General features: G+C 39.9%; 16 protein-coding genes and 2 pseudogenes across 31 annotated transcripts in view; 13 read left to right on the top strand and 5 right to left on the bottom strand.

The window, feature by feature from the left end:
• Positions 1-5,553: 5,553 nt before the first annotated feature.
• LOC137298543 (uncharacterized) lies at positions 5,554-29,105 on the bottom strand. 2 transcript variants are annotated; one of them, XM_067830841.1, is made up of 12 exons: positions 28,611-29,105; positions 25,995-26,303; positions 24,847-24,892; positions 24,156-24,184; positions 21,766-21,834; positions 21,345-21,422; positions 19,257-19,340; positions 17,368-17,511; positions 16,989-17,072; positions 16,681-16,743; positions 11,490-11,551; positions 5,554-9,693 (listed from the first exon to the last, which is right to left on the bottom strand). In XM_067830841.1, exons 1-12 carry the CDS (start codon positions 28,828-28,830, stop codon positions 9,460-9,462), a joined length of 1,422 nt encoding a protein of 473 aa, XP_067686942.1. In that variant the 5' UTR covers positions 28,831-29,105; the 3' UTR covers positions 5,554-9,459. The 2 variants fall into 2 exon arrangements, with proteins under 2 accessions (XP_067686942.1, XP_067686941.1); XM_067830840.1 differs by having other exon boundaries at positions 9,361-9,693; positions 19,257-19,355; positions 28,611-28,910.
• A 3,261-nt stretch (positions 29,106-32,366) lies between these two features.
• On the top strand, positions 32,367-69,722 carry LOC137298872 (syntaxin-17-like). Of its 2 annotated transcripts, none has more exons than XM_067831213.1 (8): positions 32,367-32,606; positions 40,844-40,995; positions 41,588-41,807; positions 46,277-46,428; positions 49,684-49,734; positions 57,019-57,105; positions 57,406-57,538; positions 64,654-69,722. In XM_067831213.1, exons 2-8 carry the CDS (start codon positions 40,846-40,848, stop codon positions 64,881-64,883), a joined length of 1,023 nt encoding a protein of 340 aa, XP_067687314.1. In that variant the 5' UTR covers positions 32,367-32,606; positions 40,844-40,845; the 3' UTR covers positions 64,884-69,722. The 2 variants fall into 2 exon arrangements, with proteins under 2 accessions (XP_067687314.1, XP_067687315.1); XM_067831214.1 differs by having other exon boundaries at positions 32,500-32,588.
• LOC137297746 (uncharacterized) lies at positions 58,327-61,611 on the top strand (annotated as a pseudogene).
• Positions 69,723-80,499: 10,777 nt separating the features above from the next.
• LOC137298447 (ly6/PLAUR domain-containing protein 6-like) lies at positions 80,500-99,806 on the top strand. 4 transcript variants are annotated; one of them, XM_067830714.1, is made up of 6 exons: positions 80,511-80,625; positions 81,120-81,140; positions 94,832-95,121; positions 96,273-96,353; positions 97,345-97,484; positions 98,746-99,806. In XM_067830714.1, exons 3-6 carry the CDS (start codon positions 95,004-95,006, stop codon positions 98,911-98,913), a joined length of 507 nt encoding a protein of 168 aa, XP_067686815.1. In that variant the 5' UTR covers positions 80,511-80,625; positions 81,120-81,140; positions 94,832-95,003; the 3' UTR covers positions 98,914-99,806. The 4 variants fall into 4 exon arrangements, with proteins under 4 accessions (XP_067686812.1, XP_067686815.1, XP_067686814.1 ...); XM_067830711.1 differs by lacking the exon at positions 81,120-81,140 and having other exon boundaries at positions 80,500-80,625; XM_067830713.1 differs by lacking the exon at positions 81,120-81,140 and having other exon boundaries at positions 80,580-80,625; positions 94,812-95,121.
• A 664-nt stretch (positions 99,807-100,470) lies between these two features.
• LOC137297606 (serine-rich adhesin for platelets-like) lies at positions 100,471-270,355 on the bottom strand. 4 transcript variants are annotated; one of them, XM_067829462.1, is made up of 16 exons: positions 270,292-270,355; positions 240,207-240,328; positions 206,392-206,515; positions 158,578-158,706; positions 121,117-121,262; positions 111,870-111,960; positions 111,043-111,132; positions 110,751-110,924; positions 110,327-110,443; positions 109,793-109,900; positions 109,095-109,235; positions 106,201-108,930; positions 105,868-106,008; positions 104,750-105,724; positions 104,072-104,192; positions 100,471-103,944 (listed from the first exon to the last, which is right to left on the bottom strand). In XM_067829462.1, exons 2-16 carry the CDS (start codon positions 240,272-240,274, stop codon positions 103,424-103,426), a joined length of 5,676 nt encoding a protein of 1,891 aa, XP_067685563.1. In that variant the 5' UTR covers positions 240,275-240,328; positions 270,292-270,355; the 3' UTR covers positions 100,471-103,423. The 4 variants fall into 4 exon arrangements, with proteins under 4 accessions (XP_067685563.1, XP_067685562.1, XP_067685564.1 ...); XM_067829461.1 differs by having other exon boundaries at positions 109,793-109,903; positions 270,264-270,323; XM_067829463.1 differs by lacking the exons at positions 240,207-240,328; positions 270,292-270,355 and adding an exon at positions 215,740-215,861 and having other exon boundaries at positions 109,793-109,903.
• LOC137297747 (putative protein FAM47C) lies at positions 181,326-185,083 on the top strand. The gene is made up of 2 exons (XM_067829686.1): positions 181,326-181,600; positions 183,886-185,083. Exons 1-2 carry the CDS (start codon positions 181,326-181,328, stop codon positions 185,081-185,083), a joined length of 1,473 nt encoding a protein of 490 aa, XP_067685787.1.
• Positions 261,655-267,790, top strand: LOC137298583 (zonadhesin-like). Its single transcript, XM_067830880.1, has 3 exons — positions 261,655-261,913; positions 266,429-267,292; positions 267,375-267,790. Exons 1-3 carry the CDS (start codon positions 261,655-261,657, stop codon positions 267,788-267,790), a joined length of 1,539 nt encoding a protein of 512 aa, XP_067686981.1.
• A 235-nt stretch (positions 270,356-270,590) lies between the features above and the next one.
• Positions 270,591-312,085, top strand: LOC137297607 (alpha-1,6-mannosylglycoprotein 6-beta-N-acetylglucosaminyltransferase A-like). 2 transcript variants are annotated; one of them, XM_067829465.1, is made up of 18 exons: positions 270,591-270,915; positions 288,627-288,802; positions 296,217-296,316; positions 296,636-296,797; positions 297,021-297,103; positions 297,270-297,359; positions 297,796-297,870; positions 298,102-298,272; positions 298,563-298,629; positions 303,857-303,959; positions 304,737-304,871; positions 305,130-305,263; positions 305,760-305,884; positions 307,165-307,317; positions 307,831-307,977; positions 308,683-308,802; positions 310,297-310,480; positions 310,723-312,085. In XM_067829465.1, the coding sequence occupies exons 2-18, from the start codon at positions 288,650-288,652 to the stop codon at positions 310,980-310,982; spliced, it is 2,262 nt and encodes a 753-aa protein (XP_067685566.1). In that variant the 5' UTR covers positions 270,591-270,915; positions 288,627-288,649; the 3' UTR covers positions 310,983-312,085. The 2 variants fall into 2 exon arrangements, with proteins under 2 accessions (XP_067685566.1, XP_067685567.1); XM_067829466.1 differs by lacking the exon at positions 270,591-270,915 and adding an exon at positions 270,926-271,031.
• A 6,536-nt stretch (positions 312,086-318,621) lies between these two features.
• Positions 318,622-346,279, bottom strand: LOC137297695 (dnaJ homolog subfamily C member 7-like). Its single transcript, XM_067829619.1, has 13 exons — positions 346,110-346,279; positions 342,037-342,134; positions 339,833-339,957; positions 339,098-339,211; positions 338,785-338,859; positions 338,382-338,500; positions 337,912-338,065; positions 334,619-334,783; positions 324,725-324,816; positions 324,370-324,443; positions 323,766-323,912; positions 322,518-322,673; positions 318,622-320,707 (listed from the first exon to the last, which is right to left on the bottom strand). The coding sequence occupies exons 1-13, from the start codon at positions 346,184-346,186 to the stop codon at positions 320,595-320,597; spliced, it is 1,509 nt and encodes a 502-aa protein (XP_067685720.1). The 5' UTR covers positions 346,187-346,279; the 3' UTR covers positions 318,622-320,594.
• Positions 346,280-347,254: 975 nt separating this feature from the next.
• On the top strand, positions 347,255-356,076 carry LOC137298066 (ankyrin repeat domain-containing protein 29-like). The gene is made up of 7 exons (XM_067830117.1): positions 347,255-347,408; positions 350,599-350,697; positions 351,409-351,507; positions 352,344-352,442; positions 353,917-354,015; positions 354,645-354,743; positions 355,214-356,076. The coding sequence occupies exons 1-7, from the start codon at positions 347,259-347,261 to the stop codon at positions 355,580-355,582; spliced, it is 1,014 nt and encodes a 337-aa protein (XP_067686218.1). The 5' UTR covers positions 347,255-347,258; the 3' UTR covers positions 355,583-356,076.
• Positions 356,077-358,844: 2,768 nt separating this feature from the next.
• LOC137298983 (uncharacterized) lies at positions 358,845-383,618 on the top strand. Its single transcript, XM_067831413.1, has 20 exons — positions 358,845-359,029; positions 364,494-364,566; positions 364,864-364,957; positions 367,356-367,433; positions 368,168-368,292; positions 369,422-369,459; positions 369,680-369,785; positions 372,211-372,363; positions 372,956-373,097; positions 375,075-375,203; positions 375,890-375,941; positions 376,060-376,209; positions 377,775-377,897; positions 378,071-378,193; positions 379,061-379,183; positions 379,407-379,529; positions 380,140-380,259; positions 380,811-380,921; positions 381,184-381,231; positions 382,326-383,618. Exons 1-20 carry the CDS (start codon positions 358,951-358,953, stop codon positions 382,403-382,405), a joined length of 2,070 nt encoding a protein of 689 aa, XP_067687514.1. The 5' UTR covers positions 358,845-358,950; the 3' UTR covers positions 382,406-383,618.
• A 12,927-nt stretch (positions 383,619-396,545) lies between these two features.
• On the top strand, positions 396,546-465,416 carry LOC137297881 (cardioacceleratory peptide receptor-like). Of its 3 annotated transcripts, none has more exons than XM_067829852.1 (10): positions 396,546-396,851; positions 441,295-441,473; positions 442,234-442,372; positions 442,815-442,918; positions 449,846-449,939; positions 450,292-450,434; positions 452,226-452,388; positions 452,765-452,878; positions 455,322-455,502; positions 464,538-465,416. In XM_067829852.1, exons 2-10 carry the CDS (start codon positions 441,336-441,338, stop codon positions 464,770-464,772), a joined length of 1,311 nt encoding a protein of 436 aa, XP_067685953.1. In that variant the 5' UTR covers positions 396,546-396,851; positions 441,295-441,335; the 3' UTR covers positions 464,773-465,416. The 3 variants fall into 3 exon arrangements, with proteins under 3 accessions (XP_067685953.1, XP_067685954.1, XP_067685956.1); XM_067829853.1 differs by lacking the exon at positions 396,546-396,851 and adding an exon at positions 424,053-424,138; XM_067829855.1 differs by lacking the exon at positions 396,546-396,851 and adding an exon at positions 435,251-435,755.
• A 5,098-nt stretch (positions 465,417-470,514) lies between these two features.
• Positions 470,515-493,148, bottom strand: LOC137297880 (beclin-1-like). The gene is made up of 16 exons (XM_067829851.1): positions 492,898-493,148; positions 492,605-492,666; positions 490,935-490,990; positions 486,482-486,563; positions 484,349-484,411; positions 484,030-484,103; positions 483,813-483,885; positions 483,498-483,622; positions 483,214-483,276; positions 482,849-482,932; positions 482,668-482,728; positions 482,248-482,336; positions 476,788-476,898; positions 475,730-475,772; positions 473,836-473,939; positions 470,515-473,279 (listed from the first exon to the last, which is right to left on the bottom strand). The coding sequence occupies exons 1-16, from the start codon at positions 493,031-493,033 to the stop codon at positions 473,174-473,176; spliced, it is 1,332 nt and encodes a 443-aa protein (XP_067685952.1). The 5' UTR covers positions 493,034-493,148; the 3' UTR covers positions 470,515-473,173.
• Positions 493,149-493,321: 173 nt separating this feature from the next.
• Positions 493,322-520,363, top strand: LOC137299146 (uncharacterized). Of its 4 annotated transcripts, none has more exons than XM_067831690.1 (8): positions 493,322-493,391; positions 513,237-513,380; positions 513,787-513,828; positions 514,259-514,355; positions 514,710-514,848; positions 515,519-515,603; positions 515,802-515,884; positions 517,369-520,363. In XM_067831690.1, the coding sequence occupies exons 1-8, from the start codon at positions 493,340-493,342 to the stop codon at positions 517,396-517,398; spliced, it is 672 nt and encodes a 223-aa protein (XP_067687791.1). In that variant the 5' UTR covers positions 493,322-493,339; the 3' UTR covers positions 517,399-520,363. The 4 variants fall into 4 exon arrangements, with proteins under 4 accessions (XP_067687791.1, XP_067687793.1, XP_067687792.1 ...); XM_067831692.1 differs by having other exon boundaries at positions 493,378-493,429; positions 517,369-517,479; XM_067831691.1 differs by lacking the exon at positions 493,322-493,391 and adding an exon at positions 505,327-505,398 and having other exon boundaries at positions 517,369-517,479.
• On the bottom strand, positions 520,325-527,361 carry LOC137299144 (elongation factor Ts, mitochondrial-like). Its single transcript, XM_067831689.1, has 6 exons — positions 527,232-527,361; positions 525,912-526,087; positions 524,241-524,369; positions 523,218-523,325; positions 522,697-522,868; positions 520,325-521,774 (listed from the first exon to the last, which is right to left on the bottom strand). Exons 1-6 carry the CDS (start codon positions 527,239-527,241, stop codon positions 521,377-521,379), a joined length of 993 nt encoding a protein of 330 aa, XP_067687790.1. The 5' UTR covers positions 527,242-527,361; the 3' UTR covers positions 520,325-521,376.
• Positions 527,362-528,560: 1,199 nt separating this feature from the next.
• LOC137299143 (protein CASC3-like) lies at positions 528,561-538,488 on the top strand. The gene is made up of 12 exons (XM_067831688.1): positions 528,561-528,694; positions 529,840-529,867; positions 530,165-530,211; positions 530,507-530,677; positions 531,037-531,185; positions 531,319-531,489; positions 532,083-532,972; positions 533,162-533,359; positions 533,532-533,687; positions 533,884-534,095; positions 534,323-534,472; positions 534,693-538,488. Exons 1-12 carry the CDS (start codon positions 528,587-528,589, stop codon positions 535,521-535,523), a joined length of 3,111 nt encoding a protein of 1,036 aa, XP_067687789.1. The 5' UTR covers positions 528,561-528,586; the 3' UTR covers positions 535,524-538,488.
• Positions 538,489-546,867: 8,379 nt separating this feature from the next.
• LOC137298584 (uncharacterized protein KIAA1958-like) lies at positions 546,868-553,199 on the top strand (annotated as a pseudogene).
• A 4,271-nt stretch (positions 553,200-557,470) lies between these two features.
• Positions 557,471-576,716, top strand: part of LOC137299147 (uncharacterized) — a 36,019-nt gene continuing 16,773 nt past the window's right edge. For both annotated transcript variants that reach the window (XM_067831694.1, XM_067831695.1), the window contains exons 1-21: positions 557,471-557,611; positions 558,161-558,272; positions 558,625-558,786; positions 559,338-559,488; positions 559,962-560,563; positions 561,163-561,436; positions 561,923-561,981; positions 562,324-562,514; positions 562,784-562,847; positions 563,311-563,376; positions 563,562-563,732; positions 565,592-565,778; positions 566,028-566,183; positions 566,431-566,581; positions 568,453-568,522; positions 568,809-568,925; positions 569,819-569,968; positions 570,243-570,373; positions 574,711-574,872; positions 575,085-575,175; positions 575,607-575,706. In XM_067831694.1, coding sequence (XP_067687795.1) covers positions 557,604-557,611; positions 558,161-558,272; positions 558,625-558,786; positions 559,338-559,488; positions 559,962-560,563; positions 561,163-561,436; positions 561,923-561,981; positions 562,324-562,514; positions 562,784-562,847; positions 563,311-563,376; positions 563,562-563,732; positions 565,592-565,778; positions 566,028-566,183; positions 566,431-566,581; positions 568,453-568,522; positions 568,809-568,925; positions 569,819-569,968; positions 570,243-570,373; positions 574,711-574,872; positions 575,085-575,175; positions 575,607-575,706 — 3,175 coding nt within the window. In that variant the 5' untranslated portion in view covers positions 557,471-557,603. The remainder of the gene's footprint in view (positions 557,612-558,160; positions 558,273-558,624; positions 558,787-559,337; positions 559,489-559,961; positions 560,564-561,162; positions 561,437-561,922; positions 561,982-562,323; positions 562,515-562,783; positions 562,848-563,310; positions 563,377-563,561; positions 563,733-565,591; positions 565,779-566,027; positions 566,184-566,430; positions 566,582-568,452; positions 568,523-568,808; positions 568,926-569,818; positions 569,969-570,242; positions 570,374-574,710; positions 574,873-575,084; positions 575,176-575,606; positions 575,707-576,716) is intronic.

Consider the following 576,716-nt stretch of genomic DNA (forward strand, 5'->3'; position numbering starts at 1 on the left):
GGAATGTAACTCTCGCTTGGCGGCCACTTTTCTATCAGGGTCGTCCTTGTCACCCATTCCGCCAGTCGGAAAAATGCGACTGATTGTTTGTGGCACCTTAACAGTAGAAAACACATCAGCAATGATCAGTTCTTGGCATAGGTTTCAGTTTATATAAAACGTCGCATCTCAAAACCAAATGCATAATTCTGAATTTTGCAAAATGGTGTTTTATTATGCATGTATCGTTTTGTTAACATGGTTTTCAATCCAAGCTGACAGCTATTACCAACATTAGTGTGTTTTCTGATGAATAAGCATGCTGACTAAACGCACCTACAAAGGTTCCGTATGACATTCGTGAAAATGAAAATGCACGAGTATATATGTTCATGCTAGGGCAATCTATAGACTGCAAGAGTGGTATGAGGTCAGTAACAGAATCCAAGACCGTCCACGCAGTGGACGACCTTCAGTAACATCACTACGTCAAGACCGACTGATTGTGTGCAACCATCCACAAAATCGCCTTCCCAGAACGACGGAAACAGCACGTCAGACCATTGGGATTCAGAACAGACCCATCAGTGTCGAGACAATGTATCGACCTTTCCTCGGCAGAAACCTCTGCTGTCAAAGACCATGTCGTACTCCTGTCCTCACCGTCATCACTGCCAAAACCAAACTGACTGCAATGGACATCTCAGCACCGAAGTGGGTGTTACACACACATGAGAACTGTGCTTTTATCTCATAAAAACCGACATTGTAATTCAACAGTCGATGGCAGAGGCAACAGTCGATAGCAGAATCAGCAGTCGATGGCGAAGGCATGGGAACTGTTTTCTAGTGAGGGTATTGTTGAAAAGGATTCATGGGGTGTTCCAAGCATGGTGTGGGGTGCAATCGGTCTGAAGCAGTTAGTTGGCACCGTGGTGTTCCAGAATATTGGTCCAGGATGAGGAAATGACGTGACAGCTGCTCGCTGGCCAAGTCACAAGACCCCATGTTGTACCGTATTTTGGACGTTACAGAAATCGCATCTTCCAGCAAGAAATTAAAACCCTCGTGTCTACACTGTCAGAGTAACATTGGACTTCCTAAGACGACATGGCATCCAAACCCTACACCAGCCTTCACTCAGTCTGGATTTCAGTCCAACAGAACACCTTTGGGATGAGATTCAAAGAAGACTGAATGACTTCCAACCAAGGCCGACAACTGCGGGTGGACTCGATCAGGCACTTGACAAAGCATGGACCCAAGATTCAATGGAAGTCATCAACCGGTTAATTCATTCCAAGCACAGATGATGCAACGCTTTCATCGATGTCCATAGAGGCATACACTATGCTGACTTAAGGATACCATTTTTGGTAATTTTGTATGTGTGAAATTTAAGTGTTATGCACGCAAATGTGTCAAGCATAATTGCCAAGTTTGAACCGATCCTCCATTTTGATTGTCACTGAGAGTGAATTAAAGTGTGTGCTTAAAAAAAACACTGTCAGTGAGACATTCCCTTTGTAGTTCAGTATATCTTGTAAATGTGCCCATTACAATGCACTGAAGTGTTATTCCGCTGACAGCACTCCTATGTGGTTTACCTTAATAATTTGCAGATACATAAGTTGTATCGTCAGTGAGCAAACAATGCAGCTGTGCATATCAGCAACTAATTTTTTTGAAAAGTCACTGATGGTGTCAAAGTTCCCAGGTGTCTAGTAAAACGGCAAATGCACAGATGGGATAATGTTGATATGTAACTGTGTATGTGCATGAACACAAGCAATATCATAATATGAGTGAGTGGGTTTAGTTCTACGCTCCTGATAGCAATATTCCAGCAAGATCGCGACGTGGAACACCGGAAATGGGCTTCACATATTGTATCCGCGTAAAGATTCGAACCAGGATCGTCGGTGAATGCTTTGTCATAAAAAATACTGAGTATATTATTCTATTACGTTCAGATCGCATTATGTGCAATACGACAAATCGCCTCCTATCAAACGAATGACAATTCCCAGAGCTTGGTCATGCTACTTCCTCCGAGGCCACCTTCTTGTACGCAGACAAGGACGGAGAACTGGAAAACCTGACTATTCTGGTCTCAGATAATGAAACTTGTGTAATGTGAGTTAACTAACGGTTATTAAAACACAAAACCATATCCATGTGTTTGGCATGTCCGGTTTACAGTTACATTTCATGATCATTGTGGTTCCTTTCTTCATTCCCTGAAGGGTTCCATATATCATAATTGGTAATTGGGTAACACTCAGAGCATCAAAAACTGAAAACGCGTTTGCAACATCAAACTAATAACAGAAAAGATATAAATTTGCCAAATTTGCTCAATTTACAGCAGGCGTTTTGTTTTTCCCTCGATCACTTGACGTCAATCTCAACGGCGCATCGTATTTCAATCTCAGTTACCTGGGATCATACAAATCTTACAGCCAGTGGAATAAAGGTTTGACACGGAGTGATTCTTATAGCAGTAAATATACTGGCATATCCATGTCTGAATAATATTCTTAGTTATAGCTCCAAAGATGTTTTTGAATGGGAAGGGGAATGTCTCATAAATTGCATACCCACTATATTATTCAGATAGAATTGTTCGCAAAAGCACACTTTGCACTGTGTGTACCCATTATTAACTGTTAATAAGAAACACGTCCGACAGCTTAGACTGCTATACATGAATCATTCTTATGGGATGTGCGGACATTACGGACAGTCAGCCCAATATTTAGCCCAGCAGTCCATAAGAAACTGAATGACATTCAAGCACACCGACTTGCGATTTAGAAAGTCGTGGTGTTGGCTAGGGACAAGAAGATTACATTTGTAACGATATGTATTGGCCAAGCGCTGACAGTTCGTAGACAGGGATAACACATGTGTATTATTCAAAAAGCGATAATGTTACAAGCAATACCCAGGGGATCTTGTATTCAACTAATTAACTGCGATTCCTGCAATGCGTTATTTTAGAAATGGGCTTGTCTATGTTAGAGTGGGCACAGTGGGTCCGATCACTGACTGTATGCTGACAATCAGGTGTCTCGCACGGGCTTCAACCACCAAAGCACTACTGAGAGAGTTTCATCCCAAACGCGACACACATTACTGCTGGGACGCCTTGTTTAGACGGGAGCAAAGGGAAGATGCGTGCTGCCAGATCCACTAGTAATGCTGATATGGTGTCAGAGGAAGATGCCTGCTCTGCCAGATCTTAGTGCAGGATGCGTTATGTACCAGATCCACTAATAATTCTGACAAGGTCTTAGTCGAGGATGCGTCATCTGCCAGACCCACCGATAACTCTGAAAAGTGCCTGGCCTACGATATCCACTGATAATGCTGACAAGGTCTTAGAAGATAAGTGCTCTGCCAGATTTACTAATGATGGTGACGAGATCTTAGTGGAAGATACGTGTGCTGCCAGATCCTCTCTTAAGCTGAAAAGGTGTCAGTGGAAGATGCCTGCTCTGCCAGATCCACTGATAATGCTGACAATGTCTTTCTTGGGGAGGCGTGCTCTGCCAGATCCACTTATAATGCTGACAGGGTCAATAATAATGCACTCACTTTCATCTACCAGAAGCCTGGCAGAAACAATATAACTCTCGTTCATCTCCCGAAGCCTGCCAGAAACATCATCACCCTCTTCCATCTCCTGGAAGATTGGCAGAAACATCATCTCTCTCTCTCTCTCTCTCGCCCCCCCCCCCCCCCCTCTCTCTCTCTCTCTCTCGCTCTCTCTCTCTCTTTTCCATCCTTCGAAAGCCTGGCAGAAACTTTATCTCCTGAAGCCTAACAGAAACATCATCACCCTCTTCCATCTCATGGAAACTTGGCAGTAACATCATCTCTCTCTTCCATCCCCCGAATGCCTGGCAGAAACTGTCATCGCCCTCCTAGATCTCCTGAAGCCCAGCAAAAACATCATAACCCTTTTCCATCTCATGGAAGCCCGACAGAAACATCATCCCCCTCTTCCATCTCCTGGAAGCACAGCAGAAACATATCACCTTCTTCCCTCTCCTGGAAGCCTGGCAGAAACATTATCAACCTTTCTATCTCCTGAAGCCTGGCAGAAATATCATCCCCCTCTTCCATCCCCTGGAAGTTCAGCAGAAACATATCACCTTCTTCCCTCTCCTGGAAGCCTGGCAGAAACATTATCAACCTTTCTATCTCCTGAAGCCTAACATAAACATCATCACTCTCTTTCATCTCCTGGAAGCCCGGCAGAAACATATCACCTTCCTCCATCTCTTGAAGTCTGGCAGAAACATCATCACCCTCTTCCATCTCCTGAAAGCCCGGCTGAAATATATCACCTTCTTCCAAATCCTGAACCCTGGCAGAAACATTATCACCCTTTTCTATTACCTGAAGCCTAACAGAAACATATCACCTTCCTCCTTCTCCTGAAGCCTGGCAGAAACATCATCACCTTCTTCCATCGCCTGGAGGCCCGACAGAAACATCATCCCCTCTTCCATCTCCTGGAAGCACAGCAGAAACATATCACCTTCTTCCTTCTCCTGGAAGCCTGGCAGAAACATTATCAACCTTTCTATCTCCTGAAGCCTGGCAGAAATATCATCCCCCTCTTCCATCTCCTGGAAGTTCAGCAGAAACATATCACCTTCTTCCCTCTCCTGGAAGCCTGGCAGAAACATTATCAACCTTTCTATCTCCTGAAGCCTAACATAAACATCATCACTCTCTTTCATCTCCTGGAAGCCCGGCAGAAACATATCACCTTCCTCCATCTCTTGAAGCCTGGCAGAAACATCATCACCCTCTTCCATCTCCTGAAAGCCCGGCAGAAATATATCACCTTCTTCCAAATCCTGAACCCTGGCAGAAACATTATCACCCTTTTCTATTACCTGAAGCCTAACAGAAACATATCACCTTCCTCCTTCTCCTGAAGCCTGGCAGAAACATCATCACCTTCTTCCATCGCCTGGAGGCCCAGCAGAAACATCATCACTCTCTTCGATCCCCTGAAAGACTAGCAGAAACTGTCATCACCCTCCTCCATCTCCTGGATGCCTGGCAGGAACATCATCACCCTCTTCCATTTCCCAAAGCCTGGCTGAAATATCATTACCCTCCTCCATCTCCTGAAGCCTAGTAGAAACATCATCATCCTCTTCTATCTCCTGGAAGCCTGGCAGGAACATTACCACGCTCTTCTATCTCATGAAGCCTGGCCGAAAAATCATCACCCTCTTCCATCTTCTGAATCCTGGCAGAAACACTAAATGAAAAGGGTAAATGTTCCTCTTCACCTGACTGGAACCTTTCTTATTCTGTGATGAACCTAGGTACTAAATATGAACAGAATCTAGTCAATGGTTCTTAAGATATTCCTATTCAAATGGATGGACGTATGGACTGACAGACGAATGGAGCCTAATACCATATGTCCCCTTTCTCACTAAACACATGGTAGGGGATAAAAATTCAGGTGGTACAATGACAATAACAAGAGAAGTTACACCTTCACTGGTCCTTTGTACTTCACACAAGCATAAAATGACAAGATTAATGTTGGAAAATTTAACAGAATACACCAAATCTTTATTGCAACAGATCTGAATGTCTGAACATAATTTTGTAAGCAAAACATTCCTGAAACCTAGGAGAACTATTAAGGTACATGTGTAGATGATGTATGTTGGTTTCAGCATTAATGCCCCAACAGATAAAGACAACAACATACGAGGACTGGTCAAAAGTTCTTAGCCTTGACTTTCTAGGCTGGTGACAACAACTAATCTTAGGAGTGTTGTTGGACAGTGTTCTTCATCAGCATTTCCAATTGTTTTACTCAGATATATCAACTAGTTCAAAGCAATAGTTCCTTGAAGCATACTGGGGTATACATACGAGTACAGCAGATTTGAGCTTGTCATTACTGACATAGCACTTTCCATGGGGGTGTTCCTCTAATTTTTTAAATAGGTGAAAGTCGCTTGGGGCCAGGTCAGGTGAATATGGAGGATGAGGAAGTTCTTTGGATCCACACTGATGTACTGCACACTGAATCAAGAGGTGTGAGACAAAGTACTGTCATGTAAAATCAGAACTCCAGCCCTCAACATCTGTCACGTTGTACTCGTATGTATGCCTCAGTACACACAATGATAAAAATTCACAGAAATAACTTATCAAACTAAACAATATAAACATCAACCTGCTACATAAAAATAGGCATATTCTGTGGTTGATTTAAATACTTCAGCGGGAAGATAAAACAAATCTTAATAAATATGGATAATGATATAAGGCAAGCTGCAAAAAGTGAAATATTAAACATTACAAGTGCAACTTCTGAAGACACAACACTTGATGCAGAGAAGAAATGTGGGAACCCTTTTACACATTGTTCAAGATGTGAATAATATACCTGAAACTAATGTACCCAGTGCAGCACATGCAAGTTTAGGCAACAAGTTCCTGAAAATGAAAAGGTCTCAGGGTCTCCTTTTGAAATACTTTCGGAACTGATTTGTTTTTCTGCAGAATATGATCATTTCAGAGACTAGATTTTAGTCAAAGACCCCACATGAGGTAATGTGAAATACAATGTAGTGTTACATCGTGTTTAAGGTTGTTGTACTTTTCTGACAACATGCAGTCACTGTCTATGACTGTGTGCACCAGCCCTCAATAGGGTTACACCGTGTTTAAGGTTTTTGTACTTTCCTGACAACATGCAGTCACTGTCTATGACTGTGTGCACCAGCCCTCAATAGGGTTACATTGTGTTTAAGGTTTTTGTACTTTCCTGACAACACGCAGTCACATGCTGACTGAATGCGCTAGCCCTCAGTTTTGCTAACCAGCTGATATACCAGTCAAACATGTATACCCCGGTCAGACATCATGATTTCAGGGGACCAGTCCTTGTTTCATCTTTTAAGACCGAGCACCAAGCAAAGCAACAACAAGCAACATCTTTCCATATCTTGTCAGGTCAGTGCCAAGGGATAGACCATCTCATATTCAGCTCTCTCTCCTGCTCTCTCTGAGCGGCATATCAAAACACTCAAAAGCATCTGCTGGCCATGTATGTAACTATCAGTGGTTTCAAGTTTTTATCTCTTTTTAGAACTCAGTCATCAGCAAGCCCTGATGTGAATTATCTTAAAATGCTTCAATAATTAAACAAATAAATGAAGAACATCAACAGAAAAATACCATCTACTGATTAAGATGGACAGTAGCTAGGGATGAGGTATCATGAATGTTTCAAACAGCAAATCCGTTGCTATGGTGAAACACTCAATAGAATTTAATTACATAAATATAAACTTAGAGAAACAAACAAATGTTCTTTTCTACTTACTTGACACCAGATATCAGACTTGCTTACCTGTTGTCTACAACTACAAGCCATTACCACAGTGTGTAATGTAACACTGCTCAGTTGGAAAGTACTGGAACTGGGGAAGTGATGCAATATAATGCACATGTATGCTATTTGTGACAGCTTTAAAAACCTGTTCTATGCACACATGCAGTCAGAGTTTTTCACATGGTATTCTTGTCAATTCTGATTAACTGCTCCACATCTGTTCATACTTGGATACACCATTGTCTATCACAATATGAGTGTAACAGTTCAAGGCATATTCCAAGGCAAAGGACTTAACTGACTGTAAGAGTCAAGTTTCCACTCGATGCACACTTGAGTTCATTGGCTTCATTGGCGCACCACCAGCAATGTCCATTCTGTGTGTCATATTGGCCAAGTAAACCCACATATATGTTTTTCAGCATTTGCTTCAACCAAAACAATCATGTCTGTTAAGAATAAATGATTGACACTCAAGATTTATTTTGTAATAACAACGGTTTTACCTCACTATGAGCATCAATATATTTGAGCACCTTGATTAAAAATTTTTACCGGTAAATGCCATTGCCCAGTTTACTGTACACATAATTTGCAAATTCTGCAACTGACCAAAATCTCCAAGGCAGTTTACAAACTGTCGATTTCAGTACATGATTTTTCTTGTGTTATTTGGGTCAGAAATGGCCTCTCCAACACCTTTGCAAATCCAGTTGTCAGGTTATCGTCAGTTCACTACACTTACTCAAGCTTAATTGCACATCCCCAAAACCACGACTCTCGAGAACTTGAGAACTGGTGTTAAACACTTTCCATCTCTGAACCATTCTCAAAAACAAAATCCTAAGGAAGTGGAGCTTCCATTCATCTTAACAAATGGTGTAGAAAAGCTTGACTACTTTACTCTCAATATCCTGAGAGTAGTTTCATGAGACACCTGTATTACATACTGTTCACTGACACCAAATTAATGTGATTACAATACCCCTGGCTTAATATTCATCATGGAAAACAAAATCCATACACAATAACACCAAGTGACTCCATGTTGTTTCTCAACAAACTTTCTCAACAAACTGCCTGAACTGAAATACAAAGCAGAAGATTGCATCGGCACATATTCAAATGAGATAGGTCACTAGTGAAGATTGTATAGGTTCCAAGTGCTTGGACATGAGTTACTGTTAAGCTTCAATTGTAAATGAATGTGTTATATATCCACCACAACTAGTTTTGCTGTACCAGATATGTTCCTTGTGAAGATGAGAAGAATTTTGTCAGCAGATTATCACATCAAAGACTATGTGCATGAAACTGTCCTTTGTTTGCATTGCAGACTTAATAATGAGAGAGTAAGTATGGTTTTAAGCTTCTTTTAGCAATATTCCAGCAATATCATGGCAGGGGACACCAGAAATGGACTTCACACATTGTATCCATGTTGGGAATCAAACCAAGGTCTTCAGCTTGTCCAGCAGATTCTGTAAACAAAACAATCATGCCTCATGTGGAAGTTGATATGATGCACTTACTGGTCTAGTGGCATATCTCACTGTTCATCATGCAGTTTCTTGAAGACGTCATCGTTTCCAGCCATGGGTTGTAAACCTGACAATATAATCTAAAATGTCCCCATATCAGCTATACATGCACCATGACCAACATTTGACTCTCCCATGTTTTTTTCACATGAAAAACGTGGTTTATATAATTCCATTAGTTTAGTTTCACTCCGACATCACTTTCTGCTCACAGTCAGATCATCTTGTAAATCAGGTGTTTGCTACAAGGGAGATAATCAACCCAAACCTTGCACATCGGCTTTTAGACATAGTATACATGTATTCAGCTGATCATCTGCTGATCTCCTAGACAGATATAAATGTCACACTGTTTCTGTTTTTTCCAGTATATGCACTCCATCATTCTTTCCTTGTCCAGCGGGATATTGACCTACAGTCTGTGTATGGCATCTATGTGGTTTGATGCCATATAGAATGGTATTACCTCCTTCAGCTTATAGTTTATTCATCTAGATGATACACTAAGCCAATACAAAGCTGGAACTGAAAGAGCAGACACAAAGGGGATTATACTGGTGAGGGGATCAGGGATTGGTTTCCATTTTGTAGACTTCCTTCTGGTCGAGGATGTTTGTCCTTAATGAATGGTTGTTTCACTTCAGTGTCGTCTTCATGTATGCAGTCTTCGCTGGAGACATCAGACACTTCAGTCTCCACTACTTCAGGATATGTGTGGAAACTGTCTGAATATGGCATATCCACCTGGAGATTGTGGAAGTTGTTTTCTGCTGGCAAGGCACCCTACAAAGAGAATGCATGTGTATTCAGCGTCATTTTCCTCGATACCAATGGAATCAAAATTTATGCTTCTCCAGCAGCATTCCAAGTGTATAGTACCAAATTCATGCATAAAAATGGTTTAAATGACCCATTTTAATAAATGAATAAACATTTAGCCCATCAGTATTATTTTATAATTGCCTGAAACAACTAGACCTCAACCATGTATCATTTTGAATTTAACAGATCAAAAATAACTGACCACACCAATATCATTTTTATTTTTTATAGATCATCTTTGATCTAAATCTTTTCAACTGCAGTATAACCCCGTCATGTGACCTTCAGATAACTTTTAACTGTTCAATGAAATCACTTCTGGTTCAGGAATATATACAATCCCAATACCAGAAAACTTTTCAACAGAAAGTAACAGTTTAATGAAGTCAAATAGAATTTGCATGTACTTCGAGTTTAAGCATGTGACTTTAATTTTCATGATCGACTATTTCTAGTTTGAAATGTCGGTACAAGCATTCCAATGTTCCAGTGACCTTGATTTACTATTAATTTACTGGAACTATAGCCGTTCAGGCATATACCAGAGTATGCTCTTCTATCATCAACACTTCTGAGTTGATGGGAAGATGGCAACTGCCTTTACAACTGACCTTCACTGTGACCTCGATCTTACCAGTGGATTAAAATAGCATCTGCCTGGTGATCTGCTGCTTGCTAGTTACATGGCAGGCTTACAACTATATTTTATAGCCAGACCTGTGGGCCAATACATTTTCAATGGGTATATATTTTACCATGTCACTAACTACAAGTGATATCTCGAAAATACTTTACAATTGTGGTAGCCTGACAACATCTGTATGTATAGTTCATGATTAATCAAACCGTTACTTCCACAGACCAGCCTACCCTTTTATCTAACACTAAACATGATTGGTCTAGAGGATGCTTTCAGTGACCAAGTTGTATTGTTAAATTTGCTGTTGCATATGTTTACTTTTCACAAGGACAGTTACAAATCCCCTGTGCTAATTGCATGAAGGACACGTAGAGACCAGTTTGCCAAGGATACTGACCATTCTGTCTTTGCCTGTTTGTCTCATTCAGATGGCAGCGACACTAAATACATCAACAGTGTCCACCAAGTAATGCTTTGTAAAATTTGTTTTTAAGTTTACCTCAGTACAAGTAATTCATTAATAACTTTATTTTAACATCTTATGTCAGTTTCCTGTTTTTGATACAGGGCTTATTACATGTTAACAGGGCCAGCAACATTTTTCAGCTATCAGCTCAGGGGGCTTCTTGGGTGTTTAGGAGTTTCATACACTGATCTTAAATGTGGATCAATAATGACCTTTTTTCGCTTGCAAACTATCTGTAAAAATAGGCATTTAAGTGAACATTTTAATTTGGCGAGACATGGACTTCAATATGACCTTGACATCTACATGAAATGTGTCCACAATATTTTTCATTAGAAATGTTGTTTAAAGTCTACTCACAACATTAATCTGATGTTAAGCCTACTCTGTGGCTGACATGTCCCAAGTAAATCTCTCACATGTTGAGGTGAACACACCTCTCTTAACATTGTGACCTTTATAATTACCTGCAGACTTTATATGAAATGTAATCAAATACAACATCCATATACACAGGACTTACAAACTATCAGCAGAAAAAGTCATTATAGACTACATGGACTATCAATCACTGGCCAGTCTGACTGTCTTGTCATTTGATAGCTATTTGTATTTAATTTACTCTGTAATGTTGTGTGTCCTGATACTCACTTGTTGTTCCACAATAGCACCTTGTGGACCCACGATGACATTTTTCGCATTTATGTTCAAAGCTGAAACATGAGTACACAGTTGCATATTAATGTCTGTATCCAGCAGGTGAAAGGAGTCCAGTGATTCTCACACTGCTCACATTGGCAGAACAGGCCAATGATGTTGATACAAAGCAAAGTTTTGCAAGTATTCATCCAATTGATCTCATGTGCCTCATTCAAAAATTAGACTCACTTAGAAACGTCTCCACTCAACTTGCTGGAGATCAGGAAACATGCATATTTCTACATTTGCTCAGAATAAGTTATGGAAAATCTAAAGAATACCTTACAACTGAGCATTACAAAATATGTGTCTCTCCTGAACTCCTTGTCAAGACTCAGAGCTCAGACTTACTTTGAAACTAATATATGTATAAAAATAACCCAAAGCTGCAAAAACATAATTTTCTGAAAACTAATTTTCATAATTTTTATAATTTTATGCTGCAATATTCCAGCTATAAGTGTGGCAGTCTGTAAATAATTTAGTTTGGACCAAACAATTCAGTGATCAACAGTATGAGCACTGATAAAAGCAATTGGGATGTGATGTTAACCAAGTCAGCAAGCCTGACCACCCGATGGGTTACTGAAGATAAATTCTCACCTGGATCTTCATGGGTGCCATACACAAGTGGTAATGCAATCAAATGATGAGTGTTCTAATGAAATATCTGATACAATACTGTCACTTCTACAATATGGTTGGAAATGTTGACAAGAACAACAACTTTGACTTCCGCATTCATATTCAAGTATCCATCTCTAGTATCAAGAAGGAAATAATTGAAATGTATGTACACAAATTATATATATATATTCAATACACAAATTTCAACAACATGTTTCATATCCAAGCAGGCAATGCAATATAGTAGAATATGGTAACAGAAAACTCAAATACATGTAGCTCTCATGTCAACTCTCATCTTCTAAATTACCCATGACATATTTAAAAAAAATATTTTTACAATTTATATCATTTCTGCTATGATACCTCTTCAAGGGACAAACTTTTGACAAAAACAATGATTCCAAATCAAAGTGTACACTTAGACATTGCCTGACATCCGAACAACACAGCTTTGATGTTGGAGTCGATGTCAAAGTTTACTTTAGACAGACTATCACAACCAAACAAGACCAGACATATAACACATGATTTTATGTCACTCCCTGAAATCAGATGTCAAAGATACCCCAATCAGACACTATAAAAACACTAAGCAAGGTTCAACATTTAATTTCAAATTCACATCAACAGACAATCTACAACAGAAATATGCCTGATGTGCAAGTTTGTTCATGGGTTCACTCATCATGCATTGATGCATTCGTTTTGGTTTATTTCCACATTGCTAAAAGTGAAAATCTGTATGAAACATTTCAATCAGTATGTTTTTGTTGAAAAGTTTTTGAAATAACAGATACATGTTTGTGAAGCACAACATTTCGCTCAGTAAGACACAAACAAAGTCAAAAACAAATACTGCACAATATCTGCTATAAGCTACCTCCACAATTTATTTTATTAGCTATGTTCTAAGATTTCTTGTTATTCCTTTTTCTTCAGTTCCACTGTTTACCAGTGACTTTCCAAAGACAAAGTCACACATTCCTGTGTACTAGAGAAGCACAGTAGGGATACACTGCTTTATTTACCATTTAAGAATGTTTTATAACATGCCGAAATAAGTAGAGAATATTACATGAAGGAAAGTGAGGTCAGATACCATAGGAAGGTAATGAGTTTCTTATCATTCATATGTGAGTGAGTGAGTGGCGGTCTATAAATAATCGAGTCTGGATCAGTCAATCCAGCCATCAACAGCATGAGCATTGATCTGCACAATTGGGAACCGATGACAAGTGTCAACAAAGTCAGCGAGCCTTTCCATTAGTTGCCTTATATGATAAGCACAGTCGCCTTTTGTGGCAACCATGGGTTGCTGAAGAGCTATTTTATCCCAGATCCCATGGGCAATAATTCATAAGTAATGAGACCAAGTGTGATATCACATTTATTACCCACATATGACCTGCACAAAACTGAAAAATAGCGTAGATTTGTAATTTTTATGCTTTCAAGCTGAAACCAGTTGCAGTTATGGGACAGTAACTTGACGTCTACAAGTCTATGTGATTAAGAGGGAGGTTATCTTCGTACTGTCTGGTCATGACTGCCAAATGCTGCATCACTACCATACTCAAGTGGCAATATCTGAGATAATGGTTTCCAAAAGCAGCCATCCAAGCCGCTGTGTTGCCCATGTGTATCATTACGAACTGATTAAGGCTGATGACTAAAACTGGATGACAGTCCATGGTGGCTTACTGTACAGGTCAGGTCACAGGCATGAGGATGGTAGATCTTGTTGATGCCCTAAAGTGAGTCCAAATGAGGATGGTGCTAAGTGATCTGAGATGAATTCTTGATCATGTTCCTGTCCTGCCATAGCTGATAAAAGCGTATGTTCTCTGTCCATTGTGGTATATGCAGTGGGTTAAATATAGTTACATTAATGTCCTCAGGCAACACATACAGTGTCTAACTGGACTAACGCTTTGTCTTTCACTCTTCAATGCCAGGGTTACACTATGTTCTCGGTGGACTCGGCAGCCCCATTTCATTGAAACATAGTGATACGTGGGATTTTGGCCATTTTTTCCCTCATAAGTCAAGTTTTGTTAAGTTTTTTCACAGTCTATCATGGTATCTATGATTGGACACTGGGAAAAGTAGGTTGCTGAATCAGGGCAGCTCAGAGGTGTCTAAGTAACAATTGATGCCATTACATTTCTTCCCCTGATGTCTGATTCTGATAGGTTCCTTCACGTTTCTCAGGGTTTGGTCAAGGTTTTAACACACTTTGTACATTCTGTCAAGACATTCTACAGAAATGTTGGATGGCGACTAGCTTTGGAACATGTTTGTGGCCACGGTATGAAAATAAGGCCTCCCAAGAATCTATGCCTCAGACCTTCCTCCATGGTCGTGTAAGTGTTGTAACAAGGTCAGGAGGTCTTGTTCAGTGATGCTAACCACAAAGTCTGAGTGTGGTTACATATGACTTGACGTGAGCGAGGGCCTGTACAGACACAAGTGTAGATAGAGTAGCAAAAGCAGGATAGAACACTCCTTTTCGAAGATCGCCAATGCAGGTTATTGATGAATGGCCACTAAGACTTAACATGTAATGATTGCCATGAAGTCGGGTTGAGACGGAGAAGGTTGGTTGAAAGGCTGTGTAGTACCCTCAGTATATGGATAAGCCTTCTGCTGATAAGGGTTTGCATAAGTTGAAGTGAGTGAGTGAGTGAGTGAGTTTAGTTTTACGTCGCACTTAGCAATATTCCAGCTATATGGCAACGGTCTGTAAATAATCGAGTCTGGACCAGACAATCCAGTGATCAACAACATGAGCATCGATCTGCGCAATGGGGAACCGATGACATGTGTCAACCAAGTCAGCTAGTCTGACCACCCGATCCCGTTAGTCGCCTCTTACGACAAGCATAGTCACCTTTTATGGCAAGCATGGGTTGCTGAAGGCCTATTCTACCCCGGGACCTTCACAGGTCGCATAAGTTGAAGACTGTGTGCTGACATTCAAGATCTGTAAAAATCGGCAGTAGTAAGTGCAGCAGCATTCGTGAATGTAGGAGATATGGGAACATCCTGGAGGGTTCTGTGGATGGATTTGTGAAACGACAGAATGTGCACGCAACCCAGGAGTACTGTGAGCAGGTAAGTTAGCAAATGTAAGTGCAGGCTGAGTTGTAGGAGATTGATGACTGGTTCGAGAAAGATGGATTGGTTTGAGAAGGCCATTGATGGGTTTGTGGAGCTAGAGGGAAACAGAGCAACCACATGCATAGAAGGGTTAGCCATGCTTCTCAGATGAGTGAGTGCTCACCAATGCAGCCTGGTGCACTGCTGAAAGGTTGAAAAACCCTGGCACCTGCAAAGGTCCCATGTAGGTAGTCGGGCAGGACACTAGATTCCCGAACCTAGATTCCTGTTGCAGCTGCTGTGAAGGGTTCTAGACCATAGTCCACCATGGTCTCGATAGTAGATGTCAGCATTGTTTTCCTCACAATGGTCTCAGGTACAAGAACCAGAGGTTGAGAGGAGAGGTCGTCTACTTCATCAGGGGGCATCAAGACCTTTGAGAAAGCTGAAGCTCTTCTGATGCAGCTGAAGACTTTGACAATGATTTCGATGATGATTTTGATGGCGACTTTTTTGGGAGGTCTTCTTCAATTTAGTTTTGCATACCAGTACCATGCATAATAAGAAAAAACATTACAATTGCCATTGGATTAAGAATCAGTCTACAGCAAAATGTTTTATTTTGGCCTGCACATAAATGAGTATTAAGTCACTGAAGGGACCTGAGGTGCCAGCCCAACGTCTGGGTGGTGCATGAAGGAGAGAGTGACAATATATGCCACCAGTCACATGTGACACATGGCAAGGAGGCAAAGGGTCCATGCTTATGTGAGTTTTTGACTGTCTGAGTTATCTCGGGTTGCAAGGAAGACACTGAAAGAGTAGCTAAGAGTGGTTCAGGATGCAGAAACATTAGAATATCTACAACTGTGGAACTGGCATTATTATCAGAGTGAGTGAGTTTGGTTTTACGCCTCTTTTAGCAATATTCCAGCAATATCACGGCGGGGGACACCAGAAAATGGGCCTCACATATTGTACCCATGTGGGGAATCGACCCCGGGTCTTCGGCGTGACGAGCGAACGCTTTAACCACTAGGCTACCCCACCGCCCCTTATTATCAGAGGATATACATGGCTATATAGAGGATATTTTGTTAACGTTGTCAAATAACATGTGTATTTCATCGAGTGGTCTGACAAAGCTTTTTCAGACCATGTTTTTGTTTAGCTTTCAGTGTTTTCTTGCCTTTTCAAAAGTATCATCTTTTAGAATGTTTATGCCAGTTTCTTTCTTTTTCATATACCGGTCCAATGATGAAATGTATGATCTGAGGGTTGAGGGCTCATGTTGTCATCACAACAGCAAGCATACCAGGCAGAACATGCCCTTTGCGGCAACCCAAATCCAGACATACAGGCAATAATGTGAGCTAAAGATACACAAATCCTAAAAAGGAAATATCAATCTTACCTCCATGTTGAATTGGAGCTTCACCCAATGCTTTCAATCTTTCTCGCATACGATTCTCTGACACTGCAAAAATAAGATATTTTTAACCATTACCCACCAGTCAGGTCACCATTTGTCATTCGCTTATCAACATGTGGATATAAAATATCTACAATGATCTTCCGGTTGTCTTGATGCTTCACTAGGTGGAATTGAGTTACCTACAGTAAGGGCCTCTCAAGTAAACAAACATTTTACAGACTACAACTTTTGATTATCTAGACCTCTGGCCACTTGTCACATTTGTAAAGCAATCAGTTTACAATTACCTGTCAATTCAGTATCTCTCATCACAGACTCCCCAGCAGATGTACCTACTGCCAGTCTGTCTCTACTTCTATCTAAAGTAGACTCTGAAAGAAGGAACAGTCAGTGGGTTAGGGATCTGTGTAAGTCAGTTGCCATAGTTAAAAACATAGCTAACATAACAGTATTGAGTTGATATCATGACATTGCAAGCACAAGGATATCCATTAATCCACATACATTACGCTTGCAGCAACGTGACCATGAAACTGGAACCAGGGTAGGAGACGAAAAAGCAGAAATTTGCATGGAGCAATTAAGGCTGGACATAATATACTGTGAAACCTATCTACGAAGCATGCCCAATATTTCACACGTGTGGTGGGATATAATCATGTTTACCTTCCACAATTGGTTTCCTTTCAGATTGACCTTCATCTGATTGACCTCTCTCAGATTGACCTTCATCTGATTGACTTCCCTCAGATGGACCTTCTGCAGTTTGACCACTTGTATGTTGGCCATCATCAGGATGACTGTTTTCATCTGAAAGGAAACAATGAACCTAACTGTTGACAACATTATTCACTAGCCATCTTCTGCCATTGAAAATCTAAAATGGAACAGAATATTAGTGAGTGAGTTTAGTTTTACCCTGCACTCAGCAGTATTCCAGCTATATTGCAGCAGACTGTAAATAATCAAGTCTGGACCAGAAAATCCAGTGATCACCAGTGTAAGCATCGATCTACATGAATGAGATATGACGACATGGGTCAACCAAGTCAGTGAGTCTGACAATCCAATCCCATTAGTCGCCTCTTATGACAAGCATGGACTACGGAAGATCAATTCTAACCCAGGTGAACAGAATATTCAATCTGTACAACATACGCCTCAGACCCGAATTATGCAGAATTCTGTTGACTAGGAAATAGGTAGCCAGGCATGTATTCATCACACAGATGATATCCTTATCTAAATGTCAGCTTGCTGACATGGTTATCCTCTTTAGTCATCTGGACAAGGCATCCAAGTTGAGATCAGAAATGTCCATGATTCAAATCCCAGCATAAATGTATTAGTGGCTACACCCCTCAGGTAATCTGACAAAGGTTCTTATTTGGCATTTCTCATTTCTGGGGTAATTACTCAAGGACATCATGAAAATAATTGTCACAGGTGGTATCTCTGCTATTCAAATTTATGGACACAACTGAATTATAAGAAGAAGATAAAGTTATCAACATCTCCTGCAATGGCAAAATATTCTTCATGAATATGGCTATGAGTTATGATAACGTCAATTGGTTTGGTGTGTATATATAAGTTCTGCTCCAGGAAGGGGCACTCCAGGAAATGCCAAACATATGGTAAACAGCTAAAGGCACCAAGTTCTGTTGAAAGATATCAAATGGTTTTTGAGTTGTGCATGGGAAACAGAGCCCATCCCTTCCTTTTGAAACCACATCCAAATGATTTCCATGGAAACAAAATATAACAAAAATCTGCTAATAGCGAAAGGCAAGACTTTGGGGTCTGCCTCTAATATCTGCCAATTTTTGCTGAAAGAAATTGAGAAGTTTTCGAGTTTGGCTCAGGAAACAAAGCCCATCCCTCCCATTTTGAGACTAAGTCTGAAATGTTTCAATGGAAACCCAGAAAATGACATATGACAAAAGTCTACAAATAGCAAAAGGCACCACTTTGGGGTCTGCCACACATATCTGCCAAGTTTTGCTGACAGATATTAAGACATTTTCAAGTTGTGCCCCGGAAACGAAACACACCTCTCACTTTTGAGACTAAGTCCAAAATGTTTAATGGAAACCGAGAAGATAGTAAGTCACAAAATCCTGTAATAGCAAAAGGCACCACTTTACGTTCTGATTGATATATTGAAAACGATTTGCAGAAAAATATTTAATGGTTTTTGAGTTATGCTCCAGAAATGAAGCCCACTCCTTCCATTAGACTAAGACCAAAACATTCCATGGAAAAACAAAAAAACAAAAATGCCAAAAATCTGTAAAGAGCAAAAAATAGCAGAATCATAGGTTCAGTTTATTATATCTTCCAATTTTGGTCTAAAAATATTGAACTTGTTTTGAGTTACATTCCAGAAACAAAATGATGAAGGGCGGGCGGACAGATGGATTGACGAGGCATTGAATTTATCCCCTTGCACTACATGCTGGGGGGATAAAAATGGATGATGCTGACTAGAATCATACTGTTGTAGTTACAGGAGGTTACAGGCTCATGGCACTCAGAACTGCTGTGTTACATACCTGGAGGTGCAGTTGGACATGCAGGCTTTTTCCAATCAATTAGTGAAGAAGAACAGTCTGTTGTGTCAGTCTTCTCTTGACAACCTGCAACATTCAAAACTAAGGTAAACCCTTGATGTCTGCTCCACACTGTATGAAATGATTTTTCTTTTCACCCAAAGCATTAAGCATGTAAGGATATATAAAAATATCAATGCATAAAAATGTTGCTTGCATTATATCAATAGAACACTGGCACTCTTAAAATAATCACAAGTTTCAAGAGTCACAGTTGGTTGTAAATACAGCAAATATTACCCATGACAAACCTTACTTTTAAAAGCAGAACTTAAGTCTTACCATATCTTCATCTGAAAGGATTATGACAACTTCAGATTAGAGTTATCAAATAATTGATTTCATACTCCATTAGTAGCTCTGTTGCATCACTGTAATATATTCTCTGTTATAGTTCACACTAATACATGGAAATCATCATATCCATGAAAAAAGTCTGCTTCAAAACGTCACAAAAACCAAAGTATATCTTGCCTTCCAAAGCAACTGCATACATGCAAAGTGAAAGGTACTTCTTTCAACCATCAACTATCAGCCATTGTACAAATACCCTACCCCTATGATATCAACATCAGTATATACAGGAGTAAATAATGTATTCTGACAAGTAATACTCTGTCAACAATCTATTGGAATAGAGAACAATTAATCTTCATTCGAAAAATTGTTAAACTAACATTCCCCTGATAGTGATGACATTATTCCTCTGATACTGGTGACTTTGCCTATTTGATTGTTATGACTTTATTCCTCTGATAGTGATGACATTATTCCTCTGATAAAGAAAAATATTATACTCCAGAAACAAATCCACCATTTGACTAAGACCAAAACATTCCATGGAAAAACAAAAAAAATAAAAATGCCCCAAATCTATAAATAGCAAAAGGCACAACTATAGGTTGTGATTACTGTATCTATCAATTTTGGTCTAAAAATATTGAACGGTTTTTGAGTCATGCTCCAGGGACAAAATGATTACGAATGGTTTGGATGGACAGACGGACAGACAGACGGACGGACGGACGAGGCGTCGACTATATCCCCCACATTACATGCCAGGGGGACAACACTCTAATTGCAGGGAACATTACTAGAAGATGGCATATGATTACTTCCTGCACTAATATTGTCATGATACAGGAAGTGACTGTTATGATGTCATTAACTGTCCATTCACCCGATGAAGGGATCTGGAATGACCTTGGAACTTTGTGTGTAAAAGACGGTATATCCATAAAAGATCTTGGTCATATCCTAAAACAGCTTACATATCTTTGAAAGGACAGGTTTGATGAATAATTGTAGTTTCACAAAACTATTATAAAACTGACCATTTTACTTGATTTTAGATTATCAAATGATAAGATCCCTTGTGGTTGCATTTTTGATGTGCATATAATTATAGAATATTTCATTTATAAACTACATACAAAAGTATTGATTCAAATGTGACCCAACCAGAATGTAAGTAGCTAACAATGACTGTTCACCATCAACAGTACTAATACATAGGGCTAAGTACTCCATGCTTACATCGGTAACCACACCCATGAACAGCAGACACACTTTGGTTAGCGAAAAAGTAAGTTGTTCCTTAAAACAGATAGGAATGGTACTTGTAAATATGATTGCAACAAGTATTCACAGTAATAATTAATATATCTGCCATGAAATCTCTGAACTGTTCTCTGTGTTTTCGACATTTAGAACACTCAGTTCAAACACTGAAGTGGCAAAGGCTGAAGCAAATCAGATTATATTACTGACACAAATCCAAGGCAGGAAAGTTGCAAGTGAAGCAGGATGTGTATGTTTACTGAAACTCACAGGCATGGGCATCATTATGACAAACATGGAAACATACTTGGGTCAAAACAGGATTCAAACCCACTGACAACGCGTATTGTAGTGCCTTACACAACTGGGCTACACATGATAATACTGACATACATGTGTAGAATTTTGGATAAACAAAAGTTCATGAGCATTTTATAAATCAACTGTATCTATTCAATTCCAAATACTTACATGGAAAACTTCTGCCTGATGAGCTCCAGTTCTTTATTATTTGTTGCCTTCTACTCCATATGCAATAACAGATTATAGCTGAAATGTGAACAGTGGCTTGGATTCACTGTCATGGTGGTGGCCATAAATGATGGTGGCACACAGTTCAATACATACTTTGTCTTATGAACAGTCTGCCCCTTATCTTATAAGTCACAGAGCTTTTAAGAAAATAAAAAATAATTTTAAAAAATAATAAAAACACTAGCAATAATGGTCACAATATGAAGTGAATAGACAGAGTGAATTACATGTGGAATTACAGAAAAGTGTTACTTTAGAGAACAATACACAAATTAAACTCAAACAAAGCTGCTTCACCCATTCTTTATACTAGATCATAATCTATGATGTTATTAACTGCTTACTTTCCGTCACTTACCAAGTACTATGATGACAGCAGCAGAGCCAATGGCTGTCCCGATGATGGCACCAGTATTAGGGGAAACACCTAGTGTGAGAAAAAAATACATTACTTCATAGATCCACCCAAAATGGTTAATGCACCAGTAACAAGTAGCACACAAGTACAAATAAAACCTTTAAACATGTTAAACAGCACTCCCAAGCAAAGAATGGAAATAAACATCAGATAGATTAAAGGTCAGGAAGTTAGTTTATAAGCAATAGTCACCTAACACTTTAAAGGGGCACTGATGCGGAGCAATTTCCGTGGACTGGTGTAAACTTTTGTTATTGTTTTTCTCCCGTGAGTACCCGGATGATATCCCAGAATTCGTGACTGGTTCGTGACCTCTGCTGCGCAGTCCGTAAGCGCAATTGATAGTTTAATTATAGACAGATCAACTTAGGTGAAGTCATTTTTACTTCATAACAAATGTATTATGAAAACAAATGAAACACTTTGAAGGTTAATCATCTGCCAGTGGTAGAAATGGTAAAAAACTATTAGGACGGAAAAATATCGAAGTCAATGTACGTCTCTATATTTTGTCTCATAACCCTAATTAGTTTATTGTCATATTTGTATGATTCTGAAAATTAATAAAAGAACACACGATCTGCTTATACTCATAGTAAATTTCTAACATAACAGCAACGTTTATACATTGTATAGATTGCCAATGTGGATCCTATTTCACACACATACGCGATCTAGTGTGTGTTTTCTGTCATATAGATTCTGCTGAATGCTACAACAAATAAATTAAAACAAAATGCAAATAATGAATGTAAAACAGACTAATTTTATAGCAACAATGTCAGGCTACTACCTTGTTCAGGAATGTATCCATCAATATCCACGTAAAAGAAATCGTATTCCATTCATTTGCAGCTGGTAAATAATCCTGCTCTATGTCGCGTGTCTTACAACTGTCTAGTTTGCGAAAAAGTAACACATCGTTTCACGTCTTTCGTTGGTGAAAACCAGATAAATCTCTCATTGGTCTCCCAAGATAGCACACCTGGCAAACTAACTGTATGATATCCACTATTCTAAGTAATTTAGTTAACCAATAATGAGCAATCAATCAATCAACGCAAGGGTGGTTAATTCTTTGAAGGGAGGATGTTGTTTTTGCACTCACTCTTTACGACAGGGTGTAGTCATCTACACACACTGCCTTTTGACAAATCCGCCAGAAGATAAAAGTAATTAATCAATCAGTGTGTTATCGGTTAATCCTTTGATCGATGTTTGTTTTTGTAACTCAGCTGATAAACCCTCTTGCATCACTTACATGCACATATTACATAACATACAATACATTTGCCATTACAGACCTTAATTTATAATGTTGAGTATTTACCCCAGACAGGAGAAATGCCAAATGGGAACCTTTGTTGAGTAACCGAAGTGGTGTTACTACTAATTATACCTGTTATAAATTCATTAATTGACCATCCAGAGAAATGATGACAAATAACACGTGCAGGTGTACACCATCAAACGCGAGTTACAGCAAGGAAGATGTAATCTCTGTGTCGCATGCAGCCTGAAAACACTTATGGGCCGAAACTGTTTTGAGGATACCAACGGAATTTCGTTACATAAGGAATACACACAGGCATTTGCTGTGTACTTGGGTAAATAGGTGAAATAAGGGGTTTTTTACGTAAGAAAATTTTCAGATTTCTCTACCAAAGGCAAAGTCATCGCTTTTTGTTTACGAATTCAAATAAATCAACTGTGTGTTTTTATTATCATAAATAATAAACCATTGTAGCTACCATAGCTACCAAAATTTACGTATGATATTTGCTATCACAGCTGAACCAACACTCAAAACTACCTATATATATAAAGCTTTGCAATCTTCCGTACTGAAACAAATGGCTTGCTACGTGCCTGTAGACATCATATTTTCATGTAACATGATTAAATATCGAGGTTAAAAACACAGAAATAGGATCAAATTGGATCAGTAACTATACCATCCAAGCATCCGAAAAGAACTACACTGCTGGGATATTTGGTTACGATCAGACAAGGAATACCATGGATATTTTTGAACAAATGGCATATGATGGGCATCCGGCCTCCTGATTGTTTAGGTGAAGAAATTCTGCTAATATGGACAGGAGCCCAGTTCCTTTGTCCGTCACGGTCGAAGGAGCGGGCGCTGACCAATTTGCGGTTTGGTTTCGTAATTCGACCGTTGGCGAGAAACATTATTCGCTCCGCATCAGTGCCCCTTTAAGCTCCAGCTTTAGACATAGAAACTGAAGGTAAAGTGTACGTAAGCTCTAATGACAATATGATAAGTGTGCGAGGTTCTCTTCAATCCAAGAATCCCAGAGGTACTCTACCTGCAGGTTCAGATGTTGTGGTGGGTTCTCTGCAATAAACAGCAACCCCTATGTCAGCCATTACATAAGATAAGATAATATCAAAATTTATGAGTCACATGATATACATTATTAAAAAAGTGTGTCACAGACAAAAACAGTTAAAGTGTACACCATCCTGCCATATGGCTTATATATCATAGATAGGTATCGCAGATAAAATCGTAGATAACAGTAAAACACATGTATGCATGTTCCCTACTGAAGTATTGTGTATGTTCTAACTCTACAACACTGGCATCATGGCAGCCCATGCCAAATCCTGCCTGCATGCACTTTTTTATTGCCCTTGGGTAAAAAGATTGCTTCCAAGTCTCTGTGTTACACTGCACCTGTTTGAAGTTCAGTGCATTATGTTTCTTAGTTCTGGTAGTGTTGGGGATCCGAGTTTGATCTTTTGGTATTGCCACTAGCCCATTCACTATCTTGTAAAGGAATATAAGCCTGTTCCTTGTGTTGTTCTTTAAGTTCTTTGACACTAGGGTCAGAAAAGAAGTTACAAATCAACCTCACTTTTCCAAAGAGGTCCTCCTTAATTCAAGATGAACATGGCGGCATTGTATGTATGATTCAACAACAGAGTGGTCAGTTCAGATGCTTTATTAGATTCTTTTCTGTTAAGGAACTAGGCCACCAGGTGGAGCTGCCTTACCTTATTTGGCTTGTGGTCGTTGCAGGAACTGCCACACAACTGTAATCTGGAACACACAATCAGCAAAGCTCAAGAGGAAAGTTTAAAGAGTTATACAATATGCATTTACAGCCCACCCGAGCCTAACTCAGAAGTCACTAACACTGTAGCTCATCTTGGCCAACCATAACAGAGAGCTCCTGGCGCTAAGACTACTGTAACGTCTATACCGGACTAACAATAGTGGCAGCAGAAAGCTCCTGGTTCCTGGACATCACGTCAACGGCCAGCAGCCATTCATTATTACTGTATTATACACAAACAGGTCATGAATTGAAAGCACATGTTTCACCCACATTTAAAAGCAATACAATTTAATGTAATGTAACAGAACTTAATTCAATAATAATTATTAATAAACTAGTGTCTTCAAAATTTCAGTTTTATCTTTCCTGCTATGATGGAGTAACAAGTGTTTGCCACTATTATGGCAATGTCCCTGCCCCCTCTTCCCCCCACTGAAGAAGAATGAAATATTTATAACATATTTACTGCTTTTGGTTTTTTGGTCACATACAAGATTCCTCAAATGACTTGTCTGCGTAATCACCCCATGCAGGCTGTCAACATGACTGAAGACATTGGGCAAAATGTTTTATGAGATATCATGTCTACATAACTTTAAAAAATGGTCAAAGTGTTGTGGTGACCTTGAAGATATGGTCAAGGTACAACAGTTCATGTGATATTGCGTTAACATGAGTTTGAAAAGTGGACAAAGTGTCATAGTGACCTTGAAAATAAGGCCAAGGTAACTAAATTCGACTAGGGTCTGTGCAATCCCCCGTTGTAGTCTGTCAATAAATTTGAAGATAATGGGTACTACAGTCAATGAGATATTGCACTAACAAAAATCGGGACGTCCATATGTACGGAAGCTGCTGAATATATACTTCCCAGTTCCGCATTGTGGCAGGGTACAATACGTTTTTCTGCAGGAAAGAAACAAATCTAAAACAACTGAGCATTTTATGGTGTTATTACAAAGCAAAGAAATCAATATTTGTAACAATATATTTTGTCACATTAAGTATTATTCACAATATGTCTTTTGAAAAGAAACTCTTTCATCATTTCAATGATTTGGTATTGTTAAAGCATGTACTCACTGGCAGAAAGCTGCTGTCCATCTGCACAGGGGCTATACTGACAGTCACAGATGCTGTCATATTCAAAACAATCACAATCCATAGCTTTGTTGGGCACGTAGCCCATCTGGTGGTCACATGAACACTTGTAGTCCTGCTGGCTGGATGAAGGCTCACATTGAAACTTTCCTTCAGCACATGGCTTTTTCTTGTAATCACAGTTTGGCTGTGTGTACTCAAAGGACATCTTGCCATGTTGTTGATAGAACATATCTGAGCATGAGACACAGGACACAGTCTCCCTCTCCATGTCTATGTGGGCATGTGTACCTACAACATACAATACTGTACCAATACAGTCTCCCTCTCCATGTCTATGTGTGCATGTGTACCTACAACATACAAAACTGTCTGATACAGTCTCCCTCTCCATGTCTATGTGGGCATGTGTACCTACAACATACAATACTGTCTGATACAGTCTCCCTCTCCATGTCTATGTGGGCATGTGTACCTACAACATAAAAAACTGTCTGATACAGTCTCCCTCTCCATGTCTATGTGTGCATGTGTACCTACAACATACAATACTGTACCAATACAGTCTCCCTCTCCATGTCTATGTGGGCATGTGTACCTATAACATACAATACTCTACCAATACAGTCTCCCTCTCCATGTCTGTGTGGGCATGTGTACCTACAACATACAATACTCTACCAACACAGTCTCCCTCTCCATGTCTATGTGTGCATGTGTACCTACAACATACAAAACTGTCTGATACAGTCTCCCTCTCCATGTCTATGTGGGCATGTGTACCTACAACATACAATACTGTACCAATACAGTCTCCCTCTCCATGTCTATGTGGGCATGTGTACCTACAACATACAAAACTGTCTGATACAGTCTCCCTCTCCATGTCTATGTGGGCATGTGTACCTACAACATACAAAACTGTCTGATACAGTCTCCCTCTCCATGTCAATGTGTGCATGTGTACCTACAACATAAAAAACTGTCTGATACAGTCTCCCTCTCCATGTCTATGTGTGCATGTGTACCTACAACATACAATACTGTACCAATACAGTCTCCCTCTCCATGTCTATGTGGGCATGTGTACCTATAACATACAATACTCTACCAATACAGTCTCCCTCTCCATGTCTGTGTGGGCATGTGTACCTACAACATACAATACTCTACCAACACAGTCTCCCTCTCCATGTCTATGTGGGCATGTGTACCTACAACATACAAAACTGTCTGATACAGTCTCCCTCTCCATGTCTATGTGGGCATGTGTACCTACAACATACAATACTCTACCAACACAGTCTCCCTCTCCATGTCTATGTGGGCATGTGTACCAACAACATACAAAACTGTCTGATACAGTCTGCCTCTCCATATCTTTGTGGGCATGTGTACCTACAACATACATTACTGTACCAATACAGTCTCCTTCTCAGACCCGTGAAGGTCCCGGGGTAGAATAGGCCTTCAGCAAACCATGCTTGCCATAAAAGGCGACTCAGCTTGTCGCAAGAGGCGACTAACGGGATCAGCTGGTCGGGCTCGCTGACTTGGTTGACACATGTCATCGGTTCCCAATTGCGCAGATCGATGCTCATGTTGTTGATCACTGGATTGTCTGGTCCAGACTCGATTATTTACAGACCGCTGCCATATAGCTGGAATATTGCTGAGTGCGGCGTAAAACTAAACTCACTCACTCACTCACTCCTTCTCAACGTCTACCTAAAATATACAACACTGTACCAATACAGTCTCCTTCTCCATGTCTATGTGGACATGTGTACCTACAACATACAATACTGTCTGATACAGTCTCCCTCTCCATGTCTGTGGGGGTATGTGTGCCTACACCATACAATACTGTACCAATACAGTCTCCTTCTCCACGTCTTTGTGGACATACATACATACATACATACATACATACATACATACATACATACATACATACATACATACATACATACATACATACATACATACATACATACATACATACATACATAGAATACTGCATTGTACTGATACAATCTCCATCTCTGTATATCTCCACATATCCTTAACTTGTGGATGAAACTGCTGATGTGACGTTAAATATTAACTCACTCACTAACTGGTTAATACTTTGGTGATCTACAGAATCATGGTATGTATACCCTTAAAACATAGACACCTCCAAACTCCCCATCCTCATACACCCACAAAAAATGTGTTTAATTAACGCAACACTGATACAGACTGACATGTACATATGTCATGAGTTAGCAAATGAAAATTCAGCAAGATCTGTCATCTGCTTGTGACAGGCAACATATAAATTGGAGGTCATGTGATCACAACACTCCCTCACAGTGTGGAGCGATAAGTATGGCTCATCAAAAACCAATATAAAATCCCCGGATGATGAGATCGAGTTGGAATAGTTGCACCGATGACATCAATGCTACTTTTGTTGAAAAATAGTTGTTTGAAATAGATGAATATATTCATTATCACCCAATGTTAGTACAATACAAACTTTAAATTACATTAAAGATAAAAATTATGTCCTTGTCTTACATCTTACCCCTAATTTCTCCCTTCATTAATTACCTGGTCCACATTTTGAAGCAACAGCACACGCTGAGAATAACTTGTCCTCGCTTGCGTCATACTGGCAGTGGAATCTTCTTGCTGGGGATTCCTGTTTACATCTTTCGTCATATTCCTTCCATTTGTCTAATATAGGGCTGGGACAGGAGGTCAGGCTCAGTTTCATGGCTGACATAGTCACAGTATGGACCAAACAATATACAAGAAGCCTTATCATCATAGTTTGGCTGTTAGAAATCAACTAGACCTATATGGATGTAGGTTTGTTTGTGTCTATAAGACTATGGTATAACAGTTTTATACACCACTTATTTAGCTTTGGCTCTCTGATATGAATCATACATAATGTTTACACCATACACTTCATACCATTTGATCATACTTCAGTACAAAACGATAAAATGCCAAAATATGTTCCGGTTATTAACACATTTAAATAGAATCGAGAATCGAGAACGGGGAATCCCCCAATTTTAAACTGGTTTCCGTTGTTTCCTGCGCCGAACCAGAACAACGACACCAAGCGGAACCAGTTTCTCTGTCGTCCCCCATCTACAATTGAGTTTCCAGTTAAGCTGTATTTTGAAACTCTTAAAGGGGAACTGATGCGGAGCAATTTCCGTGGACTGGTGTAAACTTTTGTTATTGTTTTTCTCCCGTGAGTACCCGGATGATATCCCAGAATTCGTGACTGGTTCGTGACCTCTGCTGCGCAGTCCGTAAGCGCAATTGATAGTTTAATTATAGACAGATCAAGTGAAGTCATTTTTACTTCATTACAAATGTATTATGAAAACAAATGAAACACTTTGAAGGTTAATCATCTGCCAGTGGTAGAAATGGTAAAAAACTATTAGGACGGAAAAATAACGAAGCCAATGTACGTCTCTATATTTTGTCTCATAACCCTAATTAGTATGATTTTGAAAATTAATAAAAGAACACGCGATCTGCTTATACTCATAGTAAATTTCTAACATAACAGCAACATTTATACATTGTATAGATTGCCAATGTGGATCCTATTTCACACACATACGCGATCTAGTGTGTGTTTTCTGTCATACAGATTCTGCTGAATGCTACAACAAATAAATTAAAACAAAATGCAAATAATGAATGTAAAACAGACTAATTTTATAGCAACAATGTCAGGCTACTACCTTGTTCAGGAATGTATCCATCAATATCCACGTAAAAGAAATCGTATTCCATTCATTTGCAGCTGGTAAATAATCCTGCTCTGTGTCGCGTGTCTTACAACTGTCTCATTTGCGAAAAAGTAACACATCGTTTCACGTCTTTCGTTGGTGAAAACCTGATAAACCTCTCATTGGTCTCCCAAGATAGCACACCTGGCAAACTAACTGTATGATGTCCACTATTCTAAGTAAGTTAGTTAACCAATAATGAGCAATCAATCAATCAACGCATGGGTGGTTAATTCTTTGAAGGGAGAATGCTGTTTTTGCACTCACACTTTACGACAGGGTGTAGTCATCTACACACACTGCCTTTTGACAAATCCGCCAGAAGATAAAAGTAATTAATCAATCAGTGTGTTATCGGTTAATCCTTTGATCGATGTTTGTTTTTGTAACTCAGCTGATAAACCCTCATGCATCACTTACATGTTACATAACATACAATACATTTGCCATTACAGACCTTAATTTATAATGTTGAGTATTTACCCCAGACAGGAGAAATGCCAAATGGGAACCTTTGTTGAGTAACCGAAGTGGTGTTACTACTAATTATACCTGTTATAAATGCATTAATTGACCATTCAGAGAATGATGACAAATAACACGTGTAGGTTTACACCATCAAACGCGAGTTACAGCAAGGAAGATGTAATCTCTGTGTCGCATGCAGCCTGAAAACACTTATGGCCCGAAACTGTTTTGAGGATACCAACGGAATTTCGTTACATAAGGAATACACACAGGCATTTGCTGTGTACTTGGGTAAATAGGTGAAATAAGGGGTTTTTTACGTAAGAAAATTTTCAGATTTCTCTACCAAAGGCAAAGTCATCGCTTTTTGTTTACGAATTCAAATAAATCAACTGTGTGTTTTATTATCATAAATAATAAACCATTGTAGCTACCATAGCTACCAAAATTTACGTATGATATTTGCTATCACAACTGAACCAACACTCAAAACTACCTATATATATAAAGCTTTGCAATCTTCCGTACTGAAACAAATGGCTTGCTACGTGCCTGTAGACATCATATTTTCATGTAACATGGTTAAATATCGAGGTTAAAAACACAGAAATAGGATCAAATTGGATCAGTAACTATACCATCCAAGCATCCGAAAAGAACTACACTGCTGGGATATTTGGTTACGATCAGACAAGGAATACCATGGATATTTTTGAACAAATGGCATATGATGGGCATCCGGCCTCCTGACTGTTTAGGTGAAGAAATTCTGCTAATATGGACAGGAGCCCAGTTCCTTTGTCCGTCACGGTCGAAGGAGCGGGCGCTGACCAATTTGCGGTTTGGTTTCGTAATTCGACCGTTGGCGAGAAACACTATTCGCTCCGCATCAGTGCCCCTTTAAGCATTTAACTTTCTTTAAATATCAAGAGAAGGAATCAATGTAAAAAAACATGGGAGCCGTAAAGTAAGGCCATATGTAAAAATATTCTTGCTTCCTTGCTGCCCGACCCAAAAATTCGACCCGACCCGACCCTAATATTGTTTTCATTTTTTTACTCAAGGGAAATGCAACTTGTACTCTCAGGGTGTGCATGATTTTCACACATCTACGTATTGATTTTCTATTGGAGAAAAGGTGTTAATTTCCTCAGAAATCGAGGCAATCAAATAAATGTAAATGTCAAATAAATGATAAAATGTAATCATCCCATGCACCCGATCCATATTTTTATTTAAAAAGGTGATGCGGAACAAGAATATTTTTAAGTGGCCTAACGTACGTGTTGATTGAAACTCTCACCGATTTCGGTCTCACCGAATGCGTGTTTCAAAACAACATACCAACTTTAATCTTAATATATTATGCGTACATTTCACTTCGTTGAAGTTTTTCCAGTCTACCACTTTTGTGAGATTGTTCACGATACTTTACAGGTATTCACTTATGGATGCGTATAATAAGGCTATCCTTATATAACAGATAAATCAAGAAAAGCAAACACTAGCTATCCTTATATAACAGGTAAATCAAGAAAAGCGAACACTAGCTAAGTACCCCAATCGTTTATAGGGATAACCTGTTATCATTTAGATTTGTATTATAATTTGCAAAATAATAATCACCACCTTAAAATTAGATTAAATCTATACATTACTGTATTTTAACAGATAATCATCAAAAGAACAGAACATACAAAAACAACTTCCCAATTTGCACCAGCCATCGAACTAACCATTAATCACCATTGTGACATTAGATAAACTGATTTCTTGAACAAAATAAATATAAATATACAAGTATAACAGGAAGGAGGAAATGTCAAAATTGTTGCAGTGAAAGATTAGTATCTGTATGCTCAAGAAGTCGTCCGTCTTAGCAGAGACCATATAATAGATATTATATGGTCTCTGGTCTTAGACTTTAAAATTTCACCGAGCGTTTTTAGGGCCGTTTCGGTCTCCTTTCAAATGCCATTTTGACTAGCCTTTTGACTAGTACTATTTCCGGTTTGCGGGGTTGCCTTCGCGTCATAAAGAGACGGACCCCAGTTCACCGTCGACGGAAGTCGACTAGCTCCAAACATGACTGGTTTAGACAATGTACACGCAAATGATTTGATCTGAGATCTTTTGGGACGGATCCCAGTAAGAATAGGGAAAAGTCATGTCTTGAGTGGGCCATCTAAAACCAAACGAAGATGTTTTTAGGAGAATCCTGTTACGTGAAATTTAGATTCAGCATACACGTATTGTTTACTTGTGTTTAAAATCCGTGGTTACATCGTCGGAGCCCACTGTACGTGTTCACAAACAGGTAATTTGGTAAATAGGTCGTAAATCTTTTTCTGAATTGGTTTTGGGGATTAGTTGGTTCCGCGTCCAAGCAAGAGGTGTTCCTTTCTTGGTTTACTTGTTAACAAACTAATTACGTTCTTCATATAACGTGTGACAATATAGTTCATGTTAGATCTATTAATGGCGAGTGCTTTGACGATTTTTAGTTGACTCGATAGGATGGATTCGATTATCTCATTGGACTCACCTCAACCAAAGTACAAGAATCTGTTCTTTTCTGAGAAATTGTAGTGTAGCAGTTTTAACTGTGTCATGGACAAAGCTGACAACACGGCTAAGGGTGTGATTCGGTTTATTCTGTGACTATGCTCATCATTTACACCCTGAAATACACAATGACATTTATAAGAATAATAAATGTACCCAGAGCATGATAAATCATTTAGCTTACAAACAAAAGTATGTATAATACATACATTGTATACATCATTACATGAAGATAATGTATGTATATGGTCATTGTACATCATTACAATACTGGCCATGAAACAGTCAAGCATCTGGCTACACAATGCTGACATTAGTAATAATGACAACATGAATTACAGTTGTTCAGATATGTTTGAAAGGATACAATATGAAGTATGCCCACATCTTACTGTGTGTAACACATAATACAATAGATAATTGTGAATATATATGTGTATGCAATAACAACATACCAGAGGTATGGTCCCTAGGTGTAGGTCACATTCGAAAGGACGTGGTGGACTCCCAACAGTATCTTGGCAGTATAAAGAATGTGTGTTTGAAGCTTGCTGAAGTCAGTGACTTCTGTCTGGTGACTGAGGTGCAAGTGAGGGTTGAAAAAGCATACAAACTTAGAACAATAGGGGGAGCCACTCCACCAGAACATTTGCCCTGGTTTTAACAAAAAAAGCTAGTAGGGTGGTAACTGACCCAAGCACAGCTAAGTTAAAATATTTATTTTAAACTCTTAATCAACTCTTAATTAAAATCCTTTTCACCCATAAAACAAACTAATATCAAATGCTTATGTTAATACTAAAGTATATATAACTAATACTAATATCAATGTATATATAACTAATACTAATATCAATAGTTGATACTAATACTAACAACTAATACCTATACCAATATTAAAACAAAGTTCCGTGAATATTCTGAACTATTTGAGACCTCCCATTTCCATAACGTGACTAGAAACCTACCCAGAATACCCAGTACAATCCATTTGCGACAAAACAAACCCGAGAAAAGACTTTCTCTGTACGAGAAAGGAATTTATTCAAATAAACATTTATGGTAATAACTGTCCATCGGTGTACCTTGTCACAAACAATTCCAGGAACGATAACAAACTCAGGTTTCAGGTTGTAACTGATTCAAGAATTACAACTGAGCTGAGGTACGGGCGTCTTTAAGGAATCTATTCTCTGGAGGCGGTTCACCCTGTGTCGACATATGCTCGTTGTTGCTGTCTGAATTCTTTTCCTTTGAACGATGTCATCTGCTTTCCTGGCCTCTCTTCGGACGTTCGCTGAAAGAAACACCAGTGTTGCTAAAGAATCTTCTCTTTAATTGTGTGGAGGTATATCACATCACTGATGTCATTTGTTCAGAAACAGACGTCATATGTGAGCTTCAAACAATGTCATTAATACACAATATTATTCATTTAACCATAAATCTTGGTATTCATATTAAGGTTTCCAACTAATTGTAGCATAATAAGCAGACATGTGTCTACAAACATTTTGTCCTACTTTAGAGCTGATACCTCTTACGGTATCTCATAACTAAAATCACTAAATAGGAATGTTTACCAAGTCTAATGAAATGTAAGAGGTATGTCCTAAAAGCATCAATGTTAACTGTATACATCATTTGATTTATGTCCCTGTTTTGTCTGTTGTTAACAAATTATCATAAATCACAGTACCTTGTAACAACGGACTGCCAATGTCATGCGGCCAGTCCTTTCAATGATGAACTGTTCATCACTATTAGAGTCATATGGGCATGGCACAGTTGTCGCTCTCAGAGGGTGCTTTAAGAAAATCCTTCTGCCTTGAGGAGCAGACTGACGGTCTGTGTCAGTGGGTGTCCACTTCAGCAAACCATGCATCAGCTAACTGGCAGCGGAGATTTCTCAAGTACCGACTGGTACACGAACCATTGTGTGGCCTTGAATAAATCATGTGCATAACAAATAAAAGAATCCAAAACAAACCATATTCTAAGTAATATCAAGAGATTATTATAATAATCACTTTCTATAGGTAACTTATAACAAATCAGATGTACCGTGTATCTTAGATACATATATCCTTAAAGGCCGTGAAAATAATAGTACTGTTTTATTACACTTATATGAAGTGTAGCATTACCATTAATGTGCCCCAACTCATATGCATCATATTACAGGTAATTGCATAATGATTCTTGCCACATTAAATGAACTGTTACACTTACCAAAGGGATATATACATGGACAGTCACACTAGACATCGTTCTGCGCGGAGTTTGTAGTCTTTGACAGTGACGGCTTTTCGTCCGTATTTTCTATGCTGAGCTCCGCTCTAAATCCCTGCTGCCGTCGAAGTTACGTATCATTTGGTGGACCATCCCTGACTCTGAGTACTCGGTGCTTCTCCACCGCGCGAAGGGCAAAACTGTTGTTTGTTATGAAGAAACTTTCATCTGGATCCTTCTTTCTTTGCAATCAGGCAACAAGAACAACTGAATTCTAAGTAAGCCATGTACAGAACACTTCTTCATTTTTATATGAAAAACCTGTAGATTAGTTGACCTTGTGGAGCGCGCAACTTGTTGGTGCATAATTATATACAGTGAAGATTAGTGGTTGCAACACTAATATACAGTGAAGATTAGTTGACTTTGTATTAAGTTGGAGAAAGTCCGAAATCCGTCGATTATTTTCTCTCATGAAGCTTCATGAGCAAAACTATTCGACGGATTTCGGACTTTCTCTTACAGCTAATACTATATACACTATAAACTAATAACTATTACTAATATTAATACTAAAACTAATAACTGGTACTAATACTAATACGACTAATATTTACACTGTACAAAGTTGACAGCCATATGAATATATGTGACTGCCACACACTTCCCCTGCCCTTTTAATGACGTCCTCGTCATTCTTGTTTACCAGCAACCAAATTGACTAAAGCATCCAGTGCTTTCTCCGATCTGCCTGCAAATACACCCTGACTATATACAAATATACCTGCAAATACACCCCCGTGAGCGAGGATGCTCGCTTGGGTGAGTGCACTCACAGGTTTACTCATCAACACAGAAGATCTTCATCAGTTTCCTAAACTCATCTAAGGTGCCGTCAGTACTCGTTGTTCCCTTTAGACCTGGACTCACATAAGATTAAGAAGGATCGTTGGCATTCATCGAATGCGTCGCACTCACAGAAGGATGAAGATAGATACTACCGATCGCCATCTCCGGAGGAAGCCCTCTTCTCAGACTCACACCGTGGATCATGAATGGTCTAGACTTAGTCGCCATCCAAGTTCTCCAACAAAGCCAGCACTTATAGGATGAAGAATGAGGACATCAACACGTTAACGTTTCTGCCGATAGCTCCGATATATCTACAGTTCTTGAGATGTTATCTACAGCTTTCAAGTCAGCAACCAAGTTTCACCAAAAACATGTGCTGCCGTTCAATGATCATCATTTCCCTCTTCATCATATAGAGTCTAGTGTTCCCCCTAAGGTTCAGAGAGGGCAGGGTAAATTCATGGAAAAGGGCACTTGATAACCTCAAAGGGCATGTTGGTGATGATTGTTTGAAAAACAACAAAATGTATAAGAAGTCAAATTGTCTTATAATTTCAATTCTAAAGTTTGTTTTTACTCTTCTCAGTTTGTATTTTAAGATTAGAATTTGAAAAAAGCGTTTCAAATATGGAAAATACACACTCATCATAGTAAACAACTGCGATGGAGGCGAAAAAGGGCAGGGCGCAAAAGTCAAAGGGCAGGGTGCTGTGCCCTTCTAAATGCGCCTTGGGGGAACACTAGAGCTCTTCATCAGAGTACCCAATGTAGACAAAGCATACAAAGTAATCAGTACTGACCGCAACAGATCCTACAAAATAGATGACCAGAGGCTTGCTCAGCTCGACACCACTCTGGGACGCACCTTCTTCGGACTAGCTCGATCTAGAGCCATCAACGAAACTGTCATCTCAAAGTTCAGCAGTTGTGCCATCAAGGAAGAGAAAGTGATCCTGTAAACACTTGTCACACAGAAGAAGGATCAGCAGTTTATGTCAGAACACCTCGCCTCTACTACTGCGGGACTGAATCTACTTCATCGACAAGGTCTCTTGTCCACCTCATCATGGAGTGAGAACTTCACAAAGCCCTTATATCAAGCCCTGTGGTCAGCGCCTACAATATTTGATGGGAAGATTGAAGAGGTAGCTAGGACAGTTGCCTAAGACTCCAGAGAAGTCATGATGATTAAGTCCATCAACACCTTGACATCAGTGCTCAAGCAGACAAGTCAACGCAACCCCTACCCCAAGTCCAAGTTCTCCAGGATGCAAGGAGTGAGAGATAAGAAGTTTAATTCGCGAGGAAACATGTCATCTTCTTTTCATCGCCCCACCACAGAGGAAATAGGCGCCCTCAGACATCAGGCCATTAATCTACAGACGGAAGAGGAGGTAAGCATAGAAGATCAGGTTCAGAACAACTGGAGTCTTGAAGATTCTTCAAGATGTTTTCAAGATTCTGCTGGAAACTACACCATCGCTCACAAGTACCAGCTCCCGTCATTTATGCAGAGAATCAACTAGACAAGTTGACCATTGCCATATCAACGCTGTTGCAGAAGGGAGCAGTAGAAGTAATACAGCCACAGAGTCTGATGCCAGGCTTTTACTCCCCAATTTTTCTGGTACTGAAGAAGAATTCCAGAGAAAAATCTTGGCTCATTTGCAACATGAAGGAATTCAACAAGAAGTTTCTACGGAAACCAAAGTGCTTCAAGATGATACATCCTCCTCAACTAAGATACATCCAACCAGCAGATTATCTTGCCAGCATCGACCTACAAGATTCATATCTACACATCCCGATACATCGAGAATCCATGAAATATCTGCACTTCCTTTTCAGTGGTCATCACTTCCAATGGACGGTCCTACCGTTTGGAATATCTTCGGTCCTGTGGCTATTTACTCTGGTAACCAAACCCATCGTCAACTATCAACAGCTGAGAGGGCTACGCAGGGCATTCTACCTAGATGACGGCATACATTGCTCATCTTCATGACGTTTCTACTCTTTGACATGGTTGACAGTCTGAATCTCCAAATTATAAGCATGTCACATACCAGGTGCTTGCAACATCATGGCAGACGCCCTATCTAGTACGCTTCGTCCATCACCAACAGAGTGGATGCTGCATCGGGAGATGTTTCAACTAATCAGCCAGATATTCAGATCCCCACAAATAGACTTATTTGCAACGAGGTTCAACACACAGACAACAGCCTTTGTATCACCAGTACCAGATCTGTTAGCCTGGGCAACAGACACTCTCAGCATCCAGTGGAAAGGACTTTCCCCCTCCAGTGCTGCTACCAAAGGTCATCGATAAAATCAAACAGTCGAAGCTGCTACAACTGATTTTGGTCACACCTTACTGGCCAAGGAGACATTGGCCTCCAAAACTTATAGAAGGGTTATGACTACCAGTGCTACAACTACCAGAGTGGAAGAATCTTCTCGTCCATCCCCACACAAAACAGGTGCACGGCAATCCATCTGCATTTTCACTTCATGTATGGACCGTATTAAGACCTGTTTAAAACACAGAGGATACTTAGCGAGGGCAGCGAAAGCAGTTACTTTAGCCTTACGGAAATCCACTCGATATGATGACAAGTGGAATTGATTTGAGACATACGCCAGGAACAAAGGATTCACGGCAATGAAGGCCTCATCCTCAGATAGCGGATTATCTATGTCATCTATGACATTCCAGAGATCTGAAAGGTTCTACATTATCTACATTCTTGGCAGCTCTCAGCTCAGTCATCACCATGAACACATTAAAGATATTTAGAGCTCCAGCATGGGATCTAAACATCATACTCCAGCATCTCACAAGTGATGCGTACGTGCTGCTCGACCAGACCTCATTTGAACTGCTGACTCAGATGCTGCTGTTTTTACTTGCCTTGGCTACAGCAGCACAAATGTCAGTAATTTATGCTCTGGACTTCAATCGCACGAGATTTGATGCAAGTCATCAAGAGAAAGCTCATCTGGGTCTACGGTGGGATTTTATTGCCAAGAATCAACTGCCAGCTCAACTAGATAGACAATTCCACATAGAGGCTTTATCCTCTATCCTTAGACCTCATGATGCTCAAGACCTATCATTATGTCCAGTCAGACCACTGAAGATATATCTCACACATACCAAGTCTAGAAGACAACGTTTCAAGCACGTATTTATTCTCATATCTACTGAGACACCTACGGAAGTATCCCAAAACACTATCTCTGTGTGGATCAGAGCTGTTTTACTGAGAGCCTACAAAGCAGCAGGAATGGAGTCTCAAACCCACATGAAGACAGAGCCTTGGCCTCTACACTAGCGCTACATGGTAATTGCTCACTATCAACTATAATGGAGGGCTGCTTTTGGAAGTCAAACACAGTGTTTGCCAACCATTACCTATGAGACATAGCCACAGAGGACGTCACTGGCATTCATCAGTTTGGGCCTCTAGTCATGGCGCAGCAACTAACAGTTCATCAAAGGTGCTAAGTTTACTCAACCATTTATCACATGATTTATGGAAGCCAGACGCTCTGCGGAGTATAATGGTTGAAAGTCCATGCACACGTCTCGAAGAGACTAGCATGAGTGATTATGACCTTGTACTCGTAATGAAGATACTTGTACATGAAGAAGGAACTAGTCTTGATTAGAATATCTTGACATTCAGTTGCATCAGGCACTAGCAGGATGCTAGTTACTTTAGATATCATCACGTTCCAGTCAACGAAGCCTTGCAACATATGTCATATTTGGGAGTTCACTTTCTCAGTCAAGTACAAATTCTAGTTCTTTTTTGTTTGAGGCCCAACCAATTTGGTGCATAAGGGGAGACTACTGGTGGGTGAGTGTATTTTACGTCTGCCTCTTTTATTAGGGAACTTCAAGGGATTTCAGGTGTTCCACTGCCTTTGCCAGGGTGGAGGAGAAGGAAAGCAAATAAGCATGAGTCAGGATAAGTAAAAAATATCAATTTTATTCAGAAAATTACATTATATGTTTAAGTGAATATAAACAATAGGTATAGATAGTAGAGTCTTATGTCTTCTCCTGAAGGTTTTGCAAAGGAGGAGTGTGGTTGCACTGTCTGTCAGTGTTGCCATCATTGTTGTGATGATGCTATACTCTTATCGTCTACCTTTAGAATACAACACCACAAACTTGGAAGACCTGTCATAATATTCTTTTACATAATTGTTGGTGATTAAGGTTAGGTTAGGTTTGGTTAACCTAACCCTAACATCCTCACAAGAAGTTGTGCTGTATTCAGAAGGTGCTCCATTCTTATCTACCACCATAAATCTCATCTTGTTAGTCCTATCATGTCAAACATATTTCCATCATAGGAAAGGCAGTACCTTAAAAAATGTTTGCACATAACTGTGATCTATTATTGCCAGTGGAGCCTGACTAACTAATACACTCTTGAAAAAACACCACCCTCTAAACTTGTAAACAGGGCACAATAAATTTTGAGGAATATTTATTCGGCTAGACACAAAATATATACCAAAAAATCTCATGTACAGTGCAAGAAACTTGTTGTTTGCTTAACATCATACGCTTACATGTGTTCTAGATATCTGAATTAAATCCTTGCTTGAATCAAGAAAACTTATTCAGACATAACATAAATACAGGTTTTCTCTGTAACATGTAGTCATAAGACTATTATATGTGCACTGTGCATTACGTCACATGTTAATATCTTCTGCCTGTGTGCACCCACCATTGTAAAAGCACATGTATTAAAGATCACTGGAACTCACTATGCCAAGTGACACGACTACCTTCTACTGGGCTTAGTACGACTCATTGTAGCAGTTTGACACCCTGATAATACTGAGCCTCATTTACCGCTAGATGTGATCATTCCTTTACAGAAATGTCTTTTGAGAAGCCCCCCATGCAGGCAGTGAGCCACCCTGTACAGAAATATGAGATTAAAAGACTGGAACCATCAGTGTCCAAGTTTCTCAAGGTCCTTGAGATAGACTTGGACAGACTGCAGAGACACAAGCTGAATATGGAGAAGGTAAGGATGACATGATGTCAGCATTAGAACTTTTGTGTGTAATAAAAGTAGAGAAGACCAAGAGGATACTGTAGCCAACTATTTTGTCATTGAGGCCTTGCGGGGCAAATGTGTGGAGTCTGAATATCCACCTAAGTTTCAGGGGTCTCCTTTTTTGGGTTGTGCAGGCAAGTTCAGGGTCTTCTCTGAGTTGTGCGATGATCTCATAGGTGAGATCTGATTTGCCATGCTTTTCTGAATTGAAATGAATCGCAACGGGTTTGTCTCTGAGTTCATATCGAACAAAAGCGGTCACCCCCCTGCTACTCACATACAGCGCCTATCCCGCTCCGACGGGGCCCACTGTCTATTTTACTAATTTTATGTGTAATAGTTATGTACACAGATGATGGTGTTGCAGCTCAAAATACAAAGTGTCCTGACTGAGAATGGAAACCATGGTGATATCATGTCTAACTAGGTATCACTTCCATATTTTCATTTGGTTTGGATAACAAGGAACTGGCTATATTTCATTCAGCATGTTAAATGCATCCTGTATTTAACACAATGATGTGTATGACATAGTGCCTGTAAAGTGTGTGTGTTTCAGCTGCTGTCACAGGAAAATTGGAAAGGCCTGGACAAGGAGCAGGTAAATGCCTCCCGCACCATCCAACAGATCAAGGCCAACATTCGAGAGATTGAGAAGGCCCGCAGGCAGGTACGGGAGGAGGATCTGGCCAAATTTGATGACAAGGTGGAGTGCATGAAGGAGAAGGCTGTTCAGTCCATAGAGGCTTTCGTTGCCGAGACCCTTCCAACCAACTCAGGTAGACATGACACAGGTGCTGTGGCTGGGTATTTGGATGTGTGGGATTCGTATTCTATAGTGGCCTTTGTTACAGAGATTTTATCGTCAGTGTTGTTTGTTTCAGAAGATAACACATCAATGCAGTATGTAACAGATGTTAAACTCTCTACCTAGCATACATGCATTATGAAACACTTCAATATAACAAATTAATGTGAATTTTGTAATGGTCAGTCAGAGCCAGAGGTTATACTGGTAGGTTCAAATAAAAATTTGTATATTTGAAGCAACTTAATTCCTCCAAAATATCAAATATGAAACCATTAAAAGTTTTAGACTTATCCTATCTCATGATCTGAACTGCTCTCTCTTGCTTTGACACTGAGTGACACAAATGAGAACTTTCCCTGTATACTTCTCTTGTCCATATGGCCGTGTTCCCCAGGCTGCTCTCCTTATAGGACAGGCTGCATGCTCCCTTATCTACCCTCATGAGTAGCTCAGAGTGATCATTCTCCTTCTTGTCACACTACAAGGTGGATGTGTTATGGCTTTGTCCTAGAGTTTTGAGTTGCTTTTTTATTATGGGCAAATCAGATCCTCCAAATAAAAGATAACAATATTTCGACTTTTCTTGTGGTGATTGTGTAGGTCATTGTTCATGGGAGAAACGTGTGAGAAATGTGCAGGGTTATCTTCTGAGGATTTGAAGGCATATAAATGGGTCTGTGCTCATGTAATTGCAGATGGGGCGAGGAATACCTCTGTTGACCAAGACCCCACCCCGACCAAGAAGCCAAGCCTGGTGTGTCCCACCCTCACAGCTTGTAGTTCCCGATTGTAAATCCCGACCCTCCTAGGCGAATGATTTTCTGGACACATCTTCAGACTCCTATCTCTCAGATGATGTACAAAGCTTTTGGGATGCTTCCTTCACCCGGTTCAACATCTCAGGTTGGTTCTTCGGTAGTTGTGGTTGATAGACCTCTTGGGTCTACAGCCTCTTCTGCAGTCTACACTCTTGGTTTCTAGAGCCTCTGGTTCATCTCAGACTGTGACAACAGTCACTTTTGTTCATTTATCTGCATCACCTGCATTTCTGAATGAGTCCATTTCTCCAAGTCATTCTAGACAATCTATCTTGATCTATCTCGTCCAAACGTTCCAGTTCTGCTAGGCATTCGAGATCACCTCACAGGTTTGTCTCAAATCCTTCTCGTAGATCAATTGAGCAGTCAGGTACACCCAAACTTATCATCTGTTTCTATAAATCGTACTGAATCATGTATTGATTTGCATATTGGTTTTGGCACTCACTCCCATTTGGATTCGCACGACCGGACTGATCCACCAGGCCGAATCAATTCACCATGTCACAGAGATTCATGAGAAGAGGTAGGTTCACATTTTTGTGATGGTTCATGTTGCCGAGGCGTTTCCTCAAAGCATGGCTTCTGGGCAAATTGTTTCATGTGATCGAATCAGTTCGTCTAACCAACTGTTTCACCTCATCGATCTGGTTCATCTGCTCATCGTGGTTTATACAGCTTTACTGCATCATCAGATTGAAGTGGTTCCCATATTCATTCTGGAAGCCTTCCCAGGCTGAATCTCTTCGGCGTTCAGGTTCACCTGTTTAGTCTATGTCATCACATTGATCAACTTAAAATTATCTCATCGTTCTGACTCCCTGACACAACAGCATACTGCAGTCTGCTTGGTTTCAACTGTTGGCTACCTGATTAGGAACCGCTTATGGCGACTATTTAACCTAAATGGTGGAACCTTTCCCAGGATTCAGCCTAAGGGCCAGATTTGAATGCAGTGCTTCTGGCTATTATGGTAGCATGGAATCATTATCAACGTTCGACTACTTTGAATTCAGTTCCGTTGCTTCGACTGGTGTGTCTCATCAGCCTTCATCTTGCTCTCCAAATAACTAGGATATTTCTTCCTCGGTGGGTAGTTTTGATTTGGTTGAGCCTTTGGTTTGGTTGAACATACACTTGTCCCAGATGACCTTAATGTCTCTTATGCTCTTATGAATAGAGACTTGTCAACTATTACCTTGCCACCATGACCATGCATTCTACAGTTGTCTAGTTCAGTGGATGAAATGTTTAAGAAATTGATGGTTTGTCTTCACCCAAGTTTATGCCATTCTTTGCTTTCAGTCATTGGTTTTCAATATTGACTTCATCTCCCTCGATTGACGAGGATATTTCGACCTGTTGTGACAAACTTGCTGCTTTATGTTTCTTTGTGGAAGACAGGGAATTAGCACATGTAGATGTGACTGTTTGTCGTACACTACCCTACATCAGTTGTGCTATTTCAGCAGTGGACGCCATTACTGCTGCTATTGCCCATGCCTATACTGACCAGGATGGTTATGTTAAGGGATGTATGTCGTTGGTTCTAGACCAGTTTCAGATCATTCTAGACCAAGTATCCCATATTTTTTGGTTACATACTTGCGGTTAGTAGGGGAGGTCCCCTCAACATTTTGTCCTGGGATGTATGATTTAGAGCTGAATTGTTAGGCAGCCTTGGTCTTCAGATGTGCTTTTTGGTGGCAATATTGGAGAGGTTTCTACCGAAGTGCATCAGGAGACTCATTTTCAAGTTTCCGTTGAATTACTGAAAATGCAGAAATCTCAGCTGCAGAAATCCTTTAAACAACACAAACCACCACGTTTTTCTCCAACCAACGCGGAGTGGAAGGATTGTTTTAGTGACAGACCCATCACACAATGGAGGAACAGGGGTAGGAAATCCTCTCATGGTGGCATCTCCACCACCACGTTCCCCCAATCCCACCAATACAGGCGGTATTTCATACACAGCAGGCCTTGTTGTTTGTGCCCCAGGACAGATGGGACAAAAGCATTGGACTGATCTCTGCACCAGTGACTGGAGTTTCTAGCCAACTAGTTACAGAGGCCAACTGCACCTTCACTCTCTTCAGATGTTTTTGTGCCTGTACATCCAGAACAACAACCCCAGGGTGTTGATTTATCTTCCCGTACAGCAAAGACCAATCCTTCATTGGTGGCTTGACAAGCAAAATGTTTACGCTGGAGTCTATATTGTGCCCTTCACCCCGACTTGTCACCTGCATCTATGCATTTGCTCTCGTGTACACACTGAATAAAATTCTGAATTTTATGTCTGATTTTTGTTTGTGATTCTCCTGGGATTAGAACTCTTCACTCATTGTTATTGGGTTATTGCAATTACCTTCTATACAGATTCAAAGTGGTTAGTTCTTGTATTTGCGATGTAGAAGCAACAACCTAACTTGCTGACCTCTACTCTACGGAGCAATCACCTCAGTGTTGCAAGTCCTTCCCGTTATCTTTTATGGATTTCTTAGGGTAAGAAGTGGAAGTCATGTGGTGTTGTTCTGGTACTGAATCTTAAACCTATGAGCTTTCCCGATTCAGTTTCCTTTTCCCCTCTTCACGATGGGGCTATCTTGAAGCAGGTGTGAGCCCGATTACTAGTCGCCAGGGTACTCTGATAAATTGCAACGAAGTGAGGTGATTCACCCAGTTGTGTCACCTTGCGAATGTGAGGCTTGTGGCCAAACACCACATCTCTCAGGAGCACCCACTCCTTTGTAGCCATTGTGCCTAGTAACCCAAGATGTTTGGGAGAACCCATCACTAGCATAGGAACTATGCTAGTCAGATAGAAGCCTTTACAGTGTATACTGTCAGTGCTTTTATATTTAGGGTAATATATGACCCCAAGTCCATCCGTGGGATAAGTGTAAATCGTGAGATAGGATAAGTTTACAAATTTGGAAATTTTAGGTCTATATTTTATATTTATATACTGATCCTGTCGCATGCAGTGTATGTCCGCCCAGTCAATTACAGTTACAACTGTCATTGGCTCCGAGAGAATGATCACTCTGAGGTAGTCACGTGGGTAGACAGGGAAGCGAGCTACATGCACAGCATAGGACTAGGGACCTGTTCTATAAGGAGAGCAGCCTGGGGAACATTGATTTGTGTTCCACTCAGCATTGAAGCAGGAGAAAGAAGTACAAACTGTAAGATAGGATAAATATATAAATATACAATTTATAGATAAAACTTCCAAACCCCAAAACATGAAGCATGTGGTAGAGCATTTGGTAGAATATTTGGCACTTTTAGAGTATTTTTCTTGCTCAAGAAATCAAGGGTAAATACTTCAAACGGAGCTGACTCTGAGGACCCAATATATTGCAGAATCTGAATCTGATGTTTGTATCACAATATTTGTATTGTGAAATACTGTATCGATTTTTCCGGTAATATTGCATACTATGTGAGACCGCCATGAGAAGGCATATGGATAAAAATTAGTCTTTTGACTGACATAGGAAGGGGTTTAGAAAGAGTAGGTTTAAGGTTCTTGTAGACTGTATTTAATACTTGTCCCCCCAAAACAAAAGAAATTAACAATGAATAATGAATACCATGTTTACTTTGATAGATTCCTTCAGATCATCACCAGCCACACCGGAATGTCCTAGTACTGACATGAACTCCACCAGTCTTCCCTCATCACTCAGCAACCATCAGGTCCAGCTTCACAGCATCCCTGACAACACAGAGGCAGCAGCATCATGGGAGAACCTACAGGAGGTAATTGCATCATTGCCCATCCCCAGCTGTCCATCCTCTCACCACTGGATTACACACTTAATGTATGTCAGTCCTCTCACTGCTGCATTACAAATTTACACTTTGGCTGTACATAGAGTCTGGGGAAATACAAATCCATTAACTACATTCTTTTCATACTTGGTACCTAGGTTCATCACAGTATGTGTAAGGTCAGAGCCAGGTTTGGTGACCTTGAACTTTATTACAAGGTCACAAAGAGGCTTTGATGTTTTTCGCTAAGTTTTCAGTGAGATACCTTAAGAGCCATTCACAGGATTATCTTCATGTTTGACACCAAACTTTATCTAGGACCAGGGCAATTTAGTGATCTTCATGTAACTTTCAAGGTCGCAACAACACTTTGGAGATTTTAGCTTGTAAAGATTGTCAGCAAGATATCTCAAGAACGGTTCACGGGATCTTCTTCATAGTCTTTCAAAACTTGTCTTAAATGCTTTTTGATAAGCAATTCCATCATATTTTTCCTTATCCTGACTCATGTTTTTATGCTTTTCTTCTTCTATTCGAAGGATAGTGAAATCCCCTCACTCAAATCCCTTGTAGTTCCCTTGAAAAGGATGTAAAAGTTCACTCACCCTCAAAGTGCCTCCCTTAAATTCTTTCCCACCACTTTTCATATTTGACTAAGAAGAAATCATCTTCATCTAGGACCTCATCAAAGTCAACTTGCTCCAGTAACACAATGCATAAGAGGTCGCTCAACTAAGACATTGTGCCTCCAAATCAAGCAGACATATATGCTTACCCTCCAATACTGCTGCCTGAAGTACTAGTAAAATCCACTAGAAAAGTGATTTATTCTACCTACACGGCAGACAATAGTCCTATGCAACAACAGCTGTTCAGCTGTTAGAAGACCATCCTCAACAGAGACAATACCAGTATAACCTCATTGTAGATGCAAGAAGACGCAGATGAAGCCTCAGCATTCTCAAACGCTTCATCTACAGTCTTTCAGTTCCAGCCTACAATGCTTCGATCTGGGTGACTTCATGAAGCAGTTTACAGAGCATGGCTTTGATGGAATGTCCGTTCACTCAAGACAGCACTGCAATTCAGAACCCTACGAGGACAGACAGCGGTTGAGGAAGACTTTAAGTACCTGTTCCTGAGAGATCTACATCCTCTTCCCTACAATTCTACGTCCAAACACAACACTCATGTTTGAGAATATCTTTATGTTTGGGAGACTCAGCCATCATGGAGGAAATGGAAGAAGGTTCCAGAGACTGCGTTCCCAAGACTACAAGGGACTATAAAGTCACATCAGCAAGCCTTCAAAGTACGAGGACATCGTGCGTAGAAAAGAAGAAGGGAATCCTCTGGGGAATATTAGAAGACTACATCTCACAAGTACTGCAATAAGATTATAGAATGCAGCTGAATGCTACACCACTGACTGACCCTTGTCCAGTTAGTCCTAAACTACACAGACAACCAGGCAGAAAAGCTAGAGGAAGCCATCAACTCCCTAAAGGCTAAAAACGCTGTAGAAATTGTAGATCAACATCATCTGATGCCCAATTTTTCCTGGTACCCAAGAGAACTTCAGGTTAATAGACAACATGAAGAGATTCAACCAAGACTATCTACTTAAGCCAGAGAAATGCAAGAGGATCCACCTGCTGCAACTCAGAAAACTCATCTGTCCAGCAGATTACTTAGCCAGCATAGGCCTTCAAGATGCATATCCTCACATCCCAATTCATCAGGCGTCAAAAATGTACCTGAGATTATTATTCAGGTGTTGACAGTTCCAGTGGAGCATCTTGCCATTTGGAATATCTTTGGCCCAGTGGTTCTTTATCAAGTTACCAAGCCCATTGTCACCTACCTACATCATGGCAGTGCCCTCTATCTGGACAATGGGATATAAGTCCATCAAGAAGTCAGTCAACTCAGGCAGTAGCTAGATTTCATCATCAAACAGCTCGCAGAATGGCTAGATTACTTGATGAAGTCAGAGTTGGTACCTGAGCAAGATGTTCAGTTCCCAGGAATAAGGTTCAGCACACAAAATCGTATTGTGATCACAGAAGATTGTTTGGTCAAGATCCAAGCCTTGATTCCAGAAGCAGTCGTCTCTCTGTTATCACTATGAACATCGCAGTATCTCCTGGGTCTACTCACCTCAGCACAAGACCTAACTCACAGAAGAAGACTACAGTTACATCTGCTGCAGCTATTCCTGGTGAGACGCCTTTTATGGTGGAATGACTAGTTGAATGTTTGTGGAGGGACATATTTGGAAGAGCCAACTTTGACATGCACCACTCCGTAGACAACGTACGAGGAGCAGAGCACAGCTCGACAATGAAGTGGCATCAGGGCAGTGGTCAAAACAATAACATCTTCACATCAACCAGTTGGAGATGAAAGCTGTGATCAACGCCATACAACAATGGTCAAGCCCACTGATCAACCGAATGCTGACGCACAGACAGCTCAACAGTGGCATTCTACGTAAACCGACAGGGATCAACAAGAACACCAAGCTGGCTTCAGCAGACAAATTAAACATCTGGCTAAAGGCCTGTCACATGCCAGGACCCAAGAATGTGCTGGCAGACGCTCTATCTCGTCCACTTCATCCGTCACCCACAGAATGCATGCTCCACCCAGAGGCATTCTTGCTCATAGTCCGTCTTAGACCTGTTGGCCACAAGGTTAAACAAGCAACTACAGACATTGTCTCACCAGTACCGATCCTCAAGCCTGGGCAACAGATGCACTGAGCATGTCATGTGAAGGAATGAACACATATGCGTTTCATCCTCCGGTGAGTGAACTTAACATCCTGTTCAAGGGAACCACAAAGGATTCACGTTTTCCACTATCATTCACATAAAAGAAGGTAAGCGTGATAAGCATGAGTCAAAATAAGTATAAAATATCAATTTTACTTTAAAAAATTACATTTTGTGGTGGGAGATTATATCACCTTAGTGACGACTGCTTGTTATTTCATTTGTTATTTCATGGTGCTATGCATCAGCTATGAATGATATATACCATACCAATCATGGATAATGTAGTTTTCAATGCAAACTGAACAATCAGTTATCTGACTGAGCTAAAGCCATTATGAAATACGAATTTGGCACTAGGAATTTACATTAGTGTTCAATGAATGCAAATCAAGTTATTCCATCTTTCAATGTTGGCTGCCATTATTACCCATGCACATTTTCTTACTGGGTTTCTTTTTTTCAGAACCTGGTAGAGCTGAATGAAATGATCCATGAATTTGCTTCAATGGTCGATGTATGTATCTACTAAAGTATAACACTAAAAATGTCTTATCTCTGTATGCATCAACTGTAATATGACATTAAATATGTCCATTAGAAGGTCGCATCAGGTAACCTCTGAAACTGACCAATCAGAGCACAGCTTACCAAATCACAAAAGTGGACATTCATGCATATCTTTTTGTACCTAAATGATTCCAAATGCTACTTTGGATACAATTGTTTCCGGGCGATGTACATGGAACATGCCATAGCAGTGATTAAACTGTCGCTGAAAATTGTGTTTTGGGCAATATTCAAGGCTGTCAGTTTGCAGAAATATTAGCTAATGGTAAGCATGTCAACAGAAACTGAAAAGCATATATACTGCAGGTCAAATATCAGTGTTATATGTGGATTATCTTGTGTTGAGAGATCATTGTCAGTCACAGGTCTATTTTGTAAGTCCCACCAAACCCCAAACAGTAGCCTTTGTCTGGACGGTCATAGGTTGCTCAAAGGTTACATGATGTGAACTTCTACGTTTGTTAGAAATGTAGGAGTAGGAGTGTAACGAATAACATTTGAAGCTAGGTTTACTTAGACTGTTCTACATAATATCTGTCAGTCTCAAGCAAATTGATTTGGCATGTACCATTTTGCTTGACTTTAATCTTGGTACGCCATCCCACCAAAACCCCCGACCCCCTAAATGCAAAATTTGCAATAATTGCATCACACACTTCAGGAAAAAAATATGCAAGAAACATTTTGTGTGCATGAAGTAGGTAGAAGTACATAAAAAGGCTATTTGAAACTACACTTGCTTGTTAAAGTAACTCCCCTCTTCATGTGTTCTGAAAGAGCTTGTTTTGGAGACGCTACCCACCCACTTCCAGATGGACATAACTGATTCTAATGTTTTCACTATTCATACATTATGCCAAGGGTTTAAGTTAAATACTGAATGGTTACGCAGGTGTCAGCTCCCAATACATTGTAAATGGTGCCAGCTTGAATATATGTACGCAATGTTTGTGAAAGATTAAAATGGGCATGTCCTTGAAAAACAGCCCATGTCTAAATCTAATTCAAGCAATCCAAATGTTTAGCTGTTGATTACGACTGGAATACATTCAATACCATTCTGAACATATCTTATATATTATCCTAGGACATACCATTATCCAAGAGGTACCAAGTGACATATCGTTTTCATTTTGTAAATATTATTTCCCAATGTGATGTGATGATGTTACCCACATATTTGAAACTTTGGATATGGCTTTGCTAATGATCCGATCACAATGAAATGATAACATTAGAAAAACATTGGACATCAAGAAAATAGTTAGGCTCACTACATTTTGACATCCCCTCTTATCAACTATAGTCTAACCTACCTAAGAACGTATTACCTGTGACTGAACGTAAATATTTTTCCTTGTCCTGACTCATGCTTATAATGCTTATCCCCTCCCTTTATCCAAAGATAGTGGAACATTTGAAATCCCTTGAAGTTCCCTTCTATTGAAGGGGGATGTACAATACACCTACCCACAGGAAGCCTCCACGTTTCCCACCACAACAGTGACTTGACCATCCCTTTGTCGCTCTGTCCTCCATCGCCCAACGAGGCGATTAATATCCTTTTATATTTCACTCCTTCACACAGAATTCGATTGTCTTCATGAGGCCAGAGGTCTTCATACAGCAGATTCAACATTGTTTAGGTAGAGGCATGCAGCAACAGATGGCAGATTTTGCCACGACAGTCAGCCACCTATAAACAGACTTCCCATGCAGGACAGCTCACTCACAACTTACAGTGTTGATTAACTGAAGACTAAGTGATCCAGTACCAACATCTTCATTACAGATGAAGCGTGTACTTGTTTGTACTACCTCACTGACTGTCTTCATGTATGTTCAGCCGTTTGAAACATTCCTGCAGCAACAAGCATAGTGTACACAGAACAGTTTCGCATTACCGGAAGATTACTAATGAAGTCAGACGATAGATGATATCAGTCAGATGATAGTGTTGAGACAAGATTCAAGCCATGATACCACAAGTTCTACTCTCTTCTTTACCACTGCGACAGTGGCAGTATCATCACAATCTATTCACCTCAGGTTTTGACCTGAAGGATAAGACTACAACTACACCCATTACAATGTTGCAGATACTTATTTGACAGTACTGACAGTGCTGAACTGCTAGAGCCATCTCTAAGTAGATGTGATATTACAAGGTTGGTATGCCCATCTGGACAATGAGGTTGCAACAGGAATTTGGGAGAGCAACGAACAGCACTCTGCATATCAACATGCATTTCACCTGGAGATGAAAATTGTAATCAACGCAGTGCAACACTGGTTGACAGCATTGAGGAACAAACCGCTGATGTTCCAAACTGACTCTTCCACAGTAGTGTGCTACATAAACAAGCAAGGTTCAACATGATCTCACATGCTGACACTGCTTACTTTCAACTCATTGACATCATCAATGACTTGAATGTGTACATAAAGGCATGTTACATCCTAAGTGCATGCAACATCATGGCAGATGCTATATCACATGCTCTACAACCATCTCCAACAGTGTGGATAGATCATTTTAACTCATCAGTCAGACATTCGGATCACTGCAGATTGACCTATTTCCCACCAGGTTCAACAGACAGCAACATTTATATCTCCAGTACCGGATCCATTTGCATGGACAACACTCACTCTCAGCATCCCGGGGGAAGGAATAAATGCTTACTTGTTCCCACCTCCAGTCTTACTACCGAAAGTCATCAGAAAGATAAAATAGACGATGATACTGCAACTGACTGAAGTCGCGCCTACTGGCCAGTGAGAGAATGGATCCCAGTACTCATCTATGATCTAGGACACTGAGTATCCCAGAGTGGTCAAGAACCAACTCGTCTATCCACACACATATGGATGGTATCTAAGCCTGCTTGAAACATTAAGGATATTCCACTAAAGTGGTCAAGGCAGTCACCTTAGCTCTACATAGGTCTACTCGTACCTTATCTCATTAAGGCCGAGAGACTCATATGTGTGGCAAATTAATTAGCTTCTCACAGTGAGAGCCGCATATGGGCAGTAACAAAAAGCACCTCGTATTCAGCGAGAGCCGCATATGGTCGTCAGTAGAAAGCACCTCTCATTCAGCGAGAGACTCTCATATGCGTTTTACATTTTAATTTCGTACTGTACCTATTATTTCAATCAATTTAGCAGGAATGATCAAAGGTTAGCTTTTTGTACGACAGAGGTTACATTCTGTGTTAATCAAAAGAAGTATAAAGTGTTTTGATAACAATTGCAAGCAATGTCATGGGCTTATATAGGTAACTGAACACATGTCTGCAAGAAAGGTGATTATAACATGTTGTTACATTAGGTAAGTGTTTGTTACTTGTCATTGGGAGTGAATACTAAAATACTATTTTTTCACATTGATTGAATTAACGGTGACAAGGTTACAAAATCTTCTACCGGTAAATTAAATCATACATTCATTCATTCGTTGTAATAGTTTGTATAATGAATCGTAGACATAAATAGCAATACTGTATTACACCCATGTTCGTATAGATTTAAAATAAACCAAGTTACTAATTTAGACCCAACTCAATTGTTACTATTGATTTTTCATAATAATTCTAAAGTAGATAATAATACATAATCGAATATGAAGTGATAACTCTTACATTGACTCATAATGCACGCACGCACACAGACACACACACACATAAACCATACAAAGGTGTTGAAAGTTTCATGTTGATTTGAAATGTGTTTTTTCAATGCAATTTACATAAGCATTGTGTAAGAAACGTTTGTATTTGATCTCTATAATTATCTTATCCTCTGTAATGATCACATGTTAGATCCATCATCAATAAAAGGAGGATGATATATCAGTTACGGAATTGATGCGCATAATCATTCAATCAGACAATGCTAACAAGATATCTGAACACCTCTGGCAGAATGCATGTCCAGGTAAAGTTTTGTCCCGTGAAAAGTGTAAAAAAAGCTAATGCACTGTTATATCATTGGACAACCTGTTTTATGGACTCTTGCCCATTATCAATCCTCTGAACCTCGTTTGCATTCAAAACAAATATAGGCATGCCCATCTTCATAAATATTCAATTGCAAGTGTATACATTATAATAAATCAGTGTCGTGTCACTTTTTGAATTCTATAATCCATGTACTTGAATTATGATATTCATTCGTAACAATGTGCAGATAATATTGAAATGTTCAGCAAGCCATTATGTTTGATGTACAAGTAGTGTGCGCAAAATGTATATGCAAATAAATGCTATCTCTACTCAATGGTTGGATTAGGTTATCAGGGGTAATAATAATCGCACTTTAAGCAAAAATAAACTCACCAAAATGCTTGTTAGTCCTGTGTTAGTCTTGTGTGTACATTTCAGGCATCCTTGCGATTATGTATCTTCACGATACACAAACTTTTTTATGATAGCTAGATTTGATAAAGCCAAAACCCAGCATATCGATTGGTCAGCGATCTAGCAATAATCAATCTCTATCCAAGCTGTCTAGTGACCAAACGTGCTCTTCAGAAATTTAGCCTACGCCCCATCACCTGTCATTTCCTATGTGAAAGGTACCTCATGATACAATTGGTCATTGATAACAAATCAGCACTATATTGAACAGTTGATATACAAAACGTCCTATTCAGGAACTTTGATGACGCCCCATCCCATGACCCTTTGTCTTATGTATGTGCAAGGAATAGTATTATACAGTATATGTACTTGCACGTTCATATGATAACGGATATTTTCTGTGTTAAATCTGGATGAACCAAAGTGACAAACTGTGAACCTGCTAAGTCACAGACTAGCTTATTAGTACTTTCCTTAAAACATTCAGTATGCATTAGCAATGTATCAGCAAAAATGCTTCTTTCATAGAAGATTATTAAGCATGTGCGTAAATTCTTCTTTACGGCCATTGACATAGATGTTTTGAACTAATTACTCCATTCAAAGATTTGAGAGGGACAATTTGTTTAAGTATCTCTTACATACAAAGAATACAAACGTGTTGAGAAAATACATATGTACATGCCAGTCTACAAGAGAAAGTGCAATAAAATTACGTAAAACGTTACATATATGACATGTATTCACTCCTGCTTTCTTTCAGCATATATCTTTACAACGCAATTAAACAATCAGGACTTGCTCCTTGCTTCAGTTTCCTGTAATCTCCAAAAAAACCTGCCAGGGATATCAGGCGTGAATATCCCTAATTAGTCTCGCCACTGTCAGCCAGGCAATCAGCATGGGGATTCAGGTATTGAGCAGTGAAGTGGCTCTCGGGCTTAATGAGTTATATGAGGATAAATTAATGCGATTTAGGACATATGCCAAGTGGAAGGGCTTCATTGAAAGCCACACACTCTCAAGTAGCAGACCACTTATGTCACCTACGGCATACAAGGAAACTTAAAGGTTATACACCATCGACCTCCATAGTATCACTCAGCTTTGCCATCTCCCTGAGATTTGGGATCTAGTTCGCCTTACTACGCTCATTCAATCTAGAAGACCAACAATGCAGATTTAGGGCACCAGCTTGGGACTTGAATGTTGTACTCCAACATCTCACCGCTGACATCCTTCAAACTGTTGACACAGGAAATGCAGTTTCTACTTGCCCTATCAATGGCAGCACAGATGTCAGAAATACATGCTCTGGACTTCAGAGGTACAAGATTTGACACCGATCATCGTCAGATTGAGCACCAAGGACTGTGATAGGATTTATCACTAAATTTCAACTGCTTGGACAACCAATACGACAATTTCACATCCCAGCATTACTGACAGTCCTCAAGCCACATGATATACAGGATTTATCATTATTCCCAGTCAGAGCATTGAAAATATATGTTCAGCGAACTGAGTCAAGGAGACAAGGTTCAAGCACCTATTCATCCCACTATCTACTGAGACACCTGTGGAAGTATCCCGCAACACTGTTTCAGTTTTGATGACAACCGTTACACTGAGGGCCTACAATGCAGCAGGATTTGAACCACCACAAGCCTCCAATCCACATGAAGTACAAGCCTTGGCGTCGACACTTGCTCTACATGGAAATAGCCCGCTTACAATGATAATGGATGGCTGCTTTTGGAAATCATCCACAGTGTTTGCCAACCACCACCACCACCACCTACATGACATGACCACTGAGGAAGTCGCTGGCATTCACCAGTTTGGGCCACTTGTTGTACCACAACAACTAACGGTTCCACAAAGGCACTGACTTTCAGTCACCCCTTTTTATAAAGAGTGATGATGACCCTGTACTTACAAAGGAATTACTTGTACATGAAGAAGGGTCATAACTCTATGATGAGGATATGAAGAAAGAGTTGCTGTAGATAGATAGTTGGAGGAAGAAACTAGTATATATGAAATCTCACTCTTTGTCTCTTGAGTTGTTGAGACCAAGATGCTCTGCAGAGTAAAATGGTTGAGAGTCCATGCGCACGTCTCTAACAGACTAGCATGAGTGATTATTGCCCAGTACTTTTAATGAAGATATTTGTACATGTGAAGGGTCGCAACTTCTCTTGATAGGAATCTTGACATACAGTTGCATAAGACACTAGCAGGATGCTACCTGATATCTTCTCATTCCAGTCAACGACTGCTTCACAAGAAGAGAAGTTGAACTGGATGTGATCCCCCATTTCACGCATGAATGTTGGAAGATCTCAGTCATAGTTCCTGAAAGGGGGAAGTACTGAACCTGCTTATATGGCAGTCATCAAAATCCAACATGGCCTGACCCACCACAGTTTCCATTGGATTCTGTAAGCATAATAAGCAAGAGTCAGGATAAGAAAAATATGTAATTTTGTCAATAAAATTGATATTTTATACTTACTCTGACTCACGATGTCAAGCCCTCCCAACCGCCCCACTCAGGCACAATGAATTCACAGTTATTCTTATGTCGGGCTCATGGAATTAAGGAGAGAGTGACAAAAAGGGCTGGTCATGTGACAGATGTGGCGGGAAATGGGGAGGCTTGCTATAAGTGAGTGTATTGTATGTCCACTTCAAAATAGGGAACTTCAAGGGATTTCAAGTGTTTGACTATCTTTGCAGATAAGGGAGGAGATAAGCATAATGAGCATGAGTCAGGATAAGTATGCAATATCAATTTTACTTTAAAAAATTACATGTATGATGTGATGGCACTTGGGACGTTGTGTTTGTTATCTTCACAGCACCAGGGGGATCAGTTGGACCATATAGAAGACAACATCGACAAGGCGCAGCATGATGTCAATACAGGTGCCCTTAGTCTTGGGAAGGTATGTGAAGTGCCGGTAACAGTCCTGTGTGCCATCATGATCTGTACTTGGCTACTACCCAGCCATCCTCTTGCAATAGTAGGTGAAGCTTTTGCAAGATTTTCATTCGTTATTCCCTTCAAATTCTCATCACATTTTGTTCCAAAGTAAGGTTGAAGTGTGGTAAGTCAGATAAATTACAAAGCCTTGTGGCCAAGGTATATCTTTGTCCAGGGTTCAGTAGTCATGTGTCTGTTTCTTAAACATATGTGTTTCCCTGCATTAATCACCGTTAATTTGACCAGCGTATTTGTGTTTCAGGCAGCCAAGTACAAGGCAGCTGTCATTCCTGTGGTAGGGGCGGTAATAGGAGGGGTAGTGGCAGGACCCCTTGGAGCAATTGCTATGGCCAAGGTTGGTGCACTAGCAGGGGCAGCAGCAGGCGGAGTGGTGGGTCAGTAGGTTTCCATTCCTTCCAAAGGTTTCACACATTGTCCTCTAAGTTGTAGAAGGGGGGTATGTTTAAAATTGAGATTTTTGTGTCTTTCTGTGAGAGATTTACAGCAAAATAATCACTTTTACTTATCCTGACTCATACTAAATTGCCTACTCTCCTCTTCCTGGCGAAGGTAGTGGAAATCCCTTTGAGTTCCCTTCTAAAAGAAGCAGACGTAAAATCACACTCACCCAAGTATTACCTCCCTCTCCTCCACATGGTCAGCTGACCACCATGATACTTCACTCTATCACTATCACCCGATGAGGGTGGCTGGAGGCACCTGGGGTCATTCTTTTGTTTTTCTCACTATTAAAATTTGTGCTGTATGCGTTTTTTGTCTTGTATATATTTGTTATTATTATACAAATTTGTGATTATTGTGTCTGTTTCTAACACGTATTACGTCAACTGAGACTTTGTCTCAGTTGATGAAATCATGTTTTCAGTGCAGATTATGGCTGTCGGCGGTTGACCCACACGTACTTTGCCCGACGTGTAAACCTTTATGTTCCGCTCATACTTGTTGTGTATTTTGCATTAAATTGTCTGAAGCAGAATTCTTATTATATTTACGGTCTGTTCACAGACGTGCTAGACATAAGCAATGTCGACTCACATTAGCTGTGTCTAAATCTAGTGAAATAAAGTCAGGTAACCGTTTAATTATTGATGCTGAGATTCATTCCAGCGAGATACCAGCTGTATCTCCAAGGTTGTGTCCAGGGTCGGGCGAGTCCCCTCCCATGACTCAGAAGAGACCATCTGTTGAGACAAGACAGTCTCAGACTAAGAAAATTAAGAAGTCAAAGTCGTCATCTGTAAGATCATCGCAGAATCATCCCTCGTTGATGAAGAAGTCATTTGGGGAGGAGATAGTCCCCTTAGAAGAACGTCAATATTTTGATGTTAATGTTAAGACGCCACTCATCGGACATTGGCAACTAGATCGACCCCGACTGTATCTTCAACACCTCAGAACAAATATCATCTACAACAGACATCGCAGATGTAAACTGCATTCATGGCATCATAGACAACTCTTCAACACAGTCGTCAATGCACGCACCACATGCATTTTACAGAGGTGTCTTCATGCAACAATTCACAACGCAGACGATGAACCTCATGGAATGAAGATTGGAGGAGGAAAGACGACTGCACTCGTCAATGATGTGAATCCGTGAGAGCATTCATCTAAACCGGCACATACGTCTGAGGATGAAGAGGAGGTGCATGCATGCACGCACTCCAGAAGATCCAGGTCCCGATCATCAGATCGCAGCACAGAGAAGGATATACCCACGCTGAGTTAGTGCACTCACTCAGGTGAGTGACGACATTGATACCTTAACATTTCCACCGATAGCTCCTGTATCAATGATTCCTGAGACTTTGTCTTTCAAGACAGCAACCAAGTTTCAACAGCAACATGTGCCGCCTTTTAACGCACATGGTTTCCCTCGTCATAATAAGGAGCCATTCATCAGAGCACCTGAGGTCGACGAAGGTTATAAAGTCATTAACTGAGCTCGCAGTAGATTTTATAAGGTGGAAGACAGAAGACTGGCGGAACTGGACACTACTACGAGGCAAACTTTTTTCGGATTAGCTCGATCTAGAGCCATCAACGAGACTCTAATCACTAAGTTTAGCAATCCAGTAAATATTCTACGAGACAGCTACAAGATTCCGCTGGAGGATACACCACCGCTCACAAAACTACCAACTCCCCTCATCTACACAAATAATCAGCTAGACAAGTTGACCGATGCTTTATCAACACTGTTGCAGAAGGGAGCAGTAGAAGCAATACAGCCACAGAGTCTAACGCCTGGATTTTACTCCCCAATTTTCTTAGTACCTAAGAAAAATTCCAGAGAGAAATTCCGTCTCATTTACAACGTAAAGGAATTCAACAAAAAGTTTCTACGGAAGCCAGAACATTTCAAGATGGTACATCTTCCTCAACTAAGACTCCTCATCAGACCAGCAGGCTATCTAGCCAGCATAGATCTATAAGATGCATACCTGAATCCAGGAAATATCTGTATTTCCTTTTCAACGGGCCAGCATTACCAGTGGACAGTCCTACTGTTTGAATATCTTCGGCCCCATGGCTATTTACACGGATAATCAAGCCCATCTTCAATTATCTCCACCTTGGGGGCTACACAGTGCTTTTTACCTGGACAATGGGATACAAGCACATTAACGGAAAAGTCAACTCAGACTATAATTCAGGCTACTAACACAACTGGGTTGGTTAGTAAATCACCTAAGATCGGAACTGGAACCCCAACAAGATATCAAATTCCTTCCAGAGGACCGGTGGGTCAAGATTCAAGAAATGATAATGCAAGGTCTACTCTCTCCATTAGCACTTTGACAATGGCAGTGTCTACTGGACCTCCTCACGTCAGCGCAAGATATGTTTGGCCTGTGTCTACAGCATTGAGAGACAAGTTATTAATGATCCACATGGACAACTGAAAGTAGCGTTTTACTTAAACAAACAGGGTCAACAAGATCACTATCTCTACTACGCCTAACGTTTCAACTGTTCAACCTAGTCGACAGTCTGAATCTTCAAGTAAAAGCATGTCACATACCAGGAGCCTGCAACATCACAGCAGACGCTCTATCTCGTCCCCTGCGTCCATCTCCCAACAGAATGGATGCAGCATCGGGAAGCGTTTCAACTAATCAGTCAAACTATCGGATCACCGCAAATAGACCTATTTGCAACGAGATTCAACAGACAACATCCTTTATGTCGCCAGTACCACATCCCTTAGCCTGGACAACGGATGCTCTCAGCATTCCATGGGAAGGACTAAACGCATTTCCCCCTCCAGTACTGTTACCAACAGTCATCGAGAAAATCAGACGAACAAAGAGGTTACAACTGATTTTGGTCATGCCCTACTGGCCAATGAGAGATTGGTTTCCAACACTTATAGAAGAGCTAGAACAACCAACACTACAATTACCAGAGTGGAAGAATCTTCTAATTCATCCCCACACAAAACAAATGCACGGCCAACCATAAGTATTTCGTCTTCACATATGGACCATATTAAGACTTGTTTGAAATTAAGAGGATATTCGGCGAGAGCAGCAAAAACAGTTACCGTAGCTTTACGGAAATCCACTCGCACACTTTATGACAACGGTTTGAGACATACGCCAGAAAAAAGGGATTTTCAGCAAACAAGGCAACTCATCCTCAAATAGCAGATTATTTATGCTATTAACTTCAGTATAAGGGTCTGAAAGGTCCTACATTATCTACATACTTAGCTGCTCTCAGCTCAGTCATAGGAACAGGGACCAAACTGACAAAAGTACCAGAGCTCATTGCGTTACTACGTTCGTGAAAGTTGGAAGATCAATAACACAGATTTAGGGCTCCAGCATGGGATCTAAATATTGTACTCCAACACCACACAAGTGATGCATATGAACCACTTGACCAAACTTAAATTGACATGTTGACTCAAAAGACTCTATTTTTACTTGCCCTGGCTACAGTGGCAAGAATGCCTGAAATTCATGCTCTAGACTTTAATCGAACGAAGTTTGATACAAGTGACCAAGAAACAGCTCATTTGGGTCTAAGATGGGATTTCATAGCAAAGAATCAACTGCCAGGTCAACTGGATATACAGTTCCGTATACTGGCTTTGTCTTCAATCTTAGGACCACATGATACACAAGATTTATGATTATGTCCAGTGAGAGCATTGAAAATATACATTGCATGTACCAAGTCTAGAAGACAACGGTTCAAGCGCCTATTCATCCATATATCTACTGAGACACCCAAGGAAGTATCCGGCAACACTATCTCATTGTGGTTCAGAGCTGATATACTTAGAGCATATAAAGCTACTATTATGGAAGGCTGTTTTTGGAAGGCAAATACGGTATTCGCCAACCATTACCTGCGAGACATAGCCACGGAGGACATCACTGGCATTCATCAGTTTGGACCACTTGTCGTTGCTCAGCAACTGACGGTACCCTGACGACACTGACTGTGTTCAGCAGTGACCCAGGCATGCACGCATTGTCTCTTGGATGAAAAGGAGGACCTGCACAAATGTTGGCGTTCATGAAGATCATCATTGTCAGCCACTTCAACTATAAGAAGTCTGGAGGATGTCAGGAACACCGGCTCCATGAAGGTACGTTCCTCAAAGGCACGTTCCACAAAAGGAAGTGCAGTCATCAAGGGAGGTTCCATGAGCCTACATCTTCAGGAAGGTGTTGACAGCAGCTTACCGTTCTCGAACGCTTCCAATATATCATGTTTCGACCCACATGTTAGAACTTCATCCCAGATGGATTCATGAAGCAGGTTACAACATAAATGCAGGCTATGTTGGATCAGTGTGTGGCTGAAGGATGAGGCACACATATGAAACTAAAGATGGCGGATAACGTCTTATGAAAACACTGAAGTTGGATCCTCATCATGTTATGTTTCTACCCACATCATAGAACTACTTTCCAGACGGATTCATGAAGCAAGTTACAACATAGATCTTGGCTATGTTGGATCAGTGTGTGGATGAAGGAACAGGCACACATCTGAAACTTAAGCTGTCGGATAATGTCTGAGGAAAACACCAAAGTTGGATCCTCTTCACACAAATGGTTGTAAATGAGACATTCATACATGGCAAACTGATTACAAGAAGATGGTGTCCACATCACAAGATACATATCCTCATTTACATTGTTCATGTACAGTGTGCAGAGAACAAGAGGACAGTTTGGCAGTCATCACCAGCCAAAGATTGGACGAACAGTTTTTGATATATAGTCGTTGCAGCGAAGATATCACCTCTACTGTAACCTTTTTGTGTATTGCAACACAATTTGGTTATTCAAGGCTATTTTACGACGCTTCAATAAGACCAGTTTCTACAGTCATCCAGTAATAACATTAAGGAGGTGTGGGAACCTGATCACATCATCTGTATATGATGACAACCACATTAACTTCAATAAAGATAAAAAAGTAGAACACAGACACAGCTAACGGGGAGACAGTCTTACAACATCAATACTATTCAGCGAAGGTTTTTGCACACTTCAAGTCAGTCCTCTATACATTTGTTCACTGGTGTAACTCCAGCACAGGCCAAACATAGATGTTACAGACAAGGTCAAATGTTGGCAAAGAAATCAATGAGGCACAAAATTCCATGACACTGGTGCCATCACTTTTTTGGAATCTGACAGGTCCATTAGCAAAGAAACTGCCATGTCAACTGGATATACAGTTCCGTATACTGGCTTTGTCTTCAATCTTAGGACCAGATGATACACAAGATTTATCCATGATATCTTATGACTGCAACACCGGTGCCATCACTTTTTTGGAATTAGTAAAGAATCATTAGAGACAACACCCTGCTCAGAACTTGGTCACAGTTCAAGTATCCAGAAGGGATCTACAGAGGTAAACAACATGGGAAAGGCTGCATTTACAGTCCACATGGCAGTGTACAGCGTTGTTTGACTGGTCATGGAGGTCTTATTCTGTCAACAGATTAAAGGCTATTTAACTGGGACTTGCAGCAACAACCATTAGACCGTTTTGGCTCACATCAGCTGGTCTACGCCGCAGACTAGTCTACCATAAATAGATTTCACATCTAGGCATGAAGGCATGAAGATCTCTTCAAAATTTTGTCGCTCATATGAGAACTCAAAAGGATGTTCTGAGAGAGACCGCTCCCCAGTTTTGTTTTTTAGATCAGGTCAGCCATTCCTGTACAACCTTTCGCATTGGGTGGATGTCAAGGCTACTACCAGGAAAATTAAAGAATCTTAGAAGATGACTATGTCCTGTTTGTGATTCGCGAGAAATGAGATCTAGCTCAAGGTGACACCACCTCCTGCAGGTATACCAATGTCCCAAATTACAGCACATCAAGCAGAAAGATACCATCAACTTGCTCCTTGCAAAAAATGCCATAGACGTCCTAGATCATCACTGTCTGACTTTCGGCTTTTATTCTCCAACTTTCCTAGTACTGAAGAAAAACTCTAAGTTCTGTCTCATCTTCTACACTTGTCACATTTGCAACATCTAATCAGAATATATGACTACCTAGCCAGCATAGATCTACAAGTCATCAACCTGCACATCTCTATGGAAATATCTTTGATTCCTGTATCAAGGACAGCAATACCAGTGGAGGACCCTCCTCTTCGGAATTTCCTCTGCCCCGTGGCAATTTACATATGCAACCATACCAGTTGGTGTATCTACAACTCACAGTTCCATCTAGATGATGAGAAACTCACCCTTATCATGTTAGGTTGTTGAGGCCAAACAGTTGTCCCATTTCCACCGATGAAGAGTCAATATTCCTCTGTCATGCTAGTTATGTCAGAGCATCAGTGATTTAGAGTCAATATCAGTAATAGTCCTCACCTTGACAAATAGGTCACACTTGAGTTTGTGGTAATGGTCCTTGATTTAACGATGGATCATTCTAAATAACTAGTCATCACAATGTACTAAATTATCTAAAATTCACAAAATCTATAACTGAACTTTTTTCAATGTAAGAGATGGTGGTGTTTTGACATCATTTTTTTCAGAAGCAGAAAAGAAGAGTTCCAAGGGGTGTATTGTCAGTGTATGTCTATCTTTATCTAACAGTCACAGTGAATCCAGTTAGCTGGCTGACCCACCACCTATTCTGTCATATTCTGTAAGCAGTATAGCATGAGTCAGAGAAGGACAAATTTTCATGATAAAACTGATATTTTATTCATATCCTCACTCATAATTGGAAGGTCCTTCCAAGCTGTCCAATCTCAGCGCTACAGGCTAACTGCTGGCCTTAGTGTGAACACATCAGGAGAAAGTGAAGTGAACATGGCTCAGCTCATGTGGGATGCTTTTGGCAGGAATTTGAGGCTCCACAGGTGTTAGTGAGATTCAAGTTTCCACATAACCATTGAAAGGACAAGACAGATAAGCTATGTAGCATGAGTCAGGATAACTATACAATATCAGTTTTATCATATAAATTACATTTTCACAGGTTACATTGGTGGAAACATGATAAAAAAGCGACAAGACAACATCACAGAAGTGGAGATGAACAACTTGTCCCAGAAATCGTCATCTCTGTCAGACAGCAGTAGCAAGGAGGAGACATCAGCTCAGGGCAGCATGATGCCATGGAACTGGGCTTCCAGTAAACCAAAGGAAGATGGTGCCAACAAGGACACTGCATCAGTCCAACTTCTCCAAGACCCCTGTAGGGAGTAGAATTTACTCAGTCACTATATACATGGTGCTTTTACCATAGATCCAGCAGATACTGCAAGTGTGGTAACAGTTCAAATCTTGATCTTGTGATCAGCCACTTTAGGCTGGTACTGGACAGAATTAAAAGGAACACAATTCCTTAAAAATAGGTCAAATAAGAACTTGATTTATCCTTGATCAATATATTGGCCAAACTGGTGGAGGTTCCTGTCTTCCTTACTAAATACAACCAGATGACAACATTTCGTTTAATCTTAGAAACGTTAGCTCTTTAGGATCATGTCTGCATCAGTTGTCTTGTGTTGTGAAAGGGCTGTTGTTTTAATTCTGCTCTTGGGATGGGCTACAAGGACTTAATACAGTGTAGAAGTAACAAAGCTGCCTCACATGCATATAACAGTCGTAGGTGTTTCGCCTATTGTAAGTGACAACCACACCAATAGTTCAGATAACCTCCCAGCCTTATGGAATCCTTACATTATTGACCAGATTGTTATGGTTGTATTTTGTTGGTTGTTAGATGACAAAAGCAATGCTGTGTTCTTGATCAGTTATTAATGTAGCATTGCTTTGTTCTTATAGTAAGTACAATTGCAGCAGACAAAATGGCCTACATTTTGCTCAAGCATAATAATCACTCTGAGATGTTTTCATGCAGTAATCATTGCAATTATATCATAGACAATGGCCTATAATATACTCTAAGGCCTACTTCATAAACATTGGCTTATACCAATAGACATGACCTTTTGTGTGATTTATGGTTTATGTTGAACTACCAGCATATCATTATGTACTGTTTGGGCAATCTCTTTATGACCATTGCCATTGTTGGCAATCTTATGGTATCAATGTTTGATACTGAATTTAGTGCCTGTGAGGATTCTCTGACGGAACATTAGAACAACAAAACAATTCTCTGTACAGAACCTTATGCATTGAAAACATCTTGAGCAGAAATACTCCTAGTAAGACAAATATGCATTCAAGTGAAAATGTAGTTGCCGGTTAGCAAGGGCTTTGGCCTAATTAGAAGATGAAATGTTTAAGCTGTCTTCAGCTAACCTGTATGAAAACATTCCTTGATTGCAAACATGGTGTTTGTGTCTATGAGGAAGGATGAACTTTGATATTGAAATTATTTTCTGTCTTAACATTTGAATGTTACAATCGTCCTGATAGTGACTATGTGAGTATTGAGAACAGCAGAGCTTCTGCATGGAAGAGGCACCTGGTTGGAGTTGTGTATGTTGAATACCTCAGTACATTTCCTTTGAAGGGCAAAGGCTAGGGTGAATCCTGTCTTCCAAACATGGGCTTCTCATGGGGAGACTGTTGCAACACAATGTCCAGAAGCAGACATTGCCTGGATCAGTAGGTTAGTGAGTTTGAGAAAATTTTGACAAAGTGCACATATGTGAGGAACCCTGGTATCATTTTGTGATGTCTTGCCAAGGCTCCACCACTCGTGAATCTGTGGTAATGAAGACTGAGACTTCTGGAGGAGGTATCCCATCATGGCCCTGTGTGCAGTTGTCAATGTTGAGGGTGGTCATGCTGTGTGCAGAGCCCCTGTCCTGCAGGTGTTCCAAGGCCTGATCTTCTGGCGTTTTTCATATCAAGCACTGCAGTAACATCTCATCTTATGTTTCTTACCATGAGAATGTTGTTGTTTCAATATGTGAATTTACTGGACACTTAGATCACTTCCAGATACATGTAACAGATACACATTCTTTTCAGCTAAAGCCTTTGTGATAATTACAAGTGGTTGAATATGTTTATATTTGTATATGTATGTCATGTTTTTATGTGGCAGAGCATTAAATATTTTAATATTTATTGGCAAAAGAAACATGTGACGTAGTGTTGATCCTGTTCATGATGTACAGTTACTTCCCATGATCTCACATATAGTATTTTAAGTATCTCCAAACTAAAACAGTCTCACAGGTTGTCAGCAAGTTGATGTGTTGACATCAGTTTACCATCCAAATAGGAGTGTTCAACATCTCAAAATAAAGCTCCTTATACAGATATATTAAGGATCTGTGTTACTTATGAAATTTGTGGTAATAACTTAGACATATTTTCACCCTGGACAATACACATCACCTTCATGTGAGTGTGTTCATCGTGGACAATACACATCACCTTCATGTGAGTGTGTTCATCGTGGACAATACACATCACCTTCATGTGAGTGTGTTCGTCGTGGACAATGCACATCACCTTCATGTGAGTGTGTTCGTCGTGGACAATACTCATCACCTTCATGTGAGTGTGTTCGTCGTGGACAATACACATCACCTTCATGTAAGTGTGTTCATCGTGGACAATACACATCACCTTCATGTGAGTGTGTTCATCGTGGACAATACACATCACCTTCATGTGAGTGTGTTCGTCACGGACAATGCACATCACCTTCATGTGAGTGTGTTCGTCGTGGACAATGCACATCACCTTCATGTGAGTGTGTTCATCGTGGACAATACACATCACCTTCATGTGAGTGTGTTCATCGTGGACAATACACATCACCTTCATGTGAGTGTGTTCGTCGTGGACAATACACATCACCTTCATGTGAGTGTGTTCGTCGTGGACAATGCACATCACCTTCATGTGAGTGTGTTCGTCACGGACAATGCACATCACCTTCATGTGAGTGTGTTCGTCGTGGACAATGCACATCACCTTCATGTGAGTGTGTTCATCGTGGACAATACACATCACCTTCATGTGAGTGTGTTCATCGTGGACAATACACATCACCTTCATGTGAGTGTGTTCGTCGTGGACAATACACATCACCTTCATGTGAGTGTGTTCGTCGTGGACAATGCACATCACCTTCATGTGAGTGTGTTCGTCGTGGACAATACACATCACCTTCATGTGAGTGTGTTCATCGTGGACAATACACATCACCTTCATGTGAGTGTGTTCATCGTGGACAATGCACATCACCTTCATGTGAGTGTGTTCGTCGTGGACAATACACATATCTGGCATTTATCTCTACCTGCCTCTCACACAGCTACGTGGATAAGACTAGTGTATACTGTATTGAAAACAGGAAGACTAGGCACAGTATGCCACACTAACTCAAAAGCAGAAAACATGATGAAACACTGATGATGACCACTTTGTGATTATGTGACTAGACTGACTGAATATTTGGCGGCATCTGACAGTATTCTGTTGAGTTGTTTGTGTCATTACTGTATACTTCAGTTTGTTATTGGACTTCGAATATTGTTGATCTGTGGTTTGTAGCGCTGTCAAAAACATGACAGTTCCTGTTGTGCAGCAGTGTTTCTGTTGATCACATGGGACCTGACTTCTATCCTCACACATTCCTGTAGACCTCATTGCTTTCTGACCAAACCTCACTTTGAGATCCCTGTGAGACACTGCTAGCTCCCTGCTGCAGTAATTGTTTACACAAGTGTCACGTTTGCATCAGCTGAGTTTGCACCTTTATTCCTTGCCACTATTTAACCAAGTTATATGGGCTGCGTGACCTGGGTACCAGGGTTAGGTGGATCTGGAGTAGATACCCACATGACAACCCACCCCAAGAGTAAATAATGTGATATTTTCTGTATGTAAATCTCCACAGTTACTCTCAAGTCACTAATGTTCACATTTCTTTCTGACTCAGTACTCACCCCTGCTGAATTTTATTAAGGTTATAGGTGTATATCAGTATATATGTTTTTCACTTCTAAATAGTTCTGCTAATTCTTCATTTTTTTGTCATCTTCTCAAACCTACATTGGGTACCCAGGAAGAGTTGGTGCATAGCATCCAGACTTTTATACGCTTTTTACTTTATTTCTTTATACTGTTAGGTAAGACATATTTACACCTAATTGTCCAAGTTTACTCAGAAAGGATGACAAGATGTATTAAAAGCATTTCCTGGACATATAGGAGGAAGTGTACTTGTCAGAAGTGCCTAGATGTTTGAAGCTCTCTTAGCGATACAATAGTTGCAAGTGTATGTTAATGCATGGCATTTATGTCTATCTTAGCGCTAAGAGAGTTTCAAGAATCTAAGCACTGTATTCCACTTGAAGATCCTTGGGTTAAACTTCTGAAAAGTACTCCTTGCCCACCTCTTGTTACACGTGAATGTTTAGGTACATGAAGCATCTGATGTGATGTATTGATCTATTGAATTATATCTATTAATAAAATACTTGCAATTTGAGTGTAATGTCCAAAATATTGAGAATGTAAAGTAAGGCCCAACATTTCATGTTTTATTAGTATCATCAGGAAGAATGAAGTGTAATGATTGTGACATCATACTTCCGTGATGATGTCATCTACAGTGGGGATACAAAAATAGTGGAGGTCTGTAAATAATCGAGTCGAGACCAGACAGGTCAGTGATGAACATCATGACCATAGATCTGAGCAGTTGGGATACGATGATGTTTCAACCAAGTCAGTGAGTCTGACCAACCAATCCAGTTACTGGCCTCTTACAGCAATCATGGGTTACTGGAGACCGGTTATAACTGGGATCTTCACAGATATGCTGCTGACATGTGTCCAGATGTGTTTTTAAGAGTGTTCAATGTATTAATGGTTATTGTATTTGCTGGTGGTGGACTGAGAAGCAAGGTTGCAAATGATTTCTTGTCCAGTATGTGCAACATTTCTGACAGTACAGTATGTATCTCTTTACTCTGCCTGATGATACAGATAAACAAGATTGCATATGATACTCATCACAATGTTTTATGTGAAGTTGTAAATACATTTGTGAAACTGTTTTTTTCTGAGATGTCAAAATGTAAATAAATGTTCTTGAACCAAAAATCATTGAGTGTTTATCTTTTTGTGCTGTACTTTAGACATGGATTGCATACCCTTATGTATCATAACTTAATAAGGCCACTTCTATAGCGCAGAACATATGGGCATCCATTAAGTGTATACAGCATGCTGGATATCATTAAACCAGATAACCCCAGCTGCCTTATCACACCAGGTACCCATTTCCTGATGGGTGAACAGTTTTAAGCAAACTCTTTTCTAGGGCTGGCAGTATAACCGATTTACTGGTACTTACCAGTCCAGACATGAAAATGATACATTTTGCGATATGCTGAACCAGCATTTTGACATGCACTCAGAAAACTTTGCAACACTCGGAAATCTACAGATATTTATAGGGGTTTTTAATTGTTCCTTTACTCTTTTAATTTGTCCATCAAGCATAGTGATTTTCTTGTGTTTTTGCTTAATAAATCAAGCATTGGTTGATTGGACATATTTTTCAATGTTGAAAGGCATTGGGCACATGTTATGTAACTAATAACCACCAGCTCCCATCAGAAACATGAACAATAATGAATGGACAATGTATTTATGCACATGACTAACAGAGATTTTTATTAATAGTTTTTGGCAGAGCAAGGTTGACATTAAATATGGTATCAATGTCTAAGTGAACATTTCTTAGTCCAAAGTCTTGCTTAAGGTCAAAACGGCAGGTGACAAATTTTGGACATTTTAAAATGAGCACAACAATTGCAAGTTTTACTCTGTGAGACATTAACATGAAAAAAGAAAAAAGAAAAAAAATCCTGTAATGAACATCAAGAATGTTTTAAATTCATGTGTAGTATACTTGTCTTTCTTTCACCAAATAGAAAATATTTTGGAGCTTTGTCTTTTTTTTTTTGCAGATAACTTTGATTTTGATGATGATAATGAATCACTACATTTTAGTATAGGGGAGAGAGCAATCCATAAACATGCAAAATCATAAATAAATGACTTGTGAAATTTAGGAATAGCCAAATCTGATTTTTATGCAAGTTGTATCCACAAATGATTTCGGTGAAAGTTGGAACTAATTCTGTCAGGTAATCTGAAGCTTGCATGTTAACAATTTCGTAGAATGCAGAGTTTTCTTTTTGTTCATTTTGTAGAATGTAGAGTTTTCTTTTTGTTCATTTAACTTTCGTTGGCAACCAACCAGTTTCACTGTATAAACTATATCTTGAAGCGAATTTAGGCAATCCAGTTACAATTCTTGCTGCTTCATTTTGTAACTTTTCACGTTTTATCACAAATAAAGCTACTTAGGGCAAATATAACAGACCAGATATATTCCACAATAGGCCTATATACTAGAAAAGATATATCCAGGTAGTATGTACTTCAGCATTTGTAATGATGAGACATTTTGAGGCCTTTTCTATCACAGCAGATTGATCAAGCATTAACTCAGTTATAAGTTGTATTTTTCTGTTAAAGAACTTTTGCAGTAAATTGCAATAAATGTAGCAATTTATGATTTTGCATCTCAATATATCATTTTATGATAAATACCCACCGCCAGTCGCTTGCCTAAGATGAGACCTCATGTCTATCACCACCCATCCAAGGACAATCCCTGACCAGTTCCTTACTAGTGTTCTTCATCTTCATGTTATTTCTGACCTGGGTCTATGCATTAGACCACATACCACCTACTAAAGACTCAGTGTTCTGCTCAAGACCTGTCAAGATTCATTTGCATGTTTGTTGTATAATCTGTCAGAGATTCAGTGCACCTTTCCCTCATGACCTGTCAAAGGTTCAGTGCACCTTTCCCTCATGACCAGTCAAAGGTTCAGTGCACCTTTCCCTCATGACCAGTCAAAGGTTCAGTGCACCTTTCCCTCATGACCTGTCAAAGGTTCAGTGCACCTTTCCCTCATGACCTGTCAAAGGTTCAGTGCACTCACGTCTCATGACCTGTCAAAGGTTCAGTGCACCTTTCCCTCATGACCTGTCAAAGGTTCAGTGCACCTTTCCCTCATGACCTGTCAAAGGTTCAGTGCACTCACGTCTCATGACCTGTCAAAGGTTCAGTGCACCTTTCCCTCATGACCTGTCAAAGGTTCAGTGCACCTTTCCCTCATGACATGTCAGAGATTCAGTGCACTCACGTCTCATGACCTGTCAAAGTTTCAGTGCACTCATGACACTAGACCTGTCACAGATTCAGTGAACAATAGTGCATTATCCATTGTCCATCTTATGCATTGAACCGGGCACTGTAACAAGAAAGATCGGTCGTTTAAAACACCGAACTTTCGAATTTTGTACTTTGTCGGAAAAAATGTTTATGCAATGAAGAGTCAGTTGGGTTAATCATGGATGCATTTCATGTTTGTAAAAGTACGTTGTTAGACACGATGAAGCACATAGTCGTTAATTAACTCGACAGAGGTGTTAAGGTAAAATCCACCAAAATGCGAAAGACCCGAGTAGCGAGAGAAGGACTGTAAAGGCAAGTTCTTAGTTTGCCACCGAGAAGACTATTTACCCTATGCAACGTGCCCCACGAGGGCATTTCCTTGAAAGTGGTAATGATCATAATCAAGAACGTGTTACACTTATCTTACATGTAAAATGTTCATTCACAGATTCTACATCTGGGGCGCAGTATCATTGCAACATGTTTAGAAACAGCACTCTTCAGTTTGGGAACCCATTTCATGCTTCGAATAATCGGCAAAACTAAAATTGATGTGAACTGGTGTCGGGTCAAAGGACCTTTAGAAGTATTCACAAAAAGGTACACATTACCTTGACTAAGGAAGGAGGGTGAACCAAACATAAAACTGACAGTCTCACATAATTTACATTCACATTGTTAAAATGGTTTAAACATTTGTTTTCGAGAGAAATGTGGATTGTTAGAAAAGCAAAGCTTGCTTACTTCAATACCTCTCCTGGTAAAAAGTTGACACAGCTGGTTTGTACATTTATACGTTTTAAAGATAGTGCTAGCCATAATATACAACTGCTCACACGAAATATGTAAAGTCAGTATATTGGAGTCCGTTGAGTCTGAGGAAAAGTGCGATAATGCAGTCATCATTTCAGTATGAATTGAAAATTGCTCAAATCTTTTGCTTTTGGCGATAAACAGGATTTCCATGTTTGTGGAGCTATGGCCATAAATGATATCAGATCATAACCTTGTGTATAAAAGCCACATCGTCTTTCTGATATTATCGTATTTACAAGTAAAGAAAACGTGAATTGTATCCTCAAACTGATAGTCATACGTGCAGTCTGGGGGTTCTGATACATGGCGCCTAAAGTTATCGGCGTTTAGGTCGCTGCAGCTGAGTGTGGGGCAACAGTGAACAATATGGTAGAATATAGAAGCATAATTTAAGTCCATGGTATTTATAATTCTATCAGAACGATACAGTTGAGTAAGTACCTACGATCTTTTAATGAGCATGCATTATGATTACTTCATCGGGTAGATTATTGCACAAGTTAACCGTGTCCAGAGGAAATGATATGGCATAAGACTGGATTCTACATTTGATTGTCTGTAAGTTGAATAGAAGATTATATTTGTTACTTTCAGAGATTTGGGGTGGTATACGTTTGTTTAAATATTTAGGTGAAATTTACCGTTTCTCATGATATAGAATGTATTCAATTTCAAGCAATATCTCCGTTCTTTTAGAGGTTGTGAATTAGTTTCGTTATATATCTTGTCATGACTAATGTCACGAACTGTCCCAAGAATAGTTCTCAGGGCGTCCACGTGCGAATTCTCGAATACTTATGAGTGTCCGTTTGTATACATCTATAGCTGCCCCATGACATAGCAGTAGTCGAAGTTAGGTAGAATAAAAGACACATCCTAAACTCCTAGAGCGGTTGGTAATCGGACTTGTACTTTCCCAATAACGTTGATATGTATTTTCCATGAACACATATTTTGTAGTGTAGATCCTAGCTGTTTGTGTCTTTGTACTTCATTTATAAAAGCGCCCTCCCTGTATAGCTAACACTGCATTCGGCGTTACGGCTAAGTGATATAGTTTTGGCCTTATCAGAGTTGAACCTTGCTATTTACGGGCCCAATTTGAAATCTTTGCTATATCGTTAATAATACAATTTGCTGAGGAGATGTGATCGTCAACTGAGATATATATGGACGTATCCTCTGTATATATGTGTATATTACTTTCTATGCTTTCGACAATTTCGTTTATATAAACAATAAACAGCAGTCGTAAGACCGTCCCCTGTGGGACCACAGCTTGTACATATGTTATCTCTGAACTGTAACCATTAATACCACCCTTAGAACTCTTTTTCCTGAAAAACATTCGAACGATTTCAGAAGATATAAGCGTTAAGTTTATGTATGATACCTTCATGACATACCCTATCATAAGCATTGCTGACAACCGCTCAGATTTCTTGACCTTCATCTAAAGCTTCAAATGTGATACGCGAGCTGACTGTAGATTGGTTAGGAGGTTACTTTGCCTGAAAAGTTAAAGACATGTTTGAAACTTTTCAAAACTTTTGGCTACGCAAATCTTAAGTGCTACAGGTCTAATGTCTGAGCATTCATGTACAGCAACTTTTTATATGAAGTGGCGTTATTAATGCTTGTATATACACTGTTAATATGATGCCAGTGCGGCAATGGTTTCAAAAATATCTACTACACACAAAATCAGAGCACGCGTTTGTGACGTACCTAAAAAGTAATATAAGATGTCTTCTATCATCTATTGTCGTCGCCCGGGTTCAACGTGTGAAGGCGCCCATTACAGGACTCAATTGTGAACAGAGATCATATAATTGTCTCTCAGCTGTGATATAAAACTTTCCTCGCTCACCCCATCCCTCCGAGGGGAGTCACTGAAGCGTACATACAATATATCCGGGAACTCGATGAAGAGGCTTGGAGACCTCTCCATCTCCAGGTAGAGACACACTGGCAATGCATGCCACTCTTTGAACATCGCGTGGAAAATTAAAATCGCCAAAGACGAGCCAGTTCGGGCGTCTGAAGATTGTAGACGTATTTGACATATCGTTTATTATTATGTGTTTTTTTCTCCATTTTTTGTTCCCACTCTACAACATACAACATAAATGATGCAATAATATGCACATACTCACTCCAATACAGACACACCTACACATACATAGGCAAAAATAGGTAGATGTACAGGGGTTTACCTTTAATTGGAAAGGGTGGGTTTACAGATAGGAATCCCCAGTTCCAGCAATCACGCACACAGCTAGAACAGTCGTATGCAGGAGAGGGTACATAATTTTAGTCATAACTGGATGGTACAGTTTACAGATAGGTATTCTAAGTTCATGTAATCGTGCACATGAATAAAACAGTCGCATATATAAAGCTGTGTATGTGTTTCGTTCCGTTTGGAAGGTATTGGTTAGAGATAGACAGTTATACGTTCTGTCAGTCGTGCACATAGATAATACAACCGTAGTAGAAAGATGAAGCATTTGCACACAGGTGATACAGTCATAGTATGAAGATGTACATGTGCTTCTTTCAACTAAAGGGTATAGTTCACAGAGAGGTATTCTAGGTCATCCAGCCGTGTACATGTATAATACAGCCATACTTTAGAAGATGTACATGTTTTCCTTCCAGCTGTAGAAACTGGGTTACAGATAGGCATTCTAAGTTCCACCAGTTGTGTGTACAGATTATACGGCCATGCGTATAAATATGTTCATATTTTCGTTTCCATTGAAAGGTACACTGTACATATAGGTATTTAAACCCATCCAGTTATGTTACATACATAATACATCCATATATTGTGTACTAGCATGTGAGATGTAGATATTTCCCCTATCTATTGAAAAGCATATTATTTCAGATAAATAGTTTGAGTTCATCTTATCATATACACAGATAATACAGTCATATACTAGTATATGAAGGTGTTTGTATTTTTCCTTTCGATTGGGAGGTACATGTCTCAGATAAGTAGTTTCTATATGACAAGCGTTCAGTATGCCTGGGCCCGTGATACGTGGATGTGAAATAAAACCCCAGTTAAATACCCAAGTATACCCCCAGAAAATATGTTTGTATCAATAGAGTTCAATGTTGTCTACCTACGTGTTAATTTCTGTACATTTCGGGTAGTATTTAAAAGATCCAGTCAGCACCGCCTGTAGTGTTTTCTTTAATAGTTGGAATGTAATCTCTAGATCACGCCATGGCTTGTGATATGTGGAGTTAAAAAGTTCTTCTGTTTGTGTACACAGATAAACATACTTATAACGATGTACATATACTTTTCCTTTCAAATGGGAAGTATGGACTACAAATGGGTTTTGTAAGTACACACAATCCTGCACACACATTTAGTATGCTGCCTTCAGTAAGTCTTTAAACAGGTATCTAGTAGACAAGGGATAATTTTACATGTTTTCAGATAATGAACTTAAGCAAATTACTTGTTTGGGTAGAAATATGTAGTAGATGACCAGAAGGAGAAGAATCTGTTATTAGAGCTAGATGAAGAAGCTGCATATCTGGTGGTTTCATAATGTTTCAGACCTTTCCTTTGTGCATGCTTAAAATAAATACTTTTACTTTTCCTACATTGGTGTACCATCATCTGTTTTTCCATCAGGCACACGGTATTTGGTGGGTTCTTATCTTAACCTGGAAATCTTAATATTATGTTTTCTGCGTTAATTGTAATTTCTCCTTCAGCAGCAATGTTCAGCCAACTGATCAGACGTCTCCAAAGCTCTTTTACACGGCTACTCTCATACAACAAATGCATGGCAGTTTCAGGAACTCTTCCGAAAAAAGTACATAGAAAGGAATCTTTACAGAGTTTTCAGAGTTTGTGAAAAAGAGGGTCTAGATTCGCGTCATTGGCGATTATATGGCTTATGTGGGGGTGGCCCCAAACCCCTATTCTCTGTACTACTCCAGGTTTGGAGAACCAGTACTGACAAGGACATTGACGGAGCATGGAAATCATCATCGCCTATGTTGACTGACTGACTGACTGACTGACTGACTGACAGGGACGAGTCCTGGTACTCCATACACGGCTGTCTGTTGTCAAGTCCGGCATATTCTAAGGATGTGTGTTCTGAAGCCATACCTTCCCGTAATTACCCTGATCAAGGTGATGGAGTAGCCATATACTCGAGTGTAACGCGGCCATGTTGAGTCAGGTGTAAGTATGTCTGTCTTGACACATGACGCCTGTCACACTCTCCACACCCGGGAAGGCTAGCCACTTGATGTCGGCCCATGAAGGATGGATAGACGTGATGTCTGTAAACCTGCAATCCACCAACATGTCACACGGTACAGGAAGTCCTGTCTTCAAGGGACCCCGGTATTCACACGATTGTTTACCACTCTGATATATTCTTGACCTCGAGCAGCTTCTGTTCCTCTTAGTGACTTGCAAACTGTTGATCTGATATCCAGAGAAAAGTGCATGTTTGTCGTTTATCGTTACTCCAACAATATGACTGTGGTCTGTAAATAATCGAGCCTGGAGTGATTGACAGCTTGAGCATCGACCAACGCAGTTGGCATACGATGACACTCACCATCCAGGTCAGCCAGTCTGACAACCCGGTCCTCTATTTCACCTCTGACGTCATGGCTCTTAAAGACTAATTCTGAGTCTTCACCGGATGAAAAACTAGTAAAAAAACAAGCTTTCGGACGCAGCGGCTCTTTAAGATGAATATCCAAAGACCCATTTATTTTCACTACTTTAGCCATTAAAGAACCGTTTATACTTATCCTTACAAATGTAACTATATGCATAGCTTTGCCAATACGGAGACATGTACATTATGTTATGACTTAAAAAATAAACACATATTAATTATTGTACTCTAATGTCTAAACCAAATCCTTGTGAAATACCAGTATGACAATTTAAGCTACGCTATGTCAAGTGGTGAGGTATTTGTTTAAGTGATGAAAGCTCAGCTCCTTTATTTCAGTGAGCGCTAGTTCCGTCTCTAGTTCTGTAGTAAAATAAAACAAACTGAAATGACATGCCCCAACGTTTCAACAAATAGTTCCCCTCGCCGTCGCCGGCACGCAGTTCTCGGAGTCAATTTACATGATGTAACGAGTCAGCGCGCCTCCTTATCTGTCGTGATTCCTTGCATGGCGCGAGGCTCAGTTGCCCGGCTGTCCATAACTTGAACTGTCTTCCATTGCCCGTGATCAGCCAAAGTCACTCTATCACTACCTTTGATCCTGGGGATCGTGTTTGGCTCTTTCCCCAATTCATAGTCTACTCTCTATCAACTCCTTTTATCCTGAGAGTCTAGCGTTTGACCACCCATCCTACTACTTTCTCACCCAAACATTGCCCACATTGTCTACATACAGGGTTTCATGTCAATATTGTACTTCAGTTTAAACTTCCAGTTGCAGTGAACTATTCCATGCAGTGCTGGATGCTATACTCCTTCCCATCATTAGATAATTCACGGGATGCGCGTGAATGAAGCTGCGACATGGGGGTGATGGCGTGTCCTGAAAGTACTTAGAGCTTACTTAATGATAATTATCACCTAATTACGTTACACTTGACGGCGGTCTGTAAAAAATCTAGTCTTGTCAAGTTAATCCAGTGATTGACAAGATGAAAATGTCATGACGGCAATGATGACAGTACATGACCGTACCGGTGTAGACGGCTTCTTTCTGGGGGCGAAACAGGACCCCTACATACAATAGAAATGGAGATATCATCACAGTGCTAGACGATTAATTCTTTCTGTAATTCCAAAAGAGGTTGTAATTTGGTTGTACCAAATATGGTGAATACGGAGAGTGTTCAGTGGATTCAAAATCCACCCAATGCACAGCAGCGACTGCAGATTTGGGCACCAGGCACACTGTCCTATGGACTCAGATACCTGTAATTCTTTTTGCACGACGTTTTGCTTTAACCTTCTGGTGTTGTTGCCAAGCACATAAGCATAGTATAGCCTATTCATCATTGATTGTCAGGCCTCCACAGGGGTAGTCCTTTAGCAGGAGTTCTATGTCATGTCAGAAAATCATCACCTTACCATTTGATATATGTACCAGAATATCACATCATGTGATTCCCCCAACGGCGGTTTAACAGGTTTCTCAGTTTTCAAATACAGTTAGACAGGGGGAACCACTGCCGCTTGTCTTGTTCGATGCACAGTATTCATTGTCCAAATGAAACCAAATGTTTTGGAAGAGACTGATTCCTAAAGATACCTTTGCGTTACCTTAAAACAAATTCAAAATTATTACGCAACAAGCTTTGGTAGAACCAGTGTCGAAACACAGATTTCATGTTCTAAAAGGTCATTAATGTTATCAGTTAAAGGTCACTTACAACTTTCTGACAGTATGGTTATATCGTCTTCTGGTAGCGAGATTTTGGGATTTGAAAACATCTTAAAAATCTAAAAAGTGTCTATTAACGTTTCCAAAATATGTTTTATCATTAAAAAAAGAAGTTTTCAAAATGTCAAGCGAAAGCCCAGATCTAATAACTGTTACTTGAGAAAGTGAAAGTCTACATATAACATTTATTACAGTGTGCTTTACTTGGGAAAGTGAAAGTCTACACATAACATATGTTACAGTGCACTATTTCCGTGACAATGGTTCCGCATAGTTTGACCCTACAGTTCGATCTGTGACCTTCCCCAAATATAACTCTGATATAGATAAAAGGTTAGAAATCGTACTCACTCTTCTCAGATTATATTATTCTAGTGGAACGAACATTGTAACTGGTACGATCTGGTTAACACTGCAGAGATGGAAAATCAAGAATGCCACGCCCTTCCTCATTAACATAAACGGTTTTAAATGAAGTCAACGATCGTTTGCATGAGACAGATAGTCTGCGTCTGATTGTTGATACAGGCTCGTGTTGCTATTTAAGCTTTGTTTTGACACAATGACAACATCCAGGTACCCAAGTATGGTGTCGCAAGTTCGTGTCAGGATATTTGACTATGACACCCCGGGGGGTAAGCTCTGTCCCGTGGGTGTGAAATGTGCGTAGGTTGAGATAAAACACTCTCTGGGTGCTCATCAACGCCGACACATGCCGCACTGTTACGCAGCTGGACTTTATTCATATGTGTTTCACTCATCCACTATATTGCATTATGAGTCTTTTTTCAGACGAAACACGCATATAGCTGATACTGATGAAAAAGTCGGCTATGTTCACATAACAGGTATAATGCGGGACGGGTGTTCATGTCATCAACCATCGGTTTGCCTGTGTCGCAAGGAATGAATGAGTTTAGCCTTATGCCGTTTTTATCAATGTTCCAACAATATCAAGGCGGGGTGCTCCAGAAATGGGCATCAAGCATTTTACGAATGTGGGGAATCGAAACCGGGTCTTTGGCATGAGGAGCGAAGCCTTTAACCACAAGGCTACCGATACCAAGGCATACCTGTGCCCAAGGGCTAAACAGATGTGCTTACAAGTTCCTATTTACACTGTTACATACTTTCTAGGAGCGTTTGGTAATTTTATTGCATGTTACCTAAATATGCTTGGTACATTTTATTGATATAACAAGTGCCTCAACATATAAACATCCCGGTTCAACTAAGGCGTCCAGGTTAACACAGAACTGTAGCGAGAGTTCCTTACTAAAGAAGCCTTTAATTTATTTTTTTTTTCCAAACAATTGGATATAAGAATATGATCACACGAAATAAGATGACAAAGTTGAGCAAGCTAGCTTTGAACATCACATTGGCATAAGGAGTTTTGAATTCGAGCCACAAAACCCCCTCCTGTCGTAATAGACCGACCCGAGCAGACAAAGCCTCGTGCCAAACTCTCGCTGGTTGCAGACGACACAGCCGGCAACGTAACTGCAGGTGACTTATGCGCAGGTAAGCTTATGGTTGTTTGTTAATCTGTTAAATATCATAGCTGACACAGATAGTCCTCAGTTCAGTGATGTGACATACATTTTTTTCAGAAATATGTGTAGTACAGTAACACTGACGTGATTTTGAACACCTGGAAAATGAACGTCAGACGACATATTTCAGTTTCATGATTTGTTTACATATTGTCCAGCTCGTGTGATACCGACATCAGCGACAGAAGGCTAGGATAGATAAGGAGTTAGTGTGTTTGGTATATCATCAAACATTTACAAATTAAACCAGCAAACTGGATATATTGTCTTTGGACTTTTGTTGTCAAAATGACTATTGTCAAAACTGTGCCACTGACTTCCCAGTGGTACAGTTACTGGCAACTGATCTTAAGGGTAATATGTGCCATGCCTCCTCACACTGATGGAAACCCAAACGTATAATCGGTGTGGGATTGCAAGTAATGTTTCAATTGTTTATACGTGACGTGTGTGCTTTTACAGGTGTGCAGAAAAAAAATCCAGGTTACATAGCTGCATTGTAATATTGCATGCCATTCCTTTCAATATTATGTTTATTTACTAAGGTTCAAACACCTTTCACTAATAATTAACAACTCAGTCCAGAACTTCCTACCTGAACCAGATTTTACTGCCAAATATTGTTTCATACTCTATCTTTGGAGAGGGTATTCCTGTATTGTATATTACCTCACAGGCAAAGTGTAGTGCAAAATGGGTTGCGCAGCAGAACGAAACTGACCAGTCTTTGTATATGCGAGCGAAGCGAGCGAAGGCTGGCAACAAACTTCCCTCGCTTCGGTCCGAAAAATATTTTTCATGTCAAAATAAAATATCGCCACCATCAAATATAGACACACATTTACTTACAGGGTTGTGCTCTCAGATTCCCAACCTCATACTTAACAATTACTCACGTGAAATATATTTTAATCAACGTTTTAAGCGCCGCTGGTGCTCTCACAGAGCGTTCTTCGCCTCCATTACCCCTGCCAGCTTCCGGTTCAGCGGAATGAAGGAACAAGAATAAGCAGAAATTAAGAGGACACATCATATTGCCCAAATTTGTCATTAAACTGTTCCAGATTATTTATCTGATATGTTGTGGTTATTGTTAGAATTTTAGTAACAGTTATTCTAAAAAGGCTCACTCCTGACGTAGCGAGTGGATGAATGCAAGGGAGGTAATTGCGCAAGTAGTTATTTTTGAGGGAAATACAAACACAGTAAAATGTGGCCATACGCTGGGACAGATGCCGTCGGCTGGTACGTAATATGAAGTAAAATTAAACTTATTTCTTTTCTTGTTAAGAAAAAGTGTTCCATGTGATCTAAGTACCGATTTGACGAAAAGCTATTCTTTTCATTTCTTGATCAATTCTTATCAATACAAAATAGTTCTATTTCAAAGCAAAAGATCGTTTTCACTGTAAACGAAAACCGTGACACCTCACGACAAATCCACTTGATGACTTGAAATTTAAAAACAAAACATCCATACCTCAAAGTAAATGTCTTTCTTTCCCGCATTGTCCTGTTATAAGGAGATTGTGGCCTGCCTCAGCAACAGCAATGCAGTTCCTTTGCTCCTCATTCATGGTTAATATGCACGACGACTGTCATCTGCGAACTTTGCGGAGGACATGCGACTCGACAAGTGTTTTCAGAGTTACCTAACCTGTTCCTTCATTCCGCTGAACCGGAAGCTGGCAGGGGTAATGGAGGCGAAGAACGCTCTGTGAGAGCACCAGGGGCGCTTAAAACGTTGATTAAAATATATTTCACGTGAGTAATTGTTAAGTATGAGGTTGGAAATCTGACAGCACAACCCTGTGAGTAAATGTGTGTCTATATTTGATGGTGGCGATATTTTATTTTGACATGAAAAATATTTTCCGGACCGAAGCGAGGGAAGTTTGTTGCCAGCCTTTGCTCGCTTCGCTCACATATACGAAGACTGGTCAGTTTCGTTCTGCTGCGCAACCCATTTTGCGCTACACTTTGCCTGTGATTACCTAAAATGCAGCCTCCTTTTGTTCTAACTCATCCTGGATATTGTTCCACGAAGAGGGATTCAAAGTGCTCCATATGAATTCACCTACATACACCTGGTTTATTGACATTGCCAGGTAGAGGCCAGCCTATGCTTGGGACATATAATACCTTTGACAGGTCTGGAAGTATTGCTAGCTTGGGCAAGGCTTATTCATGAGGGGGCATATTAAGATGGTATCAGATGTTTTAATGCTGTAGGACAGTGTTGACATAGCACGGTCAGCACTGCTGCTTGTTGGGGTGTATGGCCTGCTGTCAAATCAATCAACCAGTTACAATAGCTGTGACAGTTCACTAATAGCGTGATCAAGTTAGATATTGGCAGGTATTAGACACAATAACCCTGGGTGACACACATAACACTATATCACATACACTCTTGGATACTGCTTTCTCCTTGAAAAGATTCAGATTTGTATGATTTTACGTGCAGTTGCTTGGTTGGTTTCTTGAGTGATTGGTAAAAAGGTTACATCAACTCCTGGGTCACATTCCTTGTTCTTGAGAACATTTCACTCTCAACCAACCCCATCACTCTTTCACTCACTCATGTGTCACACTGATCCTCACACATCACAGTGTTATTCTGAAATTATAATACCAAAACACTATCATGTTATGTGTGTATCTACCTCAGAAGTCAGATGTCTAAGGAAACAGGAAACCCTTAAGCTTGCCTCTGTGTTCAGGTCTGCCCTAATGATGTTAATGGATTTGTCAGCACCTCACACATGCTCTTGACTTTCACAAAGGTGTTAAATTTCTGAGACTTGTATCACGTTTAGTTTTCCACTGACATCAATCTGACATGTGATGATAATGTTATGCATGATATAATTGGAACCATCAATAAAACCCACTTCACTCACTCTTAGAATTGTGACATGCAGTAGGCATGCTCTCACAGAAACTCTGGTGACATTTAGCAGTTTGCTGTGATATTTGTCTTCAACACTTAACTTGATTTGGGCATCTACGTATCCAGTTGTACTTGTGCAATTGTGGTGTACTGGTATGCATAATTAACTATATTTAGTGAAATGATCTTTTTTTATCATCCTTATCATCTTATCACAAGTTACTGGAAAGGTTATTAAAGACAAATACATGAAACTATAACGTCACTTAAAATAAAGAAGATACTCTTTCATTGATTGTTGTAGAATATACATTTGAAAGCTTATATATGTATCATCATCATTTTGCTGTACAGCCTAGATCTATTAGATAGGCATAAAATGTGTGTAATATGACTTGTTCATTCTTTTAATATTTGTTTTCTTTTAACCTTTTTTCTCTTTTAATTTTGCCAAAGCATTATAATTTGTAACTGTGTTGTAGATCTAAGAGAAACGCAATGATACATGAATTAAATACCCTGCACTATGTTATTTATTCAATTCCAGACATCAGGAATATGAGATCTAGCATTTTCTAACATTGACACAATGTTGTTCAATATACACAATGTTAAAGTATGTCATTCATGTGTCAAAGTAAGTAAAACAAGCAAGGAATTCAGTCTCACAAATTTAACACAATTTCACAAATGGTAGTCCTTGCAGGCACTTGTCATGGTGCTTTGAGATTGTGATACAATAATAGAAGTGTTACATCCTCTTCATATTTATTTATCCTGTTATCAAATACATATTATTTTTAATAGTTAAAAAGTATATATATTTTTCTATGTGTTACCATAAATTGGGAAAGTTTCAGTTTTAAGAGAATAATTTTAATGGCATTTGTGGTAGAGTTAGTGTAGAATATTTGTATCTGACAATGTAGATATGATCTAACTTCATCACATGTATAGTGTATGAAGATGGAAGCTGTTCCAGAAGCTATTAAGAAATGATAATCATAATGATTTGTCTGTTTTGGTTTCATGCAAAGCTTGTACAGTTTCAAGCACTCATTCTCAGTTTTCATAGAATCGTAACACTTTTTACGCAGTAAATTGTAATTTGATCTATAACTTTAACATTCAACATTTTTCTTTTGAAAAAATAAAATCATGTCAGTGCTCCCTGTGCTGTGAACATTGAAACCCGTGAAGGTCCTGGGTTAGAATAGGCCTCCAGCAACCCATGCTTACCATAAAAGGCAACTAACGGGATTGTGTGGCCAAGGTCGCTGACTTGGTTGACACATGTCATCGGTTCCCAGTTGAGCACATTTGATGCTCATATTGTTGATCACTGGATTGTCTGGTCCAGACTGGATTATTTACAGACCGTCGCCATCTACCTGGAATACTGATGAGTGCGGCATAAAACTAAACTCACTCACTCACTGTGCTATGAATGCAGACTCAAACAAAATGGCACTTCAGACATGATCAACTTGAAACTGGCTGGTATAACTATTTACAGGGTCGTGCACATGAAAGTGTGCAGTGTTAAATGTCAGAAGAAGTAATGCTGTCCTTTGACTGCATCAGCATATAGCATCTTGTCCGGTATGTTTCTAATAACAGTTTTATTCTAAGTAAGGCAGTGTGTTCCAGTAGACAGAAGATTTAACACATGTACCAGTGGAGTAGAGCTAGTATTTGCAGAACATGATCAAGTGATGTTTGTGTGTGCTGCCTTGCATTTGTCCCCATGCACACTGGTATCATACCCCTCCTGGAGTAGGCTTTCAAGTGGGAACAACTGCCACCATCAGCTGGTTTTGTACCATCACTATGTAGACCATAGGTAGTGTACAGTATGTGCATGGTTCAGATAACTCTCATGTGGAACTCTTGATGAGGCCCACAAGTCTTAAGTGCTCTGAAAGTCTTCAAGGAAGGTATTGAATCACCATGATATTCCCAGAGGTCAGTACAAACAACTGGAGCAGTGTGACCAAGTCATGTCACCACTAATAATTCAGCATGATTATAACTGATTAAGGAGAGTAATTTTGTACGCCTACAAGCAAAAAAAACCCAAACATAATTAAAACACAATTATCACATATTCATGACATATAATATACATTGTTGATTGTGAAAAAAACAAATAAACAAAATTATAAGTCTACAATCACGAATTGAGAGTGCAGGTTTTTGAAACATCGCATCATATACAATAAAAGAAGTCGTTATCCATAAAGAATCTTACTTTCTTATTACTCACCATACTCATAACATACCAATAACAGATCATCTCAGTAGGCACACATCAACCCTCTTTGTATCAGCAAATGAACTGGCCAATGAAAGACATCATACTTCAGTGCATACATACCTGCTCTGACTGCTTTCGGTCTCGAGGGAAGTAAACCCAAGTACAAGATTTTGGACTTTTGATTCGCAATTGCACTCTTACAATTTTGTTTGTTTGTTTTTTCACAGTCAGCAATGTATGTTATACATCATGAATAAGTGATAATTGTGTTTTAATTATGTTTGTTTGTTTTAGGTTGCATAGAACATAAGAAAACCAATGTTGAGCTGCTGGTCCAGTATGCACGACTTCTAGGTATTCATCAATTGTTTTACATGAGCACACAAAACTTAAAGATTCTCTTTACAGCCTGACAATATGGAGAACAGATTTTATCACTATTATAAGCCATGGGGCCATTGTACTTTGTCTGCTGCTTGTCTGCTACTGCTGACACATTTGTTATGCTATATCACCCATAAGAAAAGTCAGCGAAAGCGTTCACTATATGCTATGTACAGGTATATGTAGTTACATTGTCCTGATAAATTTCTCCACAAACTTTGGGAAACCAACTGCAAACCTCATGCAGATGACATGCATGAAGGTCATACATCAAATTGCTGAAAAGCATGTGCAAATATCATGCATGTGAAAAGCTGCATTTTGGTGGAAGAATTCGCCAATTTTCACACAACCCAAAAGAGAAGAGCAGAAGAATGGAGTGCAATATTTGATTGGTTGTTTTGTGTATCCTGTATGTATTATAACAAATTCATAGACAGTCTGGTAGGATATGGGTTTAGAAAGGTAAGTTAAAATAGCCAGTATATATCTAAATATTCACAGTGTCATCAGCAGTTATGTGAACCTTCTTTTGAGATAAGAAAGTGTTTGCCTCGCAGCGTTGTTGCTGATCTGTGGTAAATGACTGATACAGGTGCCTGGCAATGTCACTTGTGTTAGACATATGGCTGTACATGGTAGATCTGAGCAGTGAATGCTGGAGCTTAGTGTGGTGATTGTTGTGGTAATAGCATCCTAGGGGTGTCCTCATCCCCTTTTAAACAAGAGGTCATGTGGAGACAGCAGACTGATGGGATGAACTGGGGATCACAATAATCCACACTGGTGAAAAATATCTGTGTCGAGGATTATGAATGTGTTTTCAAATTGAAAATTGGAGGATTAAGTGTTTTAGTGCGTCCATCTCAGTGTGTATCTGCCAAAGGGTAATGATAGGTTAGGTGTCCCAGCAGCAACAATACTAGCTGAAGGAGCTTACTTCTGTGTTATTAAGAAGAGATGCACCTCTCAAGGCTGGCTGCCTACATCTTTGTCTGAAGGTGGTATGCTTGCCTTGGTAGCCATGTACTTAGGATCTGCTCGGTACTTAGGGTCTGTCAGTTAGCGAGTGGATGGAAGGCGCGGGTGGATTCACCAAGAGTTGTGGTCCCGGACTTAGGGTCTGTCTGTCAGCAGAGACCATATAATAGATTATTATATGGTCTCTGCTGTCAGTTAGCGAGTGGATGGAAGGCATAAGGGTGAAACGGTACACTCTAACTATAGTTCGGTATGTATTGCAGTACAAGGCCTTCAGTTCGGTCCGTTTTGGTTTGGTATATGAAATATCATAATACAAAAAATTGACAACAAAAGTCAAACTAAACCTTACATTGTTTAAAAACATGGAAAAACTTAACCATAATCTGAATGAACAAAACTGTCATTATGTAAATAATATTAAATAAATTAAGTAAATTAACACATGAGAACTGGATAGCAAATGGCAAGTCATCCTTTGTGCAATCATCTGTTTTTTTCATAATAGCATGCATTCCAAATCTCACGTATGATCACTCAGGCTGACAACAGTTTCGCCAAATGATCACATGTCTCTAAATAACATCTAATTTCAGGTCAAGTAGTCACATTCATAGCTGACCAGTTGTTGAAATGTATCAAGGTGTAATATGATGTGTATCAAGAAGATTGTTCTATTATTTTATTATGCATGAATTGTTGCTGCTGATAATGTTTTTTTAATTGATTGAATTAATAAATGACACATTGATTTGACCTGCAAAATTAAACACTGATTAATTGGTATATCGAACTGCAATTACATTTGCAAAATACCTAGAACTCATTTGACCTCAATTCCAATGAGCTTATCTGTTGAACCTTAATTCAGTAAAAAGTATGAAATCTCAGACATGTTTAAATTTGGAATAGGTGCAAAATTGTAGTTTTGAGATTCTGTGATAGATTAGTTTTTTTATTCATCAGACCCCCTTTTTTTCATTTATTCTAAAGTTTAATGTATTATGCCAGTTGTATTTGGATAAACCCAGTGGGAATTTTATATCTACAATATGTAACAACTGGTCTTAGTAATAATAATATGTTTACATAATATGTGAAATTGCAGAAAATATGATATGATTGGACAAATATTTCTATTTGAAATAACTGAAAAAGGAACCGAGGTACTGACGTCTTGCTGGCTTATAAATCTAAGTAGATGACATTCAAGGCAATTCCAGACTTCCAGGGAAATGGCGTCCGTCTAGGAATGCATAGACTCAGACAACATGGTTCGATTTCTAGACATTTTTGAAAAGGTATAAAAACGTTTTTAAAATGATGGTACTAAACAGTTATCAGTAAATCAAGTGTTTCAGAAAATATCATCCCAAGGTATGAAGATTGTATCAAAGATAACAATTCACCGACCACTGCATCTTCTGTTTATTAACACATTAACGCAAACCAACAGTTCATTTTCATTTGGACCTATTTGTGTGTAACACACAAAAACATACAGGTGACAGTGCCAACTCTGGAGAATCTCAGAGCTAGAATGATATGGTAGACGAAGTGATTATAACAGTTACTCCAACAGGAGCATTACAAGAGTTTTCATGCTTTGTCTTTTAATATGTTACTGTGTTTAACCATCAACAGCAGTGAATTAACACATAGTTATTTAAGCAGGTCACACCATGTTCAACTGCAGTCATAAACATAGGATCTGTCAAATAATATTTGATCAAATAGGTTGTTAGCATTTCAACTGAATATGAATTAACCTGTAAGCTTTCTTGTGTACTTTTCTCTTCCAAAGGGGATGATTTACACCTTTCCTGCAGTAAACCCACTGATAAGAAGTGGATTCCACTGTTCAATGGTTTTATTACATGCAGTACAAGTTCTGCCCTGAAATACAGGTCTTTGACCTCAACCACTTGTTGTGCCCTTTTGAATAACCCGAGCTTGAATTCACTATATATTAGCTGATGGAGATTCATAATATACAGGTGTTAGAAATACAGATTCTGATAAAGAGTGTTGTGTCTTCTTGGATAAAGCCCAAGGATGTTTTTGTTGAGGCAAGCTATGGAGGTATTACCATCTAGGCCAGGTGTGAATTACCTAACTGCTACACCCCTCATAAGATGCAACCATGAATTAACGTCCATTGTTGTAGGAGCTTTAATGGAGCAGAAGCTGACACTGATTTGTTTGTCCACTTGAAGGATCCTTCTCTCAACTTCAGCTGAATGTGACTGGGGCATGCAGTTCTGTTGACTGCTTTCAACTATTTTCTGCAGAATGAAAAGCTTGTTGTGGTTGCCCGTGTGTGGAGTGAGGCCGAGGAGATGTTAGTGTTGAGATTGTATAATACATCAAACATGGGTTCATTGTTATCACTGGAGATACTTGCAAAGCAACCATGAGGAATTCTGGTGACTACACGAAGGTATAGGATGTTGGAAAGATTTCAGTAAACACTGATCAGCACGTCCTTAAAGGGCAGTGCCTGTAGCAGAGCACTAGCCCATTGAACTAAAGAAAAGCACGGTCTTAAAGGCACCGTCATTACTAGAGTAGTGTGTCTAGTGAGGAGGGCAGGACATTTGCTGACCTGATCTACACACAAGCAAGCCCCAGCTGTAGTCGCATAATTGCCTTTACCATCCTTTTGTCATAGGATCATTTGCATGATCTGATTTGAGGAAAATTATTGTTACACAAAGTTTCCAGTTTCTAATCACTAATAACAGGGATGATTTATGGTGTGGAAGAATGGTGGGTTCCTTTGTTGGGTCACCAGTCTCATCCCAAGAAGATCTTAGCAGGTGTAATATCATACTCACAGTTACTGATTTGCTTCATTTAGTATTTAGCTTATAAACATGTGTCATATGAATATTGCTATCAGGAATTTTATCTGTACAGGAGGTGTTTATTTAACAATCTTGGATCAAGAATAAAGTCAATAAATTAAGTCAATAAAACAATCTGAACATTTATTTCTATCATAATGCATATAAATAAATGTTGTTCCTTCCATCATCACATGTTGCCATCCATGTCCATCTGTCAGGGTGTCACAACTACACGCTACTGAGTTTCCTGTGTAGCAAGGTGAAGTGAGAAGGTAACACTTAAACACCTGCACTTATTGTAGACTCTCCATAAATGAAAATGTCATTTAAAAACTACTGTTGACATGACCAATTCGAACTAACTTCAGTATCTACCTTATCATGCGTCTAAGTGAGTTTTCAGACCTCACCATAAATCGATTGGTTTCTCGTGTGAATTGCCATTTTCTAGATTTCATAAAAGAAAACAATGTTTATTGTGGTGATATATTTATGTGAAAGAGATGCCTCTGCTATATATAGCAACCAAATTTCTTTCCAATTGAAAGATTCGGAAAGGGCAAAGCAGCAACTGAAGAAACCTTTATTGTTTATCATTGCTTTTCACAACCATACTTGTGAGAAAGACATGTATATCTAGTCAGAAGATGTAAATGTGAACGTCTTTGTCACAAGGAATCACCATGCATTTAACCAATGAAATGACAAGGTTATCCACAATGAACCAATATTTGAACTCAGTGTTAATGAGGTCACCTTTAATCTTTATACCACTTTTAGCTGCCCCATAGACTGCTAACGTCATGTTAGGTCTGCAGAGGCACGAAATACTTGCTTTTGTATGTTACTTCCAACTTTTCTTCCTTTGCTGTCTTCTTCAGTGGTGGTTATTGTGGTGGATAGGTGATAGGTGTACTCATTGTTTCTCGGTCTGTGTTCCAGGCAATCTGCATCTTATCAACACATGGTGTTTAGAGAGCACTTTCATTGCTAGCATGGCCTCTCCCATTCAGAGCAGGTTACAATGGCTTATATTTACCTGGTCAATTGCCTGTAAATGGGTTAGGCTGGTGCCCATAGAAAGGTGTAGACAGTGTTTATGATTCACTCTACTGGTTGTGATTGGAAGTAATTACGGTCTCAAAAACAGTGCTGGTAGCTTGAGCAGTGCAATCTGTCAACAGTTACGTTATCTGCCTACTTCACAAAAATGTCCATTATGAATGACACATGTATAGTTCTTAACTTATTTATTTGTTAAATCATACACTGTGTTGATTAAATAATCACCTACATGGATTGTCCTTTCTTTGTGTGTTTTTTTTTTGAATGTGTAGTTTTTACTCTGTAGATCAGGGAAATTGGAGGGGGATCTAATATTAAAGGGAAACATATCAATGTGAAAAAAACACAGCACTTAGAGGTCTGAATATTAATACTATTGATACCAGGTTTTTTGTGTCTCACTGATCTATATTGCCTTCTGTTGTGCAGTTTCCAGCTTGTTTGATACATTTAATATGCATACCGTTTGTCATCATCTCCCCTGATATTGCTGATCAAAATACATGTACTTTGGCTTTCTGGTGTTTAAGCTAAGATTTCTATTTATTATACTGTACTGTACTGTATACTAATTTATGCTGCATATTATCTTGGATGAAGATTTCACCATGATTCTGCAAAATGAACTGAAAAGTTTTGCTTTTTAAATAAGATGCCAAGAACACTAAAATATTTCGTTTTTCAATAGGAGGGGATTCTTTGATTAATGTCACTATGAAAGTGTTTATAGTTTTATTGGAGTGAGTTGTTTTAATTGCAGCTTGGAACAGGATTCCCTTATTATGCCATGTTTCATGTGGAAGAAGGCCTGATGTGATATTGCTTTATTGAAACACAAACTTGGGGCTCCAGATAATTTTTCAACATGAAGAATATGTACATCTTATTTTTTTCAATATAAGAGTACTGGGAAAAGTTAGAGTACTGAATGGAATTTAATGGCGTGTAAGTAATCTCATGTTTCATATATGCACCACAACATTGCTACTCTTCTGTAAACAGGTCAATAAATAATAAAGCGATACTTTTTGAGATAAATACGTCCGTAAATGATTCTAGGATGATACACCATTGCTGTGGTGCATCTCTGCTCTGTTTTCTGTTTACTAGCTTCTTTTTAAAATGACTAAATATTTAGTTGTGATGTACCTCAAATATTACATGTTTCAGTTTCGAGTTGCCATCCTCAGGCATGGCCTTGTATACATGCTATTCATAGTCATACTTTGTATTGGCTCTGTTTATAACTAATGTGAAGGCATTGCATATATTCCCTTCTCCAGTACAGTTGTAGCAACAACAGTGGAAACTGCCCTGACAAGTTGCTGCAGTTGAAATACAGAATTGTTTATTCACAGCATTTTGCCATTAGTTGTTATATTATACTTATTTGTATACCATGCTTTGTTGGGAATGTCTGCAGGGTGTATGGGCCTGTAATTGTTGAGGATCCTATCTCAGATGCTACTGTTGTTTTAACAAGTCAAACATTTGTGCAAGTGCTTCCTGCTCGGGGACAATGGAGGGACTGTTCCTACATCCACCCTGATTGGATAGGAAGCTGTCTGAGCTTCTGTCACTGCCAGTATATGGGGAGGGAACAGTTGGTACTCATCACACGTACTGGGAACATCATCAAACTTGCTGGAGATTCTAGTGGATACTTTGACTTTGAGGTGGGCTCTTCTGTTACATATATTTATCAACATTTCATGTGAATATAATGTGATAGACTTTCATAGAGGGGTACAGCTACAGACTGTGTTTCATACAAGTGTAGTGACTTTGATATTGCACAGAACTGGTTTAGTGTCGCAGCATGTACCTCAATCACCTCAGCATGTTGAGAAGTTATATCTTGATTAGTGTTGGAAATTGGTTAAAATCTCATAGTTGATGATTCGTACATTACAACCTATCAGTCAAAAATAATTGGTTAGCGTCATTTATTCATTTTTCCTGGTTATGGTTGTTAATACCTGTGATTCAAGTTTCATGTTATGAATACACAATGCCATTTAGATAGGATATGAGGTCATATCTAGGATTTCATTGTAAGTTCCATGTTGTTAGCCCACATGCACAAGTATCAGCAAAGGTGTTGTCACAGGGTCATGTGACAGATGCTGTTACATAGGCATCGACATGAGCGGCATAGATTTATTGCTAGTTTGCATGATGGCCTTCGATTAGAAAGTAGAGTTCTATTTCACTATATGAATAAACACATTACAACTTTGCCTTGTGCAAGATTTAGCATTCAAAGCCCTCCACCACTTCAATTGTGTTTGAGTCCTCATTCAAAGTAATACTTTTCAAATACAATTTGAAAGTCATAATTCAGAATGTCTCCATGCTGTGTAAGAGGGTAATTATATTTGATACAGAGTAATGTATACTAATTATGCACATGAGAACAGAAAATAATCTATGCATTTTATTACACTACTGTGGTAAATATGGTTCAAATTTTAATTGAGAAGCATAGAGAAATCTGTTCATTTAAAAATCAGCCTGCATAAAAATGTGAGCCTTTCTAAAATATGTTAACTGTATGTCAATAACGCATTCATCTGCTGAAACCAAGAAATTCTTCTGATATGGTCTATGTCACTATGATTTAGTAATTCAGAGTAAAACGTATAAAAATACACATTTACATTTTCTCTGCAGTTCTTTTAGATCCAATTACAATTGGCATGATATTGTACTTCAGTGTTGCACATTGTAATGCTGTGATGTTAAAATTAAAATGTTCCTAGGCCATTCTGTTAGCATTGCCCAAGTCAATACTTGAAAGTGTTAACCAGGTACTTATTGTTCAATGTTCAATGTGTCAATCAGATGAACATGATGAGACATTCTCTAGTTATTTGTCTTAGTACCTGTCGATTTGAGTCAGCAGCCATAGCAGTCATAGCTCACCTTGTTTTATACTAATGCTGTCTTTGTACAGAAGAGTGTGTAGATGCATCTTCTACAGTAGTTCTTAGTAGAAAGTAGAGTCATAATTTCGTTGTCAGTTTTTCCAAACGTTTCATTTACATGACAAGTGTGGTGTCAGGGAAAACCCTGCTGCCTTGTGCCTAACGTGATTCATTTCTACCACAGCTGCCTCAATCGCACAACCAGAAAATATTGATTTTTCTCTTCTATTGAGCTGTCTTTAGCAAATATGTTCTGTCAGAATTTACATTAGTGATGAAGACCAACAGTTAAGAATGAATGTAATCACTGCAGTGATCATTATGAGAATTAAATGTTGCTAACTGAGGTCACTGAGGCCGGGATGCCGCTGCATCAGTAGGTTTTTGTTAGGTTGGTTTGATCGATAGGCACAGCAGCAGCAGCAAGGGTATGAGTCATCACATGGTCACTGGACCAAGGATCATATCTCAGCCTTTCCCTCTCTGCTGTAAGGGAATTGCTTGTGGACTGTCATCCTGGCATCACTAGGGTAGGTCCTGTCAGTGTAACTCCCATGTAGATCGCAGGGAGATATACCCAGGATTATTGCTTCATTGATTTGTGTCCAGGTTTTCACATTCTATTAATACAAGTGTTGGCTTGAAGTGTGTCATGAATCATGCTTCATGGCTGTGTTGCTTGGTTGGTCAGCACAACCATTCTGCCAGGTGAATGTCACTCACTATGTTAAGTGATGCAAGTCTTTAAATGGATGATATAGCCAACATGTAGAAATGGTTGTTTTTGATTGTAATGAGAAGTGTTTACTATGTTACAGGGAACTGTTGGGGGTGCGAGGCTGTACCTGGCAGATGCCCACAACTCCCTCTGTGGATCTCATCTACTTGCTGTGGCACATATACTTACACTGATAGCTCAGACTACACACAGATTGCTCCAGCAGTACTACCTGATGTCAGAGTGACTGCACTTTCCTGTCGTCTACCAGTATGGTATGTCTAAAAGAAGAGTGGATGGCTGCTGTGCTCATGTGTGTACTGGTGTATTCCAGGCAGGTGCTGTCCAAGGATCTGGTCGTGCAGGCTGACATGCAAATGACGGAAGACAGTAAGTATCTGTTGACATGAGTACACAATCCTTAGAAAGAGGTCAGATGTAACATTGTTTTATTTGTGATTACACTTTCTCAGGAAAGTACAAGTCCTAGTACTTTCTCAGGTTGCTATGGGCGCTTGGGTATCCAAATGGTTAAAACATTTGGTTGTTACACTGAAGACCTGGGTTTGATTCCCCACATGGGAGCAGTGTAAAGTCATACTGGCTCACTCACTCACATTGACTCCTTGAGGGATCTGAACCCACTCTTCCACAAATCTGTCCTCATACAGGAGACTGTAGATACTGTAGTTGGTGTCAGTAGATTACAGTAGACTATAGTGCACAGATTAAGTCCTTATTAAATACTCTTTTCTCAAAGTGAAGCGAAAACATGTTACATTTATTACAAAAGTTACAGAAATGGATGCATGTAGTGGTCAATGTTTTACACACATAAAAACTTTGCATCTTAACAAAATTAAGCCTAAATAAGAGACGTTTGGTGGTGTAGTAAGAATGCAACATTTAAAAGTGATTAGACTGATCAGTCCACTTGCAGACTGGATATGAAGTTCCCAATTTTCTTGAGATGATAATAAGAAATAACATGATGTTGGTTCTGAACAGCTATTCATGATAGCATTTACATGTATCAACATACAAAGTTAACAGCATTTGCATACAATGGAAAGTACAGCTTAGAATTATTTAACATTGATGTGGGACATTGTTTCACATATGGAACTTACAACAATGTCATGAATTAATTCATTGGATATTGTAATGTTTGAACTTGGTGGTGCTTAGTATCCAAAGATGTGTGATTGTATTGTGGATCTAAATGTTTATGCATAGGAGTTGTATTATCCTGTTAAAACTCAAAATAGGATTAAGCTATTGATTGCATATTTACATGATAGCAAAGTATTGAAGTTTGGCTTGATCTAGCTCATGATTGGAATTCTTACATTTCAATTAACTGAGGTTTTATCATGACTTACTCGCCTTTGCTGGTCAAATATAGAACTATTCCCTTTCTGAATTGATACAACACGAGAGCTAAGTATTCTATTTATGCTACACATTTCTTGAACTAGTTGAACAATGCATACCACAATGTGAGCCAAACTAACTGATGAACTTTATGCGTTTCTCTGTAGTGATCACATGCTGGACCTGCCCCAACATGACATCCAATGGCGAATGCAATGGATGGGCCCCAGATATAAAGTGCCCCATTGGTGAGATATTGCATTAGACTCATTATATTGCATGCATTACGGTTTATATACACCACTGTGTGTAACCATGACTGACTACTGCAACACTCAATCTGTAATTGATTTGTGATTTGCAAGTGACATTGACTTAGTTATATCACAGCGTATGAGAATTTAGATGGTGTGTCAAACCATGTGAACCATGGAATACCATGCATGTGTGGTGTGACAAAAGCACGCAACTCTGTACGGTTTATAACAGTAGGCTGTGACTATCAGCATGTACCTGAATACTCTCATAGAGAATACTACACGAGCTCTCATTGTCTATGAATTATATAAAACTCGTGACCTTCCAGTGGTATCTGTCCAAGTGACCGAGTTTTGTATAATTCTTATTTAACGAGACTGAGTTTTATTATTTTATTTCCCATGTCTAAGATGCATTAACTTGACAAAAATAGTGTTTTTTTTATCATTTTTATGGTTTCAAACCGAAACCGGTTTCACAAAGAGATTGCAGAAGATTTGTGTACTGTAGAGCCCTTTTAGCATAACGTCACACTTTAATAACATCACTACGTCTGTTCCTCTGGTAAAAGACATCACAATACATGTAGCCTCGAACAGCCTCCCACAGTGAAATACTCCATAGCACACTGTTTCTTGGTTTGCAGTTGCTTCATTCAGGCAACATCACCGGTGAAACATTGTGTTTATGTTTTTCCATGGATATAACGCCTTACATTTGGCAACATTTACAGTGTTTATCTCACAATGCATGTTGGTTGTTATGAATTGAAATGTTTCAACGTAACGTAATTGAGACGTCATCGGTTATCCAGTCAAATCGTTAGAATCTCATTTCAAGTTGTTACAACACAGGTCAACCAGATATGACCTCGTATGACATGTGAAATTAGTATGCACCTCCTTATACGTTGACCACGTGGATGATGAGAATTCGCAAAATCGCAGTATGTGAAAAAATGCATGTTTTGTTGTGTCACAGCACATACAGTATGCCGGACAGTCCATCGGTTTGAGACAGTGTCAGGCTCAAGTGTGTTGGTCAACAAGGAATGTGTGGCACCCTCCCAGTGCAGCAGGAGCCATGTTGGGTGCCATGGAACAGATATTCAGTCACTCAAGGTAAGACTAGCTGAAGTATATATCAGTGTACAGTGAGTACATATCATACATCATTCACCCATGACCATGGAAATGTTCAGATGGAAAAATAAGACATATGACATAAATGCAGCATCATCACTGATCATATTGAAATTATAGTTGTATGGTTCTGAGGGTAACACAGTCTTATGTATGCCTATCTGTAGCAGTGTCACCCAGGCCGGAAGGTGTGGGAAAATACTGCTGCTATAAATAGGTGTACCTCAGACTCTGTTACCCAAGGGGTGATGTTAAATGTTCCACCTTGTTAAATGTCCAAAGTATCATTTTATTTTGTTTAAAGATCGATAAGCTTGCGACTGACTAAATGACATGTAAACAATGTGGCACTTGTCATTCAACTGGATTTTAAAGATCTGTGAAACATACTCTGACAAGCTTAAAACTACTATAAAATGGTTAATAATGAGTTAAATGTTCAAAGGATTCTAAGACTGTTTAAACAAAGCAGTGCAAGTCTAAAATGAGTGTACATAGTGAACTAAAAACAGCTAAATGAATGGGTTTTTTTTAACTCAATACATAGCATGTGTCATTGTATTGCCATACGAAGAGTTTGCCAGTTACTGAGGCAGTGGGTAATATTTACTCTAGTTGTCAGCTTCCTGGTTGAGGTGATGCTGTCATTAATAAAACATGTGGTCAGCAGACATTTATGATGATGGAAATATTAGCCTGGATGATGTAGAACGTCAGAGATGGGTGTTATCTACTCTCAGTGGTGTGGGCTAAGGTTGTTTGGGCACTCACCTACCTGGGCCTTTCAGTATCAGATGTCACTCTTAAAATATAGCTGGGGGCTATCTTTCTACAGATGCATCAGTTCACAATTGTTTCAATAACATGGATGTCAGTATCAGACTTGAACTTTCCCAGTTTGAGCTGTCGAAGTTCCCATTATCCTGTAACAATGGTTGATTTTTTGTGGTAGCCTCTCCCAATTACTTTCTCAGATTGCCTTAGGTCTGAAATGTGTATTGATAAACTGTAGTTGAGTGTAATTACTTTAATTACCTGTTCTGCTGATGGTAGGATTTCAACACTTCTCAGTATTAAAGGTTAAGGTGAGCCATTATGGCAATGTTTGGTTTCTGTCCAAAGTATTGGTTGTCATGGATAGGTTCCTGTTGACACTCCTTTTACGCTTAAGTATTGTCAATAAATAAAATATAATAAGGGACTGAGACAAGGTTATTACTTCTGTATTGTGGTGTTTCAGGAGTGTGTGTCCTGCTGCAGAACTTCCTACTGTAACAAGGAAGTAGCAGTGGACAACAAGACTGCCATGCAGCTCTCTTTATCTGTACTAAACATTGCTACCCCTCCGTCCAGCCTGGCCCCAAGCTGTCTCCTACTGCTCATGATTCTCCATTACTGCATCACGTGAGACATTGCCATCTCCAGGTTTCATAATGGTGCTATCTCAGTGAGTCAGACTGTGCTGTTGTATACAGAGGGCTTGCAGACATCAAGTTGACCTGTACAGTGAGTGAGTCTGTGCTGCTGTGTACAGAGGGCTTGCAGACCTCAAGTTGACCTGTACAGTGAGTGAGACTGTGCTGTTGTATTCAGAGGGCTTTGCAGGTCTCAAGTGGCTGTGTACAGTGACCAAACCTCTTGGTAAAACCCCAGCCAAAATGTTAGTGGTCACATGTGGATGTGTTGCAAGAGATCTCTAGCTCCGGATTGGCCACGACATAGAGCTGGGTTGATGCATGATTAGTGTAGAAACAATTGTGTTAGCTGCACAGTGCCAGTATTTATCGCTGTGGATTGTCGGTGTAGGTGTGACAATCCATGTCTCCTGTTGGGACCAGCATATCTGTGATAAACAAATACATAATGTACCAGAAAATAACCTTCTAGGTGTTAAAGATCAGACAGTGAGATCTTTTTCCATGTGCAATATGATTTCAGTGTTGGGGACATTTGTGTTAACTATATATGTTGACTGTAAGACTCATAGTTGGCGATGTGTGTTGTGCTGTTCAATGATTACAGGGATTACAGCCTCCAACAGTCAGTGACATGATGATCTCCAGTGGCCACAATATAATGTATGGCAAGTAATGTTTGTCATGTAAAGAAGTCTGTGTGGAGGTTGGCCATGCAGTTAGTGCTGATATGGTGTAACAGGTGAACTGTGTTGTACAGATGGTGTAACAGAGGAACTACATAGTACATTGTATGTACGCAGAGGAGCAGGGACACACCTGATACTAACATTGTCTGCTTAATATGGATGTATGTTATATACAGCAGTAAACATCCTTTGCTATATTGTTGAGTGTGTCCTCTTTTGTCCTACATGGCTCAAGAGTTCTTCTGGCCACTTGGAAAAGTTCCATGGGGAAATTATCTAATGTCAGCAATCATCTGTGCTTATCAGAAAAATGACTGAAAGCAGCTGCCAAATTTCATGATCTTCTTAACACATGAAGAGGAACATTCACTGGATATAAATAACATGTTATACTTATGTTTTATAATATTGTGTATATTCAGAATGCAGTAGAGAAGAATATTTGAAAAACATACCGTGGGTGTGCTAACTGGTTGCTCAGCTGATTTACCAGTTACATTATTCAGGTAAGTGTTTAACCTGGCTATGTGAATATACTTGAACTATGTTGTTGTAGACACCACGAGTCAACAGCAATATTGACTCAATGAGGAGACTGTCAGTGCCTACTTGACACATGTCATGGCCCTGTGGGTTGTGAACCGACCATTATGGGTACACATCCACTTGTTCAAGGAAACTGTATAGCAACAGCCAACAAAACTGGCACCATATTTCTTAAAATGGCCTCCTTGCAGCTTGTATGAAGTGCTACATACCTTCTTGCTGTATGTTAGAGAAATGGTAATGAAGTTTTTTGATGTGTTGACTGGAGTAGGCAATGGCAAATGAGAACATGCAAAGGCAACAAAACACTTTGCATTGCATCTAGATATAGTAGTTTATTATTGGTATGAAAAAGTACATACTCAAGTGACTTACTTAAGTTTTGCTCACAAGTTTCAAATCTAATGGCTATAAATAATTTGTAAATAGATACGAAATGTCCACTGATATCAGTGAATACAAGATTATATTAAATATGCTTCCTCTTTAGAAAAAAATCTTTCATAAACTTGTGAACAAAATATCAGATTCTCATGTCAACAATCACATACATAAAATACTATGAATTTGAAATCACTCCTGTGGAAAGTGTGACATATATTAAATATATAGTACTCCTATGAAACACTCTAATCTCTGATCCATACACCTAGTATGATTGCTTACATTCAGGCTTGTATAAAAACTGATTCACTCTGAAGACACTAACATTCAACAGTGGGAAGCCTTTCCATTGTCATTGCTCAACACACATCTGCATAAAAGTAGGCAAATCAATATTGCTATTTACACATGAGATCAAAAGATTTCTTTCAAGTAGAAAAGATGAACTTGTCACAAAGCTAATCACTAAACATCATGGAATAGGCGAAGTAAGAGACTGAATGTTCTTACAAAATACAATTCCTTCAATTCTTATCAATAGCAACATGAAACATTTTTAACACATGTAAAGCATATCCCACTTATGAGTTCGTAGAGAGTTCATGAATGATGGTTGGCCACTATACCACTCAGCTACTGAAGAACAGCCATAAAACATGCTGGGAGTGGAACGGAACAAACCTGTTTGGTTAAGCTACAAACAGACAGTAAAATTTCATACACTCTACATATACTATACATTCCCAAAATGGGTATTGATAACAAGATGTATGACGATGAACCTGCAATGATAATATGGAGGTCAGTATGACCACAGGAAGAAACATCAGCAGATTTAGGTAGTCCTTACAAAGTAACTCATACTGGGGTCTAAATGTTACGGCACCTGTGAGGAATAGAGATATGAATAGCGGTGGATATACAATGACAGTGAAGTAGGCGTGGTCTTCAGGCTGCTATTGCTTGTTGGAGTGGCACTGTCTGCATAGTGAATAAGAGTATTGGCAAGAACGTCTCGCAGTCATCAGCACCTGCTTCAAAACTCACGAGGCACTAGGTAAATAGTTTATAAAAATTCTCAAACTGGGTAAATTTGATGTCCTTAAAAATGAACAATTCTTAAGAAATACTGCTGCTGCTGATGCATCAAGGGATATAGGCCCCATTGAAAACTAGTTGGTGTATATTCATTCCAGTGAATAAATTCATTAAGACACATAAAGGATTTCTCACTAAAACAATTCTGATTACCAGTCAGAATAGTATTAAAATAACAACTTCTTAAAATCCTGTATCATAGGAGGTAACTATATTTTCCATCACGTTCTGATCTCTCCTCACTTACCTGTTTTGTTGATAGTATTTCTCAAACAACACAGAAAAAGATGGTATAATAATTACTTTGAAGAAATATATTACATCTTGGTTCATTCTTGTGGCAAAATCAACTCCACAAAATTCAAGATTGTGCAAAGTCAACTTTCCACTTCAATACAATAAGCAAATTACAAATTCAACAATCATTAAAGCATGGTGTGAATAAATAGCACTTGCAATAGGATCACTACAAAACTGTAGCAATAACTTGAAATTTAAATTGAATGTAAAATCACAGATTTTCACCAACGCAGAGCACAAATAACAGCCAGATTCCAATTTGCAGACATAATCAGCCAGTATTAAAACAACAGGCTGATGAAAAAAGGCAGAACTACTGGGGCAACAAAACAAGTGAGAATCTTCTACTTCACACTGGAGTATCCTCACTTGAGTAATGGCACATTTTAACCACAGGCACTAGAGTCAATGATCAATGTGGCACAAAATCACTCATTAACCATCTCAAGAACATATACTTTGAAGCTCACTGGTTAGGTTTAGATGGTATTGAACATAGTGTTTCTACTGTTATGCCATCAGTAGAACCTTTGAACATTGATCAAATGAGCTTGAAGAGCTGAGGTAGACACTACATGTAGATGTTTGTATGACTGAAATACAGGTGAAGCATACAGTGGTCCCCATACACCACAGCAGCTGGAGACAGGTATACCAGTCAGTCTGAATGTTGCATGCCCTATTGTCATATGATAAAACACTGAGAATTGGTAAGTGATAGATGGATGAAATCCAACAGTGAATGTATGATGTACTTAATGCTGTAATGATGCAAGTAATTGGTATGTTTGAGGAGTGTGTCCTACCATTACAGAAGCAGCAGGGACCACTTGTGCAACCAGATATAGCAGGTGAAATTGCATGTGTATATAGATATGTACAGCTTGTCCCAGTAGATCCAGCATGCACCCGTATACACCACATGATAAGCTCCGGAGACTCAAACATATTTAACAGCAAGTCTACAGAAAGTAGAAGCCAGTCTGCATCTGTGTGAATTTGGTAATGAATACTGACGACATAAGACTTAAAGTCATTCTGTCACTAACCTTAGGACACTCATAAATTCATCTTGAGACGAAGAAAAATATCTCAGTACCAAATTACAACCACGAAATAGTCCATAAATTAGTCCCTAAATACAGATGATAGCCAGCTGCTGCCAGTGGGACAGCAGTGTATTTCATCATATTGTTATTTCATACTTTCAATAATAAAAGAAATTCAATATATCTTCAGAAAAAAAGGAAGATATGATATTGGCAAAAGTGTCATGTCTACATAGAGAGACCTATGCTATCGCCTGGCTATACAACAGTTACTATCATCTCACTCAGTACACATTTGCAAACACTTGTGTATATATGTCATATATATAACATCCTTGCACCAAAAGAGTGTGAATGCATGTGGAAGATAAAGATCCCTGACTGTGGCCCCACTTGGCCATGGTTCAAATGGGGCCATGGTTCACAACAAAGTCAGGTCATTGGTTGGAGAAGCCCTCACAGCACGAGTCACTCAGTGAGAGGTTGCCTGCACTGACAACTGCATCAGAGGAGTCCTGCAGCTGGGGAGAGTCAGCTCTGCAGGCTTGTCCCATGCCAATACGTGAATTGTTCTCTCTCTGCTTTCGTGCTTTCATAGCATCTCCCCTTTTCTTCCGCTTATTCTTGTCCACCCGTCTCACCCTTCCTGATGCGGTTGTAATTATCCGTTGGTTTTCCAATCTGTGACCTTCCAGAGATTGTCCATGAACACTGTTCATATTGACCTGAAGACCTCTGTTTCTGCGACTATGTTCACTACTTTCATTGTTGCCTTCAACATTGTCCAGAGCTGTTAACCTTGGGAGAGATCCAGATTCAGAATTAGAAGTAGAAAGGTCCTCAAGAAAATCGAAAGCAGCCACAGCTTGACGCTCAGGCTCTCCATATCTGATGAAGAACTTGGAAAAGTCAAGAGGTGGACGATGGGTTGATGGGTACCTCACCACTTCATGGCGAGCTGAAAATGACAAACTCAAGTTTTGTACAAAGTTACTAAATAGAATTTGCCAAATGTTCTTCATCCATGTGTTAATAATACCTATACTCATCTAATATGAATGAATGCAAATACAAATTTTTATCACCTTGTCTCCTGCGGCCAATGAGGCGTTGACACATCATATGGTCCAGACCGATGTCACTGGCAAGGCTGTCATTACTCTCACCACCTGATGCAAGCATGGAGTCTAGGATGTCTGCACGTTTCTGCAGAGGACAACAGCATGTGATGTATTCAACAAACTGTCAAATTTATTCCATTTTGCCTTAACGTTCCAACCTTACATCTGGAATTTCTTTACAAGCAATAGTAGTGACACCTATGTTAATCATAAGTACACATAAACTACACTTGCCAGTTATTTATTTGGGAATTTATATCTTTTTAAGATACATAAAATGGATTGTAACATGCAAAATAATTTGTCCATCACCATGCACTTCTGACAGTATCTGCAATGACTGATGACCTTGACTTTTGGAAATGTGACAAATTACATAGTGAACTTCATCTTCTGAATGCATATAATGTAAAGAGCATCTGTTACGTCGGTTGTCAGTCCATGGTGACCTTGACAATAATTGTCAGCTGAAGTATGGCAAATAAACTCCACACTTAAAAAAAAGGTTTGCCTCAAATGTTACTTGTGAATTGAGATCATCTGTGATCTATTTTCACCAGGATTTGCTTTCTTATGACCAATGGAATCAATTTCAGAAATAGTCAAGACTGATTATTCTCTGGTGTTTATTTTCATATTTACCTCAGGATCAGCCATGTGGCTGTCAGAAAGCTGCCTCCTTGGGGGCCTGCTCTGATCCTCATTGCAGGACTTATTGCTCTGGTAGACTCTGGTACTGCCAACCCCATTCTCAGAGTATGTGTATCCCGGGAGGTCTGTGTATGACGTCCCATTCACCTGAATTTCATAGAATTCCTCTTCACGAATCACACAGTTAGTATCGAGGTCGCATCTTGCACCATCATTGTCCCCAAAGTCATCCATCCAGTTTGTAGACTCCTCAGTTAGTAATTCTGTGCTCCCAATGATGACCTCTCCTCCACATGATGCCATGTAAAACTCATCATCTACCCAGTGGTAGCCATCTAGAGCAGTTGTAGGCTGAGCAATGGTTTGATTGGCTGGAGGAGGACATCCTGGAAGCTCATTGGTGGAACCAGAATCAGCTGAGTTCAAACTTGATAAACTTTTATGCAAATCATTCACAGTTTTGGAAAGGTTGGCAATTTGCTTAGATATTTCTTCAAACTCCTTTGACTCAATATTCTCTTCTCCAGCAGTTTTTCTAACTCTTGGTCTTTCTAGTTCAGGTGGACAAAGTTTGTTTATCCCCTGATCATGACTCCCATTGGAGAAGAGACTTCTGTTGGAACCCATGTTACACAGACTGTAGAAATTGCTGTTGAATTTTGTCTGCTCTTCTGATGGTGGTGACCGTGGACTGTCATCAATAGGTGCCCCCTCATGTGTACCATTAGCTGACTCAGCTGCAATGAAAGACCCATCCTGAGCAACTGTTGAACTGTTTGAAACATTGGCATCTGCCGATGAGAGATTGCTACAAATATTGTCAAGAGAGACATCCTCTGCAGAGCCATTTTGTGAGGAGGCTCCATTAATATGCTTTTCAATTTCATCTTTGCTAAACTTCAGTATCCAGTCTTCTGCGTTAGAAGAATCAAACTTCTTCACTGACACTGGTGAGGGGGTAGAGCTCTGCAAGAATAGAAAACACCTTGAGTAAATGAATAAATGTAAAATGCATCAAAGAACTGGAGACTTGCATTATGCATCATTAGATCTACATGCTTTACAATTTGCAACAAAAGAAAATTTGATGCTGCTATAGCAGGCCATACCTTCTTCAGTTCATCCATTGTGTGTTTTGGGGTCCATGGAGGCAGTGTGAAGGGCCGCTCACTTTTCTGTTTCAGTAATTCAATAAAGTTGATCTGAGCCTCTGAGTCACTGTCTGTGTCTGACACCAGAGCAGGAGACATCTGAAGATGAGAGGCATACCCACAACATGGAACTGTGTATTCTAATATATATAAGGCTACAAATTTTACATGTTCCACAAATATGACATGAAGCAAAGACATTTCTAAGTACTTTAATGACGCTATCTAATATCAATCAAAGTGTAAATAAAAATAGGGTACTATATTGATGCTCCATATCCATTACTTTACCTTTGACTGACAGTGATCCTTGACTATGTCATGTACCCTGTATAGGACGGAGGTTTCATCGATGTCAATTTGTACAACTTGGCGTTTGTAATCAGAGTTGCTGCCAGCAGATGGTGCTGGCTGGAAGTCCATCTCTGACACTGATGCTGAACGTTCTGGAACTTTCCCACTGTCCCAGGTTCCTTGTGTGAAGTCTTCATACAGGGAGGTAGATTTACTCTGGCCAGCATTGGACAGATTGGAGTCTGACTTAGCCTTGATAAGGCACAATGAAGAAGGTTTGGTCGATGTATTCTTTCTGGAATCTAATGGTGGTAAACATGGAAGTTTTTGAGTGAAAGATTGAGGTTTGATAGGCATGCTTTCAAGGGAATTTTGGAGGTGTGACTTGAGGGTATTCTTTTGCAGGGCAACACTTTCTTGCACAGTCTTGTTGTGTATAACTTCCCACTCATCATCCTCTGGTATATCCTCCAACAATTTATCTTCACTGATGTGCAGTGACAGGGTATGGTCACAGATAGAGTTGTCCTTCACACTGGTAAAGTTCTGGAAGATAATATCAGCTGCTGGGACTGAACCATCATCCTGAGCAGGATCTTTAACTCTTGCAGAGCCATTTACTTCCAGTGCCTGTTGCATAGATTTGGAGGAATTAGGGCTTTTGGCATGTTTGTCTTTATCAAATGGCCAGCGTTTCTTTGGACTCTTGGGGGATATGATTGGTGACCTGGAAGAGTCTAGCTGTTTAGCACCTTTAAGTTTCTTTGCCTCCTCCTCGAAAAACTTTTTCATGTCATTGACCTTAAGGACAGGACTGACAGCACTCTCGCAACTGGAGGAGGACACCTGTGAGGACAGACTCTGGTTAGAGTTGCGCAGCTCCATGCTGTGTGTAGATGTCTCCATGGCAGAGTCATGATCACTCATCACATCAGTGAATGCATCCTTTGTCTTTATTGTACTGCTTTCTGCAGTGGAGCTAATGTCACTCTCATTTATCTGTTCACATTTAATTTGAATTTCAACTTTTGGAGTTGCAGCATCACTGAATTTTTCTAAAATCTCTGGCTGAATGTCACTTGACATAGTGGAATATCCATCATCTTTACTCCCAGAACGTTCTACACGGACACTTTCAAAACTGGAATCAGAAGATGGAACCTTTTGATGGTATGCCAGAACTTCTCTGCTTTTCACACGTTCAATTACATCCTGAACAAGAAATGCAGCAAGATCTTTCTGTTTTTCAACAGTCAAATTTTCACTGAGAAATGGCATACCATCTTTGTCCATAATGAGTCCATTGCCCTTCTTGTCTGTGCGACCTTGACACTGACCTTCACTGGATAATTTACGTAACCTTAGAGGTTTTTGTGGCACAGGTGGTGGTGATTTTTTACATTTCCCAGGTGGACTCACAACAACAGAAACATTGGCAACAATACAGTTCTTGTTATCTCCAGGAACACCTGGATGATACTTTTTGACTGTACTGTCATGTTTTTCAACTTTTTGAGGGTTGCCTCCTTTCTCTGAGTTCTGCTCACTTATTTCCTTCTTGGCCTCAGTACTGAGGTTACGTTTAACACTGTTGATTAGAGACTTATTTTCCTCAGTACTTGAAGAACTGGATGAACTGAATCCACAAGAAAACTGTTTTTCTCTTGGCACAAGAATAAGGTTATCTGGTCTGAGAGGTTTACACCCACTCAACCCATCTTCACTTTTCACCACAGTGGCTGAGCCATCTTTTACTATGATATCAGTATAAGGTCTTGACTTAACAGTTTTAGGTGAAGACTGCTTTGGATTGGCATAGTGGTAAAACATCCCCTTTGTCATAACGGGAATCTGACTTGGGCCTGAGGCAGGTGTGTTGAGGCTATTTGGTGACAGACAATTGGGAGACCAGTCAGAAAGGAAGTCCTCATCGAGAGGGTTGTCCATGTCTAAACTACTATCCAAGAGATCATTGAGTGAGACAGTGGAGGCTGTGCTAGAGTCTCTAGAAACTGGTCGCGAGTCACTGTCTTCATCACTGTAGTCATAATAGTACTGACTGCAAAATGGCAGAGTGTGTCGGGGAGAGTCACTGGATTGTCTTGATGTATTCATAGATTTAGGAGAATTATCCAGAGATAGTGCTTTCTTTCTCTGTGACATGAGATCATGGAAACTTTGAGGTGTACTGTGTTTTGGTCCTTGCCCTTTCTGCTCAGGTGTGTGGTCACCAGACCCTTTCCGAGCTCCCTGACTGATTAAAGGGGTTGGAACCCTGCTAGGTATTCGAGATTTGGTCCGTGGAGATGGAGGAGGCAGAACTTGTGCTTTCTCAGCAACACCTCCAGCAGTTACATTCTTCTCACTTGATGACTTTTTCCCTAAACTTTTCGGTTTACGATGAGGACGATTGGTGTTCTTGATACTAGTTGATTTTCTAGCAACACCAATCCGATCTAGAGACTGACACCCTCTTTCAAGTCCAGTAACACGTTTCACCTTTGGACTAGAATTATTGACAGGGAATTCTGTTTCTATCTTTGTCTGTAATGCTGGGCTGCTGCTGGCCTTCGCAATGGACTCTATGTGGGAAGGGGTTGGAGGTGTCACAGGACTGTTATCAGAGGAGCTGGGCCGACTTTCATCTGTCAAAGGCAGGTCCAATTTATCTCTTAGCCAAGGCGGAGGTGAGCTCATCTGGGGCATACCAGGACTATCATCAAACATCTGCAACAAAGTTAGTGGTTAGATATAAGAAGCAAGGACACATGTCATAGTTTTGTCCAAGATATTTCAAAATGTTGCTCATTAACAAAATGAAACGACTTGCTGAACGTAGTCTCATATTATTGATTCTTATATAGCATTAGATTGACTTGTCAGAAACGTACATATTCACTACACATGCTCTGAAGTGAACCCGTGGATCTCTCTAGTGTTGATGGGGTTGCCTCCCCTTTGCCCCCAGGTTGTGCTCCTGCTGCTCCTGCTGCTCCTGCTTGAGGGAGGGCTGTTTGTGTGATGTGCCGGGGCTAGATGGTGTGAACAAGGACAGGTGCATGGTCAAACAATAATCATCAGAGGATGTTAGTAAAAAGCATTAAACATGTCAGTTAAACAAAAAGACAAAGTCATCGATATCCCCCGCAATGGCAAAGTACTCTTCATGAATATGGCTACTAATTACATGTACACCACTAGACCACCACTAGTATATTACTAGCACTTGGCTATGTGCCAGGTCTGGTAACGAAATAACGAAATAGTGAATAGTTTCAGAGTTCTGCTGCAGAAAAGAGCACTACCACCAATTTCAGTCAAAGTCAAACTTGCTGCCATTGACATGCCAATAATATATTCAGAATTCCAAAACTACCAAAAGTACACCACCAGATCTATCTAGTTTGAAGAAACACTGAATGGTTTAAGAGTTCTGCTACGGAAAAGTTAAATAAGCCCAGACGAACGAACGGATGGACAGACTGCATTTTAATACCCCAGAAAAAATGTGTTTCAGTGGATAAAAAGGAATGTGAGCAACAATTTATGAAGAAGATCGGAGGACATCAGTTTACGTCAAGGCACTTACCTGGTGAGACTGCGGGTGTACTATGGCCGTTATACTGACAGGTGAGGTGTTAGACTTTGTTGCCTCAGCAGCCTGGGCTGGAGCAAGATGCTTGCGAGGGGGCACAGACTGCTGAAACATAACAGGTATCAGTTATAGTTGTATAGGATTGTATAAACAGTGTAATATAGGACTGTATGCAGTGTCAGGTGTATATCGTTGTATTAAGTGTGGGGTTAGGGATGTACTATGTGTGTGGAACATAGGGTTGCAGTGTGTGTGGGGGGGAAGGTACTGAGGGTTTCTGGTAGGGCTCTGGTAGGGCTTGGGGTTTGGGGTTGGGTTATATTGAGGATATGGGGTACAGCTGTATTGAAGGTTTGGGGTAGGGTTGTCTTGAGGGTTACAGGTAAGTTTGTTTTGAGGGTTTATGGTAGGGTTGCACTGAAGGTATGGGTAGGGTTGTATGGAGGATTTAGGGTAGGGTTGTGTTGTGGGTTTCTGGAGGGTTTGCATGGATGGTTTGGGGTAGGGTTATATTGAGGGTTATCTCACCTGCACCGAGTCAGAGGCACATCTTATCTTCTGCTGGAACATGACGTTTAGTTGCCTGTTCTGCAGCTCCAGGTCCTGAACACGTCCCTGCAGCTTCATACACTCTTCACGCAGAGTCTGAAGTAAGAAAGATGTTAACTAGCATAATCCAGCAATAAGGTGAAATTGAAATGGGCCCAGTGACTTACAGGGCCTGTGGGCTAGCAACAAATGTTCCAGAAAGATTTCCTAACATTGTCAGTCCTGGAATGGTTTAATTTGAATGTTCTTACCTGTTACATAAACAGATCATTTAAGCCATATACAGACATTCACTAACTATATTGTTTCTGTCATAAACCATCACGGAAACAGCACAGGACTCTTAAGTATAATGAGTTCTGAAAAGGCCATAGTGAACATAAAGGGAGGTAACTCTGCATACCTTCTGAGCAAGAAGAGCCTGTACAACTTGGTTTGCTATCTCATCAAGACACTTCTCATACTGGTGTCGTTGTTGTTCATTCTCCAGCACCAGGGATGAGTTCTCTGCTTCCAGCATCTTGAGTCTCTGCAGCAGCAGCTTTGACTTGTCCTGGTCATCTCCCTTGCCTGACAGCTGGACATTAAACAATATAATGCTTGTTAGTTGGGGCACAGAGAGTGTCTTACAAACACAATAATACCTTGACACATGTATATAACACTAGATGTACTTTATCAGCGAGAGTACCAACCTGTGCCTCCAGTTTCTTCACCTCGTTGAGCAGCACCATGTTCTCCCGCTCCAGGGTGCTGATGTGGGAGCTGTACTTCTGCAGGTTTGTCTGTGAAGGCAAAGGTATCCATTACACCAACACATGGCAAGTGAAAACTGTCATGCATGCAATCAAATTGTTCATTCTATGACAAATATCTAGAGTTAATAACCATACTGCTGAAATGGAGAAATTGGCTCATTTCTACACTTGCACACCATGTACTGAGTAGTTCAACTATACATCCTACCGCTATAGTTCAACCATACATCCTACCGCTATAGTTCAACTATACACCCTACTGCCATAGTTCAACTATACATCCTACCGCTATAGTTCAACCATACATCCTACCGCTATAGTTCAACTATACACCCTACTGCCATAGTTCAACTATACATCCTACCGCTATAGTTCAACTATACATCCTACCGCTATAGTTCAACTATACATCCTACCGCTATAGTTCAACTATACATCCTACTGCTATAGTTCAACTATACATCCTATCACTATGGTTAAACGTCAAGATTAACAGACCTTGGAAACTATGGCTTGTCCAGACACCATGGCAGAGTTTAAGAAAGTGTAGCTGAAATGGACATGGTACCACTATTGTGTCAAATCACACATAATGCCACTTTAGTTCAACCAGGCACCATACTACAACAGCTCGGCTAGGTGTAATGGAAAGTCCATAGTTGAATGTCTATTTGAAGTGGACACTACATCATTTTCCACAATATCGGGACACCGGGACTACATAATGTCATCTACCAGACCTCCTGCCCTGGATTGTGTCTCACCTCATATGTGATGGAGAGGTTGGACTTCTCCTGCTTCAGCTGATCAATCTTGCTCTTGTACTGCAGCATGTTCCTGACCATCTCCTCCATCCTGGAACACCATATGGTTAACACATCTAGAGTCACAGTCTAGAACTGTATATATATAACAACAATACACCTCACACAATGTCATAGAAAAATACAGATTACTACAGCCTGTCAGATACATTTTGAAACAAGTTGTTAGGTTATAGCAGACCAACACAAGTACAGAGATCTGTGTCTTACACAAAGTACTACTGCAACACTTTAAGGGTCAAATAGATTCAAATTTGATATTTTCTCAACATCACATGACAAAATGATAAATGACACAACGTTGATGAATGAGTGACGTCACATGGCTCCTTGATAACTTCTCATCCCTGATATGACCCTCCACAAAAATGTTTCTGCCATATCTGTGCCTTTTCTAAGGATAACAATAAAGCAAAGTACATGAAGTCAAAGGATGCATGTGACACTAATCATTGGGGCCATTATATATACGAATACTGTCATCTACAGACCATTCACATCTCTCTAAAAGTTTATGTTCAATGTGCCCCATAGACCAGAGAAAAAATATTAAGGAGTCTTTGTTCTGTAGTAGAAACTGTGTTTGAATGAGACATTGCTGAGATTAAGTTTACTATTGAAGGGGGACTACTCTTCTTCGCCATAGTATTTCCACTTTCTCCACAGCCCAAAACTGCCACTTGGGATGTTATTGATGATACAATGCTGTGAGGATACAATGTGAGTTCATTATACTCTGCATGTTATTAAGACATGAAACTGGCATATTATGCATCAGAGGAATATTCTAAGTAGTGAATTGTGTGTTGTGCCTGTAGGATGATGGGATTGGTTCCAAATGACATGTGTCACCATTAAGAAACATAAACCCTTATGTTGTACATTATTTCATGCAGTGTGTTTTGATTTGGATTCTCATGAGCAAATTTGTTAATCTATGAATGATCACAAGTAGCTCAAGAGCTGGAAATGTATTTATCCATAGAATTATTATGTTAGCAATGAAAAATGCCACTCTCTTTCATCAGTTCATCAACTAAACCACTAGGCAAACTGATCTCAAATGGACAGGTACTGATGCTATGATATCAGGTATCTTTGCAAGATCATACATGAAGATTGTCCCATCACAAAAGTAAAAGTATCAATAATATTGGTACCTAACACTGTATTGTCATAACAATATATCATAACTGGTTACAGAACCCCACTATAATATCATAACAATGTATCTCAACTGGATACAGACCTCCAATATAATGTCATATACCTCAGCTGGTTACAGACCACCACTATAACAACATATCAGCTGGATGCAGACCAGCAATGTACAGTCTTATGCCTCAGCTGGTTGCAGACCACCACTGTAACATAACAACATATCACATCTGGATACAGACCTCCACTGTAATGCCATATGCCTTAGCTAGTTACAGACCACCACTGTAATGTCATATATCTCAACTAGTTACAGATTACCATTACAAGTTGATCAAGTGTATTAGAGATTAGCAGTGCTTGTGATAAGTCTCACACAATCAATCTCAAAAGATAATCGAGGATTGTAATGCTTGGGTAAAGCAAGATTAGCAAAGTGTAAAAAAAAATCCCATTTTTTCATTATCAGTGACTGTGTTACTCCATGTATGAGAATTTCACCCTTTGTCACTATTACATTTTCTAACTGTGATGCTGAAAAGACTGTAACTGAAAAGTGTGTGTGCATCTACACTTACAACACTGAGGTTATTTAATGCTCAGTGGCACACAGGGTGACAATCTGAAAATCTTTTATATCTGAAATGTGTCGTAAACTTGTAAGAGGTAACAAATGAGATCGGGTGGTCAGGCTCCCTCTCTTGGTTGACAGACATATCCCAATCTGATCGATACTCATGCTGTTAATCACTGGACTGTCTGGTCCAGACTGGATTATTTACAAACTGCTACCAAATACCTGGAATATTATTGATTGTGGTGTAAAACTAAACTCACTTTAAATATATCTGTACCCGACTCTCAGGGGGTGGTCAACAACAGTCACCAGAACAACAGTCTGTACAACCGATTCTACAGTATACCAACTGCTGACATACCTTCCACACCCTGCATCAGTCATGCTGTAGCTGGTGCTGGTGCTGCTGCTGCTACACATATCGACACACCTCTGTTTATGCTACTGTGATGAACAGTGAGTCCTGCTCAGCCCTGCCAAGGCAGGCTTACACAAACAGTTGAGCACTAGGCATGTCTACAGCTGCTCACTGATAAATTGGTCAAAAAGAAAACAAAACAAGAAGCTCCATCTGTTAAAGATAGATGCAGATGACTGGAGGCTGCTAGCAGCTCACTGAATGATGCATACCACACATAGCTGTCACATCCTCAACATGCCTGCTAAAAACCTCTTCCCACCAAAACCTACAGAAACTCCTTTATGTATATAGTGCATGATGTGTAACCTTTACTTCAGAGGCCTCTGACAGTGAAGACAGTTAGCCAACAGCAAATAATAAACCTACTAAATAGTGTACCAGCTATATATACACTGATCTGAACCAACAATATATACAAGTCTGACTTCTTGTCTGAACCTTCAACAGTACGCCGAACTCCTTGTCTGAACCAACAACAATGACAGTGTGATTCCACCACTGGACCAATAATAAACACATTGATCTGATCACTTGTCTTGCACTGCAACAAATACAACCACTGGAGGCTTGTCAAAACCAACGACCAAAAGACCAATCTAAATCCTTGTCTCAACCACAGTCTACGTGCAAATCTGAACTCTTGTCTGAATCAACTAATAGCAAATGAGTCTAAATCAACAATAAATACAATAAACTACACCCTCCTCTGAACCAACATCTCTTCATGATTGCCCATAAAAGATCTTGTCTGCAGACAAATATTTGAGGCCTAAACTTGCAGTTTCTAGTGAGTTAATGTGTAACTTGATGTGACTTAGAGATCAGTACATGTCATGTCAGCATACTCACATGAAGAACTGACTTTCCTATACACAATCCAGCACACCTCCACAGTAAAAAGAACACCAGACAACTAAAACCTCACCTTAAGACCGAGGAGTCCCTTCCAGATTGTGATACTTGTCTTGTAATACTCCAATCACGAAATATCGAAAGGTAAGCAGCTCCCTCCTCCAAACCTACTTCTAACCACGCTGGCTCTCTTAGTAAGACGGGGAAATACAGGGAAATATGAGTAAAGATGTTTTCCAATGTGTGTTATATATCAGGTTTCCTATGCACATGCATGCACGGAGGGAGCCTGAGAAAATACTGAGAGAAAACACAGCCAGATGTTAAAGCAAGAGGTAAAGAAGTCTCTTGCTTCTTTAATTATGAGAAACAAGATTGTTAGAAGGAGGAAGAGGATTTTCAAGTATTTTAACTACCCCAAGATTAAAATAGACACAATAGCAGTAAGGGGTGGCCGACAAGCCTGGACACTTGAAATGTTGGAAATTGTGAGACCCAAAGCCCTAACTTCATCAGTAAGCCCCAGGGCAAGCAGTTGACACTAACCAGTCAAATTAGATGCTGACTATTTAAAGTCATAACAACATGACCTGCATTCTCAATAGACAAATCATCAAATTAATCACAAAACATAACTGAATAAAGCCTCTTTTAAGATATTTTTCCTAACTGTTTGGCACTTCATTAATCAGTGCTGGTGCAGGTATTGAGAATACAGATGGTGTTGTACAGTTGAATATAGTGAGTGAGTTTTTCACTGCCTTCAACAATATTCCAGCAATATCACAGTTGGGAACACCTGAAATGGGCTTCACACAATTTATCCAATGTCAGGAATCGAACCCCAGCTTTAGGTGTGAGGAGGTAACACTTTAAGTGCTCAGCTACCCCTCTGCCTGTGTTGAATATAGACTTGCACAAGTCTCTGAGGTAAAAATTAATAGTTTAAGTTTAATTTCTAATGACTACTAAATTAGAGACTGGGGTCCTTACTATCTCTTTATCTAGACTTGCTTCCTTGAATTACAATACAGCTGTGTTGAACAGAACATGGCAGTTTGTTATATCCCTGTCACTTCACAAACATCAGGACTTCGTGGGAGCCCAAGCTACAGAATCTCCAAAGCAAATTATAACTGCTAATAAGTATTCCTGTGAAAACTGCCTCTTACCTCCGGAGTCTAGGCGTTCTCTGACCAAAATCTTTTATTCACGAGGGAGGTCTTCAGAAAGTATGTAATTTTCTATATAATTTTCTAAGAAACAAAAAGGTTTACACATTGAAGTTGAACGACAATCAGATGATGTGAACTGTGCCACCAGCCAGCACAGTGAAGAACAGTGTACCAGAGGGGGCAGTGCAGGACAGAGACTAGTTTGGCTCAGGGCCATGATTACACCAAGGTTAAGTCTTGAAAGCACTGCCCACAAGCACTTGTCACACTTGCAATCTCAAACTGTCTCTAAATCGGAAATAACCTCAAGCCCCAAGACAACAATCAGTAAACTATGTTGACATGGAATTGAAATATTGACCAATCTGCCTGTGCCTATAAGGTCAGACTACAGGTAATACTATGAGAACGTGTCCCATCCATGCTTGTGGTGCCTTCATGTACCAAGAAGGTCAGACTTTAGGTAATACTATGAGAACGGAGGAAGTGTCCAATCCATGCTTGAGGTGCCTTCATGTACCAAGAAGGTCAGACTTTAGGTAATACTCTGAGAACGGAGGAAGTGTCCCATCCATGCTTGTGGTGCCTTCATGTACCAAGAAGGTCAGACTTTAGGTAATACTATGAGAACGGAGGAAGTGTCCCATCCATGCTTGAGGTGCCTTCATGTACCAAGAAGGTCAGACTTTAGGTAATACTATGAGAACGGAGGAAGTGTCCCATCCATGCTTGAGGTGCCTTCATGTACCAAGAAGGTCAGACTTTAGGTAATACTATGAGAACGGAGGAAGTGTCCCATCCATGCTTGAGGTGCCTTCATGTACCAAGAAGGTCAGACTTTAGGTAATACTATGAGAACGGAGGAAGTGTCCCATCCATGCTTGAGGTGCCTTCATGTACCAGCAGAATCATTCCTAACTCACATACATTTTCAATGGACTGTTTAATCAGTGGCATATCATACATCTGAAAAAGGCAACACATCGCCAATATTAATATATAGATACCAACTAGACCCAGTATGTAGCCCATCAATTGTTCTCTACAATATGTAATCAGAATTGTACCACCGGGTATGCATACACAAACACTTGTTCTCAAGAGTTCCAGGTGATAACAGATGAAGGTGAATCACCGATATACTTGGGTAAGTGAAGGTCTACCTTAGCTCTGCTATGAAGCTGCCGGTTGTTTATGAAGGGGGATGAGGCATGTTGCTGCACACACCTGAAGGCAGCCAGATGGAGTTTTGTCATCTCCAGCCATGTAACAGCATGGCTGTATCTATGTCAGCCTCAGTAGAACAGCTGATGCCCACAATCAATATGTGTTACTAGCACAAGTCTCAGTACAGTGCAGAACTGAGTAGCTTCAGCAGATTAACTACAGGCAATGGAAACAGGCATTGGTGGAGGCAAGTATTATGTCTAATATCAATCGTTCATTCATTATTCATTCAAAATGAATTCCATTTCTTTACTACCTGTAATAAGGTCAGTATAAATGAATGAATTTCAATTTGAATCCATATTGTTCAGAAATACCTGTATAAAGATTAAAAGTAATTGTTTACAAATTACCTTTACCCTCATTTCCAATATTACAGAACATGAAAGCTCACAATTTTAAAACCAGCAAAATTCATATTTAATATAAAGCTTTATGAATGACTTCAGTGTTTTCAGCAAACAACTGACAAAAATAGTGATTTTCTCCTTCAGTGCACACCATTTTCATTTACAAAGAGCAGGGAGAAAAATGAAATTGCTGTTTCCGTTTTTATCATTTGCATTCGAATATTGACAAGTCATCCACTGTTTCAGCTTAATTAACTTGGCAGCCGAAATGCAGATGTCATTTTTGAGGACACTTTTGCACAGGCCATTACAATCATTCTTTAAACTATTTTCCTTCCATTTTCTCCAATCTGCAGGGACAGACTAGTTTCTTCGTCTCAGCAGTGTATTTTAATCAATTTGTCAGGCCATCATCCAAAACTCACACAACCAGAAATGTTATTTGATTAAAAAAGATCACCAAAACCTTATTTGTGATTAATGCTTTGCTTCATCAAAGGTTTCAATAGCAAAAGCTGAACATTTGGAGGCAGCATGCGTTATTGGGAACAAAAGTCATCGAGGGAATTTACACAGTCCACTTGAGATGTGTTCGTAACAGTGAGTACTGCCCGCGGCCACATCTTAAGGTACAGAGGTCACCTTTTATCCCTCCTAAATAGAAAACGATTCACGCAACCGGGGTATGAAGTTCACTTATCAGTGGAGCATTCGTGCAAACCTAATTTTGTCATTACTGTTAGTGATTATAGCTGTGGCAGAAATGCCTTTTTAGCAAGGTTGGAGGGTAATGATACGTTTATAAATCTCATGTAATCAAATATTTCCAAAAGGCACTGTATACAAAATGATGCACCAATTCAAATAAGATTTATTGAAAATTCAAATACTATATATTGTAGTTTTTGTGTATCTAATGATGGAGGGTTTTCCACTAGTCCCCAAAACCAATGAAACTGATGGCTAAACAGAGAAGGTATGACATATTATTTATTGTGTAAAGACTTCATTACAACTGGCTTCATGAGGACCAATGGATGAAACTAGCAGATTCCCTACAACTGTGCCAAATGTGAGATATTCTATGTTCATACAAGAGAGCAATAAAACATATCCTTTCTTTTTCTATCCCAAGGCTATTTTAGTGTAACCATGCAATTCATCAAATTTTTGTATGGAAAATATTCAAAGCTGTTCTGCTTTTTGCAGATGAAAGACTTCAGCTTTTTGGTGAACTGACAACAGACAAAAGATTAGTTTTTACATCAGTGTTAAATCTCACTGATTATGAAGCTTGTTGACTTCGAGGAAATTAGTTTAACGCGGGTGTGTTTCCGGAGTTCCAGTCTTGGCTGGAAATCAGGATGGGTCAGAAATTGCGCCTATCTTTCTTCGCACTAAAGATAGATTTAGTTTCTGAGTAATTCTATCATGCATTGATGTATAAAGAAATTGTAGAGCTCTAGGAAAATGTTTGATCCGGAGAGGCTCCAAATAGGCTGTGCTAGTCCGCAGCCAGGGGATTAAATGCCTGCGGGTGTGCCTGTTTAATACATGATTGATTCACCAATCACTTCACCCCTGACCTGTGGTCGATATGTCCGAACTCCATTACTGACCAGAAGATAATCAAAGCCGACAAGCTCGGAAAATGGTCATGATGGACTTGAGATAAAGTCACTTATGAAAAACCACTGCTGATTATTTCTACCTTCCTAGGCTTGTATATGTTCACTGCTCATTATGGTAATTGAGTGATTACACACATCAGCTCAAATCTCAAATACTTTAACATGGGAATTCAGTGCATTTTCTCACTATCAACTCAAAGGATTGCAATTGTAAATTGGAAGCATGTGATTACTAACGAAGGCCAGTATGCAATCTTTATAGAAAGTCAATGATATGTGGTCTTGATAACTATGTTTATATTAAACAGATTCCAACACAGCTTGTAAAAACCTTACATGAAAGACTGATCCATGTATTGAATTCAAGATGCTTGTACTGGAAAGGTTTTAGTGAGTGAGTGAGATCGGGTTTTTACAAACTACCCAGTACACTATCAATATCCTGAACAACCTGGCCATGGATCAACAACAATCAGCTGCCATGGATTCACATGTATATCACTCCTGTCCATCTGGAACCAGGTAGGCCTCATGCATCAGAACCTGACACTGCATCATCCAAACACGGCCACACTTGCAGACTTAGTCTCTAGAAATATGGAATTACGCAACATTTAGACAAGAAAGGAGCTCTAGTGAGATGTGCGCTGTAGTCACAGAGATACAGACTTGCCACATTGACAAAGGTAAGAGCTGGGCACTATGGGCTATAATACAATCCTGGGACTTGAGACAGATACTTCACAAACCATGCATGGATTATACAAATGGGCACTTTCACAATGACAAGCTGAAAGTGTTTTATTGACACTGAGTTTCAAGCATTCAGTTTCAAAATACTGTTGTTTGGTTTCAGCTTGATAGATAGAGGTGACCCACTCATCATGGTGCTTCTCTAGCATGGTATAACCCTACGTAACACATGCATCCAACAGCTACCACCACCACTGTTCTGCTGCTAGCTAGCCAGATTTAACAAAAATCTACAGTTTTTTATCATCTCTGGAAAAGAGAGTCCCCATGAGATGTAATAATCAAATTTTGACAGACATTCTGGCGTTGGATTATCGACAAGCTAGGGAAATCATTCATCTGGAGTAGTGATATTATCGTGACATTGGAGAAATGACAATAGTAGATGACTGATAACCATGTTGGTGTTTGACAGGGGACAGCCTTAGAGACACCTTAATTAGAGGTACCATACACAGCACACACAAACCACTCAACCACATATCTCATATCATCCATGGAAACTGGTAAAAAGCTGATTGAAAATGATTGTGACAAATGATTATGATGAACTGATAATGCTAAATGTCCTCAACTGATGAATTAACATTAACACATCCTATTCATACAGAGTTTATTACTGAAAAAACCTTATGTCTGTATCTAGAGCAACTTTCATCACCCAAAACATTAGTTCATTCAACAACTATCCAAATCAATCATGTAGTTTTACCAAGGATTTATACTGTGACAAAGATAACCATGAAAATGCATTTCAGAAAGCACATGTTATGCAACAGAACCCATATAACAAAAACACAGCTTCTTCCATCTTTGAAAATAGCATTTACTGCAATCTCCACCACTCCTATAACTGTGATTGTTATTTGTACTTGACATTCAGTGACTGTTATCCAACTACTTCAACACATTTACTATTGCGTCTGTTGTTTGTACTCAGCATTCAGTGACTGTTATCCAACTACTTCAGCACATTTACTACTGCGCCTGTTGTTTGTACTTGACATTCAGCAACTGCTATCCAACCACATTTTAATACTTACTTCTTGAACTCCTCCTGCAGAGCGTGGAGACGGGAACGGCACGAGTCACTCTCCACCCTCATCTCCAGAAGTCGCTGCTCGGCATCCACTCGCAGCATCCTCTCCCTCTCAAGCTCCTTCATCAGTCCCTCCCGGGACTCCCCGCGCTGAAAACATACAAATACATGGTCAATTTAACAAATATACATACTACCTGCATGTGTTAAAACACTACTGGGTTGAAGCAGCCTTCATTTCCCTGCTTGCTGAACAACATTATAAGTGTATTCCCCCAGCCGTCAACAAATACAGGGTTTCATCAGTCCTGAGTAAGGTTGTATTCCCTGTGCCCTTCGGGCTCGGAAAGTACAACCTTACTCGGGACTGATAAAACCCTGTATTACCCTCGACATGATGCGATAATGCATTTATCTAGCCCAATGAATTTTATGGAATCAAAAGAAAACAATACACATCAAATCGAGTTGTTGTGGTATAACATTTCCTTGCTGCCATGTGGACACCAGTTGATCAATTAACCTTAATGCACCACACGTTATGCTAAAGGCTTGGTGATGCCCACTTTTCTCACATTGCATGGTCAGCGAGGTGTGGCAGGATGGTACTCCCTGCTCATGGATCAGAGTAACATGAACCAATCAAAACTAACTCAACATTCTTTCCCTGAGGCTGGAAAAAAGGGTTAGAGACACCTTTATCAACCTCTCCCCTGCCTGCTAAACATATAAGGGGATAGTGCAGCCTTCATCAAAACAGACAATGCTCTCATACCAGGGACAATAAGCAACATCAGCATCACATCATATTTGTCATCATGGTGAATAAAGATGTGTAAACTATATTAACATGTATCCACTGACAATCAGACAATCTATGTCTTGGAAACACGGTCATATGGCAGACATTTCTTGGCTTGTCTTCCTCCAATGCATAACCCAAATCTCGTGCAGAAGAATGTCATCAGAGTGCATTACACAGATATGAGTGAGTGAATGACGCTTCCAGCATAACAATGATACTGTTACTATAAAGAGGTAACACTGTATGACCTGAACAATCATAAGGATACACCTTTATATATACTCAACAGCTACTTTTTAGCATTTGTACGAGTTGTCAAACATTGCAGAATTCATACAACTAGTTGTCGAACACATTGGAACATTTGTACAAGTTGTCAAACACACTGGAATAGCAGCTTAGTGCTATGACAGGTGTATGTCTATGTTGAGGTATGGGAGTCAAATCAAAATAGCACTAAGATCACTTTGTACAAAAGTACCCAGGTCTTAAAACACACAAACATTTGCGAAAGTCATCAAACATTTTGCTCCATTAGGGTCTTCGGTTTTCCTGTTACAAGATAGCATACCCTGACAAGACTAGCTCCTTATCACAATTGGAACACCAACCATCACATCAGGCTCACACTAGTACTTTGCTTCAGTTTTCTCGGCTACAGAATCATCTAAGTTTCTTTGTATCAGTTCAGTCCCCAGTGTAGCTGGCACACTCAGAGAAACAGTCAGAACGTGCTGGACTAAGTACAATGGAAGGCACATATTTGCTTGCTATTTGTCCAACAAGCTACTGTAGACTGGCCACAATCAATAGATTGGCACTTAGACAGATTGAATACCTCCAAAGGACTTGAAACATCACCTCATTTCCCTTAAAGATCTCTTGATCAAAAAGATATGCTTTCTAACAATGTCTACAACATTATCTCATCAGAAGCCAAAGACTCCACTGAACATTCAACAAGCAGTCTTTGGTTGTTAAGGCCTTCAAATGAACATGAGTCCACATGTCATACCCTGTCTGAATCTTCAGAAACTGATAGCAAAGTCTAACATAGTTCATCTCATGGACAGCTAGAGAAAACATGGACACATGCAGAAGCATCACATGTTTTTTTGACAGATCACATAAACTTGGGTCTACTGTCTGGGATACTGTAACAAGTAGGTATCCTTGGGTTGCTGGACAGGAACAAGACAAAATGTTATGGATGTCAACTCCTTCTGTACTATTTACGCAATATTTCTGGGCTGTGCCTTGCCCCTTCATCAGGTGCATGATAAAGGGGCAAGGAACAGCCCAGAAATGTGTAAAAACAAAAAGTTGACATCCATAACATTTTGTCTTATTTCTGAACACCAACTTCTACATGCCTGTCACGGACCTGGTGCTGGACAGATTACACCATATGAACTGAAATTCACCCAACCAGATCAATCATTTTAGTTTCACTTTGGTTCATTAAGAACAATGGCATGCATTATAATGTATGTTCTTGCATATGCGAGTGTTGCACGTTTCTTTTTGTGATATAATTTTTACTGCCTTCGTTTGAACAGTTCACAACAAATCTAAACAATAATGTATTTTTGTCTTCAGTAATGTATATTTGTGCTTTTATATGTATGTGTTGTGGGAATAGCAGTATAGCATATGTGTATAGCCCATGTATATAGCATGTGTGTATAGTGCATGTTTACAGCAATTATCCATAGCCCATGGTTATAGCATGTGAACAGACCATTTTTATGGAATATGTGTACGGCCCATGTATATAGTATCTGTGAATTACATATTGCATGTTTAGTATGTATCCAATATAAGGTGAACATTAGTCTGCAAACAGGATTTTGACTTACCACTGCCTAAGTTACATTGCAAAAATCATACAAGAAGTTTCCAATCATGGCACTAGATGTCTGTGTTCAGTTTGCAGCTGCACCTCTAGTATTACCATGACCAACACTGTTTCACACAACATGCAAATCCCACATGCACTCAGGCTTCTCTGCTGATTGAGTTTCCCCTTTTACAGTCAATTACACAAGCAAACAGTCCATTATGGCCAAAACAGTATCCAGTAGCCAGTGATTTATGCCAAAAGGGCATCCCTGATCATGTGCCGAAATTGATATGGCCATAAAGACAGGAAGTGTTTAGCAGAGCTCTTGACAATACCAGCAGCACCAGCTGCAACTGAGGATTTACAATCATGCTACAATATTTCAAGTATGAAATCAACCAATAACTACTGTCTGGACAACCAACAAGGCAGTGACTACATTCTACTGCCTGAACAACCAACAAGGCTGTGGCTATACCCTACTGTCTAGACAACCAACAAGGCAATGACTATACTATGCTCTCTGGACAATCAACAAGGCAGTGACTATATTCTACTGCCAGGACAACCAACAAGGCAGTGACTATACTATGTTGTCTGGACATGCAAAAAGGCAGTAACAATACTCTGGTGTCTGGACAATACGTGTTTACATCACTGAGTGAGGAAAAGTGATGTTCAGCTGAACCATCTCCATACAATGGTACTGTTGCTCCTCTGTTCACCATCAATCTCTACATCAACTCTTCTCATGATGAAGCATTTGGCACAGCCTTGATGCTGTCATGATTTTTCAGAAGGGCTTGTGCTAATTCACCATTTGACAACATAATTGAATAGCCCTACTGGCTGTTTTGCTTGCTGGCAGTGTTGTATGAGACCTCATTCAACTCTCTCTGATGAATCCTTTCCAATCAATATACTTTTCAGATTTTGGGGAGCTGATTCAGACAAGCAATCGGACTACTCTCCTAGTGTTTACTCTTTCCACTTCCACTAAATATTGTGGCACAATGTATCAAATTAGTAAGCAGGGAGTAAGCATCTGATGAAAATTATGGGTTGGCTATCACCTTGGGGCAAGGTAACAGTTCATCAGAGTGTCAGTCGTAATCATTCTCTTTGCATTCTTCAACGGGAGACATTTTGTTATAATAGACACAACACTTGAAGTCATTCAATGCACAAATCAAGATTTATGTTTTAAATTACAGCAGAGAGAATCATTGCTTTAGTGATCTACTTAAGCTATCAAACTCTTTGATGTAACTGAAACCATCATTTGTCCAGTGCTGGGGTGTTCCCTGAGGAGCAGCGGCCTAGTGTCAGCACTACCAGGACCACTGGCTGTGGAATAACACTAACACCTTAAGTCTTCCAGCTTTGTGTGTTGCTTCATATCACAACGAGAGTTTGTCCCGAAGTAGGAAATGAATACTTTCATCCACCTTTCAAGTCATCAATGGGCAAAAAAACCAAAGACCCAGATTTCCAATTCATTTTGAGCTTTTAAACATCTAATGAAAACAATTGTCCACTTGAATTCCACTTTATAACACCTAAATACCAGTATTGTAAGAAATCATCTAATGCCATAGAGAGACCGGAGGGCATGCATGTCCTTTGCTCAAACTTTGCAATGACATCACATCTGTGCATGTGCTAACACTCATCAAATTCCACTCTCAATACATGATGTGAACAACTGTCTGTAAGTGTGATGTTTATAGTGCTAAGATTGTGTTTGTGATGTAGAAATGGTGCTAATGGTAAAGAGCTGTAAATACATGCCTCACATGCTAAGCTACAATCTTTCCAGTAGCCTCCATGGATTTGTTATTGAGAAAATCTTTAACCTTCCTTAGTGAAAAAACCTGATAACAAGTACTTGAAAGTCAGTAAAAAGTTGTCTGTCACCTCATGGTGAGGGAAACAAACAGGTTAGGTCTATGTGAATGTTTTCATCAAAGGGCTTCTTGATAATCCCAGAAGAGAGAAGCGATTGTTTCAGTAATGTCTGTTCCTCTGTCAATAAGATAAATGGTCCTCTGACAGTTGATGATTCTGTAGGCAGGAACACATATCCTGGGGCCAGATCAGTTGCAAGAACACTTCCATGAATGGTTGGGTTCCAAGTTTGTTAACAACACATTGATTTTAGGAGGCATAGGAAACAAACAAGCATGAGCAAGTGTGTAATATATACCTTACTTGATGTCTGTGACAGGATGGCTCACCAGCTAGCCAGGAAATTGATGATCGGTAACCAAATTACTTCAGGTCAGTTTTAATGAAAATATACAGCAGTTGATTTTGCTATGATTAATCAAACTATTCACTTCTGACCAATACCGATCAATACTACGGTATTTAATCCCCATGCAATTGAAATACCGGAAATAATTGAACATTTAAACATGTTGGATCTCAACTTTGTAATGGATGAAGGATTGGTTAAGGCTACGAAAGTACTGGTGATGAACAGATGGAGGTTGCACCACACACTGTTACTAAAATGTTGTTAGATTTTACTCACCCAAACAAATCCTACAAGTTCTTGAAAACAGAAAATTCAGTTAATGGAACTGAAGATTTTCTACTTCATTTACTGAAAGATGGCACTTACATTTGATGATGACTGCTCCTATAATACTATGGTGATACGTCATTATCCAAACTGGCTGAGAAAGTCCCATATTGTCAACAAAGACAACATCTGTCACTAGCCCTCATAATAACAAACAAATTTTCTGCCACTCAATTTGACCAATTCCTTGATAGGAAATGAAACTTCCTCCATGGAAGCAATGGCTGGCACAGCACACAGCCATTGATCTGGGTATGTGACAACTTTATACAGTATCAGTAAGTGATCATCAGGCATGATTGTGATGATGACAATTTGCTGGTGGACAAATGATCAGCATGGTGATGAACAAGAAATGAGCATTAGAAGACTTAATGCTCATCTTCGCTGTACTTGTCTCTTAGACATATGGTGCAATGCTTTAGAAACTCACAACTGGACAAAAAATACACTCATCCCAATAAAACTGAAGATGCTTTCATGATATTAGACAACCATCCTTTACGCTCTTATAATCCATCAGTTACCCATGTCACCATGAACAGACATGACAACTGGCATCAGACATGACACAGATGCATTGAACTTAGTTGTGTACTCCAAACAAATGACACAGCACATTTGCCAATGTGTCATGTGACATCTGCAAGGGCCATCACATAAAACTTTTCATCATAAAGTTAAATTCTTGTGAAAACAGCTGTAATTTCCTGTCCAGATGGCACCTCATCCAGTAACCAGTCTTTCCACCAAGTCCCTCCACCTCTCAGCCCCCTAATAGAAAGTCCAACAACAACAAAAGTCTCAGCTCCGTCCTCCCTGAAACAAGCTTCCCCTTGGGGGGCTCCTATTTAGTTGGTAACATGTCTGTTAGTTTAACATGTCTAATTCTGCCACCATGTCAAAGAGAGCCAATCCAAACATTTTTCCAAAGATTTTAGCCCTTCAAATGTGCCCCTAGAGTAAATTACTTCATAAGAGAATTGAACTTGTCTGAATTATAGCTTTTAAAAGATTACAACTGATTGCTACAATAACAGAATTAAGGCACAATTTCTCCCAGGATGATGACCATCTTCCTATAATAGACGCCTTCCTTCTTGATACTGTGCACAGTTCAGATTCTACACCCTAGCCACACTGGCCACCATGTATAGCTGTTTAACTACTGGATACTGCACAATACCAGGTTTTTCTTAATGGCATTGATAAAGTTTAAGTTGGTATGTATTCTTTTGATAAAAGTAATAATTGCAATTTTGTAAAGATGGACAATTGATGACCTATGACCTTCAAATATGACAAATGAAACATGCTAATCCCAAGACAGTCTGCATCCATGTAATAATATCAAGCCAAAATAGTGGCAATTAATATCTGTTCATTAATCATTTCAGTGAGTCCATTGTTGGGGAATCGACTTGTCAGTAGCCTGGAGCCCTAGCATTAATTCAGTTGCGACTACTTACTTGTGAGAGGGTATTGTTTGATGAATGGCAGCCATGTTGAGCCAGGGGGCAGAAACACTTTGTGACAGATTGGGGACACATCTAGTGCAGATTTCACTCACCACAGGCATCACAGGTAGACATCTTGTCACTCATCAGACACAACTGTTTTGAAAATAACTGCATTGAGGGTAGGTGGAAGGGGGAATTGTCTCACACTACATGGCGATAAACACAGTCACGCAATCTGACACATACTGACATTGATCTTCATGGCAGACCATTACACTACTTATCTACCACAGAAAGATGGAAAATGAGATACATCATCATGGATTTGTGTTGAAAACCAGATGTGTCCCAAACTTCAGCTTTAGAGTGTCCTCTGTACAACAATCACAGATTGTTCCAAACAACAGTCACAGACTGTCCCATAGAACAGTCACACAACCATTCTATTCAACAGCCCTAGGGCATCCCGTACAATAGCTTAGACCATCCTAAACATTAATTCAAAGTGTTCTTCAGGTATTGCTGAGTGTCCATTCCTGGCCCTAGTTTGGACAATGACACGTACATCATCAACACACAACGTCCATCACTCTACCACTACAACAATCACACCAGATCAATTCATTCTGAGATAGAAACAAAAGAATAGCATCACCCAACACAACATGAAAGGTCTCAGAAGACTGGTGGCCAACTTTCAGCACACATCAATGCTGTGTAAATATTTCCCTTAGCTTTTATAATGGGCAGCTGAGGTAGGTATTACACCCAACAACCAGCCCACAATCTCAACTGCACCAAAGTCACAGTGAAAAATATTGATATAACTTCTTCAAAGGAAAATTAATCTTTAGAAATAACTCAACATCATTTTTGACACAATGGGTAAATATTGTCACAGTTTTTGATGGCAAACAAGCTGAGATAATTCAGTAACACATCCTTTGGGAATAACATCAAAGTAGAAATGAGTATGCAGAATGTGAGCTGACGGTCACATGTACAGTTTCTACATTTCAATAACTGTCAGATGGAAGTGTGTCATTAACCTTGTCACGTCACTGTTATGGCAATATTCTTGCCATACACATGGCCACACTGTCAGTAAATTGATTCACCTTGTCAAACTGATTCAGATCAGGAGTAAATATTTTACAATCTCAAAAAAATCTGGCACTAACAATGCATTGACAAAATTAAATAAAATGCAACAAATGAAAAGGATATTAAATGACCTTTGGCTGTATCTAGTTTCAACACAACAGGAACCTGAGACAGAGAAGAGCCGAACCTGCACAAGACTGGATCCACCACAGTCATGGTGGCCTGGCCCCCTACAGATCAAGTTGAGCGTCTGCGAACCGGTCTCCTACATAACCTGCTTCAGGTTTCATTCTTGATGAAACAAGACCTCTAGTTGAGTTTTAGATCAGACAAAACTTGTGAATATCAGCGTAAGATCAAGAATAACTACTCAGGTGTATAATGTTGATGGTATATCAAAACAATAGTGTCAGGAAACACTAATGGCAGTGTGTTTGGAGCTTGAAGCAGGTCACACTAGGTTTAAGACACACCACTACAGGGCACATATAGAGTGAGTTTTGTCTTCTGAAGCACATGAGTACAAGATTTAAGCTGGTCTTGAGGTCTCTGGCTAGTAAAAGTTCATCAAACAACCAATAAGTTTGCAGTGGCCAGTGAATTCTGTATGGATAGTTATGTAGATCAACAAATGTTGGATGAGTGCAGACAGGACCACCAATTATTGTCCACTCACTGGTCCTGTGGGAAATATAGCTGCAGCATGCTGGAAACACCGCCATAGAGCAGTTATACTTAAATTCACTATATCTGTCTAGATGATCAAGGACTGAATACTAGACTCTCAGTCCATGCAATAGAGCTACATCACTTAGATATATTGAAATACCAAGCAATAAGTAGATAAAATAAAAAAGGATCCAAGATTTATTTTTACGTTAAAGGGGAACATTTATGGAGGTCAATTTGTGGATAAGAAGAACGCCATATCTTGGAGTATATTCTCACTCCATCATCGGGTACACTTGTTACTTCTGCAAAAGAAATTCATTTCCCTTTTGTGTCTACTAGTTTTAAACATCATTCAAAGACTTTATCCTTAACTTGTCCAGTCATTCTGGACTTGTGTTGTATTCCTTTTAAAAGTTCATTCTCTGTGAGACAGACCATCCAAATACACGCACTACAAAGCAGAGCAGCAGGAAGTGATTACATCATGGATCTGTCAAGTTATCTCCCTTTCTACATTTATTTTTGTGTTGAAAGCTTTTATATGAATCTACATATATCTTAGACAATAACCCGAGCACAACACAGACACTTTTAGGAAATATTTCACTCTATTGGATATTTGGTAATCAGTAACAGATAATGAGGAATGGATCTGAAATTGATAAAAATCTTCTTCTTCTTCTTCTTCAGTTTTTAAGAATTCAGTCATAAGTTAATCATGGTGGAGTCTAATTAAGAATTATGTAAAAAGTAAACATATCACCAATATTAACATTTTTCCCTCGATAATCCATAACGACAAACTATCCGGTGATAGTGCCGAAACAGTAAACGTTATGAATGATTTCTTTGCAGATCAGGCAAGAGTAGCTGCTCCAAATAATGATATTCCCAAAATTCATTCAGAGGTAGACAAAACATTATGTGACCTTACACTTAGTTCGCAAGAAATCCCCGATATTTTCTTCTCTGATGCATTTTCAAAAACATATCTAATTATTTTAGGGATAATGAAATACTAACTTACTATCTGGTTTCATGCCAGGTGATTCAGCAGTAAATCAGTTAACTTACCTGTATGAATTTATAGCGGGTGCAGTCAATAGAGGTAAGGAAATTAGGGCTGCATTTTGTGATGTGAGTAAGGCTTTTGACAAGGTCTGGCATAAAGGTATTATACACATGCTAAGACGTTATGGTATCAGGGTTAACTTGTTGAAACAGTTTGAGAGTTATCTAGACAACAGAGATCAAAGAGTTGTTATAAATGGTTATACGTCTGACCAAAGATCACTCTTAGCTGGCGTTCCACAAGGCTCTGTCCTAGGACCCCTGCTGTTTATAGCTTATGTCAATGATATTGTTGAAGGAATTAACAGCAATATCCGTCTCTTCGCAGAGGACACATCACTTCATGCTATAATAGATGATCCTGCCGAAACTGCTCTGTGTCTTAATAATGATCTTCGGAAAATTTCTGATTGGGCTGACAAATGGCAAGTTACATTTAATCCTAATAAAACAGATTCTATACAATTCTCTCGTAAAGTGCAGTCCAGTCCAAAACTAAATTTAACAATGAAGGATTATAACATTAATGATGTTAATAAACATTTGGGACTTACTCTACAGAATGACTGCTCCTGGACTGGCAATGTTAACATTTGGTACTCACTCTACAGCATGACTGCTCCTGGACTGGCCATATTAACTGCATCGCTAAAAAGGTTGCACCCATGGTAAACTCTCTTAGAGGTTTTGAACATCGTCTCTCTCGGTAAACTTTACAAACAACGTACAGACAATTTATTTTGCCTATTTTCGACTATTGTTGTCACATCTGGGTCAACTGTACCAAACAGCAAGCATTAACACTTGAAAAACTTAATCTTGATGCACTTTGAACTATTTGTGGTGCTGTTCGCGATACGAGTCATGAAAAAATTTATGATGAGACAAATTTCCAACCACAATGTACTCGCAGACACATCCAAAAACTAACATTTTTCTATAAGATGGTCAATAATTTCACTCCAAAATATTTGAGCAATCTCGTCTCTCCTAAGGTATCTGACACTGCAAACTACAGTTTCCGAGACCGTTTGAAGCTCCAAACTATCGATAGCAAAAGTGCAATTTACGCCAAGTCATTTCTCCCAGATACTGTAAGATTGTGGAATTCTTTGTCTACTGATCATAGAAAATTGGCTACGCTGGGTAGTTTTAAGAAAAAAATTAGTGTGTCAAATAATAATTAAAACTGCTTTAATTTAAACTCTGGATCAAGATTCTGTCAGATTATCCATTCGCGCCTCAGGCTCAGTTACAGTGATTTAAACGAGCATAAATATGAATGATTTTTATCTTCAAATCCGTCTTGTTCTTTTGGCTACTCTTACGAAGATCCAATTCACTATATCTTTTCATGCATTAATTACTCTGACATAAAATGCACTTCTATACCAAAGGATATGATATCAAATCAATACTGTATGGCCACTCTAATGGATCTGCTAATGACAATCATGAACTATTAGAATCTACCATTCTTTCTTTGTACTCTCAGGCAGATTTGTGTTGTAATAGTAAAATGAAATTGCACTTCCGACACTAATGATCTTAATGTTATAAGTGGCTATGTTATCAAGTTTTGATTGTTACATTCTCAGAAAGCTATTGTTTATTGTTTGATATTTGCATGCTTTTCTCCTCACGAGTGCTTTGTAAAAGTTATTTGTATCCTAGAGCAGCAATAACATAAGCAATATATTGCTTGTTTACCAATCCAATGCCCTTTCTGGAAATAAATATGTTTAAACCATAAGGTAATCATATATTACCAGTACATTGTTTAATCTTAAGGTTTCATTTGGCTGATTAAATAACAATGTCTACAAAAAAGAAAATAAAACTATGTGCAATCATTTTTCTGCCAAAACATGTAATGGAGATGCTAAACAGTACTGTCATCCAATGCTGAGTATCTCCAGAAGCACCATCAAACATCTATGCACATCCTATGCATATCCTATGCATCTGACTAGCTCCCCACTCATTCCCCAACAGACATCCAGTTCCTTAAGGAGGACCATATTAGCTGAAATAGGTCCAAAGTTGGCAGCTGATGAAGCAGATAAACAAAGGCAGATGAGGTGAGGGACTGGCCACCGGTCAACTGAGGGCAGCACCAGGGGCAATAACCCATATAATACTCATTATCAGCAGGACTTCCTGATAGCAGGCGGCAAACACAGACTCTTCTCCTTCAGAGATGTCTGCTGCAAGCTCATGTCAATCACTGAGATTAACTACTGACATTACTAAACTAACCTTTATGTTCCTGACTTGTATAGTGAAAGTAGAGGGAAGTGAGGAAGATGGATGGTTGGTTGGTTGGTTGTTTTACATCTCACTGATCAGTATTCCAGGTATATGGTAACAGCATGTGCATAATTGCATCTAGACCAGACAATCCAGCATGATTACCGACATACACAACCAGATACAATGCTATGTGCCAACCAAGTCAGCAAGTCATGGGTTACTGAAGACCAATGTTAACCCAGATCTTCACTGGTCTGATGGATGCAGGGATGGGCGGGAGGTGATGAGAGGAGAGGAAGACCAGGAAGCTTGTAGGAAGAGCAAGACAGAAGGGTAACACTACATTAAACCATTAACACATACCTACATATATTTTTTACAAATTTGATACACAAATAAAGATGTTTACTGTATCAAGGAATAAGGAAAAATATCTGTATTGCCAGCTGAGTGGTGTATTATCATCAGTAATGAAAATTAAAAATCAAGTTCTAAAAAGGCTTTAAGATGGAAACATAAGAACTGAATACTGCAACTACTTATGATCCGACTAAATTATCAATGTATCATATTAGATAATGCACCTAATTGGGGATCACCACCCATCCTCCACATCTAAGTTACCAGGCCAGCTCTCCAGTGTCACATTATATTTACCCAAGAGAAACAATGAATGAAACATTCTGTGGAGTAATGCGTTCATTCTGTTTCACTGAAGCCAAACAAATGTCAGAGCCAGGAATGAAATGAGGACCGTCACTTAAAGGGAGATTACCTAAGAAATTAGCAACACTCAAGCTCAAATTGAATATTTTGCAGCTGGTGATTAGCAACACCTAAAACCTTGTTCATTTTCCTAATTGACATTAAATACTACTCTGACATGACAAGATTGTTAATTAACGAGGAAAATGTTAATAACATGCTAAAACATTTCAATGGGACAGTGCTGTGACACAGGGACTATTGTAATATCTGGGACTGGCTATGCTCTGTTAACAACACTGATCTTTTAAGGATATGAGGGGATTTACTTTGCCTCTACACCGGATCGTTGGGCAGTCATGTCACTAAAATGCAGGAAATCCCTTTTCCCATTTTTATCTGGCATCCAAATCCTTTATTCACTGATACAAAGGCCCGTAAAAATCCATATTTTGTCAGCTCAAAGGTAAAATTTTGACGAGGGGAGAAAAAATCTGCAAAACGTAATTAGCAAACAGTGAGCTCAACTTCACAAATAGATCCTATTTTCAACGAAGAGACATTTGAAGGACTATTAGCAAGACAAAGCTGTGTGCAGATCAACAGTAAGCAGGAAATATTGACATAATCTGAAAAAAAAAAAAAAAACCAACATGAAAATTAGATCTCATCTTTTGTCATTCCATTTCTAATAATCTTTTGACAGTCAAACAATTGGTTTCCATGGAAACACCAGTGACATGCGCTGTTTGCCGTGCAATCAACATGCATGTGTGTGATGAAATGAAATGTCTGATTAAGTCAGACTGTTTATTACAAGGTTCCAAATTTTATCCCAAAGAAGTTTGAAAACCCCCCCAAAATAGCATTCTGTGAAATGAAGTTGTCTAAAACAAGTACAAATATAAAGTACAATATATAGCAGAAACTGAGATTGCAACAATGTACATACAAACTGACCAATTAAAGGTATAGCTCTTTGTAATAGATACTGGTAAATGAATATTTGTTTCATTGATCAACTGCTCTTCGGAAGAATCATCTACACCAGCAGTTCCACTGAGATCTCCCCACATGTACAAGATCGAGGAGCATGGAACAAGAGTACATATTACACCAACTGCTCTTCATTATTTCATATGGCACATATCTCAGATGTGACACATGTTGCCCTAGTTCAGCCTGAGATACATCTCAACTACTTATTATGTCCTTACATTTGTGTAAAAACTGAGGCATACCTGTAACCTATGTCCATCCAGTATAATTGGATTTTCACACACGTAATTCATCAAGGACTAGCAGATATATACATGGCCACTCGAAAATAACATAAAAACACATGATGGGATTGTGATCATAACCCTCCCTGCAAACATTTGCAATCTGAATTTAGTGTGAAATCAATACCTTAGTGAGTGTCTCCCAAGTAGTGTCTCTCCTACACAAAGGGAGACCACCAGGTTCCAAAACATAGCTAATGATATTTGCTTTCTTTGAGTGGAAACATAATTTTCCTGTCCTCAAGACAATTAAAAGGATTTGTTCGGAGCGGCAGTCTTGGATAATCGTAAATCTCTTGGGGCCACCATGCAAAACAAATGTTTGAACTGGTGGACATGAGACAAAAAGCTTTTTTCTACTTTGTCTTCAACCCTAATGAACTTGACTCATCCTGACACTGCCAGCATAACTCAACATGATCAGAGTGGTGGAAGCAGCTTGTGGGAGGGGTGTACAATATTCCTTTATCAGCACATCCCCAGGAAAAGAGCCATAACATGTTCCCCAGTGAACACAAAGTGGGGTGATGATTCCAGTCAAACTATACGGCAGCAGCAGCAGCAGCAGCAGCAGCAGCAGCAGCAGCAGCATAAAATGGATACAAACAGGCATCAAGACCATGGAAGTCGAACATTTTCAATCTGTTTACACGGAAGAAGGTCTATCTCCAGGCCTGAACTGGGCATAACTGTACATAACACGTCCATTTCAACTACAGTAATGGGAATTTCTGGAAACATATTTTGGAAACAATGTAATAAGGACACCTTCATTTCACAGAACCCAAGTAAATCCTGACTGGATATTGATCAGGAAGAGGCTTCACATCAAACTAGCTGATCAATGTCCTTCATTAGGTAGCTGTCTTGATGCACCTGTGATAATCACAAGACCCAAAGCATAAACTCAAAGTGTTTCACTGGTAGGATCTATCAACTTGGTGTTTGTGGAGCCAGTACTTACTAATTGTCATAAGAGGCCACTAAATGGAGATTACTGGTATATGACAATGATGGTTGCATGCTATGAACAGTGGGAAGCTTTCCTTGGTAGAGCTGTTACAGGGATAACACCACGATGGTGCAGTAAATGTTACCTGGAAAACACCTAGATGATGCACTTGATGTTACTGGGATATCATTCCCTTGATGTAGTTGATGATGTAGATCATGCTACTGGGATAACACCTAGATGGTGTAGCATATGTTGCTGGGATAACACCTAGATGATGTAGATCATGCTACTGGGATAACACCTAGATGATGTAGCATATGTTGCTGGGATAACACCTAGATGATGTAGCATATGTTGCTGGGATAACACCTAGATGATGTAGCATATGTTGCTGGGATAACACCTAGATGATGTAGATCATGCTACTGGGATAACACCTAGATGATGTAGCATATGTTACTGGGATAACACCTAGATGATGTAGCATATGTTACTGGGATAACACCTAGATGATGTAGCATATGTTGCTGGGATAACACCTAGATGATGTAGATCATGCTACTGGGATAACACCTAGATGATGTAGCATATGTTGCTGGGATAACACCTAGATGATGTAGATCATGCTACTGGGATAACACCTAGATGATGTAGCATATGTTACTGGGATAACACCTAGATGATGTAGCATATGTTACTGGGATAACACCTAAATGATGTAGCATATGTTGCTGGAATAACACCTAGATGATGTAGCTGATGCTACTGGGGTAAAGCCCATATAATGTAGCATATGTTGCTGGGATAACATCCAAGAGATGTAGTTGGTGTTACTGGTATAGCACCAAGAATGTGTAGTGAAGGACTGATAAGATTTCCTCTCTGTGGATGGGACTGCCTAGTATTCCTAGCAGTCTTCCAGAGCAGTGTCTCCTGAGAATGAGCAGTGACCTGAGCAGTGTCCTGACAAATGTCCTGTGCAGTTTTCAGCCCTCCACGCCTTATAAAGGTAGACATATATTTGATACATGTCACCAACATAAGAGCCAGTGACACAAAGTACATCACTAGCTGCTTGAGAGAATGTAAAGATATACAACGCAGTCCTGATAATGAGCACCAAAGTCCACTAGTATCCTCCTCTTGTTCTTGGCAAGTAGCCCTTACTATGACACATTCTATAGACCTATGTCCCTAGATGTCAATCATCTCTACTGATTGGCAGTTGGATGAATCAACCTCAAAGTGGGGCCTCTCAACAAGTCGTCGCTTTCAATGAGAGCAGTCATTGCTTTCAGTAGAACAAGACATGGCTTTCAAGAGGAAAAGGACACTAACAAAATAGACATTTCTTCTTCATGGTGCCATTATTGGGAAGTGGTCGAATCTTATGACAATTTTATTGATCACTTTCTCTTGTCAGCAATCACTCAGCAGTTAATGGACACTTTCTTTCATAGACCTCCCTCCCTCCCTCTGCCCTGTTCAATACCTCCAAATGAGACATAGTTCCATACCAAAATACACCATCTCATTTCATCTCCATCTTCACACATCCACTTTTACACCAAACATACCATCAGTGGCAGCTAGTTTTTTTTATGACATTATTTCCTTAAAGCTACCGTCGACCTAAGTTGTTTTTAATCAGTATTTGTAGAAATATATACTGAGGACTGAGATCTGATGTACACAAAGCAAAACATCTAATCCTTATCACATCTCTCTTAATTCCTTTACTAACCATGTCACAGTTATTCTATATGGCAGAAACATTAAAGTAATTGGCTTGTGCTTGAAGTTAAACACATTTACCCATCCAGCTGAATTTGGATCTTCTATAGTGCAGTTTTAACCATTGATAGATTGTTGTCCTCTGCAGAATCAATGCAGCATGTGTAATACAAGATATGGCTGTGAAATTTCTTCCCTGGAAACACTGTTTTCAGGCTTCCAGCAAAGATTTGTGTTCCAGCATAAGCACATTCAGGGAACTGTTTCCCTTTGGGGGTGATTAGATGTCTCTGTCCTTGCAGTACTAAGGGACTTAACTTGAGCACACATCTCCACATGACGAGTGCTAATGTTAAAATTCAGTCACAAGGTTCTGAACATACAATAGATCTACACCACAGAAACACACCTTGGAACTGTTCAGCACCTGATGGCCTTGTCTGCATGACAATTAGCCATGATTTAGGGAATTCCCACTTCACTCATAGCCCATTTCTCACACTAATGTCATTAATTCTTTGTCTCAAAAATGGAAATTCTCAGGCCTAAATCTGTTCAATTAAACTTCAGTTTTTATTTTTCATTTCCCCTATAACCACAAACTTGATAACCGTTTTCCTTCAGAATTCAACTTTCCAAAAGTGATTTATGGCTAGAAAACACTGTCTACTTCTCGCATCACCCTGCACTATGACTGCTCACAAACTACACATATGTGACTTGAGGCGATGTGTAATTAACACCGTACTTCATTAATTATATCCATTAAGTCTGGAGATAGGTGGGAAACATTCTTAAGTGTAATTATTAGCTTGACAGATTGTCAAGTCTGAGAGCCCATTACCACCTCATATCATTACTGCGATTAAAACCTAACTTATCAAAGCATTTAACATAAACATGATTACATGATCAGTCAGGCAAAGATTCTTTGTCTGAGAGATAGTCCATTAAAATACAAAAGCCCCACAAAGTTTGTTGCTGTCACACACAATGTTAACCACAGAAAATACTCATAGTTTTAAAAACAAAAAATAAGAAAAAAATTAAAAAAGCACCTGCTGACCATTCTGTTTCATATTCAAGCCTGTCAACAAACATATTCATCACAGATCTCATGTTGACAATCACTAAAGGAAACATCACCAAGGTTCATTACAAGAAACTACCATGGATAACTGTCTGTTACGCACTGTTCAACTGAGATCACCCAGAGTCCAATTGGTTTGGCCAAGTCCTCAGTGTATATAAACATGACTGTTCATTACCCATGCCTTACCAGACACCACTGGCAGGAAATCTTTCATTATTCAGTGATTGGAAAGGTTTTAATGTTATTGGCTAATTTGATGCATGAGTGAAAGTACTTCTGATTAATAACCATCTAATAAATATAAATACTGACATGCAGATATAACTAGCTATGCACGTGCAATGCATTCAGATGGAAGATAAAAAAACAAAAACAAAAACAAAAGCATTGTGACACTGTATTCATAGTTAAACTGTGCTTAGATATTGTCTTTTTGAAATTCTTATAAAAGGAGCTCAGCTCATTTACATGGGTTCCACTGGTAGTTAAATTACAAAGGTGATGAGGTAGCCTCTGGTAAAAGCATTGACTCATCACGCTAAGTTTGATTCCCCACATGGGTACAATGTGTGAAGCCATTTTCTGGTGTCTTCTGCTGTGATATTGCTGGAATATTTCTTAAAGCAGCATAAAACAAAACACATTCACTCCCTCAAAATACACACTAATGTGTCATATCTACTAGTAACATATTTAAAGATATGAAAAAAAAACATGAAAAAATAGCATTGCAATCTTTAAGTTGATACTACAGGTTACATACTGCAGTCTTGACAAACATTCATTGGGGACAGAAGGTGAGCTCCAGTCTCCTGGCTTGCCATAGTGAGATTCTAGACACTGTAAGGAGCCATTGTGTCCTGCTTGTGCTGAAGAAACCTGAGACACATTATCACTGAATCTGAAATCAGCATGCTTGATTACGATATTGACTGCTAAATACATCCATGTGCAATTTTCATCAATTTCCGTAAAACCACAGCTAATTGTTTGAAACTCAATCCTCTAATGATGAATTTGGGGACAATCATGATTTAAATCATACAGGAAATTTTCAAAAGTGGTTAAAATTAGACATTCTCCATTGACAAATTTTATATAATTTGAGAGCAATAAATTTTGAAATTTTAACTTAAAGTGGATTTCATGGTAATGTACCGTTAACACTGATTACATTAATTACTCTTGGGAAAAGTCTAAAACACTAATGAGCATTCAATCAATATTGCATTAATATGCTAGGACAAGTTTCATTTCTCATTTACACCTTGCAAACTGCTGAGACAACCACTGACTTGCTGTACAGGCCAGTATTACTTTCTTACATTCAAGAGCATCTGGTCGACAGAAGGTTCCCATACCCAGACATGGGAAACTAGAAGCTTTGATTTAACTTGTACAATATTGGCAAAACCATTGAACCTGTCAAAGACATTTCTGGAAATAATCTGGGGTCCTCAATGCTTCATGACTTCTTATTCTTACATATGTGAAGCATAGGTTGGAATAAGTACCCCTGATGTTGTTCATTTGTGTTAGTGGATGGTATTCCCTCATTATGTACATGAGAAGAATGCTAGCCCAGTGGCATGGAGCACTCTAACATTGTACAAGGTTGCTTGTAACTTGTATGTGAGACTACATACAAAGATGTCAATGCAAACATTGTTTCAATTATCGTTCAAGTTGCAGGATCAGCGACACAAGTTCTACAGACTTATATTGATATGGTGTATTATAAAATGAACATAAATAGAGTATTTGAAAAATTACCTGCTACAACCCTGAAACTGTGGAAGAATAGAACAGAGGTTACCATGCAGGTGTAGTCTGATGTACTCCTTGTCTAGGCTCAACATTCAAACTGTTTAAACAAAGATACACATTTGTATCTCACTGACCACTGAATAAGGATTTGAAGTGTCTGATACAGGGAATCTGGCAGAGAAGTCAAATGCCAATCCTTTTGCCAAGCAGAATAACATTTACCTATGTGTAGATACTGTTGTATTTTCCAAAGCTGATACTTAAGGCTCATGGACAAACAGTTCTGTCAGATACAGTACTAGGAAGCGAAAAGCTACCCACCTGTAAGCTGTAATACTAACAATGCTTGCTAGAAGCTACAGCGTGCTACACCAACCCTATTGTGGCAAGAATCTGGCAACATAGCCTCTGCATAGTTTCACCTGAAATCACAAGCTATTTTCTCCATGTTTATCACTGATTTATCCTTCTTATCATGCTGTGGAAGTAGCATACCTTTCCCCAATACCACCTGTTACACACACCACTCTCTCCAACCACATTCTCCTCAGTACAACCAGGTACAATGCTCCTTTTGACATGTACTTTACACCCCTCAAAAAGAATATTTGAGGTTTCACTTGGGTGTGAGTGACAATAATATGACTATAAACAACCATTACTGGCAATTTACAATACAAGTAATTCTGCCAGACTGATAGTATAAAATAACAAATAGTATGTTACACAGATCCCTAATTTCTGAGGCCCAGAAGCCTTTACAGGCAAAATCCTTACTGTCATGGTACAATACAGGATGGTCTTCAGCAACGTGAAGTTCACCCTTGACCCAGCCCCAATTCTGACCACCCAATATGAACGTTGAAATTCTGTCCAACACTTGGGTGACAGACCACAACACTGACTCCAGGTCTGAAAATAACATCCGGGTGTTCTGAACATTTATCTATTGAAACATTTGACAGGCACGTCTGTTGTTCAGGCACACAATAGCATCATGCACATGCAGTGTCTGGAGAGACAGTGAGGGACCTGCCTCTGGACTGGCTGCATGTCTTCATGCACGTTTTCCAGGAAGCTGTTGACCATGCTCCTTCAAACAAGTGTGACCAGAATATCATAGTTGTATGTGTGTGTGTGCATGTGTGTATAATGATGATATGTATGTTTATACAATGACAGTATATCACATGTCCCACTTTAAATGTTCAGACAACAGCAATTAACAATTTATGCCTTTTCCTGGGCTGCTCCTTTCAGCTGCAGTGTCTAGACAAGCCACTTCTAGTGCTTACATACAAAATAATTTTAGATCCAGTCTTTCATGAAAACACTTCCATACAATTTCTCCTTAAAGAATTATTGACAATGAAATTATTATGGCTTAGACATCAAGATTGAAAAAAATTATTGTATATATAATTCCTATCCTACATACCAGGTTAATATGGTGTGAAAAACATTGTGTGGTTTACAGGTGTGAAGTTAATGAGGCACAAGGCACTATATTAAAGATTCCAGGATATCTCAATTTTATTATTAATTCTAAAATGTCCAAATTCATTCTTTATAATTTACAGCAGCAAACCTATGACCAATAGGTTGTTGTGAAGACATCTCCTGGAGTATAGCAGGTGTTGTAGTGGACAGTGGTCACAGCTGGGCAGGGAGACAGAGAAGGAGTCAGTGTGATTACACATTATGTAGACATCTTGCATGCAGTATGAGATGGATGACTGTATTACTCACAGCCAACAACAATGCAACATCTCTTAGTCACTTTTACAAGGCACCAATAATCAACAGTGTCCCTCGTGATACACAGAAACATGCACCTACACATGGAGAACATGAGAGGACAACAGAGACATGTGTAAGTTCTATTTATAGCAGCCTTTGTCAGTGTGCGTATTCCACTAACAGGTTTCTACAGACACTCATTCACAAGAATTTACCTGCAAAGTGCAGCGCTCGCCTGATTGCTCCAAAATCCTGAATATCTTCTCCTCACAAAGTGAAAATATTATCCAAAACCTTGTGAACCCATATTGTAAGTATTTTCTGTCAAGTCATAGTGTATGTGATGGGCAGACTCTCTCTTCGTCCTCCATGGTGCCTCTCACGAGTAGGACCCAGTTACTCAGCCGACCATGAACTAACAGTAACCAGCATTGAGAAGGCTCCACACGCTGTCTGCCTCTGCCTGCCTGCCTGCCTGTCTGTTGGCCTGCGTGCCTGCCTGCTCAGGAAAGCTGCACAGCCGAGACAAAGCACGTGCTTGCCGTGAGCTATTCGTGCTGCTGGTGCTGCTGCATGCATGCGCCGGTATTGATGGAACAGTTAACAATGTCTCTGTGTGGAACTCTTCCACTTTTTTTTCTCTCTACATCACATGGCTGCCTTTGAATGGGAAAGTACCTTTTCCTTGCACATGGGTTTCTCGTAACCATGGTGATGCAATGATTGACACATGCTCATCAATGCTAATGATTATGGTGATAATTGAGTGTATGACGGCCTGACTTACAGGATCTCCAGCCAGCCTTCAGAGAGGTATCAACAATAGGCTATGCTAGTATTTATGGGCTACATCTTAATAACTAACCTCAAAATGCTATTTTTGGCTGGATTCAAAACAGTGTTTGATCCATTTTTGCACCATGATTGATTGGTAATTGCACATGTTGAAATGAAATAAATATCACTTAATGAGAGCTGCTGAGAAAAATTATTCTCAAAATGATATAATTGATTTCTTGAAGACAGAATCCTTCCAAAAGACCAAGGGGTCTTTCTGAAAGCATCGATCCCCTGAAATTGACATCTGTTTGAGCATTTGAACGAGCACATGTTTGATATTGAAGGACTGTCATCAATCTTGGCACATCAATCAGAGGCACTGCTAATAGCAGGCTCAAACCCCGCTTTACACACAAGGCAGGCTCCCTGTGATCTAATCACGTACACTGCGTAGGAAACATACACCCATCAGCCAATACATCAGTGGAACAATGTCTGGAGATCTCAAGGTCAGAGGAAATCTTTGGTCTTCATTACCTCATAGGGTACAAATAATGCAACACCTGCCCGGTAGAATTTTAATGAGCATGACTCATTATTTGGTTGTCATGTGTTATTTTCAGTTATTCTCATCAACATGGACCATGATGCAATTATCATAAATTGATTCACACATTAATTCAAAGAGAGCAACTATGGATCTCGTTATCACATTCAAACATATCAATAAAAAGAAAACTCTTGTCCTGATCTCACTCACTAATAATGCCAGAATGACTGTTTCAGTGCATAATGTCTGATAACAGGCACTGTGCGACAGCACTCTACAATTCACAAAAAGATATGGAAAGGTCACCAGCTTAATAGTAGTGTGGCCACTAACTAGGTCATGTCTCCTGGAACTGAATTAAAGATTTTATTGGTATAGCTAAATATCATGTGATATTTTCATGTGAATATGAACACATTTAAACAATTTACACAAAATCTATCCATGTTTTATACTGGTGGTACTAAAGTCCTGTAGCTGTGACGAAGAAGAATCTGGTGTCTGGGTATTGCTACTGCTGGTAGATGACAAGAAACACCCTTATATCCTGTGCTGGCTGGTAGTAATTGCTGGCCTGTCTGCTTGATGGTGACTGACTGCCACCATGTTCATTTCACATGTTAATTTGGCCTGTGACCAGCGCTTGGTTCATTAGCACGCAAAAAAAGATGACCAGCTCAGGGAGTTCACACTCCCCACAAAACAACATCTGTTGTGTGCCTGGAGGAACAATGTCACCCCTTGTGGACATGATGGAATCATCTGCAACTGAGAATTGTACAGTTCATGATGTATTTACAGGGATGTGAAGTATTACACTGGAAAGTGAAGATTAAGAATTTATTGGAAATCTCACCATAAAGCATTGTGTCATATTGATTGTGTCAGGCCCTGACACAATGTTCCTGTCATCACTAAATCAAGTCTGATTGTGTCCACAGAAACAGATTATTACCATTAAAAAAAACGTTTCACAAGAATTATCTGGAGAGACTTTTCTAAATGCATGCCTTTTATTTTGGGATTAGAAATTTGTATTTTCGCATTTACCTTTTACAATTCATGTCTTAGCAAGTGTAGAACTATATTGCAGTTAGTGGCATCACTGACAAACACATAACACAACAGCTGTGTACCTCAACTGAATATTACCTTAAAATTGGCCCAACCAGTTCCAGTGAAATCTTAGATACCACAAGTCAACATTACATATTCCAGGTACATGCCTAAAGAATCTCGAACCTCAAGGCAATATTACCCAAGTTTCCACAAATAGTCTACATCCAATTACATGTGCTGCTCATAGGTCATAGTGAGACGTGCAATCAAAGTTCTCAAATTGTACAGATGATCAATTCACTGACTTGTCATGGTTCATGATATCGATACTGCTGAAAAACAGGAAACGTAGAAGATACATAGTGTGGCTAGTATGATGGCAATACATAACTCTATATTAGCCTTGGTGTCTTAACTATGTCCAACAGACCACTTAGATACAGTGGTCACTTTCTATATGCAGAGTTTGGGGGTCTTACCGAAATGTCGACCCCTAGGGTTGATGGTGAAAATCCTTTGGTGTGATATGTTGTTTTAGGGTTGTTGTTTCAAGGGATCAAAGTCTGGGCGTCACTCAAAGTTGAATTCAGTGCAAAAAGTGATCACCAATTTTAGTGTGAGATCTGTTCACTTCCTGGAATATTCTGAGTTGATTCAATATCACTCATTTAGTGTGTTCAATTAATGCCACTAGTTAATCCAATCATATCACACATAAGGCAGCATGATGTATATCTCAAACAGTATTTCCATCATGGCAAATGCACAGCTTACATCACTTTCTAAATGGCAAAGTTTCCTCTTGAAGAAACAAAACTGAATGAAATATGGAAGGTGCCATACTAAGCAGATCAGAGATTTCCACCCAGAAACGTCAAGTACCACAATACTGAGTTTCATCTCCAGCAGCTAAAGCACCGTCTGGCAACTGGTGACCTTTCATGCAATTTACTGATTTACTGCAAACGGCATAAATGTAAAAGACCATCGTGATTCTAATTTTCTGACTACATGTTATAGCATCAATTTTCATTAGATATAATCTTTTCTTATCATGATACTGTTTTATATATACATATGGAAATTAATTAAGCAACACCAAATTCAAAGACACATAAAAACTTAACAAAGTTTAACGAAGTAATTTTGATGATTGATTATTCAATTTTGATGTATTGACATACAGCATGAGCTTTTCATGGGTTGATATGACGCGCGTGAAGCTTGCACAGCGCACGTGCATTGCTTTAACCTCAACTTTCGAAAAATGCACTTTTTCCCTGGGGTGTTTACAAGCGCAGGTTGTCGATTGCATTCGGTTTTTCATTCATTTCAATGTCATGGCACGTAGGAAATTATCAGAGGCCACTCGTTGGCAAATAATCGGCATGAGGAATGCTGGTATGTCTCTAAGACAAATCGGGACTCAAATCGGACGACATCATTCCATAATTTCAAAACTTTTGAAAAAATACCGGGCCACTAATGAAGTTAAAGACCTGCCTAGACCAGGAAGACCCAGGAAGACCACAGTCCGGGAGGACAGAGCTTTACTGAGACTTGTACGGCGCAGGTCCTTCGACTCGAGCTCTCGGTTGAGACAGGAGTGGCTTCCAGGGAGACCCATCTCGAACAGGACTGTTCGGAATCGTCTGAAAGCTGCAGGATACCGGGCAAGGAGGCCAATCAAGCGACCCAGACTGTCTCCAGCCCATAAGGCAGCCCGACTGGCCTGGTGTAATGACCGTTTGCACTGGAACATTGCCTCTTGGAGGAAGGTCCATTTCTCAGATGAGAGCCGGTTCTTGCTGCACATGGTGGACGGTCGTACTCGGGTCTGGAGGCAGAGGAACACAGCAATGGCTCCACGGAACATCCAGGAGACTGTGGCCTTTGGGGGAGGTTCCGTTATGGTATGGGGGTGCATTTCCATGAACTGCAAGTTGGATATCATTACCATCCGTGGCAACCTTAACGGTGTTCGTTACCAACAGGAGGTTCTTGACAGGGCTGTGGTACCTCATTTTGAGAACCATCCTCTGGCAACGAGACCCATATTTATGGACAACAATGCTAGACCTCACAGGGCGCATGCTGTAAATGATTTTTTGCGGCAAAATGCAATTGACAGAATTCCATGGCCTGCCATGAGCCCTGACCTCAACCCCATTGAACATTTGTGGGACTTTATTGGCCGTCGTGTGAGGCAGAGAGACCCACCAGTCCATAATCTCAACGAATTGACGGCTGCCCTGCATGAGGAGTGGAACAGGATCCCCCAGAATCAGATCCGGAGACTCATCCAAGGAATGAGGAGGCGTCTGGAATCGGTGGTGCGTGCGCAGGGAGGACACACTAGATATTGATGAAAGTCGGTGTGCAGACTCTCAGATGACTGTTCTTTCTTTCCATGTGACATTTGTGTTAATACACCTGACAACAACGTCTGTGGATGAATAGTAAATTGTGTCCATTTTTTCATGAATTTAAGACAGTTTTAAGAATTTGGATTTCGTTGCAATAAAGCAAAGTCTTGATACTTTTTCCCTTTAAGTTGTTTGTCAGAGATCGTCTGTTGAATAAAAAAGTGTCAAACTATATCAACCCGGCATATTTTGATTGTCAGAACACTTCAAAGTTGCTCCAATAGAAAAAATTGGGGTGTTGCTTGATTAATTTCCAGGTGTATATATATATGTACACTGGAGTGGCCTTCACATAAGCTCTCTTGAGCTTGCTGACCAATTCAGTTCATGAAAATTCTGTCACTGCTTTTACATGAAATAAGTTTGTTTAAACCATTTACTGATGCGGCATTGCATCTGTTAAAGAAAGTTAAAAAAAAAGTGTCCATGATGGTCCTGTGCAGACCCAGTATTATTTGTTATTGTATCTTATTAGAGTTAAAATATTATAATTCCACTTATAATTTAGTGCTTTACTTTTCATAAATGACAAATGATAATGATAATTTTGCTAAAATGTGTACATGAAGTTTATTGATACTGCTTAAATGTTTTAATTCCATTTACAATTTAGTGCTTTACTGGTGATATATCACTATATACTCAATCTGCTTCTTTGTCGTTTCTGTTTCCTGTATAACCCATGTGACTGTAACACCAATTTAATCCCATTGTTACCAGCCATTGGTGCCTGGACACTGTCGGCGCCTCCCTTGCCATTTTATTTTGACATGCTATCGAAGGTCGATATTTCAGTAATGAACCCAGAGTTTAACATCATATGATTCTTAAAGGTTTTTTACATGCATAGTTCAACATCATACAACAGCAAGCTAAATGTCCTTATGTGCAAAGTTTCAACTTACAATACCAAGGTAAATGCCCTTACATCCAACCCATGAAGGTCCCAGGGTAGAATAGGCCTTAAGCAACCCATGCTTGCCAGAAAAGGCAACTATACTTGTCATAAGAGGCGACTAAAGGGATTGGGTGGTCAGACTCGCTGACATGGTTAACCCATGTCATTGGTTCCCAATTGCGCAGATGGATGTTCATGTTGTTTGATCACTGGATTGTCTGGTCCAGACTTGATTATTTACATATCGCTGCCATATACCTGGAATATTGCTGAGTGCAGCATAAAACTAAACTCACTCACTCACTCACCCCTTACACGCAGAGCTTATAGTCACTGCACACAGCTCAACATAGCACAGTTCTAGGTTGAATGTTCTCAGATGCAGAGCTAAATGTCCCTATATGCAGACCTTGCATCTTACATTTCCAATCTAAATGTTCCTACATGCAGAGCTAAATGTCCCTATATGCAGACCTTGCATCTTACATTTCCAATCTAAATGTTCTTACATGCAGAGCTAAATGTCCCTATTTGTAGTGTTAAGAATGTTACAATTCCAAGCTAAATGTCCTTGTGTCAGTGTCCCAGCAGGAGTCCATGGCCTGACTACCGTCACAACCAGCCCAGAAACAAGCCATTACATTCCAGTGTTCATGTTGTGTTACAGACTATGTATGCTATGTTAAAGATGGGGTACTTGGTCACCTTGCACCACATCCCAAGAAACCAGCAAATTGCAGCTGACTAGATGATGGGCCAGATTGGAATTTCAAAGCTTAAATCAGTCACTGGCAGCAATTTTCAAGTCAAGAGTCAAAGGCATTTTGAGATGACACAGGAATTAACACATCTCCTGTGAGAGAGGGATCCTATGATGTTTCCAGATAAAATTACAGTTACTTTACAGAAGCCATTAGAGTTGAATGATTAAACACACAGTTGCAAATAGAGCTTGTTATGCACATGACAGATGTATTTCATCACATCAGATTTAAGCAAAGTGGATCAGGATACCCCACAGAACAGACATCCACAAGAAGGCATCAGTCAAATTATATTCTTTAAACCATTTTTTTTATCTGTGACCTTGACTGGAAGTACCTTCCAGCTGTGGCTATCCTGCTGATAACACAAGGAACAACCATCCTGGCACAACATGCACTGCCATCTTGACCAACCTTCATGGTGGGAAATGGCTTATCACTTTTGAAAAAACACAATCAAAGTATGATTAACATAAAAGCTATACAATCATAGCTACTTGTCACTAATGTCAGATGAAGTGGTCTGTTTAACACCTCAATGTTTCAGCCAACAAGTCATATGAACTGAATCTTGACCAGATGAAACAGTCAGTTATATCTATGGCCATCAGTGTATAGGGCTGTCTCCTATGTCGTGGGTTTCCTATTCTCGTGGTAAACACATTTTCTGCAGAGATTGCCAATGTGTGATACTTAACGGTTGTTTACATCATTGACCGGTAACTAGGAAGTGGCCACAGTCTGTGAATTATCAAAAGGACAAGGTATGATAGAGGCCCTTATTGGCCCACAACATGTCATGATTATCAAAATTTTACAGCACAATAATTTTAGCATAAAAAGAGCTAAACTAATTGTTGAAGTTACCTCCAATTGCATTTTTATGTTTTTAGTGTTGTTAGTTTTCCTCTTTGAAGACCTCAAAGTTAACATATTTTACAATATCTTCTAGAAACCTACATTTTCTGATTTTCAGAGTGGTAGAAAAGTGTGAGCAAAAGCGTGACCCATCCCAATTTTTTTACCACATATGAAGAGAGTAAATTAGAATGCACACCTAATAAATTGTGGTGGGTCACGCTTTTGCTCACATCAAAATCTTAAAAAAAAGTACATTTCTTCGGTTTATGAAATTGCCCCATACAACATCTCAAAAAATAAACATTGATATAAACTAACATCTTTAAAAACAGTCCATCACATTTACACATCTGTGCCATGATACATTATATTTTGAATAGTTTTGTCCTCTAAAATACACATAGCAAACATCTTTATAAAAAAATTTCAATATCATAAGGCACTCACAAGGCTGATTTATGAGAGGTAAACATTAGTTTGGGGTTGTTGGTCTCTGCTAGAAAAGTAAGAAGATGTCTGAAGATTTTCAAAATATGATCAAGCAGTACTGTAAAAGTGAGAATCTTTGTTATTATGTAAGAATTTGATCATAGTTTTTCTATCATCTGTGTATCAAACACCTTTGAGTCGCCTGTCACTGCCTAAATAACACTGTCATTCAACAGGATTGCCATGTATAAACATATGGATTTTCCAAGACCTTATGTACCTTGATGTTTCCAATGACATATTAGATTTAACCAAAATGACTACACCTAACTGTATGAAAAGGATTTTTTTTTTAGCTAGAGTAAGAACATTGTATCAAGGTCTAGCAGATGACGAACACAGCCGTCAAGTCATACATAGTTGTAAAGTGTAATATATAAGCTTAAATTCACAGTGGGAGGCAAAGGAATATGTAGCCTAATGGTTGCAACAGTGGACTGTCAGTATTTTTTGTTATCAGACATGCAAGTTCAAATCCACGTAACTTTTCTTTCTTTTTTTCAAAGTTTGTTTATCAAGTCTACAATGTTTAATTAAACTGTTTCACATCAAATCCAAATATTGTAATTTTTTTCGTAAGTTTGGTAATCTATGTTACAACACTGGTGAAACAAGCTTTAATTAACATCATGTAAACTGCGGTAATTTGTATGTAAATAAAATAACAGTTGTAAATAAGCCATTATGGCACACTGATATTTCAGACTTCGTGTTATTTTTCATGGGAACTGATAAAACCCATTTGGGCCCCCTCTGCACTAAAATTACACCTCAGAACATATAAAATACAGCATTTTTATGCAAAGCTAACTTGTCTCTAAACAAATAACATGTTTTCAGCCAATTCTGTTAGTGGGCCAAAAACCACCCTTATCATACCTTGTCCTTTTGCAATGTAACGAATATTTGTGAGTTGTAACCAACTTGGAAAAATCATAATTTTTCCCCATCCTTTCGATAAGATTCCCCTTCCTTACACCTTACAATAACGTTACTGATTACACGATGCCATTTAGAAAGTGGTCGCGGTGGCTGAGCGGGCTAGGCGGCTGACTTTGTGTGCTGGCGAATAGGTGCCTGACTCTGAGGGTGCGGGTTCGAATCCCGGATGGGACTCAACCGAAAAAAAGTACTAGAATTTGTACTTTACTAAGAAAGTGAAATCCCAAATATGACATATGTTAAATAACGTTACTTTCTTGTCATGCCGCATGAATGGGAGACACCTTGAAGAGTCAGTGGAGGACGATCATGTTTTTCATCGAGCTCAAGTGCGATAATGCACCTGATGGATCAAGCAGTTGATAGATGCAGAAGTTTGAGGGAGAATTTCTTGATTACAAAACAACAAGCATATATACGAAACTGTTTAAAGAACTGTTTGTATTATTTTTTCAGCCGATATCCATAACTACCACAAGAATAGGAGACGCCAGTATATGTTGATTAGCTTGAAACAAGGTCAAATTATCCATTTAGTAGACCAACACCTAGTCCCTGAAATGACCGTATCTTTGTCACACAATGTCTAGTATCATATGTTATGCACTGAAACAGTCATTCTACATAGCATTATTAGTGAGTGAGAGTTTCATGAACGTGACTATAGTTTTTTTACAGAAAAAAAAATTTCTTAAATTATACAGAATTAATTAAAAGGAGGTCAGGGACTCTTTTCATTTTGATTCTTAAACTGTGGAAATCTAGACTTGCCACTTATTCTAGACTTGCATGGGCTTTCTTGGATATGTTTGTTTGAGGGGATGAATGACACACAAGCCACTTACTGTTTGTCTACAACCCTTTCTGCAATGGAAAATCTAAACATGAAGCAGGTTTAAGACTGAGGATTGTTTGAATTAAAATAGAATTTTTGGTTTCAATCAAAATGATATATATTCAGAGACTAAGCATTAGTCTATCGACTTAGTCTCCTCCGTAGTAACCGTGGACCTAACATTGTTTCCTTGAAGGAATAGGAGGCCATGATGTCCCGTCACTTCCACCCAGTTCAGTAACCCTACAACCACTGGAACTGAGATACACATGCACACCCCCAGACACATATAAATATAGCATCACATCACATAAATGACAACTGGGATGGCTTCACAAAACTCACAACTCTCATGCTAATCTTCTAAAAGCTATGGTTCTTGAAACTTTATTCCCCTGAAAACCTGCACTGTAGAACAATATATCCCCTTAAAAAAAAAAGAATTGCAAAGCCAGAATTTATGGTATATTTCAAATTTATGTAAAGCATATATTTTGTGGGAAACAAAATTTTGCACAGGGAGACAACAGGGATGGAAGTTTATGTCAAGGTCACAAAAACGTCCAAAGGTCACGTTTGACGTTTAACACAGGTAACAGCGTGTATAGCGTCAATCACAGCTTGACATCTTCTGCCCATGGATGCAATCAGATTTCCAATGACATCCCAAGGAATTGTAGCCCACTCAGCAGTCAATGCAGCAGCCAGCTGTTGAAGTGTTTGAGGCTGTACATGACACTGTCACACACGTCTATCCAATTCATTCCAAAGACATTCTGTGGGGTTTAAATCCGGGGAACTTGAAGGCCATGGCAGAACATTAACATTATTGTTGGCAAGGTAAGCCATGGTGATGCGTGCAGTATGTGGATATGCATTGTCTTGTTGAAAAACAGCGTTGGCGTTGGCCATATTAAGGACGTGGGGACGCAAGATCTCTTCGACGTAACCTCTTGCTGTCAAGTTGCCCCCAACTTGCACTAAAGGTGTCCTGGCGTTGTGAGAAATGGCTGCCCACACAATCACACTTCCTTCACCAAATTGGTCCACTTCCTGTACGCAGTTTTGTGAAAAACGTTCACCTCTTTCAACGGTACACACGGACCCTACCATCTCGTCTTCGAAGCATGAATCGTGATTCATCACTGAACCAAACAGTTCGCCATCACATCGGAGGTCATACCGAGTGAGCCTGACACCAATGGAGCCATACCTGACGACAATTTCGTGTCAAAATGACACCTCTAACCGGACGCTGTGGTTGCAATCCTGCTTCTTGGAGACGGTTGCGCACGGTATGGTCTGAGATTCTGTGGTGTCCTGGTATGGTGGATGCAGTAGAGGCAGCTGTAGTCGTTCTTTGGCGTAGATGTTGCATCCGGATGTAGCGGTCCTGTGGTTACACATGGTCTACCGGATCTGGGAAGGTCACGTGTTGATCCATGATGTTGATAGCGCGTCCAAAGTCTTGATATGGTGCTAGGAGACATGTTGAAAAATCTGGCCACTTCTGATCTGGTCTCTCCTGCTTCCAGTCGGTCGAAAGCGTTGTTCCTCTGAGTTTCATTCAGTCTTGGCATGATGACAGTCGGGTTGACAGTTTCTTGCAAAATGCAGCAAACTCGAGAACCCTGCATTTTTATAGTGATTGGCGTGCCTGATTCACGTGCACAACATGCATTTTGTTCAGTGGCACAAATGCCAAGAGTTGCATTTTGGCGATATTTCCCTTCAATGCGCATACTTTTAAAAAAAATGCAATGAAGAAGGAAGTTGATGTCAAAAATGCATTCATTCATCTTTGTGACTCAAAATATATTGCAGAGTTTGTTACCAAATGTTTCCATTTACTTGTAGTCTTAAAAAAAAATTGTTTGTGTTTCTTTTTTTGAAGAGTTTAGATGTGTGACATACTACTCACTTTTCTCCCCACCCCTTGTTCCACCCTGATGGCCTATCTGTCTCAGTTGGAGGAGAAACTGACAAGTAACTGACAGTGTGTGTTTCCCACATTGCATGAAATGTGTCTATTTCCAAGCATTGATTCAGTCTCTGGCCTGGCCTGTAGGGACACAGGGCAGATGCCCAGGGACAGAGAAATACCCAATCTGCCTAGGAGTGTGATTACACTGAAATGGAGAAGACATCACTGTCATCTTGATTACATAAACAAGCAAACAGAATGTTTTGAATTGAAACTGACTCCAGAGTGTAATGTCCTCCATATGTCACAGAACTCCAGGGGGCCTATTTCTTCTCATCTCTGTACAAATCCATGTCAGTCTCAAGTCAAGTAAAGGCATGGTAATACAATATACAACATCACAATAATCTCTAGCCAGTCACCATGACCATCTGGTCCACTTCTGTTCTACCAACCAAATTAAAATGATCTTAAGTCTGCTGACAGTGTTTTCACCCAGATGCTTCAAGAACATTATTCATGAGTATTTGGTAAATATTATCTGTGATCTAATCACGTTCAAAATGCTGCATCTAAAAGGCATTAAGGCGCAAAGGGCATTTACGCATACAAGAGGGTGACAAAACTATAGTCTGTCCTACAGACCCTGAAGCAAACATCCAAGGCAGCCCACACAAGTCAAGAAAATGTGTCAAGTCTAGATTTCCTAAGCTGATGAAGAAAGTCTCAGGGCTTCATTTCATTATATTATATCTTATATTTACAATGAAATTACAATATTCATTTCATAGACTAGTTGTTAGTCTAACAGAGCTACTGCACAATAAGTAATATTTCATCAGCATGTTACCATTATTAAAAGCTAGAAAACAAACTCATTCAATGAAATCAGACCATCAGATCATAAAGTGTATCTCAAACATTCAAATATTCCCCAGTGACCATCACCTTTTCACAATTTCCATATAACACATCATCATTTATCAAATCTCTATTTTTTATGTCCCTCCTTTCATTTTTGTAATATTTCACAATAATAACCCTGCTATCCCTCTATGTGATATCAATATCATTTTGTCCTCTTATATATTCTAACATTGGAAACATTAGTGTGATAAACACTATGTTAAAACAACACTGTCGTCCAGTATTCTGCTGATCAAGCTTCAGCACTATCAGGATTATAAAGCATTACAAGCCTCATAGTGGACACTACAATCACCCGATTGCTCTCAATTCAAAGTGTATAAGCTTCCCAAAGATACACACTAATGACAAGTTAATTGCACTTAATAAATGGCCATGTTGTTTCATATTTCAAGGGCTGACATTCAAAGCAACACACAGCTGCTTAAATCATGCATTGTAATTAGCAAATTGCAGTTGTAATTTTGGGGCTCATTTGTGTCATGAACACATCTTTGAACTTGAATTGATTTGAGGTTTATGGAATCATCCAATGTTTTGAAAAAAATTTTAATTAACATCTTCAGCATCCATGAATCTTTTCACTTTGATTCAAATTAAAAATCTAATTTGGGTAATTTCATTTTCCAGGAATGTGTTTATTCATGCATGAAAGTATCATTGAAAAGACTTTAAATATGACTAAGGTTTGTTTAAAAAATTAATAAAGTAGATCTTGGGCAAATTTAAACAGGAAGACCCAAACTACCACAAAACTTGTGGAAAAATTGTGAAAGATAATGATAAGAGAAAAAGTTCTCAAGATAATGCTGAAATTGACATGATAATGTACAATAAATATCTATAAAGAAAAACCCATTAAGAGTCACATTAGCTGATCAATTCTGTAGTTTGAAACTCATCACAAATAATGTTAACAAGCTATTTGTTGAATGTTCTTCTGACCTAGCTAACAAATTAACAACTTGGGAAAATGTAAGCACTGAAAGACTGCTAAGGACACACTACAGGATCTTAACCAAGCAGAGGTCTTCGTGTCATCCTCTCCGGACATGCTTTGTGTTGTGAGACAAATGGTGCCATACAGAAGACTTCATACAGAAGACCTCATCAGAATACCATGTCAGAAGGCTCCATACTGACATCATCAGTAGATTCAGAAGATTCTGTAAAGAATGACTTTAGCAGTTGACTCCACACAGAAGAATATATCAGAAGATTCTGTAAAGAAGACAATCTTATCAGAGGATTCTGTACAGAAGACCTCAGTTGACTCCACATAGAAGACCATATCAGAAGATTCTGTAAAGAAGATTCTGTGAAGATGACAATCTTATCAGAAGATTCTGTATAGAAGACCTCATCAGAAGACACCATACACGAGATGTTAGCAGCCTCTTGTGACTGAAGAAAGCCATCCAGTGGTCATCACTGTCCGAGCCAAGAGGGTGGGGAAAGTCACATCAAGCCAGGACAGAATACATGTCCAGAAACATAGAAAAGACCAGATACGAAGCCTGTCAGGCACTGAAGGTCTCAACTTTGATCATCCCCTACTTGATGCATGTACAGTCATGACAAGTGACACATTCTGTAAAAGGTGCCATGCTGAAGGTAAAGGTCTAAGGCACACTGCAGCAACAACATTCAGGCCTGGTTAGTTCTCCACAATTACATGCTGAGTATCTTCTCTTGATCTTAGTGCTCGATAAAAATGTGGCAAATGCTTCATCACATTGTAAAAGCAAACATCCATTTGTTGTCCCAGTGAAAGCCTTTCAGACTATAACATGTAACATGCAGCAATCAATAGTGAAGTGAGCGTTATAATTACCATCTGAAACCTGCATGGCATTCTTGTTTGTTGCTCGTAACTGACAACTGATTTTTATAAAAACCTTAAATGCATTTGTGGTGTAAACTTTTATGAAGCACCACCTCACTTCCAGCAATATCACTGTCTTCCAGGAAGCACTTCACCATCAGGTGGTTTCCAGTGGAAATCAAAATAGGAGGCCAATTCCTTGTCAGTAAATGAGTGAGTTCATCCACACCCTCAAGACCAGTGGTGCCAGTACAATGGAACCGCCTTGTGTTATCTTAATGTATTCTGTGTTTCCCATTCAACAAAAAACATTATGTCACCACTTCTGAAGCTAATCTGCAATGTTGCATTTGCAAATACCTTACTGATTGTAGTGTGTACTATTGATAAGAATAAAAGCTGTGTAAACATTTTATCAAACAGCAAGGTGTAAGACACATGTCACATCTTCTAGTTCTGAATTTACTGCCCATCATCATTTGTGTACATTTTCTCCTGAGTGGCTACAAGCACTGTGTCAGAACGTATTGTAGCGCTTGTCATGTTTAACAGATTCTTCAACTTTCTATGTAACTGTGACTTTCACAGATGCATTATCAAATCAGTACTGTGTGTGCAAAATGTGATTGGTTACAAAATTAAACTCCATCACAAGACAGAGATGTTGGAATTATGGCTGTCAGATTAGGGTTATCAAAGTTACAAGCTGGGATGAAATTCAGGATTGTGAATGTGGTAAATGTCACACTGAAAGTTGCTGCTTAGAGTTGAAGGTGGCCAAAGTCCAACATCTGACTCAGAACCTCACAAGAATGTCTACAGCATGGAAAACTACTGCCACTACAAATCAAATTACACATAATTAACTCTGTATGTCAGTGACGCACACACAAACAATACAATTATATACCACTGTATATCAGTGATGACACACAAATACAAGATAACACAACTGCATGTAAGTGATGGAGACACAAATACAAGATAACACAACTGCATGTAAGTGATGGAGACACACATACAAGATAACACAACTGCATGTAAGTGATGGAGACACAAATACAAGATAACACAACTGCATGTAATTGATGGAGACACACATACAAGATAACACAACTGCATGTAAGTGATGGAGACACAAATACAAGATAACACAACTGCATGTAATTGATGGAGACACAAATACAAATGAATGCAACTGTATGTCAGTGACAGTGACACTCATACAATTGAATGAAACTGTATGTCAGTGACAGTGACACTCATACAATTGAATAAAACTGTATGTCAGTGATGAGACAAAAACACTCATGTAACTGTTGTTTCCTCCTACAACAAGACTGCTCCTGGGGGATATTACATGGGAAACGAAGCAGATCTGTCGCATCTGTTGGTTAGAACTGATCTGTTTGGCAATGGATTACAGAGAAAATGATGTCTAGTGGAGCATGCAGGTGCTGCCATGGCTGGCTGAGCAGCTGATTCCACACACACCACCACTCTGCAGGACAATGCTCAAATGAAACAATATCAGCAGCACTGATGGCATCCAGACCCCACACATGGTGACAGTTTCCACCCGATCTCACAACTAAAACATCCATAAAAACTCATTTCATAATTTTAGGAATCAAACATTCATGTTTGGGACCATGTTTGTCTTTGACTGCTTGACAGATTGAAGTGATGACACAAATGTGCCCTACCAACGCACTCAAGCAATACTGACAGACACATGGCATCATTCTTTCATTGACAGACATGATATCATTGACAGACACATGGAAATCATTACATGACATCCAGATTGTCAGGTTTCACATATCACCCCATATGGAATATCTAGAAATAGAGACACCTCATGCATGGGATATGTCCGCTGGATATATACAGACACGTTGTGTATGGAATATGTCAGCTGGATATATACAGACATCTCATGTATGGGATATGTCAGTTGTAAATATACAGACACCTTGTGTCCCACCTGCATATGCCCCTCTCTCCACAGACAAGACGAGTGTCCCCCTTGCATATCCTCCTTTCTACACAGAGAAGGTGAGTGCCCCATCTGCATATCCTTTTCCTAAGCAAAACATTTTTTTATCCCTACCTGTGCATAGTTGCGCTCACTCTTTAGTCTGGCTACTTCCCGCTGTAGTTTGGCGATAGAACGACGTGATGACTGTTTCTCTTCAGCCAGCTGCCGTGTCAGCTCTTCAACCTTCTTCTCTAGGGCATCCTACAACAGCAAATATTGCCTTTAAGTTACCTTTCAGTTTAAGTACCATCATCAGGAAGCTACTAAGACAAACTTCATCCACATGATCTGGAATATGGGTAAGAGCAATAAAACTCTTGGTATAAGTAGTCATCATCATTAATTAGGGCAACTACAAAATGTTCATCCTGAAACCTGGACAGACCACACTAAAAAGGGAGACCAGGATTTGAACACGTTAACCTCTTTGCTTGCAGTAGATGTGACATAAACAGACTTGCTTGATTCTTTACAGGTGTCTGTGACAGAGAGGGGAGTAACTGCAGTGGCAAGCATCAAAATATACTTGTAACAGGGAGCTGGCATTGAGGTACAATGTGTCCTACTGTGTTGCCAGATCCAGAGAGACTCAACCAGCTATGTGTTCCTGTTTCACAAGGTGTTTCATAACCCAAACACTGTAACATAGATATATGGCAGTTGCAGTGTCGACAACTGGACTTCCAAAAATGATGGTGTGACAATCCTGAGTCAACATATAACGTTGTACAGATTATCATAGATATAACTGAGAAATATGCAGTTCAAAGAACAGGGGGATATGTAATATTTCTTGAAAACTGAGTGAGTGAATGAGTATGGTTTTATGTCGCTTTTAGCAATACTCAAACATCATGATGGGTACACCAGAAATGGGGTTTCACACTATGGAAAACTGAACTAAATGCTTTGTATTGTTTACAGTTTTGTTTGCAAAGAGTATTAGGATTTGAAACATTTCAGTAACTTTTTGCCAAAGCTCTGCTGAAAAAGGCAAGCCCAGAGGAAGGTCATCCAAATCAAAGGGTCTTTGAAAACAACTTATTGCTATTACCTATTTGGCAGCTAAGAGGCAACCTGCTACATAGTAAGCTATTCAGTGTTTGTGTGTGTTGATGAGGGAAGAAGGACAATGGTGTGATCCAATAGCATGGTGCCACACAGTATGCATGAGCGTGTGTCTGAACTGCATCAGGGAAAATGTAGTCATCTGTGTCAAAACTAAAGACAACAGTGTGTGCGAGTGCGTGTACATAGCTGATGTCTGTGTGTATGGTACCAGAGTGTGGACGTGCATGTGTGTGTATTGCAGAAGTGTGCATAGCTGATGTCTGTGTGTATAGTAGCAGAGTGTGGAGGTACATGTGTGTGTATTGCAGAAGTGTACATAGCTGATGTCTGTTTGTATGGTAGCAGAGTGTGGAGGTACGTGTGTGTACTGCACCAGTGTATGTAACTGATGTCTGTGTGTGTGGTAGCAGTGTGTGGACGTGCATGTGTGAGTATTGCAGAAGTGTGCATAGCTGATGTCTGTGTGTATAGTAGCAGAGTGTGGATGTGCATTTGGATGAACAACAGTAAAGTGTGCGTGTCTTATACTGCTGCTTTTCCAAAACAGATTGCTATCACACAGTCCCATCCCAGTTTTCACAACAGTCAGACTAAACATGATGGCAATGAATCCAATAAACAGACACATATTCTGAGTTACTCTGAGTAATCCGATTGCTTGGACAAAGATCCCATTAGGAGGGATACGCAAATCTTTCTGATCAAATCGTACTTTACTATTCAGCCCCTGAGCCTGGTTCAACACATATTCATTCATAGCAGATTACTTAAAATTAATCACTGTGTCTTGCAGAGATTTTGACAAGAGGACAGGAAAGTCAGGGTCATTCCCGTTATTTGTCAGAGTGACGAGCAGTAACAAGCTGCAATCAATAACAATCTATGTTACGGCCAATATGGAGCCACCAACATTGGCATTAGCACCCATTATCAGTCTTGGCCTAAACGTCCTTGTAAGTCCTAACGAGGGTCTGTTCCTCTCCATCCCACCTCGGCAATTTCACGGCTAAATGGTTTTATTCGTGGAACAATTATCTTGTGTATCCTTGTCAATGCAGTGCAAATACATTAAGTAGTACTTATTACCATCATTTGCTTTACTATTGAAATGTATACAAAGCCACTGGAGGTTATGAACCTTGTAGCATAGCAATCATATGTGCAGTCAATGTGACACTCAAAGCCTGGATCACTAGTCAACATGCCACGATTTCATCTCACTCACGGCAATATCATTCAACAGTTCTTGCCTCAAATGGTCACTTACATTTCAGATGAAGAACATACAGGCAGAAGATTTCAGAAATATACAGGAAAATTCAGAGTTTGTGGGTGGTTTACATCATGTTTGAAATATTCAAGCAGTATTCACCGAGTAGAACGCCAGCAATGGGGGTTTGCACATTGGACCCACAATGGGAATTGAACCGAAGTCTTTTGAGAGATTAGCATGTTTTCATTGCCAGGCTTCTATACCATCCATCATTTTGGAAGACACATGGTGAATGCAGTACATCTAAACATAAAGCCTTGCATCTAACTACCTTAATAACAGTTATGGGTACTTTAGCTTTAATGACAATGACCTTGAACATTAATTCCAAACTCATCTTTCATATGCACTGTCTGAAGCCCAAGTTTGAGTGACTTGTAATTCCATGCAAGAAATTGTATTCTGCAAATTATGGTTGTGTTACAAACATGAGGTTTCCATACCAACCTAACAATAAACTAGTTAAAATGAACAAATCATTTCATAGTGAATGACCTTGACATTTCAGAGCAATTCCTCAAATGTATATGGGTGATTCATCAGTACGTGAACATCTATTTAGTACATGTGGTTGACTAACACATTGACTTGCTCCTCTTTTGTGACCATATTTGACAATTACAGTAGCATAATACAGGGTGACATCCGACAAACACTTCACTAAAACACATTATCTCACCTCCCTTTGCAAGAATACTTCTTTACAAACTTTACAGGCAAATAAATTTATCAGTGTGCCCAGTAACATACTACTTCATACTGACTCAAAATATCTCTGACATTTCCTTCAAAAAGCAAACCTAAATCACATAAAACAATGACAGATGCTAATTCACAAAGTACTAAATGTGGTGAAACTTGAGTAGCCACATTCAAATCACCTTCTTTCAAACTTGCCCAAACCAGTCCTTGTTGTAAGTCTACAGAAAACAGCCAGGGCATGGCAGACAGGCAGCCATGAAATGACACGGAAAGCACTCAGTGCATTCAGTTCCTTGATAATTCTTTCCAATCAATGGACACCAAAAATAAAGCTGAGGCTTTTAGGAAAATTTCAGTTTGTCGAAGCTGAATACACGACGATTCTGGCTCATGTATAAACATCACTTTGCATAGGGCCATTATGGATTAATAAATGTCGTAAACTATGCCTTGTACAAGCAATGATTTCTCAAGTGAATTTATAAATATTACATCCTTCAGCTCTCACATCCATACTATCCATTATGATACACTGTCATGGTCACTGTGATTACAATAAGATGGACAAATCACCAAAAGCATACACACAAACCACAAAATGTTCCAGACTTTCCAGGAAATCATTCTCATATTTATGCCAGACATATTGATTCTCTTTCAGGCATCTTTGGCAAAAATGACTTATTGATTAATAATTAATAATTTGTATCTTCAAGGGATTTACACAATCCTTTGGATTCAAATGAATCAACACCATGTCTTGGAATGGCTAAAATTTGTGTCCATTGATCAAATATCATACATTTCAGAAACAAAGGTTGCATGTAATAAAACACTTAGGTTTCCAGAATAATATTACAATATGAATCAATATAGAAAAAAATGATTACCATTTTAATCATGTGTTTCTCTCGCAGACATAAATGTTGGGTCTTTTTTGTTTTTTTTTAACTCTTCATACATTTTATCACATCAATAAATACATATTGACTGAAAATACAGATATATTTGGTGAATAAATATTTGGCACTTGGCCCTTGAGCTGGCTCTTGTGCAGGGGTGCTACTACAAGCAGTTAAGCCTTTATGTACATACGTGTGTAAGACTGGGAACCACTGCATGTATTGATCAATCCACCAACACAGGACACTTGTTTGTGATATTGAAAAATCACATGGCTGTTTGGCCAATGACTACAGCAAACGTCACTATACATTACTGTGTTAATGCACTACCTACCGTCCATGTATCCACTCCATGTGAGACATACAGGACAGTTATGACTGCTAAAGCTTGTTCCATCACGGAATATACATGCCATCTACCAGTTAACCCTTCACCAGGTTAAAGAGGCTTACATAAAACAATGGGAGTTAGCTATTAATGCCTGGGACACATGAAAAACAGATTGTCTTAACTGAAATAGATGGCAGCAGACATGTAATCCATCCTTGCGGAACACTAATGATGCAGGACTATGTTCCAGAATTTTACTTATGTCATTGAGAGATGAAAGGTATCTAATCGGGGCTTGTTAATTTTGGAAATAAAACAGCTTGCAGTTAGTCTAAGATCAGTTTACTTTGTATATTATTTAAAGTATATACCAATTTTCTACACAGTGTGAACAACTGTAATCAAGAAAACAACTTTGTCCTTGACTAAATGTGTTCACTTTATAACGAAACTGGCTCTTTATGTGTTCATTACGATGACGTATTGAGGTTTTAGCTGCGATTACTCCCGCTAGTTAAAGCATAACTCTCTAATGTCAATTTCATCAGGATTTACAAAACCAGGAGAAAATCCATAAACATTGCACATGTTTGATTCTGTATAGAGTGCGAACCCAGGCAATTTATTGCAGGGAAGATGAAAGATCCGAAACAAGGGAAATGTGAAATGAACGATGTGTAAACACAATAAAACACTGATTAAATATATGACACAATTGAGATTCTCCCCTCAAAGCCTGGTCCAAAGACACAATCTATAAAATGCCTAGAGATCACTGACAACAATTAGAAATGTACAATGATCAATTTCACATGTCGTCGATTATATACGCTTTACTGCGTTTTTCATAACTTCAATTTTCAGCTGGCTTTTTGTTTCAACTCCCAAGAGTTTTAAATGTTGCATAAACCAAGGATTATGCAAAGCCGGGTATTAACTGATAAATGAATTTTATCATTTTTGCATTTATTGTGCTTGCTTTCTTGGTACTATGAGCAAAGGATACGATGAAGTTTAGTGCTAATTATTCATAGACATTGAAAAGCAGCATTCGTAACAAAAGCAAGTGGCGTGATGCAAGTCTCAGGTGCCAAGGCCTGACTGTCTGCATCACCAGACCTACTTCGGCACTGTCATCAGCCTTTGACATATTTCCATATTTCTGCTGTGGTAGATATCATTTAGTAAATAACCATTTCCACAAATATATCATCAAATCAACACAAGATATTATCCAGTTATGTACCTAAAATTTCTCTTTCTGAACATTTGCTTTGCTACAAATATAGTTTTCATTAAATACATATCATAACATATGCATAAATAACAATACTAGAACCTTAAACAAAATAAACCATATCACTACACTAAAATTAAAACATATTTTTTCAAAAACAATTCAATTTGAGCATACATTCTAAAATAAAGACTAAAGAACAACTTTGCTTTTTTTACCTCCCATGCAATCCTGACAGTGAACGTTGCCATGGTGATCAAATGTCATTCCACACAAGCTTCTATGTCATGCATTGTTTATTAATATATTCTAAGGAAATGTACATATGACTCAGTGTTTTAACAGTCCCAGGAAAACAAACACGGTCTGATTACACATGAGCGGCGGTGCGGCAGCATGAACACCTGCCTGTAATGCAGGTAATTATCTCACAGACTCATTAGTGATCAGTTTAGCATGGACAGTTGGCTGACTGGTCAGTGATGGATGACCATTAGATTAGCAGGAATCAAGCTGAGTGTATTGGTTTAGCTTGACTTATTGTGCTGTCAATCACATGCTGCCGTTATATCAGACCCACAGATTAGGTTCTTGTACAAACAACAGTCATGGGAAGGAAAACATACAAATGCATTAGTAGCGACAGTCAACAACAACTGTAGTATAATTACATGGGAAGATAATTACCTACAGTAATGGTAATTAACCAGAGTCATGACAACATTCTTCAATTGAACCATACAAAACTGCTTCTCATATCACCTAATCTTTATGTTCAAATCTACAATCTCTCTGCTTTTTATAGCATTTAACTTCAAAGGTGTCTCATACCTAAATGTTACTGTGAATGATCCATGAAAAGCACTTTGTTTGGGAAAATTAGATTGACTCTAAGATGAAAATTATTCAACATTTGTAAAATCAATTCACTGTGATTTCTACTGAAAGAAATTTCTGGAAAGGAGAGACTCTTGCAAAGTTTAATTACTGACAACAAAATGATATTAGACAGCATTTGTTGTTTTGAGTGTATAACCACACAAAATAACAGCAAGAAAACAAGGTCATCAATATCCCCCACAATGGCAAAATAATCTTCATGAATGTCAACTAGTTGTGATACTGTCAAATGCATGACTGGATGTACCTCATGACACCAACACCAATTTCAGTTGAAGGCAAACCTGTTACCATAAAAAAAGCAAAAAATATTTTGTTCAGAATCCAAATCTGCCAAGAGGCACCAGTTCACCACCAGACCTATCAATGTGCCAAGTTTGGTGAAGAAACATTCAACCTTTTCATGTTCTCACCTACAAAAGATCAATTTGCACAGATGGACAAAAAACATGGACAGATAAAACACATATACATTGATGGGGCACCATTATGTGCATGGGTTTTCATATCTACTTGAAAGATAAGTCATCTGCTTGCACAGGACACCATAATTCTCCTTTGTATTTGATCACACTGATCAAGTAGTTGCGTTCAGTCCATACTGCCTACAGTTCAAACTGCCTACATCCCAAAATGCCAACAAAAGTATTGTAGGCAGCGTCAGAAATGATTTTTTTGCCCTGTAGAATGATGGAACAGTCTGTGTCAGCAGTGTGCAACAGAGAGGGTCTAGTACCATTACCCTGTGTTAATGTATTTCATCCACAACAGGGAGCAGTAACTCCTTATTTATTTGTTGAGTTGAGCGGACGATATGACTGTCGCTGAAATTTACATTCAGTGATCTGTTTCTCACACCCCACTCCGCAAAAAAATATCTGGACATTTGTTTTCAATCTATTTAATCAATCCAGTGTGGTAGTTTCAAACTTAGAGCATTGACTAGTCACACCAAAGAACCGGATTCTGTTTATAAGTAAGTGACATGTTTTACAACTGTTCATGTGATTATTAATAAAGACAATAACATATGTTCTTAAGTGTGTGAAACCCACAACACATGGAAAAGTTTATTCATAACACAAGGATAATTACATTTCATATCACAAGCATAATTTTATCAAACATTTCATTCAATATAGTTTACATTTAATTCAACTGAGTAAAGCTTTCTCTGTGCATCAGCTCATCCATTTTACAACATCAACACTGTTGATGCCATAAAGCACACTTCAGTTGACAAAGAATTCATGCATTTATAACAAATGCAAGACTTTGAGTCATGAAAAGTCATATTTATTGAAGTCTGACCATAATGTGTCAAGGCAATATTTTTGCAAGTGTGCGTACAGGAACCTGTCACTGACTTGTCAAATAAAATATGGGACACATAAATATTTATTTAGCTTGATGCTCTGGAATAAATGTTGAATAACAAACACAAATGTTTTACATACTGAGCACAGAAAATTATGGAAAACAATCACTAATATTGGGCAAAATTCCATATATATTTCCCTTGATAAAGCACTACTAATGTGTCGGTGGAAAAAGGCTTTGATAAAAACTAAAGCCAACATCTTTGTAAAACCTTTGAAAGGATTACAAATGGTAATCATTCAATGAAATGAATGTTCTGCAACGATGAGGGTTATTAAAATTGGTGCTCCATCCAGCTGATCAATGCAGGCCATGAAATTTACATGAGTCTGTTATTGTGCAGGTATTTAAGACGTGAGTCATAACGTCATGGCCACCTTGATGAACAAAGACAGGTACAAGTCCAACCTCACACAAGAAAAGGTGCCATGCGAGACAGCAGAATCAATCTCCACACCAGCCAATGAAACATGACTTGCAAATTAAGGCAAACAGCACTTCCATCAGGATTTCTTTTTAAAATCATTCTTGCTGATAACAATTGACTGGATAATGTAATATTTACAATGATGTTAACATGGAACAGATGTTCCTATCAGCCTCTTCTGCATGAAGTGCACAAGGACTGCATTGAGTTTTAATGATGTTTTGTTATACATCAATATATTACAGATATATTCAGATGAACATCAGCCTGTGTAAAAACCATCAGAAATATTTGCTAGATTTGCAGTGTGACATCACCCAGTACTAGACCAGCAAACCACGGTGTCCTGCATCCTGGCAGCCCCAAGATTGGGCAGAATAATTCAGCTACTGACATCTTAACTTTCATGTGGCCAATACATTATGGACATGCATTAACACAGCATATAGTTCTTAACGTTCACTAAACTGAGATTTAATAAACACAAACACATATAGTTCTTCAAATACAACGTCCAGAAGACATCATCAGATCAGTTCATCAGTTCAAATACCACATCTATCAGACATCATTAGATTGGACACCCAGTTCATCAGTTCAAATAACACATCTATCAGACATCATCAGATCGGACACCCAGTTCATCAGTTCAAATACCACATCTATCGGACATCATCAGATCAGACACCAAGTTCATCAGTTCAAATACCACATCTATCAGATATCATGAGATCAGACACCAAGTTCATCAGTTCAAATACTACATCTATCAGACATCATCAGATCGGACACCCAGTTTATCAGTTCAAATACTACATCTATCAGATATCATCAGATCAAATACCAAATTCATCAGAGATCATCAGTTCCAATACGTCTATCCAAAATAATCAGATCAGATACCAGATTTATCAGACATCATCAGATCAGATAAGAAGTTTATCAAACATCATCAAATCAGATACCACGTCCATCAGATATCATATCAGATAACATATTCATCAGACATCAGATAAGATATCAAGTTTATCAGATATCATCACATCAGATAAAATGTTCATCAAACATCATTAGATCGGATACTTTAAAATCTATCAGACATCATCAGAAACATTAGTTAATTTAGTTTTGCACCGCACTCAGCAATATTCCAGCTATATGGCGTAAGTCTGTAAATGATCGAGTCCAGACAATCCAGTGACTAACAGCATGAGCATCATTCTGCGCACTTGGGGACCGATGACATGTGCCAACCAAGTCAGTGAGCCTGACCACCCGATCCTGTTAATCGCCTCTTACAACAAGGATAGTCCCCTTTTATGACAAGCATGAGTTGCTGAAGGACTCATCAGATAAATACCAGGATGGGACTCAACCGAAAGAAGTACTAGAATTTGTACTTTACTAGGAAAGTGAAATCCCAAATATGACACATGTTGCATCTGACCACTTTCTAAATGGCATCGTGTATTCACAGATAAATACCAAGTTCATCAGAATTATCAGATCAAATATCAAGTTCATCAGAATTATCAGATCAAATACCAAGCTCATCAGAGCAAATACCCAGTTTTACAGACATCAGATAGTAGTAATTTACTTTATATCTATATTTATAGTGGTTGTGCCTCCTTAGAGAAAGTGAACTCCATACTGTTACTGGGGGCTGGGCACCACTAATGGGGAGGTGCAAAGAGGTCTCATTTGGTTGAATGTGATGTGTTACAATGTGTGTCTAATTGATGAACCACACAAGTTGCAATGAGTGTCAGATGTGTCATTGTGTGAAATATGTCATATTTCACTCCTTTATAAGGATAGACAAGGATAGACAATGGCCTCTTATAACAAGACATTATAAGCCAAAGCAAAAATTACTCACTGTGCTATTTGAGGAAGTGTAAACAGTCAAGTGTACTGACATGTAAGGGTAGGGTGACATGATTTCACTCCCACATGTCTGTCAATGAACCACTAAACCGGTGTCAGCGACTGGCAACAGCCAGGTCATGATATGATACAGATCATATATTCACATCAAATCACATGGAAACATTTTTACTTCAAATTTTCTGAGCAGGCAACAAAGTAGGAGCTATGGTGCTAGGTGGACTCATGTTTTGAACTTTTTGACAGCAATGAACCTTCTGTCTGCTAAAACCTTACAAATGAACATACCTGTGTGTGGTTTCTTTTCCTTCTGGTCAAGCTTTTCTGCTTCCAGGCCAACATTATCTGCTATTTCAGATTAAACCTGTCCCAATCAGTGATTTTAAGCTTCTTCCCCACCTGCAGAGTGAGCTGTGCACACCAGGAGGATCTCTGGTACAGAGATTTTATGTGCTCCTCACAGCATTATCACCCAGTGGTGAGGAGAGTAAGACCTAGCACATGTCATCTGGTGCTAGACAATCCCTGTCTGCCTCACAGTGAAACACACAACACATACACATAGCTACAGTCAGGTCATCCATGGATGGCAGTCACTAAGTGGTTATGTTGTCCATTACAGCACATAGTGTGAGAACCCTTCAAGTCACTGCTAACTAATGTCTGGTCCAGTGACCTGACCTGCAATACCGACCACTTATCACCTGTAATTGACATCATTGTATACTTCACTTAGCACCTACTTTCTTGTCAACACATGGTTTTCACATACCTCCCCAAAACAGAGCCAATAAGATATATATAGCCAATGTGAAGATACTCACTGCAGGCCATGGGCCTCTCACAATACTTCCAGTACCAGGTAATCTTTAGGATGTGAAAGTGTCAAGGTCCCACCATAACACAGTATATCAATCACATATTTGGCACAGTAGTTCTCCAACCTCTAATACCGCTACCCATACAATTATATGTCACATTCCCATGAACTGCCATGACTTAGCATAATCACTGAATTTCAAAAAGCTAAACATGTTCATTCACAATTTTCCAGTTGAATAACACCTGTCATTATGCCTGTCGTAAACGTCACAGGCATGCAGCATGCACAGCATGTTGAGGGTGTACACTATAATCAAGTCTTTAAAGTTTTCATAATGATCCTCCCCTCTCTGCAGTCACACCCCAGTACTTCCATTCATCACCACACTCCTGTATATTGAGAGACTGCACTAAAAGCTCTCCAGTCTCAATGAAAGCCAACATGGGTAGAAGGTGTAAACAGTGATGTCGTACAGTGACCTGCATGCCTTCATTGTGCTCTCCAGCCTCTACTACAGTAGTTCTGCAAACATGTAAACTCAACTTCAAAAGAAATGAGGTGAAAAGTTGTGTGACTTGTTACCATGCAGATCTCTGACAGATATCACACTTATTTCAATAGAGTATCATATTATTTCACACATGAGAATAACACATGAGGAGAGACAACATCTATAACACAAGTGCCACGTTTAGAACTATCACTGTTGCAGAGTGAATCTATTTCCACTGAAGCTAATTTCCCAAATGAAAATGGAGACAATGCTCCAACTAAATGATCTAGATTGATGGAACATGTCTTGTGCTTTAAATAATTTCTGAAAACATTAATAAGTGTTTGTCACTTATATGGCAATGTCCCCCGCTGCTAAAGAAGCATGAAATAATCATAACATATGCACAACTTTATATTTTTTGGTTACATACAAAATGCCTGAAATGACTTGTATTAACACAATCCCCCAATGTAGGCTATAACCAAATTTGAAGATACTGAGAATAACAGTCCATGAGATACCACGTTAACACAAGCGGTCATAGTGTCATGGTGACCTTGAATATAAGGTCAAGGTCACCAAAAATGACCGGTGTCTGCACACTCCACCAATGTGGGCTGTCACCATATTTGAAGACATTAGTTACAACAGTTCATGAGACATCATGTTAACAAGAGTTTGAAGAGTGGTCAAAGCGCCATGGTGACCTTGAAAAATAAGGTCAAGGTGTCTGCACAATTCTCAAATGTAGGCTGTCACTATCTTTGAAGATATTGGGAACAACAGTTTGTGAGATATCATGTTATCCCTCTTGATGAGATCGCTCGACACAAAAGAGTACAGCACAATCCATCTGTATTGGCTGCCTATTGCATTTCGATGGAAATACAAGATTGCAACACTTATGTTTTGCCATTTTGATGGTTCACTACCGCCATATCTATCCACAGAACTTTCTACATACAAGGCCCTATGAACTCTCCGCGCTTCCAATGAGAAACTGTTAAAAGTCCCAAAATACAACTTACAGTCAGTAGGACAGCACCCTTTCAAATACAGTGCGCCCTCAGTTTGGATGCTCTTCCAAATGAACTTCGCAATTACCCTTCTCTAAGTTCATTCAAGACTGATTTAAAAACATTCTTATTCAAAGGTCACATGCAACGTAAAACAAAACTTTGCAGATTCTGGTACCTTTTGGTATGTACTTTCTGAAACAAATCATCAAAAATGCCCATTCAACCTATAAAGTTGAACAAAAAAAACGCAATGAAAAAAAAGCCTGCGAAATCAGAGTTCAAACGTTTCACTAAATTTCCCCCAGCACTGGGGGAAAAAGTGGTTTCAACAGCTGTGCTGCGCTGCGCCCATAACGTATGCGCAGTGAATAGGTTCACAGAGCTTGAAACAGTATGCATGCCCGGAGTATGAGGTCATGAGCAGTAGTCTCATCTTGGTTGTGTACACAAACAAGTAAATAATCTACATGTTATTGTAAAAAAACTTGTTGATTGTGGTAAGCAACCTCTGTAACAGAGAAAGCACAATGTCTGGTTTATTCACACCTATATGTCTGCCTGCCCATCTGCTAAAGACAATATGCAGTACACAGCCTCAATAATTGACCACATGCAATTTGAACTTAACACCTATCAGACTATACGACATAAAGAAAATAAATTGATTTATGACCCAAGTCCCTTCTCTGCCACATTGTGTGATTAGGCAGGTGTGATATTTGTACACATGACATGTTTATATGTCTGTGGGTTGCAAACAAACTACATCCATTTTTCTCGGATAACTGAATCTCACGGAAACTGGTGCAAACTCTTGTCAGTTTCAAGTCCTACTTTGTACTTGGACAAATGACAGTTTCCAGCCACGCAGTAGTTTACCATCTCCACTGAGATGATTTTTGATTGGATCGAACGCAAATCTAGAAAACATGTATTTACAAAACCCAACATCTTTATATACATTCTTCATGGACAACAACTTCTTTTAGTGTATATGATTTTGTTTGACAACAGCATATGAATCCATACTGAAACGATGCATCAAGTACACAAAAAGAAGTTGTTATCCATAAAGAATCTTACTTTCTTGTGACTCGCCATACTTCTAAAATGCCCATCAAACAGATCATCTTTCTGTACACACAATGGGCCTTCAGCATATCAGCAAATGAAACAGGCAATTGGAAGCCGTCATTACACTTGAGCGCAGACCCACCCGCTATGACTGGGTTCGGTCTCCCGAGGGCTTTGTTTCGGGGGAAGTAAGCCCAAGTACAAAATATTGCTCTTTTGAATCGCGATTGTACTCTTATAATTTCGTTTATTTGGTTTTTTTAAAGCAGCAAAGTATATTATATGTCATGAATAAGTGATAAATGTGTTTAAATTATGTTTGATTTTTCGGTTGCATGTGACCTTTAAACAGGCTTTTCCTTAATGTGTCCTTTTCCATCCAATTTTTGTGAGAGAAATGCGTAAAGAGTCCTTTCGGAGATTAGCGCTATATAAATGCTATCCATTATTATTATTATTGTGTTCTACATATTAGAAATGAAATTCAGCAGAGAGGATTTGGGTGATCCTGGCACAGTCAGGCTGGTAAAGCTCATCATCAGCTCAGGGCCCTCACCCCCTCTACACGCAGCCCAGACAGCGAATGGGACTTCTCCCACGAAACACTGCCTAGTCGAACCCACCAAGAACTTTTCGGAGAATATGGAGGCTCCCCAACACTGCAGCCTTCTGCATTACCCAGATTGTCAGAAGGGCTGTGCTCCTGGTGGAGAACCCGGGCACTCTCCTGATCTGCGCTAAGAGATCAGGAGGTACCAAACCAAGGGCACCGAGAACAATGGGGAGCCTGACGACAGTGTACTTGGGATACAGGCAAGACATTTCAAAGGTGAGGTCCGCATATTTATCATGCTTTTCCTGAATCTTGCCAATCACATTGCTGTCAAAAGGGACAGAAAATTCAATGATATAAATAATTTCATTAGTTTTATCAAAAAGGACTAGATCAAGTTTGTTGGCTGGAATTCGTATCAGGCTGTATATTGGCCTATTCCAGAGAAGTTTGAAAGCATCATTTTCCAGGACGCCCTGGACATGTTCAGGGTCGTACCATGGATGGATCTCAGGGTCAAAGATACAGGTATGGCGGAGACGATAGTAAAAACAGCGAGCCAAGCCATCATGTCTTTTAAGATATGATGTTTGTGCCAAGGAAGGGCATCCACTGACAAGGTGTTGGACAGTCTCTGTGAATTCATTGCAAAGACGACATTTCATATTGATATTTTCTTTCAGAATCACATTTTGGCGATTGCGAGTGGGAAGTGACTGGTCTTGAGCAGCAATAATGAAGCCCTCGATTTCACATTTGAGACCAGACGACTTCATCCAGGCAAAGGAGTCGGTTGGATTGCTGTTCTGTTCCACACACTGCATGCACACTTGGTGCAGTGGCTTCTCAGACAGTTTCTCCACAAAGGACCGACTCTGAGCAGACTTGGTGGAGGACTTCACCTGGTTTGCTCCCATCACTGTACCATCCAGCAGCACATTGCCATCAACAAAATCAACCTCAAATTTCAGATTGTGTCCAACACCCTTGGCACGCTTAAAATAGCTGCGGAATTCCTTGCTTTCATCGTGAGTCTTGATGTGCATCACCAGAGGATCATCCGATAAATAAATATGTGCAAAAGTACACAATAAAATTCTGTCATGAAGAGCCTCCACATTAATCAAACCCCGTCCTCCCAAATTGACTGGCATATATAAACGATTAAGAGAGGAACGAGGGTGGTGTGCTCTGTTATCTGACATGATCCTTCTGGTCAGGCAGTTTTGTCCTATCAACTACTCCAAAGGAATAGGAGTGGACTGGCACAGTAAAAGTATTGGTGGCTTTGATCTTGTTTCGAGTATTTAGCTCGGAGCTCCAGATTTTCTTTAAACGAGACTTATACTCGGCCCGAAGTTTATCTTGAATCTGGGCATTCTGGAGCATGTCTTGAACTTGTATTCCAAGATAGGTGTAGGCCTGATCTTCCACAAGATGCTCAATAACTCCTCCCCCTTGTAACCTGACCGATCCATCATTGGTTACCTTGCCACGTTTCAAATGAAGAGTATTACATTTGTCGAGTCCAAATGTCATGCTAATATCATTAGAGAAGGACTCGACAAGGAGAACCTGTTCTTTCAAATTGGTCTCTCCTTTGGCAAGGAGCTCGATGTCATCCATGTAGAGGAGATGAGTAAGAGGTGTTGGGGATCTGTGCTGAGGAGGCCCGGGATGGTACCCCTCCTCCCTATTGAGCAGAAAACTCAATGGATTTAGAGACAGACAAAAAAGCAAAGGACTAAAGGAGTCCCCCTGGAAAATTCCCCTTCTGATTGGAATAGATTCTGAAGTCTGCACCTCTTCTTGCGAGTACATCTCAAGCTGAGTCGACCAGCAACTCATTAAAGACTTGAGTAAATCAAGTAGTCGCTCAGGGAGGTCAAAACACTGAAGAGACTTCAGAATCCATTCGTGAGGGACAGAGTCATATGCTTTTTTGTAGTCTATCCAGCACATGGAGAGGTTGCGATGATACGTTTTAGCCTCTTCCAAAATCATTTTCTGTACAAGAAGTTGATCCTTGCCTCCGCAAAATCCCTTCCTCGCCCCCTTCTGCTCTCTGTAAATGATCTCATTGGACGAGCAATATGATGACACGAGGTTCGTCAAACACCCTGTGAATAATCTGTATTGAGTATTTAGACATGTGATAGAGCGGAAGTTTTTGGGATCAGTCAAGTCTCCTTTTTTTGAGAGAATTATTGTGCGACCTTTGCAGAACCATGGAGGAACATCACCTGTATCCACAAGAGAATTGAAACAGTGAAGGAGTGGTGCTTGGACACAGGGAAACAGTTTCCAATACCGGTTTTGAATGCCATCAGGCCCTGGAGCTGTATTAGATTTGGACTTCTTTATAACAGTCTTAAGGCAGTCTGGTGAGATGTAACAGACAAACGACCAGGTTAATTTCTCATGCATTGCATGGTCATAATCACTGACCCATGGTGCTTCTAGGCACTCTTATCATTATTTTACAGATTAAAAATTCAAAAGCAGCAGAGGTTTGGGTGATCCTGGCACAGTCAGGCTGGTAAAGCTCATCATCAGCTCAGAATCAGGAAGTAGACAGACATACAGACAGACGTACGGATGCTTAGAATACATAGTCTCCTGTTATGAATGCATTATTATTTCTCAAATGAACCCAAGAGAAACATGTTGGTTTCTGATGTTAAACTTTTCATTAGTGCAGTTATCTAGCAAAGGTACTTCACCTTGCAGCCATTTCGACATAAGTGCTCAATCAAATCATATTATCCCATTTTGAACAAGCAATGTCACTTAAGTGACACAATCCTTCAAATTATCAAAGTAATGAAAGTCATAGTTTAAGATGAAGCTAAATATCAACAAAATCATGACCAGTCACCTCTCTTGCTCAGTAGTTGTTCAACCACACAAATATTTTCAAGACCAAATCTGACCTTGACATGAATGTCATGGTGTATGAAATAACCACACCATCAAGGAGAGAACACCAGATGATCACAGCAGACAAGTTGCCATGGATATACCATATCATCAGGGAGGGAACATCAGATCATCACAGAGACATGTTGCCGGCTGGATACGCCCACACCATCAAGGAGAGGAAATCAGCTTATCACACGTCATGTTGCCATGGATACATCCACACCATCAAGGAGAGAACACCAGATGATCACAGCTGATATGTTGCCATGGATACACATCATCAGGGAGGGAACATCAGATCATCACAGAGACATGTTGCCGGCGGATACGCCCACACCATCAAGGAGAGAACATCAGCTTATCACACGTCATGTTGCCATGGATACATCCACACCATCAAGGAGAGAACATCAGGTCATCACAGTTGACATGTTGCCATGATACACCACATCATCAGGAAGGGAGTATTAGATCATCACAGACACATTCCCATGGATACACCCACTTCATCAAGGAGAGAATGTCAGATTATCACAAAAGACAAACTGCCTGGTTCATGCTGGGAATACACCCACTCTATCAACATAGAGAACACATCAAAGCCTCTGTATGACTGTCTGTACATTAACCACCCAAGGGGACCACAGCATTAGTGCTGAAGGATGAAAGGATAGAAGTCAGATAGAGAGAAAGAAGAAGCTGTGCAAGGAAGAGTGTTGTCTTATCCCCCATTGAGTTCACCATGTCCAGGTGGAAGGACAAGATAGCTTCACTCAAACTCAATCTGTACAGACCTAAACCAGCTACTCCACATGGGCACAGATCAATTACACCGTTCCATGAAAGAAAGTGTTCTGTAAAGTAATTTGTTGTTTGGGAATACATCCAGCTAGCCTTGGTCCTTGCTTGTACTGAATGTTAAGTCCATGGATGTATAGTAATTCTATACACTTAATATTCAAGTCCAGATAAGCAGACAGTTCAGTGGATGCCACTCTGTCACTTTTATTGTTAAAAAATTATCATTAAAACTTTACTTTTCATCACAGAGACCTATAAAAGTGTAAGGTCCAGCCTATGATAAAGTTTGCTTTCCTTAGATGTCAGTAGAAGGTTACTAGCTTGTTGGAGTGAAGAAGCATACCTCTCCACATAAACTGTGAAAAATACTGAACCACTCTGGGGGGAAAGTTAAAAAAAGTATATATTTTATCAGGATCTCGGAAGAGTGTACCAAGATTACCTATATGGATAACACACTGACTGAAATTTGTGGCAACTCTCATTGATATATTTATATACCTAAATTAGCTCAATTATTAAATAGCTCACACAGACAAACTTTCTAGAAGATTATTTAACTAACAGCAACATGCATAAGCATGTTTGGCATCCCTTATTGGTCCCAAGGTCTGGGTAACAAGTACGAACAGCTTATTTGGAGTAATACATAGCCATGTGATCAACTCATAAGCCTTCTGGTCTCTGGGCAGATGCTCTGTCCTCTAGACCATGGCAGCTGTCTCATAGGCTAACTCAATCATAAATCTTCTACTTACATCTTTCTTCAAGGTATATACTTACTCTCTCTTACTTACTCTCTCTCTCTGTGAGTGTGTGAGTGTGTGCAGGCATGTGTGCAAGTATGAGAGAGAAAAATGTCACTGAAAAAAATGAAGAATGTGTTTTCATTCCTGTAGGAAGGGTAAGGCTCCTCTATAAACCACTTCGAGGCAGGTCTGTGGTGACAGGATGCTCTGTTTGACAGGAAAAGACTTTACACAACACAATAATAGAGCAGCTCTGACAAACCATTGACTTCATGAACACTGCTAAAATCAGACCATTGAAATATGTCATTTTCCACCTCAATATAAAAATTGGAGAGGAGTTGCATTTAATCCACTTTATACATGCATTTAGGGGATATGTCTGGTTAATCCAAGGGAATAATACTACCACAGGTTGCAGATATTCACCAGTTTCAAGGCTGACAAACATAGCATATGATCATGTTGCTGGGGTTCAAACTCCGGACAAGACGGACCCATGCCGCCATGTAGATAGACCTACAATGATAGATACAGACCTCTATGTCCTGCCTGGTTTGAGGTGGACACAAATCTGTAACCTGACATTCCCAGGCATCTAATGTCTTATTACACAGTCTGCTCACATTCCAGGTTATCGTCTCTTACTACAGAGGTTAGGCCATGTGTGTATATATGCTGGTACACTGAAGAATAAGCCCTGGAAACCAAACAAGGTACACTTCAGATGTACTGCCTCACCTCTTCCCAATACAGGTCACCATATCAGTGACATGCATGGTCACTAGTCCCTACAACCTCAGTCAAATCTGACTTACTGCTTTAATGAGATTCCATTGTGGCAAAAAGCCACCATGTCTCAACAAAATAACAGCTTTAAAAGAGGCAGCTACAACCTACAACCTAATACAACAGACAGACAAATGGCAGAGATCTATCAAAGTCAGTTCATGAAAGAACTACCGAATTGGGTCCCAATACATAGTATAATATCTTGGAGTATTAAATGTTTGCAGGTGGGCATTATTCCCAGCATGTCCAGCTTGTGTCAACAGGATATAATACCCACAGAGGTCATCCATACCTGTGTCACGGGAGGGGGACAAAAGCTTTATGAACCGGTCAGACTGTGGGGAGGACACCATAGCCGGTCAGACTGTGGGGAGGACACCATAGGAGAAATTCCTGGGGACATCCAGCCTTTTGTGGGGTGGGTTGTCTTGAGAGGGCGTGAGGGGGAGGAGAAGAAGGGAAGGAGGGAGAGATATCCAGAAGGGAAGGTGAGGGCAGGGCTTATCCCCACTCTAGTATACTGGATGTATATTGTTATTTTGACTTCCCAGTGGAGAGATCTTCCACACTTTCTGAGTAAACAAGTCTAGATAGTTGTAGGGTGGTATTCAAACATCTAGTGAGGGGAGATTTATCCAGGCTGGGCCCACCATATAATTACTATCTACTCATTTCCAGCATTCTGCTTGGGACAACTTTGTCCATGAACAAACAAACATCGATCTTTCTCTTTCACTTGATTCTATATTTGTAAGAAAAACTATTGGTCTGTATAGCCAATTTCAAAGAAGCCATGACTAGTTAGGATAACTTCCAATAGAAAGTAGACATGCTGGTTAACTCCTTCCTCTATGTGACTGCTGTGTGGGTATGCAGACCAGCACTGTACCTAATAGTCTCAGAGACTATCTGCTCAATGTTCGAGCTTCATTGCTATCAAGTAGTTCCTACATTTGTTTCATTCTCTCTGGATTAGGAAAACAAATTTAAAAAAACACAAAAAATGCAATTCAACCATGAATAAAGATGTCAGAATGAAAACTTGAAGTTCTTGTGAAGACCATGCGTTCATATATCCTAAATGAGGCACGATACCTGTATAAAGGCCTGTGGACTATGATGACCTGCTATGGGCATCAGCAAGCCAACCACTTTGTATGGTATTCAAGCATTAACTATTTTTATAAACCACACTTCAAGTAAAATATCTTGAAACTGATGATTCTTAGCACACAAAACACTCCCCAATGAAGGAGTCAGCTACAAAACATGCTTCACTAGTCACTCCCTCCATTTCCCACGTCAGAAGGACAGGTACTCAGATTTTTACCTGGTTGATTAAATACACATTTAGAGATTACAAGATGATGTATCAACTAACAGGTATGAAAACAGGTATTTTTACCTCAGGTGACATTGTGAAGCTTGACACTATGTTTTGTAAAGCTCTTCATGTCGATAATGACAGTGTCACAAGAGAAGCTTGTATACAAGTCACTGGAAGGGTAATGCTTGTGAGGGGAGTGGTCCCAGGACAAAAAGATTTGCAAGGTCGTGGGTGTTTGAAATCATGAGTAGACATTTTATGAAGACTATAAACTCATACCAGTGTGAAATAAGATTTCTGGATCATCTGTAATCTACACATGCCCATGAATGAGAGTAGGGGTGCATTCTGAAAAAAACGTATGACAGACAGGAGGAAGTTATTTCAGGTCAATCATCAAAGAGCTGACAAATCACTCAACATGTCAGAAGATGTTGAAGGATATGACCATTCATCATCCTATCCTACAGATACTGAACTGAATTAAAGAGGCAACATCATGGAGCCTTTGATATCACTGCAGCCTAAGTGTACTTGTGGCTGCATCACACGAAACAGTGACTGATAACATGATGTGTGGTATGTCTCACACATCTTGCACTGGTCTGGTCACTGTAAGCTCCAGTGAAAGTATTTGACTTACACACTCCCCCAGGACACAGTGACAAACCATCAGTCAAGTCATGGATGGCCACATGATCTGCATCCTGGCTCCAGCTGGTCTTGTGCCTGTTGTACACTGAAACCTACAGATTTCTAACAAAACGAAAGGTGGTAGCCTAAATATCACCTCTTACATGTTGTTTCCAGTTTCTTAAAGTAAGATTCTAGAAAATGACAGCTGACTTAATGGTTGCAATCTGTATAAATAATGATAAATCTTTATTTAACTGAAGACATCCATTTCATAAACTATGTTAATTTGTCACTTGTTTAACATGAAACTTGCCACACTGTTAAGCAAAATAAATTTGATTTTCAAGAGATTTTCTTGAGTTTCAAGATACTGACTCAAAATGACTGACCTCATTAGTCTGAATATTTGAAATCACGCTTTGTCTAACTCAGAGTATCAGACTAAGTTATAGGCCTGAAATCAAATTTGCTAGACTCTGTCCTCTCTCTTGAAGGGAGTCTTTTCTTTCAAAGCATTACAGTTTTAAATATGAAGACTTTATTTCCATAACTAAATGTCAGCCTATGAGTGCCAGGGATACCAGCAGTGTGTGTCTATGCTGGTGGCAGTCTGTGGAGGAGAATCCTGACACTGCTTCTTTGAAAGGGAGAGGATACACTGACAGGCAGCTGACTCCAGGCGGGTCCCTCATACCATGCATACCTCCAGGAATGGGGCTAATCTTCTACATCTGAGGCCAACATAAGGAAACAGAACCTCCATTACTGCTACAATAGTTTCCTATGTTACAGATGTGCTAATGCTGTTCATACATCTGAAGCAGGGGCAACACTCCAACAAGACTGGCAACTCTCACAAGACAGAACTTACTGTTCTTGTTCCAAGCAGTGATAACATTATTGTATATATCAGACACATATCAGGGTATGCCACAGGAATTTCTACAGATTGAATAGTTGCTACTATTCGGTTCTTCTTCCCAGCACTGACAAGTGACTGGGTCAGGCTTGTAGACATGGCTGTTTCCTTGTCCCCATGGCACTGATCACTGCTTGTGCTTTCAGTCACTGGTTCACTTCAGCATTTCATCATTATTAATACTGATCCTTCTGTAGAGTAAATGTGTCAAAGAGTTAATGAATGAGCAAGTCAGTGCAATGTCTTCAATACAAATATTGCATGATTTCATAGTGAATGACCTCAAGACATCAAGGGAGTTGTTCCAAGTCTACCCTATATTGTACAGGTATCAGTAATAATATCAGCTCAAACATGGCACCTAATGCTGAAACTCTACTAACCTGATTACAATGATAACACACACAACCAGTTGGTAATTCTACTGGCCCTAAACACTGCATTTGCAATAGGCACATTTTGTTGGGTTATTGATCAAGGGTTATTAAGAGGTGCAAAGCTATGGAATTATCTTAACCCCATTCTAGGAAGATCATTACAGTAAGTAAGGGGCAGTATTGTAAACCTACCCTCACACAGATCAACATCTAACAATGGGCATTGGCCTGAGCACCTACACGCACCAGTTGCAGCACCTACAAGCACTGGCTACAGCATCACCTACAGGCACTGGTTGCAGCACCTTGGCCACTACCTACAGGCACTGGTTGCAGCATCACCTACAGGCATCGGTTGATGCACCTCCGCCATTACCTACAGGCCCTGGCTACAAGATCTCCCACAGGCACTGGCTCCAAGATCTCCCACAGGCACTGGCTGCAGCACCCCCTACAGGCACCTCTAGCAGCACCCCTTACAGGCACTGGCTGTAACATCTCCCACAGGCACTGGCTGTAACATCTCCCACAGGCACTGGTTGCACAAGCTCCTACATGCACTGGTAGCAGCACCCCTTACAGGCACTGGCTGCAGCACCCCCTACAGGCACTGGCTGCAGCACCCCCTACAGGCACCTCTAGCAGCACCCCTTACAGGCATTGGTAGCAGCACCCCTTACAGGCACTGGCTGTAACATCTCCCACAGGCACTGGTTGCACAAGCTCCTGCATGCACTGGTAGCAGCACCCCCTACAGGCACTGGCTGCTGCATCCCCTACAGGCACCTCTAGCAGCACCCCTTACAGGCACTGGCTGCAGCACCCCTTACAGGCTCTTGCCTCAGCACCTACTGCAAACTCTGGTCTGGACACACCCTACAGACAATGTCCTAAAACCCTGCTGAAAGCTCTGATTGTAACAGATGCCAAGCTGTCCATTAGTTGTGAGGTCTGAGCAAGTGGAGCTCAGGCAAGTAACATAATCTGCAAAGAAATCTTAGAGAGTCTGTATGTGAGTCTGCCACTAACATCAGCCTGATTCTATAATAACATTTTTATATATTGAGGGATGACCAAACAATAAGGTGTTCCCAATCACTGGGGGTTCTTCTATGTACACAGTGACTATCAAGACAAGACAAGACAAAGATATTTATTGTACTTAAGGCCTCCGGCCCATATACAAGTAATACAAGTACATTGTTAGCACATGTTACAGACATTTCACGGAAGAACTTACAGTGCAGATAAAATATTGCTTCTAAGGTTAACAGCATGTTTCACATAGAGGGCAAGATTACGTATTACATTTTCATTTTTGGAGGACAGAATGGAAGTAAATGCAGTTGATGGATATTTCAACAGGTAGTTATTTGGGATATATTTTTTTCTTAAATCAGTGTAATGTGGACACACAAAAGCGAAGTGGATTTCGTCTTCTATGGCCGAGTTACATAATGGACATAACCTTAAATGTCTCTCTATTGAAAGTCGTCTGCCCTTATTGACTGATAAGTCTAATAGGCCCAATCGAAAATTAACAAATATACGTCTGATATTTCTAGATCTCAATACAGACAGATATAATTCTGGTTGGATTAAGCTCTTAAAAGATCTATACAACTGATATCTCGAACTGTTGTCTAGACAGAAATGCCATTCTTGATAATACATATTTACAGATTGATCTCGAAATTGTTTAAGAAATAGACTGATATTACCAACTGTTTGATTTAGCCAAACAAATCCAAAGCCATGAGAAAACAAGAGATTTCTAATATAGGAAGCCCATGTTGTCTTACCCCTAGCGTCTAAAAATACAAGCATATTATAAGCTAGTTTTGGGATTCTTTGTTCATGCATTCCAAGAATCTTTAACCAATATTTTAGACATCTGATTTGAGAATTTATATAGATCGGATATCTACCGCATTCTCCATAAACCATACAAGATGGTGTTGCTTGCGCTACATTTAAAAATCTTTTGCATGCTAAAAGGTGCAGTTTCTCCAGGCATTCATAACGTTGAAATCCCCAAATTTCAGAACCATAGAGCATAATCGGTTGAATTTGTGCATCAAACAATTTAAAATATATTTTCGGGGTTAAAGTTCCAATATTTTGGGAGACTGACATAACGTTAATCAGAGCCTTCTTAGCACGTGATTTCAAATCTGTAACACTCTTTTTAAAGTTCATGGTATGAGAAAACACTAGTCCAAGATAGGTATAGTGGTTAACAACAGATAGAGGTTTGCCATTCTATCTCACAGTAAATATGCATGACATCAGAGTAATGAAGTGAGTGAGGGAGTGAGAGAATCTCATCATGGAATCTCTTACACTTATTACTGATAAGGGATCCACCAAGAAACCATGGATCTCCACAACCACCAAGAAATCATGGATGTCCACACCCACCGAGAAACCATGGATCTCCACAACCACCAAGAAATCATGGATGTCCACACCCACCGAGAAACCATGGATCTCCACAACCACCAAGAAATCATAGATGTCCACAACCACCAAGAAATCATAGATGTCCACAACCACCAAGAAATCATAGATCTCCACAACCACCAAGAAATCATAGATGTCCACAACCACCAAGAAATCATAGATCTCCACAACCACCAAGAAATCATAGATGTCCACAACCACCAAGAAATCATAGATCTCCACAACCACCAAGAAATCATAGATATCCACAACCACCAAGAAATCATAGATCTCCACAACCACCAAGAAATCATAGATCTCCACAACCACCAAGAAATCATAGATCTCCACAACCGCCAAGAAATCATAGATGTCCACAACCGCCAAGAAATCATAGATCTCCACAACCGCCAAGAAATCATAGATCTCCACAACCGCCAAGAAATCATAGATGTCCACAACCACCAAGAAATCATAGATCTCCACAACCACCAAGAAATCATAGATCTCCACAACCACCAAGAAATCATAGATGTCCACAACCACCAAGAAATCATAGATCTCCACAACCACCAAGAAATCATAGATGTCCACAACCACCAAGAAATCATAGATGTCCACAACCACCAAGAAATCATAGATCTCCACAACCACCAAGAAATCATAGATCTCCACAACCGCCAAGAAATCATAGATGTCCACAACCACCAAGAAATCATAGATGTCCACAACCACCAAGAAATCATAGATCTCCACAACCACCAAGAAATCATAGATGTCCACAACCACCAAGAAATCATAGATCTCCACAACCGCCAAGAAATCATAGATCTCCACAACCACCAAGAAATCATAGATGTCCACAACCACCAAGAAATCATAGATCTCCACAACCACCAAGAAATCATAGATCTCCACAACTGCCAAGAAATCATAGATGTCCACAACCACCAAGAAAACATGGATCTCCACAACCACCAAGAAATCATAGATGTCCACAACCGCCAAGAAATCATAGATCTCCACAACCGCCAAGAAATCATAGATCTCCACAACCGCCAAGAAATCATAGATGTCCACAACCACCAAGAAATCATGGATGTCCACAACCGCCAAGAAATCATAGATCTCCACAACCACCAAGAAATCATAGATCTCCACAACCACCAAGAAATCATGGATCTCCACAACCACCAAGAAATCATAGATCTCCACAACCACCAAGAAATCATAGATCTCCACAACCGCCAAGAAATCATAGATGTCCACAACCACCAAGAAATCATAGATCTCCACAACCGCCAAGAAATCATAGATGTCCACAACCGCCAAGAAATCATAGATGTCCACAACCACCAAGAAATCATAGATCTCCACAACCACCAAGAAATCATAGATCTCCACAACCACCAAGAAATCATAGATGTCCACAACCACCAAGAAATCATAGATCTCCACAACCACCAAGAAATCATAGATCTCCACAACCTATCATAATTCAACCACATTTCAAACTTTACATCCAATGTTGATAAAACAGCTTTCTGGAGTTGTAAAGGAAGTATGAAATGGATCAGTTACAGTGTACACTGACCGCCAGGATTGATTAGTCCACTATAAACATCAAGTGGTTGGAGGTGAACTTGTGACCTTCATCACTCCACTGATTTTTATCCCTTTCATCTACATTGCACTCCTTCAGTCTGGGCCACTTCAACTGGTACTTCAATATCAACCACATGATCACATTAATGATCTATGGGAGATCCTTCACAACCTGCAGATGGTGATGAACTTTCTCTCTGCAAGTCATCCTCTTTTACCAGATTCCATTTAAATCTCTAAAAAGCCCAAGTTGATTTCATGTTTTTATGTTCAGACTCAAAAGTGATAACATTACCCAGTTATATCAGTTTTCTTCATTATAGTGCCAAACATTCATATCAATGTAAGTGTTTTTTCTACTAGTTCATAATCTCATATCCTGTGTGTACCCCTCTTCTCCCCAACAGAGACATTGAAACACTTAACACCACTGGTCAGACATATTGCCTCCAGCCTACTTCTGCAGGCCTAATGGTTGACAAGCCACACATTAGATGAAGCTTGCATTGAATTTCATCAAACTATCACAAATGCTCAGTGAAAAAACTACTGAATCAAGTTGTGAACTGTCGCCAGCTAGGGGATTACAATTACAAGGACTACAAGACCAAGCATGACCTACACTCACATCAAAGGCAGACTCAATCCCAAATTATGGGAAAGTGGCAGACCAAAGTCTACCAGACTGTTTGTAACACTTCTTACCAATCAGAAAACTCAGGTCATCATGTTGCTAGTGTATGGTTCTTTTCTCTGATTTCTGGGATTTAAATCGATCATATATACTATAAGAATTGTGAGCTGGTCTGAATTTTATGGGCTTCAAAATGCTGGTGTTTTATGCAAAAATGTGAACAGTAGCTCTCACGTGTAAATGTAATTTCCTTGAGCAGGACACTGTTGCGCTCAACTGACTATTTTTTCTGATACTGAATACTGAAATGGCCAATAGTTTTTTTTCCCACGATCAAATTGAATAATTGATGAGGATTACTGTTTGAAAATCCCCTCACATCAACAGTCAAAATGATTTGAATTTCTTACACATCTTGGCATGGGTGTGAATTATCCAATTCAGACTCCATTGCAGGACATATTTAACGATGAAAAGATGAAAACATATCAACTTTCTAACATGAATCATGTCTATCAAAGGCATGTCTATTATTGCCCACTAAATGAAACATTAATAATTGCCCTGTCAACAGACGTTGGCAAAGCACATGTATAACAGGACCATTGCAAACTAAAACTGAATCGTATGACATTGATACCACTGAAGTTAAGACTTGGCAAATTCTTCATTTGGATGAAAGGGCCATACTGTTTTGCCTTCAACTCAGTACATTTTCAGTGAGTGCCTAATGAGTCTTGAATACTTGTAGGACTGCACAGTATTATCGGTATACCCGTATACTGCAATATGCTTTTCACATGATATGTATTACAGTGTTTTATCTGAGAACCACTATGTTGGGTAAAAAATATAGGCTGTTTTTTGTGATTATTTTTATGGATTAAAGTAATATTGACATAGCCTTTCATTCACAACAAATGTTTTCCTTTGTTATTCAAAAGCAAAATGGCACACTGTAACACTATTAAATTTTATTAAATAGAAATTAGAATCCCTGACTGTGCAACCTAATATTGAGATTGTTGTTATCAGAACCATAACATGTATGCTTAGAAATTAAATATAGAAAATGGGATTCACATGTACAATCTGTGGTACTTACTATCAAACACTTAGCTCCAAATATATCACAATACCTATCGCAATATGGGTGCCAGAATCGCAATATATTGCAATACAGTATATCTGCCAATACACATCTCTACTTGGATGTGTATCATCCTACTTAGGCTTGACACTAATCATGTGAAGAGTCCAGTCCTGCTGCAATGACAGTACCATCTTGATACCTCCTTAATCACACCATTTTGTAGGCTTCCAAACCATATGATAACAGGACTTGGATGACTAGACTCAGATAACACCACTGGATAACAGAGTTGGCGCTGCCTTGATGTGAGTTGGCTCCGCCTTGATGTGATTTGGCTCTGCCTTGATGTGAGTGGCTCTGCCTTGATGTGTGTTGGCTCTGCCTTGATGTGAGTGGCTCTGCCTTGATGTGAGTTGGCTCTGCTTTCATGTGAGTTGGCTCTGCCTTCATGTGAGTGCCTCTGCCTTTATGTGAGTGCCTCTGCCTTGATGTCAGTTGGCTGTGCCTTGATGTGAGTTGGCTCTGCCTTCATGTGAGTGGCTCTGCCTTGATGTGAGTTGGCTGTGCCTTGATGTGAGTTGGCTGTGCCTTCATGTGAGTGGCTCTGCCTTCACGTGAGTTGACTCTGCCGTCATGTGAGTTGGCTCTGCCTTCATGCCTTCATGTGAGTTGGCTCTCATGAAGAAGTATGGCGTTAGCAGTTAGTGATCGTATGACACATTATCTGTATTTAGCTGAACCTGTCCCACAAAAAGCTCCTTCTTTCCACATAGCCTCCTGCTGAAAGGCTAACCCTTGCCTCATTTAGGATGCATTATCTGATTAGTAAACCACATAAAAGCTACGAAACACCAGCGATATTCATCTGTGATACTAACACAATATTATATCAGCAACTGAGTTCAAGGATACACCAACAAAAACATACTGCCATGCTTCCAATGTTACACACCCCTACTATGTTATGACAAGGTCATAACCAGTATTGTTGCTGTGTTATTTACCCCTACTATGTAAGAGCAGAAAAGGTCATAACCAGTATTGTTGCTGTGTTATTTACCCCTACTATGTAAGAGCAGAAAAGGTCATAACCAGTACTGTTGCTGTGTTATTTACCCCTACTATGTAACAGTAGAGACAAGGCCATAAGCAAGCTGTGTTATTTATCCCCATCAACACTAGGGTTGTAAATAGCACATATATATGGTCATCACATGCAAGGCGTGACATCAGTACATGACAGCCATAAACATATCAAGTCGTGCTGTGTTATATACTTATGCATACTGTCACAGCTCCACATTCATGCATATGAAAGTAACAGCTCCAGTTTCTCACGCCTATGTGGTCTAAGTAGCTCCAACATAATGCATGTTTATTACACCGGATTTGGAGAGATAAGAAGAAGACAGAACATGAAACAACAAACATCTGTAATTAAATACCTTCTTCAAACCATCAGTCATTGGCCAAATCTAGTTTAAATAATAAACATTAGCAGTTCACAACAAAATCTTAAATGAGGTGACTAAAAAGGTCAGGTTTATGACTTTGTTGATGCTCTGAGTATCAATCACAGGATTGCCTGGTCCAGACTTGATTATTTACAGACTATTGTCACATAGCTGGAATATTGTTGTGTGTCTTGTTAAACAATCTAAACAAATTAGTTAATCTATGAAACTAAGATGGCAACCATGGATTTCTCTCAACACAGAACATTCACATAAATGTAAAATGACTGGATCAGTGGTGCATTTGTACTACCAATGATGTCTAATACTTCCTGGTACAGATTTAACAACCAGATCTATCTTCTGACACATAAACATTGCCAATTGTTTTGAGTGAGTCAGTCAGTCAGTCAGTGAGTCAGTGAGTCAGTGAGTTTAGTTTTACGTCACAACCAACAATATTCCAGCTTTATGGTGGCAGTCTGTAAATAATCAAGTCTGGACCAGGCAACCCAGTGATGAACAGCATGAGCATCGATCTGAGCAGTTGGAAACTGATGACATGGGTCAACCAAATCAGCAAACCTGACCACCCGATCCTGTTAGTTGCCTCTTACGACAAGCATAATCACCTTTTATGGCAAGCATGGGTTGCTGAAGGGTTATTCTAGCCCGGACATTCATGGGTCCAGTTCTTTTGAACATGACTGAACATGGCTGGGGTGGATTAGGAGGAAACGCATGTGAGGATCTTGTGAATACTGAAACCACCAGGCTGCCAGCTACTGCCTTCATGAACTAGAGATAGCTGTTAATTACAGGGCAGAGCAGTTTCACTGAAATGAGTAACAGTTTACCCTTCTTGTCTCAACACATCTATTAATTACAGGGCAGAATGTGTCAAGTAAAGTGAGGATCAGGTCATTACAATGTGTGACCATTCTTTGTATGTAATCAAATCCATAATAGACTCGCCTCTCATGCCATGAACCACTGACTGCTCTGACTCATACTTGTGATATTTCTGCCTGCAGCATAAAACAAAATTCACTCATATCTTGGAAATGTATGAAATCCTGTAAAGGTAGTCTTGAGTCAAACAAACTGTCCTACATAGCATAAGTAGAAACAAATATTCCATACCAAGGCACATTCAACATAACTGCTTTGCTTGCTACAACGATTCTTTGAACTCAATGATATCTCTATCCTTTCTATCAGTTTAATTTGAAAGAATCATGATTCAGACTGCCGTTTTGAAATGAAGTATGGTGTCACCTGAATTGAATGATTCAACCACAATGATATAATCATGGATCACCTGTCACACACAAAAACCAGGTCACTTCAACATGTGTTCTGGAGACCTCAATTAAAGGTAGATATTCAGACACGTGTCACAAAAAGGCTAGAGGCGCTACCTACCACTCAGGTAAACTACAACAGTTGTATGCTTGGCCAAGTGCTGGGAGGTGCAATAAAGCAGACTAGGTATTCAGCATGTAACGCTTGACAGATCTGATTACCTCAGAGACATTTGAGACCATAAGCAATATTGGCAGAATATGTCTATAATTGAGACCACCCATATATTGCCTGTCCTTCAGAAACAATGTCTTTCTGTGGTTCTGCAATTCAACACATGTGTGTGTCACACCCAACAAACATTTCTTTCCCATCCTTTTCCATCCCATGACACCACTCCTCTTCCCATGTCCAGATAAAATTTCACTTTTTGGGAACACATTTATTCAGAACTGTCTTCAGCAATTAGACTCATAACAAAATTGGCCTTGGACTGAATCAAATGAACCTCTTTCTGACAGACTAAACATTACACTTAGATGCCCCTCTCTGATGGGGTCATGGTAAACAAAGTATCAGTTTCAAATTGAAATCTTTCAGGTAAGCTCACAGTATGAATCCTTATCTAGAGACATGTCAGAAAGGACATTTCAAGACATTCAATCTCTCAAGAACAAAGGGTTCATCACCTCACTCTAATCTCATGGATTGCTGAATAAAACCACATCTAAGTCAGGTAGAATTGTTTTCACAGTTCCATCAATAAAGCCTTGATATAATCCTCTGACTGAAGAGCACTCAGTGACTGCATAGATCTTGCCTGACATCCAGCAGGGACAAGGCAGGTTATCTGCATTACAGCCTCTGAGAAGAAGGGAAGGACACATGATCATTACAACAGAACAAAGCAATATGTCTGCTGCAAACTAAACACATATGTAGAACACTTACATAGATATTACCTATGCAAGAGTCATACATGACCAGGAATTGCACAGAGCCAGGACTCAGACAGAACTATGAACTGCACAGAGCCATAAATTGCACAGAACAATAGATCATACAGGAAAAGGAATTATACAAAATCCTGAATCATAGAGTGAAATAAATTATGCTAAATCCTGAATTACACAGACCTCATAACTATACAGCGCCATGAAGGATACAAATGCATTAACTATACAGAATCATGAACTATCCACAACCATGAACTATACATGACCAAGAACTATACACAACCATGAGCTACACATGACCAAGAACTATACAACCATGAGCTATACATGACCCAGAACTATACACAACCATAAGCTATACATGACCAAGAACTATACACAACCATGAGCTATACATGACCAAGAACTATACACAACCATGAGCTATACATGACCAAGAACTATACAACCATGAGCTATACATGACCAAGAACTATACACAACCATGAGCGATACACAACCATGAACTACACACAACTATGAAGTATACACAACCATCAACTATCAGGTATATAAGAGAGGCTGCTGCTCTCCATCCACAGAGCCTACACTGAAGCTTATCGCATCTGTGATAGTTACTGATGTTTTTATCACAACCACTTCCTACAACATGACTAGCTCAGCAGTACAAACACATGTTCATTTCGTGTTCATTTCACTAGGGACTTGAGAATGTCAGTTAAACTACTACAATCCACTCATGTACATTTCAATGTGTGTGGTGCTAATTTCTTTAACTGCCTGTGCCACTTCTTTATGCAGCCCAAGAGTAAATATTCCAGTGGAGAAGAAATAGATAGCATTCCTTTGGTGAAACATATACACTTGAGGGAGAAATTTGCACTTACCATTACTGTAATAATGATATCCTCAAACCAGATTTTTCTTACAACTTTGTGGGAAAGAGAAACTGCATTTTCAGCAGGTTAAATAGCCCTCAGTCTTAACCAGCCATCAAACAAAGATCTGAGACCATGTGGCCAGTGTTGTATCCATGTGTTGAAGGTAGCTTCATACATGACAGTGAATGGGAACAATCCAGGGTTTCACGTTGGCCAGGCACAACTTGGTCACAATTATTGGCAGTTCAAATTGATCAAGTCACTAATGCTTAATGTGCACAAAGTTCTACCTTTGCGTTTCAGACTGCAACAGTGGCTTACTTAATGTCACATTAGACAAAAAAAGAGTTTCCCACTAATGTGGCAATGTACCCAACTGCTAAAGTAGAATGAAATATTTATAAAATATTCACTACTTTTGTACTTTTGCTCCCACACAAGATGTGTGAAATGACTAGTTTCTGGAAAATCAATCACCTAATGTCGACAAAATGAAGGGCATTGGTTGCAATGTTTTATGCGTAAAATAAGTTCGAAAAGTGGACAAAGTGTTGTGGTAATATTAAAAATAAGACAATAAGGTCAAGGCCACCCAAATCGATTGGTGTCTGGGTCAATGTAGGCGGTCAACAAATTCGAAGACAATGTGTAGAACAGTTCATGAGATATGGCATTAATATAAGTTTTAAAGGTGGCAAAAGAGTCATGGTGACCTTGAAAATAAGGTCTAGGTCAACAAAATCAACTGATGTCTGCGCATTCTCTCAATGTAAGCTGTTACCAGATATGAAGACATTGGGTACAATAGTTCATGTGGTATCACGTTAACAAGAGTTTGAAGAGTGTTCTAAGAGTTGTGGTGACCTTGAAATCCCCAATGTAGGCTCTCATCAAATTCGATGACATTGAAGACAACAGTTAATGAGATATTGCATAAACAAGAGTCTGAAAAGTGGTCAAAGAGTCGTGGTCAAAGAAACGGGGCATACGTATTTAGACGGACAGATGCTGCTGAATACATAGTCCCCTGTTAGGCACTGCAGCGGGGAACAAAAAACCTCTGTTCCTGGCCTCTGCTTTTTTACTGCCCCATAGTAAGATGCAGACAACACTGGGTATACCCATAACCTACACGGGTTTGCCCAAAGGGAACAATACAATTGATTTCTTTTTGATCAACAAAAAACAGATGGCTGATACATTCACATACATGTTTTATTTTACTAATGCTGTGAAGATGTTCAAGGAGGCCAATCTGCCAGGCATTCGACATGTCACCTATTGTCTGTTGACTGTAATTATGACTAACATGTATGATAAGATAAACAACATACCAATACATGTCACTGTTATCTTGCTTGGATTTCCTATCCCTAACACATGGCACTAACTTTAGGAACATGTTCACTGAGTATGGTGGTGGCGGTAGAACAATAAGTTGGTTGTATCAGAATGAATTTCTTGTCTGAATCTGACGCTACCTCCAAGTATAGTATAGGTTGCCTTATGAGTGAATCAATGTTGACATAAACAAAAGGCAATAAGCCTTTGTGAGATAAACCTCCCTCTTGGCTGCTGTAGAGACACTGGTGAGGCTACACAGTGATACCTGCAATATAGTGTATCTGCCACACTGTCAAAAATTCTGTGTATGCTGTTCAATATCGGAGTACTGAGAAATCTACATAGTTACGACTGCTTTACAAAAAGAAATAAGCTTTTCACATAAAGTTGGTGTGAATATGGTGGTCAGATCCATACGCATCATCACTGCATATAAACACATGTAGTATTATTATTTCCTCTATACCAATTCTTGCATTAAGTAAAATATCTTGAAATATTTGATTCAGGGTAATTGTGAAAGTTGATACATGAGATATAGTACACATGACCATACCAGTTTTTGTGAAAGTTGATACATGAGATATAGTATACATGACCATACCAGTTTTGTGAAAGTTGATACATGAGATATAGTATACATGACTACCAGTTTTAACCAAATTTCTTGCTTGTGAAGAATGATAAAAGTAATGAATTGACATTTACAAAGAGCGAACATAAACTTCAACAGCACTACAGTGAATCATGTGTCAGACCAATATTTACCTAAGAAGCAGACTTTCATAAAAGCTACAAAATGACAAAATGATTCATGAAATGATCATGAAATTCTAATTAAGAAACCACCTATATTTCACCTGAAGCACGCACTGTTGTATTTAAAACAAGTTAATGGTCCTGAAATACACCACAGAGATAAGCCCTCAACGGGACACCATCAGTGGAAGCATAATGTGAAAGCTTGGTCAGTCTCTGCAGGCAAACCTCATGTACCCACAGTATCACGTTTTCAGAAAACACAACACCACATGTGTTTTTATTAAAGTTGCCCTATGTAGGTCTTACAGCTGGTTGTGCCATCATGCTGAACATCTACACATAAACACAGCTTAAGAACATACATGCACTTGCAGCAAGGAATTCTCAATATAAAGAAATAGACAGACACTAGATTTCAAGTTTATCTTTGTCGCTCTGTCAAAGCTTTAGTCACATAAAATGCTCCTACCTGTACATAATCTTTGCCTGACGATTCCCGTCGCCCCTTGGTATAGCGGATATCCATGTTGAGTTATGTCACCAAATAGGGAAAATCCATTCCAAATACTACACACATATCCATGAAAAGTACTATTACTTTACTAAATTCCCCTGTCAGTAGCTCAATAGGCAAGCCATGTAGGTGCTCTGCTGGTTACAGTCCTCGAAAATAATGTTTAATATAACATGTGCTGCCTGTACTATACTGCCCGATTCATAAGTTGTCTAACCCACTGGTGAGGGTCACGATGGGTAGGGTATACACACAAGTCATTTCTTGTCTAACTCACTGGGGAGGGTCACGCGGAAAAGCTGTCTACACACAGTATTTAGACTTTGTCTAACCTATGGGTCAAGGTCACGAGAACTTAAGATGAACATAATGTACGCAGGTATAAATTGTATCATCTCCTCAGAGATCACATCCCCTCATCCAAGACCTATTACCTTTTCTGTACATGGTGACAGAGTGCTGACTGTTACTGACATATCTTAGTATATGCCAGGTTGTGTGAAACAGTCACATATCTCTACAGCTACACACCCATGCGGAGCCTCATTCAGCTGAGCCGAGGCCAGCGGTGTCTTCATGTGTGAAAGGCTGTCAATAAAAGCCTGTACCATAAACACTCACTGGTGAGTATTTGTATGCTGCTCCCCTCGCTGACCCTTAGCAACTCACTCTACTGACCGCCTAAATGGCTGTGCTGGCCACAGGGCTCTCAGTTAGTACTGGCCATACCAGTTCTCCATTGTTTATATGTGTGTATTGGAAGGTAGTGAATTGTGCAAATGATGGTAACTTTGTGGACTTCAACATAAATATGACAATGTCATCAATCTATCCTCAGGTGTCTGGAGTACATTAAAGTCAGACTACATATTTATGTCACAAGAAAGATATGCATACACTTCAAAAAATAAAAACAAAAACGTATGCCTTCATTTTGAAATCTGTCATCTGATGCATGAAATGAATACGCTCTGCTTTGAAGCATCTGAAACTGACAAGAAAGACGTGTCCTCCACTTAAGAGCAAGGTGTTAATCCAGTCTTGACTTTCAAGTGGCCCTCTTGACTCGGGGGTCATTCTAAGCCATTAGGACTCAAGCCTCGACATTCACTATGACCCATGTTACCCATCGAACCCAGGTACCCCGGTAAGTCCCTCAACAATTAGGAGGATCATCTACTTTGCAGACATGCCTGGGGACAATAACACCTGCTTCAGGTGGAGGGTACTTTATGGGCTAACATTCTGCCTGTGATTCTTAATTTAGGCTTTGTCTGAAAAATATGGTTTCAACATAGATATCAAAGTTAATACCCATGGTCATCAGATTCGAAGTAAAGCTGGTTAACAACAACCAGGATCATATTCCAAGTTCATTATGTTCATCCATTACAACCAACATCCCTTACCATGTTCCCTACAGGCACACTGTTCATTACAACCAGTATTCCATACCATGTTCCCAACAATCAGCCTGTTCATTACAACCAGTATACTATACCATGTTCCCAACAATCAGCCTGTTCATTACAACCAGTATCCCATACCATGTTTCCTACAATCAGACTGTTCATTACAACCAGTATACTATACCATGTTCCCAACAATCAGCCTGTTCATTACAACCAGTATACTATACCATGTTCCCAACAATCAGCCCGTTCATTACAACCAGTATCCCATACCATGGTCCAAACAATCAGCCTGTTCATTACAACCAGTATACTATACCATGTTCCCAACAATCAGCCTGTTCATTACAACCAGTATCCCATACCATGGTCCAAACAATCAGCCTGTTCATTACAACCAGTATACTATACCATGTTCCCAACAATCAGCCTGTTTGTTACAACCAGTATCCCATACCATGTTCCCAACAATCAGCCTGTTCATTACAACCAGTATACTATACCATGTTCCCAACAATCAGCCTGTTCATTACAACCAGTATCCCATACCATGTTCCAAACAATCAGCCTGTTCATTACAACCAGTATCCCATACCATGGTCCAAACAATCAGCCTGTTCATTACAACCAGTATACTATACCATGTTCCCAACAATCAGCCTGTTTGTTACAACCAGTATCCCATACCATGTTCCCAACAATCAGCCTGTTCATTACAACCAGTATACTATACCATGGTCCAAACAATCAGCCTGTTCATTACAACCAGTATCCCATACCATGGTCCAAACAATCAGCCTGTTCATTACAACCAGTATCCCATACCATGGTCCAAACAATCAGCCTGTTCATTACAACCAGTATCCCATACCATGGTCCAAACAATCAGCCTGTTCATTACAACCAGTATACTATACCATGTTCCCAACAATCAGCCTGTTTGTTACAACCAGTATCCCATACCATGTTTCCTACAATCAGACTGTTCATTACAACCAGTATCCCATACCATGTTTCCTACAGTCAGACTGTTCATTACAACCAACATCCCATACCATGTTTCCTACAGTCAGACTGTTCATTACAACCAACATCCCATACCATGTTTCCTACAGTCAGACTGTCCATTACAACCAACATCCCTTACCATGTTCCCTACAGGCACACTGTTCATTACAACCAGTATCCCATACCATGTTCCCAACAATCAGCCTGTTCATTACAACCAGTATCCCATACCATGGTCCAAACAATCAGCCTGTTCATTACAACCAGTATACTATACCATGTTCCCAACAATCAGCCTGTTTGTTACAATCAGTATCCCATACCATGTTCCCAACAATCAGCCTGTTCATTACAACCAGTATCCCATACCATGGTCCAAACAATCAGCCTGTTCATTACAACCAGTATCCCTTTCCATGGTCCAAACAATCAGCCTGTTCATTACAACCAGTATAATATACCATGTTCCCAACAATCAGCCTGTTTGTTACAACCAGTATCCCATACCATGTTTCCTACAATCAGACTGTTCATTACAACCAGTATCCCATACCATGTTTCCTACAGTCAGACTGTTCATTACAACCAACATCCCATACCATGTTTCCTACAGTCAGACTGTTCATTACAACCAACATCCCATACCATGTTCCTACAGTCAGACTGTTCATTACAACCAACATCCCATACCATGTTCCTACAGTCAGACTGTTCATTACAACCAACATCCCATACCATGTTCCCTACAGTCAGACTGTTCATTACAACCAACATCCCATACCATGTTTCCTACAGTCAGACTGTTCATTACAACCAACATCCCATACCATGTTTCCTACAGTCAGACTGTTCATTACAACCAACATCCCACACCATGTTCCTACAGTCAGACTGTTCATTACAACCAACATCCCATACCATGTCCCTACAGTCAGACTGTTCATTACAACCAACATCCCATACCATGTTCCCTACAGTCAGACTGTTCATTACAACCAACATCCCATACCATGTTCCCTACAGTCAGACTGTTCATTACAACCAACATCCCATACCATGTTTCCTACAGTCAGACTGTTCATTACAACCAACATCCCATACCATGTTTCCTACAGTCAGACTGTTCATTACAACCAACATCCCATACCATGTTCCTACAGTCAGACTGTTCATTACAACCAACATCCCATACCATGTCCCTACAGTCAGACTGTTCATTACAACCAACATCCCATACCATGTTCCCTACAGTTAGACTGTTCATTACAACCAACATCCCATACCATGTTCCCTACAGTCAGACTGTTCATTACAATCAACATCCCATACCATGTTTCCTACAGTCAGACTGTTCATTACAATCAACATCCCATACCATGTTTCCTACAGTCAGACTGTTCATTACAACCAACATCCCATACCATGTTCCTACAGTCAGACTGTTCATTACAACCAACATCCCATACCATGTTCCTACAGTCAGACTGTTCATTACAACCAACATCCCATACCATGTTCCCTACAGTCAGACTGTTCATTACAACCAACATCCCATACCATGTTTCCTACAGTCAGACTGTTCATTACAACCAACATCCCATACCATGTTTCCTACAGTCAGACTGTTCATTACAACCAACATCCCACACCATGTTCCTACAGTCAGACTGTTCATTACAACCAACATCCCATACCATGTCCCTACAGTCAGACTGTTCATTACAACCAACATCCCATACCATGTTCCCTACAGTCAGACTGTTCATTACAACCAACATCCCATACCATGTTCCCTACAGTCAGACTGTTCATTACAACCAACATCCCATACCATGTCCCTACAGTCAGACTGTTCATTACAACCAACATCCCATACCATGTTCCCTACAGTTAGACTGTTCATTACAACCAACATCCCATACCATGTTCCCTACAGTCAGACTGTTCATTACAACCAACATCCCATACCATGTTTCCTACAGTCAGACTGTTCATTACAACCAACATCCCATACCATGTTCCTACAGTCAGACTGTTCATTACAACCAACATCCCATACCATGTCCCTACAGTCAGACTGTTCATTACAACCAACATCCCATACCATGTTCCCTACAGTTAGACTGTTCATTACAACCAACATCCCATACCATGTTCCCTACAGTCAGACTGTTCATTACAATCAACATCCCATACCATGTTTCCTACAGTCAGACTGTTCATTACAATCAACATCCCATACCATGTTTCCTACAGTCAGACTGTTCATTACAACCAACATCCCATACCATGTTCCTACAGTCAGACTGTTCATTACAACCAACATCCCATACCATGTTCCTACAGTCAGACTGTTCATTACAACCAACATCCCATACCATGTTCCCTACAGTCAGACTGTTCATTACAACCAACATCCCATACCATGTTTCCTACAGTCAGACTGTTCATTACAACCAACATCCCATACCATGTTTCCTACAGTCAGACTGTTCATTACAACCAACATCCCACACCATGTTCCTACAGTCAGACTGTTCATTACAACCAACATCCCATACCATGTCCCTACAGTCAGACTGTTCATTACAACCAACATCCCATACCATGTTCCCTACAGTCAGACTGTTCATTACAACCAACATCCCATACCATGTTCCCTACAGTCAGACTGTTCATTACAACCAACATCCCATACCATGTTTCCTACAGTCAGACTGTTCATTACAACCAACATCCCATACCATGTTTCCTACAGTCAGACTGTTCATTACAACCAACATCCCATACCATGTTCCTACAGTCAGACTGTTCATTACAACCAACATCCCATACCATGTCCCTACAGTCAGACTGTTCATTACAACCAACATCCCATACCATGTTCCCTACAGTTAGACTGTTCATTACAACCAACATCCCATACCATGTTCCCTACAGTCAGACTGTTCATTACAATCAACATCCCATACCATGTTTCCTACAGTCAGACTGTTCATTACAACCAACATCCCATACCATGTTCCTACAGTCAGACTGTTCATTACAACCAACATCCCATACCATGTCCCTACAGTCAGACTGTTCATTACAACCAACATCCCATACCATGTTCGCTACAGTTAGACTGTTCATTACAACCAACATCCCATACCATGTTCCTACAGTCAGACTGTTCATTACAACCAACATCCCATACCATGTCCCTACAGTCAGACTGTTCATTACAACCAACATCCCATACCATGTTCATTACAGTTAGACGGTTCATTACAACGAGTGTAATGTGCTGTTAACCAATAATCATCCACATCTCACCAACTTATGGTGCGGCATATGTGAGAAAGGTGTGTTTGTAAATGAACCTGACACCAGGATATGAGCAGACAATGTCTCCAATCATGATGAGCATCCAGTTGTTGTATGTGTGTCATCAGTAGTTTTCTCCAGGCTGCTGGTAGGATGTAGAATAAAGTAGACGGCTTCAATTTGTAAACAAAATCATAAACCAAGGTTACAGTGGAGCATGCCAAATATTTCCCTGTGTATAAACATCTGTCTGTCAATGCTCTCAGACTCAGGTTATATAATCCATGCTGGACGTGTGTATGGGTGGGTTGGTTAACACTACCTACCAACTAATATTCCAAAAAAAAGAAAACTCATTATATAATTACAATCAAACCAAGAAGTGATGATGGTCCATGTGACAGCGAACCTCCCATGTCTACAACCATGAAGTGATGATGGTCCATGTGACAGCCCACCTCCCTTGTCTACAACCATGAAGTGATGATGGTCCATGTGACAGTCCACCTCCCTTGTCTACAACCATGAAGTGATGAAGGTCCATGTGACAGTCCACCTCCCTTGTCTACAACCATGAAGTGATGATGGTCCATGTGACAGCCCACCTCCCTCGTCTACAACCATGAAGTGATGATGGTCCATGTGACAGCCCACCTCCCATGTCTACAACCATGAAGTGATGATGGTCCATGTGACAATCCACCTCCCTTGTCTACAACCATGAAATAATGATGGTCCATGTGACAGCCCACCTCCCTCGTCTACAACCATGAAGTGATGATGGTCCATGTGACAGCCCACCTCCCTTGTCTACAACCATGAAGTGATGATGGTCCATGTGACAGTCCACCTCCCTTGTCTACAACCATGAAGTGATGAAGGTCCATGTGACAGCCCACCTCCCATGTCTACAACCATGAAGTGATGATGGTCCATGTGACAGCCCACCTCCCCTGTCTACAACCATGATGTGATGATGGTCCATGTGACAGCCCACCTCCCCTGTCTACAACCATGAAGTGATGATGGTCCATGTGACAGCCCACCTCCCTTGTCTACAACCATGAAGTGATGATGGTCCATGTGACAGCCCACCTCCCCTGTCTACAACCATGAAGTAATGATGGTCCATGTGACAGCCCACCTCCCCTGTCTACAACCATGAAGTGATGATGGTCCATGTGACAGTCCACCTCCCTTGTCTACAACCATGAAGTGATGAAGGTCCATGTGACAGCCCACCTCCCATGTCTACAACCATGAAGTGATGATGGTCCATGTGACAGCCCACCTCCCCTGTCTACAACCATGAAGTGATGATGGTCCATGTGACAGCCCACCTCCCCTGTCTACAACCATGAAGTGATGATGGTCCATGTGACAGCCCACCTCCCCTGTCTACAACCATGATGTGATGATGGTCCATGTGACAGCCCACCTCCCCTGTCTACAACCATGAAGTGATGATGGTGCATGTGACAGCCCACCTCCCCTGTCTACAACCATGAAATAATGATGGTGCATGTGACAGCCCACCTCCCTCGTATACAACCATGAAGTGATGATGGTCCATGTGACAGCCCACCTCCCCTGTCTGCAACCATGAAGTGATGATGGTCCATGTGACAGCGCACCTCCCTTGTCTACAACCATGAGGTGATGATGGTCCATGTGACAGCCCACCTCCCCTGTCTGCAACCATGATGTGATGAAGGTCCATGTGACAGCCCACCTCCCATGTCTACAACCATAAAGTGATGAAGGTCCATGTGACAGCCCACCTCCCCTGTCTACAACCATGAAGTGATGATGGTCCATGTGACAGTCCACCTCCCTTGTCTACAACCATGAAATAATGATGGTCCATGTGACAGTCCACCTCCCTTGTCTACAACCATGAGGTGATGATGGGTATCTCCCTCACCCATCCCTTCCACCCCTATACCATGATATATACAGGTAGTTGATACCCCAGCTGTACCTGACCCATCTCTCCCACTAGGGTATCCCCCTCATCCATCCCTTCCACCCCCATACCCTGATATGAACAGGTAGTTGATACCCCAGCTGTACCTAACCCCTGTCTCCCAGTAGGGTATCTCCCTTGAACCCACCAGCCAGGAGGCAGTCCAATGACAAGCAATCTTTCTATCACTGCTGATAATGCTGCTATGTGTGACTAATTTACCCGACAGGGATTTTACATGACAGAGGGCTGTGACAGCTTGTCAGTGTCTTTATCACTATCATAATTGTCACAACATTGGAATCCCACATGAACATCAGGGTCCATTTCTTCACAGACAGGCATTAACATATTACATGATACTGTCCACAGTTTCACACATAGTTCATTCAAAATGTCTACAGTTTCAGTTAACTAGGCTACACATGGACTTCTGTAATAGCTAGGCTTTGAAATATAGGGGGTTTTGGTTCTTGCTTAGCTACTCAAAAGTCAATTATACAGATCACATGATTTGAAAGTATAGTGATATCTAACTAAAATCAGCAAATAATTCTGCTTCAATGCTTTTCAGTAAAAATCATCAATCCATACAAGAAGGCCGACTGAGGTAGCTGATACCATTCAAGGATGTCCACGATGTATCTCTGTATAGCAGACATAGAGAATGTAATCAGTTCAGGGTTTATTTATCAACCAATATTTACCTCCAAACTCCTTCAGTACAAAGTCCCTCACATGTATCTCTGTATAGCAGACATAGAGAATGTAATCAGTTCAGGGTTCATTTATCAGTCAATATTCACCTCCAAACTCCTACAGTATGAAGTCCCTCACATGTATCTCTGTATAGCAGACACAGAGAATGTAATCAGTTCAGGGTTTATTTATCAGTCAATATTTACCTCCAAAATCCTTCAGTACAAAGTCCCTCACATGTATCTCTGTATAGCAGACCTACAGAATGCAATCAGTTCTGGGTTTATTTATCAGTCAATATTCACCTCCAAACTCCTACAGTACGAAGTCCCTCACATGTATCTCTGTATAGCAGACACAGAGAATGTAATCAGTTCAGGGTTCATTTATCAGTCAACATTCACCTCCAAACTCCTACAGTACAAAGTCCCTCACATGTATCTCGGTATAGCAGACACAGAGAATGTAATCAGTTCAGGGTTCATTTATCAGCCAACATTCACCTCCAAACTCCTACAGTATGAAGTCCCTCACATGTATCTCTGTATAGCAGACATACAGAATGTAATCAGCTCAGGGTTCATTTATGAGTCAAAATTCACGTCCAAACTCCTACAGTACGAAGTCCCTCACAAGTATTTCTGTATAGCAGACATAGAGAATGTAATCAGTTCAGGGTTTATTTATCAGTCAATATTCACCTCCAAACTCCTACAGTACAAAGTCCCTCACATGTATCTCTGTATAGCAGACATAGAGAATGTAATCAGTTCAGGGTTTATTTATCAGTCAATATTCACCTCCAAACTCCTACAGTATGAAGTCCCTCACATGTATCTCGGTATAACAGACATAGAGAATGTAATCAGTTCAGGGTTTATTTATCAGTCAATATTCACCTCCAAACTCCTACAGTACAAAGTCCCTCACATGTATCTCGGTATAGCAGACCTACAGAATGTAATCAGTTCAGGGTTCATTTATCAGCCAACATTCACCTCCAAACTCCTACAGTACGAAGTCCCTCACATGTATCTCTGTATAGCAGACACAGAGAATGGAATCAGTTCAGGGTTTATTTATCAGTCAATATTCACCTCCAAACTCCTACAGTACGAAGTCCCTCACATGTATCTCGGTATAGCAGACATAGAGAATGTAATCAGTTCAGGGTTTATTTATCAGTCAATATTCACCTACAAACTCCTACAGTATGAAGTCCCTCAAATGTATCTCGGTATAGCAGACCTACAGAATGTAATCAGTTCAGGGTTCATTTATCAGCCAACATTCACCTCCAAACTCCTACAGTACGAAGTCCCTCACATGTATCTCTGTATAGCAGACACAGAGAATGTTATCAGTTCAGGGTTTATTTATCAGTCAATATTCACCTACAAACTCCTACAGTACGAAGTCCCTCACATGTATCTCGGTATAGCAGACATAGAGAATGTAATCAGTTCAGGGTTTATTTATCAGTCAATATTCACCTACAAACTCCTACAGTATGAAGTCCCTCACATGTATCTCTGTATAGCAGACCTACAGAATGTAATCAGTTCAGGGTTTATTTATCAGTCAGTATTCACCTCCAAACTCCTACAGTACAAAGTCCCTCACATGTATCTCTGTATAGCAGACACAGAGAATGTAATCAGTTCAGGGTTTATTTATCAGTCAATATTCACCTCCGAACTCCTACAGTTCTACAATGCCATGTTGCCAGTGAAATGTGAAAATGCTTATTTCTTGCTGTTCAACGAGGCACCCAAGTGAATATAGTGGTGTATTGCATGGGGGCCTGCTACTGACAGTCTAATGTGACAGATCAGTAAGTAATGACCTCCTGGCAGGACACACCTATTGGTTGTTAATTACCTGTACACACTTAGAACACGTTCACTGATTCAGGTGGAACATCATTCTCCTGTCTGTTTAGGGATTTTGTGGAGAGTTACAAGCTACAACTGGATAAAACTGAACTGGTTACCCTTACAATAACGATTTACACTCAAGACCAGATTCAGTGGGAGATGTTACACTCAGGAATAGGTTCAGTGGGAGATGTTACACTCAAGAATAGATTCAGTGGGAGGTGTTACACTGAGGGCAAGATTCTGTGGGAATGGTTGCACTCATTAGTATATTCAGTGGGAGGTGTTACACTGAGGGCTTGATTCAGTGGGAATGGTTGCACTCATTAGTATATTCAGTGGGAGGTGTTACACTGAGGGCTTGATTCAGTGGGAATGGCTGCACTTGTGACTATATTCAGTGGGAGGTGTTACACTGAGAGCTTGATTCAGTGGGAATGGCTGCACTTGTGACTATATTCAGTGGGAGGTGTTACACTGAGGGTAAGATTGTGTGGGAATGGTTACACTTTTGTGGGAGGGGTTACACTCAGGACTAGATTCTATGGCAGGGGTTCAAGTCCTTGAACTCTTAGGTATAGTTATCCATTCAGTCATATGTAATGATATTCAAAGATAATTTAAAGTCCAAATTCTGCTTTTGAATATGGATATCATTCATTGGTGAAATCTAATGCCAGCACTTTAAGACGGGAGTGGGTTATAAAAGGCTCAGTTTGTGGTTCATAGAATAGAGCCTGCTGGTGCAAATATGGCTATGAATATTTTAGTCTCTATTTTACACAGCACAAGGAGGACAATGTAACGAGACACTGAATCCTCCTGTAGGAACATATCTGAATATTCCCAGACCATACCATACATCTCTTTATAACCTTGTGCTTATGGTAATGTGATAAAATGGTTTAACTACATCTTTCATAGTCAGCCTATCAAATAAACTACTTAATCTACACATACAGTCACACTAGAATCAGCTAATAATCTATACCTTCAAACAGCTTCTAGTGTTATAAATCTCCAGGCCCCGATTTCTCGTAACATACTTAAGTCTGAGTTTTGATTTAAGTTTGATTGGAGTTTTCACTCAAACTTGATAAAAAGCAGGAAAATGCATTTCCCAGAATGAATTGAAATCGATATTAAACTCAAACTTAGTAGGCAATTTGTGATTGATAGATGACTTAAGTTGTAATGAGTTAAAAATTTAGTCGTTTCAAACTCTAAAACTCTGTTTGAAATTTGAGTATAACATATGTTTGTTTTCAGAAATTGGGGCTAGGTCAGTTCACTATGTTATCTTTTAGTACAGATGTGGATTAGATATGGATAGATATATTTAAGTTGTAAGTATTAAGGACAAGTATTTCCAGATAGTCTTGTGCTGAACAAAAACATGTCTTTGTAGGAGAGAAACAATGACTTATTTTTTTTCAAACCAGACACAGATTGTTGTAACCTAACTCTGATCTTATGAATCTGGGAAATCAGTGCAAAATGGAATTTGCTTAGGCTTAGGCATTCACACACAGCTGCCATTTATATGAACTGGGGATCTGTCTTGGGATGGATGTATCTACAGTGCATCGCTCTTTGCAGCCTGAATACAATGTAACAAGCGTACATCACCCCTGAAACACATCAGACACATGGAGTCTGTTCCTGCAGTTTCGCTAAAGGAATTTTCAAATGTCTACCAAGTCCTGCAGACGAGGCATTCAGGCAAGGATCTAATGTACGATTGTGAAGGTGTTTTTCTAATTGTTTGAGTAATGTAACAGACAATTCTGCCAGCATGTGTGTGGCTCCTTTTCTCCACACCTGTCCACATGCTTCACAACAGACAATCAGCTCGGTTACACTATGCAACATTATGAAGGATACATAGGTGCAAAAACATACACAATCTGACAATGTCATTTAGAAAGTAGTTGTGGAAAAGTTTGCTGTAACCCAGTTAGTACTGTCCTTGTGGTGTGAACATCTAGGTGGATGTCAGTGTTTCACAAGCAGCACCTTACCTTGTCAGAGTGTTCTATTGTCATCTTGTCATACTTGTCCTTCTTTCTTTCTCGCCGATCACGTGACTTGCGGGTGTCCATGCTGCTATCGCGACTAGCACTTTTCCTATCAGATGTGCTTAGTCTGAAACACCATTACCAACACACAATGAGCTGTATGAAGAACAATCGAATGCTTCAAGGTGTACATGCACTAACACCAAAATAATCCATGACACAGCACTCATCAACAGGCATCACATGGACATTAAAACAGAGTTGATTGGAAAAAGGTGTTCATATTGAAATGATTAATGTCAAAATGACAGAAAAACTATTCCATGTACAATCTGTCATTGTTGGCAACAAATGTGGAGTATAATGTGTTCTACTTGAAACAAGAGACTTCTGGTGAATTGTTTCCAGATTGTAAGCACTGACATGCACACTGGCACAGCAACACAACTGTTTTATTCTGTGTACACGTATTTCTGATGGGTATGCTGATAACACTAAGTACATTTTATGACATGCAATCTCGCCTGAACCTGATCTAAAACACATACACAACTTGTCACCAAGACGCCTTACAAATCTACTGTAGTCGAAGGCTCTTTGAACATCAAAGTTAGAGATGTTTAGAACTTTCCTTGAGAGAGACATGCATATAGATGTATGACATATTATCCTTCTGAAGGGACTGTGGAGGAGAAAAGTTGAGGGGTGGGCACTGAAGATGCCAGATATATTGATACATTGATCCATCAAAACCATCTTACTCCTACCTGCCATGTTTGTGCAGCTAGTGATTTAGAAGATAAACACTCTTGAATAATGACCTACTACACCCACATTGTCCCACAAGGCAAACAATGGCTACAGGAGCACATCTGTATATATAATGTGTTCCTCAAACAAGAAAATTTGTTTCAACTAACACTTTTTTACTCCACTCATGTGTAATGTTTTGGGAGTTAGTTATGCTGTTTGCAATACACTTTTCAGCTAAGTGTCAACACTCCACCACCTCTGTCAGGAGAACTTCAGTCTGCACTCTCTCTGTAAGTGATAGTGATATGTTCCGTGTATGTACAGTGAGACTGTGTGACTGCATTGGGTAGGGCTGCATCCATTATGTATGCCACAGTCCAGACATCTTCAGTTTGAACCCTTGATTCACCATGAATCTCTGGTTTATCAGACTAGAAAAATGTCTGTGTCAAAAACCTGCATACAACGGAAATATTCAATTACAAATGAGCTCCTCTCTCTCACAGTCAGTATTGGGTGGGTGGCTGGGATGGGCTGAAAATCTTTTTCACAGTTATGTGAAGTGCCATAAAATACCTACTAGCAGATAATTACATTAACATTATAAATGACAAACACTAACAACAGGTATAAACCCTTAACCTAACGCATCTTACATTGTCCATGACAGAAAAATGTAACTTCCATCAAGGGTAAAATGTCTGCAAGTTTTATCAAGGCATCGTCAAGAGAAGATGGAATGTGAGAGCAAGCATTTGCCCCAGACGGAGAGTGGTGACACAAGTTGCATACTGTCCTCCCCCTACCAGCACAGCGGACATGGTATGTAAGTAGTGAACCCATCCTCTCTGTTACCACCAAACCTAGCCAAAATATGACTAGTACAATCACTAAGCCCCCACATTAAACAAGTGACACAGGGATTGGAACGCAAAGATGACACCATTGTGAGCGTAAACTGTTTCTGCTCACACTTTCCTGTACCATTACATCAGTGGGTGTCACTGACAGACTACCCCTCAATAACAACCAGTAATCACAGTAGAAAAGGTGTACCTAAACTGGACTGTCAAGGCTGATTGACAAAAAGTCTTTCTTCAAGTACTACTGCAGCTTCTGCTACCATGACAACACATACATGAGTTAAAGTAGTGAACACAATCAGCACTCTTACAGCATCAGGTTTCCTGAGAAAAACTTTGATGCTCATGCATGTATGATTCATGTCTTGGAGGGTGTTGTCTTCCTCAGAACCTTTCCTTCCCTCACCCAGGCCACAGAACACTTCCCTCTCACCTGGGCCACAGAACACTTCCCTCCCTCACCCGTGCCACAGAACACTTCCCTTTCTCATCCGGGCCACAGAACGCTTCCCTCTCTCATCCGGGCCACAGAACGCTTCCCTCTCTCACCTGGGCCACAGAACACTTCCCTCTCTCACTCGGGCCACAGAACACTTCCCTCTCTCACTCGGGCCACAGAACACTTCCCTCCCTCACCCGGGCCACAGAACACTTCCCTCCCTCACCCGGGCCACAGAACACTTCCCTCCCTCACCTGGGCCACAGAACACTTCCCTCCCTCACCTGGGCCACAGAACACTTCCCTCCCTCTTCCCTCTCTCACTCGGGCCACAGAACACTTCCCTCCCTCACCCGGGCCACAGAACACTTCCCTCCCTCACCCGGGCCACAGAACACTTCCCTCCCTCACCTGGGCCACAGAACACTTCCCTCTCTCACCCGGGCCACAGAACACTTCCCTCCCTCACCTGGGCCACAGAACACTTCCCTCCCTCACCCGGGCCACAAAATACTTCCCTCCCTCACCTGGGCCACAGAACACTTCCCTCCCTCTTCCCTCCCTCACCCGGGCCACAGAACACTTCCCTCCCTCACCCGGGCCACAGAACACTTCCCTCTCTCACCTGGGCCACAGAACACTTCCCTCCCTCACCCGGGCCACAGAACACTTCCCTCCCTCACCCGGGCCACAGAACACTTCCCTCCCTCACCCGGGCCACAGAACACTTCCCTCCCTCACCTGGGCCACAGAACACTTCCCTCCCTCACCTGGGCCACAGAACACTTCCCTCCCTCTTCCCTCCCTCACCCAGGCCACAGAACACTTCCCTCCCTCACCCGGGCCACAGAACACTTCCCTCCCTCACCTGGGCCACAGAACACTTCCCTCCCTCACCTGGGCCACAGAACACTTCCCTCCCTCTTCCCTCCCTCACCCGGGCCACAGAACACTTCCCTCCCTCACCCGGGCCACAGAACACTTACCTCTCTCACCTGGGCCACAGAACACTTCCCTCCCTCACCCGGGCCACAGAACACTTCCCTCCCTCACCCGGGCCACAGAACACTTCCCTCCCTCACCCGGGCCACAGAACACTTCCCTCCCTCACCTGGGCCACAGAACACTTCCCTCCCTCACCTGGGCCACAGAACACTTCCCTCCCTCTTCCCTCCCTCACCCGGGCCACAGAACACTTCCCTCCCTCACCCGGGCCACAGAACACTTCCCTCCCTCACCCGGGCCACAGAACACTTCCTTCCCTCACCCGGGCCACAGAACATTTCCCTCCCTCACCTGGGCAACAGAACACTTCCCTCTCTCACCCGGGCCACAGAACACTTCCCTCCCTCACCTGGGCCACAGAACACTTCCCTCCCTCACCTGGGCCACAGAACACTTCCCTCCCTCACCCGGGCCACAGAACACTTCCCTCCCTCACCCGGGCCACAGAACATTTCCCTCCCTCACCTGGGCCACAGAACACTTCCCTCCCTCACCCGGGCCACAGAACACTTCCCTCCCTCACCTGGGCCACAGAACACTTCCCTCCCTCACCTGGGCCACAGAACACTTCCCTCCCTCACCTGGGCCACAGAACACTTCCCTCCCTCACCCGGGCCACAGAACACTTTCCTCCCTCACCCGGGCCACAGAACACTTCCCTCCCTCACCCGGGCCACAGAACACTTCCCTCCCTCACCCGGGCCACAGAACACTTCCCTCCCTCACCCGGGCCACAGAACACTTCCCTCCCTCACCTGGGCCACAGAACACTTCCCTCCCTCACCTGGGCCACAGAACACTTCCCTCCCTCACCTGGGCCACAGAACACTTCCCTCCCTCACCCGGGCCACAGAACACTTTCCTCCCTCACCCGGGCCACAGAACACTTCCCTCCCTCACCCGGGCCACAGAACACTTCCCTCCCTCACCCGGGCCACAGAACACTTCCCTCCCTCACCTGGGCCACAGAACACTTCCCTCCCTCACCTGGGCCACAGAACACTTCCCTCCCTCACCCGGGCCACAGAACACCTGACATGTCTACAGAAACTGTTGTTGTAGTGCTGTTGCCATGGTTTATAGCAATATGATTATATGAATGAAGTCCAGGACAGTGGGCCATCTATGGTCAGAACATGCTACTTGTCATACCTGTACATGCATGGAGAGAGTAGAGTTGGAAACAAATGCCAACAATTGTAAGGAATTATTTTTTTATCAATTAAACAGGTTAGTCTGCTGTTTTAACAGATGGAATAAGCACTGTATTCACAAGTACATATGGAACTATATCCACCACTGAGAAAGATTTTTTATGGGTCCTTGTTAAACATAATATACCTCATTTGAAAATCAGAGTCATAAGACACAGTTTATAAGACATACACCTGTACATGAATCACAGAGACTTTACACGACATACACCTGTACACTAATCACAGAGACTTTACATGACATACATCTGTACACTAATCACAGAGACTTTACATGACATAAACCTGTACAATAATCACAGAAAAGTGGACTTTCATTACTTAAGACAGGAGTTTGATAAAAGCCTGCTCTTTTAGTCCTACCTCATGAACCCTCTCACACGACTGACACCACTACAATCCTTCTCTACATAATTTGAATGCAGATAAACCTCGCTTTAAATTTTGTTCTTCTCAGGGAAATATTTCCAAACTGTTCATGTTCTGAAAGGAAGAAAAATCCAGAACCATTCACCACTTCCTTGTTGGGATGACCAACAGTATATCTTTGGGAGTCTTTGACAGAATGTCCTGTTTTCATTGTGTCAGTCATGGTGTCATGCTTGATGGAAAAACTAATTTCCTTTGAATTTACCAATTTACCATTCTGGACTGGCAACATTTTGAAGCCTGGCTGGAATTATTTCATACACTGCAATTGATGATGTCACAGTACTGGGTATTCAAACAAAATTCAAATGTATAAGGTGCATTTACATGAGAAGCATTCTAAAAATGAATCAACATAAAAGAGTGGGTTATAGATAATGGACAGGGGCACATGCATGCACGCATGCACGCATGCACGCACGCACACACAGATCACAAACAAAGTCAAACAAAGCCTAATGATGTCATTCTGCTAACAACTGGCACCAGTGACATCACAATGCAAGGGACATAACTGGATATGTCAGTAAATGTGAAAAGTATACTGAACAGCAAAAGAAACTCAAAATGTTTTTGTCAAGTTTTTTAAATAGAAGATATAAACATGAATCCTTATTTTCATGAGATTCATTTTTTCAAACTTGCGTTTCTTTTGCTGTTCAGTATGTAAATCAAGTTGCTAGAAAAAATATATAGGTTAATCAGTTGTAACCTGTAATAGTTCCTATGTTGTGAAAGAACAAAAATAGTATTTTCATGTGAACTTGCCCTTTTAGCATGTCATGGGAAAATTGGGTCCATTTTGAAAAACAATATTTTCAGCACCATAAAGCATTAATCAATTAGTATGATGAACATTCCTTTTTTGTCAATACATATTGTTCTGCATTTCTGCCATCTTGATGACAAACATTCCTCCCAGTCATTAATGGTCTTTCGTGCCATTAACGTCCATGATGCTATATAGAAGGGTTATTATCATGGTGAGGTAAACTGCTGGCATTGTATTCCACTGAAAGGTATGGGCCACTGAGGCACAGCATGTGGGTTGGCAAGGCATTTCTGTCTGTGTTGCCTTGTTGCTTAGTACCTGTGGTACAAGATATTCGAGAAAGACACCTATGTATGATTTACTGTCTGTAATACTGATATCCCTTGCATATTTTTACATTAAGCCTCAACCATGCCTCATATGTACTATGTTTTACATGAAAACACAGGTGCTCTGTGAACAGTGCCTGGAACACCATAATGATTTCAGGAAATTCTTTAGTCTTCTGGTACCATGTCACAATCAGTGAGACAACAGTTCACATTTACCTACAATAATGCACAATCAGTGAGACACAACTCCACATTTACCTACAATAATGCACCATCAGTGAGATAACAGTTCACATTTACCTACAATAACGCATCATCAGTGACATAACCGTTTACTCTTTTGGCCACACAGAAGATTAGCTTTTGTGTGATAAATATTCTAATCATGGTCACTACTCGGAATCTCCTCTTAACTCAGCAATATTCCAGCTATATGGCAGCGATCTACAGACACAGAGAATGAGTGACTAGTGCTATGCCATACTCAGCAATATTCCAGCTATATGGCAACGATCTACAGACACAGATGCACATAGCCTCTGTCAGTATCAGCGTGGATTAGGGCTGGGATGGGTCAAATGTTCCCCTTGGACACCATACCTCCCCCATTACAGTTGCTGGAATATTGTGGGGTGTGGTGTTAAATAAACTACACTCTCCTGTATGTATCTGTCTACTTAAACAATACAAGTTTTCATCAATCATTGAATAACATATTACATTGTTTAATCTAGCAGTCACATGACCACCTCGGGTTCAGGTACTGAGATGGGTACGATTTTGAAAGTGTTATGTGACCTTGAAAATAAGGTCAAGTTCACCCTGAAATGACAGTTGTCTGAGTAATCACTTAGTGTAGGCTGTCAAGATATTGTGTGCAATATTTTATGAGATATTGTGTTAACATAAGCTTGAAAAGTGGTCATGGTGACCATGAAGATAGGTGAAGGTCTGCCAAACAGACTGGTGTCTGTGTAATCCCTCAATGTAGGCTGTTACCAAATTTGAAGACATTGGGTAAACATGAAGTAAACAGGAATCTGGATGTACGGATGGATGCTGCTGAATACAATATTAGTCCCCGCTTCTGCATTGAGGGAGGAGTACCTCGTTTTTACCATGGACCTGAATTATACATTCCTAAGTTATGGGCTTTGAGAATATGAAAAAAAACCATTTCATTCAGAAATCCAAAACTACCAAAAGGTACCAGTTCACTACTAGACCTACTTATGAATGAAATTTGGTGATAGAACAGTAACAGTTTTTAAGTTCTGCACTGCCACCAATTTTAGTCTGTCCAACTTCTTGACACTGAAACACAAAAAAATATTTTATTCATAAATCCAGAACTACCAAAAGGCATAAATTCACCACCAGATCTATCTATGTACCAAGTTTGGTGAACAAATATTGAATGGTTTGAAGGTTATGCTCCAGTAACGACAAATGTGGATGGATGGACAGTCATATGGTACGATGTATGGACAGAGTTCACTTTAATACCCACTGCAAAAAGCATTGCGAGGCAGATAATGAAATCTAATGATATTCTTTAATCAAATGAGAAAATACCTGTACCAAGTTTCTTACCTGATTTCCACTCTGTCAAGTCACATGACTGGTCATGTGACATGAAGTAGCAACCTGTTAAGAACAATGGCGTTGGCCTAATTCCTTGCATTGTATTAGGATGTGTGTAGGCTACAAGCAGATGGGCACACAGGGGGGCTCTGCTGGGAGGTTTAGGTTCTCTATCCCAGCATCTTTCACACATTATACATATTTGGGAGGCCAAATTACATCTGTAGACAGTTTGTCTCTGGTGTACACAGGAAATGTTATGATAATACCACATGATGTGACCCACTCCTCATCCTTAGGTCACCCAGATCATCACCAGTGGTTAGTTTTCAGTCTCACAGAGGAGATTTACACAAACTCCCCAAAATAGCAGCAGGCAACAGTAATAGTGTGTGTGGAGTTTGGAAGGTTATGAGGAGTTGCGTCCCTAACCATGCGTAAATAAATGTTCCACTTATTATATTATGGCAGAAACACAATCCATAAATGCTGTGGAAAGGTAGATCTCCCACTGTGATGCTTGCTGGAGCAAAGAGAAAGCATGCTTGAGGTACACACACCACAGGAAACACATACTGAAAACACATTAGAGAGAGGCAAGAGGACACATACTAGAGAGGACAGTTCATTGGTAGTATCTGTTATCAGTTATGGATTGACCATCTGGAACTGAGATGTGTGAATTCTACCTTCTCTGAAAATATTCTGTGTTACATGCACAGAACCCCTTCACCTCAAGTTGAGGATCACTTGGAACACAGACAGCACCTGGTCAGCAATTGAAAGAATGTGATGTCTTGTCTCCATCAATGTGAAGCAAAGACCACAGGAATGTAGACATTATAAGCTTTCAGCAAAGAAATATGGAAATAGCTTCCCTATAAGTGAATATGGTTGACATGATTTCGAGGGTATTACGGCTCACATGAACGAATTAGGTAAATCTGGCTGACATGGTGTATTTTTTAATGCAGCACTCCGCTGAATGATGACAGTCTGAAAACATGTCTCGGTAGGACAATCCAATGATCAACAGCATAAGCATTGATCTACACAACTGAAATATGAAAGATATGTGCTCACAAGCCTGAGTTCACAAGCCTGATTCATCCAATATGGTTGGTAGCCTTTTATGAGAAGCATGGGTTGCTGAAGATCAATTCTAACTTCATTGGTACACACAGTTGTGAAGTTGCCATGATTCCACAGGTGAATATGGTTGACATGATTCCACATGTGAATATGGTTGCCATGATTCTACAGGTGAATATGGCTGCCATGATTCTACAGGTGAATATGGTTGACATGGTGCTACAGGTGAATATGGCTGCCATGATTCCACATGTGAATATGGTTGACATGGTGCTACAGGTGAATATGGCTGCCATGATTCCACAGGTGAATATGGTTGCCATGATTCCACAGGTGAATATGGCTGACATGGTGCTACAGGTGAATATGGCTGCCATGATTCCACAGGTGAATATGGTTGCCATGATTCCACAGGTGAATATGGTTGACATGGTGCTACAGGTGAATATGGCTGCCATGATTCCACAGGTGAATATGGTTGCCATGATTCCACAGGTGAATATGGTTGACATGGTGCTACAGGTGAATATGGCTGCCATGATTCCACAGGTGAATATGGTTGCCATGATTCTACAGGTGAATATGGTTGACATGGTGCTATAGGTGAATGTGGCTGACATGTGCGAAAGGTGAATGTGGTTGATATGGTGCCATGGGTGAATATGGTTGACATGATCCTACAGGCAAATACGGTTGACATGTACATTGAATATGGCTAACATGGATGGGATTCACATCACATCAAAACAACATGACATTCAAAGTACAACATGACATACAAAGTACAACATGACATATAAAGTACAACACGACACACAGACTGCAACAATTGTGGACACAGACTACAACATGAAATAGTGTGACCTACCTGACACAGTCAAATATGTGCAGATCCATGTGACAGATATATGTATTGTGACAGACTCAATCATCAACAGAAACACACGTATTTGTATGAACACTGTCTGCGCTTCAGATATTGAAATGTACCACTTGCTCCTCACAGCAAATCTATATCCCTAGTCGTGTGATACTTGTACATCAACAACACACCAACTTCCTCATTATAACACCCCCAGCTATTGGGGGAACACTCGGGGTCTGTGGCAATTTGGTTAGACCAGGTCAGGGAATATCTACACATGTGAGTTTGAATGACATTTGAACAATGCTAACACCAGACTGATATTTGGAGCACTAAGTTACCAACGTTTTTGTGGTGGTATCAGCACTATAGTGAGGCCGGTCGGTATGGAATCTATCAAGTGGCTGCTGAGATGTGGTACTTAGAGACAAAGCTCTTTGAGGCTGGATTCATTTCTTTTGCAGCTTGTCATGGTGCCAGCACTGCCACAAATAAACCCTTGACATGATATGGCACAGAAACAGCTCTAAATGTCCTCATTAGCAGAACTAGAGACCTGTACATATAGTTTTGTATCTGTATATTTGGTGAAGTTGCAATCCTACAGAAATCATCATAAATCTCCTGCATTACACTGGTGATTAGTATTCTCTGGGGAAATGATATCTGTTGTCCAGTGGTGCCACTTGACTCCACCTTACAGTTGGAGGACCTCATTCTCTTAACTAATGACATCTGTAACTCCCTTCTATATGGAAATTACACATAAATACTTTGGAAGTATTCAAAGTTCATAAGAGTGATACTGCCGACATGCATCTGTGTGACTCTATGTTCTATTTTACATCATTTGTGAACAGTAGATCCTAACAAGACTAAGGGACATAATCCATCATATCAAATCCTTCAGTGTAGACCAGCACTAAGAGAATATTTTCACAACTGTGTAATTGTTTCCACACTAGTTCTTCTAGCACTGTCTAGCCACACTAGACCACAACCAGCTCTATGTCAACAACACATTTGTCATGGCGATAGCCACCTGCCATCCTAGTTGATAAGGACACATTGCAATCCATAAATATGAATGGTTCTTTGTAATATTGTATTTCTCTACAACAAATTATCCCATATATCTCATTTCAATAACACAGTGTCCTGACATATGGAGTTCCATATACTACTCAGAATGGATTAAACTTAAACATGTTTTAAAAAACATTGTAATTCATACATAAAACAAGGTTATCTTCACATCCAACATGTGAATACCATGGAAAATAATCTGAGCACCATCCTTTATCCACACTTCCACACTGCTGAAGGGTCCACATACATTCACTTTTAATCACAATCACAAAGACAGAACCACAATGTTGCTATTTGTATTAAAGACACACAAGGTCAAGCTGATGTAGGATGATGGTAACAATGTAACAGTCAGCTGTTTGTATCATACACACACAATGCCAAGACAGAGAGTTGATAGTGTTCCCCCTAGGGTTCAGAAAGGGCAGGGTAAATTCATGGAAACAGGCACTTTATAGCCTCAATGGGCAGAGGGTGAGGATTATTGAAAAAACAACAAAATGTATCTGAAGTCAAATTGTCTTATGACTTCAATTCTAAAGTTTTTACTCTTCTCAGTTTGTATTTTAAGATTAGAATTTGAAAAAAGCATTTCAAATCTGGAAAATACACTCGTCATACTAAACGACTGTCATTGAGGCAAAAAAGGGCAGGGCGCAAAAGTCAAAGGGCAGGGCACTGTGCCCTCCTAGATGTGCCTAGGGGGAACACTAGTTGATGTAGGATGATGGTAACAATGTAACAATCAGCTGTCTGTATCAAAGACACACAATGCCAAGAGAGAGAGTTGATGTCTGATGATAATAACAATGTAACAATCAGCTGTCTGTATCAAAGACACACAATGCCAAGACAGAGAGTTGATGTAGAATGATTATTACAATGTAGCAGTCAGCGGTCTGTATCAAAGACACACAATGCCAAGGCAGAGAGCTGATGTAGGATGATAAAAACAATGTAGCAGTCAGCGGTCTGTATTAAAGACACACAATGCCAAGACACAGAGTTGATGTCTGATGATAATAACAATGTAGCAGTCAGCGGTCTGTATCAAAGACACACAATGCTAAGAGAGAGAGCTGATGTAGGATAATCATAACAATGTAGCAGTCAGCGGTCTGACTATCAAAGACACACAATGCCAAGGCAGAGAGCTGATGTAGGATGATGGAAACAATGTAGCAGTCAGCGGTCTGTATCATAGACACACAATGCCAAGAGAGAGAGCTGACGTAGGATGATGGAAACAATGTAGCAGTCAGCGGTCTGTATCATAGACACACAATGCCAAGGCAGAGAGCTGATGTAGGATGATGGAAACACTGTAGCAGTCAGCGGTCTGTATCAAAGACACACAATGCTAAGAGAGAGAGCTGATGTAGGATAATCATAACAATGTAGCAGTCAGCGGTCTGTATCAAAGACACACAATGCCAAGAGAGAGAGTTGATGTAGGATGATGGAAACAATGTAGCAGTCAGCGGTCTGTATCAAAGACACACAATGCCAAGAGAGAGAGTTGATGTCTGATGATAATAACAATGTAGCAGTCAGCGGTCTGTATCATAGACACACAATGCCAAGAGAGAGAGCTGATGTAGGATGATGGTAACAATGTAGCAGTCAGCGGTCTGTATCATAGACACACAATGCCAAGGCAGAGAGCTGATGTAGGATGATGGAAACAATGTAGCAGTCAGCGGTCTGTATCATAGACACACAATGCCAAGAGAGAGAGCTGATGTAGGATGATGGAAACAATGTAGCAGTCAGCGGTCTGTATCAAAGACACACAATGCCAAGAGAGAGAGATGATGTAGGATAATCATAACAATGTACCAGTCAGCGGTCTGTAACAAAGACACACAATGCCAAGACACAGAGTTGATGTAGGATGATGAAAACAATGTAGCAGTCAGCGGTCTGTATCATAGACACACAATGCCAAGAGAGAGAGCTGATGTAGGATGATGGTAACAATGTAGCAGTCAGCGGTCTGTATCAAAGACACACAATGCCAAGAGAGAGAGTTGATGTCTGATGATAATAACAATGTAGCAGTCAGCGGTCTGTATCAAAGACACACAATGCTAAGAGAGAGAGCTGATGTAGGATAATCATAACAATGTAGCAGTCAGCGGTCTGCATCAAAGACACACAATGCCAAGGCAGAGAGTTGATGTAGGATGATGGAAACAATGTAGCAGTCACCGGTCTGTATCAAAGACACACAATGCTAAGAGAGAGAGCTGATGTAGGATAATCATAACAATGTAGCAGTCAGCGGTCTGTATCATAGACACACAATGCCAAGAGAGAGAGTTGATGTAGGATGATGATAACAATGTAACAGTCAGCGGTCTGTATCAAAGACACACAATGCCAAGAGAGAGAGCTGATGTAGGATGATTATTACAATGTAGCAGTCAGCGGTCTGTATCAAAGACACACAATGCCAAGAGAGAGAGTTGATGTAGGATGATGGAAACAATGTAGCAGTCAGCGGTCTGTATCAAAGACACACAATGCCAAGGCAGAGAGCTGATGTAGGATGATGGAAACAATGTAACAGTCAGCGGTCTGTATCAAAGACACACAATGCCAAGACACAGAGATGATGTCTGATGATAATAACAATGTATCAGTCAGCGGTCTGTATCATAGACACACAATGCCAAGGCAGAGAGCTGATGTAGGATGATGGAAACAATGTAGCAGTCAGCGGTCTGTATCATAGACACACAATGCCAAGGCAGAGAGCTGATGTAGGATGATGGAAACAATGTAGCAGTCAGCGGTCTGTATCAAAGACACACAATGCTAAGAGAGAGAGCTGATGTAGGATGATGGTAACAATGTAGCAGTCAGCGGTCTGTATCATAGACACACAATGCCAAGGCAGAGAGCTGATGTAGGATGATGGTAACAATGTAGCAGTCAGTGGTCTGTATCAAAGACACACAATGCTAAGAGAGAGAATTGATGTAGGATAATGATAACAATGTAGCAGTCAGCGGTCTGTAACAAAGACACACAATGCCAAGAGAGAGAGTTGATGTAGGATGATGATAACAATGTAGCAGTCACCGGTCTGTATCAAAGACACACAATGCCAAGGCAAAGAGCTGATGTAGGATGATGGAAACAATGTAGCAGTCAGCGGTCTGTATCAAAGACACACAATGCTAAGAGAGAGAGCTGATGTAGGATAATCATAACAATGTAGCAGTCAGCGGTCTGTATCAAAGACACACAATGCCAAGAGAGAGAGTTGATGTAGGATGATAATAACAATGTAGCAGTCAGTGGTCTGTATCAAAGACACACAATGTCAAGAGAGAGAGCTGATGTAGGATGATGATAACAATGTAGCAGTCAGCTTTCCTATCATAGACACACAATGCGAAGAGAGAGAGTTGATGTAGGATGATAATAACAATGTAGCAGTCAGCGGTCTGACTATCAAAGACACACAATGCCAAGGCAGAGAGCTGATGTAGGATGATGGAAACAATGTAGCAGTCAGCGGTCTGTATCATAGACACACAATGCCAAGAGAGAGAGCTGATGTAGGATGATGGAAACAATGTAGCAGTCAGCGGTCTGTATCATAGACACACAATGCCAAGGCAGAGAGCTGATGTAGGATGATGGAAACACTGTAGCAGTCAGCGGTCTGTATCAAAGACACACAATGCTAAGAGAGAGAGCTGATGTAGGATAATCATAACAATGTAGCAGTCAGCGGTCTGTATCAAAGACACACAATGCCAAGAGAGAGAGTTGATGTAGGATGATGGAAACAATGTAGCAGTCAGCGGTCTGTATCAAAGACACACAATGCCAAGAGAGAGAGTTGATGTCTGATGATAATAACAATGTAGCAGTCAGCGGTCTGTATCATAGACACACAATGCCAAGAGAGAGAGCTGATGTAGGATGATGGTAACAATGTAGCAGTCAGCGGTCTGTATCAAAGACACACAATGCCAAGGCAGAGAGCTGATGTAGGATGATGGAAACAATGTAGCAGTCAGCGGTCTGTATCATAGACACACAATGCCAAGAGAGAGAGCTGATGTAGGATGATGGAAACAATGTAGCAGTCAGCGGTCTGTATCAAAGACACACAATGCCAAGAGAGAGAGCTGATGTAGGATAATCATAACAATGTAGCAGTCAGCGGTCTGTAACAAAGACACACAATGCCAAGGCAGAGAGTTGATGTAGGATGATGAAAACAATGTAGCAGTCAGCGGTCTGTATCATAGACACACAATGCCAAGAGAGAGAGCTGATGTAGGATGATGGTAACAATGTAGCAGTCAGCGGTCTGTATCAAAGACACACAATGCCAAGAGAGAGAGTTGATGTCTGATGATAATAACAATGTAGCAGTCAGCGGTCTGTATCAAAGACACACAATGCTAAGAGAGAGAGCTGATGTAGGATAATCATAACAATGTAGCAGTCAGCGGTCTGCATCAAAGACACACAATGCCAAGGCAGAGAGTTGATGTAGGATGATGGAAACAATGTAGCAGTCACCGGTCTGTATCAAAGACACACAATGCTAAGAGAGAGAGCTGATGTAGGATAATCATAACAATGTAGCAGTCAGCGGTCTGTATCATAGACACACAATGCCAAGAGAGAGAGCTGATGTAGGATGATGGAAACAATGTAGCAGTCAGCGGTCTGTATCAAAGACACACAATGCCAAGAGAGAGAGCTGATGTAGGATAATCATAACAATGTAGCAGTCAGCGGTCTGTAACAAAGACACACAATGCCAAGGCAGAGAGTTGATGTAGGATGATGAAAACAATGTAGCAGTCAGCGGTCTGTATCATAGACACACAATGCCAAGAGAGAGAGCTGATGTAGGATGATGGTAACAATGTAGCAGTCAGCGGTCTGTATCAAAGACACACAATGCCAAGAGAGAGAGTTGATGTCTGATGATAATAACAATGTAGCAGTCAGCGGTCTGTATCAAAGACACACAATGCTAAGAGAGAGAGCTGATGTAGGATAATCATAACAATGTAGCAGTCAGCGGTCTGCATCAAAGACACACAATGCCAAGGCAGAGAGTTGATGTAGGATGATGGAAACAATGTAGCAGTCACCGGTCTGTATCAAAGACACACAATGCTAAGAGAGAGAGCTGATGTAGGATAATCATAACAATGTAGCAGTCAGCGGTCTGTATCATAGACACACAATGCCAAGAGAGAGAGTTGATGTAGGATGATGATAACAATGTAACAGTCAGCGGTCTGTATCAAAGACACACAATGCCAAGAGAGAGAGCTGATGTAGGATGATTATTACAATGTAGCAGTCAGCGGTCTGTATCAAAGACACACAATGCCAAGAGAGAGAGTTGATGTAGGATGATGGAAACAATGTAGCAGTCAGCGGTCTGTATCAAAGACACACAATGCCAAGGCAGAGAGCTGATGTAGGATGATGGAAACAATGTAACAGTCAGCGGTCTGTATCATAGACACACAATGCCAAGGCAGAGAGCTGATGTAGGATGATGGTAACAATGTAGCAGTCAGTGGTCTGTATCAAAGACACACAATGCTAAGAGAGAGAATTGATGTAGGATAATGATAACAATGTAGCAGTCAGCGGTCTGTAACAAAGACACACAATGCCAAGAGAGAGAGTTGATGTAGGATGATGATAACAATGTAGCAGTCACCGGTCTGTATCAAAGACACACAATGCCAAGGCAAAGAGCTGATGTAGGATGATGGAAACAATGTAGCAGTCAGCGGTCTGTATCAAAGACACACAATGCTAAGAGAGAGAGCTGATGTAGGATAATCATAACAATGTAGCAGTCAGCGGTCTGTATCAAAGACACACAATGCCAAGAGAGAGAGTTGATGTAGGATGATAATAACAATGTAGCAGTCAGTGGTCTGTATCAAAGACACACAATGTCAAGAGAGAGAGCTGATGTAGGATCATGATAACAATGTAGCAGTCAGCTTTCCTATCATAGACACACAATGCGAAGAGAGAGAGTTGATGTAGGATGATAATAACAATGTAGCAGTCAGCGGTCTGACTATCAAAGACACACAATGCCAAGGCAGAGAGCTGATGTAGGATGATGGAAACAATGTAGCAGTCAGCGGTCTGTATCATAGACACACAATGCCAAGAGAGAGAGCTGATGTAGGATGATGGAAACAATGTAGCAGTCAGCGGTCTGTATCATAGACACACAATGCCAAGGCAGAGAGCTGATGTAGGATGATGGAAACACTGTAGCAGTCAGCGGTCTGTATCAAAGACACACAATGCTAAGAGAGAGAGCTGATGTAGGATAATCATAACAATGTAGCAGTCAGCGGTCTGTATCAAAGACACACAATGCCAAGAGAGAGAGTTGATGTAGGATGATGGAAACAATGTAGCAGTCAGCGGTCTGTATCAAAGACACACAATGCCAAGAGAGAGAGTTGATGTCTGATGATAATAACAATGTAGCAGTCAGCGGTCTGTATCATAGACACACAATGCCAAGAGAGAGAGCTGATGTAGGATGATGGTAACAATGTAGCAGTCAGCGGTCTGTATCAAAGACACACAATGCCAAGGCAGAGAGCTGATGTAGGATGATGGAAACAATGTAGCAGTCAGCGGTCTGTATCATAGACACACAATGCCAAGAGAGAGAGCTGATGTAGGATGATGGAAACAATGTAGCAGTCAGCGGTCTGTATCAAAGACACACAATGCCAAGAGAGAGAGCTGATGTAGGATAATCATAACAATGTAGCAGTCAGCGGTCTGTAACAAAGACACACAATGCCAAGGCAGAGAGTTGATGTAGGATGATGAAAACAATGTAGCAGTCAGCGGTCTGTATCATAGACACACAATGCCAAGAGAGAGAGCTGATGTAGGATGATGGTAACAATGTAGCAGTCAGCGGTCTGTATCAAAGACACACAATGCCAAGAGAGAGAGTTGATGTCTGATGATAATAACAATGTAGCAGTCAGCGGTCTGTATCAAAGACACACAATGCTAAGAGAGAGAGCTGATGTAGGATAATCATAACAATGTAGCAGTCAGCGGTCTGCATCAAAGACACACAATGCCAAGGCAGAGAGTTGATGTAGGATGATGGAAACAATGTAGCAGTCACCGGTCTGTATCAAAGACACACAATGCTAAGAGAGAGAGCTGATGTAGGATAATCATAACAATGTAGCAGTCAGCGGTCTGTATCATAGACACACAATGCCAAGAGAGAGAGTTGATGTAGGATGATGATAACAATGTAACAGTCAGCGGTCTGTATCAAAGACACACAATGCCAAGAGAGAGAGCTGATGTAGGATGATTATTACAATGTAGCAGTCAGCGGTCTGTATCAAAGACACACAATGCCAAGAGAGAGAGTTGATGTAGGATGATGGAAACAATGTAGCAGTCAGCGGTCTGTATCAAAGACACACAATGCCAAGGCAGAGAGCTGATGTAGGATGATGGAAACAATGTAACAGTCAGCGGTCTGTATCAAAGACACACAATGCCAAGACACAGAGTTGATGTCTGATGATAATAACAATGTATCAGTCAGCGGTCTGTATCATAGACACACAATGCCAAGGCAGAGAGCTGATGTAGGATGATGGAAACAATGTAGCAGTCAGCGGTCTGTATCATAGACACACAATGCCAAGGCAGAGAGCTGATGTAGGATGATGGAAACAATGTAGCAGTCAGCGGTCTGTATCAAAGACACACAATGCTAAGAGAGAGAGCTGATGTAGGATGATGGTAACAATGTAGCAGTCAGCGGTCTGTATCATAGACACACAATGCCAAGGCAGAGAGCTGATGTAGGATGATGGTAACAATGTAGCAGTCAGTGGTCTGTATCAAAGACACACAATGCTAAGAGAGAGAATTGATGTAGGATAATGATAACAATGTAGCAGTCAGCGGTCTGTAACAAAGACACACAATGCCAAGAGAGAGAGTTGATGTAGGATGATGATAACAATGTAGCAGTCACCGGTCTGTATCAAAGACACACAATGCGAAGGCAAAGAGCTGATGTAGGATGATGGAAACAATGTAGCAGTCAGCGGTCTGTATCAAAGACACACAATGCTAAGAGAGAGAGCTGATGTAGGATAATCATAACAATGTAGCAGTCAGCGGTCTGTATCAAAGACACACAATGCCAAGAGAGAGAGTTGATGTAGGATGATAATAACAATGTAGCAGTCAGTGGTCTGTATCAAAGACACACAATGTCAAGAGAGAGAGCTGATGTAGGATGATGATAACAATGTAGCAGTCAGCTTTCCTATCATAGACACACAATGCGAAGAGAGAGAGTTGATGTAGGATGATAATAACAATGTAGCAGTCAGCGGTCTGACTATCAAAGACACACAATGCCAAGGCAGAGAGCTGATGTAGGATGATGGAAACAATGTAGCAGTCAGCGGTCTGTATCATAGACACACAATGCCAAGAGAGAGAGCTGATGTAGGATGATGGAAACAATGTAGCAGTCAGCGGTCTGTATCATAGACACACAATGCCAAGGCAGAGAGCTGATGTAGGATGATGGAAACACTGTAGCAGTCAGCGGTCTGTATCAAAGACACACAATGCTAAGAGAGAGAGCTGATGTAGGATAATCATAACAATGTAGCAGTCAGCGGTCTGTATCAAAGACACACAATGCCAAGAGAGAGAGTTGATGTAGGATGATGGAAACAATGTAGCAGTCAGCGGTCTGTATCAAAGACACACAATGCCAAGGCAGAGAGCTGATGTAGGATGATGGAAACAATGTAGCAGTCAGCGGTCTGTATCAAAGACACACAATGCCAAGACACAGAGTTGATGTCTGATGATAATAACAATGTAGCAGTCACCGGTCTGTATCATAGACACACAATGCCAAGGCAGAGAGCTGATGTAGGATGATGGTAACAATGTAGCAGTCAGCAGTCTGTATCAAAGACACACAATGCTAAGAGAGAGAATTGATGTAGGATAATGATTACAATGTAGCAGTCAGCGGTCTGTAACAAAGACACACAATGCCAAGAGAGAGAGTTGATGTAGGATGATGATAACAATGTGGCAGTCAGCGGTCTGTATCAAAGACACACAATGCCAAGAGAGAGAGCTGATGTAGGATGATGGTAACAATGTAGCAGTCAGCGGTCTGTATCAAAGACACACAATGCTAAGAGAGAGAGCTGATGTAGGATAATCATAACAATGTAGCAGTCAGCGGTCTGTAACAAAGACACACAATGCCAAGAGAGAGAGCTGATGTAGGATGATGATAACAATGTAACAGTCAGCTTTCCTATCATAGACACACAATGCCAAGAGAGAGAGTTGATGTAGGATGATAATAACAATGTAGCAGTCAGCGGTCTGTAACAAAGACACACAATGCCAAGAGAGAGAGCTGATGTAGAATGATGATAACAATGCAACAGTCAGCTTTTTGTATCATAGACACAATGCCAAGACAGAAAGTTGTCAGAATGTCACAGTCAACAAAAGTCAACAGTTTTACTATGATAGCTATTATTAGTAATCAATCCATCTATTCAAAATGTAATGTCCACCTTTGCCATAGAATAAGATTTCACAATACTTAGCAAAAGCTGATATTTCCCAGAATTTGTTTCTGAGAAATGCTGCAACCATTGTTGTCATTGTCATTGTGAAATATACACCTGACATCAATGAATAATGACAAGGTATCAGATACATTTGGAAAATATAATCATGCATAAATACCATTCTCTTTTCAGAAAGATAATTCTGATCACAGATAGTTTGCTATTTCAACTATAGAAATCATCTCCCATGTTTTGATTTCATAATTTTGCAAGTTTAATTCTGATTGTTGTTTTTTTAACATTAAATATGCCATTTACTCTGTATGTTGTGACCATAGCAGCAGCCAACAAAAGTGCCAACAACACTTGTGTTAGCTGTCTGCAATACCACAAGCAAGAACATTTCAGATTGTATCTGTATTGTGATTACTATTATTGCAAAAATGTGTATGCTATATTCGAATGGGATTATTTGTGACTTTCAGCAAATGAAAGGTGCTGAAACTAAATTGAGACACATAAGGCAATGAAAATCAGAAATTTACATTCAAATCTTGAGTGAGTGAGTAAGTTTAGTTATATCCCACTTTTAGCAATATTCCAGCAATATCACGACAGGGGACACCAGAAATGTGCTTCTTAAATTGTGCCCATGTGGTAAAATATTGACACAGCATTTAGTGATGTACAATAGTTTGAGACACTATGGTGAAAATTTCTGTAGCTAAAGGAACCCGATGTTTTGAAGTATATTTTTACTCCATCAGGAGAATGCACATCTAGGAAGCAGGGGGCTATGCATGAACACAAAAAGACAAGAAAACAAGAAAGTAGATAAGATCACATTTAAGATGGAAACCTATCGAAGGAAGACAGTAATTATTTGGTGATGATTGTAACAGCAGTGGGCAGATAGAAGCCATGAGTAAATCAGGTAAATCCAAACTGGGATTTCAAATGCATGTCGTCAACTCTGCTATCTAGCTTTCATTCACCTGAAGATCATCTCAAAAGTTGTGTCAAAACTACTCATGTTGACATGCATACATTTTCCCCTCTTAATGAGCATCATTGCATGCTATTCAAAGATTTTATGCTTGTAACGGTCACTGATTCAAAATTAACATAAAATATACTCATCTACAACTATGTGCTGGATGTCCCACTGAGTAAATGAATTATTACACCAGTCAGTAAATGTTTGTGATAACCCTGTGCACCTGTACATACTGTTTCACCTATTATTCACCTAACATGCTGTCACAAGTTAAGTACCAAGACCTGTTCATGTCAGAACATATTCCATTGTTAATGTTAAAACATGCATCTATCTGCCTGTCACCACTAGTGTATGTTACTGAGGTTACTTACTTAATTCACTTTAACATCTGATGTGATGAATGCAAAGTTCAAAACAATATTTAAGAGTTGTCTGGTGGCTACATGCTTGGTACATGGGCATATGTTTTAGTCACTGTTCATAAACTGCAATATAGCTAGGAAAGGCATTCTCTTCTGTTAATCCAGTCTGTATGCTTCCCAAGATCTAGCATAACATAGCACATGCTAAAAGTCAAATAGTACTACTAGTATATGGAAGATACTGCAGTGCCCTATTCTTAGGGCAGTATTACACTAGTATGGTGTCATGAAGGTTTACACTTATGATGTTACAATGCTATTACCTCTGTCACAATGATTAGACCTTGCTTGACTCGTGGGAACCTGAGGATCACCTCAATGTAGGCAGTTTCTTTCAATTTACATTGGAGAGTTATGAACAACAGAATACTAAACTTGTTTCCGTGAAATACCATTTAAACTTGTGAAAGATTTAATATCAAACTCTCTTCTGCTTGTTGGATACAAAATCATTAACCTGTTTAACAAGAGTCATTAGAAGATGACATATCTCCCCGGCTCAAACATATTTGAAAGGATAAATCATCTGACAGTTTCTTGATGGTTTTTAGACTAAGTTTGAATCATTTCCATGGAAATCATGTAAAATATAAATGCCATATATCTGAAAACAGCAAAAGGCACCACTTCGAGATCTGTCTCATATATCTGCCAAGATCTGTTGAAAGATGTTAAAGAACAACTAAACTCAATTTTTTAGAACTCTTTTTATCACTGCATATGAAAGACTTCTGGTTAGTCATAAACAGAACACCATTTTTTAAAAAAAACAACAAATTTGTGGTTAATTCATACCAAGCGCTCAAAAGTTTGCTAAAAAGCCGTCTGCTTTTCTCTTGCCCACAAACGAAACCGCAGACAGGTTATGTAACTCTGTCGCCAGAGCCTTACAGTGACGTAGAAGGAACGATGTTCGGTCAAATGTATAGAAAATGTGTAGGAAGCTCGTCATTTAGCTGATTTCTCGACATCACCAAAGACATGTCAAACTGTTGTTGCCGTCAATTGTTCCTTGGGGTCGGGTGATGGCTCACTATGCACAGATTTCCACCGGACCCTGTAGTTTGTGCTTAAATTGGTTGTTAGTGCATGTGAAGTGAGCATTCCGGAAGCCTGTGGTATATACTAAATCGGATGTTTTGCCCCCTACCACGCTTCCAGGATAGAAAATGGGGTTTAAGTTTCATCCAGTTTATAAAATCAAGACTGCTTACTACACATTGCTGACCAAAAGGATTTTGCATGGATATAACGCTTTCTTCCTCGGAAACATCCTCGGAAACTACAATATTATCATAAATAATATCATATTGACCCCTTATATTGACCGCTTCCAAGAGTGAAATTGTTATGTCAAGCAATGTCATCTAAAATTCCTAATGTCCATCAATAAAATACATATTTTACTACCACTGAAAAGTAATTTTGATTTTGTAAGTTGGTGAAAACAAACTCAAATAGCATTCATCCTCAGACTGAGTGCCGCCGTTTCTGAAAATCGTGAAGTCACGGGTTAAAGTCCGTTAGAATTATTGAAATTATGATTTGTTCTCATCAAGTTAGAAAATCAAAACTACTTTTTACTGGTAGTTAAATATGCATTTGAATCATGTCCAAAAGGATTTTACATGACACAACTTTTAACATAAGGACTTCTTCCAAGGAAGCAAGGTAGGGGTCGAAGAGACATTTATATTGCAAGTTATATTATATTGACCTCCACCTCACTTCCAAGAGTGAAATTGTTATGTTATAAGCAATGTCATGCAAAATCCTACTGTCCATCAATAAAATACATATTTTACTAACAGTAGAAAGTAATTTTACTTTTGTAAGTCGGTGAAAACAAACTTAAATAGCATTCATCCCAAGACAGGGCACCGCCATTTTTGAAAATCGTGAAGTCAAATCCATTTGAATTAATGAGATTATGGTTTGTTTTCATCCAGTTAGAAAATCAAAACTACATAAATATGTATTTGAATCATTACCAAAAGGAGTTTGCATGACACAACCTGTAACATAACCTAAGCAAGGTCGGGATCGAAGTGAATATACTGCGTGATAAATTTCTTTACTTGCTAAATTTACTTGGTTTGTAACGTTCACCCACCAGTATGTATACACTTGTCAATATACGTCTTTATACTTGGTCTCATAATCCTAATTACTTTATAATCATACTTGTATGCATTTTGAAACTTAATAAAAAGAAGCGATCTGCGAATGTATAACTGGAATGTAACATGTAGACATTTCATAGTTTGCTTATATGAATCATAATTCGCACGCACACCCTAGTGTATGTCGTCTGCATCGTTACACTTCACGACGAAAACAATGATTCTGTTGAAAGCTATGACAACTTGATACAAACAAAAATGCAAATACATGTATTAAAGTTAAAGTTATAGGAGCAATGTCAGGCTATTACCTTCTTCGAGGAATGTATCCATCAATATCCACAAAAACAAGTGATATATAATTCATCTGCAGATTTCCCAAGTGATGTGTCTTTTAACAGTCTAATATACGAAAACGTGATGCATCGTTTCAGGTTTTTCACATTGCTGTATAGTTTCATTGGTTACCCAAAATAGCACACCTGGCAACTAATTGCATAATCATGATAATGAGCGTCATTCTTTTTAAAAAGCTATTTTGTTAGCTAATAATGAGCCATCAATCAATGTATTGGCGGTTAATCCTTTGAAAGAAGGGTGTTGTTTTTACATAGACACAGACTCGACAGAGTGTATTCAATACAGATTAGTAAATGTACATACATAAACATTACCTTTTGACAAATCCCCCATTTAAATCCGCATGAAACTAACTAATCAATCAGGTGTTATCGGTTAATCCTTTGATCGATCCAGACAAAAGAAATGCCAAATGGGGGCCTTTGTCGGGTAATCTAAGTGGCGTTACCACTAATTATACCTGTTATAAATTCATTAACTGAGCATCAAGTGAATGATGACAAATAATGTGTAGGTTTATACCACCCAACACAGATTACAACCTAGCGACACCAAGTGATTTTGACAGAATCGTCTATGAAAACAAACGTTGTAACTAAATGACAAAACTAAATGATAGTAGATTGTGAGAACATATAGCTTTCATTTTTCTCAACAGCTTTTGTGATTTCAGGTTTGTACAAACCTGTAAATAAAATAGTTTATCCCCTGAAATGTAGATGAATACTGCACAGACCCTCATTTCTATACCCACTATTACGTCACAGAGATGCGTCGCTCTGATTGGTTGAAATTTCGTTTGTGGCTGAGAATTGTTCACTGTCGACAAAAAGGTCGATTTAAGTTAATTAAAGGTCGAAATGAGTAGTTTTAATGGCAGGGTTTCATTTATAGCGATGTCAGCAAGTGAATTTGTATTTGTACCCTACTAGAGTATATGTGATCTGTAAGAAGTTTTCGAGTTGATCTCTGGAAACAAAGCCCATCCCTATCTTTTGATACTAAGTATGAACTGTTTCAATGGAAACCCAGGAAATGATGAATCACCAAAGTATGTAAATAGTAAAAGGCACTACTTCAGGGTTTGCCTCATATACCTGCCAAGTTCTGCTGAAAGATATTAAGAAGTTTTCGAGTTGATCTCTGGAAACAAAGCCCATCCCTATCTTTTGATACTAAGTATGAACTGTTTCAATGGAAACCCAGGAAATGATGAATCACCAAAGTATGTAAATAGTAAAAGGCACTACTTCAGGGTTTGCCTCATATACCTGCCAAGTTCTGCTGAAAGATATTAAGAAGTTTTCGAGTTAAGCTCCTGAAACAAAGCCCAGATCTCCCTATTGAGACTAAGTCCGAATCGTTTCCATGGAAACCAAGAAAAATAAAAAATCTGCAAATAGCAAAAGGCACCAATTTGAGATCTGCCACAAGTTTGCCTCACATATCTGACAAGTTTTTGAGCTGTGCTCCGGAAATGAAACACACCTCTCCCTTCTGAGACCAAGTCCGAAAAATTCAATGGAAACCAAGAACATAAAAATGCCAAAAATCCATGAACAGCAAAAGGCACAACGATAGGTTCAGTTTATTATATCTAATAATTTTGGTCTAAAACTATTAAACAGTTTTTGAGTTATGCTCCGGAAACAAAATCATTACAGACAAATGGACAGATGGGCGGGCAAATGGAGGGATGAGGCATTGATTATATCCCGTGCATTACATGCTGGGGGGAATGATAACACTGGTATTACATGGAAGGTCATTTTGTATCCTCCATGTATATATTCAGCTTGGGAATGTCTTGTTTACAGGAATAAGTAGTTACACTACAAGAAATTGAACATTATAAAAAGGTCAAGCAGACAAAGTTTATGCTTTGAATGCACGATGCTGTAGTGTTGTCCCTGCATGTTCCCATGAATGAGCTGGTGCAGCATTTGTATCCAATTACCAATTACTGCAAGACAATTTGCATCATCTGTTTTACTAAAGGAAGACCTGGTATTAGCCATAACTCAGACAGATGGTGAGATAACTGGCTGTTGGTTTTGATGTATGGATCCCATGCTAAGCTGCAACAGGAGGTTCAGGGTCAGGACAGTACGTGTGAAAGGGTTTTTTCATGTTTGATGTACTTTTCCTCCTGACTTAAACAAGACACCCTCTTTTTCATGGAAAGCTGAAACAGTTTAGGCTCACCCATCATCAAAATGGAATTACATTTGTTTTGCATATTTTCTACAGGTGCAGATGAATTTGCAACATGCTACCATTAGGTGCAGTGTGTCTGTGCAGCCAGTCTGGACTACATGATACAGTTCGTGTAAGTCATGTAATGACTGTGTTATCATAGTCTCACATCCACTGATAACGTTAGGAGTGTTCTCCAGGAGATGGTTGGGTTACCAGTGTACTGCCACACAATTAGTGTGGAAATCACTAGTGCTGGAGATGGTTTTACCAATAATACGATATTTGAAACTGTTTCATCTTTTTTCAACATATCCACAATTGTAAACCAAAAGTTACTGTGTTCTGTAATCTGATTGGTTGAAAAACATGATTAAATGGTATTAGATTCCCGGAAACTGAAAGACTATTCACCGCGTATTGACACGTAAACAAGTGTTTTGTTGTGTCATCAACAGTGGTGACGTCATTCAAATCATATTGTGACGTAAAGTTAGAATGACGTCACAAATGAGCAACTCCAGATGCTACCATGAGAACCAGCTAAAACGGCCAGCTGATGACACTTCACTGCTGTGTCCATATACGATGCAAACGAGTGCAGACACTAAAACCCCTTTGGTTTACTTTTGTGTTTACAATGTCGATAAACATCATGTGTTGGCCAATTTCCGAGTGTTATTGAGTATTTGAAGCACGCCGTCAGTCCCAAATGCATTCCCGTGCTTCAAATACTAAATAACACCCGGAAATTGGCCAACACATGATGTTTATCTCCTAAGCTGATCATGATGAAGAAATAGGAACTCCTTTTAAACTGATGACTGCTCTTGTTCTGGGCAAAACTCCATTGTCCAGTTGTCCAGTTTGTCATATTGTTGTTGTTCTGCTACTGTAGGTGCTACAGTTATTATCCTACATGAGGTACACATGTACTGATAGGACAGGGAAGTGTCACTGATAGGTTGATGCTCTAATCTACAGACTCTTCTCCAAACTGAACACACAGAAGAAGACTTATCATGGACATAAAATGAATCAATGTTCCCATGAAAAGTCTTGTTTCAGGAACTTATACTTCATGGCTATAACCAATCATGCCTGATTGAAGAAACACTAATACATCACATGAAGCATCATAAAATCTCCTTGTGTTGGCCCGCTGCATCAAGCTGCAGGAGGAAGAAGCTCAGAGTGAGGGAGTGAGTTCTATGCCACATTTAGCAATATTACAGCAACATCACTGCAGCAGAGGTCAGAAATGACTTCACACTCATTGTACCCGTGTGGGCAATCAAACATGGGTCTGCATGACAAGCAGACAAATGTTCTAACCGCAAGGGAACTCAAGTGCAGGTGTTGGTGATATATCAGCTCTACCAGAAACATGGCTGTATTCAATAAACAAGGACACTTTTATACACTTTGTTTTCCAAAAATAAAGAATGACACTTTGACCAAAGCTTACTTGACCAAAGTATTACTACAGTCCATATCAATCAATGATGTAAATATCCTTTATTAAGCAACGACATGTGATAAACTCCTAAATGAGGTGAAATGTTGGTGGGTAGTTATGATTAATAAAGTTGAAAATGAGTGGTTTGACAAAATGATTAAAATTAAAATCAAGAACCAATCCTGGTGTCCAAACTGCATGGCCACCAAACATCACGGTACTGGACCAGACCAGATGTACAACCCTTCTTGGATGTCACAGCTGTTGACAGTCGTAACAGTTGGATATTTTTGCATGCTTGTTATTCCAGCAAGGATTATCAGTTCAATACTGTCAATCATTCTCGATATCTTCAGGGTATATGTTCCGATAAATCTCCACTATACGCTGGATGCATGTACGCCCATAACTTTTTTACCTCTCTTTGCTGGCTCCACATTTTTACAGTAGTCAATCAGCTAAGTCACCATTACAACTGAGCTTGCCCATGTGAACAAAGATAGCAGCCGCAGCTATGAAGGTTTGTTCAGAGTATATCTCAGATTTGGGAGAAATACAGACTAATTGTCAGGTCCAAAAATTAATGCAAGAACTCCTTCTATCTCTTTTATAGCTCCTCTGCATGATTTGTGTTGCCATGTATAATCACTAAGATAATTTAACAAAAGTCATCAGATGATGACATATCCCCCCGGCCCCCACATATTTGAAAGGACAAATGATTTGACAGTAACTTGATATTTTTAGAAGTGTTTAGGTTCTGACTGATATATCTACCAAGTTTTTCAGAACAATATTGAACAGATCTTGAGCAGTTCTGGAAATGAAGCCCACCCTGCCAGTAGAATAAGACCAAAACATTCCATTAAAAAAAAAAACAAAAAAATAAAAAGGCCAAAAATGTGTAAATAGCAAAAGGCACAAGCACAGGTTCAGATTATTATATCTATCAATTTTGGTCTAAACATATTGAACCTGGATCTTGTCCAGGACCCCTCAACAGACCTTGAAAACTATAAACACATTAATAACCCACAGGCTCGTAAGATTGTCTTGGACCAAATTGAAAACTTGAACTTAATAGATGAATGGAGAGTACAAAATCCCAAAATAAACAAGAGTCATCAGAAGATGACATATCCCCCCCACATCCCCCACATATTTGAAAGGACAATTCATCTGACAGTTACTTGATGTTTTCTTAGATAGTTTGAATCGTTTCCATAGAAGTCATGAAAAATATAAATGCCATATATCTGTAAACAGCAAAAGGCACCACTTCAAGATCTGTCTCATATATCTGCCAAGATCTGTTGAAAGGTATCAAATGATTTTCGAGTTGTGCTCTGGAAACGAAGCCTATCCCTCCATTTTGAGACTAAGTCAGAATTGTTTCAATGGAAACCGGGAAAAATAAAAATGCCAAAACATTTTAAATAGCAAAAGGCACCACTTTGTGATCTGCCTAAAATATCTGCCAAGTTTTGCTGTAAGATATTAATAGTTTTTGATTTGTGCTCCGTAAACGATGTCAAGCCCTCCATTTTGAGACTATGACAAAATTGTTTCAATGGAAACCGGGAAAAATAACGAGTCATCAGAAGATGACATATTCCCCTGGCCCCCACATATTTGAAAGGACATCATCTGACAGTTACTTATTGTGATTTTAGACCAAGTCTGAATTGTTTCCATGGAATTTATGAAATATATAAATGCCATATATCTGTAATCAGAAAACGTCACCATTTCAAGATCTGTCTCATATATCTGCAAAGATCTTTTGAAAGATATGAAATGGTTTTCGAGTTGTGCTCCGGAAACAAAGTCTGTAATGTGTTCATGGAACCGAGAAAATAATATATCACAAAAACCTGTAAATACCAAAAGGCACCACTTTGGGGTCTGCCACACATATCTACCAAGTTTTACTCTTAGATATTAAGAAGTTTTTGAAATGAAACACACCTCTCTCAGACAAAGTCTGAATCGTTTCCATGGAAACTGAAAAACTAAGAAATCACAAAAACCTGCAACTAGCAAAAGACACCATTGTAACTTCTGACTGGTATATCTCCCAAGTTTTGCAGAAAAATAAAGAACGGCTTTTGAGTTCTGCTCCGGAAACGAAGCCCATCCCTCCATTTTGAGACTAAGTCCGAAACTTTTTCATAGAAACGGAGAAAATAATAAATCAGAAAAACATGTAAATAGCAAACGGCACCACTTTGGGGTCTGCCACACATATCTACCAAGTTTTGCGGAAAAATATTGAACGGTTTTTGAGTTCTGCTCCGCAAACAAAGCCCATACCTAAATTTTAAGACTAAGACCGAAACATTTCCATGGAAACTTGGAAAATGATAAATCACAAAAACCTATAATTTATAGCAAAAGGCACCACTGTGGGGTCTGCCACAAATATCTACCAAGTTTTGCAAGAAAAATATTGAACGTTTTTTGAGTTCTGCTCTGGAAACGAAGCCCACCCCACCATTAGACTAACACCAAAATGTTCCATGGAAAAACAAAAAAACTAAAAATGCCAAAACTCTGTAAATAGCAAAAGGCACAACTATAGGTTGAGATTATTATATCTATCACGTTTGGTCTAAAGATATTGAACGGTTTCTGAGTAATGCTCCGGAAACAAAATGAGACGGACAGACGAGGCGTCGACTATATTCCCCCCGCAATACATGCTGGGGTGATAAAAAAACACTTAGGTCTGTTGAGAAGCATTTTTTATATCCTTAAAAGTGACAATTACCCAATAAGGATAAGATACCCTGAGTAAAAGTACTCAATTCTTTAACCTAGTGCAACTATACAAGATGCTCATTACTCACCTTGTCTTACACCTTGCATGTCTTCCCCCTGAAGCTCCATATTATACCAAGACTTGTTCTTTCATGTAGCTTTACTCGCTCTGTTTAACACTTTGGCCTTGTGATGCTTTCACTGAATATTCTTTTTAGTGCTGCTTTTACTGTCTGATATTTTCTATCACAAGCAGCAGTTAGGACCAATTGCCTTTCTCTAACTGAAAGATTTGCACAATCCAGAAGTTTGAAAGCAAAAATGGGGTCAGCAAATTCCAGCTGGTATCTTTTGCTTATGCCATTTCTTCTCTCAAATTCAATGATATATTCATTCATACTTGTCCCACATGCTCGACGATAGCTATCAAACTGTGGGTATGTAGAAAAGGCCAAGTCTATCTCGTCTTGTTGGTACAAGGAGTCAAGTGCTTTCAGTAAGGTTTTCAATCCTCCTTTTCTGTTTAAATCTGTCACATCAATTTCCAAAGCTTTAGCCTTAGCTTGACCAGTAAGTGTGAGAGTAACTGCCAATGCTTGCTTTTCTTCAACTACATCTGTCAGCAAACTCCAAACATTCAACTCATTTTTCCAAACTTCATAAACACTATCTTCTTTCAATGTTGGTGGTGATTTAAAATTCACAGCCATTTTCCATGTAAATTCAGCTATATATTTACTCACTCACATGACACATCCTCTCGTGGCCACTGCCTGTAGTCAACTCCTTGTCCCCTTCAATAAGTCTAGTCCACTCAAAGCCAATCAGTATCCAAGCCCATCTATTGTGTTTGTATTACAGTCCAGGTGCTATTATGTGAGCTACACTCTAATAGTCTTAGCATCAAACTTAACTTGTATCAACTCATACACAGTCTAAGTAACCTTGTCCTCAGTACTTTTCATTACACTCCACTACTGAGTCTAACAAAACCTTATGGGAGGTTGCATCAGGTAACCTTTGAGACTGACCAATCAGAAAACAGCTTACCAAATTCAAGGATGTTATCTTGCGGAAATATTAGCTAATGCTAACCATGTCAACAGACAACCCAACACATATATACTGCAGGTACTGCAAATAACTGTGTTATATCTGGATTTTTGTTTGTGGAGAGCCCTGTGTCAGTGACCTGAATATTTTGAAAGTCCCTCCAATCCCTAAATAGTAGCCGTTGTCTAATTGGTTAAATCTATTTTACCATCTTGCGTTTGAATGGACGGCCATTTGTCGCTCAAAGGTTACCTGACGCGACCTTTTACTAGGTTTTGTTAGACTCAGTGATGGAGCGTAATGAAATACACTGAGACTAAGTTTACTTAGACTGACTCATACATAAACAGACTTGGGAGTAAATGCCCAATTGCTTGAAAAAATATCTGTTGATTAATACGCACAAAGATTGTCTAAAAAGAAAACAAGAAGACAAAGTCATCACTATCCCCTGCAATAAGAAAATACTCTTCATGAAAATGTCTACCAGTTATGGTGATGTCAATTGTTTTGGTGTGTGTATGGGAAAGCAGAAGGAGAGTATTGAAAAGAGCACTACCATCAAATTCAGTCCACCACCAGACCTACCTTAGTGCCATGTTTCGTGCAGAAATAGGTTTTACAGTTCTGTTCCACAAAAGAGTGAGTGAGTGAGTGAGTGAGTTTAGTTTTACGCCACACTCAGTAATATTCCAGCTAGATGGCAGCGGTCTGTGAATAATCGAGTCTGGACCAGACAATCCAGTGACCAACGACATCAGCATCGATCTGCACAACTGGGAAGTCAGCGAGCCTGACCACCCGATCCCATTAGTCGCCTCTTACGACAAGCATAGTTGCCTTTTATGGCTTCCACAAAAGAACACTTCCACCAAATTCTGTGAAAGTCAAACTTGTTGCCATGGACACGCAGAAATATATTTCAATCAGAAATCCAAAACTACCAAAAGGCACCAGTACACCACCAAACCAATCAATGGACCAGGGTTGGTGAAGAAATATTGAGTGGTTTTGAAGTTCTGGTCAAGAAAAAAGCACATTCAGTCAAAGTCAAACTTGTTGCCATGGTAACATACAGAATATTTTATTCAGAAATCTTAAACCACCAAAAGGCAGCAGCACACCACCAGATCTATCTATGTGTCAAGTTTGGTGAAGAAATAGGGAACAGTTTAGAAGTTCTGGTCTGGATAAGACAAATGTGCATGGATGCACAGACACACAGACGGAGCTCTTATCTCAAACATGAATGTCGCTTTCTGATTGGCTTAACGCTATTGTATTATTTTCAATGTACGCCGCTTACAGACGATGTAATTTTTTTCATTGTACACCACTGGGAATTCCGAACTCTTCTGGTGCTTCATGGTAGTGCTTTTTTGCCTCGAATAACATTGAGTCACGCATCTAGCATGGGAATCACCGAAGTTTTGGGGTTTGAAATTCAACTAAAGGGAGATAACTCTAAATCTGTTTACCCTGTGTCATCTGCAAAATGGCAATTCGCCTCACATTCAACAGCAGTGCTTCAAACAGTGCGAAATTAAAATTCAAGTGTTCGGTAAGAAAAATATGTTGTCCACTAGTCCCTCGGGGGGGCATGGGCTCATGTACCCTAGAGGTTTGTTTATGTTCCTCCAGGGTACATGAGCCCATGGGGGGCAAGTGAACAACTTATAATGCACTGCAGGGATAAAAAGCTGTAGGTAAACATCACTTAATGCACTTTGTAAAAACACTTCAGAGATTCCAGTCAGGTAGTAGCAGACCCAGTCAGAAAGAATGTGAAATTTGACCGCCATGGTACTGGCACAATATGTCAGACCAGTTGTTCAAGTTTATGGAGATAGGCCTTCAACTGTTGCATGAATATCTTCTCCACAACGTAAACCAGGACCTTTTACTGTCTCTTCAAACAGACCTTCATTCTCCCTCCCCTCAATGTAACCCATCATTGAAGGGGGTGTGCCCTACACCAAATGTGACCTGTCAAGGAAAAGTGTCCACCGTACACCCAATGTTACTGGTATATGAAAAGGGTGCACCCTACACCAAGTGTGACCCATCAATGTAAGATGTGTGCCCTACATTTCTATCAAATGTGTTGCAAGTACATCAAGCTTGTTTTCTCACACACTGACATAGATATAGTGAGTTTAGTTTGCACTCAGCAATATTCCAGCTATATGGCAGCGGTCTGTAAATAATTGAGTCTGGACCAGACAATCCAGTGACCAACAACATGAGAATTCATTTGTGCAATTGGGAACTTACAACAAGCATAGTCGCCTTTTATGGCAAGCATGGGTTGCTGAAGGTCCATTCTACCCTGGGACCTTAACAGGTTAGATGTAGATATAGGTACAATACCTGCCACTGTCTGCATGTGAACTGGGGGTGGACTTGACACTGTGGTGGCCATTGTCTGGCCCAGACATGTCTATGTTATGTAGCAGCAGGGCTCCTTTCTTCTGACATATCTCTCACATACTCTGCAAACATGGCAACAGATCACATTAAACCATTCTGAAACGACTGTTGCCAGGTACACACATTACCATCACGTTAATACATTGCAAGGGCAGACATTTTCTAACTGGTACAGTGGACCACATTATGAGGGAGTGAGTGCCAGCTGGAAAAAAACTTGAGAAAAGGTAAGACTACAGCATAGATAAGATCAGAGAAAATCATGAGCAACTATAAGATCATCCTCGATATCTCCAGGGTATACGTTTCGATAAGTCTCCACTATACCCGGGACGCATCTACAGCTCGGCCCGATAATTTTATTACTTCCCTTTGCTGGCTCCGCATTCTTACAGTAGCCAATCAGCTAGGCTGCCGTTATAACAGAGTTTGCCAATATCAACAAAGGTAGCAGTCGCAACTGCGAAGGTTTGCTCTCACAGTTTGGGGAAATCATACAGACAAATTTATAGGTCCGAAACTTTTTAAAAACATATGCAAGAACTCCATCTACCTCCTTCAGAGAACGTCTGCATGGTTTGTTTGCCATGTTTAATCGATTAGATAATTTAAAAAGCGAAAGTGAGTTGTGATTGGTTCGCTCAACTTCCCAGCTTATACACCTAATTGGATAAAAAGGCAGCCAAGGGAGGTATGAAATTTATCGGGCTGAGCCGTAGACAGTATAGTGGAGACTTTTCGGAACGTAAACCCAGGAGATATAGAGGATGCTATAAGCTGTTTCTAAAAGAAATGAAGACTGAAGAACAAAAGTGTGATGTTTATTATATTTTAGATGAGAAAGAGGAGATTGTCAAAATGTGTCAAAATCAATTTAGGCATTGTCAGTAATACATGTGTTGTCCATCATCTAAGATGTCACCAGTTAACATGAAGCTATAGATAACTTGATCTTTTCCTACTACTTTATAATGGTGAAATCTGGTCAGGTACAATAATGTTTGACTCTGTCACATCACTACAGCGGGGCATTTCCAGCACCTAAAAAGTCTCTATTTGGGGCTGGTGGCCCTAATACTTCAAACTCTTTCTCTCGTCTCAATGATATCTCTTCCTAATTCTTCAGTAAACATGTGATCATTTCTACTTCAAATATATCTTTGAGATTTAGCATGGAGTATGTAACTTTCTGTCTTTTCTGGGGGATATTTAACCAGATAAGATAAAAACCAGATGGATATTTACTGATATTATTTAAAACATGCTAAGTTTTAAACATCTCAAAACTCAAAAGTCAGATTTTTAAACCCAAATCGGAGAGTCAATTTTGTACTCTTTGATGTTAACGCTTAGAGCAGACTCTATTATAGTGCTTTATAAATTCCTTAATTATTACTTGAAAATCTGTGTCATTCAAAATCACAGTTCTTGAAGATCAATATATGGGGTCTCCTGAACAGACAACTGCTCAAACATGGCAAAGTAACTGGTATGCAGAATGATGGCATGTTACTGAGGGCATTTGCAAGAGATGATGGCTGTCATCCATATCTGTCTATCAGGCTATCAGTTATAAAGTATATGAATATATTTTAAGTATCATCAGCCACTTATGAAAACACTTATGGTGAATTCAGCACTTTCAGAATTATGATCCTTTGTCTGTTTTTGTCCTGTTAAGAACAGTGGCTTCCTCCTCATCATTTGTCCAAAATCACCTTCAGCTGGTCGAGTACTGGACCAAAGAACTTATAAGACAACAGTTATCCCCAGAGCACACAGCAGTGTGACTAGTTTGGTATGAACCTTGACTTCATTGGACTTTGAGGTTATGGGGGGTGGATCCATTGGTCTGATGGCTAAGCTCATGCTTAGTGCACCAGAAACACTGCATATGCACAATGAAAAAACTTAGAGCAAGTACTATTTAGTGGGTGTTAATTGATAGTGTAGGGGTGCCCCTCACATGACTGTAACCTTAACCTTGACCTTGTAAAAATCAGACAAAATCCCAGACAGGGTTGTTGTACCACATTTTGATGACCATCCATTCAACATATCCCAGCCGGACAACATTGCTTGGCCACTTTCTATACATGCAATTGGTGATTGCTTATATCATGACACAGTAGCAACTCCACCTTTGCACGCTAAGTGTCTAGAGAGTGTTTGGAAAATTATGCACTGCAGAATACATCAGAGAGATCCTCCTGTACAAAATCTGTATTGACACAAGCCCTTCATCAAGAATGGGACCCGCTTTCACATTCAACATCTGATACTGTCAATAATGACAAGGGTCAAGAATGTGACTGATGATGGCGGAGGTTGCACCAGATATGGACAAGACACTGTGCTCAGTGTTGGGCACTGCGACTCCATGGACATGACCACACAAGTTACCACCATAGTTATCAGTACTAAAAACGGAGTCGGTTTTTGCCATGTTTGCTGGCATGAATTAGAACAAAAGAATTTATCCTCCACTCGGAAATCCAAACGGTGACCTGATCCAGCAGGTGCAACACAAAACAGATGTTGTATGCATAATGCGAGCTGAACGTGTTAATAATATTACTCTAAGAGACAGCTAATCAGTACAGTCTTCACTGTCACCGGTAAAGTTCATGGCGCACGAGCAGGGTATCTTTTCCCTTGAACAATGATGTATGTCCTAAAATAGTTGTTCCATAATGCTATGACATATCAGTGATAACTATGACTGTTTGTACTGCAATAATCAGCTGATTGTTCAAACAATACCTCTCGGTTGACCTTAAACTTATGTCCTGCATACCATGCAAATCTGTCATCATGAGCATTCGGAATTTATGTGACATTAACTTGTGTATTCACCATAGACATGTAGATATGGATAAAGTTACAAAAACACATACTTATAGCAAGTTTGTTAGTTGGGAAGGAAACTGAATATTACCCACTTCATGTGAATACTCCTCCAGTAATAACAGATCTAATCTTAATAAAATTAACATTAAAAGCTTTCATCTATCCTACCTTAAAGGTCACATGCAATAAAAAATCAAACACAATTAAAACACAATGATCAATTATTCATGACATATTATATACATTGTTGATTGTTAAAAAAACCCCAAATAAACAAAATTATAAGCATACAATCATGAACCAAACGTGCAATATTTTGTACTTAGGTTTTCTTCTCGCAAAACAAAGCACATGGGAGACCGAACCCGGTCAGAGCATGTGGGTGTGCACTCAAGTGTAAAGAAGACATGTTCATTTGCCGATACGCAGAAAGCTCTTGTGTATGTATAGAGAAGATCTGTTTGATTGGTATTTCAGAGTGAAAGGTGAGGAAAAATAAGTGAAGATTTTTTTGGGATAACAATTTCTTTTATTGTATATGGAACTATTTATTTTATTGTAGATGATGCAATATTTCCGTATGGATTAATATACCGTTGTCAAGCAAAAGTGATAACGTTATAAGAATCCATACTGAAACCTCGCATCATATACAATAGACGAAGTTGTTATCCATAAATAATGTATATATGTTGGGTTTCATAAATACATGCTCTACATTTCCGTTCAATCCAGTCAACAAATACTGAGATGGTGAGCAACTGCAAGGCTGGAAACTGTTGTTCATCCAAGTACAAAGCAGAACTTGAAACTGACATTTGAGTTTTCCGTCATCCAGTCATCATGTACAATAAGTTTCATATAAAATAAAAGTTTCATATCCATAAAATCTCCCAGGTGATTCGTTTCGAGGGAAGGAAACCAAAATACAAAACTTTTGATTCTTATTGTATGCTTATAATATTGCTTATTTCCTTTTTCACAATCAACAATGTATATTATATGTCATGAATAACTGATAATTGTGTTTTAATTATGTTTGATTTTTTGGTTGCATGTGACCTTTAACTGATAAGTAATTAATTGTTACATGGACTTGTGAAGATAGTTCAAGCCTCGAGTTAAAGCACTGAACCTCAAGCTGACAGATCGTAATCCTTATGTGTGACCAAAATACTGACTAACAAGTATTTATGCCAGTCATATTTCCTTCTCTCAATGTACCAAAACAATGTGACTTACATACGAATACAAAACATTTCCTGACTCCCAGTGTAACCAGTGTGTTCGTAACCATTAACACCATATCTTGTCCAAAATTTTAATAATGTTTCCAAAGACACACACATGATATTCATAATCATTAGATTAATCTGCTCAAGTAGCAACTGATTAACTCAATTTCAATTTCACACAGGCCAAATAGTCCCAATTAGTGATTGTAGTTGTCCAATTTCTGTCAGTGGATTAAACCACCTCCCTAGTTACAACATCTTGTACTGGATATATGGATATCATATTTTCATGTATATGTACTCAAATCTCATGCTGTGAATGATTAGTCTATATGCATACAATTTATTAAAGTAGCTGGGGAGGTATTCAATCTGTGATGGTATTGTATGCAATGTGTGAACTTCATAGTACCAATGGATTGGCTTCTGTAAAACAACACAACTATTCAGCAGGTATATAACTTAGAGAAGTGAAAAACAATGTTCAAGTAATTGTAAATAAACAGTTGCTGACAAATAATGTCAATCATCACCTACATATAATATTATATCCAATCATCTTAGGTTTCCGACTGTCATACTTTTTTGATCTGCCTTTATGAAACCCATTTGTAGTGCAAAAATGAGAGCAAATCCATAAGAAGGAATACGATTTCAACAAGGCGATCCCTGCTGTTGATCTGACATGAATAGTAGTATAGGGAATGATAGTCCGAAAACACTTTTCAAAACCCCCTCTAAAAAGCCTCATTTAGTAAATGAGGCTTTGGTGGGACCCTTAGATCTTGCTATTATTGCCCCTACTACAAAGCTACGCCATCACGTTTACCGTGACTTGGCAGGCGGTAACACTGTGCCGTACGGTACGATCAATAATTCTTCTCTTACAAACCCCCTACCCGGCCCATCCCTCAAGTAGTACATATCCACTTTATCTATGTTGTAAGTTTTGACTGACCATATAGGATCGGTGGCTCGCTTACGGTTATGTTATGTTTATATCAATGAAACAGTTTAACGTGAACCGCCTACGATCTCTTTGGTGTTCATAATAAAGGCTTGCTGGGCTTTTTGTATTCCCTGTGCTATGTACTTTTTTTTCTCATCCTCGCTGATAGCAGACTTACGAGACTTGGATCGAATATCTTGTTTCATTCCGTTATATTTTTTGAGTTCAGAGAGGATTGAACTAAACTCCTCTTCTGAGATCTTACTGTCAGAGAGTGCCGTGGAAATTCGCTCACTCACTGTGTTCAGCTTTGCTTCGGCCAGAACCCTGATCTCGTCGTGTTTCAATGCCTTACGATTAAGTCTGCGTGATACTAACTTAAGCGCCAACCCTACCAACCCTGCCACCCCAGCCGTTATTTCAATACCTAGCACTATAGGTGCAGCCACGATGGTGGTTAACAACCCAACGCCTGCCGCCCCTAGTCCCATGCTGGTTGCCATAAGGGTAGTGTCAGCCCCATCCACGATATTGAAAGCTCTATTATATTTTTTACATAGTGCTTTCCGCGTGTCACGGTCTTGTTCTAGTTGACGTTTTACATCACATAACTGCCTCAAGCGGAACCCATCTACGGTTTCTAACGTCTTAGCTACTTCCTCTACGACTGGGTACAGACCCATCCTATAATGTATATTTTGAAAGATATTTTAATTGGGGTTCAGTTAATATTCTATCAATGTATTTGAAGTCTATAAGTTCTAGACTGTTAGTCAGGGTAATAGGTGAGAGGCTAATAGGATTTATTGGTATAGAATGAACCCCACTGAGGCTTATTAAGCGGTTTATAGGACCCGTGGTATCCTGTTGTATAACAATACGACAATATTTGCCTTTGTGTATGCTAAACCAGCCTATTGCCACCCCGGGTAAAATTTGGTGTCTTATTGGGCGGTCTCCATTGTCTAAATACTTAAAGAAGACTTCTATGATGAGTGTGAAGGGGGGGATTATTATTTCAGGATTACTAAATGTTAATTTATTTTCGAAGAAAGCCGATAACCCATTTATGCTACTTCTTATTAATATCCTCTCCGGAATGAAATCCCCGACCCAGATACCGTTATTCCTAATCTTAGAGATACGCCCAAATTCAGTTAATGTGATATAAGGTGAGGTGGGTGTTAAGTTGAGCAGCCATTTAGGCTCTTTAAAATCTAATAACGACACCCGTTTGTACACGTTGTCTTCGAATTGTAGGATGTATAATTCACCTTCCTCACCAGGCTGATCGAACCCCTCTGTATCTCCCAGGTCGTTAAGTGTAGTATTGGGATGATGACTGGTCATTATTATACTATTATGATATAATTTCCAACTGGTTTTCTGATAATAATTCAGGGGTTAACTTTATACCCATGAAGTGTATGTTGTCAGGCAGGAAGATATTGATTAGTGATATCTTGTTTTCTACGATCACGTTGACCCCCTGCAGACTGGTCTTGGAGTCGACACCCACCCGCACGTAAACGTTGCAAACTTGAAACTGGTGTCGTTTCACCCACCCGAGTTTGATCCCCTTCACGATCTCGACATCATTCCCCGATGGTTCCCCTAGGTAGACTTTGATGATCAGTGTTGAGTTTGCCGGTAGACTCTCTAGTATCTTAACCACGCCTTCGAATTCAGACACCAACTGCAATTTCACGTTTTGCATGGCCGGTTTACTCGATAGCATGTGGGCTGCTATAGTGTTGACTGGGCTGACGACTATGCTACGCCTCTGAGTTGGGACGTAAGCCACGAGCAGGGTTCCATTGTTTACGACTTTATTTAGGTGGTTGTCTTTGTTATCCGTGAACACGTAAGGGGAGACGAGTCTAATATTGAGAAACCATTTGTTATCGGGTAACAACACCCACTTGTCATCTTCGGTGAAGACGAGCATATATGGTTTGTTTTTGACGACGGTAGTGCTCTCAACATCATCTAAGTCGAACAGTTTACCTCCGAATGATGGGTATATTCTCCAGTTGTCATCACCGGTGTTGACGAGGGCGTACTTAGTGTTGGCTGTTGCTCCTGTGGTATCTATCATATCACTTAGGGCTCCACCGGAGGGGATTTCAACGCGTTTGTAAATGTTGTTTTTTAGTTGCAAGGCATACGATTTACCATCTACTCCGGGAGCGTCGAAACCGCGTGTGTCTCCGAGGTCGGAGATCCCGATATTGACGCATTTTTTCACTCCGGGCCCTTGTGCGCTGGTCATGTTACGTGAAGCGTTAAGCTGAGGTATCCTATATTTACAGGATTATGATTTATATCTAACACTGATATTGTCAGCTCAGGTATGTTACCCTGGGTTAATCTCTTATACTGCCGTGGTGAAAATGACTCGGTTCTACCGTCGTTGAATTTCTCAGTTTTAACCGGCACTGCTCTCAATATAGTGGAAGGGTGGCCTCCTTGAATGTTGTACGTTGTGCTCACCTGATCGAGATGAATGTACAGCTCTCGGTACGGTACTAGGTCGGGTAACTTCGTGCCTGTGACGGTTGTTGTTGGTTTTATCTCGTCAGGAGACATACCGAGTATCCTCGCTAATGGTCGGCCTAGCCTCAAGGAGGTTCTTCCGTTGTTGATTAACACCACTGTGCCGTTTGAGTCGTTCATCTTGAGTTCGGCTCCCAGGGGTTTGAAGACCTCGTCGTTTAGCGAGCACACGCTGTAGTAACCGTCAGTTATCTGACTGCGAGTTCCACTGACGAACAGCTTATTGTTGCTGATATTAATGTTAGTCCATTGCGGTAGGTAGGTGATATCGCAGAGTGCGACTTCGAGTTGACCTGACGTGTTATCGATCGCGTGCGTCAGCTGAACGGCCTCACCGCTCGTTATTCCAGGAAGTGTTATGTACATATTACATATATATTTATTATATAATAGTTTTAAAATGTATTCCCCTGGTGTGTTTTACCCTAAACTGGATGTAGATTTCTCCCCCATGAAGATCGTGGTTGCTCCTGAGTTGTATTTCAATGCCCAGCTTTTAGATGTGTTCGATAAGTATAAGCTTATGGTGACTAACATTGAGGCAGTCCACGCGTGGTTCAACAACCCTATGCAGTTCTGGCAGAATCAATTCAACTTTGCTGTGTGGTGCGCTACAACGGGGTGTGGTGTGGCATTGACCGACACTCGGCGTGGACCGCTGAGTCAGTCTGTGTTCAAATTCCACGTGTACTACCAGGTCAGACGTATCCTTAAAGAGATCAGTGCCCCCCTCCCACAGGACAAAGCGTGGGACGCAACAAACAACCCATACGATAGACGGGCCTATGAACGTATTTGTAATGAATTCAAAATAAACCCGAAGACGGATTGGCGTTTGCCGGGGCCGAACCACGGGTTGGGTATTCCTTCTGATGGCGTGCGATCAGTGAAAGAACTCAGTGATCTTATACTGAAACAAGGTAAACTACGCCCGGACTTTGCTTTGTCGAGTAATGAATGGAGGGATGATCGTATGAACTTTAAAGGTGGTGTTGCTTTCACAGTCCAGAAAGTGGAGCAGTCAACCGCAGACGGGTGGAAAATGTTCATGCTGGACACGTCGAAAGGATTCACTCGTGCTGGTACAATACGCTTGAACGACTCGATTCGAACGTATGTGTGGTCGCTGTTGGGTGCGCAGTCGCAAACGCGTTCCAACATCATCGGTAAGGGAACTGCTTACGACGCTCAGAAACAATTCGTTGCCAACGTTGAGGATGCTATTAATTCTCCAGTTGATCTCCCGCGGGCCATCGAACGCTACCAAAACGTGTTAGAATACGCCAGATCGAAAGTTAACTACGTGTTCGGTGTGGGGCTGTATATGTCTCCGAGTGATATGCAACTGAGAGTAAAAAAAGTGGTGGGTTATAACAACAAAATAGTCATAGCCACGGCGGACCAAAAGTTGGGTATCAACCCCGATATTAACACCCCACATATCCCACACACCCAACCACGTGAAAAGGGTATAGTGGCGCCACCTCCGGAGCCTAAAGTTCAACCAACACCACAGGAGGTGGCCCCTCATATGCAGGTCTCCTATCAGCAGCATATTGATAATAAAACAGCCTTAGTGGTTGGTGGGGTAACTTTGGGACTTATTTGGTTAAAGATTTCTTAGCCGCTACGTACACCAGACCCGCCACGGCGACGATGGCTGCCCACAGGTTTTGACTGAGCCACATGGCAGTTTTAGACAGAGCGCTCAACAACCACGAGACGATGCTACCCAGGATGCCGGGAAGGGCTTCGGCGGCTTTACCAGCCAGTTTAGCTAGGCCTTCCCCGAGTTTTTTAATCCAGTCTTTAACACCCCCACCGCCACTTGGAGTTCCCCCACCGCCGGCAGGCCCCACAGGTGTTCCCCCTGTCAGTGACACCACCAAGGTTGATATGATGAAACCCAATGCAGTCAGAATGCTGGCGATGGTGATCCCTTGCTCCCGGAACAATATCCGAATCCTGTTGGCTAAAGTTGTATCTTCATTCAGTATTCTATCGATTGTTTCCCGAATGCGACTGATCTGGGATCGAAGATGTTCACGATTCGAGGAAGCGGCTTCCAATCGTGTACGTCTCTCGTCTTCTAAATCGCGTAGTCGTTCATTGATACGACTCTTCATATCATCGTCGTCAGTTTCGGTGAGTTTGGTTTTTTCCCTAGCGATGTGCTCGTCGATTTCGTTCAGTTTCCCCATGTTGTTCACGAGTTCTCCACGCACGCGTTTCACGGCTTCGTCTAAGCCGCGCAGTTCCCTTACCGGAAAGTCAAATCCCGGTAACGGTTTGTCCCAGTAGGTGCTCAACAGTTTTTCTATGCTGTCCGAGGCTTCTGTAGCACGCTCTGGCGTCATTTCATCTATAGTGGTGAGGTGGGATCTGGTAGCTTGCAGATCTTCTTTAACGGCCTTAGGTATTGCACCACCGTAATCAGGCATGTTTAGATGTTCATGGATAAATTCAACACCACCATTGCGGCTGGCTAGAGTTGACAAGGCCAGTGGTTTTTTATTGATCTTGTTAAAGAGGTCAACCTTTGGGGCAGACTTAAGACGTAGAACACCCTTTTTATCAATAAAAAAATTCTTATGGTATATACCCTGTGGTTCAACGTAGTTTTTATCACTTTTTAATCCTTCGTAATAATCATTTACCGTTGTTTCTAAAAGTTGTTGGCTCAATGGTGAACTAGTAAATGAGGTCTCCTGCACATCGGATGCCTGGGCACTAGCGCCCGGCATCTCATCCATAGGTATGTCTTCATCCATTAGTATTTAAATATATTTTATTTATATATAACAATGTACGGTAGAAAATTAGATCCTTTCAGAAGATTGAGAGAGCCATTAGGTGCCAGAGCCGTGCGACAGTCGGTGACCATCACCAACAATCCCAGCAAGATAGACCAGAACCAAACTCTGCTGGTTAGATTTCCAAACCTTGGTGAGAATGACCTCATTGTACCAGGCACTGTTCGACTGGCGTTCAATATCACGTTGACCTCCGACAACGACAAACGCGAGCTAGTGCGGAACGTGGGTCGAGCTATCATCAAGAAAACGACCGTCAAGATCAGCGGTAACGAGGTACTGAGCATCGATGACAGCGACGTGTTTCACTGCTACAAGGATCTCTGGAAAAGCGAGAGAGAACGAGTCAATGATGTGTACCAGGGTATCAGCAAATCAACCCGGGCGCGCATAGGATACGTCTTCACGACAGACCAACAAGACAAGCTATCGGACGGTGAAAAGGCCATCGCTCTAGCATACGGGAATCGATTCTGCGTGCCGCTCGACTTCGAGTTGCTCACGGGACACGCGCCGTTTTACCAGGCCGCACTGGGTGATAGGCTCGAATACGAGCTCACGTTTAACGACTATAGTAAAGTAGTGCGTACGCCGAACGGTGATGAGGCCAGTTATGCCATAGACAACATCTCTCTGGAGTTCGACATGGTCACTAGCCCGGAGCTGGCCAGGCAGGTTCGAAGCCAGTACTCTGGGAAGATGGCTATCCTATACGATCGCGTACTGAGGCATAGATCAGTCGTGCGAGACAAGAGCGACACTGTGTGGAATATCAACCTGAACGTGCCGGCGCGATCGATGAAAGGTATCCTGGTCGTCCCCGTGGAGGATTACGATCCATTCCGGAGGGACAGCGAGAAGTTTTTCAACCCCGAGATTGAAAAGGTGGAAGTGACCATCGAGGGCGTGCCCAACCAGCTGTTCAGTCATGGTATGAGACCACACCAGCAGTGGGATGAGATAAAAAAACTACCAGTGGGGGATTACATAACAAAGGACCTGGACCTCGGCTCCGTGCAGATCGGTGAATACCTGACCACCAAGTACGCCCTATGGTTGGACATGCGATCCACGGATGATGATAAACTGCACGGTAGCGGGCGTCGTATAGATAACGGCAGCGAAGGGATAACCATCCAGATTAATAAGAAGGCTCAAACCGCTGGTAAGTTGAAATTATATCTGTACGTTATTATGGACGCGCAACTTAATATAGACAATGGGAGATTCGTGCAAGCCATCTACTGATGGGGGGTACCCCCCCACACCCCCCAACAATAAACAAGACCCCCACACCCCCCGAGGGTACCCACCACTACCCACTGACCCACACTGCGCTATCATATGCGGGCAGACTGGCTGTGGGAAGACCGTTTTCGTGTTGGATATGTTGGAGGGTTACTACAAGGATGTGTTCGATAACATCGTTATCATGTGCCCTACTCTAGGCATGAATAAAACGTACGCGCGACCTTGGGTAATGACGGACCCGGACGTACACAAAATCGACCCTGGAACACGCCTGCAGGACTGGTTGAAAGCTCTTCACGAGAAATTTAAAGGGGAACCGACGCTGTTCATACTGGACGACTGCAGCGCTAATCGCGAGATAACAAAAAAGAGAGACATGCTATCGTACCTGGCCTTCTCCGGCCGGCATGCAAATCACAGCGTCTGGGTGCTAACGCAGAAGTTCAACTCGGTGTTGAAAGACCTCAGGGAGCAGACGCGATGGGTGGCCTTATTTCACTGCAAGGACAGGGATTCGTTCGAGGAGTGTTTGAGAGAGAACGATGTGATGAGTAAATTAGAACGGGAACGGGTAAAGAAACAGCTCGCTGAAACTAAACACGCTAAGCTCGTACTAAAGACCGACCAACCAGTAGCATATATAGTTTGCTAAGCAAAGCTAAGTAAAAGCTAAGCAAAGCTAAGCAAATGCTAAGCATATAGCTATGATATTTGAAGTATTTGTCGTGTGCAACTTAACTTTCATTTCTCTGTGTTTTGTTTGTATCGGGTATTATATAGTTAAAACTAAATCTTACTTGTTATATTATAAGATGGAGTGTGAGGAATTGCTCGAACAATTGTCTGTGGAGGGTTCCCCAACTGGGGATTCCCCCAAGCGAGAGAAACTGGTGGCGTTGGCTGTTGGCGGTAAAGCCAAACATTACTTTGGAGACTACACTCCAGATAAAATTAACAAAATGTCAGCCGAAGAAATCGATAAGCTGTACGCTAGATACGAGGCCCGGCTCGGAGCAGAAATGACAAAGACAATAGGATCGGCTATGACCCAGATATACACCGGTATTGTATCACAATTCCTTCCCATTCCACCAGAGCGCCGACTTTACCTGTGGGAGGACCTAGATAAAGACCCTTTTATCGAACACGCCGTGAGCTCTATCAGCTGCGGGCTGTACCACAAATATGGTATGTTGTTGGCTCCAGTGACGGCGGCGATTATCACGGCAAAACATTGCCAATTTGAGAGAAAGAATAATAATAATAGTATAGATGGATGCTGCACAGGAAACCCCAGTGGAGGTACCCCCAACAGTGATGGAGGAGACCCCACCCCCAACAGTGACCCCTTCAGTGGAGGTACCTCCAACAGTAACCAGACAGAAGAATCCTAAGAGAGTAGCTGCCGGTAAAAAACGGTGGTGTAACCAACATAAAGTGACCAACCCAACCCGACTGTTGTTGGCTGTAGGCGTAACTGCTGCCGTGGTTATAACATGGTTATACACCTCCCACAGTGAGCCACAACCCAACAGTGAGGTAACCCCCAACAGTGGGGGTATGGGGGTATCCCCCAACAATGGGGGTGTGGGGGTATCCCCCACGGTAGATCCGCATATCATGTTATAATTTAAAATATTTTATATCATATACATAATGTCTGAGGGGAAAACGTTCATCAACGACGCATACCACGCCACAGTGGTAGCCAGTTTAGCAGTAGGGTACGCTCGGTTGACTAAAATGGTGCTTAAACAACCAACTATCAAGCTAGATTTCAACCTGCAGGATATGGGTATGCTCATAATGAACCTTGGTATGGCGATGGCCACAAAAGACATCCTAGTAAAACAAGGAATAATACCTGATAATATAATGAAATAAATATAGGGATGGCCACGATAGCTATGATGGTTGGTGGGGCGTTAGTGAATGCCCTGGCATTTTCCGGGAGTAATTTCCTCTTCTCGAAACTACGAGATGATCACGCGGCTGAAATACAGGAAGAAAGGAAGCGACACGATCTCGCTACTGAGAAATTACAAAGAGCACAGGCTGAGTACGCTAAAAAACGCCTCCAGAGGATCGATTTTATTAACGAACAACTCACGCGTGAAAACCATGCCGTTCAAACATTCAACGATGTTGATGAAGCAATGAAAGAATACTATCTACTAACTGGTAAACGATTGGAAGCGCTCAATAAACCCACACTCGCTCAGTACTACACACCATCCAAGGGACAAATGAATCGTGAACTGGGCTTCATAGTGTTGGGTATAGCAGCTACTGCGTTGGTTGCTAAGCAATTAAACTAAAATACCTATATAAGTAAACATGAGACCCGCTCCATACCGATGCGAATATATACTTATGGGGAAGACCGAGGCCTGTGGTAGGAAATGCAGGAATCAGGGGTTCTGTTGTTTCCATATGGGAAGTCCTAACTACACGTGTTCTGTGTGTGGTATCGGGGTTAAAGGACACTACTGTCTATGTAAAGCTCACGGAGCGAACGTAGTCAGACATCAACTCATATACGAGAATAAAAAAGGCTACATAAAAGAACGTAGGCGACTGCTCAAGATAGACTCCAATTAGAGATTATACACACCTACGTATAGCTATGTCTGTGGAAAACATATTCAAATATGAACTGGCCTTATGGGGCAGCTTCAGATTTAAGATAATAGTGGACGTGGTATGGATTAAAGAGGGTGTTAAGTATACTCACCCCTTCGAATGGGAGCGGGATATCGCGTCTCAATACCATATAGAACGTTTTTCGAGTATAAGTGAATACAAGGAATACTATACCCAAGGCGAGTACTGGATTGAAACAGCCACACTATATATTTTACCAGGTACGTGGGACGATTTGACAGAATGTCTAGAATTGTACCCGGCCACCAGAAAATATTTTTTAAGAGTTACCTCCCCTTACTGTGAACCAATTAGACATTAGTTCTCTTAGGTGTAAACACGATGTCTACTGTGCGCGAGCTCAAGCGGGCCGCAAAGCAGAGAGGTGTGATCGGGTATTCTAGAATGCGGAAGCCAGCATTGTTGAGATTACTAGGTTTAGAAGTCCCTCCTACGGTAAAACAGTTAAAAGCTCAAGCGAAACAGCTTGGATACACGGGTTATTCAAAACTGGGGAAAGCCGGGTTAACCACATTGTTATCACATGCCCCAGTAGCACGTCCAACTGTAAAACAACTGAAAGCCGAGGCACACGATTTGGGTTTAGGCGGGTATTCTCGTATGAGAAAACCACAGCTCGTAGAATTATTACGACAGAATAGAGCTATTGACCTACAGTTTGTGCGCACTGAGCACGCCGTAGGCAATTATTTGAGAGGTTGGCGCATGCACATTGATAGAAACATAGACATTACAGATATTAAGCCTCTGATAGCTGATAAGGTCAACCAGGAACTAAATAATCTAGGAAGTATCAAGTTTCAGATCACAGTGAAAATGTCACTCGATAAGCAGGTTGGGAGTACCACTGAGTATGTTCAACCTTACTTCCGAGGTAAACAAGAGGTCGTCACACATACAGAGACCATTGACACATCAATCGATAATAGTTTTCAGCAGATACGAGAATACCTAGAACGCTACACACACATGGGGTCCGGGTGGGCTGTAGATAAAATCGATAATGTCTATCTAGATATAGCTAAATACGTGCCGTTCAGAGGTGGGTCATACCTAGCCTTGCCTCCCTACTATAAGAACAAACAAGCCATAGTAAACGTTAAGAATAGAGGAAACGATTGCTTGAGGTTATCTATCAGGTCAGCCTTATTTCCAGCTGCCACTAATCCGAACAGGCCTTCTAATTATCCACAGGACGATGGGCTCAACTGGGATGGTATAGATGAACCCACCCCCATATCTCAGATCACTAAAGTAGAAAAACAGAATAATCTGGCTATAAATGTCTTTGGACACGAAGGTAATACAACAATAATACACAGGGTCAGCCCTGTGAAGGATTGTCAAGTTATTAATTTATTCATGATTCAAAAAGGTGAAACGTATCACTACACGTGGATAAAACATCTCAGCCGGTTGTTGCACGACCAGTCGAAACACGTTGGGGAAAAACACTTTTGTGTACGATGCCTACACTGTTTCAGTCGGGCTGATTTATTAGAATCCCACCTGGAGGATTGCCAAGGTGTTGGGCAGACGGCCATACGAGTCGACATGCCTAAGGAAGGTGAAAATATCCTAAAATTCGACAATCACAAGAATCAAATGTCTGTGCCTTATATCATATACGCCGACTTCGAAGCCTTAATTGTAGGGGAATCATCCACTAGTGGGAGTTTCACACACAAAACACAAGAGCATAAAGCCTGTTCGTTTGGATACATTGTCGTCCGTTGTGACGGGGAAACGAAAGCTCCGGTAGTGTATAGGGGCCCTGACGCGGCTGAAAGGTTTCTAAAGTGTTTGCAGGAGGAAGAAAAAATTATTAGGAATGCATTGTATAGAATCGCTCCCATGCGTATGACCCGAGTCGACAGGCTAGCTCACGCTAGTAGCACTAACTGTCACGTGTGCGACTCGCCACTTAACGGTGATTCGGTGAGAGATCACTGCCACATAACTGGTAAGTATAGAGGCGCCGCTCACAACGCGTGCAACCTCAAGCTTAAAATCAATCCTAAGACAATAAACATCCCCGTTGTCTTTCACAACTTGAGAGGATACGACTCTCACTTGATCATGCAGGCCATCGCGAAAATCGATGGTAATATATCGTGCATCCCAAACAACATGGAGAGATACATCTCCTTCAGCTTAAACGGACTTAGGTTCATTGACTCGTTTCAATTCCTCCTGTCGTCACTCGACAGTCTGGTCAAGGCCAACAATACCTTCCCTATCACAGATGGATACACAGACGCCGAGACTAGACACCTGCTCATGAGGAAGGGTGTATATCCATATGAGTACATGGATAGTTGGGCTAAGTTCACAGAGACCAGACTACCTCCTATCGACTGCTTTTATAGCAAGCTGAATGAAGCGCCCGTCTCACGAGACGATTACTCACACGCGATTAACGTATGGAATAAACTGGGTTGTAAGAACCTTGGTGATTATCATGACCTGTACTTGAGGACAGATGTACTGCTGTTAGCCGACGTGTTCGAGACGTTTCGGCAAACATGTTTCAAGCAGTATAAACTCGACCCCGCATGGTATTACACCAGCCCAGGTCTGTCGTGGGACGCCTTGCTTAAAAAGACAGGAGTTAATTTGGAATTGCTCACAGATTATGACATGCACCTATTCATTGAGAAAGGCTTGCGAGGTGGGATTTCCATGGCATCCAAACGATACGCGAAAGCAAATAATCAATACGTGAAAGGTTACGATCCTAACAAACCAACCAATCACATTCTCTACCTCGACGCAAATAACCTGTACGGCTGGGCCATGAGCCAGTATCTACCTACAGGAGGATTCGAATGGGTACCAAACGTTGATGTTATGAGTATTGCACCAGATTCGAACAAAGGGTATATCCTCGAAGTTGACTTAGAGTATCCCAAGGCATTACACGCATCGCACAACAGCTATCCCCTTGCACCCGAACGTATGAAGGTTAACACAGACTGGATGTCTGAGTACCAACATAACTTGTCAGGTGGTCGTGTGGCGGACGTTGAAAAACTCGTGCCTAACTTAATGAATAAGACCAAGTACATCGTTCACTATCGCAACCTACAGCTGTACCTGTCATTGGGTATGAGGCTGACCAAAATACACAGGGTGCTCATGTTCAACCAGAGCCCATGGATGGAGCCCTACATCAGAATGAACACAGACCTACGAAAAAAAGCCACCAGTGATTTTGAGAAAAATCTCTACAAGCTCATGAACAACTCGGTGTTCGGTAAGACTATGGAAAACCTGAGGAAACGCGTAACCGTGAAACTGGTTAGATCTAGTGAGGAAGACAAGCTCAGGAAATTGATAGCCAGTCCGGCATTCAACCGTAATAAAATATTCACAGACGACCTAGTTGCCATACACATGAAGAAAAGCCACATAAAATTCAACCGACCTGTTTACGTTGGGATGAGTATCCTCGATTTATCCAAACACCTGATGTACGACTTTTACTACAACGAGCTCAAGAAACAGTACGGCGACAGGTGCGAAGTGCTGTACACTGACACGGATTCCCTGCTGATGGAGATTCGAACTGAGGACGTGTACGAGGACATGAAAAAACACATCGATTTATACGACACCAGCGACTATCCTAAGACCCATACTATACACAGCACGGTAAATAAAAAGGTCCTAGGTAAGATGAAGGACGAGTGTGCTGGCACGCCAATAGCTGAGTACATAGGTTTGAGGCCTAAGATGTACTCCATATTGAAAGCCGACAATAGTGAGATCCGAAAAGCTAAAGGGGTTAAGAAGTATGTGGTGAAACAACACATCAAACACGCCAGATTCAAGGAGGCTCTGTTCAAGACCCGTACCTTTAGGCATAAGATGAACACACTTAGAAGTGATGGACATAAGATATACGGACTGACTATAAACAAGACGTCCCTATCGCCTATGGACACGAAACGTTGGATAGCTATTGATGGTATAAACACATACGCGTATGGACATGAAAAAATTTGAGGCTATTTATTACAGCCCGCGTGGATATTGGAAAGGAGCTAGCGCAGTAGATAAGCTATCTAAAATGGCACGAGTATCACCAGAGAAAGCCAAAGCGTGGCTTGAAAAACAAGCCCTGTGGCAGATCTATTTGCCGGCGCCACGCTACGTACCTAGAAGGAGTTTCGGAATTAACATACCTAATAGCATTCACCAGGCAGACCTACTGTTCCTACCTCATGATAAGAGGTACAAGTATGCCTTAACCGTAGTGGACGTAGCCAGTCGTTACAAGGAAGCCGAACCCTTGACCACGAAAGATTCAGCCAAAGTAGCCAAAGGATTAGAACGCATATACAAACGCAGCCCGCTGACTTGGCCAACAGAGCTGCAAGTTGATCCAGGACGGGAGTTCATGGGTGCTGTTTCACAACTGCTAGCCAAACACGATACAAAAGTCAGACGTGGCACGGCCGGAGCCCATCGCAGCCAAGCTATAGTTGAGAGATTTAATAGGACTTTGGCTGAGCGCTTGTTCGGCCATCAATATGCTAGGGAAATGACAACCACTGGAAAACGATCGACTGAATGGGTAGCGAGGTTACCCGAGGTGGTGTCGGCAATCAACCATGAAGTAACCCGGCTCACTGGTAAGAAACCGGCAGACGCTATCAAACTAAAATCAGTGTTAGCAGAGTCGTCTGCTCTATTGCGTGGAAAGGAGAAACAGATACCAGATAGGGCCCTAGTGAGGTATCTATACCAGCCGGGGGAACACGAGGGCGATAGCCGTAAGCGAGCCACCGATCCTATATGGTCAGTCAAAACTTACAACATAGATAAAGTGGATATGAAAGCCGACGAACCTAACTTGTACTACTTGAGGGATGGGCCGGGTAGGGGGTTTGTAAGAGAAGAATTATTGATCGTACCGTACGGCACAGTGTTACCGCCTGCCAAGTCACGGTAAACGTGATGGCGTGGCTTTGTAGTAGGGGCAATAGTAGCAAGAGCTAATAGTCCCACCAAAGCCTCATTTAGTAAATGAGGCTTTTTAGAGGGGTTTTTGAAAAGTGTTTTCGGACTATCATTCCCTATACTACTTGAATAATCTGCGAATCAAATTCGATGTTTAAGCAACAGTAAAAATCCCCAAAAAGATTAATTTCATCTCAGGTATAATTAGACCAATATCTACCTTACAAGATTAGGTTACAAATGCAAGAAAGGCCAGTTACAGGCAATATAATCATGAGTGGGGGAGTGAGTTTATTTCAAGAGGTACTCAGCAATATTCCAGCTGTACTGCGGTCTGTAAATAATCAAATCTGGACCACCCAGTCCACAGATCTACAACATGAGTGAGTGAGTGAGTTTAGTTTTACGCCGCTTTTAGCAATACTCCAGCAATATCACGGTGGGGTTCACACATTGTCTACAACATTAACACTGATCTATGCACCTGAGATATGTCAACTCCGTCAGTCAGCAATGTAACAAGGCTGTAGATAATGCTCATATGACTATAGCTGAACATCTAAATTCTGCAATAACTGACACTGTTAAGTATTGTAAACATCAAACAAATCAATGTCAACCTTTTTTCTTTACACAAGTTAATATTGGCATTGTATGAGTGTTAGGTTAAATTCAAATTTATGTAATAACTATATTTGACATAAGACACATTTTCTATTGCATGTTAATTAGGGAATAACTGTTCTGTGTTTGACGAACTGGGAACGTATACTGGTGGTCATAGTCACAAATTTAGTTATACCAGTGACACTTAAGAGCTTGGATGATTGGTGTACATTATGTATACTACCAATATGCATTACGTATAGAACTATGTTTTATGTTTGAATGTGGTAATAGTTATTTCTTATCATGTAAATTCTTATTGCTCATGGAGATTACACAAACAATGCTGTTCAATAACTGCAACACGTGTCGTTGTAAACCATTGTTAACATAGGTGCAGGAGGGCAACACATAAACTTGGCTTGGTCTTTCAAGGTTGAAACTTGTCACAGTGCACACTGAGTCAGGAAACCTACCAGAAGTAAGAACATGGACTGTTGCTTACATCATTTCAAAATGAGAGTTATCTCCCCTCACAACAGAAAGATTGCCCATTACATGTACACCTTGACGTTCAATATATCCTGACGGTAAGCTAAATTGGTGTTTGGAGAAGTTTCTTTGCTATGGTCAAGGGTACCAATTGATACAATTAAAAATATGGGTTGTGATATTTATTTCCAAGTGTATGTCCATCTACTTTTTTAACGATAATTCTAAACATTTTGGAGTTTATTTTCATCTACCATTGAGAGTCTAAGTTCATTAATTAAAAGGCATAGACTACATGATGCAAGACCCTAGCTATTGTCCATATGTTCCCAATTTGTGAAAAAAAAGAATATAATTGCTAGTCAAATCATCACATACCATGGAAAACTTTATCTCAAATTGAAATTATAAACTAAAGGGTAGCTTTGATAATTCACTAATGACTGAGAAAGGATGATGGGCTTGACCAAAAATAGCTTCAGGAAACGTTTTTGCAGTAATGACATAGAGGATGAGTATTATGTTAGCATGGTTTTGTCATAAGTATTTGACATTTAGACGTTGCTATTTTTTTTTTTCCAGCATACTACATTGGCAATATAAGGTTGTAATTCTATGGCTGTGTTAGAATTGCTTACAGAATAGCATAAGTGAACTTTATGGTTATAAACCAAAGATATCTAACTTCAGGTAAAGTTAATCTGCTTATTAGAGATACACACACAGCATAATACACACTCAGAAATAAGTCAAAAGATGCTTTTTTAAAAAAAGACAAAAATGGGAGAGTGACAAAACAGTTGCAAGGACAGAGTCGTTCCATGACTATAAGCAAGTGGACTATCATATCAAATGGGCTTTATCCAACTATAGGTGTACACACATTTTTGACTCGCAAAATTAGGAAAATGGTATCTGCAACGTGTATGGCTATCAACAGTAAATCAGAAGTACATGTGATTTGCCTGAATAAAGTCTTTGAGTCCAAAGCTTCAAACAATATTACAATGTTTTCAAACTACAGTAGCTACAGCTTCAGCAGCTACAGCTTCAGCAGCTACAGCTACAGCAGCTACAGCTTCAGCAACAGCTTCAGCAGCTACAGCTTCAGCAGCTACAGCTACAGCAGCAGTAGCTACAGCTACAGTAGCTACAGCTTCAGCAGCTACAGCTTCAGTAGCTACAGCTTCAGCAGCTACAGCTACAGCAGCTACAGCTTCAGCAGCTACAGCTACAGCAGCTACAGCTTCAGCAGCTACAGCTACAGTAGCTACAGAGGCATGAAGATGCAGCAATTATGGTTACTATGTCATATTAAAATTGTACCTAGGTGTTAGAGCCACACATAGAGTTTGCAGGATGTATGGTTACAGGTCCATAATAGGACAGTAAGACCAGCGAATTATCTGAAGCGGTTCCACATAGTGAGTCCAAAGAAATAGTACAATGTTGTCAAGGAGAAGGCAGTGTATAGCAGCTAACTGTGACAATTATACACAAACGCCCAGACACTGTATTAACATTCTGATTAAGATTGTACAGGTGGACTAGTCAGTTTAATATATCTAGATTGTTTACATAGAGAGGTAACACAAATAAAAGACGATATAACTGAAATCTATGTGTACTTACTGACTTAACGTTAACGTTCTGTGAGTGGTGACCATTTTTTTCAAAGGCATTATATTTGTTATTCTTTCAAGCAATAAACCTTTCAATGGCATAAACCTGTTTGATGTTATTTATAAGGTTATCGATCAATAGGGTGTTGCCCTTTAGACTGCATAGAAAATATGTGACTTTTGCTCAGTAAGATTAAGTGATTCAACAGGATCTATTGGTCAGGATAGAGAAAGAGAATTGCATTGGAATCTAAGGTTATATCCATATTAATGTTGGTATACAAAAATAACTCCAAACTCTTCCAAAACTGCTTTCCATGTTCACATTGAAGGAAAACATGAGCAAAGTCTTCCCGGTTTGTTTTACAAAATGTGCATATATATTCGTTTACTAGGTTCATAGCCTTTAATTTCTTTTTGATGTAAACTATGTGATGCAGAAATTGAAATTGAAATTCCAAAAGTTTTACATTTCTTGTACAACACCTGGACTGGAGAAATATATTTTTCCAATGTGGAGTAGTGAGACTGAAGTTTTCCGCCCATTTTTCACACACTGTGGGACACGTATTAGTGGTAATGATATTGTCATAAAAACATCTGAAGCCATTTCCAGGCTAAGCAAATCAAGTAAACTGTTTCGAATAGTCAAGTTGGAGTTAATCATACAAGTTTGCTGGTTGATACACTGTTTCCAATTAGGGGAAAGCTACATGATCTAAGAAAGTTCTTCAGATATTATATAAGTTTTTCAATTCACTAAAAGTCATTAAGCCTCTTGAGTTACATATGTCCCTAACACAATGCAACCCTTTGTCATACCAATTATGTATAAAGAAAGTGTTATCTTTCAAGTGATGATTCAAACAAAGAGGTTGAGATAAGATGTAATCAATGTTATCGGGATATTCTTTCTTGATTCTTAAATAGATTGATCAGGCATCCAATACAGATCTCCAATAGGGGTTTCTACATTCATTTCGATAATGATATTAGTTCCCAATGAAGAGATTTCAGATAAGGAAAACTGGCTTGGGTTCTTAAAGTTGGTAATTTTGGTAGCATTTTCTTAAATGAGAAAGTTTCAAAGTTTGAATAAACGAACTTGCAACAATCATTCTTAGGCCGCCTTCATCATATTTCTAATCATATCAGTCCTTTTCATTTTGTCCCTTTTCCCATTCCATAAAAATTTTTCTTAAATATTTGATTTAGTTCCTTAGAGTAGGTAAGGCTATGAATCTATGAACTATGGTAGATAGAGCCGAACATTTAATACCTGTAATTTTTGCCAATCAGCGTCAGTGATCTACATTTCCATGAAGCAAGTATTCTATTTATGGTTTCAATTCTCTTTCTTGTGTTTATGACCCAGAGGTCTTGCAAGTTAGCATTGAGGGAAATGCCAAGAACTTCAATGCTGCCTATATGCCAATTGAGTTCTAAGTTTTGACAGAGTTTAATGTTTTTGCTAGCCATAACGCCTATCCAAGTAGGCAATTTTTGTTTTCTCAATATTCATTTTGGGGCCAGACATTTCATAAAAGGTGTATAACGTTTTTTTTTATCTAGCTCATGTAAGAATGTCAAGTTTTGATTGGTCCACTTGACTCTGATAAAATACCATGTACATCCCTCACGATTTGCGAGCGGGAGTATAAAAGTCGTGTACTCCCGCTACGAAAGTCATATCACCCTGCTACACCTCGATGACGACGCAAAGTTAGAAAAGCGTGCACTGACAAGCATTTAGTAACGCGCGGATCATTGAGGTCAAACAATCAGCTGGTTTCAAGATGGCCGCAAGTCGATTTGATGAGCGTTGTTTTGTTTTGATTTAGTGAAAACATTCAGCTAGATAAATTCGTTATCACATCGTGTCTCGGGAAATACGGGGTTTTATCATAAAAACCCTGTATTTCCCTCTACACAATGTGATAACTTATATAACGTTTCATTTTTAAACTTGATTCAGATCCGTCGAGAAAAAGTTGGGTATCGTCTGCATATTGTCCTAAGACATGTTCTTGCCCATTCAAAATGATGCCTTTGTTTTGCCTAATCAAACAGTCCAAAATTTCAGCCACAAATAATAAGAGATACGGGGATATAGGGTCCACTTGTCTACAGCCATGTTCATTATAGAATGGTGAGGATAAATGGCCATTTTGTATAGCATAAGTGCTGGCTTTACTAGACAGGACTGGGATCCATTTTCTAAATTTTATACCAAAGCCGAATTTTTCTAGCACTAGCAAAATGAAGTCTTCAGAAACAGTATCAAACGGTTTTTCAATTCAATTAAATGTAGCAGACCACTTTTGCTTTTTTCCTTCGTTTCAAATATAATATAAAAAAGCATCAGCCCGGGATGAATCCTGTTTGATTTTCATGAATAAGTTAGACAGAATTTTCTTAATCCTTATAGTTACACATGTACTGATAATCTTATATAAAGAATTTATGAGTGAAATGGGCCTCCAGTTTTTCCAAAATTTCCTATTTTTGTTAGCTTTAGGAATACAAGTAATAACCCCTCTATTCAATGTAATTCAAAAACTGCTTTTATATACCTGAAGACCTAAACTTTCAGTTCCTTCCAAAATATTTAAAGACATCTATTGGAAATCCATCCAGTCCCATAGATTTGTTGTTTTTCATTGATTTCACCGCAAAAGATATTTCTTTTAAATAAAATGTTCTTGCAAAGTTTAACTCGTTTGGCTATCCAGGATGGGACTGAAATATTATTCAAAATATTTCTGGTATCCACAGCAGTGACATCCGAAGATTTATATATATTTTCATCGAAGGATTTTTGTTTTATTGATTGCTTCTTGACCATCAAAAATTTCCTCTCCAGTGTCTTTAATAAGAAAATAAATTAGTTTACTGGTATATTGGTGGTTTTCAAGGTCACAAAAATATCTTGTGGGCTTTTCTCCTTCTTCGTACCACAGTGATCTAGTTCTAAAATCAAGAGCCTTCGTGTATTTTTGTTTAATATTTACAAATTTCAGTTTCGCTGATGATAATTCAGCAAGATCTTCATTGATTGCTTGAAAATTGTTCCTTATTTTGTCTTCCTTTACTTTAATTTAGTTTTCCAATTCTAATGTGTCAGTATTTTTAATTTTTTTTGACAGGTAGCATAAGAGATAGTTTTGCCTCTGACCTCCTTGAGGAATGCCTCCAGAAATAGTGGGTCACTGATAGTAAGTTCTAAGTTTTGCTCTTCGATATCCTTAAGATCTTCTAGACAATAACAATTCTTAGCATATTCTAGCATAGTTTCTGGAAGAAATTCGTTTACGATGTCTGTATATTCTTTGATTCTCAAAAGCAATGTGTTGAATTACCAGTACCCCTTTCCTCGCTTCTTACTCAAAGAGTTAGAAAGGTTAATGTAATGGCCGAGTGATCAGATTTATATCTTGGTTGAATGTCTGCTGAGACTGTGAGGTTAGCTATGTCTCTAGAGACTACAGAAAATCAAGTCTTGACCGTTGTCTAGGTTTTGTTTTCCACCAGGTGTATTTCCTTTCTAAAGCATTGAGTTCTCTCCACATGTCTACCAAGTAATTTTTTTCAGATTCACCGACCACTTCACAACAGGCTTTAGGGTTATTAATATTTTTATAATTTTCAAAATCAATTGATGGATTTAGTACCAAGTTCCAGTCTCCATAGATGACTATGGACTCATTTTTTAAGTTGTCCATATCAGCAAACAATTTTTTTGTAAAAGGTGGGGTTGTCTGAATTAGGGCCTTATAGATTAACAAGCATAAGTTTTATACAATCAATAGTTATGTCAGCTAAGATAAAATTACCCTGATCATCTTTCTTGAATTTATGGATACTAATCTGTGTTCTTATTAGATAAAATAGCTACTCCTCTGGCATTCAACTTAAACGGTGCAATAACACTCTTGAGACTCCACTCATTCCTCAAAATACAATCTACCTCTTGAGAGATATGAATGTCTTAAAGGCAAATAACAGAGAACATTCTTCTTCTCCAAATGTTCATAACTTCCTTACATTTCTATTTCTCAACAAGGCCTCTACAGTTTAAAGAAGCTATCTTGATGTTGTTACTGACTGAACCTGCATCAGTAAAGTTGGATATACCCAGAGGTGAACATTGTCTCCACAGAGGTGAACATTGTCTCCACAGAGGTGAACATTGTCTCCACAGAGGTGAACATTGTCTCCCCAGAGGTGAACATTGTCTCCCCAGAGGTGAACATTGTCTCCCCAGAGATGAACATTGTCTCCCCAGAGGTGAACATTGTCTCCCCAGAGGTGAACATTGTCTCCCCAGAGGTGAACATTGTCTCCCCAGAGGTGAACATTGTCTCCACAGAGGTGAACATTGTCTCCACAGAGGAGAACATTGTCTCCACAGAGGTGAACATTGTCTCCCCAGAGGAGAACATTGTCTCCCCAGAGGTGAACATTGTCTCCCCAGAGGTGAACATTGTCTCCCCAGAGGTGAACATTGTCTCCCCAGAGATGAACATTGTCTCCCCAGAGGTGAACATTGTCTCCCCAGAGGTGAACATTGTCTCCACAGAGGTGAACATTGTCTCCACAGAGGTGAACATTGTCTCCCCAGAGGTGAACATTGTCTCCCCAGAGGTGAACACTGTCTCCCCAGAGATGAACACTGTCTCCCCAGAGGTGAACATTGTCTCCCCAGAGGTGAACACTGTCTCCCCAGAGGTGAACACTGTCTCCCCAGAGGTGAACACTGTCTCCACAGAGGTGAACATTGTCTCCACAGAGGTGAACATTGTCTCCACAGAGGTGAACATTGTCTCCACAGAGGTGAACATTGTCTCCCCAGAGGTGAACATTGTCTCCACAGAGGTGAACATTGTCTCCACAGAGGAGAACATTGTCTCCACAGAGGAGAACATTGTCTCCACAGAGGTGAACATTGTCTCCACAGAGGTGAACATTGTCTCCACAGAGGTGAACATTGTCTCCACAGAGGTGAACATTTGTCTCCACAGAGGTGAACATTGTCTCCACAGAGGTGAACATTGTCTCCACAGAGGTGAACATTGTCTCCCCAGAGGTGAACATTGTCTCCACAGAGGTGAACATTGTCTCCACAGAGGTGAACATTGTCTCCACAGAGGTGAACATTGTCTCCACAGAGGTGAACATTGTCTCCACAGAGGTGAACATTGTCTCCACAGAGGTGAACATTGTCTCCACAGAGGTGAACATTGTCTCCACAGAGGTGAACATTGTCTCCACAGAGGTGAACATTGTCTCCACAGAGGTGAACATTGTCTCCACAGAGGTGAACATTGTCTCCACAGAGGTGAACATTGTCTCCACAGAGGTGAACATTGTCTCCACAGAGGTGAACATTGTCTCCCCAGAGGTGAACATTGTCTCCCCAGAGGTGAACATTGTCTCCACAGATGTGAACATTGTCTCCACAGAGGTGAACATTGTCTCCACAGATGATGAAGCATATCAATCTTTCACAAACCAAAGTTGACGTATTAACCTTGAACTGAGCCATATTTGCTCATCATATATTTCAGGTAAAAACCCATATAACTTGAAATATCCCATCCTCGATATCTCCAGGGTATATGTTCTGATAAGTCTCCACTATACCCTGGCTCTGCCCGATAAATTTATTACTTCCCTTTGCTGGCTCCGCCTTCTCACAGTAACCAATCAGCTAGGCCGCCGTTATAACCGACCTTGCCATTGTCAACAAAGGTAGCAGTCGCAACTGCGAAGGTTTGCTCGCAGTGCGTCCCAGACTTTAGGGAAATCATACAAACAAATTGACAGGTCCGAAACTTTAAAACAACATATGCAAGAACGCCTTCTACCTCTTCCAGAGAACCTCTGCATGGTTTCTGTTGCCAAGTATAATCGGTTAGATAATTAAAAAACGAAAGTGAGTTGTGATTGGTTCGCTTAACTTCCCAGCGTAGACACCTGACTGGATCAAAAGACAGTCAAGGGAGGTAATAAATTTATCTGGCAGAGCCGTAGATGCGTCCAGAGTATAGTGGAGACTTATTGGAACGTATACCCTGGAGATATCGAGGATGGAAATATCCATGAATGTTTATTTTCCTTTTAATGTTATTTTTTGTTCCATAAGGACTTTGTAAGGAGACTGGGGTTTAGTTGTTATCCTATTTAAGGAATAAACCAAATCAAACCCAGACACAGTGATTAGGAGGCACATGGACACTTGCTTGGAGTATGGTGACTATGTGTAACATTCTACACACTGAAAATGAGTCAATGAAATAACATTTCATCTACTGAATATAGATATAGATATCTATATGTGTACATTTCCTTGTGTACATTTCTCCTTATAAATGCAATCAATATAATGCATCAATTACAACTTTGCAGATTCTGATACCTTCTGGTATGTACTTACCGAAACAAATTATCAAAAACGAAAATTCTACCTAAAAAGTTGAAAAAAAAACACGATTAAAAAAGGCAGCAAAATCAGTGTTCAAACGATTCACTAATTTTCCCCCTGCACTGGGGGGAAAAGCTGTTTCAACAGCTATGCTGCACTGCACCCGTAATACATGCACAGTGAATAGGTTCATGGTGTTTGAAAAAGTTTGCATGCCTAGAGTGTGAGGTCGTGAGCAGTAGTCTGATGTAGGTTGTGTACACAAACAAGTAAATAGTCTTCTTGTTACCTGAAAAATCCATGTTGATTGTGATAAGCAGCCTCAGTCACAGAGAAATCTCAGTGTTTGGTTTACTGACACCTATATGTCTGCTTGCCTGTCTGCTAATGACAATATGCCATGCACAACTTCAATCACTGACCACATGTAATTTGAAATTCATGCCTATTGGGGTTATATGCCATAAACAGAGTGCCGGCTAAGTGCAAATGATCCAGCCAATGAAAAGATTTTGTTACACTTGAGTGCACACCCAACAGCTCTGACTTAGTTTGGTATCCCGCATCCTTCGTTTCAAGTGCAGCAGACCCACGTACAAAATATTGCACTTTTGATTTGCGATTGTATGCTTATAAGTTGGTTTATTTGTTTTTTTCATTATTAGCAATGCATATCATATATCATGAATAAGTGATAATTGTGCTTTAAGTATGTTTGTGTACAAAACTGTACCCAAAGTAAATGTACAGAAACATACCCGGTACCCACTTATCTCAAGCCGAAATTGAAACTGTTTGTGTTGTTGTCCCAGGTCACCTTATCTCAGTGCATCTCTGAGTAATCACTTTGCATTCTAACACAAACAAATATGGGACATGCTCAAGAGAAATCGATGTTGAATTTTTACGCGGTTTTACAGGCAGGAATAAAAGTATGCGTTCAAGAAAGCATGAATGGGATCATCCTTGGGTACAATTCCGTACATTTACTTTGGCTAGAGTACATTTCTGAATACAAAAAAGTACCTTGAGTACATTTCTGTAGTACCTGTGTGGACAACGACACCTTTAGCTTTACTATTTGATAGTTAAGAGAAAAAGTCACAATTTTACAATCTATCAGACAGTCTTTACTCTGCTGTGAATCATGATAGCAATGTACACACAATGTAGTAAAACACACAATACATTACAGCGAAATAAATGCATTTATACCACAGTTAATGGAACATTGTTATACATTGTTCAACATGTATCTACTGGCTCACGAGTGCACATCCATAATAATGCAACTTTTGTAAGGGAATCAAGCCATACAACAATTTATATAGCTTTCACCAATGGTCTGTATACCACTGGTCAAAGTGTATACAGAAACATAATCTATGCATTTGCTGTCAAAGTACTCAACACTCTCTGTCACTGTTAAAATGTTACCTCAACAGTTGACAATGCATGCTATTGCAAAAACTTCTAATTTCGTCAGCAATGTTCTTGTGTGAATGGTGATAAAGACATAAATACATTTACACAAATAAAATGCGTCTGTTTAAATGTCAAAAGTTTTTACCACGTGTGTTGACATAAAATATGCATACATATCATCACTGACAAAGCCAGCAAATCCACCAATCCACCATGGGTAAACGTCATTTCCGGGTTAGGTGGCGAGGGAATTTGCGCTTCGTGAAATTTGATGCACAATGTCAGTTACTTTGACTGAGCCGTAGTGATTCCGGTGTTTCATAGATTTCAAATCACTTATTTTAGATTACGAAACCGCTGGTTTTTTTTGTTCTGCTATGCTTGCAAAGGTCATTAGTTTCCTTTAACTACGTAAGAACACATTTGCTCCGAAAACTCTTGGACAAATATTTTTCAGGCATTATCGATTGGTGGGTCCCATTTTGGTCGAATGGGGGCAAAGCCTTCCCTCAACTCCGAAGTAGATAGAACTTATTCTCAGCAGCTTCTAACGCACCCAGAGAAAGGAATTACGCCGGTGTAGATAACGTGATTGGTTTAATTTACGTATTATGTGAGAGGCGACGTGTTTGTGACATTTATATATAACCACTTTCAATAACAAATAGGACTTGACATTCTCGTCCATTCGAGTCTCCACGTGCAGGCACGGAATCACTTCCGACCTTGTTGAAATGTACATTATGTGAATGTTGCTGCAGTGTCTCCACGCTTCAGTGACTGGTGATGTTGTGACGGTAAGTTTCGTACGGTTGGCCGCACGGTGACTGTGGGAGGGGTGCAATCGGGGTGGTGACACTCGCACAAGTCTGCCAATAGACGGAGGTCGCATGAACGCCATTCGAGGCAGAAGGTTCGTTCCATAACGATTTTTTCTCTCATGTCATGATGTATATGAAACATCACACATGTAAATCAGTATTGCGACAAGACGGGTTGATTGAACACGATGGTTTTCCTTCCACGCTGGCTTCACAGTCCGATGTTCGGAACTGAGAGTGGAACCACTCAGACTGGCAAGCGATTGGTCCAGCTGACACATCCTACCCTTTCAGTCAAATAGTGTGACCACTCAGTGTCACATTGTCGTCATCAAAAGGGTTTACATGCTGCGTTTGGCTGTCTCACCCAAAAAGTTTTGACCTCGGCACATCAGTGTTTTATCGCATTGCAACTTAGTAGTTGAACACAACCTTTATATCTTAAGGGACACTTATTTAGAATTGACAGGAATCAAGGAGAATCAGCGCAAAAACAACAAAAATTCCAAAATTTGACACTTGGGAGAGAATGTCAAAATAAACAATTTTTTCAAGTTTTGTAAGAATGCTACACCCAAATGCTACCTAACGTTTCAGTGACAGGTGGCTATGTTTTTATGCAATTCGGCGGGGTGTTCTGATGACGTGTAGGATCATTTGAAGAGCATTCAGATTTTTCTGACTGTAATTGGGGTGTATTTGAGGTACATTTGAGCGGTATTCCGACTTCAATTGAAATATTTCGATACATTTGAAGAATATTCCACCTGAAGTTCAGCAGCAATTAAGTTACATTCCGACTCATTCCAGGTGTATTTGTGACATCCTAACAGGATTTTAGGTGGCTTGTCTTTTCTATTCTCGTCCAAATACTTAATATGCAGTTATAACTCAGGAAAATATTTAGAATACAGTAAGAATACTTAGAATGCAGTTTGAATGCACTTCAAATGCTGTTTGATATATTTCCACTTTGAATGTACCTTGAAAGTTTTGAACATATTGAAAACATCCGTCATGTTACAAGAATTGACTCGAATTGTCTGAATGCAATTGGAATGCAGTAAGAAGTTTTAGGATTCAGTTCGGATTTCCAGGAATCTCCAGCAATTGTCATTCCGACAGCATTCCGGCTCATTCCGCCTCAAGTGTGAAGGGGGTATTACAAATAGTACTGTATTGCCAATGTACATGCTGAAGAAAACTAAGTTTTAAAAAGAGTAATAATAAAGGTATTTCATCAGATTGAATACCTTTAATGTTTTGCATTCCCCTCCGGCTTCTGCTCACCAAAAATCTACCTCATAGATTGCAGGATAAATAAATTGTTGCTTATCATCGACACACATGTTGTTTCTATATATTTCTTGTAGGTTGTAAGCAGTAAACTTATAGTGTACAATCACTGCATCACATGCTGTTTTCTGCATTTTTTACATGTGTAATCATTCAAATGTTTTAAACAAATCTATGTCATCAAGTTTGATGTACAAATTTGTGGCTAGAAGTGAGACAGTCTAAGTAAACTTATCCTCAGTACTTTTCATTACACTCCACCACTGAGTCTAACAAAACCTTATGGGAGGTCGCGTCAGATAACTTTTGAGATCAGAACACAGTTTACCAAATTGCGAAAGTGCACATTTGCACATCCCTTATGAACTTTTTATCTTGAAAAGGTTCGTACCCAAACAATTCCGAATGCTATTTAGCATATGCTGGCTTCCGGGTGATGCACATGGCGTACGTACTGCCATGACAACGGTGAGTAAACCGTCGCTGAAAATAGTGTTTTTGACAATATTCAAGGATGTTAATTTGCGGAAATGTTAGCAAATGGTAACCATGTCAACAGAAACCCCAAAGCATATATACTGCAGGTCAAATAACTGTGTTATGTGCGGATTTTTGCTTGTGGAGAGATCTGTGTTGGTGACCTGAATATTTTGAAAGTCCCTCCAATCCTTAAATAGTTGCCGTTGTCTGATTGGTTAAATCTATTTAACCGTCTCGCATTTGATTGGACCGTCATTGGTAGCTCAAAGGTTACCTGACGCGACCTTCTACTAGGTTTTGTTAGACTCAGTGGTGGAGTGTAATGAAATACACTGAGACCAAGTTTACTTAGACTGGAAGTGAGATACAGTCGAACCCCGTTTATCAGGATGTTTTGGTTTCACTTGAAAATTGTCTGGATAGAGAGACGTCCCCTTAACAGGATCAAACAAGCAAATTGTGAAAATTAAGTGGAAGCAAAAATTTTCATATACGCATATCAGTGAATCATCCTAACATATAAGTGTACAGATAACACATGGAAGGTGGAACGCAGGTTACCATTTGTCAGGTTGTCTCGGATGTAATCATGTAGCATGTGGAGCTTCAGGTGGTAAGTTAGATGAAAAACGTAAATCGATGACAAAAAGTCTCTCATTTGCCAATTGCGTACTAGTATTCTTTGTTTAATTTTAAATGCCCTAAAAACATGGAATCATGTCAAACTTATGCTGTCTGCAGAAAGTAAACTTCCGGATGGGATCACATGACTTAGATCATGTGGCAGGCTATTTTTAACTTGCATCGCAACAGATAGTAGGGGTCGATTTGCAAGTGTTATATACAAAGTTCAATGAGAATATATTTTCTGTGATTTGAGTTATTAATTATTATTCTGGTAGTTGTAATTGGGTCACAATATTTAAGGGTTTAGTGTTAGTTATCATGGGTCACATTTCTTACACAGAATTATTGAAGCAGCATGCCTCTAAGGCAGTACTTTGGAGTTACCTCCCTTTGACTCACATAAACACGAGTCTATGACTTTTCTAGAGCTCTCCACATTAGTGGCGATGGTCGTAAGTGCTCGAAAGTTCTTGAAACTAAGACTGAAAGTATATATTAATGCTAGTTGCCATGTACACGGACACGGACACGGACACATTCAAGGGAGTATATATCTTTCTGCATCCGTCAGCGCCTGATCTACACATAGCTGCCAGACCGCTCGCTGTGTTACATTCTGTATAATTGTTTCTCTCTCGCACTAAGACTTTTGTGAGTTTGCTATATATTTTTGTAACCCATTGTCTTACAGTTTGTTTCATTTGTATTGTATTTGAAATCGGTATTGTGAAATTGACTTGTGACTTTGCATAACTTGCTCTCCTTCCTTAATAATACAATATTTTAATGTTTTAGACTTGTCTTTTGTTCTGCTGGTTCACAGGGGATTTCTTACAACTTTTGTCACAGCAAACTTTTAACCGTAACAGCAGTACAATTACAGTGTAGTTTACCTTAATCCTACTTAACATGTGTTTCCGTTACTGATGAGATGTTTTTACACCCGCCAAATCCTAATGAACAAGTGACGCGTCGCTAGTGTTTTGATGGCTAATTAATCAATTCACATCAAATGCCTTCCGATAGATTAAGAATGAAATCACATAGTCGTGGGGTAAATGTGACGTGACACATAGACATGCACATTGCACAGATCTCATCGTCCGGATAACTGGATCATTTTTCAATGGAAATCTATGTGAACGGGATCGGGTGGTCAGGCTCACTGAGATGGTTGACGCATGTCATCGGTTCCCATTGTGCATACCAATGCTCATGCTGTTGATCACTTGATTGTCTGGTCCAGACTCGATTATTTACTGGCTGTCGCAATATAGCTGGAATATTGCTGAGTGCTGCATAAAACTAAAACTCATTCATGACAAAGGTACATACATGTAGTGAAACATTAAGTGATGTAGCATCAGTAGTACAAAGGTTTCAGTTGTTGGTAGATTGATTATGCAACAGATTATGTATTAAGTGTGATGGGGTAGCTTAGTGGTTAAAGTGTTTGTTTGTCATGCTGAAGATCCGGGTTTGATTCCCCACATGGGTATAATGAGTGAAGCCCATTTCTGGTTTTCCCCACTATGATATTGCCCTAATATTCCTAAAAGAGAGGTGAAACTAAACTCACTCACTCTAATTGTGTTCATTTTCTGAATAATGAGTGGCAAATGAAAAATGGGTATCTTTATCAGGTAGGCCTTGCCCTTCCTGCTATTTGACAGCCCTAAATGGGACTAGTCTAGATTGCCTCAATTTCATATTCTCTGAATTTCCCACCTTACTGGGGCTCCTCTTTAATTTTAATGGGATTATTTTATTATCCAAATTAGATATATTTCAGAGACAAAGCATGAGTCAAGGTACGATATGATCATGATTTGGAGATAATACATGCATGATGAATGTTTTGCGTATTTCGGGCCTGCCAAGTGTTTTAGTGTGAGGTGGAAAAGAGGGGTAATTGTAACCCAAAAGAGAGGACAGCTTGAAGGGGGTTAGTCCCACCTGTCCGGTTTGTTTGATGTGCCAACAGATAATCGTGGAAAGGTGATTATCATCTTCACTTTGATGTACAGGCTATAGCTTGTATTGGAAAGTCGAATACTGGACAAGTAGGAGCAATGGAAAGGTATATCTTTAAGTGTTAAAATGTTGGGAAATAAGATTTTAACATTTTAATACTGCATTTAATTAACAATGCTCCACAATACAAGAGACTTAATATGAAATTGGCAACCAAAGTAGAATTAATATTGACCTGTAAGACCTGTAAGATTGAGCCCTTGCACCACTTGTGACCAGTGAACAACTTCTACTGTAGATCTATTTGCTGTAACACCAGGACACCGGACATGTTTCAGGGCAGATTTAGTCAACTTCTGCGTTTGTTGTTGCATCTGTGTCTAAGGAAACAACTAGATCTCATCATCTGCATGCACAATGCACACTTCCTCATAACAGTGGTACTTTTTATGGTGAAAAGTGAACAGATCCATGATTATATGTAACATACTTTAGAGGAAGAAATAGGCCCTCTGACAAGTTGCATAAATTGTTGGTCGCAGTTAAATTGTGACTTTTATGTGTAAGAATGAGTTTAGACTCTTGCAAGAATGAGTTTAGAACAAAGAACAAGAAATAGAACCATGCCACATCTTGGCATGAAAAAGCCATTTGTTGATTTCATCGTATGTTCAAGTAGGCCAACAAGGAAATTGGACTAGATATTAATGTGTAATCCAGGACTAATAATTGTTGTGTTTTTCATGTGTGTGTGTTTTATAGTTTCAGCAGGATGAAACTGATGCTAACCTTGATTTAGGTCAGTGTTAAATCATTTGCTCATCTTATACTGTATCCAATGTAAATCCACATTATGATGTAAGTCTCTCAGTTGTGTGATGTTATGAAAGTTATGAATGGGTAATGACACAACACAGCATCCTGTGGCGATTGGGTTATATCAAGGTGTGCATACATAAACAACATACATAAACACTTTCAAATCAGACCTGACCTACTTTTTATGATTTGTCACACTAGATTTCAAATTGTTAACTATTGAATGGAAAACAAGCAATGTTGTTCTTGTTCTGTGCTTACTTCAGTCAAGTTTCAACAGTGTAAATGCTGTGTTGATTATCCTGTTGTTACTTGAGTTTTGATTACACGATGCCATTTAGGAAGTGGTTAAATGCAACATATGTCATATTTGGGATTTCACTTTCGTTTGTCAGCCACTTAGCCCATTTGACTTCACTTGTGGAAGTCGTGGTGGTTGAGCGGGCTAGGTGGCTGACTTTGTTTGCTGACGATTAGGTGCCTGACTCCAAGGGTGCAGGTTTGAATTCCGGATGGGACTCAACCAAAAATGTACAAAAATTTGTACTTTACTAAGAAAGTGAAAATATGACATGTGTTGTTACTTGAGCTTGTTGGTGATATCGATTCGAATCCCGGATTTCCCAATGTAAGCCCTGATCAATCACTCTGTATATTTTACTTAAATGTTAGACCCACATGGATACAATGTATGAAGCCCAATTTCTGGTGTCCCTTGTTGTGATATTGCTGGCATATTGCTAAAAGTGGCGTAAAACTAAACTCACTCACTCACTTAAATGTTAGAAGTGTTCGTCACAAGCAAAAGTATTTGTTTGAAATGTGGTCAGATTTTGATGTTGTGTGTTTGACTGTAACTCACCTTGATGAATCTGTTTCTGATGAAAATCTAATATGGGATAATTTTCATAACCCCATTAGAAAGGATAGATATGCTCTCGGTGGTGGTGTTATGATATACTTTAGAAACAATGTTAACTTTAAAAGACTTGTTGAACTAGAAAATATAAACGACGAATCAATCTGGATTGAAGTATTTCATCCCAAGAAACCATTAGTTATATGCACAATCAACAGACCAGAGCAGGTTTGGCGTAGACTTGACAACTCTATGGAAGCTGCCCTAGACATATCTAGCACAGTTATTGTTACTGGTGACATAAATGTAAATAGGTTGTCCGACAGGACTCATGCTGTTCATGACATTCTGGATAGGAACAGTAAGCGAAATGTTATTAGTGAAGCGACTAGAGTTACAGAATAAGTCCGTACTTTATTAGATCCTATTATTGTCAGCGAGGATGTTGAAGTGATAGAGACCCGTGAAGGTCCCAGGGTGGAATAGGCCTTCAGCAACCCATGCTTGCCACAAAAGGCGACTATGCTTGTCATAAGAGGCGACTAATGGGATCGTTTAGTCAGACTCGCTGACTTGGTTGACACTTGTCATCGGTTCCCAATTGTGCAGATCGATGCTTATGTTGCTGATCACTGGATTGTCTGGTCCAGACTCAATTATTTACAGACCGCCGCCATATAGCTGGAATATTTGCGTAAAAGTGTTGTGTAAAACTAAACTCACTCACTCACTCACTCACTGAAAGGATCACCATCCTGACCTGTAATGTAATTTCCATATGGCTCTTAATTTGTTCTGCAGATTTTGATTGAAATTAGGATTTGCAATGTATGTCTGTTATTATTAGGGTATCCAAAGATATTTTGTCTGATATTTTTATGCTGTTAGTCCAGGTGCTCAAATAATTTCATGCACTATCCATGTTTTTAACAAAATAGATCTGGATCATTTGAATTTGTGGGGCTAAGATTGAGCAAAGTAACACCAGCTACATTTAGGAAGGGAAGAAACTGGACATTTTAACGAATTCAGTTAACTCTCTTGTGTTGAGAAGATGGTAGGGAAAACAACTGATAATATACTGACGATAAGAGTCCATGACATCAGATTATGTGAGTATGTTATGCATGTGAGTAGTGAAGATAATGAGAGGTACTTCCCTGAGACCTTTGCTTGGTCATGTACCAAGTAGTCCATGGGAGATACTTTACACTTTCCACAATACAAACATTTACAGCATGTTCATGTGCAATATTTATCCATTACTCTTCAGGGAAAATTTCATTTGGCACATATCAATAATTTACCACTATATGAAAGCTCATAAGAAAATCAATCTCATCTGTTTGTCTCATGGTCAGTGTGTTCATGTCAACAGATCAATACCAGCTTATGCTGATGGGAGCTGTCAAAACACGACACAGTGGCCACAGCACCATCATCATATGCCTCCACATAGTGCCCACATTGAACCATCATCAGAAACCGCCACACATTATCTTCATAGAACCATCATCAGAAACCGCCACACATTGTCTGCATAGAACCATCATCAGATACCTCCACACATTATCTTCATAGAACCATCATCAGAAACCGCCACACATTGTCTGCGTAGAACCATCATCAGATACCTCCACACATTGTCTGCATAGAACCATCATCAGATACCTCCACACATTATCTTCATAGAACCATCATCAGATACCTCCACACATTGTCTGCATAGAACCATCATCAGAAACCGCCACACATTATCTGCATAGAACCATCATCAGATACCTCCACACATTATCTTCATAGAACCATCATCAGATACCTCCACACATTGTCTGCATAGAACCATCATCAGATACCTCCACACATTGTCTGCATAGAACCATCATCAGAAACCGCCACACATTGTCTGCATAGAACCATCATCAGAAACCGCCACACATTATCTTCATAGAACCATCATCAGATACCTCCACACATTATCTTCATAGAACCATCATCAGAAACCGCCACACATTGTCTGCATAGAACCATCATCAGAAACCGCCACACATTATCTTCATAGAACCATCATCAGATACCTCCACACATTATCTTCATAGAACCATCATCAGAAACCGCCACACATTGTCTGCATAGAACCATTGTCAGATACCTCCACACATTATCTTCATAGAACCATCATCAGATACCTCCACACATTGTCTGCATAGAACCATCATCAGAAACCGCCACACATTGTCTGCATAGAACCATCATCAGATACCTTCACACATTATCTTCATAGAACCATCATCAGATACCTCCACACATTGTCTGCATAGAACCATCATCAGAAACCGCCACACATTGTCTGCATAGAACCATCATCAGATACCTCCACACATTGTCTGCATAGAACCATCATCAGATACCTCCACACATTGTCTGCATAGAACCATCATCAGATACCTCCACACATTGTCTACGTAGAACCATCACTGGATACCTCCACACATTGTCTGCATAGAACCATCATCAGATACCTCCACACAGTATCTACGTAGAACCACCATCAGATACCTCCACACATTATCCACATAGAACCGTCATCAGATACCTTCACACATTATTCACATTGAACCGTCATCAGATACCTTCACACATTATCCGCATAGAACCGTCATCAGATACCTTCACACATTATCCACATAGAACCATCACTGGATACCTCCACACATTGTCTGCATAGAACCATCATCAGATACCTCCACACATTATCTACGTAGAACCACCATCAGATACCTGCACACATTATCCGCATAGAACCGTCATCAGATACCTTCACACATTATCCACATAGAACCATCATCAGATACCTCCACACATTATCTACGTAGAACCACCATCAGATACCTCCACACATTATCCACATAGAACCGTCATCAGATACCTTCACACATTATTCACATTGAACCGTCATCAGATACCTCCACACATTATCCACATAGAACCGTCATCAGATACCTTCACACATTATCCACATAGAACCATCATCAGATACCTTCACACATTATCCACATAGAACCATCATCAGATACCTCCACACATTATCCACATAGAACCGTCATCAGATACCTTCACACATTATCCACACATTATCCATCATCAGAGGGCTTTTGTGTTCATTTTATATAAAGCAGCAGCAAAATTCGTAATTATATAAATTAATGTTTCACAATTGTTTACTGAAAGTACTCTTGGTATTAGCAAACTGTTGCTAATTAGAAGTGTTCATCACAAAGCGCTTCGGTCCATCAAATATTAATGTGTACTGGGTTGAACATCATCTAAGCTGCAACCCAATTTCCTCAGAAAGATCTGTTTAACTGAGAAGGGAAGTTGAAAGGAGATATAAAGAAGGTGTATCAGTTTGGACAGTGAGGGATGTTTTTGTGATGAGGACTTCCCGACAGTGTGGCTGAGGTATAGAAGTAAGTTCAACAGACCTAGGGTTATAAATGTTGCACCAGATATGAGCAAATATAGAAAACCTAAAATACCTTAATAATGTTGTCATTTACATATTGTGACCTGTACACAGAGATAAAAGTTGGTTATAAGTGAGTTTGAACCATTCAGGCAGTATGTCCAAGGGGCAAGTAATGGTTTTATTGCATGTGCTGCCCTTTGGTGCCCTTTGGTATGTTATGCTTTCCATGGGTTTTGTTTGCTGGTGTGAAGCCTCCAGGGTCCATGTGTGTTAAGGAAGAGATGCCTTCTCGGCCTTCTTATGTCCTTGGGTCATACTGACCCTTAGGCCAGTGAAACGTGTTGCTGCACTGTATATGCTGTAGTACTCCTCACAGGCCAGTGATAGCAACAAGGCCTCGGCATGTGCACTGGTACTGAGTGGAGGAAGGATGGATTAGAAGGTCAGTTCTGAACAAAATGTATTCTGACTGTGCTGGATCACAGGTTCCATTGCATGTCATGCCAACAGAATATTGTCATGTCAAGGTACAACAGGAAAATGTCCTTTGAAAGGAAAATGAGTTATTCCCTGTCACAGAAAAGTGTTTCTAAAGGCAAAAACTGGAAAATTGCAAGAATTGTCTGGGTTAAAGAAAAAGTCATCAGAAATATGTACCCTTTTTTTAATGAAAAAAATGTGTATTATGTTTATATTTTAATCTCAAAAACATTTTCTTCTATCTCAGCTTCAGACATTTAGCATATTTCACGAGCAGGCAAGTGAACTCAGGTGATGTTTTACACATCACATGTGACTCACAGGTCAGCCATAATGCACAAGGTTGACTTCCCAAATGGGTGCAATGTTTGAAACCCATTTCTGGTGTCCAGTGTTGTAATGTTGCTGGAAAGCTCACCTACTCATCATTGATTTACTACATAAATAATTCATTACATCTTAAATCTCACTTGCAGTATTATGTTTAACATTGCTTTCGTCAGTAAGAGATTTCCCATGAGCTTGAAAATGTTTCACTAAAATGTTCATTCCAGTTTGCAGCCCCAAATACTGCTTTCTATTTGAAAAATACACACCATCTATAAAAGCCACAACAACTGACATAGTACCTGCTTCATTCATTGTTTCCTATTTTGTCATATTATGCAGGTCAGCATGAGACAGATATTTGTCAGTATTGTGTGACTTGAAAGTTGTCCTGAATTCTCCTTGGCTGACTTAATGTCATTCAAAGGTTATGACCTAGCACCATAACTAATTCTATAAGCTAAAACTAGGGAAATGTATATACTGTCCTGACAAGTATTTTATATTTCACCAGTTTTCAGGACATGAATTATCTGCGTCACATTATCTCTGCCCTCCCATGCTGGAGTCAAGATAATTTATTAATGAGAATTAGGATCCTGATCCTATTCAACGAAATAACTCCTTGCAACAGTGTATTATTTTAAGCAGACAGTTTGATATTTTCACCCTCTGAAGCATCATTATGTTTTTTATACATTTTCTGGGACAATCAATTAGGGTTGTTGTTTTGTTTCGAAATCCTAGACTCACTTCAGTGACCAGTTTAACATAACAGGAACTGCAGTCACATTTTGAAAAACGAACTTCAGGATCGGTAACATCTTTTACTGCTGCAGAATTCACTGTCAAGTTGTAAGGTAAAATCAAAATTGTCAAATGGCATGTGACATTGTTATGTGATTCCTGCTTCTTGTTTATGCTTGTGTTCATAAACTGTTAGTTGTTTCCATAATAGGCAGAAACGTGTGTATTGCGATCCTAAAAACTTTTATACATGAAAAGTGACTTTTAGATTACTTTCACCCCAATTAATAAAAGGTTTTGCATGAGCACTCTGCTTGGAAGTATTTCTAAGTTCACATTCTGTTGCCACAAAAAAGGTTGCAATGAAAGTGAAATTGTACATCACCTCCTTGCCCTAAAGCAATAGTGATAACATATAACCATTAGCCTCAAACGTTTGCCTTCTGGATGGCATTAACAATACATTGGTTATCAGTGCATTACGTTGTCATATGGGTTATCATACCACAATGCATTATCTGGTCATATGGGTTATATTACAATTATCTTGTCATATGGATTATCATACCAGTCCATTATATTGTCATACTGGCTTTCATACCACAGTGCACTGTCTTGTGATATCCTACATTAGAGATTGAGAGAGACTGTAATTGCTATTAGTGTTTATGTATATTGACATTATGTTGCATGACATGGAACCAAGGTGTATGGCCTCTAAACTTGCCTGAAACTAATATTTCCTTTAGTTTGTTTGTTTGGTTAACATTACCAGTAGCAATATTCCAGTTGTATAGTGACGGTGTGTAAATAAATGAATATGAACCAGACTATCTAGTGGTCAACAACATGCGTGACCAAGTCAGCAAGCTGAACACCTGTTCTTGTTACATGATCTTGTACCAACTATGGGTTGCTGAAGATCAGTGACAACTGTGGACTTCATGGTTGTAATGTTAGTTGGACAAATTGATTGACAGGAATCCCAAATAATAAATACCAAGCAACTTTATTTGCATGTCCTGATCATTATCTCCCCGACATGTAATGCGGGGGGATATAGTCGACGCCTCGTCCGTAATCATTTTGTTTCCTAAGCATAACTCAGAAACCGTTCAATATTTTTAGACCAAACTTTATAGATATAGTAATCTCAGCCTATGGTTGTGCCTTTTGCTATTTACAGATTTTAGCATTTAATTTTGTTTGTTTTTCCATGGAACATTTTGGTGTTCTTTGGTGGGGCGGGCTTCGTTTCCGGAGCAGAACTCAAAAACCATTCAATATTTTTGTGCAAAACTTCGTAGATATATCAGTCAGAAGCTAAAGTGGTGCCTTTTGCTATGTACAGGTTTTTGTGATTTATTATTTTCTCAGTTTCCATGGAAACGTTTCGGACATAGTCTCAAAAGTGAGAGGTGTGTTTAGTTTCCGGAGCAGAACTCAAAAACTTCTTAATATCTGTCAGTAAAACTTGGTAGATATGTGTGGCAGACCCCATAGTGGTGCCTTTTACTATTTACAGATTTTTATGATATATTATTTTCTCGGTTCCATGAACATGTTGCTGACTTCATTTACGGAGCATAACTCGAAAACCATTTCATATCTTTCAAAAGATCTTGTCAGATAACGAGACAGATCTTGAAATGGTGACTTTTTCTGATTACAGGTGTATGGCATTTATATTTTTCATGAATTCCTTGGAAACAATAATGACTTGATCTAAAAACACAATAAATAACTGTCAGATGAATTGTCCTTTTAATTATGTGGGGTCCGGAGGGGGGATATGTCATCTTCTGATGACTCTTGTTTCAATAAGGCTAGTGCTCTGCACATTTACAGATGTCATGCCTGGAGTATCTGCTTACACAGTTGTCCCAGTTTCTCCCAATGAAAGGAGAGTAGAGTATGGGGTTACATATACAGTACTAGATCCCACACACATGAAGCACCGTTTAGGGTTGACATATGCATAACTCATGGTTTGACTGTCTCCTACATAGTTGCCTAAGCTGCTTGCTTTGTTGTCCATGGTCAAGAGAATGCAGTGTCGCTGATGTTTGAGGTGGTCTCACTGCAGGTGTTGCAGGAGCTGCGGACTCCGATGCTGGCTCTGCCTGTCATCAATAATGTATGTATTTACATAGGATAGTTTAAGCGGGTTTGTAGACCAGACAGAAGGTAATTGGCAGCTGCATCAGTAGAAAGACAAGATCAATTACTGATGAGGCTTTACACCTTGGTGTAGATGCACGTCAAAGGCGTGGTAACTGGTTGTCTGTAGTCTTGTTTAATGGTTTCTTTATGCTATGGTAGAGAGGTCACACTACACATTACCTCATCTTGGCCCATTTGGGTCTCACATTGATACTAGCACTGAGAATATGTGACTTGTTGCTGAGAACAGTGAGAATGTGAGATGTCTTCTGAGAACAGTGAGAATGTGTCACCTCATACTGATAGCAGTGAGAATGTGAGATGTTTTCTGGTAACAGTGAGAATGTGTGACTTCATACTGATAACAGAATGTGTGACCACATAGTGATAACAGTGGAAATGTGACTTCATACTAAGAACGAGGAAGAAATTCTTCAAAGACATTTGGAAGTCAATACAACTTACAAGACAAATTTATGGATAACATCATCTTTAATTGTTTCTCACAGTGTTTCTGGGCTAGTTCTTGCCCTTTCCTCAGGTGGATAATGAAGCTATTTCTTTTGAAATAGAAACATTGATATGAAAATAGGAGAGCAATGATATCTTTTTATCTTCTTGTCTGTTTGCTGAAGAGTCACTGTATGAACCTAATCAATCAGTGTAACTATATGAACAAAACATCAACTTGATGTAAATACACATAATATTCAACTGTGATAGACATTTGAAAGAAGACCATTAGAACACATAGTCCACATCTGAGAAACCTGAATCCATGTCCTCATGCATTGGGAACACATCAAGTGTCACAACTCTGATGTCTTCTCCGTCACATTGCACTGCATGGATTAGCTTCTTCACCTGCAAGAGCTTGAAGGTTATGTTGTGCCTCACAATGAATCCTTTATCAGTTTATATTTGAACTGATAAGTTCGACTGGATTTAGTTCACAATGTCTCGTTTCATAGCATATGAAGATAAAACAGTGTGACCATGTTGAGCAGCACATTGGCCCTGTACTGAATGGGCTTCCTCTTCATGCAAATCTTCTCAATCAGCTGTATCTTAACATCTGTCGTTTTGTAGTGAGCACAACACAATGTGTGAAAATCCTGTGTCATCTTCTTCAAGCTGCACATTTTCAGTGTGATGCTAGATGGTTCCTGCACATTATGGTAGTCGGCATTGCCATCACTGTGACAGTGGGCTGATAAAGATTGGACAAAAGCTGATGTTCCATCCAGTGAATGAAGACATTTTCGTTCATCACCTTGGCAATGCACCTTGAACCCCATCCCATGGAGGGCAATGATGATGTTGGCTTGGGAGCCGTTGATACTCTCTTTAATTTTCTCTCTGATCCTCTTGCATGTAGGTGGTATCTTCTTCTCTTAAAATTTGTAGACTGCCCTTCTGCCCTTGTAGACTGCCGTTGTCAATGTTGTCAAGGATACTTTTGTGACAGTCACTGTCTTGTTTGGTTTGTTTACATTATTGTAAACTCGTTGGTAAGGCATACCAACGACTCTACTAATTCTTTAATAAACCCATTTCAAACCACTAAAAAGTTTACCTCTGTCTTTTTCAAAAATAAAAATATTAAAAAAAACTTAGACATTTGCCACAATCAACTGCAAATCACTGGTCATAGTGAACACTGTAATAAACATGTGCATGCATAACAGGAAATGTATTTACTATGACTGGCGTTTACATTAATATTTACTAATGAGGAAGCAACAATTAAGTTAAGTCACAAAAATGTTCAACATTTGTTTAGGTTAATTCAAAACCTAATTCATATTTTCACACCAACCATAAATGTACAGCTTATTTCCTATTTCTCTTGTTAATCTGAGAAAAATGGTACCAAATTCTCTGCTGTAAACTGCCCTTTGAATGCATGGCAGTGTTAAATGGCAGTGAAATATACATTGGAAAGTTTATAGGCAAGTTGATTTTTTGACAACATTGGTCATTTATCACCTTTATGAAAATATTTAAGCCAAAAAGCATTTTTCTAGCATTTCTAACAATACTTAGATGCATATTAAATGGCTGGTTTTAATTCAATCGTTCTTGTAACAAGATGTTACATTTTAAATGCAAAAAACTCCAAGTAGGTTTTTGCCATTCCAATTTAAAAGTTTTAATCAAGTTTCACTTGAAAATAGTGCAAGTTTACTGTGAGATATAAAGATACAAATACTTCAGGTATATTTAGTTGCAGTAGGTTTATGTTGATAGTCTGGTCTGATAGCCATCAAACCAAATGCTAGAAGGCTGTATGAAAGGAGTTCTTCAAACATGCATCAGGTACTGCAATGAGACTATGGCTTGATGGCAAATTAGCTCCTCTTGGTATTTGAAGTCAGCCAATGACAAGTGCATTAACACATGAGAGATCACTGAAGCTTATTACAGCAATGACCCAGGGACTGGGAAAGAGAACTTTGACAATGGGCCATTTTCAGGATTTTTAGCCCTTTCTGAATCTAGAGTGGGCCAATGCCCTAGTATCAATAATAAACTTCAAAATGTTAATGGGCTATTTTTCATTCTAATGGCCCCAGCATTTCCCATTCCATGATGGACCCGTGAAGGTCCCGGTGTAGAATAGGCCTTTAGCAACCCATGCTTGCCACAAAAGGCGACTATGCTTGTCGTAAGATGCGACTAACGGGATCGGGTGGTCAGACTCGCTTACTTCGTTGGCACATGTCATCGGTTGACCAATTGCGCAGATCGATGCTCATGTTGCTGATCACTGGATTGTCTGGTCCAGACTCGATTATTTACAGACCGCCGCCATATAGCTGGAATATTGCCGAGTGCAGCGTAAAACTAAACTCACTCACTCACTCATTCCCTGATGACCATGAACAGTTCATGACTTTAGGTTCTTTAGGTCACTACCCTTCACACCATCATTCAAAGTCATTTTCTTCTGTCTCAGTGCACCACAGGATTGACAGCCGTGTCCAGGACCCGGTTGTATGAAACTTTAATAGTGCTTTAATTGTTGTTTATAGTATAATTAGCTAATCATTACTTATCTTCAGTAGCATGAAACTCTTAATAAAGGAATCCCTTCAATAATCCATCGTTAAGCTGATGAAGGTGTGGGGGAATCATTAACTCATCATTGGCCGCATCAACTACCTATCCGAAAACTCTCTCTTTTTTAGCGTTTTGAAACATATTGCCCCATTTTTGTCTTGATTTGTTTGGACATTCTGTTCCTTACCCCTGGGTTATTGATCTCGGCAGTTATTTTGTCCCATATCTGCTTCTTTATGTCATTAGGAATGGAGTCAGTCAGTTTGCTGTTGAACACATTGATATGATCTTCACCTAGGTCTGTTATGAGTTTATTTCACAACTTTCAAAATTTTTACTATGATTTCTGACTACAGTCATCATACAGGCGATAGATTAGTGTTTATCCTCAATGCATCATGGATAATAATTAGGGGATTCCCCTAATTATGGTTTAATGACGGGACCTTTATCAGAGACATGCTTAGTTAATGGGTGTTTAAATATAGGGTTTACACAACTGTATTAAACACTTCATTAACTAAACAAACATTAAGAATTTAATCAATGATTAGTGTTTAGTTGATGATTACGTAATTACACGTTGATACAACCAGGTCCAGTGCTTGTCAGATTGGTAAGACTGGACCACAATGATACTCAGGCCATGCAGTCAGCCTCAGTCTGTGATGCCTGATGATGTCTGTACTGTCTGCTGTGGGATGCCTTCTTCAGACAACATCCATGCAGAAAGCTCAGACAGCCAGGTGATCCTTGAAGTGCTGTTCGTGGCAACTCTTTTATCTATATTCACAGGCTTTATGGGTGTTTCTCTACGTCAGGAAGTTCTATAGAGCCAATCACATGCATGCATAGTCACTGTTGCGTCAATAGACACAACTGTATTGAGGTGTTTGTGTGGCAGAGACTGGAGTAGTGTGTGTATTGTGTCATTGTATCCAGTCAGTCATTTTACAGCTTCATGTTCGAGCTATACTGATAGCTTACAGTGGATGACTTAGTTGAGAGTTGAGAGCTTATGGCAGGATAAGAAAAGGATGTCAGTATAAAAGTTGTGACCAAGACACAATGGCTCAGAAGAAAATTTGACATTTTAAATGAAAGGTTTTTATGTTGTCAGAAAACAAGTGTACATTGATCATCTGTGATAAGCATGTTTCTGTAGGTATGTATAGTGGTCCGTTATTTCAGTATAAATATAGAGAAGTTTTGATGTTTATTGACTATATGTGACAAGTGTGGTACAGTATGCACCATGCTGGGCTGTTTGTCTTGGTATGGTGTTTGTAAGAGTGAACCATCTATTACTTCATCATAACATGTTGAGAAGTCTTTACAAATGCTCTCTTACAGTTTTCTTATTTCATAATCTTCATTTTGCAGGTAGTCATGTTGGTGTGAGAAAGATGCTGCTGCCACTATGGCGTCGACTGACGCGCAACGTCTACCGAAAGGTGATGGTGTTCCTGGTGCTCCTGCTGATCATCTGGTGTGCCACTCTCGCCAACATAACACTCATCTTCAGTGTCAAACCACCCAAAGAGAGTGAAGTATTAAAGGTAGGTAGTAGAACAGTTTGCTTCTTAATGTGTCATGTGGCAGAAAATATGATGTAAAATAATCACAATCTACTTCATGAGAGGGGCAGTCGTATGTGTCCGTTGTGATTGTGTGAATTGTAGTTTTTTTTAGAATATTCACCGCCATGATATGTCTGGGGCCATATTGTGTTACTCTCCTTGTCCGTCCATCCATACAAAACAGGGAATGCACACTATCCACTTCTCAAAGACTGCTTTATGGAATTCAACCAAGTTATGCATGGGCTTTCTTTGGACTTCAGTGGTATGCATCTCATATTTTGTGTTTGTATTTTATTGTTTCTTTTGTATGTTTAGAGACATTTGAACTTAGGTACATATTCCAAAATTTCTCTATGATGATAGTGTAATACTACTAACAGGGGACGAAGTGGGGTCGTACATTGTCCACTTTTCCTCAGAAACTACTCTATGGAATTCATTTAAATTACACATGTGCTTTATAAGGACTCTGAAGATGTGCATCTCATATTTTGATTTTGTACTTTATTTATTTTTTCAATTTTAATACCATTTGAATTTTTGTTGAATTTCTCACTGAATGTTGTGTTATAGGGCAGGTGTACGTTATGCACTTCTCTTCAAATACTACTTTATGGAATTCATTTAGATTACACATGTGCTCTATCCGGACTCTAAAGGTGTGCATCTCATATTTTATTTGTGTATTTTATAGTTTTTGTATATGTTTAGAGACATTTAAACTTTGATATGTTTTGTGGAATTTCTCTCTGATGGGAGTGAAGTAGGGGATTAAGTTTATCCACTTCTCCACAAAATGCTCAACAGAATTGATAAAGCTTATTCATGCATTTCATTGGGACTCGAGAATTGTGCATCTCATAGGTGCATAGATGTATATTGAACTTGTTTAGTATAAATTAATCACCTAAGCACACTCAGTGTGGGGGGAATGCTTCCTATAGCAGCGGGGGCATCCATGTCCCTCGACACAATTTTGTCTTGTTTTTAAATGACTTCTTTGAGTGGCATATTTAGAGGCTGGTAAATCAGATAAGGACAAACGTTAGGGATGAACAACTTCTTTATTGTGGAGATGCAATGCTTTGATAGAGATTCTTGTATCATTGCCAAGTACTCATACTTGCATCTCACAACTAAAGCTGTCCATCCATAAAGTTTGCCCTTATCTTTTGTTAATTGGTTGAAATGAAAACTGATATGAATATGTGAGCTTTTATGAAGAGCACCAAATCAATAAGTGTGATAGAATTTCTATAATTTATTCAGCTGTTACATTTCATTTCAATGAATCCCAGTAATTGATGAACTAGGGCTTGTGTAATTACATGCATAACAAGATATACCGAAAGGTCATTGTGTCATGGTTGCTCAGGAAAGTAGTTAGCAATATGTGTGAATATTTTTCTGTATGGATGTGCCCAGATAAATATGAATCAGTTTTGCTGTCCATTTTCTACACACTCTAGTTGTGGTCAGTAGTGTATCAGTCTGCAGTACTGAGCTGGCTATCATTCTCTCCTAGATTTTGAATTCTACTGTTGGTGAAAGGAGGCACCAGCAAGTCTACAGAACCTTTATGTGACATGGTTTACAAAAGATATTGCAAATTGTCTCGTATAGATTTATTCACTAAGACCAGGAGAAATAACTTTTGTTTATGTAATACTGAACAAAAGTCCTATTGTGAGTAAATATCTAATTTACATGAATGGATAGAGTTATTGCCAGGTTCCAAATGAACTGGCTTTTTGGTTGAATGCTCTATGTAATGAATATTAAATGAATTTTGAATAATGCTAATAAAAAAAGATCCAAATATATACAATGAATATCTTTATCTCCTCACCTCCTGTCCCTCCCCCCATAATTCAAAAACTTTTCAATATCTTTCAGCAATACTTGTCAGATAAATGAGACAGAACGTAAAGTGGTACCTTTTGCAATTTATAGATTCTTGTCATTTTTATTTTTCTCGTTTTCCATGGAAATAATTTGAACTTAGTCTCAAAAGGGAGGGGTGGGTTTTTTTTCAGGAGAACAATCCATAACTTCTTAATATCTTTCAGCAAAACTTGGCAGCTATGTGAGCTAGACCCCAAAGTGATGCCTTTTGCTATTTGCAGATTTGGGGCACTTTGGTTTTTCGGGGTGTCCATGGAAATGATTCAGATTTCGTCACAAAAGGGAGGGGATGGGCTTAGTTTCCTGAACTAAAAAACCATTTGATATCTTTCAAGAAAACTTGGCAGATATATGAGGCAGATCTTGAAGTTGTGCCTTTTGCTGTTTACAGATATTTGGCATATATATTTTTCATTTTTTCCCTGAAAATATTTTGAACTTTGTATAAAAAGTTCTGTCAAATGATTTGTCCCTTCAAATATGTGGGGGCTGTGTTGATATGTCTAATGACTCTTGTTTAATTACATGTATTATTACATGATGAAACTACATTTTCAACCTTGGACTTGCTGACATTGTATTTCTGGTGTTTCATGCTAAAAGATGTTTCGCCAAAACTCAGTGTGTCATATATAGTGAAATGCCTCCTTCTTCAGAACTATTTTTATTTGAAAATAGTGTGCACAGTACTCGAAGCTGTCATATCGGAAACATAGAATCATGACTATTAAAATGTGCACTATGCTAGAACCTATCGTATCTAAAACATAGAAGCATGACTATGAAGACAGAGCCAGTTTCAGCTAGCGAGACAGGAAGTTTAGCCCAGGTCAGAATTACTAATGCTGCTTACAAATTTGGTCCAAACTCTATTGTTGTCATTTCTGAAGATGTTCACTTCTTCTACCTATTACTGAATATCTGCACAGCCATTGTCATGCATTTCATCGTCAGATATGAGGAGGCTTGTCATGGCTTTCCTTTCACTTAGCCGCTTGAATATGCAAATACTTTGCATGTGGATGTAATTATTAATTAGCAAAGTTATGCATAATGGCTGTTTATTGAAATTTGTCACAAATACATGGCTGTGGTTAGGTTTGGGCACCACATGGCCGTGAAATGTCTATCTTAAGGTGCTTTTTCAGTGCGATGTCCACTTTGCCGATGTCAGTGGATCACTTTGATATTCGCATTGGAGAGTGGAATATTTATTACATTAAATCAATTGAGCACAAGCAGAGTAATTATTTCCTACATTGTCTTGTGTGTCTTGTGAGTTTGTCTATTCCATGTTTTTAATGTTTGATGGTGGAGGAGGCAGCCATGTGGCTGTTCATTTATGCTGAAGACACTTATTGGATTCCTCACATGGCTGTAATGTACAAAGCCCCGGGGTCTCGCCATGGTATTGCTGGGATATTGCTAAGACCATCATTTCTCATTCATCATATGATGTTCAGTGTGGCTGTGGAACTAATGTTAGTGTACTGAAATGGCACCTGAGACTCCTGAATGTGGTTAAGTGTAAACAGGTATCATGGTGCTGTTACTTGTTTCATGTGAAATTATACTTTTTACATCTGCTGATTGCTCTAAGGATGTAGTGAGGTTTGGCATATCTCGACTCAAGTGGAAGTGGATGTAAATGCTGTTAATGTAGTGCCATTTGGTGGAATAAAACATTCATCCAATAGAAATACTGGGTTTGGAAGACAGAAATAATAAAAGTTCAAGCCAGTATTCACGGTTAAAAAACACATTATTTCTGATCATTATTACCATGATCACAGTTTATCAATAACTATACGTAAACAATACATGTCAATATTGATACTCTCATATGACAGTGTCAAGCTGACTTGGCAGAGCATTAAGAATAGTGGGTGGATGTAGTTTCAGGAGTTTGTTTATTTTACCATGACACTGAATGGAGAACTGTAGGTTGCCATGGAGCAATCACTTCTTGAAGCTTGAAGTGAGAAAATTCAATGTTTCAACTAATGGGTATGTAATTTGCCGTATGAATAGGTGATGTGGACTGTAAGAGGAGCCTATCTTCAACACCTATAGTTTATTGATCTTCTATGGATTATGATGTAATATGGTGGACAGTTTCCTTATGTTCTGTCAGTACTGAAAATCGTTTTGATTGTTGCCTCATGGCTCCTCAAGGAAATAGATACATTGCCATTTTCCATGCTTCAAAGGCCTTTATCAAGGGTCAGTTAACTCATCAGTCACTATTCTAGATGGGGGGTAGCTGTTCCCATAATTCTGGTATTTAACAAATGTTGTGAAGAACCTAGGTGAGCATTGTTTCATGCTACATTTGGCAATATCCCAGCCTGATCATGACAAAGGACATCAAGAATAGGTTTGACGCACTTAGTCCATGGAATAATTATATCTGTAGGGTACAACAACCTCTCTGACCTATATATCATATATCATTGCATTTAGAATGGCCCTGAAAATTAGGCTTCCGCATGTACATACCTTCAAAATCAATGCTAATTTATATACCCTGATCTATAACGTGACGATGAATGAAGCACATCAGAGCATACACAGTTCCTAAATTTGTAATAAAATTGTGTTTGTGTCTCAGCATTTTTATACAATGCCTGGCTGCCAAGAGTTGCAGCACATGGTGACAGAGTGCATGACAGTGTAATATCAGTACTGGTTACAGTACTTGGATCCTGCTCATGTTTACTTCCATGTCTCCGATAACACAGGCTGTCACCTGGTTAGCAATTGTAATGGAGGCAATGAACGTTGTGCGAGATTTGTCCTGGATCTGCTTACAGCTATAAAATTGCACAGAAATGTAGAATATTTAATTTCCTATCCGTTGGTATAAATATAACTGCGACTACTTCAACAGGGTTGAGAAACAGACACTGCTAAATGTTGTCCAAAACTTTTGTGTGTGTTAAAAAACAGCAAATTTCTCCGGTTTTTATCATGCACCAATGAAAGCACTCTGCTACGATTTTTTTTTAACTTGGCATCTTTACGGAAAGTGTGAGCGAAGAAAATACAGCTTGATATCTGAACGACATAAGAGTATATGAAATGGATGTATGTGCTAATGCATAACATCATACTCACAAAATCAAAAATGACCTGCAATAAATGTCAAAACTCGATTTTCTTCTATGATGTCAAACATCGACAGAGAGGTCATGCACGTATAAAGATAAGGGGGCATAACTCCGCTATGCTTTACATTAGGTCAATGTAACTCAGATCACATATAGAGAATTCGCTGTGGATACGGACAGTACAGTTTCATTATGTCTTGTTCACAGTGAACCAAACTATTCCAATACAAAAATCCCCAACGTGAGAGGATTTGTTTTGGTAGTTTCATAATTTGTAAGACAAGATGCCCATGTGCTACATCAGAAAGCAGGTAATAGCAATTTGGATGGCCCTATCCAATACATTCTTTAGTTCTTAGATTCCCATGTTCTCCTGTTTGAGCAACAGCCACATTTTCAAATGTAATGAAATAACTGAAAATAATGCGACATTTTAGTTGACGTCACGGCAGGTTTTGTGCATTTTGTGATGTCGGAAAAAGACTGCAATATTTGTTCCAACATATTGAATATTGTACATCACGGGAACCAAAGCACTTGTTGGAGTAATGTCTGCGTGTGATCTTCCAACACTGGTGTAGAGACTTAGAATGTGTTATAATACACATGCCAAGTCAATTTCCCATGTAAATATTATTCAAACAATCAAAAGCTTTCAAAGAATAAAAACGCATACCTTATATCCACATATGATATGGTGTTGAACATGGACATATGTAGATACTGAACTCAGTTTCATGAAATAATATCTGAACAATATGCATAATATACATCACAAGACTGAAAGTGCTATCGGAATGATATGGCCATTGAGTTTACTGTTGTTCAACTGACCTTCACCTCAAAGAAATTGCCTAATATGTGCAACAATGTTGATGTGTGACATCACTACCAATGACCGATATCTTTCAAAATGGCGGCTTCGCTGACAAGGGTATGCAGGATTTTATGAGGACTCTTTCTTTGATTCAGGGATCTTTTGTACATAAATGTGAGATGTAAGTATTCAGAATTATTCTGACTATCTGTGTATTGTTATATGTTTTTATTGTTTGCATTGTAAATGACGGAAGAAGCCAGAAATGCCGACAAGTACTGTTGTTGTTCTGCGTCATTTTGTGTCAGTCATGGCGTCACGCTGCACTAAAAGTTTGACAGTTTCTTATGAATTATCAAATGATTGCATTGTATCTATTTTTAATTTGCTATTTCTTGCTACGATATTCTTCCCCAGGAAATTCTAAGCGTATTGAGCCATTGTAAGCAATGATTACACGGCTGGATGCTGGAAAATTTCCTAAAATGCCACGTGGTGTAAGATTTTTTCTTTGTTTACTTACTTTTCAAACAAGCGCTGTCTTTCAAACACAGCGTTCGTTTTCATACCAAGTATATTTCGTTTCGTTTTATCTGAACAGTTGGTATTGAAGACAAAGACCATTTGTAATTTGATTCTAAGATGTTTGGGGAATTCAGTGATGCATCTGTTGGAGGTGACTGTGAAATGATGTAACAGGTGTCTCAATACCAGCCTTCTCGAAACATGATTTTGTAAGCACTATCCAATATGGCGAAAGCGCACTTTGATGTTCATGTAAGTGTTTTTTCGAAAACATCCCAACCAATTCTTGGTTCATCAGCGACGTTTCAGAATTATCGTTACTGGTTACATGAAAACTTGATATCAGTAATCATTAATATCCTATTTTTGAAGTTCAGTACTCCCAGTAATTATCCGATTTTCACATTTCAAAGCATACAGCAAATAACGCTCTGAGTCACGATTTTGTATGGTGTGAAAAATGGCGACATTAACGATGAAGCCTATTTTGAAAGGCAATTTTAAGCACTTTAGGTTGGTGTGAGATAATAGTGGATGGTATCAGGAAATGGGGAATTTTCCGTAGAATTCTAAACTGTGAAGTATATATATGTGCATGGTATATTTAGAATGTTATTGGACTTCAAAGTGAGGGGTGAAGAGGAGGGACATATGTGTCCCTGTGACATCCAGGGGGTTAAGTGAAAGTAAATGTAACTCAGAATGAATCTCTGTAACTGCACTGTATCCTTGATACTGAAGACTACAGAAACTGAGGTACACAACCATGACTCATTTGGCATAGTGTGGATTGGTGAACCACTTTATATGTTTGACCCATGTTGATACTAAATATGACTGTTTGGATCAGGATGACTAACTTCCAGGCTAGATACCGACTCTCATGTGATACGTTTGCATTGTCCTGAATATTGTCCATGCTGACTAGAGGACATAGTTTCTAGATATCGTCTGTCTGGATCAGTGGGGCCACACTGTAGTTGATCACTTACATTATAAGGTTTTGTACTGACATTATGTTCATTTTCTCCAGAATGAGATCATCCGCTTGAGTGAGGAATATGTGAAGGCTTTATCCAGGGAAAATGGAGACATGGTGGATGGACCGTATGCTGGCAGGTTTACAGCTTATGGTATGACGACCTTGTACCCTGTACTACACAGTTTGGTCTGGGGCAGGGTTGATTGATCTCTTCAGGCAAAATTCACATGTAATATGACCAAGTCAACAGAGCGGTACAACTGATTTTTGACATGTTGTTCACAAATAATGTCTATCTAGTCATCTAATACTATGGCAGTTGTCTTTCCATCTGATGTTAGTGCATAGTTTAGTATTCCTGAATGATCTGTTGATGTCAATTGTGATATGGCTGGAACATTCTGTTGAAGATGTTGTACTCTATGTGCATACATTCACTGACCCCTCCCTCATTTACACTGGCGGTGTAGACCTGAAGAAGACCATGGCTGTGTTGTTAGAGAGTATGCTTGAGAGGCTGCAGCGTCTGGAGAGTGCCGTCAATCTTGTCATCAACACCACCCTTGTCAATGACACCATCAATGCTACTTTAAAGCTGGAAGAAAAACACAAGTCTGGGATTAGTGCTAGAGGTGAGTTCAAGGCACCAATAGAACACTGCCCAAGTCTGGTGTCCATGGTAGAGGTTCGTTTAAGGCACCAGCAGAATGCTGCCCAAGTCTGGGATCAGTGCCAGAGGTGAGAAGAAGGCACTAGTAGAACACTATCCAAGTTTGAGGTCTGTGGGTTTAAGGTACCAGTTGAACTTTGTCATTTGCATTTACTTTAACTTTTGCAATTTTCAACTTGTTACAGATTTGATAAATGGCAAGAGCATCAACTGTAAGCTGACTGATGAGGACAAGGCCCAGTTCCCACATTGCGAGGGCAAGATGATGGTAGGTCATACCTACCTGTTTGGTTGCTTACCTGCTCATGGTCAGGTAGAATATAAATGATATGGTTGACATGGGTCTGCAGGTTGTCTGATAGTTGTGGTAACATAGAACTGTAGATTGTTTGACAGTTGTCAGTGTTAAAATGGGTTTGTATGTTATGTTTCAGTGGATGAGCAAGATGTGGAAGTCTGACCCGTGCTATGCAACATACGGTGTGGATGGCTCCGACTGCTCCTACGTTATGTACCTTAGCGAGGTGAGCATATGTAACACACATGTAACCAATGTTTTACTCCTATATGTATTATTCAACAGTTAGTTTCAAACCAGCCCACTGATATTAGCAACCATTCTCATGAATAAACTGTTACTTTTTGTTAATCTGTCACTTTACATGTTGGTTGAGAGTCAAACATAACAATGAAAAAGACAATGTTTGAAAGTGTATGTTACCCGGAATTGTGACAGATACAAACTAGCATAGGGCAGAAATCTTACAGTAAGAGCATTCTATGGTGAAGAAAGATGGTGCATTCATGGTGACCAGACAGATAATGATGATGATGAATGAAATTAGATGTTTATTGAGCACTACCTCTTTGTCCTTTTTAAATAGTTAGTGCCTAGCATAAGGGTAGTCTGTTGATGGAAGTGAAGTGTATATGGTGCAAGGGACACAATTGTATTTACAGGTTGAGGGCTGGTGTCCGAAGAAGGCCTGGGGTGGCTCCATGAAACTCAAGCTCAAGGAAGCAGCTCCTCTTTACGTGAGTTGTTTCAGTGTCTCCTGTTGTACAGTGTACAGTTCTCATAGGATATGTCAAAACTGATCTGTGATATTGCAAACTAATAAATGTCTGTTAGTAGTTCTTGGATAGTGACCATATGAATGCAAGGGACGTCTTGAGCATTGTATATACATAGTTTGCAATGAGGGTTATGCTGCTGTTGTGTTAATCACCTGAGAATCTCTACACATACTTACAATGTTTTGCCAGGCCAACATCACCAGCAACCTGGAGGATCTGATGGTTCTACTGCGAGATCCCAATGAGAGACAAGGTTATGCTTGGATCAGAATGCGCATCACACGCATGTGGGACAAATGGTCATCTGCTATTCACAGACTTGCTGCCAAGCAGAATCTGGGGCATCGAATGAAGAAAAAGGTACATCTCGTAGTAAGCTTGTGACACATTTAGTAGCATACATTCATTTCAAACTTGAAATGCTGCATAAGGTTGGTTTTGAGCATACCTATGAGGCGCAGGTGGGTACAATGGATGACTGACAGTATCATTGTGCTTGATTGAATGTAAACATGTCATAGACTTCACTGTCATAGACTTGACTATCAACTGTCACTTTTATATACACACTGAATATTCAGACTGCAGCACTCGCTCATGATTCTCCAACTTATTCTGTAGTTGATTCTGTTTTCCTGGTTCTGCTTCAGATTCTAGTTCATTTGGGCTTGTTGTCCAAACAGTCAGGGTGGAAGTTTGCTGAAATGCAGTTCAAAGGTAATTGTTCACTAATTTTCTGATTGAGTATGTCCACTGATCTTACTGCAGAGTACTGACAATTATGCTTAGAATGAACACACATACAATGTACTGTGTTTTTTCTTAATGCTACTTCCTGTATATTTAAACTGAACTGAGTATTTTGTGATTGGAATGAACTGAAATCAGAGGTCCATTTGAGTTGGTTATAATCAAAGATTACTGTATTTGACTGTGTCTTAGATTGATTTTTGTCAAATCTTAATGACTGAAAACGGAAGAAAGTCTGTGTGCCTTCTGCTGAACATTCGCAATCATACTTTATAGAAATCTGTTTCAGTAGACTACAATAAATGGAAAATGAATAGAACTATATAGTTAACTGCCTCTGTGTTACAGGAATTTGTTAGCACAGCTCGTTTTAACTGTGTTCGTGTTACAGGTACTTGTCAGCACATCAAGTCATATATAATTGAACACATTCGTTTTAGTGTAAATCATCCAATAACTGAATGTCCAGATATCTAGATTTTTGTCATCCCAGCTCTGGTGTTGAAACAGTAGTGAGCACACACTACTTGGTCATTTTGACTTGCCTATTGCAATGCACTCTGTGTCAGATAGGTCTACCTATCACCACCAATACCATGCTGATCAATCATTAATCCGGATTTAATGTGTTGATTTAGTGGGTTCATTTGTAAAATGTACCATCTGAAATGGATACCAAATAGCCATTATAGACAGTCACTTTTAAAACGTAAGACATTGTTTAGTTTTCTTTATCCTGACTCATGCTTATTTGGTTATCTCCCTCTTCTATCTGAAGTTTTAGTGGAAACTTGAAATCCCTTGATGGTTCCCTTCATCAAAAGAGGATGTAAAATCATACTCACCCACGAGTTCCCTCCCTTTCCTCCCTAATTTGGCGCCAATATTGGTCACATGACCAGTCGTATTTGTCACTCTCTCCTCCTTTGCCCAACAGGAAGGTTGTGTGGGTGACTTGGGGTCCCTATACAGCACATGTTTTGTTTATCTTGGTCAGCTAGGACTGCTACTGCAATTGTTACACAACATAGATCACCAGATTATTTACCTTCTGACATTTTCAATAAAGGATGGCAGCTGTGCCAATGCAGCGCACTTACTTTGTAGGTGAGAAGAGGCATCAGTAGTCTCAGAAGAATCCTCACCTTCATGAAGGTCTACACGTTCAGCGCAGGAATTTGATCTTGGGCTCATCATAGAACAGTTCACACAACACATGATGTCCTTAATGGATTGACACTTCATGGAAGAGACAGCTGCCACGAAGGCACCTGCAGTGATTGCCTTTGTGCAGGAAGATGCATCTTATTCTGAAACCCATCTGAATGTTGAAGAGGACATGTGCGAACGTTTACTTTCTCGTAGATCATCCCCATCGTTAACCTCAGCATCACAGAGTCTGGATACATTCACAAATGTCGGCTTAACAGTATTTCCTCAAGGAGGAGATTCTAACAACTTTCAACATCATAGTAGAAAGGATACTCTGCATAGAACATCTCCTTATCATGAACAGCAAAATAACTTATCATCTTCACCTTCTGATTTAGATACACACAGGAGGATTTCTGTATGAGGGATCAATTGTCACACAGACATAGGAAGCCACCACCGAATGTCTGCAAGGATTACCGATTTGAAGATTTGAGTAGGAAAGATGCACGAAAGGAGATGCACATAGAAGATGAACTAAAGGAACTGCCTGCTGAGGATTCACACAAGGAATCACATATGGAGGTCACACGAAGGGATGTTAATTTCAATTATGCACCTCCGCGCAGGAAGTCATGCAAAGACAATCATCGTCATGACTCTTCAAATAGAATTTCAGGTGAATAAGCGGAGAATGTATTTTCTTATGCGGAAGTAACTCAGGGCAGCTTTCAGTAACGCTACAAGTTATCCATGTCAACATACACTGCGTTTCATTTCCTTTACATGATGTGGAACCCTTCACAAAGGCTCCGGACATTGATGAAAACTATAAACTTATTAATGATGCACATGTTAAATCTTACAAAGGCAATGGCAAGAAACCAGCTCAACTAGACACCACTACTTGTTGCACCTTTTATGGTCTAGCCAGATTGAGAGCTATCAATGAAGCATTGATATCTATATTAAAAAAGAGGACAAAATGATTTTGTCAGCCCACAGAAAAGAGATCAACAATTTATGTCGGACCACTTGCTCCCACTTCAGCGGGATGAACTCAGTTCAGAAGACAAGGACTGTTATCCTCTTGCAATTGAAATGATAGATTCACCAAACTTCTACTTAGACCCCTTAAGTCTGTGCCTACCTTCTTTGGTGGAGGAATTGAGAATTTACTGAATCAGTCCTGCAGGAATCCAGGAACGTCCTACCATTTGGAATTTCGTCGGCCCCTTGCTTGTTTATGCAGATAACAAAGCTAATAGTAAATTATCTACATCATTGAGGGCTACGCATTGGCTTTTATCTGGATGATGGGATTCAAGAAGAAGAAGTCAGTCAACTCAGACTTACAACTCGACTTCACAAACTACTAACCCAGAATGGCTCCAACAGAATGGATGCTGCACCAAGAAGCATTTCAGCTCATTCCTTGGGCGACTGGACCTCCACTCGTAGATGTTTTTGCAACCCTGATCAACAAACAGATAACAATGTTTGTTTCTCCGGTTCCGGATGTTCAAGCATGGGCAACAGATGCCCTAACAAGCGCACATGAATCCAGGCTTATTCCATTTACATGTATGGATTGTATCAAAACATGTTTGAAAAACAAGGATATTCCGCAAGAGCGGCTAAAGCAGTTACTTTTGCACTACGCAGATCTACACGCAAATTGTGTGATGACAAATGGAAATGAGTTGAAGTCTATGCAGAGCACAGAGGATTTATTGCATTGAAAGCTTCTCATCCTCAAATAGCAGATTACATTATGTCATCTATGACAAACAAGGCGATTAAAAGGTTTAAATCCGTCGACCTATCTAGCTGCGCTGAGTACAGTTATATCTTTGAAATCAGGCATCAAGCTGACCAAAGTACCTGGATTACTCACATTACTGGGCTCACTCAAACTGGAAGATCAACAAAAATTCAAAGCCCTTTCATGGGATCTGAATGTTGTTCTCACTAGTGAGGAATACGAACCATTAGATCGGACATCCTTTGAACTTATGACACAAAAGACAATATTTTTAGTTGTCATAGCCACAGCAGCTTCGATATCAGAAATTGACACATTGGATTTTGTGAGAACTCTGTTCGACTCCACAAATCATTACATGATATACAGGTGTATCATGGATTTCATTGCTAAAAATCTGTTGCCATGATAGACAATTTCACATCCTGGCATTATCTAAAGTGCTCAGACGACATGATACACAGGATTTATCCCTGTGTCCAGTTAGAGTTCTCAAGATTTCTTTAAAAAAAGACACAGTACAAGAGACATCTACAGAAATCTCATGAACGACAGTGTCAGTTTGGATGAGAACATTTATTTTACGTGCATATAAAGCAGCAGGACTCAATTACAACAATCATGGAGGGCTGTTTTGGGAAATCAGACACAGTGTTTGCAAATCACATATCACAGAAAGATTGCCACGGAGGATGTCTCAGGCATTCACCAATTCAGCCCTCTTGTTGTAGCACAACAGTTAACTGTTCCTCAGAGGTGCTAAAACAGCTCACCCTTATCACGTGACTTGTTGATACTCTCAAAAACGAGGTGTGTTTGGTTGGGAGTCCAGGTGTACATCGAGACAGACTAGCATTAGTGATCATAAACCCAGTACATACTTAGATAATATGTGATGTTGTAACTTAGCATGAACACATTGAGCAATAATTTACGACATATATATAGTTATATATATGTATATAAACTAACAAGACGTTAGTATATATGGCCACACGTGGATGTCAGAGTAAACAGACAGTATGGCTCTCCCCGAGATAGTCGGATTTGGGAAAAAGAAACAAGAAAATGACAGTACCGTCATAGTTACCTGGGGAGATATTCAGGACATTTTGCAACAGGTATCCATGAAGTGGCATAAGTCACCACCTTTTGCATTGTATACTTTAAGCAAACAGGCATGAATCGGGATAGGGAAAAATATGTAATTTTCTGAATAAAACTGATATTTTATACTTATCCTGACTCATGAGGTCAACCCTCCCAACCTCCTTTCTATGTCACTTGGATTTCCCTGCAAATCCTTGTGTTTGGGGCTATGAATTTATGGAGAGAGTGAAAAATATGGCCGCTCATGTGACCGGAATTTACGCCAAAAATATGGAGGAAATGGATGGTGCTCGTGGGTGAGTATGATTTTACATCATCTTTTGAAGAAAGTAATTTCAAGGGATTTCAAGTTTCTGCGAAAACTTCGGATGGAAGAGGGAGACAAGCAAATATGCATGATAAGTATAAAATATCAATTTTACAGAGAAAATAGCATTTTTAGGAGAAACTACCAGAAGCTGAGGTTTCTGGATATTTAAGGTCTGGGTTTCCGGCCACCACATCGAGTGTTAACTGTGTTACAGGTACTTGTCAGCACATCAAGTGTTAACTGTCTGTGTGTTACAGGTACTTGTCAGCACATCAAGTGTTATCTGTCTGTGTGGTACAGGTACTTGTCAACTCATCAAGTGTTAACTGTCTGTGTGGTACAGGTACTTGTCAGCACATCAAGTGCTAACTGTCTGTGTGGTACAGGTACTTGTCAGCACATCAAGTGCTAACTGTCTGTGTGGTACAGGTACTTGTCAGCACATCAAGTGCTAACTGTCTGTGTGGTACAGGTACTTGTCAACTCATCAAGTGTTAACTGTCTGTGTGTTGCAAGTACTTGCAGCACATCAAGTGTTAACTGTGTGTGTGTTGCAAGTACTTGCAGCACATCAAGTGTTAACTGTCTGTGTGTTGCAAGTACTTGCAGCACATCCAAGTGTTAACTGTCTGTGTGGTACAGGTACTTGTCAGCACATCAAGTGCTAACTGTCTGTGTGGTACAGGTACTTGCCAGCACATCAAGTGTTAACTGTCTGTGTGTTACAGGTACTTGTCAACACATCAAGTGCTAGCTGTCTGTGTGGTACAGGTACTTGTCAGCACATCAAGTGCTAACTGTCTGTGTGGTACAGGTACTTGTCAGCACATCAAGTGTTAACTGTCTGTGTGTTACAGGTGGTCCCCTGGGTGAACTGGTGCAGTGGAGTGACCTTATTACAACTCTGTTCCTCCTCGGTCATGACCTCACCATCACTAGTGAGGTTGAGCAGCTGGTGGAGTAAGTGTAGCCTTGACAGTTTCACCAGGACAGTTGTTGTTTTAGGGACACAAGGACAGTTGTTGTTTTAGGGACACTCAATTCTGTGATGGGAGATTCAACCTTGGAAGATTGGTTCTTCTTGATGAAATATTAATGGACAAGTTTTTATAATGAGTGCAGTCAAAAACTGTTCTAAGGCTTTTTTTCAGAAGTGTTTCAGTTATAAACAAGCAAGCCATCACAGCGTCTTGCTGAGGCATCCTTTGGCTGTATGTAGTCTGTTGATACCGAACCACAGTCTAACTTCAAACTGGTTCACCATTTCAATGCAGAATGTAATCAACCATTTGACCAACTCTAGAAAAAAAGTTTTATGGTGTTAGTCTCCAAACTGCAAAAGTTATTTGACAAACTATCATCAATTTGTTTTGATTTTGTATGTGAGGTCAGGTAATGGTAGTACGGTTGCAGGAATAGCCTCAAGGGCTGCAGTACTATACAGCTGCATGATACCAAGTGTTCATATTCCAGTGTTCAAGCCCAAATCATGATAATGACTCTGCTAGATTATATCACTGAGGATACTTTGTATAGTAATGGATATGGCTAATGTCGTGTATGTTGAGATTAATCAGGCTGGTGTTCTGCAAGCCAGGGCATTGCCAGTAAAAGCTGAACAAGGTTATGATCACCCTGTCACCCTGTGTTGATCAGCAGTTGACCTAGGTGATCAGTGTCCTCAACAAGAGCTGACAGGTGCTTGCTAGCTTGCTCACACAATATTTCTGTGGGCAGGATCCTGTCACGACTCCCAGCAGCCAAGTCTCCCTGTCAGAGTCGGAAGGAGCTACCTGTCAACATCATCTACACAGACATCATGGGCCTCATCCAGTTCAAGAAGCGGGTCAAGGGTGGCTATGGCAAGTTCAGGTAGGGTAACGGGTTGGCAGCAGATCACCCACCCTATTCACTGCATCGATATCCACTCTGAAAGTCCATTACCTTGCTTTTCTTTACATGTGCCACAGTTAGATTGATGCCTACTGGCACACACTTTACTCATGAAATAAAGTCTGGCTACTGACCAGATACCTACTTGTTTCTGACCAGATACCCATTACTGACCAGATACCTGCTTTTTACTTACCAGATAGCTATTTGTTATTGACCAGATACATTTTGTTTCAGTTGTCTATTCCGGATTGTTGATTCATTTGGCACTGAACCTGCCTACAACCATCGTAGCTTTGCCAAACAGAACAAGATCCTGACTTCATGGGGAGGCCAAGACTTGCAGCCTCGTCAGTTCTTCACCATGTTCCGTAAGTATCAGTTACTGCTCCAGTGGTCACCATGATGACTCATAAGGTAACTAGGTGGTCTTGTACTGTCAGAGCAGGTACGTGATGTCACACATGACCAGTTTGCTTCCTCTGTAGCTGCTTCAGAACAGATTTCATTTTGCATTGCCAAATAACTACTGGCTTGTTTTGATAAGTGTCCACCTTTGTGACCTTTTCTCTTGTCTTGTTTCATGTTCATATGTAGCACTCTGCTCCCAAGATTTCCATTCACCTGATGAAGGCATAAGAATATACTTCAAAACTTTATGTTCCTTTAGCTACAGACATCCATAAATTTTCCCCTAAATGTCTACATCACTCTGAAAGCTGATTCATTATTTAACCCCATGAGTATGATGTGAGATGCCCATTTATGGTGTCCTCTGTCATGATATTGCTGGAATATCGCTAAAACAGCGTAAAACCATACACACTCACTTGATCAATCGTTTGCAACATTTGTATTGTTCTGCAGCTCATAGCCCCGACAACTCTTTCATGGGCTTTGTGGTTGAGCAGCACCTCACCGACTCCCATGTTCAGCATCTGGAGAGGCAGAACAAGGCTGTAGTGTATGGCAAGAAGGAGTACATGTGGGAGGTATGTCACTCATTTACTTCTGAAGGAAGGCACTACATTGGTATTCTTGTTTGCTTTATGGATTTGCCAACACTTCCAAAAGGTTATTTTGGCAAAAATGAATCTCGAAGCCTCATTATTATCCCCCAGAGCATGTTTTCGGAGCATATAGAATGGACCCTATCTGTCCATTTATTCATGTGTGTGTGCAACATATTGTTTTGAAAGAAGAACTTAAAAAAACAGTTTTCTAGTATCTATGCCCACAACTTAAACTTGGATTTGAAACAGTGGTTGTGCTCATTTGCAGAGCAGATGTTGAAAACCATACAACATACAACAGAGGTGTTTTCTGAACCACTAGTGAGTGCGTGCATCAGCCCTGAATGGACACGAGCGCTTGGTTACATTAAACCATTCGTGACCAACTCGTGTTATTCTGGGACAAGCTGAATATTGTCTTGTTTTCTTGTTGGAGGTTACAGAAAAGGGAAAGTGGTGACAAGATGGCATTATAGCTCCTGATGAAGGAGCATGCATAAGCTCCGAAACATTGTGTTATTCACAGAAGAAAGAAAGAAAGAAGTTGACATCCATAAATCTTTTTTTTTTCTTAAATGACAGTATATATGGTCGCGATTTTGGTTTGCTGGTCGAGGCAGCTGTGGGGATGGTTCACGTGCACTCTTGGGTGCTCTTGTGGGCACAGGCATTCAGGATCGGGCACTGGCAGTTCTGATCATGCCTCAGTTATTATGGTGAACTTCATGGCTTAGGGCTTTTGAGAAATATTCTTTCCCATGTCAACAAAATTTGAACTGGAAACTGTACTAGTGCCCATTCTATTCTTTAATGAAAGAATTTTTTGTTCCTTTGAGTTAAATTGGGAAAAGCTAAAGATGTCCTTCTAAAATCTTCAATAAGTTTTAAATAAAGATTGCCCCCCCATACATGATACTATGTATGGTACCTAAATTGGTAATGATTATTAAAAATATTAAAGAATAATGAGTGTTGAAGATGAGGTTTTCTAAACATTTTATACTGTGGAAGAACATTGCTCCGCAAGTACCATTACATTTGAAAGCCAATCAGTATAACTGGTTGAAGTTTACATGACAAGTATCAGCCACTGCAAGCATATTCATACGTCTGGTCAAGTTACATCAAAGCATTTTTAAACATAATAAGACTGAAGTAGCAAGAAGTAGCCCAGAAACGTTGTAAAGAAGTTGTAAATCAATACCATTTGTTGTCATATAATAAGACTGTGTCTTTATGTTTCTATTTTCCATTTTTAGAAAAAAGACAGCTACCTCAATGTAATAAAGGACTTTCTGGAAATACATGGTACAGTGTATTATGATGAGAAGCGGGCCAAGCTCCCGGACTATGTGGTGAACCATGGTCTACTGAATGGTGCGGACCTCCACAAACTGTTGAGAGAGTCAAAGGTGAGATTTCATGATTTATATTCATAAGTATATGGACAGAATTACAAGAAGTATTGGACATGGGAAGGTTGTTGAGTTTGGAAGATTGCCTGTACCAGTGGGAATTCTGACAACACTGGCAGGGGGACATCTGTGTTATAACTCCACAGGCACATACACTGCTTCACTTGCCAGGAAAGGTTGACATCTGTTATGATGTCACAGACTGCTTCACTGACAAGATAGCTATGACATCTCTGTTATGACCACACAGATCAGAGTTAGGGTCAATGTGTCAGTCATCACTTTTTTTCATTCATTCTGAACCTGGTCATAATGGAGGATATTTACTTGATTTGTGACACACAGTTCATCACAGCCCATCTGCAGGTGATGGTAGTAATGTGGAGACAGGTCATTATTGATGAATAATGTGGTGATGTGGTTGGTTATATGTAACATAGTTTGCCAAGGTTTTCCTTCACCTGTATCCTTCATGCTGAAGGTTTATGTTTAGATGTTTGTTTGCTGCAGGTGTTTATCGGGATGGGCTTCCCGTATGAAGGCCCTGCTCCCTTGGAAGCTATTGCAAATGGAGCAGTATTCCTCAATGCCAAGTTTGATCCACCCCACAGCAACAAGAATGACCCTGTGTTTAAGGGGAAGCCCACCCAGCGAGAGGTAAGTGCAGATGGACACAAATAGTACTGTCTGCATTTCTTCAGGACAACAGTACAACTAGTTAGGTATGCTGTAAGTTTATACCCATGTGAACCCTCTTGCAGGTTTAATGTGGATACTAGGATAGTATGTTTGACACAAATGGAATGATGGGAAGGTTATAACTGAAAGGCCATAGTTTGTCACAAAAGCTGTTTTCAGGCCCTGAAAATCTATGAAGACATGATTCATTGTCAATTGTTTCAAGGACTATAACAATAGTTCCAAAATTGTTAATGTTTGATTATGAGAAAATGTGATCGATTGCTTGGGTCATTTGGTCTCTGCAACCTATCTTCGGTCATTTTAATTAATCGAAACACCACCTGTGTTGTGACCTACTTATGATCCCTATTCATAGGATTGTGGCCACTTGCTGAAATGGTGTGCTATAGCTGAAATTATGATATTGTGTCTTTCTCTCAGTATATATTATGCTGTTATCTTCTTGCATTTAATGGGTGGTGGGGTAGCCTTGTGGTTGAAGCATTTGCTCATCACACCGAAGACCCACATGGGTAAAATGTGTGAAGCCCATTTCATGTGTCCCCCCTCTGTGATATTGCTGCAATATTGCTAAGAGCAGTGTAAAACTCAGCTAATCTCTCATTTGTATTCAGTGCATTTGTAGGAGAGATAAAACATGTTTTTATGAATCTTTTTCAGCTGACTAGTCAGCATCCGTATGCAGAAATGTTTATTGGAAAGCCTCATGTTTACACCATAAACATCAAAGATACAAATGAGGTCACAAAAGCTTTGCTGGAAATCCTGCACAACAATACAGTAAGTTTACCATATATTTATATCATGTGTAGGAGTTACTGGTTTAAAGGTCACATGCAACATAAAACACAACTTTGCAGATTCTGATACCTTTCGGTATGCACTAACCGAAACAAATCATCAAAAATGTCAATTCAGCCTATAAAGTTGATAAAAATGTGATGAAAAAAAAGCCTTCAAAATCAGAGTTCAAACGATTCACTAAATTTCCCCTAGCACTGGGGGAAAAAGTGGTCTCAACAGCTGTGCTACGCTGCACCCATAATGCATGCGCAGTGAATAGCTTGAGAGCATTAGTCTCATCTTTGCTGTGTACACAAACAAGTAAATAATCTACTTGTTACATAAAAAACTTGTTGATTGTGGTAAGCAGCCTCTGTCACAGAGAAAGCTCAATGTCTGGTTTACTGACACCTATATGTCTGTCTGCCTGTCTGCTAAAGACACAGCTTCGATGATTGACCACATATCAGGCTACACACCATAAACAAAATATATTGATTTATGACATATGTCATTAGACAGGAGTGATACTTGAACATATGACATGTTTTTATGTCTGTGAGTTGCAGACAAACTACATCCATTTTTCTCGGATGACTGGATCTGACGGAAACTGGTGCAAACTCTTGTCAGTTTCAAGTCGTGCTTTGTACTTGGACGAATGACAGTTTCCAGCCACACAGTAGTTTGCCATCTCTACTGAGATGAATTTTGATGGGATCGAAAGCAAATTCAGAGAACATGTATTTGTAAAACCCAACAGCTCTCTATACATTCTTTATGGATAACTTCTCCCCGTGTATAGGATTTTGTTTGACAACAGTATATGAATCCAAACTGAAACGAAGCATCAAGTACAGTAAAAGAAGTTGTTATCCATAAAGAATCTTACTTTCTTGTGCCTCACCATAGTTCTAAAATGTGCATCAAACAGATCATCTTTCTGTACACAAAATGAGCCCTCAGCGTATCAGCAAATGAAACCGCCATTTGGAAACCGTTGTTACACTTAAGTGCACATCCACCCACTATGACGGGGTTCGGTCTCGTGAGGGCTTTGTTTCAAGGGAAGTAAGCCCAAGTACAAAATATTGCACTTTTGAATCGCGATTGTAAATTTTGTTTATCAGATTTTTTAACAAGCAGCAATGTATATTATATGTCTTGAATAAGTCATAATTGTGTTTTAATTATGTTTGATTTTTGGTTGCATGTGACCTTTAATAAAAACTTTACACATTTGACTTCAAGGCTGAATAATATGGATGCTACTTTATTGGTCTGAATGAAACTGAAATAGCACAGATCAAATGTAACGAAATAGCTTTAGTCACTGCTAGTACTTTGAGGGAAGGTCACATTTGCTGGACTGGATGTTAGTGAACAGAGTGGTATTTCACTGACTGATCATTTTTCAACAGTTGAAATATTGCAGAGATCTTCTGCCTCCACTGGTGTGAACACCAGGTGATGTAAGCCTTATGTTTCCAGTTTGAGCCATATTTGCCCTACGAGTACACTGAGGAAGGGATGCTGCAGAGGATGAATGCCTACATTGAACATCAGGACTTCTGCAAGTTCCAGAAACAGATTGCACAATGGCCACCCTCAGATGCTGTGCAGCTGCTCCTGGGCTCCCCAGGGAAGAGTTGTAAAGATGTCTGTTGGGAACAGAGTATGTGCTTAGAAGCAGACCTTTGTTGGTCTGCAAATGTCACTCTATAAGAAGTAATATAAACACAAGCTTAATTATGCTCAGCTCAAATGAGTAGTAAAGAACTTCGAAGAAGACCTGCTATCAGAAGTTACATGTCACACAATTATGTAGTATTTATCTGTTATGCCTCTTTCATAGACCTACCTTAACAAGAAACTTTGATATTTTTGGTGATTAATAACCACATTTTGTCATTTCAGATCTAATTTGTGAACCAAGCCACTTCATGGAGTTAAACTCATTAGAGGAGATAGAAAAACTATATGTGCAGTGTTCCAGCAAGCACAGTTCAGCAAACATTTACTATCCAGCATATAATGTAAATACTAAAGAGTGCACACTTCAAGGTGAAGAACTCTTGTTCAGCTGTGTTGGTGGACGTCATGATCTGAGGCGACTGTGTCCATGTCGGAATTATATTCGAGGTCAGACTGCACTTTGTGTTGGTTGCCAGAGTTGATCCTGACCACCTCGACTGTGATTGGTTGAAGTTCTTTTATCTGTGATCTGAGTGGAGGATATGGTGATGGCTGTGGCTCAACCTGAAGTGTACATGTGCTGGTGTACTGACAGGTTGAGGCAGGATGTGTTTGTCTTGTATTGTGTCACAATGTTTCAGCTCACTAAAACAATACATACATGCATGCACAGACACATCGACACAGACAGACACATGGAGACACAAACATACACAGACAGACACAGACAGAGATGTTTAACAGTGTACAGGTTATATTCCATGTATATTCTATGTTCCAGAGCTGTATACCTGCAGCAGCAGGGGAGTGCACCTTGAAGTGAACTCATTGCCTGATTACATGTCCTTTCTTGAGCTAAGTTAATTTGGCAATAACCAGCTACATCAACTAACACACTTCCTACATATTCATATCTGTGTGTATGTCAAGTGAGACATTAACCCATATTATTGGTGGAATGTGTTTATAAAGAACTATTTTAATATCATTGAACTATTGACAACATATGATTATCATTTTTTAACAATTTTCCTCTTCAATCTTTCATTTCATTTTCAATTGATGTAGTTACTGAACAAAATATCATTTGTCTTTAACAATATAGTCTTCAGTGTGACATACGCAGATACATATGATATATACAGGGGCTTATGTTAGTGAAATATGGAACCTTGCTGAAGGCAGCAATCTTCTTGATGATGAAAGTAATTAAAAAATATGTAAAGGCTTCTCCTGGTGAAAATAGGCATGTTGTCAACATTTCTTTTATTTTTCTTTGTCATTTTTAAAACTCATTTCAAGGATTTCAATTCTTACTTCAGTTTTTGAGATTATTTAGAGTCTAGTGCTGATAGATTAGTATGTTGGTAAACAGATTGGCAGAACAAGGCAATATGTTGGCTAGCAGCGTCCAGCTGTATGGTATCCGCACACTCAGCCATGTGAGAGACGGTTCAGTGCCAAGTGGGCAGCAATGAGCTTTGTGACATAGATTAAGTGCAGTTTATTGCAGCTTGTTGTTATGAACTATTTATACAATATTTCTGTGTTGTTGGATTCTGTTAATAAAGTCAGTGTTATCAGAGTATCATTGTCCTTGCATCTAGTCGTCTCGTACCTCTTGCAATGACAGCTGTTTAAGTCTGATATTAAAGTATTATTATATATACAAGATACAGAATATATCTCACACTATGGTTGATGGTCTTTTGCCATTATTCTTTTAAATGTTTATCATACTGATGTTTTTGTATTTGTTGAAAGTAATTTTCTATGATTTCAGAATAAATTTGGGCTAAATGTATAATTTAATGTACATATGCATATATGTATACAAATATATATATATATATATCCATATTTTGCTCAACTTTTGCTAAGTAAACCGGAAGGTTAATGTAAGTTTATATGTTTAAAGGTGAGTAAATATTGTAATGTGATCAAAGTAAGGAAGCACCTCATGCCCAGTTATTTGAACATGGTCAGAAAACCCAGATAAGGCTATTAACAATTAGACAGTGATACACTTGTCCTACAGCTTCTTTTAATCTACGCAATTAACACCAAGCAATTAACACCAATATGTTTTTTGCATAATGAGATATTTGTGTGTGTCAAGAAACATGATGATGATTTAGATCATAACTCATATGCCTGTAATTAGAGGATGTTGCGCTTGGATGTATCACATTGTATCTTTCACTTTTCCCAGCAAAAGCTGGGTACAATATAAACAGTATTGCCTGATAATGGTATTGATTTTAGGGTTACATGATTTTATACAAAGTACCGAGGAGCCTGCTGATAGGTGTTGTAGGGTCTCTGTTCCCATCACCTAGCTTGTATCTGTCTACCCTAGATCCTGCTGATAGGTGTTGTAGGGTCTCTGTTCCCATCACCTAGCTTGTATCTGTCTACCCTAGACCCTGCAGATAGGTGTTGTAGAGACTCTGTTCCCATCACCTAGCTTGTATCTGTCTACCCTAGACCCTGCTGACAAGTGTTGTAGGGTCTCTGTTCCCATCACCTAGCTTGTATCTGTCTACCCTAGACCCTGCTGACAAGTGTTATGGGGTCTCTGTTCCCATCACCTAGCTTGTATCTGTCTACCCTAGACCCTGCTGATAGGTGTTGTAGAGACTCTGTTCCCATCACCTAGCTTGTATCTGTCTACCCTAGACCCTGCTGATAGGTGTTGTAGGGTCTCTGTTCCCATCACCTAGCTTGTATCTGTCTACCCTAGACCCTGCAGATAGGTGTTGTAGGGTCTCTGTTCCCATCACCTAGCTTGTATCTGTCTACCCTAGACCCTGCTGACAAGTGTTGTAGGGTCTCTGTTCCCATCACCTAGCTTGTATCTGTCTACCCTAGACCCTGCAGATAGGTGTTGTAGGGTCTCTGTTCCCATCACCTAGCTTGTATCTGTCTACCCTAGACCCTGCTGACAAGTGTTGTAGGGTCTCTGTTCCCATCACCTAGTTTGTATCTGTCTACTCTAGACCCTGCAGATAGGTGTTGTGGGGTCTCTGTTCCCATCACCTAGCTTGTATCTGTCTACCCTAGACCCTGCTGATAGGTGTTGTAGGGTCTCTGTTCCCATCACCTAGCTTGTATCTGTCTACCCTAGACCCTGCAGATAGGTGTTGTAGAGACTCTGTTCCCATCACCTAGCTTGTATCTGTCTACCCTAGACCCTGCAGATAGGTGTTGTAGGGTCTCTGTTCCCATCACCTAGCTTGTATCTGTCTACCCTAGACCCTGCTGATAGGTGTTGTAGAGACTCTGTTCCCATCACCTAGCTTGTATCTGTCTACCCTAGACCCTGCTGACAAGTGTTGTAGGGTCTCTGTTCCCATCACCTAGCTTGTATCTGTCTACCCTAGACCCTGCAGATAGGTGTTGTAGAGACTCTGTTCCCATCACCTAGCTTGTATCTGTCTACCCTAGACCCTGCAGATAGGTGTTGTAGGGTCTCTGTTCCCATCACCTAGCTTGTATCTGTCTACCCTAGACCCTGCTGATAGGTGTTGTAGGGTCTCTGTTCCCATCACCTAGCTTGTATCTGTCTACCCTAGACCCTGCAGATAGGTGTTGTAGAGACTCTGTTCCCATCACCTAGCTTGTATCTGTCTACCCTAGACCCTGCTGACAGGTGTTGTAGGGTCTCTGTTCCCATCACCTAGCTTGTATCTGTCTACCCTAGACCCTGCAGATAGGTGTTGTAGAGACTCTGTTCCCATCACCTAGCTTGTATCTGTCTACCCTAGACCCTGCTGACAAGTGTTGTAGGGTCTCTGTTCCCATCACCTAGCTTGTATCTGTCTACCCTAGACCCTGCTGACAAGTGTTGTAGGGTCTCTGTTCCCATCACCTAGCTTGTTTCTGTCTACCTTAGACCCTGCTGAATGGGTCTTGTAGGGTCTGAGTTCTTATACAAGGGTATTATTCCTTTTCTGTCAGATGGGATGACGGTGGGAAAACTTTGTTGCACATTCATTTTCATTTATACAAAGATTTATGAAAGTTAAACTTATGTAGTAGCACAGATGTGATTGTACTGCAGGGAAACGTTTTTGTGCATTTATATTTTCATTTTTTAAATGATTTCTGAAAGTCAAACATGGTTATATTCACCTGACTGAGGCTATTTCAAGGCCTGTGTGTCTGATTTATTTCGTTTTAAATTCAGCAAAAGGTGGTATGCATTTAATGACTTTGATTTGGAGGATTGCCTTGCATATGGCTAAAAATACATGTTAGGCTCTGTAGAGATCATTTCCTCCAATAACACAGTGAATCAGAAACTTCATGGGCTGAAATCTGATTTTTGATACAGTTCTCTTTATTTGTAAGTATCGATATGAATGCAGATAGCAGCATTGGTTTAGTTAACTGTTTGTCTGTTGACTACTTTAACAGGTGAGCTATTGAGCTGTGGCACAGCATCTGAATTGTTCCTAGACATGAGAATGCAGAACTTGCAACAAAGTATAGAGCTTTAAACATGGTACTAGGGTAACCCACTGTGATCTTCCATTATTTGTGAAAATACACCCCAGACCAAAGCCAAAAGTACTTCATGACTGTCGTTGCATGGCACAAGTGATGTTTTGAACATTTAGCCTTGGGTGCCATGGCAGGATAAATACTGACCTATCCAGTCAAACACATATGCTGGACAGTCTTAATTCTTAATGTAGAGATGGTAATGATTTTAATTTGATAAACAATGCTGAGGTAGGATGTCTGAATAGACAAACTCTACACTTTCAGGGGCCATATTTTGACAACGACCAAGCTTATTGATTGTCCTGGTCAGTCAGCATTCTGACAGCTCATGATGCAGTGGTATCTGTTTTCACTTTGTTATGAGCTTCGCTTTATTTCATTGTCCCAGTCTTCTATCAATTATTGTACTGGTGCTTACACCAGTGGAGGGGAGTTACTTCCAGGAAGTCGTCAGTGGTGACCATCCTCTTTCTCAGACGTTTATAGTATGGTCTAGTGAATGCTTGGGCTTATTTTTGAGTCTGCTAGCTAGTCATGTCCCTGTAATCAAGTCACATGTTATAACTGTCCTGACATGTCCTATCAATGTCATGTCTTCTCACTGTAATGTCAGTGTTGTTGTGGAACTAAGAGCTAACTCCCACTGACCTAGGCTTGTCATACACAAGGATCATGAGCAACCAGACTTGGATCAGCCACTGATATTTTTCCACCTGTGATGTACTGTTGTCATTCCATTGATGTTGACATGTCACTGTTGCTGTGTCAACTGCCTAGTTAATGTCTTCATGCCACATCGGTAAGGCCTTGCCATGTAAGTGGTGCTGGAACACTGCTGTTGCCATGTGACTTGCTCCCCACACAAGGCTAGGTCAGTACATCTTCAGGACATGCAGTGACTTGACAATGGTGACAACTCACATACTGTCCTCATTAAACGCATCCTCATTAATCTCCATGGTAGATAAATCTCCACTAATACATTGGATACATTTATGTCTTGGTCCATTGACCTTGCTTTTGCTGCCTTTGCCTTCTGAAAGTAGCCTGTCAGATAAGCCGTTACAACTGAGCTTGCCAGTGTGAGTAAAGTTAACAGCTGAAGCTGTGAAGATTTGTTTGCTGTGCATCTTAGATCTAGGGAAGACATCATACCGAAAAATTGACGTCAGAAACCTTCAACACATACACGCAAGAAATAATTCTACCTCTTTCAGGGTACCCCTGCAAGTTGAGTCAGTTAGATGAAAGAAGCAGAAGTGAGTTATGATCCAAGTGATTGGTATGTCAACTTTTGGACACCTGATTTGATAAAAATCCAGCAAAGGGGGTAATACAATTTTTGGGCCAAGCCATAGATGCATCCAGGGAATTGACAGGGAGTAAACCCTAGAGATTACCTAGGATGTATTATAACCAACCCATTAAGAAACACTGTTCAATAGTCAGGCATGTCATATCACATTGCTTTCTCTACCAAACTGAATCAAATATGTTTCAAGGTAACAACTTATCATCACAAGAAAATGTCTTGTATATACATGTATGTTTACTATTGTAAATTCATGTCCCATATTTTGTTAGTGGCTCTTGTCTACCAGGCCCACCATGGGAAGGTAATATAGCAGTTTTTTGTATGTACACATATCAAAAGTCTTAATAGTATTGTTTTTGCTGAAACTGTTATGGAAGCTGTTTGTATTGAGAGTCTAGGTGATGTTTTTCACTTCTGTCATGGAAAGGCTACACTTTTGTTCTCATGATTTGGTTTATGGAATTATCAAGCAAAAGCATGGATCATGTTGTCTTATATGCCATCAAGGATAATAGTAACGCCACAATGTCATTTAAATCTGTATCATACAAAGATGTACATGAACAAAGATCAAGACATTGTATGGATGTCTCAGAAAACATCTGATAAGGAAAGTTACAGTGGATATTTTATTGTGTGGACTTTTAACATCCAGCCGTAGAAACAGAGGTAACATCTAAGTGTTCTGCAATGCACAACTTTTCTTTTACAATGAAAGAATTTCTTCAGCTAATGTAACAGCAGAAAGTCTGTAAACCTGGAAATGAGACATGTGTGGCCTTGTTTGTTGATATGGAATAGCCCAGTGTTTTAGCTCAAATATGCTACAGTGCAGGGTGTCAATGTACTTGAGTATAAATTTGTCTGCTATGGTCAGGATGACGAAGTTTGTAAGTGCGACCTAACACAAAATTAGCTTTTTATATACTACAATGCAGAGTAGTGTATTATGTGCCTAACATGTTTTTTGGACAAAAATTATAACAAATATACCAAAATCCTCTAATGTGTCAAAATATGTGAGAGACTGTTCAGGTCACACCTAGACTGATCTAGCCAGGATGGTAATGTATATAAGTGCTGCCATGTTATGGCATTGTTGCATGGACCCATGTACCCCAAGCTACCCCTACCTCATGTTCCTGTCACACTGAATACAGGCCAAAATCATTTCAGCTATTTCTTGAGACTACCGTCTGCATACTCTTATCACAGTACTTCAGTACCATTTGTGAGGACTCTAGCCGACTGGCACTATGCCCATTGTTCCCTAGTGCCAAGACTTTTCCCTGCAGATTGTTTTACCATTTTATTATCACCTGCATCACCAAAGTGTCCCTCCCTCACCACATATCAATGTCTGCGTCACAAGCCTCTCATGTCACTCACTGTCCAGTTACCCAATCAGCATTTCGTACTACTTACACCACATATCAAAAGTGCAGTTACCTCCCAATCACTTATCCCCAACTTCCTATTGTCCCAGTGAGTGATGTATCCTGACCATATGCGTGCCCTCCCCTCACCAGCCTGTAAGCAGATGTAAATATTCTTCTCACACTGTGACAGTATTGCAGCATACTTGCTGTCCTGGATGTATTGCAATTATAATGGTCACATGTCTGTTTCATCGGAGGATCGGTCAGCCCTCTGTGCTACACATTTCAGTATCGGAATCATTTCGTATGTAATAAATGATGAATCATATCAACACTTGCCTGTTCTTTGTGTACATCTCTATGTATGATATTGTCAGAACTGTTTCTTCTGTGCAGTTTATGTGAAACGTTCCTGTGTTAAAGTCATCAAGTGCTGGAAACGTTTCTGCAGATGTCATACTCAATAACAGGTAAACACCAAGGGTGAGAAGTATGGCCACTGTGACTACACCACCACTCTGACTGTCAGGCAATCCTCGAATAACAACTGGTGTTATTGTGTGAACCACTACCTGTGACCACATTACCTAGATGTCTGGTTTTATCATCCATAAATATCAGACAGCTGCCAAGGGGATGGTTATAAAAGAGTGACATGGCAATGGTATATGGTACCTGCTGTCGTGTCTCATCCATTGATGTAGGTAGTGTGCCAGCACCTAACAATCCTGGGTAGAGATGCTCCCAAGTGAACATTCATGTTGCTAGAGGGGTACATATCAGTCCCAGTCTTGTCAAGGTGTCGGCCGAGTACACTTTCTATATCTTATAAACTTCAAACTCACATTCACCCATCTGTTTATCAAAATTACATACTTACTTCATCACAGCTCCACTCACAGACTACTGAAACATTCATTTGACAGATGACCTTTTATTTATTTCAATAAATATTAAAAATATACACCCTCCCTAATTATTATTTTAGCTGCTTAAAAATTATCCTATCTGTCTGCAGAAATTACTTCTTCAACATGACATTCCCAGTTTGCTTCCAACCATCAACATAACTGCTTAAAAAGAGATGGGAAATGTATCGACATTTCCTTGTCAAAGTAACACATCAAACACATACAAATTACAACCATGACAAAACTCACCATAAAACACCATCTCATTAAACCAGACTTTTCAAAATAAAAGTCTATGAAATGTTTTGTTGCATCAATGATTGTCTGACCACTAGGTTGGACATGATACACAGAACAAGAAAATCTACCAGAACCTGACATGCGCCGCTTCCCTTCATAAATCTCATCTCAGTATTTACTTATTTGCTCATATCAGTTGCAGAATCATTTAAAAAAAATATAATAAAATCATTTACGAAAAGGTAACCCATGATTTCCACATGAATGTGTACCCCAAGAACAGCCTGGGGAAGAAAGGCATTACCATTTACTAAAATCTCAACATGGTACATGTTGTTTACCTCTGTGAGAACTCTCTGGACCACTGAGTTTTGTTCCTACGCTATGTGGAAGCTCACCATGGCTTACCACAGGACATGCAGTGACTAGCTCTTAGCTCACCAGAACACCACTACGAAAGGTGAATTTGGCAGCATGAAACTGCCAGTGACTGTAGGTGTGATTTCATTTCATTACAGAAAATTGTGTAAAGAACATTACATTAACATCACAGCTGTTTTGTACTGAATACAATATGATGGAAGTACAAACGAGTTTGAAGCTCTTGCATGATTCAGATGAGGTCATCTCCTTCTTCAGATATATACAAACCACTACATACATCACCAGTGACATACAAAAATGCTTTAAGTTAAACATTGAAATGATGTTGCAAAATTATGTTTTGTTTCCTAAATCAAAATTATGAGTGAGTTTACAATACTTGCAAACATGGCACATGCCTATCATGGTCTCGGCTACCCACAAGGAAAACAAGGATAGTCTTGTCTTTTACATTAACAAATACCCTACTAACTTTATGAAAATATATTTGACAAATGTCAATTCGCATAGGTTAAGAACGGCACCTTGCTTTGTTTTCCCAGCTGAAGTAATAACGAACTGATGACTATGTAATATACAATACACACTGTGTCCAACTTACAACAAACATTGCCATTGTGAATAGACATAGAATCAATGTGTCTAAAGTGACCTAATGAGTAACTACACTGAATGCTTTTATATGTTGCTGGTCTTAGTCCTGAGCTGTTGCAGTTCTGTCTGTTACAACTACCTATGGGAACAGTGCTGGATTCCTACATCTTTAATGTCTGGTACATAACCTGTGAGCTGCAAATATCCTCCTCTCTTGTTATGTGCATTTTTAGCCTGCTGAAGGTCCATCTGCAGCTAGTCCACACCAGGATGGTATAGAGGCCTCTATAACTGACATCTATACACATTCCACAGCAACAGCTGCAGCACAACTTATTATACATATCTACCCAGTACAGGTCCTCTTGATACAAACTCACAAGTAGTGAACACTGAAGGAATAAGAGTCAGTTTTCACTGAGCACACAGGTCACATTGTCATAGTTCTCCTTTTTATTTCAATGATACACTTAATTCCTTTTCTAAGCCTCCAATTCGATGCTCCTTTGATAATCTTTCATTCATCTGTACAATGCAATGTGTAGCCTACACACTCAACAGTCACAGACCAACCCTGATCCTGAAGAAGTGAAGAGATTAGGGACTTGTGAGATTATTAAAAAGATGTTGACAAAGTTCTGTAAGGCTGCAGCAACACATGGCAACGTCTGTTATGCTTATGTTGCTATCAGCAGAACATTCATGTCACTGTGTTGTTGATTTCAGCTTGGTTAATAAAAGATGACTATGATGAGGTTAAGGTCAACCAAACTGGAAAGTGTATCCAGGATGACCTCCACCGCCAAAGTGGAACTGTTGGAAAGCACCACCACCTCCACCAAAAAATGTCTGGAAGATCTGATTCGGGTCAATATCTGAAACACAAATGGTGGAAGTTGAATGTTTGTGTCTCTTGATACTTATTGTAACATTATCACCAGGAAAACATTGATTAGTGAGCTTTTTGTTGGTAACATTTTCTCTAATTCTTCCTAAGTAGGTACATCTAATTAATATTTGACAAGTTTCTTTTCCAAGAAACAAATACCAGTACTTCTGACAAAAACAAATATACAAAGCTATAATGTTTTTTGAACGTCAGTTGTATGGAGAACTGTCCCTTCTACTGCTACTGAACTTAAGACTGAAGCCTTTCACAACCAAATAAATAAAGTTTCAAAAGACGTCACATGCAATGCAAAACATAACTTTGCAGATTCTGATACATTTTGGTACAGACTTACAGAAACAAATTGTCAAAAATGCAACGTATAAATACAATGTATAAATTCAACGTATAAAGTTGAAAATAACACGATGAAAAACAGCCCGTGAAATCACAGTTCAAATGATTCACTATCTTTCCCCCAGTGCTGGGGGATAACGTGGTTTCACTAGCTGTGCTGCGCTACCCCCATAGCACATGCGCAGTGATTAGGTTCAAGCGGCTTGAACCAGGAAGGCAACACAACTCAGCAATCTTGGGTCTACAGTAATAAATATACACTGGTCCTGCACATGCAGATTTGCAAGCCAAGTTTTCAAGAAAGTGTAGCATTAAAAACACAAATTTCATTGCTAAAAATTGCTCTGCTTGAAAACTGAATTGTTTTAATCCATGTCTATGGAAACAGGCATGTTGATTGTGACAAGCTGTCTCTCTCACTGACAAATCTCAAGGTCTATTTCATTGACCACTGGCATCCATGTGTCTGCCTGCCTGTTTGCTGATGACAATATGCAATACACAACTTCAATCAATGACCACATGCAATTTGAACTTAACACATATCAGACTATATACACCATAAACAGAATACATTGATTTATGGCTCATGCACCTGGGTTCTGTCTCTGTCACATGATGTAATTACACAGACAAGCAGGTGAGATACTTGTACACATGACATGTCATTATATCTATTGGTTGCAAACAAACTGCATCTATCTTTCCCGGATCACTGGATTGGATGGAAACCAGTCAACCTCAGATAGTCAGTTTCAATCCAGGCAGTATTTTGCTATCTCAGTATTTGTTGCTTAGATCAAACGGAAACACAGTGAGCATGTATTTACAAAACCAAACATCTCTATATACATTATTTATGAATAACAACTTTTTCTATTGTATGTGACGAGACATTTAGGTATGGATTCTTATACTGTTGTCATTCTTGCCTGAACGTTAACGTTAGACCATGCACAATAAAACAAGTTGTATCCATAAAAAATCTTTCTTCCTTATAACTCGCCATACTTCTGAAATGCCAATCAAACAGATCATCTCTATATACACAAAATATGCCTTGTGTGTATCGGCAAATAAACCTGCCAATGAAAAGTCTTCATTATGCAACAACTCTAACCCTGTTTAGTCTCCTGGGTGCTTCATTTCAAGGGAATATAAACCCAAGGACAAAATATTACACTTTTGATTCAAGATTGTACGCTCATAATTTTGTTTAGTTGTTTTTTCACAATCAACAATGTATATTATATATCATGAACAAGTGATAATTGTGTCTTAATTATGTTTGATTTTTTGGTTGCATGTGACCTTAAAATGATTTCCATGTGGACCAGCCATTCAATCCACTAAGTCTACATGTTAATATGAATAACTTGAATAACAGCTGACACAACAGTGTTTCATGCTGGTGATAGGAGACTTCCTGATCTACCCACCACCAAACCCTCCTCCATCCATCTCCTCCAAGTCCTGTCCACTGTCATAGCGCATCTTCTTTTTGGGATCTGATAGGACACCATACGCTTCACCCAACTCCTTAAACTTCTTCTCCTCCTCCTTTTGTTTTTCTGTAGTGTCATGTGAGTGTCGGTCTGAAGACAGACAAAGGTTGGACACTTTTAGGAAAGATACTCAGCTTCCTTAGATGCAACTATTTGTATGATAGTTCTATCATATTTGGTCACTGAATGATGTCTCTTAATCACTTTGTATAATCCGACTTGTCCCAGTGAGGATAGTGTGCTAGTATGTTGGCAAACCACAATTACACTACATTCAGTATTCTTTAATCACAGGAAGAGGTCACACTTTAACAGTTTCTGCATCACATAACATGACTGGTCCTGTAGCAAGGGTTATATACATATTACATGAAATGACTGACCCTGTAGCAAGAGGTTTAAACATAAAGTGACTGATCCTGGAGCAAGGGTTTGTACATGAAATGATTGATCCTGTAGCAAGGGTCTGTACATCAAATGATTGATCCTGTAGCAAGGGTTCGTACATCAAATGATTGATCCTGTAGCAAGGGTTTGTACATCAAATGATTGATCCTGTAGCAAGGGTTTTATTATAACATGACTGATCCCCAGGTCTGTCTACACATACTATGATTGATGTGGTAGTAAAGGGTTTATACATGACAAGACTGATCCTGCAGCAAAGGGATTAATACATAAAATGACTGATCCTGTAGCAAGGGGTTTATACATAACATGACTGATCCTGCAGCGAGGATCACACTCAACAGATCCTGTAGCTAGGATCACACTTAACTAACTTTCGTAGCAAAGAATTATACTTAACACAACTGATTCTGTGAAAAGGGATTATATCCAACACAACAGATTCTGCAGTACAGAATTACACACAACTGATCCTGTTCCAAGGGATTATCTAGAGTGTATCAAAATGCCTTACTGGATTGTGGTGGTACTCCAGTGGTAGGTCAATAACTACTTGAACAAGATCTAGGTGAGCTGACAAGGTAAAGGGATCTGTAATGACCCCGAAACGTGTCGCAAAGATGGAAAAAGATTAATCCATAAAACTTCAACTTCTAAATACAACATATAACAACTTCAAATACCACTAACACTAAATCAAGTTCAACGTGCCAACATTGCTCAATACTGCATTAGAAGTGGCTATCCAAAGTGATTGTTAAGACATGCATATACCTGGATGGTGTATAAGCGCTCTCTTGCGATAGGCCTTCTTTATTTCATCCTCAGTGGCACTCTTGTTGATACCAAGGATCTTGTAGTAATCCTTTCTTTTGCTTTTCTTCAATTCAAGCTTGGCCTCCTGCAGTAGTCGTTTGTTTTCTGCAATATCATGAAAGTCACATGAGCTGCAGTAGATCACAAAACTATCATTCTACAGACATCAAAGGAGCTACATGTGACAAGACTGAGGAAATGAGTAGTTCTTATCAGTATTTCAGCCGTGTCACAGTGTATGAACTAAATGTAAGAGGAAAGTCCAAAGAGATGCAAGCTGTACACATTTACTACTGGTGAAACCTATGAACACACCCATAGTTTTCATGAAGATATTACTGAACTCAAATCATACCCTTCTCCTGTGCCCTAGTGACACTGAGCAGCAAATATTTGATGCATGTGACTACTAAAGCACCCATGCACATTTATGTACCAACTGTTATGAGAACTACCACATCATGATATTCATTGAAGCTACAATATGGGATACATGCACTTAGAAGCATAGTTCAGTAAGCAAACCGTCATGTAAACAAAGCTCTTGCCGTGTGTTCCCTACCTTTTGTCTTGTCCATTTTGAAAATCTTCTCATAATCACAAACTGCTTCCTGGTACTGTTCAGTCTCCATGTAGCTGTAACAACACAAGAGGAGAATGCCATTCACTAAGTCTACAGACACATAAGTTTCATCCCTTAGTCATAGAGGAAATCAGACATTAACAGCGTAAGTGAACAAAAGGGACGAGGCTGCCAAGTTATTTCATTGTGGTTGATTATGTTCCATAAGTATAATGATGGCTTGGAAATGAACAACCAGTGGTTGATACTACTGTCAAAACAGAAAAAAAGTTAAGTCAATCAGGGTACGAAATGATTCCAGTCAAAATTGTGTGATGACAGTGGATACACATACCATTTCGCTCGGCGAAGATAAGCCTTTAAATATGAGTCATCTAACTCTACTGCCTTGGAACAGTTTTCTATAGACTGGTCGAGCTTATGTAGCTGAAACAAAAAATAACCATACGTAGCTTCTTGTTACATGAAATGTATTTAGAAGGAATAATGATGGTACAGATTAAGGTAGACTGTAGAATTCTCAGCGATGACATCTTCTTCCGATATCACCAATGCATACTGCATTAACATCATAAAAGAAACTAATGTCAATTGTAAGTCAGTACTAGTGTCCATTAAAACTCATACAAACCTAAAGAGGCTATGAATTCTTTGAAGGAAGTCATCCTTTGGGTACATATATGCATTTATCATGTCCATTAAAAATCCCCCGTCAGTTGTAACTGTAGTTTGTAATATAATATTTACAAAACAAAATACTCATTTTGTCTTGTGACACCACCCACACAGGGCCCCCGACAGCCAAAAGCAGGTAACTCCAGCCATCAACCTAGCACCTCACTTTTCATGCTGAATGAATCGGACAGAATGAGGTGAGGTGAGTGGCTGTACCCTAAGGAGGACTTCCTTCAAAGAATTCATAATCACTACAGGTTTGTATAATTCTTTTTCAGAAGAAGTCATCCTTGGGGTACATATATGCATTAAACAGATTCCCAAAGACAATAAAGTAGAGAGTGGTATTCTGTCTGAAACAGGGTTCATTGAAAGGGATAATCTACAACCATACGGAAATAGAAAACAAGAGTCATCAGAAGATGACATATCCACCCGGCACCCACATGTTTGAAAGGACAAATCATCTCACAGTTACTCATTGTTTTTTTGTAAGACTAAGTCTGAATTGTTTCCATGGAATTTATGAAAATTAGAAATGCCATATATCTGTAATCAGCATAGTCACAATTTCAAGATCTGTCTCGTATATCTGCCAAGATCTGTTGAAAGATATGAAATGGTTTTCAAATTGTGCTCTGGGAATGAAGCCCATCCCTCCATTTTGAGACTAAGTCCGAAATGTTTCTGAGGAAACCGAGAAAATAATAAATCACAAAAAAACTGCAAATAGCAAAAGGCACCACTTTGGGGTCTGCAACACATATCTGTCAAGTTTTACCAACAGATATTAAGAAGTTTTTGAGTTCTGCTCCGGAAACTAAACACACCTCTCACTTTTGAGAGTAAGTCAAAAACGATTCCATGGAAACTGAGAAAACGATAAATCACCAAACCCTGGAAATAGCAAAAGGCACAACCATAGGCTGAGATTACTATATCTATCAAGTTTGGTCTAAAAATATTGAATGGTTTCTGAGTTATGCTCCGGAAACAAAATGATTACATACGGACAGATGGACAGATGATGCATCGACTATATCCCCCTGCATTACATGCCGGGGGGAAATAAAAAGCCACCACCAGATACCATCGCTGATAAAAAGGAGAAGACAGAAACCAGACATCAAGTGTTAGCAGAGTCAAGTCATCCGTAAAGCTCCATCGGCTTGAGAGGAGCTACTCTGTCGACTACTGAGAACTGACTGGAGTAAACCGAGCACACACGAGTGTTTGTCCAGCTGATAATGACAGATGAATGTGCTTTGTCAGCTACAAACAGCCGTGGAGCAGATCAGCAGCATACACCTTGGAGGAAGCCACTGTCTGAACCAAATGGGCTTTCAACCCCTCTAGGGGAGACAAGTCTTTGTGAATGTACACCATACAAATACTGTAAATCATTAAATTTTTGCGAGCATGATATTTTTGCAAAAATTGCGAATGACTTCAGCTTGCAAAAATATCATGACGCAATTTGCTGGTAGAATGCAATGAATAATCAGCAAACAACCTGTCCTATCTTTGCTCTATTATTCACCAGTTCATATAATTAACAATAGATCTAGACAATACATATATTAAGCAATGACAACAACATCAGGAATGACTAATTACTAGGTTTACTCGTACTCACGTGTCACATGTCAAGCAATGGATACCTAAACAAAAGTCACTCAATCAGTATGTTCGATACTCCAGACAGGCGCCAAGCACACAACACACATTTCTTGGAGACTGGATTTCTTGTTTGAAAGGCCGAGACCATCCAGCGAGGCTGGATAGCTTTCATGACACTTATCTGGAGATCAACAGCTTCGCCGACACTGACTAAACTGGTCCTTCATCAGTGCCAATTTATTAGAGTCATTCCATTTAATCGCTTTGAACTGTTTTAAGCTTATATGGCCTATGTAGCAAATGTTGTTTTTAGGAAAACATCACTGACTGCATACATGCCAAAGTACTCCACTAATAGTCCAGTGGCCATTCTTCAGAAGGCCTACAAAAACAGGAGCAACCCCAACCGAAGGTATAACAAGACACAACCTATTTTTTCTTGTAGATATAGGTCTAATCTTCATGAAAAATATGGTTGTGGTCATATGAAATAGGTATGCAATATATATAATGCTCTGTTTCCATGGTAACATGAGCAAAATATGATTTTGACGGGTCATTCACTTAACCATCCACTAAAACATTTCTGGATGGGGTACAACTCTCATCTTTTTTTAAAATGATCTCTAATGTTCATCATTTCCATAAGTACTAATTATTAACTCTTCTGAAGCTACGGATGGACATAATGAGTTATTTATTGTATCGGTTAATGAAAAAAAAATATTTTGATAGATTTCATTCATCATAACTATTTGTCAGAATAAGACAGAAAGCTCTGTTTAGTCTCATGTGATAGCACATGTAAAGGGCAATAATATATCTGAAGGTATATTATCATTACAAACTGTCACAAGGTCAAACAACTATTTTCTAAAACACAGTGCATTCATCAAGTTTCACTAAAGATTTTATGGGCGCTTCATTTTTATCAAATTTGGAAATGTTTGTTGAGAGTGATTTCCCCTTGTGCTATCTAATATGGAGGATAATGGCTGATCTGTATGATGCAACATAAATATTGGACTCAGTGAAGGTTCTGTGATCCATGGAAGTTGGATTGTGATGCTCATTATTGTGTAAGCAAAATAAGGATGGATTTGGCACCACCAGCCAAAAGAATCCGCCCAGTCCCACCAGATTTAGAACACTGCATTCTTTGTCATAGACAGCTTGCTGAAAAAGGGAAAGAGGCATCAAATATCGTGAGGAAACCTACAGTAGATGGACTGCAAGCATTGTTCACAGCATCTGATGTACGTCTAGATGAAGTGTATCATGATCTTTTGCCATTCAAAGATGATATTTTGACAGGGACTATTAAAGTTGCTTTTCATAAGTCTTGCAGAGCATCCTATACCAGCAAATCCAATTTGAAGCATGTACATGACAACAGTCAGCTATCTGATAACACAAAGTCTGAAGAATCCACATACAACAACCGCTTAAGCAGAAATGACACGTCATCATTTAATATCCGGCAACATTGCTTCATTTGTAGCAAAGGGTGGAAAAAGGGTGAGAAACTAACACAGATTGCCACTGGAACAGGGCAGGGTACACAAGAAAGGGTGTTGGTTGCAGCTAATGCTAGAAATGACGAAAAAGTTGTTTTACGTATGACATCCTATTCTGACTTGTTTGCCTTTGATGCAAAGTACCATCGTTCTTGTTACGCTGCATACATCTCAGAACGCAACATTACAGCAGCAAGGAAAAAGTTGGATCATTACAAGGGAGACTCAGAGTATGACATGGCCTTCAAACAACTTGTGTCTAACATTCAAGAAACAATATTTTCCAGGAGTAAATCCGTACAAACTCTGTCTCAAGTAACGGTAGAATATGAAAAGAATTTGTCAAATTTGGGAATGCAAGTTCAGGTGTATTCATGGAAACTGAAAGAGAAATTAAGTCAATATTTTGGTGAAAAACTTGTTTTCATTGAACGCCGTGGACGTTCAGACTTATTGGTCTCAAGTACAGTCTCTGTGGGTGATGCTCTACGAAAAGCATCTGAATTGCAAGAACAGTATTTCAATGATGATGCTGAAGATCTTTGTGATCTAGCGCCAACATCTGGACTATCTGAGATTGATGAAAGACAGATCCTTCATTCTGCAGCAAAGATATTGAGATACCATATGTCAAGTATCTGTGACTCAAATTTGTATTATGAACCATCTACGCAACTAAATATGCTGTCATGTGCGAAATTTGTTCCCAGTTTACTGTATGATTTTGTAATGTGGGTTACCAATGAAAAATCATACAAACACATATCACATTGTGGTGATGCAAATGTTTCAAAGAATGATCTTGCAACACTTGCAATTTGTCATGACATTATCTCTAAATCTAGGCATGTAAGAACACCCATGACCTTGGGTATTGGTGTGTGCGTACATCATGAATTTGGGAGTAAGTTGCTCATAGATATTCTCCATTCACTGGGTCACTGTGTATCCTATGATGAAGTTCGACGATTCCTTACCTCGGCGGCCCTTGATCAACAAGATCAAACTATTTACATGCCTAGAGGTCTCCAGTTGTCAAGTGATCAGAACTTTCAGATCGATGCAGCAATTGATAACTTTGATCAAAATGAAGAGACCCTTGATGGAAAGTCAACCACCCATGCCATGGCTGCAGTCGTGTTTCAGAGGGGGAAAACGGGAACATCAGAGGAATCTCCAATTCCACGTGTCACTCAAAAGTCCATCCAGTTTGATGACAATGAACTTCTTTTGGCAAGGTATGTTATGAATTATTTGCGAATAGAAGCCAAAATAAATGAATAAATTTAGTTATATACATTGAAAAGAGTACATGATACCTACCACAATCTGATGGAATAACTATCTGTTACATGTACTTTCAATTTCATGTATACAATGTGATGTGAACAACAAAAAACATTGTGTGGAATAGTATTGTCAACTGACTTTACTGGTTCATGAGAGTTTGGATTCAGTTCTAAGTAGAACCAAAGATGAGCCCAGGAGTTGACTGCTGCACTGATGAAGATACATGTCTAGCATTATCTAATTTGAATCACTTTTCTTACTTTGTTTCAGGTATACTAAACCAGCACAACGCCCTGAACCCAATCCAGTGGCTGATGGTTCTGTTACTGAGGCCCATTCGACTTCTCCAGTCTGTGCCAGTGCCCACAACAAGGACATACTATGGAAGCTAGTTCGTGTGCGAAAAGGAGGACAATCTCAGCATATTCCATCCTGGACTGGGTTCAATTCTTTCATATCAGAAGAAAGTTCACCTGTTGCATCCGTGAGATATCTTCCCTTTATTCAGGCATCTCCAACAGATCTCTCCACAATATACACTGTTCTGCTGCAGTTAGTTCAGCTGGCTCAGAAACTAGGCCAAGACCACATACTTGTAACTGCTGACATGGCCATCTACTCGAAGGCACAGGAAATCCTGTGGGCAAAACCTCCTGCCTTGTATAAAAAAGTAACGATGAGAGTTGGAGGCATGCACCTCACAATGGCCTTTATTGCTAGTCTAGGCCATCTCTATTGTGATGGAGGCCTTCTGTCTTTACTGACTGACTTTGATGTCTATGCACTCAACACAGCCCGTAAGATGCTACAAGGGAAGGAATATGCAAGAGGACTTCGAGGCTTGAAGTTGGTACATGAAGCTCTATTCCGTATGTTGCTTGTGGCAATGGAGTCATGGCTTCAACAACAAGGGCGCACTTTAGAGACTTCCATTCTTGGCAAAAAGTTGAATGAACTGCAAGATGCATTTGCTACGAAAGATCGCGACTCAGCAATCAAGATATCAAATGAACTTCAGCATCATCATCTTGATACACTCATAGAAACTATTGATGAGTTCAGACAGGTTGGACGAACCATGTCTCTAACATTTTCCTACTGGGACACTTTCTTGGATGGAGGAGATATACTTCTGCGCTTACTTAGAGCAGAGCGTGAAGCAAACTTCAGTCTTCATCTCAATACTGTTTGTGAAGCAATTCCATGGTTTGTGGCCGCAGGTAGACACTCATATGCCAGGTTTGTTCCAACGTACGTAGCGGACATGAACAACTTGAAAGACAAGGATCTGCCAGCCTACAGACACTTGGATAGAGGTGGGTTTGTCATACGAAGATCTTCAAGGCACAGCTTCAATAGTGTGGCAACAGATCAAGCCCTTGAACAGACCATCAACAGGGATGGCAAAAGCAAAGGAGGAGTTATTGGTCTGACATTACGCAAGGGTGCTCTTACCCGGTGGTTAAAGACAAGGCATATCACTGCAGAATATGCTGAATCTTTTACGTCTCTGTGTAATGATCGAAGCAGGGGTGATAAGCCACATGAGGAACTTGGAAATGCAAGGCTTGTAAGGGATGAACAGGACGTTACCCGCATCATGGAGGCTGCTTCTCAATATCAAAATCCATTTGACCTACTGACTGTACCTTCAGAATTGATTAACATTGCTACTGGACAGGTTGCCTCAGCTGAGGTAAGTAAAAGTTTGAATGGCTTTTTGGATAAAGGCAAGAAGAAACATCAGGATTTCCTGGCAAAGCGCCTTGTTAAAGAAACTAAGAACAAGAGTTTCTGGGATCCGGAACCTCGTATGAAAGTACTGACCTTCTCAGAGATGCGCAAAGGTTTGCCAACAATGAAAACTGAAAGCTTTATGGTTGATTCTGAGGTGCTTTTTCGTCGACTGCTGGTTGTGTCGAAGCAGAGAGATGTCAGTTTGGAATCTGTCCTTAAACATGAACTTGCAGCTGTCCCTCCTTCCCTTTTCCACGATGATGGCACAATGAGGAAATGCACCAAATCTGATCTAGCAAAAAAAATTGAAGCTACATGTGGTGAAGTTCACAGCTTGACGACAGGTCCCAGTACAGCTTATGTAGTTGATGGCATGGCACTCTTGCAAAGCTTGAAAGACACACAGTTCACAACCTTTGATGACTTAGGACATTGCGTTCTTCGACGACTGAAGGTAATTCTTGATGGCAATCTTGGTGTTGGGGCCATTGCCATTGTGTTTGATAGATATGACAGTCCAAATTCCATCAAACAGTTGGAGCGACAAAGGCGTGGAGAGGAGTTAGGAGCCAAGTTTGATGTAAGAGGCAGCCGTACAGTTCCAAACTATAAGAAATTTCTGAAAAATTATACTAACAAGGCAGGTTTAGCAGTTTTTGTTTCAGAATATATTCTGTTCAGAAAAGAATTTCTACTCAGTGGACAGGAACTCATCATTGCTAGTGGATTTGTTGATGGCTGTATGACAAAACGCATCAGTGGAACCAGTGTGTCTGATCTCACAAACCTATTCAGTTCCCATGAGGAAGCTGATACAAGGATGGTGCTGCATGCAATTCATTTTTCAGAACGATATGACCGCATCATTATTCGAAGTGACGACACAGATGTCATGGTACTTCTCCTGTACTACACAACAAATGCCATGCCTAGATCATCTGTATATATGGAAGCTGGACACAATACACAGTCCACCAACAGACGGAGGTACATTCCCATCAGCACCATAGCTGCAACAGTGGGAAATGATGTCTGTCAGAGTTTGCCTGCAGCTCATGCACTAACTGGCTGTGACACAACTAGTAGCTTTTACAAAGTTGGAAAATCCACTGTTTACAGTAAACTCTTGCAACATGTCAAGGAAGAATATGCATCTTTGGGACATTTCGGTATGTCCGGCAATTTTGAGGATGATGTTACAATAGCAAGGAGATTTATTTTGTCCATATTCAAGAGAAAAGACCAGCCCTGTGCAACTCTGGATCGTCTGCGATATGTGATGGCGTCAACGACTGACAAGTCTGCTGCTGATCTACCTCCAACTGAGGATGCCTTCTCCCAGCATGTGAGGAGAGCCAGGTACCAAGTAGCCATTTGGTGCCAAAGCCACGTACCCATGCCAGTCCTTGGTGAGGCCACGGATCATGGGTGGGCAGTTGCCATGGATGGTTCTCTTGAACCAGTGATGTTCACAAAGGAGATCCAACTGAACTGAGACATCTTACACACTTGTATTGCACAGACAAGGACTGTAGTGTTGGGAAGAAGTGTCAGTGTCTCCATTCAGGCCTCAAATGCACAGAATTTTGTAAATGTGGAGGACAGGATTGTCAGAACACCTTTTCTTCTACATTCTGTGACAGTGATGTAGATGAAGAATTTGAGTAACATTGATCACGGATGATGACGTTTCAAACATGACTGTTGTTGGCAAACGTGATGTCTGGATCATCTGCAGTGTAGGTTCAGATGTGATTAAGTCTTTCAATGGCTATGTGAAGAAACAGATAAATCTGTAGTTACATACTTTGTACAAACTATAAGATATCTTAATGAAAGTGACAATGTGATATTAACATCAGCATAAATTTACATCATGCTTAGTGCATCATGAAAGCAGGTGCTCGACGGGATGACAGCGCCTAAACTATTAAATTCTGTTAACATAGATCCCAATGCTGTTGTCATAGAAATGCGACTCTCCTCTTGACACATCATAGTATAACTTGCCCAAAAATATATGGCGGTAATCAGGCAAAAGAAGCATTGGCTACCTACCCCAAATTGAAGTGGCCGTAATTTTTTTGGTTTCTTTATTCTGTAACGTGCCAATCAAAACAGATAAATTAACAAGTGTATTACACCAATTCTCAGTTTTGGTGACATTTTTGTGAAGCTAAAGGTTTAAGCAGTTTAATCAAAACAAGCTTACTCTTGTTTTTGTCACTTTCTTCTTTCAGTGAGTTTTGAAAAGTCAGGAATTAGAAATTTTCACTAAAATTTCGTTTTTGCTGAACAAAATATAACTTTTACAAATGTTTTCAAAACACATATATACGATGAAAGAAGGGCCAACCTATGCCCTTTAATTTCCAATCAGTTGTGTTGAAATATATGTAATATTTCAGAAGTTATGGCACATTTAGTGAAAATGTGTGTTTGTTGAAAATTTCATGTGTTGCTATGGCAACATGTTGGTTACCATGGGCCTTACCTATTTTATGCGACCACAACCTTACTTTTCCTAAAGGGTAGATATGTAACATGATATAAATATAGGTTGTGGCTTGTTATACCTCTGGTTGGGGTTCATGTCTCTGACGAGCCAGAAACCACTAGTCTATAAATGGTGTTCAAGATTAGTGGTAAACTTTAACATGTGATTGGATTTACTTCAGATAAAACTTTCAGATGCAAGTAAGCTTTGAAACTGTCAAACTAAACTACGTTTTGAAAATTAGGCAAGTTGCAAAAATATCGTGACGCAAAAAAGTCTGTTGGTCACCACTCGCAAAAATATCATGACGCAAAAATTTCGTGATTTACAGTAGCTGACAATCCATCTTGATAAGGTTTGGATGACCAGCTTTGCTGCAACATAGCAACAAAACAACTGTTTATCTTTGTGTACCAACACCATCCTCTTAATATAGAGAGTCTTGATTACAATCAACACATGAGAACTACTGTGTTGCCAGACAAAACAGGAAGCGTGAAGGCATGTGGTAAGGCAAGATACAGCAGATATACACGTACATATTACAAACCTGACTTGACAAATTTTCACTGAAAGTAGGGGCCCTGTAGGGGGTTGTCTAACCAGACAAAATGAGTATTTTCTTTTGTAAGTCTTTTATTACAAAATATAGTTAGAACTGTCATGGGATTTTCAATGGACACGAAAAAGGCATATATGTACCCAAAGGAGGACTTCTTCTGAAAAAGAATTAATTTTGCACACTGCCACAATAATGCAGAGTGTAGCATTAACAAACAATTGTGCATTGAGAACACACAATTGATTCCGTTCATAATGTTCCACAGAGGACACAACAGATTCTCTACCTCCTTTTCACCATTACAGCAATATAAGCACTGGGAGCTGTTACCTTGGAGCACACAGTAGCTCTGTTGAAGTACAGCTTGGAGTTGGTGAACTTGTTATTGCTGTCTATAGCTAGGGCCTCTGAGTACAGGTTATACGCTTCATCATACTTCCCCGATCGGAACGCAGCATTCCCCTCCTCCTTCTTGGCTATCAGGGACTTGGCTTTCTGGAACACACACACACAGTTGATATACATCATAAACTGCGATACAGCTTATTAATGGACTGAAAGTAATTGCCAATGAGTATGATTTATCAGTAGTGTCAGGGCTGACTTATTATTGTTTTCAAGACATTCTTAGACATTTTTAGTTTAACAAAATACATAGGGCCAAATAAAAGACGCCATTCAAATTCGTATCTGCATGTTGACTTCATTGAAGATGTTTCTGCCTCAACTAAATTCTGGCCAAGTCTTCATAGGCCTACAGAGAACAATATGGAATGATGTACATGCCATGTAGCCTCAGACAGATGAAGATTATTAGATTTTCTCATATGCACTGTCATCAAAAAAAAAAAAAAAAAAGACAGCAATATTATAGCTGATCATGTAATTTTCTGAACTGAATTGATATTTCATACTCATCCTGACTCATGCTTATTATGCTTGTCTCCTCCCTCTATGCAAAGATAGTGGAACACTTGAATCCCTTGAAGTTCCCTTCTAATTGCAGTGGACATACAATACCCTAAACCACCGACCGAATCCCTTTCCCACCAATAGGGTCACGACAAGCCACTCCCTCTGAAATTGCATAAGCCTGACATGAGAATTACTATGAATTGATGCTAGGAGTCAGGATAGGTATAAAATATCAGTTTAGTAATCACATCCAGTCCAACTAGTCTTCCCTTGAAGCATTCGTTGACTGGAACGTGATGATATATAGATCAGCTAGCGTCCTGCTAGTGTCTAATGCAACTGTATGTCAAGATTTCTATCAAGACATACAATAAAAGTATGCACCAAGTATCTTCATTACGAGTACGTGGTCATAATCACTCATGCTAGCCTGTTCAAGACATGTGTATGGACTCTCAACCATTATACTCCATAGAATGTCTTGGTCTCAACAAGATATATGTGTGAGTGAAACTCGGCACTTTTGTGCAACCGTTAGTTGTTGTGCAACAGTCCAAACTGGTGAATGCGTGTGATGTCCTCTATGGCAATGTCCCGTATGTTGTGTTGTCAAACATTGTATTTGGTTTCCAAAGCAGCCCTCCATTATAGTTGTTAGTGAGCAGTTTCCATGTAGAGCGAGTGTTGATGCCAAGGCTCTCAGTTCGTGTGGATTGGAGGCTCGCTGGGGGTTCAAGTCCTGCTGCTTTGTAGGCCCTCAGTATAATGGCTCGGGATACTTCCGTAGGTGTCTCAGTAGATCATGGGATGAATAGGCACTTGTAACATTGTCTCCTTATTTTAGTTTGTTGGAGATACACTTTAAACATTTTGACTGGGCATAATGATAAATCCTGTCCATCATGTGGCCCGAGGATTGCAGATAATGCCAGGATGTGGAACTGTCTGTCCAGTTGTCCAGGCAGTTGATTTTTGGCAATGAAATCCCATCTCAATGCTAGATGTACAATCTCACAATGACTGGAGTCAAATCATGTGCGATTGAAGTCCAGTGCATGTATTTCTGACATCCGTGCCACTGTAGCTAGGGCGAGTAGAAACAGCGGTTTCTGTGTCAATAATTCAAACGATGTCTGGTCTAGTGACTCGTGGCTTGTTTGGTGTGCAGATGAATGAGCAGGTTCTTCCAACCTGGCAATTGCAGTGATGGTTGTCCTAGTTCCTCGATGAGTACTGGGAACCAATCTCTTAATGGCCAATAAGACATGAACAAAATCAGTTGTATCAGCGTGGTCTGTTTTATGTTTCTGATTACTTTCAGTAGTAGTACTGAGGGGGAAACTTGTAAGTGAAGATGAATATTGGTATCTGCTTGTAGAGCCCTGTCACAAATAGGACTATTTGTGGAAATCCGCATGTCTGACTAATGAGTTGAAACGCCTCTTGATGTAGTATCTATTCTGTTGGAGATGGTTGTAGAGGGCGTGACAGTATGTCGGCCATGACATTGTATGGTTGCCTGCGCATGTGTGGCAGAGGGGTGACTCCACGTGGTGAGGGGCCGTACAATGAACAAAAAAAGACTTTTTGTTTATTGCACAATATTTTAGTAAAACATTGTTACAACTGTCACGTGACATTTTCCGGCAGCAGAAAATGTATATAAGTACCCCAAGGACGATCTCTATGAAAAAGAACTCTCTGTCCCTCCACAAATGCATTTGTGAGTGGGGAACAATGTCAATGCAGCAAACACCATTGTGATCCTCCTGTCTGTGTGTATCCCCGGAACAAATGTCATTCCGTGAATGCCTTTGCATATGCATGTATGAATCTGCATCTGATGAAGAAGATGAAATTTGACAGCACCTCTGTAGACAGTGAACGCTAGCAGGATCCATGAGTGCATGCCTTCTTCAAGTTGATGGAAGCAGCTTCATCCATACTGCAACGCGATGATACAGCCGATGGCAATGATTTCCATGAACTGGAGCATGCATATGATGCCTCCTCTTCATCAGACAGACTTTATGCAGCCGAAGAACCACGCAGGGCAACTGTAGTAATAGCTGCTCACATATGTTTCTGTTCCTCTTAAAAATGGTGGTCCATCAGGTGGTTGATTCACAGAAGCATCTGATGTGTTGAGTGCAGACGTTGTAGATGTCTGTGCAGCAAGTAGACTCATTGAAGGTTGAAGCATTGCTGTCAACATTAACATTGATAATGAGTGCTCATGATCTGAACCTCAGGAAGTAGTAGTGGAGGTTTGTCGTTGATGTGGCATTCATCGGGAGGGACGATCTCTTCGCTGCAGGAATTGTAGAAGACGTAGAGTGAGGTTTCAGCAACCTAGTATTTGAAGACTTAGTCCTAGACGATAACGACTTCAACTGCTTAGGTTGAGATGATCCTGATTCTGATGATGTCCCCTTCTGTGATCTAGACGAAGTCTCGCTTATATCCTGACCAGGAACTCAAAGTGCCTCCAAATGTCCTCTTCAGGCGATGAAGGAGAGAGTGACAATCACAGCTGGTCATGTGACAGTATTGGTGGGAAAGGGAGGACTGCGTTGGGTGAGTGTATTGTACGTCCACTTCAGTTAGAAGGGAACTTCAAGGAATTTCAAGCGTTCCGCTATCATTGCATAGAGGGAGGAGACAAGCGTAATAAGCATGAGTCAGGATAAGGAAAAATTATTTCTCACCTTATAAATATCTTTGGCCTTCTGGTGATCGGGGGCTAGTTTAAGTACATGTTGAAAGTGCTGGAAGGCCTTCTCTATGTTGTCCTGGTAGTAGAGACACATCCCCCTCACATACAAGGCATCGGCGTTCATACCCTCTCGCTGTAGGATGTCACTGAGGGAACATTCAAACATACAGCCTTCAGAAACCTGGTTATAACATCCCTCCCTCTCGCCCACCCATCTAGAATTAACACTACTGCCCCAATCATAGCCACTTGTCTTAGAAAATGACCATTCAGGACTGACCTGTTTTCAAGCATACCATAAGTCCATATGTGAATTATGTATGAATTCAACATGAAAGACCACACTCACTATTTTACTAGACAATGTAGATGTGTGATTTTCCTTCAATGTCAATGAGAATTTGGAAAAGATAATGCTATACAAACAAAATTCTGCTATCTCATGCAACACAATCAACTTACTTGGCAAGTTCTTGTGACTCCTGGTAGCGACCTAACAATGCCAAGGCTTCAGCCTTTCTGATCTTAAACTTGTAGCATGCAGGACATGTATCTATACATCGGTCCATACAGAACACAGCCTGCAATATAAGTACAGTGCTTTATCACACCATGGACCAGAGGGTTGAACACTTTGTAAAGCCTCATCTGTAACGTATGAACCTATACTGATAGTCCGGAGATCATATTTGCTACTGCAAGGAAAGCATTTAATGTCAAATTTTGAAATCATATGGAAAACAGTATGTTCAGTAATGTTTCATTTAAATTTTCTAAAATTCAGTATCATAACTGTCAATGTTTCCCTGTGTAATGGCAGTGACTATTCAATTCAGCTGTGATATGAAAGTGTAAAACCAAATACCGTTCTAAAATCTCCTTTCTCAAAGCTTTTGTCTGCTCTGTCCTCATACTCCTGTACTCCCAGGGCTGACTGCAACTGTAACAACAAAATCTTCCATTGACACATCATGAATCATATCAGATAGTTGGTACAGATCAAAGTCAAGGGAGATCATTCTGACACATTTGGACAATGCCTAGTTCCACTGTAGACAGCACAATAGTGACCAATGCTACAGACAGTTCAGAGCCAATTTTGAGTAAAGTGTTAGTTTACTGGTTGACAGAAACAGCGTAAGACCTATGTGACTGTAGACAGCTGAGTAACTACATACCTCATTTTTAGCAACAGTATTTCCTTCCTCTCTCTGAAGCACCTCTTGATAGCTGCGTACAGCGGCCGAAGCTTCTCCCATGGCCAGGTGGCACTTGGCCTCACGCAGGTGGGCCTGATGAAGACACACAAGCCACTCACCCTTAGTAACATTGCACCGGCAACAAAGTCAACCTAACACCAAGATGGGTAACAGACAAGCAGTTCGAAGATAAGTTAAGACACTGTCTTCGAAGAGTTTCACCTGTACAGTAGACAAATGTTGTATGCATGCACAAGTAAGGCTAAGACAGTAAAGTACAGCACTGCCGCTGTAAAAGTTCAGATCCCTTGCTCAATCTGGTAATGTCAAGGGAGACTAAATTTAAACTGGTGAAAAGTTGTGTTAAGAGTTTGTGATGAAAAGGCCCCCAAGATCAAAATATTGCAAAATACACACCCAAAAAGTAGAAAATAAACATTATTTTAAGTATCATTTTCTTTCTGATAGCAGGGGTCTTGACATAACATCACCCATAAGCATAAGGCCTCTAAAACAAGCTTCATTGATAAATTTTGACACCATATAAACTGGTCTGAATGGTTTTGATAGTGTATTAACCTTGAATCTGATGTGACCTTGACCTTCAGTATGGCTAATCTTCATATCATATGTAAAACAAATTGTGAGTAAAACCAATATACTGTGGCAAACGTGGAACATTCACACGAATTACTCCCCAATACTGACTCTCACCTTGACAAAATTGGGTTCAAGTTGAATAGCCTTCCGTGAGTCTTCCAGCGCCTCCTTGTACTTATTCAGCATGATGTAGGTTGCAGCACGATTCCCATAGTAGGCAGAACATGTTGGACACAGATCTGGGAGAACATAATTCATGTCAACATATACAAAATACTTCTCTCCTAGTCATGACAATGGCAGGAAAAGTGCAAGTTAGCACTGCAACGGTTTCTGCGTAATCTCACACTCCACTTGGTCTTGAATTAAACATCAATAAATGAATCTGGGAAGCAAGACACAACAAATGTTGCAAATTTGGCATCAGAAATTCTCTTAAAAACTTCCACTCTAAATCATGAGTTGGCTACACATTGGGAAGCAAATGTACATCTTGTCCAACTTACACTTCACAGTCGGCAGACACCAGGGTCATCTCCCCTTGGAGTTTTCAAACTGATGACCTTTCTCCCAACCAACTGATCAGACAACCTGATCCCCACTTAAGGCATCTTTTACAAGAAGCATGGGTTACAGGAGATTTACCTGGAATCTCAACAAAACTATCAGATTGATTCACTTAGCATTCTGACAAACCTGACTTGAGTGACTGGCCCAGTGCTACTAACCATGCTAACAGTTCACAAACACATGTGTAACTGTAATCAGTGCTATCATCTGTGTACAACCAACTGTTCACACACTGCAACTATGTACCCTGTGATGGTACTACCAACCCTCCAGACAACGCAACTGGGTACCATGTGTTGTTACAACTTATTGCTGCGTGTAAAGGGTTGGTAGTACCATCATAGGGTCAACAGTTGCTGTTTCTACCAACACATCACACACAGCAACCGTAGATCCTGTGGTGGTACTACAACTCTTCACACAGAATAAGTGTGTACCCAGTGATGGTACTACTGGCTCTTCACATACAGCAACTGTTGACCCTGTGATGGTACTACCAACCCATAACACACAGCAACTGTAGACCTGTGTTGGTACTACCAACCCATAACACACAGCAACTGTTGACCCTGTGATGGTACTACCAACCCATAACACACAGCAACTGTAGACCTGTGTTGGTACTACCAACCCATAACACACAGCAACTGTTGACCCTGTGATGGTACTACCAACCGTTCACACACAGCAACTGTAGACCTGTGTTGGTACTACCAACCCATAACACACATCAACTGCGAACCCTGTGATGGTTATACCATTGTATCAACCTTTCATACTCAGCAACTGTTGACCCTGTGATGGAACTACCAACCCTGCAGACACAACAAGTGTGTACCCTGTGATGGTAGTACCAACCATTCATACGCAGCATCTGTAGAACCTGCGGTGGTACTATTAAACCTTCACACACAGCAACTGTAGATCCTGTGGTGGTACTACCAATAGCTATACCACAGTGTGACACTAATTGACTCGATTTGCCAAGACTTGCACCCAGAATTCCGACACACTAAAATATTTCTTTATGGTCTGATTTTCAAAACGGAAAGTGATCTGAAATCAGCAACTATTCACACAGCAACCACAGTCGAGGTCCAAACATGACCCTTAAAATCGGTATCAACATGTCCAGCACTTAAGTGGAACCATCAAACTCTGATCATCTGCTCTCCATGAACAGACTCTAGAAACAGTGAATCAACAAATTCAGACTGAATTAAAAAATTAAATCCTATTGTTATACTATCTCGTTTAAAAACCAAGTTTGGGACTTCCATACTGTACAAAATAAGATAGGGATATTGGTATTTTTATGACCAATATTTTATCAGTGTGTCATTGAGTAGATTGACTACTATTTTTTTAATTTCAAAATCAGCATGTATCCCTAACTATTTCCATCCTGCATATCTGTAATCTACTCTATTGATTTTCGTCATAATGTCATTCAATGATATTTATATTAATCGTCATAAAAACATCTTCGAAACAGCCAGATTGTGCATAACCATGGTGGTTACAGGTCAGTTTGTCCCACTTGGTAAACCTGTATGTCATAAATACTCCAAGCATGCTCAAAAATATTAAATAATTCTAATATTCCACATACAATGTGTTTTTCCTAAAATTAAGATTTAACTTGTTTCAGTAACAACAGTTTGTTCAGATTCAGCAAGTGATTGAAGGGGGCGGGATCTATTAATCATTACCTCACGTGCATAGTGATATTATGTGACAATACTCACTGATTGCTTCTGTGTAGTGGGACAGTGCTTCTGTATATTTCTGTTGTTTGTAGAAGGTATTTCCCTCTGCCTTCTTCTTTTCTGCTTCAGCCACGATTCTATTCACAAATTACACAGTAAGTATGGTGATCCTAGAAGAATCATGACTGTGAACAGAAACTGTAATTCTCTCATTCTAGACTGGTTTTACAGGACATCCAGCATTGCATATATGAACTGCCTTCAATATTTCTGTACATTTATCAATTTTAATAAAGGTATAAGAGTTTGAAGCTTAACAAGCAGATCTAACCGTGTCACAAACGCAAATTATTCACATGTTCAGAGTCCTGATAGACATATTTTTCTCAAATATGTGATATGTGATAAGTATAAAAATATATGCTATTTCACTTTATCAGTGTTTACAAGAAATCTTTCAAGTACACTGTTAACAGTTATTCATAATTCTTCATCTTACACCTCCAAAGACATTCATCCACAAATGTTTCCCTCTGAAAAGTGTTTGACAAAAGCAGGCATGATTTTTTTTTTATCGAGTGACTATGTGGCCTGTATAACGACCAACACATGTCAGCCACGATCATGCGGACTATTTTCTATTCACTATGGTAAATATTTACTTTAGCATGTAGAAAATGGGATCTGCATGTAGTATGATGTACAATCAACATCAATCACAGGTATATACCTTAGTTCTAAATGTATCACAATACTAATACTGGTATCACAATATTTTGCAAGACAAATTGTTTGGGCTGCTTCACATGTTTACCAGTTTTTAAAACTACTTGGGGATGAGACATCAAACACCCTCCATGACTGGTTGGTGGCTTTAACATGAACATGCAATTAATGAGTCACAGATGTTTATTGTATTTCAGGCATCAGGCCCATATTATCTAACAGATTAAAGTTGGCAAAGCAAACCATGCAGATGTTCTATGAAAGAGGTAGAAGGAGTTTTTGCACATACTCATGCATTTTTTTTTTTAAAGTTTCGGACCTAAAAATATGTCTGTATGAATTCCTCAAAATTTGAGTCTCACTGCGAGCAAACTTTCGTGACTGCTACCTTTCTTGACACTGGCAAGCTCGGTTATATAACAACGGCCTAGCTGATTGGCTATTGTGAGAATGCGGAGCCAGCAAAGGGAGGTAACAAAATTATCAGGCCAACCCGTAGATGCGCCCAGGGTATAGTAGAGACTTGTCGGAATGTATACCCTGGAGATATCGTGGATGTAAGTGGACAGGAATTGTTTAAATGCTAGAGTAGGTAAATATTCAGGCACACAGCAAAACAAGCTACAGTGGGTCCAAACATAACAAGCATAACTGTTTAACTGTTAAATCATAAGCTTGAAAGAGAGTGTTAGAGTACTGGAGTTATTTGTTCTACTTCATTTCTTAGGACTGTCTATTCACAACTACATGGTGCTGCAATAAGTTGTGATTCCGGTGCCCATATTCCCAAACATATTGTGTTATATTGGATGTGTCATTGTTTGACAGTGAGTAACATTGATTGAATATATAGGGCCAAATTTTTTATTTTTTACATACATTTTACCATAGACCCTCCCAAAAAATGAATATTATGGGTCTAATGACAGAAATCTTGAATTTATATTTAATTTTGAGTGTTGTACTGGCATGGATATTACTTACTGCATATAAATTATGCTGTTTTGGCAAGTAATTACAATGGTAAACTTCAGTGTGAGTGAAAGTAGGTGCAAATTTTAAGATAAACCATAACTTCATACATTTGTCTTCTCCAATATACCAGTTCTAAGAAAAAAGTTGCAATACGTATCATTTGAAATGCGTTTGTGATATATATTGATACCACTGTGCAATCACAGAAATCCTGCACAAACCCTTTCTTGTTTTCTAACACCTTTGCTTTTGGTCAACTGACAATGAGTAATATTTATTTTAGGCAATGAAGAAGAGAGTGAAAAAACATGCCATTGCTCAGTGATGTCTTAATGTGTGAAGTACAAGTCAAACTGTCTCCCCAAGTGCTACACTCATTTGTTGGTGACAACTGCTACGCAGCAGTAACTGTTTGCCAGCCAGTACAGTTGGATCACAATACATACTAATGTATGTAAACTTTAGGGCAAGGAAAATAACACGTCACATATGGGGTAAACTGCACTTTACGGGTCCCCGGAAGTGTACGTCACAGGCATGCGCAGAAGCCATATTTACAACGAAGCGAGCACTAACGCTGGCGCCATTTTTTGTTTAATCCGGCGATTAACTGCCACTGTTTTATGGCCTTGTTTGACCTATTAAATTACCTTTGGGTTATAATCGAGAATCAGCGCAAGACCTTCATTCCTCAACATTATTTTAGGGTCAGTATTATGTCATGGTATTGTCAATTGCAGTGTTTATTCATTTTTTAAGATCACGATACAATTTCCCAGTGCTAACCGAATGTATGATTTTTTTGCAATCTCATATTTCAACAGAATGGGGGGTTTTAGGGGGGCAGGTGCCCCCCTACATTATTTTTACATATTACTTATCATTTCTTTTCTATTCCTAATAAACAGAAAGAGGTAAGTTTATTTGATGTCTAATATCAAAACGCTTCACTTACATTACAAGAACAAACCTCCGCTTGCATTAAATTCATCCGAATCCTGAACACCATTCGTTCTTTTCAATTTCAATCATTTAAAAGTATGCATGCTTTTTTTTTGGGGGGGGGGGGGGGGGGGGTCAAACGCACGGCGGATAAACGCAAGAAATGTTACAAAAGGATCATCAAAACAACGTAAATATTTTTACCTCACGATGAACTATCAAACAATCCTTTCGCAGTTCCATACCTGGGCAGGGACGCTTTCACTACTCTCCACATACTCTCAGTTTTATTTGTGCACACACCATTCTCTGCATTCACAAATTCCTTACTATGATTTACTGTCGCATGCACATATCCCATCTCATTCAAGTTGTGGCATTCCTAGTAACCCACTACCTTATTTGGAACATTTGACACGTGCGTCCACATTTGACCAATCCGAGAAAAGGAACGTCATGAGGATTTCCCTTTGATTACTAATGATTGGATTAATGTTTTGGAGCATTACTAAAATACGTGTTTAAAACTCTTGTCTTTCAGACGAAGTTTTAAACTAAACTTTTGCCAGTAAACACGAAAATGACCTCTAAATTCGTCTAAAATGCCTCCTAACGGAGATCAGCCCGCTCTCGTGTGCTTTTCTTTTATATATGACGCGCACACGCGTCGCTTACTGCCAGAGGCAGTAAGCCTGCGCCGAAGGCGCGTACACGTTACTATAGAATACATTCTACTTCCGGGTGACTGCCGAAGACCCAAGGGACCCGTAAACTGCAGGTGTCCCCACATATTCATGTATGTAATGCCCTACAATGTGTCATGTTCATGCGACACGTTTGAGCATTCCACTTTCTCCTGAATTCTGTTAAGTTTCAAATAAACATTCAAGGGTTAGTGAGTGCATATTGTTTTACAGTTTTTGTACAGCACTACAAAATAATAACCTGTTAAAATACAGTGGATTTGATACACCAGGGGCTGATAGCATGAGTAACTGTATACATGACATTAGTCATCCTAACCCCTGGCTAAGCACTCAATCAACCACTTCACTACAATGTGAACGCTCTGGAGTAGGAGACCAGTGTTTAACTCTCATGAGTACCAGTGTCACTCTTACAAATGTATGCTGTCACATATTCACACACAAAAACGGATCACATTCAAAGTCAGTCGGTTTCGAACTGGGCATGAATTAATCTAATACCGTTGAGTGGCGTTGAGAGAGGCGAATAAACAAAATTCTTCAATGACCGAGGTAGATTATTAATTCTATAAGACTTCTATGTTTGCATACTCAATTAGTGATTAGTGTTGACTTAGAATATTCCAGAACAACTTAAAATAAAAGTGCCACTTTCGTTTTTTTCACACGTGCATGAACATGTATTTGTGAAAACATAATTAAAACTCTTATGTTTCTCGATTTGGCTAACTCAAAGTGGGTTTCACTAAAACCAAACTCAACTCTTCTTCTGTCATATAGACACCGTCTTCCTCTTCTGTTTGCATTGTATCCGCCTCGCACATTTCTGTGTCCGACATGTTGTTGCGATGGGTTCGAGACGTTGTGAGAAACCTCGAGACTTGGACATCATCAAACCAAAACCGGTTTAAGCGGGGCCCAGTCTAAAAACCGGTCTGACAGTGAATACTATTTTCGTAGCCACGCATTATAGACACTTTTAGCGAACAGAACTGTTCTGGTGGTATCCCAGTTCTGGTCGCTACAGACGCTTATTCGTAAAACGTGCATAACAAATTACCTATGAATAATTTTATTGGCACCTAGGAAACATACATCCTCTCTCATACAAATGTGTAAAAGCATAAGGATACATTTTCGTAATTTTTACCCCTTTTTTATAGGTCTACATTTCCCCCCAGGTCATGGCATTGGAGTGAGTACAAAGAGTGAAACAGGTACAACATATTTATACAAATGTGTCAGGAAATATCTAATCCTTTTAGAACGAGCAGGGATAGTCTACAACAGGGATATGTCACTCGCTTGCTTTCTTTACCATTTACACTAATTAACGTGTGCCTCGTCATGCTCCAACGCACATAGTGACTTGGCTCGTTCCCAGTGCAACTTCGGCTGCGTTTAACCAGGGAGACTATATAGAGTGTATACGTTCAGGGATACTCTACAACCTTTATATAGGCTCCCTGGAATGAGGTACATATTGAGGTACAACATATTTACAACATGAGGAATCTGATAAACAAAGTGGATTTTAATGACTTACAGACCTTCATAGTTTGTGTAAAATAGCAGTTTGTAAATCATTGTAATAAAGCGTATTATGAAAACTAGGAACATCTACATCTAGTGAAGGATTATGCACACGGGTGTTGGTCAGGTTATAAAAAATCAGAGACCATATAATATTATGTTATGTGGTCTCTGAAAATATAAGTGAAACTAATGAAAATGTGGATAAGTATCTGTTTGGGCCTATAAATGGCAGTGAAAGTGTTTCGGAAAAAAGTGGCCTCTAATTTCTCTCAAATTTAGTTCCTAGCGCATAAAATTTGTTGCAATATATGCAGTACTTTTTTAAAAAAAACCCACACCAACAATTGCACTGTTTGAAGTAGTGCACCACATAGTATGTGCACGTTATGCACAACAAACACAGAAATGGCAGGTCTCGACGATCGAGCTATGATATCGCGTCTCAAGAAGGCTGTAGGATGTAAGGACTTGCAGACGGTGCTGCGACTGGTGAAAGGGGGTGTAGATGTGAACCAGAGATTTTGGGTGCCTTATGTTTTTCATATGCATTAGTTTAAAAGTTACGCTTTAGCTGAGTCTATATTGTTCTATTTTCGATATATATTGATACGATGATCGCAGGACGTGAGTGGGATTTTATGAGACTGCAGTTTTCATGACAACAGTACAGGTTGACCTGGCAGTTTATCTGGCGAAGATTGTATAGTATTAATTGGCGCTAATCTTCACAACCTCTTCGATCCGAAGGGCTAGTTGTAAGGGTAGGTTACCTGCTGATTATTTGTTAAAATGCCCCTGGTTCTGCAGTAAAGTGGTGACTAACTCATAATCTTAACCTAGCTTCAAGATGGCTCAGTGAAGTTAATCATCCATGCAGCACATATTAAAATCCAATGAAACTTTCCCTGTAATTGATCTATATTTTTCCAATATATCCAACTGTTATTTGTTTGTCCATGTTCACACTTGTTATTACATGAGAAATCAGGAAAAAATGGCCTCCAAAACATTTTTTTTCTGAAAACATAAAATTTTATAATACCATTACATCCATGTTCACAGCGTCAGGTAATGAGATATGTTGAATATGGTTTGACCGTGATTTAAGATCCTATTGCAATTAGAATATTTCCTGTCTGCATTTTACACCCAAAGATATGATTCAAATATCCTCTTACCCGTGCTGTTTAAGAATCAATGCCTACATCCATGCTATATTATCCATGTTATCTCACACCCATTTGTGTCACAAATCAGCCTCTATTAGATACCCTCTCATTCATGTATGTTTATTGCATCTTATACCAGAAACAATGTTACCCAGTTCATTCTTTGAACATTTTGTTGATTACAGAATGGGAACTTCAAACTGGCACCGTGTTTCTTCAAAAGATTTTGTAGGTCAATAAAATTAACTAGAATTCATGTAAAGCTATGGCTAAACTTGCCAATGCTTTTGACTAATTCAGTCATTTTACTTCTCTTACTATTTCAGCAAAACTGGGTTCATTTCCACTTGGTATGAAAGTGTGGATATAGCTCATTTGATTTGCTTGTTGGTCACTAGTTCAAGTCTGACATGTTCTCACCTAAAATGTTTGTTTGTTTGAGTGCCATGTAAGCTGTGGTAAAGTTCATAATCACAGGAACTTGTAGTGCTGAATTCAAATGCATCTCCAGTAACTGCTGTCTATAGTCCACAATATTTAGATATGTACATTACACTGGTCTAACTTTGCAAATCAATTTTATATTGCAGTGACAAAATTCATGAATAGTGTCTGACTCTCTGACAAATCTCGCAGATTCGCCAGTGGTCAGATGGAAGTCCCCAACCTGCTGGCCCCAGTGTCTGACTGGATATATTACAATGACTTTGTCTGAAGTTGTTATTTGTGGCATGTGACACTTGTTCACTGTTTATGAATTTATGTTTAGAATGTTTGTCATTATATAATGTTAATATTTTCAATGCCAATTATGAGAAATTTAAAATCTGAAATGTGTGTTTAATTTTATTCTGTGGGTCCTGTGAATTTTCAGTGGGTCAGACACACATCTGAAACTTACAGGACCCAATGTCCTGTTACTTTGAAACACCATTCGTAAACACTGCAGTGATATTTCAGATGCCATTTTATCATGTTGTATGGTTGTATTCTCTTTTGGAAGATATTATTCTGCAGTTGTGCCAGCGCTATTCATAAGAAACATTTGTGACCTAGGGAATTGGTGTATTCCAAAGTAAGGAATAGGGTTTCTACTGATCAAGTTTGTTTGTTTCGATCATACACCAGAAGTTACAAGGTGCCATGATGAATTGTTTTCAACATTGCACCCAGGAATTGAAGCAACACCAGCAACATAGGATGTTTATATAGTATTCCCAGATATTATTGTGAAAGTTGTTTTGGCAAAATATCTAATACATGTGTTGAAACTATTGAAGTTTTACTTAAATGAACATGTTTTTCTCTGACACTACAGACTAGGTGTCTTTTCAGTACTTTGTTATATGTTAGACCTCGTCCTGCAATACACGACTGAATGCACCAAGGTACAATACCAATCAGAGTTTGTAGGAATTTGTTTTACAGCTTATCCAAATTTTCAACCACTTCTTTCTTCATATCCTCAATATTTCTGGTCCTTTTTGATTTATTCTGTCCTTCAATGGTCCCCACACATTCTCAGCAGGGTAAGATGTGGGATGAAGCTGGGCCAGTCTAAAACTTCAACATTTTATTTTGACATCCATTGTTTTGTGTAGCATGGAGGGTGTTTTTGGTCATTATCATGCTGGAAAAGCTAATTACACGTATCTTGATACAGCGATTGGGCCGCTGGAAGGAGGTGATCATTTAGGATGTATTTGGCGTGGGTAGATAGGTTTTTGCTGTATCATTTGTCCAAATTTTCATTAGAAAAGAGAATGTTTTACCAGTTTTGATATTTGTGATCCCAGTTTAAAGGTCTATTTTTTTTCATCTTTTATCATCAAAGAGGAAATGTTTTACCTAGTGAAGTCATTGTAGTGGTCTAAGGCTTTCATTACATACCTGAGGACTTTCTCTATTAATCAGCTCATATCTGATGTTTTGAATGCGTTTCGATTTTTCCCTACTCAGAATCTGACCAGGTCAGCGGTGATCTCTAGTACCAGTCAGAGTAAACTTAGTCTCAGTATTATTCATTACGTGTACACAGAGTCTGACAAACCCGAGTAGTAGGCTGGGTAACCTTTGAGATTAAGTTTGTTGGACGTGGTATAGGAATATAATGAATAATACTGAGACTAAGTTTACTTAGACTGTCTGTACTACTGAACGTCCCCTGCCCGTCTTGTGCTCAGTCGCAACTCCTGAGTGAATATTCTTCAAAGTTCTGTATACTGTAGACAGAGGAATGTCATGTCTACCAGCAAACACTTCTGCATTAGTTACACCCCTATTAAAATCATCTAGAAACAGCTTTCTTTTCTCTTCTGCTGTTAAATTTACCATGTGAACATAGGAAGCTGTCCGCTACACCCAGGGAGACAACTCTTGTTGTAGTAATGTTCATTCTTAAGCCTACAAGAGTTGCCTCCTATATTGTGTACCTTACTGCACCAATTAACACCTATTTTAAAATTCTATTGTCACTATTAGGAAACAGATTTTCTCAATAATTTATAGGAAAACTTTGCGTATAACAAGTATGCCCTCTGTTTCAGTATGGCAGTACCTTGCTGCTGGAAGCTGTGTCAGTGGGTTGTGTCTCCATTGTCCAAGCTCTCATCAAGGCCAAGGCAGAGGTACAAGCCACAAATGAGGTGCACAAACTCTTTGCTCTGCGTAGATGCCATTATCACAGGTCACAATGCTTGCTGCAAATAATATGCCAATTATTAAAATAACACATTCATCAGTTGGTAGACCCAGTGACTTGGTTGACTGTATGACATCATAGTCCAGGCAGGTGGTAGGCCCATTGTCTTGGCTGACCGTATGACATTATACCCAGGCACTTGGTAGACCCTGGCAGGGACTTGATTGACTGTATGACATCATACCCAGGCAGTTGCTAGCCTCTGGCAGTGACTTGGTTGCCTGTATGACAAACATTGGCATCATACCCGGGCAGTTGGTAGATTCTGGCAGTCACTTGGTAGACCCTGTATAACATCATACCCAAGCAGTTGGTAGACCCAGTGTTTTGGTTGACTGTATGACATTATACCCAGGCTGTTGGTAGACCCTGACAGTGATGTGGTAGACCCTGTATGACATCATACCCAGGCAGTTGGTAGACCCTGGCAGTGTCTTGGTTGACTGTATGACATCATACCCAGGCAGTTGGTAGACCCAGTAAACTTAGCTGATTGCGTGATAATATACCCATATAAATGAATTGTTTTAATGTAAATTTCTAATGTTCTGACAAGGTGATATTATATTTTACTATCTGTTTAATTTACCCAGTTCAAGGGATATACAAGGCAGTGATGTGAGAAACATTGTTTATGTGGTATTAAATTTGCTAGGATGGCCGAACAGCACTTCACATAGCAGCAAGAGCTGGCTTCACAGACATAGTCACACATCTGCTAAAAGCTGGAGCTAGAATAGATGCCCGCACATTGGTAAGGAATGCAGTATCTCACATATCACTTCTCATAAGAAGCTGAAACAGTTGATTTTTGTCACTATTGTTAATTTGCTTGTTAGTATTTCAACATACAGTTCTCCTTTTGCTGGTGAAGAAGAAATTACTTATTCTAAAAAGTGAACTGTTTTGTGTCTCAGACTGTAATTAAAGTAACTGATTTGAAACAGTGTTTTGTAATATGGAATCATGAATAAAGTAGACAAATGTAATCAAGAGGCAGGCTTGAAAAATACAGCATGTATTGATATGTAGTTTGAAACGTATTGAGGCATACATTGAGACACTTTGAGATGTGTATATTGAACCATGTGTTTAGAAATGTATTGAGACACTTTGAGATGTATGATGAGACTTGTATTGAGACATGCACGGAGACACTTTGAGATGTTTTGATGCATGTACTGACATGTATGTTGACAGTGGTGGTGTGATATCCTGGTGGTTAAAGCATTCGCTTGTCACACCAAAGACCAGGGTTTTGATTCCCCTTATGGGTACAATTCTGGTGTCTCCTGTTGTGATATTGCTAGAATATTGCATAGAGCGGCATGAAACTAAACTCACTGTATGTTGAGACATAGGTTGAGACACTTTGAGACATATATTGATGCATGTATTGATATGTATGTGGAGACATGTTGGGACATGTATTGATGCAAGTATTGATATGTATGTGGAGACATGTATTTAGGCATGTTCAGATGTACCGGTGCTAATGTATTCACTGGTTTGCACTTGTAAGTAGTCAAAAAAGATGAAATCATACCGTGCATACTGAGACATGTACTGAAGTGACAGTACTGACTGCAGGATGGGGACACCAGCCTCCACCTTGCTGTGTGGCGGGAACATGAAGAGGTGGTCAGGCAGCTGCTAGCAGCTGGTGCCAAGGTCAACATACAGAGCAAGGTCAGCCTGGATGCATGTTAGTGGAATGTACACTATGTATAGCATGACCAGAAGTTATTGAGAATTTTTGGAATAAGTTTAATTGGATTTCTGTTATAAACAACCTTGACCAGATATCAAGTGCTTGAGTTCATTCAAGAGAGACAACTCCATTAATATGTTTTCATTAGTTTGTGAAGAGGTATCTCCCTTTGTTTACTTGCTGGCAGATGACATTGTCAGTGATCCTGAGTATGGATGATTTAGAGAAGAGTAAGTTGATTTTAGAGTATTTTACAAAGGACATTAGATGAGCTAAAGTGATTTCAAGTAGAACAGGCATCCCTTTGTACACTGTTTATCATGTTTTGAAAATATTGCAAATGGATATGGCATTGAGCACCAGGGAGGCTCAGGTAGGCCCAGAAAATTGACCAGTGACAGGAGGTGGCTTGGTATTCTTGTCTCCAAAAACAAGTGAAGGATGTTAGAAAACAGAAAAATGTGGAAATAATGGATATATGTGAGTAATATAGGCTTGTTCAGTTATTCATTTTGTCATTGCTTACATGTGATGAAAAGGTAAGCTGCAGATTATTTAGATAATGTGTTGGCCATGAGGTGTGTTTGGAACACCGTTTGCTGGAGACTTGAAGGTATGACTACTGGGGACACGTTATTTGTATGTGTTGTTCTGACATGAGGACGACATTCTCCTTCCAATATTGTAAAATGTTTCTAGCAGTATTTGAAAACATGTCTGTCATTTCTGAGTGTAACTGCTGTGCAAGGGAAGGTTCAGTTTACTCAAGTTGTCAACATTGTTTACTTTGAAATTGGTCCCTGGAAACTATTAACATTTGGTTGTTTTATGGATGTCAGGGGATTATGTTCTCCTTGCAGTCAGTTCACAAATGCTAAGTGGAGTGTCAGAGTGGGTCAGAAATTGCAACTCTCTCTGTTTGCAAACATTTATGTTTTGCTTACATTTGATGAGAGGTATGATTTGATTTGAAAGGATTGTATTATCATGTAGCAATGGACAAGTGCAATACCTCAATAACTTATCAGTGTCAAGGCTCCAAATAAGGACCATATCAATGTATATACAGGTAAAAATATGCACTATGTGATAGGAAAAACATTCTAAAAAGTAGCCGATACATGCCACAGCAATGCTGTACGATTTTTACAGAATCATGTACAGACATATTTATCTGAAAAAAAAATATTGTTGTATTGTTTATTGGCCTGTTTACATAAGATCAGCCATGTTGTGATGTACTATGAAACAAAACACAAGATTACTGATACACCATTAATTCCATTCAGTGCTCTAAATGTACTCCTACATTTTTCCTGTACTCCTATATTGAAGATATAAGGAGTATGTTCTCTTGATGTTGAAAATTTATCTGTAGCCCTGAGTGTTGTACCAATCTTGAGTTGGTATTGCTCTCATGATTAAAGATGTTTTTCTCTATCATTTACATAGGATGGATGGACCCCACTGCGATGGGCTGCAAAGCTAAACCATATGGGGATAGCTAAACTGCTTATTGAACATGGGGCTGCAATCAACTACAAAGCTAAGGTTAGCATCAGACTAGATTCTCCTTTAGCTGTTTTGTACATATCAACCTGACATGAAAAAAAAAACAAAAACAAAAAACTTGTGCATGGGTATTCAGACCCCACCCCATATTTCTTAATCCACTACGAGGAATTCATGGCAGACCCACTCCATAATTTTGTCACCAAATATTCCCTCAACATTTATAACAAAATTTAGACGGGTTAGTTGAGATAAATCCAGTCCAAATCCCGTTGCTGAGCTAGGACACCATCTTTGTTTCACCTAGCAACCAGCTAGGTTGGAAGGCCATCTTTGTTTTGCCTAGCAACGCCTTCTAGTGTTAACTTGGCTTGCAAAAGTTTCTGCTGCTGCCCTGTCTCCAACTCGCATCGCTGGATTACGCTCTACCATCACACCACCGGGACTGCTGAACTCTCAGTCCTCAGAACTTAGGTTGTGGATTAGTTCACGGCATGCTTCCCCATCTTTCACAAACACGTCTTTTGCACACCTCATTCGAATGATGGTTGGACAATACTGTTGAATCATCACAGTCTAAGGCCAGTCAAACCTTTTGGATACTATAAGCTATGACTTGCCTAGGCATTGGGTTGAATAATCTAGACTGGTAACTCACTTGTTTTCAGACCGGGGAAACACCACTTTATGAAGCACTGCTGCAGTGCCACTTTGAGATGGCCAGATACCTGATTGTAGAAGGAGCTGATGTCAATCTTGGCTCACAGGTAAACTGTCTCATTACACACGGGCTGCATACATCATCAAAGCTATCAGGTTGGACCCTGTATAGAGCTGTCTCTCTTGAGTTGTTCACCAAACTCATTTATCATTATGGTGGATTGGATGACAACCTCACAGGATATTATTTAATGCCTCTTTGAGTAAAGTATCATTTATTTTTTGGCCTGCCAGTTTAATCCCAACATAGCCAAACCCAACACAGGAAGAAGGTTTGGGGCATCCATCAGAGGCTTTGCCCACCAAATTGCTTCTGTGCTTCAGAAGATGACTACCTGACATGTACCAAGGTATTTGTAGTCTGTACTAATTTACAGGTTTAGTACTTGGAAAACTCAAATGTCACTTGGTAGTTCTTCTTAATTTGATACGTGAGTTATATGCAGACATAATTAAGATTGTAAGCCAAGTTGTTTCATATCTCTATTTGAGAATTTTGTATCATTTGTATTTTCAGAAATCCAGTTTTCCACATTTGATTACAAAGTGCAAACACTTTCACAGTCATGGCAAGAAGTATTTGGACATGTTGACAGTTGCCGGCTATAACATCCACAAGGACAGACTGTTGAGTGCTGGGACGATCATGCCCAAGTTGGCCAGTAACCTAGACCAGGAGATGTTTCAGCATTGGCTCCAGTCTAGTCGAGAGACTGTACCGAGTCTCATGTGTTTGTGTCGGACACGTGTTCGCCGCAGAATTGGATACTGTGTTCAAGGAAGGAGTATTCGCTCATCATTAAAGGAAACACCATTGCCACGTATTCTAGTCGATTACCTTCTTTTTCGGGATGACATCAGTGAAATTGAAGATGCTTGTGGATGATGCTATGTTTTTTTCAGTTTATATCAGTTGCTTCTTTTACATCAACATGATGAATGCACTGAGAACAGTGGATGGCTCTGTTTCTGTTATTTGTTCATGTACTCATGAAGATCTGGGTTAGAACTGATCTTCAGTATCTCATGTTAGTCATAAGAGGCAACAAATGGATCGGGTGTCAGAGTCGCTGCCTTGGCTGATACATGTCATCTCTCCCAAACGTTTAGAAGAGTGCTCATTATGTTGATGAGTGGATTGTCTGGTCCAGACTTGATTACTTACAGACTGCTGCCACATAGCTGGAACATTGCTGTGTGCCAAGTAAAACTCACTCACTTGCTGATTGGCTACTTGTTCATTTCCAAGAGAATGAATTCACATTTTAATCAAGTGACCAAGCATATCTTTATCACCAGGCTTACACTTGTACTCCTAACTTTTCAGATATGTTACATAAAGGTTTTTATAATATTTTTAAAACAGCAGTAAAAACAAAACTGAAAAATAACTTTCTTTGTCTCTCTTTCTTCCTTGATGAATGGATTTCTCATCCAGATTATTTGGAGACCACGGCCATATAGATGGAAAACGTACCTTCTAACAGCTGATCCAAGTACCGATCTTAATGAAGCGGCTGTAAAATGAAAGCCTAAGCGCGTGATGAAGCCGTATCGGTGGCGGGGACGTTATAAATTTGATAATGGATATAAAATTATAGATGACCAGCCAAGAAGCTGCCGTTTCACTCTAAAGCCACACTGAGATGACAAAGAAAAACCACATCTGAAAGAGAAAATGAACCGAAGTAAAGTGCTGAATCTACTTATATGACCTGATGTATTAATATCCTGTGGAATACAGGCACAGACTATGACTTGTACTGCAGGGAATCCAGGAACTACGTCAGTTGTCCAACCCCACAGCACAACTTCTATATAGATAGGAGAGAGAGTAAATGTTTTGACATGACAAATCGGTTAAAACTACCGCTGTACAGCTGCTGGGATGTTGCTGAGTGCAACGTTAAACAACAAACAAAACTTAACAAAACAAAATCTAAATTACTCAACGCACACGCAGCAAGGTTCACTAGAGCTGGGTTCACACGCCAGAAAAGTTCCTTCGACACTAATTGTATCTGGTTTCAGTTTAAATTTAATCAAACGTACATTGTATCAGCGTCCCCATCGTTTACCAAGAGTGGATATTATTATTATTTTAGTGTAGATATTTCCTGTGCGCGAGATTGTTCCATATTGCTATGATTATCAGAAACAATACCCGTATTTTCGTGTTTTATCAGTGGAAATGTTGGCCAAGCTATTCTCCGCGTTTGTCTGCATAAAAAAGTTGTTGTAAGGTTGATTAAAACTGTTTTTAATATGTGCGAACATCGCATGGTATCGCATTCAGTCGGAGGCTTGGAGGTAGGTGTGTGTGTGTGTGTGTGTGTGTGTGTGTGTGTGTGTGTGTGTTTGTGCGCGCGACTCCTATGTTGCATGCAGATACAGTTCACGACGCTTCCGACTGATGTACTAGGCACACAAAGAAACTGTGCATACAAAAAATTAAAATCTAAAATGTATGAAACCTGTGTATGCACATAAGGCTTTAAACTCAGAGATTAGTGACGTATCCAACATGCATGTACGTGCCACGTTCCGTGGCGTCAGTGGTTTCGTCCTTGAGACGTGCAATACTTGCTGCATGTGCATTCCGGGAAAGAGAAACAGAGAAAATGAATGCCACACAAGACTGACACTTTGGAAAACCCAACTCCTGCCCTTGCGATCTTTGAAAAAATTAAACGGCCATTGAAACGCATACGCATACGCACCGCAAACGTCATGAGGCCATTGATATGGTCCGTTGGGGAATATGTGAATATGTCTCAACGACAAGTGACTGCACATTTCCACCGCCAACACTCTTTCTGCATGGTGAGACACTACCAGAACACAAATGACACGATCGATTGGCCACGTACTGGACGCCCACGTGTAACAACGCCAAGACATGACAGATGGATAACGGTGACCCATCTTCGCCACAGGTTTCAGACTAAAGTGCTGACTGCCCGGACCATCCCAGGACTTCGCCGTAGTCACCCCAACACAGTTCGACAACGTTTACGTCCCCACAGGATCAGACCACGACGCCCCGCCGTTCCTTTTCTGCAACGTCATGGCCCTGGGTTAACATTCCAACAGGACAATGCCCGCCCTCATACGGCAAGGGTTGCTATGGATTTCTTGAAACACCACAACGATGACTTACTGCATTGGTGTGCAAATTCACCGGATCTCTCACCGATAGAGCATGTTTGGGACGAGATGGATCGACGTCTACGCCGTCTTCCTCATCCGCCAGATTTCGTCCTTGACCTTGTAACAGAACTTGAGAGAATCTGGCGGGACATCCCACAAACAAGACGTACAGAAGCGGTTCACTGCGCTCCCGACTGACATATTGCATTCAGAAGCGGTGCACGACGCCCCGGACTGATGTTTTGCGTAGAGAAACAGTTTTTAACTGATATGTTACGTACAGAAACTGTTCGCGACGCTCCCGACTGAGATACTGCGTGCAGAAGCGATTCACGACGCTTCCGACTGATATGTCACGTACAGGAACAGTTCATGACGCTCCCGACTGATATATTGCGTGCAGAAGCGATTCACGACGCTTCCGACTGATATGTCACGTACAGGAACAGTTCATGACGCTCCCGACTGACATACTGCGCACAGAAACATGTCATATCAAGCGAATACATTCCTTTCAAAAGCCGTTCGCGACACTGTCGACTACGTTTTGGCATCAGAAACAGTTCACGACACCTTCTACTGAAACAAGAGGGTGGGTTAACGTTAATGCCGGTTGTATGTTCCGCGTGGTGAAAACGTTTGCAACAGTACACACGTGTCACACTTGTACGTCCGTGCGGAGAAACAAGCATGACAGGAATCAGTGCCATTCATGGACACATCCGATCACAGCCATTTCACTGACGCGATGTGATTGCTGGTTGCTGTTACCAATTGAAAAGACATTTATGAAATGTATATCATGTTTTTGTGTTTTACACGTACACTATCTTTCTAAATTTTCAGACCCCAAACAGTTGATAAGGTAACTGCAGTGTTGAGAAATGGCTGAGAGGTAGCGTGAACCCTAATGATATGCGAGTTAGCATTAAATAGCAGCACTTAAACGGTCCTCCCTTCACGCTCTGTCTATATAAGCAACACAAGTAGCAACTGATAGAGGTGCCGGCAGCCTTGCCTGAATGTGGGTCAGTCACAACCAGCAGGCACTGAGTTGTCATTGGAATTGCTTGTGTGACTAAAGCCAGGACACTTTCTTCAACAATGTCATGGAGAATTATTTTGCTATCATTCACCTCCGTACTCGGCCTCGTCGCATCTCAGCCTCGGTACTTCTTCAACAGTGAGTATTGGCTATTTCCATAACACGGCTGTTAAAGGCTGCCAAGGTAATGGCTTTCTGTCACCAGTCCTACCTCTGTATCCTTCGGTGTAAGCGATGACAGTTTTATGAAGAGAGGTCGCTTGTCAGGCCCCCTGACGGGGAGTACACCGAGTTTCTATAGTCAGGTGACAAAGTAAATAATTTATTTCTGAAACGTGATACATCATAAACTGAACTCTAGGTTCTGAAGTTTTTGTGAATGGCAACCGCCATTGTGATTTCAGTTATTACTTCGTATTGAACGTTCTCAACAAATAATGGGAATACTTTTTCATCTTTTAAATATAAGGTACAACACTTAAGTAATAATTTACCGGACATCGGACTTCTTGACGTAACAATCAAGGCAATGTAGGCTTCATGGACAATTCTGTCTCTGGGGTGGATCATATCCTGGTGTTGTTTCACAAAAGTCATCACAGTATTCGTCTTCAGAAACGTGCAGTGTTTTGTTGATTTGATGGGCAATATTTCTTTCAAAGTCTATCCTGGTTGAATATATTTTGAGAGATGTATCGATACTATTTTTTCTATTTTGCCACGACAATCAAAAAGACATTATTCCTTCCTTCTTTCATTTGCTAAGCTATTATCATTACTGGTATTCCGTTGAGCCAAAGACAAATGTCTCTGATATCTGATGCTAGGTAAGGACTAATCACTCACCCACTTTGACAAAATACGTCACTGTCTTGTATCACAATGTTATACATTCGTATCTATCGCTACGTGTTTTATGTATTCAGCGAGCAAAGCCAGCCAACTGATTGTCATGCACGAGGCCCTCAAGGGTAAATGTATTGATAAGAAGAGTTTCTAATAAAACTGTTTTGAGTAATATTTAACTGAATGACGTATGTCAGGTCCCTGTTGAATTGGAATGAATCAGCAGGTTTCTTGTGGCTATGGAGTTCTGGGGATACGTAACTTCATTCGCGAAGATATAAATCATCTGCCACATAACAGTGAATACACGTAATGCTGTTAACATGACCCTTGTCCATGTCAGGCATTATATATATATACACACACGACAATCTGGAAGTACAGGCCCACACGAGCTGTTGTCTGTTTTTAACAACCTTGACTTTGAAAGTCCCACAACGGTGGCTATGCTTGTTTCATTTCGACTGACGTCACAAAACCAGTGTCAGGGCCTGTGCTTGTTTATATAAACTGAAGTCGCAAGACCCACAACGGAGGTTATAGGTGTGTTTGATCTAGACTTTCTGAAGGCTAACGTCGGGACCTATGCTTGTTTGACCTGCATTGATGTCGTAAGGCTCACACAGGAGGCTATACGAAGTGTTTGATCTTGACTTCTCAAGGCCAACGACAGAGTCTATGTTTCATCGAGATTGACGTTATAGAACTAACAACGGCGCCTAAGGCTCATCTGTCACGCCTGAAACCTGAAACATGGCTGGTTCATGTTAGATCAAGGCTGACGTCACAAGGCCAACAATGAGACCTGTGTTGTATCCGCTGTCTTCATAAGGCTCACAAGACCTCTGTTGTGTACAGTCTTAACAGGACATGGCCCACGGTCTGTTGTATCCAGACAGTCTTAACAGCACATGGCCCACGATCTGTTGTATCCAGACAGTTTTCACAGCACATGACCCACAGTGAGGCTCTATTATATCCAGACTGTCTTCACAGCACATGACCCACAGTGAGGCTATGATACATACACACCGCCTTCACAGCACAGTGAAGTCATGTTATACCCAGACCGTCTTTACAGCGCATGGCCCACAGTGAGGTAATACTATATACGGACTATCATCACAAAACATGGCCCATATTGGTGCTATGGTACACACAGGCTGTCTTCACAGCACAGTGAAGTCATGTTATACCCAGACAGTCTTCACGGCACATGGCCCACGGAGAGGCTGTTATATACAGACTGTTTTCACAGCACACCACTTTGATGCTTTAGTACATGCAGACTGTCTTCACAGTACATGTCCCACATTGATGCTACAGTACATACAGACTGTCTTCACAAACCATGGATCAAATTGATGCTACAGTACATACAGACTGTCTTCACAGTACATGGCCCACACTGATGCTACAGTACATACGTACTGTCTTCATAGTACATGGCCCACACCGATGCTACAGTACATACAGACTGTCTTCACAAAACATGGATCACATTGATGCTACAGTACATACAGACTGTCTTCACAGTACATGGCCCACACCGATGCTACAGTGCATACATACTGTCTTCACAGTACATGGCCCACACTGATGCTACAGTACATACAGACAGTCTTCATAGTACATGGCCCACACTGATGCTACAGTGCATACAGACTGTCTTCACAGTACATGGCCCATATTGATGCTACAGTACATACAGACTGTCTTCACAATACATGGCCCACAGTGAGACCAATGCTATATCCAGACTGTTGCCATCCTAATTAAAACAATCAACAACCAACCACAAAGCAAGTTGCTGCCACTGTCAGTTAAATTAAACTATAAGCTATTTCACATGCACTGAATATAATTGGATCGATAAACGAAAATATCCCATCCCATCTCGCCATCAACAGTGTTTTAGTTTTTGATCGCAGAACTTTTTGATGGCAAAATTTCTGTGTTGACTATTTACTGATTTTTGTAGTCATGTCAGAGGAACTGTGTTCTTGTTTAAATCCTGTATTCACGCTGCCGAGGAAAGATATGAGTGTGTGGACCAATGAGTCAATGGCCGTCAAGCAGGGTGCTGCAGGTGGTTTGTGTCACCTGCTGAGAGGTCATACGTCGGACTATTGTAGAACAGCAACAAACAGTTCCAGGTGTCGGTAACCCAAGAAATATGAACACCACACTAAACATGTTACGCCTCATCTCACCCCAGACTCCCACCAAGCTTATCTGCAAGTCTGGCAAATCTCCTACATGTGTTTCATCTGGTATGCTCACAACGACTTGAACATTGTAGAGAAGGTAACAAGGATGTCAGAAATGTATAGTAATGGAGCGATTGTGAACCTGACCTTTATAATCAACCGCATAAAACGACAATCAGGTTTATTCATTGCTCGGCTACTGACAAGGTATTCAAGCCACTAGTGTTAAGTCGCTATTGTACAATGTGTCTCCAGGTAGACATGTTGCATTTAACATAAGACAAACAAAACTAAATGATATGATAGGATATTTATATGGCTCACATATTCTATGGATGTCTTTTTCTCGCATTCACATTACGACACATAGCACATGGTGTGTCAGATAGTGTATATTTCATGCATACTCTTGCACTCAAATGTTAGTTTGACACTGCTTGCTTACGATTAATTCAAAACGGTAGCGTTAGGTTTAACGAAGACCATTTTATTGACGATCTTCCCCCCTACCCCACCCAGCCTTGACCCTAGTCCAAATTTACCAAATAGGAACTAAAACTAAACGGCAATGTGTGCTCCTGTAGACGACACAAAATGCCTGTAACATCTGGATGAAATTGTTCGACGACAAGACGGGAAAACATTGTGGTTGAATCAACAAACACAGCTTATCAAACAATACTGCTTGATTTGAACATAATTTGATTAACATTAATTCACTTTTGTTTATGTTAAGTTTTGAGGAAGGTCGTATATTCGAGAATATAACATATGTATATTTTGTTTACAAGTGCACAGGACAGCGCATTATGTTTTCGTCTCGGGGTTGGCTTAATGGCATCAACCTTAAATTGGCGTTGCAAATGTCAGATATTGCATTTAGCATTCTCACTAGACATGGGCTAATGCACTTATGCACATAATGCGATACCTAAGAACGAAACAAAGAAATGGATATTTAATAACAACGCAATCACATTTCAAAATCGTCTCTGACAAAGAGGTATCTGTTGGTAAAAAGTCTCTCTCTCTCTCTCTCTCTCTCTCTCTCTCTCTCTCTCTCTCTCTCCCGTCACTTAGTTGAGCAAAGGAATTTTAACTCACTCTAGTCAATCACGTGACGCCGACATAAAACAATCTGTATCTGTCACTCTCTTGTCGATATAGTGATATTTTATCCTTCTTTGTATCACAAACTTTATTCCTATTGATGACGTAATCCGTGTCAGATAACCTTGGGCACTGAAGCTTTGGTTCAGAGATGTCCAGCAAGACTTGCCGTTAACCATACCAGGTCAGTGCCATGTGCTCTCTGGTATCAACGGTATGAGCACTATCTCCTGACTTGCATATAGCGCAAGCTATCGACCTCTCAGTTCCATGCACCTCTTTTTACCAGACACCAACTCTTACACATAGCTAGGGCTATGCACGTAATGACAGTCAGTGTTAAATATGCCCATATACCAACTGCATGTCCATGTGCACCATTTGTAAGCCATGGCATGATATTTATATGTGTATTTAAGGATTGTCAACGTTTTCTGCGCAGATGTTGGAGGTTCGGCACATGAAATTGTGGTCAGGTGACTCCGCACACGTGCAATGATTGTGTTTCCCCAAAAGCGCGTGCTGCATGCACCCCGTGTGGTTGAAAAATGCGGATGCGTCAGGTTAGACCTGGCTATTATGATATTCGCCCATATTAACTACCTTATCCTACGCATACTCGATATATGTCATTTCTCCAAGTGTAGAGTCCCTTTTTCTGTTTAGTATATGTGAAGTCATTCTGATAAAGATAATTGATGTATACACTTAAAGACGTTTTCATGCGTGAAATATTTACAGCGAACTGTTCTGAAATACCAAAGCAATTACCTTGTTAAGGGCAAGAGCTCTGTAATGAGGGATCAGATGACCCGCCAAGCTCAATTTCTAACACTTACGGTTATCATCTGAATAACATAAAGATCATGTCAGTTCGTGCATCAGCCAGGGTTACATAATTAGTAATGTTCACGGATAAAAAAAACAACAACAAAAAACAAAACAAACAAACCATGAACGTATACTGAATGTAGTCGCGATTTCCAACGGCAAGTAACTCCAGCAAGGTGATACAGTCCAGTGGTTAGACAGACAGCTCCTCACAAGTTAAACGCCTGATGATAATGTTTTCCTTGAGAGAGAGAGAGAGACAGAGAGAGAGAGAGAAAAAAATATGCTTTCCTTTAGCCATATATTATGAACGGTCCCCGCAATGGTCAGTTTTACTATATGTGTGGTCAGTTATTGAGCTGGGATTTGCGTCGTATTAAGGAGTATGTCAACAGTATTACGTAGAGCGTTATGCTAAAGGTTAGCCCCACTGATGACATTTGGGGAATCAAACCTGGCCTTCTACGGAGAGTGAGCCGCTACTATTTGATTTTGCTATTGTGTGGAGTCATTAGAAACACAGACTAAACTATCTACACGTACTGTGCAGAGTAACGTCGTCAAGGAGTACCCGCCCACCAGTAACACCTGTTGTTTGGTTGTAGGAGGGATGAGGAAGATGGCTGAGCAGCATGTGGTGGAGCTGCTGGTCGTAGTGGACTACTCCGCATACTTGAAGTAAGACATGGCATTTGTATCGAATTTGTCTTTGTTCGTGTCCATTTTAACTGAGGCGGTTACCACATGTGGTAGTACAGCTAGATTATGCACGATCCCAAACTATCATAACGAAAGCAGTATTGTCACTTTGAATAATTGGCACCAGAATTCAGTGGAACGATATGGTAATATGTCTTATGCATTGCACTGACATTCTCGATAGGCAGTAAATTGATCGGGTATAATGTATCAGTGACTGAGATGTACATAACTAAGCTGCTCAACATGAATACCTTCTTGTGTTTTTTTCAATAGGTGGTACCACAAGATGAGCGGGGACACAGCGTTCTTGAAAAAGAAGAACGCATTAAATGCAATCTGGAAACACTATTCATCTGTTATTCATGGTGTAAGTATTCGGATCAGTGACACTAAATGCTGATCTGATTATTATGGTACACTAAGAAAGACAATTATTTAATTATGTAATTTTTCTCATTAAGTTTAAGCAGCTTAAAAGTAAAAAAGCGAGAATTCCCATTGTCCCGCGTTGTCCCAATTTGTGTGCGACATGGTCACTGCAGATTGCACAACGTTCACGCTCTCTAAACTTGTTGTGAGCAGGTGAGACTTCTGTATAGTTACGACTTGTTCACGTGGTCATTGCACAAATAGTTTGCGCATGTCACGAAGTTGACACACTAAATCAGCGATGACCCTCCTGTTCATATTGTGCCTATCGCCAGTGCCCACATTCCTCAGCTCATCAGCGAACAGTCGACAAGATACCAAGAGGAAGACAACCAGAAGAAGAGCAGGACCAGCAGTGAACTGAACACTTGAGGAAGAAACCGGACAAGAACCAGAGACACAGAGAGGGGTAAACGCAGGGGTTGCCGATAGGGAGGAGAATATTTCTCTAGGCTCAGCGAACAGTAGCATTGGACCGTTACCGTATCCCAGGGATATGGGCATTCCTCTGATGACCCCCGACACTCAGGGTGTTTAACTTAACTCTTCTTTTGTAAATGTGATATGTTTTCCCATTCCCGTCTATATTTTGTAGGTAAATGTGTTATTTGCGACCAGAAAATCAGTTTCTTTAATACCTTTCTTTACACAAAATATTTACAGTTATGACGTTTTTAACAAGAACCTGTGTCCAGCATCGATTGTATTAACTTCAACTCTGAAGCTGTACTATAGACTTGCATAAGAATTACCAGTGTGTTGGAAGTGAAGAGTGGTTGCTAGCTTGGGTCCCACCTCCAGCAGTTCTCCGTGAATGTCTTTTTTTCTTCAAAATCAGGAGTTAACTTTACCACAATTTCTTGGAACAGGCAATGTCTGTAGCCTCTTGGATTTTCTTTGTATATAGACCCGTTTCTTTTCTGCAATAAGAGGTTGTTCTCTGTTGTTCATCAGGTAAGTCCACAGCAATGCATGAAGCCGGGGGCTATGCCTGCTATTCATATAGCGTGACGGCAAGCAGTACAAAACGGGACCACTACTGCTTCACGCATGCGTGAAGTGGCTATTGCAATGCACGCTCTAACAATGCGCATCGTGTGCAACATGACGTACGCTAGACGAAAACACTTCACCAACAATACTTGACCTGGACGTAAAGACGTCGTGCAATAGCGTGCCAGTAGCGTGACACCATTTTCGGTCACGCATTGGGTGCCAAGTGCATAGCTTTTGCGCGAACAGGACGCGAACAGTGCGCAAACTATCTAAAATACAGGTATTGCCACGAATTGCCTGGCAGTGCGGAGGGAAAATTCTTGCAAGTGGCGCTAGGCAAAGTTACCAATAAGCAATGGACACAACTTATACATTATTTGTGTACAGTGTGTAAGAGTTCATACATATGATTGAACATGGTATTTATTAATTGGATAGAATATGACTTTATTAACAAGTGTGAGAGTGGAACGAAGTCTGCATTGCGCCAAGTTGTAGTGAGGAGAAAAGGTAACGGTGTTTTATATAATAATAGTTAACAAATGAAGAACTGCTATACCGTGAAATTAAATAATGCATGTTTACACACTAATAAGGCATCTACTCGACTTGATTTGCATCTCATCTTACTACATGCAGCACTAAATAGATATGACCCGTGAGGATTAGGGGTAGAATAGGTCTTCAGCAACCCATTCTTGTCACCTAAGGCGACTATACGTGTCGTAAGATGCGACAAAAGGGATCGAGTGGTCAGGCTCGCTGACTTGGTTGACACATGTCATCGGTTCACAGTTGCGCAGATCGATGCTCATGTTGTTGAACACTGGATTGTCTGGTCCAGACTCGATTATTTACAGACCGCCGTCATATAGCTGGAACATTGTTGGTTGCGACGTAAACTAAACTCACTCCCCATATAGATGTATTTTTTAACGTGGACATTTATGATGCCTCTGTGAAAACGAAATCATACGATTTCATGTTCTATCCATTCGCAGGGAAATAACGCCTCTTTGCAACAGGATAATGTCTGTTCACTATGTTGTAACACTTTTGGGGGGAGCAGATCTATCTCCCAGAAACTGTCCGTGGGATTAGACGGAGAGACGCCTACCGCAGGACTAGAACCTGTCAGCTGTTAGATAATGTTTGGTTCGCATTTGGAGCAGCATTTCCCCTAGCTGCTTGCTGATAATTTGGAATCTCGCTTTCGTGTCGATATACAGTATGTTTGATATGTTAAAACTATGTCAGTAACACTTATGAGAGTGTCTTCGCTTGACATGTGGGGATGTTGATAGTTTCTGTTTGTTATTGTGGATCCTTCCTGTTATCAGATAGACACAATATACAGAGGCCTTGGAGATACTGGTCTGAAGATCTCCGTCCAACCTGTTGACATCCAAGTTGTATCGGTAAGTAAACCCAACATGAGGTTATCAACCACTTTGAATATAGTGTCAGTAAGATATTATGTAACAATTCATCAAGTAGTAACTGTGTAGTCACTTACTTACATCAGTATCAGTAAGTAATGTATATACCAATCTGAATCTTATCTACACCTATACCTCAACCGATTGTTATCCATGCCGTATCAGTAGGAAGCCCTATAGGCACATTTGGAGGATCTTGTAACGAGCTGACTTTGAAGTTGTATCGGTAGCTGTGGTGTAGGGCTGTGACTAATGCTAAGAAACATCACCAGATGTAACGGCGGAAGGTGAATAAGTACTTTAACATGTAGACTCCCTGTCGTGCGTGTCACTATGAGAGTGTTAACCACTTCCTCGTTAAAACGGGTGTACATGTCAATCAAACCTTGACACCGTCGGCCACGACATCTTGCAAACATAAATCGATAATCATATATATTTTCTGGAACATGTGTTTTGTGAATTTAAGCATTAAACGTATGGAGATCATAATATATTGTGTTCACTGACGCTTGCACGCGTGTTTTGTGTTTTGTTATTCTTCAAGTTTTCAGACGAAATTTGATGTGGTATTGAAATTGAATAAATGAAAAAGAATGCTTCCTTTTAGAAGTCGATATAGTCCCTGTCTATGTATATCTCCGACTCAAATAATTTGTTAGAATTATCAGTTTGTTTGTTGAGTAATTGCAGCACACTGTTTGTTTCGCCAGACCGACGGTATTGTGACCAGTAGAAATAAATTCATTGCATCGGAGACAGCTCTGCGGGCCTTTTACTACTGGACACAGACCGGCAACAAGTTGCCACCGTTTGACCATGCGATGCTGATAACAGGGTAAGACTTACATGGAACACATCCTGTAAAACTGCTGCTACACCTCTTCCTTTCAGGTTATGTAATCATTTTGTAAATTGTATTTCAATAGAGGAGTTGTTTTAGACATGGGTTTAACTTTCCAAATAGGTGTGTAGTTGTAAATGTAACTACACGGAGTATTTGGAATGGTTAAGCACACTATGTCCGCAGGGGAGAATGTGGCATATTGTGTTATATTTAGATGACGAGATTATTGTGATGAGGCTCTCCCCCGTTTCTTCAGTGTAAGATTGGCTGAGAAACGGCTACAACCTGTCACATGTTCGGAATGCAGGGAGCTGCCACCAAGCGGCGTTATTTCTGAATAACGTGCTATTTAACTGGTTAAACATGTTGGCCCAGGTTATCGCCCTCAGATCACAGAGAATGTTGTATTTTCACTTTTGTTGTGGGACACAGTGTCAACATCACTCCAATTAGGGTATTTTGCACGAAGGTATTATTATGATACGCTGTTTATGCTGATCTTTTGGACAAAACGGAAAACCAGTGTTTATTTGTCAAAAGGAGCAACAGATTATTTGTCTTTTCTCATGATAACACATGTCATCTCTAAGATTTCTTTTGATGTTTTAATGCTTTGATGTTGGGATGATAAGGACCATGATGATATATGTTTAGAAATAGAAATGAGGTTTTTGCTACACTTGTACATACTTCAATATGTCGAGTGTAATCTACAAAAAAACAATGCTTTCTTATTGTAAAATAACTAACGTGTTGAAAAGTTTAAAAACCTTTAGTACCAGTAACCTGTTTTATTTAGATGGAAAAATCCAATGAAAAAAATGCACGATTTGTTTTTGGATAGCTACGTTGTCATCGGGACTATATTGAGTTTTGGTGAATGTTTTCTGCTTGGGTTCAAACCTGTACCAGCTGGTTTTTATTGTTGTTTTTAATACAAATACTTTGAAAGCGATAACCCTGTAGTATAGTAACCCATTTTATTTGAAGACACGCCTTTTGACGCCCCCATTTTGCTGCTGGTTGCTTGAGGATGTGTGAGTGATGGATCTGATAAGGTAGTAGTGTCCATCCATGCCCACCTCACGTATTACTGCTCATGATATCTTTGTTTCAACAGTTATGATCTGATGGAGAACGGCGATAAATCAAAGTCAGGTGAGATTCCTTCATTCTTGTGTTGTTGCCTGAAGGTTTAGCTTTGATGAACCTTCCAGTTAGTTGGTGTGGCGTCCACATGTTATTCAGGGGGCGGCTATAAAGTTTGATTACATTTGATGACATTTATAGTGATGCAAAACTAATGAATCCGTCATATTGTGAGTTATGTATCTGAATAAGCAAGATTATTGTCATGCCGTTTCCGTACTCCATGTAGGTCGAGCCTATCTGGGGACAATGTGCACGACCAGGAGCGTCTCCGTGGTGGAAAACGACTTCAGCTTCGAGATTGTACAGATAACGGCACATGAACTTGGACATAGGTATCTAGCTTATTGCAGCAGAATATAGATGTGACAGTAAAATACAGATGTGACAGTAACATGTAGATGTGACAGTAAAATATAACCGTACTGAGTCGTATTGTGGAACATTAGGGTCTTACTTGAAAACGCAGAGGCGTGGTTTTCTCTGTTTCTTTTCCTTTACAAAGTCACAGAAGGTATACAGAAGTACACCTGATACTGGCGGTTGGGAAACAAAGTGTCTGGAATTACTGAAATGTAGGAGGCAACATAGTGTCCTTGATTAAGCTAAACATCAAAATAACACATCGCCAGAAATTAGGACTTTCAAAATTACGAAGGTAATGATTACCACTTAATCAACGTGGGTCAGCAAATTGGAAATGTGTGTTGGTGTGTACACACCAGTAATAATTACATATGGGGATAAGGAATCGCAAAGAATTTAAGAAATTCCTCGTGTTTCTGCATCTGTATCCTTATATGTGAGATGTATCGGCAACCTGTCTGTGTCAGATATACACACCGGGCTGTGTGAAGGTGTGTGTTGTGTCAGATATACACACCGGGCTGTGTGAAGGTGTGTGTTGTGTCAGATATACACACCGGGCTGTATGAAGGTGTGTGTTGTGTCAGATATACACACCGGGCTGTATGAAGGTGTGTGTTGTGTCAGATATACACACCGGGCTGTGTGAAGGTGTGTGTTGTGTCAGATATACACACCGGGCTGTGTGAAGGTGTGTGTTGTGTCAGATATACACACCGGGCTGTATGAAGGTGTGTGTGGTGTCAGATATACATACCGGACTGTATGAAGGTATGTGTTGTGTCAGATATACATACCGGACTGTCTGAAGGTATGTGTTGTGTCAGATATACATACCGGACTGTCTGAAGGTATGTGTTGTGTCAGATATACATACCGGACTGTCTGAAGGTATGTGTTGTGTCAGATATACATACCGGACTGTCTGAAGGTATGTGTTGTGTCAGATATACATGCCAGATTGTCTGAAGGTATGTGTTGTGTCAGATATACATACCGGACTGTATGAAGGTGTGTGTTATGTCAGATATACGTTCTAGACAGTCTGAAGGTATGTTTTGTGTCGGCTATATACATACCGGACTGTATGAAGGTGTGTGTTATGTCAGATATACACTCCAGACTGTCTGAAGGTGTGTGTTATGTCAGATATACGTACTAGACAATCTGAAGGTATGTGTTGTGTCAGATATACATATCAGACTGTCTGAAGGTACGTGGTGTTTCAGATATACATATCAGACTGTCTGAAGGTACGTGTTGTGTCAGATACACATACCAGACTGTCTGAAGGTACGTGTTGTGTCAGATATACATACTGGGCTGTATGAAGGTATGTGTTGTGTCAGATATACATACCGGACTGTATGAAGGTATGTGCTGTGTCAGATATACGTACTAGACAATCTGAAGGTATGTTTTGTGTCGGCTATATACATACCAGATTGTCTGAAGGTACGTGCTGTGTCAGATATACACTCCAGACTGTCTGAAGGTGTGTGTTATGTCAGATATACACTCCAGACTGTCTGAAGGTATGTGTTGTGTCAGGTATGCGTACTAGACAATCTGAAGGTATGTTTTGTGTCGGTTGTAAACATACCGGACTGTATGAAGGTATGTGTTATGTCAGATATACACTCCAGGCTGTCTGAAGGTGTGTATTATGTCAGATATACGTACTAGACAATCTGAAGGTATGTTTTGTGTCGGCTATATACATACCGGACTGTATGAAGGTATGTGTTGTGTCAGATATACAATCCAGACTGTCTGAAGGTGTTTGTTATGTCAGATGTACACTCCAGACTGTCTGAAGGTGTGTGTTATGTCAGATATACACTCCAGACTGTCTGAAGGTGTGTGTTATGTCAGATGTACGTACTAGACAATCTGAAGGTATGTGTTGTGTCAGATATACGTATTTAACTGTCTAAAGGTATGTGCTGTGTCAGGTATATACATACCGGACTGTCTGAAGGTATGTGCTGTGTCAGGTATATACATACCAGACTGTCTGAAGGTATGTGTTGTGTCAGATATACATACCAGACCGTCTGAAGGTACGTGTTGTGTCAGATATACATGCCAGATTGTCTGAAGGTATGTATTGTGTCAGATATACGTATTTAACTGTCTAAAGGTATGTGCTGTGTCAGGTACATACATACCAGACTGTCTGAAGGTATGTGCTGTGTCAGGTATACACATACCAGACTGTCTGAAGGTATGTGCTGTGTCAGATATATACATACCAGACTGTCTGAAGGTATGTTTTGTGTCAGATACACATACCAGACTGTCTGAAGGTATGTGTTGGCTGAGGTAGGTCTTGTCACTATTGGATAGAAAGGCAGGCACTGGCATGTAATTAGCGTTCCCTTTGTTCTTCAGCCTGGGTGCCAAACATGACGGAGAAGAGAACGCATGTAGTGCTAGTGACGGGTTCTTGATGGCGTCAGTAATAGAGATCAACTCCACAAACAGATGGTACCTGTCTCCGTGCAGTGTGGAATATATCGAAACTCTGTTGTCTCAGCTCAGAAGGTGTGTATAGAGGGGGTTTGCAAGTCTTGCTCTTGATGCCACGTCCATAAACATCAACTAGGAGAGTGAATGGTGTCAGAACGGATGCTTCTGTGGACAAACGTCAACTGACTTCCCACCGCGAGCGGTACCGCTCGGTCTGGCCAGCATCTTAATACACAGCTGGAGCTATAATCAACCTCATTAGTCTAATATGTGTGCATTGGCATTTCGTTTCTGACACTTCGTTGTAAACAAATTAATTTGTCTGTGAAACAGTTCACGAAGACCTCGCAAGCTGAAAGAATGACCATCAAGCACGATGTAAGGGTTACGTAATGCTAGTGATCAATCTAAGGAACGCCGTGTTGCCTGTATGTCTGGGCTACCTTTACAACAACCGTGTAACACCAGTGACCAATCTGTTGAATGCTGTGTTACCTGCATGTCTGGGTTACCTTTACAACAGACATGTAACACCAGTGACCAATCTATTGGACGCTAGGCTACCTTTACAACAGCCGTGTAATGCTAGTGACCAATCTATTGGACGCTTCGTTACCTGTACGTCTGGGAGTTGATTTCATGTCATGGCATTTTCTTTGTTATCTAGAGATAGGAATCTGTGCCTCCTGCATAACAAGCACGAGGTGGAGAAAAACGAGGGGCCCACAAGCAGCATCCACATGGGGGAGCTGTACACGCCGGACCAGCAGTGTGAGCTCATTGAGGGCAGGGGATCGTACTTCTGCAGGGTAGGGACATACGGGTGTTAGGATGCTGCAGACAACTCAGACAGAATTACGTAATGGACTGGTGCTAGTATGTAAAGTTTGAGACTACCGTTCGTGGTTTTGACAGAACATTGAAATTCAAATGTCTCCACACAGTAGCTCATACTGATCATTTTATAAGATTCATCAAATAATGACCTCACAGATATTATGTCATTTTTAGAAATTGTTTAGAAATGTTTACGTAATTTTGTACAGTACAAATATTAGTGTTATTGTTGACATGGGAGATTTAGGAAGTGGTGGTAATTTCCATGTGCTGTGACATCAAACAGATATTAACACCCAAGCAGGGGACAGATGTTTCCTGGACATTTCAGGAATCTAAAATGGCAATAGTTCTGGTAGTGTCTGGTAGCGACTCTTCCACTGAAATTGGTACGAGCACCCTAGGAATGAAACCAGTACACACTTAACGTATCATGGAAAACACACGTTTTCTGTGCGTGAGTGGCAGTCAACTGCAAGGTAAAGTATAGTCCAAAATGTAGGTGAAAACCCAAATTTGGAATCTGTTTGGGCGTACACTCGTGACTCATCATACTACTGATCGTATTGCTTTAAGCGTTAATGGGGTCGCCTTCTGGTACCTGGACAGAAACATAAATCGGTGTTAATGATTTTGTGGAATGAATTTACGTTACGGGACGCGTACGTGTCCAAACTCGTCCCATGTACGCTGACATGATTACTTATAGTTCACTGAGCACAATGCGTAATCGTAATACAAGACGTAACCACCCCACCTCCAGTCTCTTGATAACCTCCATACATCATGCACGCACTTTCTTGATAACTTCTATACATTATGCACCCGTCCTCTCGATAACCTATACACATCATGCATGCACTTTCTTGATAACTTCTATACATTATGCACCCGTCCTCTCGATAACCTATACACATCATGCACGCACTTTCTTGATAACTTCTATACATTATGCACCCGTCCTCTCGATAACCTATACACATCATGCATGCACTTCCTTGATAACTTCTATACATTATGCACCCGTCCTCTCGATAACCTATACACATCATGCATGCACTTCCTTGATAACTTCTATACATTATGCACCCGTCCTCTCGATAACCTATACACATCATGCACGCACTTCCTTGATAACCTGCTTGTAAAATGCACCCACTCTCTTGATAACATCTCTATACACCATGCACTCATTCTCTCGGACCTCAATACATCATGCACACGCTCTCTTGATAACCTCTACACACCATACACCCACTTTCTTGATAACCTCTATGCACCATGCACTCGCTATCTTTAACCTCTATACATCATGCACGCACTCTCTTGATAACCTCTACACACCATACACCCACTTTCTTGATAACCTCTATACACCATGCACCCACTTTCTTGATAACCTCTATACACCATGCACCCACTCTCTTGATAACCTCTACACACCATACACCCACTTTCTTGATAACCTCTATACACCATGCACCCACTCTCTTGATAACCTCTATACACCATGCACCCACTTTCTTGATAACCTCTATACACCATGCACCCACTCTCTTGATAACCTCTACACACCATACACCCACTTTCTTGATAACCTCTATACACCATGCACCCACTCTCTTGATAACCTCTACACACCATGCACCCATTCTCTCGGACCTCAGTACATCATGCACCCACACTCTTCTATAAATCACGTACCCATTCCCTTGATAACCTCTACATAGCATTGCATCCGCTCTCTTGATAACCTCTACATAGCATGCATCCGCTCTCTTGATAACCTCTACATACCATGCACCAATTCTCTTGATAAACTCTTTAACATCATACACCTACTTTCTTACTAACCCCTATACATTGTGCACACACTTTCTTGATAAGCACTTTACACCATACGCCCACACTCACATTTTCTCGGAACACAGCCTTATATTTTACTGCAGGATTTCTACTCCAAGCCAGAAGACTATAGCCACATATGTACCAACATATGGTGCCATGTGAGCAACTCGACGCAAAACATATGCAACAACTACGAAGGGTCGGACGGATACGCTTGTGGCAATAAGAAGGCAAGTGGTCACACATTGAACCTGGGTCAGCAAGTGGACAGGATTTCTGCTACTGTTATCAGGCGACAAGAGGATCAGCCGAAACACTGGTCGGTGATCTCTTGGGTGTAACCAGAGACCATGGTCTGTGGTGTAACATTAGTTGTAACGTTAGTTAGAGATGATGAGGCTCTACTGTCCTTACAATGTACAACTATAAGACTACTGGGAAATGGAGAGTCTCTACTATCCTTACAATGTAAAAGTATAAAACTACTAGGAAATGGAGAGTCTCTACTATCCTTACAAATTAAAACTTTTAGATTGCTGGGAAATGGAGAGTCTCTGCTGTCCTTACAATATAAAACCATAAGATTACTTGGAAGTGGAGAGTCTCTACTATCCTTACAATGTAAACCTATATATATGTTATTGGGAAATGGAGAGTCTCTACTATTCTTACAGTGTACAACTATATACATGTATACGTTTTTGGGAAATGGAGTCTCTACTATCCTTACGATAAATAACTGTAATGATATTGGGAAGTCGAGACACTGGTTTCACTGAGCTAAGATACCCTGGATATTCTGGATGGGAACGACGGTGTCTTCTTCTGACAGGATAAATCACGGAATCAAACCAAACCAGGAAGTTGATAATTTTCCTTCAGTATTTATTTTACCAGATACATTGGTGCGTTGTAGGTATGTGAGAAGGGAAGGTGTGTCTTCAGCAACAAAAGAGTGGAATCCTTGGGTAGGTAGAACTATAACTCCCTTCATAATAAGTTCGCATTGTACTTGCTGAATACAAGGAGGAGGAAACATGACCTTAACAAAGCTATATTTACTCATGTTCTATCGTTTTGTTCTAGACTACTGTCCACAGGGAGACCAGCCCGGTATTGTTTGGAAGAACTACACATGCGCACAGTTGGTGTTTTATGAACCGGAAATGTGTTACGATAATAACACGAGATCTCGTTGCTGCCTCTCGTGTACAGAAATAAACAAAGGCATACCAGGTATTCAAATCTTGAACCTTAAGGATTGCGTTAGACAAAACAGTGTCCGCTTAATACATAGCCATCAACTCAAGAGACTGTTTCCAGCTCTTCTAAAATGTTTTGATCTGTCTAACTACAGGGCAAAGGAAAGATACCACCGACTTCATCTTGAACACAAGATAGAAACAGAAATGTATCATTTATGACAAATATTTTACAAACAGAATTCATTTTCCAATACATGTAATGTGAAATTTCATTTGAAAATTCATTTGAATTCTGGTCTTGCATTCGCCTAAATTCATCATGAAAGAGTCAAGGGGTCAGCAATACAATTACACGTCGTCAGTCGGCGGATGACAGCAGGAAACCGTGTTAAGGTTGGTTCATGAAAGTAGACTTTGTTCCATAAGTCCAAGTGAGTCTGTTCAAGTTCCTGTCGGTTCGCTGGAGGTGCTACACGCTGCCTAAGCTGACAAGATGATACAAGAGATGTTCAATTCTGTTCATGTTTGAAGGACGCTCTGGCCAAAGCAATACGTTAACGTTGTGCAGGTATTCTCGAACAATCCTGGCGGCGTGAGGCCTTGTGTTGTCGTGATTCAAAATGACTCCACTTGGCAGTGGATGAACGTCTTCAACGCAGTTCTTGCCCAATTCAAGACGGTGTATACGGGTCAAGGCCATTCCATGGCTTGGGCGTAGGCTCGTATACCAGCTAGACCAAGTCGTGGTGACCTAGTGCTGTCGTCGCCGTCACGAAACTGTTCCGGATGTGGATGTAGCGGTTTTCGGCCGGTGTCGTGACTCTGGGTATTCCCGATCTTTGGTGGTCATGGGTCTGGCCTATTTCCTGGTAGGTGTTTATCAGTTTACTGATGGTGCCCTGGCTGCAGTTGAGCTAGGGTTAGTCAATTGTCATTTTGAAGCCCCTATATGGGCCATACCGATCGCCCTGTCTCTTTGCGCTTGCGTATGCCTTAGTACGTTCGTGGTGGTCTTTTGGTTATTGCATGCTGTCTCTGACCACCGTAGGTATTTGTGCAACAATAATGCTCGTGCATTTGGACCACTATTGTACAATGACCCTTTTCATTGTCTGATAAAAATACACTATTCGAGCTACGTTTCCGGACAAATGCGCTGGTATCGGGACCATATTGCGTTTTGGCGAATGTTCTGTGGGTTCAAACCTTTACCAGCGTTTTTGCTTTTCATACAGTTACTTTAAAAGTGATAACTTTCTTTTGCCTGGTAGTTTACATTTCTTATTGAAAACAACAAGTACAATATCTAAATACAGGTTACGAAAACAGTCCCGCATATCATTATTTCAGATCCATAATCATACTATTCCTTCATTAGTGAAACTCAGGTGAGTTACCACACGGGACTTCCAAGGAAGAACAGGTTCTGAGCATCTGTTGCTTCTAAGAGCCGCTTAAGGAGATTGTAGCATATGCTTTCAGTCAGTACTAGTGTGTTTCGTAGAATGGATTAATCTGTGAATGTTAGGAGTCTAGATATATAATGTTCGTGATATATAACCGTAACATAATAACTCATGTATGGTTTTGCTCCAGGGTGTGAGTTCGGCGACATGAGTTCGTGGTGTCGCACTCACCTCATCACCCCCATGGGCTGCTACAAGAACGAGAACCTCTGCTGCGGCACCTGCAAGATGTACAAGGACCCCACTCGACCAAGTGAGTCTTGTGTGTTCCAATCATTGTAAGGTTCGAAGAAAGTTCGAATAGTCATGAGGTGTGTTGTACAGATTTGTACGTACTAATATCATTCCTCCTACAGGGATGCCTTCTTCTTGCGATATATAATACTTATGTTAGTGCCGGATTCATGAAACAGATGTTCATTTCAGGCTGCCCATACGGCGATAAGAGTCTTTGGTGCAAGACAACGCTAAATCCACCTTTTGAATGCTATGACAATGAGGACCTGTGTTGTGCCACATGTGCAAACCACTTCAACGAATCACGAGTAGGTAAGTCGGTGTTGTATTGAACAATATCAGATCATATCAATGACAACGTACGACGAAAACTGAAATATTGATATGTAATACGTACATACAGTAGAATACTTTTATAACGAACACGGATATAACGAACTGACGGTTATAGAGAACTGTTTTAAAAGTCCCGAATAAACCACTATATGTTATCATATAAAAAGTCGTGAATAACGAATTCTCTATAACTTACCGGCTATAGCGAACTGATTTGCATTCCCCGCGCGTCCCAGGTAACACTAATTAACGGTGTGAATAACGAACTGAGCGAACTCAATCAGTGTCATTGCCAGTTAGCGATGCTCACTTTGAAATCCTCGACAGTTCCAGTTAACACTAATTCATGGTGTGAATAGTCAATTGAGCAAATTCAATCAGTGTCAATTAGCGGCGTTCACTTTGAAATCTGACCAATAAGTTAGACGTCAATGGTTAACACTTTTGTGTACAAAACACACTCCAGTTTTTACACCCATGTGAAGTTGTAGTTTGCATTATTAACCAATCAGATTGCCGGAGGCCGTAAAACCCGTCGCTGACGACCTAGTTTCGTATACTTCCGGCACAGCAACTCGGTCTTTGGCGATTTAATAGAAAACGACAAGTACATCCCCTCAAAAGGCATGTGTATATGCCTCCCACACACATCAGAAATGTGGACAGAAGCTTTTGATACTCGTGAGACTTTTAAAATACGATATATTCAATGACGAGTGCGTAGTGACGAGTGACCTGTATAAGATTACTGACTTTGTAGTGAAAAGAACGTAATATGAATGAATGAATGAATGTACAAATAAACTGAGTAGGAATGTATTTAGTTATATCCTGATTTTTCAGGTTGCGAGTACGGAGACCGAAGTACGTGGTGTGAGACGACACTGCACCCTCCGTATGACTGCTACAAGAACAGTGCGCTATGTTGTGGCACCTGTCCCCAATACTACAACCCTGCTAACCCAGGTACAGTGGTCACAGAAAGGTTATAGTAACGTAGGCCCATTTCTTCCAGCGCTTATACTTTAAAAACTGCAGCGTATAAACCTTCTTAACGCCGGTGTATCATAAGGGTAGCTCCTCCTGACAACGAAGGCAGGGCTTGAATTCCCATCAGTATGTCAGGTTGTTTACATTATGTACATTGAATGTAGGTTCCCGTGTTGTTAACCTGGTCCTCCCATCCTAGGCTGTGAGTTCGGCGACAGGAGCCAGTGGTGTGAGACCGACCTGGACAAACCCTACGGCTGTTATCTCAACAGCGAGTTCTGCTGCAAGACCTGCGAGAGCTTCCTCAACAAGACACACGTAGGTCCGTGGCTCATGTTGTCGTTCAACCGATGGTATAGCAATCCAAGACTCATTCCTGGCATATTTAGCATGTTTCACTAAATGCCTGTAATACTGTTTGGTTCATGCTGTTTCGATGTAGATACTTTGTTATCAAGCAAGTGATACATAGAGTTGTAACATGGCGATTATATACATAGCTGCAAGTGTGTGTATACAACTGACAAAGAAATACATTTGATTACTGATTAGTTTGAGCAACGTAGTTGATGTACACTTACTTCACAATGGTATTAGTACCTACTTCGAAAGGTCGCACCCATGGCAATAAAGAAGTTGACTATCCATAGAACTTACTTTTCCTTCACCTATACAACTTCTAAAATGCCTTTCAAAGAAGTTTTCTGTCTTTGCTCGCCTTGCTTGCAGAGTTATAGTAACATTTACGTCATCCGTTGTTGAAATGAACTGCAGAAAATGCCAAATTGGTGATTTTGTGAAGTATACCAAATAATGGGATTCAAAGATCATTACTTGTCGCCTAATGACTGTTGACTGAGCCAACGGATAATCCCCAATCCTTTATCGGTTACTATGGAAATATTGCTGTAAACAGTTGTATATTTCTTCAGGTTGTGAATATGGTGACAAGCACAAAGACTGTGAATCTTTGGAGTATCCCGTTGGCTGCTACAACAATGACAACATTTGCTGCGGGACTTGCACTGACATGAAGGATAGCAGTCAAATTGGTGAGACTTTGATCTAGGCACCAAACAAGGTCCTACTGCCCGATGAAAAGAATATGAGCCAGCTCGCAGTGATCCTTGTGCTTTATAGACTCCCTGTCCCTAGTTGTCAGTAGCGATGTCATGTTCGATTGGGTTGTCAGAAGAGATCCCCTGTTCCCTGTGGTTGTCAGCAGATTGTCACAGCAGTCTTACCTCACAACCTGTATCTCACCAAACTGTCACACCCACACATGTCACATGAGATGTGTCACTACATTGTTACACTTTGTGTGTCACACATCGTATCTTGTCACGTTGTGACAAACTGTATCTAACCACATTGTCACACGCCGTCTCTCACAAACTGTGTCACACCAGTAATCTCATAATGCCACATCACGTGTATCACAACATTCTTAAACAACGAATCTGACTATATCTTACCATACCACGTGTTTCATTACATTTTAACACGTGATGACTCATAAGTTTTCTCACGAGGTGTCATTGTTGTTACTCTTTGGTGGCACGAATGCAGGTTACTGTCTGATTATACTGACTGTATTGTTTAGGGTGTGAGTATGGAGACAAGAGCACATGGTGTACTACGCATCTCGACCCACAGGCTGACTGCCCACTTAATCTCGACCTGTGCTGCGGTACATGCAGTTTGGGGGGGTCAGGTAAGTGAACACGTGACCTTCCAAATGCGTATCGAGGAATCTAATAATTACGCAAACATGGTTTTAAAGAACGAAGGAAAACAGCCAATGATAACGGAGTTTTGTTCACGTGTTTGAAGAGTAATACAGAATGAGTTATTCTATTTTATACGTTAGCATGTTTAAATATGTAACTTGAAAAGTTTATCAACAACAAAAACGACAATAAAGCAGATAACAATGTATCAAGTATTAGCGTAACTGTCTTCGTTTCTTTTTACAGGATCCGAGAGGTCCTTGTCAAGACAAATTCTACGAGACAGCGGATCAGGTGGGATATATATGCCTTCATGTAACTGCTATGAATATTTCAGGGAAACACAAACTTGTTGCCTATATATAAATGTGAAAGCATGTACACTCACACCTTTTGTTGAAACATTCCATCTATAGGGTGTTGTTGGGAGCGTATGTGGGTATGGTTTCGGAAAACAGGCACGACAAAGAATAACACAACATAAGATATACCTACCCCAGTCCTGATCGGACAAGATATTTTGTAGATTAACGTCGCATTTTCATTCATATTGAGTTTAATCTTCCATGCCCTTAAATCCTTAGAATGTGTCTTAGTGTTTAGTGTGCAGTGTAATATTGTGTAGTGAATAGTATGCAGTGTTAAATGTCCATTGTATAGTGTGCAATGTAATAGTGTATAGTGAATAGTGTGTAGTATATAATGCTCTTTGTGTAGTGTGCAGTGTAATAGTGTGTTGTGAATAGTGTGTAGTATATAATGCCCTTTGTGTAGTGTGCAGTGTAATAGTGTGTAGTATGTAATACCCTTTGTGTAGTGTGCAATGTAGTAGTGTGTAGTGCGGAGTGTAACAGACTATAGAGAATAGTGTGCTGTGTGTAATGCTCATTGTGTAGGGTGCAGTGTAATAGTGTGTAGTGAATAGCGTGTAGTATATAATTCCCTTTGTGTAGTGTGCAGTGTAATAGTGTGTAGTATATAATGCCCTTTGAGTAGTGTGCAATGTAATAGTGTGTAGTATATAATGCCCTTTGTGTAGTGTGCAATGTAATAGTGTGTCGTATATAATGCCCTTTATGTAGTGTGCAATGTAATAGTGTGTGGTATGTAATGCCCTTTTTGTAGTGTGCAGTGTAATAGTGTGTAGTATATAATGCCCTTTATGTAGTGTGCAATGTAATAGTGTGTGGTGCGGAGTGTAATAGACTATAATGAATAGTGTACTGTGTGTAATGCTCATTGTGTAGTGTGCAGTGTAATAGTGTGTAGTGGATAGTGTGTAGAATATAAAGCCCTTTGTTGTGTAGTGTGCAATGTAATACCAAGAAGTGATGGAGTTGCAATAGTCTGAGGAAGATTAGCATTCACATCTGTGGTCTTCGTTTCAGGCATTTATCAACCGATGCAGTTCCAAGGGAGACAAATCCCGCAGGCCTCCAACAGAAGTTCTCCGAGGCCATTGCTGTAGCCACTTTTTGTCACGAACAGCATTGTTTCCGTATTTTTTCCCCTTTGTTTCAGCTTTATTTTTCTTAATTTGTAATTTTATTACTTTGACTTATCTTTTCGTCTGGGAAAGGAAAAATGAAGTATACCTTTTATATGTATGCCAGATGTCTTCAGAAGAGGCACCTTCAGTGTGTCTGTCTAATGCATGGGTGTGTACCTGCCTATTGCAGTGTAGCAGAGACACACACACAGTTGTTTTCATATATCTGGTCAAACATATGAGTTCGGCCTCCAGGCTCACCAGGTGTTCCGACTGGGGACATACACCGAGTTGACCAAAGGTTATTACGTTCAAAATATCTCAGTCTATAATATTTCCGGTCTTCTTGTAGATGTGTACTCAAACTGATCTTGTATATGTCCAGAAAGCTGATGCATCATGCGTATTCCATGCTATCCGTTGGTAAGACTGAGAAAAACTCCCGTCACCGCATGTCTCACAATTTTGACAATTTGTAAAGATTGCAGATATATATTTCGTGGATTATTATTTGACGTTTCTCCTTGTAAATGCAAGTTTGTCATCCAGATAGTATTCAGACTGATGAATTACCTGTGCAGCAGGGAGAGATGTAAGGTATATCCAATGATATAACATCTTCAGAGAGAAATGGACATTAGTATGTCCATCTGCACCCTCACAAGACAAGGAACAGGTTGTTGCGAAGCATGTAATTACTATCCAAACCCACTATATAGCAACCAATAAAACATATTGCTTCGTAAGTATTTGATGTGACTAGTGATTGGCCACATGGGCAGCTGGAGATGGCCAACAGATCGACTTGACCACAAGTCTGCTAATTCACACATAGAACAGGGCGGTTCTTGCCACTGAATTCTGGATCTCTGCACTTTAACTGTGTTTAATCATTGGCTCACTTGTCATTCGGATGAAGAAAGGAAACACGAAAATTCACAAAATATAGTTTTTTATATGTCTTTGGCATAACCCTTTCTGACGATGTCCATTACGTGTAGAGTTAATGTGTTAAATAAATGTGATACATGTAAACACTCATTGTTAGATTATACCGTGGTTCTTGAAATATACCACACTCATGCCAAAAGTATAAGGTGTGTGTATCTGTGTGTCAACGTTGAATATCACTGCATGTTGAAGTATGCGAAAACAATCAATAAACAAGTTTGATCTCTTTGACTTCCTAAAAGGTCGTTCTTGGTGCTGCTAATGATTAGATTATTCTTCAGTATCACAAAGATCACTGGTTCTAACAAATGGAACAACATCATGTCACCATCTTGAAGCACATGCAGGGTAACTCAGGATGCATCAAATCCAAACATACACATCATGATACAAGGCGACTCACAGCTTGTGGCGCGTTCAGCACAAATCAAACAACCATCTACTGTCATCTAGCTGTCATCTCGGAGTGAGAACTAGATCACTATTAGTCAAACTGAAATTTATGGCGAATCAGTAGGATGAAAATTGATCTGAATGCATCTATGTAAAGCCTTGAACGAGTTTGGGTATAAATATTAACGCTAACTGAAGAATTAATAACTACCAAAGGAAGACTAAAATATTACCTCAGTGTGTCACATTACGAATTCTTCTTTATTTTGCAAAAACGAGGGAGTGTTTGCATAATGCTTTGTGATACATTTACATCGCACCGAAGGAATAGCCCTTGGAAAGACAGTTTGGTATTTAACAAAATACTCAGAGAGAAAACGCAAATTGTTTTGGTGTTTGCAATTAAGGTTGTTTTTGACATGTTTCCTTGTTCAAACGAACTAGCATTTAGTTTCTATTTTCCATCTATATCACGGCAATATATTTTTACCATAATTGTATCACACAAAATATGCCTCTTTACTTCAAAGACACATCTGCTTAACCCAGCTGCTGACAAATTTTCAATCAGACTGTTAAAACGCCCAAAACAAATGGATCACCTGATGCCTCTGGCCAGAATCTTAATGTGTAATTTGGTGTTTAAAAAACTCGAAGTGTTTAACTTCGTATTTCTAGGGAATTAACTCATCCTGTTGCCCTCCGCGCTTATCAGAGTTCCTCCTTCGCAACAAAAGCTGTCACCGCTAGCGCCACCAGTACGCATTTCCCCTGCCTCATTCACAGATTTTCCATCGCTTTCAATATCTGAGTTTCGTCTCATGACCTGTGCTGATTGTGCAATTGAATGGTATGGAAGCCTTGCTGGGACATTATTCTTAAACATAGTCTGCAACAGTGGGAAATACATTACGTGAAACTACATTATCTGAAATACATTTAGATTGTTTGTGTAAGTGCACTCTCTTGTACTTCTTCATATAAACAATCTCCATTGCCTAAACTCGAAATATGATTTAGTAGTTTTTGTATCCGTAAATCACGGTGACGATTTTATGTGCATCAGACTTTATATAATTGAACGAAACAATCTTAGTACACAGATCTTCTTTGGAATATGACGACATATTATGACCTTACTATTGTTAGGACTCTTTGTTGGTAAAGATAATTTTGATGACAGATACTGCTCGTGGTCATGCGGATATATCTATAGGCAGTTACACCAGAATAGTATCAGATATTACACGCTGAAACTATACAGCCAGCGAATACTAACTGGAACGCACCATAAAACACAAGAACGTTGATTCAAACACTCAGTTATAACTTTCATAGATACGGTAGCTAGCACTGTGATGTTATTGACCATTGCTACAAACTGTGCCATTTATCAATCCATAGAATCTGGTGCCAGGGATGTAAGATCTCCCATTACCTACCATCCCACCACCTTTACGAGTTTCCCAGAAACACTCTGGCACTACTCGTCTCCCGTAGATGATGATGCCCGAAGCATACCGAGATGCAGTAATTGTCAGATTTTCCAGTGATCTTTGTTCTGGTGATATTATCCCTTGGTCCTTCCTGTACATAATCAAAAGCTGAAGTCAAAAGCATGTTACAGAGATGTCAGGAACTGTCTGAGTGGCGGATAAGTGCCTGGTGAAAGGGCTCAAGGAACCATCAAGACTGGAGCAGCTTGCTGGTCACTTCTATAGCACTCCCTTAACATGTCGTCTTCATCAGGCAGAGCAAGGGAAATCAGAAGGTCACGAAATATTAGGGACACACTTTATTGCATGATAAAGAACTAATACTGATTGCCGGCGGCGATGAATAGTTACTTCTTTCTACTAAATCGGGGGGAAATATTTCAAATTGTAGACCATGACAGATAGTGTTAATAATATTAGTTATCATTTCAGCAACGTTGTCTACTGATAATTATAAAACCATTTGCTGTACTTAGTTGTTTGTTCTAACTGAGATTGTTGTTGGTGTGTTCTGGAATGCAGGAGCTGTAGAGTCTTGTTTGCCCGGAAGGGTATGTAAAACCGTGGTTTACAAGTATGTTGTTCCTGCCAGAGTTTTCATCTGTTCGTTGGTTTTGATTAATGACTAAACACTGCTCACACTGTGATCGCTTTGGGGAACCCTACAGATAGCAGATGTATCGCACGCCTACGTGATCTCTCTGCTGGCAATCCATGGCCGCATTTGTGTGTGTTGTTAAATAAAAGTTTATTCTTTTACATGTTCTCAAAACGGTTTAACTAAAATCTGTGACAAAGTAGTTCTTGTACCGATCTTTGCCGACATTTTATGCAGCCTAAGTATTTTGCTGTCAATGTTTAACTTTTTCTCATGACGAATTTCCCGAAATAATTCCGGTGTGACGTCAAAGTTCAACTCTTTACAGTCTACATCAGTGTTTCTTTTCAGTAAACAGCCCTGAAGAGTTCCGAATGTACAATCGCCTTAGCTAAGATCGCTTTTGTTGAAGAGACACACAGTATTAATACTGGTATCATGTTAGTTTCTTTCAACTCTATACAAACTAGTTCAAGGCTTGCAATATAACTATACATAACACAAATAATACCGTCACCAAAACACCAACAAAAAAACTTACTCCAACAAGACAAGAAATTCAATTAAAGTGGCGATGTGAGAAAAGTTTACAATGCTCCCAGGGGTAGGAGTATCTGATTATAACTGAACTATGAACACAACACTTGGCTGGATCTGTTAACAGTCGAGATGATGTCTCCATGTTTTCACTCTCGGAAATTGAGTTTCATAGTATATATTTCTTATTGGATTGTGCAGATGTCTGAAATAAGACATTCCATGGCAGACGTTTTAGGTACTAGTGTTCGTATTAACATTCATGTTACGTTTTATATCCTCACCTCATCGTTATAGCTGAACTGGTAAACGTATATACGAGACGTTGCAGCTTGACATTTACAAATATATACAACATACCGATAGAGTTTGTCACAATCAAAGAATAAACACTCTCGTCGCCTAAAGTGACGTTGGACATAAGTGGCCTATTGAACCCTTATGATCATGGTTCGAATCCTGGTTTGTCTAGGTCATGTTTGTGTTTGTCAGCACCTGTACTCGAGGATGTGAACGCCAGTCACCTACTTTACTCCATCCAGGATTCGAACCCACACTCTCAGAGTCAGGCACCTATTCGCCAGCACTGATGAGCGGGTTAGGAGGCTGACATATGTTACATGTGACCACTTTCTAAATGACATTGTGTAATCATAGCTTTCGGCCACGAGAGACGTGCCATTTAACAAGTATCAGAGAGATACACAAAGGCCGCAGTCTACACTACAAGTCTTCCGACCTGCATTTTTGTGGTTGAGGGAACTAAAGAAAGTACTAGAATTTGTACTTTTCTAAGAAATGTTACATTTGAACTAGTCTTCCAGTCAACAGTTTGGACACACTAGTGTAAATATGGCCATTTGCTTCTGGCAACTGTTCCAAACAAAATTTGCAAAATGATCCATACTGTTTAAAGGTACTGTTTACACATGAACTGATGCATTGTAAAACAAATTCGTAACTTTGAGGTTATTGTTATGAGTTCAATAAATAATAAAACTCAGAGAAAATTGGCGAATTCTTAACAAAATTACACCAAAATGGAGCTGTTCACATTGTTTCGAGAGTGTGTTTTTTGTAGTTTTATGTATTATCATTGATTCAGTGACAGTTATTTTTGGGTCACCATGTTTACAGTTTTGAGAGTGAATTATGGGTCACTTTTCATATCATATATGTTTAATGGCAACAGTATTTTAGCGGCGGGCTAATATCTGTGATACCCTGGTATTTTTACTTTCCATGGTGACATTTCTCATTCTTCAAAGTGTTTTCATTTTTCTCATATAAATTGTTTTCGTCACAATATGGTTGAGATATTGCCGATGTGACGTTAAATCATAACTCACTCATTATGACAATAATCTTTTCAACTCTGTGAATTTGTGTTACAATGCATCAGTTCATTTGTAAACAGTACCTCTAACCAGTGTGGAATATTTTGCAAAATCTAGTTTAGATCAGCTGACTGCAGTAAGTGGTTACATATATTTACACTAGTGAGTCTAAACATTTGGTGGGTCATTATTCCATTCGCTATATGGACAACACAGCTATGAAAATGTCATCAGTAATACAATGAAAACATGTGTTAATCATTTGAACAGCTTCATTAATTAGAATTAGATTACGTTGCACTATATCAAGAGCTGTATCAAGAATCAAGAACTGCACCAAGAACTGTATCAAGAACTGTATCAAGAACTGTATCAAGAACCGCATCAAGAACTGTATCAGGAACTGCATCAAGAACTGTATCAAGAACCGCATCAAGAACTGTATCAAGAACTGTATCAAGAACCGCATCAAGAACTGTATCAAGAACTGTATCAAGAACCGCATCAAGAACTGTATCAAGAACTGTATCAAGAACCGCATCAAGAACTGTATCAAGAACCGCATCAAGAACTGTATCAAGAACTGTATCAAGAACCGCATCAAGAACTGTATCAAGAACTGTATCAAGAACTGCATCAAGAGCTGTATCAAGAACTGCATCAAGAACTGCGTTTGTTGCTAATGAAAGAGTTGAGTTGAGTTTTACGCCGCAATATTCCAGCTATATGGCGGGCTAATGAAAGAAACACTGGTGCCTCGGCTTTTGGTCAGACACTGTTTCCTTGAGATGAACAACCGACTTGCCTTCGCATGTTTTGGACCGATTCCTCTCATGGGACAGACTATGTTAAACTTTTCGCTGATACTGACTGAACTCATCTGTCACTTACGGAGGCCTACACTCACTCAGACGTCACAATAATCGTTGAGCTCAAAGTGATTCAGTAAATATAGGGTTACGTGAACGTAGTAAATATATGATTCTTTGAGCATTGTAAATATAGGGTTCTGTGATTATGGTAAATATAGGGTTCTTTTTGTGATAATGCGGCCCTGGTCAGTGGTTGAACATCACTGTCTTATTGTCCCAAAGAAATGTACTGCAACAGCACTGGTGACGCACTGGGAACAGAACAAGACTCTTGGACACCAGACATAGCGGAAGCACCAGTCACGGGATGGTCCAACAGCCCATGCTTGTCTGAGACTGAGACTGAGACTGAGACTGAGACTGAGACTGAGACTGAATGGATCACATGTTCAGTACGGTGATTCGGTTCATTACGTGCTACTGCATACTGAAGCTCAGGACACGATCAGTGGCATTCTGATTGTCCTAATGAGTCACATCTGTATCGCTATAGACCCACCCACATTCTGATTACCTGCAAGCAGACCAGTGATAATCGTCTGTGAGTGACTTCAGTTTCCTTACACAGGCATACAGCACTTCAGACGGCTGGTTGGACTCGGCTTTCTAAAACCTGCTTTCTGATTAATGTGCCTGCTGGAGCTCCTTGTGAGGGAGTGACATTAATATGTTATGTTTGCACAAACACTTTTCCAATATCTGCAGAACATACGCTGAGACACTTATACTGAACATATTGGCTACGTGTCACTAGAGCTATTAGTTTGCAGCGTATTGACATCACGTTGAAACATGGCCAGGCTGATCATCAAAGCAGAAGTAGGAAACTCACACGTCACACGATAATCAAACTGATGTCTCACGGCGCTTTATACACCGTTCACTGAAGTGTCAAAAGAACTACTCGCTGTCCGCGTGCACAGAGGAATTGCATGCTATGTCTCGGGTGCTTTTGAACGGTAAGTTTCGGTTCCAGAACAGTTCTATAACAGGGTGTAATAGAACAATCCAGTCTGACTTCCTTCGATATTCTCATTGAATGTGACATTTATTAGATCTTTGAATGGCATTTAGAAGTGATAAGGTGTGAATTTCTATGTGTCAGTTTCTGCAATATGAGGTGTTTCTATTCTTACCCCTTCATCGGATCTAGGAGCACGAATATACTTCAAAACGTCGTGTCCTAGATAATACAGAAGACGACGTCTAGATACTCTCAACCTTTCTGACTTTTGTTTTTATCCCATATAAGTGTTCATTATTTAGATTTAATGTCACTATTATAGATTACCAGAAACCTCACACAGTACACCTTTGGATTATTGTTTGTAATTTCATATCGACAGTCATGTCTACATGCGTTGATCGAAGTTTTGCCTGATACTTCTCCTTTACATATTTTACTATTACTTATGAGTTTCTTTGTACACGAAAACAATATGAATTTGTTTTTTAGTTAATCCGTTTGATGTTATACTTGCAGCTGGTACGCTTAAAGATCAGACGAATTCACTGAGAAATGACTTGACAACGTGTCTTCTAGCGTGAAGTGTTGGTTCTACACAGCATCACGGCGCAGCGCCGATAACACTCTTGACTGCATTCCGGAAACACGCAAAGGTCATGGTTACGTCTACTTGCCAGCCACGTCATCCCTCAAGCCAAACATCTAACCTGATCAGGATGAGACGTCCATTTCCATAAATAATGCATTATCATTAACATTATGCAGTAACAATACACGGGTGTTTCGAGAGGGCTCTTTGAACAAAGCAAGTTTAGATGGGATCCTTACAAAGTCTGTATAATGCATAGTATCCTACTGTGTGGAGGGTAGCCCCGAGCCGGTAGGGGTGTAGTCATCAATATACACTCTTTCTCCTGCTTCAGGCTGGCTACATAGTTGCTGATGACTCTCGAGTTAACACTTCTATTTAAGTAGATAATGTGTGGCCATATACCGCATTGTAACCTGACTGCATAGTTGTGAGTTGATGTATTAAGCTTTACGCTGATGGGGCAATGGCGATCATCTCATAAATATCATAACACACGATGGTCGTAATTGTTTCCTAGGTCACATATCGAGGACTCATTGTATACAGCTGATGTACAATATCAGCCTCCATACCTTATCATCATTTGCCACAGTCACAAATGACGCTCGTGAGTTAATATCTCCTTGTATAGAACGCATCAGATTTTAATCAGCTTTACACAAAACATCATCAGAAGAAATCAGGATTATACTTATAATATCAACTGACAATCGATATCATACACGAGGGGATGTCAATACGAGGGGATGTCAATACGAGGGGAGGGGATGTCAATACGAGGGGATGTCAATAAGTTTTGAGCCTTGCATAGAAAAACACAAAATATTGGTATGAACCCACATTTATTTTTCAACATAGTCCCCTTGTGAGTCAAGACACTTGTTCCATCTTTTCTGCCAGGCGCTGATGCCATCTCTGTAGAAGGCGCCATTTTGGTCTTCAAACCAAGCCACAGTAGCAGCAATAAGCGCATTATCATCCTGAAATCTACGACCACGCAAGTGTTTCTTGAGATTTGGGAACAAATGGTAATGACTTGGTGCCAGTCTGTAGAGTTGGGGGGATGCGGCAAGATTTCGTATCCGCATTCCTGGACAGCAGTGGCTGCAACGCGAGAGGTGTGTACTGGAGCATTGTCTTGATGTAGAAGAATACCACGTCTGATCTTGCCCCGGCGCTTCTCCTTGATTGACTGTCGCACTTGCCTCAACAAGTTAGCGTAATATTCCCCATTCATTGTTCTTCCTTTTGGTACGTAATCTATGTGGATAACGCCTTTGCTATCCCAGAAGACATTTGCCATTACCTTCTGCACTGATCTGAAGGCTTTGAACTTTTTGGTCCTGGGAGAAGTGACATGTTTCCATTCCATAGATTCTTGTTTGCTCTCAGGATCATAGTGGTGGATCCAGGTTTCATCACAGGTTACTAGCCTAAAGTGAAAATCTTCTGGATTCTTGTTGTATCTGGTTAGCATGGGGTTACTTATAGTGACCCTTGTTTGCTTCATCTCATCTGTAAGCATTCTTGGCATCCATCTTGCGCACACCTTAGACATGACGAGATGTTCACGAAGAATTGTCTCGATGGATCCGTGTGAAATGCCTGTGGTCTCCTCTAACTCGTGGAGTGTGATTCGACGATTTTCCAGCACAAGTCTATGCACTCTGTCAATGTTTTCCTGACTAGTGCTTGTTGTTGGGCGACCTGGACGGGGGTCATGTTCAAGACTCTCTCTACCATGCTTAAATTCATTGACCCATCGTTTGATGGTAGCAGATGAAGGGGAAGACTTCCCATAAACTGCTGAAAGCCTTTCTTCAATGTTCTTCGATGAGTTTCCTTTAAGAACTAAAAACTTAATTACTGCTCTATACTCAATTTTATTCATTTTCACTGGCGTGAAGGGGGGTGGGGGGTGGGGGTGGGTGGGTGTCTCTTTCTGTCAATGTGAGCTGTTCAATAACTTCTGAGAGTAGGATACCAAAACTTATATATCACATCAGCTACACCCCAAGGTTCGATGTCGTACCATAGGCTGTGACACCCGGGTATGAAAAATGCTCAAGGATCAAAACTTATTGACATCCACTCGTATCATGTTTACAACACACCTACACTTCTACTGTGGTCCTATCAAGACCACCCACTGTTCCGGGCGCAATGTGCTACCCCGTGTAATCATCCGAGACTGCCTTGTAATGAGAGTAGCGGGTAATGGGGTCAGTGTATTTAGGTCACATCCTCTTCGCTTGGCAAGAGAAGCTTAAACAACACATACATATTCTCGAAATACACTGCAATACCTTCTGACAGACATGAATAAACATATCTTATTAACCTGTTGTTGTCCTACCTAACACTGTAGAAGCTATGTACACGCCTGAATCTTTCCGTGAAAGTACATGAGCATTCCATGAATTGTACCCTACAGGTCTAACCCAGGTACGTAAACGGTGAAACTATGCTGAACCACTGACTGTCTACGTTAACGAGGTCAGGTCGCGGTTTCTCGAAACAAACTTAGGTTTTCTGTACAAAATGCTAATGGATTGTAAACACATGTTCAGTTTCATTTTATTTCAATTTGTAAAATACAAATGCTCGGTTTCTGGTGAGTATGAGAAGTAAGGAATAAACTAATATTGTCGAGTCTACGCTGAAACCTAAAATCATACATACTGTCGCCGTAGTTTCGTAACTCTTGCATCCGAGCACGTCTCTATCAATCACAATACACGATATGCGTTATATCCACATGGGCTACATTTTCCGAAGGTTCAACTGTAAATGAGGGTGACATTATTGAGATTATGAGAGCTTCTGAATCGAAGTATTTCAGTTATCAATTTTGACATTACAAAATCATGGAGATACAGTTGGAGATAGTTGGATACGAGGATGTGCTGCGTGTGTTGCAAAATCTTGTAAGGGCATTTGACCAAATGAATAGTTCTACAGAAGACGAAGTGATGATTGCTTCTCTGCAGACGGAAAAGGAAATTGATCAAACAACTACATAATGTCTTGGCAAACCTCTCTCAGTTTCTGAATATCAAAGCTAGGAAGATTTTACAAAAATAAAATAAAATAGAAAAAAAGCCAGCGGCAGGTGAGGACTTTCGATTCATGGCAGCGTAAAAAGAATGGGTTTGAATCCGCGTTAGGCAGTAAATTATTAAGTCGTCCTAACGAAACAAAGGGGAGGTAAATGCACTACACAATTCATAGATCCTTATCTCCATGCAGAAATTCATTCGCCTAAGTGCTGCGAATGTTCACCTAACCACTAACCATTTTGGACGGTTAGTATAGGTATGTACAGACGAAGAGCTAACGCCATGACACCACAAGAGAAGGGTGCATTGTGGTGGGACAACTCGGACAAGTTGCCGAACACCGTGTTCTATTTGAATAGGATAAACGCTGAGAGTGAGAGAAACATAACATCGTGCTCTTAAACCAGGAGAAGATTTAAATCTCTGTGTTATTACAAGACACAATAGAAATTATTAGTATACACTAAAGTGAGTGAGTGTGTTTAGTTTTACGCCGCACTCATCAATATAACCACTGTATGGCGGCGATCTGTAAATAATCGAGTCTGGACCAGGCAATCCAGTGATTGACAACATGAGCATCGATCTGCGCAACTGGGAACCGATGACATGTGTCAACCAAGTCAGCGAGCCTGACCACCCGATCCTCTTACGACACCTCTTACGACATGCATAGTCGCCTTTTATAGCAAACATGGATTGCTGAATGCCTATTCTACCCCGGGACCTTCACGAGTCTATACACTAAAGGGGTTAAATAAAACGAAAACATTAAACATAATGTTGTCCGCTAAGGTCATTCCGTAGATGTCACTGATGAGAACCCTGTCTGTTGTCCAGTGAGACTTCATCAAAAGTGCATGTCATTGAGATGACTGAATAATAACTTACTTACTTACAGTCTTTGGGACTAAAGTAGATAATGATATCGCTTAACAACAAACCTTTGGTGAAGTTATGACGGTAACTGCAATTGTAAGCCATTTACTGTAAGCCATATCTTGTGATTTGTGATGGACTTTTGCTTTGTACAGATGCTATTCACACCACTAACCGCTCCCCAAGAGTCACACCGGTCATATGGCTGAAGGAGAGCGGTTTTGATGAACAGCTGATTGCCGCTCACGTCACAGATCGACAGTCGAGCGTAGACACAAGGGTGGCAGTATCTGAAATAATCACATATTGAGCAACAGACAAGATCCATTTGATTTGACAACTTGTTTACTAATAGATATTGTAATCACCGGGTATGTGTGTGTTGTATTGAGGGGCTAATAACCACTCCCAAGAACGGTGAGATTGCCCAGTGGTTAAAGAGGTCGCTCGTCTCGGCGAATGTCCTTGCTCGATTGTCCACATGGGCACAATATGTAAAGTCGTGATATTACAGAATTAGTGCTAAAGGCGACTACATCGCTAATAACCACTTCTGTCAAAATATCAATGAATATGACGCAAGAAACGTCTGTTGAATATTATTTGCTCTATACTGGTACAAGAAAACAAGAGAGGGCAAGTTAAAGATTGTCGACGAAGTTGTCCAGAAGAAAGGACCAGCAACTGCCATATCGACAACTGGCTCAAGAACACCCCATGTCTCAGACACCCCTGACCTCAAGAGACGCCAAGACACACAATGTACAAATGTTTAATATGTGTGCACTTCGTTGTGGGATGAGACTGTGCTAGAGTTACGACTGACATGTAATGTAAGGTTGACACTATTGTTAGGTTTTGTTGTTTGTGTATGTCAGTAATGGGTGCCCTGCTTCATCGTCAAGAGCTGGTCTCTAATGGGGCGCCAGTATTTAAACTTTAAACTGTACATGCTACAGCATAATAATAGCATACAAGCTCAAAACCGGGGTACAAACACATACATTCCGCCTGGGATACCAAAACATTCAGTTAGGGATACAGACACATTTGTCGTTAATCGTCATGAAAGAACGTACATAATAAGTGGGAGGGTATGTCATATATAACTACACATATATAACCTGTCCGGACCAAGATGTTTTAAAGTATCTTAGTATCAGAAAAATGCGTATCAAGTGTTGATGTAACTGGTGTTAAAGTATATGAAGTATGTACCCTGGACGGGTGATCGAGGGACTATCTACTCACCTCGTAAAGCACGATTCAAACGGTCAAGCCGACTGAACGCAGACCCTACTAGCATATTCTGTGTAAACGGCGGCACCGGCCATGCTCATCCTTGTTGGAATCAATGATCAAAGCCGTGACAGATAGTACGCTTACACTTAACATACAAATAGCTATCAAATACTGGGTTTCTCCTTAGGGTTAAAGAAGCAATCATTTCCCTCTCAAGTTGCCACCTAACGGTAGTCGAAAGGCAACGGTCAGTCTGTGGGTACTGGGGCTTCACCCCAACAGACCACGGCTATCTATCTGCGTTCTGTCACCCTGTAGGTTATGGTGTGTGTTACGTGTCTGGGAATGCGGGTCTTCCTCAACGGTAGCGTAAACGCTGCACATACCTAGAGAATATACCGAATTATGCTGTTACTGTTTGGAATGGGAGCATTACCGGAACTCGATAACATTGTTAATTAACAAATTAACAACTCTATCAATTAACTGTGATTAATTGTATTAATTAATACTCTGTGTAAAGTGACGTTTAAAGTTATCTACTTGTACCCGAAACTTATTTACCTACTTTACCACAGATGCCAGTTAACAATTAATTCACTTCGGTTTTAGCAACATTCCAACAATGTCACTGCGGGGAACACAAGAAATGGGCTTCACACATTTTACCGAACCAAACCCAGATCTTCAGTGTGACGAGCGAATACTATAACCACCAGGCCACCCCACAGCTCCTCAACTAAAAGTGAGGCCCCCTACCTTTTACACTGACGCAATATTAGGAAACCAGCCATTCCATGCCGCTACTGCCTATTGGTTGACTAAGCAAACATGAAACATCTTTAGAAGACGATGCTGAATAGAAAGTATAACGGCATTTTGATGTAATTGCGCATACACCACTGCAACACCTTCAAACAAATGAAATGATATGCTCCACTGAGTGTACAGTCGGTAACTTAATGTAACAACAGACTGAGGTGATAGCGTGCATCTTAACTTCACCTAGTCTAATGTACTAATTCGCTGAAATTTCTATCTGTTTCCTGACACTCTCATTATATTCACAATCACAGAATTAAATCTGGAGGTATATCCCCTAGCGGGAAGCAACGTTGGTAAAAACTTAAAAACACAAACAACTCAATGCACGACGTACTGACAATAAACACGGAAGGGTCGACGTTTGGCGACCTAACACCGGTCTACAGCGTGACCATGTGTCGGACAGGCTCGACTGCAGCATGCGAGGGGTCTATGTACAACAACTGACATTTACACGCTGAGTATTTCTGGCCTGAAGAATGATTGCTGCCTAGTAGAACATCAGAGTCGGATCTAATCGATCATATCACGAGCAAGCCCAGTTTGGGCGAGAACATCGTAGAGAGCGTGGAGGAGAAAAACTCGTCTCAGTGGAATGGAATTAGGTGCGCGAAAGGACTTACGTGATTTGACAACTCTTGACGTAAAATAGCTGCCAAGTAAGACTTTCTGTTCAGGTAAGATATTTAATATGTCTTCAAAACATCGTTAGTTAAGAAGTTTAAAAACTGTATTCTCCATGACCAGTTTGATGTTTTCTCAACAGTTTAGAGTTTCAGTGAGTTTTTCATCAGCTTCAATGTGAAGAAAGTTGAAAACGATGTTACTGGTTTGTAGTCACTGCTGCTGCGGACACCAAACTGGCGGTGAAACGGCGGTCTGTAAAAACATCCAGTCTCCACCAGACAAGAAAACAGCCATGCCATTTCTATGTTTAGCTTTAATATTTCGATAATAGAAGGAAAAACTACGACATATTGTACACTCCTATTTGTTTCTTGTGCTTACCAGTATGTGTGAGTGATATACACATAGTATTTGAACAAAGATAAGGGATACTTACATACTCCCATTTGAACAGTTTTGTGTGCATTCACAGTATTCTAAGGATCAGGACTTTGAACTGGTAGAATAAGCCACTTTCTTTGGAACCTTCCGATTTTTAAGGTTTTGCATCGATTTTACTTAAGGAGAATTAAGTCCATTTTTGGTGTCCCCTGCCCTGATGATCCTGAAATATTCTTAAAAGCGGCGTAAAACTAGCTTACTCACTGAGGGGACTATGTATTTAAACATAAGGTATATGTTTCCTATCTTGGAAAATTAAACATATTTCGATTGAAATAATATTAGGTTTCCGTTATTTGCCAGTCAAACATGTAGAGTTTGACTCAGTCGAGAACACCACACGAGCTACGTGTCTTCAGATTAGAAGACTGGGAAACTTATATCCCCATATCGCTTGTGGGCTTTATGAACTAGTTTGGTTAATGGATAAAGTTACTAGATCATGTATCTGCACGTTTCTTAGTTTGTTACACTCAGATTTTTTTTGGCAATATGGCCTTCTTAAAGCAATGACGTCCAATTGTAATCCTGTAATATGGCTTTAAAACATCAATAATAACTGAAATTTTGCAAGATTCATGATGGGAGTGTTTATTGTAACATGTAAAGCTGTGTGTGTGATTATCTATAAATATCTATAACGTTCGAATGAAAAATTACTGCATGTCCTTGAATAGAAAATAGAATGTTTACAAGATGTTTCTGGAAACATGTGTGCCGTTGTCTGCAACTGACTAAATCAACTCGAGGCAAGCTTCTGTCCTTGATATTAACAACACAGATGATAAGGCTGACGCGTAGGACATGTTTTGTTTCTGTCTGTTTTGGCTATAAGCGATACCACAATTACTATATCTTATTATAAACCATTGGCTTCAACCTGAGAACTTGACTATATCAGAACATTAGCATAACCATTAGCTTTGTGACATCAATATAAAAAAAAAAACATGTCAGCAGCCTGTCTGCAAAATTAGAGATTTTATTAAGGTGAAATTACAGTCTGTCCCAGTTTGCCGACCTTTGTACAGTCTGAATTGGCATCTCTAATTAGGTGCCATGCTGTAAGGAATTGTTGTACATCCACGAGACCCCCGATCTATTATTCCTCAACATGGCCGAGGGCGAGATTGTTCCGAATCTGACAAAATCATCACGTTGTTGCAGTAATGGTATTACGTCTTGGAAATCCATTAGTCTCCTTGTAAACACCTGCAAGTGGTCATCACATATAATAAATGCTGGCCATGACATAAATCTCCTTGTACACCACTCGCAAGTGGTCCCTACTTACGGCGACCACCAAACCATTTTTAAACCACCGTAAGTGTTCAATACGTGTAATGAACATCCGAACATCACACTTGTCCCTTTCTACACCACTCGCAAGTGGTCCCTACTTACGGCGACCACCAAACCATTTTTACACCACCGTAAGTGTTCAATACGTGTAATGAACATCCGAACATCACACTTGTCCCTTTCTACACCACTCGCAAGTGGTCCCTACTTACGGCGACCACCAAACCATTTTTACACCACCGTAAGTGTTCAATACGTATAATGAACATCCGGACATCACACGTTTCCCTTTCTACACCACTCGCAAGTTTTCGTTACTTACGTTGAGCACCTAACCACCCCATACCTTATACTGACTTTAATAGATCACTACTTTTACATTCTTGTGCTTCTGTTCTGATAATTTCTTTGCATTTGAACAAATACTGTAATTCTGAAAATAACGAAATATTTATGGTGAAAGATTTAGCACGTCATTTCAGCCAAATGAACAACCACACAGAATTGTTCTGCGGAAATCAAAGTAACTAGGTATTCCCTGGGGGTACAAATAGATGAAACTGGTTCCTGCACTGTCAGAGCGTATTCCATACAGAAAGAGATCACACCAACAGTTGACTTGTCAACTTTAGGGGGTACCTTTACATGTCAGTATCAATCTAGGACTAAACACATGGCAAAGCAAGTAGAAACATCTAAAAGTCTCTCTTCCGAACATGACAACGTGTGCTCGACTGGTTCAGAAGCTGATGGCTTTGATTTTCTGAGTTTCACATGGACTACCTACAAAGTTAGCTTTTTACATGCATGGGAATTTGCTGAAGGTCATCAAGGCAACACGTCAAGGCGTGTTTTATTAGGACCTGTACACAGATCTAGTATCTTCATGTCGGCAAGTCATTACCGTTGCTTTGTAGTTATTGAACATCATTCATATTCACTAGGTTTGGAAAGTCAACTTTCCAGCTCTTCCTCAAACTGACGAAAGAACGGTTTTACATCACCCGTAGGAAACTTTGCAAAACAATGACATCCAGGCAGTGGCACTCACATGAGAGTAAGGAATATAGTGAAATATACTTAGAGCAGGCCATCAGAGATATATTCAGTTTTGTTCCAATTCTGTGTTTCCTATATTCTATAGGTAAATATGCCAAACATAGCAAACATTAAAAGTACGTCCCATTGTTCTTTGGAAAATATATTTCCACATGCTTCATATTGATGTTTTAACACCAAAGATCATCATTGATGTCTATGTCTTGACATTCAAGACGTGAATGATGTCTTAAGTTGATTACTTTTGTTCTATCATATTTTGTTTGCTAATACAATACCACTAACCTGATCTAACAACGCATTATGTAACTACAAACGGCAAAACACACTCTGTAATCATAACAAATGCTTACTAAATGCAAAGACATTTGTACGAATTCGAGATTTTCATAAATCACTTCACATTCGCCGTCATACTAGGTGTTGGCCAAAATGTTAACGTATCCTGTTCTACCGATGGCACATATCACAAGACAATGCAAAAACACTCGGTAAAGGTCACAAATGGCCTTGGTCAGACAAATCTGGAGTCTCGTCCTTTGAAATTTTCGAAGAAAACAAAGTATCTGGTGTTTTTATGTAGATACATCAATAAAGTTAAAGAGAGGCCCTAAGATTATGGAGTTTGAATTCGGCTGCAGCTTTGTGTTACATACTGCTCAATGGTGGGGAGGGTTCAGAAGAAAGCCCCCTCAGGTACCACAAACCCTTTAATCACAGACACTACTTAACCGCGTGTTATCATCCGATTATCGGCTTGAAAACCAGATTCGTTTTGCTTATGATCGTTGGTCTATTAGTAGCATGTAAGTGCATCTCTCAAATCGTTTTCCGCCCACATAAACAATCTGACGCGGCGATATATAAACGAAAAGAGGGCATAACTGCTTTAAACCAAATCCATCCACTAATCGTCGTCTGCGAGTTCCTTCTCAGTGAGAACCCTTTAAACAGTCGTTTTACACAGGGACCATATCGTTGTATGGCCTCTGTTCTAAAGTATACGAAGGTTTCACTCATTATACAGGCAGGACTCTGTACTGAGACTAACCTCTATCGAGCCACATGGCTGGGGCCATTAGAGTTTCAACACCTCTCTCCAGTCAGAAGCTTTGTTATTTCGGTACAGCAGGAGGATTTGGCAAGACATGATGTACCATAAACATAGTGAAGTTACGCATGATGTCAGTGTTTTGAGACAAAGACAGAAACGCACAATCTAAATCAAACTTCCCTTGTAGAAGTTGATGTAATTTCTTCCATGAAATACTGGTGTCCTGTTGAAATAACAAAGACCTTAGTCAAAGAATGTGCCTTATGCGTCTGTGCCATCTTTCACAAAGCGATGTGGTTATCGTAAGTGTTATATTTTAACACAGGCCTGTGATAACTGTACCAAACCAGAAGACCCGGGTTCGATTCCCCTCATGGGTACAATATGTGAAGCCCGTTTTCTGGTGTCCCCGTCGTGAAATATTGCTAACAACGGGGTTAACCTAAACGCACCCACCCACTCACTCACTCACTCACTCACTGAAATATAAAGTACAATAGATGATGCTAGATATTTATAAGCTAGTGTAGTTTGTTCCGGGTTCGTCTTTAGTAACCCATGCTTGTCGTAAGAGGCGACCAATAGGAACGGTCGGTCAGTCTCGAGTTTCATATCATCGTATTCCATTTTTTCATGATGTCGATCACCTGATTCTCTGGTCCGCTAAGTGCGGCGTAAAACTAAACTCACTCATTAAGAACTCATATGTTCATGTCACCACGTGACTGTGTAGTTACGGTATGACTTGATGATGGACAGCAGTGTTTTTGCTGCTCTCATCTTCCATTGTGTAGAGCTCGACTGGTGTAGATGGATGGTCTCACTTAGTGGGTGTATACCATACTGTAGAGGAGGTTGTTTGTAGTTTTACTACCCCAGGCATAGAAGGGAACAGGATGTGCGTTGAGAGAAGGGTACCCAAGACACCAGAGCAGTTATCAGTGATTTGCCATGAGGGAGGAAGTCTTCAAGACAATACACACTTCAAGATTTCTACGAGAATACTTTTTCAGTTGCATCGTGGCTGATGGCAGTTCGTTTTGTATGAGTATAGTAGTGGCACATATTTTATAGAACAGTTCAATCTTATCGCTCAGTTATCAAAGGCATTACCCGTATATGACTAGCGAAACAGTATGAACGCTCGGAGATATCTGTTCTAACACTGCCCTTTAGAAGTAAACCTCACACGACCCAATGCTGTCCACTAACTGAACCGTCATTAGGACAATAGACGACATGAAAGCATTACAATGTTACCTCTGTGTACTACAGGTATGATGATGTAGCATAACATTGGCTGTGGGTCAAGAAGGATCCAGCGCAGTCATCCACAAGACAAAAGAAGTGCTTGGTACCATCCTCTAGCAGGAAGAGCGGGTAACCGATACTTGCCAAGTAATTTACAAGTGTCACAGAAGGGAACATTGTAATGTATACGCTCACCAATGATTGTTTAACAAGTGGCATTGCCAGTGATGATTGATTTGATAACTGAACGATGTCATACAAACCACGTACTCGTAACTGTAACTTCATCTGTCAAACCTAACCCATACGTGAAACCTACTTACAACTCCATGGAGAGTTCGGCACCATTCACTGGTATAACACCCGGATGCTCATGTATCTATTCCTGTCTGTGACTGGAGTACTGCATCTGCTCACTGATTGTTGTCCATGACGGGGGGTGGGGGTGGAGGTGGAGGTGGAGGTGGAGGTGTATTTTTGCCACGCACTAAGACATGTGCTGCTGTTAGTTGCGTGGACAAATTAATATTGTTACTTTGTCAGGTTTGCGGTGCTACTACGCTTACTGGTCAATGCTTAGATCTGTGTTGCTAGCTACCGCTGTGTGCGTTGTCAGCAGGTTACCATCGCTCCCACGACGGAGATGTTGGTGCTACTGTTACGGTGTTAAACTTGTTAACTTGGACCTGTTATTGGCATTCGCGGTTATAAACTAGTGTCCAAAAGAAACGATACCAACTTTTTTTCAAATTAGTTTATTACTACGTGATTCTTTTGTGCAAACACGTGCCAATACGTATTGCATATTCCAAACAAAGCGTATTTGATTGGAAATACCAGGAACACTTTACCATTTCCGGGGAAAACGTACATTTCGTGAAAGTGACGTTTCTCGCTCTAGCATGTTCTGCACGTGCATAAAACTGTATAAAACGGATGGGTCTACCCGTTGATATCTCAACAACAAAAAGAACACAAGACATGCCGCGTTTGACCGCCATATATATAGAGAGAGGCGTTGGAATGATCCAACAAGGAGCGACACACGTCGACGTCGCCAGAAGGTTGGGCTGCGCACGCATCACCATCACTAGATTGATGCAGCGGCTACGATAGACAGGTCACACGTCAGACAGGCCCAGGAGTGGAAGACCACGAGTAACAACACTCGGTGAAGATCGTTACATCCGGGTAATTCACATGAGGAACCGCATCGCAACAGCGACGTCCACGGCGGCTACAGCTCTGGGTCACCGGGTCAATCGACACGGTCTACAGGGGACTACGGCAGTATGGTATCCGGCCTGTCATACTGCGGACCGCTCCTCACGCCTCGACATCGGCACGACAGATTGCTGTGGGCCAGGCGAGTCCGACGCTGGCAACGTCGTGACTGGGCACGTGTTCTGTTCTCGGATGAAAGCAGATTCCTCATCTTCAGGAACGATGGACGGCAGCTGATTTACCAAAAGAGTTGGTGAACGTTTGGCGCCTAACTGTGTTCATCAAGTCCGGTCGTTTGGAGGTGGAGGGTTAATGGTTTTTGGTGGCATCTGTAACGTCAAGACAAGGCTTGTCGTAATTCGTGGAAATCTGAATGAGCAACGTTATCGTGATGACATATTACGACCTGTTGTGGTGCCCTTTCTTCAGCAACAACCTCGTGGAATCATTTTCCAACAGGACAATGCAAGGCCACACACAGCACGATTGACACAGGACTTCCTTAACAACGCCAACATACAGGTTTTGCCATGGCCCGCATGTTCACCGGACATGAATCCCATCGAACACTTATGGGACCACCTCGATCGGCAAATCCGACGTCGCCCTGTGCCTCCAGTCAATGTTCAGGACTTGGAACGATATTTTCTCGAGGAATGGCAACGCATCACACCCAACGTCATCAGTCCACAAGCGTGTTCTGGCGTGTATTGAGGCTCACGGTGGACATACCCGCTACTGACTTGACTTTGAGACGTGTCAGCTGACATTTCATATTGTTTCTCTGATTAGTGCTTTAAGGAAATGTTCACTTTTCGACCCCACCCATCTTTAAATCTTGTCAAATTCAGTGTTCAAATGTGACTGAAATGAATTCTTTTACAGATATTGAGAAATGATTCATCAAAAGAATAACACCAATCTTAACCGTGTCTATTGTTCTGTTTTCATTTTATGTCGTTGCAAACAAGTGGTATCGTTTCTTTTGGACACTAGTTTAGTTAATGTTTATGTTTACAGGTTATTGGTGGCACGTGAGCTAGTGAACTAAAGTGTTGTTGCTTCCGTTGACGGACTAGAAATAAGTGTTTCTTAGTTCGTTGAAATGTCAATATTGGTGTTGTTATTTATGTTGCAGTTTGTGTTACCGTGAGTGTTTTTGTGGTTCTTTTTTTAAGTTTTAGCGTGGCTACATTGGTTGCCATGTCAGTGTTACTGTTTACTTTGAAGGTTTAGTGTTGCTATTTTCGTTTCCGTGTCAGGTTACTGTTTACTTTGAATATTTATTGTGGCTACAAATATCCCACTAACGGAATCGGATGGCCAGACTCACTGACGAGATTGACGTGTATCCCAAGTGCGTAGATCGATGCTCATGTTGTTGATCACTGGATTGTCTGGTACAGGTTCGATTATTTACAGACGGCCGACGTATAGGTGGAACAGTGTGGCGTTAAACAACAAACCAACCAACCGTGTATTTAGTACAGGCGTCACGAAGTTTGCGTCTGATGATGCTGTTGGGATTATATCATCATCACGTATAAGTGATTACTGGCGGGGGATGAATATAGTTAACCAACTCATCTCTCTGTACACAGACACCGTATGACATGATCATAACGGGTTTGCTTCTATATTTATAGAAAACGTGATTGCTGTGCCATAACAGCTGCATCGCCAGTAATCTTCCTTCTCACTTGTGTTCAGAGGATCATATTGCTCCAAACCTTTCATCACTCTACATGTGTGATCTTCCATGTCAGTAGAACATCAAGACGACTGGGCTTCTGGCTTATGTTTCAGAGACTTTCACGTCAAGTCTCGCGCGTGATTTGAGTGTGCTATAATAATATTCGTCAGCTTTTACTGTTGATATGTTTTGATTAGGTGTATGACGTATGTTTCATGTGTACACAAGGCCCTATTCGATATCAGAAATGAAAATAAACATCGAGTGTTGTTTAACGCCGCAATATTCCAGCTATATGGCGGGGTTCTCTACACAGTCTGACCACCCAATCCCGCTAGTCCCCTCTTACGACAATCATGCGTTATTGAAGACCATTCCCAACCCTGATCTTCACGACTGAAAAGAAATGTGTCTGACTTTGATATCGATCATATGTGAGCATGGATATCGTATACATGAGCATGTTTGTTCGCTTATTTAACACCGCACTCATTCCAGTTATATAGCGGTGGTCTGTAAATAATCGAGTATGGACCAGACAACCCAGTTATTGAAATGCTCTCGAAATGTCGCCATAAATCGTTTTAAATGCGTTATTCTTAAGCGTTGAACGCTGAATCCTGATTCACACAACCTTCGCCCGACGATCTTTGAAATCTCTGGAGAAAGAGCTTGCCCGTCTGTGCCTGAAACCAAAGGCCGGATCAGCCTGGACATTATTCGACGTGAACCTCTTCTGAAGGATATAAGTAGACATTGTGTTATGCAGCTGTGTGTTTTACTTGTGTCACTCTCGTATATTACCCATAGGTCCCAAAATGTAGAATAGACGAGGATGCTGCCACTGCTTTCATTTTTGGGTAAGAGAGAACGTCATGTTCACGACACAGTTTTCGGACACACAAAGTAATTATGAAAACAGCCTTTCTGCTAGAGCAGAGCGCCCATGTAAATGCCCTTGATCTCAGAATTCCCGTCGGTATTTTAGTTGTTAACATAACTGGAGTTTCAGATTTGAAAAAAAGTAAATGAGTAACCTTTTTCCAAAATTCTCGAAAGTTTAAACTAAGAAAAAAAGATTCGAAATCTCAGTACGCCTGAAATACGACTTAATTCATGATGTCCAATTCATATGTTATTCCGTCGTCTTCCGTATTGAAGGTAAATGTTCACTTATCGGAAATATTAGAGCAAATGTTGTAAATCCAAAAGCTCCTATCTTGGATTATGTTGATAGGACATGTAGCACTTCAACTCACTTAGTATTCAATATCTCCATTTATATTCGGTATTATGCTTCCACCAGTTCGTGAACAAATGATACTAATGAATGTCAGCTATTTTAATGCGACAAGCCTGTTACGTATGGGGAAGGGTGTCAGAAAGTCTGTATTCTATATATTTTGGCATTGCTCTAATGTCATTATGAAAATCATGACTGTTAGATTTTCCATATCTGCAGTCTATGTGGTCTCACCAAAATAATTGAAAACAGATTGCTTTCGTAATCTCAGTTTTCTGATAGTGGCTGCTTTCAAACGAGTTTTTCAGACAATTTTACTTCTTTTGTTTAGAGATGTAATTCAGAGTGATCATGAGATGTGTATATGTGTGCATTGTGATTGATAGAACAGCTAAAACAGCTTTAACTCCACACATAGTTTGTATATGATCTCATAAATGATGTGGAGAACGTATCCATGAGGCACCAGTAATTGATGACACAGACCGGTCACAGGGCTCAATGGGACATGATGGACCAAGCATTTGTCAATCACTGTCACTGCCTGGGTTTTAAAATATAGCTTAATTGGAACTTGATATATCTGATGCCATTGCTCCTAGTCCGATATTTGAAAGTGATTTATTACGGCCAACTCCAAGGATCAATTTCATTATTAGATACATACGTTTTTTACATGTGATCAATATAGTTAATGTGTTACATTGATTAGTACTTGAAGAATGCGGTTTACCTCGACGGCACATCTCATTGCTCCAGACTAATGATGTCTGCGCAAAAGTATTTTGATCGTTAGTTCAGTCATCTGTTTGCACTGCATAATGAGTGGCCAGTAAAATATGGCAATTAAGCTCTTCTCTGTCCCCGAAATTACTGTTAATATAGCATGCAGCTGGGAAAGAGTAGATGAGGAAAACTGATACAAGAAACGTAAGAACACAACGCCTGTCGAAATCATTGTCTTAGCAGCCCTTGAAACTCTGTGGAACCATGGCCACTACACCTGGAAATTGCTTGTCTCCAGTCAGTCTTGTATAGGACGTCTAATAGTGGTAATTACTCGTAGTATGCGCCTATGCTATAAATGTATATCATTTTCACTCTGGTAATCTGGCATCCTAGTGGTATTGGCATCTGCTGGTATCACACACCAGTCGTTGTCACTTATTTATGTCGAGCCGTAAGAAACCTTTAAGGTATTTTTCATTTAAAGTGTGTGTCTAGAGTCAATCGCTGTTGGGTCCTATTTTCGAGAATACTTGTCGGTCATTCTTAAAGTTTCCAGCCTGATCATTCTTCTTGAATTCCAAGCCTCTAAATATGACGACAAAGGTCTTAGACAAAAGACGTAGTCATAGTTCCTTACTCATTCAGTGAAGCAGTAAATGAGCGAGAATGTAGAGACCCTTGACATGTCCAACAATCGCAGGTGCAGGAAACCAGGCCATACACCAGTGACTGTTGCTGTAAAACATCCCACTGATATCATCAGGCATAAGTCATTACTGGTGTAATTACCTAGCAATGAAGTAGATCCTGCACATTGTGCATAAATGCATGTGTCACGGTGTCTGTGCAGATGCTGCACAGGTCCAAACCACCAAACCAACATGACAAGCATACAAAAGGACGACAAGCGTGCATATGTATCGTCCTGTACCTGACTGTTTAAACGTATTACATGTCGTGCCTTTTTTCGTCATGTGCTTGGGGTCTGACTTTTGACAGGTTAAAGACAGGTTGTTAACTCCTACTATATTACGGCGCGTAATAGAAAAGTAACAGATAAATAACTTATCAAAAATTGATGAAGATGGTGAGGTTGACTGACTATACCCGAAATATATACCTGTAAGACATTTTTCTTGGGAAAGAATCATTGTGACATATAAGAAGGGCACATTGGTTTTCCTTAACCGTGATGTTTATGAGTTCATGCGAGACTTCATGTCTGGGAGAGAGCAACAAGAACTGTTTGATTGTTGTTGACTCGGCTCCCTTCACCCATATTGCATTGGCGATATATTCCGAGACGACAAGGTAATTAAGGGTAATTTGGTTTGGTTTTGTTTGACGTTAAGATGCTTCCTGTTCCCGGACGCCAGATAAAGATGTAGGTCTGCCATGAGATGTGTCTGTTCCTGCTTCACTTTTGATGCCACGGACAATTACACCCCCGAAACAGACAAAAACATACAGTATCTATTGAAAGTACTTTCAATATTTTTTACTAGGGCAACATATGTATTTCTAATTGGACGAATTAATTTAATTGTGAGCTTAAAATACATTTGTTTGGATACAATAGCCAAATTAAATATAAATGTGTTTGGATTAGTTTCTCATGGGAAAGAAATCGGTTTAAAATAAGCAAAATATCCACAATATCTGTGATCAGTCTGTGGTGCTTTCTTACAACTGCCGGAGTAGTGATGAAAATAGTGTGTGCGTGTGTGCTTTTTAATGCGTACAAGAGAAAACATTTGCCATGTTCATGTGATTACATAAACGTGATATATCAATTCATGTTGTCTCCGGTCCGCATACATGTATGGGCCGGAGACCTTATGCACAGTAAACTATCTTGATCTTGGTTCATTATCCCTCGTCGCTAGCCACACTATCTCTCCTTAAGCTTTTGAAATGAGTCAACGGTTGCAGTTTCTTGTCCCACTGTATGTATGTATGTATGTATGTATGTATGTATGTATGTATGTATGTATGTATGTATGTATGTATGTATGTATGTATGTATGTATGTATGTATGTATGTATGTATGTATGTATGTATGTATGTATGTATGTATGTTTCTTGTATACATTTCTGTATACAAATCATGTATCCGTTTACATCGCATTACTACTACTACTACTACTACTACTACTACTACTACTACTACTATTTCCAGGCATCAGTGGGCTTCGGGAATCTACAGGGGAACTAGCCTGTAAACCTCTCTTCTCCAAGGCAAAATGGAATATAAAACTGGCTTACAATTAACGTTCATTAATGAAAGACATCCATATTTTCCTGAACAAGAGGCATATACATCCGTATAGACAAACCTCATTTGTTCATCACCTTATTTTGTTGATGTACGTGCGGAACCACATGCAATAACAAATATGTGTTGTCCTCTAAGGACTGATATGTACTCCTTATGGCTTGGCATTGTTGACATGAAGAGGAAGAGGCAGGTTAGATTACCAACGACGGGAACATTTACAGGTAAGCCTGGGGGCATATGAAGGATAAGCCTGGGGGCATATGAAGGATGACAATATGACGGAACAGGCTGTCAACAGAGCTCGGCTCTGTAGCCTATTGAACAGCATTGTCAGAACACATCGTTAATGCTGAGGCTAGTGTAAAGTGTGAACACAATAAACACTTGCAAGGATTACACAGAAGTGAGGACAGCGCAGCTGAGAAATAAGCGTAGACTGATGAAACATTTTGGCAAGACACGTAATACATGCGTTATCAATAACTAAAGTATTCATTTGTTTGTGGAGGTCGTAAACGATAGGCGGTACTTCCCAACAGAACACAACTTAAAGGGAGTAATAAGAATGCACAAATAATATAGACGTCAGTGTGCTAGTTCTTTACATCTAGACTATCGTGAGATACTGAAGATCATATGTCGAACAGCAGGTTTTTGAAAGTGTTCAACGTATATATAATTAGAGCTTAACAATACTGAAAACTTTGCAATATTGAGCAGCAGAATGCAACAAGGCTTATGCGCGCTCCCTAGTTTTGCGTGTACAGTATAGTTATCTCATGTAATACATTTGAATTAAACGCACACAATAATCATTTAGAAATACATTCACTAGCACACATTTGATTGCAAACACGCAATAAAATATACAAGACGTGCACAAGGATTTATCTGCTTCCACGAGCCCGAACATATGTAAATGTGATTTACTGAAGTTAGATTATGCCTGACGCTACAAGATTATACTATAAACTATTTTGATGAAGAAATATTTAGACTGGTGCTACATGATCTGACGTAACTAAAATATTCCGTGGTGTACTTAGCCTATACTGCATAGTTTAAGTGAAAGTTTATCTTATAAACCAACAGTATTGAACGCAACAGAAAACAGAAAACATGAACATAATTTAGGAACATACACTGAATGAAATGAACATGGCGTACCTTCAAAATAACCAAGAGAAGGATCAATTAGTGGCCAGTCTTTATTCGGTGCATTTCATGAGTGAAGTAAAGAAAGGCCGTCATATATACCACCGATGCTCTCAGTGTTCGTGACATGGACGCACGTTTAACTGACTAACCCTTAAACAATACTTACAAATGTTGCTAATCTACGCTGTCGCTATCTGAATTTTGAGATTACCAGCGTAGCTTCAAAGACTTGAGAATGCAGAAATGACTAAAATTATCTAACAGTTTTCTCGGCGAGTGTGTTATCATAGAGTAATCTTTACCTTTCTTTCTGGACATGTAGTCTTAACCAAGGCCTATCGTAACCGTACCAACGTCTCTGTCTGGTTTGGTAACGACGTTTAATTTCATTTGACACGTTCTTTGACAGCAACAAGTAGAGAGCAGGAGGGGGTGTTCAGTTGTCCCACAAGGTGTGCGACGTGCAGCGTGAGAGCAAGTATTTTGCTGGTGTAAAGCGGTGCGATGTTCATGGATGGCGTGAGACAAATATCTGCAATGTGTAGTATACACATGTTAAACGTCCGGCCATGGCCACTCAACACAGAAGGTTGAACAACGCCCACATCAGCGCAACATTTCATCGAACGTCGATAAACACGGTTTTAAGATTCAGCGTTGCTCTTCTAAGAATAGGACTAACACTGGGTTTTATAGCCTGAGCCTTAGAGGTCGCCTTAACATAAACTTGATAAGCCAGGCGTTCAGGCCTGTCATGTGGCTACAACATTGTACGTACGGACCAGTGTTAAACCCTCGTAATCGATTCCTCACGGTCATTTCGCTAATAAGCCACGGATGCTGCTCACTGTCAAAGTTGGAGTCTCAAGCCGATTGTGCTGGTGAACCAGATGAGTAGGATGTTACATGTGCTTGTTGAGAATGTGACAGGTCCCTATTGACGTCACCTCAGTACCACACACAACGGAATGCTCTTAGTCATTCCAGCTGCACGATCCACTGCTTTTCGGCATATCGTTTACGGATTTTGGCCATTGGTGTAATTCATAGTTGAACACTTCAGCAAATAAGTGCGTGTGAATTGATTCGGTCCTGCGTTCACTTTGATGCATGACGAACATCTTACTAACGGTATTTCATGCATGCCACGACCGAGATGCACGTGCAGTGTCATTATGGGTCATAAACACGAAGTATGTTCACTTGTTATTATCGCCCTGAAAATCTGAAAAATCTATACCAATATTTTAACGTAATTTGTTATGATTGCTTTTCGGCAGCATATTTCAACTTTATTTTATGCTTATTTCTGCACGTATCGTTGACCATAGGTACGCTCACATGTGTTTGGGTTGTCCATTCGTCTAAAGCGCTGCCGAGTTTGTTCTTCTCGGTATTTAAGAAGTGATTGTGACTTCCTATCCCAGCTCGATCCCAATAAGTTTCTAGTGGTGTCAGCATCGTACCGTGTTCGTGGTTTTCAGCCAAACTGATCAATCCACGTCCGCTTTCCTCTTCCACTAAGTTCGCACTAAAATGCTGAAATACAAAGTTTAAACACAACCCACTCAAACCCGATTCTAGATATATTTAATCTGATCTTTCGGGAACCAGTCCCGTGACATGTATGACACATATCCATACTCACAAGTCACACGAAGGATATGTCGTACCACAACATTAACACACAGAGATCAGTCATCATTCCCCTCGCTCGTAAACTCTGGGGTTCTTTTCTTTGAATGAGCTTGTGCTGCTTCCTTTAAAACAAAAGGTTCGTATTTTCGAAATGCCAGTGTATCAATTTCGGTTTAATTGTTTCATCTCTGCCATATTAATTTACATGGTTCTGGCAGAAGCCTGTACGTTCGTTTCATTATAAGATTAACAATGTCTAACTCTCCGGTAACGCTTTGGTTAAGAGGAACTCAACCATATTTTCAACGGGGTTGTTATCTCTGTGTGAGAAAGGAAAGCAGTTCCTGGTGGTTTCAAACTCACGGCCTGAAAATCATGGTGCGAAAAAGAGGAACGTTCAAATTAACAAACAATGTGATACACGTCCACAATAAATGTAGTTAGTGAATCCGTGACTGGTACTGTAAGGTGTCATTACACAAGATAGAAAACACGATAGAGAACAAACAAGGAGTGTGGAGAGTTTGTTGCTGTAGCTAGTATAATCGATGCTCGTGTTGTTGCAAAGTGACTTGATAGATGTACATAACGGGTCGTCCAGACTATGAGTGTGTTTATTCACCTGTGAAATAGATACCACCCCACTGGTCAGTAGAGGTATTATTTGTTGACCAAAGTATTTTTAAGATTCGGCTGACCTCCCCGCAACTAGTGCACAATATGGCAAGTAGCTCCTGATGGTGTAGTAACAGCCCAGCACTGAAATGGTATCCCAATGTATGTTGAGGTGACAGTGTTCTGAGTGTTAAAACACAAGGTTGCAAACCGATTAAACCTTTGCGTGGGGCAGCTTCGAGATGAACTAGCCAGCTGCCAGCAAGAGATAAGTACTTCTTAAGGAAATGCATTTGTCGTGAACATGAAATATTACATAATCCGAAACAGACCCAAAACTGATGTCAAAACAAAGCCATTCGTAATTATATCAATTTTGTGAAAATAGAATTATGTATGACCTTTTAAATTTCCCGATAAAGATTTTTCAAGAAAATCTGTGCTATGGCTTTCCGGTTAATACCGATATTGAAATATGCTTTGCTTTTTGTGCTTTGTTAAACTGTCATAGAAAAATATTACATCAATCGCAAAATTAAATGTAACATCAGACTGACAGAATCGATGCAGCTGACAAAGTTGATCCTTTTCTAAAATATTGATACACTTCTCAAATGAAATGAGGGCACTTACCAAAGTAGTAATCACCGTAGATCTGTGTCCCATCCATTACTTCCATCACAAGTTGAGAAGCCATTATATAACTGAAGTACTGCTCTTGGCGCGGCTCCTGCCTACATAAACTATACGTAGAGGCAGATAATCCATCAGATAACTCTGAACTCCTTATAATAAAAACAATATATTTTTGTGAATGGACTTTCAATTGGAAATCAATGTATACATATTACTTTTTCCGATCTATGTCGTAATGCTATACCGTAATTTCTATCTGTAGAGTGATTATTATTACGATTTGCTGCAACACCCATAAACTCAGCTCAACTCATACTAACAAAAAGCTATACTTATTATCAGATACCAGATGAATACAGCATGCCGTTGTGGCTACCAAATCGATATGACGGCGAAAAATACTTCCCGAAATAACTGAAAGAAGTGACACGGTATTCGATCATCCGGCCATATCGGTGGAGGCACTGGCCGGAAGTGAACTTCTGCTTCAACATTTCCGGGGCAAGGTCACGCAACAATGTCTTTTGTCTGATACTAATTATAAGTAACGTTACTCGCCGTCATTTGGTTCATACCCCGACTATTTTTATCTCTTATTGAACACGGAAGAATTCTTATGCACGATCTCCTCTCATGAAACACTGCATCTTCTCATTGGATTCTTGTCACTCACCTCTCTGAAGGGAAGAACACATCAAAGAAACTTTCGACGATATTCAACCCTCATACATTTCGTATTTGTTCAAAATTCGATCGCGATGGCCTTTTTTACCAAGTGTGAGGGCAGTGGGAAGCTTTGCCTCTGTTACAGTGTGGATTTGTAATGGCTGGTTGGGTCTTTTCATGTTCTCAATAGTGCTCTCAAGGTGAGAATGTCTTGTCCCGGGATTATCTTTGATCTGATAAAAACAGTTATACTTTGATGAAGAAACGTGGCAAGTGACGAAGAGCAACTGGAAGAACATTGGTATATATTCATATTCATTTTTTTAAAAATCATATTTAAAAAATAATAATGATGACAACAAATGTGCAGGGATGGCCTTCATGTCGATGTTTAAACAAATGTTTGTTTGTGTATTTCCAAGTCAACTGAAATCTTAAAGACAGGAACATAGTGGCTCGATGATATGTCCTTTCCCTAATGGAAATATACAAGCCCGATGCACATGTTAGTATGATACGCGGACTGCCTCCTGTTTCTTCCATCCACCATAAATAAAGTAATTACGGTAATACATAGCACTATGTTAATGGCGAGAAAAGCCCGGTCAAAGAAGAGATTGCCAAGAAGAACGGGTGTTACTTTTGCACAGTACTTATGCAGCATCAAACAGTGGTAATTTTGTGCCTAGCTATGTACCCTACCTAAATGGGTATACCCAGTTAATTTCAAAGATTTTATGGCATTTATGCCGACGTTAATGTCTCTTGTACTAATATCTTCAAAGACATACTTCACCATTGAAAAGTACATTCCTGTCCAAAGGTGGAGCGTGTGAGATTTGTTCAAGAAAGGCGTATGGGTCAGGAAGAACATTAGTTAAGCCTTAACAGTTTGACGGGCCATTTGTAGGATGTCTTCATTAACAATTTACCGGATTTGTTTCATGTTGGCAATCACAGTGTTAATAGGGAAACGGTTTGGAGCTCGTAGATTGCTCTTTCAATCGTTTTTCGACGACAAACTGATGTAGAGGTTCAGCACACAAAAGACTGGCCAACTAAAGAGTGACAGGTTCGTCCTGCCTCACGCATCCGCGTCATGATTCCACAGACCTCGTTATTGTTTCCTGTCATTCATCTAAAACCTGGAGTGGGCAAACATAGCTGTAAAACCTAGTCTTAGCCAGCTAATTGATGACAGTTACCGCATTGGATTATTGCTGGAGATGCATGTCCTGGTCGCCTCATAAATCAAGGACTGGTCTCCTAACTGACGATTAATTTTTAACTGCTCCCTTTGTATGCAAAAGAAAAGATTCCCAGCTCTCCTCTTAGTGAGCAAAGTGTACTTCTGTACTGAAGAGGAAAAGAAAATCCACTCTGTTTTTTGTCAAGTTTTAAAATAGAAGGCATAAACATGAAAGCTTACTTTTATAAAATTTCGTGTTTTCGAAATTGCGTTTCTTTTGCTCTTCAGTATATTCAATATAGAGAGATGATGTGATCTAAATATTTTCTTCAAGGTTTATAAGGACATGAGATCCTTACCAGGTATATTCGGTATGCATCTACAGTCTTTTAATACTATGCATGTTACTTTTAATGCTATTGTTACAAGAGTATATCTTCTAATAAAAAATGTCTGTCTGTCTACTACTGGTATTTTAGCGGCACTCCTTTTAAGGTAGCGCTTTAGAGCTGCCTCTCATTAGGCTCTCTTCTGTATATAGGTATGTGTTGTGACTGTTGGTAAACACGAGGCCGAACGAGAAAGGTCTATCTTAATGGCGATGCGGTGGCACAGTGCTCGAATGTTCAAGAATCTGTGACAGTTTATATAAAGGCTGGTTGTTGTGTTGACGGAACACACCCACACACGGACTTACGCTCGGAGTCATACATCGGTCTGCCTCTTCGTCTACGTTTCTCTGAAAATTATGACTTGGTGAGTTGATATTATATTTGTGACCAAATACTTTAGATTTGACTCACTTGCATCGTACTAGAAACCTCTATCGTGAATCATTGTATCTTGGTCTTTGGTCAGTACACATTATCGAATATTTTAGATAGTTCATAGGTGATTTTTATACCTTTTGTCACTACAAGTTATCAACCGTAACACCATAGTACATAAAAGGTACAGCTATTAGTTACAGAATAATTAACAGTGATGTATGGCCCTGTGTGTTCCTCTTGGACACGTGCGGCCTTTGGGTACCATGTCTTTTCTGTGGAAATATTGAGATGAGGAAATGCAACTGTAATAAATAGATAGATGGTGCTCTAAACGTCTGTGTGGTTATGCATGTGAGGAGTATTTACCCTAGTTATTCGATCCTACTTACACTACATGTTAAGTCATCGTTCCATCGGCTTTCTACAAAATCGTCCAATGCCCGGGAGGACGGTAACTGTCTCCTAATGGTCGCTGTTAATGCTAGTGTTCGCTCTCTGGTCATCTGGAATCACGGTCTGGCACCTGACACCCCCACTTACCAGACTGGAACCTCAGGCTTAAACTGTTTAGTAGAAACTGAATGTCACCTAACATGCATGTAATGAGACACGTGACACAACTATCAGGAATTAGTTGAGAGGTCGCCAGGTCAGATGGTTAAAGAGACGACGAAATCTGTCACGTACATTGGAAATTCCCTCATCTTCCCATCAGATAAGATCTGACAAATATGGAAGTAAATATTGTTGGGAATTTTATAAGTAGGTTGGTGTTCTGCCAAATGAATATAATTTAAAACAGCATCATCAGGCAGTTGTGTTTTGCTCCTGAAACCAAACTTTTATAAAAACGGCCTTTCCCTCTGTGAAAAAGCAACAACATCTGGCTCTCTTTGTTCTGAGCGTGTGTTAATCTACTTGCTTCAATAACGAATAATTAAATAAAATTAAATTTTTATTGTGTTCATTAAAATTCTGGTAATCTGATTGGTTAACTCTTATTGAATTTTAATGAACACAATAAAAATTTAATTATTTAAGGATTGACTGTATTTCTTTCGTTGCATTGAAGTATGAAACTAAAAACCAATGTGCTACGCGGATTCTTACAAAAGTTTGCCCATTGGTTTTTAGTTTCATACTTCAATGCAACGAAAGAAATACACAGTCAATCCTTAATTGTTCTCACTTGACATGTGACTGTGTCTTGGAGATCGCTCTGTCAAATGAGTATTGATGACAGCCGACGGACAGATATTTCCTTATTCAGTATATATGGCCATGGTCCACATATTTGAATAATGTTACAGTTTATTTGATGCTGGCTACACAGTAACAGACATTATCGCCTTTGAAAACTATCCAACATTTCTGCACAATGTACAGGCACCTAAAGACACCTTTCTAAAGAGAACATGTGAATCTTACGGCGGAATAATCGCATTGACTGAAATTTATGTATTTCTAATTTACGAGCCTTTATCAGAAACTTAGCAATACTTACCAACACATTTTCAATGGTAAATGTCAAATCTTCGTTATAACAGGGCTGGTCACATTTTCACTAAATCTTTTTTCTGACTGGAATTGTCAATGAATGTTATTCTTAACGAGCAGGGTTTCAATGAATCTTCGTCTGCAATAGGTAACAAGTATTATTACAACGGCAATATGTAACATGTATTATGACGAATGTACATATCTTCTAATAAGAAGAACGAAATATAATATTGGAGTGTTTTTTCTAAGTTATTTTTTCTATTTTCACGAAACCAAAGTTTTCCATCATAACGTTCGTTACATAATTACATATACAATACATGAACATAATCAGATATCCAACATACCAGGAGGGGTAGCATAGTTTCCTGCAATTGCAAACCACAGCAAATGAGGTCATTCACAGACGAAGATCACAACCACCACCCTGCTTCCATCGTGCCTGACGTTGACTTCAGTGCCATCGATGTCCCTAACGCAGAGTTCCCAAACACCAAAGAGTTCCCAACCGCGCACACTTCACGGTGTTTCTTCTCTTACACGTAATGTGCAGCTACATCTAGCTAAGGGTTATGAAGAAATTCCAGACGTGAAACTGCTTCCCCGACGTGCGTCGCTTCCCCTAATTACCACTGACAACATGGTTCAAGGCTGGCTTCAGGTTGTAGCAGTAAGTCTACAGAGACCGACTTCTATTCAAGGACTGGTGTGTAGAACTGTGACAGCCACAGTATGGAAGCAATCACCTTGATGGTCAAGGATTTGCTAGGCCTTCGACGTGATATGACTTCAGAGGAGCAAGGTGAGGAGTGTAACGTGCTTCCTTGACTCTGGACAGCTCTTCACTGGAAACAGATGCCTTAATGCTAGAATCTGTGCCCGGAAGGAAGTTTTTCTATTTCCCGTATGTCGGCAGTGGAATACACATACCATGAATCCGAGCTGTTGCGTGGCTGTGGTGAAGTGGAAATCCTATACCCTGCTGTATCTTTAGATGTGTAACATGATATAATAATTATGGAATTCAATGTTGTACTGTTTATAGACCTTAATACGATGACGTAACATTGAATGCCTTTGTTAAATGAACATATTCATCTACACATTCATACATGGCGTCAGTTACACTGCCGAGATCTTAACCTTTTCGAGCATATCTGGGACATGATTGGTCGTCGTGAGCAACACAGAGATCATCTTGTACAGAAAATGACCCATTTGGAAGCTATTTTACACGAGTATAGGCGTAGACTTTCCCTTTAGAGGACCAGGAGGCTGACAGGGGGGTATTCGGAGGAGAGTGTTTGCTGTCATACACTCACGTGGAGGTAGTGACCTTGAAGTGTGGAAAACACTCTTCACATTCACCAATAAATGCAACATTAGACTCTTGTACAGGCATAGCTTTAAATCAAAATCAATTTAAAAAAAGATTATATGAGTAATAATCATCATGAAATCAACGTGGATTCAAATCATGTTCTTGTTTTGTATGGATCAAAGTATCAGAGGGTCATAAAACCCATTTTTTCCCATCATGGAGGTCTTATGCAAGAATGAAAACCTATCTTTGCAAAAATACAGGGGTGCTTAACAAAATTGTTTGTGTATGTAAACAATTTACTGAAGCTAGACATTAGCTACTTAACTCTTTGTTGGTTCAAATCAACGATTAAAATGCATTGTTTTAAGAACATTTGGCAAAGGTTCAAAATTCTCTCCATCCCGAATTTCAGTATCGCTGAACTTGACTTAACATTTCTCTACAGTGTTCATGGTTAATTAAAAAGTCTTATTCAAAGGGACAGTGTTATTTACAGTTTGTATGGACGAAGATCACAGGTCCGATTTCTAATTTGTCTTCAAATTTACATTATGATGTTCTGGTGAAAATTGTCTTGTTTGGGCAATATCTTTGCACTGAAGTGTGACTGAGTGCCCCTGTTTAAGCTGAAAAAGAGCCGACGTTTTACCAGTCTAAGAAACTGCTCACTGTTGTGGTCGACGAATTGTCGGTCTCTGTTAGTATGTGACTGATGACATTGCATGTATTCCCCTCCCTCATGTTTGATCATTTTCCAGTGGGTTATTGGCAGCTATTTTAAGGTCATCGATGGTTTCTGAGTATCAAGTAATGCCAATGTCTTGGTATCGCAACGAAATAAATTTGATTTCAATCCTTTGTTGACTAAAGAGAATCAGGCGTTCTTAAAAGACATGGTGGCATGGTCATTATTGTTTTCTCAATACCTCTTACAGGGAATTCTGATCATCGTCATATTGTGGTGTATGTTTGTACAGAGTCATCATTGGCTAGCTACCGTATATACTCTAACGTCAAGAGATAATGACACCATTGTCCATGAGCCACTAAGACGACGCGAGTGATATGGTCAGTCAGACAATATGTATATGACTTAGTCATTGATCGCAGCTTGACATTCAAGAATAATGTATTCTTACAGAGATGTGTCCTTTGATGTCAAGCTTCATCTGTGGTAAACACAATTCACTTCCTTAGGCTGTAATTGGTTCACGGTAGCATTTTACCCTTATCCATGTCCTTCTATAGCTCATCAGCGATGGTGCTGTTTTGATTTCTGATATTGGACAGCGCTTATAATGCAAGTGCACATCTAAGTATTGTGCCATTTCTTCATTTGACATTCACAAGCATTGAAGAAATGATGAAGAACAATTAACATGCGCCACGTGGACTTGGTTAGATCCTTCTATTATTTTCACTTGTACACTTCCGAAACAGTACATTACATGCAAACATTCTGCATTTCGTTTGCCAATATGATTAACATTCACACATGGAAACAGTTGTGCATGTTCGCCCTACCTTTGAACTTTTTGAACGTTTCAGTCATCCAGTAATATCTAATTAAGCTTCACCAGACAGGTGTGGCAGACTCACACGCATTCCGCACAGACGTTAAAAGATCACGCTCCTAATTGAGTAACGAAATATTTGGACATTTTGATAACAGTGACAGATAACGCAGAACGTTGTTCATCATTGTGCGGATGGAGAGACAGACGGCAACTGAGTGATCCCTTTGTTATTTCGTCCACGAATGATTCCCTTGTGTCGCTCTCGTGTTCAACATAGTGGCAGAAAGGCACCTTCTAGTGGGAAATGTAACTACCCTTCATAGAAGGAGAGTCAAATGCTATTTTGGCCGTTCATCTGATGTGTGTTTGGTCATCATAAATTCCTGGAGAAACCCATACCACGTAACACGATACAGAGCCTCTCGCCCTGACAGACGGTTGGTGCAACAACAGCTTACCTAATAATGCAAGTGACCAACAATTGCATTCATACAAGCGAGGAGGCGGTACAATATAGATAACAAACACCTGCATTGACTTAAAGCACCAAATCACCCTGCATTATCAACTGCTTCGTGTGCTGTCGTGACCCGTGTCCAACCCTCTTAGCCCATCAATTATTTATAGGAGACGTGAGAGGAAATAGCCGTCAGTGGCAGTACAGCTATGCCTCACTACTTGGCAAAGTCTGTTGAACCCGTTATTATCCTGCACGATATATGTAACAGTGGAAATATCAACGTTATATCTCAACATCACAGACTCATTCAAAATGAGTGTATGGAGGCATTGAAATCAAATCAGCAGCCTTCAGTCAGTATGTGTATAATGCAGGAGAAAATGCTGATTAAAGTTTCAGTGTAACGATTACCTAATTACACAGATAGATCTATATTTATATTCATAATTAAGAGTGTTAGGAAATAGAGTCATATCATTGATCAGAAAGCACACTGATGGCCAAGTAGGCAATAACAGAAGCATTAAAATGTGATGTCGTCTCGTTAAAATTGTTGAAAAGAAACAGTGGACCTAACCCGATAGCTTTCTTTAACCAAGATCCTCAAACATCAGTCAACAAGAGAAGAAAAAGGGAATTAAGTTGTAACAACAAGCTGATAGGGAACTTGTTGCTGCCTGCTTTTGTAGTAATACGTCATTGAAATCGTGTGCCTCATTATTGTTGTTATTCCCTATCAGCTTGTTGTTACAGCTTAATTCCCCTTTTTGACGCTGTTTGTTGGTTGTAGTCCACTGCTGGCCTCTTCCAGTTATGTACCACTTGTTGTTCAGTTACATAATGTTGTTAATGTCAGTCTGCTGTTTGTGATAACGTGCCATGTATATGCTTCTCACCATTTGGTTGTAGTCACTTTTAGGTTGATAACGATGTGAGAATCTACATAGAAACATCGCTAGATGTAATAAATAATGTCATCCGCAAAGTTGCATGTTCCATCACTGACTCATCTACTTCTGGAATGTCGATCAGACGCGTCTCTTATACTGTATGCTTTCCCCATCGTTATTAATATTCATATAAATGTAGCATTAATGACTGCACAAACTACACACTTGTTTATGCCAGGTGATTCTACTGTTTTTCAATTGACATACTTACAGAAGATTATTGACAGTGCGGTAGATGAGGGTAAAGAAGTTAGAGCACTATTCTATGCATGCCATGTAAGTAAAATTTATGAAAAAAGTATGGCATAAATGAATTTTGGTTACACTAAAGCTTATCGCATAACGGACATACTTTGAGATGGTTTAGCAATTACAAAACCGTAAACAGAGAGTATTAATGGAAGGCTCCTACTCTTACCTAAACCTTACAAATACTATTACTCCTGTTGTAAGGTTAATGACATCAAAGAGGGAGTGAAAGCAATGTTCGTCATTTTGCTAATGACACATACATGTCACATGATCCTATTCACACGGCTATTGACGATCTAAAACCGATTCCTAAGTGGGTTTAATATTAATCTGGAAGACAGAACATGTACAATTTGTTAAAATGATGTTATTTATGACGAGTGTCATGTTATTGTATCACAAACACCTAAATGTTGAACGTAAGGAGATACATCCCTCTTATTTTTGTAACAATCCACATATATACAAATGTATCTCGCTTATGAAATTTGATTACACCCCATCTTATTCAAACAATCACTGTTTGCTAAAATTGTTCTTAGTCTTTTCAAAAATATATTTCCCACACTGTTATTGTAAACGATTGTATGTTCGCTTTGTCATTTTGTATGGTTTAAGAGAAGAAAATTCTGTTCTGTGCTTTATATTTTACATGATCCTATTCATACGCCTACTGCTATCAATAACGTCCTAAAACCGATTTCTAAATTAGGGCTGATACATGGCAATTTCATTTTAATCCACAAAAAACCCCAAACAAACAAAGCAAAAGAACCCAAAACCAAACAAACAAAACAAAACAAAAAAACAAAACAAAACCAAAATAAACCCCGAAAAACATCCCGTACAACATTCGCGTTACATATATATCCTCCTGATATATCTGAATACTATTATGACATAATAATAGCCTTATATGTTTCCGTCATTCCGGTCTGTAACAGCAGGATGGATGCATGTCTGAATGCAACCTTATGTGCTGACCAAACCTGCTCGCACTGAACTGAATCACATAGCTTTGTGCACAGGGGCTTGTATTGCTGAAAATAATACGTCCTGGGTCCAACAAGCCTACACTGATATCCATATACATATAAAGAAGGAAAGGGATGTAACGCGCACAAAGTTGTCAAGCACCCTACTCTCGATTATGGGCGAATTCTGGGTGGGAAATTGAGGAATATACAGCCGCGAATCTTACTGAAATAAAACCAGATAAAGAACCAGAAAAGACAACTTTTTCATTTGTACGCCAAAAACCTGCCTAAGAAAATCATCTCTTCTCGCAGAAGAAATACTATGTATTTCACTTAAAAACACCCGATCGGCGAAAACACATAATCTTTCCGTAATCGCTAGATATTCCGCTCTCGTTCTACAACCTCACAAATGAAATAGGTTATTCTTTTACCTGCGATACACGACTTCATTGGGTAATTAGCGGTATCGAGTGATCGCGTCCACATGTTTGCCCTTCATCCTCAACAGGCTTGCACCAACACGATATATCGCGCCACGAAATAAAAATAATACTGGTGTTTTATTTTTGACCAGAGAGCAGCTCGTCGTTGGTGTAAGCCTATTGAGGGTGTCGGGTTCACTGAGTGCGCGGCACTAACGAGAGCACGAGAATTATACCCTTTGCGTGCGACATTGACTCAAATGGTGGTGTTCATTTTGAATCTCAAATATTGGAACATATTTATTGCACATATCAAGGATTCGCAAACTGCGAGTAAATATTTTGAAAATTTACTTCGGTTCTTACACATTCTAACACTGATTTACTCAGACCAAAAGTGTGAAAGCACGTCTCTGTTGCAAATCCTCACGAGCCATGTTATGCAAGGAGAATATGTTCCTGAAGTACAATTTCTATACTTTAAATTTTATAAAATAGATTCCATATTTTGTATTTGAACTCTAGCATAAAGATAACGTTAGAATTTTTCCCCCCAAAACAATAACTTCATTTAGGTTTATGTGGCATGGAGTTCTTTCGACGCGCCATGGACCCGGGTTCTGTTATTCGCATGGGAACAGACATGACAATTCACCTAATTTCAGTGTCAATAGGTCCATGTTATTGTTGAGGATACTATCATTATCCTTACCGACAACAACGACATTTCGACAATTTTCTATAAATGTAAAGCTAACATCTCTATTCTGAAACTGCATTTTTCCCATTGTTTGATATAGTTTCAAAACGTATCATCACCCAGATGTACTCCATTGCCCTATAAGCTATTTTTAGAATCTACGTGCACTAACGAGAGCACGAGAATCATGCCCTTTGCGTGCAACATTGACGCACGTGGTGGTGTTCGTTTTGATTTCGTAACTATGGGAATATGTCTATGTGATACACTAAGGATTCGCAAACTGTAAGTAAGTTTTAAAACTTATTTCGGCATAAAGGTAACATTAGATTGTTTTTCCAAAACAATAACTTGACTTAGGTTTATGTGGGCCAAGGACTCGGGTTCGGTTCCCAGCGTGGACTCATTGCGTGTAGGGCCCATTTCTGGTGCCTTCCCACCGCGTTGTTGCAGCGTGGAACTAAAACTTCTTAGTTCTTATTTTAACCATGGGGGGGGGGGGGGGGGGGGGGGGGGGGGGGCGGGGGGGCAGAGCCCTCTAACCATTTAAAGAAATTGCTTATGGCAACCACGGGATTTTCTTTGCTCTTATTTTATTTATCCTTTGTTATTACAAAATCAAAAACACTTTCACTTGGATGTAGAAACACCATTTCGGCTCAGTCAAGCAATGATCACTTTAAGATTAGTCAACCATGGATAGAAGTAACAATATTAGCATAGTTTCGGCCAGTTGCAGAGGCCTAACCGAAAAAGTTAAACATATAGAAGTCAGGAATTCATATAAAAGAAAGAAATTCTCTATTATATGTTTACAAGACATGCACATTTCCGCAGAGTTCGAGAACACAATGAGAAATGAATGGGGTTTAGAATGTGTCATTGCTCCACATAAGTCAAACTCAAGAGGTGTAGCCATTCTTTTAAACAATAACTTCGAATATAAAATACACAATATAGCTAATTACATAATTGTAGCTGTAACTGTTGATGGCATAAGATTAACCCCTACAAATCTATATGGACCTTACTCTGATAGTCCTTCCTTTTATATATCTATATTTGATAAGAATGTTAACATGGAAAACCAGTCAATTGTAGTATGCGGAGATTGGAAGCTTGTCCTGGACCCCTAGATAGACCTTGAAAACTATAAACACATCAATAACCCACAGGCTCGTAAGATTGTCTTGGACCAAACTGAAAACTTGAACTTAATAGATGAATGGAGAGTACAAAATCCCAAACTAAAAACGTATATATGATGGAAAGAGAATAGCAAGTCAGATTATATTTCTTCATGGTAACTGATGCCTTCTTTAACATATATTGTAATGTATCCATTATGTGACCATTCTGCCATAACTCCACCTTTATCTACACAAAAAGTAAGGAAAAGGGATACGGTTATTGGAAGTTTAACACATCATTATTGAGATGAGAGGAGTATATAACACTAGTAACAGACTTACTCAATGAACCAAACGTAAATACTAAGACACATCATTATTGAGATGAGAGGAGTATATAACACTAGTAACAGACTTACTCAATGAACCAAACGTAAATACTAAGACACATCATTATTGAGATGAGAGGAGTATATAACACTAGTAACAGACTTACTCAATGAACCAAACGTAAGACCATACATACTCAAATGATGAATAAACGAGATTAGAGATGAACACTTACGTTGAACTATCACTGACACTCTATTTCTGGAGACATTTTAATGAACGTTGGAGGAAAATCCATTTCGTATTCTTCATATCTTAAGAAAAGTAGAACTACAAAATATAAAGAACTTTAGGAGAGTATATGTCGAATAGAAGACGAAATAAGAAGCAACTTCCAAAACGTTAATGAAACGATTCTTGATGATTTCAGTAAAAGTAAAAATGAACTGGAAAAACTAAAAGAAGAAGAAATAAAGGGAATTCAAATTAGAAATAGAATCCAGTGGCATGAAGAAGGGGATAAACCTACAAATTATTTTTGTCATTTAGAAAATAGGAACTAAACAAACAAACTTATTATCTTTCTCATCATTGATAATGGTGAAGAAATAGCAGACGGACGAGAAATAATCGTGGAACAAAAACGATTTCATGAAAATCTGTATAAATTTTGATTCAATTTAAAGTTGTGATATGGACAGTGCCATTAAAGCTGTATTCGAAACTTTTACCACTCCATCTCTAAATAAAGAGCAGTAAAACGAATTAGAGTGTGACATTAGTCTTGAAGAACTTTCGTATGCTGTTAAATCAATGAAAAATAAGAAAAAGTCCAGGTTTAGATGGTTTACCAATCGAATTCTTTGATTTTTTCTTTAAAATCTCAAAATTTGGATTCATCGATATATAACAGAAACTTTCAACAAGAACTCTATGACTATCACAATGAATAGAGGAGTAATTACATATATCCCCAAACCAGGTAAAGATAGAAGATGTCTGAAGAATTGGCAAGCTATAACCCTCTTAAGTGCATTGTATAAAGTTATAAGTACTTGTATGACAAACAAGATTATAAAAAAAACATTGAATGTTCTCATAGACCAAAAACAAACTGAATTCATTCATGGAAGATGCATTACGGAAAATATTAGACTTCTCTACGACACTATGTTTGAAACTAATAGGCAAAACATGAAAGGTTTTCCACATTTTAACTGACTTTGAAAAAGCGTTCAACACCGTGTCAAAAACATTCATTAAGATGGTTCTAGATAAGTTTGGTTTCGGACGCAACATTCATAAATGGGTTAACATACTGATTTCTACTGCATCCTCGTGTATGACACAAAATGGTCATTTATGGGAGTTTTTCGACCATGAAAGGGACGCAGAGAGTATGATCCCGTCTCTCCATATTTATTCTTATTGGTAGCGGAAACAGTAGGAATAATGATCAGAGACAACAAGAAAATAAAAGGAATTGTGTTAAACGACATCGAGCATACTATTGGTTAATATGCAGACGACACTGAATTGTTTTTTGGCGGATCCGAAAGTTCTCTAAACGAAACTATGAAAACTTTGCTCTCTTTTCACAACATGTCAGGTTTGAAAATAAATATAGACAAAACAAAAGAAGTATGGATAGGTTCAATGGCAGGTAGTCAAACAGTTTTATCTCATGATTATAAGCTAGATTGGCATAAGGGGAATTGTGACGCATTTGGAAACAAATTAAATGCTCATTTAGAAACCTATCGGTATGCAATACAAAGAAGAGACTTGGAATTGGAAAGGACGTAATTTAACGTTTGCTTGAAAAAAGAACCGTCATAAAAAGTTTAGCTTCATCCACGATTGTCCACATCTCATCTCTCCCTAATTCCCCCCAAAACATTTTTTACTGAATTGAACAGATTATTTTATTTTTAATTTATATAGAATGATAAAACGACTGATAAGTACGACTGTACGAAGAAGGTGGTCTTAGAATGGACGACTTTTGTTGACTCGTTAAAACTTTCATGTTCGCAGAAATATATATCTCAAATTCTAAGAACTATGATCTTGCCGGTTTCCCTTTGCAAAACCTTCTCCTAGGAGCCCAACATTACAACACATTATAAAGTCAAAAATCCATTTTGGAAGGACTCTCTTGATGCTTGCCATAGATATGTTAAAAGATATGTGTGTAATAATACAGATATTTTTGAAATGGCTAAATCACCTGTGTAACAGACAAGCTGGATTATTCATGACTGGATTAAATGTGGAGTAGTTTATATGAAAGATATTTGTAATAACCACGGTTTGCTAACCTTTGCTGAACTTAAAAAATGGCATTAAGGGTACTGCGCTTGACTTTATAGACAATCCACTAAACGGAACTAGATTTTCAATATAAATTTTACCCAGAGCCATTTACACTAAGCGAGAGCTACTATGAATGAAATTGACAGACAATGATTTATGTACATCATGTGGCTCAGCTAACGAGGATATTTACCATGTATATCTTGATTGTCCAACCGTCAAATGTTCTGGGCAGAATTTAACAATTTCATAACTCAGTTTCTTGCTAAAACGTACGAAATGTCTAACCATAATATTCTATTCTGTTGCAGTGGAAACCATTTACTCAGCCACATGATTCTATTGGCAAAGTGCCACATTTTCGTTATGAATATAAGATCATACAAACTCAGCTTCACAATCTATAGAACAATTATTAAAGGCCGTTTATGAGACAGAAATTTATCGATCAGAAAAAACGACATGACACATTTTACAGAAATTGGAATGTCATTGATGCAATCCTGTAACTAGTAATGAGCCTCTTGCATTCTCTGTATCATCTATGTATTAGCTGTACTGTTTAAGCCAGATATTTCCAGTACGAAATATACTGTACTGTCTGCCTATGCAATTTGTAACATTTTATTTTACCCATACATTCTGTAACCAAGTAAAGTGAATGAAAAAATGTTTTTTGAAAAAAAAGTGTACCTAGATCTGAGTAACAGACTCGAGATCTGTTCAGTGCCACACAATGCCAACCGACGACTGGGTCACTAAGTGTACCTGGATCTGGGTAACACTGGCTGGATATATGTTCAGTGCCACACAATGCCAACCGACGACTGGGTCACTAAGTGTACCTGGATCTGGGTAACACTGGCTAGATATATGTTCAGTGTCACACAATGCCAACCGACGACTGGGTCACTAAGTGTACCTGGATCTGGGTAACACTGGCTGGATATATGTTCAGTGTCACACAATGCCAACCGACGACTGGGTCACTAAGTGTACCTGGATCTGGGTAACACTGGCTGGATATATGTTCAGTGTCACACAATGCCAACCGACGACTGGGTCACTAAGTGTACCTGGATCTGGGTAACACTGGCTGGATATATGTTCAGTGTCACACAATGCCTACCGACGACTGTGTCACTAAGTGTACCTGGATCTGCGTAACACAGACTCGAGATCTGTTCAGTGCCACACAATGCCAACCGACGACTGGGTCACTAAGTGTACCTGGATCTGGGTAACACTGGCTGGATATATGTTCAGTGCCACACAATGCCAACCGACGACTGGGTCACTAAGTGTACCTGGATCTGGGTAACACTGGCTGGATATATGTTCAGTGCCACACAATGCCAACCGACGACTGGGTCACTAAGTGTACCTGGATCTGGGTAACACTGGCTGGATATATGTTCAGTGTCACACAATGCCAACCGACGACTGGGTCACTAAGTGTACCTGGATCTGGGTAACACTGGCTGGATATATGTTCAGTGTCACACAATGCCTACCGACGACTGGGTCACTAAGTGTACCTGGATCTGGGTAACACTGGCTGGATATATGTTCAGTGTCACACAATGCCTACCGACGACTGTGTCACTAAGTGTACCTGGATCTGGGTAACACAGATACGATATCAGTTCAGTGCCACACAGTGTCAACCGACGACTCGAACTGCACGTCGGTGGCAGCGACGTGATTGGGAGAGAATCGATTAAAAATGTCCCGAAATGAGGGGCGAGTCCGTGTTTACAGACACGGCGCCACACTGTGTCTAAGAGGCACAACCTTTCGGTGGAGACTGTGTCATTGTATGGAGAGAACATGACTTGTCATCCTCCATGGAAATTCGACTGCTCAATGGGGCAGAGACAAAGTCTTGAGACCAGTGGTGTTACCATTTGAGCATCAATAGCCGATGGGTTTGATCTTGCAGCAGGCCAATGCACGTCTGTATACTGCGAGGCTAGTACAAAACTACCTCAACACCGTGAACATCAACGTATTGCCCTGGATAGCGCGATCTCCGGGTATGCATCCAATAGCGCATCTCTGGATCATCTTGATAGACAACTGAGACATCAGGAACGTCCACCAGCAAATCCACAACACCTCTAACAACCTCTCTTGGATCTGTCAGAATTCCTGCTGACGTCACCCGGCGACTAACGTCATTAATCAGGAGACGTGTTTTGGCATGTCTACATTCAAGGGATCGTCACACACGCTACTAAAGGCTTGGACCGTTCATGCTTGTGAATGATCTATCATTGGGTAACATTTCATTTTGACCCCAGGTCTCTTGTGCCTGATTCCGTGACCAGATTACTGGATATTGGTGATTCTGTTGCATGCTTGGTAAATGGTTAAATTTCGTATATCAAACAATATTTCTGTCACATATGTCTTGATGTCTTCTTTATGAAACACAGCATCAAATTATAAGTTTCTTTTGCCCAGAAATTTAGCTCTGTGGTAGTATATACAGTAAAGCCCACACGCTCCCCGTGTTGACTCTAAACTCGTGTACATACGAGACGCGAATCAGTGTATTCCCGCTGGCTGGATCCACGTGGTTTACAACCATAAAGGGTATACATATATTGCTGTTCTTTAGAATCTTCCTGATTAGATTTAGATAATTTCAATAGCATCTGTAGACCAAGACGAGACAGATCACATTTAGAATGAGATACAACTCCGACTAATAGGTAGGAAGTGATGGATTACATGGAATGACTTTATGGCAGTTCCAGGATAAGGTGACATCATGTTCCCTATTTCGTTGCCATAGAAGACTCGTGTGATCCTGATCCTGACTGGTGGAATCATATTGGCATTACACATCTAGTGCGCTGGGGACTACTTGGAATGTAAGAGGGAAATATATCTGTAGTTCGTTAAAGTATACATAGCGGGAAGCTTTACTGAAGTTTCGCTTGTCAAGATGGTCACATGTAGATAACACGGTGCGACTGAGTATGCCTCTCTCTGGTGATTAGAGTGGATGTTTGATTAGCACTGATTCATCTTTAGTGTATTGAGTCTTACTGTATAAACTACGATGCCCACTTGTCAGGCACAGAAATCTGTCATTTACGTATACTCACAGCTTCCTTGAGTGGAGGCTAAGAATTGTTTAAGCATACATTCTCCCATTTATCGTACACTACAACTTACCGTATGTGATACTACTGCCAAATGCTGGTATGATCAAAGATTATGTTGTAAGATAGACAAAGTTATTATTACACCTGAACTCAAGTAGTTCTGTCGTATGTTAAGTTGAGGACGCCACTGTCTAAGGGCGGTCAGTTAAACATGCTATATGTACAAGCAACATTCCTGCTCTGTAGGAAAACACTACGTATTTCCTCCTTGCTTTTCACTGTAAACAGCCGGTTCCGAATGAGCCATGAGAGCAGTATGTGGCTGTAAAAGAGTGATTAACTAGGTGATCAATCACTCCCTCAGGCCAGCATCTGTTCCAGCAGGGTGTAAAGCAGGGAATGTGAGAGGAGGCGTTGGAGATTTCATAAAGTTCTATTTGTAACTTTGATGGTTGAGAAGGCAAGAAACGCCAAGGCACACCCCGAGTCTTCTTCTGAAAGATGGTATACTACCCATCAAAGGTTTAGGTTCACCTACTAAAGGGAGCGGGTGGTGAGGCTCGCTGACTTGGTTGACACATGTCATCAGTTCCCAATTGCGCAGATCGATGCTCATGTTGTTGGTCACTGGATTGAGCCCAGACTCAATTATTTACTGACCGCCGCCATATAGCTGGAGTATTGCTGACTGCGGCGTAAAACTAAGCTCACTGACTGACTGGTTTCAATTTGAAATGTCAGAACATAATGTCTGATTGTTCTAATGTCAGTAGGCATGTTTCAGGAAGTGGTCGACAGCATCTGGAAATTCCAGTGATGCTTTCTGCCTGGTGAGCAGCTTGACCTTTAGTCTCGTCAGTCGATTTTCTGTCTCCCTGTAGACACTTTTTTCTTGTGTCTGCAGTCTCAGTCTTTTAAATCACTTCGTTGACTGTGAAGATATTTGGATGGCTTTGGGGGTCTGGTTGAGTGGGTGGAATCCCACCAATTTATTTTTGGAGTTGGGCAGGTTATGCTGCCCCATCCCCGAACACCGAGTGTCAACACTTTATTGCATCTATTCAGTTATTTTCGGGCAGATGATCGAGACAGATTTTGTTCTCGTTCATATTCTAAATTTCCAATCATTACTTTCCAGATGAATCTCAACATACCCCACACGTTTTTATAATGTTTTCTGCTAGTTGATTCCACGTTGTCTCTCCGTAGAGAGTCATGTAGCTCACGCAACTAATGAAGTTTTCCTTATTACCGGAAACAAAGCAAATTTCCTCTTAGGAATAGTGAATTAATATTTCGTTCTCTAACTGGATTTACCCTTTATGAGATTCAACGCTGTAATTATGTGAAATTGAGTCTGTTGGGTTGAGATTGCCGCCCGTATCTGTGTCCGTTGTCTGTCTTTCATGTGTGGGTCTCTCTAATGCACAGTGGTTTAATTAACATGGAATATTGGCTCACAACACTATGGATGTCAAACCTGTTTAGCATATATAGGTTTACAGCGCCAAAAAGACATCAGTGCCGATAGCTGTGGAGTCACTAAAACCTGACTGCCTCGAGAAGATTAGAAGACGTCCAACGATGTCGTGAAAGGGCACACAATATAACGGTGTTGACAAAGCTGTGTAACACAGAAAACACGATGAAGGCCGTTGTTGTCAACTATGACGCCATTCAACTACGTTATACACTTGATAAGTTTCACCTTGTTTCCCTTTGCCCAAAGGTGTTTTCGCAGGTGAAACCTTTTGTCTTTGCATGTCAGGATAGCGGGATTCTATATTCCTTAGGATTCCTTGACACCCAGCCTGTTTTCTCTGAAATGGAGAATGACAGTCTATTTAGGAAGGTAATGAACGAGTCTGCTGCCTGCTTTCTTAAGCGAATATCTGTTGTAATAACACCGCGCTGCCCCTTGGGGTGTGCCTGCGTGCATGCAAGCTTGCACGTGCGTGTGCGTGTGTGTGTATGTGTGCATGCAAATGGCGATAGTGGAGTGAAACACAATACCGGCATCACTCTTCCAGACCATGTCATATATCATGTTACGCCTTGAGCATGCACAGGTGCGTGACAGCAGGCACTATGTAAATAAACATAATTATAACCATCACTATATACAACATGCTACATACACAAACACGCTGAGGATCGACCCACATCAGGTACCAGTCCCAAGAATATATTTATTGCATTGCATTTATGCAAAATAACAATGAGGAGAGTCCTTATCAAATTATAAAATATATGTGATATATAACAGTAGGAAAACTGACGATGCCCGTCAGCAAGTAATTGATGACGCACACCTAAACTTCAGTAGTCACTGTGTTTCCAACGGTTACCACTTAGACGGAAGATAATATTATAATCTTACATCAAAGTGGAACCTTTATACAGTTATGCTTATTCAGAGATTCATAAGACAAAACAAACCTATGTTTGGTTCAAGCTACTGTGATTTGTATTTGTGGTCATTTCTTCTAAATGGAAATGCATCGTCATGCCCTGTTCAGAGACTCTTCGCGGTTTGGTTACGTTTTGAAACGGGTACAATGTTTTGGTCACATTTTACTGTCAATGTTCTAGACATATTTTCTGTTCATCTTTTGTTCGGCAAATCAGTGAAAAAATGTGAGAAGTATTCACATAGTTGCGCCCTATTAACTGAAACGTGAGGTCTAGGTAACAAAGATGCCAATTACTGCAATATCAAGTGCTTTCACTATAAAGAAAGATTGTATGGATGTGTGTAGGTTCATGATGAGGCTTCCTTTGTGCGCCCAGTTTCTGCTCTAATTATTAATATCCTCAGACAGATTAATTTTCATTTCGGATCGAACAGTGCTGTCCTGGCATCTGACGTAGAGTTAGTAAGTATTTCTTTGGAGCTTTCGGACTGTAGCTAATTACATCGACCGTCAAAGGATTATACTTATTTATCTCGTTTATTACTTATTTCATCTGTAGACTGTGGACTCTTTTATTAATTCAGTGATGGGTCAGTGTCATGGGTATCACAAACAAATTCTTTCGAGATCATTATAGGGCAATTTACCAAGTCTTTTACAAAGAACTTCTTTGTCCACCCATTTCTTTTCTAGTCTTCATCTTTTGCAAAAGGACATGTTTATTCACTGAGAGTTTGGAAACGTCGTCATTTTGGATGAAAGGTAGGTATGAATTATCTTATAGTCTCATTATGTGATCCAAATATATTATATATTGGTTATTAGGCGATAAATACGTGTCTCCGGCAGCTTATACTGTCAAACGTAATTACATACTCCCCATCACTGCGTTGTGGAATCACTGCACGTGTTCAGGTGGATCAAATCTGCCTGGCAAGTTGAGTTTCATGGCTGAATACACGTAGTAACATTCCATGGGAACTCGAATAGTTTTAACTGCATTCTCAAGGTTTTACACCTGGGAAAATATTTCACTGGTTTACTTCTGGCCATAAGTGCATAAAGAGGGCTGGTTTTACACCTGAGACACTTTAAGTGATTTACATTTTCGTGTAAATATGATTGGTTTTCCCTCTGAGATACTTTTTCACTGACTTACCTTTTGTCATTAATGAATAAATAAGGCTGGTTTTACACCTGAGATACTATTTCATTGTCTCGCCATTGTTTGGTAAATAATGCTGTTTTACACTTGAGATACCATTTCATTGTCTTGCCATTAATGGGTAAATGAGACTGGTTTCGCACCTGAGATACTTTTTCACTGCTTCGCCATTGTTTGGTAAATAAGGCTGGTTTTACACTTGAGATACCATTTCACTGTCTTGCCATTGTTTGGTAAATAATGCTGTTTTACACTTGAGATACCATTTCACTGTCTTGCCATTAATGGGTAAATGAGACTGGTTTTACACCTGAGATACTTTTTCACTGCCTCGCCATTGTTTGGTAAGTAAGGCTAGTTGTACACCTGAGATACGTTTTCACTGTCTCGCCATTGTTTGGTAAATACGGCTGTTTGTACACTTGAGATACCATTTCACTGTCTTGCCATTACTGAGTAAATAGTGCTGGTTCTGTACCGCATTTAGCACTACTCCATAAATATTCGCATAGTGAACACAAACATAGAATTTGACACATAAACCCATGAGGTCCCGTCTTCTACGGTACCCCACCCCTTCTCATGAAGTATAGTATGTTCATTATATCTGAATAGCCACGGATTTGAGTACATGACTTAATCTGTTGGCCAACAGGCGTAGTTCTGCTGATTAATGATATAAAAGTTAAGTAAACAGTAATTGTAAACAACCATTCTCCTCGCGTCATGTTTCTGTGAATATTTCTCGTCATTAGGTCATCAAATAGAAACAAGTCAACACGGAAATTGATGAACCCGCGTGTGGTTCCATCAACACCCTACCGAATGATCTAACAAGTCTTTGCTAATGTAGATGGGCTCAGCTGATCAATGTTAGTGCTTCACGGGATTGACTGGTGGTAGCGGCGTTGTCCCTCCATCGGTTCATTGATTGAAGAACATGAACAAGTTATCAATCACCGACGTATGTTTCCGTTACACCATAATCCCGTATTAACGCCGAATTCCCAGTCGTCGAAGCCTCTCATTGTAAATTTATAGCAATTAGGGCCGAACAGAGATATTGGAGAAGGGCGGGATTTCACGCAAAGTAATTCATTCTGTTTGCGATGAATTTTGTCCTGTGAAGAAGAACAACATAACGCCTCAGTACCCATTCGAAAAAGGATTTAATAGCATTACGCCCTTACCCTTGGATGCTTCAGCTACTATTTCGGTGGATTTAGTGGGCACGTGGAAGCGGAATTTAAGCTCTCAGTCACGTTACTTCCATAACCGAGGGTCTCTGCAGGATATCGCTTTAAATTAATGAAAGAATCAAATATTTACACGTGTGGAAAGTTTTCTACTATACAGTCAACTACACCGTTGTTTAGCCAAGGCACCAAGCTCCGGAGTTGTGTGGTATCTGTGGAATAAGGAGCTCGTCAGGTGAGTAAATGTTGCAAGTTCCTGAACGCTTCTGTCCGTGGAGAGTAACTAGTTGTAACGGACTCAGTGTGGCAAAAGTAGAGAAAAGATACTCACGAGGGATTGATTCATAAAGAACTCACTATTACCATGTCATATGTTCAAAATCTGTTAACCTAGGTGGCATATTTCATTCCGTCTGTATCTTGTCAGTATCTCCCAGACTAGAAGGAAAGTCTATTTGCCCTTTAATAGTATAACCACTGCAATAACTAACTATATAATGCACGCTTCTCTCTATAAAGGATGGTTAACCTGGGAAGGTTTATAATCTGCACAGGTTTAACATTCAGCATACTGGGGTTCAGTTATCTTAAAACATTCAGCATACTGATATGCAGTCATCTCGAAACATTCACCATGTTGATATGCAGTCATCTTATAATATTCAGGATACTGATATGCAGTCATCTTAAAACACTGAGCTTGCTGATATGCAGTCATCTGGAAACATTCAGCATACTTATGTGCAGTTATCTTACAACATTCATCATACTGATACACATTCATCTCGAAACATTCAGCATACTGATATGCAGTCATCTCGAAACATTCATCATACTGATATGCAGTTGTCATAAGCCATTCAACATACTGAGATGCAGTCATCCAAATAATTAAGCAAACTGATATGCAGTCATCTTAAAACATTCATCATACTGATATGCAGTCATCTTGAAACATACTGATATTCAGTCATCCTCAAGCATTCAGTTTATTGATATGTAGTCATCTTCAAGCATACAGCATACTAGTGACGCAGTCATCTTTAAGCATTCAGTATACGTACCTGCAGCCACAGCATACTGATAAGCATTCATCATGAAACATTCAACATACTGATATGCATTCATCACGAAACATTCAACATACTGATGTGCAACCAGAAGCATTATGAACTGTAGTATTGAAACACATTAGGTATTTAAAGATATATTCGCATTCCTTAGTAAATGCCTTCCCGTGGGTTGTGTGAAGGATGTCAATAATTCCCTTTTACTTTCTCTGGCTTCTTTTTCAGTGAGGTCAATTAGAGATGTATACAGTTGTATCCAGTAGATTTTTATAGTACGTTTTTCTGCATGACGCCACTTTGTTCGACAGTAATGTGCTGGGTGATATTTTTGTGCTGAGGCAAGTCTAGAAAGTGACTCAAATTATGCATATCCAGACCCCTAACATCATTAGGAAGCTGGTATCCCACGCAATCCCATCAGGCCACAAACGTTTTAAATGCTTTAACAAATAGAACGAGACCTTTCTATAAACTCCCGTGTGATGTGTTCTTTCTTTCCATGTCATTTTCTTGCCAATTATCCTGTATTCATGTGAAATCTGTGTATGTCACCATTCTCGAGAGACTATTATGTTCATGGTTGTTTTTGCAAAGACACCTTGACTTGACAACACTGTTTCCAACGCTTCGGTTAATGGTGGGAAGTTTGACCAAAACAAGAATGAACCTATAGCTAGTTTCCCTCTTGTAGGTATTAAATGCAGGACAGGTGTTGTGCCACCAATATGCGTTGGGCTTTATATAAGATAGTCAAAATAAATCTGTAACATTTCACGTGTTTCTTCTTCTGAACAAAGGTGCATCAGAACTGAAAAACAAAATCATTTAAAGAAGATCAACTGCTCTATTTCTGAACTGGATTCCCTTTCTTTTGTAGGAAAAAAACCGTATTTATCATGTACAACAGCCTGTTTATTGTTGTGCATTCACACTCGGGCACACTCTGATGGTTGAAATAGCAACCTATCAAATGTTTTCGGCATTTTGTGACATATTTTCTCACAGATTCTAAACACTACACGATACAATGTAAATAGTTTTAGATATTTGTTTTCAGTTTTATCGAGTGATAACAAAATCAGGTAATTCTTGATATCAGCTGTTTCTCGATTCCCAAATGCACCAAGCAAGTATACGGCCCTGGTGCATCCAGTATGGGATGGTCCCACTAAGATACGTGTGTTATTAATCCCCACTTCATCATCTGACTGTTTGGATGTGCGATGGAAGAGCTAGCTAGTGGCATCACTCCTCTACTATAGTCAACTTCCATTACATAACGACAGGGTGTGTATATCAACTGTCAAGACCTATCACACGGTACGGTCATGAACTGATTTAGTAAAAAAAGTCCACGGTATTGGTTTTATATTATCACATGCAAACGTATTTATCATTTAAGCCGGGTTCTCTAAATAACTAAATTATCCCATATCGATCTCCTTATTCGCTGATGCATATTGTGACTGACTAGATTATGTTTTACGCTGGAGTAATTTCTCTCCATAAATAAAACATTGACATTATTGATCTGAAATACGCACTGTCTGGCTGTGCAAGGAGGCAACAGTGTGCAAACAAAACATCTGCAAGCATTCCACAATGAGGCATTTTATAATATTGTGGCGTATATGAAATCCTTCTCGTCACTAATGTAGATGTGGTATCCGATGTTTCTTTGTGATAGGTTTGGCATCATCATCAATAGTCAGTGTTTCAAGTACCAACTTGCTGCTAAGTGTCAGATACAACTTTCATAATACCGACAATAAATACTAATAAACCTCGCCACTTAATTTCAGCCGCAACCCCCCACCCCCCCACTTCCGATACACTACTTATACGGCAGCACACCAAGGTATTGATGGGTAGTTAGAACCCTACCGTGTAGAGTTCAATTCCATTTCAATTTGAACAGATTAGTTTCCATCAAATGTGCACTTCTCAGAGAAGGTCGGCCTAGTTTACGCCAACAAGTGATCTCTCTGTTCCGAAAGGATTTCCACATCCTACGGTGACATTTATTACATGTTAGTTCAAAGAACGACCGCCAGACCCCCAAACATCAGCTTCCGTTCCATGTCCAATATTGACCGCATGTAAGGTGTTAGAAATCCAGGAGCTGGTGAAAAAAACCACGGTAATTGCGTTGTTCACTTGCCAACAAGATGAAAGTGGTATTCTGCTGTTCCTGCAAGAATGTGTCGACACGTCTACACCTACGTCTACACGCACACATATGTTGGCAATATGCGATCAGTTGACAGAATGATTGGCAATTACTCGTTCGACATTCCCAGCAATCGCTGCTATCTCCGACAGGTAACATCGTTACTTCTAGGATAGAGTCTTCAGATGTTTATCACGGCGACCATTTGGTTTATTCTTTGGCACGTCCTTCTTGGACAATTTGAGATGACCGCACATTGGGATCTCCTGGGTCCTGCTGAGCATAGCTTGCCCATTAAACGCCTTCACTAGAATCGGTTACTGTGGGAAATTCTGTTAAAGAGGTAACACAAATACTTATCACACCAAACGCTGCCCTTCCAATTGACTCTATTTCCGCGGTAATCAACCAGATATTTACATATTTAATACCGCGTAAACATGTCATGGTGATGCAGACATATTTCCGTCATGTTGACGCACATATTCCAGTCTGTGCTGTCAGACTGACGCACGGATTCAAACCAACCATATCATGTTGACACAAATGTAACCCTGCCTTACAAAACAGCATTGTCATGCTGACACACAGATGAACAACTATCCTGTCATACTGACACACAGATGAACAACTATTTTGAAATACTGACACACGGATGAACACCTATCCTGTATTATTGACACACAGATGAACAAGTACACTGCCATACTGACACACAGATGAACAACTGTCCTGTCATATTGACACGCACACGGACACCCATCGTGTAATGTTAAAACACAGATGCAGATGTGTCCTGTCATATTGACAGATGATCATCTACCTTGTCATTTTTACCAAGTGATACACAACCATTGTGTCATGTTGACAAACTGATGCACTACTACATTGTTAATTTGGCACACTGATGCACAGCTATGGTGTCATATTGACAAAGTGATACACAACTATCTTCTGTTGGCACACGGATGCACAACTCTCTCGTCATGTTGACAAACGGATGAACAACCCTCGTCTCGTGTTGGCACACGGATGCACAACTATCTTCTGATGTTGGCACACTGACGCACAACTACATTGACATGTTCACAAACCAATATGCTACCTTGTCATGTTGGCATACTGAAGCACGTGACCAATCCGAGCACTGTGTTATGCAGTCCTGGTTGTGACTGTGTCATACTACAGAACACATTATGTCGTCTTGGGTCAAAATTTGTCAGCACCCCTGGAAGATAATGATCTATGCTGATGAGGTTTTTAGGATTAGCGATTTACAGCAAAGCAGCTGTGTTGCTTCCTTTAGGTCCTAACGATTGTAGAAGAATGACAGTTAACATTTTGATAACAGTCCTATATGTGTACAGGAGGAAACATATAGGCCTTCGATGACCTGTACCCTGATATCATACATAAATTTGATATAAAAGATAAAGAAGTCGGCGAACAGCTTCATGCTTCGTTTGAACTTCACTGGACGTGTACATGAACACTATTACCATGACACATATCTCCTAAACACTTCGAACAACGAACTTAAGTATTAGCGGAATAAGCTAAATTTTTATGAACGCTATCCATCATTTAGAATGCATTTGTTTTTAATGAACACCATACGATATCAGCGGATGATTATATTTAAATAAATGGCAAAAATGCTTCAACAGTCCGTGGAGGATATCAGTGGTTTCATAAAGCAGGGTACCAATGGAGTTGTTGTTTATTCTTGATTACATGCAAACAAAGTAAACACAAATCCAATTGAAAAACAAATCACACTGACTATATAGAAAATTCTAGTGATTCAAAAATAATTTAAACATCTCTTTGACAATCCTTTTACCAAATTATTAATGAATGAACCATTTCGTAGACGGCCACATTGTGTCATTACTCACGAGGCTTGTGTCACGATAGAACTCTAAAACACTTTGTTGGCAAGTACATTAGGAAAGTCATTATTTTCTGAAAAATAATCCACACATAAATGTTCAGTGAATATTAAACTTTCATCAGCTTCAGAAATACATTGATTAGAAGAGACGTTAAAACACTTCGAGAGCCAGGAGTCTTGCTGTCACACTATATATAATGAGACTGTGTTCAGTGTTGCAGTGAGAGAATCTTATATGTTAGTCCCATTCTGTGTTATCGATTCCGTTGCTGACTATAAACCACAAAGACTACTACCTGATGGTATATGCAGCTATGTGTTGGGCTGGAACAAACGATGGCAATAAGAAAGTATTGTCCTGAACCACTTCTAATGAATGGATTTTCTTCCTCATATTTTTCTGCGAAAGTATATGTTTCGAACTTTAAAACGTAACTACAGTTTGTGAATAACTTACACCACTTCAACACGATTTCTGGTGTTTTGCAAATATAATTACCCACTTTATGTTGATATTGTCTCCAATATCCTGCGTGTAATTTACAGAGGGAAATGTCACCGGGTTAATGCCCCCGAGTATTAGGCGAAGAATCCTCACCTTGTTTGGAACACATACATGCATTCAGTTTTCATCTTGCAGAGAGATTGACATCGGGCCTCAGCAAGACCCAGTTGCCAGAGATGAACTGGTCGACGCATTTGCCCCGAAGCACTTCAATGTATGACGTCACCGGAAATGGACCAACAACGATGTTTCCAACCTCCAATGGGACAAACGTAACAGCCCCTACCCCAGAACAGATGATAGATTTTTTTCAGGTGTGCACCCTTTAGGATTTTTAACACATTCTGCTGAAATGCAAACATCTCTAAAATAGGCCATTTTATCAGAAAACACTATATGTGCACCATAGAAACATTTGCTTCATGAATGTCGGAAGAGACGATCACGTGTTGTCTGTTACAGTGTGTATATTGTTTTCTTCAAGACTTGATCACTCGTTAGCTGTTACAATGTGCATATTATTTTCTTCAAGACTCGATCACGTGTTATCTGTTACAATGTGCATATTGTTTTCTTCAAGACTCGATCACGTGTTATCTGTTACAATGTGCATATTGTTTTCTTCAAGACTCGATCACTTGTTACCTGTTACAGTGTGTATATTGTTTTCTTCAAGACTCGATAGCGTGTTAGCTGTTACAATGTGTACATTCTCTTCGTCAAGACCTGATCATGCGTTAGCTGTTACAATGTGTACATTCTCTTCGTCAAGACGTGATCATGTGTTAGCAGTTACAGTGTGTACATTCTCTTCGTCAAGACCTGGTCATGTGTTAGCAGTTACAATGAATAAATCCTATTCGTCAGGACTCGGTTTGACACTCGCCCTCTCTGAAAATTCAAACCCTACTTCTGACATCAGAATCACATGTCAACAAGTTTGCAGTACTCGTGGCTTTCTGAGCCCAGAAATATTTCTTCTGCTATCAGGTTTTGGATTACAGTGATAAAACTGACAAAGATTCTGCCCAAACTGACCATAAATCAAATTCACCGTCTGTTTTCTAATCACAGGATGAGCAGATAGCATTTCTTGTGATCCTTCTCCTGTTGATCATCGTCGGCAACTCAACTGTCCTTGCCGCCATTGCCCTCTCACATGAGCGGAGAAGATCCCGTATGAACTTTTTCATCATGCATCTAGCCCTTGCAGGTAATAATGATTAGTATTATTGCATATGTCGGTGCTCTGGGAATGTCAGGTCCTGAGTATGATGATGCGTGTGTCTGTGTCTGTGTATGGATGGTTGCATGTATGCATGTTCATTACTAATTTATCATGATGTTTATTACTTGATTGTCTGGTCCAGACACGGATTTACGCCATTGTGTCAAATGCCAATGGACATCATTTACAATGCTTGCTTTGTGTTTCTCCGGTTTTCTACATGACACTTGATTCGCAAGTTCCGACGTTTTCACGCTTTCGACACGGTTTCATACGCGTTCTTAAATTACTCAGTTGCACAACATGCCGTACGAAACCACCTTCCTCACTACCTTCGATACCCCATTACAATACGCTGATGGTCACCGCTTTCCGTGATTTAGGATGCTCAGCGCTCTTCTTGATTTTAGATGACTGTTGATTTCAGATTTCTTGAACGGACCCCTAAACGTGATGATAGACCTTATCTGCAAAGTGACCATATATTGGTATGCTGGGAACGTCATGTGCAAAGTCATACAGTATATCAGGGTAAGTAGCTAGATACGCAGATACTGTGTGTAGACTTCACGGCGTTCATGTGTACCAAATACAGCTTACAGTGATCGCCGATTTTATTGGATGTCTTTTGTATTGAAATTGTCGACCACTGAGGTTTCCAAAGGAAATATAGGACTACTTCAAGGAAGGCAAGAAGTGGCCCTAGTTGCCATCTATATATACGTACCAGGATCTCGACAAACGTAATAGTAATTGTCTTTATGCCCGAACTGATCTTGTAAAAGTGAAAAAGCAGGATAACATAGTCTTGTGTATACTTGGGAATCTTATTAAAACTTCATGCTGCATTCTGACTGGGTGTACTGCAGCACCTATATCCAAACCAGTCACGCTTTTTATACCCCACATCTACCTGAAGACTAAAACAATAATTTGAATTATATAACACATGTACAGATGTTTTTCACAAAGTTTGGAATTTGCCGATTTGCCGATCCATTTTCATTAAACAACATATGTCCCCAGTGCAATGAACATGCAGATAAATGCCCCCAGCACAGTGAACGTAACCCTATAGGGAGCACTCTGTCAAGTGCGTGTGCAGCTAATCAAACCCTCGACAACCCTGGGTAGAAAATCTCTCAAATCGAATCTCGCGTAATGCACTCAGATTTCCCTCGGGATGGTTAAAGGTCATGATGAGCTCTCTTGAAACTTACTGGCAGTATTCGCTCCTGGACAGCTAGACGTCTTCATTCATCGACACAGACAGATCAGGCATATCTTGCGACAAAGAGCACCAGCACTTCGTGTCAGTAGTGATCACGTTCATACACAGGTTTACTCTCATCAGCTCAGTTATGATAACATCTTGTGTAAACAATCAGATAGAACTTTTGTTTCCTGATACGTTTTTTAACTGGAAAGATATGCATCTTTCAGTAAAGACGAGAGATGGGTCGAATGTCTGCGCCAGTGACGTTCATCAGCGCATGAAAGCTATTTTGACGATCACTCGTTTTCCCCGAGACAGTATTACACTGATGCAAACACTGACGGACACCTTCCTTGGGGAACCCTGGATGTTACCAAGAACCAATAAATACAGATTCGTTGTAACTGATCATTTAGCGCCAGTAAAATTGAAATTTCCTCTTTACCATCGCGATAGTCAGATAGTTTGGTTGCATGCTCGTTGAGGAATATCCGCGCTCCAAGCTGACAGCCAGCCAACTCAGTAGGCATGATCAATATTCAGACTGGCAAATGACAGTCTACGGCAGTCTTAAACTGTCTATAACTTTAATTCAGTTTCTTTTTGACACATTTTAATATTCATCTTTCATTGACTGCCTCACTGATCAACGGTGCCTTGTACGTCAGTCATCACAGGTTTATCAACTACCTCGGTCATCTCGCTTGTCATGGTTACCTAAAGGTTATAATTACGTCCTGTATTCAATGTAAATGCACCACGACCTCCTCCTGCCACTTGGACTAGCCCAGTGAGGCTGTTCACAAGACGCTTGTGTTACATGTAATGATGTTCTGAGTCAGTTTTCTTGTAGCCCAACAACACAAATGTTATTGGAGAGCAGGTTGTGAACATCTCACCTCTCCATTTGATGAACTGTTCCTCGTTACAGTTGCTTAGCTGCTACAGTAGACAAGTCACAAGTGTTAAACGGGATTGTATACTGTATCCCTCGAGGTACAACATAGTCGTATAAAGAGGATTTGACGCTTGAGTTGATCATACTACAGTAGACTCACATCCTGTCTTTTGTAAATTATCAACCCTCGCTGTAACCGGAAAAAATCAACCTCACTTTGTTAAGGCTGGATTGATCAGTTACAAGAATGTAAACCTGCTAATTACAATTTTAAGTCGTATTTTGCCATTCTAAAGGTCAGGAATATAGTAACATTCAAATGCGTTCACAGAAACCATTAGAGCTGTCTGTCACCTTCACAGGTCTATAACAAAAGATAACTGACATTTTCAATCACTTGCAGCAAGGATTGTTGGAAAATGAAGAGCGACAGTGCATTTCTGAACTTTTCAAAAATGGTCTAATTGCCCAGTCGTCTAATTTGTCCAGATATATGTATTTGCAGATCAATATAGATGAACTTGGTACAGAGGGGTCAAGTAATCATGGCTCATTAAGGTTAATTAGGTCGTCGTCAGCAGCTCAAGACCCTTGTCCCCTCTACAGACAGCTCAGGGGGCGAATTGTACTTTTGCCCTAGAAGCACTGCCTAGTCGATCTCACCAGGAACACCTCGGAGCGGTGCTGACTCCTCAACACTGCAGCCTTCTGTATTAGATGGGTTGTGTCCTGGCAACAATCCAGGGTACTCTCCAAATGTCAGTCAACAGATTCGGAGGTATTAAACATGGGGCACCTAGAAAACTGGAGTGTCTGCCAACTTGGCACTGTGGATACAAATGTGATACTTCGCAAGCGAGGTCCAAAGATCACGTTGATAAGGTGTTTGCCTCTTCAAGTATCAGTGTTTAACTATCAATTGTTCCTTCAACCCAAAATTCCCTGTCTGCCTATTTAGGAGTAAGTTCTATGTAACCAATGTTATTGGTGGAGCAGTAGGATGATGACACAAATCTGTAAGACACCCTGTGAATATTTGCTAATGTGTGTTCAGACACGTACTTAGGAGATCCAATCTTTGACAGAAGTATTGTAATGACGGACATTCCCTGTATACAGGAGAGAATTCATAAGTGAAGTGGTGGTGTGCTGACACAAGGGAACAGCTTCCAACAAAGTTTCGAACATTATCAGAGCCTGGGTTATTATTGCACTTATCTGTTATCATTTTCAGGCAAACATATGTAGTGAAACACCTCAATGGCGAACTTATCCTTTCATGTAAATCATTATTGTACCCCTACCCATGGTTATCAGAGGTTTTAGGTACCAAGCATAGACCTCAACTACCTCCAAAACCTTTCATTGAAACCCATGGTGGGTACCTTTTTCATTAGTACCATAGGTTGTATTCGGGTGCCTATAAAGTGTTTTTCATCATTGTGGAACAGTATATTTTGTTTTCTAAAGTTATTTTCCTTGTTCCATTTTCTTTTTCGTCCTGTCCAAATCTTTAACCTTGCCTACACTGAATCAAAATTGTGAGAAATAATTTTTCGATTGTGCTGATGTATTTTTATTTTTTCCAGGTGGATTTTGGACATTTAGTCATTGCCTTCCCCGAGAAACATAATGTGTTGCAAACTGGTATCTAAGAGATATATTTTCAGATTTCAGATAACCTGTTTTTCTTTTGGTATTTCATTTTTTTTTCATTTTTGGCTATTTGTTGTCGACAACTGTATAGGTGTGCTCAGCATTCGAGCAGCAGCATGCATGTAGCAACTAAGGTGATATTTCATGTTGCATATACGGTTTCAGTCGTCGGCGCTGGTGGCGAATATTCAGCTCTGCCAGGTATGCATTCATGGGTATGGCTTTGATTTACGTTAACGTTTATCTATGGATTATCTGGCCATCCAAAAGCCATCACACATTTCAGAAGTATGGATTGATTTGATGATTGGTTTTGGGCCTCTCCCTGGTGTCTCTAGATGTGATGATTTGACTACAGATTTAACTTTGCCTCGTCTTCAGCTTAGAACCCCTGCCTTGTCTACACGCAGCCCAGACAGCGAATGGAACTTCTCCCAGGAAACGCTACCCAGTCGAACTCACCAAGAACTTTCCGGAGAGTCTGTAGACTCCTAACACTGCAGCCTTCTGCATTACCCAGAGTGTCAGAAGGGTTGTGCTCCCGGCGGAGACCACGGGCACTCTCTTGATCTGCGAGACACCGAGAACAATGAGGAGTCGACGGTGTACTTGGGATGCAATTTCCAAAGCGAGGTCGGCCTGTTTAGCATACGTTTCCTGAATATTGCCAATCATGTTGCTGTGAAAAAATCAGTGACTACAAATCAATTCATTGACTATCAATCATTATTCTAGCAATTAGATACAATCAATCTATTCTTCAGATACATTTGGTATCGCACTATAGATATCTGGACTATGCACTGACAATATGATTAATTGTATCTATACCAATATTTTGTGATAATTCTACAAGGGCATTATAAGATCAAGCAAATCAAGTTAGATATTCAGTGAACAGAAGCACCATTTATATTTCAACTGTTTGTCATTATTTGTCAGTTCCACGATTTGATTTGTATGATTAGAAAACATGATTTCATGTTTGAATTCAAACAAATTTGATTAGAGCATGTTTCTCTGGAGTACTTTATGCAGTGCTTCTATGGCAAAAGTACTTTATGCATGTACTTCGAGGAAACAAAAGTATGTACTGTCTATCATTAGAAGTCAAGAACATAACCTTGACGGAAGGCCATTAGCTTGTGGTGCTGTTATCAGACTCTTTGTCTTCCCGGAGAAATCAACTTCTTGACATGTGTGACAGTAACATCCTTTTGTTTTAATTGCTTCTCCTTTATTCGTTTCTTTCAATGTGCCATGTCAAAGAGCTGGTAGCCTAAATGCATACTTCAAGAATATCCCAAGTGGTGAAGATAATGTACACAGCGAGAGACATGCCAGGAAATGTTATTGATGCGAATATAATATAAGGCTAATTAACAGCCCTGTAGAGTCAAGACGGTAATTAGCGTGAACACATCGCATGGATGCACAGAGAACAGGACGACAACCAGAGGCAACCATTAGCCTGTGCGCAATTAGCCTTAGATCAGGTGTCCGGTCACGGTCCTAAAGGTGTCGTAATGACGTGTGCTCCAAGTGGTTAACCCTGGGTCCACCACTGCCCTTCTGTAAGGAGAAACGTACGCAGTCTGGTGTGTGCAGAAATCTGTGGACCGCAGTGCAGGACGTGGATCATAGATAATTCATAAACATTCTCCAGATCTTCTATTTGATCTGGGGTACAACTGTCATGTATAGAGTGTACAAAAATTGCTGTTTTATCCAATTATTATTTCTCCGGTGTCAGCTTCTGAAGTGAAACATCTATTGCAAACAAAATACTTGTCTTTTACCCATGGACGAGCTTGCACTGAATAACGCCCTAATAGTTATACGATAATAGAAGGATGAAATAATATCATTTTTGACACTTACCGGTTTCCACACTTCCAAGATGTTGTACACGTGACAACACAAGGATGTTGATGTCCGTTGTAATCTGACTGGCATTGGGGTCATCATAGGACCTTCTTCGGATGATCAGACAATTCGCGCTTATGAATCTATCTAGCAACAGTTGAGAAATATGAAATGCACTTCACATTCTAAGTGAGTGAGTGACTTTAAATCACGGAAATGTACCCAGAAATATGTGGATAAAGACAAACGACGTGACAGGATTTATTTACCCTTTTTTCATTGGTCCGAAATGACTTCATTAATTAAACATCATTCAGGTTTGGTAATCCTTCATATTTACCGAAAACCTAAACTGACAGGAGAATGTGCGTTAAAGAGGTTTCGAAGTCCTTTATGCCGGTACTTCTACACGTGCGTACACGTGTGTGTGTGTTCACTTATATTTTTTCTTCGTTTTGTCTCTGTGTCGAAGCAAGACAATACATGACACAGATCGTATACAATTATAAGTTGTCAGTGTTTAAATCTCCCGACCCTTCGCCCAATTGTTTACGTCAAATAGGTCAATTTATTTTGCGCATAATACTCAAACTGTTGCCGGTTATTGTATGTGAGAGTCAGTGCCTGGAGGAGCGTCCTGATTTCAGTGCTGTATTGTCAGTGCTTATTTCATTACGAATATGTCCTCTTTACACTTCGGTCGTTCCATCAAACAACGTACGGTGTAATACGGTCCGATACTCAACACTGACTGAATGTAAATGAATTTTCTGTTGATCACAAAGTCATGGAACCTCCAATATGGACGCCCTGTTGATGGTGTCACGAGGCTTTGTTCACATCACCATGAAGTCGAAACCTTCAGTGTAAACACCAACTGCATGTCTATAAGAACACTATGTCTGTTATTTCCAGGTAATATTTGTTTAAAGTTCAATTACATCCATCTGTATGAACGGCGGGAAGTCCCCCGGCGATCTCTGCATCTGTATGATACATCTGAACACTTTTCCCTGAGTGTTGATGACATTAGAGCCTGTTGCTTTATGTGAACAATTCAATATAATTGTTTCCAACTCCACTGTAGTCCAGGGATTCAATTATTAAAGGGAATGCTTCAATTACGTGTCGGCGTAATAACCCAGGATACACAGTACTGGAGCGGGGTGTATGATAGAGAAACATAAAGCCAGTAACAGCGGAGAACTGGATGCATAATTAACTATCCTACTTGCGAGCAATGCCGTTGGGTGTGAGACACTACTCACTGTTCGTATTTCTCTGTTGTTCTCTGTTGTAACACTGAAGCTTCGGATGCAGCTCGTGTGATAAGTTCACAGCTTCTCTCAGCCATCTGAACTTTGTCAGGCACTCAGCGGATGGCAGTTTAACTCTCAGTCGTTAAAATGTAAGAATAAAGTGAGAAGAACATTTCCCATGAAAATAAAACCTTAGAAAAATATTGACATATTGAAAGGACGTTTACTGTTTCATGAACTGTGCTTTGTGCATTATATCAAGCTAAACATAATAGAATTACATTCGTGTCGCAGTGACACAAGTTTGACACAAGTTTTCCTCCTGTGTAATGTGATGGCTAAACAAGGATGAAGTATTCAGTGTTGTCTTTTTTGAAACTGTAAATATTACGTACTGTATGCCCGTATTGCAAGTTATTATCTATGTCCAAGTATGTCACTCTTCTTCATCTGTGATATTTAAAATGAATAACTTTGTTTTGTTTCTTTTGCCGTAACCAATATTTGCTGACGTTGCTACTATCTGAGAAAACATGTAGGTACCTGGCGGTCTTCTTTTTCAGTCCGTGGTAATGTTTGCCTCCACGTACATGCTGGTGTCGCTCAGCATCGACAGACTCGACGCCGTCGCTCGCCCTATGCTCTTCAGTGGAAGCTGTATGTATAGCTATGTGTGTAGTCATTTGGGAGTGCGCGTGAGTGTACGCGCCTGCATGTATATTTGTGTGTGCGTGTGTGCGTGTGTGCATGTGTGTGAGAGAGTGCGTGTATTCAATTTTATCTCGTCTTATAGAAGCAAGACAATAAACGACACTGGTCGAATAAAACTATCACTTGGGTGTAGTCCAAGAGAACAGACAAAGTGATGGCAGCTCATAAATCAGAATTGCGGCGTTGCTCGTAAACACTTGACTGTCTGTCCGCCGCCCCTCAGCTCCATCCAACAAGTCCGGCGTTGAACATCTAACAGATTGCATGTTAACCCTATATATGTGCTGTTCTATTGAAGGGAAGCGAGGGAGACTTCTGATAGGTGGAGCATGGGTGTTGTCTCTCATCTTCTCCATCCCTATGTTGGTGCTGTTTCACGAGGCGCATGTTCACGGAGGCCCCCAGTGTTACATTACCATGCAGCATGACTGGCACTGGCAGGTACAGTCCACTCATAGAGCCAACCACAAACAGTTCACTCAAAAAACCAGCCACAAACAGTTAACTTACAGAGCTAACGACGAGCAGTTCACTCATAGAGCTAACCACAAACAGTTCACTCACAGAGCTAACCACGAACAGTTCACTCATAGAGCTAACCACGAACAGTCCACTCATAGAGCTAACCACAAACAGTTCACTCATAAAGATAACCACGAACAATTCACTTATAGAACCAGCCACAAACAGTTCACTCATAGAGCTAACCACAAACAGTTCACACATAGAGCTAACCACAAACAGTTCACTCATAGAGCTAACCACGAACAGTCCACTCATAGAGCCAACCACGAACAATCCACACATAGAGCTAACCACAAACAGTTCACTCATAGAGCCAACCACAAACAGTTCACTCATAGAGCCAACCACAAACAGTTCACTCATAGAGCCAACCACAAACAGTCCACTCATAGAGCCAACCACAAACAGTCCACTCATAGAGCTAACCACAAACAGTCCACACATAGAGCTAAACACAAACAGTCCAAAAAGTTCACCCATAGAGCCAACCACAGACAGTTCACTCATAGAGCCAACCACGAACAATCCACTCATAGAGCTTACCACGAACAGTCCACTCATAGAGCCAACCACAAACAGTTCACTCATAGAGCTAACCACGAACAGTCCACTCATAGAGCTAACCACAATCAGTCCACACATAGAGCTAACCACGAACAGTTCACTCATAGAGCCAACCACAAACAGTCCACACATAGAGCTAACCACAAACAGTCCACTCATAGAGCCAACCACAAACAGTCCACTCATAGAGCCAACCACGAACAGTCCACTCATAGAGCTAACCACAAACAGTCCACTCATAGAGCCAACCACAAACAATCCACTCATAGAGCTAACCACGAACAGTCCACTCATAGAGCCAACCACAAACAGTCCACTCATAGAGCTAACCACAAACAGTCCACACATAGAGCTAACCACGAACAGTTCACTCATAGAGCCAACCACAAATTAAACAGTTCACTCATAGAGCTAACCACAAACAGTCCACTCATAGAGCCAACCACAAACAGTCCACACATAGAGCTAACCACAAACAGTCCACACATAGAGCTAACCACAAACAGTCCAAACAGTTCACTCATAGAGCCAACCACAAACAGTTCACTCATAGAGCCAACCACGAACAATCCACTCATAGAGCTAACCACGAACAGTCCACTCATAGAACTAACCACAGACAGTTCAAAATACAGGGCACGCTGACCTTGGATGAGTACAATCACAAAGAGTAAACTCATCGTTTACAATACAGTACATGTTGATCTTGGGTGGGTACAACCACAGACAAAGAGCTTTTCATACATTAAGTAAACAAGTTTAGTTAGTTGTGTCCAACAGTGAGCATGTCCCGATGAGTGTGATTCGTGTTTAGCTGCTTGTGTCGAGTCTGCTGCAGAATATCGAATTTCGATGTGTGTGTGTGTGTGTGTGTGTGTGTGTGTGTGTGTGTGTGTGTTATGGGTAGATGTATAGCATAACGATGTACTGAAGGTGCGAGTGCTAGACTGACATCAATATTCCTTTAGCAGTTTGATAAAAAGTAAAACTTTCCAGAATTAAGCATAATTTTCGCTTCATGCAGTTGTCCTTGATTAACCGTATATGTGATGACCAAATGCTACGTGACAAAACAGTTACACACAGTAGTTCCCGTTTAAACTTGTCCTCAACAACATCCATATGGGCTTTGATTCTTTCCAGCTTTACTTAACCCTGATTGCCATCAGTGTGTTTGTCGTCCCCGCCGTCATCATCTGCTTCTGCTACCTCGTCATCATCTTCACCATCTGGCGAAGCAGCATCCTACTCAAGCCTCAAGACACGCCCGAACAGAAGAGGGCAAGAAGGAAGTCCAAAGATGAAGGTAAGAACCCACCGATAATATCTCCCGTTGCCGGTGACAGAATAATAAGAAACCAGCTCATGGTCGTAGTACCAAGTATGTTAGATATATCAGAGAGTATCTGAAAACATATTTCACCGCATGTTACACAGACATACCTTTATTGTATACTTTTTATAGTTAATAAAGTTTAGACGTCTCACAGCCAAGTCAGTTTAAAGCCCTTGGTAGTTTGTAAAATACGAAAAGCACAGATTATTACTTTTAATATGACTAAGAGTCACAGAATGATAGTTGGTTATTCGTCAACGTAGAGAGATTTTACTTAGTATAACTTCCTAGTACATGCAAGTAGAATTTAGCTCGTGTAGGTTTGTGTCTTTGTTTCCTTTTTCAGAACTTTTAACTGGGAGCCTGACTACTTCTCGGAGCGACAGCTGTACCAGTTCCAGGGGAATTATTCCTCAAGCAAAAGTTCGAACAATTAAAATGACTTTCATAATAGTTTTAGGTGAGACATACAACAAACGCATTACCTTCAATTCATTCGCGAGCGATAGTCTATATTTAAGGCGGGGAATTGTTGTCCTTTTTGTGACAGAAAATATGTCTTTTCAATAAGTGTAGTTTAAAAAGTTTATTTTCTACCAATGTTTGCTCAACACTACTCAAAGTATTTTTACACGTTTGAAACATCTATGAGGACACTTTTCTAAACGATCCCCTTTTTCGGTTGTCTATCTTCTCAGTCTAAGTCAACTTATCCTCAGTACTTTTCGTTACACTCCACTACTGAGTCTAACAAAACCTTACGGGAGGTCGCGTCAGGTAACCTTTGAGATTGACCAATCAGAACACAACTTACCAAATCGCGAAAGTGCACATTCACATATACCTTTTGTACTTTTTATCTCGAAAAGGTTCGTACCTGAACGATTCCGAATGCTATTTAGCGTACGATCGCTTTCGGGTGATGCACACGGCGTACGTACAACCATGACAACGGTGAGTAAACAGTCGCTGAAAATAATGTTTTTGACAATATTCAAGGATGTTATCTGGCGGCAATATTACCTATAATGGTAACCATGTCAACAGAACTCCCAAAGCGTATATACTGCAGGTCAAATAAGTGTGTTATATGCAGATTTGTGGAGAGATCTGTGTCGGTGACCTGAATATTTTAAAAGTCCCTCCGATCCCTAAGTAGTAGCCGTTGTCTGATTGGTTAAATCTATTTAACCGTCTCTCATTTGATTGGACTGTGATTGGTTGCTCAAAGGTGACCTGACGCGACCTTCTACTAGGTTTTGTTAGACTCAGTGGTGGAGTGTAACGAAATACACTGAGACGAAGATTACTTAGACTGTATATCTTCTATACTTTGAATCAACAGAAGTAACTTGCCTGTAAAGTGAATAGTTTCAAAATGTATGACAGATGTATGATCGACGCTACTCGAGCTGAGATATGATAATATGATGATGTGTAATAGACACATCGGCGGCAGCGGCCCATGACTGCAGTTGTGAAATTAACTATGTGTAAAATATTTAAGATTAACTGTTAAATAGTTTCAGCTTTGTATAACTGCACGTTTAGCACTGAAAAGTCATTACACATGTATAATGTTGTCTTAGATTACTTATCATTAAAAGAAAGTAATCAGAGTTTATTAACGTAATTAGACCACACTTCGAGGCACTACACAGACAGAAGCCGATATTTGATTCATATTTACTCCCGTCAGCATGTAGTGAAAACGCACAAGCGATTAATGAAGTACTGGGGTGGGGTTAGAGTTGTTCTTCAGCAACCCATGATTCACGTAAGCGGCGACAAACGGGATGGGCTTGTCGGCTTCACTGACTTGGTTCACACATGTCATCATACCCCAATTGTGTAGATCGATGCTCTTGATGTTGACCACTGGGTTTTCTGGTTCAGACACGATTCTGTGCAGTCATATGGCTTGAATAGTCCTTGGTGCTAACAAAAACAAATCAGACAACGGCGCCTAGTGTTAATACAGAATGAAAGCAGTTCTGGTATATTTTATTCAGATAATTTGTAAAAACGAATTTGTGAAAGGGTTTCACCGAGGGGCAATATTTTCAGTTTCAGGAATTTATTATTAACGGTCAGATACAGTACGTGTAACTGTCCATTTGAGAATGACTTCACTCCAGCGTTTCAAGGTCACGAAGTCACGAAACGACCGTTTTTTTCATCTGTTTTCCAACACGCAAAATAAATATATTTAGTTTAATTTTCGACAATCTTTGCCAACAAGGCCCGAGCTGACCTGAGTTCCGCGGAGTACCATACAGATGCCTGCAGCCACGTATAGAATGGCCTTAACTATCCGCCGGTCTCCAGTCTGGACGATATTATGAGATGATTATCTTACTATGTCACCATATATGTTGCTGTTCATTTTCAACCTGTTCGTAAACAATTTAGAGATATTGTATACCCAAGTCCGACCGAAGTACTGCCAACATTACTTTAAGTTGTAGCACGTAGTACATATTAGATTAGATGAAGAACCTAAACCCAAATATGAGTGAGTGAGTGAGTGAGTTTAGTTTTACGTCGCACTTAGCAATATTCCAGCTATATGGCGACGGTCTGTAAATAATCGAGTCTGGACCAGACAATCCAGTGATCAACAACATGAGCATCGATCTGCTCAATGGGGAACCGATGACATGTGTCAACCAAGTCAGCTAGTCTGACCACCCGATCCCGTTAGTCGCCTCTTACGACAAGCATAGTCACCTTTTATGGCAAGCATGGGTTGCTGAAGGCCTATTCTACCCCGGGACCTTCACGGGTCAAACCCAAATATGAACATAAAACGCTTTCGATTCTATATTCTTTTCTAAATACTCTTAGCGGAGTGAGTAGAAGTAACTCTCTTGCCATACATTATAACCATGTTCTCTTTTCAGTTTTTATTGTGTGTTGGAGTCCGTACTTTATATTCAACCTGTTTCATGTATACGGCTACGTTCCCCACACACCAACCATGGGAAAGATATCCACGTTTGTTCAAAGTCTGGCCCCATTAAACTGTGCCGCTAACCCAGTCATATACGGCATCTTCAGCACACGAATCTGCAAATACTTAAGGTGAGTTGCCGGGTGATGGGGAAAGTTCTTTACGACAGTGTTTATTGTTAGTATAGTAACCAGTCTCGTACACATAGAGTGATGGTTAGAGGAGTAAAGCCACGCGACTGTTCAACTTTACCTGTTCCAGAATAAATCAGACTAATATATATATATATACCTAGTTGGAGAGACGAGATCGGTTTCAAAACAAACTTTTAGAGCAGCAACGTTTGAAATTCAAGATGGCAGAATTCTTCAATCCACGTACGGGGATTTTGTAGGAACAACTAGGATAGAGAGTTATATTTGTCGTCTAATTTTTTCACTCGTCGTGTCAAGAGGCCTTGTACTATTGCTCTCTTTCTCTATAATGCTGGCATATTCTTTATATTAACAACATGGGGAAACAGCGTCCAGATATTCCGTTTCCTTTTATAGGTCTGCATGTTGTTGATCACTGGATTGTCTGCCCCAGTCTGGACTATTTACAGACAGCCGCCAGAAAGCTGTAAGATCGCTGAGTGCGGTGTTACACAACTAACACACATTTCATAGGTCAACTGACGTGCTCGCCCGACTAATTCGTCTGCCTGTTGTGGTAGGGGGATTTCCTAAAGCTTCCCTGACCCCTTGTCTTGGACATTATTGCACAAAGTGTGTCGTTTATGCAACTAATAACAAGGATTGATCTTCGAACGGACATTCCCTGTTTCATTATTGTCTAGACGCTGTTTCCTATCGACAGTTCGTGGGCTTCGCAATAGCCAAATAATGTAAACGTTTATGTTTCACAATAACATCTTATCGTTCATCATCAAATTATCTGGATGTGATCTTGGGAGACATCAATGAACCCACACAAGGAGAAGAAATGGCATTAATGAATGGATATTACTGCAAATGCTGCTGCCTTGTACAACCTATTATATTTACACATACGTCGATTAAAATTACACAGCCAAAATACAAACCTAGATATACTAATTACTTTGGCCACAACAACAAACTGTAAGTTAACGGTCTTCTTTAGAAACTACTGTTTGAAGAAGCCACAAAGATTGTTATTTGTAACGAGACATGAACCGTCAGAGCTAAAGACCAGCCAAGATGGTTTTCGTGTTTTGTGGACTTAATGAGAATGTCCTGCAGAAATAATTCTTGATCAATTTGACGACCCAGGCCATTTTCATGATGGCTCCTAAACCCCTGGTAAGTGCCTGGGACTAGGAGGAAGATCGTCTGCTAATGTTTCTAGGACTTACCCCCCGGGGGCATCAGGCGGACGACAGAAGAAGGCATAGACAATAAGACTATCTTTTCCCCATGCTTAGACAATCACTAAATTAACGACGGCTGACGGTGTAAGCGGGTTTGGGGCCTTGTTACAGCGTTTTCATTTCGTCAAGACAATAGTGCTTGTTCTAGTTATTCCCGTCACTGATGTTGGGATTTATGACAAGCAATTATTGAAAGCAAACTTGGACTGTCTGTGACAGAGGGAGTGCGCCGTTTCTTGTCAGTGCTGTGTGATGTGTCCTTCTTAAGTGATCCGTCTATATTGACATAACATTCGATGTATAGTTAAGAAGTCAGGGCTGCTATAACCTGATCCATGAGGATGTAGACAGCTGTTGTGTGTCAGCTTATTCGATAAATTATGTCTCGTCCAGCCCCTTCGCTTTTCACAACAGTCAATGATATAGAGGAGTAGAGTTGAGAACGTAACCGTTGGTTCTTTAGGTAACACAGAGGTTATAAAACAGTATGTTTCTGTGACTGTAGAACAGTGAAAGCTCGATACCTGCATGTACTTCTGTAATGTATAGTTCTTGTTATAAGACTTTATAAAGAATGAGAGGAGCATGTAGATGTTTGTGATTCAGTATCGAATATCATAATTAGTGCAAGCCTGTCATTCAGGATGAGTCGTGATTGTTTCAGTCATATCGCGACTCAAACACACAAACAAACAAACAAATAAATAAACTGACTATTACAAAATTGGCATATAACAGTAAAGATATTGGAGCACCTTTAAATACAGCACAACTTCTCGTGAGGACGTTAGGGTTAGGTGAAAATAACCTAACTTAACCCTTACCCCAACCCCAACCTAAACCTAATCACCTACAATAACGTAAAAGAGCATTATGACGCGTTTTAAAGTTTGTGCTGTGTTCTAAAGGTAGGCCAAAACATTAATAAATTAAAAAATACATTAAACTAAATACATTAAATAAATTAGCAGCAACCAAAGTTTTGTAACCCTTCATATATATATAATATAAAGTAGCATTTTTTAAATATGGCATAAAGGTAGTGATTTCAAATGTTTATCTCCAGCGATAGAAAACAACTTTTCAATATGCACTCGTGTGTAGAATTTCAGTGACCTGCATAGCCTGGTGATCTCATTAAATGTAACCTTACAATCCAAGATGCAACCTAGGTGTAACCTGGACTATGTAAGATGTATATCCACATGGTTGATCCGCTCCCTTTCCTTTGCATGTTAGGGACAGGATCCGATCGTAGTCTTGTAGTCTCTGTATGAAATTACATGTCGTGTCACAAACCTACTATTACTGCATTATCAGCCATAATATCCCATCAACACGGCGGGGTAACTGACACAACAATGATAAATAATAATGCATGTCTATATAAAACGCAGCAATTCACCGGCATAATCTGGTCTGTATGCTAGCAGAGAGTTTATCGCTGGAACTGGTAGACCTGATAAACAAGTCTTAAGCTGTGATGTAAAAGAAGAGACAGTGCTAGAAGACGATAGTCGTTGTGCATTTGTCTGTCACTTGCGTCATTGTTACCTGGTTTGTTTAAGCCTTCCTCTGACGTATCACAACCCATTCACTTATATCATGTGAAACATAAAATCGGCGATAAAACGTGGTTTTGACGTTATGAGGAGGACATATTACATGAGATATGTTCTGTGGTACCCTTGTGACCTGTAACACTGTGCGGTCCTACCAGGCTACTGTCTGGTATCGTTCTGCTGTAAACATCTCAACATTCTGATCCCTGAGAATGATAATCTCTGATGATAATAATCCCCGATGATGATAATCTCTGATGATGATCCTTAGTTGGCAATGACCAATTTCGACTTATCACACGAGACTCAGTCTGGAATCACATTATACTCTGTAAAAGAACAACTAATATGTAATCATGTGACAAATGAAATGAAAGGCGTTTTACACGAACTAAAATCGTATCACTTGATGATAATGTTCAGATAGGTTGGTTTCATAAACTAATTTAGGTACAATCGATCCGTCGAGGGCTCTTTCCTCCAGGTGACGCCTTTAAAGTAATCACATTCATGCCGTAATGAGGCGCTTAATGGTTCTGCATTGAAGCATTTTGCTTCTCGATTAGGCCCCGGTTTGGAACTTAAAGTGTCTTCTGAAACACTCCTCCTCCTGTGACACGAAACCATTCAGTCCTCGACTGGAAACCTTGCTGCTCCTGGGTCATTCCAGTGGACCATAACATTTCTACGGAAAAATAAGCCTACTTGCTCCTCAGATATTTCCTTAAACAAATTTCGAATTCGACACAACTTTTACGGCTTTATTGACTGGATACATATGTTGTGGTAGAACTTACTTTTTTAAAGGAATGATATTTGGTCATCCGTGTTCACCTCCCATGAAAAAAATCACATGTTACAGTTTAATACGAGCTTTCTCAATTTGTGCCGTCAGACAGAGTATTGTTTTTCAAATAACCCGTAGCTTAAATCTTTTAATGTGTCGGCGACAAGCAATCAAGATGTATATCAGCATGTAATGCATATTCATTTGTTCCTTTGGGGATGGAGTACACGTGAGAGTGAAGCGTGAGAGCACGTTTTGCAGTACAAATGATTTCTTTTCAGATACTCTTACATACGCCGTCGGGTTAATTGGAAATGCCAGATCGAATCAACTATAAGCGCATCTAATTGTTAATGTGAGATGATGCCGTGACATATACAATATGTATTATACTGGCAAAGATCCAGTGATCCACCTCAACAATATCCTGCTGGAAAACACATGGGCGAATCAGCTGGTGGGCGATCTTTGCCTTTCAATATATACTCAAGGAACAAGTAACTGTGCTTCATACGAATGGTATCGATGTCGGGTTAATGGAGACATATAACAGCATTTGTCAGATCCAGATGTTTTCACACAAAAAAGTCATTTGACAAACCCCCTAGTGGTAACAGGTGAAACAGTATTGGGGATGGAGCAGAGATGGTAGAAACCCGGAATAACAGCGGGGCATGGAAGTACAGCATGCTGCCTCAGAACGTATCAAGATGTACGTCAAATGGCATTGTCTTGTGCACGTGACGCTACGTCCCTGTAGATAGGACAGACAAAGTCCCGAACGATGATCGGTAGCGTACGCCATTCAAATTGCCATTATCAGTGGTGATCTGTGATGCAACACCGGGGCATTACTCGCGCTCCCAGTTAAAGTTAGGTAAATATAGAATGTCAGAGATAGACAACGTCCAGTCTTGGCTATCATCAGAAACGAATCCCGTTTGGTGTAAAGGAGAAATAACCTGTACAAATTATATGAAAGATTCATTAAAACGCTCACCTTGTCGCCTATAGACCCTCGACACATCCGAATGAAACACAGATATATTTGTGAATACATGTACATTGTCATAGTCTTGTTTTCAGAACCGGACACCGAAACCTATAATGCGGTGAGGAGGTTGTTGTTATATATAGCTTGGTATAGTTTGCGTAGAAGCACCAACCGACTGACTGGGTGACGTGTCGTCGCACCTCGATCATCTTGGCCGCTGCAATGACATGATGTCCTAATGACTGTAACGTCTTTGAAGACATAATATTATGTTTCGATGAAACTAGACTTCGTTTTGCGTCAGTCCTGTTTGTGTACCTAGTCATTTGCTCTCAATGAGCCTTATTTAGATGTTCTTATGATCGCAAACATATTCATCAAAATATTTAAATGATATCATAACGATCTAAACTCCAGTTGAAGAGTTAACGGCGGACAGCTTCCATTGAAACACCGCTTCCGTTGACGACCAGAAGCTGTGGAAAGTAGACTGAGTGTGCTTACTCTGTGAAATAAGGCAAATGCTATTTTGGAGTATAAACATACATATAAGATGGATTTTAGTGTATTCCGATGGTTGCAGATGACGATCTTTGGTGTCATTTGAGAGGCACTTAAAATATTATAAACAGGACATTCAAGCAATGGGGAAATTAAGGTACTACATCTACTTTCTTAGACTTTCAAAACATATTATAATTGTTTTCATGTTGGCCATCTTTTACTCTTTTACCAGAACATCAACATCGACATAATTGATCCGTCTGTAATCCAGTTATTTCTCCTATTTGAAGGCGTTGTACCTTAAAGCACACAGCGCTCAATGACGTTGTGTGGTTCCCACTTCAGGTTCCCCAGATCCCTTTCAAATGTTCCTAGCCAGCATATGTATAACGCTTTACAGAGTGCCTTATTTTACTAGGTGGGTTTTATTAGAGAGTGGGAAATCCATCCTGAAATTGAAAAGAATGCCAATTCATTTGCCGTCTCAAGAGGGTCTTTTCGCAATGACCGTCACATCCAAATCTCAGTTCTTAACTCCCTGAAAGAAAAACGTGTCAACGAAAGGAAATAAAATACCTGTCAGCTGTTAACTGAATAATGAAATATGTAAATCTACGTGAAATGTTGAGGCTTCCGAGGAGAGGTTGGTGTGCCGGGATCATTAGAATTTCGTGACGAATTATTGATTTGGGAATCACATCTTGATTGAAGAAATTGTATCAGCAATGAAAAGGTCACCTCCTCGAACAAATCGCATGTTTATATTAGGTTAACCTTTTTGAGAAAAACACATAGTTCTTCAGTGAAACCAGCTGCTTGTTTGGCTACATGTGTTTTGGGGGAAATGTACATGGTCAGCAACAAGTGAAGCCGGAACTTGGAAGTGGAATTTTTCTGGTGAAAACGACTTTGAAGAATTTCTTCTCACTTTGCTAGTATCACCGGGGTATATTATACAGAGAATGGGCCAAGTGTGTATGACGAATGTTTACGTTAACATATTTCTCGTACATGGCAGATTTCTCGTGCATGTACACTGTTACATTAGGAAGGCCCAGAGTGAGTTCACTGACCGCGAAGTGCTGGCCGCAGTGAACATACAGCCCCTGAAGACGAGAGATAGCATGGATGTACTGATAAACTGACGTACAACAACAACATTGTATAGTTGGACAACATCAAACAGGACAAGGTGACAGTATTGTTAGATGAACATACAGCCCCTGAAGACGAGAGGTAGCATGGATGTACTGATAAATTGACGTACAACAACATTGTATAGTTGGACAACATCAAACAGGACAAGGTGACAGTATTGTTAGATGAACATACAGCCCCTGAAGACGAGAGATAGCATGGATGTACTGATAAACTGACGTACAACAACAACATTGTATAGTTGGACAACATCAAACAGGACAAGGTGACAGTATTGTTAGATGAACATACAGCCCCTGAAGACGAGAGATAGCATGGATGTACTGATAAACTGACGTACAACAACATTGTATAGTTGGACAACATCAAACAGGACAAGGTGACAGTATTGTTAGATGAACATACAGCCCCTGAAGACGAGAGATAGCATGGATGTACTGATAAACTGACGTACAACAACATTGTATAGTTGGACAATATCAAACAGGACAAGGTGACAGTATTGTTAGATGAACATACAGCCCCTGAAGACGAGAGATAGCATGGATGTACTGATAAACTGACGTACAACAACATTGTATAGTTGGACAACATCAAACAGGACAAGGTGACAGTATTGTTAGATGATTATACAGCCCCTGAAGACGAGAGATAGCATGGATGTACTGATAAACTGACGTACAACAACAACATTGTATAGTTGGACAACATCAAACAGGACAAGGTGACAGTATTGTTAGATGAACATACAGCCCCTGAAGACGAGAGATAGCATGGATGTACTGATAAATTGACGTACAACAACATTGTATAGTTGGACAACATCAAACAGGACAAGGTGACAGTATTGTTAGATGAACATACAGCCCCTGAAGACGAGAGATAGCATGGATGTACTGATAAACTGACGTACAACAACAACATTGTATAGTTGGACAACATCAAACAGGACAAGGTGACAGTATTGTTAGATGAACATACAGCCCCTGAAGACGAGAGATAGCATGGATGTACTGATAAACTGACGTACAACAACATTGTATAGTTGGACAACATCAAACAGGACAAGGTGACAGTATTGTTAGATGAACATACAGCCCCTGAAGACGAGAGATAGCATGGATGTACTGATAAACTGACGTACAACAACATTGTATAGTTGGACAACATCAAACAGGACAAGGTGACAGTATTGTTAGATGAACATACAGCCCCTGAAGACGAGAGATAGCATGGATGTACTGATAAACTGACGTACAACAACATTGTATAGTTGGACAACATCAAACAGGACAAGGTGACAGTATTGTTAGATGATTATACAGCCCCTGAAGACGAGAGATAGCATGGATGTACTGATAAACTGACGTACAACAACAACATTGTATAGTTGGACAACATCAAACAGGACAAGGTGACAGTATTGTTAGATGAACATACAGCCCCTGAAGACGAGAGATAGCATGGATGTACTGATAAATTGACGTACAACAACATTGTATAGTTGGACAACATCAAACAGGACAAGGTGACAGTATTGTTAGATGATTATACAGCCCCTGAAGACGAGAGATAGCATGGATGTACTGATAAACTGACGTACAACAACAACATTGTATAGTTGGACAACATCAAACAGGACAAGGTGACAGTATTGTTAGATGAATAGATAGCTCCCGAAGACGAGAGATACATAACCACAAACGTCCATTGGTAAACGCATAACATTTCTAATAAAGATATTTCAGAGTGCAGTAACCATTAATGTGTGACTTCAACACAGTTGTTTACAAAAAAGGAAGACCTTATTCCGTATAAATGCTACAGACCCAACTACAATAGTATTGCGGCACGCACTCACGCACACATACATGCACACATAAATGAACACAGATGCTTGATATTACAAACTTATATCTAACAATAGTCACAACATGTAAGTATTTTACATGTACAGACAAACGTACAGTAATGAACTATGTAACATGAACGCTTCCTCGATTAAGTGTGTCTTTTGCAGAGAATATTTGGGCAATCGTACTTTACATATTCAATATCCCTCATATATCTGCGTCTTACGTCATTACAGATTGGACAAACAAACATGGACACATTATTCTCCAGGATTCATTGTGATTCTTAATTCACCTATATTAATTATCAACAATATTTTGAAAATCCTCAGCATAATTAAAACCACAAACGTACTTGTAAGTTCATTTTTCCATGACCTCCGGCCATTTTCAGTCATTCCTTTACACATGAGATAATATTGTTATGGTAACGATTTTCTTCAATAATTTTAATTTACGCCGCTAATTAAAACATCCATTCCAATCACAGCACATATTATAAAACCTAATTCAGCTATCACAGAAACATTTGTTGCACTTACAATATAAGTATGTCTTCAGTGCGTACCAATGATTAAACTGAAATGTTACACACACACACACGCACACGCACACGCACACGCACACACACAATCCCTGGATAAACGTATTCATATACATGTACGTGTACTTGTTTACCTGAAGCCGTGTGGGTCATGCACGTCAAGTTGTCACAAATTATGTCACATCGCCTCTTCCTTGGACTAATGCATCCCGGATTTGGCCACAATTGGACACGAAGTATGTTTTCAGGACGTACAAGATGTAAGATGTCACGTGAATATAATTTCGTCTCTTTACATCAGTCTCCCGAGATGGATCTTCATTTCTAAATTTATGATGTCCCACAGAGTTTAAGTGTTTCTGTCTTCGCTTCAGGAGAGTGTACGTGTTCCGGACGTTGTCTGAACGATGGTGCCGGTGCTGCAATGACGACTCCCCGCGAGGAACGTCTGCGACGGAGTACACCAGCATGTCGGAAACAGACGACATCCGGTTGACCGCTGACCCAGGAACGTCATCACGAGTTGGCAGGGTGCCGTATGTGCGGCAAAAACTGTCGGAAGCGGACCGAGAAATCCTTTCTCTCCATGTGACGTCTCATAATATTTGAACGCATGAAAACCGAAGAGTATTGCAAAAAGTGCAATTTTCTCCCGATAACAGATAAAACAACTGATGGTGAAAAGAAGTATATCGTGACTAACCTGTTTTTTTATGTGTGTTGTTTGCCCAACGAAGGCGGCGTGGTGGATATGTGAAATACATTAGACACAGTGACTTACGCTAAAATTAGCGGATTTGTAATGTCATATTGTTTTCAATGTCCTATTGTCAGTAATGAGAACCAACGAACAACACCGCCCACTACAACATCCATGTGTTCAGGGCCAGAGTCTCTGTGTTACGGATGACGGCGTGAAAACTTTCATTACCGCAAACAGCGTTGGTCGGTCTGCTCTTTGTGTACTTCAGGGTCTGTGGGAAGATGCAGTTTTGTGCTGCTACAATTACGGCAAAGACCGTGAATGACAACGGTAAAGGTCGACCTGAAGATCATCAATACAAATGACGTTCATGTATTTGGTAGATTCTGCGCAGATGCTGCTCAGATTATTTTCATGTTCTGATAGAGACTCCAGTTGTTGTTTCTTGGGATGTATTTACACGTGAGACAGATTGATGTTTTTGTTCTGGTTGTACAATCTTTTTACTGAGTCCACACAGGGTCCTGTGGTCATTAAATGTCATAAGAGGTGTTGTTTCATGACATGTCGCAGAGCAATACTGCTATTTAGCATAACAGGGCGCTGCTTCAGAGCAGAGTTCACTGAAGGCAAATATACTCTTAAAAAAAGTAGCGACTTTGAAGTCTGGTAGAACGAGAACCTATTGAGGAACGTTACAATGACATTCATCATGTGTATGCAGCATCATTTCACGTCATCACCACACGCAAACACGATGCATAGGAAGCACGTGCACAATTTGGGAGCGTCATACACGTGCATGGGGTGTCATTAGGAATCTTGACGTTTTTCAGGCAGGTCGTTAAATTACTGTAGACAATTTGTTCCGATAATTTTCTTGCTTCTGTGCATGGTATGGGTTTTCAGGGTCAAATCACACACTACTGGATGAAAATTGTAAACCTGAAATTTTCATGTCATACTCCAGTCACCTAACAAGGGTGATAACTGAACGAACAGCTTTGCTTTGAATGAAATCCACGTGGCAATGCATTCACAAAACATCCATTATTATTGTATCAATAATGATCCAATCCCATATATCTCCCAATTTCGACAATCGTATATTGAAAGTACAGTTCCCCTGCCTTTTTTAAGAGTATACAGTGGCTGGCGCCAGCCAATAGGAGCTGTATCACGGCACAGCATGATATAACAAGAAGTAATCAGGATATGTCCAACAAGTAACATATTCTGTCTCGGGATACTAATTATTATACTATACTCTTATTCTATTTTTTCGATGCAGGGGTTCGAACACTGGTAATCAAAAGTCACACTTAGATGTGAAAATGATGCAACAGCATAAGGCATAATTATATTCTCAGACGTTTTATTCGGGAAAGGCATTAGACTTGCCTGGCGTCTTGGCAAACGTCACGCTTCCATCAGCGTAAGGTATATTTACAGGTTTGGGTGTAATGATATAGGTCAGGAGTAAAAATGCACGTGGTTCGGGGAACAATGGTACTCACAAAACAACAATTTGGCTCAAATAGTATTACCGCTTGTGGTTCTAGTCTGTGCCCACCGCCATGACAGTTGTGGGTCATAGAGCATGTCTTGAGTGGTGTGCCGGAAGAGAGAGAAAACACCCTGACAATGTAATCTGGGGATTGATTCGGACCTTTCACGCCGTATACACCAATTGTACAGGCATGTCCCATTTTACGGATTGAATCGTTCATGTTTTACAACATACACATTGATTTTACAGAGTATTTTCTGTGGCTGAGATCGGTTGTATTCGTCCACAGATCGCTTTAATCATTACATGCTGAGTCAAAACAACCATGTATTGTTACGAACTCATTCCCATATTGAAACCATCAAACAATAAAGAAAAGTGGTTTCATTCACACTTGCATTCTATGTTTACAATCAAGGGAATCAGTAGGTGGCAATACAAATCCTGCGGCAGAAAGGGTTCATTCCCATTATGACTTCTCCCAGTTTGACTACCCGTCCAAATACACAACTTGCTCCAGTTGAGTGGTTTTTAATTACTATTTCTCTAACCTCCGTCAGGTACACAGTTCCACGACACGGACTTTGTAAACGCCACTGACAGCGCAATGAAAGCCTGGTACTTTAATATGTTTGGAACTTATTTTCTTTTCGTCAAAGCAGAAGCTTGGATATGCGAACACTCCTTGTGGCTTTATATAAACGCCGCTCCAGTACATCGTTTCAATAGTTGGATGCATAAATGGAATAATTTGAGGACAAAAGAATAATACTGAGACGATATAGCAGAAAAAAATGATTGAATGATATATAGATTCGTTATGGTGTTGGTTACGGCCAGCAAAGAAATGAGCTGCCGCAGAAAATCAAGTTTTATAAAACTTGTCTGACACTGAATGTAAATGCAGAGGTGATAACCACTGGAAGCGGGTTATTTTTAGGAATGAACAGGTGTAATGAGTTGAGAATGTCACTGTTTGTGGAGTTATTCAATGCGCCGTTACCGTATAAAGTAGTTTTCACATCGTATCCTTGAATATAAACATACATCGTTGTTCTTAAATTCTAATAGTTCAAACATGTAAAAAGGCAGTGAATAACGTCTTAGTTATATTGACCACATGAACACTTGGATGTTCCCGATATATGCCGTTTATATCTGTCTGCATTTACGTCACTGCAACAGAACTTGAGGGGACAATGGATGATTTGACAAAAGGATTTGATAACCCTAAAATTAGAATCAAAGTAATTGTGAGTTTCTGTTGGGTTTATTATGGTTCTTAATTGATTCAGTAAAATAGCGTTGTAAGGACCAAGCGAAATTCCACGACACAATCACACTCGGTATAAATTATTGAGAATATCTTTAGTTTGCATTTTACATTTAATAGTTTGAATGGAAGTCTTCATTGTTTTAATCCGAGTAGAAGAGTTACCTCCAAATATCAAAACAAACAATAAATGATCACAAGATCCCCTCTTCACCTGGCTTCTAATCAACATAGGTTGGTCCTAGGAGTCTCCCGCAGGTTTAATTCAAGGAGTAAACAACCTGGGAGTAATTAACTATACGCGTAGTATTAAGTTTAGGGGTGCTCCATGTTTACGCTGAGGTTCATGCGCAGTCACACTGGGAGTAGTCATAATGGGAAGATACCGCAGAAAGCAGTGATAATAGCAATAACCACAGTGATGGTACTATTCACCTAGATGCACCAGTGATAGTAGCAATCAGTGGTGGTAATATTCACCCAGGTGCACCAATGATAATAGTAATCAGTGGTGCTAATATTCACCTAGATGCACCAGTGATAGTAGTAGTGGTGGTAATATTCACCTAGATGCACCAGTGATAATAACAATAACCACAGTGATGGTAATATTCACCAAGCTGCAGCAGTGATTGTAGCAATAATCACCGATGCTAATATTCACCTAGATGCACCAGTGATAATATACTGTTCAAAATAAGTAGGGGATATTCGGTAAAAAAATTGAAGTAACCAAAACTGTGGCGAATATATTTTATTTACTAATAGGTCGGGACCAGTAATAGACACGTCTAGAACTAGATGACCCAGTGAATAGCGGTCTCATGTACGCGCTATTTCCACAAACGGCATGAAGAGGTGAGAAGGGTCCATAAACTGAATTTGACGTTTTTTACAGTTCAGTCAATTACGTGTGAAACCTCCGCGATTGGCCAAACAAGCACGAATCCTCTTTGGCATACTCCTTATCAGTCGACCAAGCATGAATTGGGGTATGGCATTCCATTCCTCTTGCAACAATGCGCCCAGTTCTTGAACCGTAGCTGGTTGACGTTGACGCTGTCTCACACGTCTCCAGGGCATGTCCCAAACGTGTTCTATAGGGAAAAGGTCGGGACTGAGAGCCGACCCGGGCAGGGTAAAGATGTTTTGCCTCTGCATGTAGTCGGTGACCATTCTGGCACGATGTGCTGGGGCGTTGTCATCTTGGTAAACAAAATGTCGACCAGCAAAGGGGATAACAATGGCGTGAAGGATGTTGTCACGATAGTACTGGCCTGTGACTCTCCCTTGGACGATGTGAAGTGCTGTTCTGCCATTCACAGTGATTCCTCCCCACACCACAACAGAACCACCACCAAATCGGCCATGTTGATGAACGTTGGGGTTAGCGTAACGCTCATCCTGTCGCCGCCAGACCCCAGAACGCCTATCCCGGAAGTCTATAGTGAACATAGACTCATCAGAGAACATAACCCTTGCCCATTGACGATTTCCCCAGCGGCGATGTTGTTCACACCATTGACGTCTGTCTCTGATGTGTCTGGCCGTCAACGCTGGCGTAACGTACGGTCGACGAGCCCTAATCCCACGTGCATGTAATCTGTTTCGAATCGTCTGACCCGAGACTCGAACTCCAGCTGCAGTTTCAGGATGGGAGGCGATCTGAAGAGCTGTTTTGGTGCGATTCGCATAAGAGCATAAGTTCTGACCAGTCTGTCTTGTGACGCAGTTGTTGACCTTGGGCGACCGGAACGAGGAAGATCATCGACATTTTGGGCTCGACGATACCGGGCCCACAATCTACTGATGACAGATTGGGAAACATTTAGAATCTGGGTGACTATTCTCTGTTTTGTTCCGATCTGTAACATGCCAACGGCCCTTAGACGTTCCGCTCGCTGCAGACGTCGCATTGTGTCGCAAACTTTAAAGACGACAAACAATCGTTTAAAGTCATCGGATGTTTTCTTGGGGTCACATAACTCCAGAAATGCATGCTAATGTAAAGTGTAAAATCACCACTTAAACCCCTACCACGTGCAAACACACTGTCATGTGACATGCACAGGCGACGTGAGCTGATGTGAATGGGTATGTCGGCTTAAAACATAAGCACACACAATAAAGATTAAACTTCATATTTGTCACCATTTTCCATGATTTTATTCAAAATCATATTTCAATATCCCCTACTTATTTTGAACAGTATAGCAATAACCACAGTGATGGTAATATTCACCAGGCTGCAGCAGTGAAAGAACCAATAATCAGTGATGGTAATATTCACCTAGATGCACCAGTGATAGTAGCAATAACCACAGTGATGGTAATATTCACCAGGCTGCAGCAGTGAAAGAACCAATAATCAGTGATGGTAATATTCACCTAGATGCACCAGTGATAGTAGCAATAACCACAGTGATGGTAATATCAATATAATAACAATAACCACAGTGGTGGTAATACTGTTGACTGAAATAGCGGTAAACATCGAACAAAATATCCGACACAAATGAAAGAAAAGATCTGTTTGATTTTTCTTCAACATTTGCTGAAGCTACTTATGGGTACACTTAAAGCAAAACACGATTTAATTTTGGATTTGTAATTTGTAAAATATAATTCCTTTCTGAAACCACATTTCGCTCTATTGTTTTAAAACCTGTGATGGATGCAGTCTGCATGTGTCAGGTACTTAACAGGTTTTGTTCTTGGACCTCTTCTTGCGTAGATTCAGGTTTTGACACAGTCATAGGAGCTTCAACTGGGTTCCACATGCAGATACTGCTTGATGGTATTGAAATTGAAGGTACTCAAGGAAAGGCTAGTACAATCAGTGGATGTGAGCACGACCATAGATTAACTGCCAAACGAATGAAAATATTTTATTGACGCTTCTTTTCAACATCACACACATGTAACACTACTGATACAAATATCTGCTCATGAGTAACAATTGTGAACTCAGCTCTGCTTCTAGCAGAGATTTCTTGTGAATATGTAGAAATAATGTCACTACTTAAATAGGATCGTATCTCCCTGGCAATGTGTGCTGGCTGTAGGGAGCATTCATCAGTTACCAGATTCTACATTACTGAGTAGTTTTCCTCGATGCTGGAAACATAAAATCCCTCAATTTCTATGTTTTACCACTAACCAGACAATAAGTGACTAAACTATTCAATGAAATGTCTATGAAAAATGTATTGTAACCAGAGACAATAATATGGATCTATTATATGGTCGCTGTTGCACCGAAGCACAAACATGACTGACACAATTACGTTTAACACGGAAGTGTTTGGTGCGCCCACCTGCTGCACTTATGAAATATACGTAACAAGACGTCGAGCTTGCGTCGATTGGGATATTCTGGGAATTCACGAAGTCCCTGATTTATATATTACTGATGGTAACAAATAAACCCCAGACAGATGGAGAATAATGTGGTTCAGGGACTCTGAGGCAGGCTTCTGAGGGATCACGTCGGGGGTGCCTCCTTTGAAGGCGATGGGAGACATGATTATCAGGTAGGTCCGCGTTTCTCTTGCAACACCCTGAAACCTTGTCATATTGCACTCACATTCCAATAGTTTAGAAGGGGTAGTCCCGTAAGACACGCCCCTGCAAACCCATAATTTGTGTTACACCCATCCGAAGGTCGGATATACGGGTCCTAAACGTTTAGAAGTTGGGATTAAACAGTACAGTAGATATATATTTTCGACGAAATTAGTCTAACACAAGTACATATAATAGCAGTGACCTGTTTGAGTGGAACGCCAATATCAGTGTGCCCTTATGCAAGGCCATAATGCCTCTATTCTACACAGACCATAAACCCCAGGTATGACAAATTTGAGAATTTGTAGTTGAATCGTAATTATTTCGAGAAGTCAATAACAAATTAGTACATCGTCATCGTCAGTTCTTGCAATACGTTCAAAACGGACTGCCCTTAGAGAGATATCGTAGATAGTTCGTGACAAATTCGCATGGCATTCTTAGGCATCGTAACTCATTGGTAGTCGCTAACTCATCTTTCATGAATCCTACAAGGCCTATTTATTTACGAATCAGCTACGAATTTGGATATATAATGAGTATAACATACACTTCAGGTCATAGTCTGCTAACGATTGTGATTTTGCTCTACATTGAACATCCAATCTTGAGATGATACCCAAACAGGATTGACAGCCTTTTTTATGTTCATCTCCCATGAAATGTCAAGAATAATCACAAATTCATTTATTCATGTTTGTACATGCATCCCGCGTATTCTTACCTGATATTTAAGTGATTCCTAATGTTCATGCAGTATTAATAATGGATACTTGTAAATCATACTGAATTCTTGACAGTTTTCAAGCTATTCCAACCAAATCCCACGAAAGTTCATAACTTTATTGCACCTGTATTGTAACTGAATTGTGAAGTGTCAAGAACTGAACCAGAAAATTTGCACAATCTTTAAAGGCACCACTTCACTACTAGACTGAAATATCGAACGGTTTTCGAGTTATGCTTCAAAAAACAAACCTGCATTTCTACAGCCAATAGCTATGTTTGTAAGCTGGGACCCAGGACGCTTCGTTATGACAGCATATATTTCAGACGCTGTGGCTAGAAATACACCTTTCATCCCAGAAAGAGCTTAATAAAATTGTTCCTGTGTGGGACAGCATCTACATGTCATGAATGTCTCAGCAAGTAGCCTCACTGCACCTGTTGAGGGTGATAAACCTTGGTCATTGTCATTTACATGAAGTTTCATTTCACTGGACCTTGTGCAACCATGTAGCTTCCAAAAAGTATTAATTCTGTGAAAAATATTCGAAACTAGTGATCTTTCAGTTGATGCAAACAATCTATTTACCATGAGGTTAATGGATGTACAGATCTACAGCCACTGAACTGAGAGACATAAACTGACAGGGGGTTCCATGGCCTCATGTTATTCACATACGTGTCATATGTTTTACAATCAATCAATGGTTTTCATGGTTTAACTTCAAACATGTGGCATGAAACCAGCAAGCTATGAACAGGCTGATATATCACACAGAATGTAGGTCAAAATAAATATCATACACTTGTGTCAACAATATGGCACAGAACATATCAGACATAGATTCAAATATCACCGTTCACTGTATATTGCATGTCGCCCTGTTTCTACAGCAATATCCCATAGCAACTCAAGAAACATAATACTCACAAAGTCTCATAAACATATCTATATTTCATCTACAGCGCTTCAATTGGTGCAAAATTATTAACAGTCCTCAAGTTACCGCCTTTTCACATGCTGTTGTACTGTTGAACATATCTCCATGAAATCTGAAATTTTGCAAGTAAATCACAGGTATCCACAGGCAGAACTTCCAAAGTAATTATAATTATGTGAGGAAATCATCACATGGGCTCATGATTGCTGAATGTGTTGAATGTCATGTCTATGTTACATCCGTGACATGTTGCATTTACGAGCTGCTGTTTGACATCAACTGTCATGCATCTATTTATTAGCAAACTGAGAGGACACCCAGGCAAGCCCCCACTTGAGGTTGGTCAGCATAAACTTGAGAGCCTTTGTCCACTGCTCCTCAGAGTTGAACTGTATTCTGGAAACAGACGTGAAGAATATACAGCTTAAACCAAATGTCATTCAGCGGATTGTACATACCATTCCTCGCCATCGTCTGCTGATTAAAAAACATATTCCTGACATTTCACATATACATTTGTACAAAAGTAATAAAATTCAACTTCAGATCTTTCTCAATAAATGTATCCATCCTTTAGATAACAGGATCATCAACAGTCAGTATTATCTGGTTGATAATCAATTTGTAAGTATGAATAAGGTTCTGAGCCAAGTATACTGTAACTTTCATCACTTTAGTAAGAGTTTTCAAATAAACACAATGTGACCATGTGGGCTCTAATGCTAATAGTATAGGGCAACTGTCAGCAAATCAACAGAACTGAACATAGTGAAGCAAGCTGAAATGAGGATACTGTCTCAAGTCATATCAACACAAACATATATCCCATGTTAGAATACATGCCCCAGACTCAGACCTTTCTGATTTCCACTTGTACATACTGAATGTGTCATGTTAATGAATACAGTGTCAACCATCACAGTCATCATTATACAAATGACTGCAGACTCACTTGATGGAGTAGGAGTTGCCCGTGCTTGAGTCTTCAATCTTGCCATTCTCCATCCTGTATGGTAGACAGAAGCCCGTGTCACCTCGCTCCACCTCTTCCTTGAACTACATACAAAACATGCTCGCTAAGCTTGAAGATTCAGATATTATCATAAATGTATCCCCATACCTGTTGAACCCATAACAAGCACTCCTGGAGAAATATGACAGGAGGAGTGTAACATTATCATCCCAATGTGTGTTTCTTACCATGCTTAACTGGATTATTTATGAGTATATTCACATATACTATCGACAAAAAATAAGGGAACTAAAAAACTGAATGCAGCAAACATTGAGTTAAAAGGGTGTGTTACCGTAGTGTTGCACCTGAAAGCAACATCCAATGACAATGAAATTTCACCTGATGCATTACCAACACGTGATGCATGTGCACACTGAAGTCAACCTTTGTAAATGTATTGGAGAACTCACAATCACTAATGCAACAGACTTGGAGTTGCTGTAAAATGCCTCCAAAGCAGTATCTCAATGGCAAATTGTGGGGATGACAGAGGTGGGGAATATCATTTGTCTCAAGTTGCAATGAGACCTGGGCATGGTAGCCAAAATCAATGACACCACGACATTGTCTCATTACATAAAAGGCCATATGCAATAGGTTCAAATCAGCACCTGCCGTCAATAGGGAATTCCATACACTCACTAGGTGATGAATTTCACACTAAACCATTAAAAACCGGCTCTATCAAGCCCATCTGAAAGCATGGTGTAAATTTCAAGGGTGTTATCCTTACAGCTCACCATAGGTGCCAAAGTTAGGCATGGGCAAGTCAGCATCAGGGACAGGCTTTGCGCCATTGGTGTTACTCCATGTTCTGACATGAGTTAAGGTTTTGCCTCAGATTCACAGATAGCAGAAAACGTTGTTTGAGCTGTATTGTTGAGCAGTATGCCAGTAGCAATTATTGGCCATGATCAACATCGGGGTGGTAGTGTCATGGTGTGGGGCGAGTTACACATAAGAGGCGATTCTTGACTGGTCAGCAATATGTTGATGAAATTTTGCATCCCGATGTGGCACCAGTGGCTAGAATATCAGCAGGAATTTTGAATTCTAGGACGAATAGCTAATCTCTGACGAGAGGGCATACAGACATTGGACTGGCCCTTTAAGTCCCCGGACCTGTCACCAACTGAACATCTGTGGGACATCCTTGGTCGAAAGGTGTAAGCCAGGGACCCCGCACCCATCAACCTGGCCCAGCTTGGTGCAGCTCTTCAGAAGGAATGGTGACAATACCATGGGCAGCCATCCAGAAATTGAGGATGAAGACTTTTATGGATAGACAACTTTTTTCTTGCAATGGATGTGACATTTTGGTGTAGATTCCAATACCGCATCCATTGCAAGAAAAAAATTATCTATCCATAAAAGTCTTCATCCTCATCATACCAATTTCTAAAAATGCTACTCAAAGAAGACATCCCGAAATAAATCAAGAGTATGCCATCAAGATGTCGTGAATGTGTTGCCAATATGGTGGACACACCAGATATTGAACTTCATGCCCAAATTTGACTTAGTGGACATTCAGAGCAATTTCACATTCACTTTAATTTCATCAGTTCCCTCATTTTTTGTCGGTAGTAAACTTCATACACATACATTTGTCATTCTGAAATAAGTACAGAAACCTAATTCATTGTACCACATGCTTCCTCAGTATGTTTATATACAAAATAAAAGACAGGTTGTCTCTCATCATCTTTCACCAACAGTAAACCCCTCCTTGAAAACTTGAAATGATCTCTGGATCATAAATAATGTTTACATCAAATACTGTAGTACTGTTGCACCTTCAGCAATAAATTATGTCTGTGATAAGACCAACCTGTTGTAAGCAGTCCAGGAAGGCCACCATCGCTTGGTCAAATCTGAAAAAATAGGTGATGTCATTAAGAACTTACAACCAATTGAAAAGTGCAGCCTCTGCCCACATTGTGAAGAAAAGGCAACCATATGGATTATTGAAGGCATTGTTACCAACAAAGATCCCCTAGAGGCAGAGAGACACTGAATATCGATCACAAACAGAGAGCAACCTATATTCCACAAGGAAGTACAGTCTGGCCGCGTTAATCCAGACGCTTCTGTTTTTCAACAAAAATGTTTGGATAGTGAAACATACCGACTACTGAAACTTCCCTTTGACATGGCAATATAAAAACATACGAACAAATGCTTGACGAGATATTTCTTGTAGTGGGCCTTGAATGTTCTTATGATGCCAGCATCAATTGGCTGAATGTGCGATGTGGTGTTCTCGAATTTGCGATGACGTCTTGATTTTGACTGATCCACTGCCAGCCATTTTCTTGGTTGCCAGGGTGTAATTTGGTTTGAGTTTATAAAACAACCTGCTTTACGCCATTATGACTGACAAGTGTCACGTCCAGCTGATCTCATTTTGACACGATCAGTGTTTTATACAGCAAGTAAGCAGGCAGGCGTTACTCAAACTAACCAAAAGTGAGATCTACTAATTGATCAAAATCACAAACTAACAACGTGTTCAACTCGGAAGTGTCACTTAACAATTATAACTGAATGGGGCTCACGGTGTGAGAGGACTATCCGAACCTTTCTGATGTACCGCCAGATTAATGAAGCAAAACTGTGTGTAATTAGCTAATCTGTTACCGCTAATTAACGTCTGGATACGGAAAGTGAAGCACAAGATTAATGAAACAACAGGTGATGAGTTTACATAGTAAACACGATTGGTTACAGCTAGTTATTGTTCTGATATCGTGGGAATCGGATTATCGGGGTCCGGACCTACGCGACCTGAGTGTACACATGTATATTTACAACAACTGGAAGGCCATCTTCAAGGCAACATCAAACACTGACTATAATAGCCCAAGTGGAGGAAAAATGACCACCTACTTTGTGTCCCAGAAGAAACGGAATCCCCCAGACCCGTACAGTGGCAACTCCTTGGACTTGTCAGAAAGGGACTCCAGGTAGGAGTGGTTTCCATACGGCACTAGTCGGAATCTGTCCAAAATACAAGTCACTGTTGATTAATCTATAATATCACTGCTGACATTCTTGGACATGGACGTAATCCATGAATCACACATTGCCATGACAAAATAAGGAAATGTGAAGAATGATGTAAAATCCAATGACAAATGTTCCAGGGGATAAAAATTGGTAACCTTCACATCTGTTGGCTAGTGAGTGAACCCCTGAAATACCATATACATTTACCAAAATGAATCATGAGGACTACTATTTTCCTAATTCTAGTAATTTCACCAAAGATATCATACATGCCATAATGTAATTTTCTGAACAAAATTGATATTTCAAACATATTCTGACTCAAGTTTATATGCTTATTTCCTCCGTTTATGTGAAGATAGTGGAACACTTCAAATCCCTTGAAGTTCATGATGTCAAGTGTCATGATCTGTTTAAAATATATAAATTTTATGATGAAAATTCCATGTTTTTCCTTGTCCTGACTCATGCTTATTATTGCAGAATCCGATGGAATCAGCAGTGGGTCAGACCAAAATGGATTTTGTTGACTGCCATATAAGTAATTCAAGTACTTCCCCGCCTTTGGGAACTGCTACAGCTTAATTCAGTCCTGTTCTTCCAATATTCATGCATGAAAGGGCGGAATCACATCCAGTTCAACTTCTCTTCTTGTGAAGAGATTGCTGACTGGAATGTGATGATATAAAGATCAGCTAGCATCCTGCTAGTGTCTTATGCAACTGTATGTCAAGATTCCTATCAAGAGAAGTTGCGACCCTTCACATGCACAAGTATCTTCATTTCAAGTACTGGATTATAATCACTCATGCAAGTCTGTGTGCATGGACTCTCCACCATTTTACTCCATTGACCATCTTGGTCTCAACAAGTCACAAGATAAAGGGTGAGATTTTAGATATACTAGTTTCTCCAATGAGCTATCCCTAGGAACTCTTTGTGACCCTTCTTCATGTACAAGTATCTCCTTTGCAAGTACAGGGTCATCATCACTCATGATAAAAAGGGGTAAGTGAAACTCAGTGCGTTTGGGGAACTTTAGTTGTTGTGGTACATGTGGCCCAAATTGGTGAATGCCAGTGATGTCCTAGGTGGCGTTGTCCTATAGGTAGTGGTTGGCAAAGACTGTATTTGATTTCCAAAAGCAGCCTTCCATTATAGATGTTAGCGAGCAGTTTTCATGTTGAGCAGGTGTCGATGCCAAGGCTCTCGCTTTGTGGTGGTTGGAAGCCTTCAGTTAACGGCTCTCATCCATACTGAGATAGTGTTGCAGGAAACTTATGTAGGTGTCTCAGTAGATAGTGGGATGAATAGGTCCTTGGACTTTTGTCTCCTTGACTTACTTCACTGAAAATGTATGTTCAATGCTCTGACTGGGCGTAATGTGTATCATATAGCCCAAGGACTGCCAATAATGCCAGAATGTGGAATTGTTGTACCAGTTATCCAGGCAGTTGATTTTTGGTGGTAAAATCCCATGACAGTCCTTGGTGCGCAATCTCATGATGATCGGTGTCGAATCATGCACAACTGATGTCCAGAGCATTTATTTCTGACATCTGTGCTGCTGTAGCTATGGCAAGTGGAAACAGCGTTGTTCAAATCGAAGGATGTCTGATCTGGAGGCTCATAAGTGTCACTGGTGAGATGCTGAATTATAATATTCAAGTCACAAACTGGTGTCTTAAATCTGTGTTATTGGTCTTCCAGCTTGAATGAGCTCTTGGTGATGACAGAGCTGAGTGCTGCTAAGTAGGTCAATAGTGTAGAACTTTTTACTCCTCTAATATGCTTGAGTATGTGTGGCTTCCTTTGCAGTGAAGCCCTTCCGCTTGGTGTATATCTCAAATAGCACCCATTTATCATCATATAAGGTGTGAGTAGATCTATGTAGAGCTAGGGTGACTGCCTTGATGTTTTAAACAGACTTTGATAAGATCATTACGTGTACTTGGAATGATGTCTTGTTTGGTGCGTGGATGGATGAGTAGGTTCTTCCATTCTGGAAGTCTTGGTGATGGTTGTCCTAGTTCCTTGATGATTACTGGAAACCATTCTCTCCCTGGCCATTAGGCATGATGAAAGTCAGTGATAGCATCGTCGTCTAGTTTATCTTACTGATAACCTTTGGCAGTACGACTGGAGGTGGGAATGTATAAAAGTTCATTCCTTTCCATGAGACGATGACAGCGACTGTTGCCCGTGCAAATGGATCCGGTACTAGAGATACAAATGTTGGTATCTGTTGCACTTGGTGGCAAATATGTTTATTTGTGGTGATCCAAATGTCAGACTGATGAGTTGAAACACCTCCTGATGTATCCACTCTGTTGAAGATGGTTGTAAAGGGTGTGACATAATGTCTGCAGTGTATAATACCTGGAATGTGGCATGCCTTTATGTAGAGATTCAAGTTGTCAACTATGTCAAACAGTTGAAAGTTTAGATGTGGTAGTGTGTGAGATCTTGTTGATTCCAGCCTGTTGATGTATAATGCTACCGTGGAGTTGTCAGTGTGGACCTCAGTAGTGTGTACCTCTAGGCGGTCGGCCAGTGTTGTACTGCGTTGATTATAACTTTCATCTCCAGGTGGTTGCCATGCAGAGTGCGTGCGTGGCTTGTCCAAATTCCTGCCGCTACCACGTTCTCCAGGTGGATACCCCAACCTTGTAGCAACGCATCTGTTTAAGGATGACTGTTGCAGTTCAGTTCTGTCAAAAAAGTCTCTGCAACATTGCAATGGGTGTAGTTGTAGTCTTTTCCTTTGAGCCAAATGCTGAACTGAGGTGAGTACACTGAGAAGACACTGCCACTGTCGTAGTGGTGATAGAGAGAGAAGAACTTGCATTATCATGGCTTCAGTCTTCTTGTCTCAATATTTTCATGTTGCGAAGATTTCCTTCCCAGAATGTAGAAATTGCATCAGATTCAACTCTGACTTTATCAAACTTCTGGTAATGCAATACTGTTGCTTGTTGAATGCAGGAATGTTTCAATCAGCTGAATATATATGAAGACAGATGGTGAGGAAGAATGAACGGGTACACATCACGTCTGTAATGAAGATGTTGGTACCGAAATCGCTTCAGATCGCCCACACTCTTTGTTGTGAGTGAGCTGTACCCCATGTGTGGTCTATTTATGGCTGACTGGCTGTCGTGGCAGAATTGTCATATGGTAAGCCTCCAGATAAATTACGTTGAAAGGATTGTTTACATCTGTAGTTGCCTTCTGTGCAGGGTATTGTCTTTCAAGGACCAATCAGACTGCACTAACAGAGTTGATGAAGTGTGTAAACTGCATCGAACGGGAGCATTCACAAAGTGCATCGTCTAAACTACATTGAGATGATACAGCTGATGGTGAAGATCTTCGTGAACGGGACCATTTACACAGTGCATCCTCTAAATTGCATTGAGATAATACAGCTGATGGCAGTATCCATCTTCTTCATCCGACACTCGTGTTGAATCATCAAGCAAGGTGACTGCAACAGTTGCTGATGACTGACGATGTCCAAATGCTGCGGTTACTGTAGATTCTCAGAGGCATCCGATGTGTTGAGTGGAGATGTTGGTTGGCGATGTCTGTGTTAAAAGTAGACTCTCTGAAGGTTGCAGTGTCGTTGTAGATGCATTTTGCGCTGTTTCCCTGAAGCTCTATACTCTGGAAGTACCAGTCGAGACGTCTCGTTCGTCGGGAGGGACGATATCATCACTGAAAGACTTTGATGATCTAGTAGTATCTAGTGGTTGAAGACTAGTCTTGGAAGATATAGATGACTTCAACTCTTTGATTGAGACAACATTGATTGTGATGCCGACCTCATCTGGAACTAGGACCTAGTCTCCCTATTATCCTGACGGCACCCCCGGGGTATGTCTGGAGATTCCCTATAAATATAAATATCAGCAGGAGTTAGCACATGGCTACTAGACATAATAAGAATCAAATTGACAGACATGACTTGAGAGAATCTATGCAAAAAAGTATGGCACGTATTTGAATAACAAACAAAATTCTACTAATTCATATCTGCCACAGACAGCCATAACCTACACCAGGAACATGATTTCATCAATGAAAACGTAATCTCACACGATGAAATACATGTTCAAAAACAAAAAAAATATATTTATCCACGATTTCATATTGTAATGATAATTAATACAGAGTAAAGCCATATACAGATAAATTTTGTCTAAAGGACCAAAACATATGAGGATATTAAATGCTGTATAGGGACTCAAGTTGACTCCAACTGTCTCTTCCGGCAATGGAGAAGAGAGTGACAAATAGGGCTGGTCATGTGACCGATGTGGTGGGAATCGGGGAGGCCTCTTGTAGGTGAGTGTGATTTTAAATCCACTTCAAAAGAAGAGAACTTCAAGGGATTTCAAGTGTTCCACTATCTTCTCATACAGGAAGGAGAAGAGCAAATAAGCATGAGTCAGGATAAGAAAAAATTTACTATTTACTGTGCCATGGCACAAAAAATTTTTATAGCATGGTCTTTGTATTATAGGCTGTTACTGACTTTGCTTTATGCATCTATGCTGTTGGCTTCATTGCTAGCTCTTTAGGGTCCTTCATAGACTCTCAGGTTTATATGAGAGAGAGCTCTTCACCTGCTCATGGTTTTACACTTCAACAAACCCCAGGACTACTGTTTTATCGTTTACAAAGATACATCATATCTCAAATTAATGTACTTGTGTGGTGCCCAATCCTATTTGGTTCTATTTCAAAATAATTACAAATATTCAAAATATCAGCAAACATTTGATTTGTAACTTCACAGAGAAACATACACATCATCAAAACACAAAACAGTCTCAACCAAGCACAAGTCTAACAATCTTTCAGTCCTGTACGCAGTGTTTAAGTGATGTGGACCACATTGTGAACAGAAAGACACTTCCAGATTCAGACCTGTTAAGTACAGATAGATGTGTTACAATTGGATACAGATGCAATACAGGTAGAAATGTGGTGAGGCATCAAGATGTCAAGTTTCTTGTACAGTCAGATGGGCTAAGGTGATAGATTCCTGAAATCTACCGATACACTAAAAACACAAACTGTGCTTTGGAAATACATAATATATTGTAAATGATCCTATAAACATGAAATTGGAGATGTAAGTATACTGTATACTGATGATGGAACTGGTGTCAATACTGCCTTGGACATACTGGACCTGATTACTATATTATCCACTGAAACCATTTCCATACTGCATGTTTTGACACTGTTGTAGAATAAAGATTGCTAAGAATTTTGATTAAATATTTTGGTTTGATATTCAGTAGTTCCTGCATGTATGTGACAGGATGTTACCTTTGGAATGTGAGGTTCATCTTTCTGGCCAGTGAATGTAACAGCAGCACAGTCTGACCCCAGGCTGCATTGATCTCATTCCAGTCAACCTATACAAACAGCAGTAGGGTGTTACAAGAAGGATACAGCCACTTATCAAGTTCTACCATACAAGCTGCTTGGATATGAGATGAAACATTTAGTTCAATAATCAAATTTAATTTGAAGCAGGTTAGAAAAGTTAGACTTTTGCACATCAAGATGAGTTTCCTCTAAACAAGTCATTATGTATCAGTGCTATAATCTGCAGTAATAGTTTCACAAACTTGAATGTGCCGAATAAGCTACAGCTACAACCTTGTCCTTGACACTGACATCACAGATACCAGCCAGTTCACATAAGCTACTGCATTCCAACATATACCACACAGACTCACTCACTGGCACACTAGGAAGACGGCCAAGACGGAAGTTATTTATGGTGCCAAAATGTCCAGAGTGCCTGAAACAGATGGATTCAAATACCTTGAGTCAAAATCATGAGCACTCACTACATGAAATGGACAAAAAAATGTGTTTTAAAAATCTGACTAAAAACATTCCTTGAACTAAATGTACTCACCAGATATGAAATGTTGCATTGAACACATTGGTTTTCTTCAATTTATCGAGTTGAGCCTGGGCGTACCGAAGCTGGTTGTCGACACTGAAAGAAGGTGAGGGAATCTGCTGACTCAGGCTTTGATTCTGATCTCCTGACTCGATAGCTAGATTGTGACTTACACTCTCTGTGATATATATTCCTAAACATCTAAAGAAACCACTTTCACATACACCATTCCACTTTGGGTTAAGAAATACAATGCTGAGTGTCTCACAACAAAGCAGCCTTACCATCACTACTTCAAGTCACCTTAAGGTGTTTAAATACAATAGCCAAGACCTGGCTTTCATTTTAGTGTTCCATACAATGGAACATACTGTCACCTTCTTTGCTCATCTTCCAGCTCCAATGCCTGGCGCTTGTACTCATTGTAATCTTTTCGATACCTGAGGAAGAAATTTGTAAATACTGATTCACTTCAAGCAAAATGATTCTGACCGTATCATAACTTAGATAAGGTGCGAGTCTAAAAGGGACTAAATAATTCCCCATCATATTCTTTAGCAAATATACGGAACCATATCAAAAACATGGAATTATAAATCTGATAATAATTGCTTTATGGTTGTGGTTGTGAAGCCTTGTTAACCACATTTGTCTCCCTTACTTTGCCTCCTGCTGCTCCAGTTCCTCTGTGTTCCTCCGCTCGTTCTGAATCAGCTCCATTAGCTCCTCCCTCTCCTTCTCCACACTGGACAGTTGCTGCTTCAGTGTCTCCTCCTCTGCTTGAAGCTGTCAACATTAACATGCCACATCAAAAACAGAACCAACACTGCAAAAAAAGTATTACCAGAAGGGCTATCAAAAACTTATACAATGAACTATCATTTCAAATGGATTTACGTTTTGTTGGTACTTACAATTATCCTGTTAAAAACTACTGAAAGTGAAGCTTCCCGTACCACATGAGAACTGCACAAACCTGTTGAAGTTCTTTGTCAAGGGCCTTCTCATCCACCTCATCCCCAGATGCACCCAGCTTCTCCAGGAAGTCTCTATATATATCAACACATACAGCATCAGAGTGGATATGATCATGTTGCAGTTTCAACTTAAACCTATCATGCACAATTCCACACCATTCAGTTTCGGCAAGTTCATTCTGAAGATACTAAATAGGTTTGCATGGCAATGCTCACCTGTAATCTTTGCACTCATCCTCTGTCACTTTCAGTTGATGATCCAACTGATCCAGCAGGTTGTCTGTGCATTCCTGCAGCCATGACAACACAAGAAATTAACAAACTTCAGCAATAATTAAGTTGAAGAGCCAATAAGTGGTGGAAATGATATTCACCTTGTCACAACTGGGTGCCACGCTATCTAAACCAAGACCTTTCAAAGGAATATTTGTTTTCTCCATGTTTCTTTTGTCATGCAGAGAAGTATCATTCTGGGGTAAGATACAAGATTCACATTGAATTAAGCATATGCAGTCTTCTACCAGATGATACTGACCTCACAAAGTGGGTGGTCCACCTCAGACTGCCCGGACATGATGTCAAACAGGTAGCTTGTCACCTGCGCAGAGAAGGAAGTGTGTCTTATCATTTTAGTTACTACTAGTAGATCTTCTGACAACAAAAGATACACCCTAGGGTGCTCAACCTGAATATCCTCTGAGAAGGCTGATATGTTACATACAATGAAGTTAGCAGAGTTCCAGTCTTGTGTGAGGTTGTCGTGAATGAGGATGAAGAAGATTTGGCCAGTTTGGAGACAGCAGCTATCAGACCTGGAAACCACATTCTCAAGGCCAATAAAGTCCTACCAAAGTTCCTAGTTTGCTCAAGATTCCCCATGACTCTTTGAGTGAGTACTGATGGAGTGCAAAGACTATCCCAGGATATTGCTAGCATGTTGACAGTACAAAATGAAGGGTCTGGAACTGGAGACATGAAGGGTGCCCACTGTTCAGTGAATCTCCTTGCAAACAGGTCTATCAGTAGACCTTACTCCCGATCTGCCAGCTAAAATGCTTCCAGATCTAACCTCCATTCTGCTGGTGATGGCTTGTTTAGCCTGCACGACAAATCTGCTATCAGATGTAGTTCATGGAATATGTCTCTCTCTTATCGTGAGGTTAAGACTGTCAAAAGTAAACCATTGAAGACAGAGAGAGAGAGATTGTTCACTCAAAATGATTTTCGAAGATTACATAAATATACATCAGTCACTTACATATACATATGTAAACATGATATTTAGAGAGCACAGATATTTACAACGGCTATCAGTCTAAGTAAACTTAGTCTCAGTACTTCTTCTTACACTCCACCACTGAGTCTAACAAAACCTTACGGGAGGTCGCGTCAGGTAACCTTTGAGAATGACCAATCAGAACACAGCTTACCAAATCGCGAAAGTGGACATTTGCACATACCTTTTGAACATTATATTTCGAAAAGGTTCATACCTGAACAATTCCGAATGCTATTTAGCGAATGCTCGCTTTCAGGTGATGCACACCGCTTATGTGCAACCATGACAACGGTGAGTAAACAGTCGCTGAAAATGGTGTTTTTGGCAATATTCAAGGATGTCATCTTGCGGAAATATTAGCTAATGGTAACCATGTCAACAAAAACCCCATAGTATATAAACTGCAGATCAAATAATTGTATTATATGCTGATTTTTGTTTGTGGAGAGATCTGTGTCAGTGACCTGAATATTTTGAAAGTCCCTCTGATCCCTAAATAGTAGCCGTTGTCTGATTGGTTAAATCTACTTAACCGTCTCGCTTTTGATTGGATGGTCATTAGTCGCTTAAAGGTTACCTGATGCGACCTTCAACTAGGTTTTGTAAGACTCAGTGGTGGAGTGTAATGAAATACACTGAGACTAAGTTTACTTAGACTGAACGGCTATGGTCCAAAACGTAGGCATCAAAGAATCATTTATAGAATAAATATACTTAGAAATATGTAGCTTGACAATGACATGCTGTTTCATGTTTTATCAAGGCCAGCGAAGTAATGTTTAACACCACAAAAGAGTACAAGGACATCTTCATCATCTAGCATTTCAATCAATTCATAGATTGATGCATGAAGAAGATAAAAATAAACTTAATTAACACAAAGGATTTGTTTGGCATAGTTTTGATTAGAAAACATCAATATCTTCCCACAATAATCCTGTTGAGTCGAGTGTGTGAAGGCAAGAGTTACTGGCTTGTCATTTGGGAAACCAGTGTGTAAGTGTGGTGGAGGGGTGTATTCTGGTGTGATGTTCTTACGGTTCTTTGGGAACATAACACCATGATTTCCTTGTATCTTGGCTCATGTGATAGAGACACAAATCATTTGAGTCATGATATGGAAAACGTTTGTTTCTTTAGACTTTCACTTGTTGATATGCCTCAAACAGTGATGGCCTAAGTTGGATGTTTGCATGTATTGAGTTGCCCTATGTTCATCATGCCCAAAGCAGGCATCCTCAGGTACCTAGATGATCTGACCTCAAAATCTGCCAACCATGAAACTCCCACTGCCAGTATAATCCCTGACATCTATTGCTTAGGAAGTGGTGACTAGTGAAGACAGTCAGACTGTGGACAGGGTAGCAGCCAGAAGGGACCGCTACTTACCTTGAGTCTGTGACTGAGGTTCTCCATGCTACCAGGCCCAGTCTCTCCCAGCAGAGTGAAGTCCTGGCTGCTGTCAACTTCACTGAAAAGTACCAGTGAAATGATAGAGCAATGACAAGATATGTTTCACAATACACATATTTATCTTCATCATACAACTGCATGATATGCACCAGAGCTGTACTTTCTCACACCTACTGAATGCCACAAACACAGTTACATCTACATCACATATACATTAACTTCAGATATGGTCATGGCATTACTACTTTATACAACTAAAGGCATAAGTGAGTCATTGTTAGATCTAAGTAAACACAATCAAGTTTTAAAGGTCACATGCAACGCAAAACACAACTTTGCAGATTCTGATTCCTTTTGGTATGGACTTACAGTAACAAATTATCAAAAATGCAAATTCAGCCTATGAAGTTGAAAAATAATGTGATTAAAAAAGCCCCATGAAATTGGAGTTCAAACGATTCACTAATTTTCCCGAAGCCTTAGGGGGGAAAAGTGGCTTCACCAGCTGTGCTGCCCATGGCGCAGACGCAGTGATTAGCAGTTTGAACCAGGGAAGGCGAATCGGTAAAAACACAGCAAGTGAAGCGTGCACGGATTAATGCGGCTGAACTTGGAGAACAAGAGATGTATTTTCATGATTACAAGCTTCTTAGGTCTGCAGTAATAAAAATACACTGTTCCCATACCTGCAGTTATTGCAAACCAAGTTTTCAACAAAGTGTAGCATTAGAAACACTAATTTCATTGCTAAAAACTGCTTAGCTTGAAAACTGAAATGTGTTAATACATGTCTATGGAATAATGAAAAAAATATGTTGGTTGTGACAACCAAGAATCAAGACTTCACAAAAAAGAAACCTATTGGAAGCCATCGAAATCCACCACACACACCGTTGATCAACAGAGACCAAGGATACCACATATCATTACCTATGAAAAATTAATCAAACAACAGACTCTATAAAAACCCCAATCAGCTTGTTATTACAACTTAATCCCTTAATAAACTTAAAGGTCACAAAAAGGTTAAAAAATCAAACATAATTAAAACACATTTATCACTTATTCATGACATATAATATACATTGCTGCTTTTAAAAAAACAAATAAACAAAGTTATAAGCGTACAATCGCGATTCAAAAGTGCAATATTTTGTACTTGGGCTTACTTACCCCCGAAACGAAGCCCTTGGGAGACCAAACCTAGTCATAGCGGGTGGATATGCACTCAAGTGTAACGACGGCTTCCGATTGGCTGTTTCATTTGCTGATATGCTGAGGGTTCATTGTGTGTACAGAAAGATGATCTGTTTGATGGGCATTTTAGAAGTATAGCCAGTCACAAGAAAGTAAGATTCTTTATGGATAACAACTTCTTTTTGTGTACTTGATCCGTCGTTTCAGTATGGATTCATATACTGTTGTCAAACAAAATCATATACACTAAAAGAAGTTGTTATCCATGAAGAATGTGTATAGAGATGTTGGGTTTGGAAAATACGTGTTCTCTGAATTTTCGCTCGATCCAATCAAAAATCATTTCAGTAGAGATGATAAACTACTGAAATGTGTCATTCGTCCAAGTACTAAGCAGGACTTGAAACTGACAAGAGTTTGCACCAGTTTCTGTCAGATCCAGTCATCTGAAAAGAATGGCTGTAGTTTGTTTGCAACCCACAGACATAAAAACATGTCATGTGTATCACATGTGCCTAATTACATAATGCAGCAGAGACGGGACTCGGGTGCACGCGCCATAAATCAAGTTATTTTCTTTATGTCGTATAGTCTGATAGGCGTTAAGTTCAAATTGCACATGGTCAATGATTGAGGCTGTGTATTGCATGTTGTCTTTAGCAGACAGGTAGACAGACATATAGGTGTGAATAAACCAGACACTGATCTTTCTCTGTGACAGAGACTGGTTACCACAATCAACAAGTTTTTTTTACTTAACGAGTAGATTATTTACTTGTTTGTGTACACAACCAAGATTAGACTACTGCTCACGACCTCAGCCGCTGGGCATGCATACTGTTTCAAGCTCTGCGAACCTATTCACTGCGCATGCGTTATGGACGCAGCGCAGCACAGCTGTTGAAACCAGTTTTCCCCCCAGCGCTGGGGGGAATTTAGTGAAACGTTTGAACTCCGATTTCGCGGGCTTTGTTTTCATCGCATTTTTTTCAACTTTATAGGCTGAATTGGCATTTTTTATGATTTGTCTCGGTATGTGCATACCGAAAGGTACCAGAATCTGCAAAGTTGTGTTTTACGTTGCATGTGACCTTTAACTTGTTGGCTTCATCACAAGTCTCATTTATTGTTCCTAGTCTTTCAGTTTCACTGGCCGCTCCCTATTATGTACCAGTTGTTATCCAATTATATGTTGTTGTTAATGTTTATCTGTTTGTCATAACATACAGTGTATATATACTTATCATCTGGTTGTATTCACTCTTAGCTTGATAACGATGTAAGAACCTAGATAGAAACATTGCTCTATGCAATAAATAAGAAGCTGAAACTGCTGAAACAAACTGCATCCATTTTTCATGGATGACTGGACTGGACGGAAACTGGTGCCAACTCAGATTGTCAGTTTTAAGTCCTGCATTGTACTTTGAAGAACGACTGTTTCTAGTCACGCAGTAGTTCATCATCTCAGTATTTGTTGATTGGATCAAAGTTCAAACACATATTCAGTGAACATGTATTTACAAAACCCAACATCTGTACGTACATTATTTATGGATAACAATGTCTTCTATTGTATATGATGCAACGTTTCTACATGGATTCGTATAAGTGATATCATTCTTGCTTTACAACAGTATATGCATCCATACAGTACATCACACCATATACAATAAAAGAAGTAGTTATCAATTAAAAAATCTTAATTTCGTATTACTCCCCTTATTTCTCAAAATCCAATTGAATGGATCATCTCTATTATACACACAATGAGCCCTCTGCATAAGGCAAATGAACCAGCCAATGAAAAGACTTTGCTACACTTGAGTGCACATCCACCTGCTCTGACCAGGTTCGATCTCCCGAGGTAAGTAAACCCAAGTACAAAATATTGCACTTTTCATTCGTGACTGCATGCTTATAATTTTGTTCATTTGTTTTTTACAATCAGTAATGTTTATTATATGTCATGAATAAGTGATAATCGTGTTTCAAATTATGTTTGTTTTTAGGTTGCATGTGACCTTCAAGACTTCAGAAACAACTACCAGATAACACATAGTGAACAAAAAGACGATATCCCTATCACAGTCACAGAACATGATCAACTCAGTAAGATATACAAGCAGGGATAAACCTATGATTCTTTTCTGCAGCATTTCCACATCAAAGTATGAATTGCTGCTGACAGAAATTTTCATTGTGTCCTGTGGACACAAAATATGCTGCATCCAAAAAATACAAGTGTGGCTTTAGTAATTATACTGCAATAAATATTGTTATCATTCACCACAGTTGCATAGAAGACTACTCAGTGAATCAGTTTTAATCCACATGCAATAATATCCCTCATTGGTTGTAATAAGTTCAGCAAATGAAAGTGTGCGTTTCTAAAAATCTTTCACTGGTAATTTTCTGTTTTGGTTTTCGTTCATGATCATGTCTGGGAAAATAATATGAGCTTATTAAACCAGTTTATTGACAAACAATTTCAGTAAATACATTTAACAGGCAGCTTCAAACACCCAAATCTAAAAGGGGCCCACTTTAAAATCAGTTAAATGGGGTAGGGGGGCACTTGGACCAAGAATCAAGAATTTGGGCCCGCCCAACTTTCAACAGGCAGGGCACTGGCCCACAAAAACACATTCCTAGGTTTATCCCTGTACATGTTATGAGTACATCCAAATATGTACTTCCATAGCCATCATGTATAGACAAAGTTTCTAGTCTAGTTTCACAAGCAGGTAAGTATGACAAACAAATAACAGTGTTAGTACTGTTGCACATATTGTATCCAAAGTCTCTGTTTGAAGTCACTACATTCTAAATGCCACCACATCACTAATAAATATTTCCAACATCATCAATAGTTGTCAACTATAATTCACAAAACAACTGTTGCTTGCACTTCAAAACTTCCCAACTTCTTTCCAACTTGCATTAAGTTTTATAATCATCAACCTAACATCTCTCCCTGTAGTTATTATAACAACATACACTTTTTATTAAATACTAAACAAATGTTAACGAAAGAGGTTTTTGAAAGGCATTTATAAGTTTGTCGAACATGAATACAACACATTTTAACTTTTATGTGTGACAACTTCTTTTCTATTCTTTACACAACGTTTCAGTGTTTATTAAAGTATGTGCGTGTAAAGAATAAAAAAGAAGTTGTTATCCATAAAATGTGTCATGTATTCAGATGTTAAAGAAGTAATTCTCCTACTCTGTGGGGCCAATGACCTTCCTCACAAGATTTCCATCTTCTTCATACTCAAAGTCCTGCAAGAGATAAATGTTGGTTTAAACACGACCTTGTGTAGTAATAGTAGCTTCGACTGGAGAAGAAAAATACAGACACAACATTGAATAAAATATGAACCAATACAAGTGTGCCTCGATACATCTCAGAAATATCATCAGTGTCAGTATCATGCAGAGAAATAAAATCCTGCAAAGTTGCAGGTAGGCCTTCAGATGATCAAACCACTTCATCTGTATAAGGGGTCAGTATGTCAATGGTTGTGTGTTTGAATCATGCATGCATGATGTCACACCCTCAGTTCATGCCTTGACAAAACAGTTAGAGCTGAAGAAACTCTGAAGTTAACTGTCATGTGAACTATGGCCAGGTGATAAATTACCTCACCTGCTTCCTAATCTGACTAAAGTTAGGAAGTAAAGATAAACAAAGCCCTGAAAAGTTTCAAATCTCTATTTCAAATTAACCAAGTGACAAGTAACAGCCAATATTGAATACAACAATGGAGAAGTATTTTGGACAGATGTGATCTACAACAATTTTCAGACATTATTCAATTAGTCCTCTGACAGATCTAAAGAAATGAACCTGTTTCAAGGCAATATGGAGGGATACAATGTTCAACACTGTCACTTGATATGGTCATCTTTCCTAAACAAACTGTCTCAAGTTATATCACCCCGCCGGTTTGATATAAACGATGACTTTAGCAACACTTGAGAAAGCACTCACTCTCTTTTTTAACCTATGTCCCATTCCCAGAGTGTACAGACTGACGTGTGTGTCTCAAGAAAGCTTCTGACCGACTGACCACAGACTAATTTTGTCCCTCGCTTAAGTATGACTGACGTGGACATAAGAGAAGACACCCTATCCCGGTATGTCAAGATTTCACTTCATTAACAAATATGTGTTTCTAATTTATGCTAACTGTCTTCTCATGCATTTATATAATAATGGAAACATTTAACACCATATATGTATGGTCTGAAACTGCTGTCTTGCCCCGTAACTTAATTTTCCCCATTTCTAAGGGCAAATGAGATATTTTTATTCAAAGTGGTTTTACATTACCTTCACCATAATCAGCCGAGAAAAATGATACTTTCTCGATGTACACGAAACGTACCCAATACTGACTGGCTACTCTCCAATAATGCAATATGCTGGGATAGACTCTTGATTGCAGTGGCCACACCATGACAGATTAATCTCATAATTAGGAACTTATCATAGTGATTTGGTACATCAGAAAATTTGAAGAGACTTTGTAGAAGTGAAACTGTAAATGGAAGGTACCTTCAAAGCATATCAAAAGGTTTTTTTTCAGGTGTACATCACTCATTCACACGTTTACTTTGATCACTGCCAGAAAAGAAACGAACACCATATCACAGACTGATGCATGTATTAATGGTTAAGTGCAAAAATCCTTTTCACCAACAACTCTCATACCAATTATCTGTACAAAAATGAATATACTTCATGATTGAAGATCATTCTAGGCATGTTAAATTGTATCGGCGGCCAATATGTGACAGTCCGAATAACAACTAATTACATGTAATAGGTATGGAAACCTGTGGCCAAATTGTATCCGTCAGTTGTTATATCCATACAATCCGGGTACCTACCACCACTTTCTCCCTGATAAGTTGATCAGCATCTTCTGATTCCACAGCACATGCTAGAGGAGCTACAACATAAACATAGAGAACCTGTCATGTTAACAAGACTTTTACACTTTGCTAAGTACAGTGATTTATCACACTTATTAGCAGGTTCATACTTTGGCATACTTTTATTAATTTAATCATGCCAACTATATTTTCTCATAGTTACATGTACCTGAAAACTAAGCATATGTAGATCTGCCTTTTATATGAGGAATTATCAAGAATAGTATTTGTTTAGGTGTATAATCCACCTGTTAACTCCGTCAGGACTTTTTGATCCAGTGACTGAAATGATGAATCTAATTTCAAGGGCTGGCGACATCGTTGGCACACGAAGCTAACGTGAGTCGTTCCAGCTTTTCCTGCCTCGGGCCTTGGCGTCGCCATTTAACACAGATCGTTCATGAAGCAAAACAAAATGTAGTACAATCCATAAGAGGAAACTGTCTTGGTCAATCCTCTGAATCCGTCCCCTTGATCAGAAGTAACACGAGTTTCGGTTGTCGCAAATGTAAACACCCAAGAATCTTTTTAAAATCTAAAACTGGATATTTATCCAATGATGTTGCTGCAGATAGTGTTACTTTGGACTTTTATTTATTGTGACTATCTTCATATAATTACAAACAGAGGATTTGAGATGAAGCATGTTTGCGACAATCCATATTCAAGTTTTACACAGCAACCGGGCCCATGCTTCCGCCTTTGACAGTGCTGTGTCGACGTGTGTACCCAGTCATTAGAGGTAAAATATGTGAGATAAATACCAACTTCTAAACGTATGTAAGTGAACTCTTCATGCTCACGTTTACTTTAGAAAGTTGTTTGTTTTAAACGTTCATCGGAAAAGACACTTTTATGTTAGTGTTTTCAAAATATTCCGTAGTTTTTCAAACACGGTACTTTGTCAAGTTTGTGTTTGTCATAATATTTGAGGTTGTTTTCAAGCTTGTAACTTAAGGTGTATTGAAAGGCAATGCATAACCGTTTTGGGAGCATTCTTAGAATATAACATCAAAACACCTCCTGACGATGATATCAGCCGTACGTCGCACACCACATAGACACACAGCCAGTCTTTTGGCAATCCAATGGATGTAAATCCCAAACCATAGGAGGACAGTTATCATTTATGGCAAAAGGAGTGATGATGATTTAGAAGGGGTCACCTATTTTCTGGGGAGGTTGGATATGTCATCAATTTAGTACACAATACCATGATGAAGTGTCATGGTGTCTTTGAATTTGTGCATGACATAGATGGCGTTGTGGTGTGTGTCACATACTTTGCACATTAATTATAAATGAATATCTCAACCAATGACAATAAAGCTATTGTGTGAAATGCTTCACAAAAGTAGTTCTCTCTGGAATATTAATGACTCCATGGCATAGTTCTTCAAGAAAGTATTAATGCTGTTTGCTGTTGTTTTATATCATATATGGCCTACCTTTAGAATACAGTACCACAAACTTTAAAAACACGTTATAATACTATTTTATGTAATTGCAAGTGATTATTGTTCAAAAGCACGTTCTTGAAACAATGCCCTATGACGCTGGCATAGCAACAAGGTCGTCAAGCTCAGTGAGTTTAAGCTCCGCTCACTGATGTTTCATCTCTACCAGCCACGTCATTACAGAAACCCAACGATGTTGCGAGTTTCCAGTGCTAGTTCCCGGCGGAGGCACAATTTTTCGCAAGCACCAGTTTTAAATATTTTTTCTTTTTTGACTAATATGCGCATATTTCTTTGTATTAAGAGGTACTGAGAAGTTATATTTTGTGTATTTATATATTTTGTATTTTTAAATTTTAGTAAGAATGACTTATATTGGTCATATTGCGCCATGTTTATTATTCGCAGTTTTGGTCAATTAAAATAATCTACATATATTATATAGTTCGGTTTCAAACGTACCGGTTTGGTGAGCGTATTCTATTTATTAGAATTATTCCAAGGGTTAGGGTTTGGGTAAGGTTTAGGTTTAGGGTTAAGGTAAGGGACAAAATCCGATATAGTAGGTAAATGCATGAGTACCAACTGTTTTCCTTTTCCATTTTTAATACTTTGTTCACAAAGAAAAATGTGAAACCAGAAACATCAAAAGTTAAATAAACGATGAAATGGTTTAATCATACTTTAATGTCGAAATTTATGGCTGATGGAAATCGGCCTCCATCAACTTTCACCTCAAGATCTACATATATTTTCAATAATGAATCGAAGTCTAACTCACCCTCGTGCATCACCAAACATGCCCATGTCTCACACATTCCTTAGCGCGGTCCACATTATCCTTACTGGGTTCCCTACAACTTTTTTTCTGTCACGAAAGTACACGATGATTTTATACAAGCACATCATTCATGCATGCACCGTGAAATCAACATCTGATGCCTGACGTCAGCAGTCGTTTTCAGTTCAAACCATATCGGCTCATTCAACACAGCACTGTATCTTGTAGATTACGGAATAGGACGATCATGTGAAATGATATCGAGACCATCTGGCAACCATCAGTAGATTGAAAGCATGAGGCACCAAGTCTACCCGTAACCTTCGTAATCGTCCGCAACCTATTCGACTCTTTCCGTTTATTTCCGTGACGTCACAGGAGTGACTAGCTAAATTTGCACATTGTGCAACAATGTGGACGTAGCTCAGTCGGTTAGCTGTCAGGCTAACAATCCGAAGGTCGCGGGTTCGCATCCGACGGGTTCTCACAAACTGGTTGCCTGTCTCACTGACATGTAACCTACGGCTGGGAACGTCCTCACGAGAAATTGTGGTGCTGAATTCTAAAGGTGCTCCCATATATGTTTTCATGCATTTTGGCCCTTAGATGACTTTATAATTCTTTATTTTGGCAAATGTCTTTGATTTCATGCTTTCAATGTTAGTAAGTTTTGAATATGGGCCCACAATCACAAGCACGATATAGAGAAGGTGACAACCTGTGAACCACTGATTGTGAGGAACAATCTACAGATACTAAGTTGACTAACAAATGACCCTGACCTGATGCCATTTTGTAACTAGTCCCATCCCATAATTTAAAAGTACTGAGTACAGTGGAAATAGCTGACAGGTTGCAATCTAAAAATGCCTGTAGATGTCAGATTCACAGCTTATTTTGCATTTTGTGACAGGAAGCCCGAGAAAGGTGTCTAAGGATGATACAGTTCATACTAATAGACAAGAAAGATATGAGCTGGTAATGCCCTAAATTGGTTTTTGATTCATTACCAAATAAATGTAACGAAGGAAAGAACAGTTTATGGTCACCAACATTTTCAACACTGCACGAATTAAATTACGAATACCACAGAAACATTGAACATATTAAAAATCACATATATTCTGAGGGGTGCAAATGCTTAAATCCACCCAACGTCATCTTTTCTTAAACATCATTTCATCCTAAGTTGAATAAAAGAGAAGTAAATGTTCAGTTGGCAAGGTAAAATATTGAGGATTCACAGCCTGCATTCGATTTACCCTTTTTTTTGTTTTAAGTAAAATTCATTGGTATGTTTCACTACAAACAAACTTTAGCTAAGCATAACCAACTCCAAGCAAATGATATAGTGGTAGAAACTAGTTGTTTCACCTCACTTATCTTCACAAAATCTCCATATTCACATCCTAATGAGTGTAACCAACTCTGTCAAACCTGTTTCCAAACCTGTACCCATGGCATAATGAAACCATTGTTCCAAAGGAAGTTGGTCACAGTGATTGCTGTTTGCATGTGTAATGAAGCCAAGTAGTGAAGAAGACAACTGGCACTCATCTTTCAGCATTTAGGTATATTTATCAATTAACATGTGTGTTTCAGTCTGTGATCAGGTGTATGTGTAATCATGGTAAAGGTGTGTGTAGACTGGTGTGTTTACAGTTTTGACTGTACAGATGTGTTAATTATCTGTCAGTGGGCATGTGTATGCATGTGTAAACATGGTAATGGTGCTTGTACACAGGTGTGTTTACAATTCTCAGTGTACAGGTGTCTTCGTCTTTTTTTGTCAGTGGGCAAGTGTTTTTACTGATCATTGTACAGGTGTGTACATCTCCAGTGTAGTAATGTGTGCATCTATGAGAGCGTAGGTGTATTCGCTCAGGTATGTGTATTTCTCAGTGTACAGGTTTACTTACTCATGGACATCAGGTTACATTGACAGTAAATATCACGTATTATTGACAGTCGAAGATGACCTTGCCTAGTTGAACGCAACCAAACCAGCTGTCATTGATTGCTGATAATTGTCAGTTTGTCACAGGATTACGCTGTCAACCGAGTGGAAAGTTACTGAACTGTCATGTCATGCTTCATGGAATTTGTCCACATGAGACACTGTGTCTATCAGCTGACTGATGTCAGCAAATACAACTATGTGCTTCAGTGGTTTATAATGTTTGTTAATTTAGATAGTGATCGGTACACATGCTATAATTTCCATGTATTTATTGGTCTTTTGTTCATTGACAAGTTTCTCTGTAATGAAGCTGTCAGTATTTTTCAGTGGTTTAAGATGTTTTTTGTTATGATGTTAGTATGCACAAATAGTGAGTTCTTCAAGGAAATGTATTCTTCCTTGAGGCTACTTGGTGAGTTGCTAATGTCAGGTTGATTCTTCTCATATTTTTTTGTTATTTTCCCTTTTCCTGACTCATGCTTATCATGCTTATCTCCTCCCTTGAAATCCCTTTATAGTTCCCTTCTTTTGAAGATGATGTACAATCACACTCACACACAAGCATCCCCCCTGCTTTCCCGCCAATATTGGTCATGTGTCCTACCATGCTTGTAACTCTGTCCTTGATTGACATGGACAGTTGTAGACAACTTGGGGCCCCAATACGGCATTTATTTCTGTTTATATTTCAATCCTTGAATAAAAATTTTGTCGCATTCAGCTTTCTGTCTGTTTTAACATTCTTTATACATGTTGTTAAATATTAGAGGATGCATTCATGAAAGTCATCACCATTTGCTGTATCATCTCGATGCAGTTTGGAGGATGCACCATTCGTTGACTCAGCGATTGCATGCACGCAAGCATGATGCTCCAGCTGCATCCCCCTCAACAATACAGTCATTGTCATTGCTCATCATCGTCTGATGTGGGGCATGCACACACACTTGTGCAGAAGCGCTTAAGGAATAATGACCACTCCAAAGATACAAGCAGACATGAAGATCAGTTCAAGGTTTGATGTAGGGATGATGTTCACCGGACCCACTCAGACATAGACATCATTCATCGGACAGGGATTTATGTTGCTGGTCTGCATCAGAGGATGACAAGTGGTTGTCCTCTCGGACTCTGAGATTGCATCATGGATTACCAATGGTCTAGACCTAGCTTCAACATCAAAGGATTCCAACAACACCCTAACCTACAAGATGGTGGACAACGACTTTGACACTAATCTTCCCACTGATTGCACCAATATCCTCTGTTCCGGACAGCTTATTTGCTGCCTTCCATATGGCAACCAGTACCAGCATCAGAACATTCCATCCTTCAACGTTCGGATTTTTTCTCTACATCACATGGAGCCCTTTTTGAAAGCGCCTGAGATGGATGACGACTACAAACTCATCACCGAGGCCTGCAACCATTTCTACAAGGCAAATGTTGTGGAGATCTTCACTGTGAGTTGAATCTACAATCACTGACTTGGCGTGTGCACTCACACACCTTCAGCACTTCAGCAGGAAGGGTTCGCCAAAAGCTTCATCAAGACACTATGGCTTGAGATATGGGTTGTCATCACTGTTGAATGCAGATCTACACCCTTCACAGGAGCATGTGAGAATGCATGAGCGAATGCATTCACAGAATGCAGATTATTGTAGTAGAGGGATGCATGCGAAAGGATCGTGCCAATGTTCGCCATTTAATGCAAGAAGATTCCAACTTCGAAGGTGATATGACAAACCTATCTATTCTGCTTACTTTGAAGAAGGATCAGCAATTTATCTCCATTTGCAAGCATCTGGCACTTACATCAGTGAGACGTACTCCTTTAAGGAGTACTTACAACATCTCAATAAGATAGCAGTGTAAAGCATCATTCAATTTTCTTCACAACTCGTAGAGGTCTTATCTTGACATTGTTTATCTGGAGGCTTGCAGCATCAGATAACAGTTTCTGCCACAACAGTCATCCAGCTTTATATAGACTTCACATAGATGACACCTTGCTCACAACATATAATGTTGGCGATCTAAAGATGAAGAATGACACACCTTCATGACATATTGTCGAGATTCCGGTATCAGCATCATCATAAGAGAAGCGGTGTGTAGCTGTTCATACTACCTCAGTGACTTTCTTCAGGAATAATCAGTTTGTTTAAAATGTTCCTGTAGCAATGGGCATGGTGTACACAGAATGGTATCATATTACTGGAAGATTATTGATGAAGTCAGACTCAGAGTTGAAACTGACACAAGTGCCGCATTCCGGGGAAGAAGAATCTTCACAACATGGAAGGGTTGAGACAAGATTCAAGCCATGACAGTGCAAGTTCTACTCTCCGTTACCACTGCGACAGTGACAATGTCTTCTTGGTCTACTCATCTCACATTCTCAGCACAGCATTTGACCAGAAGGGGAAGACTACAGCTACACCCAAGGACATATTTGACAGAACTGAACTGCAACAGTCATCTCCACACCAACAACACCACAGTAGTGTTCTACTTCAATAAGTAAACATGGTGTTTGCTAACCACTGCCTATGAGGCGTAGCCACCTAGGACGTTTCAGGCATTCACTTGTTGTAGCACTACAACTAACAGTTCCACAAAGGTGGTGAGTTGCACTCACCCTTTTATCATATGACTTGTAGAGACCAAGACACTCTGCAGAGTAAAATGGTCCATGAGCACATCTTAAACATGTTAGCTTACAATTAGTGATTATGACCCTGTACTTGTAATGAAGACCCAGATGAATCAGCAGTCATTTCGCATAAGGAGAAGTCTGACTGAGTGTTTTCCCCTGATTCATGGATGAGTATTGTAAGAACAGGACTGAGAAATTGCCAGTTCCCAAAGTAGGGGGGGAATACTAGACATACTTATATGACAGCCAGCAGAATCCATCATCGCCTGACCCATGTCTCATTCTGTCGGATTCTGTAATCATAATAAGCATGAGTCAGGATAAAGAAAAGTATGTAATTATTTTAATCTAATTGATAGTTCATACTTAACCTGACTTGTAACGTCAAGCCCTCCCAACCGCCCCACTATCGCATGTTGTGTCAACAGAAATTCTTGTGTCAGGCTTATAATTCAGAATGTGACAAGCATGGCAGGTTCCACTATCTTCACACAGAGGGAGGAGATAAGCATAATAAGCATGAGTCAGGACAAATATAAAATATCAGTTTTATTCAGAAAGTACATTTTGTTTCACTGACACAAATTCAACACTGTACCTTGATGTGCGCATATGTAATACTTGACAGTGAAAACTGTTTTGAAGTGCAAAGAAACCAAAACCTCTCAGAGATATGGGATAATGTGAAGACAGATTGGCACTGTTATGTCTTGTCATGTAAAGTTTCAGCATTCACCTCATATAGCATATAGTTAGAGACTAGTAACTGTATTTTGCTTTTGATATTTCATTTTCAACTAGCACAGTAGATTCTAGATATCCCATGTTCTGGTGGTCCCAAAGATGCCATATGTCCAATTAATGTGGAGGCTGTCCACTACATGCTTATGGCTGTAGTTTCAGCTGAGGATATCATGACTTACAGACTCGTCAGATGTAGTTCAGTCTAGTCTATACTAATTTCACCTTAGCAGGCAGTCCACAAAAATATGTAGCGAGATTGTTGGCACTGTTAGAAACACCCAATGAAACATATGATGAGACAAGCCAGAATGTTCAACCGTAAACATGAGAACCAGATCCATCATGTTGACCTGGAGGTGAAACAAGCAGCAGAAGTGTTAACCTCATCTGTATGGCATCTATTGACATAGTCAGTGTTCATGCATATGTTCTACAATGAACATGATGAGGTTAGTGTATCACAAGCAATGCTACACAACAGGTGTCATGCTATCAAGGAAACATTGTTCAGGTGGTCTACAGCTTCCGGACAATCATCAGGGCCTATATGCAACAGGCAGTAGCTGCACCAACTGATTGTGTCTTTACTCATCTGAAAACTTTCGAATGTTGATCATTCTCTAAGATATTGCCCCAATTCTGGAACCACTCTTCCAGTTGAGTTGAAAACTCTACCGTCAGTGACCTAATTCAAACGCCCGCGCAAGACGTTCTTATTCTACTCGCACTTTCATGTTCCACCTGTGCTTATCTCATGTGTACTTTTCACTCTCCCTGTCATGCTCTGAGCATACATGTGGACTGAATTAAGCACAATATAAGCAGCCTTATTATTGTTATTTTTATTATTATTCCTCCCTCACTCGCCTTACCTCGCGCCATGTGAATTTCCCTGAACAGAAACTGCAGCAGCATTACAATGCTGTAATGATTCACTTGTCTATCTAGTACATCTATTGATCTAACCATAGTTCTTAATGAAATCAATTTTATTGTTGATCACTGGAATTTGATTCTACTTGAATTTCTATGTTGAGATATGCAATTGGATTATATCCAAGATATATCATCACTGTAAGCAGAGTCCATAGAGGTACAAATCTTTTTTTTGTTATTGTTTCACTGAATGTTTCACTGAATACAGTAAATAATACATGGACCTCTGACTTGTTATTGTATGTGTTAAACAATATTGATGATGCTTAACATGTTAAGCTCATAGTAGATTCATGGTACTGCAGGATATTTCACCTTTAACCTGTTTACAGATTATGAGAGTACTGCTGTCCGTGTTTACTGTGAGTTCGACCCGTGAAGGTCCCGGGGTAAAATAGGCCTTCAGCAACCCATACTTGCCATAAAAGGCAACTCTGCTTGTTGTTGCACTGTATTACTGGTATATTGGTATATATCACAATATGCCTTTCATACATTAGGATAGCACTGTATCACTGGTATATTGGTATATCACAATATGCCTTTCATACATTACGATAGCACCGTATCACTGGTATATTGGTATATCACAATATGCCTTTCATACATTGGGATAGCACTGTATCACTGGTATATTGGTATATCACAATATGCCTTTCATACATTAGGATTTCACTTTATTACTGGTATATTGGTATATCACAATATGCCTTTCATACACTAGGATTGCACTGTATTACTGGTATATTGGTATATCACAATATGCCTTTTAAACAATACGTATTGCAGTATTATATCTCAGGAGCAGTGTATTGGGAAATGAAACTACATTAGGTTTTGTGATTATCTCTATGGTTTAAGTTAAAATCTACCCAATCTTGCTATTGTAATTAATTTGGCAAAACATCCTATGTTTCTTCCAATAAATATTATGAAAAAGGAAACACAATCCCTTGAAATCAGGTTTAAGTTCCATATTTCTGTTGTTACAACCATAACATTTTTTTAGGGTTTTGGTATGTTGAAAATAGACATTCAGTCAATGTCACTCACTGTCAAACACTTAAGCTCCCAACATATCTCAGTACATATCGAAATACAGGTGCCATAATTGCTACATATTTAATAGTACATTCTATTTTCCAATCGTACATAATTGAACATGTGCAACAAAGTCGAAATTTTTAAAAGTTCAAAGATACTTTTTGGAAAAATGCACAAGGTTTTTATCGGAAAATGTGTTATAGCCATGTTCATATCTTTAGTTTTTCTTTGCATGATTTTCATGGTAATATACCAGAGTTTGTTGCTAAAATACTCATTGTAACCTCTAATCGAGAACCTGATCTTGCATTTCATCAACATCTTCAGCACCCGAAGCTTGTCAGACAACTGACGGTATCATTACTCAGTTTCTCTGACTTATATGACAGATGATGTTGTATCCCATTTATGCAGATCAATGCTCATGCTATTGATCACTCCGTTGTCTGATCCAGACCCAATTATTTACAAAATACCACAAGATAGCTGGAATATTGTTAAATGTGGTGTCAACCAGCAAACAAACAAAACTCAAATAGTATGACTGGTTTGTGATTACACCTGATAGGGTTGGGATACAAAGCCAAGGAATTTGTTATTTGAAGGAATCATGATGCAGCCAATATGTTTGCTGATTCTGGTTTGGCAGTTGAAGGCCGTGTTGGGCAGACGTCATTTTCCTTCTCATGAAATTTCTTCACACTTTGTCAACAGTACTGCAATTTTTTTGTATTATGTATTGGAAACATCTTGAATCAATCTTAGCCTGTGGGTATGTTGGGTATATGATTACAATATGAAAGCAGAATATGTGTATGCAGGGGTTCAAGAATCCCATCGCCTAACGCCCAGGACAAGTCAGTTTTCATTTCGGACAATCAAATAATGGTATCTTACTTGTCCGTGGACTACTAGATAATTTCCACTTATGGTTTCAAAGTGCAAATAGACTTGGACTTCATATCATATCTGCTCATAATGTAGCAATTTCGCAATAGTAGTAATTTAGAGCTATCATTATTTGAAATTTATCACTCTTTGATAAATAGTCCAGTAAACATTAACATCAAACATTGTGTCATAAAATCAGGGGAAGTGGAATATTAGTCAGGACAAGTTACTTTCTTGAAGTCACTTGCCCTGTGGCAGGTCGTTTAAAAAAAATTGAACCCCTGTGTATGAAAGCCCAGATATTCTTATGTTGTTATCGTTAGTTAATCAAAAACTCAGTCATGTTAAATTATACCATACCTAGTGAATAGCAAATCATGTACATGAAAATCTGTGCTACACTGACACAAAAATTGCAGTAGAGTCAGTTGAACTTGCTACTTTCTCCACTTGATTTCCACATTGATTTTCCTCATCCTAATTTCCTTTGAAGACTTTTTCAATCAATTTGTGTTTTCCACAGTTAATGTGTTGTGAATGTTTATGTTCAGTTTCCATGGAAACCAATTGATATTGTCACATTATCCTGTATTGCATATTGATCTGGAATTGGCCTCAAGGTCTACAAAGACAATTATGAATTGAACAATGTGATAACATGCCTACAGAGTATGGGAGAAAAGTAGGATGACTATTAGCAGACATGTTCCAGTAAATATGCTTGTGTTTAAGTCATAATAAATTTTCTGGCTAAAAGAATTGTTAGCCTTATGTTTGTTTTACTTTTGTCCATTTAGTAGGTGTGTTAGTAGTACTTTCTGATTAGAAGTAAACTTTGATCTGCCTCCTGTCTCCTATTTCACTTGGGAAATGCACAATAAATGAAGTATAAATAAAGCAAAGTTCAAGGTCTTGCCACTGTGTCAACTGCATTTATTGTGGAGGCTCAAGGTCATCTCTGAGGTAGTTGTAAAACATTGTTCTTTCATTTGAATATGGAAGCAGTGTTTATGATGATATAGAGGATACCCTATCATTCCTGCAAATGAAGTATAAATAAAGCAAAGTTCAAGGTCTTGCCACTGTGTCAACTGCATTTATTGTGGAGGCTCAAGGTCATCTCTGAGGTAGTTGTAAAACATTGTTCTTTCATTTGAATATGGAAGCAGTGTTTATGATGATATAGAGGATACCCTATCATTCCTGCAGTTGACTTGTTTCACATGGATCAGTGGAACCATTTTTGTGGATTCTATGAGACTATCAAGGCCACATCAATGATAGAAAAGTGTCACTAACATACTTGTGTGATGCATTTATTCACTGAAGTTTTTTTCCAGGGTGGGGCCTTGTCTTGGATATTCATTCATGTTTTTTGTAAATCATATTATTGATAGCTTATGAGGCATATTTGTGTGTATCTTTACAATCCTACCACATGGAACCTGGCGTGACTCAAAATCAAAGTTGTCATTCAGGTAGTTGGGATACAAGATTGCAATTCTCAGAGTAGTATATGAGTTAATGTTGCTCTTGCTAATGTTTCGCATCTGGGCAAATCTGGAAGGGTTGTTGATACATATTAATTGGATAGTTTACCATACTATACAGTGTACTGGTGAGCATAATTTTATGCATGAAAATGAAAAGTACAATTATGCATTGCAAGCAGTGGTGATATTATATGCCACAATTGTTTGACAGTAAATATGTCTGTCATATATTACACAGTCATATACTGTGTTGGAAGAGTGCCCCACCTTGGGTCCAGTGCACCAGGTTTTCAGGCTACGAACTGGCCTCTAACTTTGATCATGAGTAGTAATGCATATCCTGAGCCTGAGTGCTGACTAGATGGATTGCACGGCCAGGCTTTATGCCTTGTTGATTGCATGTCACTGTATCCCACTTGCATGGATTGATGCTCATGACATTGATCACCCAATTGTCAGGTCTGAACTATTAGTTTACAGATTACTGTTATCAGTAATATTGTAGAATGTAACATTAATCATCACAAACCACGGAGGTGGACTGAATATGCTGAAATAGTAAACCATGATATTTTGTTAGAATTTTTCTATAGATGAAAGTGACTGGTATTTTAGCAGAATTACTGCAAACCACACAGGTGTAGACATAGGCCTTAATTACTTATCCATGAGATCAATATCTATTAGCTTGTGTACGGTGACAGCAGAAATTCCCATACTCCACACAGGAGTCATCACTTCCACTCCAGTCTGTTGACAGAGCTACCTTCAGTCAGCACAGGTACGTTATTTTGTCCTGTATTATATCTGATGTTTCTATGTATATCTGTTGTAGTAGTACTTGTTGTACAGGCATTTACTTGTTCAGGCTGTTTATAGTGCACCTCAAAAGGTCATGTTAAGACTAGTTTATCAGTTGTATTAATGTGTGGAATGTGTGGTTTAGAAGTCAGTTTACAGTATTTGTGTTGTGTTCCTTATCATGACAGTTTACAGTATTTGTGTTGTGTTCCTTATCATGACAGTTTACAGTATTTGTGTTGTGTTCCTTATCATGACATATCAGAATCAGATTGTCTGTCATCCTGTTTATGAATCCATGGTTATTCCAAACACATCATCACAGCAAGCTGTTTGGTACAGTCACCTGTCTGACTGACATTGAATAATAGTGAACATGCAACAACAGTTTTACACAGTTTAGTAAATTCATTAGGCCACAAAACAGCAGGTGTTTTTTTTTTCAGAACTATTGATATTAATATTGTGCTTTTGGAAGTGCATGAGATATATCTCCTTACCATTAGCAGATGCCAGTTGCCAGAGATTCCCCACATATGTACACTAATGAATGTGATCTTTAGGTGGACTAAATAGTTTCTTCTTTGTAAGCAGATTTCATTTGATCTTTTTCACCAATCAGTTGCCATGGTTGCAGCCTGTGAGCATCAGGCAGCCACTGTGTTATGGAGATTCCTATGTTTGCATTATCCTGTATTGTGTGACTTTACTCTTGTACTCTGACTTTGAACATTGCTGACAATACCACCTAAGTAGTGTACTGGAATAATGTGGGAACTGGTTATGGTGGAACATTGTCTGTACCCTCTCCCACAAAACAGTCCCCATACTTTGATTGTCATAAGTCTGTGTTAACTGCTGTAGGGAATTACTGCTTTGTGTAGTAGGGTCCTGCATTTGGTTGTTGAAAACAACAAATACTTTTACTTCTTTCTCTTTTTTCTAATTGTTTTATTGGAAGATTGTATGAAACACAATCATAGCATATATACCCATGCTAAATATTAATCTGCTGGATTTTTCTGTGAGTGTACTAAGGTTGCATCGTTTCTATGTTAGATTTGTTAAAGATGCTTGAAGCATTAAACTGAAGTAGGCATCTTTCTGATTCAGTCATATCACTGAAGAATATAAATATCAAGGGTAATCGGCGTGCCATGAAAACAGTATTAGTATCAAGGGTAATCGGCGTTCCATAAACTATTCCAGTGCAAAGAACTTTTCGTTCAAACTACCAACACATGAGTGTGTGACTGACTTATTAACCTGATTAAGAGTATTACCATGCATGATCTATGACTGCATGATTTTAACAAGAACATGTCTCACAGATTAGAAGTCTGTGTGGTATTGTGTTACATAGGCCTCTGTTCCTTGTCAGATCATGTACATTGCCCTTTAGTCTTGTTTTGGTCCATCAACAATTAATAGCTTTAGCACGTAACTCTGTCATTTTTCTTTTTGTTTGTGTTTTCTGCGAGGTGATTAATCTTTCTCATACACTTCAAATAAGAGTGACGATAAATGTTGGAAGAGCTAATCTCAATGATCTAATGATGATGTCTAGATCAGTAGTACTTCAAGAGTAATACCATGAGAGTGTGAGTAGATGAATCAGCTGTACAGTCGAACCCCATTTACTTGGACCCCACATATGCGGAAACCCCGCCTTCCGGACGATTTTATGTGAAATGAAACATGCATTCATTAATTGTATTTGCTTAACTGGACCCCACACTTCCCATGCTTCCGGACCCGGATGGTGAATTTTCAAACTATTCACATAGTTATCCATTGAAAAATGTTCCAGTTATCCGGACGGAGAGATCTATGCAACGTGCATATGTATGTGTCACGTCATGTTTACCGCACGACTATGTGCTTTCATGCTTAATCTATTGGAGGCATTTGATGTGAATTGATCAATTAGCCATCAAAACACTAGGGACGCATGTAACTCGGTTTGTTCAGGATCTGGATTTATGCAGACAGCATAAGCTCGACTCGATTCCATATGTTTTTAGGGCATTTAAAATTAAAAAAAAGAATATGCAATTGGCAAAATAGAGACATTTTGTCATCGATTTACGTTTTTCATCTAACTTACCACCTAAAGCTCCACACGCTACATGATTACGTCCCAGACAACCTGACAAATGGTGGCCTTCGTTACATCTTCCGTGTGTTATTGGTGCACTTATGTTATGATGATTCACTGTTGTTACTATTGACTGTTGATTTACGTACATGTACATGAAAATTTTGTTGCTTTCACTTAATTTTCACGATTTTCTTGTTTGATCCAGTTAACCCGACGTCTTGCTATCCAGACGATTTTCGAGTGAAACCAAAACGCCCAGATAAACGGGGTTCGACTGTACATAACCTGATTCAACACTGCTTTGACTGTTTATTACCCTTAACTGAAATTTGCTGTATTCTATTTGGTTAGTAGCCAAAGCATACAAAAGCATGTAGGCAGATTTGCCAGGGTGTATGAACCATTGTACAATGGCTTTAACCATTGTACAATGACTTTAACCAAACGGCTGATCACTTCGAAGTTTTACAGTTGATGCATACAATTATAAGAATGAACATCGTAATAAAATTGGTACCATAATTTCTTGTTTGTTTGTGTCAATAAATGTATCCTAAAAATAAAATGTTTCTGTATTTCAGTTGTCATTTAACAAAACCTCAAATTTGGTCATATTTATTATAAACTAAGCCATCCCTAGTTATCTCCCATGATGACTGTTCAGGGAATATCATGATGACAGATTTTGCGTTTCATTCTGCTGATCTTTGAATGTTGCTAAACAATAAGCTAAATTAAATGATCTGAAGGGTAATGAATTCATCACATGGTGTTTTGAAAGGCTGTACGGGACAGTACGACCCTTGTAAATTTCGTATTTTCTTTGCGTCGGGTAATACAGAATTTTGCAAGGGGCTTACTGTCCCATACACCGTTTCAAAACACCATGTAACTAGTAAGTATAGGAGAAAACGCTTCTCCTCAGTTTTGATAGACAGTGTAAAACCGGAGTGGGAGGTGGAGCCCCGAGGGATTTCCCGACCCCCAAACCAAGAGGTGTTTTCTCTAACATGTATATCGTCCATGATGGATAATTACAATGTAGATGATCATTTAATGAAGCTTCATAACAATAACTGAAGGGCACATAAAGTCAATTTAATGGCAGTAACTATAAATAGATTATTCAACCCCATTTTCTTTGTTGGCCCGGTGGCTGTGCGGTAGAGCGTCTGCCTACAAATGTGAGAGTTGCAGTTCCAATCTTGCTAGGGAAAAGTTTTGCACTTTCAGCTTAATCATGAATGATATTTTTCAGTGGTCTTGAGTTACAAATCCATGTATGCCCCATGGAGATTCCAGGGTGAAGTGGTTTTGGAGTAATGGGTCTACCCCATGGAGATAGTAATGGGTCTACCCCAAGTGATCTTGAGTAGTGTCTGTTGTCCCATGGAGATTCCAGGGTAAAGTGGTATTAAGTATAATATGTACAGTCGAACCCCATTGTCTCGAACTCGGTTGAGACGAATTCTCGGATGTGTCGAACTGTGTCTCGGTCCCTGCCGATTTCCTTATATTTATCATTATTTTTACCCTGATGTGTCGAACTAAATGTGTCGAATTCCTGGTTGTGTCGAACTCATTTTAAGGTCCCCAAAGGCTCTAACAAGTACAATTTTACCCTTTTGTCTCGAACTGTCAAAGCTGGTTGTTGCAACTGAAAACTTCAGTCGCGCAATCGGAAGTCATCCTCATAAACATGCTACCTAAAGATCAAAAGTAACGATTAACGGACTCAACAATCAAGTGATATGTTTTACTACGCATTTATACACACATTGTCAGCACACTTACCAACTGAACTTTACTCAAACAATTAACCATAATTAAGTTGTTACAAGTGACACGTTGATCACGGACCGACAGGATATCTCTAAACAAACAATGGCGCATGTTGTTGTCATGTGACAGTCTATGTTAGCAGTCATGTGATTTCCTTGAAAATACAAAATGAGAAGTGAGGAGTTGGATTATCTAAATTGATGTTTTGTTTTTGGTAAGCGGTGCTTTATTGATGGCACAAGCAGAAAAGTTAGTCCAACCAACTTGGTACATTAAGAAACTTTTTGAGCAATTCTGCTGTGATGCCATGCCCGAACGCCAAACAGACTGTAATTTCGGATTTTTTTAAGAGATAAATTCCCCACATGTACATGTATGTACATTCCAATTCCGTTTGTATGAACTATACAACTTTTTATACTGACTGAAAATGAATCAGTGCTGTCAATTAAATGGGAACGCTTGTGAGTTTGTTAAATCATTCTTGTTCTTATCTTTTTGTATGTATATTTATTTGCCATGACAAATAAAGTGATTGAATTGATTTACATTTGTATATGTTGTAATTTAAAGATCAATACTGCCGTAAATGTTTATTGCAAAGATATATTGTTCGTATGTGTATCCTACTGCAAAATAACGATGTGTTAAGCACCGTGGTCGTGTTGGTTCTTGGTCTTCTCAATGCTGACGGATGTGTCAAACACTCGGATAAGTCGAACTTTCCCCTTGGACCTGACGAGTTTGACACAACGAGGTTTGACTGTATTTCCCCTGGAGATTCTGTATGTCATATGTCACCACTTGTCACTAGACTGTAAACCTTAGTTGCTCAGGCACCTGCTGAGAAGATAACCCCCATAAATCCCCATGTTCACACTTAAGATTAGTATAATGGTTCTGATGTGTCATACATTTACCATGTGCTATGACATCTGTTAGATGAGACCTTACTGACATACTGCACCATACTGACATACTGAGGTGTCTGTTGGACACCCTCACTGACATACTACATCTGTCAGACTTCCATGATAGGACACTGACACCGTCTTGAAATGTCTATTGGACACCCTCACTGACATACTACACCAGTTGGACATCTATGATAGGACACTAACACCATCTTGAAATGTCTATTGTACACCGTTACTGACATACTACACCTGTTGGACATCTATGATAGGACACTGACACCTTCTTGAAATGTCTATTGGACACCGTTACTGACATACTACACCTGTTGGACATCTATGATAGGACACTGACACCATCTTGAAATGTCTATTGGACACCATTACTGACATACTACACCTGTTGGACTTCTATGATAGGACACTGACACCATCTTGAAATGTCTGTTGGACACCGTTACTGACATACTATACCTGTTGGACTTCTATGACAGGACACTGACACCATCTTGAAATGTCTGTTGGACACCGTTAATGACATACTACACCTGTTGGACATCTATGATAGGACACTGACACCATCTTGAAATGTCTATTGGACACCGTTACTGACATACTACACCTGTTGGACTTCTATGATAGGACACTGACACCATCTTGAAATGTCTATTGTACACCGTTACTGACATACTACACCTGTTGGACATCTATGATAGGACACTGACACCATCTTGAAATGTCTATTGGACACCGTTACTGACATACTACACCTGTTGGACTTCTATGATAGGACACTAACACCATCTTGAAATGTCTGTTGTACACCGTTACTGACATACTACACCTGTTGGACATCTATGATAGGACACTGACACCTTCTTGAAATGTCTATTGGACACCCTCTCTGACATACTACACCAGTTGGACTTCTATGATAGGACACTAACACCATCTTGAAATGTCTGTTGGACACCCTCACTGACATACTACACCTGTTGGACTTCTATGATAGGACACTGACACCATCTTGAAATGTCTATTGTACACCGTTACTGACATACTACACCTGTTGGACTTCTATGATAGGACACTGACACCATCTTGAAATGCCTGTTGGACACCGTTAATGACATACTACACCTGTTGGACTTCTATGATAGGACACTGACACCATCTTGAAATGTCTGTTGGACACCGTTACTGACATACTACACCAGTTGGACATCTATGATAGGACACTAACACCATCTTGAAACGTCTATTGTACACCGTTACTGACATACTACACCTGTTGGACATCTATGATAGGACACTGACACCTTCTTGAAATGTCTATTGTACACCGTTACTGACATACTACACCTGTTGGACTTCTATGATAGGACACTGACACCATCTTGAAATGTCCATTGTACACCGTTACTGACATACTACACCTGTTGGACTTCTATGATAGGACACTGACACCTTCTTGAAATGTCTATTGTACACCGTTACTGACATACTACACCTGTTGGACTTCTATGATAGGACACTGACACCTTCTTGAAATGTCTATTGGACACCCTCACTGACATACTACACCAGTTGGACATCTATGATAGGACACTAACACCATCTTGAAATGTCTGTTGGACACCGTAAATACTGACATACTATACCTGTTGGACTTCTATGATAGGATGCCTAAACCATACTGAGGTGTCTGTCAGACACCCTCACTGACATTCTATATCTGTTGGACTTCTATGATAGGACATCATTACATTATGGGATATCATTACATGGAGTGATGCCATTTTGTATTTTCACTGGAAATGTGACAAAGGAATGATATGTTCACCTCTTAAATGGTCACCTCCACCAACGATCCAAAGACTGTATGAGTATGATTGGATTTTCCAATATGATGACAAAAACCACAGGATTTCACAAAATAGTGGATGCCAGACAAAATTGTTTAAGCTTTAGACTGACTCAGCTTCAGTCCAGATCCTTACACTATTGAGAGTGTGTAAGGACTGTTGATGGACAGAATAAAGTAAAAAGGACTTATACTGAGGATATGAAGGAAGAGGAGGTCAAGTACACTGATATGCTGCCACACGATTGCCTACAAACATTGATTGGTAGTGGACCGAGATTCATTCAGTCATGTATTGCAGGGCAAGTAGGTCTCACAAAGTATTGAAAAGACACTTAGACTTGAAGATAATCACATCTCAACATATTCATTTAAGTAAAACTTCTATAGTTTATATACATGTATTAGGTATTTGCCAAAACATCCTTCTGAATAATTTCTGGGAATACATATACTTATAATAATACTGGACTTACAACTGTATTATACTTGCTGTAACCGATTCATCAACATCCAGTGGATGAGATGTTTAGATAATTCACTTGATTACCAGATACCCAGATCAGTATCAAGTATCAGGTAGTAGCCAGCTTAAATCTGCATTCCCCCTGACTGTATGGGTTACCACATTACATCATCAGGCTGATAAAGCCTAGGATCATCAACAGAACACTACCATCTTGCACTTAATACACTCCAGGATGAAACAATGGCAGATGAATTGAGATGCTTTGGGCAGTTGTGATAGAAAGAAAATATATCTGATGTATTGTATACAATGTGTGTATGTAATTGTGTGACTGCCTCCAGCTGTATTGACTAATCACAGCAGTATACATGGCCTACAGCTGTTGTTCATAGCCTCATATACGGATCTATGTCCTACAGATACACACAGCAGTAGTCAGTGAGTCGGCAAGGGGTGAAAGGTGTTGCAGTCAGCCAGTCAGTCACTTTACAATCTACGTGGTATCTTGTACACTTGGTTGTCACATCTTGCTGGTATGTCTGAGGACTTGTTCACAATGTCAGAGTAGGGATGTGCAGTGTTTGCCATTGTATTTTACCATTGTTCTTCAGTTGTGTTGTAGTGTTCAGGTTTCCAGGTGTGTGTTCTGTATGTATTCTAGGCCTCACATTCTAAGGGTATGTTTCAGCTGTGTCCCACACCCTAACCACTATGTCATCACTACCCTCCATCCGCCCTATCGTCATCAGCGGCCCCTCTGGCAGTGGGAAGAGCACACTGCTCAACATGTTGTTTGAGGAATTCCCCAACAGCTTCTCCTTCAGTGTCTCACGTAAGTCTCTCCTCCTTCAATGTCTCACGTAAGTCTCTCCTCCTTCAGTGTCTCAGGTAAGTCACTCCTCCTTCAGTGTCTCACATAAGTCTCTCCTCCTTCAGTGTCTCAAGTAAGTCTCTCCTTCAGTGTCGCAAGTAAGTCTCTCCTTCAGTGTCTCACGTAAGTCTCTCCTTCATTCAACACAGTAGTGTGAACAGTTACATCAAATATCTTGTCTCTGAAACCCACAACTTCTGTTCTCTGTGTTTTATGCATGAGTATCATGCTATATATTACTAGGATCTTTTAACATATCTTGCTTATCATGAGTTTACTTGTTTACTTTTCTATATATACACCTCTAAACACTGTTGTGGGTATATGTTTAATGTAATCATTTGTTCAAAGAAATGTATCTTTTCAGATACCACACGTAACCCTCGGCCAGGTGAAGTTAATGGCAAAGGTAAGACTGTATATAGAATACATGTATAATTATTTTCATAATTTTGGATATAATCTTGACAAGAATGTCAGCATGAAGATTGGTAGATTCTCCGTGTGGGAGATAAAGGTGGAACACAATATTAAGTGTCCTCAGTGACCTGTAGCACAGTGATTTGTCCCCACAGGAATCCCAGACATGTAGCCTCTAGCAGTTTCAGTGATACCTTTGTGACATATTTATGTTGTATGGCTTGTTTGCCTCTTCCAGTCAATGGGGTGTTTGGGTAACCTCGTGGTTAAAATGTTTGCTCGTCTAACTGAAGGCCCGGGTTTGATTCCACAGGTGGGTACAATGTGTGAAGTCCATTTCTTGTATTCCCGATGTGATATTGGTGGAATACTGCTGAAAGGTGGTAAAACTAAAGTCACTTACACACTCACTCTTACAGCCTACCATTTTGTGACACGGGAGGTGTTTGACAAGCTGGTGGATGACAATGGCTTTCTTGAGTGGGCTCAGTTCTCAGGCAACTGCTATGGAACAAGGTAAGGGGAAAAGGCTGAATGACTAATATGTGGTGGTGGTGGTGCTTGCGGCGATGGATGTTCAGTTAAATATCTCATAGCAATTAAAACATGTTTTCCTTAACACACCATCCATGTTTGATTTTGTACACCATGCATTGCATATATGTCTATATAAACACTACATTCAAGGGGTGTTTTGTATACGTAGCAATGCAGGACATGTTAATATAAACACAACATTCACTGGGTTTGTTTTATACATCACAATGCATGGTCTACATGTTTATGGAGACATCACATCTATGTTTGCAAATGCATTCCATCATAGTGACAACTAAAGGACCATTAGTCTTTGCCATTGTGTTTACTCAGCAAGAAATCCGTGGATGACATCAGCAAGTCTGGCAAGATCTGCATTCTTGATGTGGAGATCAATGGTGTGCAGAACATTAAAAAAAGCGACCTTCAAGCCAGATACATATTCATAAGGCCACCAAGCCTGGAAGTCCTGGTAGGTAGTCCTCAGCTGTACATAGTCATTGTCACAAACAGTGAATGTCTGCAGACACAGTGGGTATTACAGGGCAGAACACTTGTTGGACATTAAGGAGCAGCATCAAAATGTTGTATGAAAACATGAATCATCTACTTTAACAAATACAGAAAATATGATTGACTGGATATGTATTATCAGGACTGGGGTTCATACAACTATGTATTTGGGTTGTTGAGGTGTGCAAAGTAAGATGCAGTTCTAAGATCAATCCTTGTTGCTCCCTGACTGACCAGACCCTTATGACGGAATATTGTAATGCTGAGGAGTATGTAAGTCACTTTGGTGTACGTTAGTCAGTAGAGTGGCTGCAGCTGCAGAAGGGTACTGTCCACAGGTCTTATATACAGCTTCACACTTCAGATGTTCAGACATATTTGTAACTGCCAGAATGTTTGGCAACATGTTTGAACAATATTTCCATCAAAACAAACTTCCTGGATCAGCATGACTCCTGCAATATACATTATCCTGTGCCATTATCCTGTATGGTCTGTGGACAACAGTCTTGTCCTGATGCTCAGTCTTCATGCTGCTCCAGTATTGAATAATGTAGTCTGTCTGAACCAGTAGTCATTCTCTAACTGATCCACCATGGAAAAACTTAACACTGCACAATATTCATCAGGAACAAAGACTAAGGGATCGAGGTACAGAGACTCCAGAGAGCCTGAAGAAGCGAATGGACACTGCAAAGGAGGCATTAGATTATGGTAACTGACCCCTTTCAAACGTAAATGTAATAATTTTACAAGCAGATTAATGGAGAACACTGCTCACCTATTGTGCCCAATAAAAAAGACCATAAAGAAAATATAAACAACCTACAATAACTTCTTTTGGTTTGGTGTCGTTTCTTTGTTAACTTCATTTTATGGAGATAACTGTGATGGGACGCTTCTCCATTTCAGCTGATGGCAACAATTACGATGAAGTTATTGTCAATGATGTTAAAGAGGAGGCATACTCCAAGTTGAAGGCAACTTTGATAGAGGTGAGAAGTAACATCTTTACTTTTTATAGAAGTGTATTTCCCTGTTTCAATGTGCAGAACATAAAATGTGGACGTATAAATGTTTGGTTTGGGCCTCAGGCTTGTTTGTTAAACACATAATACCGTGCCCAGATAAATTTATATAAGTAGATTCTGCCTGTTTGTTGTGATTGGTCACCAAAGCATAAGAGCCTTTAAAATGTTGTATGATCCTTTGTATAAGCCATGTGCTAAATTGATGCCTTCTTATCCCCCCGACACCTCATCTGTCCATCTGTAATCATTTTGTTTCCGGAGGGTTACTGTTCACTGTTGCAACAAAAATTGGTAGATATATCAAACAGAACCTGAAGTGGTGCCTTTTGTTAATTACAGATATTTTACATTTTTATTTTTCTTGGTTTCCAGTGGAACCATATCAGACTTATTCTCTAAAAGGAGGGGTTGGCTTTGCTCTTCTGGAATACAACTCAAAAAACGTTCAAAATCCTTCAAACAAACATGGAAGATATATCAAACAATACCTAAATTGGTGCCTTTTGCTATTTGCAGATTTTTTCCAATAATATTTTTTATGATTTCATTAGAAATAATTTGGACTTAGTCTAAAAAAATTAAGTTGGACTTCAAGATTTGTTGGTAGGGACTCTTTCAAGAACAGACCCATGAAGGTCCTGGGGTAGAATAGGCCTTCAGCAACCCATGTTTGCCATAAAAGGCGACTATGCTTGTCATAAGTGATGACTAACTGGATTGGGTGATCAGACTCACTGACTTGGTTGACATGTCATCAGTTCCCAGTTGCGCAGATCGATGCTCGTGTTGTTGGTCACTGGATTGTCTAGTCCAAACTTGATTATTTACGGACCGCTGCCATATAGCTGTAATATTGCTGAGTGCGGTGTAAAACTAAACTCACTCACTCACTGACTTTCAAGAATGTTTCATCATTTCTTCATCTAGTTGTGTGTAGAGGTAACCATGATGCAGTATACTGTTGTACATGCAAAATAAGCCAGAACAATGGTTACCTGATAACTCTGTAACAGGCACATCACAATATAATAAACTGGCCCTTACACTATTCAGGATTATTTAAAACATTTTTTGTTTGCATTTCTGGACCAACTTTTTGTTTTCCATAGCAAAACCAAAACTAACAGCTGTCTTTTCTTCATGAAAGGAAAGTTGAGTGTTGAACCCTTGCCTCTGGGTGTTATACAGGTGTTGAACAAAATAAGGGATTGTGAATTAGCTACGCTAGTTATTTGTGTGGTCCGACTCAATGGCCTATCTGACTGTAGGGTCATACTTCCACAGCAGTGGACGGATGCTCAGACAAATGTTGGATTCTGTGGTTGAGACTTATGTTTGTCCCTAAAATAAATATATTGCTTAGTGCAGTGCAAATTAAGAATTATATGTACTCTTTGGTTTTTGGCAGTGTTTGACTGTGTTTGTATAAGAAGTGTTTTCTTTTTCAGGACATCAGAAGCCTGCAACCAGGCAACTAGTTAATCTCAGTCCCACTCCAGGATTGTGTTGCTGATACTCTATGGAGAATCATCGAAATATACAATTGGTTTAGAGCTCATCATCACCTGTCGGGTATTTTTATTACAATATTTTAGTACTAGTTTATACAGATCATGGACCTGCATGGATTATTTTCCATTGTTTATAAATGCTATTCCTAGGATATCCTGAATAAAGTTAGGTCTGAGGCACTGACTTATGAAAGTGTGTGTGTCCGTTGATTTACATCATGTGGAAAATGAGTAATAACACAGCATGTTAGGCAGTGTTTGCCACAAATTATTGTATTACAAAGCCTTGACAATTGTTCTGACAACAAAGCTGTTTTGATTATTATCTTGTTTACCAAATAATTTATTTTTATGACAATGAAGGGTAGGTCACATACATAGCGCTGCATGTCAGTGGTCAAGTTGGAAATGTATTTTTTACATTCACACAGACATTGGAGATACATGCATAAAGTCAAGCAGTTTAATCTTGTAGAAATGTACCTAACAGGTTGATGATTTAGTAGATATATATATTTCATATACCATGTGTATGTTCTGTCATCACTCTAGAGTAGATTTCACTGCCAGTACTTAACTTGAACACCATTATCACTATGCAGTTGACATTTGGTATGGTTGTTGATATCTTCATACTATGAGTTTCTTCCAGAAGATAAGGAACATTTATCGTTTCCTCACTCTCCACATTAGTAATTGTAAAACATCTCACTGACTTTCATACAACAATTTTTATCTTTAAAAGCCATTATCTGTAACAAACAAGCTAGACTGGTGCACAGTCCTGTTTATAGGTTCATAAATCATATGAATTGCATGTTCCAGTTGGTAACTGTTACCGAATAGTTGTATGACCAGTATTTAAACACACATTTTACCTTGTGGATACAAAATGTTGACACAGGCGCAGTTTATCAATTGTTGGACTTTCGTGCAAGTTTGTTTTAAAAGGGTTTTTTTTTCATATTTTATTTATTTGAATAACTACAGAAAACATTGCTAAGTGGATCATGTTGATTGGAATCAACTATTATGTAGCTATACAGGGTGCCCAGTCAGTAACTGGGATAAATATGATGTGACTTGTTCAGCAGCAAAGTGGACATAGATGAAAGTCTAGAAGTAAGTGTATTGCAGTCTAAATGGAATTATGTATATAAGCCCTAAAAGATGACATCCCAAATTAAGTAATGTTCAGTCTGTACAGCAACTGAGGGAGCGTCATGTCACCTTGTCAGTCAGTGTGGATGCAGGATATTTTATTATCTCTCTCCTGAATGTCAGTTCAGATGGAAGCAGATCCACAGACAGAGTACATGGATGTCAGTGTATCCCATCATGACAACTGCAGTAGGATTACCTCCTCTTGGTCAGCTGACTTTCTATGAGGGACTTTCCAGACAAGTGCTCACTGATATATATTTTGTAACAAGTATATAGTTGGTTTCTGTGGGCACAGACAAAAATAGCTAATGTGTACCTAGACCATATCCTCAGGTGGAATTGTTCCTTGGCCAAGAGAAACCGGCCTAGCATTTTATTTCAAAAGGTTGCTATTTACAATTGTTTATGACACATTCTTTACCGAGTTTCTGTGGGAATTAGCAATATAATTGTTGTATGTATTAAGTTGTGATCATGTATACAGTCTTGAATCTAACATTAATTTGTACATAGTGACTTGTTGTAGATACATTTTAACTTTCTGAATGTCATAACATGTTCGTCATAAAAAGCGTCATTCCCCAAGAAATGAGTTCCAATCAGATGAATGTAGACCTACATCACACTCCTGATCCTGGGATCAGGGGACTGAACTCCAATAAAGAGGGATGAAACTGAATGCTTATTAATACAAGTAAGACACGTGTCAGATGATTTATGCCAATATACATGTACAAGAGAGAATGTTGACTTATCGAATTCACTGAAAAATCATGACCCTGAGTAAATTCAGTTCTTTTTCTGTACTAATACCAAGACAAATCTTATGGATAACAACTTCTTGTTTTATTTTTCACATTTTGGGACTAGTTCTTGCCCCTTCATCAGGTGGATATTGACATTACAGACCAACTTCTAAATACCTTCAACTAGTTTGATAGCATTTTAGCCATTGTTTTAATAACTTTGCTTTGTTCGATTTGCACATTTTGGAGATAACCTTTGGACCCACTGGACCAGTATATGAACTTTGTTGGATGATTGTTGTGTTGTATTTCAAATGTGCCAAAATCATTCAAACAAATGTGACCTTAATGTTAGATACATAATTAGATGACTGATCAATTACGTATCAAAAAGGGTTTGTTGAAAACTCTGACATACGAGTATGTCTCATTCTATTCATGATGTTGGTCGAAACAGTCATTTTGGTTTAGTTTCTTTCTTTGATAATTGATTTTCTTGAGCTTTTAATCGATTGCTGTGGTAATGACAATCCTGCTCTGTGTATCGATGGGGTTTCAGCACTTATGGCTAAGCTGTTTATCTGTCAATATTGTTTTATGGATAATCTGAGTTCCTGAGAGAGCTAGCTATGGTGGATGTTGCTAGCCATCTTCAGTTCAAGTGCTGGAGCAAGTCTGTTGGTTCGGATTCATTGTCTCAGAGCTTGAAAGGTTCTGTTCAAATGGCTTATACATATAGTTTATTTTTCATTGAACAGAATGCATATTCCATGGGGTAATTTTGCTGTTAAATTCTCCTACAAACAATAAAGTGAAGCATTAATACTCTGAGACAAATACTGAATTGTTTTTAAAGGCAAGCAGGTGACAGTTTTCAATTTTGTTATTTTACACTATATTTTATTGTTGTTTGTCAGAAGAACTATTTCAGCCAGTTGTGATGTTTCTGTATTGTGGGTTACATGTATTATGTTATATGTCGCAGTCCATGGCTTTACATAATAAAGTCTAATCTGACAGCATATCTAGTGTTGTTATTTATCTTGTGAATGCTAAATATACAAAACCCATTCAGAGAGTCCAATGCAGAAAAAGCCTGACATCCACCATCCACAATCATGGCATGGCTCTTTGATGTCTTAAGGGGTGGTTGCTCATTCTACCAACCACTGATTTGCTTTTGACAATATAAATCAGCATTACAGGACTACATTCACTACACCTTACCTCTTATATTACTGTTATGATTTATATATTAGCCAGTGAAGGCATTTCATTGAGCTGAAATTGCATGTGATGTCCCTGGATAAGGCATGACAGGATCAAAATGTCCTCTTTTTTTTCTGACTGAAAAGTGGTGTGGATTGATAGAAGAATCCCACAGAAGACTTGATGTTTGAGGACTATTTCACGGCCAAGACATTTTCAGCTTGACCAGCACAACTGGTTGGTTGGAAAGCAGCAAAACACATTTCATTTCATCCCACACTAGTTCAATTGGCTAATAATTTGATGATGGGTTTGGCACAAGGTTTACCATGTTTGGCCATCAATAATGTTGATTTGAAACATTTCAACAATGAACTTCAAGAATGAATTGACCCATGACCCATGTTTTCGTACATGTGATTATTATGCACTATTCTGAAAAAATGGCAATTTGTAATGAATGGGATTCTCTTTTTTCCTCAAGCATATAAAGCCTCATAACTTTAGTGATTTCAGGGGAAGTGTGGAAAATTCCTTAACTTCTGATTAAGATATTTTAACAGATAAAAGCATGGCAAAAAGTAATGGCATTATGAAGTTGTTGTTTCAACAGACTTACTGCATACCAAACTAAAAACTTCAGGTGAGCATTAATGGTGCATGCACGTTTTGAATTGAAACCAAACTCTTTGTCACTATCAGCACTGTGTTATGCATGTATTTAGCTAATAAAATTTAAAAAATCTGATACCATGTTCATTACACACACAATACTGTTACTGTGCAGCCACCTTGTACACTGAATATGTCCCGACACTGTACAGATTCAGCTGGTGTCTTCTCCCAAGTCCTCACCACACTCAAACCTCACAAACTCCTTTATAGCTAAATGATTCTTCCTCAACATGTCCTTCACCAACAGGCGTGGGTCCATCAAGAACTCCTGGAAGATCAGTTTGTCTTCCTCATCCTTGCTCTTGCTAGGCTCATCATCTTCCTTGCCGATGTGTCTGGGGTTCATGCCCACCACATGCTGGGCCAGTTGTCTACATGCCTCTTCTCGGGTCAGAGGAGCCTCTTCCTCATCACTAGAAGATGAGTCAGTGTCAGAGTCAGAACTTGTAGAGTCAGAAGATTCTTCTGACATCACTGGCAGGTCTTGCAGCTCCAACAAGCTTCCAAACTTGCCCAACCTACATTCACTGTTCGTATTGATTTCTGCACCTGCAAAGGAAACATGGGTTTGTAAGATTAATGCTAGAGTAATATTTAATGGCAATGTTCCAGACGAATTCTGTAAATAATAAGGAATGCACACACAACCAGCCCCAGTGACAATTCCATAACACCGGGGGGATAAATTAAGTAATATTTTCACAAGTCAATAAATATTATCTGCTACAAATCAGGGACAAACCTTGACATATATAAAAGATGATGTCACCTGCACTTACCAAGTTTCGATTTTATTGTCATCTGTATTGTCTTGTAGTTGATCTTTCAGCACTTAACATGTTATCAGCAGACACCATATAATAAATATCATATGGTCTCTGTTGTCAGTGAGTTGGTTACATGTTAGTGTTGCTTGTTAACTCTATTCCAATTTCATGACCTTTCAGATTAATTCTCAAAGAAAGCTTGAAGTGATGAAGGAATAGACATCAGCGGTTTTGTTTAAACAAGCTCCAAGCATCCACATCTGTTATGGCCATTACATTCCTTTAAACAGGGCTGTTTAGCCGACGGAATACAGCGGGCAGTGGCTGTTACCCTTAGAATATTTACTGTCAGCAATATCTGTCTCGTTTGCCAGATGAAAGGTGGATAAAATACTAAATACATCACTGTGAAAGATTTCTTTCAGAAAATCTGCAAGTGGTAACACATAAATACAATATGTCATTGTGTGCACTACATCAAACATAGAAACATGACTGCAGTCCTTGTGAGTTACTTTCCTGACATTCTTGGAAAATTGCAAGCTAATATGACTTCGAAAAATAGCATTTTTACAAGCCCATCACATTTTGCCTGGATACTACAACTCGTGTTCCACTGAGCTAACTTGGTCATTGCTTGTATTGTTACAGATCTTGTCTGACCTGGATAGAATATCTATTGTTAGCATAGTCCCTACACCAACCTGACACATGGACGTAGGATGACAGGAAGTTGTTCTCTGCAGCCCGGAGGTGGACAGCTCTACGCAGGGACATGTTTTCTCCAACACTTCCCACCTCAAGCGCCACCATATCGGCTAGGGTTTTACCGCCTGCTGTCTGCAGATCTTGAACAGCTGCACCTTCCAGGCTTACCTGGAGAGTGAGTGAGTGAGTTCAGTAGTAGTTTGTAAATAATCACGTCTGGACAAGGAACTTAAGTGATCAACAGCATGAGCATCACTCGACCCAATTGGGATACAATGACATGTGTCCAAGTCAGTGAGCTTGGGTTACTGAATCCCATTTGTCATCACTGACAACAAGCAAGAATTACTGAAGATCATTTCTAACCCACATCTTCACCTGTTTACCCGGCAAGTAACAAATGACAGCTGTATTATGTAAACACTTTCATCACCTTATTACAGTCAAGAAACATCAGTATAATTTGGTTATAGTTCTTTAGATGTTATTTTGTGAGATGAGCTGAAGATGCCACTACCTTCCTGTCTGTCTGTCTGAGAAAGTGTTCCTGACATGCCATGGTCAGACTGGAGACCAGTTTCACAAACTTCTCATTCCGAGCCACAAAGTCAGTCTCACAGTTCACCTAGATCAACATAGAAATAAGTATTCTTGCAATATAATTATTCAAAGAATGTCACATTGGCTATTCTCTCCCTGTAGAGTCTTGAGTCCCTGTAGAGAGAAAATGATAGTAAAGAAATTTGTGACAATGAGATTCAGTAGCTTTCAAACTCAATCAGTATTACCACTTCCACACATCTGTAATTCCATTTTCACATATGCATCATGTAAGTATTGCTATGAGCAAAGTATAAAATACTGCCATCAACAGTTAGCTATGTAACGAAACAGAGTCTACAGACTCTTTTCATGACTATCTGTTGGTACCCCACTACCACCCAACCGGCCAGTCTGCGGCTTCCCCCCACCACACCAAGCTGTTTGCTGGTCCCCTACTCCACCAACCATTCCCATACCACCACCATCATGGCCTTCTACCCCAACCGGTCACCTACCTCTACCATCCTGTCTATCTGCTGGTTCCCTACAACACCAACCAGGCACCCACGTGGCTGTCTGCTGGTGCCCTACTACGCCAGTCACCTATCTCCACCATAGTGGCTGTCTGCTGGTCCCCTACTACACCAGTCACCTACCTCCACCATAGTGGCTGTCTGCTGGTCCCCTACTACACCAGTCACCTACCTCCACCACAGTGGCTGTCTGCTGGTCCCCTACTACACCAACCAGGCACCCACGTGGCTGTCTGCTGGTGCCCTACTACACCAGTCACCTACCTCCACCATAATGGTTGTCTGCTAGTCCCCTACTACACCAGTCACCTACCTCCACCATAGTGGCTGTCTGCTGGTCCCCTACTACACCAGTCACCTACCTCCACCATAGTGGCTGTCTGCTGGTCCCCTACTACACCAGTCACCTACCTCCACCACAGTGGCTGTCTGCTGGTCCCCTGCTACACCAACCAGTCACCTACCTCCACCATAGTGGCTGTCTGCTGGTCCCCAATCACACCAACCAGTCCTTGTGACATTGGCCGATTCTGCAACTTAGTAGCTTTTGCCCATCCTTCCTTCTGTGCTTGTTCCAGCAGCCATTTTTCTGCCTATCATTAGAATGCCCAAAGTAAATATTTCATGTAAGTCGTATGTACAGCTTGACATAAATCAGGCTTTCAATTTTAATTGCCAAGGGTTAACCAATTCTTAAAACATTCAGGTCTTTCCTTCTTCTTTTAATCTGGTACAATGTATTACATCTGCAATATAACAGTATGGTGTATTTAGATACAATCAGTACCTAAAACAAAGACATGCTGAAGGGCCAAAGGCTGAAAGGTCATTTATGATAATTGTGTATTTGCTAACGGAGAATACTAATGTAAAACTAATATTTAACTATTTTTTTATATATGCACAAATGCATCCTAAATATCACTTTCCATTATCAAAAAGATTCTAAAATTGCAATAAAAACATGAAAAATGACCTCAGATTTCCATCCATTATGGAAACACCCGAGAGTTAATGAGCAGAGGCAGTATCACGTGACATGACATCAAATGTGACTATTGCTGGTGGTGTCCTCTTTGGTTATATTTGACAACTTGACAGTGACCATGGATTCTGACGTAATACATCTAACAGATGTTCCCAACGCCATTTATTACAGGGAAGTTAGACCGTACGAATACAAGCTGATCTTACTTCATGCAGGAGAAACTTTCAGTGAAGATGAAGAAGAATCCATCAAAATGGAGGCACCAATTTGATTCAATTCAATTCAGTTTATTTATTTGGTGTTTGGGCCATGTGACCCAAGTACAACTGATTGTTACAACACAACCATAACACATGACAGGCAGAACATACGTACATCTTCATGAAAAGGAAAACACGTAAATACATAAATAATGGTACAACACACACACAGAGGAGAGAGACTCCATCCACTTCCTGACCCTTGCACGTCAATCTCCCCCAATTTACTTGCTCATACAAAAATAGTTGGACTGTTTAAACAGATGAATGTAATAAATAATGGTACTTCAGTTCACACACATACAGATGTTTTCACTGTACTTTAATATAGTCTTACGAGTGACTGTGGTGAGTGCATTCTGATCCCAACTGGTCTTGAAAGTAAGCACACCTGATTTGGGATGAACTGAACATTTCTCTTGCCTAAATCTGTCCTTTTACTTGGAAAACAGATGAAATGGTAGTTCTTTTCATTGTTCGATGATTCCGTGCATCCCCAGGCAAAAGAATAAACCATTCTACCATTTACAAAAATGACAGAAACAACAAGACTTGTATTACTGTAGCTCTTGGTCATTGGACTCTAGTCACATCTGACATCACAAGCGCCAAGGTCACGTCACTTCCAGTGGAACATGCATAATGGCCAAAGCTCAGATAACAGAAACTGTTTTCACTATTAAGACGTAAATATGCATAATTTGTAATATTGAAACTTCTGATGACTATCTTTCACCCAGCAAATTATTGCAATTCTCTCATATTCTCCTTTAAACACAAGGACAAAATAACACAGAGAATAAGAAGCAAGGATCTAATTCTGATATATTTTGAATATTAAGAGAATTAGCTGAAACACCTAGTTGCACTTGTGAGCTATTACAAACCTGTTCCAAGTCACTATCAAACTGATCAAGCGCCTTCTTACAGTTGATGAGTGGAAACCCTGTCTTCTTCCTAAGTTTACTTAGCAGAGCTTTGTCAACTGTCTGACCAGTGGTCAGCTCCCGGGTCAAAGTGATACCTACAGCCCTCACCATGCAGGTGTGTATTTTCATCATACCTGTAAATGTATAACAAAATCACAGCAAATAATCAGTGTACAAGATGGACATCAATACTGACTTACTTTATTGTTCATAATGATAAAAGTCCACAACTGAAAAAGATACCACTAGTTGACAACTACTCTTGACAATTAGTGGTACTTCTGCAGACATTGGACCATGTAGGTTTATTGCTCCAGTTTTTATGTTTTTCATGACTTTCTACTTTCCCTGCCACAGATGCAGGATTTAACTGTAGCATAAAACATTCATTCATATAAGCCATGTGGGGATTTGAAGACAGGAAATGTTACTTTTATCCTGTGATCATCATATAAAACTTTGTATAGGGTCACTGATCTGGAGCGATTCCCTGGGACTGCTTGTTTTATTACTGTTGGTTTTTGTCACATGAGTACCTGGGTGAATTCTCAAAATTCTTGACTTGCTATTAATCTCTGTGTGAAAGAGGTGTAAATAATCTATCATCTGTTTATCCGTTGATCAATGTCTTTTTAAAACTAAACCAAACATTCTTCAAGCAGTACTTCCACTTGCATATTACATAACATGTAATACATTTGCCATATCTGACCTGAATTTATAAATACTGCTGAGTATATTTAAGCCAGACAAAAGAGAGATGCTAAAGGGGAACATTTGTCAGGTAATCTGAGTGGTGTTACCACCAATTATTTCTGTCATAAATTCATTACAGCAAAGGAGTAACAAATCATTATACTGTATGCATGGCACAAACTGAAGGGTTGGTGCCGCTTTGAGTATACTTACAAAACTCCATTCCAACATAAGTAGTGTTGATTGGTTTACAATTTCATACACTCGAAAGTGTTTTAATAGATACATTATATTATTAATAGTTCAGTTAACAATACAGTATAGAATATTGACATAAAAAACGTAGACCAACGCAGAACGTATGCACCTTCAAAAGCTTTTATTCTCCAAAATCCACTGGTCTACTGTAAACATGATAATGATTCACGTTCTTGCAAATGACGTGCAATGTCCTCATCATCGCGTGTAAATGGCCTGGACATGATGCAATGTGAAAGATAGCACATTTACATAATCCTGCGATCAATTTGAGAGTAGTTTCGCCGGGGCTGCGGCTGCTTGTGATATAAAACTATGTCCCACCTTTCAGCATGTTGGCCAAGTAGAGTGTTTACCACACGGTATATGCAAACACGTTTAGCTGCAGAGGAATCTTGCGTCATTGGAGGTAGGCTTGTGAGAAGGGAGAAATCATTGTACTTACTGCTATTGTGGGGTCCTGTTAGGGTTCGTGGAAATTTTCACGTGAATCTTCAGGTCGGATGCCTCAACACAACTACTCACTCAATTTTCCCACAACTCGGAGAACCCCTTCCTGCATTTAAAAACAAAACAAGCATAAATCTAGTTTCAATTTAACAAAAGCATCCTGTATGAAGAATTACTTATTCCACTCATGCGGGCGAGACCAGGGAGGGTTGGTAGGGAGAGAGATGTGCATGAATGAGGTTAGTTTTTACGCCGCATTCAACGATGTTCCAGCTATATGGTAGACGTATCTAAATGAGTGAGAGAGTAGGTGAGTTTAGTTATTAAGCCATAGCAAGAAATATATATGGCGGACATACCTAATTAGAGAGTTCCTAGTTACAAAGCCGCTCAGCATTGCCCAAGCTATGTTGCGGATACATATCTAAATGAATGAGTGAGTGAGTGAGTGAGTTAGGATTTACGCCGCAATCAGCAGTATCAAAGTTATATGATGGCGGTCTGTAAATGATCGAGTTTGGACCAGGCAATCCAATGATCAACAACATGAACATCTATCTACAATTAGGATACAATGTCATTTGTCAACCAAGTCAGCGAGTCCACCCCATCCCTTTAGTCGCCTCTGACGACGTATAGCTAAATGAGGTACTGAAACAATACAGTGACATATCCGCAATTGGTGCATGCAGTATAACGTCTGTTACTCTCGGCTGGCCGATTGTACAATAGGTTTATGCTATGCCTTCATTTTTTCAACGCCTTTAACACTTGCCATTGCGACCTGACAACGAATACCTAAACCCGATTCAAAAAAAAAAAAGAAACAAAAGAAAGAAAGAAAAACAAAATGGAGCTTGAACAAAATAATAGCAGTGTTTTGTTTATTCAAAAAAAAGTAATACATCATCATTTCAAACAAATAGCAAATAGGATTATGAGATAAAGTCTTCAAAGTTGATCAGAATACACCCTTTTATATAGTATATAACGCTATCCTTGTGAAAAAGAATATTGTTTACAAAGTTTGCATTGGTACATAGATCAAAAAGTTTATTCCATTTCTGTCGTACGTTTTAACGCCATACCAAGCAGCAAAACCATGGTAACTACGGCTTGGGTGTCAATGCCTGTACAAACGCTATATATAACGGGAGATAACTGTTTTGGGTATGAGTAGTCAGCGAAATCCCGTTTACAGACGAGATCACACTTGCCATGCTAAGAAAATGGCGGATAGACGTCGGAGAAGGCGAAGAGAAGATGGAGGAGAAGATGAAGGCGGGGCAGTTGATGGCCTGAAAGAGGGTTCTACCAAAACTAGAGCTTCTGAATGTGTTAGTTATACTTTTCACGCGAATTACTACCGAAGGAATTGATGTAGATATGTCAGTTTGTTTCGCAGAAGCCAAGTCTCGTCAAACGAAAGTTCAGAATGTTTCGCATTTTTAGAATTCATTCATTCAAAAACTTGTTAATTGTGTTCATTCGGACAGTTGTATACACGCACCGAAAGGTAATTTGCTGTTTGGTATAGGTTTAAAGAATCAGTAGATTGAACTCCGTTCTTACCTTCATAAGCATGCCTCATACGTTGGGGAACGGGCACTGACTTCTTGATGAGCACGTCTTCAAAATGTTAGAAAAGTAGATTTGTTTATAATGGAAAGTTGCATATTTTATACTATGACGTACCGTTTTTACTTGCCACTAAGTTTTCGTTATGATGTGATTAAAGTGGACGTAGACAAGCGTCTTCAAATCTTTGAGTGGCCATTACAACAATTCAGTCATAATTGCATCCCTGTATGGGCATACAAACCATTGCTAGTAAACCTGTGCACATGGTCAGTATTTGTCTCTTTGATGAGTGATTTGCTGAGTATCACGATGCCTGTACAAGCACAAGGCATAATCTAACATGTCAAATGAACTTTTTCCACACACCATCTTTATTATGTGTCATTTCATTCTATCAGGGGCTTTTGTGGTCTACTTACATTAGTCATAAATATACTATTGTTTAAAAAGGCCGTGGTCACATGGGTTTTATGGGTGATCTTATTTGGAAATCCATGCATTTCAAATTTTGCCTACATATGTATGTTCAGTTAAAATACAAATGTTTTGTACGTTTTTGTGTTTTAAGGAAGGCAGGTTACTGAGTTGCCACAGTTGTTGATTGTTTCTTGTTCTTACATGTATAAACATAGTAAGTTTGCTTTAATAGCAAAACTCACCTGTCTCTTGGAATGTTAAGTATCTTTCAGTTTCATTCTGATTGTTTGTTGCATTATTTATTAGATGTTAACTAATGCACTCAAGTCAAGTTGTGAAGACCTCACTATTTAATTTCTCAAATAAGTGTGCATGGAGACTGAAAAGGGTCTTGAACAATGTGTTTATCTTGATCAGGCCAGTTTTGTTATGCTATTTTTTTCTGAACACTGTTCAAAAAGATTCTTTTGTGTATCTTTTTCAGGAAAGTGAAGGTGAAGGCAATGGAGCAGGTAATTATTTGTTTAGACTTAGTATTTTGAAACCTTGTATATATCTAAAAGCCATGGATAATTGAAAGTGATTTTGATTAAAAAACTAAAGACCTTGTCCTTTTTGTAGCATTAATGATTTTTTTATCTTAAATGAACACAAGCTGGGCTTAGACAAATGAACTATATTGTGTACTAGAACTCATAGTAGTATTTTAATTTGTATTACATGTACTGCTGAATGTTACATGAACCTCAAGTCTCAATTTTGGGGGAGGAATTATTTGATTAAATTGAATTTTTATTAACCAATTGCAGATGTGCTTTCTGAAAACGGGAGTACCTCAGAAAAGAAAGGAAAAGAGGTAGGTCATGTGTGTCACAAGAATAGTGGAAATCAGAAACAATACATTCTTTCTCCTCTGTTTATTCTTTTTACATGAACACTTGTCCAGTGATATTTTAGTGCTTATCAATATGTTTTTGTAGTTTTCCAGAGAATTTGCAGAAACTGTATTAGCCAATAATATGGTTATGTTCTGTCATAGTATCAAATATTTGGTGGAATTTGCACTGTTAAAGGTTTTGGCCCATAGATATGGTATCCTCTGTCTATAAAAACATATCTGGGCATCTATATTGGTAACAACTTTACTGAAGGATGAAGAGGATAGTGAAGAAGAGTCTGACTCTTCAGAAGAAACAGATTCGGATTCAGATGATGACGACGATGATGAAGAGGAAGATGATGATGAAGAAGCGTATGATGATGTCATCATAGAGGATGACGGCAGCTGGGTAGAGGAAGAGCGTCAAAGTGGTGATGGAGAGGTATGTGGAAACCTAGTTGTCAAGCAATGCATGTATCATTTAATCAGATCAGGGTCTCTAGACATTACAGCTTTTGAACCAGCATCAGTCTTTGAAGGTCTCAATGAACCATGGTTTGTGTGTAACACGGAGGAATTTAACTTGATGAAAGTGTATTTGACAACCTCACGAATACATGGACAGAGTAGTCAAATATTAACAACTGTGGACAGATGTGTGGAAATGGTTGTTGTGAATCTTGTTCATAATATTCATTTTAATCATCAAAGATATGCTTGATTGATTGTGAAATTCATAGTTATTATAGTTTTCCTCAATCAGTGCTACTACTGAATCCTCCAACTCTATCCTGTTTACAGGAACAGCAAGAGGATGGTAAGAATCTTGACGATGATGAAGACCGGAAGAATCCTGCCTACATCCCTCGAAAGGGGGCTTTCTATGAGCACGATACTCGCATGCATGGAGGTGGGGAGACCCAGCAGAAGGAAGAAGAAGATGATCAAAGGTAAGCAGGAATGAGTACTTCTAGCTGACTTTGATCCCTTAGACTTTAATCCTGAAAATATTTGTTTCTGAAATTACATAATTCCTGACTTTCAACTCTCTCCATCTCATTTGTTGCGATGCATTTATTTCAGACCAAAGAAGAAGTTATGGAAGGATGAGGAAAAATGGCTGCATGATCGTTATCGGGATGACCAGCAAGCACCAAAGTCTCGAGAAGAGCTTATAGCTATCTATGGTTATGATATTCGTGCTTATGATAAGCCACCTGACAGTGCTCCTAAACGAGGAATGGGAAAGAGAGGGTATGAGTTCTTGTTTTATTCATGGCAGGTCTGCTAGTTTGACAGTTTGTTTTAATTATTCATACTGACTACAACCATACCATCTAGCATACCAAAACACTTCATTCAACCAACAGGAAACAGGCTTCCAGATTGTATGGGTGAAAGGGGATGAGTTGCATGTCTTTGTTTTGTCAGGATTCAGTGGTGCAGATAAAGATCACATATTCCCTTGGATTATGTTCCTTGGCTTGACACTACCTGGGAGCATGGGTTTTACAAGAGTAAGAAATGTCTAGATCTTGCATTACTTTTCACTTCTTCCCGTACCAAAGTGACATGCCATGATAAACATAAAAAATTTCTCAAAGATGGTATAAACCTCATTCATTTATTCATTCATTTACTCTCTCAGTCTCACTCACTCACTCTCACTCACTGTTTCTAGTAAAAGTTCAGTTTTTAGACATAAAATACCCCTGGTTTATGGAAAGAGAGTTCTATTTGCACACACAAGATGACGCTTAGCTTCCAGCATGTGTCTTTCTTCTATATGTTATTTAGAAATTAGAACAATTAGCACACAATGAGTGTATTTATTCTATTTTGATTAGAGGCCGACGAGGACAGAGGAGACTTGGGGACTTTGTCCCAAGTCAGCGAATGAAAACGGAGGTAGATAACAGGACCTCATACAGCGATCTTGCTAATGAGAATGATATGCGCTCATCCCGAGAATACAGGACTGAAATCCGAACAGGCCCTGACTACAGAAATCAAGATAATCGCTCTCAGTTTGAAACAAGAGCCAAAAATTACCACAACCAGTCACAAGATTATCGTAATCAAGCCCCAGATGGCAGATCACAGGATTACCGTCTGGAACATCGATCCCAGGATTATAGAAATCAGGACTATGGGAGTAGATCGAGTCAAGATTATAGGGTGTCTCCTGAAAAATCACAGGATTACAGAAACCAAGCGGACTCAAGATCAGGATACAAGGGACATTCTGATTACAACAATCAATACCAATCAGATTATGTACAGAGGAATAATATGGATAATTCTCGGGGAAGGGGGCGTGGCCGTGGAGGAAGAGGCAGGGGCAATAGAGGCAGGTATTCTGACTCCCCAGAAACATCATTTGGTCCAAGTCGGTCACGCCAGTCCACATCACCTAGGGAGTTTACAAACACTACATTGAAAAACCCAGGACAGGATGCAGAGCAAGACCCTCGAGTAGAATCAGAATCTTCTGAAATTAAAGAGAAGTCTCAGAGTCAGGACGTTATCATCTCCAACAAAGAAAATGTTCAAACTATAAGTGTGACAATTACGAACACAACAACGGAGAAGAAATCCTATTCTAAAGATCGCCGCAGTAAAGTTGTGGGTCGAACAAGAGTACAGGACACAGTAGTTAATGCCATTGACCCCATTGTTGGATCTATGGCTATCGAAAACCCTGCAAAGGCCCCTCCAGAGGAGAAAAATGGTCGAGGTATGTGTATATCATATTTCAGCATATCTGAACATTGTAGGTAAGTGGTAAATGTAGAAGTGCTGTGGAGGACATGATATAATTACTAGATGTGAGGTAATGGAAAGACTCGCATACATAACTTACCTGTGTTTCACGTCTTGAGTTCGTATGGTCTATCTATCCCTAATTGTAACTGACCCTTTTTAGCAGCTGCCCAGCAAACTGGTTCCAGTAAAATAGCTGACAAACAGCAGTTCCCCCCACGTCTTCAGAACACTGCAGCTAAACAAGATATGACACAGCAGAGTCGACCTAAACGTTACTCCTCCCAGCGGCAGAGGAACATCCCTGATGTCAACTACACAGATCAGGTGTCTGTAGAAAGTGGAACATATTACAATCCAGGTAACTACTCAAATGTTTCTTGTTCTCTTATTTTATATGCAGAGGTGTTCTTCTATATGAGCATGGTATGACCAATGAGGTATGTTTTATGAGTAAGATCTGTTGAGTAAACAGACTAATAGTGTGGATGCCTTGCACGCTCACCCTCCCTGTGTCCTCTCTCTCCCTGCAGCTGCCCCAGCCTACACTCCACCTATGTACCGCCCTGAGCAGTCTGTTGCACAACCACCACAGCCATCACCTCCACGTCTCCCTCAACCTCAGCCCCAAGACACAGCTGGCTTCCAAACAACAATACTACAGCCTCCCATGGGCTTTCCACTACCAGGTAGGCCATTCTAGCCAGGGAATTGGTTTTCAATTAGAAATGGACAATCCTTGTCATAGATGAGTTCTTCAAACATGTAAAATATTGTTTCATTTGAAATTCCTATTATGTAATCTTTGAACTAATCATACCATTTCATGTGTAAAATGAAATGCTTGCTACCATCACATTCTTTAACATGTGTAATACATTTCAGTGTCCACAGCAGGTCTGCCAAATGTCCCCCCACGATTGTATGCCCCAGGCCCTGCCCCAGCTGTCACAATGACTGCACCTTCTGGCATCATACAGCCACAGTTCCTGGGGACAGGTGTTCCTGGAGTGCCACAGGTTGTGTATGGGGCTCCCCCAGGACCGTATCCAATGACAGTTGGATTTCCATCACCACCGCCTCCCCCTCCACAGCAGGTAGAACGTTAAAAGGATCTAACACAGTTTTGATTTTGGTCTATTAAGTATTATAGTCTTTTCTGATACAAATTCATCAGTATTATGCTGCTGACAATAGAATGTCAAAATAAAAGACCAAATAATATGTGTATGAATAGTTTTTACTTAATCTTCTCTTCAAGCTTCACCTGTCAGAAAGTGTGATGATCAGAAGAAACTATCAGTATTTATTTTTCTTCATATAGGGTGCGGCTGCCACGGCTCCTCCTAGCAACACAGGGCAGGAATTGTTCAGAGGTGGCACCACTTACTATGCCCCAGAGTTGCAGCAGCCAAGTCCTAACAGATCACCGCAGAAGAGACCTAAGGCTGCCATACCTATAGTAAACCCTATTGTAAGTAACATATATAATTGTCCCTAATATGTATTCAGCCTTTCGAGTTCTTGAATTCTTCAAACATCTTTCAGATTAATCCATGTAAGGTTATAGTAGGTACATATTTACGATGTCTTCATGGTCTAGTTGTGATACCATGGCACAGACCACATAACCAAGTATTTCTCCTTTGAGGACATTCCGATATTTTACATGAGTAAATGATTTTACATCACAGGAGCACAAGAAGAATGGAAGGACTACATATGAGAGGGGAGAGTTGTCTCGGGCTGGTCATCCAGTTGTTGGTGCTGAAATGGACAGGGGAGGGGAGACAAATTTATCTCCTGTTCCTGACAGTAGTGATGGTGATGGAGACCCTGGCCTGACAGCATACTCTCAACGGGCCGAATTACCTCCGTATGAGAGTGCTACATACAAAGCCTCACAAGAACACAGTGCTAGCAATAACGAACAGACTGATTCATTTGTGCAATCAACTGACATTAACATCAGTGATGCAAATACTGAACCAGATCAGAATATGATTTCTTCTGAACAGTTACCCAAAACTACTGAAGACTCGCCTAGAATCATGTTCAGTCATCCTACTGACACTGAAGCCAGTGAAGTTAGTCAACATGTGGTAGCGACTAAAAATGAACCTAGAATATCAGAGGACAAACTTACAGCAATTGCTCACTCTCATGATCATATATTGGAAAGTAGTTCCATTGTTTCAAAAAGTGTACCAAACGTAGCAGTAGAAATAACAAGAGACTTGGAACATGTGTCATTGAATGAAACTGACACTTCAAACCCTGCACAGAGCACTGATGTTAAAGATGACGAGAGGAGAAAACCTCAAGTGCAAGAATTTTGTGTGAGAAAAGATTTTGAGGTTGCAGATATAAAGCCATCGGTTTCAGAGATTGATTCTGCGGTGGATGCAGGTGGTGACTCATCTCAGTATGGAGGCTCAAAGATGCAGATGAAAATTGAGATGGAAGAAGGTTCATCAGGGGCAGATGTCACAGTTCCAGCCACTGCTGTTGAAGCCAGCAATTGAAGTGAATGATCATCTCTGGTCCCACAGTTGAATGTTCTACGTGGTTTTTCAAGCTTTTGTTGCATTTACTGAGAAGCATTTTTGATGTTGTTTTGTCTGTACCAAAAGGATTTTAAGTGTACTTTAAGTGTTATTAAACATTCTTTGTGATGGTTTTATGAATTCTAACACATAAGTTGATTTTGGTCGCAGACTTTCCTTTTGACTTTGAGTATGATGCAGCTCAGTATTTTTCATTGTCCAAGAGCATGACAAGAATTCTGAATTTAAGGTATGTTTAGTTGTGTGAGAGGCATATCTATGCTTAATGTCCTTGTTTGGCTTTGCCTTAATGATGTGGAGAGAAATGGCAGTTTCATCAAGTGTATTTGATTCTGTCAGAAAATGTCTTGACTTTATTATAACAATTAACTCTGAAGAGATAACAGAAATTTTCCAATGGAATTTTGCCAACACCATGATTCCTTAAATTAGTGTATACCCATTCTGTAGTGGTATATCCCTTGCATCGTTGGCCGCCAAGTCTTCTGGAGTTAGATTAAATGACAGGATAGTAGATGTAGCCATCCATTCGTAATGTGTGCGTGCGAGTCCGCGTGCATGCATGCGTGCGAGCGAGTGAGCGCGAGAGAGATTGGAACACGTTGAAATGAGAGGTCCTCCCTCCTCCAATTTTAGTATTGGGGAAATTACCATTTCCCACTTTACAGGCACATACTAAAATAATTAATACAATTGGGGTGAAGGAATTGCATGTAGTGCAATGCTGAACTAGTTTGCAGCAGATGTTTGGATTGGTTGATTATTTCACGTCCATGTTAAGTGATGGAGCTCAGGATGTCAGAAGCCATTACATAAAATGAGTATTGATCATGATAGAATGGGATATCAGTACCCTCGCTAACTGATTCAAACTGACCCTGACATCCTGCTACAATACTGTGATGCATTTTCATTTAGTCATAAGAGGTAATGTGAAAGGTTAAGATTAATTTCTTTGTTTTATTTTGTTTTATGAATTGCCTAATAAGCATGCAGATGTGTTAAGATATTAATATAAGTTGTATTATAATTATCTTGTGTGGATGACTCTACGTAATATTTAAAAGGCTCATTGATGATAAAATAAAGGAAAGTTACTTGGGTCTTGATCATTTTATGATATCTATATTCACATAGAGAGATTCAATTTTTTTAAAAGCCACTTATTACAGGGTAACTTGTAACTTGTCCTGAGACATTTTCCACTTGCACTGATTTTTATGACATATTCATGATGGTGTAAACATGAAAGAACAAATCAACATGGAATTTTATGTTAACATTTAGTGTACTGTTTATTGGAAGCAATAAGTAGCAAAGAAAGACAACTCTGCTTTCTTATCAATATTAGTGTGAAATTCGACAGCTATATTTTGAGCAGATATGAAATGAAATCCAAGTTTATTTGCAGATTGAAACTGGAAGCAGAAATTATCAAGTAGCCCACGGACAAGTAAGATATTATTATTTGATTCCCCGAAATGATTACTTGTCCTGGGCGTTAGGCGATGGGATTTTTTAACCCCTAGGTTTGCTTCTACTGCTAGACGAAGTAGGAATAAATATTACATGGAATATCATTTGCCATGCATTACATTTAAATTACAAAATAGAGTGAAGAGAATCTATTGTTGTAAGTATTATGTTATCCTTAGAAATTGATATTTCAATCACAGTTTAATATGAGGATTTTGAAGCTTAAGAAAGAGTTAAGTGGAGAAACTTTATAAAGGAACTATTTTTTCATGTGTAATATCAGCCTTTGTTGTTCTGTCAGAGAAGTCAGTTGTGACACATCTTTATTGACCCCTGGATACATATCCTGAAGTAATACAAGTGAATATTATGTTAGAAATTTTGCATAAAGGCAGTATACCAAGGCAGTATATGTTGTTTCTTTGGAATATGCCATTTTTGTTATGAGACTTACTTCAAACATTGGTCTTCCATGTGTTTGTTTTGTTTCCTTACAGAAAGTATGTAATATTGAAAATGCATGTCTTGCGATAATATATAAGGGTACTTTTGGTCCAGGTTTCATGAGACATTGGGGTTTAGTGTTCATACAGTCTGATGAACTGATCACTTTGAACAGTGATTTTCCAAATTTGTTTGTGAAATTATTGACATATTACATTGTTGTATGCATTTGGTTTAGTTCCTATCAGTAATTGATGACATGAGTTTTGAAGATAGTTTTACCTTGTGTCTTGATCATGTTGAAAATTGAAATAGCATTGCTTTGAAAAGCATATCCTTCTAGCAGTTGTACCAACTCTTGATAACAAGTGTATGGTGCACTATATGAAAATATTTTTATTTCCTGGATAAACTATGAATTATTGTGTTTATTGTCATGATAAGTTTCATATTTTGTTAAAGAAATCTTTCTTAGGTTGTGAAAACATATCTTAAACGTAAAACATATTTTCTCAAGCACTAATCTTGTAGCAGTTCAGAAAATGTAATATTTTTTTATGATATGCTGAACAACAAAAGAAACATAAATATGGGGCGGGGAGAGGGAGTTTTTTCATTGAAGCCATAAACGTGAACAGTTGCTTTTATGGGATTTCATTTTTTCAGAACTTGCATTTCTTTTGCTGTTCAGTATACCTTTGACATTAATGATGTATGTACATTACGATCAGTTATTTAATTACATTACTAAGTGTTGCTACTGTGAATCTGTCAGGCTTATGTATTTGTGTACATGCCACATTACCCTGTCAGGAGTAAGTGTTCTATTGGCATCTAGATGCACCTTAATAATGTGTACACTAATAAGCAGGGCAGTGTTATTTGTCTATAACTGTGCACATGGTGTGTAATATGTATGTTTCAAGGTGCGAAGCATGCTTGTTTAGCGTTTGAATAAATACATCAAATAAGTTGCTGTAAATAAAAAAGGTTTTCAAAATTTTGTTTTCCGATTTTGTTGAATGTTAATGTTGAATGTTATTGCTATGCTAACCACAATTATGAGCACTTTCCTCATCCTCTGCTGAAGATATGATTATTCGCCAACTATTTAGGGCACAGGACTGTTTCATTAGAAAGGACACTTGTATCATCAGGTTGTACCCTACTTATATCACTCCAGGTATGAGCTGGTTTGATGTGTAGTTCTGAAACGACCGATAAGTATGATGATATCGTTTTGATGTTATCAGTGGACAAGATACCAATGCTGCAGAGTGGATCAGGTTTTTACGCCATGCAGAAATGTTGGTCCAGTATTCAGCATTGGAAGAGAGGCACAAAAGTAGTTGTCTGTTATTTCACACACCAGTCATGATCAGTATCCACATGACCACAGATTAATTCCAGGCTGATGCTGATTCTGATGGTGCAACAGGTAGTCATCAGATGAGAGTGTTCTCTGGGCGTCTAGATGACTTCCACATGAAAACAATATGTGTGATGCGCTTTTTCTACTGTAATGTGTAATGTCCGCAAATGGCAGAGTAAACGGTCAGATCAAGAATCAGGTCCACTGCTGTGCGTCATTAATTGGCACTGCTTATATTGCAGGGGCACCTGCTGTGTCAAACATCTCTCTCTCTCTCTCTCTCTCTCTCTCTCTCTGCCTGTCTATCTGTCTATCTGTCTATCTATCTATCTATCTATCTATCTATGCTCCGACTAACGAAGCCATTATTAAAGAAACATCACCTGTATCCAGAGATGCTCAAAACTATCGCCCAGTGTCAAATTTAACGTAGATCTAGTAGCAGATCACGATTCAGAGAACAACTGCTCCGAAATGAATCTTTTGAGCCCCTTGTAATAGACAAACAGAGAAAGTCACGGCACGGAAACGTCACTTTTGCACGTAATTCAAGGATCTTCTTCAGGTTATGGAGCAGCTTCTTATGTCCTACTTCACCTGTCCGCAGCATCCGATACGGTGAACCATGCCTTTCGTTTTACTCTTGAACACAGATGTGGATTCACTGACAATGCTCTGAGTGGATGACACCATTCCTATGAGAAAGATATCGAGAAGTTTCTGTCGATTTTTTCACACTTCACTGAAGGTAAGCTCAAATACCGTGTACCCAGGAGTCGTTTTCTGACCGTTGCTCTTTACGATATACTCCCATGGGTGACAGCCAGTTCACACAGAATTGTTTTCCTGTTGCGTCAGCAGCATGGAGGGCTGAAAACTAGTTAATGTTGATGATAACTGAACTCGTGATTGTGTGCCAGTAATCAACTGCATATAAACTGACTATTCAAAATCGTCATCGCCGACAAGCACCATCACTCCCAGCTCAGATGCGAGAAATCTTGCTGTGTACTTTGACTCGACTCTCATCCTCGATAAGCACATTAAACAGGTCTGCAAACGGGCCTATGCAAATATCAGGGAAATATTTCACTTGTCTGAAAATATACCAGTACGGCTGGTCATGCAGATCCTAGTTATCTCATAGCTTGGCTACTGTAATACCTTTCTATACTAAACAAAAATAAAAACTTGACACTCGTTTCAACATTTTGGAAAATGGATTTGAAATAACGATTGTATTCAATTCTCATGTCATTAAAGATGCTATAGGATCCAGATCATGTTTGTCATGGAATCGGTTGCACCGGAAATGCGACAACAATGTCCATGATCAAAAACTGTGAGTCACAACTAAATGAAATCATGTCAATATCGGACGTGTCCTCCATGGGCGTTCACAACTGCGATACAACGTCTCCTCATGGATTGGATGATGCGTCTGAACACAACTTGGGGAATGCGCCGCCATATTTGTACCAACATGGCACCAAGCTCTTGCAAGTTGTGTGGAAGGTTCCTTACTTGACGGAGCCGCCTGCCTAACACATCCCACACATGCTGTATGGGATGAGGTCGGGAGATCTTGAGGGCCACTCAATGATATTGATGCTAGCGTTCCTGAGGAAATTCGTTGTTAAATTGGCCGTATCATGTCTGGCGTTGTCCTGTTGGAAAGTTAGACCTGGGCCATGAGCTGCCACGAATGGCTCTGTAACGAGCACCTTATCTCTGTAAGCTGCCGCATTAAGGTTCCGCTGGATGACAATGAGTCGGGATCGAGCATGACCGTTGATATCACCCCAAACCATAAGGCTACATCCCCCAAATCGATCCACTTCCTGCACGCAACACTGGGCATTGCGTTCTCCTCGTCTTCTCCAAACTCTAATCCTTCCATCATCAAAGGTTAATGTGAACCTTGATTCATCACTAAACACAACCCTTTTCCAATCTCCCTGGGTCCATCTCAGGTACCGTCGTGCCCAGAGAAGACGTTATCGTCGATGGAAACGGGCTAGAATTGGTCCACGATATGGTCGCCGTGCATGCAGACGAGCAGAGCGCAGGCGATTTCGAATGGTTTGAGCAGTCACTCGACCTCCACTGACCAGTAGAATGAATGTGTGACGTAATGCCTTTGACAATGCATTTAACCATAATCACAATAAGAACTCTTTCAAAAGTTTCAAAACACTTTGAAAAGTAATGAGTGTCAAGTTTTTATTTTTGCTGAGTTTTACATGAATTACCAAAACAAACAAGCGGATAAAAAACACACCGAACTAGCAAAATATACGAACATGTCACTCCGCTCTTAAAGTCCCTACATTCTGCATCCCAAGCTGCATTTTCGGGCTCTAGTCCCCGAAAAGCTATCTCAAAGTTAATCATGGATAGTTTAACTATTATCAATCCGATCACTTTCACTATGACATTTGTGTATTGTTAAAGGATTTAGATTGTTTTTCACATATTTGTGCTTTTGAAAATAATCAAAATGGCCGCCATTTTAGCCGCCATCTTGAATTGTCGTGTGTTGCCTTCTCGGTAGTTAAATTTACATAACAATTAACACCGAATGTGTCCATGTACATCCAATGTTGATACTTTTGATGTTTTTTATACCTGTCTCTTTTAGAGTGGTGGCTTGGGCACAAAACAAGTAATTTTGTATGGTCACGCCGTGGTAATACAAAAATAATGTTTTACAGTTTATTCTTTGAGACAGAGGATTTTAGCGATTAGCCGACTTTTCATGAAAATGTCAGGTGGTGATATATTTATTATTATTCGTGTAACTAGAATCACTTGGTTTTGTTTCCTCTTTACTTCTAGAGTGACAGCATGTTATATGGAATTGTTTCATATTACCCAGAATTCAAAATGGCCGCCAAGATGGCATCTTTGTAGTTTTACTTCTTATACATAGCATGTAAACAAATAATTCATTTGATGTCAAATGTTTTATACAGTATCGAAAAAGAACAAAAATTTCAATGGTATGGTTTAAGCATCATTTGCCTAAAATAGTTGATGAAATAACATCATCCAAAGTGTTAGAAAACTCTGCTTCAAGGCCTATAACTGCGTCTAAACCCTGGCTGTACAAGGTCGGGAAAGCAGGCGTACAACTGCCCCCTATAATTTTTTTACAGGTTACTTTTTATGCATAAACGTATTTATATAACACTATTAATGTTGATAGTGCTCCCTTAATTGAGAAATGGTAACTTCGGCCCTGTTGTAGCTATTCAGAGTGGTCTGTCATATAAATTAACTCTTAATCACTTTTGATACATTCAGAAGCTTACAAGTAACTCTCCACTTCACTTTCTTTCTTTCATATCATATGTTACATCATGTCAGAATTGAAGTCATGTACAAGCCAAAGCTGTTCAGGCAACAATCACCTGCCATACAAAAAGGCATGTGTCTGTGCACAATAAAACAGTTCGTCTGCATTGACAAAGATATCTCTGCTGGCATGCTGAGCCTTTGCAGTTACTCGACATCATTTCAACCAATCCACACGTAGCAGTATCTCTAACACCAGAAAAGGGATAAGCTGACCATGACAAATGCTCCAACCATGGTCAACTGGTGAACGAATATGATTATGCAGATACTGTTTCCAAACATGCACGTGGTAGTTTACTTGCTCGATGTGATATTCTAGACTGTTGGATGTTGGTGGGAGCTTTTCATTTAATGTCTTGTCTCATCTACAGACATCACTGGATTGTTTGGTACATACATTGACCTAAAATTCTGTGCGATGTGATCTGGTAATGTTGATAGGCTTTTGTATTGTAAGTTCTAGTTTGTAGATGTTATAATACACCGGTGTACTGATGTATTGTTTTAATGTTGGACTTGTTTCTTGGTTGGCAGTGTTTAGCAGTGTGTGGAAGTGTATGGCAAAAACAAGCACTCATACACGGCGGACACATCCGATTTCCATGAACAAAAACAGATCTCGAGTTCACAACTTTCAAAACAACAAAACAAACAACAAGTGGACAAGCTGTGCGCATTACGTGTTTTATTGTCTTCATTCCCAACATGGAACAGTACAAAATCCTCGACCACAAAGGCCAACATTGTTGCCGCAGAAAGTGTGTCTAAATTGACCTTGTTCAAATTTGAGATCTGAACAAGGTCAAAGGTAACTGAAGCCCGACACGTAAAACCAGAGACAAAAAACTTTTTTGAGAAAAAAAACTCTGGAACCGTTTTCCCTCAACGTATGCAACGCTACCTATTCTACTGGAGGGTTTACAGTAGTAGACCCGCATAGTACAGTGTCACAAAATCACTGTGGCCCTTCCGAAGAATCCTTGATCCACTTTTATCCATGGAATGTCTTCTTGGCAGTCGTCCTGCCTCTGGGGGACTTCAGGGTCCATTTCCGCCCCCAGGACGATGGCATCCACGCTCCTGAAAATTAACATATTTCATATCATTGGTACTGTGTGTATTAATGCACGATATATGCCTCCATTTAACAATCTCAAACACGAAACCCAAGTTGTGACATGTCATTGTAAACAAGGATGCATTTTAAGTTTTTTAAAAGATCGTTGGGAAAAACACAGTTGCTTCCGTGGGTGATGGTTCTACTAATAAAGGTAAATAGTATTCTACATCATTTATACTTCCCACACATATTAAGTGTTGCTTTTACACCGCTTTTAGCGATATATCAGCTATATCACGGCGAGAAACAACAAATATATGCGATTCTTCAAAGGCATTTAGAAGTTGGCATAGTAATACATGACAGTTTTATGAATAGAAACTTCTTGGGTTTATTTTCACGACGTTTCGGGGCTTATCCTAGCCTCCTCATCAGGTTGAGCTGAACTGTTCATTCGAAACGTCGTGGAAATAAACCCAAGAAGTTGCTATCCATAAAACTGTCATGTATAACAAATATATGCATGACATATCATTCCCATTGGGAAATCGAATAAGGGTTGTTTGGAGTGTCATGAGCGAACGTTTTAACCATTTGGTTATTTGACCATCCCCATAGATTTAAATGCAAAACAAATATGTTGGGACGTGAAAACAAAATTTAATCTAAATTTTAAACTCAAATATTGAAATACTTTACCAGTAGGTGCCCAAGCAGTCGGTCAGTACACTGACTCTCAAAGTGACCAGCCGGGACTTGCTTTGCCTCGCGCTACCTATTGAAGGACGGAATGGTGGGTTAACACTAAGTTATGCCATCTATAGATAACATCGTACAGGGCATGCACGAAGGGGGCCCTATCTACACTAACCCCTAATCTACCAGTCAAGTGCAGTCAGCATTGGGTCTACTAGGGGTGCTGAAAAGACTGGGGCCACAGAGTGTGCCAACCCTAAACTAGCTGGGTTGCTGTAACAACCATCCTGACTGTACAGTCAGGCCCTAGCACCGAACCTACTCCATGTACGCTCGGCAGGGGGCTACGCGGAGAGCAGACGCACAATGGAGCCACCATGAGACAAAAGCTCATCCCATCGGACCCACGGAAAGTCAGTGTACTAAAGTCCAGGTGGAAGGGTTTAGAGTGACACAACACCAAATCCAGAGTGTGCCAGGGTTCCTGCGTCTGAAAGAAATGAGTCATGCATAAGCATCAGTAATCACATTTCTCGCGGATGTAGATTGGTTTAACAACATCGAGTAAGTGTGGTTTTATGCCACTTTGGCAATATTGCAATGACGGGCCTCAGAAGTGGACGTCAGACACTGCGTTTAAGTGAGGAGTCGAACACTGGCACTGAACATGGCGTGCCAACATTTGAACAACGAGGCTACACTACCACTCCGTTTACATGCAGAAACCAGTATCAACCTTTCCGATCTGTACCGAAATGGCCGTATACTATGAGAGAATACGTGTGCACTGTATATTAAACAAGCATTCATGAAGACGCATACTATCTTCGAAACTGATTTGGAAACACCTGCCTGTATGGTCCTCTGTCGCCCTTCCGAAGAATGCTTGAAGTCGTCCTACCTCTACAGAATCTCAAGACTTTCTGTCCCCACGACGAATATTTCACATTATTGTGAGTCGGCGCTCAGACACCAAGCGGGCTTCAGTCGCTCGCTTGGTGTGCAGCTGGAAACGACAAAGGGCAAACCGGCCACCTTACGCAACCTAATCCCAGTCGTCGAACCCGAAACAAAGGATTAAAATTTGTGAAAACACCTCAATCACAAGTGTTTGCACAGAGACCTGTTTTCTGATTTAGCGTGAGCTAAGTACGACCAGGTAATATTCTTTATTGAAACAAAACGAAACTAAAATTTCTTTCATTAATTACAGATTTATTTATACAAGACAATATAATTAAAGCTAATACAATACAGGTATGACGCATTGTAAATTTAAAATTACAAGTTAAACCCAAAGTGACATAGGTGTAGGGATCATTCAATACAAATGAATTAAAACAAACTGTCGTCCGTGGGTGGGAACGTTGTAAATTGTGATGTGCTTATCACTGCTCATCACATTCGTGATTCACTCGTGTTATTCTGTGATTACAGTCTGTTTGCCGTGAAAATGTACCGATGAATGTCTGTATGAACAAAAAAGAAAATCGAATAAAGTGAAATTAAGATTGCAAATTCTTATAATTTTACCTTGCCAACTGAACATTTAATTCTCAGAATTTTATTCAGCTTAGGGTGAAAGTTGTTTAACAAACGATCATAATTTCAAATAACGTTCTTTGTTTGTATTACAAGGATGTTTCCACATTAAATAAAACGTCGATAAGAAGTTGTGTTGGTCTAAGTTAACGCTCATCACGTACCGCACGCGCTCCTGTTTCACTGTTCTAACTGCTGCGCTTACCCCTTTGCAATACAAACCAGTAATGACGATTTGAATCTATGATCGTTTGTTAAACAACTTTTATCCTAAGTTGAATAAAATTCTTACACTTAAATTTTCAGTTGGCAAGATAAAATTACGTTGATTCGAAATATTAATTTCACTATGTCTGGTTTACCATTTGTTTAAAATGAGAAATCATCTCAACATCGGACACCACCATACATGTACACGAGACACCGCCACAACATCCACCAATGCACGGGACACCACCACCACATGCACCACACCACAGCCACCCCGACAACATGGCACGCAACACAGCCACCACTAATTACGACACAGCTACATCCACACTACACCAATGGAACACCCAAACCACATCTATCACTGTATGCATGTCATCATCAAGATATGGTGCTATGGTGGACACTGGAGTGTTTTAGCTCCTCATGTTCAGTGGTGGGTTTGTTCATCCTTTCCTTGTGCAAACTAGTTCTAAAGATGTGTTGTGAGTAAAGGATATAACACGATCCTGAGGTTTTGGTTGGACATGTAAGCATGAGGGGTCGGAAGAACCCGTGGGCCGAAGGTCCAAGGATTCTCCCGACCCCGAATGCTTACATGTGCAACCAAAACCGAGGGAGAGTGTTATATCTGTCATATAAACCAAAGGAAAAGGTGATAAATATATCAACATCGAGGTTTATTATGACGAACAGAGATGTACGATAAGCGAGTAACCGTTTACACTAAAAACTATCGCCCAAACACAGCCACTCACCCACCAGCTGTAAACAGCATGATCTGCACGTGGTAACTGTCGCGACTACACGTGTCTGCGCGCTGGCTCGTCGTCAGTCGCTACTGTTACTTTGAAGAATATGGAGCGAGAAGAAGGTGATGACATTTCCATAACGCAATCACAATCGCGTGAAATGGATAGCGAAAGCAGTGACAGTGATCGTGAGTTTGAGTTTAGATTCGGCGACCCCTTGATAAAAACGCCATTGATAAAGAACTTGAAATTTGTGTTCCTAAGTCTACAAAATACAAGAATGATTGGGCTGTTGCTGTGTTTACTAGATGGCAGGAGGAAAGACGTCAGAGAGCCATGAAATACAATTTGGATTTGCTGAAGGTGTGTTTGTCAGAAAGTTTATTCGAAATGGGTGCTGAGAACCTTAATCTCGCCCTGAAATTTTTCTTGTTCGAAGCCCGGAAACCCGACGGAGGGTTGTATCCATCTCGTACATTGTATGGTATATACACCTCGTTACAAAGCGCCATCAGAGCCAATGGATGCACAGTGAACATGTTTGAAGATAAGGAGTTTGAAGACAGTCGTCGATGTCTGGACGCAGTTATGCGCAAACGTTCTGCTGAGGGTCTAGGAGCTGGAAGCCAACAGAAACGATATCCCTCACTGAGGAAGAGCAGCTTTGGCAGTGTGGAGCGCTGGGAGACGACACCCCCAGAAAACTTCTAGATACAGTGCTGTATCTTACAGGTTAGTCTTACTAAATACTCTATTCATGTACATATTGATTATAGTTATCGTAAGCTTTTATATTCTTTGGCTGAAGAAAAAATGCTCATATATAAATAATGATGTAGTTATTTTGGTCTTTTTGTAGGATTGCACTTCGCTCTTCGAGGGGGTAAGGAACATAGGACCTTGAGGATGTTTGCAAAACCACAAATAACGGGACCTCGTACGGATGGCAACGGCCGAAAGTTCCCTCTGTACACCGAAGATGTGTCAAAAACAAACCTGGGCGGGTTGAAGCAGAGGAAACAAGCTCCGAAGAAAGTGCGGGCATATGAAAACATTAATAAGGACCGATGTTACGTCAGTATTTTCCAGAAGTACAGATCATTGTGGTGAGTATATTTTCTATCAATGAATCAAAATTTAAAAACAAAGAAAATAAAAAAATAACAAATTTAACATCTATAAGATGAAAATATTAAGATTTTCTTTCAATGAAGTGGATAAAGTATTTCAGAAATCATTCTTTGTTTTTTTTTTTAATACAGTGTGGATGGCAAAACGACCGATTACTTCTACTTCACTCCTCGCGCGGCCCCGTGAAGGTCCCGGGGTAGAATAGGCCTTCAGCAACCCATGCTTGCCATAAAAGGTGACTATGCTTGTCGTAAGAGGCGACTAACGGGATCGGGTGGTCAGGCTCGCTGACTTGGTTGGCACATGTCATCGGTTCCCAATTGCGCAGATCGATGCTCATGTTGCTGATCACTGGATTGTCTGGTCCAGACTCGATTATTTACAGACCGCCGCCATATAGCTGTAATATTGCTGAGTGCGGCGTAAAACTAAACTCACTCACTAATCCAGAAATGTACAATCTATGATCATTTAGATGCAAATCTGAATAAGCAGACGTACAATCTACCCCGGCCTATTCTACCCCGGGACCTTCACGGGTCCATTTATGGATTGGATCTGGTTCTGAATAATCGTACATTGCCTATGCGTGCATTACGATCTGGTTGCAGACAACAGAACATATAAATTAATACATGTTTTATATAATTGTATCAACTTCGACTTATTCCCTTAAAATTTAAATACCCGTGAAGGTCCCGGGGTAGAATAGGCCTTCAGCAACCCATGCTTGCCATAAAGGCGACTATGCTTGTCGTAAGAGGTGACTAACGGGATCAGGTGGTCAGGCTTGCTGACTTGGTTGGCACGTCATCGGTTCCCAGTTGCGCAGATCGATGCTCATGTTGCTGATCACTGGATAGTCTGGTCCAGACCCGATTATTTACAGACCGCCGCCATATAGCTGTAATATTGCTGAATGCGGCGTAAAACTAAACTCACTCACTCACTCACTTAGAATTTAAAGATATTCTTGTGAAATTCCGATGTTTTAATGATCTTTCTTGTATCTTGTTTCGGGGAAGGGCATATTCGGCAGACTGGATCAACTGCACAAAATGGGCGTCGTTGGAAGAAGCACCCGTCTAGGTGAGATTTGTTTTTAGTTCCTACTATTACATTTTCATACTTATCCATTTAAATTTAAATACCCGTGAAGGTCCCGGGGTAGAATAGGCCTTCAGCAACCCATGCTCACTCACTCAGCTATTCTGGACGTTGTGATTTGATGGCCGCGTTGTATACGTATACAATCTGGAACATTCTCTGACATCCTCTGATATTACCCTGAAGTGTTTTGGCCTGTCTAAAAATGTGTTAATAAGACGCTGCCAGGTGTAATGAAGATTTGATTTCGGACGGTTTTATATTCAAAACAGTCCACAAGATACAATGACCGACAAAATCCTGATTGTCACCTAATTGTATGAATGTAGGTCCTGAGTTTCCAGATGACTTGAGTAAGACAATTCCCATTGTCCAATGTTCTACATGTTCCAAAATGGGACGGAGTGATAATACACCTTAACAAGATTGCCATATGACGAACGGAATCGCCTTAGTTCAAACTTAATGGGGATGTGTGCAGACATAATATAGTTGGACGTCAGTTGCAATACGTTCGTACACAGTTTCCACCAGGTCAACACCGTTCGTAGAGAGACGAAAGTCGACCGCATTATGTTCTTAGATACTTTGGTATTCCGTGCAAATATTCTCAAAACCCGTTCAATCCAACAGGTAGAATGACCGGACCAACAGAACTCCATCGTTCGTTCGTATGTGCAACAAGACTAGACTTGTTAAGAGGACCGCTGATTTGTCTTGGTAGCGGTATGTTTTACCAACAATCTTGCGCCGTTGACGATCACCTTTGATTCTGTCAGTTAGTTTCAAAAGTGAACAATAGAAGACACTGCTTTATTCTGTGACAGTTATTACAGGCCCCCCTAAGTAATTGAAGGAATTACAGCAAATTTGAAGGAATTGCATCTCAAATGTAAACAAACGCAGCCCACTCGCGAAACAATTGCAGCGATATCGGTAATTTAGCGGTAATAACAGAAATACATCGGCCCTATCGGAAGCAATGTCGGTAATACTGGAAACACGATCGGCCATCTTCGGAGATTTTTCGGTCGCGAGCGGAAACTCACGCAGCAAAACATGGCGTCGTTGGAAGAAGCACCCGTCTCGGTGAGATTTGTTTTTAGTTCCTACTATTACATTTTCATACTTATCCATCTTTGACCACCCGTGTTGAATGCGTTTAGGTATGAAGTGTTGTCAGGGCAATAGCTTATGTTTTTAGGAAAAGATTGTCAGTCTAGGAGAGCGTCACAAGTCATGCCCCTGTAGTTTGTTTACATCTGAACATCGAAGTCGTACCGATGATTACGAACATCATGAACGTGCGCCATGAAGACGTTTATGAGCCATAATTTTTCTTGCTACGAAGTGCAATTGACAAATTTAAACACATTTTACACAAAAAAATGATGTTATATCTGGCGCACGTTCGTAATCATCGGCACGACTTCGATGTTCAGATGTAAACAAACTACAGGGGCATGACTTGTGACGCTCTCCTAGAGTGACAATCTTTTCCTAAAAACATAAGCTATTGCCCTGACAACACTTCATACCTAAACGCATTCAACACGGGTGGTCAAAGATGGATAAGTATGAAAATGTAATAGTAGGAACTAAAAACAAATCTCACCGAGACGGGTGCTTCTTCCAACGACGCCATGTTTTGCTGCGTGAGTTTCCGCTCGCGACCGAAAAATCTCCGAAGATGGCCGATCGTGTTTCCAGTATTACCGACATTGCTTCCGATAGGGCCGATGTATTTCTGTTATTACCGCTAAATTACCGATATCGCTGCAATTGTTTCGCGAGTGGGCTGCGTTTGTTTACATTTGAGATGCAATTCCTTCAAATTTGCTGTAATTCCTTCAATTACTTAGGGGGGCCTGTATTAGCAGCGTTGCGTTGTGAAGTAAATCACATGTAGCAGGTTCAAGCTGAAACCATTAAAACAGAGGCTTATTCGGATGATACCCTTATGTATAAAATAATACCTTTTTACCTTACGAACATTACCTTATTATTATTATGTTTTACAGAGTAAGATTGATATGCAGCATAGAGGGTTTGGGTGATCCTGGCACAGTCAGACCGGTAAAACTCGTCATCAGCTCAGGGCCCTAACCCCCTCTACACACAGCCCAGATAGCGAATGGGACTTATCCCAGCGAACACTGCCTAGTCGAACCCACCAAGAACTTTCCGGAGAATATGGAGGCTCCCCAACACTGCAGCCTTCTGCATTACCCAGATTGTCAAAAGGGCTGTGCTCCCGGTGGAGAACCCGGGCACTCTCCTGATCTGCGCCAAGAGATCAGGAGGTACCAAACCAAGGGCACGGAGAATAATGGGGAGCCTGACGACAGTGAACTTGGGATACAAGCGAGACATTTCAAAGGCGAGGTCCGCATTATTATTATTACTTGTCATTCAAGATGCAGTAAAACCATGCATGTGTCACATCATAGTGGTGGTAGCTATCAATATGTTGGCTAGTTAGTGTACTTTTATAAATAATATTTCTTAAGTACATATACAACGCATGCATATGCAAATGAATATATTACTTACAAATTTCGCACGCTTTTCTTGTCTCATACACGCCACCCGCAGTTACCACCGCTATCAAAAACTAAGCCATGCCACTGCCTTCCGCTAAATAAAAAAAAGTGACTGTCATTATAACAATGTTCGGCTAGCAGGATCATCAATACTGCGAAAACTAATTACCCACATTTTACATTTAGAGAATAATCGAATAATTATGAATATGCTGTGAAGTTTGGGCGTTACTATTCTGTTCACACTTAGTAAGTTTATAGCAACATGACGGTGTTCTGTAATTAATTAATTAATTAATTAATTAAAGGTCACATATACTCTAATAGGGTACAAATGCAAAATCACTTGCTGACATCGTTATAAATGAAACCCCGTCATTAAAACTGCTCACTTCGATCTTTAATTACCTGAAATCGATCTTTTTGTCAACCGTGCTCAATTCTCAACCGCAAACGAAATTTCAACCAATCAGAGCGGCGCGTCTCCGTCTGACGTAATAGTGGGTATAGAAATGGGGGTCTATGCAGTATTCATCTACATTTCAGGGGTTAAACTATTTCGTTTAAAGGTTTGTACAAACCTGAAATCGCGAAAGCTGTTGAGAAAAATGAAAGCTATATGTTCTCAATCTACTATCATTTAGTTTTGTTTCCTGCTTTGCCTATTTTTCGAGTTACAACCCTTGTTTTCATAGATTCTGTCAAAATCACTTGGTGTTGCTAGGTTGTAATCCGTGTTAGATGGTATAAACCTACACGTTATTTGTCATTATTCACTTGATGCACAGTTAATGAATTTATAACAGGTATAATTAGTGGTAACGCCACTTAGATTACCCGACAAAGGCCCCCATTTGGCATTTCTTTTGTCTCGATCGATCAAAGGATTAACCGATAACACGCTGATTGATTAATTAGTTTTATGGGGATTAAAATGGGGGATTTGTCAAAAGGTAGTGTTTATGTATGTACATTTACTGAATACACTCTGTCGTGTCTGAGTCTATGTAATACAACACCCTTCTTTCAAAGGATTAACCGCCAATACACCGATTGATTGCTCATTATTGGCTAACTAAATGACTTTTTAAAAAGAATGACGCACATTATGCAATTAGTTGCCAGGTGTGCTATCTTGGGTAACCAATGAAACTATACAGCAATGTGAAAAACCTGAAACGACACATCACGTTTTCGTATATTAGACTGTTAAAAGACACATCACTTGGGAAATCTGCAGATGAATTATATATCACTCGTTTTTGTGGATATTGATGGATACATTCCTCGAAGAAGGTAATAGCCTGACATTGCTCCTATAACTTTAATTTTAATATTTGCATTTTTGTTTTTAATACGTTGTCGTAGCTTTCAACAGAATCATCGTTTTCGTCGTTAAGTGTAATGATGCAGACGACATACACTAGGGAGTGCGCGTGAATTATGATTCATATAGGAAAACTATGTAATGTCTACATATTACATTCCTGTTTTACATTCGCAGATCGCTTCTTTTTATTAAGTTGCAAGCAAATGCATGCAAGTATGATTATAAAGTAATTAGGATTATGAGACCAAGTATAAAGACGTATATTGACAAGTGTATACATACTGGTGAGTGAACGTTACAAACCAAGTAAATTTAGCAAGTGAAGAAATTTATCGCGCAGTATTTTCACTTTGACCCCGACCTCGCTTAGGTTATGTTACAGGTTGTGTCATGCAAACTCCTTTTGGTAATGATTCAAATATATATTTATGTAGTTTTGATTTTCTAACTTGATGAGAACAAACCATACATAATCTCATTAATTCAAATGGATTTGACTTCACAATTTTCAAAAAATGGCGGCGCCCTGTCTTGGGATGAATGCTATTTAGGTTTGTTTTCACCGACTTACAAAGGGACAGTTACTTTCTACTGGTAGTAAAATATGTATTTTATTGATGGACAATAGGATTGTGCATGACATTGCTTATAACATAACAATTTCACTCTTGGAAGTAAGGTGGAGGTCAATATAACATTGCTTGCAATATAAATGTCACTTCGACCCCCACCTTGCTTCCTTGGAAGAAGTCCTTATGTTAAAAGTTGTGTCATGCAAAATCCTTTTGGCCATAATTCAAATGCATATTTAACTACCAGTAAAAAGTAGTTTGGGTTTTCTAACTTGATGAGAACAAATCATAATTTCAATCATTCTAACGGACTTTAGCCCGTGACTTCACGATTTTCAAAAATGGCGGCGCCCTGTCTGAGGATGAATGCTATTTAAGTTTGTTTTCACCGACTTACAAAATCAAAATTACTTTCTACTGGTAGTAAAATATGTATTTTATTGATGGACTTTAGGATTTTACATGACATAGCTTATAAAATAACAATTTCACTCTTGGAATCGGTCAATATAAGGGGTCAATATAATATTACTTACGATAATATTGTCACTTCGGCCACAACCTCGTTTCCGAGGAAGAAAGCGATATATCCATGCAAAATCCTTTTGGTCAGCAATGTGTAGTAAGCAGTCTTGGTTTTATAAACTCGATGAAACTTGACCTCCATTTTCTATCCTGGAAGCGTGGTTGGGGGCGAACCATCCGATTTAGTATATACTATACCATAGGCTTCCACAAAGCTCACTTCGCACACACTAACAGCCAATTTAAGCACAAACTACGGAGTCTGGTGGAAATCTGTGCATAGCGACACCATCACCCGACCCCAAGGAACAATTGACGGCAACACAACAATTCGGCATGTCTTTGGTGACGTCGAGAAATCAGCAAAATGACGAGCTTCCTACACATTTTCTATACATTTAACGAGAAACCGTTCCTTCTATGACGTCACTGTAGGGCTCTGGCGACAGGGTTACGCGAGAGAGAAGCAGACGGCTTTTTACCAACTTTTAAGCGCTTGGTATTAATTAACCACAAGTTTGTTTTTTTCAAAAAAAAAAAGGTGTTTCGTTTATGACTAACCAAAAGTCTTTCATATGCAGTGATAAAAAGAGTACCAAAAAGTTTAGTGGTCCTTTAAGCCCGGACTAGGCAATCCAGTGATCAACATCATGAGCATCTGTCTCCACGATGCCATGTGTACACCAAGTCAGCGAGCCTGACCACCCAATACCGCTAGTCGCCTTTTACGACAAGCATGAGACCATGAGCGACTTCCTGTCATATACAGATTCGCTTCCCTACTTTGATCGACTCTTGCCTGGCATACCTGTCCCAAACAGCATCAACTCTATTCCGAATTTGTCTCAATGCATATCAGCCAAGTCTCTAACTTTTGGAGCAGTTCCCTTTCTACACATTTGCATACGTCTTATTGCGTGGTTGGAGCATTTGTGATGGTCAGCTTATCCCTTTTCTGATGTCGAGAGCTCCTGCTCCCCGTGGATTGGTTGAACTGACATCGAGTAAATGCAAAAGGCCAGATGAACTGAGACATGTTTTTTTTGTATGGCAGGTGATTGTTGCCCAGAGAGCTTTGGCTTGTAGATAACTCCAATTCTGACATGATGTAACATATGATATGAAAGGTGAAGAGGATAGTTAATTGTAAGCTTCTGAATGTATCAAAAGTGATTAAGAGTTATCTGACAAACCATTTGAATAGCTACAACAAGTGCTCAGACGCAGTTATCGACCGTGAAGCATAGTTTTCTAATATTTTGGATAATGTTATTTCATCAAATATTATGTCAGTTACTGCCCAGATACTGTTCATGTGCATGGTAGTTCGGTGTGTGTCGATTCGGAGTTTCTCCAACCGAATATAGTTGCCTTGATGAGGGCACATCTCACAGTAATAGATTTCCTGTATTTGAGACCAGAGGCCTGAAATCGAAATTTAACCCCGTCCTTTACTCATAAGAGTAAATCAAGATTTGTTGTGTTATTGCTGGGAGTGATGCCCCTTCACATTGCGAACGTCGGTATGAACGACGTTTGTGCTCAACATACGTTCACAGAGTAGTCAGGGGATTTCATGTTTTCATGAGAGATTACTGGTTTAATTTGGATGCTTGCGTGGTTGTTGGGGGCATGACACTCATGTGCGTGTAGTTGGAGTGTAAGCCGGACATACAGCTAGAACCATACTTTACATTACAAAACACGAACGCAATGATTTCGTCGCAAGTCTTCATACCCAGGCCCCCCTAAGTAATTGAAGGAATTACAGCAAATTTGAAGGAATTGCATCTCAAATGTAAACAAACGCAGCCCACTCGCGAAACAATTGCAGCGATATCGGTAATTTAGCGGTAATAACAGAAATACATCGGCCCTATCGGAAGCAATGTCGGTAATACTGGAAACACGATCGGCCATCTTCGGAGATTTTTCGGTCGCGAGCGGAAACTCACGCAGCAAAACATGGCGTCGTTGGAAGAAGCACCCGTCTCGGTGAGATTTGTTTTTAGTTCCTACTATTACATTTTCATACTTATCCATCTTTGACCACCCGTGTTGAATGCGTTTAGGTATGAAGTGTTGTCAGGGCAATAGCTTATGTTTTTAGGAAAAGATTGTCACTCTAGGAGAGCGTCACAAGTCATGCCCCTGTAGTTTGTTTACATCTGAACATCGAAGTCGTGCCGATGATTACGAACGTGCGCCAGATATAACATCATTTTTTTGTGTAAAATGTGTTTAAATTTGTCAATTGCACTTCGTAGCAAGAAAAATTATGGCTCATAAACGTCTTCATGGCGCACGTTCATGATGTTCGTAATCATCGGTGTTTCCTAAAAACATAAGCTATTGCCCTGACAACACTTCATACCTAAACGCATTCAACACGGGTGGTCAAAGATGGATAAGTATGAAAATGTAATAGTAGGAACTAAAAACAAATCTCACCGAGACGGGTGCTTCTTCCAACGACGCCATGTTTTGCTGCGTGAGTTTCCGCTCGCGACCGAAAAATCTCCGAAGATGGCCGATCGTGTTTCCAGTATTACCGACATTGCTTCCGATAGGGCCGATGTATTTCTGTTATTACCGCTAAATTACCGATATCGCTGCAATTGTTTCGCGAGTGGGCTGCGTTTGTTTACATTTGAGATGCAATTCCTTCAAATTTGCTGTAATTCCTTCAATTACTTAGGGGGGCCTGATACCGAGGGTTTCATGTTCAGGGGAATGTCGCGAAACAGTTTCTGGACGTTTAATATCCATCGAGGCACGGAATCATCGCCATGCACCAGGCTTAAATAGTGAAACATTATCACTTTGGAAGTCAATTAACTCATTAGCCGCAATGTAAGCTCAGGGACCCGTGAAGATCCGGGTTAGAATTGATCTTCAGTAACCCATAACCCATGTCGTAAAAGGCGACTAACGGGATCGGTTGGTCAGGCTCGCCGACATGGTTGACACATGTCATTTTATCCCAACTGCTCGGGTCGATGCTCATGATGTTGGCTACGTACTGGATTGTCTGGTCCAGACTCGATTATTTTATGGATATATTCGTATAGGATATAACACGGATTTATGCTACTTCTTGCCCCTTCTTCAGGTGATAAATGCATGTGTCATAGACTAAATCATTTCAATAAGTTTCTTTAAAACTTCATTTAATCAAATGATCTATTTGTTTCAATATATGTCCAAAGTGCACCGAAATTCTATTCCCTTTCTCTATGTAATGTATTCAGCAAACATTCGGTGTATCCTCTCTTATCATAAACCCCCCTCCGGACAGAACCCTTAATTCTCAAACGCTATCAATAAATGCCACATCGGGATCATTGGCCACTCAGTCCCAATGTGCGTTCTGTCACATGTTGACCACTGTGTATATCATTTCAACCGTCATTCAACCAAGCAATAATAAAACATGGCTGATGCTGTCTTCATCTCTACCGTCGACTCTTGTCTTCCCTGTCTCTTGTCCATCCTAAACTACCACCCGAGAGCAACCACGACGGACGCTCCTGGACAGATGTGTAGAAAACATTATATAATTTCTAAATCTGTAGCTGGGGCAAGCAGTACATCAGAAACGTCGCATCATACAATAAAGAGAAAGCTGACATCCATTATGTTCGTCTTACACATTAACCAACTTCTGAACACCTAAAAAATCTTATTGCTTAAAATGAGAAACCATAAACGGGCCTCCATTCTGTACTCCTAACAGGCCCATGCGCTTATTACCTTACGATAGCGAATCCTAATACAGAGAAAGGAGTTTGCACGGGGAAACCCCGCTTGTTACCTTGACGTGGTGACGTGAACTGTTGCAGAGAAGAAGGTGTGTGTAAATTGACACCAGTGGACTTTGAATTTGAAAAACAGGTCCATACGTTGAAGCCGTTTAAAATGTTTCGGTGAGTGTTACAAATACGTTTTGAGAAATAACGTCATGTAATGGCGAAGTTCGCAACAGTCCTACTTTAGCGTATACATGTGGACTTGTTTACTACTAGTTCAGTAGGGATATCCATTAAGTCGAGGTGATCTTTATTAGGCAAACAGTCACGAACAGCAAATGTGATGTATGGAATCAGTATATTTCAATCTGTCTTGGTTAGTAAGCAGCATATACATGTATTTCTTCTTGCCAAAACACCTTTTGTCGTTCAATGGCTCTTCAAGTACATTTTTTCATCTCTAAGTGTACCTTTAGGTTTTATTTTTCAACTCTTTTTTTTATTTCTGAAGGTACTGTTTCAGGTACATTTTCATTATACACTTGAAGAGCTATTGAAAAGTGAAAGATCCTGTGCAGATATAACGGGGATGGGGCAAAAAGAATAATTGAAAAAAGATATACTTTGTAATAATTAATAATCGTCGAAAATATGTCTAATTTTTTTATGACTGATGAGTGCCCAGTCTAGATGTGTTGAGTAAACATGCTTTTCATTGATTTTCAGGTTTTTGTTAGTAATAACTGTGGTGACTGTGGTGACCATGTGCTTTGATGAAGAAGCTTGGTACAATGCTGAAGATGGAGATGACATTGGCCTGGCAGACCTGCTGGATGAGGTAGGAACATTCACACAGCCTTACTTCTGAGTAAAGTGACAAACTACTCATCTGAATCATGAATCCTTGTTTGAACTGAAAGTATAGGTGTCTAAGTTTTCTACAGATGACCAAGTTGCTGTTACAGACTGGTCTCCCTTAGGCATGAGAGGACCATGTGGATGTTAATCCTGATGCAACTTATTGTGTTTCCAAGTTTGTCCTTTGATACCTTTCATCATTGTTTGGGCTTTCCTCCCTCTCTACATTTACATTGTGTGACATAATGGAGAAAGAGATGTGAAATACTGGTATACATAGTGATGTCAGTAATTAGGTAGTGAGACAGTATAGTCTGGTGTGTATTTTGTAGGAGGACATTCAGGCAATTCTGAAAAAGTATGACATAGATGATAATGGACAGCTGAACGAGGATGAACTTGAGCTAGGAAGAGGGGAAATATCAGCAGCAGTGAGGCGAAAACAGAAGGAACTGAGGAAGAATCCTGGGGGAGCAGATGACAAAACGGAGAAGGTAGGACATGTACCTGCTGGCCGGAGGTACTGATAGCAAAAATAAGGTATTCCAGGGTTACTGTATATGAACAGAACAGTTGGTTTGGGAGCAGTCATATTTATGTTAATTGTGTTTTGATTGATATTCACACTTTTCATGTCAACATTGAGTGTTCCAATGGGAGTCAAAAGCCAGAAGTATAAGCAGGGTCATTTTTTGTTTTTTTAAACATTCAAACAAATGTTGTAGAAAAACAAAATCGTAGAATAAAGTATTATAATGCTTTGATGGATTATTAGAATATGATACCCAACTGCAAAATGAAAGTTTCTGAATAATGTTGAGTAATGTGAATTTATACAGTAACAGTCTTTTTGCCATGTTATCGCAGTTTCACAAACGTGTCACTATTGCTACTAGTACTGAACATTGTGAATTGTTTTGTTTTGCGTGAATAAACTAACAAAGCAAGTCGTGTTAGTAAGCAAATCTGTAAACCATTCAATGAGAGTGACTTGTCACTGTGTCGCGATCTGTACTTTTCATTTCCTGATGTGTGCAACTTTCAGCCTGAGGTAGCAGCTCCTGAACAGAGGGAGAACAACAACAATTATATATTGTTGTCTGTGATTGGTGGAGGAGTAGTGTTGGTGCTTGCTGCTGGTGTGATGAAGAGGCAGCAGACTCCAGTGTCTACTCCAATGTCTCCAGATGCAGAGAGTGAGTTGATATGTGAATGAACCAGAAAAGACTTGTCCTCCTCAACCTCCTGATAGTCCAGCTGTGGAATGACTGGGCAAGATTAGATGCTCATCTTATCTGAATTATTAATTGTTTGGGTTCCTTTTGGATCTTAGTATTGTCTTGATGGTTTATATTCTAGATAATGAAACATTTCTTCTTGAACTTAATGCAAGCTGACAACCCATGTCATTAGTCTTCCACATCCTAGCGACTAAGACCAACTCACGAGTAGAATGATTGGGCAAGTCTATAATACCTAAGCTCAGCTGTAATTTTGTATGGTCTCCTTTTTGGTGTTATTGCTTTGTATTCTAATGATATATTTTGTGAAAGGATATAGTGTTTCTTGGAATTACAACCACTTTAGCTGTGAAACAGAATATCATCATTTTTGGAACTCCTCTCTCATTACCTCTCACTAATGGTATTTTGTTGCTACTGTTTCTCAGGATTATTGTTGAAGAAAAGAGAGGAATGGCTAGACAAGATGTCCAGTCAGAATGTGGTTCACAAGCAGCAGGGAGGTGTGAACAATTCCAAACAATCCACACTGTTACCTACAGCAAGTATTAATACAAAGACCAAAGCACAGGCATCAAGACCTGACATAGTTCCAACAGACGACACACAAACATTAACTAACACTACAGACACTGGCAAACTAGAATCCAAAATTGACCCACAAACTGAGAAGAGTGAAGACAAATCTGATCAACTAAAGCCAGGTGAACAAACAGACAAGTGTGAAAGTATCTCTACCCTGTGTGAAAGTATGTGTACCCAGTCCCAGATGAAAGCCGTTAGCAGTCTTACCCATACAGACCCAGCAGAGATGTCAGATCAGCCCCAAAATAACCAGAAGCAGACTTTAGGAGGAAAACCAAAGCCATCACAAGGTGTATCAACTGATTCAGAAGGTGCTGGTGATCATTTGGAAAAAGACTCTGTATCACATACACATAGACAAACAGCACAAGCAAAGAGAGCACCTGCAACATCAAACACAAATAATTTACGACAGTTCCTCTCCAGTGTTCTCGACTCAACCATAGTGAGTATATCATTTCCTTTGTAATTGTGATACTGATGAAAAATTTACTGTAAAGCAATGACAAGAAACAAACTATCAAAAATGAAAACTGTATTAGAGTGCATAGGTGATGTTCCTCTTTTCCAGAGCATAATTATTACAAACAATGTAAATGCATGGCCAAAGAAAGCCTGCACCCGTGTTTGATGGTGACTTGATATGGAACAAACAAGACATGGTTATTTATTTGTGATTTATTTGACATCAGTGAGTTTCTAACCATAGTGTTTAAGGGACTGCATTCTAGTAATGTTTCAGTAATGTGATTTTGTGGGCAAATGCAATTTTCAAGTGTATGGTTTATGTAATGATAATCATGCAGATATATCTGGCTATTTTGTGACTGCATTCATGCTACTATAGCAGAGCTCCAAGGGGTGAGTCTCATGTAGAAAGGCTTGACAATACCATTGATTGCTTGTCATGGACGATTATGTTATCGCAACTGATTGCATTCACAAATGCTTGGTACCTCTTGGCCCATCTGACTATAAGCATCATGAATCATGAGTAATGGTTTTACAACCTAGAAGTACTACATAACATTTATTCCATGTTAGGACATCACCACCACTGGGAAGATCAGGTATAGTGTAGGAAGTCTGACCATCAATGCTAAAGATGTACCAGAACAGCCTGCTGGTATCCCTGCCTTCCTAGGTGAAGTAATGAAGAAGATAGTTCCACGTCAGATTAGTCGCATCAAGTACATGATGAAGTGTTACAGCAGCTGCGAGGAGTTCCATCCTCACTACAATGACCAACTGGTGACCGCTGCAGGTGACTGGTTCAAACAGTACAGTGTTGATGTTATCATGGACAGCCTCAAGTCAGGTGAGTCACACTGACATTCTTCTTCACAACACTTCAGCTAATGATGTAGCCAGGTACAAGCTGATGGTGGCGTACGTGAACTTGGCTGATTTCTGGTCCAGAATATGACCCATCCTAATAATATTATCAACTGCAAGTTGATACTGTTGTCTTAAACCAATGTTACATTCAGTTTTTTATCAGTGGTTGAAAAAACAAAGGCTTCAGAAATTGTAAAGACATCAAACTTGAATACTTTAGAGAATTGAAATAAAATACTGGTGGTGCACAATTAAAGATCTTCTTTCAAACAGGGAAACATTGTCAGAATGTTGTTTCACACATCATCGCTGTCAACTATTACCTAAGGCTGTCACAGACTAGCTCTCAAACCTGTCTAGAGAAGAACTTTGTAGATTTTGTAGATACTATTTCCCTTGATATTATCATGGCTGATAAAAGGTGACTGCCCCAGTGTTTTCAAAGCCTCTGTACTTATTTCTGTAGAGTCAGCTAATGCCGAGGAGGACGATCTGTGGTCTGACTATGACAATACACATGTTGCAGTAAGTAGGACTAGTGTGTTTTCAAGTACATGTATAGATTTAACTGCCTTTCCTCCAGCAGGTAAAGTTTCCCTTGTGAAAAGACATGTTCTGTACCACCATTATTACATGTGCACCTATGGTGCTCTTTTTGTAGTTATTGTGTCAGACAGTGTTTCATGATACTGCTGGAGACCGATATGGTTGCCATGTATTATTGTGAGTGAATGTCACATATATTTCTTATGTTCGGATTTTAGTTTCATAAATCACACGTCTTTGTACAGGAATGCCATATTCAGGGAATGATTTCACACGCCATATTAACACTTTTGTGAATTTTCTTCTCACAACTGATTTCAGAGTGAGGCTGTGAACTTCCTGTTGTGTGTGAGTGGGTGGTTGAAGGACTGTGTTCAGGTTCCTGACAGCCTGTTGTCAAGGTTACTACAGCAACATGAGGACACTGCATGTGCTGCCAAGAAAGATAACTCTGTCCTATTCCTGACTGTATTGCTTCAGGCTGCAGGACAACAAGTAGCCAGTGTTGAGAGGTATGTGTGTCATCAGTTTACCGTCTTATTAAAAGCAAATGTCAAGGAGTTTATGTGTTGAAATGCTGAACATCAGGTTTTATGTTTCATTTTATCAAATAGAAAATTCACATTCCATGAAAATGAATGCTTTGTGTACTTCAAGTCATGAATTTATGTTAAAGTATGTGAACAGTCCCCAGCTGCATGTTTAAGGACTGACTAATGATGTGTGTAAAATATGGTTGAATCACCGCAAGAGATGATTACTTGTCCTGCTTTACTTGCAGGATGGATGAAGTGATTCTCACTGAGGGCAAGACACTCAGAGCTCTGGAAATATTACTTGACAATGTAAGAGCCATCACTAATTCCAAGTTCATGGATGTTTGTTTCTTCCTGATGCCCAAAGAGGCAATGACATGACACTATTTGCGTCCCGTGGTTTTGACAAAATCTAGTGATTATGGGTTCAGTGAAAAAAATCCTTTTTAGTTCAAGCTTTTGTGACATATTGCCATGGCATCTCAAGTATATACCACTCTTAAATGTTTAGCTTGACTGGATGAAATGAATTTGTTGACGTGCCTATTTTACACATTCTCAAACCAGATGGATGGACCTGATGCCTGGACTTGACTGATGGACCTGAAGGCAGCAGACTGCCATATACAAGGGACTCTACGAAGCAAGTTCAAGACAGATTCCTCCATGGTTAACAGATAATTATATGATCATGTGCACATTCAGGAGTGACTGTCACTAAACTGGCAACTGTGATGTTATCTTGAGGAATAACTCTCCCATCTGTTGACAGGCTGCTGCAGGAGCTGTTTTAGCCATTGCTCTAGAGAAGGAAGTGCCTGAGGCCGCCAAGGGACTGGTGAGTTCCAGTTGACATTTAGTCAATTTAGATTTAGAGATCAGGCTACTTGAAGACCAACATTACCGACTTGACTGTGGTCAGTCAGATTACTGCATAAAAAGTGAGCATGCTAGTTGAAGTACAACACTTGGCAGTCCTACGTGAACTGTCACTGAATGAACTAAATTCTTCTGCTTTATCAGGGCAATTATTTTGAGAAGTCATCCCTGTTTGGACCTCTCCTGGCAGTGTCCACGGTGCCAACTAAATTCCTGCGGAAGCATCAGATCACCCTGACCGGGAATGCAGCGTCACCTTTCACATCTATGAGAGGCTTCCCTCGAGTCACAGAGTCCGATCTCCACCTTGTTGAAGTATGTTCGTGTGACCTAGCAGAGAAGTAGTAGCCTAGTGCAGCAAGTCATGTCACTCTGTGTCTGTCAGACAGAACAAGTATATATGAATGACAACTTCTTTGATACTAGAGCACAACGTTTCGATACCAGTTCTTGTATCGTTTTCAAGCAAGAATGATACAAGGAGAGAACAGGCAATATATGCAACAGAAAACTAATTTACAAGTGATGATAACAAATAAGGGATAACAAACTCTCTGACGTAATTGTTACCACATGTTCACCTTATATTTCCATTTATATTTCTGAAAAGGTTTAATAATTACAAATGAGGTTTGTTTTATTGAATATGGGAATAAAATTTATTTTATTTTAAGAACACTTTAAGAACTACTTTAAATCCCAAAGCAGAAACTCAAGAATGACTTTAAGATATTCATGTAACCCTGCTGTCTTACCACAAGGGGAAGTTTAACTGAAAAGTCAGGCTAAAATATTCCCAGAGATGTGAAATATATGCCCAGTGTTAAAAGTCACATGCAACGTAAAACACAACTTTGCAGATTCTGATACATATCGGTATGCACAAACAAATCAACAAAAATGCCAATTCAACCTATAAAGTTGAAAAAAAGATTGCTGAGAAATAAGCCAGTGAAATGGGAGTTCAAACGATTTACTAAATTTCTCCCGGCACTGGGTGAAAAAGTGGTTTCAACAGCTGTGCTGCACTGCGCCCAAAACGCTTGCACAGTGAATAGATTCGTGGAGCTTGAAACAGTATGCATGCCTGGAGTATGAGGTCATGGGAAGTAGTCCTGGTTGTGTACACAAACAAGTAAATATTCTCCTCGTTACATAAAAACACTTGTTGATTGGCAAGCAGCCTCTGTCAGAGAAAGCTCAATGTTTGGTTTATTCACACCTATATGTCTGCCTGCCTGTCTTCTAAAGACAATGTGCAATACACATCTTCAATCATTGATCACATGCAATTTGAACTTAACATCTCTTCGGCTATACGCCATAAACAAAATAGATTGAGATCCTGTCTCTGCCACATTATGTAATTCAACAGGTGTGATACTTGTACACATGACATGTTTTTATGTCTGTTTGTTGCAAACAAACTATATCCATTTTTCTCGGATGACTGGATCTGACAGAAACTGATGCAAACTCTTGTCAGTTTCAAGTCCTGTTTTGTACTTGGATGAATTACAGTTTCCAGCCACGTAGTAGTTCACCATCTCTACTGAGATGTTTGACTGAATCAAACGCAAATTCAGAGGACATGTATTTACAAAACCCAACATCTCTATATACATTCTTCATGGATAACAACTTTTTATGGTGTATATGATTTTGTTTGACAACGGTATATGAACTCATACTGAAACGACGCATCAAATACAATAAAAGAAGTTGTTGTCCACAAAGAGTCTTACTTTCTGGTGGCTTACCATACTTCTGAAATGCCGTTCAAACAGATCATCTTTCTGTACACACACAATTCTGTTAGTTACGTTCAATATGATGATATATATTTTTCATGATTTTTTAAACAATAACCTAATGTCATGAAGGATGTAAATAGTCAGGATTATTTTTATCAAAGCACTGCATCCATTATGCATTCTGATTGGCTTGTCATATTTTCACACGTAATAAGCATGAAGTTGGTTGCCAGGCATTCTTTTGCTGAAAAATATCAGTTTCAGTTACCCAGTTGTATAAGAATGTGATATTTTGTTTTCATTAACCTCTTTAGTTTTAATGTATCCTTCCAAAGTATCACATGCTTATTTTTGTGAACTATTTACTACAGAGTAAAATGTAAAGTAGTTGTCATTTCTTGCCTCTCTTCTTCCCTGTAGTCAGCAATCCAGGAGGGACTCCATCGTTGTTGGAACGTGGTGTACAATGCCCTGAGAAAGGTTGTCACCTCCAAGGCGTCAAGGGAGCAGGGCCTGTCCTGGATTGCCAGTGTCATTAACCTGAACGAGTTGCGCACGTCAGCCCTGTTGCAGAATGATTCCCAAGTTCAAGCATGCTGCAGTGATGGTGAGGCCCTGTCCCCCTTAGTGGTGATGTTATACACTTGAGTTATGCTGGTATGCTGGTATGCTATGATAGTTTGACTTCACAGTTATTCAGCTCTATCTGAATATTGATATCACTATCTGACATTCATAACTGTACTCACAGTTTTTAAAGAAGTGGTAAAGTTGACAAATGTTTGCATGCTTACTGTGCCTGACACGTGCCAAGTAACTTTTTCATGTAGTATTATTACTGCATGTACCTTGTTAGGGTATATGGTGAACTTCTGTGGGATGTTGCTGGAGTTCTTCCTGCCAATCTACAGCGACAAGGACAAGCTGGACAAGGTCAACCTCGGATACTCCACATCAGAGGCATGTCGGCTCAACTATGACTTTGAGACATGTCTGGCTGGGGGACAGATAGGTATATTACAGATATATATTTTCTGCGTCTGCACATATTACATCACTGCCATTATAATAATATTCGTCATGATTCATCATAACAGCCTCATCGTCATTTATCATGTTCAATGTCTGGATGCAATACACATCGGTGACAAGAAATATGTACCAGATGTTGGTTTTCAAGGCTATATGATATCAAACAGTGATTTTCATAATTTTCTTTTACAATCTTTCATATACTAAGTCATGCAAAATGGTTTTAGTGAGTGATACATCTGAAGAGCAAGGAATGGGCTCTGTTCCAAAGGATCTACAGTCACAACACAACTTTATCACAGAGTGTTTTCACTTAAACCAGCGGGCTCTTAATGTGGGCGTCCTTCCTGCCATCATTCACTACAACAGGATGCAGAGGTAAGTAGACCTCAGTGAGGTGTCCTATCTACTATCATGCACTACAACAGGATGAAGAAGTACAGTAAAATACCTTTATAATGAACTCCAAGGGACCACTGAAATTAGTTTGTTATATCCGTAGTTCTTTATTCACGAAAATCCATCGAAAGAACAATAAAAACACGCTACAATGTGTATAGTATGATACTGGTACAGTGTACTCAGTTTATTCATGCATTCTTTCATTCACACGACAATTACATACGTTTCACTGCAAAGTCAGTTGTCTTGCTTTGTCCATGGTTGGCCGACTGCATGCATGCCACAGCCTCGTTCAAATCCGCTAGCCAATCAATACGAATTGTATTTTGAGCAACCAGAAAGTTCTTCAATGTTTGAAGCGCCATATTGGCATCAGCAAAGAAAGGAGGGGCCTGGTCTGGTTCATCACTGTTTGTTTCATCATCGTCACACTCTGAATCAGCTCGTGAGATTCTGTCGTTCTGATTGGATACTGCCTTCACAATGTTGTCATCAGAGGGGCGGTCTGTAATGACAGTATCATTGTCTGAGATAAAGTCTTCAAGGGTAACATGGCTGGAAATGTCAGACACTTTTTTCAGTTGGCTCCACATATTTTTCAAGTCAGACAATGGCACATTATCATTTTCATCATCAGTGTCGTCAGCCACAGGTGCATCACTAATCACAAAGCCACCTTTCTGGAAACAGTTCTGGATACATGATTCTGTCACTTGACGCCATGCTCTATGGACCATCTTGATGGCTGTTAGGATTGTGATTTCATGCTCTTGTTTGTTGTCAAAAGATGTCAGCATGCCTTTCATTAGTTGGCATCGGTAGAGCTGTTTTAAGTTAGCAATGATGCCCTGGTCCATAGGCTGAATCTGTTATGTCGTGTTTGGCGGTACAAACACAAGTGCAACATTGGTAAGTTTTGACACAGATGGATGTGCCGGACAGTTGTCAATGAATAGAACAATTTTTCTTCTTTGTTTGCCATAGACTTATCCAACTCTCGGACCCATTCACTGAAAATGTCGCTGGTCATCCATGCCTTTTTGTTTGCACAGTATGTCACAGGCATACTTTGGACGTTCTTGAAACAGCATGGCTTTTCAGATTTGCCAATTACTAGCAATTTCAGCTTTTCTGTTCCTGTCATATTGACTGCAACTAACAAATTTATCCGTTCTATAGACTTCTTAGAATCACGATTCTTTATTATCACACTAAGTGTTGACTTTGGAACATCAAACTCAAAGGCTATGTCTTTCTTGGATTTAAGACCTGAATCAACTGCCTGGATTATTTTCAGTTTGGTATCAAGACCAATGGCTTTCCTTTTGCAAATTATCAGTGACAGTGAATGAGTTCGCTCAGTTCGTTATGCACATCCTTAATTAGTGTTTCCTAGGACTCAGGGGGATTGCAAATCAGTTCGCTATAGCCGGTAAGTTTGTTATTCACAACTTTTTATATAACATAAATAGTGGTTTATTCGGGACTTTTAAAACAGTTTGCTATAGCCGTCAGTTTGTTATATTCGTGTTCTTTATAAAAGTATTCTTCTGTAAGTACCCTCAGTGAGGTGTCTTATCTACCGTCATGCATTACAACTAGATCTAGAAGTGTGCAACTTTCAGGTTACGGTTTGAAGTACTTGCCTTTCCCTAAAATGCCAATAAGGCCTGTGACAGGTAGGTCTCATATAAGGCCTTTCTTTCCAAACTGGTGTGGTTCTTCTTTTGTATAATTAAAACATTGCTTCAGAGTGTCCCACATGCATTCACACACTACAGCAGTATGTACCACAGCCGTAAAACATATTACAAACATACATCTGTATCAGTGATGTTTCATTTCAGAGACCTGCAACTGAAAATAGAGTCTGTAAAGGGAAGCAGCCTTGAAGAGCAGATTCGCAACCAGCACGTGGTAGGTATCAAAAAATACTATGTACCGGTGACAAAAGTGAGTTTGTTCATGGATAATCTCAGCTCACTGAGCAGTGAATGGGTACCTGGTGGGATAAGTCATGTGACCATCTAGCACCTCACAGACAGGGTAATAACATGTTAGCGCTTTAAGCATGGACATGTCCATGGAAACAGGAGCATAATTCACAGCCATTACAAATATATATTATTAAGTATCTATACCTCTGTTGTAGTTACGATGTCTCTGTATATATATCAATAATGGTTGCATGGTTCCGTTCCAGCTGCTGACTCTGATGTGGGACACCTGTCTGTGTGACCAGGAGCTTGTCCGCAGTGTCACAATGTTCTATCTCAGTCAGGCTGGACTGCTGCAGAAGCTCCTGAAGGAAGCAGGGGAGGTCAGTTCCATCCATTAGCATTGCAAACAGATTGTAAACCACTGGCTTGTGAGAGGTGTTAAGAACCCCATACCTAATATATTTCCTGTATGTACACCTGACACAAGATTGACTGACCCAGTAGGTGGAGGTCAGTTATCGTGAAGTATACTGTACAGCAAAAGGAGATATTGTTAAAATAATGTCTTACTTGTAGTGAAGTAAACTTTGTGCAAATTTAAAACAAGCAACATAACTTGGTGATCACTGTTGATACGTTTAGTGTCACTGCCGTCTAAATCAGAAAAACATGCCAAGTCAGACCCAGTCTCAGTATTTTGGCAGTGCAGTGAGCACAGGGGATTTGTAACACTCCCTGCAAAAAGTAAACATGTGCAACATCAACTTTAACAAATACAGCTTGGTCACTGAAAGCATTCTCTAGACTAATCCATTGCAGTGTTGGATAAATGGGTTGGCTTATCTGTGGTAGTTATTGTTTAATTGATCATGAACTATGCAGATGTCGTGTAGCTACCACATTTGTTAATTGTTTTCGAAATATTTCCTTGGGTCAATGGCCTGGTCGAATATATACCTTGGAAAAAGTATTGGCCCGATGGGGTGGCTGTAAAATAATGTTGTTAGCCTACCAGCAGGCCGCCGGGCACACACACTATTTCATACATTTATAGAAATACATTAGTGTTTCAGTCCTAAAGTTGTACCACATTTGACAGGTGTGATCCAAATGTTATGTCAGAATGGTTCATGATTCATGCTTCTGATGGGACAGTTTTAGAACTTTGCTGCATGAACTGCAAACACCTTTCGTTCACTTCCATATAACTCACAATTATGTCCTTGATCTGACACGCACATCCTGTTATAATCTAGTACTTGTCCTTCTATAGGGATCAGTAAGTGGTGAGGAGAAAGTGAAGGCAGAGAAGAAGGCCTTTTCCATGATACCAGAGTTCTGCGTAAAGGATATGGCCATCTGGTTCCGGTTTGTGGCCACCCATGCAGTCTATGTCCACAAGGGAGTTCTCCAGGGTCTTCCAGTGAGTTTCCATGGTTGCATGTGGACTTGTAAATGTATGGATTTGCATGTTGAAGATGTGTTTAACTCCACAGATCTCCTCTGTTGTGTGTCTTCTAGAAAGACTTGACCTCATGTCTTGTCCTATCTCTGTCCACAGATCTCCTCCTCCATTGTGTGTCTTCTAGAAAGACTTGACCTCATGTCTAGTCCTATCTCTGTCCACAGATCTCCTCCTCTGTTGTGTGTCTTCTAGAAAGACTTGACCTCATGTCTTGTCCTATCTCTGTCCACAGATCTCCTCCTTTGTTGACTGCTGTGTAAGCCTCCTGGAGCGACCTGACATCATGCCTGGTCCTATTCCGGCCAGTAAGATGGTCTCTTGTTTGCTCCAATTTGTCAACTCATCAAAAAGGCAAAGCTCAAGGTATGTACCAAATATATCTGGAGTGACAGTCAATCATGCTTATCTTACTTTGAAGTAAAATACCTTAAGTTAATGCCGCATGCAGTGCTCAGAGTTTGAAAACCATTCAACTTGCGGTCTGAGTTCACTATGTACACATTTATTTCACCAATTTTCAGTGCTTTATTCAAACTATTTTATATATTACATTGCTTGCACACTGACTTTGAACCTAATTTACCATTTTTAAAGCAGTTTTAACTTTGTCAGAATATGTTTTACTAATTTTAAAAATCCAGTTGAGAAACAGATGCCATTTTTTTTACATGTCATATAATATAATGTAACATAACTTCATGGTCAATGACACATTAGTATCAACATGTCAGGTTTCATAAAGAAATGTACAATACAGTGGTCATCCTCGATATCTCCAGGGTATACGCTCCGATAAGTCTCCACTATACCCTGGATGCATCTACGGCTCAGCTCGATAAATTTATTACCTCCCTTGACTGTCTTTTCATCCAGTCAGGTGTCTACGATGGGAAGTTGAGCGAACCAATCACAACTCACTTTCGTTTTTTGAATTATCTAACCGATTATACTTGGCACCAGAAACCATGGAGAGGTTCTCTGGAAGAGGTAGAAGGCGTTCTTGCATATGTTGTTTTAAAGTTTCGGACCTGTCAATTTGTTTGTATGATTTCCCTAAAATCTGGGATGCACTGTGGGCAAACCTTCGCAGTTGCGACCGCTACCTTTGTTGACACTGGCAAGCTTTATTATAATGGCAGCCTAGCTGATTGGCTAGTGTGAGAAGGCGGATCCAGCAAAGGGAGGTAGTAAATTTATCTGGCAGAGCCGTAGATGCGTCCAGGGTATAGTGGAGACTTATCGGAACGTTTACCATGGAGATATCGAGGATGTACAGTGGTTTGATGTCTGTGTAATAATGTGTTGTGTACCTAGAGGATGGTGCAGCAGTGTGATGTCTGTGTAGTAATGTGTTGTGTACCTAGAGGATGTGGCAGTGGTTTGTGTAATGATGTGTTGTGTACCTAGAGGATGGGGCATCGGTCTGTGTAATAATGTGTTGTGTACCTAGAGGATGGGGCAGCAGTGTGATGTCTGTGTAATAATGTGTTGTGTACCTAGAGGATGGGGCAGCAGTGTGATGTCTGTGTATTAATGTGTTGTGTACCTAGAGGATGTGGCAGCAGTGTGATGTCTGTGTATTAATGTGTTGTGTACCTAGAGGATGATGCAGCAGTGTGATGTCTGTGTATTAATGTGTTGTGTACCTAGAGGATGTGGCAGCAGTGTGATGTCTGTGTATTAATGTGTTGTGTACCTAGAGGATGATGCAGCAGTGTGATGTCTGTGTATTAATGTGTTGTGTACCTAGAGGATGTGGCAGCAGTGTGATGTCTGTGTATTAATGTGTTGTGTACCTAGAGGATGATGCAGCAGTGTGATGTCGGTGTATTAATGTGTTGTGTACCTAGAGGATGGGGCAGCAGTGTGATGTCTGTGTAATAATGTGTTGTGTACCTAGAGGATGTGGCAGCAGTGTGATGTCTGTGTATTAATGTGTTGTGTACCTAGAGGATGTGGCAGCAGTGTGATGTCTGTGTAATAATGTGTTGTGTACCTAGAGGATGTGGCAGCAGTGTGATGTCGGTGTAATAATGTGTTGTGTACCTAGAGGATGTGGCAGCAGTGTGATGTCTGTGTATTAATGTGTTGTGTACCTAGAGGATGTGGCAGCAGTGTGATGTCGGTGTAATAATGTGTTGTGTACCTAGAGGATGTGGCAGCAGTGTGATGTCTGTGTATTAATGTGTTGTGTACCTAGAGGATGTGGCAGCAGTGTGATGTCGGTGTATTAATGTGTTGTGTACCTAGAGGATGTGGCAGCAGTGTGATGTCTGTGTATTAATGTGTTGTGTACCTAGAGGATGATGCAGCAGTGTGATGTCTGTGTATTAATGTGTTGTGTACCTAGAGGATGATGCAGCAGTGTGATGTCTGTGTATTAATGTGTTGTGTACCTAGAGGATGTGGCAGCAGTGTGATGTCGGTGTATTAATGTGTTGTGTACCTAGAGGATGATGCAGCAGTGTGATGTCTGTGTATTAATGTGTTGTGTACCTAGAGGATGTGGCAGCAGTGTGATGTCGGTGTATTAATGTGTTGTGTACCTAGAGGATGTGGCAGCAGTGTGATGTCTGTGTATTAATGTGTTGTGTACCTAGAGGATGATGCAGCAGTGTGATGTCTGTGTATTAATGTGTTGTGTACCTAGAGGATGATGCAGCAGTGTGATGTCTGTGTATTAATGTGTTGTGTACCTAGAGGATGATGCAGCAGTGTGATGTCTGTGTATTAATGTGTTGTGTACCTAGAGGATGTGGCAGCAGTGTGATGTCGGTGTATTAATGTGTTGTGTACCTAGAGGATGTGGCAGCAGTGTGATGTCTGTGTAATAATGTGTTGTGTACCTAGAGGATGTGGCAGCAGTGTGATGTCTGTGTAATAATGTGTTGTGTACCTAGAGGATGGGGCAGCAGTGTGATGTCTGTGTATTAATGTGTTGTGTACCTAGAGGATGATGCAGCAGTGTGATGTCTGTGTATTAATGTGTTGTGTACCTAGAGGATGTGGCAGCAGTGTGATGTCTGTGTATTAATGTGTTGTGTACCTAGAGGATGATGCAGCAGTGTGATGTCGGTGTATTAATGTGTTGTGTACCTAGAGGATGGGGCAGCAGTGTGATGTCTGTGTAATAATGTGTTGTGTACCTAGAGGATGTGGCAGCAGTGTGATGTCTGTGTATTAATGTGTTGTGTACCTAGAGGATGTGGCAGCAGTGTGATGTCTGTGTAATAATGTGTTGTGTACCTAGAGGATGTGGCAGCAGTGTGATGTCGGTGTAATAATGTGTTGTGTACCTAGAGGATGTGGCAGCAGTGTGATGTCTGTGTATTAATGTGTTGTGTACCTAGAGGATGTGGCAGCAGTGTGATGTCGGTGTAATAATGTGTTGTGTACCTAGAGGATGTGGCAGCAGTGTGATGTCTGTGTATTAATGTGTTGTGTACCTAGAGGATGTGGCAGCAGTGTGATGTCGGTGTATTAATGTGTTGTGTACCTAGAGGATGTGGCAGCAGTGTGATGTCTGTGTATTAATGTGTTGTGTACCTAGAGGATGATGCAGCAGTGTGATGTCTGTGTATTAATGTGTTGTGTACCTAGAGGATGATGCAGCAGTGTGATGTCTGTGTATTAATGTGTTGTGTACCTAGAGGATGTGGCAGCAGTGTGATGTCTGTGTATTAATGTGTTGTGTACCTAGAGGATGTGGCAGCAGTGTGATGTCTGTGTATTAATGTGTTGTGTACCTAGAGGATGATGCAGCAGTGTGATGTCTGTGTATTAATGTGTTGTGTACCTAGAGGATGTGGCAGCAGTGTGATGTCTGTGTATTAATGTGTTGTGTACCTAGAGGATGATGCAGCAGTGTGATGTCGGTGTATTAATGTGTTGTGTACCTAGAGGATGGGGCAGCAGTGTGATGTCTGTGTAATAATGTATTTTGTACCTAGAGGATGTGGCAGCAGTGTGATGTCTGTGTATTAATGTGTTGTGTACCTAGAGGATGTGGCAGCAGTGTGATGTCTGTGTAATAATGTGTTGTGTACCTAGAGGATGTGGCAGCAGTGTGATGTCGGTGTAATAATGTGTTGTGTACCTAGAGGATGTGGCAGCAGTGTGATGTCTGTGTATTAATGTGTTGTGTACCTAGAGGATGTGGCAGCAGTGTGATGTCGGTGTAATAATGTGTTGTGTACCTAGAGGATGTGGCAGCAGTGTGATGTCTGTGTATTAATGTGTTGTGTACCTAGAGGATGTGGCAGCAGTGTGATGTCGGTGTATTAATGTGTTGTGTACCTAGAGGATGTGGCAGCAGTGTGATGTCTGTGTATTAATGTGTTGTGTACCTAGAGGATGATGCAGCAGTGTGATGTCTGTGTATTAATGTGTTGTGTACCTAGAGGATGATGCAGCAGTGTGATGTCTGTGTATTAATGTGTTGTGTACCTAGAGGATGTGGCAGCAGTGTGATGTCGGTGTATTAATGTGTTGTGTACCTAGAGGATGATGCAGCAGTGTGATGTCTGTGTATTAATGTGTTGTGTACCTAGAGGATGTGGCAGCAGTGTGATGTCTGTGTATTAATGTGTTGTGTACCTAGAGGATGTGGCAGCAGTGTGATGTCTGTGTAATAATGTGTTGTGTACCTAGAGGATGATGCAGCAGTGTGATGTCTGTGTATTAATGTGTTGTGTACCTAGAGGATGGGGCAGCGGTCTGATGTCTGAGCTGGCAGCGATGGTGGAGACATGTCCATCAGTACAGAACCAGCTGGGCCCAGCCCTCCTCCGCACCTATGTCAGCGTTGATGTTGTTGAGGGCCTGGATGTGGACAAAGATGAGTTTGACAAATACTCTGCAAGGTGAGAATTAATCCTCACAACAACTTTGTAATAAATGTGAAATCCATTAGTCAGCACTAGTACTGGTGTAGAGGAAAGGTGTTCATGCGAGGGGTTTATGTAAGGTATGACCCTAATGAATAGTATTGACCCTAGACTGTTACTATGAGGAACATTTTCTGTCTTAACCAGCATGTCTTTCAAATGTCTGTTGTTCGTTTTTACAATATCAGATCTGAGATTGGCAAACTGATTGAACACCTGTGGAGGAGGGCTGACTGTCGGACATCTATTGTTCAGCAGTGTGAGAAGGAGATATTTCAGGTAAGACTCATAATCTCGAGCTCAATAAAATCAGATTGATCACTGGACCAAACTGAACGTTCGCTACCAGATCTGGATGTTATCAAGGTTGGCACTGAGTATGCAGGATGTCAGTGACAGACAAACTCATCATCATCTCCTGCTTCCACAACACAAAGATTTAACATGAACTTTCTGTAGGCAGTGGGAACATTCCAATATATATTTTGATGGTTCAGTTTTCAGAAACTGAATTGAGAGCTGTGTCAAAATTTTGTCCAAAGTTTGAAACTGTGTTGTAATGCTTAAGAAGGATGATTTGCAAATGTGGAAGATGTTGTGGGTCTCTTGGGTCTCTCAAATTTTGCTAAAGGTCATTTTAACATGCCGCATAGTGGGATATCCTTTGATCAGTCTCACATGTTCGATGATCTGCTGCATGCTGTTGCTAGAACTTCCTGAGCGCCATCCTGGACACGCTGCTCTACATGCTCCATGATAGTCTCTCCAGACTTGCCAACATCAAGAAGATAGAAGTGGCCAAACAGAATGGTATTTGTGTGCTAAATTATAAATGACAAGTGAATAGGCATTTTGATGTAATATAGACATGAGTACAAATATTGTGTGGTAAGAAGATCATAGCAGTACACCCTGTGTATGATAAAAGGAGGGATGAGTTACAAGCTATACACTCGGGGTATGTGATAATACGAGATAAGACACAAGTAGCACACTCAGGGTATGCAATAATGGAGAGGACATACAAGATATACAAGCAATACACACAGGGTATGTGGTAATGGGAGGTGAGATACAAGCAATACTCCAAGGGTATGTGATAATAGGAGGTGAGATACAAGCAGTACACCAAGGGTATGTGGTAATGAGAGGTGATACACAAGCAATACACCAAGTGTATATGATAATAGGAGGTGAGATACAAGCACTACAGTTAGGGTATGTGGTAATGGGAGGTGATATACAAGCAATACACCAAGTGTATATGATAATAGGAGGTGAGATACAAGCAATACACTCAGTTTATGTGGTAATGAGAGGTGATATACAAGCAATACACCAAGGGTATGTGATAATAGGAGGTGAGATACAAGCAATACACTCAGGGTATGTGGTAATGGGAGGTGAGATACAAGCAATACACCAAGGGTATGTGGTAATGGGAGGTGAGATACAAGCAATACACCAAGGGTATGTGGTAATGGGAGGTGATGTACCCGGTACAAGCAATACACCAAGTGTATGTGATAATAGGAGGTGAGATACAAGCAATACACTCAGTTTATGTGGTAATGAGAGGTGATATACAAGCAATACACCAAGGGTATGTGATAATAGGAGGTGAGATACAAGCAATACACTCAGGGTATGTGGTAATGGGAGGTGAGATACAAGCAATACACTCAGGGTATGTGGTAATGAGAGGTGAGATACAAGCAATACATTCAAAGTATGTAATAAGGGGAGATAAGAGATGGTAATACACTCAGGGTATGTGGTAATGGTAGGAGAGATACAAGCAATACATTCAAAGTATGTAA

The sequence above is a fragment of the Haliotis asinina genome, chromosome 10, assembly GCF_037392515.1.
Source record: "Haliotis asinina isolate JCU_RB_2024 chromosome 10, JCU_Hal_asi_v2, whole genome shotgun sequence".
Taxonomy (NCBI): Eukaryota; Metazoa; Mollusca; class Gastropoda; order Lepetellida; family Haliotidae; genus Haliotis; species Haliotis asinina.

Excerpts from the sequence above, each read along its gene's own strand:
- LOC137298543 (XM_067830840.1), bottom strand. The coding sequence starts at position 28,830 with ATGATGATAAGGCTTCTTGTATATTGTTTGGTCCATACTGTGACTATG. Across the intron at positions 24,185-24,846 it reads ACGACCACAAGCCAAATAAG|AGAACCCACCACAACATCTG; the intron begins GTAAGGCAGCTC and ends TGTTTATTGCAG. Across the intron at positions 9,694-11,489 it reads GTGCTATTGTGGAACAACAA|GGTGCCTTGCCAGCAGAAAA; the intron begins GTGAGTATCAGG and ends TTCTCTTTGTAG.
- LOC137298872 (XM_067831213.1), top strand. The coding sequence starts at position 40,846 with ATGTCTTTTGAGAAGCCCCCCATGCAGGCAGTGAGCCACCCTGTACAG. Across the intron at positions 57,106-57,405 it reads GTGCCCTTAGTCTTGGGAAG|GCAGCCAAGTACAAGGCAGC; the intron begins GTATGTGAAGTG and ends TTTGTGTTTCAG. Across the intron at positions 57,539-64,653 it reads AGCAGCAGGCGGAGTGGTGG|GTTACATTGGTGGAAACATG; the intron begins GTCAGTAGGTTT and ends ACATTTTCACAG.
- LOC137298447 (XM_067830711.1), top strand. The coding sequence starts at position 95,004 with ATGGTATGTCTAAAAGAAGAGTGGATGGCTGCTGTGCTCATGTGTGTA. Across the intron at positions 95,122-96,272 it reads CATGCAAATGACGGAAGACA|TGATCACATGCTGGACCTGC; the intron begins GTAAGTATCTGT and ends GTTTCTCTGTAG. Across the intron at positions 97,485-98,745 it reads CAGATATTCAGTCACTCAAG|GAGTGTGTGTCCTGCTGCAG; the intron begins GTAAGACTAGCT and ends GTGGTGTTTCAG.
- LOC137297747 (XM_067829686.1), top strand. The coding sequence starts at position 181,326 with ATGGGCATTGGCCTGAGCACCTACACGCACCAGTTGCAGCACCTACAA. Across the intron at positions 181,601-183,885 it reads ACCCCTTACAGGCACTGGCT|AAATCATAGATCTCCACAAC; the intron begins GTAACATCTCCC and ends ACAACCACCAAG.
- LOC137297606 (XM_067829461.1), bottom strand. The coding sequence starts at position 240,274 with ATGTCTGGGCCAGACAATGGCCACCACAGTGTCAAGTCCACCCCCAGT. Across the intron at positions 206,516-240,206 it reads TCACATGCAGACAGTGGCAG|ACTAAGCACATCTGATAGGA; the intron begins GTATTGTACCTA and ends ATGGTGTTTCAG. Across the intron at positions 111,133-111,869 it reads ACCTCTCCATCACATATGAG|ACAAACCTGCAGAAGTACAG; the intron begins GTGAGACACAAT and ends TTGCCTTCACAG.
- LOC137298583 (XM_067830880.1), top strand. The coding sequence starts at position 261,655 with ATGTTTTCAAACTACAGTAGCTACAGCTTCAGCAGCTACAGCTTCAGC. Across the intron at positions 261,914-266,428 it reads CTTCAGCAGCTACAGCTACA|AGGTGAACATTGTCTCCACA; the intron begins GTAGCTACAGAG and ends TTGTCTCCACAG. Across the intron at positions 267,293-267,374 it reads GAACATTTGTCTCCACAGAG|AGGTGAACATTGTCTCCACA; the intron begins GTGAACATTGTC and ends TTGTCTCCACAG.
- LOC137297607 (XM_067829465.1), top strand. The coding sequence starts at position 288,650 with ATGCTGCTGCCACTATGGCGTCGACTGACGCGCAACGTCTACCGAAAG. Across the intron at positions 303,960-304,736 it reads GAGGTTGAGCAGCTGGTGGA|GATCCTGTCACGACTCCCAG; the intron begins GTAAGTGTAGCC and ends TTCTGTGGGCAG. Across the intron at positions 305,885-307,164 it reads AGAAGGAGTACATGTGGGAG|AAAAAAGACAGCTACCTCAA; the intron begins GTATGTCACTCA and ends TTCCATTTTTAG.
- LOC137297695 (XM_067829619.1), bottom strand. The coding sequence starts at position 346,186 with ATGTCGGACACAGAAATGTGCGAGGCGGATACAATGCAAACAGAAGAG. Across the intron at positions 338,860-339,097 it reads ATACTGTTGCTAAAAATGAG|TTGCAGTCAGCCCTGGGAGT; the intron begins GTATGTAGTTAC and ends TTGTTGTTACAG. Across the intron at positions 320,708-322,517 it reads GGATGGAGGAGGGTTTGGTG|ATATTGACCCGAATCAGATC; the intron begins GTGGGTAGATCA and ends TTTGTGTTTCAG.
- LOC137298066 (XM_067830117.1), top strand. The coding sequence starts at position 347,259 with ATGTGCACGTTATGCACAACAAACACAGAAATGGCAGGTCTCGACGAT. Across the intron at positions 352,443-353,916 it reads AGGTCAACATACAGAGCAAG|GATGGATGGACCCCACTGCG; the intron begins GTCAGCCTGGAT and ends TCATTTACATAG. Across the intron at positions 354,744-355,213 it reads ATGTCAATCTTGGCTCACAG|AAATCCAGTTTTCCACATTT; the intron begins GTAAACTGTCTC and ends TTGTATTTTCAG.
- LOC137298983 (XM_067831413.1), top strand. The coding sequence starts at position 358,951 with ATGTCATGGAGAATTATTTTGCTATCATTCACCTCCGTACTCGGCCTC. Across the intron at positions 367,434-368,167 it reads TTGACATCCAAGTTGTATCG|ACCGACGGTATTGTGACCAG; the intron begins GTAAGTAAACCC and ends TTGTTTCGCCAG. Across the intron at positions 373,098-375,074 it reads GGGGATCGTACTTCTGCAGG|GATTTCTACTCCAAGCCAGA; the intron begins GTAGGGACATAC and ends ATTTTACTGCAG.
- LOC137297881 (XM_067829852.1), top strand. The coding sequence starts at position 441,336 with ATGAACTGGTCGACGCATTTGCCCCGAAGCACTTCAATGTATGACGTC. Across the intron at positions 441,474-442,233 it reads AGATGATAGATTTTTTTCAG|GATGAGCAGATAGCATTTCT; the intron begins GTGTGCACCCTT and ends TTCTAATCACAG. Across the intron at positions 455,503-464,537 it reads CGAATCTGCAAATACTTAAG|GAGAGTGTACGTGTTCCGGA; the intron begins GTGAGTTGCCGG and ends TCTTCGCTTCAG.
- LOC137297880 (XM_067829851.1), bottom strand. The coding sequence starts at position 493,033 with ATGGCGACGCCAAGGCCCGAGGCAGGAAAAGCTGGAACGACTCACGTT. Across the intron at positions 484,104-484,348 it reads TGGACCACCCACTTTGTGAG|GAATGCACAGACAACCTGCT; the intron begins GTCAGTATCATC and ends TCATGGCTGCAG. Across the intron at positions 483,886-484,029 it reads GATGAGTGCAAAGATTACAG|AGACTTCCTGGAGAAGCTGG; the intron begins GTGAGCATTGCC and ends TGATATATATAG.
- LOC137299146 (XM_067831690.1), top strand. The coding sequence starts at position 493,340 with ATGCTTCCGCCTTTGACAGTGCTGTGTCGACGTGTGTACCCAGTCATT. Across the intron at positions 513,829-514,258 it reads AGGTGAAGTTAATGGCAAAG|CCTACCATTTTGTGACACGG; the intron begins GTAAGACTGTAT and ends TCACTCTTACAG. Across the intron at positions 515,885-517,368 it reads TGAAGGCAACTTTGATAGAG|GACATCAGAAGCCTGCAACC; the intron begins GTGAGAAGTAAC and ends TTTCTTTTTCAG.
- LOC137299144 (XM_067831689.1), bottom strand. Across the intron at positions 523,326-524,240 it reads AGACAGCCACTATGGTGGAG|GTGAACTGTGAGACTGACTT; the intron begins GTAGGTGACTGG and ends ATGTTGATCTAG. Across the intron at positions 522,869-523,217 it reads TCAGACAGACAGACAGGAAG|GTAAGCCTGGAAGGTGCAGC; the intron begins GTAGTGGCATCT and ends CTCACTCTCCAG.
- LOC137299143 (XM_067831688.1), top strand. The coding sequence starts at position 528,587 with ATGGCGGATAGACGTCGGAGAAGGCGAAGAGAAGATGGAGGAGAAGAT. Across the intron at positions 528,695-529,839 it reads AAACTAGAGCTTCTGAATGT|GAAAGTGAAGGTGAAGGCAA; the intron begins GTTAGTTATACT and ends TATCTTTTTCAG. Across the intron at positions 532,973-533,161 it reads AGAGGAGAAAAATGGTCGAG|CAGCTGCCCAGCAAACTGGT; the intron begins GTATGTGTATAT and ends GACCCTTTTTAG.